At 43.4% G+C, this 573,604-nt stretch overlaps 19 protein-coding genes, 1 long non-coding RNA gene and 3 pseudogenes across 44 annotated transcripts; 11 read left to right on the top strand and 12 right to left on the bottom strand.

Moving 5' to 3' along the window:
• Positions 1-1,717: 1,717 nt before the first annotated feature.
• Positions 1,718-27,889, bottom strand: LOC139553516 (protein phosphatase 1A). 3 transcript variants are annotated; one of them, XM_071365932.1, is made up of 6 exons: positions 27,516-27,889; positions 25,673-26,518; positions 25,359-25,476; positions 25,109-25,220; positions 24,739-24,796; positions 1,718-2,311 (listed from the first exon to the last, which is right to left on the bottom strand). In XM_071365932.1, the coding sequence occupies exons 2-6, from the start codon at positions 26,501-26,503 to the stop codon at positions 2,282-2,284; spliced, it is 1,149 nt and encodes a 382-aa protein (XP_071222033.1). In that variant the 5' UTR covers positions 26,504-26,518; positions 27,516-27,889; the 3' UTR covers positions 1,718-2,281. The 3 variants fall into 3 exon arrangements, with proteins under 3 accessions (XP_071222033.1, XP_071222032.1, XP_071222034.1); XM_071365931.1 differs by lacking the exon at positions 1,718-2,311 and adding an exon at positions 19,333-19,965; XM_071365933.1 differs by lacking the exon at positions 1,718-2,311 and adding an exon at positions 20,116-20,246.
• A 32,981-nt stretch (positions 27,890-60,870) lies between these two features.
• Positions 60,871-69,098, bottom strand: LOC139553509 (pecanex-like protein 4). 2 transcript variants are annotated; one of them, XM_071365919.1, is made up of 11 exons: positions 68,894-69,098; positions 67,443-68,209; positions 67,135-67,314; positions 66,415-66,953; positions 66,229-66,329; positions 66,009-66,131; positions 65,436-65,796; positions 63,650-63,753; positions 62,449-63,557; positions 62,120-62,306; positions 60,871-61,934 (listed from the first exon to the last, which is right to left on the bottom strand). In XM_071365919.1, the coding sequence occupies exons 2-11, from the start codon at positions 68,138-68,140 to the stop codon at positions 61,683-61,685; spliced, it is 3,654 nt and encodes a 1,217-aa protein (XP_071222020.1). In that variant the 5' UTR covers positions 68,141-68,209; positions 68,894-69,098; the 3' UTR covers positions 60,871-61,682. The 2 variants fall into 2 exon arrangements, with proteins under 2 accessions (XP_071222020.1, XP_071222021.1); XM_071365920.1 differs by having other exon boundaries at positions 68,417-69,098.
• An 11,668-nt stretch (positions 69,099-80,766) lies between these two features.
• On the bottom strand, positions 80,767-109,725 carry LOC139553051 (leucine-rich repeat-containing protein 9-like; annotated as a pseudogene).
• A 1,261-nt stretch (positions 109,726-110,986) lies between these two features.
• LOC139553513 (reticulon-1-A-like) lies at positions 110,987-156,751 on the top strand. 3 transcript variants are annotated; one of them, XM_071365926.1, is made up of 9 exons: positions 110,987-111,443; positions 138,029-138,745; positions 142,813-143,487; positions 154,100-154,307; positions 154,442-154,580; positions 154,846-154,915; positions 155,591-155,637; positions 155,725-155,783; positions 155,953-156,751. In XM_071365926.1, exons 1-9 carry the CDS (start codon positions 111,224-111,226, stop codon positions 155,993-155,995), a joined length of 2,178 nt encoding a protein of 725 aa, XP_071222027.1. In that variant the 5' UTR covers positions 110,987-111,223; the 3' UTR covers positions 155,996-156,751. The 3 variants fall into 3 exon arrangements, with proteins under 3 accessions (XP_071222027.1, XP_071222028.1, XP_071222029.1); XM_071365927.1 differs by lacking the exons at positions 110,987-111,443; positions 138,029-138,745; positions 142,813-143,487 and adding an exon at positions 146,028-146,388; XM_071365928.1 differs by lacking the exons at positions 110,987-111,443; positions 138,029-138,745; positions 142,813-143,487 and adding an exon at positions 151,735-151,859.
• Positions 156,752-157,150: 399 nt separating this feature from the next.
• LOC139553511 (ATP-dependent RNA helicase TDRD9-like) lies at positions 157,151-186,365 on the bottom strand. 2 transcript variants are annotated; one of them, XM_071365921.1, is made up of 33 exons: positions 186,095-186,365; positions 181,324-181,418; positions 181,132-181,199; positions 180,400-180,621; positions 179,287-179,409; positions 176,859-176,939; positions 176,597-176,761; positions 176,399-176,502; positions 176,135-176,257; positions 175,937-176,021; positions 175,796-175,853; positions 175,585-175,689; positions 175,272-175,369; positions 174,473-174,604; positions 173,875-174,040; positions 173,731-173,794; positions 173,473-173,581; positions 171,617-171,670; positions 171,420-171,536; positions 169,539-169,646; positions 169,315-169,415; positions 168,975-169,148; positions 168,296-168,407; positions 167,894-168,109; positions 167,698-167,787; positions 166,543-166,800; positions 166,189-166,356; positions 165,726-165,796; positions 165,525-165,634; positions 158,340-158,436; positions 158,006-158,144; positions 157,713-157,904; positions 157,151-157,569 (listed from the first exon to the last, which is right to left on the bottom strand). In XM_071365921.1, exons 1-33 carry the CDS (start codon positions 186,217-186,219, stop codon positions 157,471-157,473), a joined length of 4,029 nt encoding a protein of 1,342 aa, XP_071222022.1. In that variant the 5' UTR covers positions 186,220-186,365; the 3' UTR covers positions 157,151-157,470. The 2 variants fall into 2 exon arrangements, with proteins under 2 accessions (XP_071222022.1, XP_071222023.1); XM_071365922.1 differs by lacking the exon at positions 167,698-167,787.
• Positions 181,911-185,779, top strand: LOC139553515 (protein RD3-like). Its single transcript, XM_071365930.1, has 3 exons — positions 181,911-182,447; positions 183,099-183,427; positions 184,414-185,779. Exons 2-3 carry the CDS (start codon positions 183,120-183,122, stop codon positions 184,775-184,777), a joined length of 672 nt encoding a protein of 223 aa, XP_071222031.1. The 5' UTR covers positions 181,911-182,447; positions 183,099-183,119; the 3' UTR covers positions 184,778-185,779.
• A 1,206-nt stretch (positions 186,366-187,571) lies between the features above and the next one.
• LOC139553052 (kinesin-like protein KIF15-B) lies at positions 187,572-206,463 on the bottom strand (annotated as a pseudogene).
• Positions 204,330-213,546, top strand: tacc3 (transforming, acidic coiled-coil containing protein 3). Of its 2 annotated transcripts, none has more exons than XM_071365925.1 (17): positions 204,330-204,459; positions 207,032-207,209; positions 207,526-207,656; positions 207,775-207,821; positions 207,934-209,098; positions 209,248-209,314; positions 209,425-209,626; positions 209,718-209,776; positions 211,209-211,339; positions 211,566-211,650; positions 211,741-211,899; positions 211,973-212,040; positions 212,138-212,181; positions 212,270-212,427; positions 212,772-212,878; positions 212,991-213,111; positions 213,234-213,546. In XM_071365925.1, exons 2-17 carry the CDS (start codon positions 207,033-207,035, stop codon positions 213,297-213,299), a joined length of 2,787 nt encoding a protein of 928 aa, XP_071222026.1. In that variant the 5' UTR covers positions 204,330-204,459; position 207,032; the 3' UTR covers positions 213,300-213,546. The 2 variants fall into 2 exon arrangements, with proteins under 2 accessions (XP_071222026.1, XP_071222024.1); XM_071365923.1 differs by lacking the exon at positions 204,330-204,459 and adding an exon at positions 206,844-206,863.
• A 901-nt stretch (positions 213,547-214,447) lies between these two features.
• On the bottom strand, positions 214,448-263,403 carry LOC139553514 (fibroblast growth factor receptor-like 1). The gene is made up of 7 exons (XM_071365929.1): positions 262,867-263,403; positions 262,031-262,127; positions 239,283-239,555; positions 218,784-218,870; positions 218,405-218,689; positions 216,648-217,001; positions 214,448-216,050 (listed from the first exon to the last, which is right to left on the bottom strand). The coding sequence occupies exons 2-7, from the start codon at positions 262,092-262,094 to the stop codon at positions 215,629-215,631; spliced, it is 1,485 nt and encodes a 494-aa protein (XP_071222030.1). The 5' UTR covers positions 262,095-262,127; positions 262,867-263,403; the 3' UTR covers positions 214,448-215,628.
• Positions 263,404-264,267: 864 nt separating this feature from the next.
• On the bottom strand, positions 264,268-320,756 carry zfyve28 (zinc finger, FYVE domain containing 28). Of its 3 annotated transcripts, none has more exons than XM_071365935.1 (14): positions 320,364-320,756; positions 289,164-289,304; positions 286,533-286,670; positions 286,045-286,247; positions 285,855-285,944; positions 285,580-285,669; positions 285,390-285,491; positions 283,711-285,186; positions 282,188-282,286; positions 281,669-281,832; positions 267,073-267,183; positions 266,814-266,918; positions 266,596-266,699; positions 264,268-266,493 (listed from the first exon to the last, which is right to left on the bottom strand). In XM_071365935.1, the coding sequence occupies exons 1-14, from the start codon at positions 320,397-320,399 to the stop codon at positions 266,362-266,364; spliced, it is 2,991 nt and encodes a 996-aa protein (XP_071222036.1). In that variant the 5' UTR covers positions 320,400-320,756; the 3' UTR covers positions 264,268-266,361. The 3 variants fall into 3 exon arrangements, with proteins under 3 accessions (XP_071222036.1, XP_071222039.1, XP_071222037.1); XM_071365938.1 differs by lacking the exon at positions 320,364-320,756 and adding an exon at positions 303,822-303,975; XM_071365936.1 differs by lacking the exon at positions 282,188-282,286.
• An 11,485-nt stretch (positions 320,757-332,241) lies between these two features.
• LOC139553520 (proprotein convertase subtilisin/kexin type 5-like) lies at positions 332,242-341,698 on the top strand. The gene is made up of 9 exons (XM_071365939.1): positions 332,242-332,648; positions 337,972-338,202; positions 338,664-338,802; positions 338,888-338,976; positions 339,233-339,296; positions 339,637-339,725; positions 340,010-340,122; positions 340,232-340,388; positions 340,782-341,698. The coding sequence occupies exons 1-9, from the start codon at positions 332,600-332,602 to the stop codon at positions 340,937-340,939; spliced, it is 1,089 nt and encodes a 362-aa protein (XP_071222040.1). The 5' UTR covers positions 332,242-332,599; the 3' UTR covers positions 340,940-341,698.
• Positions 341,699-344,374: 2,676 nt separating this feature from the next.
• On the top strand, positions 344,375-345,905 carry mrpl35 (mitochondrial ribosomal protein L35). The gene is made up of 4 exons (XM_071365945.1): positions 344,375-344,485; positions 344,788-344,950; positions 345,224-345,368; positions 345,486-345,905. The coding sequence occupies exons 1-4, from the start codon at positions 344,455-344,457 to the stop codon at positions 345,672-345,674; spliced, it is 528 nt and encodes a 175-aa protein (XP_071222046.1). The 5' UTR covers positions 344,375-344,454; the 3' UTR covers positions 345,675-345,905.
• On the bottom strand, positions 345,903-354,606 carry reep1 (receptor accessory protein 1). Its single transcript, XM_071365940.1, has 8 exons — positions 354,429-354,606; positions 352,693-352,765; positions 352,429-352,505; positions 352,122-352,242; positions 351,486-351,599; positions 351,195-351,366; positions 349,127-349,368; positions 345,903-348,548 (listed from the first exon to the last, which is right to left on the bottom strand). The coding sequence occupies exons 1-8, from the start codon at positions 354,458-354,460 to the stop codon at positions 348,474-348,476; spliced, it is 906 nt and encodes a 301-aa protein (XP_071222041.1). The 5' UTR covers positions 354,461-354,606; the 3' UTR covers positions 345,903-348,473.
• A 751-nt stretch (positions 354,607-355,357) lies between these two features.
• Positions 355,358-361,266, bottom strand: LOC139553522 (charged multivesicular body protein 3-like). Of its 2 annotated transcripts, XM_071365941.1 has the most exons (6): positions 361,044-361,266; positions 360,345-360,405; positions 359,966-360,145; positions 359,597-359,718; positions 357,116-357,227; positions 355,358-356,977 (listed from the first exon to the last, which is right to left on the bottom strand). In XM_071365941.1, exons 1-6 carry the CDS (start codon positions 361,092-361,094, stop codon positions 356,844-356,846), a joined length of 660 nt encoding a protein of 219 aa, XP_071222042.1. In that variant the 5' UTR covers positions 361,095-361,266; the 3' UTR covers positions 355,358-356,843. The 2 variants fall into 2 exon arrangements, with proteins under 2 accessions (XP_071222042.1, XP_071222043.1); XM_071365942.1 differs by lacking the exon at positions 360,345-360,405 and having other exon boundaries at positions 361,044-361,230.
• A 6,047-nt stretch (positions 361,267-367,313) lies between these two features.
• On the top strand, positions 367,314-382,223 carry LOC139553525 (heat shock 70 kDa protein 4L-like). Of its 2 annotated transcripts, none has more exons than XM_071365947.1 (19): positions 367,314-367,702; positions 369,141-369,198; positions 369,339-369,479; positions 369,739-369,861; positions 370,024-370,123; positions 371,642-371,775; positions 371,894-372,138; positions 373,844-373,920; positions 374,058-374,209; positions 374,369-374,475; positions 374,609-374,742; positions 375,297-375,493; positions 376,268-376,342; positions 376,430-376,573; positions 377,167-377,292; positions 377,423-377,530; positions 377,727-377,846; positions 380,697-380,843; positions 380,962-382,223. In XM_071365947.1, exons 1-19 carry the CDS (start codon positions 367,596-367,598, stop codon positions 381,142-381,144), a joined length of 2,478 nt encoding a protein of 825 aa, XP_071222048.1. In that variant the 5' UTR covers positions 367,314-367,595; the 3' UTR covers positions 381,145-382,223. The 2 variants fall into 2 exon arrangements, with proteins under 2 accessions (XP_071222048.1, XP_071222047.1); XM_071365946.1 differs by having other exon boundaries at positions 367,315-367,702; positions 380,682-380,843.
• A 162-nt stretch (positions 382,224-382,385) lies between these two features.
• plk4 (polo-like kinase 4 (Drosophila)) lies at positions 382,386-391,173 on the top strand. 2 transcript variants are annotated; one of them, XM_071365949.1, is made up of 14 exons: positions 382,386-382,625; positions 383,371-383,466; positions 383,902-383,997; positions 384,147-384,261; positions 386,486-387,464; positions 387,574-387,665; positions 387,793-388,121; positions 388,226-388,330; positions 388,443-388,545; positions 389,106-389,255; positions 389,398-389,626; positions 390,174-390,267; positions 390,379-390,629; positions 390,790-391,173. In XM_071365949.1, the coding sequence occupies exons 1-14, from the start codon at positions 382,596-382,598 to the stop codon at positions 390,887-390,889; spliced, it is 2,769 nt and encodes a 922-aa protein (XP_071222050.1). In that variant the 5' UTR covers positions 382,386-382,595; the 3' UTR covers positions 390,890-391,173. The 2 variants fall into 2 exon arrangements, with proteins under 2 accessions (XP_071222050.1, XP_071222049.1); XM_071365948.1 differs by lacking the exon at positions 382,386-382,625 and adding an exon at positions 382,985-383,196.
• Positions 391,174-391,584: 411 nt separating this feature from the next.
• On the bottom strand, positions 391,585-434,564 carry itpk1b (inositol-tetrakisphosphate 1-kinase b). Of its 2 annotated transcripts, none has more exons than XM_071365950.1 (11): positions 434,238-434,564; positions 433,574-433,762; positions 423,061-423,085; positions 409,858-409,983; positions 406,221-406,338; positions 399,005-399,103; positions 398,445-398,485; positions 397,700-397,865; positions 395,731-395,798; positions 395,454-395,616; positions 391,585-394,888 (listed from the first exon to the last, which is right to left on the bottom strand). In XM_071365950.1, the coding sequence occupies exons 2-11, from the start codon at positions 433,666-433,668 to the stop codon at positions 394,554-394,556; spliced, it is 1,236 nt and encodes a 411-aa protein (XP_071222051.1). In that variant the 5' UTR covers positions 433,669-433,762; positions 434,238-434,564; the 3' UTR covers positions 391,585-394,553. The 2 variants fall into 2 exon arrangements, with proteins under 2 accessions (XP_071222051.1, XP_071222052.1); XM_071365951.1 differs by having other exon boundaries at positions 392,839-394,888; positions 434,293-434,522.
• Positions 434,565-440,622: 6,058 nt separating this feature from the next.
• Positions 440,623-445,651, top strand: LOC139553529 (putative E3 ubiquitin-protein ligase UBR7). 4 transcript variants are annotated; one of them, XM_071365955.1, is made up of 13 exons: positions 440,623-440,737; positions 441,105-441,222; positions 441,715-441,848; positions 441,995-442,055; positions 442,152-442,250; positions 442,465-442,518; positions 442,656-442,761; positions 442,886-442,921; positions 443,050-443,195; positions 444,085-444,282; positions 444,501-444,666; positions 444,873-444,934; positions 445,178-445,651. In XM_071365955.1, exons 2-13 carry the CDS (start codon positions 441,106-441,108, stop codon positions 445,250-445,252), a joined length of 1,254 nt encoding a protein of 417 aa, XP_071222056.1. In that variant the 5' UTR covers positions 440,623-440,737; position 441,105; the 3' UTR covers positions 445,253-445,651. The 4 variants fall into 4 exon arrangements, with proteins under 4 accessions (XP_071222056.1, XP_071222057.1, XP_071222058.1 ...); XM_071365956.1 differs by having other exon boundaries at positions 444,088-444,282; XM_071365957.1 differs by lacking the exon at positions 442,886-442,921.
• Positions 445,652-445,747: 96 nt separating this feature from the next.
• On the bottom strand, positions 445,748-477,355 carry LOC139553528 (BTB/POZ domain-containing protein 7-like). Of its 2 annotated transcripts, none has more exons than XM_071365954.1 (11): positions 477,285-477,355; positions 469,749-469,975; positions 466,847-467,983; positions 456,482-456,690; positions 454,400-454,475; positions 453,914-454,074; positions 453,604-453,747; positions 453,282-453,471; positions 453,008-453,186; positions 452,383-452,784; positions 445,748-452,258 (listed from the first exon to the last, which is right to left on the bottom strand). In XM_071365954.1, the coding sequence occupies exons 2-11, from the start codon at positions 469,828-469,830 to the stop codon at positions 451,509-451,511; spliced, it is 3,330 nt and encodes a 1,109-aa protein (XP_071222055.1). In that variant the 5' UTR covers positions 469,831-469,975; positions 477,285-477,355; the 3' UTR covers positions 445,748-451,508. The 2 variants fall into 2 exon arrangements, with proteins under 2 accessions (XP_071222055.1, XP_071222053.1); XM_071365952.1 differs by lacking the exon at positions 477,285-477,355 and adding an exon at positions 476,994-477,278.
• A 12,933-nt stretch (positions 477,356-490,288) lies between these two features.
• Positions 490,289-491,953, top strand: LOC139553530 (uncharacterized). The gene is made up of 2 exons (XR_011670669.1): positions 490,289-490,514; positions 491,503-491,953. It is a non-coding gene; the product is annotated as an uncharacterized lncRNA (long non-coding RNA).
• A 1,078-nt stretch (positions 491,954-493,031) lies between these two features.
• On the top strand, positions 493,032-542,082 carry LOC139553531 (protein unc-79 homolog). 8 transcript variants are annotated; one of them, XM_071365959.1, is made up of 50 exons: positions 493,032-493,141; positions 494,596-494,716; positions 498,432-498,745; positions 499,428-499,598; positions 499,846-499,941; positions 500,097-500,152; positions 500,296-500,425; positions 500,555-500,619; positions 507,702-507,790; positions 508,176-508,216; positions 509,366-509,394; positions 515,647-515,876; positions 516,047-516,218; positions 516,417-516,647; positions 516,895-517,085; positions 517,366-517,489; positions 518,006-518,149; positions 518,597-518,812; positions 519,076-519,303; positions 519,438-519,588; positions 519,899-519,978; positions 520,133-520,281; positions 520,508-520,665; positions 527,216-527,397; positions 527,660-527,861; positions 528,071-528,250; positions 528,764-528,832; positions 529,282-529,619; positions 529,883-530,065; positions 530,276-530,438; positions 530,537-530,686; positions 530,834-532,156; positions 533,414-533,530; positions 533,647-533,749; positions 533,867-534,007; positions 534,135-534,173; positions 534,358-534,470; positions 534,573-534,658; positions 535,145-535,318; positions 535,411-535,479; positions 537,824-537,934; positions 539,089-539,193; positions 539,301-539,378; positions 539,495-539,584; positions 539,753-539,928; positions 540,100-540,283; positions 540,408-540,611; positions 541,084-541,161; positions 541,243-541,284; positions 541,396-542,082. In XM_071365959.1, exons 1-50 carry the CDS (start codon positions 493,120-493,122, stop codon positions 541,582-541,584), a joined length of 8,097 nt encoding a protein of 2,698 aa, XP_071222060.1. In that variant the 5' UTR covers positions 493,032-493,119; the 3' UTR covers positions 541,585-542,082. The 8 variants fall into 8 exon arrangements, with proteins under 8 accessions (XP_071222060.1, XP_071222061.1, XP_071222062.1 ...); XM_071365960.1 differs by having other exon boundaries at positions 529,318-529,619; XM_071365961.1 differs by having other exon boundaries at positions 529,330-529,619.
• On the top strand, positions 509,002-509,058 carry LOC139554067 (U7 small nuclear RNA; annotated as a pseudogene).
• A 6,250-nt stretch (positions 542,083-548,332) lies between the features above and the next one.
• Positions 548,333-568,112, bottom strand: LOC139553533 (proline-rich membrane anchor 1-like). Its single transcript, XM_071365968.1, has 4 exons — positions 566,901-568,112; positions 565,528-565,666; positions 562,247-562,373; positions 548,333-551,794 (listed from the first exon to the last, which is right to left on the bottom strand). The coding sequence occupies exons 1-4, from the start codon at positions 567,180-567,182 to the stop codon at positions 551,695-551,697; spliced, it is 648 nt and encodes a 215-aa protein (XP_071222069.1). The 5' UTR covers positions 567,183-568,112; the 3' UTR covers positions 548,333-551,694.
• Between the last annotated feature and the right edge of the window lie 5,492 nt (positions 568,113-573,604).

A 573,604-nucleotide genomic window follows, 5' to 3' on the forward strand; every position in this document is an offset into this window, starting at 1 on the left:
TTTCTTTCATCACATTCCCAGTGGGTCAGAAGTTTACATACACTCAATGAGTATTTGGTAGCATTGCCTTTAAATTGTTTAACTTGGGTCAAACATTTCAGGTAGCCTCCCACAAACTTCCCACAAAAAGTTGGGTGAATTTTGGCCCATTCCTCCTGACAGAGCTGGTGTAACTGAGTCAGGGTTGTAGGCCTCCTTGCTCGCACACGCTTTTTCAGTTTTGCCCACAAATATTCTATAGGATTGAGGTCAGGGCTTTGTGATGGCCACTCCAATACCTTGACTTTGTTGTCCTTAAGCCATTTTGCCACAACTTTGGAAGTAAGCTTGGGGTCATTGTCCATTTGGAAGACCCATTTGCGACCAAGCTTTAACTTCCTGACTGATGTCTTGAAAGGTTGCTTCAATATATCCCCATAATTTTTCTTCCTCATGATGCCATCTATTTTGTGAAGTGCACCAATCCCTCCTGCAGCAAAGCACCCCCATAACATGATGCTGCCACCCTCGTGCTTCACGGTTGGGGATGGTGTTCTTCGGCTTGCAAGCATTCCCCTTTTTCCTCCAAACATAACGATGGTCTTTATGGCCAAACAGTTCTATTTTTGTTTTATCAGACCAGAGGAAATTTCTCCAAAAAATACAATCTTTGTCCCCATGTGCAGTTGCAAACCGTAATCTGGCTTTTTTATGGCGGTTTTTGGAGCAGTGGCTTCTTCCTTGCTGAGCGGCCTTCCAGGTTATGTCGATATAGGACTCGTTTTACTGTGGATATAAATACTTCTGTACCAGTTTCCTCCAGCATCTTCACAAGGTCCTTTGCTGTTTTTCTGGGATTGATTTGCACTTTTCGCACCAAAGTACGTTCATCTCTAGGAGACAGAACGCATCTCCTTCCTGAGCGGTATGATGGCTGCGTGGTCCCATGGTGTTTATACTTGCGTACTGTTGTTTGTACAGATGAACGTGGTACCTTCAGGCATTTGGAAATTGCTCCCAAGGATAAACCAGACTTGCGGAGGTCTACAATTTTTTTCTGAGGTCTTGGCTGATTTCTTTTGATTTTCCCATGATGTCAAGCAAAGAGGCACTGAGTTCAAGGTAGGCCTTGAAATACATCCACAGGTACACCTCCAATTGACTCAAATTATGTCAATTAGCCTATCAGAAGCTTCTAAAGCCATGACATCATGTTCTGGAATTATCGAAGCTCTTTAAAGGCACAGTCAACTTAGTGTATGTAAACTTCTGACCCACTGGAATTGTGATACAGTGAAATAATCTGTCTGTAAACAATTGTTGGAAAAATTACTTGTGTCATGCACAAAGTCGATGTCCTAACCGACTTCCCAAAACTGTAGTTTGTTAGCAAGACATTTGTGGAGTGGTTGAAAAAAGAGTTTAATGACTCCAACCTAAGTGTATGAAAACTTCCGACTTCAACTGTACATACTGCTTGTAATAACCAAATCAGAGGTTCAATATAGTGTACTGGTCTGTGTGTCTTTGTGAATGTATAGCCTACACAATGAGGATGCTTGACCCCTCAGTGTCAGTGAAAGGGTGAAAAGTGACCTTTCCCCCCCCAGATACTTACCCACTATGAATACCAATTAGCATGGGTATCACAACGACCAACCACACACCTAGAAACCAACCAACCACACACCTCCAAACCAACCAACCACACAAGAAGAGATTTCGAGAAAGAGCGTCATCTGCTCACATGAGTCTTTATTCATGTCGCTCTTGACAAGGTGTTGGGCACTAAACATCAAACAGAGAATCACTGAGCGTGTTATGTGTGTGGTTCCAAGGCTGAGGAAGCCCTAATCTCTTTCTACATTGATGTCCTTTACCCAAACAAAATGAAATATACTTTCAAAGCACTCTTGTCAAAATACAGTACATCATAAAGAGAGAACCATTTAGACTAGTAAGTGCTAGCCCATAGACTGTGTGGTCATAGGAAGAGATTTAACATCTTTGAGGTACCGGTTTATCTCTCAGATCCGCACCTTTGGTTGGAAGGATGTTATGTGATCGATTCAGACAGGTGAGGTGTGTGGAAAAATATTCAGTTTTGCCAAAGAGGGTGCAGATAATCACTGATAGATTATCAGACTATTCTCAGCCTCTTTGGGAGGAAGGGGGCCGGTGTATTCTAATTCATAAAATATGTGTGAGAAAATAATAATTCAAACACTTCAAGATCTGACAATAGACAACAGCAAACACTCAGGGGGAAAGGTGGGTGGAGATCATCGGTTTAGTTCCTGTTTTAGCTGAAACCCCGGAAGAAGAGGATGTCCTGGGGAGGAAAAGGGGAGGATGTAGGTGAAGGATGGAGAAATAGAGTAACTAACAGCATGCAGGGACATGGATACCAAAAATTACTGACTACATGCTAAAAAGAGATGCAAAAACCTGAGAACTGTCTGTATGCAGAGGGACAGAAAAGTGACTCACTACCTTCTCAGAGGTACAAAGGAAAAACTGACTTCCACATTGCATTCCGAGAAAGAAAACAACCACTGACTGAAGGCCAGAGGCAGAGGCAATTAAACATTTCAAAGAGAGGGAGATAAACACTTCCACCTCACTACAGCACAGTCCACAAAGCAGAAAGCACAAGCTGACAGACAGACAGACACGGACCATGCTTAGTTAGAACAGGTGCTTCAGTAGTCAGCTACAGAGAAAAAGCAGACAGCCATGTATTCATCAACACATTTAAATAAGAACAAATAGTATACTTGATCTTGGGGAGAGAAAGGAATGAACAGATCAGCAGGTAGAGCTTGAAATTATGCTGAACACGCAAGGTCAGTTTCCAGTCGAAGGGAAGCAGAATGTGATAGCATATTATTAAAGTTGTAATAAGCAGATGGTTGAACGGTGCAATTTACATCAAGTAAAAGTCAAAATAATACTTTTGATACAATAGGCAAGCATGAAGCTGGAATTAAGGACCAGGCTGTGTACAAGGCAGAAAAAACCTGTGAACTTTGAATGAACACAGGAGAGGTGACAAGAAGATGGTTTCCATGCCCCATCACATAATGAATCTCTGACGCAACTCGACTGTCATGCTATATCAAAACAAGGGGGATCCTAACAATGGATTTATTTCCCTGCAGTGATATTTGTAGGAGGAAGGGAGGGAGGGTGGCTGGGGGTCACATATCAAAGTTTCAAGCTGACATAAATCAATCAGTCCCATAACTGGACAAAAACAACAGTAGTGACCTGTGGGCCATATCTGACATTAATCCTAAACCTTCCAGTCAGTGTGGAGGAATGACAGGACACGATTTGGTGGGAGAGAGAGAGAGAATGCTGATACAGGGCCTAACGAGGAAAGGTGCTGATGCTAATGAGTGCATCCGTGAGCCCTTAATGAGGCCGTCTCGTTTGGTGTCCTAATTCACAGTGATCCGCGTCTCAGGGGTGCAGGATAATGAGCTGGGCTGGGATTCCCAGGGCAGGGGGTTGTGTAACCCACCTCAAAAGGGGGACACAAACTCCCACAATGCGTGTGTGTGAGAGAGAGTGTGATAGAAAAAGGGGGAGGGAGAGAGAGTGTGAGTATGTGAGAGAGATACAGTGTGTCTGTGAGAGGGGGAAAGGGCGAGAGGAGGAGGGGAAAGAACAGCTAGATGTCATCCCTGCCTGATACGTTTGTTTGTACCCATCATTGAATTGCTGTGACCAAGAAAGAAAAGCTTGGCTCTCTGTTACAAACTGACCCCGGGCAACAAGTACACTCACGGATAGAGGAAACGGTGAGGTAGACAGAGCAAGAGCGAGAGAGAGCAAGATGAGAGAGACAGGGTTAGAAGCAAACAAGAGAAAAAGGAGATGACAAGCCATGCAAGTCCTCAAAAAGTTTGAATGTTGATTCACCACAATATTTCCATTAAGTGTTGTTGGCTTTGAACTTGCATTTCTAGGAGCTACTGTATGGCCCACTTCAATCATTATCAATGAGCTAAGGCTCATGAACACTCTATATACCATCCAGGAGAAATGCCTATCCTCTAAAGGGATGGCATTCAGTGTCAGGTCTTTTTCACTGGGCTACTAAGAGAAAGCTAACTAACAACTACAGGAATCAGTGACCTCAGTTTATAAAACCCAAATGCAGAGTATGCATTGAGCCCCGCCGCCTCCGCCTCTTTCTGCTGTGTCTGCATTAGTAAGGCTCAAATGGGTTTCTGCCATGAGAAACAGAGCATGACATGCACTAAACAACGCCAGGCGGATGACAGGCCAGCTCCATTTGATGATGGCCGCCGCTGATGCGGACGCTTTTTGATGTGGAAAAATATCAGGGCAGCGTAAATCAGTATGAGACGCAGCTGGCCGCAGACCTAATGAGTCATCCACATTACACACATCTCAAAATGCAAATAGAAAATAACTACAGGAAATGTAACATTGATAAATTCACCCAATGGTGAGTTATGGTCTCATCTGGAATTTAAGCAAAAGCTCAAATATGGGAATAAGTACTTGACATGGTCTTTGAGAACTGTGTCATCAAATAATTCAGACACCACTCTGAAAACACTGATCAATAACTTTAGTGGAATGTCTGCTCACTGTCCACTACTGTTTTGTCAGTGAGAATGTGTTTCCACACAACTCTAATTGACACAGTTAATAACACTGCCACCCTCTGGCTGGCTGGCTTCATGCAGATCTACCAGTAACTGTGACTTTGCTCATTCCTCCAGTCACATTCACAGATCTGAATAGGAAGAGGTGATGCAGGAAAAGGAGGAGGGGGCTGAAGAAAAATACCTTTATCCAATTTTATTTCCAGAAATGGAGATGCACATAGGACGACTGTCTATAAACGGATAACTACAGTGCCATTTACAGATGATTGTTAAAGAAAAAGACAAATAGCGTCACAAAAAATCCTTGGACTAAACTATTAATTAATTTACAGTATTATGTTACTTTGAATCGGATACACTTACTCTATTCTTCTGAAAACAAACCGGACTATATAACAGAGTGCATGCTTTACATTTAAATGCTGATACTACTCTCTGTTATTATCTATTCATAGTCACTTTAATAACTCTACATACATGTACATATTACCTCGATTACCTCGACTAACCCGTGCCCCTGCACACTGACTCTGTACCGGTATCCCATGTATATAGCCGCGCTACTGTTATTTGACTGCTGCTCTTCAATTATGTTACTTTTATTTCTTATTTTTGAGGTATTTTTCTAAACACTGCATTGTTGGTTAAGGGCTTGTAAGTAAGCATTTCACTGTTGTATTCGGCGCATGTGACAAATAAGATTTGAGGTCTTGACTAAATCAGGGATTAAAGATCATTGCTCTGCTCCCCGTCCCCCAACCAGACCATTCAGGGGATTGTAGGAAGCGGCGCAGGTCCTAATCCAGGCACTTGTCATCTCCCGTCTGGATTACTGCAACTCGCTGTTGGCTGGGCTCCCTGCCTGTGCCATTAAACCCCTACAACTCATCCAGAACGCCGCAGCCCGTCTGGTGTTCAACTTTCCCAAGTTCTCTCACGTCACCCCGCTCCTCCGCTCTCTCCACTGGCTTCCAGTTGAAGCTCGCATCCGCTACAAGACCATGGTGCTTGCCTACGGAGCTGTGAGGGGAACGGCACCTCCGTACCTTCAGGCTCTGATCAGGCCCTACACCCAAACAAGGGCACTGCGTTCATCCACCTCTGGCCTGCTCGCCTCCCTACCTCTGAGGAAGTACAGTTCCCGCTCAGCCCAGTCAAAACTGTTCGCTGCTCTGGCACCCCAATGGTGGAACAAACTCCCTCACGACGCCAGGTCAGCGGAGTCAATCACCACCTTCCGGAGACACCTGAAACCCCACCTCTTTAAGGAATACCTAGGATAGGATAAAGTAATCCTTCTAACCCCCCCCCCCCCCCTTAAAAGAGTTAGATGCACTATTGTAAAGTGGTTGTTCCACTGGATATCATAAGGTGAATGCACCAATTTGTAAGTCGCTCTGGATAAGAGCGTCTGCTAAATGACTTAAATGTAAAATGTAATGTAAATGGGATCATAACAATCCAAATTATACCTGATCTATCAACGGCTTGGCACTGAGCACCGTTTGAACGTTTGACCTTTTAACACGGCTCATGACATTATGTTGACATTTCAAGTAATCCCTCCCACGGTTCCTAATCTCAGTCACTGTAGATGGCCCTGGACCATCCCCTGAGCTGCAACTACGCCATGGATGCAGACAGGCAGTCAGAGACAAGCAATATCCATGGCAGGGCTAATGATTCCACGCTAAGCTAGAGCCCACATGTGCAACCACACTCGGGTTATGGGACAAATGCAGAAATACATGCAGGCATGGGAATCAATGTTCATGTGTATTATCGGTATATAATATGAAATGTGTTCATTGTTGTGTAAAAGAGAGGGATATTGCACCCTACCTTCTCAACCTAATATGAGCTACAATGCCTTCCCAAATGATTCACACCCCTTGACTTTTTCCACGTTGTTGTGTTGAAGCCTGAATTTAAAATGGATTAAATTGAGATTTTGTGTCACTGGCCTACACACAATACCCCATGATGTCAAAGTGGAATTATGTTTAGACATTTTTACAAATTAAAAATGAAAAGCTGAAATGTCTTGAGTCAATATGTATTCAACCCCTTTTTTATGGTAAGTCTTAAAAAAGGTTCAGGAGTAAAAATGTGCTTAAGTCACATAATAAGTTGCATGGACTCACTCTGTATGCAATAATAGTGTTTAACATGATTTTTGAATGACTGCCTCAGCTCTGTACCCCACACATACAATGATCTGTAAGGTCCCTCAGTCGATGAGCGTCACGTCCTGACCATAGGAAGCCTTTATTTTCTATGGTAGAGTAGGTCAGGGTGTGACTAGGGATTTAGTCTAGTTTATATTTTCTATGTGGGGTTCTAGTTTGTTTTTTCTATGTTGGTGTTTTGGTATGATTCCCAATTAGAGGCAGCTGGCTATCGTTGTCTCTAATTGGGGATCATACTTAAGTAGCATTTTTCCACCTGTGTGTTATGGGATATTGTTTTGAGTAGTGCACGTTGCACCTCTGTAGTCACGGTTTGTTGTTCGTTTATTGTTTGTTTTGCTAAGTTTCACTTTATAATAAATTATGTGGAACTCTACATTTCGCTGCGCCTTGGTCCGTCTCTACACATGAACGTGACAAGGAGTGAATTGCAAACACAGTCAACCACAAAGACCAGGGAGATTTTCCAATGCCTAGCAAAGAAGGGTGCCTATTGGTAGATGGGTTAAAAAAATAAAAAATAAAAAAACAGATTGAATATCCCTTTGAGCATGGTGCCGTTATTAATTACACTTTGGATGGTGTATCAATACACCCAGTCACGACAAAGATACAGGCGTCCTTCCTAACTCAGTTGCCGGAAAGGAAGGAAACCGCTCAGGGATTTCACCATGAGGCCAATGGTGACTTTAAAACAATTACAGATTTTAATGGCTGTGATAGGAGAAAACTGATGATGGATCAACAACATTGTAGTTACTCCCTAATACTAACCTAAATGACAGAGGGAAAATAAGAAAGCCTGTACAGAATAAAATATTCCAAAACATGCATCCTGCTTGCAACAACACACTAAAGTAATACTGCAAAAAATATGGCAAAGAATTTAACTGTATGTCCTGAAAACAAAGCATTATGTTTGGGGCAAATCCAACACAACACATTGCAGAGTAACACTCTTTATATTTTCAAACATCATTGTCATCGGCAAGGACAAGGGAGTTTTTTGTAGAATAAAAAGTACCTGAACAAAGATACACAAGCACAGTCAAAATCCTAGAGAAAAACCTGGTTCAGTCTGCTTTCCAACAGACACTGGGAGACAAATTCACCTTTCAGTAAGACAATGACCTAAAACACAATGCCAAACATACACTGGAGTTGCTTACCAAGACGAAATTGAATGTTCCTGAGTGGCCTACTTACAGCTCTAACTTAAATCAGCTAGAAAATCTATGGCAAAACTGGAAAATGGCTGTCTAGCAATGATCAGCTTGAAGCTTGAAGAAAGATTCACAACTGTCATTGCTGCCAAAGGAGATTCTAACATGTAATGACTCAGTGTCGTGAATACTTATGTAAACGAGTTATTTCTGTATTTCATTTTCAATACATTTGCACCAATTTCTAAAAACATTTTCAATGTGATTATGTGGTATTGTGTGTAGATGGGTGATATTTTTTTATTTACTTCATCAATTTTGATTTCAGGCTGCAACAACAAAAATGTGGAATACGTCAAGGGGTATGAACACCACAGTATTTGTGAATACATACATACAGTTGAAGTCGGAAGTTTAAATACACCATAGCCAAATACATTTAAACTCAGTTTTTCACCATTTCTGACATTTAATCAAAGTAAAAAGTTTACATACACTCAATTAGTATTTGGTAGCATTGCCTTTAAATTGTTTAACTTGGGTCAAATGTTTTGGGTAGATTTCCACAAGCTTCCCACAATAAATTGGGTGAATTTTGGCCCATTCCTACTGACAGAGCTGGTGTAACGGAGTCAAGTTTGTAGGCCTCCTTGCTCGCACACGCCTTTTCAGTTCTGCCCACAAATATTCTATGTGATTGAGGTCAGGGTTTTGTGATGGCCACTCCAATACTTTGACTTTGTTGTCCTTAAGCCATTTTGCCACAACTTTGGAAGTATGCTTGGGGTCATTGTCCATTTGGAAGACCCATTTGCGACCAAGCTTTAACTTCCTGACTGATGTCTTGAGATGTTGCTTTAATATATCCACATCATTTCCCTCCCTCATGATGCCATCTATTTTGTGAAGTGCACCAGTCCCTCGTGCTGCAAAGCACCCCCACAACATGATGCTGCCACCCCCGTGCTTCACGGTTGGGATGGTGTTCTTCGGCTTGCAAGCCTCCCCCTTTCTCCTCCTAACACAACTATGTTCATTATGGACAAACAGTTCGATTTTTGTTTCATCAGACCAGAGGACATTTCTCCAAAAAGTACAATCTTTGTCCCTATGTGCAGTTGCAAACCATAGTCTGGCTTTTTTATGGCGGTTTTGGAGCAGTGGCTTCTTCCTTGCTGAGCGGCCTTTCAGGTTATGTCGATATAGGATTTGTTTTACTGTGGATATAGATACTTATGTACCAGTTTCCTCCAGCATCTTCACAAGGTATTTTGCTGTTTTTCTGGGATTGATTTGCACTTTTCGCACCAAAGTACGTTCATCTCTAGAAGACAGAATGCGTCTCCTTCCTGAGCGGTATGACGGCTGCGTGGTCCCATGGTGTTTGTACTTGCGTACTATTGTTTGTACAGATGAACGTGGTACCTTCAGATGTTTGGAAATTGCTCCTAAGGATGAACCAGACTTACACATTTTTTTCTGAGGTCTTGGCTGATTTTTGATTTTCCCATGATGTCAAGCAAAGAGGCACTGAGTTTGAAGGTAGGCCTTGAAATAGATCCACAGGTACACCTCCAATTGACTCAAATTATGTCAATTAGCCTATCAGAAGCTTCTAAAGCCATGACATCATGTTCTAGAATTATCCAAGCTGTTTAAAGGCACAGTCAACTTAGTGTACGTAAACTTCTGACCCACTGGAATTGTGATCCAGTGAATTATAAGTGAAATAATCTGTCTGTAAACAATTGTTAGAAAAATGACTTGTGTCATGCACAAAGTAGATGTCCTAACCGACTTGCCAAAACTATAGTTTGTTAACAAGAAATTTGTGGAGTGATTTCAAAAACGAGTTTTAATGACTCCAACCTAAGTGTATGTAAACTTCCGACTTCAACAGTACATGTGAATGTGTAGCACTCAATAAAAGCAGAAATAAACCCCACAAGTCATCACCAGTCTACTGTACTACACAATACTACAACATCCGCCACCTCAGGGTAAAACACCCCACAAAGCTCAGTGCTTCAATTACACCCATTTGGCATTGACTCCACTCCTCTGTTGTCCATGCATGACTGGATAATGTTATACTGCTGCATACAGCAGCACAGTCCAAAAGAGGATTCACTGCTAAAAAGGTCAGATCTGTTGGCTAGGATCAATTAGTTACAATGTATCTTTTAGAGCAGCCATACTCAACAGGCAGACATTAGGCCGGATCCAGACACAGAAGTGGGTCAATACAGACTGAGGGTCAACTTAAATACAAATTTATTTTATTTTAAAATTCGGTTGGGATTCAACTTCTGGTATCATATGAGCACATGCACATTAGACATGGAAAATGTGTGGAATTGCAATGAAATTTGTTTTTTAATTGCAAAATGTTTCTTTAGCGCCCTGGCATAATGTGTAGAATTAAAGGAAACACAATGTAAAACTGCTAATTTCTCTCTCTGCCAACAAGAGGGGTGTGGACAGTTTGGGGGTTGAATTGGTTACGAGGTAGGGGTTTCTTACTACACCGATAAATAACATTCATCCGGAGACCTTTGCCACCTAGGAAGTGTGTGTCACCGGACCTTCTCAAATAGTATTTAAGTACCCCAGTTTTAGAGATCACGTTTATTCCAAACCAGGGGAGATGCACTTTTTGTATCGTCAAAACATCAGTACTTAGTGAGTTGGTGGGTCTTTCAGTATACTGTGTTAATGAAAACATTGGTATTTTATGCAGGAATCTGACATTGAGTTAAATTTTATATAATTATTTAAATGTGACAACGAATTGAACAGATCAAGACAGGAAATGAGAAGAGCTATGCAAGGTAACAACCCATTTATTTAGTGATACATTCGGCAAACTATACATTTTATTTCAAACTTCAAAGGCTAAAAAAAATGAAAGAAATAAGGACGGAAAGGCGGCGAGGAAATTCAGGGAAAGAAGAGAAAAAACACAAATTCACAAGCAAGGAATGCAATTTGTTCAATCGACTCAACACAAGTAGTACAATTTAGTTCAGGGAACAAAGCTTTTTAACATTTTATTTTCGGTCTTTCCTTTGGAGATGGGACATAATACAAAATATACAGTTATTGAACTTTGCAAAGTCTATCACAGAGGCCTCTGAGAAGCAGTTGAATTAACATAGACAATACTTATTATCTACAGCAGTCTAAAGCCATTCTTGAATGTATTTATAAATATAGCAGACATGAATGTATGTATGCACATTTCTAATGCTTACAAGGTTACCCAATTGTTATACACTTGCATTTGCTTAAAGTATTACATCATCTGCAGGAGTGAGCAATTAAATAAGCTTTCAAGATTCAACAAGGTAACATGAAGAGAGAAAAAAAAGTATACAAACCAGAAACGGTTGAAAATGTGTACCATGTGACTACCAACATAGTATGCCACTTTGAAGAGAAGCACCCTAACATGGAAACACTTGATTTAATTTATTTCTCAGTTACAAGAAAGTAATGTCTACATCTCTCCTTGAAGTGTTCCAATAAACAAGTACTTAAGTGATAGGGTTAGATTGGGTAAGGCAAATCGGTGAGCTTATTAGTGAGCTGAAAAGGTCAGCAACATGGGGTTCAGGTCCCCTGTTTAAGGGGACACAACCCACCACTGCTAAGGGTCACACAGCAACGTCACAACTGAGGTACATCAATATGGACAATATGGGAACGAGCATTCAAATCTATTTTACTCCAGCCAGATATACCTCTGAACCTAACAGAACTAGTTCCAGGGGAGCAAAGGGACAACCTGTAAATAGCTTTATAGTTTTTTCTAGAACAATACTTTTTTGTGAAAAAGCTGATAAGAAAGACTATCAGTGCATATTTAACCATTGTCATTAATTACACCAAATACCTCTCACACATCTTACATTTCTAGAACCCTGAACATTGTTACAATTCTAGATCTCTGAACTATTTGAATATCACAAAAGCGAAACAAGTTAGTGAAATTACACAAGCAAGGGTTTGAGGCCATTCCTTTTCATATAAGGTAAATGATTTTACTAGTTAATAAAATAAACTAGCATTTGCAGTAGATACATTATAGATATCAATATTTCAAATTTGCACATTTCAGTCAAATACATGAACAATGGGTTTGCCCGACTCCATGACAACTCAGTCTGACATTCCACAGATTCTGACAGAACAGCCAAGTGTATGATGGCTGTTTTCAAAGCAAAACTACAGAGGGGGTCTAGAACAACAACCAATACTAGACAAATAGGTTTTCTATGAACTTATGAGGTACTGTAGTTTTATGGTATATAAGAAAAAATAATACATTGGATGCTTAGTAAGTGCTACGCTTTTGAACAATTAGGTCAGTCTTGTATGGTACCAGTCAAAAGTCAAATATATATAAAAAAAAAAATACACCCTAATTGACCATTCTTTTAGAGCCATATCCTATTTCAAATGGGAGGCAAAGAAAGATTTACATAAAGGTTCAAGAATGGTGAATGGATCTAAGATCAGGATATGGACTCTGAATTTTGAAAGTGCCTTCAAAAAAGTATAAAAGTGCCTTCAGAAAAGTATTCATACCCCCCACATTTTGTTGTGTTACAGCCTGAATTCAAAATGGATTGAATACATTTTTTTCCTTTTCCAGCCCCACACACACACAACCCCATAATTACAGTGAAAACGTACTTTGAGATTTTAGCACATTTATTGAAAACTAAATACAGAAATCTAATTTACATAAGTATTCACACCCTTTTGCTAAGACACTCCAAATTGAGCTCAGGTGCATCCAATTTCCTTTGATCGTCCTTGAGATGTGGACTCCAAGTTGTAGTGACCTGTGGCCAATTCAATTGTTTGGACATGATTTAGAAAGACATACACCTGTCTATATAAAAAGGTCCCACAGTTGACAGTGCATGTCAGAGCAGAAACTATACCATGAAGTCTAAGGAACTGTCCATAGATCGCCAAGAAAGAATATACCTAGGGAAGGGTATAAAACAATTTCTAGAGTCCTGAAAGTTTCCAAGAGCACAGTGGTCTCGAACTTTGGAAAAAATAAATAAAAAAATTGAACTACCCAGACTCTGCCTGGAGCTGGCGGTCTGACCACACTGAGCAAGAAGGACCTTAAATCAGGGAGGTGACTAAGAACCCAATAACCACTGACAGAACTACAGAACTCCTTGGGTGAGATGGGAGAACCTGCCAGAAGGACAACGGTCTCTACAGCACTTCACCAATCTGGGCTTTATGGGAGAGTGGCCAGACGGAAGCCACTCTTGAGAAAAAGGCATATGACAGCACACCTGGAGCTTGCAAAAAGGCACGTGAAAGACTGAAAGCATAAGGCAAAAGATTGTGGTCTGATGAGACAAAAATGTAATTCTTTGGCCTGAATGCAAAGCGCTATGTCTGAAGAAAACCAGGAACAGCTCATCACCAATCTAACACCATCCCTACCATCAGCGGCAGGGACTGGGAGACTGGTAAGGATAGAGGGAACAATGAATGGAGCCAAAATACAGGCAAATCCTTGATGAGAACCTGCGTGCAGAGTGCAAATGACCTTAGACTGAGGCAAAGATTTACCTTCCAACAGGACAATGACCTCAAGCATAAAGCAACGCTGGAATGGCTTCAGAACAAGAATGTGCAAGTCCTTGAGTGTCCCAGCCAAAGCCCAGACTTGAATCCCATTAAATCTGTGGAAAGACTTGAAGATATCTGTTCACCACCGCTCCCCATCTAACTTAAGAGCTTGAGAAAATATGCAAGGAAGGGGGGGGGGGGGGGGGGAAATCACAAATCTAGATGTGCAAAGCTGATACAGATATACCCAAGACGACTCAAAGCTGTAATCGCCAGCAAAGGTGCTTCTAAAAACTATTGACCCGTGGGTGTGAATACTTAGGTAAATTATATCTGGATTTCATTTTCAATAAATTAGAAAAATGTAGAAAAACATTCTCATTTTGTCATTATAGGGTGTTGTGTGTAGTAGATGGGTGAGGGAAAACAACTATTTTTTACATTTTATATTCAGGCTGTAACAAATGTGGAATAAGCCAAAGGGTATGGATACTTTGAAGGCACTGTACATACGTTCCTTATGAGGCTCACATAATTACATGACATGTTCATGTAAGACCCCATCTCTAACACCTTAGTCACTATGCAAGTCTTACAGTATATATGCAAGTAGTCCGCATTCAAACTGGTGTGTCGACAACAGAACACTAACCTACTATCCAAAACTCTTTAAAAACAAAAGCGCCGCAGCACAAAATCACTGTCAAGCTGTACAGATGACTGAAAAATAACCTAAACCTAAAAGTAATGCATTTCTGAAATAAAATGTATTTATTTCCAGTCTAGCCTTATAAAAACATTGACAGTAAATGAGTAACCTGCAAGTTTAAAACAGGTTGAGACAGATTTTCCTTTGACTTCATTTAGGTACTTGAAAATTATATACATACTGCAGTATTTCTGGAGAAAATACTTGAGTATAAGGACAATGAATGTTTGCACTCCTCAGGAGAAGATCCAAACGCCTATGCAGGCGCTAAAACAGCTAGGGCTTGTGTGTTACTGCTGACCCGCTCTGTGCTCCTAAAAGTTGGTTCCCTTCCACAAAACCACAGTGGGGAAATACAACTTATTATTTTTTTTAAACGTTTACCAATATAACCACATTTCTCATTTTTAAAAAGTGACTTGGGTAGCTGATTCATTCAGTCACTTAATGTTTTTTTCTAAGATCGCAAATGCTGTGTAATAATTATGAAGGCATTGTTTGACTTAAGTATACAATTGAACAATAAGTGTTTGTGTGATTGACATTTCAGCAGTTTAAGGGTACATCAACTGTCCGTATATCAAGTTCACAACAAAAAAGAACCTGGGTCCAAGTCCCTCATTCATGGACAAACATGTTTAAGCGTTAATCTGAGACATACTTTAAATGGTTTACTTTCTAAACGACTGCAAGTACGCATAAAATACAGTAACAAAAGAGTGGCATATCAAACCATCTCTAAACGGTGTGTGTGTGTGTGTGTGTAATATAATATATTTTATATACACACATACACACTACCGTTCAAAAGTTTGGGGTCACTTAGAAATGTCCTTGTTTTTGAAAGAAAAAAACTTTTTTTGTCATTAAAATAACATAAAATTGATCAGAAATACAATGTAGACATTGTTAATGTTGTAAATGACTATTGTAGCTGGAAACGGCAGATTTTTAATGGAATATCTACATTGGCGTACAGAGGCCCATTATCAGCAACCATCACTCAAATGTTCCAATGGCATGTTGTGTTAGCTAATCCAAGTTTATCCTTTTAAAAGGCTAATTGATCATTAGAAAACCCTTTTGAAATTATGTTAGCACAGCTGAAAACTGTTATTCTGATTAAAGAAGCAATACAACTGGCCTTCTTTAGACTAGTTGAGTATCTGGAGCATCAGCATCAACATGAGTGGGAGGCCACGGTGCACAACTGAGTCTCAACATCAACAGTGAAGAAGCGACTCCGGGATGCTGGCCTTCTTGGCAGAGTTCCTCTCTCCAGTGCCTGTGTTCTTTTGCCCATATTAATCTTTTTTTCTTATTGGCCAGTCTGAGATATGGCTTTTTCTTTGCAACTCTGCCTAGAAGAACAGCATCCCGGAGTTGCCTCTTCACTGTTGATGTTGAGACTGGTGTTTTGTGGGTACTATTTAATGAAGCTGCCAGTTGAGGACTTGTGAGGCGTCTGTTCTCAAACTAGACACTCTAATGTACTTGTGCACAATTGAGCAAGAGGACCAGGGCCTCCCACTCCTCTTTCTATTCTGGTTAGAGCCAGTTTGCACTGTTCTGTGAAGGGAGTAGTACACAGCGTTGTACGAGATCTTCAGTTTCTTGGCAATTTCTCGCATGGAATAGCCTTCATTTCTCAGTACAATAATAGACTGACGAGTTTCAAAAGAAGGTGCTTTGTTACTGGACATTTTGAGCCTGTAATCGAACCCACAAACGCTGATGCTCCAGATACTCAACTAGTCTAAAGGAGGCCATATTTATTGCTTCTTTAAATCAGGACAACAGTTTTCAGCTGTGCTAACATAATTGCAAAAGGGTTTTCTAATGATCAATTAGCTTTTTAAAATGATAAACTTGGATTAGCTAACACAACGTGCCATTGGAACACAGGCGTGAGGGTTGCTGATAATGGGCCTCTGTACACCTATATAGATATTCAATTAAAAATCAGCCGTCTCCAGCTACAATAGTCATTTACAACATTAACAGTGTCCACACTGTATTTCTGATCAATTTGATGTTATTTTAAAAATTGACAAAAAAAATGTTGCTTTTCTTTCAAAAACAAGGACATTTCTAAGTGACCTCATAATGTTGAACAATATATAGGGGTCAAGTTCAGGAGACAACGTGGTAGTTTGTTGCCTGAAGTTAGCCTACATCATTAGATTGTCAGTTGGTTAAAGAGAGAGAATTTCAAATTCAGTATGTTACCCTGTGTGTCAGACAAACAGGATAGTGTCCCAACCCTGAGCAGAGCCCACGGGATTAGAAGAGCACCTTAACCTACAGTGCTCCATTCTAATTGATTAAACATCAACAAACAAAACAAGAGCATCTTGCTCACCACTTATCTAACCTAATAAACTGTGGACAGTTTATTAGGTACACCACTCCATTCACGAAAATGGATTGCTCCTACAGTGAGTCACGTGGCCATGGCTTGCTATATAAAGCAGGCAGACAGGTATCGAAGCCTTCAATTACGGGTTGATTGAACGTAAGAATGGGCAAAACGAGTGTCCAAAGCGACTTTTGAGCGTGGTATGATGGTCAGTGCCAGGCGCGCCAGATCCAGTATCTCAGAAACGGCCGCCCTCCTGGGCTTTTCACACACGACAGTGTCTAGGGATTACCGAGAATGGTGCGACAAACAATAAAACATCCAATCAGTGGCAGTCCTGTGGGTGAAAACAGCTCGTTGATGAGGGAGGTCATATACAGCTCGTTGATGAGGGAGGTCGAATGAGAATGGCAAGAATCATGCAAGCTACCAGGCAGGCTTCAAACAGACAAATAACGGTGCAGTACAACAGTGGTGTGTGCAGAACGGCATCTGGGAACGCACAACTCGTTGATCCATGTCACGGATGGGCTATTGTAGCAAATGACCACACCGGGTTCCACTCCTATCAGCTAAAAACAAGAAGAAGCGTCTCCAATGGGCACGCGATCACCAACACTGGACAATTGAGGAGTGGAAAAACATTGCCTGGAACATGACAGTGAGTTCAGCTTACTTGAGTGGCCTGCGTAGTCCCCAGACCTCAACCCAATAGAGCATTTTTGGGATAAGATAGAACGGGCTGTTCGCAGAATGAATGTACCACCGTCTAATCTGCAGCAACTGCACGACGCCATCGCGTCAGCATGAACCAACATCCCTGTGGAATGTTTCCGACACCATGTAGAATGCCCTGAATAATTCAGGCTGGAGGCAAAGCGGGATCCGACCCAGTTCTAGATGGATGTACCTAATAAACTGTATATTACATACATATGCAACAATGCATTTTAAACAATGGAAGAAAATACATTTAAATAAAACCATCTCTCCACAAAATACATACTATACACTTTTCTTAAAAGTAAAACATTAACTGCAAATCAATCAATCATACACTTTAGCAGCATACCGTGCTCTAGCTCCTGGTGCAGTGGCGGAGGTCTCTACACTAAGAGCACCCCAAACCACACAGTAAATACAAGGTGCTCTAGGAGAGCTCAATGCATTTAGTGGATTTGTTCTTGGTTGTATAGTTGAATATAGCAACATTTAAAGCAGCAATCAGCAGTTGAAACTATAACACCCCTGTTTCTGTAAAAACCTAAGGGTTGAGGCTGGAGAAATGTAACCAATCAAATTCATAGAGCTATGCATGCAAAGACTGACCATCCATGATATCAAAATGATAGTTATCCATATTTTTAGGCTAGCGTTTTTCACATTTACCTGGTTTACAAGAATTTGAGTAAAACAAGTGTATATTTTGGGTTCTGATGGGGTACGGCAGTTCTAAGCTCGAGGCATTTATAAGTTATATTCTTCAAGAAACAAATGTGAACATACCATTAATTTACAAATCCAAAATTTGATGTAACAACTGGAGATTGCTTCTTTAGAAAAAACACCACTTGGAAATTGGAAACAGAAGATTGAATGTTCACTTAGACTGGTGGTGGTAACTAGGGTTTCTAACAATCAGCACTTAAACACTTGTAAAATCAGATAAATGTTGTGATTTGAACTCCTCTCTGAAACTTAGAAAACTTCACATCGCATGGGCTGTCATAAAGCTGACCTATGCTATCATAGACCACGTGGCACCTGTATGGTGGGCATCTGTGACATATTATGTTTATTCCAGTGGAGGCTGCAGATGGGAGGACGGCTCATAATAATGTCTGGAACGAAGTAAATGGAATGGCATCAAACACATGCGTTTGATACTTTTCCACTCTAGCCAGTACCACGAGCCCATCCTCCCCAATTAAGGTGCCACCAACCTCATGTAGTTTATTCAAAGTAAATAATCTAACACTCATGACATGAAAACGTGTCAACTAGTCAAGGTTCAGACTAAAATATATAGATTTTTTTTATTTTTTTTTATCACTATGTCATTAGACAGGTTAACTGTGTCACGGACTTCACTGACAATTACAAAGTGGTTGTGGCAGATGTCATTTTGAAGTTCAAATAGCAATTTGTCAACTTAATCCTTCCACTGTCAAATAAAGTGTTATCTGAGTGAGGGGTAGTGAGAGATTGTATTGTGCTGATATGAAAGACTGATGAGGTGCAGAAGAGGTATGTAGGAGTAATGGCGCCTAAATCTCCAGCCCATGTGGTTCTGACATCAGCACCACCATAGCAAACATTAGCTGGTAGCTACAGTGCTGCAGATAGAGAACTACCTCTACACATACACACAAGCACCCAGGCACGCTTGCCAGTATACGCACGCACACACACATACACGGAATCCAACACAGCAAGTGTTAAAAGGTGTCAGGTGGGATAATCTTCACTTGCATCTTGGAACTGCTTTGTTGTGTTTACAGGAGAGCAACAATATCCTTTCTCTCCAAAAGACAGGAACACAATGAAGGACTGTGTAACACTTTACCATAGTTACTACAGCGTATAAAGAAAAAAGTATATGAAAAATAATTAAAATTGAACATGTAAATATTAGGATTTATATGGTTAGTTTTAGAGAGCTTACTGTGCTGTGAACCTATACAATTTACCCGTTTCTTTAATGAGCAAAGACTTAAACTAAAAAAGAACAAGAGCAGGAGGATAATATCACCTGGAGGACAAACAGTAATATTCACTGAATAGACATTTGTTGGAACTCCAGAAGAGCAGGAAAAAGGCAGATAGTGCATAAAAGGTTCTCTTTCTCACTTCTTTCATTGTTTTACTTGAACTCAAGCTGCATTAAATACAGGCTGTTTGTACACGACAATTGCACTTCACAAAAACAGAAATATACAAAACACACAAGGAAATGTGAATCAAACTAATTACAGCAAAAAAATGAATTGTTTCAGCTGTTTTTTTTTTTAAGAACCTGCTGGACTCGCTAGTTATGGGTAATGTTAGGGGGGGAATAAAAGGTGAGACAAAATGGAGGGAATCCTGAACTTCAGAGCGGACTGGTGCTGCACAATCCGGGGTGTAGAGGTCTGTTTGCATCTCCTCGTCCTCCCATCATATTCCCTTCTTAAAAATGTAACGCTCAGAGTGGTGGGGAGACAGACTGCTGAACGGAGCTGCTGTGGGTCTTGAGAGGGTAGCGGGTTGTAAACTCTGTGCTGTGTTAGTGGTAGGGGTTGTGTTACCACATGTCGTCTGTGGACGCTGAGTCCTTGAAGGAGGGAAGGAAGGAAAAACCCTTCAGACACTGGGTCTACATCCAAGGGGTCTCGATTTCAACTCCTGGAGACGTGCAAGAGGGCTGATCTTTCCACCCATGAGGTTAATTTTGTCCTACACTAGTTACGAACTTGGACAGGAATAAGACATTGTTCAAGAAAGAGTACGGATAAGTGAGCAGAGCTTTCCGGCAATTGAGATTGAGATCCCTGGTATTAAACAGCAATATCTTGAAGTCTTCACTTTAACCAATTACATTTTTCCAGTTCTGGACTGTAAAATAAGGGGATTTTATTTGTCATTTGATAGTGATACAAGGTAATTTAAGGCTGATCAAACAAACCCAAATGATGCTATTCCTAATCCAGAAAATGCATTTTCACAGATTAGGAACAGCATTGTATTCCTGGTTTGTTTGAATTGCACTCTTATATTTTCTGTGATAAAATTTCCTGTTTCCTGCCGAGAAAGCGATGTCAGAATAAAGAAGCACAACATCTCATTCACGTAACCATGAGAATGTTTGTATAGGAATGACTGCTTTATGAATGGTTGTTATGAATGATTGTGTCAATGAATATATTGCTTGTTAAACTATTTGTAAGATCCTCCCATTTGAAGAATCTTGAATATTATCCCCATTGATGGAACTTTAGGGAGCAAGTACACAAGATTGATATCAAATAATTGCAGCCTAAATAATGGTCTAAGATTGCTCTGCCAGCTGTCACTGCTACTACAATCCTGCCCGCATAGATCAGAAAGCATATTTGGCCTTCAAAACACTGGGAGGGCCATACTTGAAACATTAGAAACAGTTTAAATTAAAATAGTTTCTCCGTCTCAAAATCCACATCAGCCAATTAAAATTGTTGACGAGGTTGCATGTGATAGAACACTACTTGTTAGCTTTTCCCCATCAGATAGCATAGGGAACCTGGCATACGTACCCCTATGCTAACACAACCAGCTGGATGTGATTATTTCCTGTAACAAATTCTATATCAACCAATTACAAATGTTGATGTCACTTTTTCTTGACAGCGTCCTAAAAGTTAAGTCCCCCATTTAGGGGACTGAGCGGTTCTAGACCGGTTCCGACAAACTTTATTGTTTAGAGAGCGATCTGTGAACGGTGCAACATCGATTGCTGTGCACTACGTAACAGCTCTGGTTGTCCCGTTTCGCATGCCGTTCTACACTCTCATCCGAGATGCAGTATATAAAATCTGATTCCTAATTTGCACAAGGGGCGACGCATCACATTTTCTGGTTTATCCAGACAAAGGATCGAACTACCGTCTGAAATTTGCAGCTCCGCTTAAAATAAGGCATATGAAATGGGAGACTAGCGATTGCAGCAAACACAGTCTAATCTCGCTGTGATGTCAGATGGTTGGATGCAAAAATCATTCCGTAGAATTGAAACAAGATTAAATCACCCGTGTTTATAGCTCAAGTTGTACAAGTTAGCAGACATTTGAATGGCTTCTGCACGTCGCTCAGAAGACACTGGGCAGAAAATGCTGTCAATAATTTGAAATGGTACCAATTTTGTATTGTCACTGAGTACGATAATATTTATTTTACAGTTAAAAAGTGAAATAATCATTTGATATGTCATATACATAACAAGCATTTCAATCCTTTCAAGACCTATTCCCCGACTTTTGTTGAATAGAAGAAAAAATAAGATTTTGTTCATATGTTCATTACACTTGAGCTTACAGTACATTTGGAAAGCAATCAGACCCCTCGACTTTTCCCAATTTTTTTTACCTTACAGCCTTATTCGAAAATGGATTCAATTGTCCCCCCCACCACACACACACACACACCTCATAATTACAAAGCAAAAACAGGTTTAGAAATGTTTGTTAATTTATAAACAAAATTATACATTTACATAAATATTCAGACCCTTTCCTCAATTCTTTGTTGAAGCACCTTTGGCAGCGATTACAGCCTTGAGTCTTCTTGGGTATGATGTTATATGCTTGTCATATCTGTATTTGGGGAGTTTCACCTATTCTTCTCTGCAGATCCTCTCAAGCTCTGTCAGGTTGGATGGAGAGCGTCGCTGCACAGCTAGTTTTAGGTCTCTCCAGAGATGTTCAATCGGGTTCAAGTCCGGGCTCTGGCCGGGCCACTCAAGGACATTCAGAGACTTGTCCTGAGGCCATTCCAGCGTTGTCTTGGCTGTGTGCTTAGGGTCAGTGTCCTCTTGGAAGGTGAACCTTCACCCCAGTCTGAAGTCCTGAGCGCTCTGGAGCAGGTTTTAATCAAGGATCTCTGTACTATGCGCCGTTCATCTTTCCCTCAATCCTGACTAGTCTCCCAGTCCCTTCAGCTGAAAAACATACACACAGCATGATGCTGCCACCACCATGCTTCACCGTAGGGATGGTGCTAGGTTTCCTCCAGATGTGACGCTTGGCATTCAGGCCAAAGACTTCATTCTTGGTTTCATCAGAGCAGAGAATCTTGTTTCTCATGGTCTGAGTCCTTTAGATGCCTTTTGGGAGTGGCTTCCGTCTGGCCACTCTGCCATAAAGGCCTGATTGGTGGAGTGCTGCAGAGATTTGAGAACCTTCCAGAAGGACAACCATCTCCACAGAGGAACTCTGGAGCTCTGTCAGAGTGACCATCTGGTTCTTGGTCACCTCCCTGACCAAGGCCCTTCTCCCCCGATTGCTCAGTTTGGCCGGACGACCAGCTCTAGGAAGAGTCTTGGTGGTTCCAAACGTCTTCCATTTAAGAATTATGTAGGCCACTGTGTTGTTGGGGTCCTTCAATGCTGCAGAACATTTTTGGTACCCTTCCCCAGATCTGTGACTCGACACAATCCTCTCTCACGCTCCTTCGACCTCATGGCTTGGTTTTTGCTCTGACATGCACTGTCAACTGTGGGATCTTATATAGACAGGCGTGTGTTTTCCAAATCATGTCCAATCAATTGAATTTACCACAGGTGGACTCCAATCAAGTAGTAGCAACATCAAGGATGATAAATGGAAACAGGATGCACCTGAGCTCAATTTCGAGTCTCATAGCAAAGGGTCTGAATACTTAGGTAAATAAGGTGTTTTTTAATATTTTATAAATTAGCTAAAAATAAATAAATCCTGTTTTCACTGTCATTATGGGGTAGTGTGTGTAGATTGACGAGGGAAAATGTATTTAATCCATTTTAGAATAAGGCTAACTTAACAAAATGTGGAAAAAGTCAAGGGGTCTGAATACTTTATGAATACACCTAAGCAAATATTCTGTATTTTTTTTAAACAGAAAGGTAAGATTTTAATATTTTTTGGCAGTATAAGCATCACTAGGTATTGTTTATGACTCTCATGATAAATAATTGCTTTTGGGTATGTCTATTTAGGTGGAAATCTACAATTTTACATTACATTTAACAGGTGAACAGAAGTCACATGGCACCATCTTCTAATCAAAGTTACTAAAACACGCACAAAAGTTAAAATTGGACATATAGCTCACAGTATTGCGAGAGTTTTTTGGGGGTTTTTTCATGGTAAATTCAAATCCCAGGTGAGATTGTTTTTTTCCTTTGGGAAATGTATAATTACGTTTATTATGCTAGTGTGTTGCGAAGGGTATAGCCAAAACCTTGTAAATGAAGATTACAAATATATTTAATGAGGAGCTTATTGGAGTCCCTCTTGCAGACTGAGACTACTGCTATACAGGGGTGTAGAGCTGCCGGAGCCACACTTTGCCACTTCTTAGAATCATCCGTTGTGGATGGTTCCCGACACTGCGTCTCAAAGCTGCCATCAAGGCAAAAAAGGTGGCTACTTTGAAGAATCTCAAATATAAAATATATTTTGATTTGTTTAACACTTTTTTGGTTACTATATGATTCCATATGTATTATTTCATAGTTTTGATGTCTTCACTATTATTCTACAATGTAGAAAATAGTAAAAATAAAGGAATGTATAGGCGTGTCCAAACTTTTGACTGGTACTGTATTTTAAGAAATGCCATTGATTAGTGGATAAAGTTTAAGATCTTTGATAGGCTGATGTGGAATTTGTTGCAGGAAATATTCACTGTCAGCTGGTGAGGTTAGCATTGGGCTAACCTGTGCCAGGTTATCTGATGGGACCAGCAACAATGTAGCGCTCTATCTTGACAAGTACATTGACGATTTGAATTGGCCGTGTTTACACAGGCAGCCCAGTCAGCCCAATCATTGGCAAAAGACCTGATGTGATTGGTCAAAAGACCAATTTGTGGCAAAAGATCAGAATTGTGCTGCCTGTGTAAACACAGCCTCGATGTGTTAACTGTTCTGTGATATTGGCTGCAGTGTTAATTCATTATGTGTAGTTTAGTTCACTCCTGAAACAGCTGTTAACTGTGGGAAGAACTAAATGAGTTCTGTGATGGTATGGTATGGTAACGAGTAAAGTGGATTACAGAGCAAATCAAAAGCGAATTACAAACAAGGATGATACTCAAAAGATGAGTGCGACAATAAACTAAAACATACAGAAATCCATATATTGCCTCCCCATGATTCATCTTTAAAAACAGATATGGTTATTGATATGTTGAATGTTACAAATTGAGTTGATGAAAGTTAGAAAACGAACACAAAAATATTCATGTAATTGTATTTTGCCCTCGAAATACAAACGGATCTGCACAAACACACTATTTGATACAAACATGTATCTACATACATTCAAATAAACAAGCTTTTGTGAGTGGATAGCAGTCGTCAGGAGATACTTACTGTGTCATCACTTCGGTATGGGTTGAGTTTGTTGTACACTGCTTCAACAACGTTTCGCCTAGGACACATAAAAGTTAACATGCAGGTTTAGCTTAGCAAGCAATAAAAATACCAATGTATATAAGCCCAATAAAAAAAAAACAGTTTATACAGAAAAGCTAAATGCTGAGCATACAAGGCTGGAATTGAAGGGCAAAATTCAATTAGCCCAACTAACAGCCCAAACTTCCACGCTAGTCCAAACTATCAAAACCACTTTAGTGAAAAGTCATTAAACCTTACCCTGCAAAGCATGGTACTATTTCCCTAGTACTTAATCGACCTCAAAAACTTTGAGTTGGCTGAGGTCCAGTTAAAAGAGCTCACTCACTTGCTGGCCAGTTCACCTCCAGGAGGGAGGTTAGGGATGCTCTCTGATGCCAACGTCCGCATCACGTGGACCAAGTCTGGAACCCCTTCGTTTCCCTGCTTCTTTATGATCTCTGTGGGAATAGCAGAACCACATTCTCTGTGAGTAGAAAACAATATCACACTGGGTGAAGTGAGCTTCAACCACATCAAATTCATGACAATGTTTTTATATTATCTAGGTTTCTATATGGCATATTTAGATGCTGCACCTTCTACTCTGCTCTCCAGAAACTTATCCAGCTCTGCTTCCCTTTTCACGGCATCTGCAGTCACCTTTGGAGCCCCTGGGAGGCAGATCAGCACAACGCTCATATTGTCCCGACTCCCCTGTTCAAAGGGAGAAAGCGAGAGCAATACAGACAGAGTTAAAAAGGAAAACATTTACATTTGCTTTAGCATATTCAAGTAATCCAAAAGGCATCTATGAAGCCTACTCATGTGACAAAATGCTGTGGTAACATCCAGGTACATGCAAATGCTTAACTGTTACTGATTCTGTGAACAATAAATTGACAGGTCTCACCTTGTACAAGCAAGTGTCAACAATTTCATTGCAGACTCTCTCAAGGTCATCGGTCACCTCTAGCCTGGACCTGACAAAGTCACACAGTTCCTCATTGGCCATGACATCCCAGATGCCATCGCAGGCTAGGACAATAAACTCATCTTCCACCTCAGACCTTTCAATGGCATACACCTCAGGCTCTGGTGAAACCAGCTGCTCCGTGGGGCCCTTGCCATGCACACACTTGTAGTCGAAGTCTCCCAGGGCCCGGGACACGGCCAGAGAGCCGTTCACTCTCTGGATCATGACAGAGCCTCCGGCGTTTTGAATCCTCTCCTTCTCCAGTGGGTTGCTGGGCTTGTGGTCCTGTGTGAAGAAGTGCACAGCTCCTCCACGGCTCAGAAGACCCCGGGAGTCTCCACAGTTGATGAAGTAGATGTGGCCTGGGGAAATCATGACCCCCACCGCAGTTGAGCCACTGCGGTCCACACCGTGCTTCTTCTCTGAGATGTTCCGCATGTGCTCGTCAATCTGCAGGAAACCTGTGCGGATGCCGGTCTTCACACTCTCTACGTTGGGCTCCAGACCACTCTGGAAGTCTGGGTTGCTGGTGATGTGCTCCAGCAGGTGCTCACAGCAGTATTTGGCCACCTGGGAGCCAGCATGCCCATCATAGACAGCAAAGAAGGACCAAGGGTCGAGCCCATGAGGCATGCCAATGACTGCCGTGTGCGCATCCTCCATCTCCACCCTCCAGCCCTGCATGCTGCTCAGGCCATAGGTCAGACTGTTCCCCTCACCATGAGCATTGTGCTTCTCCATCTTTGGCTTGTCCAAAAACGCCCCCATTGTAGCTCTTAAAACCTTCAAAACAGGAATAAAACAAAGGATAATATAATATGTTAACTTGTTATTCTGCTAAACTCGGCTACATGTTTACTAATTAAACGCACAAATATTTGCCAAATATAATTAGTTAAGATATGGATGATTTCGAAGCAGATGACACAGATACAATCCTTTTATGGCAAAAAGATTAGATAGCACATTGGGCTGCACTCATACGTTGCACCCTCTAGTCTAAAAATAGGTGAGTACTGTAGATACATATTTTAAACACTAGCTAACGTTAGTTAGAAACATCTATCAATGAATTACTAACGTTAGCTGCTAGCTAAATAACCTATTTTGTAGGTGTTGGCCATTGATTGTGTGAGTTCAACAATAAAGTCAGCACTGCAAATAGTTAACGTTAACTACCCAAATTGTAAAACAATATCCTCCCGCTTGCTATTTTCCGCTTTCCTTACGCCCAAGCCAACGTTAGCTAGCTACGTGTTATTGTTTTGTAACTAGCTAGAATACAGTGTAGTTAGATATTTAGTTTAGCGTTTTAGTTATGTTAGCCATCAATGAAGTAACTTAGTTCGTAGGTAATCTTACCTAACTAATGCTAGTTACGTCAAATAGCCTCCTATCCCTACTAGCTAGTTACTGTAGACATCGTCCAACTATGTCAATGACAGAGCCAGGGCTACTTAAATTCAAATAACAAGTCACATTTTTAATGATCACAAAATTATGAACAACAATGTTTTCAACAACGTTAACTAGCTGGCTGGCTATGGTAGCTAGCTAGTTAGCTTAAATCCTCCCGTCGCAATAATATGAAAACCAAAATAAACAAACAGCTGCGTCGTTGTGGGCCTTGGCCCCATAGCTTTGGCAGGCCTTAGTTACACTGCCCCACGGCCTATCCTCGTCGCGAAACACCCGCTGTGTATAGCTAATCAGTAATGCTAACAGACTAGCCTGGTAGACAATCAGAGATTTCTTACAGGCACAAACCACCGTGACTTACCAAAATCCGCAAGACCTGTTTTGAAGTTGTAAAAACAGCAACAGAGCAGATGTGCTGTGACCGAAACACCGACGAGATGGAGGGAGCTTGCGGGTAACGTTAGCTAGCTAGCAATCACCTTACAGTGCATCAATTTGTGAAAGTGCGGAACTCCCTGTTCTGACTAAACCAGGGATGCATTACTTTATCATTTGGCGACGGTAAGTATCATTAAAATGTCCCTCCTTTGAAGTTTTAGGCCGGAGCTGTTATGGCCAAATTAGTGTCAAGCCCCAGCCTATTCACTTGAATTTGACACAGCCTGCAAACTAGCTAAACCAAACACTGGACTCAGAAAATACCCGGATGTTGCAGGTTGCGTGCTTGAAAGCATTACATCATTCCTATGAGGCTGTTGGTAATCAACACAAAAGCCCATACATTGATTCAACCATATAGATCCTATTAAATTACTAGTTACATACATTACTGCTATTATTAGTATTTTAATTCCTAATTCTATGGATTCAACATTGTAAAGGCGAGCACGCATATTAACACATTTCGTAAGGAAATATCTGTGGGCTGTGGCGATTCAAAATGTTCTCAGTATGCATTTATTTCAGTCACAATTTGTATCACTCTCCGTCTCTATTAAAGTGGCACAGTGCGCCAAATATCAACATTAATCGTGTCTATTCATACTGAAAAATATTTTAAAATTCGAGATAATATTTTTTCTATAAGAGTAAACTGTAACCAGAAGTGTTTGTATATCTAATAGTCGCTTCCGGGTTATTGAGATAAATTATTTTCAGCTAAAGCCAAATATTATTAAAATACTGATAAGATACTTTTCTCTCCGCCCTAAAAGTGGGAGGGCTGCTGCCGCGTTCAAAACAACTGGGAACTCGGATATATACAAGGTCGAATCATGACGTCAGTGATCTTCAGGTCGGAACTCCAGAAGAGGCCCGATTTCCCGAGTTGGATGACCGTTCAAATCGATTTTACCCAGTCGAGTTCTCAGTGGTTTTGAAGGCACTGAAGTCGGAACTCGGAGATTTCAGAGTTCACAGTTCCCAATTGTTTTGAACGCGGCATATGCGTTATCTGGAAAATAATGAACGACGTAAAGGTGTGTTCCACGACGCGCCAACAGAGTGGAACTGACCGTCCACGGTGTTGCGTTATTTTCCATAGAAAGCATAGAGCCCCGAGTTAACCCTTTTATACAATGGCTATAATTTAACACATTAGCCACTAGAAATGTGTTCAACATCCACTGAAGTAGCCAGCAAGTGTTCTAGATGGCTACAGTAGTTGCCGTGGTAACCAAACAGCTAACCAAACCATCTGTCCTAGTTTGCTAATATGAAAATTGAATTCAACAATACCAATGCGGTTTTCAATTAAAATGTTGCATTCAAAAGCAGCTCAAAGAAAACATGTAAAAAGGAACGATAGCCATTCAATTCTATGGTGCAAATATACTGTAACGACCCTGGGTTTATAAGCGCGGAAATCGACTCTGCCGCTTGAGCATGCTTTTGCGGCACAGTCGATAGCGCGCCGGACCTCGGGCTAGGAGGTCGAGGGTTCGAGACCTGCTCCCTGCCTGTTTCATTACACTGGTGTCGGAAGTGATCGGACCTCGCATCCACGACAGTGCGTGTGCTTGGCCGGTGAGCGCGTTCCTGTAAGACGTAAAGTCGCAAGCTAGCGCGAGGACGCGCTCTTTGAAAGGAGGGAGTAGTGTAACGACCCTGGGTTTATAAGCGCGGAAATCGACTCTGCCGCTTGAGCATGCTTTTGCGGCACAGTCGATAGCGCGCCGGACCTCGGGCTAGGAGGTCGAGGGTTCGAGACCTGCTCCCTGCCTGTTTCATTACAATACCATGCGTTATTTACGCAATAAGGCCCGAGAGGGTGTGGTATATGGCCAATATACCACACCAGTTGTGGTGTGTTCTTATGCACGACACAACTAACAAGAAGATACATGTCTCTCCGCCCCAACAATAGGAGTAGTTGTTCAATGTCCACAAAGCCGCACAGCGGGCTGTCAAGCTCCCGCCTTATACATCTCATTATTGTAATCCGTTTTTAAATATTCAATGAGGGTTGTTGGGGTCAACCGCCTGTAGTCAAAGGAAAAATATGCTATGTTACTAGCCTCATACCTTGAATATGCATAGCCATCTCGAAACAACTCTGATATTTAAAAAAAATCTCAAAGTTGTGGGGATGCCACATCCTACTTATATCAGTACACTCATAACAACCTAAGTATAGAGCCCCACAGTGGAGGTGTCATAATACCCATAAAACCAAGTGATCAAACAGTTAATTGGTTCCAATAGTTTTTCCCCATAGAGGATTTTAGAAAACATAAAGGGCTGTATTTCGTGTAGGCTTATCCTGGCATGACCTTTTGATAACCATGTAAATCTCTCGGACAAGGTGACTGTTATCAATATATTAGGCTCTATTTAGTCTCAGATTCGAAAATGCTAATTAGCATCAAAGTAGACATCATGCAAGACTACAAACCCCTGCACGTCATCTCCAGCTGCCACCTTTGTTAACAGGTACATATAAAAATATTTTTGCCAATTTAGCTAACATTAGATAGTTCATCCAGAGATTCTTACCTTTGTCTCAATTCGGCAGCCTCCTCCAGATCATCGTGGCATTTTTGTAGTTGTTTATGATAGCCACATTAGTAGTTAATTAGCATTTAATTTGTTGGGGTTAAATACAGGCAAATATATTGATAAAAGTCACATTGTCCAAGAGAGATTATACGGTTATCAAAACGTTTTATATGACCTCCATATAAAAACAAAAAAATGCCAACTGCTGGAGGGAGACAGATTTTCCACCGAGTTGGGCCTCTCTCTTCACCTCTTCCTCTCTAAAGCTCAGTGGTCACAAGGGCTGCATATGACCATTGTTCTTGTATTGTGACTGTCTTTCATAACATTTTCACACCAGCCAGAAGAATATGGACTGTAACATGACTTCACTTGTACAGTTCGTGCACTTCATATTTGCAGACTCTGACTTTACCTTAGTATGGGCAACTTTGTTAGGGATCAAGCCGGGTATCAGCACCAGTCCCTTAATTGTATTGATCAAGAACTCCAGGCAGTTGCCACTGGTATCATTGTATGATGAGTTTTTCAATATAGATGCACTGTAAGCAGTGGCCTGTATTCATGGACGCTAAGGGAAGCCAGGCTTACCCCCAAAAATAACATTAAATAATGTATCTTTCATCTCGTTGTGTTTTGTAAAATGTTCCTTCAATTCGCAAGAGGCTGAAAGTATCTGACAGAAGAAAGCACCCGGGCGAGCGAAACAGTGCCCCTCTGTCTCTCTGCGTGTAGGCCATCTATTTGATACTGTCTGGCTCGAACGAGTATGACATTGTTGCAGCCCGTAGCATTGAATGCAAGGGAAGCTAGTGAGCATTTGGCCACAAATAGAACAATGACATAGATATTTCACTGGACGTATAAATGTGAAGCATCCGCTTGGCGTTTCCACTCACTCCCAAATATGGTAGTGAGAGAAAGCCAATTGGCCTGCAGTGGGAGAATACGTAACGAGATGGATTTTGGCCGACATTCTGCACATTTTCTCATCAATAAAACATTTTATCTCAATACAGTTTTCTGTTCCCAAAACTAGAATCTGTGCTGAACAAAGTAGACTTTACCCTTCGTCAAAGTTTTTTTTTAAATTGCGTTGTTTAGAAGGAGTGCAAAGGCGAATTGAGTTATTGCACACGCGCACTTCATGGAGTAGGCGTTCCCTAACAGAAATATGCAAACGAATACTAGAACGCATCAAAATGATCTTGCTAGTTTGTACTTGGCTCTGCCCACCTCCTTGCTTGTTCTGCCCGCTATGATTTATTTGTTCCCATTGGAAACAACAGGCTCTGGTCTATCTTAGTAATAATAATCTTTGATTTGGCCTCCCTTGACAAAAAAAGTATAACAAATTAGCCAATCAGCGTTGAGCTAAACTGAGCGAGTTTAACAGTGAATGGTCCTGGTGAAGAAAAAGCAGTGTCAAGGGAAGCCAGCTTGGATTTGGGGTCTCTCCTATCAAATCGCGTTGAGAGGATATGTCATTAACAGAAACAACTTGAATTGTTGCATCTCGTTGTGTTCTTGTCCTCTGGTGGCTAGCTAAAATTGGACTAAATTAGCCATGGATGGAGGTAGGGAGTTGGACTTGTGGTTTTACTTATTTTTTCGTACTGGCCAGTGATTAATATGTTGATTCTGATCCAACCATTAATTCATACATTGCCATTGTTGTGCCCCTGGTCTGAGAGGATGTTAGTTCAATATGTACATTAACTAGATGTAGAAGGCTAATGTTAACTAGCAAACGTTGCCGATGAATGGAAGTTAGACGAGCGAGCAAGCATTTTGGCCAGGTAATTTAGGACAACAAAAAGTCAAAGCGTGTACGGTATGACAGAGTGATAGACTGTTCCTTCAACATGAAAGAGAGGAGGATGCATAGGCGTTTCTCTAACCGAGGTAAAGACCATTTCAACTTGGATATTTGCGCTTTCAAACCACTTGAGCCACAGACTCCAAATAAGTGTCATGATGTTGGAAAAATTGTGCACAACATTGCAGAGGTATTATTTTCACGATTTGGGCATTAATTCGCTTTCCAAAGCTAATAAACATGTGGAAATGTGAGCAACATTTTGTATTCCTAATTGAATTAGTTAGGGAGCGTAAACAAAGTACAAACTTTTTATACATTCAAATTTCAATAGCTCCTTGATCATGTGACCTACTTGACTCAAACAAGGTTCAGGATGTCCACTGACTACCCTTCTATATTGCACACCCTTTGGTTTGCCCATTTTCTTCTCACACGTTATTACATACATTTTTCAAACTTTCCAATATCAATAGCTCCTTGGTCATGTGACCTACTGACTTCAAACAAGGTTCAGAATGTACACTCAGTGGGCCTACACATTGCACACCCTTTATTTTGTCAATTTTCATCTCACACGTTTTTACATGCATTTTTCAAAATGTCAAATTTCAATAGCTCCTTAGTTATGTGACCTAATGACTTCAAACAAGTTGCAGAATGTACACTGACTAACCTTATATATTGCACACCCTTTAGTTTGTCCATTTTCATCTCACTCGATTTTACATGCATTTTTCATGTGACCTACTGGACTCAAACAAACTTCGGAATGTCACGGACTTGCCTTATACATTGCACACTCTTTGTGTACTGTAAAATCACACAGTGTAACATATACATTTTTCATCGTTTTAAATTTCAATAGCTCCTTGGTCATGTCAATTACACACCTAAGAAGTGTGCCGTGGATATACACCCATATTGCATAACCTCTAGTCATGTATCCTCTATATTGTTGTACATTAATATTAGTTTGACAATTAGGGGGTTCAGTCCAGTGTTGTGTTTACCCTTTTCTTTAATATTTATCTACAATAATTGGTAGTTCTAAGTACTTATTTTCCCTGTTTTCGATTTTTCCACAGTATTTAACAGCGGTACACAATAGGAGAGAGACAGATAATATCTCCTTTCGTCGTTAATATCAACCATAAAGGAAAAGGGCAAAGTACGAGAGTCATGTTATTAATTGTCCAAAGCAGGGATGGAGAGTGAGCTAGTAAGGTAGGCTGCAGTGGGTTTGCTGGGCAATACATATACTGAACATGTAAACACAGTAATGGTGGCCAGACAATCAATGAATAAAAATTTAATTTTGACAAATGAAACAGAAATTGTAGACCTTTAATCTTTTCCAACATGTCAACAGACACGTTACTTCAAATAAGTGCAAAACATTTCAGTGTAAACTTTCTCTTTATCCCTGGTTGATGTACATTCAGAGCCTCTTCAGTGTGGATGGGGTATAGCATACATTTTCAACAACAAAGACAGCACTTCCAGTTTGTGTTCTTCACTCTGAACTCTTTTGTCTTCATTTCTAGGCACAGCACATGGAACCACCGTTGGCATGCAAAACATTCAATCTAAAACAAAACAAAGCGTAACACGTTATAAATAATATCAAATATCAATGCAGTATGACGAATTAGCCATCCATTGTGTTATACCATAAATTGTCTTACATGCCGTCAGTGTTGTCAAAAGATTATATACATGTTAAATAAAGTTACTAACCCAGTCAGTCTTTGGGCCACATCCAGGTTCTTTATCAGTGGCACACATGAAGCAGTTGTTGGCTTTGTTGAACTCTGAAATCATAGACATGAACTGAACATATGGCTGTCCCTCACAACTACATGAAAATAAAGAATTGACATTTACTTTGAATTAAATGTCATTACATACCAGACAGTTTTAGTATACCCTTAGCCATTTCTTTTCGTAGTTGCTCCATGTGTTTTTGTGAAGGTTCTATATCAATTTGGGAGGGGATGTTGGGGAAGTTCTGTGCAACTTCCTTGGCCATCTACACCAAAAAATAAAATAGAGTTTTTAACCTAATTGTCACATAACAGCTAATATTTTCAATAATGAATGATAACTATCGAACCTGCATTACAAAGACCCAGCAGCTGAAGGTGTCCTGCTGCATGGTGTGAGATATTTCCCCTCCTTTCCACTTTATGTCCACCCAGTCATCTTTTCCGTGGCAGGATTTTCTCATTTTGAAGTATTCTCTTTTTTTATGTAAACATAATGGAATTCTGATTAATTATCGGCAAATGAATACACAGGCAAAAACTGTATGCTGATTTCCTTATCACTATAATCTAATAGAGGTAATTTCCTTTATGCCCCATTCTACACACAGCCTAAATTATAGGCACTGAACCATTTACAGGACAATAATAAAAGTAGCATATAGGATCCAACCCTATCACAGAGTGAATAAATGTAGAGCGTTTGTAGACTTTAAGAAAAAAATATTAAATGACAGATTCATCAGTACGTGCTTAAAGTCATATCACAAAGATCACAGATGACAGTTTAAAAATATATATATATATATATATATTTCAACTTTATTTAACCATTTAGGCTAGTTGAGAACAAGTTCTCATTTGCAACTGCAACCTGGCCAAGAATAAAGCAAAGCAGTTCGACACATACAACAACACAGTTACACATGGAATAAACAAACATACAATCAATAATACAGTAGGAAAAAGTCTATATACAGTGTGTGCAAATGAGGTAAGATAAGGGAGGCAAGGGAATAAATAGGCCATGGTGGCGAAGTGATTACAATATGCCAATTAAACACTGGAGTGATTGATGTGCAGAAGTAGAGATACTGGGGTGCAAAGGAGCAAGATAAATAAATAAATACAGTATGGGGATGAGGTAGTTGGATGGGCTATTTACAGATGGGCTATGTACAGGTGCAGTGATCTGTGAGCTGCTCTGACAGCTGGTGCTTAAAGCTAGTGAGGGAGATATGAGTCTCCAGCTTCAGTGATTTTTGCAGTTCGTTCCAGTCATTGGCAGCAGAGAACTGGAAGGAAAGGCGGCCAAAGGAGGAATTGGCTTTGGGGGTGACTAGTGAGATATACCTGCTGGAGCGTGTGCTACGGGTGGGTGCTGCTATGGTGACCAGTGAGCTGAGAAAAGGCGGGGCTTTACCAAGCAGAGACTTGTAGATGACCTGGAGCCAGTGGGTTTGGCGACGAGTATGAAGCGAGGGCCAGCCAACGAGAGTGTAAAGGTCGCAATGGTGGGTAGTATATGGGGCTTTGGTGACAAAACAGATGGCACTGTGATAGACTGCATCCAATTTGTTGAGTAGAGTGTTGGAGGCAATTTTGTAAATGACATCGCCGAAGTCGAGGATCGGTAGGATGGTCAGTTTTATGAGGGTATGTTTGGCAGCATGAGTGAAGGATGCTTTGTTGCGAAATAGGAAGCCGATTCTAGATTTAATTTTGGATTGGAGATGCTTAATGTGAGTCTGGAAGGAGAGTTTACAGTCTAACCAGACACCTAGGTATTTGTAGTTGTCCACATATTCTAAGTCAGTGATGCTGGACGGGTGGGCAGGTGCTGGCAGTGATCAGTTGAAGAGCATACATTTAGTTTTACTTGCATTTAAGAGCAGTTGGAGGCAACGGAAGGAGAGTTGTATGGCATTGAAGCTCGTCTGGTTAGTTAACACAGTGTCCAATGAAGGGCCAGAGGTATACAGAATGGTGTCGTCTGCATAGAGGTGGATCAGAGAATCACCAGCAGCAAGAGCAACATCATTGATGTATACAGAGAAGAGAGTAGGCCTGAGAATTGAACCCAGTGGCACACCCATAGAGACTGCCAGAGGTCCAGACAACAGGCCCTCCGATTTGACACACTGAACTCTATCAGAGAAGTAGTTGGTGAACCAGGCGAGGCAGTCATTTGAGAAACCAAGGCTGTTTAGTCTGCCGATAAGAATGTGGTGATTGACAGAGTCGAAAGCCTTGGCCAGGTCGATGAATACGGCTGCACAGTAATGTCTCTTATCGATGGCGGTTATGATATCGTTTAGGACCTTGAGCGTGGCTGAGGTGCACCCATGACCAGCTCTGAAACCAGATTGCATAGCGGAGAAAGTACGGTGGGATTCGAAATCGTCGGTAATCTGTTTGTTGGCTTTCGAAGACCTTAGAAAGGCAGGGTAGGATAGACATAGGTCTGTAGCAGTTTGGGTCTAGAGTGTCTTCCCCTTTGAAGAGGGGGATGATCGCGGCAGCTTTCCAATCTTTGGGAATCTTTGACAATACGAAAGAGAGGTTGAACAGGCTAGTAATAGGGGTTGCAACAACTTCGGCAGATAATTTTAGAAAGAGAGGGTCCAGATTGTCTAGCCCGGCTGATTTGTATGGGTCCAGATTTTGCCGCTTTTTCAGAACATCAGCTATCTGGATTTGGGTGAAGGAGAAATGGGGGAGGCTTGGGCGAGTTACTGTGGGGGGTGCCGGGCAGTTGACCGGGGTAGGGGTAGCCAGGTGGAAAGCATGGCCAGCCGTAGAAAAATGCTTATTGAAATTCTCAATTATAGTGGATTTATCGGTGGTGACAGTGTTTCCTAGCCTCCGTGCAGTGGGCAGCTGGGAGGAGGTGCTCTTATTCTCCATGGACTTTACAGTGTCCCAGAACTTTTTTGAGTTTGTGCTACAGGATGCAAATTTCTGTTTGAAAAAACTAGCCTTAGCTTTCCTAACTTCCCTGAAAAGTTGCATATCGCGGGGGCTATTCGATGCTAATGCAGTACACCACAGGATGTTTTTGTGCTGGTCAAGGGCAGTCAGGTCTTGAGTGAACCAATGGCTATATCTGTTCCTGGTTCTACATTTTTTGAATGGAGCATGCTTATTTAAGATGGTGAGGAAGGCACTTTCAAAGAATAACCAGGCATCCTCTACTGACGGGATGAGGTTAATATCATTCCAGGATACCCCAGCCAGGTCGATTAGAAAGGCCTGCTCGCTGAAGTGTTTTAGGGAGCGTTTGACAGTGATGAGGGGTGGTCGTTTGACCGCAGACCCAATACGGATGCAGGCAAGGAGACAGTTCCCATCAAGTCTATGACAATAGAGAATGAATTGTAAGCATCAAAGTGTGTTAAAGTGTGTTTGTCAAAATAATATCTGAAAATGTTAGTTGATGAACATAATACTTCTATTTACAATAGCAATTTATGATAATGTAGTTGAGGAATATTCCATGTACCAACACTACATGTAGGGTGGACATAGGACACATACAGTATACACATACATAGAGGAATTTTTCAGATATGATTTTACCACTCATAATTCAGAATGGATATGATAATGGGCCAGCACAGGACGTAATACACCCTTACAACAATCTACTTTTTGATCTTCTTGACTTCTTATCTGGTAAACTGCTACTGTGTGTCAAGAAAAGAGCCCCAATTAGGGGTTAGTGTACTCCAGTAAAAAAGGTCTGGTTTAGATTAAAAACGTTTGCCCTGTGTCCCCGTTCATGAGAGATTAGTCAGTGGTAGAATTGAGTTGGCACTTTATTGGCCCAAACACCCACAGACCCACAGAGTTGAGGTTACTCATGGACAGTAATTAGTAAAAAAAAAAAAGTTTTGCATTGTGTCTTCTAACTATCCAAGAATAGGATCCAAAGTGTTAGGACATATTTGTTCCTATAAATACAAATGAGGATGTCTCTCCTCATACCTCCAGACTGCCAGACTGTGTAAAAACTTTATGATGGGGCCGGCAACTGAGTTCCCATTGACTAATCACCACGGAGACCAATCAGGAGAGAATACATACAGGTCAAGGGTGCCAATTGAAAGTCAAGGGGTGTGTCTGTGCCTTTTGGATTACTCTCTCTTTACAGAGAACCCCTGTGGTTCAAGTCAAGAGCTACCCTTCCCTTTTCAGTCTGCTCTGCGCATGTCTGAAAGTGACAGAGCCAGCAGCCAAGAGAGTTTTTCACAGTATGTCATAAAAAATGATTACACTTATGAATGTATGTAAAATGCTAATATGTATTAGATCCAGTACAATGGAATAACTATTTAATGATTTATTTTATTTTTATTTCACCTTTATTTAACCAGGTAGTGTATAGTCCACTGACTATATAAGGGTAGTCAATGGACATTCTGAACCTTGTTTAAAGTCAGTAGGTCACATGACCAAGGAGCTATTGAAATTTTAAAGTTTGAAAAATGCATGTAAAAACATGTGAGATGAAAATGGACAAACTGAAGAGTGTGCAATGTGTAGGCCCACTGAGTTTACATTCTGAACCTTGTTTGAAGTCAGTAGGTCATATGACCAAAGAGCTATTGAAATTCAAAAATGTAAATAAATAATTTAAAATAGTGCGAGATGTAAATCGACAAACAGTGTGTCTATGCCATCGGATTAGCTACAATCAGTTTTGAAAGTTTTAGGAGTAATGGTTAAAGAGCTATTGACATTTTTTAAATTAGATTTGTCACTATGTTGACGGTCCCTAACTGCTGTTGGTGGACGTAAGGAAAACTACAGGTGAATATCCAACCTGAAACTGTCTTTACAGTTTAGTAGGGTGAGTCAACATATTTTTCTACTTGTACGAACTCACACACGCAAACATAAATCAGAACCATGGAAAGCCACATCATATTTAGCTTATGTTGATTGGACTACATTGTTTTTGGTATCTTTTAGTTGTCACTGACCATAGCCCAGCTCAGCTAATCCCTACCATTGTGACGCAGAGCTGTCATAATGCTTCAGCAAATGTACATTACACCAGGGGCGTTGGCAGAAACAATGTAAGTAACCTATTTATGTCCCTCTAACTGTCCTGAATGCCTCTGCTGATCCTACAGCAATAGTATGCAGTAATCATGTGCCTATAACCAGATTTATACTGTTATCACTGAGCCGGTGTGCCCTAGGAGGAAGTTCATTGTGTGCAGTTCACCCTGCACTAACATAAATAGCATGAGCATATCTACTTCTGCTAAGCTTCCCAGTAAAGCAATACAAACAAGTAAGCATCCCAGAAGAAAAGTGCTCAAAATAGCCCACGTTAACATATGAAACAAGGTTCATGAAATCAATAATTTGCCAGTAACAGATGACATTCATATTCTGACTATCTCTGAAACCCAATAAGATAATATCAGAAATGCCAGTGGTGGATGTGTTGCTGTTTATATTCAGAACCACATCCCTGTAAAGCTTAGAGAGGCTATCATGTTAAATACTGTTGAAGTAATATGGCTACAGGTTCATCTGCCTCACCTAAAGTCCATTCTGGTGTGAAACTGCTATATACCACCAAGAGCTAACAGTCTGTATCTGGATAACATGGGTGAAATGCCTGATGTATGTGACATCAACAGAGAGGTATATTTTCTGGATGATTTCAATATTGACTGGCTTTCATCAAGCTGCCCACTCAAGAAAAAGTTTCAAATTGTAACCAGTCAACCTACCAGTGTAGTTACAAACAGCACAGGAATGAAATCATCAACATGTATTGATCACATCTTTTCTAATCCTGCAGAGATTTGCTTGAAAGCAGTATCCAGATCCATCGGATGTAGTGATCACAATATAGTAGCCATATCTAGGAAAACCCCAGTTTCAAAGGCTGGGCCTAATATAGTCTATAAGAGGTCATACAATACGTTTTGTAGTGATTCCTATGTTGTTGATGTAAAGAATATTTGTTGGTCCGTGGTGTCTAATGAGGAACATTATTCCAGTTACTAATAAGCATGCACCTATTAAGAAAATGACTGTAAAACTGTTAAATCCCTGTGGATTGATGAGGAATTGAAAAATTGTATGGTTGAGAGGGATGAGGAAAAAGGAATGGCAAATAAGTCTGGCTGCACAACCGATTGGCAAACGTATTGCAAGTTGAGAAATCATGTGACTAAACTGAATAGAAGGAAGAAGAAACTACAAAATGAAACAAAGATAAATGACAAAGAATGATAGTAAAAATCTTTGGAGCACCTTAAATGAAATTGAGAAAAAAGCAATCTCTGCTCTATCTTTCATTTAATCAGATGGCTCATTCATCACAAAAGCAACTGATATTGCCAACTACTTTAATGATTTTTTTCATTGGCAAGATTAGCAAACTTAGGCATGACATAACAGCAACAAACGCTGACACTACACAACCAAGTATATCTGACCAAATTATGAAAGACAAGCATTGTAATTTTGAATTCCATAAAGTGAGTGTGGAAGAGGTGAAAAAATGATTGTTGTCTATCAAAAATGACAAGCCACCGGGGTCTGACAACTTGGATGGAAAATTACTGATGATAATAGCGGACGATGTTGCCATTCCTATTTGCCATATTTTCAATTTAAGCCTACTAGAAAGTGTGTCCCCAGGCTTGGAGGGAAGCAAAAGTTATTCCGCTACCTAAGAATAGTAAAGCCCCTTTACTGGCTCAAATAGCCGACCAATCAGCCTGTTACCAACCCTTAGTAAACTTTTAGAAAAAATTGTGTTTGACCAAATACAATGCTATTTCACAGTAAACAAATTGACATCAAATGTTCAGAATGCTTATAGGGAAGGACATTCAACATGCACAGCACTTACAGAAATAACAGATGATTGGCTGAGAGAAATTGATGATAAAAATTGTGGGGGCTGTTTTCCCCAGGGCAGCTGTCTAGGCCCATTACTTTTTTCAATCTTTACTAATGACATGCCACTGGCTGAGTAAAGCCAGTGTGTCTATGTATGCAACATCCGCATACATGTCCGCTACTACAGCGACTGAAATGATTGCAACACTTAACAAAGAGTTGCAGTTAGTTTCAGAGTGGGTGGCAAGGAATAAGTTAGTCGTAAATATTTCTAAAACTAAAAGCATTGTATTTGGGACAAATCTTTCAATAAACCCTAAACCTCAACTAAATCTTGGAATAAATAATGTGGAAATTTAGAAAGTTGAGGTGACTAAACTGCATGGAGTAACTCTGGATTGTAAACTGTCATGGTCAAAACATATTGATACAACAGTAGCTAAGATTAGTGAGAAGTCTGTCTGCTTGGCTTCTTCCCCAATGATTTTACACACGGACCTCTACTGATTGTAACTTGTTGCTCTCCCTTCAATTGCTACATTGTTTCAGTTTTAGAGCAGAGCCAGTTGCATGTTGGAGAATCCAGGACTAGTCCTAGAACTAGAACAGCAATGTCCACACAATGAAATGGCAAATCTGAAGGAGATCCCAGGATGTCAAAGTTTGGTTACGGTGCTCAGACTTCAGAACATGTAATCAAAACAACCTTTACCTTGGTTGCTTACCCTCAAAGTTCAAGAGGGGCCAATTACAACAAGGTGTAGGGACTTTGGGGCTCATTTATCAATCATGCGTAGGCACAATGATTTCCTGTGTGGGATCATTTCCACGCACAGTGTGAGATTTTTTTGCTTGAGTGTGCGTAACTTTACACACAGCCATCACAATGCGTAATTATCCACAGTGCCAAGTGGTGGAATAAGGTAACTGCTTGTCAAGCCTGTAATGGGGAAAATATACACTTTTTATACAAAAGTATATGGATACCCTTACAAATGAGTCGATATGACTATTTCAGTCACACCCATTGCTGACAGGTGTAAAAAAATTGAGCACACAGCTATGCAATCTCCATAGACAAACATTGGCAATAGAATGGCCTTACTGAAGAGCTCAGGGACTTTCAACATGGCACCATCATAGGATGCCACCTTTCCAACAAGTGAGTTTGTCAAATTTCTGTCCTGCTAGGGCTGCCCCGGTCAATTGTAAGTGCTGTTATTGGGAAGTGGAAACGTCTAGGATCAACAAAGTGGTAGGCCACATAATCTGACAGAACGGGACCGCTGAAGCACGGAGCTTGTAAAAATTGTCTGTCTTCGGTTGCAACATTCACTACCAAGTTCCAAACTGCCTCTGGAAGCAATGTCATCGTCAGTATAATAACTGTTCATAGGGAGCGTCATGAAATGGGTTTCCATGGCCAAGTATCACACAAGCTTAAGATCCCCATGCGTAATGTCAAGCGTTGGCTGAAGTGGTGTAAAGCTTGCCGCCATTGGACTCTGGCGCAGTGGAAACGCGTTCTCCGGAGTGATGTATCACTCGTCACCATCTGGCAGTCCGACAGACGAATCTGGGTTTGGCGGAGGCCAGGAGAATGACACCTGCTCGACTGCATAGTGCCAACTGTAAAGTTTGGTGGAGGAGGAATAATGGTCTGGGGCTGTTTTTCATGGTTCGGGCTAGGCCCCTTAGTTTCAGTGAAGGGGAATCGTAACAGTGACATTCTTGACGATTCTGTGCTTCCAACTTTGTGGAAACAGTTTGGGGAAGGCCCTTTCCTGTTTCAGCATAACAATGCCCCCGTAAACAAAGGTCCACACAATGTTTTGTCGAGATCGGTGTGGAAGAACTTGACTGAACTGCAGAGAGCCCTGACATCAACCCCATAGAACACCTTTGGGATGAATTGGAACGCCAACTGCGTGCCAGGCCTAATTGTCCAATATCAGTGCCCAACCTCACAAATGCTATTGTGGCTGAATGGAAGCAAGTCCCCGCAGAAATGTTCCAACATCTAGTGGAAAGCCTTCCCAGAAGAGTGGAGGCTGTTATAGCAGCAAAGGGGGGACCAACTCCATTTTAAAGCCTATGATTTTGGAATGAGATCTTCGAAGAGCAGGTGTCCAAATATTTTTGGCTATGTAGTGTATGTTGAAATTGTGTGAGTAATAATTCAAGCATTGTATTTCCATTGTTAATTCATGCAACATACACTACCGTTCAAAAGTTTGGGGTCACTTAGAAATGTCCTTGTTTTTCATGAAAACATAAACTCAGCAACAAAAAAAAGTCCTCTCACTGTCAACTGCGTTTATTTTCAGCAAACTTAACATGTATAAATATTTGTATGAACATAACAAGATTCAACAACAGACATATAAACTGAACAAGTTCCACAGACATGTGACTAACAGAAATTAAATAAATGTGTCCCTGAACAAAGGGGGGGTCAAAATCAAAAGTAACAGTCAGTATCTGGTGTGGTCACCAGCTGCATTAAGTACTGCAGTGCATATCCTCCTCATGGACTGCACCAGATTTGCCTGTTCTTGCTTTGAAATGTTACCCCACTCTTCCACCAAGGCACCTGCAAGTTCCCAGACGTTTCTGGGGGGAATGGCCCTAGCCCTCACCCTCCGATCCAACAGGTCCCAGACGTGCTCAATGGGATTGAGATCCGGGCTCTTCACTGGCCATGGCAGAACACTGACATTCCTGTCTTGCAGGAAATCACACACAGAACGAGTAGTATGGCTGGTGGCATATGTCAGGATGAGCCTGCAGGAAGGGTACCACATGAGGGAGGAGGATGTCTTCCCTGTAACGCACAGCGTTGAGATTGCCTACAATGACAGCAACCTCAGTCCGATGATGCTGTGACACATCGCCCCAGACCATGACGGACCCTCCATCTCCAAATCGATCCTGCTCCAGAGTACAGGCCTCGGTGTAACTCTCATTCCTTCGAAGATAAACGCGAATCCGACCATCACCCCTGGTGAGACAAAACCGCGACTCATCAGTGAAGAGCACTTTTTGCCAGTCCTGTCTGGTCCAGCGACGGTGGGTTTGTGCCCATAGGCGATGTTGTTGCCGGTGATGTCTGGTGAGGACTTGCCTTACAACATGCCTACAAGCCCTCAGTCCAGCCTCTCTCAGCCTATTGCGGACAGTCTGAGCACTGATGGAGGGATTGTGCGTTCCTGGTGTAACTCGGGCAGTTGTTGTTACCATCATGTACCTGTCCCGCAGGTGTGATGTTCGGATGTATCGATCCTGTGCAGGTGTTGTTACACGGGGTCTGCCACTGCTAGGACGATCAGCTGTCTGCCCTGTCTCCCTGTAGCGCTGTCTTAGGCATCTCACAGTACGAACATTACAATTTATTGCCCTTGCCTCATCTGCAGTCCTCATGCCTCCTTGCAGCATGCCTAAGGCACGTTCACACAGATGAGCAGGGACCCTGGGCATCTTTCAATTGGTGTTTTTCATAGTCAGTAGAAAGGCCTCTTTAGTGGCCTAAGTTTTCATAACTGTGACCTTAATTGCCTACCGTCTGTAAGCTGTTAGTGTCTTAACGACCGTTCCACAGGTGCATGTTCTTTAATTGTTTATGGTTCATTGAACAAGCATGGGAAACAGTGTTTAAACCCTTCAGAATGAAGATCTGTGAAGTTATTTGGATTTTGAAGAATTCTTTTTGAAAGACAGGGTCCTGAAAAAAGGACGTTTCTTTTTTTGCTGAGTTTACATGAAATTACTTGCAAAATGAATAGGAAATATAGTCAAGACATTGACAAGGTTATAAATAATGATTTTTAATTGAAATAATAATTGTGTCCTTCAAAGATTGTTTTCGTCAAAAAATCCTCCATTTGCAGCAATTACAGCCTTGCAGACCTTTCACATACTAGTTGTCAATTTGTTGAGGCAATCTGAAGATATTTCACCCCATGCTTCCTGAAGCACCTCCCACAAATTGGATTGGCTTGATGGGCACTTGTTACGTATCATACGGTCAAGCTGCTCCCACAACAGCTCAATAGGGTTGAAATCTGGTGTCTGTGCTGGCCAATCCATTATAGACAGAATACCAGCTGACTGCTTCTTCCTTAAATAGTTCTTGCATAGTTTGGAGCTGTGCTTTGGGTCATTGTCCTGTTGTAGGAGGAAATTGGCTCCAATTAAGCGCCGTCCACAGGGTATGGCATCGCGTTGCAAAATGGAGTGATAGCCTTCCTTCTTCAAGATCCCTTTTACCCTGTACAAATCTCCAACTTTACCACCACCAAAGCACCCCCAGACCATCACATTGCCTCCACCATGCTTGAAAGATGGCGTCAAGCACTACTCCAGCATCTTTTCATTTTTTCTGCGTCTCACGAATGTTCTTCTTTGTGGTCCGAACACCTCAAACTTAGATTCGTCTGTCCATAACACTTTTTCTTTGCAACTCTGCCTAGAAGGTCAGTATCCCAGAGTCGCCTCTTCACTGTTGACGTTGACACTGCTGTTTTGTGGGTACTATTTAATGAAGCTGCCAGTTGAGGACTTGTGAGGCATCTGTTTCTCAAACTAGACACTCTATTGTACTTGTCCTCTTGCTCAGTTGTGCACCGGGGCCTCCCACTCCTCTTTCTATTCTGGTGAAAGCCAGTTTGCGCTATTCTGTGAAGGGAGTAGTACACAGCATTGTACGAGATCTTCAGTTTCTTGGCAATTTCTCGCATGGAATAGCCTTCATTTCTCAGTACAAAAATAGAATGACGAGTTGCAGAAGAAAGTTCTTTGTTTCTGACCATTTTGAGCCTGTAATCGAACCCACAAATGCTGATGCTCCAGACACTCAACTAGTCTAAAGAAGGCCAGTTGTATTGCTTCTTTAAATCAGAACAACAGTTTTCATCTGTGTTAACATAATTGCAAAAGGGTTTTCTAATGATCAATTTGGATTAGCTAACACAACGTGCCATTGGAACACAGGAGTGATGGTTGCTGATAATGGGCCTCTGTATGCCTATGTAGATATTCCATAAAAAATCATAAATTTCCAGCTACAATAGTCATTTACAACATTAACAATGTCTACATTGTATTTCTGATCAATTTTATGTTATTTTAATGGAATTTCTAAGTGACCCCAAACTTTTGAACGGTAGTGCTATATAATTTCACCACATCAGTGCATTTGTTATGATAATAATTCATATAAAGTAAAGTATTTTGTTAAAGTAGAGGTACTTGTGAAACCATTGTTGAAATACTATAAAAGACTGAGATAATGGGAAATCGAATGAAAGATGTCTGATCTTGCTCTGTTTGAAGATATTGTACACGCTGCATTTCTCATAGAGCACGATTTTAGAGACAGGTGGGACTTTATCTGCAGAAAGTACAGTTGGTTTTGGGAAACGATATCTGATGAGCCGATTTTTGAGAGGATTTAAGACCTACTTTAAAAAGGCAAACGCATGCCATTCCAGTGCCCAAACAAGCACTTATTAGTTGGAGTTTGCCGATCTGCATGTCACAGTCCCCCACGAGCATAACACGAATTTCGTATTATTCTGTACGAAAATCCGAGACACTCCATTTAGTATGATATAATTACATTTAATTTGGTATGTATTCATTTGTGGATGTCCATCATCCCCATTTCATATGATATGTTACGAATTACAATTCGTATTAATATGTTATGAATTTGCAAAACATACAATATGTAACAAATTTGCAAAAGTACAATATATTACGAATTTGCAAAATGTTTGATATGTTATGAATTCTAGCTAGGTGGCTAGATTTAGCTAGCTGGCTAATGTTAGCTAGGCTAGGGGTTAGGATTAAGGTAAGGGTTAAGTGTAGGAGTTAGGGTTATCTAAAAAGGGTTAGGGGAAGTGTTAGCTAACATGCTAAGGAGTTGAAAAGTAGCTAAAAAGTATACTGAACAAAAATATGAACGCAACATGCAACAATTTCAACGATTTTACTGAGTTACAGTTCATATAAGGAAATCAGTCAATTGAAATACATTTATTAGGTCCTAATCTATGGATTTCAAATGACTGGCCAGGGGCACAGCCATGGGTGGGCCTGGGAGGACATAGACCCACCCACTTGGTAGCCAGGCCCACCCATTGGGGAGCTCGGCCCAGCCACTCAGAATTTGTTTTTCCCCACAAAAGGGCTTTATGACAAACATAAATACTCCTCAGTTTCATCAGCTGTCCGGGTGGCTGGTCTCAGATGATCCCGCAGGTGAAGAAGCCGGATGTGGAGGTCCTGGGCTGGCGTGGTTTTATGTGGTCTGCGGTTTTGAGGCCGGTTGGACGTACTGCCAAATTCTCTAAAACGATGTTGGAAGCAGTTTATGGTAGAGAAATGAACGTTAAATGATCTGGCAACAACTCTGGTGGACATTCCTGCAGTCAGCATGCCAATTGCATGCTCCCTCAAAATGTAGACATCGGTGGCATTGTGTTGTGTGACAAAACTGCACATTTAAGAGTGGCCTTTTATTCTACCCAGCACAAGCTACACCTGTGTAATGATCACGCTGTTTAATCAGCTTCTTGATATGCGACACCTGTCAGGTGGATGGATTATCTTGGCAAAGGAGAAATGCTCAACTAACAGTGATGTAAACAAATTTGTGAACAAAATATTCTGGGATCTTTTATTTCAGCTAATGAAACCTGGGACCAACACTTTAACTGTTGCATTTTATATTTTTGTTCAGTATAGTAAGTAGTTGAGAAGTTGCTAATTAGCTAAAGTTGTCTGAGATGAGATTCGAGCTCACAACCTTTGGGTTGCTAGACGTTCGCGTGATATGCCCATCCAATCCACCCTATAATTAACCATACCAAACGTAAATATCATACTAATTTTAGTGTCCCGGATTTACATTTACTATGTTATGTCTAGTCTATGAGGACAGGCTGCAACAAGCCAATGTTTTGGAGGCAATCATCAGCAAAACTAACAGTAACACAGGCTATAATTTCCATACAACACAACAATGGGTTAAAGTCATGACATTTTTTTGTTGCCATGATGCCATCAATGGGTTCCCAAACACAAACGGAGCAACAGAAGGCACATCGCCATAAAATCACCATCCCAAAACGATTTCAAACTATGTGAACAGAAAAGGCTTCCACTCTTTATGTGTAGGTGATACGTTATGTGATGCTCAAAAGCTGAATGTGGTAGCAAGGTGGCCAGGTGGAACGCACAACTAGTTAGTTCATTCTGTAGAACAGCAATGTTGGCCTATATGCCTACAGGAGGAAGCTGTTGTGTATTACGTTTGCAATCGCAACAAATAATCTGCTCAGACCCCAACCAAGGAGCATCAAAAGTCGTGCTATAAATTCTCTGACAACACAAAGATTCCTTGATGCCCTTCCAGACTCCTTCTGCCTACCCAAGGACGTCAGAGGACAAAAATCAGTTAACCACCTAACTGAGGAACTCAATGTAACCTTGCGCAATACCCTAGATGCAGTTGCACCCCTAAAAACGAAAAACATTTGTCATAAGAAACTAGCTCCCTGGTATACAGAAAATACCCGAGCTCTGAAGCAAGCTTCCAGAAAATTGGAACGGAAATGGCGCCACACCAAACTGGAAGTCTTCCGACTAGCTTGGAAAGACAGTACCGTGCAGTATCGAAGAGTCCTCACTGCTGCTCGATCATCCTATTTTTCCAACTTAATTGAGGAAAATAAGAACAATCCAAAATGTATTTTTGATACTGTCGCAAAGCTAACTAAAAAGCAGCATTCCCCAAGTGAGGGTTGCTTTAATTTCAGCAGTAATAAATTCATGAACTTCTTTGAGGAAAAGATCATGATCATTAGAAAGCAAATCCTCTTTAAATCTGGTATTCCTCCAAAGCTTAGCTGTCCTGAGTCTGCACAACTCTGCCAGGACCTAGGATCAAGAGAGACACTTAAGTGTTTTAGTACTATATCTCTTGACACAATGATGAAAATAATCATGGCCTCTAAACCTTCAAGCTGCATACTGGACCCTATTCCAACTAAACTACTTAAAGAGCTGCTTCATGTGCTTGGCCCTCCTATGTTGAACATAATAAACGGCTCTCTATCCACCGGATGTGTACCAAACTCACTAAAAGTGGCAGTAATAAAGCCTCTCTTGAAAAAGCCAAACCTTGACCCAGAAAATATAAAAAACTATCGGCATATATCGAATCTTGCATTCCTCTCAAAATGTTTTGAAAAAGCTGTTGCGCAGCAACTCACTGCCTTCCTGAAGACAAACAATGTATACGAAATGCTTCAGTCTGGTTTTAGACCCCATCATAGCACTGAGACTGCACTTGTGAAGGTGGTAAATTACCTTTTAATGGCGTCAGACCGAGGGTCTGTATCTGTCCTCGTGCTACTAGACCTTAGTGCTGCCTTTGATACCATCGATCACCACATTCTTTTGGAGAGATTGGAAACCCAAATTGGTCTACACGGACAAGTTCTGGCCTGGTTTAGATCTTATCTGTCGGAAAGATATAAGTTTGTCTCTGTGAATGGTTTGTCCTCTGACAAATCTACTGTACATTTCGGTGTTCCTCAAGGTTCCGTTTTAGGACCACTATTGTTTTCACTATATATTTTACCTCTTGGGGATGTCATTCGAAAACATAATATTAACTTTCACTGCTATGCGGATGACACACAGCTGTACATTTCAATGAAACACGGTGAAGCCCCAAAATTGCCCTCGCTAGAAGCCTGTGTTTCAGATATAAGGAAGTGGATGGCTGAAAACATTATACTTTTAAACTCGGACAAAACAGAGATGCTTGTTCTAGGTCCCAAGAAACAAAGAGATCTTCTGTTGAATCTGACAATTAATCTTGATGGTTGTAAAGTCGTCTCAAATAAAACTGTGAAGGACCTCGGCGTTACTCTGGACCCTGATCTCTTTTTTGACGAACATGTCAAGACTGTTTCAAGGACAGCTTTTTTCCATCTACGTAACATTGCAAAAATCCGAATTTGTCTGTCCAAAAATGATGCAGAAAGATTAATCCATGCTTTTGTTACTTCTAGGTTAGACTACTGCAATGTTCTACTTTCCGGCTACTCGGATAAAGCACTAAATAAACTTCAGTTAGTGCTAAATACGGCTGCTAGAATCCTGACTAGAACCAAAAAATGTGATCATATTACTCCAGTGCTAGCCTCCCTACACTGGCTGCCTGTTAAAGCAAGAGCTGATTTCAAGGTTTTACTGTTAACCTACAAAGCGTTACATGGGCTTGCTCCTACCTATCTTTCCGATTTGGTCCTGCCGTACATACCTGTACCTACACGTACGCTACAGTCACAAGACGCAGGCCTCCTAATTGTCCCTAGAATTTCTAAGCTAACAGCTGGAGGCAGGGCTTTCTCCTATAGATCTCAATTTTTATGGAATGGTCTGCCTACCCATGTGAGAGACGCAGACTCGGTCTCAAACTTTAAGTCTTTACTGAAGACTTATCTCTTCAGTGGGTCATATGATTGAGTGTAGTCTGGCCCAGGAGTGTGAAGGTGAACGGAAAGGCTCTGGAGCAACGAACCGCCCTTGCTGTCTCTGCCTGGCCGGTTCCCCTCTCTCCACTGGGGTTCTCTGCCTCTAAACCTATTACAGGGGCTGAGTCACTGGCTTACTGGTGCTCTTCCATGCCGTCCCTAGGAGGGGTGCATCACTTGAGTGGGTTGAGTCACTGACGTGATCTTCATGTCTGGGTTGGCGCCCCCCCCTCCCCCCCCCCCCCCTTGGTTTGTGCCGTGGCGGAGATCTTTGTGGGCTACTCAGCCTTGTCTCAGGATGGTAAGTTGGTGGTTGAAGATATCCCTCTAGTTGTGTGGGGGCTGTGCTTTGGCAAAGTGGGTGGGGTTATATCCTTCCTGTTTGGCCCTGTCCGGGGGTATCATCGGATGGGGCCACAGTGTCTCCTGACCTCTCCTGTCTCAGCCTCCAGTATTTATGCTGCAGTAGTTTATGTGTTGGGGGGCTAGGGTCAGTTTGTTATATCTGGAGTACTTCTCCTGTCTTATCCGGTGTCCTGTGTGAATTTAAGTATGCTCTCTCTAATTCTCTCTCTCTTTCTTTCTCTCTCTCGGAGGACCTGAGCCCTAGGACCATGCGTCAGGACTACCTGGCATGATGACTCCTTGCTGTCCCCAGTCCACCTGGCCGTGCTGCTGCTCCAGTTTCAACTGTTCTGCCTGCGGCTATGGAACCCTGACCTGTTCACCGGATGTGCTACCTGTCCCAGACCTGCTGTTTTCAACGCTCTAGAGACCGCAGGAGCGGTAGAGATACTCTTAATGATCGGCTATGAAAAGCCAACTGACATTTACTCCTGAGGTGCTGACTTGCTGCACCCTCGACAACTACTGTGATTATTATTATTTGACCATGCTGGTCATTTATGAACATTTGAACATCTTGGCCATGTTCTGTTATAATCTCCACCCGGCACAGCCAGAAGAGGACTGGCCACCCCTCATAGCCTGGTTCCTCTCTAGGTTTTTTCCTAGGTTTTGGCCTTTCTAGGGAGTTCTTCCTAACCACCGTGCTTCTACACCTGCATTGCTTGCTGTTTGGGGTTTTAGGCTGGGTTTCTGTACAGCACTTTGAGATATCAGCTGATGTACGAAGGGCTATATAAATACATTTGATTTGATTTGTATGCAAGGCTTATTGGTGAGTGTTGCTTATGTAACAGTATAACTTTAGACCGTCCCCTCGCCCCGACACGGGCGCGAACCTTCTGCACACATCAACAACGGTCACCCACGAAGCATTGTTACCCATCGCGCCACAAAGGCCGCGGCCCTTGCAGAGCAAGGGGCAACACTACTAATAGGTTTCAGAGCAAGTGACGTAACTGATTGAAACGCTACTAGCGCGTACCCGCTAACTAGCTAGCCATTTCACATCCGTTACACTCACCCCCCTTTCAACCTCCTCCTTTTTCCGCAGCAACCAGTGATCCGGGTCACGGCACCAATGTAACAGTATAACTTTAGACCATCCCCTCGCCCCGACACGGGCGCGAACCGGGGACCTTCTGCACACATCAACAACGGTCACCCACGAAGCATCGTTACCCATCGCGCCACAAAGGCCGCGGTCCTTGCAGAGCAAGGGGCAACACTACTAATAGGTTTCAGAGCAAGTGACGTAACTGATTGAAACGCTACTAGCGCGTACCCGCTAACTAGCTAACCATTTCACATCCGTTACACTTACTCATTTGAAGTATATTTTCCATTGCTAAAGCAACTTGAGTTATCCTAATGGTCCTTTTTTATTTTTACTGGTCAAGCCACAACTGAGCGAGCCAAATAAAACATTTTGGTTGTACTCAATCTCTGACGCTAGCACCTCTATTTCAGTCTCGTAAAGTTTTTTTTCTTAACTATTTTGGATTGTGCCCTTGTATATCATGGTACCGGGATGATTTTGACAATATTTGGTTAATTAGGGGCGTTTCGAAATGAAAACTGCCATGGTTGTGCACTAGCACTGAGGCTGAAAAGAGAGAGACAAGATGGCAGTCAGGGGAACCCATTGAGGGCGGTAAAAAGGCGGAAATTGAACATGATGAGAGTGAGGATGAATTAACTGCGGTGTCAGGTGCGGTGAAGATCACAGAGTTTGAGCCTCTTCCTAATGGTAATAAAGATGTTTTTTGCCCAGTGTGTGAGATTTTTTGGAGAGAATGGATCCTTGCCTTATGGCTGATCCATATGTGATGTCAGGTTGGATGGAGAAGAGGTTGGTGAAAGTGACTGTAAGGGGAATTGTGTAGATTTTTTGTGTGTTTCTGCCATCCAGAGGGAGTATGCGCTTCGCACCACATGACTGGAGACAATAACTGTGATTTGCTTTCCTCTCAGGAGCATGGTGCCATTGAAAGGAGTGATACCTGGAGTGGCGTTAAGTGCTGACAAGGACCGACTGAAGTTGAAGATTCCCGGTGTCTGAAACAGAGAAGACACTGCCTGTACTACTGAGTATGAATGTTTTTACCAGATCAAGTCAAGTTAGGATGGGTCAGTTATCCCAGGAGAGCTTTTGTCGCGAACCCATTATGGTGTTTCAGGTGTCAAGCTTATTGTCATGTGGCAGTAGGGTGTAGGAGGGAGATTCCTAGATGTGAGAAGTATGCAGGAGGATATGAGACAAAAGAATGTGTAGTATCAGTGGAAAAAGTTGTGTGTGTGTGTAAACTGTATGAGTACTCATGGTGCTGAAGATCAGAGGTGTCCGGTGAGAGAAAGGCAGGTTGAGGTTGCCAGGATCAGAGTAGTGCATAAGGTGTCGTATGCTGAGGCAGTGAAGAGAGTAGTAGAGGAAGATGGTTCCATGGCCATGGTTGTCAACTGTACCGCAGGAATGGAACGTAAATCACAGAGGATGGATGTTGTGGTGGCAGCTGTAGAAAAGTACCTGGTGTACGAGATTGTAACTCTTCTGCAGTACAATCTGTTTTGAACAATAGTGTCCCATCCTCCCATGCTGATGGCCTGGTGTAGGATCAGATAGGGCCAATGTAGTGGAGTAGTGATGAGGTTTTAATGGGTGTAGGGTTAATTCATACTACAGAATAGTAGGCTGATACACAGCCAATACAGTAGGTGGCGGCATGCACCTATAATATTTGTTTGCCGACCGCCATAATACCAAAGAAGAAGAGGCTGAGCACAATTGGTATTTATCTATTATTTTCTCCTACCGGCGTGTGTAAGACACTGATAGGATTGTTTGATAAATCATACTTTTTCTATGCTTTGACCATTTTAAATTCAGTTCTTAAGTAGTGTTTTAGAATAGTTTCCATGCAATATTGATAAATGAGGCCAGGTAATAGGGCATATGAAAGCCACAACTGTACTATGAAACAATATGACCCTCCACCAGCACCCTCAAACAAGGCTGTAGCAGAGAGGAAGAGCGACTGAGGCTAGTAGCATAGCATCTCTCTCATCAAATATTTAAAAAAGGATTACAATAATGAGATGTATCCACCAATCAAAAGAAAGGGTAGGCGGGAGCTAGACAGCCCGTAGTGCCGCTTTGTGGACAACAACTCCCATTGTTAGGGCAGAGAGAGACATGTATCTTCTTGTCAGTATATCCATAATCTTTGTCTGTGGTATTGTTTCTCAGTATTTTCAGGTCAGAGGTTGAAGAACCCTAGCTTGGTGGAACCAGCCTAATCTCTTCATTCACCATTCTATTTCCCTTCAAATAGAATGGTGAATGAACAGTGAACACCCTACTGTAGCCTATCTAGAGACCAAGTTGAAAGGACTGGTGGTGTTTTTCACTGGAGCCTCCAGTGGTATAGGGGAGGAGCTGGCTTACCAACTAGCTGGATGTGGGTCTCGTCTGATTCTACCAGCCCGCTGTGTGGATGAGTTGGATCGGGTGAAACGTCACTGTTTGGGTGAGTGAGAAGGTTCTGCAGTCTAATGAAGGCCACACATGCTCTTGCACACCATTGCTTGATTAAACCCTCTTAGACCTTACTCCCCCCTATCTGAGATATCTACTGCAGCTCTCATTCTCCACATACAATACCTGTTCTGCCAGTCTCATTCTGTTAAAGGTCCCCAAAGCACACACATCCCTGGGTTGCTCCTCTTTTCAGTTCGCTGCAGCTAGCGACTGGAACGAGCTGCAACAAACACTCAAACTGGACAGTTTTATCTCAATCTCTTCGTTCAAAGACTCAATCATGGACACTCTAACTGACAGTTGTGGCTGCTTTGTATGATGTATTGTTGTCTCTACCATCTTGACCTTTGTGTTGTTGACTTTGGCCAATAATGTTTGTACCATGTTTTTGTGCTGCTACCATGTTGTTGTCATGTTGTGTTGCTACCATGCTGTGTTGTTATGTTTTGCTGTTATGTTGTTGTCTTAGGTCTCTCTTTATGTAGTGTTGTGTCTCTCTTGTTGTGATGTCTGTTTTGTTCTATATTTATATTGTATTTATTTATTTATTTTAATCTCAGGCCCCCGTCCCCGCAGGAGGCCTTTTGTCTTTTGGTAAGCCGTCATTGTAAATAAGAATTTGTTCTTAACTGACTTGCCTAGTTAAATAAAGGTTAAATAAAATAAATCAAGAAAATTAACTTTACTCTTAAGAATGAAACATTTCATAGTCTACCACTTCAATACATTCACAGTAGTAATTGTGATTTTATACACCTAGCCCCTCAATTCCTGAGCAGTTAACAACATTTGAAATGTTTCTTCCCCAAGAGCGCTCCAATTTACAAGAGAAGCATATTCTTGTACTTCCACTTGATTTGCTGGAGAGGCAAAAACTAAAACTGTTATCCAGCAATTTGGCAATTTATAGCTCTCCCTTGTCACTCTTTATTTCAGTGGGATTTTAAGTAAGCTTAATTCAACTCAATTTAGTGTCTGACAATTTCCAATTGATTAACCACTCAATCAAGGTTTAAGAAGTAACCAGGCATTAGTCATGTAGGACATAGTTTCTTAGCATTTACTTAATAGTCTGGCCAGACTGGCCTTACTTATTTAAAAGACAAGACATTGTATTCAATGCACATGCTCAACATGAAAATGGAATTCAAGGCTAAGTCCAGTACAGCTCAGTCTTATTAGATGTGTTGTCTTATTCTAAGGGCTCTATATTACAAAGCCTAACGCAATGGTAAATCTTAGTGCTGGAGGTGATATAGGTTTGGGGGTGTGTCAGAAATATTTGTGCTATTTTCACAACCAGAATTATGTGCTCCATGGCTAAATATGTGGTTGCTTTAATCCGTGTATTTAGTATTTTATGTATTGTGTTGTCATCAATTCCAATTAGAATGTTAGTCCATTATAGCCTACAGAAACAAAATAACAAAATATAGGATATCCCATATTTGCTAAATATGTTGAACATGTTTGCAGTCCACATTGTTCTAATTAAATGCATGGCTTCAATATGGAAATATATTCTTACATAGCATTTACACTGACATAAGCCTACAGTAGGCCTAAAATGCATTATGTCTGAGCCATAGACCAAACGGTGTCAATAATCAAGATTAAATTCACTATTCATAAGATCTAAAAAGACACTGAATAATTCTAATCAAAGTCTAATACAACAAAACAACTTATTTTAAAATAATCTAAATACAGTTACAGGCACCATAATTGCTCCCCGGGGGCGTGTAATATTAGGCCTAAGACAACATAGACTATGGAGGGTTTTTGCACACATCCAAACTTTTCACAGGAGCTTGAAAAAGATCCAATATAAAGAGAAAGTGTTCATGTCTACTTTAGCAATGTGTGTGTGGTATACAGTGCATTCGGGAAGTATTCAGACCACTTCCCTTTTCCACATTTTATTACTTTATTTACAGCCTTATTCTAAAATTGATTTTAAAAAATCCTTATCAATCTAAGTACAAAACCCCATAATGACGAAGCAAAAACAGGCTTTCAGAAATTTTTGAAAATGTATTAAAAATAAAAAACATACCTTATTCACATAAGTATTCAGACCCTTTGCTATGAGACTCGAAATTGAGCTCAGGTGCATCCTGTTTCCATGGATCATCCTTGAGATGTTTCTATAACTTGATTGGAGTCCATCTGTGGTAAATGCAATTGATTGGACATGATTTGGAAATGCACACACCTGTCTATGTAAGGTCCCACAGTTGACAGTGCATGTCAGAGCAAAAACCAAGCCATGAGGTTGAAGGAATTGTCCGTAGAGCTCCGAGACAGGATTGTGTCAAAGTACAGATCTGGGAAAGGGTACCAAAACATTTCTGCAGGATTGAAGGTCCCCAAGAACACAGTGGCCTCCATCATTCTTAAATGGATGAAGTTTGGAACCGCCAAGACTTCCTAGAGCTGGCCTCCCAGCCAAACTGAGCAATCGGGAGAAGGGCCTTGGTCAGGGAGGTGACCAAGAACCCGATGGTCATTCTGACAGAGCTCCAGAAGGACAGCCATCTCTGCAGCGCTCCACCAATTAGGCCTTTATGGTAGAGTGGCCAGACGGAAACCACTCCTCAGTAAAAGGCACATGGAGCCCGCTTGGAGTTTGCCAAAAGCATCTAAAGGACTCTGACCATGGGAAACAAGATTCTCTGGTCTGATGAAACCAGGCTTTGGCCTGAATGCCAAGCGCCACATCTGGAGGAAACCTGGCACCATCCCTACGGGGAAGCATTATGGTGGCAGCATCATGCTGTGGGGATGTTTTTCAGTGGCAGGGACTGGGAAACTAGTCAGAATCGAGGGAAAGGTGAACGGAGCAAAGTACAGAGAGATCCTTCATTAAATCCTGCTCCAGAGCGCTCAGGATGTTAGGGACACACACAATCACTGCACCAGATCAGATGTTGCTAATGTGTGCTTATACAGGTTCAGGAGTAATGCTGGGAAAGGTACTTTCTTGTATACTGGAGCCTCAGAGTGGACCACAATGGAATAAGTCCCAGACTTTATTGTGTGTTATCCTCTATGATTTTACTCATGTGTATGTATGGATTTTTCAAGTTTTATGTGTGCTTGTTTTTTTTTTTAATGGTCGAATTAATAAACTAAACTATTATATTTTGCCTATTCCACCACTTGTAGGATGCATACTGGGATTTTAATATAGCCGAGGAAAAGGTTATCCGGACACACTGTGGACACGGTAGACACATTTAAAGTGTAAGTGTAAACGAATGACACGTTAAAGTAAGTGTAGACGAATGACACGTTCAGAATTCCGTGATCAGAACTCTAATCAGAATACTAAAGCTGCATAAACTGTCAAGTCTAGACACGGCCTATATGTTGCCCATGTATCTGATGCTGTCTGGCCAGAAATAGTATGACATGCCATAATTATTTGGTCCTGACAGTGTACACATACTGAGAAAGAGAGGCGCTGTTTAGCTCCCTTGGATGATTTAACTGAGATTTAGGCATCTTTCTTGGTCAAATAAATTCTCAATATTTCAGTTGCTCTGACTGAAATTGGCATATTGGTGCATGTTTTTAAGGACACACCTCAAATATTTCCATCCCTCCCACCACAAAGCAAGCAAGCTGATGTTAGATGGGTAAAATGCCGAACCTGGCGTAAGGGGTGGAAAATGCTAGTGCGCCAGTTTTTACATGACAAAATTGCAAAGAAATGTGCGTTTGACACTTGCGGCTCCTTAGCACCAGCCGAAAATAGACTGTGTTTTCTTATTCTCTTATTCTGGGTGTGTTTTTTTTGTGTTATACCCATGACAGTATTTGAATATCCTACCTGTGTATAATGAATACATTTAATTAATTCCTTAAAAAAAAAAAAAGATAATTGGTGATATGAGTCATGACTCATCCCATCTGTCTACGCTGGCTTGCTTTGTTCCTATCTCCCTCTCTATGCCCATTCAGATTGACATCCTGATTAACAATGGTGGCCGCAGCCAGCATTCTCTGTCCCTGGAGACCAGTGTAGATGTGTACCAGGTCCTGATGGAACACAACTTCCTGGGCACAGTGTCATTCACCAAGCAGGTGTTGCCCCACATGATGCAGCGAGGCTCATGCAGTGTAGTGACTGTAAGCAGCACCCCTGGCAACTGTGATACTCTACCAGTTAACATGCTCTTCGAGTGAGCTCAATCATGGGCTGCACCATCTAGACACATACATTGAGTGAGACATGAGATAACAATCACTTCTGTCCACAGGGCTTCTTCAATTATCTTTGCCCAGAGTTGACTTCCCAAGGATACTCATCAGCACAGTATGTCCAGGGCCTGTACTGTCACAGATAGTCCAGAATACTTTCACAGAGGAAGTGTGAAAGATGGGTTTCACTGCAAATTTGTGAGAATTCATTAAAAGGTTTAACTCGCATATTACATTTTTGCTGAATTCATACTGAATGTTTGATTGACATTGGACACATTACAATTGCATCACAAATGTTGTTTTTGTCAAGATGTCACAGACACACATTCATTGGAAAGCCAATGGTCCTTCAAATAATTGTCATTCAGGTGACCATGCATTTTTGTGAAAGTGTTAATTTAATTAACATTAATTTACTTCTCATCCCTTTCCTATCTAAGGCCATTCTCACTGCTGGGGACCAACAACACAAGATGTCTACTAGTCGTTGTGTGTGTCTCATCCTGGTGGGTATAACCAATGGCGCCAAGGAGATGTGTATCGCCTGGTAGACTGTTAATCAAATCAAATGTATTTATATAGCCCTTCTTACATCAGCTGATATCTCAAAGTGCTGTACAGAAACCCAGCCTAAAACCCCAAACAGCAAGCAATGCAGGTGTAGAAGCACGGTGGCTAGGAAGAACTCCCTAGAAAGGCCAAAACCTAGGAAGAAACCTAGAGAGGTACCAGGCTGAGGGGTGGCCAGTCCTCTTCTGGCTGTGCCGGGTGGAGATTATAACAGAACATGGCCAAGATGTTCAAATGTTCATAAATGACCAGCATGGTCAAATAATAATAATCACAGTAGTTGTCGAGGGTGCAGCAAGTCAGCACCTCAGGAGTAAATGTCAGTTGGCTTTTCATAGCCGATCATTAAGAGTATCTCTACCGCTCCTGCGGTCTCTAGAGACTTGAAAACAGCAGGTCTGGGACAGGTAGCACGTCCGGTGAACAGGTCAGGGTTCCATAGCCGCAGGCAGAACAGTTGAAACTGGAGCAGCAGCACGGCCAGGTGGACTGGGGACAGCAAGGAGTCATCATGCCAGGTAGTCCTGACGCATGGTCCTAGGGCTCAGGTCCTCCGAGAGAGAGAGAAAGAGAGAATTAGAGAGAGCATACTTAGATTCACACAGGACACCGGATAAGACAGGAGAAGTACTCCAGATATAACAAACTGACCCTAGCCCCCCGACACATAAACTACTGCAGCATAAATATGTTCTGCTGTTCAACTATGTGTGGCAGTATGCTCCCATCTGGGCCTGGTTCATCAAGGTTGGCCTGGTTTGTATTGGTTTATTGTAGGTCTCTCAACATGTCGATTAGAAATGTGGTTTTTGAGTCGCAAACTATACATTTTTTGTCTTGCTTATAGAATGACTATAACTCAGAGCTCAGTGTATTACACGGAGGACCAGCACTCTGACAGAATGGGTGAATCACACTAGGCATTGTTCATACATGGGCTTGCTGTCACATTTTCTAAGGTGTACCTTGCCTCTCCAAGCCATGGATAGGGGGACTCTGTGTGAACAGTCTGAAAATACTTGAGGAAAGCAGAGTGTGGCAGACACTATTTAGAGCTGTCTCTTAGCAGCTGGGGGGCTCAGCTGTTACTGACCTTGCTTCAGTGTGATAAAGAGAAGGGGGTGGGCACAACCCAGGGTATAGCAGTGAGCATGACTGCTTCCCAGCGGCACTAACTGACTTACTGACCACTACGTCTGGTGGCCTCTGCCAGACAGTGACAGCTGAGGGCCACGCAGAAAGGTCATGTTCTGACTGACCAGACATTTTAGTGTCAGGGTTTGGATGGACAATGTCACCCTTTGGTTCAGTTGTGTTGTAGAAATGCTCAAGACGGGTATGTCTAAGAATTATAAAAAATATATATATATATTTCACCTTTATTTAACCAGGTAGGACAGTTGAGAACAATTTCTCATTTACAACTGCGACCTGGCCAAGATAAAGCAAAGATAAGATGGAAAGAAAATGCACACTGTCAAACGTGTCATTAAACATTCCACAAAGGCAACTTAATTAACATGTTTAGTGTGCAGATGCCATTAATATTTTATCAAAAGCCTCAACTTGTTTCTTGATTGACAGTATCTTCCCAGGACATAAAACGCTGCGGCTATCTGCATTTAAAAATCTTTTTCTTTTTTAAATGAAGCACTCTCTTACAGGATGCAGACTCTGCTTACTTTACAAACCCCAAGACTTCCTGAAGAGGACTTCAATGATGTTGTTGCATTCCTAATGCTTGAGCTCCACATTGAAATGGGTTAATTGCCTCTTCTATTTTGGTGAAAGGAAAATATTTTAGGAAGCTTTAAAAGGCTGGCAGCGCTATTTACAAGGCAGAAGAATAGGGATGACGGAAAAATAATCTTAATTCTAATTAGTCCTAGATATTTTTTTGGAAGGTGAAGTATAATTAGGTATTGCACTAACCACAAATCTGTAATGAATGTCTATAGCACTGATAAATCTCCAGTAAACAGATCAGGTTTCTTTTGGGGGGAAAAAAATCTATTTTATGTATGTACAATTACACACCATACACAAATCACAGTATACGAAAACAGTATATACAGGAGAACATGACAAATACAATTTTGTCTTCAACTGTAAACAAGTGAACTGTAAACAAAAGGATGGCATCAAAAATTACTAACCACATTACAACGACTGCAAAGTCCAACCCAAGGCACATCCTCGAAAAAGCGAATTCGTTGTCCCTTTTTGCCGTTGGGAGCATTACATAGCAGTATTTGAGGGAAAATATTTAAGATAAGTTCATCATGTAATTGGGAGCACTGTGTTGGCGGTCTTCTTCTGCGGAAGGTGGTTGTATCTGATCACTTTAAGTACAACGGATAAGTTGGATAAAAACAAACTACAAAAAACATTTGCAACTAACGTTACAGTACAAAAAGAAAACATTTCATTGACAAGTGATAACTCTTTGCTCCAGAGTATGTGAATGATAATTCAGAACAAACGTATCCCTTGTAAATATAGATTTTTCCCAGAACACTCACATTTCATTGTTTGAACTAGTACCACACATTTGGTAATTCGTACAAGAAAAGTTACGTAAATATTTTGAACATAAGTATTGTGCTGTGAATGAAACCATTTGTTTGGATCTGCCTTATAGGTGCCCTCCTAGGATACCCTAGTGAAATAGGCGGGTTACACATACAGGCCACAACATAGGGCCTACCCAGTGATAAAGCTGGGCAAACCATAGACAGGGTGTTTATAGGGGGCCAGCAGAGGAGTCTGAAGGTCCCAGGGAGAGGACGAGATTTGGGTGTTAGAAGCAGGGGAGGTGCAGTGGGACGGAGGAGTAGATGGGGTACCCCAGAGGGGGGTCGGCTGCCTGGACAGTGAGGTTTCTCAGCATGATGGGGTGGGCCTGGATGCTGTAGCGCTCCTCGTCGTCATTGGTGGCGTAGAGCAGCTCCCAGGACAGGTTAGCCCACTGGCCACGCACCCCCTCCCCGTTCAGATGGCCTACCTGAACCAGCTGCTCCTGCAGGGACAGAACCCGCCCTGTGTAAGTGCCCTGTGGAGAGAGGAGACAAGCAGGTAGGGGTCACTTACTGTACTGACCACTGCCAAAGACAGGACCACTTAATACATGCTACCAACAAAGACCAAGTTTATGGCTAATCCAAAGAACATGTGTTTGTTAGGTTACCATAGTGAGTTACTTAGTAACAAGAAAAACAGTGCGGTCAGTAAGGTTACCATGGTGAGGTCATGGCCCAGTGAGAAGAGGAAAGGTTTCTCCTGTAGGACACTGTCCTGCCAGCCTTTCTCAGCCACCAGGCCGATGTACCAGTCCCTCTCATACTCCTCCAGGGTGCTGAATAGCTCATCAAGACTCTCCATGGGCCCCAGACTCGCCTGATCAAACAGCAGCTTGAAACTGTACCTGAAAGCAAATAGATCAGGACTTACAGGGACAAGCTTTGGATATAAACATTGAATATGTATAACACACATCCAGTTTGCAAGTTTTCGATTCTTTAAGTTGGGCACAAACTACACCCATGTTTCACCCCTGCCCTCTTTACCTGAAAGCCTTAAGTGCAAGCTGGTAAAGGTCTTTGTTTTCAGAGAGCCACTTCAGCCCCTCTGTCCAAGGCACGTCCCCACTGTACACCCTGTACACATAGCTGGGGCTGGTGAAGGCAGACTCTGCCCCCAGGGAGATGAGGCATGACAGTGCCACCTGGGCATGGAGGTCCCTCAGCCCCCCATCCTCCTTCAGGGCTTTGACCACATCCTCCGAAGCGTCGTCCTGAACGGCCAGCGCCAACCTTCCCAAAGTGAACCGAAACCACTCCTCAGGGAACAAAGGCCTGAGCTGCTGTAACCGGAATGGTAACAAGGGGGCTGTCCTCCACCCAGGGGGCAGGCTGAACAGCTCAGAGTGGGGGCAACTGAAGTTTTCATGGGCCAAGGTGCCGGAGGACTTTGTGGGGGGGACTTCAGGGTTCCTGCCTTTGTCCACAGCTGGCAGACCCAGACCCAAACCCAGAGGTTGCAAGGGCTGAAGGGCAGAGAGGGCCATGTTCTCAAACAGACTGTCCATCTCCACAGAGCCTGGCAGCGAGGGGCCTGTCTGGAGCACTGTGTGTCCCAGCTGGGCCTCCGTACTCACCAACGCCACTGTCCGCCTGGCCGGCTGAGGCCCAAACAGGTCATCCTCATCTGACCAGTCCCCAAAGGAGGTCAAACTGGAGCTGTCCCGTCTAAACTTGAGAGAGGAGATGTTGGACTCCACCATGATAGCCTCCGCAGGCTGGGTGACAGTCGATTGGCCAAGCTGGGAGGACTGGGACTTCCTGCCTCCGCCCTCTGTCCCCTCCTCAGTGCCCCAGGGGAATGCCTTTAGTCTCTGGACACAGTTCCTCAGCAGCAGCCACACCAGGGCCTTCAGGAAGTCATCCTGGAGCTTCCTCAAGTTGTCATGCGAGTCAATGATGCCCGAAAGCACATTGCGGGCGTCGGAGTAGACGTGCACAGGCAGGGCAGCACATGGGGTGAGGGCGTTACCCCAGTGCAGGTTTATCCCCTGGTTGAGGCCAAGCCGCTCAGGGCGCTCAAAGGCCCCCTCAAACACCTCATCCACCCTCCGAGCCTCCACCGTGTGGCACGAGGTCTCCTGCAGCTCCAGACCCTGAAACAAAACAACCGTCAAATCTGTTGTCTACACTGCCTGTTCACCCCAAATTAGTGATTCAAACAAATAACCATTTAAAGAACCACTACCTTGATGTTGACAGTACAGTAGCCATATCCTCGCTCTAAGATCATGATCCAAACCACACGGTCCTGGAAGCGACCCAGGAAATGGGAGCCAGGAGTCAGAGCACCTTACGAGGGGAGGAAAGAAAACAAGCTTAGGCCTATCAGCTTCTTCATACACTTACCCCCAGCCAAGCTTTTTGACAAGGCTGACTCTACTCATAGCATATTCTCATCACAGCCTTTGAGTGGTGTTAGATTTGGTCCCAGTCATCCCAGTGGTAATTTATTATTATAGGTCATGCAGTCAGAGAGATGATGTCCTCTGTGGTCTGGAGATGATAAAGCTTGGAGTCCATACAACATAGACGAGTGCCTCCTGGTCACACAGCCCTTTCATTTAGCATCAGTAGTGAGTCTCTCGGCTGACTCTGTGGATAACTTGGCTGCCGGATGAGCGGCAGGTTGATGCTTACCATTTCAGTTGTACAGGAAGGTCATGATACAGTTTAAACCGCCTGACTGCACAGAGATCTAAATATTGAATTCCTTCTCTGCCCTGGACTTTCCACTAGTCTCTAAATATTCATTCTTCTTAGACTTTGTACAAGGGGCCTTTCATTTTTGGTTAACAGAAGGGAGAAAGGACAGGATGTTTTTTGTGAAATGGTAGTGGCAGAGCGACGGTTGCTTTGTTTCAAGTTTGACTAGTGTTCTCATGGCTCAAGGATAATGTCATATCCCATAGCGACGTCTCGGAATAGTCAGACGCCGCCTCGTGATGGGAAGTGACACGCTGTGCGTTTTCCGCTCCCGCTCACTGATGCGCAGCCCCCAATGTCACAGAGGGGGCAAAGAAAAAAAGAGAACACTACACTCCAAACCCTCCTCTTTCTACTGTGTGTATCAAGACCCAACAAGCGCTTAGCCTAAATTATACATCACAGCTCAGGCACCCCCAGCTAGCCAAGAAAACAATAAGATGGAGTGATGACATCCCTGTAGCAGTTTGTCTCTTTTGAGTCGTCAATCCATAAATAATGAAGCTTGTACTTGCTGTTTTTTCCTTGCCCCCTTCCTGACAGAAAATAGAGCACTGAACAACATGTTTGAAGTGGCTCCAGTTAGGTTAAGAGTATTACGAGGTTAACGGTGTGGAAACATTGATGTAATTAACACAGATCAGAGTGATTTTCTTCAGATCACTTCACGGGAAGCACAACTGGATCCTGCAAGCTTGCATTATACCGGGCGGCTCTACTGAGCGACTCATCTGAAACCATAAGAGGCTCCCCCACCCAGCTATTTCATCTGCATACATTCCCTGTCCGGCTGATCTAAAAGTTCAGTGTCACTGTGATTGAGCACTATTAACACCTTGAGAACATATGCTCAACACATAATGTATATCAATATAATGATCTAGGCTTTGTACTGTGAAATGTATACTATCAGTAACATGGAAAATAGTATACATTTCACAATAAAGCATAGATCATTTAATTGAGATACTGCGTTAGGTTTTTTCAGTTTACTCTTTTACCCTACTGTTGGGAAAAGGATTTTCCAACCACTAGCAGTAAGAACAGAACACCAACGTATGTCCGTTTTTTTCTTTTTTTGTGCAAAAAAAAAGATAAAATCTTGGATAAGCTACATTATTTTCACACACACAAAGCCATGTCTAGAAATGATTAAACAGTTATATCAAAGCACTTTAACGGCACCAATGACTGGGAAAAACCTTCAAGAAGAAAAACAGACCGTGAGAAAGTAAGAGGGAGAAAACTAAAGAGTGAGACCCACTAACCAAGTGATCCCCTGGCAAAGGCGCTCCTCAGAGCACAGGCCAGGCTCCCACTCATCTGCTGGTAGTAGATGGAGTCTGGACAGGGGCAGGCGGTGCCCACGGGCCCAGGCCAACTGCGCTGAGGCCTGGGGAAGCCCACCAGAAAGATGGGCAGGGTGAAGAGGGGCAGCAAAGGAGCAGAGAGCATGGCTGACAGGACCACCACAGAGAGCAGCAGAGGACACAGGGAGGCGTTCAGGACCAGGAGGGTCCCGGCCGACTGGCGCCGCTGTTTCTTCTCTGTCCAGGAGGTCACCAGCACGGCCAGGGCAAACTTCAGCTTGGACAGGAACTGGAGCAGCCTATCACTCAGCAGGCCCACCTGGGTAGGGCAAAGAGGGATGTAAAGAGTGTGATTGAACCATGACTCAGTAGTACTGCTTTGATTTTGTTTTCAGTGGAGAAAAACATTCTGGGGAAAACAACAACTAGACAATGAATCAATGACTTAAGCATGACAATGTTTAACCTGTGACCTTACTAAATGTCATGCCTAACTAGCTCTATGCCAGAAGTCATGGAATATGTTATTACTAGAAGGAGCTGGACCCCTGTGCCCACGCTGTCCCACCCAGGCAGTCTGGTGTCCCCTGCAGCCAGCCTCACTGACACCACCACCACCATCTGGAGCAGGGCATCTTCAGAGCTCTGCCACACCTGCACAACACAGAGACCCACGACTCAATCATCATGGCCTAAATCATATTAATAACAGTCTGAGGATTAGGTTCTACATAAGAGAATCCATGTGTACCATTCTGAAGGCCCGGGTGAATCCCACGCTGAGAGAGGCTGTGTGGAGCTGCTGAACAGAGCCATCCAGAGCCAGGAAAGCAACCATTGCAAAGGGAGACACTGCAAAGTAAAACAAAGTTATAAGATGCATGTATAGTTTTACAGTAATGACAGGGCAAGCTCTATATTAAAAATATGAGCTCACCCAGATTGAGCAGCACCCTCCTGATAGCCCCAGCCACATGGAGACCCCTGCTCCGCTGCTTGAACACCCGGACATTGGCCATTCCTCTTGGGTACAGGGGGTTGAGGAACACTCCTCCAAAAACATAGGCTCCTTGGATCTCTCGGAGAGCCCAGCAGACGATGAAAAGGGTGATGAGGAGGTAACTGACAGCATCTTGAGAACCCCTGGCCAAGTTCTGGGTCTGGGAGGGACTGAGGAAGTGATGTAAGAGCCCTGCCTCAGTCATGGCCCCCAGCAGCAGCCCCAGGTAGAGCAGCAGCTCACTGCAGCCCAGCCGCCAGCCAAACCAGCTGGGAGGGGCAGGTGATGCCCCCCTACGCCATCCACTGTCACCACAGGCTCCCCTGGACCCTCCTCCACAATATGTCCCAAACTGGCTGAGATCCAAACTAAGCAGAAACCCCATGGCCATCGAGAAGAGGACTACACCCAAGGTGGACGGGATGAAGAAGGTACAAACAGTAACACATACAGACATGGCGAACATCCCCAGCAATCTGTAGGAAGGACAGAGAGCACACAGTCAGAGAAGAGCTGCTCAAGCTCAACCATGCCAAGGAAACAGGAATATGGTAAAGATCTCAGGGAACCTAATCAGTGGCAAGTATAATCAGATGTAACTACATGTTGACAAAGTAAATGTTGACAAAAACAACTGATGTAGCAAGGAAAATATACCTAAGGTTACTGGACATGGGAGAGCCGCCCAAACCGAACACCAGAGCCTGTTCCATGCCCCAAAGGAGGAGGGCGTCCAGTGGTGACAACATACCCAGCGCCCACAGCAGAGGTAGGACCAGGAACACCACATGAAGCACCTGACTGGTTAGCTGGAGCTCTGGCACTGGACCTGTAAATCTGGATACCAGCATGGGGAAAAAATCAAGATGCAAAGAGTCACAAAATGTCATGAATAATCTCTGAAAATGTATCCATAACAAGTTTCAGAACAGTCATTGAGGCCAATTTTGTTATTTCTATCTTACCGATCAGTTAGGTCCACAGCTATGAAAGCTAATATGTAGAGTGGTCGGGTGAGTGGGGTGATCTCATAGGTGTCCTGTGCCTGGAATGTGGCCGTCTCTGTGGCCGTGTTGACGATAAGGGAGTACTCCGCTGTACACAGAGTCACCCAGCTCAGGACAAATACCACCAAGGCTACACCCACACTGCCATAGAGTGCAGTCAACCTGCCCAGGAGCACATACCATGTCCCCAGGCCACAGAGGGCCCCTGCCAGCACGGTGTGAAGCACCACATTCAGCCCAAACCTCTTCCCCGGGGCGATGAACCTCACCGTCTCTGGGCCTACACAGTGGGTGAACTCCACCTCCTCCTCATCAGCCAGGATGTTGGGCACTCCCAGCCGCTCCACCATGCCATTCCTGCGGGCAGCGTATAGTGCCAGAGCCTGCACACCCACTGCTGCCCCAAGCATGAGCAGACCAGAGAGCATGGCAGCGTGGAGCTCCTCCAGCAGTTGCAGCTGGCACAGCAGTGTGCCAATGCCACCTAACAGCCATGGTGTCAAGAACAAGACCACCTGGTTGACATAGACATAAGGCGGGGCGCAGTAGCCCAACTTGAAGCGCGGACCCCCCAGCACCGTCTGAGGGAAGCGCTTCCAGAAGAACTCCTGTTTGTATTCATTGAGCAGGGGCACATCTGGCCCCATCCTGACCATGCCCTAGGGGGGTGCAGGTCATCTCCCCGGAGCCGCAGTACACCTCCGTGTCATCCTATAGGACAAGATCTAAGAGGCAGCTTGAGTCATTTGTCTGCCATAAAATTAATGATGCAGGAGATCAAATGTACTCAATACAAAGACAGCAGTTGAATAAACACCAATGCCAGGTATATTACGAAAATATTGATAAACAATGTAGAATATCATGAAACACCTAATGTATTGTAAAAAACAACAACACATAATTAAATGGAACAAACTCCCTCAACCTACCAAACATGGCTATGCATTGTTGTCAACAGGTGTGCTAGCTAAGTTTTCAACTGCTGACAAAGAGAGCTGGCTGCCTGGCTGTGTCATTAGTGGTGGTATATAGTGGTGACTAAGTTCGTAGTCAGGTCAATATTATTGCATAGCTACAGTGGATGTTGTATAAACGAAGTAACCTTGACTCAGAAATGTAAACAATGATGGCTAGCAACCTGGCTAGCTAGCAACGTTAGCGCAACAGGGTTACCAATAAAACATAATATAAGCTAGCTACATTAATCTATGGGGGTAGCTAACTAGCTACTTGGCGAATGTCAGACACAAGGTTAGTGAATATTACTTGAAATACGCAATAACATTAACTAGCTACCGTTGTAGCAGGCGAATAACGCTAGATGTTCAGATTTAACTACCAATATTGCTAGCAAACTGCAGTGCCTATAGTAGCTAACGTTAGCTAACTATGTTACTTAACGTTACCTATGAATTGAGAGAAGGGATATCCTTCGAATCAAACGGCTGTCTTATTCATCTTCAATAGTAAGTATGGCAATTTGTTAAGATACAAAAAAGATGGCTAAATGCGTCTTTCCCTGTGATAACCAACGATAGTTAGCTAGCTAACAACAGTAGCTGGCTAACAAAGCATAACCACAACAAGATGAGGGCGTGTGCTCCAACTAGGATAGGCGGGGTTTGCACTTTTCGACCAATTGGTGTACTGAGTGGCCGTGAAAAAGAAATCTGACAAACTCCACCTATCCATCCTCTCCACCCATTCATAGCCTACAGTCATTGCTCCCACCCCACACACACCTATACCATGACGAAACTCAAACAACAACCCTAACATCTGGCTGCATCAATTATATAAGCAGTATTCTCTAGTGTCTAGCCAACTGTTCAGCACACAGGAGGTTGGTGGCGCCTTAATTGGGGAGAACGGGCTCGTGGAAATGGCTGGAGTGGAATAGCATGGTATCAACTACATCAAACACATGGGTGTCTGATGCCATTCCATTCGCTACCTTCCAGACATTATTATGAGCCATCCCCCCAACAGCCTCCACTGGTTCAGTGGTCTATTTGACACAACAATCTAAATATTAACTGCTTCCTGATCCAAGAATACATACACAGAATGATTCAGACATGGGATAAATAATAGGATGACATATGTCATATAGCAGGGGTTATTCTTGATGTTTGCATTGAACTGCTCTTTTCCTATTTGCCTTCCCACCCAGAGAGCAAAATTGGTTGAAAGACGTCTTTTCAACGTCTTTTCATCATATTGTGCTCATAGGGTTATGGATAGGTATAGCTAAGTATTATGATGGGTGATAATTAATAAGGGATTTCCATTCCCATTACTGTATACAAACAGGGACCGTAGTCAGTTCACTGGGGTCAAGATCAACTCATAGTTCAGGGTTGTTTGAGAGCCACCTCTGAGACGCAGGGATTTGGATTGTGATAAGGCCAAAAAGGATCAAGATGTTGGGAGTTGTAGATGTGTAAAAGGGGGTGATTCCATACAGTGTCAGTAAAGCACTACTCACAGCAGATTTTGTTATTGCCCTCAACAATTATTTCAAAGAGATAATTTGGGGTTAAACAGGATGGAAATGGCTTCATCTCATGAAAATCTTCACTGACCAGCTGATGTTTAAAACAGTCATCAGTAAACAACAAGTCCTTTAGGTATAATGAGATGGTGGGGGTGGACCCCTTGTTTTTAGAGGCAAAATAGGACAAGACCATTACTATACAGTACCAGTCAAAAGTTTGGACACACCTACTCATTCAAGGGTTGTTCTTTATTTTTACTACCTTCTACATTGTAAAATAATAGTGAAGACATCAAAACTATGAAATAACACATGGAAGCATGTAGTAACCAAAAAAGTGTTAAACAAATCAAAATATATGTTAGATTTTAGGTTCTTCAAAGTAGCCACCCTTTGCCTTGATGAAAACTTTGCACCCTCTTGGCATTCTCTCAACCAGCTTCACCTGGAATGCTTTTCCATCAGTCTTGAAGGAGTTCCCACATATACTGAGCACAACCCAATCGAGATGGTTTGGGATGAGTTGGACCGCAGAGTGAAGGAAAAGCAGCCCAACTCATCCCAAACCATCTTAATTGGGTTGAGGTCGGGTGATTGTGGAGGCCAGGTCATCTGATGCAGCACTCCATCACTCTCCTTCTTGGTAAAATAGCTCTTACACAGCCTGGAGGTGTGTTGGGTCATTGTCCCATTGAAAAACAAATGATAGTGGGACTAAGTGCAAACCAGATGGGATGGCGTATCGCTGCAGAAGGCTGTGGTAGCCATGCTGGTTAAGTACGCCTTGAATTCTACATAAATCACTGACAGTGTCACCAGCAAAGCACCCCCACACCTCCTCTTCCATGTTTCACGGTGGGAACTACACATGCGGAGATCATCCATTCTCCTACTCTGTGTCTCACAAGACACTGCGGTTGGAACCAAAAATCTCAAATTTGGACTCATCAGACCAAATGACAGATTTCCACCGGTCTAATGTCCATTGCTCGTTTCTTGGCACAAGCAAGTCTCTTGGTGTCCTTTAGTAGTGGTTTCTTTGCAGAAATTCAACCATGAAGGCCTGATTCATGCAGTCTCCTCTGAACAGTTGATGTTGAGATGTGTCTGTTACATGAACTCTGTGAAGCATGTATTTGGGCTGCAATTTCTGAGGCTGGTAACTCTAATGAACTTATCCTCTGCAGCAGAGGTAACTCTGGGTCTTCCTTTCCTGTGGCAGTCCTCATGAGACCCAGTTTCATTATAGCGCTTGATGGTTTTTGCGTCTGCACTTGAAGAAACGTTCAAAGTTCTTGACATTTTCGGATTGACTGACCTTCATGTCTTAAAGTAATGATGGACTGTCGTTTCTCTTTGCTTATTTGAGCTGTTCTTGCCACAATATGGACTTGGTCTTTTACCAAATAGGGCTATCGTCTGAATAGCAACCCTACGTTGTCACAGCACAACTGATTGGCTCAAACGCATTAAGAAATTACACAAATTAACTTTTGAGAAAGCACACCTGTTAATTGAAATGCATACCAGGGGACTACCTCATGAAGCTGGTTGAGAGAATGCCAAGAATGTGCAAAGCTGTCATCAAGGCAAAGGGTGGCTACTTTGAAGAATCAAATATAAAATATATTTTGATTTGTTCACCACTTTTTTGTTTACTACATGATTCCATGTGTGCTATTTCATAGTTTTGTTGACTTCACTATTATTCTACAATGTAGAAAATAGTAGAAATAAAGAAAAACCCTTGAATGAGTAGGTGTGTCCAAACTTTTGACTGGTACTGTATGTAAGAGTCAAATAAATAGCACAGATATTGTTGTTCAGGCAAAGTCAAAAACAAAGGGATTTACTACCTTTGTTTTCCCTCAGGAACAATGAAAAGCACATCCATCGCTGTAATTAGAATGACATCAAAATACATGGCTTCAGTCTTTGCTTCTTATCCCAAGCATTTTTTTACCTTGGCACTTGCCAGTGTCTTTAATTCCTAGAGTTTATGCGCTCACCACAGAAGATTCAAAGGATGACTAATATTAATATTACGTTTTAACTCCTTGTTATCATCGTTTAATACAAAAGAGCAAATCCTCAGCTCCTTTTGTTATTTTAGTATAATGAAAGTGATTGCGGTTTATAACTTGTCTGCCCCCTCCAGATGTTATTTTTTCTGTCAGGGGAAGAGAGGAAGGAGGCCAAACAGAAGGATCATGGGGAGTAATCAAGATTTAAAAAATATATAATATGAAAACACAAAGAAAGATCATCTAGAGCAAAGGAGATTACAATTGTTGTTGGCTAAGACTGAGAGGATGGGGTTGGACAGGAGGTTATGCTCTTCTGTCATCTTGAAAAAAGCAATCTATGCACCATGTAAGACACTAAAGGAAAAACCCCTCAGCAGTCACAACAACCCATATTACACCCTGTAATCCTGCCACAGTGAAACTCAAATATAACCCTCGTCCCCGTTTTGCCTTTACATACAGTACCTTCATAAAGTATTCATACCCCTTGACTTATTCCACATTTTATTGTTACAGCCTGAATTGAAAATTGATTAAATTGTATTTTCTCACCAATCTACACACCATACCCCATAATAACAAAGTGAAAACATGTTATTGGAAATGTTTGCAAATGTATTGAAAATGAAATACAGAAATATCTCATTTACATAGTAAGTATTCACACCCGAGTCAATACTATGTAGAAGCACCTTTGGAAGTGATTACAACTGTGAGTCTTTTGGGGTTTGCCTCTAAGAGCTTTCCACCCTGGACGGTTCCGACCTAGAATATGTGGACATCTATAAATACCTAGGTGTCTGGCTAGACTGTAAACTCTCCTTCCAGACTCATATTAAACATCTCCAATCAAAAATCAAATCAAGAATCGGCTTTCTATTTGCAACAAAGCCTCCTTCACTCACGCCGCCAAACTTACCCTAGTAAAACTGACTATCCTACCGATCCTCGACTTCGGCGATGTCATCTACAAAATAGCTTCCAATACTCTATTCAGCAAACTAGATGCAGTTTATCATAGTGCCATCCGTTGTGTTACTAAAACACCTTATACCACCCACCACTGCGACCTGTATGCTCTAGTCGGCTGGCCCTCGCTACATATTCGTCGCCAGACCCACTGGCTCCAGGTCATCTATAAGTCCATGCTAGGTAAAGCTCCGTCTTATCTCAGTTCACTGGTCACGATAACAACACCCACCCGTAGCACGCGCTCCAGCAGGTATATCTCACTGATCATCCCAAAAGCCAACACCTCATTTGGCCGCCTTCCTTTCAGTTCTCTGCTGCCTGTGACTGGAACGAATTGCAAAAATCGCTGAAGTTGGAGACTTTTATTTCCCTCACCAACTTTAAACATCTGCTATCTGAGCAGCTAACCGATCGCTGCAGCTGTACATAGTCCATCTGTAAACAGCCCACCCAATTTACCTACCTCATCCCCTTACTGTTTTTATTTATTTATTTTTCTGCTCTTTTGCACACCAGTATCTCTACTTGCACATGATCATCTGATGATTTATCACTCCAGTGTTAATCTGCTAAATTGTAATTATTCGCTCCTATGGCCTATTTATTGCCTACCTCCTCATGCCTTCTGCAGACAATGTATATAGACTCATTTTTTTCCTACTGTGTTATTGACTTGTTTATTGTTTACTCCATGTGTAACTCTGTGTTGTTGTCTGTTCACACTGCTATGCTTTATCTTGGCCAGGTCGCAGTTGTAAATGAGAACTTGTTCTCAACTAGCCTACCTGGTTAAATAAAGGTGAAAAAAAAAAGAAAATTAATAATAATAATAATAATTGCCCATTAATCTTTTCAGAATTCTTCAAATTCTGTAAAATTGGTTGTAGATCATTGCTAGACAACCATTTTCAGGTCTTGCCTAAGATTTTCAAGTAGATTTAAGTCAAAACTGTAACTTGGCCACTCAGGAACATTCATTGTCTTCTTGGTAAGCTACTCCAGTGTAGATTTGTCCTTGTGTTTTAGGTTATTGTCCTGCTGAAAGATAAATTCATCTCCCAGTGTCTGGTGGAAAGCAGACTGAACCAGGTTATCCTCTAGGATTTTGCCTGTGATTACCTTCATTACGTTTCTTTATCACCCATAACATGATGCAGCCACATTTTACATTACATTTACATTTACATTTAAGTCATTTAGCTGACGCTCTTATCCAGAGCGACTTACAAATTGGAAAGTTCATACATATTCATCCTGGTCCCCCCGTGGGGAATGAATCCACAACCCTGGCGTTGCAAGCGCCATGCTCTACCAACTGAGCCACACGGGACCACTATGCTTGAAAATATGGAGAGTGGCACTCAGTAATTTGTTGTATTACAATTGCCCCAAACATAACACTTTGTATTCAGGACAAAAGGTGAATTTCTTTGCCACATTTGTTGCAGTATTACATCTGTGCCTTGTGGCAAACAGGATGCATGTTTTGTTATAAACTCAGCAAAAAAAGAAATGTCCCCTCACTGCCAACTGCATTTATTTTCAGCAAACTTAACATGTGGAAATATTTGTATGAACATAACAAGATTCAGCAACTGAGACATAAACTGAACAATTTCCACAGACATGTGAGAACAGAAATGGAATAAATGTGTCCCTGAACAAAGGGGGGGTCAAATTCAAAAGTAACAGTCAGTATCTGGTGTGGCCACCAGCTGCATTAAGTATTGCAGTGCATCTCCTCCTCATGGACTGCACCAGATTTGATAGTTCTTGCTTTGAGATGTTACCCCACTCTTACACCAAGGCACCTGCAAGTTCCCGGACATTTCTGGGTGGAATGGCCCTAGCCCTCACCCTCCGATCCAACAGGTCCCAGGCGTGCTCAATGGGATTGAGATCTGGGCTCTTCGCTGGCCATGGCAGAACACTGACATTCCTGTCTTGCAGGAAATCACGCACAGAACGAGCAGTATGGCTGGTGGCATTGTCATAATGGAGGGTCATGTCAGGATGAGCCTGCAGGAAGGGTACCACATGAGGGAGGAGGATGTCTTCCCTGTAACGCACAGCATTGAGATTGCCTGCAATGACAACAAGCTCAGTGCGATGAAGCTGTGACACACCGCCCCAGACCATGACGGACCCTCGCCTCCAAATCGATCCCGCTCCTGAGTACAGGCCTCGGTGTAACGCTCATTCCTTCGACGATAAACGCGAATCCAACCATCACCCCTGGTGAGACAAAACCGTGACTTGTCAGTGAAGAACACTTTTTTGCCAGTCCTGTCTGGTCCAGCGACGGTGGGTTTGTGCCCATAGGCGACGTTGTTGCCAGTGATGTCTGGTGAGGATCTGCCTACAAGCCCTCAGTCCAGCCTCTCTCAGCCTATTGCGGACAGTCTGAGCACTGATGGAGGGATTGTGCATTCCTGGTGTAACTCGGGCAGTTGTTATTGCCATCCTGTACCTGTTCCGCAGGTGTGATGTTCGGATGTATCGATCCTGTGCAGGTGTTGTTCCACGTGGTCTGCCACTGTAAGGATGATCAGCTGTCCGTCCTGTCTCCCTCTAGCGCTGTCTTAGGCGTGTCACAGTATGGACATTGCAATTTATTGCCCTGGCCACATCTGCAGTCCTCATGCCTCCTTGCAGCATGCCTAAGGCATGTTTAAGCAGATGAGCAGGGACCCTGGGCATCTTTCTTTTGGTGTTTTTCAGAGTCAGTAGAAAGGCCTCTTTAGTGTCCTAAGTTTTCATAACTTTGACCTTAATTGCCTACCGTCTGTAAGCTAATAGTGTCTTAACGACCGTTCCACAGATGCATGTTCATTAATTGTTTATGGTTCATTGAACAAGCATGGGAAACATTGTTTAAACCCTTTACAATGAAGATCTGTGAAGTTATTTGGATTTTTATGAATTATCTTTGAAAGACAGGGTCCTGAAAAAGGGACGTTTCTTTTTTTGCTGAGTTTACTTTTATTCTGTACAAGCTTCCTTCTTTTCCATCTTTCATTTAGGTGAATATTGGGGAGTAACTACAATGTTGTTGATCCATCCTCAGTTCTCTCCTATCACAGCCATTAAAAACTTTGTAACTGTTTTAAAGTCACCATTGGTCTCTTGATGAAATCCCTGAGCAGTTTCCTTCCTCTCCAACAACTGACTTAGGAGGGACGCCTGTATCTTTGTTGAGACTTGGTGTATTGATACACCATCCAAAGTTTAAGTAATAACTTCACCATGCTGAAAGGGATACTCAATGTCTGTTTTTTAAATAATTTTTTACCCTTTGTGAGGCATTGGAAAATCTCCCTGGTCTTTGTGGTTGAATCTGTGTTTGAAATTCACTGCTCGACTGAGACACCTTACAGATCATTGTATGTGTGGGGTACAGAGATGAGGTAATCAAGCAAACTTTACTTATTTAGGCTTGCCATAACAAAGGGTTGAATACTTATTGACTCAGTACATTTCAGCTTTACATTTTTTTTTTTTTTAAATAAAAAAACAATTCCACTTTGACATTATGGGGTATTGTGTGTAGGCCTGTGCCCCCCCCAAAAAGCACAATTTTATCCATTTTAAATTCAGGATGTAACACAACAAAATTTGGGAAAAGTCAATGGGTGTGAATACTTTCTGAAGGCATTGTATAGGCTGATAGTGGGATAACAAATTAGGAATTAAAACTTGCAGGGTCAGGAAAGGAGCAACATCCATGCTAAACATAATGCTGGGAATTTGCAAAGACCATTGAGATAAAGCTAGCATAATGCACACTGAACGCAGTGCATTCTGACTGTAGCCTACATTCATCTCAATCTGAGATCCCAAAGAAATACAGTACAGATTCCTCAATGGAGCAGTAATGTATGTCTATGTTTGGGCTTGAGACTGGTTATGGTCAGGGGATGGTTAAGCGTAGAGTTGCAAACGGTCGCAGAATATTTGTGGTGCTAGATATAGTGTTAACATGGATGCTCTTGCCCGTAAGCATCCAGTTGATGCAAATTACACTCGGTCATTGTAGTCATTGAAAGCACATTCAAGTATGAGCTTATAATCAAATGAATAATATATCAACTGAAAGAATAAATAATGTTGCTTTTTTCTAAGGATAAGATTATGCTTCCTGAGTAGTATATCCACACAGAATCAGGTGTATTTTCCCCTTCTCTCTCATTTTCCCTCTCTCTCTCTCTTCTTTACTGTCTGTTCTTTTTTGTTCCAGGGAGATAGACAGGAAATTAATTACAACGAGACTGACCGACCACAACAAAAACACAATGACAGGTTTTTACAGAGGGCATTATGTTAAGATGGTCTCTGAATGGGGTGTTTGCTTGTGGGGCTGTAAAACCGACTTGGCAACATAAAACGTACCTCTTGAAGAATAATACAGTCAAATGTTGATGCAGCTGCATTGTGGAAAGACACTTGGTTGCCATAGTAAAATACAATTTCATAATAAGCATTCAAGGAAACTGATTTGTGTTGCCGTAATTGTAACCTCTACATCACACACAGCTTCACAGTGTGTTATGAATGTGTAATATATTGTTCCTCATGACTTGATCCCAGAATATTTTCCATTATAATGAATATAGAACTAGGCTATATCTTCCCAAAATCGTGGTATTTCTTCAACCCCTGGACACATTTTAGTGTTAATTGTGCTGTATAGTCTGTATTATTTGGTGATTGGGCTTAAAACATCCATTAACCTGCTCAACCCTTTCACTTCACCCACAACCCCCAACCCCCTGCACTGGAAACTGAGTAGATAGCACTGAAAATATGGTTCATTCAGCAATTATTCACAGAGTCTTTGGCTAATGGTACTCTGAATGCACAGACACAGCAAAATGTAGAGAGTCAGTGGACCAGCAGTAATGGTCCCATGTAGAGAGAGAGAGTGTGTGCAGCGTGTGTGTGTGTGTGTGTGTGTGTGTGTGTGTGTGTGTGTGTGTGTGTGTGTGTGTGTGTGTGTGTGTGTGTGTGTGTGTGTGTGTGTGTGTGTGTGTGTGTGTGTGTGTGTGTGTGTGTGTGTGTGTGTAGCATGTGTGTGGGGTGCGGGGTATAAAGCATAATTCTCGACAAGTGCAAACATGTCTAATGATGAAGCTATACTATGGTTGCAGAGACTCACACTCACTCTTCCCTACCACTCCCCCCTCCCAGGCTCCATATCAGGCAGATGAAAACATAACCTGTCACATTCCATCCCATTAAACCAGCTATGAACCATGTGCTCTAGAGAGAGAGAAAGAGAGGGGAGAGAGGGTAGGAGAAGAGAGAGGAGATAGGAGGGGGGTGACGGCCAAGTGCATCTGGGCTCACCCAAGACTAATGCATTATTCACAATCTTTATGCTAATGTAATTTTTATGCAAAAAATACAGACAGATATATCCAAGGGACAAACATACTGTAGGAAGGACTTACTTAGTGCGTATCTAGACCTATGTACATACTGTACATACAAACATTTACACATATCACATATCCACACATACTGTACTTAAATGAGTCATGTGCACTTATCCATTGGAATATCTAATGCATTAGACAACTCGCATCAAGCCCCAAATCTGTGCATTACTGTGCTTTTCAGTGAGGGCCCATCAGCTGCCATTTGATGTCAAGCAAAGCAAGGTAATGACAGTGCACTTACACACTCAGTCATTAGCCCTGCTTAATGCTGGGAGTTAACACAAATTAAGTGAAGTTAAGTACATGCATTAGAGAAGCTCTTTAGGGTAGAGAGCATTTCACTCTTGCAGGAACTGGTTGTTGTTCCATACGTTTTGAACAGGTCACGTTAGCTGTAAGCATAACCTAGGGCATTACTGAACATCGACTCAACCTGGCCTTGAATCAGTGTTACTTGGTGGAATAGAATTTACAGTAGACTGACTGACAGTGGTCTGAGGGCAGGGAGGATGGAACACTAGGGACACCTAGTGGTCACAATGGTGTCACTATGTGTGGGAAACTAACACTTGCTTCATGGTGGTGTTTATCATTAGCTGGGGGCACAAATAGGGCATACATGTGCTTGTTACACCCAGAGTACATTTTATTTCCCTCGGGGAAGTTTCAGTGCTTAACAGGATAGTTCAAAATGACATTGGTTTCCTAACCCTGTGAGCAGTCGATGACAGGGTTATCAATCCATGCTTTGGTTTCGTTTCCCTGGCAGTTTCCACGTGCCAGGGAAACTACGTTTTAGCATTTATGGCACAAATCCCATATTAGCATTTTTCGTGCATCATGTCCAAATCATCTATTAGTGACTTTGTTGAGATTCAATTAATTTGAGATACTTTCGGATGATTTGGACATGATGCACGAAAAATGCTAATATCGGTAACATCTATGTAATGAATGGGATTTGTGCCACAAATGTGGAAATGCATGTGGAAACAGTGCCAGGGAAACTAAACCAAAACATGGATTGCTGTCATACCTTGCCATAGACTGCTGACAGCACGTGTCAAACTCATTCCACGGAGGGCGGAGTGTCTGCGGGTTTTCGCTCCACCTCTGTACATGATTGTTGAATTAAGGTCACTAATTAGTAAGGAACTCGCCTCAACTGGTTGTCTAGGTCTTAATTGAAAGGAAAAACCAAATACCTGTAGACACTCAGCCTTCCGTGGAATGAGTGTGATACCCCTTGCATACAGGGTTTGAAAACCAATATGTTATTTTGTAATTTGAGTGAACTATTCGTTTAAATACTGTACTCATCAGAGGACAAGTCTTGTTTCTGGTAAAAGTTATAGTACTGAGCAAGAGTAACATGAATACGGCAATAATGGCAAGTAAGTCAGCTTGCACATCAACCAAAGGGCCAACTGTAAGAGATCACTGGTTTATTTGCAGTAACAGTCCATGAGAGACGCATATTAGAGGGAAAACCATACTGGGCCTTTAAAAAGAGGCTAACATGCTGAAACTGACAGATCTCTGCAATCCATTTGGACCTCATTCAAGGTTATGGCTCCATCTGAGTGACTGCAGATTATTGTCCACAGAGAGGTGTGCTAAAGCTGGATTATCCACTTGTTGGGGATCCATTTGACCCGATGAACACAACATGCCAGCCTCACACGCCCTTGCATCTGTGGGTGTTTTTCCAATTTTTTCCAGTTTTGGAGGCAAGGAAAGGAGTATGATGGACGTGACTTCAAACCTCACAGTATTAAGTAGATTACAGTGGTGACTGGTTGGAGAATAACAGTTGTGTATAGAAAGAGTCAGTTGTTCATGCCACACTCACCTAACATAGGGGTACCGTATGTTCATTGGTCCTGAATGCGTTGGTTCCCCCAAAAAATACGTTACTTGAAAAATATATATAGACATATATTTCGACAAATCACACAGCAGTTTGCGTCACATTTTGTGTCACAAAAATAAACATGTATAAATTCTAAACAAACAAAGTAAAGGACGTAATCTGCAGTTGAGTTATATACAGTCTATAGAGCAGAAGTTCAGTGGATTTGAGTTGAACAACATTCTCACCACTTCTCTGTCAGTGCAATTGCACACACAGGAGCATCAGGATCATCCCATTGCTGTACTGGGGGCTTAGATAGCGGGTTTAGGAGCACCACCGCTCTGGAATATGTAGCAGAATAGCATGCACACACAGGTAAGGTTTTGCAGTGTATCCTCTGACATGTAAAATATAATAATATCACATTATCACAAAGAGTAATCACATTAGCAAGCATGTCTATCTATCAGCATGCACAATATTAAGTGGATCAACCTGCAATAGAGGGAGGTAGTAGCTTTTGCAACAGTTAGTGCCGCAACACAAGAGACTGAGTTTAGATTATTTACCTACCTACTGTCCTGTTGGTTGGGGTAGGTGATAAGGGCCCTGTACCCGTTCGGCAGGAGGCCGGTGGTTGGCAGGGTGCTTGCCATTCTTCTGATCTGCCTGAAGGTCCTCACTGCATGGGCAATGCGGGCGTGGTTGGCAGTGCTGCTGTGCTTTTGTTTCTCATCTGAGATGGGAATTAACACAGTTGTGTGAATTTAAGTGATGCCTCTGACAGGATGAGAGTGTCAAACACTAATGACTGGAGAACCGAGCATAATGAGTCCCACAGTATAAGCAAAGAGAGAGAGTGAGAAGTATGATCTCTGTTGGCTAACCTACATAAAAGTCATCAGTTGTTAACATCACCCCTCACATCATGGAGGTGAATGAAACATCAGTGTTCCGCATTACAAGACACCTGTATTTTAGAATGTTGGTATTTCAATAATATTGATATCATGATGCACTGTGCAGATCTACTGTGTGTGACAGATGACAAGGAGTGCTAACTAATGTTTGGCGTGTCGTGGGGCAGTGCTTAGTCCAAGTTGCAGGCAATGTTCCCTCTAAACTGTGCGGTGCGCGGGCATGCAGCTCCCCCGGGACCGCTGTGCAGAAGAAATATCAGCCAAGCACGAGGTTGAACTTCACTCAACTTTCTAGTTTTCCCCATTAGTTAACACAATCAACATTTCCCTTTACTGTGTGAATTGTGGTTGAATCAACGCAATAGCCATTTTCAATGCAACATACCGAAACAAAATTAACTATGCAATAGATTTTCTTGTAGGCAGAGCGCATTGGAGTAGGATTCTATTGCATTGACAGGCACGACTCAGGCACATACTCTACACAGACCGGTGCACCATAACCAATCAGAGCTACAGTATACCTATATGCAAATAGACCATCGCCATATTTGGATCTGTGCCATTCAATCTGAACTGGACTGTGTTTACAGCATGAGTGGTGGCGAGTAGATGTGCTTGTTTTGAGATCAAAGCAAGAGCTGCATGTAGCCAGGTGTGTACATTTGTTCATATTCTTTGCTAGTAAGTGAGTTATTAGCCCAGTTATAGCTCATTTCTAGTCAGCAATGGGGGAGTGGTTGCTTCCTACAAGAGCACAAAACGTATGGATTTCAAACCATCTTTGAAAAACAAGTCAGGTAAAGAGCTTTTTTTCCTGTCTTAAAGGGGCAGTGTTGTATTTTTTAAATTGTATTTTGTAAAGTGGTTTCTTGCATCAAAAAACACTTTCAGTCACCTCCTTGGACAAGTGGATAAACAGGTTAATGTCAAGCTCTGCATGTTTTTTTTCAAAAGTCTCATTGAATGTAGGCCTACATTGAACACAACACATTTGCTGCTACTGTAGACTGAATAACAGAACAGCTATTTCCATGTTAAAATGTTATGTGATGCATTTTTCTCCATAGTTTTTTGGGTTCTTTTACCCCTTTTTCCTCCCCAATTTGTCCCATCGCAGCAACTCGCCTACGGAATCGGGAGAGGCGAAGGTCGCCTCATGGGTCTCCCGTGACGCCTCAGGCACTGCAATGGAGTGCCTTCGACCGCTGCGCCACTCGGGAGGCTTTTCTCCATTGTTTTTGATGGTAGGCCTACATCATGATCAAATAGCCACAGTAGCCTACTTGGTACAGGTACAGCCTCAGTGTTCAGAGTAAATGCGCGGCAGAAGTCGCACAGAAGATTCACAATATTCAAGTTTGCGCTCAGCAGACCTGAAATTTGCTCAGTGGCGAAACAATTTGAGGGAATATTGGTATCAGGATCTCATTACTCAGGAAGTGTTTCAGTGCTCCACTCAGACTGGTGCCACACCGAGGGGCAGCCTAGGACATGAGGGGCAGCAGAGCCATGGGAATGGGAATTTGTGGGGAGAGAGGGAGGGACGGTGAATACCACAAGAGAAGAGATACTGTATACACAAATTTACAGGTGATATTATTGGGTTTCCATATTAAGTGCACATGGGGACACTTCAGCAAGACTGTTTCAAGTCTCTCTGACCTCACTAATGAGTCCTGCACTGCCTCCTACCTACGCTTCCTGGCTCACTGCACTCGCTAGTCTCTGCTATACCCACACTCACGTTACAGTATGGATGACTACATTTCTGCTGTCTTTCATCATGTTTAAGCATCTAATACGAGAATGATAATGATCATTCAATAATAATTACAACGGTTGAATGAAAACAAAAGCAAGAGCCGGGTGAGAGCAGGCATAAGCCTGAAACGAGAGGGCTGGGGGTCAAGAGAGAGGAGAGGGTTTTGTTTATGTTTAATGAGAAAGCCCAGGATCCCCCTCTCTCTCTCGTTCCTACATCCTCTGGTAACGAGTACAGGGGGCCGGGTTGACCCAGCTAATAAGGGGCAAATCCATTGGTGCATTATCGGCCGTGACATCATCTAATCAGCAGGATGAACTGAGATGGCTTAGGCTGCTTTTAATTCGGCGCTGGAGGAGCATTACTGCCCCAATCTCTCATTATGTGCAGATCAAATCAGGGAGACTGACTGGGAGTTTGATCCTTGTTTTTGGTAGTTGCTGTTTGGTTGTTGTTTTTCTGTCCGCTGTTTGATTTCAAGTTGCATTGCAGTTGACATGATATGGCCTGTTATTTGGGCTTTTAGAGAAATGAGGCCTTTGTGGCTTTTTAGGTCAGTCTCATAAAGGGCATGGAGATAACTGCATCTTCTACTGCAGACCACTGCAGATAAGACAAAGCTCTTACCAAGCAAGTGATACACAAAGGCAGTACCATAACTCTGTCTGTATATTTCTCGGTCAATACGCTCTCACCTGGGCCTCTGTGCAGAGTAGCTCAGCCCTGGTCCTCTCCTTCAGGGTGACCATCACTTCATCCAGAACCTTCAGCCTGGAGAGGTGTTATACTACCGCCGGCCTATGGAGGGTTTGCCTTGTCCCCTGGGACAACAGAAAGCATTTGCTCATGTAGGAACTCCGAGTGAAGGCTGCAAGGCTGTCCTGAGAGGACTAAACTGGCATGGGGCTGTTTGTGAGTCCAACACAGTTCTCTGAATTCACCACCCTCAGAGACCACACTTCTATCATCTCCAATGTTCCAGCTGATAGCCGCCCTCCCCTTCTCCCTGGTCCAGCTGATGGTACTCTCTGCTCCCCCTTGGCCAGGGGACAAAGCCATCCTCTCCGGTCAGAGCCTTGTCTGTCCCAGCAGGAGGGAAGGCTGAGGGAAGGAGAAGGAGAGGAGAAGAGAGATGGTCTTGCCAGGGCACATGGGTGCAGCAGTGATCTCATGCTGCTGACAGCAGGAGGTATTGTTTCTGGAGCGGCTGTTGGCTCTCCACCCTAGCAGGATTACGCTCCCTGGGGGAAGGGACAGGACAGGGGGATGGAGGCTGTGGGGTAAACAGGCTGGCACAGCTGAGCAGGCTCCATAGATGGCAAGCCCTCTGCACTGATCCATGGGCTTCAGATGGGTGCTGAACCCAGGCCAATAGTGTCTGATAACGGCCCTACCATTTGGTCAGCGGATTTGTCTCTGATGCTGGCCAGTTTGAGGCACAGCAGACGGCCCATCATGTAATCGCTTAATTTAGAACTACAGAGTTGCATTGAGTGTGTGTTTTGGTGAAAGTGAATCTGTGAGCTTGCGTGTGAGAATTTGTGTGTAGATGTAAATGAGGTAGTGTGTGTGTGTGTGTGTGTGTGTGTGTGTGTGTGTGTGTGTGTGTGTGTGTGTGTGTGTGTGTGTGTGTGTGTGTGTGTGTGTGTGTGTGTGTGTGTGTGTGTGTGTGTGTGTGTGTGTGTGTGTGTGTGTGTGTGTGTGTGTGTGTGTGTGTGTGTGTGTGTGTGTGTGTGTGTGTGTGTGTGTGTGTGTGTGTGTGTGTGTGTGTGTGTGTGTGTGTGTGTGTGTGTGTGTGTGTGTGTGTGTGTGTGTGTGTGTGTGTGTGTGTGTGTGTGTGTGTGTGTGTGTGTGTGTGTGTGTGTGTGTGTGTGTGTGTGTGTGTGTGTGTGTGTGTGTGTGTGTGTGTGTGTGTGTGTGTGTGTGTGTGTGTGTGTGTGTGTGTGTGTGTGTGTGTGTGTGTGTGTGTGTGTGTGTGTGTGTGTGTGTGTGTGTGTGTGTGTGTGTGTGTGTGTGTGTGTGTGTGTGTGTGTGTGTGTGTGTGTGTGTGTGTGTGTGTGTGTGTGTGTGTGTGTGTGTGTGTGTGTGTGTGTGTGTGTGTGTGTGTGTGTGTGTGTGTGTGTGTGTGTGTGTGTGTGTGTGTGTGTGTGTGTGTGTGTGTGTGTGTGTGTGTGTGTGTGTGTGTGTGTGTGTGTGTGTGTGTGTGTGTGTGTGTGTGTGTGTGTGTGTGTGTGTGTGTGTGTGTGTGTGTGTGTGTGTGTACACATATTTGTAGGTCAGGTTTGGTCTCTTGGATTTCCAATGCCCACAGAACTCAGGGGCTTTCCAGTCAAAATGAACACATACTGAAATACAGGTGAAGGAGATCCATAAGGGGAGTCATTTGACCATTTTCATTCTCTCAAGGGGGTAAAACAATTCACTGAGTCATTGCTTGATTGTAGTAATTGTAGCTTACAGTAGACATGCAAGGTTGTAACCACTGGTAACAAAATGTAACTCAAAGAATTCCCTACAACTGACAGTTCAAACAGGGAGGGAAGGCGTCTAGCTTTACACTGTATGTCCACTACCATTTCATGCTTTCCCATTTTTCCTTCCCTACTCACTTCATACCAGAAGAATCTACCCATCAGAAGCATACATTTCCCCCCCACATTTTTGTTAGCATGTTGTGCAATAACCATGGAGATATATCTATTAGGGCCAAACCTCATCATCATTTTGGAGCTATGAGGGAGGCAGCTGATGGGAGAGATTACACATATGATCTCTCATTAATCTCATGAGAGTTTGGGCACGCAAAAGGGGAACGGGGGCGTCTCTCTCCCCCACGGTTCATGACTGAGCCCTGATGTGACTCACACAGACCCCCATTGTGAAGGGTGGTGTGTTGGGTTTGATTGCTGCATTTTCATGTCTTAATTGAAAACATGAAAAGATTAAGAAAGAAAAAGGGAAGTGGAAAAAAACGAGCGACAAAGTGCAAATCACCCGCCTGGGGTGAGAATGAGATGTAGGCTGAGACCCTGATTACACGTTGGCTTGATTGTTCCTCATAACCCTGACCTTCAATCAATGTCGATTCTCCTTAATACTAGCTACCCCACACACGCCAGGGTGGTAACGATCTATAATTATGGCACTATATTTTCACCCCTTAGTTTGCAAACACTGCAGATCAAAATAAAACAGTTTAGATGCCAAATGTACTTTGCACATGATGAGTGCATCACCATAATTCAATAAGTGCAGTACAGACTGAACTTAGTGGACATTTACACACTGTGAATTCATTCCTCATTACAGTATACTGTAACGCTCTAGGTGTCGGGGTGTGTGTGGAATCAGACGCAGGAACAGCAGAGCTTCAATACGTTGAGTTTAATTCCCAACCCGTAAACCAACAATGTCCAAACCGGACTACTGGGTGTCAAATAAACACCTGTCTTCAAACATGAAGACAAAACCATTACACAAACACGAACCACTCCCGAAATCCAAAGAAACAGAGGAACAATCCCGCACAAAGAAGCAGACAGGCTGGCTGACTAATAAAGCCACCCTGATTGCCAATTCCCTCAAACCAGGTGATACACATAAACACATAAGGAGGGGGAGGAAAAAGAGTCAGTAGCAGCTAGTAGGCCGGTGACGACGACCGCCGAGCGCCACCCGAACGGGAAGGAGAGCCTGCCTCGGTTGAAGTCGTGACATATACACTAAGTATACAAAACATTAAGAACACCTGCTCTTTCCATGACAGACTTACCTGGTGAATCCAGGTGAAAGCTATGATCCCTTATTGATATCACTTGTTTTTAAGCCTTGAGACATGGATTGTGCATGCGTGCCATTCAGAGGGTAAATGGGCAAGACAAAAGATTTAAGTGCCTTTAAACAGGGTATGGTAGTAGGTACCAGGCACATGGGTTTGTGTCAAGAACAGCAACGCTGCTGAGTTTTTCACGCTAAACAGTTTCCTGCATGTATCAAGAATGGTCCACCACCCAAAGGACATCCAGCAAACTTGACACAACTGTGGGAAGCATTGGAGTCAACATGGGCCAGCATCCCTCTGCAACTCAATATTAGGAAGGTGTTCCTAATGTTTGGTATACTCAGTGTACAAGTGCAAAGGAATGGCTCAGTGTTGCCAGAAAGGGCTGCTGAAGGAGGGGTACCTGTAGTTTGTTCATGCCCAGGAACAGCCTCCTCATTTTGGGGTTGGAGGTGGTTGAGCTCCCGGAGGCAGTTCTCTACCAGGTGCAGCTCCAGCAGGACAGCCTAACCAAAGAAGGAGTTCTCCCCCAGGGTCTTGATCCGGTTCGGGTCCAAGACCAGCTCCCGCAACCAGTGCAGCCCTTCTCAGCCCTCCACCTGTCTGATCTCATTACCTGAAAGGAGAAGGTGGGGTATGAAATCAGTAGGTAATTACATGACTACAGCTACCCCTCTTCCCCATATGATTTGTCTGGTATCATTGCAAATTACAACACTGAATTTCATAAACTCTGCAATTTTATTTTACCTTTATTTAACTAGGCAAGTCAGTTAAGAACAAATTCTTATTTTCAATGACGGCCTAGGAACAGTGGGTTAACTGCCTTGTTCAGGGGCAGAACGACAGATTTTTACCTTGTCAGCTCAGGGTTTTGATCTTGCAACCTTTCGGTTACTAGTCCAACGCTCTAACCACTAGGCTACCTGCCGCCCCATTCAGTTACTGTGTCTGTGGAACTGGAAGGTGAGTGTGGTCTGTATAAAGATGTCTCAACAGGTTCATAAAACGACCCAGGGTGGGATTAGGGTCAGACAGTCACCCAACTGAAGAAAAAAATAATCAAATGCAAACAATGGCAGACAGAAAAAGGTACTGTGTTCCTGTGACCCATCGGCATGCCCATTTAGTTTCTATTCTTGTTGCCTCATCTCCCACCTGGACAGGGCTGAGAAAGCCTCTCCGTTGACTGAGCTGTACATTTCATGGGCTTTAAAACCTGAAGGAAGTTGTTACTGTACCTTGGAGGAAGAGTGCTTTGAGATTGGTGAGCCTGCTGAGCTGCAGATTGGCAATAATTGGAGATGCCATTGTGGCTCAAATGCAGCACCTCCAGGCTGCCCATCAGTGGCTCCAGGCTGTCCGCAGGGTCCACTTCCCTGAAAGAGAGGGACAGAGTGGGCACTCAGAGTTAGCTGCCTCTAACTGAACGCACTGCACTTTCTCTTAGAAGGCCAGACCTCACAGGTGCACAGCAACTCAAGGCAATCACAGCACAGGCAGAACACACAAAAGCCTGACCCCCCAACCCTCTTCCCAATTGAAACCTCTTTTATGTGCTGTTTACTTTGTGTGAACTCTCCTCTTGTCTTTTTCAATAGTACCAGTGAAAAGGGAGATTTGTGCTTTTCTGAAAACAGCTAGCAGAAGCCTGAGCTTTGTCAGTGCAACAGTTTAGTGCTGCCCCCAAGTGTCTGAAAGTAGAAAATACTATATTACAACAGAGAAAATAAACAAGTCCTATACCAACCATGAGACAGTGGCAATTTTACCATGTAAATCTTGGGTCGGCCAAACTCATCCAAAAATGTTTTAGATGTATGCCAGCAAACCCACTACACTACAAAACACAACACTAAACAATACATTAATTGCACTATAACGGTGAAAAACTGTGCCCACAAACTGTTAGGGCCTACATAAAGCTGTCCCAACAGCACTCCCAGCACCTTACCACTGCAACACCTGGCTATCAGTGGAGCCTTGTCTGACAGCGAAACCGTTTATTCAGCCTCATTTACTTCCTTTAAAAAAAAACATAGTTGATATGGCTGATTTGCTTAAAGAAATATGTTTTTTACTGACAATTGAGATTGTGGCTTAAGGGGACGACGAGCTTATAAGAGGCAATCCGTAATTTCGATTAAGACATTAATGAGCAAGTTAGGACGGACGTAGTCAATATAACTATTTGTTCAGCACTTTTGAAATGTACAGTGACAGAATTCAGAACATGGGCCGTTCTTACAGTATTCTCCCTGTACACCAAGTCAGAACCGTAGGATAAATAAAGGGGGCATATAAGTAGACAATGAAAGCTCTTACAATATTTGATGATTACATTTCTCTAAAAGAGGCTATAGGCTACATGTGCACCACCAAGTCAGAACAGTAGGCTAAATTATGAGGGGAAAAGGGACCAAATTATTAGGGTGAGGAACATGGGCTACTAACAGCTTACCACTTAGTATTACTTTCTTAGCTACAGTATACATATCCCCCTTGCATATTACATCATTTGTGCAGCAGCATACAATACATTTTTTGACTTTTTGGACCTTGTTGTGCTGTGCTCACTGGAACAGGAAGGTGGCGTGGCGGTCCTTCGTGGGCAAATTTTGTCGTCAAAGTCTGGCATTCTCTGAATTTATGGTTCTTTCAGACAACTGGCAACACGGAAAAAAACAAGGTCGAATCATGATGACATCAGTGATCTTCAGGTCAGAGCTCTAGAAAGTGGCACGAGTTCCCAACTTGCAATTCCGAGTTGGATAAGTGTTCAAAATGTATTTTCCCCAGTCGGAGCTTGTTTTATTCTGAGTTCCCAGTTGTCTTGAACTCCCTGAAGTCAGATTCCCCAGTTCTGAGTTTCCAGTTGTTTTGAGCGTGGCAGAAGTCATGCTGGATTGACAGCATGGCCAATGTTGAATGTTTATCCTTTTAAGCTTGGAAAAAACACACCACACACCCACTTCACTGAATAGCAGGCTAGTGATTGCTTTGCAATGCTTGCAGTTAGCCACTGATTCCTTCCAAACCACTCATTGTTAAATTTGCGATTTCCAACTTGTTGTGTAATGTTTATGTCCAATGGCCGATGAGCACCGATACATTTATCTATCATTTCTCATCATATGACAAGGATTGAAAAGGATTTGCCAGTAGATTGTCGACTTGATAAATAATGATGACTGCTAGCTTGCTAGCTAAGATTTAGAAAGTATGATGTTGATATGATCAGTCCAATCAAAGCTACGGTAGAAATAACTTGATATAATTTTATCTGTGGCCAATGACCTTGAACCTTCTTGGATGGACACTTTTAAAGTAACTATGGCAGCACCCAAGGGGCTTGAATTTTTTAGCTCTACCCATAGGTTTTGCGGCTACGTAGTGTCCCCATGAGTGACAGAACACCGAGCCAATCACGGCACATCTAGAGAACATTACCAACCCCTACGCTCTGTATTTTCTGCTGGCTGCCCCACCACCACAGAATGCACTGAGCTAGGCTGAAACACCTGCATTTTGGAGCTGCCTTGCTCAAGAAAGCAAAAAAAGAGACCAAGTTTGTATGCTGCTTTATTAAAGAGTTTTTTTTTTTTTTTACATTGTTTGCAAACTGATATGTGACATGTATTAATGTCAAAATAACATGCAAAACATGTTACATTTTTTCGTTTTTGTAGAAAACCCCTAAATGATGGGTCGCCACTGTACTGAGAAAACATAAATGGTTAAAGATTTTCAGGAATTGTTCATTTCCAGATCACAAACTGTGTTTAAAAAGTAATACATTTAAATGTTATGTTCAAATAATAGACTTTCATCTGTAGTGCTGGTACCTACTGCCTTTGAGGAGCCCTGCTAGCCGTAACCAATGGAATTCACCTTGTGGGAGACAATCTGTCTGTTAGTCAGGTGGGCCTGGGCCTTCTGCCTTGGCAGGATGGACTCTATGCGGTTATTGTTTAAACACAGTGCCTGCATGGAAGAAAGGAAGACAAATGTTTTTGTTAATTGTTTAACCCAACTGTGCAACTGACAAAGTGAGAATCAAAATATTTGACAAATATCATAGATAGAAGAGTCAGACAAGCTTGTGGGAGGAAGCAAAACACCACATTGGTTAGTTCTGGCCGGTTGGCACACCTTGATGTTGGTCAGGTAGACAAGGCCACTGAAGGAGGTGAGATTGTTGTGCTCCAGGTTGACACTGTGCAGGTTGTAGATCAGGTCTTCTGGGGCCAGATCCACCATCCTGGGGAGAGAGGGAACACTTTATACACGCTCACTCTGTTTTACTCTCTCTTCTACTCATCTAAAGGTGACAAATACTGTGATGTAGTACTACCCAGTCATTTTCTATACATCTCAATGACATCATCACTTCTGTTTCTCTCAATTCAACAAACAGATTCAGAACTGTTTTGATTATGATGTAAACATATCACTGCAGTCCCATCCAGTACCTTTAGAGAGGGGAAGTGGAACACCACATATTTCCCATCGTTTTCCAGTTTCTCCATTGAAGGATTCCTGTACAGATCCAGAATGATTAAGTTTCCCAAAGCCTAGAAAAAAATAAAAAATAGTGGTCTCGAAATAAAAAAGAACCAGAATATACAAACATGATATCATGCTTGGCTGTGTGAGGCTCTGCTCATTTTCAGGTGGTAGATGTCTCGTGTTATGATGTTGCCGATATATAGCTTGAAGAGGGAGCGGGCCCTCTGTACCCCGTACAGGCGGCCAATGCAGTTCTCCACACACAGGAAGTGCGGGTTGGACAGCCAGTGCTGTATTGTGCCGTCCAGACAGGACAGCTGATTCCCATTCACACTGAACTTAGAGAGCTGATGCAGTTTGGACACACCTGACAGGACAAAGATAGGGTGGGGAAACCACATTCATCTGTGATGGACATGATTCCCTTGTCAGTGACACATTTTCTCTCTCATTTTTGTGGGGACCAATGAGATTATGACTGACCGTCTAGCCTAGAGATGAAGCTGTCGTTGAGAGACAGCTCCTCTAGATGCTGGCAGTTGTCCAGACCCTCCACTTTAGAGATGTCATTGAAGGAGTCCAAGCACAGTTTGACCAGTTTGCCCAGGTTGATGAGCCTGGAGAGTCTCTGGCTGTCAAGGTTAAGGGCTGTGATCTTCTCAGGGTTCAGAGGTCACTGTTAAATAAAAAGGCTGCACTTGTACTGCAGATGAAGCACTGGAAAGAAACCTCTGTCACAAGCACGTCATCCAGGTGTGTGAGGGTCATCAGACATCCCAGAAGAGTCATCCTCACTGCCTCGGGCTGGGACAAAAACATCACTTTCATCACCACAGTGTCTGGTTGGTCTTAATGTGCGGATCATGGGCACTCTAAACCTCATGTTAGAGCAGGTGTTAGTGTGTGCTGTAGTATTACCCTGTGCCAGGGATAGTAATGGGTGCTCAGTCGAGTCGCAGCTGTGCGGGTGCGTGTTTCCGGAGCACAGCCGTCTCCTCCCTGGCCCAGGTCAGCTGGTTCCAGCGCAGGTCCAGCTGCTTGAGCCGCCCTAGTCCTTTCAGCCCCTCTCGGGAGAGCAGGTGGTTGTAACTGGTTGGGCTGAAGGAACACAGGGACCATAATGTATGTAGGACTCTAAATGGAGAATTGTTTGATGTAGGTTGGTTGACCAGTAAACACCCCAAACATCAGACACACCGTGTGGGAGATGTCATCTAGTTGGTCACACGAGAGATCTCTTCAGCTTACTCAGACTGTTGCCATGGAGATTCAACACCTTTGACCAGGGAAGAAAGAGGAAAGTGCGGCACCGTCACAGTACAGACGGGATATCAGTGCTAAACCTAGTGAGTCTATGGTACCATTAACTGTAGTTCCTCAACCCTTACTGTAATCTGACTGAGGACGTTGTTGGCCCTGGCTACATTGAGTAAAGTCTTCTCATCCAGGCTCAGCATCTTGGGCCACAGTTTGACCATGGGATCCATGTTCAGTATTTCCTCATCCAGGTTGATATCATTGGGAGGGGGGTCTTCTGTGCATCTGCTGCTGGAACATCGAAAGACAAACATGGTATACTTTTTCCAACCTGGGAGTTATACTCAAAGTCGATGAGGTACTCCAGCAGGACAAGCTCATGGTCAAATAGACTGCATTCACAGCCGCGGTGGATCTTGGAGGAGCAAGGCCTCCCTATATGGATAAGAGTCTCAGGTTTGTCAACAGGAGGATGGAACAGTAGTATGTTGACTTTTGCTGGTTGTTTTCATTAAGAGAGTAGTGTCACCAGTAAAAAACTAATTGTTCTAAAGTAACAGCTGTGATATTTCAAATTACATTACCTCCATTTGTCTTATGGCCCTGCTCTGGGCTCACATTGTGGTAAACAGAATGAGCTTTAGGGTAGTTGAGGGGGTCCACTGAATCCCCTTCTCTGATAGGGATGCTGCGGCCCAGGAACACATTGGAATCAATGATCTGACCTGGAAACAGGAGGACAGTTAGAGCCATTTCATTTATGTTTCTCTGATACATCAAATTCTAAATCAAATTAATATCGTAAACACATTTACAGTTTTATCCTGATTTATATCCTCAAGAATTCATTAGCAATACAAAGTCATTGAATTGTGTGAAACATGAAATAGGACCATACAGATCGTGTCTGAAAAGGAGAGGATCTATGCTCTGCTTGGAGGTACCTTCGTTGGCCTGTCACTGTGTGTACTCCTAGGCCTGTCCGTCACACTCCGGCTGTTAGAAAAGAGTACAACCCTCTCTCTGCCCAGGGCCTAACACAGACACAAGATACAATCTCAGGAACTAAAACAAAGACCCAATCACAGGAACTAAAACAATGGCCCAATCACAGGCCCTAAAACAATGGCCCAATCACAGGCATAGCGTACAATCTAAATAATACCTTATAAATATCTGCTGTTTAAAAGCCGTCCTCTGGAATGTGCAACATCTCCTTTTTCTTACTGGTTCTTTCAGGATCAGACACATAGAACAGATACTCCAGCCAGCGTTTGTAATTACTGCACAAACATTAGGAGTACAGAAAGCATAAGGATCCGTCTCAAACAGAGCTACTGACAGGTTTAATATTGCAGTTTATGTAGTCTGTTCTTCAACTATTTCTGCATAATTTTAGACATAGATAGCCAGTATGAGGAACTGCGCTCTGGCTAGATTGAAGGGTAGCTGGTGCGTGAGAAAAGGTACTCGACTCCAACCTTTAATGGAAAAAACAAGGAGGCCGAGATGCAAAATTATACTTAATTTAATCCATGCTAGAAAGAATACAAAAGGTGAAAGTGCAAAGTGTTATTTTGTAATTAAGTATGTTTTTGCATCTCGGCCTACTTGTTTTTTTCCACGTTCTAATTTTAAACAGACACATAACACTGAAGACCTGAGGTGAATATCACAAAGGAGAAAGGTGCCATTTTAAGATTTCCCAGTATCATCATGGGCACTCACTGTGAGAACATTGTCAACTCCTCGCTGGCCAACAGGGTATGAAGCTTGTCCTCGAAGCGAAGCCACAGGGAGCGGATATGGATGTGGATGATACTGTTGATCTTGATGCCAGTAATGCCATAAGCCTTGTAGTCCTACACACAGAACCGGAAGGAAGTAAACCTGTTGGGAGAGAGAAAACAGTGGACTCAGTAGCTAAACGCTGCATGCAAATCACATACACATATAACCTACACAAACGAAGTAAACTCATAATGCCACAATTATGTAAAAGGAGTTCATTTGTACCAGGGGTCTGTAGAGTAGCCTTCTTCAGACCAAATATTCCCCACTGTTTCAAGCTCCATCAGCAGAAAGTGGATCATCAGTTCGTTCCTGTTGGTGGCTTGGGTCAAGTCCCGCAGTTCCCAGGACTCATACCTGCAAAACAAGGCAAAATAACTCTACTTTTTACACTTGATTATCTACGTGCCAATAGAAAGCTTACATGTAAACAACAATGCAAAATCAGACTGTATTCAGCCCCTCTAAACTCAAAGATCTCTCTTGGAGGTCTAATCCATTATTCATGTATGCTGAGTGTACAAAACATTAGGAACACTTCCTAATATTGAGTTGCACCCCCTTTTGCCCTCAGAAAAGCCTCAATTTGTCAGGTCATGGACTACAGGGCGTCTAGCTTGGAGAGGATCCCAGGCTGGGGTCGTGGGTAATATTAGCAGGGGTGTCACTGCGGTCCAGAGCCCTCACTCAGCGAGGACAGTCCATTCTCCCAGGTACGGGCTGACTTCCGGCACAGGGCCTGCACCTCAGACAGCTCACACTCCAGCTGCTCAAGACACCAACACAACAATCATATTAAGCACCACTGTAAATGAATGACAAACGTATCAAAAGTCTATTTTTGAAGGCATAGCGTTGTACTGACATTTCTGAGGGTGTAATTGAGATTCCTCTTGTTCTACAGGAGATTGGCCTGGTTCTCTGCCAGGTTCCTCTGGGCTGTCCTCTGGCAGCTGTAAGAGATTCCTCTTGTTCTACAGCAAATTGGCCTGGTTCTTGCCAGGTTCCTCTGGGCTGTCCTCTGGCAGCTGTAAGAGATTCCTCTTGTTCTACAGCAGATTGGCCTGGTTCTCTGCCAGGTTCCTCTGGGCTGTCCTCTGGCAGCTGTAAGAGATTCCTCTTGTTCTACAGCAGATTGGCCAGGTTCTCTGCCAGGTTCCTCTGGGCTGTCCTCTGGCAGCTGTAAGAGATTCCTCTTGTTCTACAGCAGATTGGCCTGGTTCTCTGCCAGGTTCCTCTGGGCTGTCCTCTGGCAGCTGTAAGAGATTCCTCTTGTTCTACAGCAAATTGGCCTGGTTCTTGCCAGGTTCCTCTGGGCTGTCCTCTGGCAGTTGTAAGAGATTCCTCTTGTTCTACAGCAGATTGGCCTGGTTCTCTGCCAGGTTCCTCTGGGCTGTCCTCTGGCAGCTGTAAGAGATTCCTCTTGTTCTACAGCAGATTGGCCTGGTTCTCTGCCAGGTTCCTCTGGGCTGTCCTCTGGCAGCTGTAAGAGATTCCTCTTGTTCTACAGCAGATTGGCCTGGTTCTCTGCCAGGTTCCTCTGGGCTGTCCTCTGACAGCTGTAAGAGATTTCTCTTGTTCTACAGCAGATTGGCCTGGTTCTCTGCCAGGTTCCTCTGGGCTGTCCTCTGGCAGCTGTAAGAGATTCCTCTTGTTCTACAGCAGATTGGCCTGGTTCTCTGCCAGGTTCCTCTGGGCTGTCCTCTGGCAGCTGTAAGAGATTCCTCTTGTTCTACAGCAAATTGGCCTGGTTCTTGCCAGGTTCCTCTGGGCTGTCCTCTGGCAGTTGTAAGAGATTCCTCTTGTTCTACAGCAGATTGGCCTGGTTCTCTGCCAGGTTCCTCTGGGCTGTCCTCTGGCAGCTGTAAGAGATTCCTCTTGTTCTACAGCAGATTGGCCTGGTTCTCTGCCAGGTTCCTCTGGGCTGTCCTCTGGCAGCTGTAAGAGATTCCTCTTGTTCTACAGCAGATTGGCCTGGTTCTCTGCCAGGTTCCTCTGGGCTGTCCTCTGACAGCTGTAAGAGATTCCTCTTGTTCTACAGCAGATTGGCCTGGTTCTCTGCCAGGTTCCTCTGGGCTGTCCTCTGGCAGCTGTAAGAGATTCCTCTTGTTCTACAGCAGATTGGCCTGGTTCTCTGCCAGGTTCCTCTGGGCTGTCCGCACATGCATGTTGTAGTACATCATTTTCTTCTTCATCACCGTGGACTGAAAGGAACAGATGTTACTACAGTTGAAGTCAGAAGTTTACATACACTTAGGTTGGAGTCATTAAAACTGATTTTTCAACCACTCCACAAATTTCTTCTTCTTCTTCTATAATTTTGGCAAGTCGGATAGGACATCTACTTTGTGCATGACACAAGTCATTTTTCCAACAATTGTTTATAGACAAATAATTTCACTTATAATTCACTGAATCACAATTCCAGTGGGTCAGAAGTTTACATACACTAAGTTGACTGTGCCTTTAAACAGCTTGGAAAATTCAAGAAAATTATGTCATGGTTTTAGAAGGTTCTGATAGGCTAATTGACATAATTTGAGTCAATTGGAGTTGCACTTGTGGATGTATTTCAAGGCCTACCTTCAAACTCAGTGTTTCTTTGCATGAAATCATGAGAAAATCAAAAGAAAATCAGCCGAGACCTCAGGAAAAAAGAATTGTACGCCTCCACAAGTCTGGTTCATCCTTGGGAGCAATTTCCAAATGCCTGAAGGTACCACGTTCATCAGTACAAACAATAGTACGCAAGTATAAACACCATGGGACCACGCAGCCATCATACTGCTCAGGAAGGAGACACGTTCTGTCTCCTAGATATGAACCTACTTTGGTGCGAAAAGTGCAAATCAATCCCAGAACAACAGCAAAGGACCTTGTGAAGATGCTGGAGGAAACAGGTACAAAAGTATCTATATCCACAGTAAAACGAGTCCTATATCGACATAACCTGAACGGCCACTCAGCAAGGAAGAAGCCACTGCTCTAAAACCACTATAAAAAAAGCCAGACATGGTTTGCAACTGCACATGGGGACAAAGATCGTACTTTTTGGAGAAATGACCTCTGGTCTGATGAAACAAAAACAGAACTGTTTGGCCATAATGACCATCATTATGTTTGGAGGAAAAAGGGGGAGGCTTGCAAGCCGAAGAACACCATCCCAACCGTGAAGCACGGGGGTGGCAGCATCATGTTGTGGGGGTGCTTTGCTGCAGGAGGGACTGGTGCACTTCACAAAATAGATGACATCATGAGGAAGGGAAATTATGTGGATATATTAAAGCAACATCTCAAGACATTAGTCAGGAAGTTAAAGTGGTCGCAAATGGGTCTTCCAAATGGACAATGACCCCAAGCATACTTCCAAAGTTGTGGCAAAATGGCTTAAGGACAACAAAGTCAAGGTATTGTAGTGGCCATCACAAAGCCCTGACCTCAATCCTATAGAACATTTGTGGGCAGAACTGAAAAAGCGTGTGCGAGCAAGGAGCCCTACAAACCTGATTCAGTTCCACCAGCTCTGTCTGGAGGAATGGGTCAAAATTCACCCAACTTATTGTGGGAAGTTTGTGGAAGGCTACCCTAAACGTTTGAACCAAGTTAAACAATTTAAAGGCAATGCTACCAAATACTAATTGAGTGTATGTAAACTTCTGACCCACTGGGAATGTGATGAAAGAAATCAAAGCTGAAATAAATCATTCTCTATTATTATTCTGACATTTCACATTCTTAAAATAAAGTGGTGATCCTAACTGACCTAAGACAGGGAATTTTTACTCAGATTAAATGTCAGGAATTGTGAAAAACTGAGTTTAAATGTATGTAAGGTGTATGTAAACTGTTATGCTGGTGAATGAGGACCCAAAAGCGACGTAATAGAAACAGAGTCTTTATTCCAGTCTTAAACAAACAATGATTCTCCTGGATACTATCAAAGGTAAATCCAAAACAGGAAACTGAAATCCTCTCGTCAGTAGAGAGGAACGACTGGAGACGCGACCACAGACTGCAGGTCGCTTCAGGAAGGCACAGGCCGTAGCTGACATAGACACCTGCTCACACGCAGCATCTGAAGAAGGCAAAAACACGACAGGGCGGAACAAGGACACAGAACAGCAAACATCAAACAAGAATCCGACAAGGACAGAAGCGGAAAACAGAGGGAGAAATAGGGACTCTAATCAGAGGGCAAAATAGGGGACAGGTGTGAAAGAGTAAATGAGGTCGTTAGGAGAATGAGAAACAGCTGGGAGCAGGAACGGAACGATAGAGAGAGAGAGCGGGAGAGGGAGAGAGGGAGGGGGAGAGAGAGGGATAGAAAGAGGGAAAGAACCTAATAAGACCAGCAGAGGGAAGCACAGGGACAAGACATGATGATCAAAGACAAAACATGACAGTACCCCCCCACTCACCGAGCGCCTCCTGGCGCACTCGAGGAGGAACCCTGGCGGCAACGAAGGAAATCATCAATCAACGAACGGTCCAGCACGTCCCGAGATGGAACCCAACTCCTCTCCTCAGGACCGTAACCCTCCCAATCCACTAAGTACTGGTGACCACGTCCCCGAGAACGCATGTCCATGATCTTCCGTACCTTGTAAATAGGTGCGCCCTCGACAAGGACGGGGGGGGGGGGAGGGAAGACGAACGGGGGCGCGAAGAAAAGGCTTGACACAAGAGACATGGAAGACAGGGTGGACGCGACGAAGATGTCGCGGAAGAAGCAGTCGCACAGCGACAGGATTGACGACCTGAGAGACACGGAACGGACCAATGAACCGCGGAGTCAACTTGCGAGAAGCTGTCGTAAGGGGAAGGTTACGAGTGGAAAGCCACACTCTCTGACCGCGACAATACCTAGGACTCTTAATCCTACGTTTATTGGCGGCTCTCACAGTCTGCGCCCTGTAACGGCAAAGTGCAGACCTGACCCTCCTCCAGGTGCGCTCACAACGTTGGACAAAAGCCTGAGCGGAGGGAACGCTGGACTCGGCGAGCTGGGACGAGAACAGAGGAGGCTGGTACCCAAGACTACTCTGAAACGGAGATAGCCCGGTAGCAGACGAAGGAAGCGAGTTGTGAGCGTACTCAGCCCAGGGGAGCTGTTCTGCCCAAGACGCAGGGTTTCGAAACGAAAGGCTGCGTAATATGCGACCAATCGACTGATTGGCCCTTTCTGCTTGACCGTTAGACTGGGGATGAAACCCGGAAGAGAGACTGACGGAAGCACCAATCAAACGACAGAACTCCCTCCAAAACTGTGACGTGAATTGCGGGCCTCTGTCTGAAACGGCGTCTAACGGGAGACCATGAATTCTGAACACATTCTCAATGATGATTTGTGCCGTCTCCTTAGCGGAAGGAAGCTTAGCGAGGGGAATGAAATGTGCCGCCTTAGAGAACCTATCGATAACCGTAAGAATCACAGTCTTCCCCGCAGACGAAGGCAGACCGGTAATAAAGTCTAAGGCGATGTGAGACCATGGTCGAGAAGGAATGGGAAGCGGTCTGAGACGACCGGCAGGAGGAGAGTTACCTGACTTAGTCTGCGCGCAGTCCGAACAAGCAGCCACGAAACGGCGCGTGTCCCGCTCCTGAGTAGGCCACCAAAACCGCTGGCGAATAGAAGCAAGCGTACCCCGAACGCCGGGGTGGCCAGCTAACTTGGCAGAATGAGCCCACTGAAGAACAGCCAGACGAGTAGAGACAGGAACGAACAGAAGGTTACTAGGACAAGCGCGCGGCGACGCAGTGTGAGTGAGTGCTTGCTTTACCTGTCTCTCAATTCCCCAGACAGTCAACCCGACAACACGCCCTTCAGGGAGAATCCCCTCGGGGTCGGTAGAAGCCACAGAAGAACTAAAGAGACGGGATAAGGCATCAGGCTTGGTGTTCTTATTTCCCGGGCGATAGGAAATCACGAACTCGAAACGAGCGAAAAACAACGCCCAACGAGCTTGACGTGCATTAAGTCGTTTGGCAGAACGGATGTACTCAAGGTTCTTATGGTCAGTCCAAACGACAAAAGGGACGGTCGCCCCCTCCAACCACTGTCGCCATTCGCCTATGGCTAAGCGGATGGCGAGCAGTTCGCGGTTACCCACATCATAGTTGCGTTCCGATGGCGACAGGCGATGAGAAAAGTAAGCGCAAGGATGGACCTTATCGTCAGACTGGAAGCGCTGGGACAGAATGGCTCCCACGCCCACCTCTGAAGCGTCAACCTCGACAATGAATTGTTTAGTGACGTCAGGAGTAACAAGGATAGGGGCGGATGTAAAACGCTTCTTGAGGAGATCAAAAGCTCCCTGGGCGGAACCGGACCACTTAAAGCAAGTCTTGACAGAAGTCAGAGCTGTGAGAGGGGCAGCCACTTGACCGAAATTACGAATGAAACGCCGATAGAAATTAGCGAAACCGAGAAAGCGCTGCAACTCGACACGTGACTTAGGAACGGGCCAATCGCTGACAGCCTGGACCTTAGCGGGATCCATCTGAATGCCTTCAGCGGAAATAACAGAACCGAGAAATGTGACAGAGGAGACATGAAAGGCGCACTTCTCAGCCTTCACGTAGAGACAATTCTCTAAAAGGCGCTGGAGTACACGTCGAACGTGCTGAACATGAATCTCGAGTGACGGTGAAAAAATCAGGATATCGTCAAGGTAAACGAAAACAAAGATGTTCAGCATGTCTCTCAGTACATCATTAACTAATGCCTGAAAGACAGCTGGAGCATTAGCGAGACCGAACGGCAGAACCCGGTATTCAAAATGCCCTAACGGAGTGTTAAACGCCGTTTTCCACTCGTCCCCCTCTCTGATGCGTACGAGATGGTAAGCGTTACGAAGGTCCAACTTAGTAAAGAACCTGGCTCCCTGCAGAATCTCGAAGGCTGACGACATAAGGGGAGGCGGATAACGATTCTTAACCGTTATGTCATTCAGCCCTCGATAATCCACGCAGGGGCGCAGAGTACCGTCCTTCTTCTTAACAAAGAAAAACCCCGCTCCGGCGGGAGAGGAAGAAGGCACCACGGTACCGGCGTCGAGAGAAACAGACAGATAATCCTCGAGAGCCTTACGTTCGGGAGCCGACAGAGAGTATAGTCTACCCCGAGGGGGAGTGGTCCCCGGAAGGAGATCAATACAACAATCATACGACCGGTGAGGAGGAAGAGAGTTGGCTCTGGACCGACTGAAGACCGTGCGTAGATCATGATATTCCTCCGGCACTCCTGTCAAATCACCAGGTTCCTCCTGAGTAGAGGGGACAGAAGAAACAGGAGGGATAGCAGACATTAAACACTTCACATGACAAGAAACGTTCCAGGATAGGATAGAATTACTAGACCAATTAATAGAAGGACTATGACATACTAGCCAGGGATGACCCAAAACAACAGGTGTAAAAGGTGAACGAAAAATCAAAAAGGAAATGGTCTCACTGTGGTTACCAGATACTGTGAGGGTTAAAGGTAGTGTCTCACATCTGATACTGGGGAGAGGACTACCATCTAAGGCGAACATGGGCGTGGGCTTCCCTAACTGTCTGAGAGGAATGTCATGTTTCCGAGCCCATGCTTCGTCCATAAAACAACCCTCAGCCCCAGAGTCTATCAAGGCACTGCAGGAAGCAGCCGAACCGGTCCAGCGTAGATGGACCGACAAGGTAGTACAGGATCTTGATGGAGAGACCTGAGTAGTAGCGCTCACCAGTAGCCCTCCGCTTACTGATGAGCTCTGGCTTTTACTGGACATGACATGACAAAATGTCCAGCAGAACCGCAATAGAGGCAAAGGCGGTTGGTGATTCTCCGTTCCCTCTCCTTAGTCGAGATGCGAATACCTCCCAGCTGCATGGGCTCAGTCTCTGAGCCGATGGGAGGAGATGGTTGTGATGCGGAGAGGGGAAACACCGTTAACGCGAGCTCTCTTCCACGAGCTCGGTGACGAAGATCTACCCGTCGTTCTATGCGGATGGCGAGTGCAATCAAAGAGTCCACGCTGGAAGGAACCTCCCGGGAGAGAATCTCATCCTTAACCTCAGCGTGGAGTCCCTCCAGAAAACGAGCGAGCAACGCCGGCTCGTTCCAGTCACTGGATGCAGCAAGAGTGCGAAACTCTATAGAGTAATCCGTTATGGATCGATCACCTTGACATAGGGAAGCCAGGGCCCTGGAAGCCTCCTTCCCAAAAACTGAACGATCAAAAACCCGTATCATCTCCTCTTTAAAGTTCTGATAAACGTTAGAACACTCAGCCCTTGCCACCCAGATAGCTGTGCCCCACTCCCGAGCCCGACCAGTAAGGAGTGATATGACGTAAGCGATCCGAGCTCTCTCTCCTGAGTATGTGTTGGGCTGGAGAGAGAACACAATATCACACTGGGTGAGAAAGGAGCGACACTCAGTGGGCTGCCCAGAGTAACATGGTGGGTTATTAACCCTAGGTTCCGGAGACTCGGAAGACCAGGAAGTAGCTGGTGGCACGAGACGAAGACTCTGAAACTGTCCTGAGAGATCGGAGACGTGAGCGGCCAGGGTCTCAACGGCATGACGAGCAGCAGACAATTCCTGCTCGTGTCTGCCGAGCATTGCTCCCTGGATCTCGACGGCAGTGTTGCGAGAATCCGTAGTCGCTGGGTCCATTACTGGTCGGATTCTTCTGTTATGCTGGTGAATGAGGACCCAAAAGCGACGTAATAGAAACAGAGTCTTTATTCCAGTCTTAAACAAACAATGATTCTCCTGGATACTATCAAAGGTAAATCCAAAACAGGAAACTGAAATCCTCTCGTCAGTAGAGAGGAACGACTGGAGACGCGACCACAGACTGCAGGTCGCTTCAGGAAGGCACAGGCCGTAGCTGACATAGACACCTGCTCACACGCAGCATCTGAAGAAGGCAAAAACACGACAGGGCGGAACAAGGACACAGAACAGCAAACATCAAACAAGAATCCGACAAGGACAGAAGCGGAAAACAGAGGGAGAAATAGGGACTCTAATCAGAGGGCAAAATAGGGGACAGGTGTGAAAGAGTAAATGAGGTCGTTAGGAGAATGAGAAACAGCTGGGAGCAGGAACGGAACGATAGAGAGAGAGAGCGGGAGAGGGAGAGAGGGAGGAGGAGAGAGAGGGATAGAAAGAGGGAAAGAACCTAATAAGACCAGCAGAGGGAAGCACAGGGACAAGACATGATGATCAAAGACAAAACATGACATAAACATCCGACTTCAACTGTATGTACTGTGTGCAATGGAACCCCTTTATTCATAGCATACATGTTTAGTTCATTGGACTGTAATTACACTAGAAGATTAGAAGAAATGCAACACCTGAAAAATACACCCATCATCAGAGTTCAGGGACAACTCATTAAACAAATGCTGTAATCTCTCAGGAGTAGAGAGTATCAGAGCCCTGGAGACCACACAGTGACAGAAGTTGTGAAAGGTTTTTTGCACATTTATTAAAAATAAAAAATGGAAATATCACATTTACATAAGTATTGTTAGCAGTTGATGTCATTCTTTAATAACACAGACCCCAAAGCAAATCAGGGGGAGGAAAATAGGTATATTCGAAGAGGACAAATCATACGGTCATTCTCCCCTGTCCTCAGAGATTCTCTCCAGTGATTCTCGCTCCAGAATAAAGGGACAGGATGTAGTTTTTAACCCAGCCCTAGCCCGTGGTTGACCAATTAGAATTCCTTGCAATAAAACTGGGCCAATGGCCAAATAACAAGTATACTATTTCAGGCTCAATATATAGACAAATTCCATGTCTCTAACCCATTGTTAATTAATTCCCTATTACAGAAAAAAACACTATTTCCATTGATCGTTAATTCTAGTCCTCTGTCTCTGTGTTGTGTATTTATCTTCCATATATTCTTATTGCATTCAGACCCTTTACTCAGTACTTTGTTCAAGCACCTTTGGCAGTGATTACAGCCTTGAGTCTTCTTGAGTATGACACTACAAGCCTGGCAAACCTGTATTTTGGGAGTTCTTCCCATTCTTCTCTGTAGATCCTCTCAAGCTCTGTCGGGTTGGATGGGGAGCGTCGCTGCACAGCTATTTTCAAGTCTCTCCAGAGATGTTCAATCGGGTTAAAGTCCGAACTCTGGCTGGGCCACTCAAGGACATTCAGAAACTTGTCCCAAAGTCACTCCTGTGTTGTCTTGGCTGTGTGCATAAGGTCGTTGTCCTGTTGGAAGGTGAACCTTCACCCCAATCTGAGGTCCTGAGCGCTCTGGAGCAGGTTTTCATCAAGGATCTCCCTGTACTTTACTCCGTTCACCTTGTGGCGAAATCCTGCACGGAGCCTTCACCGTGCGCTGCCACTTAAAGAGCGCATCAGCAGTAAGGAAGGAGGAAATAGACAGCTTGTTCAGATCTTTGGGGAGGAGCTCTTGGGTGGCGCGACAGTTTGATTGTGTGTGCTATGCTGCAGAAGGTTTGTTTACAGCGTGTGTAGATTATAAAGTATTTAACTCAATCATCGGTGTGACCGCTCTAGGTCGTGGTTGTTTTCATTTGGGACCGCGCCGGTTATGGATCGCATTGATTACATTGTTGCGAAGCTTTAACGTAGAAACCAACAAACCATCGGACGGTCAGACAGTACACCGGCACGCCTGAAGACCACAGCTAAGATCTCTCTTGTTCTCTTCACTCTATCGTTCCAGTGCTTTACCCTGCAACAGACTGTCTATTTTTCAAATGCACTTCCCATTGAAGTTCATTAGAGCTGGACTAGTATTGCCCTGACAGAAGTATTTGGGTGGACATTTTAGTTAAAATGGAGGTTGCTTACAAGTTGTGTATTGTTATTTGAACTGTATTCAGGTGGGGTGTACTAATGACATGTGGCCGAGAAGATTGTGGACATTTTTAAGGCCTTTGTTGTGTCTATGAACACCCCCCACATTCATACCCTCTGCACTCCTCCACTGGAAGATAATACATATTACTGCAAATCCTCTGATGACTGGGTTCTTTCTTGTATGAAGTTGCTGTTCAATTGCTCTGCCATTATTATTGTATGAGGTATTCTTGGTGGGGTTACCCCTGTGCTGTGATGTGGGTTTTATAGGGTGTGTATTCTCTTTTCTCTCCACTGTCTATCTGGTAAACAGGCTACACTCTAGGCAGTCTCTTCTGCTGATGCGTGGGGGTCTGGTAGTGGTACTCTCTCTATTCTACTCTTTTCCTTTCGGCATGGTTAATACCCGCCTTTCGGCATGGTTAATACCTGCCTGGCGCCCGAACAAAATCTTTCTTTACCCCTCTAATAAATACTGCTACAACCTTTGCCACGATCCTGACTAGTCTCTCAGTCCCTCCAGCTGAAAAACATCCCCACAGCATGATGCTGCCACCACTATGCTTCACCAAAGGGATGGTGCCAGGTTTCCTCCAGGTGTGACGCTTGGCTTTCAGGCCAAAGAGTTCAATCTTGGTTTCATCAGACCGGAGAATCTTGAGTCCTTTAGGTGCCATTTGGCAATCTCCATGTGGGCTGTCATGTGCCTTTTACTGAGGAGTGACTTCCATCTGGGCACTCTACCATAAAGGCCTCATTGGTGGAGTGCTGCAGAAATGGTTGTCCTTCTGGAAGGTTCTCCCATCTCCACAGAAAAACTCTGGAGCTCTGTCAGAGTGACCATCGGGTTCTTGGTCACATCCCTGATCAAGGCCCTTCTCCCCCAATTGCTCAGTTTGGCCAGGAGGCCAGCTCTAGGAAGAGTCTTGGTGGTTCCAGACTTCTTCCATTTAAGAATGATGGAAGCCAGTGTGTTATTGGGGACCTTCAATGCTGCAGAAATTTGTTTGTACCCGTCCCTAGATCTGAGCCTCAACACCATCGTGTCTCGGAGCTCTACGTACAATTCCTTCGACCTCATGACTTGGTTTTTGCTCGGACATGCACTGTCAACTGTGGGACCTTATATAGACAGGTTGTGTGCCTTTCAAAATCTTGTCCAATCAATTGTATTTACCACAGGTGGACTCCAAGTTGTAGAAACTTCTCAAGGATGATCAATGGAAACAGGATGCACCTGAGCTCAATTTCAAGTCTCATAGCAAAGGATCTGAATACTTATGTAAATAAGGCATTTTTTGTTTTTAAAAACCTGTTTTCGCTTTGTTATTATGGGGCATTGTGTGTAGATTGATGAGGAAACATTTTTATTTAATCCATTTTAGAATAAGGCTGTAACGTAACAAAATGTGGAAAAAGTGAAGGGGTCTGAATACGTTCCGAATGCACTGTAAATCCGAGAGGACGGCATCTCCTTAATGGATGCGATGGACATTAACATAATTAATGAGATGATAGGATTCCCACTTGTTTGTTGGTAGAGGGTTTATCTGAGGTTTCATGAGAGGACCAACTGTTTCTTCACCTAAAAGCAATACTTGACTTCAAATATGTTGTAGGAAAATAGTTAAAAATTATGGATGAGACAAACAATTTCATGCACCACTTCATGGAACCCCTCCTTCAACCCTACCTTGTTGATTACACAGTAAAAAAGAAACATGCAAATTTGACAGACAATTCATGCAGCTCAATGAAATTAGTGTCTGAGTGAATGAAAATAAGTGTTTCTATTATTTGAAAGGGCAAGACTTATTTTATTTTCTTATTTTTCTTTCTTTAACCATACTTACAACTCAGGCTACTAAAGGATAAATGCCACATCAAAATTACAAAGATGGAAAGCTTCAGATGAATTGTGCAACAGGTAAAAATCAGCAGATCTTTTCTGAACTGCCCTAATAATAGAGCTTCAATAAACAAAATGCAGGGAATTGCTGTACAGATCTTTTAAAATCAATCCGAGACTGGGAAAATAGGAAACTATCCAGACTGACGGCCAATCAAACATAATAGCCAATCCTTTGTTGGGTTACTGATTTCTACATTGTCGACTAGGATAAAGGTTTCAATGAAAATTCATTATATGGACAAACTGACAGCACAGTTGCAGTCACCAACGCTCTGGATAACATAACAGCCTAACCAGCTCTGCTAGGGCGAGTAATGTTCAGTGAGCTGTTCTCATTTGTGTCTGGAAATAGCTAGCAAGTTAGCTTGGGTGCATGATTGCTGTTAGTACAGAACGCTTGGATCATCCATACATTTGATTGATTGATGGGTGGGGATAAAGCTTAAGAGGGTATGAACGACACTGAATGGATGTAGACAAAGAAGGGGTCTCCAGTAATAGTACCAAATCATTCAGAGGACATTTTCTCAAAAGGGAGTTTACAAGTTTATCAACTTTCAAAGATGTATAAACTTCCCATTGTTCATCAACTGTAGTGTATCTACATAAGACTGATTTGAGCCGGTCGGTCACATATTTATATAAATCTACCATAGATTAGGCAATCAATATATTTGACTGAGAAGCAAGCCTGTAATTGACCATACGCAAAGGCCGTAGTCAAATATTAGATTGAGAAAGTGCAAAATTACAACTTTGCATTATTGAAAATAAGTGAATGTTTTCTTAACTTCTTAACTTAATTTTCACAATGAGCTAATCTTGTTCCCAGATAAATTCAGATTTTCAATGGCTGATATTAGGATCAGGATTTTTGGATTTTCATGGCTGATATTAGGATCCTGTGAAACAGTTAACAGATAATTGAACAATTATTATTATTATTATAAAGTATATCAAAGACGTAAAGTTTACAGTCATTGGCGATGACCCTTTAATTGACCTATCTTTTCAATGTTATTGTCAGCTAGGTTCAGCTCTCATCTTTTGAAGCGTGTTCAATCCCTTTAAACAGTTATGAAGAAAGGATGAGACACAACAAAATGGGTGATTTCAACAAAACCAATCTATTCAGATTATTAGGTACTTTACAAACAACGCATGACACAGAAAAGCATCCATACCTCTCAGTAAATTATTCTTAAACCACAGCACCTGTAGATTAACAAGTGACTCCAAATTCTCAATATCACTGATCTGATTATCATAGAGGCACAGCTTCTGTAGCTGATGGCAATTCTTAAATCCAGAAATGGCTTGCAATAATGAAAATAAATACCCCCCAAAATTGTTGGTATTAAAGATAATAATGCAAATCATAGCTAGATTAGTTATTTTGCAGACATTTTGGAGTCTATTCTGAATCGAGAAATCAAAGATGGACAATATAATTCTGTTCTATATAGATACTCTTTAGATTAAACTCTACACACACATTTCCAAGATGTCATCATGAAGGAATGAAGAGAAACCTGGATCTTGTTGTCAGCTGCCATTCCACCAACCAGTGCTCCTGAAACAGGGGACAAGACTCAAGGCCCTGGATGTGGCTGATATTCTGGCCTACCATTGTCAGCTGGCACAGCCTGAGGAAAAGGGAGTCCAACCATACGCGGATAACCTGAGAAGAACATCTCCAGGGATGTGATGCTGTTACCATCCTGGGTTATCTTCTCATAAGATGCCCTGTTTGCAAGGAGTTACAAAAAAGGGTGTCTTCGATAGCCAAACTCTGAAAATTATACACGACATTGTGACAAAATTACTCACCAGTTAGATTTTTTGTTTATTTTTTAACTTTGAAACCCTTTTTCTTGTCCCATTGCTGCAACTCCTGTACGGACTCGGGAGAGGCGAAGGTCAAGAGCCATGTGTCCTCCAAAACGCGACCTTGCCAAGCCGCAGAAGCACCAATGCGTCGTAGGAAACACTACAACTGGTGACCAAAGTCAGCATGTGTCCGGCCCGCCACAGGAGTCGCTAAAGCGCGATGGTACAAGGACATCCCGGTCGGCCGAACCCTCCCCTGACCCGGACGACGCTGGGCCAATTGTTCACCACCTAATTGTTCTCCCGGTGTGGCTGGCTGCAACGCAGCCTGGGATCGAACCCGGGTCTGTAGTGACGCCTCTAGCACCGCAATGCAGTGCCTTAGACCGCTGCGCCACTCGGGAGGACCATACCTGTTCTTTGATAACCTCTTCCTCACCATTATGTCTTTGCTTTTCACTCTTCATCATGTTTTTCTGTGCTGAAATATAAGCAACTGTTGACCAAGTCAAGTAGCTCAAGCAAGGAACATTGCTAAACTTAGAATGTGTTGGGGACTGGGGGTGTTGTCTGAGGGTTTCAATTAGGTTAAGGTACAAGCTACACTGACTGTATCAGTAAACAAACATCTGGAAAAAGTAATTACAGGGCCATTCCATTTGATTTCAATCACTTTTTGACCACACCCCTTTTGATTTGAACTAAAATGCCAATACATATTTGCCCATGGTACAAGTGGTCAGAAAGTGACTTTTTGAACCTGAATGTCAAAACATTCAAGAGATAAAGGTGCCCATAGCTGACACATTTTGCATATCCCACCATACCATGAGACATCCATGTATTCATCATCACTGCAAAAGATTAACAGGTGAGTTTGAAGCTATTTAATGATTTCTTTTAAAGGCCCAGTGCTGTCAAAAAAGTGAATTTCATGTGTTTTATATATATATATATATTTCCACACTGCGAGGTTGAAATAATACTGTGAAAATAATAATAATGCCCTTTTAGCGTAAGAGCTGTTTGAACATTTCTGCTAGTTTTGGTGGAACGGAGTTTTGGCCTTCCTGGTGACATCACCAGGAGGTAAATTAGTTAATAGACCAATAAGATTATAAACAAATTATTATTTACAATGACGGTCTACCCCGGCCAAACCAAGATGACGCTAGGCCAATTGTGCACCGCCCTATGGGACTCCCAATCACGGCCGAATGTGATACAGCCTGGATTTGAAAAGTACAGAGATGCAGTGCCTTGGACCGCTGCTCCACTCAGGAGGCCAAGTATAAAGAGCAACAATGTGTGATTTCTGTCTGACTCACAAATTAGCTATGTTACTAGCTAGTTAGCTAGCTATTTTTCTAATTTACTTCACAGAACAAAAACATTTGCTTACTTAGTAAGCTAACGTTAGCTATATGTTAGCTGGCTAACTGTAACAGTTATCTAATCAAATGTAAGTTACTTACATTGAAGCTGAACAAGAGTTCGCTGTCTGCTCAGACAACTAACGTCATACTTGTTTCAGACTGTTATTGCTGCTATTATATTTATGAAAATAAATTATAATTTGTGTGTTTATATGATAAACAGTATGCACATGTAAGTTAGCTACTGTAGCATGCTCAAGCATGGTTTTGTCATCAACCCGTATCCAGGCAAGTGCGTCCCCTTTGCTCAGGAGCCATCTTAACTTTTTCGTTGTACTTTTGATAAACCCCACACGAGGGCGCTGCAGCACTAGTAATTTGAGAACAAACTTGCATGAAGAACAAATGAAATAGTCCCCCTGGGTATTCGCATAAGAGTGAAATGACTTGCATCCATAGGCTACTAACTTGTAAGCGTTTAACAAAAATAAAAATACAACAGTGTTGTATGTTCAAAAATTGTACAATTTGCGTTAATAATTTAATGGTCTCTAAGCAAACCTGAAATATGCTTAAATAAGCTTCAAGGTCTAAAATGTATTTTATGTATGCTGTACTCTTGTAAATATACTGTGTAGACTTCCATGGTATATTCACACACTTATAATAGTCACGCTGACTGCCCCAAATAAGTGCCAACCTTAAGCTACACAGACATGACGTCAGCATGGAAGCGCTGAACTAAAACAAACCAACCTCACTCACTTGTGCTCTCGGACTGGACCGCGCAGCCATTAGAATTTTACAATATCAATTTAAGCATACATTTGTAAATCCAGTCAGATTTCAAATCATAATTTCCTGTTTATTGCTTAGATCAACCCAATATCCATTGTGTAGCCCGCGTTAAAGCTTGTGCCTCAGTGCCTATTATCTCTCGCGCAACCTGAACCTCTCCCTAAAAGCATGTCTTCGAAGCCCGGTGACGAACTAGGTTCGGAAGGGGAATGGTTTGGGAACGATTGTGAAAGAAATGGCCTATTTGGAAATACACCACCTCTGTTTGAGCTACGTGAAGATTTAAAACCGAAAAGCAGGGAAGAGACGAGCGACCTGGATCAACAATTCCACAAATTTGAGGACGATGGGAAAAGGCCTCCCGTTGCTATGGAAACTGCATCTACAGGTAAGACGGTTTATCAATAACATTTATCAGTAACATTCATTTTATCATTCATAGCCTATACTTGCATTTATATAGATATACGTAGTGTGTAATTTGCATTTGGCTGTTTACACATCTCATAGCGGAACATGCTCGACCAGGCAGCCTTTTGGGGTGTAGTATGAGGCAGTCTGAGATGGAACCTTAGTCATCGCAGAGTGTGCCAGGCGTTCTGTACCTTCTCACGAAGTCTGAGAAGTTTAGGATATCGAACCATGGGTTTGGCTGGGAAATGTGCTTGAAAGTGCAAGTCTGGTAATGGAGTCGACGTCCTATTAGTGGGTACAAAATAGAAGAGATTTGTATAAAATTCATAACTGTTTATTTTCGACTATGAAATCTAGGTCTACATAAAATTGAAATGAGTCTCTCAGAGAAACAGAACAGACCAAGAAAACAACAGGCACTCTATGGCCTAGACATAGGCCTATTTATTAGGCTACAAACATTGGTAGGGTGCAGTCCTTTTAGTTTAAGTTTTACATTCTTAAAGCTTGGAACAACATACTGGGTAAAATAGTTGCATAGCTATATCACAAATGTTAAACTGAAGGTTTCTGAATATTCTAACAGTAATACCTTTCGGGTGTTTCCATAACAGTCTTAACTGAAATGTTAGCTCTTCCCTGACGATAAACAGGTCCTGGTATAGGCCTACATTTCAAAAATAGCCCTAATTGTTTGTTTACAAAGGCAGCCTGGCTGGGATACAATGTGTCACTCACAGCCTAAGCTCATCACCGCCTAAGCTTGTTTAGTATATTAGGATCCCCCATTAGCTACTACACCTGCAGCAGCTACTCTTCCTGGGGTCCACACTTTTTTTTACAAATACTTGAAAAATGTACAGAACAGTTAGACAAGAACATAAGATTCAATTTACACTCTATTCATATGAATATTGTTATATACATTACAGTTACATTAGATCTTTAGAAAGAGGAGAGGCACTGTGATACAATGTTTTTTAAATATATTTTTTAAAGCTAAACTTGCTTTTTGCCAGAGTAACCTCTTGTGGCAGAGCATTCCACAATGACATAACTATATACAGTGGGGAGAACAAGTATTTGATACACTGCCGATTTTGCAGGTTTTCCTACTTACAAAGCATGTAGAGGTCTGTAATTTTTATCATAGGTACACTTCAACTGTGAGAGACGGAATCTAAAACAAAAATCCAGAAAATCACATTGTATGATTTTTAAGTAATTCATTTGCATTTTATTGCATGACATAAGTATTTGATCACCTACCAATCAGTAAGAATTACGGCTCTCACAGACCTGTTAGTTTTTCTTTAAGAAGCCCTCCTGTTCTCCACTCATTACCTGTATTAACTGCACCTGTTTGAAGTCGTTACCTGTATAAAAGACACCTGTCCACACACTCAATCAAACAGACTCCAACCTCTCCACAATGGCCAAGACCAGGGAGCTGTGTAAAGACATCAGGGATAAAATTGTAGACCTGCACAAGGCTGGGATGGGCTACAGGACAATAGGCAAGCAGCTTGGTGAGAAGGCAACAACTGTTGGCGCAATTATTAGAAAATGGAAGAAGTTCAAGATGATGGTCAATCACCCTCGGTCTGGGGCTCCATGCAAGATCTCACCTCGTGGGGCATCAATGATCATGAGGAAGGTGAGGGATCAGCCCAGAACTACACGGCAGGACCTGGTCAATGACCTGAAGAGAGCTGGGACCACAGTCTCAAAGAAAACCATTAGTAACACACTACGCCGTCATGGATTAAAATCCTGCAGCGCACGCAAGGTCCCCCTGCTCAAACCAGCGCATGTCCAGGCCCGTCTGAAGTTTGCCAATGACCATCTGGATGATCCAGAGGAGGAATGGGAGAAGGTCAAGTGGTCTGATGAGACAAAAATAGAGCTTTTGGTCTAAACTACACTCGCCATGTTTGGAGGAAGAAGGATGAGTACAACCCCAAGAACACCATCCCAACCGTGAAGCATGGAGGTGGAAACATCATTCTTTGGGGATGCTTTTCTGCAAATGGGACAGGAAGACTGCACCGTATTGAGGGGAGGATGGATGGGGCCATGTATCGCGAGATCTTGGCCAACAACCTCCTTCCCTCAGTAAGAGCATTGAAGATGGGTCGTGGCTGGGTCTTCCAGCATGACAACGACCCGAAACACACAGCCAGGGCAACTAAGGAGTGGCTCCGTAAGAAGCATCTCAAGGTCCTGGAGTGGCCTAGCCAGTCTCCAGACCTGAACCCAATACATAATCTTTGGAGGGAGCTGAAAGTCCATATTGCACAGCGACAGCCCCGAAACCTGAAGGATCTGGAGAAGGTCTGTATGGAGGAGTGGGCCAAAATCCCTGCTGCAGTGTGTGCAAACCTGGTCAAGAACTACAGGAAACGTATGATCTCTGTAATTGCAAACAAAGGTTTCTGTACCAAATATTAAGTTATGCTTTTCTGATGTATCAAATACTTATGTTATGCAATAAAATGCAAATGAATTACTTAAAAATCATACAATGTGATTTTCTGGATTTTTGTTTTAGATTCCGTCTCACAGTTGAAGTGTACCTATGATAAAAATTACAGACCTCTACATGCTTTGTAAGTAGGAAAACCTGCAAAATCGGCAGTGTATCAAATACTTGTTCTCCCCACTGTACATAACTGAGCAACGTATTACATCTGGTTTTAGTTTGGGTACCGTGAAGATAGCCATAGTGGCGTGTCTGGTGGGTTATGTATGCATTTCTGTTTGACGTTTATGCCAATAGATTATCGAGTGGTTAGACATTTTCAACATACATGTTTCTTAAAAAGGCTAGAAGAGAAGTAGTCAATTTCTCAACTCTCAACCATGAAAGACTATCATGCATGTTGTTAGTACCATGTGTGCAGTTAAGGGCAAGGCGTGCTGCTTTATTAAAAACAGCCCCAGACCATTACTCCTCTGCCAAACTTTACAGTTGGCACTATACATTGGGGCAGGTAGCGTTCTCCTGGCATCTGACAAACCCACATTCGTCTGTGATTCATCACTCCAGAGAACGCGTTTCCACTGCTCCAGTCCAATGGCTGCGAGTTTTACACCACTCCAGCCAATGCTTGGCATTGCGCATGGTGATGTTAGGCTTGTGTGCGGCTGCTCGCCCATGGAAACACATTTCATGAAGCTCCCGACGAACAATTCTTGTTCTGACGTTGCTTCCAGCGGAACTCGGTAGTCAGTGTTGCTTCAGCACTTGGCGGTCCTGTTCTGTGAGCTTGTGTGGCCTACCACTTCGCGGCTGAGCGGTTGTTTTTATTTATTTTATTTATTTAACTAGGCAAGTCAGTTAAGAACAAATTCTTATCTACAATGACGGCCTACCCTGGCCAAACCCTAACTCGGGCGACGCTGGGCCAATTGTGCACCGCCCTATGGGACTCTCAATCATGGCCGGTTGTGATACAGCCTGGAATCGAACCAGGCACTCTAGTGACACCTCTAGCACTGAGATGCAGTGCCTTAGACCGTTGTTGCTCCTAGATGTTTCCACTTCACAATAACAAACATGTTTTATAAGGAGGATGGGAGCCACCCAAATCATTTGGGTTCTTGGATCCTTTCACAGCATTTATAAGGCTGCATTGAGACAATGACTTATCAATGACCCAAACTAGAGGTCGACCGACTTAATCGGAATGGCCGATTTTTTGAATTAGGACCGATTTCAAGTTTTCATAACAATCAGAAATCGGTATTTTTGGACACCGATTTAAAAAATATATATATATTTATTTTTACACCTTTATTTAACTAGGCAAGTCAGTTAAGAACACATTCTTACTTTCAATGACGGCCTAGGAACGGTGGGTTAACTGCCTCGTTCAGGGGCAGAACGACAGATTTTTACCTTGTCAGCTCGGGGGATTTAATCTTGCAACCTTACAGTTAACTAGTCCAACGCTCTAACCACCTGCCTCTCATTGCACTCCACGAGGAGACTGCCTGTTACGCGAATGCAGTAAGCCAAGGTAAGTTGCTAGCTAGCATTAAACTTATCTTATAAAAAACAATCAATCAATCATAATCACTAGTTAACTACACATGGTTGATGATGTTACTAGTTTATCTAGCGTGTCCTGCGTTGCATATAATCGATACGGTGCGTATCGTTGCTCCAATGTGTACCTAACCATAAACATCAATGCCATAAAATCAATACACAGAAGTATATATTTTTAAACCTGCATATTTAGCTAAAATAAATCCAGGTTAGCAGGCAATATTAACCAGGTGAAATTGTCACTTCTCTTGCGTTCATTGCACGCAGAGTCAGTGTATATGCAACAGTTTGGGCCGCCTAATTTGCCAGAATTTTACGTAATTATGACATAACATTGAAGGTTGTGCAATGTAACAGGAATATTTAGACTTGTGGATGCCACCCGTTAAATAAAATACGGAACGGTTCCGTATTTCACTGAAAGAATAAACGTCTTGTTTTCGAGATGATAGTTTCTGGATTCGACCATATTAATGACCTAAGGCTCGTATTTATTGATTAGATAGAGCAGTCTGACTGAGCGGTGGTAGGCAGCAGCAGGCTCGTAAGCATTCATTCAAACAGCACTTTCGTGCGTTTTGCCAGCAGCTCTTTGTTGTGCTTCAAGCATTGCGCTGTTTATGACTTCAAGCCTATCAACTCCCGAGATTAGGCTGGTGTAACCGATGTGAAATGGCTAGCTAGTTAGCGGGGTGCTAAATTAGCTAGTTAGCGGGGTGATTTAAATATTGACTGGCTTTCATCAAGCTGCCCACTCAAGAAAGATTCAAACTGTAACCAGGGTAGTTACAAACAGCACAGTAATGAAATCATCAACATGTATTGATCACATCTTTACTAATGCTGTAGAAATTTGCTTGAAAGCAGTATCCAGACCCATCAAATGTAGTGATCACAATATAGTAGCCATATCTAGAGAAACCAAAGTTCCAAAGGCTGGGCCTAATATAGTGTATAAGAGGTCATACAATAAGTTTTGTAGTGATTCCTATGTTGTTGATGTAAAGAATATTCATTGGTCCATGATGTGTAATGAGGAACAAACAGATGCTGCACTTGACACATTCATGAAATGGCTTATTCCAGTTACTAATAAGCATGCACCCATTTAAGAAAATGAGTGTAAAAACTATTAAATCCCAGTGGAGTGATGAGGAATTTAAAAATTGTATGGTTGAGAGGGATGAGGCAAAAGGAATGGCAAATAAGTCTGTCTGCACAACCGATTGGCAAACATATTGCAAATTGAGAAATCATGTGACTAAACTGAATAGAAAGAAGAAGAAACTACAAAATGAAACAAAGATAAATGACAAAGAATGATAGTAAAAAGCTTTGGAGCACCTTAAATGAAATTGAGAAAAAAGCAATCTCTGCTCTATCTTTCATTTAATCAGATGGCTCGTTCATCACAAAACCAACTGATATTGTTACTTTAATAATTTTAATTGGCAAGATTAGCAAATTTAGGCATGACATACCAGCAAAAAACACTGACACAACCAAGTATATGTGACCAAATTATTAAACACAAGCATTGTAATTTTGAATTCCGTAAAGTGAGTGTGGAAGAGGTGAAAAAAATAGTGTCTATCAAAAATGGCAAGCCAATGGGGTCTCACAACTTGGATGGAAAATTACTGAGGATAATAGTGGACAATATTGCCACTCCTATTTGCCATATTTTCAATTTAAGCCTACTAGAAAGTGTGTGCCCCTAGGCCTAGAGGGAAGCAAAAGTAATTTTATATACCTGTCAGCAACGGGTGTGACTGAAATAGCCGATGCCACTAATTTGAAGGGCTGTTCACATACTTTTGTATATATACAGTTGAAGTCGGAAGTTTACATACACCTTAGCCAAATACATTTAAACTCAGTTTCACAATTCCTGACATTTAATCCTAGTAAAAATTCCCTGTTTTAGGTCAGTTATCACCACTTTATTTTAAGAATGTGAAATGCCAGAATAATAGCAGAGTATGATTTATTTCAGCTTTTATTTCTTTCATTACATTCCCTGTGGCTCAGAAGTTTACATACACTCAATTAGTATTTGGTAGCATTGCCTTTAAATTGTTTGACGGCTGCGTGGTCCCATGGGGTTTATACTTGCATACTATTGTTTGTACAGATGAACGTAGTACATTCATGCATTTGTAAATTTCCCCCGAGGATGAACCAGACTTGTGGAGTTCTACAATTTTTTTCTGAGGTCTTGGCTGATTTCTTTAGAATTTCCCATGATGTCAAGCAAAGAGGCACTGAGTTTGAAGGTAGGCCTTGAAATACATCCACAGGTACACCTCCAATTGACTCAAATGATGTCAATTAGCTTAACAGAAGCTTCTAAAGCCATGACATCATTTTCTTAGTGTATGTAAACTTCTGACCCACTGGAATTGTGATTCAGTGAATTATAAGTGAAATAATCTATGAACTATTGTTGGAAAAATGACTTATCATGCACAAAGTAGATGTCCTATATGTCTTGCCAAAACAATTGTTTGTTAACAAGAAATTTGTGGTGTGGTTGAAAAACGAGTTTTAATGACTCCAACCAAAGTGTATGTAAACTAGGGACTTCAACTGTAGTGCACCTCTCCCCATCTTCACAACAACTTGACTATGATAACTGACCATCCAATGTTACTCCTAGGGGTTCAGCTTCTTCAACTTGTTCAATGTTCACACTTTATGCACAACTTCAGTTGATGTTTAGGTCTAAGATAATGCTTTGTACCAAATACAATGCTTTTGGTTTTAGATGTAATTAAGACCAGTTTGCTAATTATGTTTACATATCTGGCATTACTCATCTCATATGTATATACTGTTTTCTATACTATTCTACGGTATCTCATTCACTTAATAATGTTTACATATCTTGCATTACTCGTCTCATATGTATATACTATATTCTATACCTTAGTCCATTCCGGTCTGACATCGCTCGTCCATATGTATATAGTCTTAATTCATTCCTACATAGATTTGTGTGTATTGGGTATATGTTGTGTAATTTGTTAGATATTACTGCACTGTCTGAGCTAGAAGCACAGGAATTTCGCTACACACGCAATAACATCTGCTAATCACGTGTATGTGACCAATAAAATTTGATTTGACTAACTCCTGGCTAACAGTCTCAGTGCGCTCACTGGCTTTAGGTGCTGATGTGTAGAGTGTGCATAGTCATTTTAGCTTATTGTAAGACAAGTGGCAAATCATTTGTAAAAATAGAGAAGATTAACTGCCCTAGGCAACTGCCCTGAGGGATACCGCACTGTACATATCTGTTAGAGAAGCTTCCATTGAAGAATACTCTAAATTCTATTGGATAAGTAACTCTCCAACCATGTTATGTTAGATGGTGTAAAGCCATAGCAAGTGAGTTTTCAATAACAAATTATAACCAATAACATCAAAGGCTGCACTGAAATCTAACAATACAGCTTCAACTATCATCTTATTATCCATTTGTTTTAGTTAATCATCAGTCATCTGAGTCAGTGCAGTACAAGTTGAGTGCCCTTCCCTATTCACATGCTGAAAGTCAATTGTGAACTTGTCCTTCGAAAAATAGTATTGTATTTGTTCAACCACAATTTTCTCCGTCATTTTACTAAGAGGCAGCAAACTGATTGGGCAGCTGTTAGAGCTAGCAAAGGGTGCTTGACTTTTTATGTAGAGGAATTACTCTAGCTTCCTTCCATGCCTGTCGACACACACTCCTTTCGGCTTTGATTAAAGACATAGCAAATAGGGGTGGCAATACAGTCTGCTACCTTTCTCAATAGTTTCCCATCTAGGTCACTGGCGTAACGCAGTTTCTCTGGACCCCCGCAAGGTCGGAGTGATACTGGGCAGGATAGATTGCCAGAGCTGATTTCTATGAGAAAAGAGATTTCCTCTTTCTCATCCGGGTTGTGGATCAATCTAACATTTGCATAACATAGGCCTAGTCCCTAAACATAAACTTAATTGTGAGTTTATTTCATGTTGAGGCTATTTGTAGCCATGGAATCTCACATGTAAGCCAATGAATTTAGTAAGGTTTGCTAGCACTGATTAAGCAGATTGCTGTAGAACCTCAAAGCAGTGTTTTTGTGGGAGCATCATTCATGCTTCATCTCTAAGTCCGTCACCCTCTTCAGCAGAGCTCAGCTCATACTGCTATTTTTAATCCTGGAAAAACAGGGCTCACCATCCGCTTGTAGAGGAGGGAACTGGAGTCCTGCACTTGCATTTTCATTCACGGTCCCTCTGAAATATTCATAAGATGGTGTTTAAAATCCATGACTAGCTTGCTCTCTTCTTAACCCAGGCCTTTTCTTTAGCTCTTTCAGCCCTGTCAGTCTTAAGATTAATGTTTTTTGCTACATTAACAGAGGCATCGGCTATTTTAAGCCTGTAATCTGATTTTAATGCAGTCTTTTAGTAAGTGTGGTATTGCATATCAGTGTTTACAAAAACATTGGTGTTTTTGTTGTTCAGAAACTGAAGGTGTCTTCTAAACATGGCTACAGTTCAGCCTGCCAGATTATTTTCCCTTACGGCAAGATAAAAGGTGTGTGTTAATAGTTTACTGACTGTGGCTTCACAGCTCGAGACAGGATTGACCTGTTCCCAAACACACACACACACGGACACATGCAAACACACAGCAGCCATTTCAGAAAATCATCAAAGGGCAAACATAACTGCCTTTTAGCCATGCTTGCTGGGCCCTGTCTACAGTATAAAAGTAATCTGTTGTGACACTTGTGGTCTTGGTGGGCACAATGTGGATCTTTACAGATCTAGACTGCTTTCAACTAACCAGACACTGACCAGCCAGATTTAGGATAGTTTTTGGAGCAGAAAAGCCCTAGCCGGTTCTGTCCTGTCTAGGACCTTGGGCCTGACCCTCTCCATGCAACAATGTACTCACACAATCTCACTCTCGCCTGTGGATATCATGCTCCAGGAAATTAAACTGCATACTTATTGGACATCATTTCCTGTAACTCACAGAACCTCAGTAAGGCTACTTACTGTACATTAGTCCTCTCCCGTTCAGGCCATAGATAGTGCTGGTCTCAGCTGCACATATTCAATTACAGCAGCAGGACATGTGGAGAAAAATCTTTAGCCATACAGCATGCCTGTTCTTCCTAGGGCTAAGTGATGCCCAATCATCCCCATCCTCTGCACATAAAGATGTCTTAGAAAGATGACAAAACAATGTGTTAATGATGAGCAGGACATCCAGAATTCTGACCAGATCTGACCACGCTGTGAAATGCACATGAGGACATCGCTTCACTTGTTCATTATATTCACAGCAGATGGTGCATCTAATGGGTTCCCCATGCTGAAAGTTAGAGAATTTGGGCATTTCTTCTCTATTTTTGTGAATATTTTATGTTTTGAAGTCAGTGTTTGATATTCCGAGAGCCAATGGATTTAAGGCAATAGGACTGTTTCACGGTATGCATATTTCACATCAATAGTCCCTGTTGTAGAGCTTCTGTAGTGTTCCCACCTTCCTATGTAATGCTCCTGATTTGTCTGTGAAATACACATTTTACTCTCTGCAGATAAAATATTAGGCTACTAGTACATTCCTTCTATACATCTCCCATCCAGACATATCAAGCACAACAATCTTTACGCACTAGCCTAATTTTGACACAGTGACTAATGGGTTACTTGTGCTTCTTCTGCATCTCAGCATAAAGCATGAGAGAGGGTGTCTACTGCCTGAGACCTTTCCATAACCAGGAGAGAGAAGGCACTTAGGCCAAGGGCTCATAAGGTGACCATATTACCGGCAGTCATGAGTCATGACCTCAGTAAAAACCCAATTTACTAAAACCATGGTCCTAATGGCCTGGTACTCAGGGCTCTATTGTCACTCTAACCACACCCATATTAGAGCTTATGCATAGGCTTATGAGAGAAAATTTGCCAGAAAATTTGCATGACAAAATGTCATGACCACCACAGCCTTACTTAGGTCTACATTAACAGTAGGGTACATGTTCATCAACCTGGGAGATCTCTGCTCTGCTGTTATTTGCAGAGCCCCAGCAGTCCTGGGCTGTTGCAGGGAGGAAGGATGATGAAGATGGAGACTGTGCTGCTAGTGTCTCTGTCTGTGCTGCCTCACAGAATTACTTGGGCCCCTCTGCTTGTCCTGTTTCTTGCCAGCCTGCCTTCAAATCTCATTCGTCTTCTTCAGCTTCCAGAGCCAATTAGCTAATGCTGTGGGAAGGACACAGATAAAGCAATGAAGGACAGGGTCAGGAAAGCTCCACCCCGGGGGACAACACAGTATGTCAGCTGTCGTGAACTGTGGGCCTAAATAGATTATTCTCCAAATCTTTTTCAATCCCCCGACAGACAACTCTGCACCATCTTTGAATCTAGCCTAATGCTTCTCAAACCTTCCACCTGCCAGTCTGCTTGAATGGCTTTATAAAAAAAAAAGCTATGCAGAGAGGCTAGAATTTTACTTGCTGAATTGCTAAATAGTGCTAGGTAGGCTTCTCTAAAGACTCAACTCTGTCCACATCTCTTGGTAGTTTGATGCAGGGGGGAGATTCAGCACAACACCTGAACCTATTTCAGTCCAAGTCCAGCACTGATAAGAAGCCTTTATGACATTTCACTGGATCAGAGCATGACATTTTTCCCTTTCACGCTGAGTGGTTATCTAAATTGACAGAACTCATGAATGGAATTTAAGAAACCAAAACTTGTTTCTCACAAGTGTAGCATAGGTTGTGCACTCTGCAAACAATGTGTCCACTCAGACAAGGAGAACAGGAAGACTGGAATAATAATATTGAATGCATTAAAAGAAATGACCGTAACCAAAGTAACAAACATTGTAGATTAGAAATGATAGGAATTAACGTTAAATGTACTACTGGTGATATATGTAATGGGGAATTGATATACACTAACAATCAAACGCAAACAATTCACACAATGAAGTTATGAAACAATGAATATGCACTAATTGTCAGGAAAGAGCGCACTCTGGAGAAAGAAGTGCATTGCGCATCTAGGTGCATGGTCAATCCGATGTCTGCATTGGCCATGCAGCATTTATGGTGATATGGCCTCAGCAGAAGTCAGGGCATTCATACTTCTTGTGCTTTATGGAGCAGTGCAGCACTGTTGTCAAGGAAGTGAGTTTGTGTTTATACAGGATGTACCACCCCACCTACTGTCAACTAATCATGTCAATTCGGAGCTATACATAGCCTCCGCATTGTTACAAAATTTGGGAGACGCCTGGCGACGCGGTACAGAGATATTTGTTACAGCTCGACTAAAACAGTCCCGGTAGACCAACAGCCTAACAACCAAACAATCAACTAATTGGGGTCAGCCCTAATCTGCATTGACCCTTTTTGCACTAACTCTTTTGACGCATCACATACGCTGCTGCTACTGTTGATTATCTATCCTGTTGCCTAGTCACTTTAACCCTACCTATATGTGCATAATGCATCTACCTCCATTAGCTCGTACCTCTGCACATCGACTCAGTACTGGTACCCTGTGTACAGTGGCAAGAAAAAGTATGTGAACCCTTTGGAATTACCTGGATTTCTGCATAAATTGGTCATCAAATTTGATTTGATCTGATCTTCATCTAAGTCACAACAATAGACAAACATTGTGTGCTTAAAATAATAACACACAAATTATTGTATTTCTTGTCTATATTAAAGAGATCATTTAAACATTCACAGTGTAGGTTGGAAAAAGTATGCAAACCCCTAGGCTAATGACTTCTCAAAAAACTAATTGGAGTCAGAAGTCAGTTAACCTGGAGTCCAATCAATGAGACGAGATTGGAGATGTTGGTTAGAGCTGCCTTGCCCTATAAAAAACTCACAAAATTTGAGTTTTCTATTCACAAGAAGCATTGCCTGATGTGAACCATGTCTCGAACAAAAGAGATCTCAGAAGACCTAAGATTAAGAATGTGTTGACTTGAATAAAGCTGGAAAGGGTTACAAAAGTATCTCTAAAAGCCTTGAAGCGCATCAGTCCACAGTAAGACAAATTGTCTATAAATGTAGAAGGTTCAGCACTGTTGCTACTCTCCCTAGGAGTGGCCGTCCTGCAAAGATGACTGCAAGAGCACAGCGCAGAATGCTCAATGAGGTTAAGAAGAATCCTCGAGTGTCAGCTAAAGACTTACAGAAATCTCTGGAACATGCTAACATCTCTGTTGACCAGTCCACGATACGTAAAACAAGAATGATGTTCATGGGAGGACACCACGGAAGAAGCCACTGCTGTCCAAAAAAAACATTGCTGCACGTCTGAAGTTTGCAAAGGTGCACCTGGATGTTCCACAGCGCTACTGACAAAATATTCTGTGGACCGATGAAACTACAGTTGAGTTGTTTGGAAGAAACACACAACACTTTGTGTGGAGAAAAATAGGCACAGCACACCAATATCAAAGCCTTATGGTTTGGGGCTGCATTGCTGCCACAGGGCCTGGGACAGCTTGCTATCATCGACGGAAAAATGAATTCCCAAGTTTAACAAGACATTTTGCAGGAGAATGTTAGGCTATCTGTCCGCCAATTGAAGCTCAACAGAAGTTGGGTGATGCAAAAGGACAACGACCCAAAACACAGAATTAAATCAACAACCGAATGGCTTCAACAGCAGAAAATACGCCTTCAGGGGTGGCCCAGTCAGAGTCCTGACCACAATCCAATTGAGATGCTGTGGTATGACCTCAAGAGAGCAGTTCACAACAGACATCCCAAGAATATTGCTGAACTGAGGCAGTTTTGTGAAGAGGAATGGTCCAAAATTCCTCCTGACCGTTGTGCAGGTCTGATCTGCAACTACAGAAAAACGTTTGGTTGAGGTTATTGCTGCCAAAGGAGGGTCAACCAGTTATTAAATCCAAGGGTTCACATACTTTTCCGACCCTGCACTGTGAATGTTTACACGGTGTGTTCAATAAAGACATGAAAACGTATAATTGTGTTATTAGTTAAAGCAGACTGTGTTGTCTGTTGTTGTGACCTAGATGATCAAATTTATGAAGAAATCCAGGTATTTCTAAAGGGTTCACATACTTTTTCTTACCACTGTATATAGCCAAGTAATCTTTACTCATTGTGTATTTATTCCTCTTGTTATAATAAAATTCTCCCTGCATTGTTGAAGGGCGACCCGTAAGCATTTCACTGTTAGTCTACACCTGTTGTTTACGAAGGACCTGACAAATACATTTTATTGTATTGACGCTCAAAACAACTTGTGTTTTCCAGACACTGTAGTTCATCTTTACTGTACAATGCTATAATTACTAGATTGACATGTCTCTTTAAATAAAAGCAACTGAAAAGTGAATGTATGCCTGGGTGATTCTAATGAAACCAGTTTTAATGTCTGTAGCAAAACCATGATGCATCTGCATTTCCCTTCCTCCGCTGAGACTAATGCTGTGTTCAAAACAACTGGGAACTTGGAAATGTCTGACGTCCGACTTCAGTGCATTCAAGACAACTGAGAATTCGGGGGAAAAAACGAGATCTGACTGGGGAAAATAGTTTTGAATGGTCATCCAACTTGGAATTCCAAGAGCTCCGACTTCCCGACCTGATTGACGTCATGATTTGACCTAGCTATCCCCCCGAGTTCCCAGTTGTCTTGAAAGCACCATGACCATCAGATGCAGGTACCATCAGTCCAGTAAAATGTAAAAAAGCTAATTATTTCAATTTGTTCTACACCAACTGATCTATTTTGTTATCAAAGCTCGAGTTTTTAAATATAATATGGTCTGAGAATAACAATATTGGCAGGCCAGGCATATAGCCAATATGCTATGATAATTTATTAGGCATATGGCCCAAACCTCATTCCTACAGATTTGTTTATACTAGGTTAATGTAAAAAATATAAAAAATAAAGTAATGTTTAAACATTTATGAGCGGTAGATCTCGGCTTGCTTTTTGACTGCGAAAGTGATCTTGACTCAGATAAGGTTGGTGACCACTGATTTTGAGGAGTAGTCCTTAGATGTGCACAAGTTAAGTTAATTTATAGCTCAGGTTGGTAGAGCCAAGGTAGTGGGTTCGATTCCCGGGACTATCCATATGTAAAATTTATGCACGCATGACTAAGTTGCTTTGGATAAAAGCATCTGCTAAATGGCATATATTATGACATTATATGCCTTCAGAATGAGGTTCTTATTCTCAAACACCCCCTTTACCCCACTTGGCCATCTCATTAGCGAAATGGCTAAAGAGCTCAAATTGGGGGAAAGTCTGATTTAATTTTATAACAGTTGTATATTTTCATTTGAAATATTTATATTTTCAGTGTTATGTTTTAACTCAGGCTTTTTCATTAGGGGAGCATGCCAAAAATATTACAAATATTGATTTGATTATTACTTTTTTGGACTTCAAAAACTATTACTGTAATGAACATTGTGAAAATGTTGGTCAAATGCATATCTGATAAAAAAACTAAAAAAATTTTTTAAATAGATAAGTACAGATCCTAATATGAGGAATTCAAGAAGAAACTTTGTGAAAAATGACTCGTGATAATTTTTTTTAAACAGTTTTGTGAGAATGATTTGCCTACAATGTAGTGTATATAGTGTTAATCTATGTTCGACCTGTGTGATGTTTCCTTTCAAGAGTCCTCTCCCATTTCTGCTGCATGCTACAGCAAACCAGCCAAACAGAGGGTGAGAGGGGCCTTACAAGATCATAGAGGCTGCTGTGTTGTTAGCTCTTCAAATTGAAACTTAAGAGAAGAGGGTATGTGATTTTTATAGGATATTTATTTTTATCAGGATATTTTCTACCTGCAGGCTGCAATGTTTTCATTTGTTGGCTTTATGTAGGCTATTTTTACATAGTTGGCAATAGCAATAGAAGTTACTTTTTAGGTTTTTCATTTAGATTTGAATAGAATGTTGATTAACCACATGACAATGATTTTGAAATATAAAGACGTTATTATAAATTAAATGAAACTGTTTCATGAAAATGTGCATATGAAAACCATAACAGGCACGCAGATCGATAGAAAAGGTAAGATAAATTGGCATTCCACATGAGAAAGGTTGCCGACTCCTCGTGTAGTTATTACCAGCAACTTCAGGAGAGTGATGGCAGAATCTGCAAAAGCCAGCAGGAGCGGGATGAGAATAGTTGGGTCAGGTTACATTTATTTTTCTCCTTCTGGTTATCTAGATCTCTGGCCCATCTTCATGCATCAAACCGTAAGCTTAAAGCATCAGACAAGCTCAATGGATATAGTTGATTTTATTAAAACACATGGCAGGGCACATGGTTTATGAACTGGTACAAAAAACAACACTTGATGCAGCGCTTCGAGTTTTTCAATTTAAATGATTATACAAAATTCTTGCCACCAACAAAATGCTATATATATATGGGGCATACGACAATCTCGACAATCTCAGCTGCGAAGAGACAGAATCACTAGGTCCCTTATTCTGGTAGCTTGTTTCTGGTCACAGGTTCAGGAATGTATAAAAATCACAACATTCACTTAAAGTTAAATAAACAAATAGCAGTGTTGGGCGATTTGGAAAACCATAGTCATTCAATAAATAATATAATAATACTCGTAGGAAAGGTTTTCAACTTTAGCTCACAATCTGTGGATAGTATACGATTAGAAAGGTTCAACATTTATGTAAAACATCACAGCACAATTAAAATATATGGCACATGGAAACCAAACAAGGGTGGTATATGGTGATAGTTGGGATGGGCTGAGAGTGGCTGAGGGGTGGGATTAAAGAGCTTATATTTGGTAATGTATTATTGTTGTGTCATTGCTTTATATAAAAGTACCATGAATGCAACATGTGTATGTACAGTACCAGTCAAAAGTGAAGCTGGTTGAGAGAATGCCAAGAGTTTGCAAAGCTGTCATCAAGGCAAAGGGTGGCTACTTTGAAGAATCAAATATAAAATATATTTTGATTTGTTTAACACTTTTTTGGTTACTACATGATTCCATATATGTTGTTTCATATTTTTGATGTCTTCACTATTATTCTACAATGTAGAAAATAGTAAAAATAAAGAAAAACCCTTGAATGAGTAGGTGTGTTCAAACTTTTGACTGGTACTGTGCATGTAGCAGAAAATATTTTAAAAAACAAAAAATATATTTGTACTCCGGAGAGGACAAAATGGATGTGTTAAATAGAAAATAAAAACCATGTCTATATATGGAAAAATACACGTTTAAAATTTTCTAGCAATCAACTGGTCGAAAGAACAGACGACTTTCGGTCAACCAATATTTTTTATTTATTCTGGGACAGCCCTAATGCAGATAGTCCAGGCAGCTATTTGATTAACTATTTAGCAGTCTTAGTTGGTTCCCAACTTGGTCCATCGGTAGTGCTTGCTGTGCGGTAGCAGAGAGAACAGTCCATGAGTTGGGTGGCTGGAGTCTCTGACAATCTTTAGGGCCTTCCCCTGATACCGCCAGGTATAGAGGTTCTGGATGGGAGGGAGCTTGGCCCCAGTGATGTACTGGGCCATACGCCCTACCCTCTGTAGCGCCTTGCGGTCTGATTCCAAGCAGTTGCCATACCGAGTGGTGATGCATCCAGTCAAGATGCTCTCAGTGGTGCAGCTGTAGAACTTTTTGAGGATCTAAGGGCCCATGCTGAATCTTTTCAGCCTCCTGAGGGAGAATAATTGTTATTGTGCCTTCTTCACGACTGTGGTGGGGTGTGTGTGGACCATGTTAATTTCTTAGTGATGTGGACACCGAGAAACTTGAATCTCTCAACCCGCTCCACTACAGCCCCATCGATGTGGGTGTGCTCGGCCCTCAGCTTCCTGTAGTCCACGATCAGCTCCTTTGTCTTGCTGACGTTGAGGGAGAAGTTGTTGTCCTGGCAACACACTGCCAGGTCACAGACCTCCCTATAGGCTGTCTCTCTTCTCATCGGAAGAGGCTAGATGGAAGTAGTGGAGGTTTATTAAAGGCCTTCATGCTCCAGAGCTCTGCTGATACAGCACGGCATCTCCTATGTCCCCCTCAGGGCCAGAAGGCTGCATGGTTGAGGGAGTGGAGAGGTTGCGGGAGTGGAGAGGTTGCGGGAGTGGAGAGGTTGCGGGAGTGGAGAGGTTGCGGGAGTGGAGAGGTTGCGGGAGTGGAGAGGTTACGGGAGTGGAGAGGTTGCGGGAGTGGAGAGGTTGCGGGAGTGGAGAGGTTGCGGGAGTGGAGAGGTTGCGGGAGTGGAGAGGTTGCGGGAGTGGAGAGGTTGCGGGAGTGGAGAGGTTGCGGGAGTGGAGAGGTTGCGGGAGTGGAGAGGTTGCGGGAGTGGGGCTCTCAAAAGCTAGAGGAGAACTGACAGTTTTGTATGCAACTGCAAGCCATTAGGGAAACAAACCAAGACTACATGACCCTCTTGGATTTAAAATCAACTTGATTGTTGTTCAGGTTTGCCTTTAATTTTATAAATATCAAATTAGCGAGCAGCCAAACACAATAGAGAAAAAGATGGTTGATATTGAAGATCACTGTCATTATCATGAGTTCAATGGCATAGTCTTGTGGAGTGAATGCATCAGGCCGCAGCCGCCTACATGCAGTTCATTGAACCTCTGCTTCCAGGCCTATACATAATAGCCAATACTTTTGATGTCATCTGTTATCACGTTTTTGTCTCCAGCCATATAATTAGAGATGCCTGGGCTTAGCGTAGCAACAATTGTCAGGGTGCATTAGGTTAATGGCTGTGTTGCTTGTGTGTAGGATTAACAATGTGACTGCCCCTTCACAACACATCCACCAGAGATGATTGATTTAACTGTGTTATCCACTCAGAAGCATGATTATGTTGTGGCAAATTCTGAAACGAGAGTTTCTGTGCTGTCACGTCTGATCCTGTCTCAATGAGCTGAAGCGCTCGCTTGGCCTTGTGGGGTTTTTCCAGTGTCTGACTGTCTGGGTACTGCTGCTGCGCCACAATGGCCGCTGCTGTATGTAGATGTGGATCAGTAGACAGCTCTCCTGTCTGTCTGAGCAGCCTCTTACAGCCGCTGCTGCCTTGATGTCTGTCTGCTGAACACTTATCCAGTCTATTCCCATCATTGTGCTGCTTCGATGCCTCCAGGAGTGGTTAGCAAGCAACCGCTCAGCGCTACGTCACTGTCATTCTCTAAAGCAGACAGCGGTGTGGAGAGAGAATATGGGGGGTGCGTGTGACCCACTGCCAGGAATCAACTGCAACCAGTTCCAGAGGTCACCTCTCTTCACAGTATGTTGTATTTATGAGTCCAGAGTCCTGCCCTCTTCTGTGTAGTTAATGTGACTCAGTCAATGGTAGATTATGCTGCTGGTATTGTCAGGGGGATGGCAGAATGGGGCGAAAGGAGAGCCATAAGAGGATTATACAGTAGTAGGCTGGCTTTCAGTAGATCTATGGCTTCATGAACCCCACTGAACTCCAGACACCAAAACCACAGCTGTTCCCATCTGCTTTAGGAACAGCCTGATGATGCTCAGACATTTCATATGCTGCCCTGACTACATTCTACCTAACAGAGAATAGCCTGCTGCCATGTTGCTCTGCTTAGGATCTCACCATGTTATTTCGTTTTAGAGTGTTTGTTTTCTCTGGATCGTGGGTGTAGTCTAGTGTTTAGGACATTGTGTTTTGTATGATTTACTGACAAGGACATTATAGACGTTGTACAATACCATGAGGAAAGGGAGCAGGACCTGCAGGGAGAACAGAACGGGGGGGAAGGATGGGAAGGGACGTCCTGAACGGTAGGGTACTCAGCCTACATTCTCTGTGAGAGCCTGAAAGTTCCTATTTAAATCCCTTATCCTTATCCTCACCCACCCCAGCAGCTGGACTCGGCCTATTTATAGAGGCACCGCTGCCCAGTGAGAGTTGAAGACTGTAGAGCAGCTCTGGGGAGGGAGGGGAGGCGCTCCCAGCACAGTTAGTGGGGGAGTAAACTACGCTTTGCACTCAGCTGTGCAACACAGCACACATTCCAGCCACGGGCCTCACTGCCTGTGTAACCTGTGTCCAATCACTTTGCACAAGAATGTTGGCTTGCTGCACTGTAAGTCTGATCTATCAAGTTCACGGAAACAAAATATTTATTTTCAAGTTAAGCTTTGGATTTTTGGCAGTAGACGACATATGATGTAAACAAAAGATTACAGTAATTTCCATCGAAAAAGACCCATGAGCACCAACATATGAAGTAATAGGAGCATATCTAATTGGGTGTCAAATTAAATCTGAAATGAAGGTATAGATAAAACATTTATTTTACCATTTTCCATCTGATTTCTTGATAAACAGATAGAAAAGGGGTCTTAGAAAACATCTACCAGAAAGTTTTAAAAGGTATCAGAAATACATTAAAACATAATAATGTTGACGTTAAGACCCCTGCCAACTAATATCAACACTTATATTTAGTTTTGGAGAAATTGTTTACCTTCTGTAAGTTTAGGAAATATCGCCTTGTGCCTTGTAATTCCTTTACCAAAAACCCAGATATCTTTAAGATATTTTCTAATTTCTCTCCCTCATGAGGGAGTATATTGAAAGTTCACAGAAGTGTAAAGTAATGGTAAATCTACCAATTTAGTTATAGTGATTTAACTGATATCAATTTTGTTTATCAATTATGAAGTGATTGGTAACGGAATTACCCAAAAATCAGTAACGTTATTACTGCAAATGAATTGGCTATAATGGGAAATTATAATAGTACCAAACCAGTTGGGCCACCTGCTACTCTCCTCCCTTCTACCTGCATACTGTTATGTTCTGCTCATAACTGTTTTCTTTGTCTTTCTGTTGTCTAGGTGTCAAACCAAGCGTGTTAAAATAGTCTGTCTGGACAATCTCTCTCTCTCTCGATCACTCACTCACTCACCAGTTAATGTCACCTCTCCCAGTTCTTACTGACACCTCTCCCATGAGCCCCCTCTCTTTCCATTTACTGTGTCCAGCATCCTCGCCCACTGAGAACCGACCAACAGCGGATGTCCATGGACGTTGAAAAGTTTACATTTGGTCATGCCTGTTAACATCCACAGATTGATCAGACTGTAGTGCATTCAGAATAAAATTAAATTAAAATTTTGCAAATTTATTACAAATAAAACACAGAAATACCTTATTTACATAAGTGTTCAGCCCCTTTGCTATGACTCGAAATTGAGTTAGCCATAAGGGCGAAGGAATTCTCAGAGACAGGATTGTGTTGAGGCACAGATCTGGGGAAGGGTACCAAAAAATGCCTGCAGCATTGAAGGTCCCCAAGAACACAGTGGCCTCCATCATTCTTAAATGGAGGAAGTTTGGAACCACCAAGACTCTTCCTAGAGCTGGCCGCCGAGCCAAACAGCAATTGGGGGAGAAGGGCCCTTGGTCAGGGAGGTGACCAAGAACCCAATGGTCACTCTGACAGAGCTCCAGAGTTCCTCTGTGGAGATGGGAGAACCTTCCAGAAGGACAACCATCACTGCAGCACTCCACCAATCAGGCCTTTATGGTAGAGTGGCTAGACGGAAGCTGAGATTCTCTGGTCTGATGAAACCAGGATTGAACTCTGGCCTGAAAGCCAAGCGTCATGTCTGGAGGAAACCTGGCACCATCCCTACAGTGAAGCATGGCGGTGGCAGCATGATGCTTTTGGGATGTTTTTCAGTAGCAGGGACTGGGAAACTAGTCAGGATTGAGGGAAAGATGAATGGAGTAAAGTACAGAGAGATCATTGAAGAAAACCAGCTCCAGAGTGCTCAGGATCTCAGACTGGGTGAAGGTTCACCTTCCAACAGAACAACGAACCTAAGCACACGGCCAAGACAACGCAACAGGGGCTTCGGGACAAGTCTCTGAATGTCCTTATGTGGCCCAGCCAGAGCCCGGACTTGAACCCGATCGAACATCTCTGGAGAAACCTGAAAATAGCTGTGCAGCGACGCTCTCCTCCAACCTGACAGAGCTTGAGAAGATCTTTTTAATTACATTTTAACATTTATTTAAATAGGCAAGTTAGTTAAGAACAAATTCTTAATTACAATGACAGCCTACCCCGGCCAAACCCTAACGACGCTGGGCCATTTCTGGGCCACACTATGGGACTCCCAATTACGGACAGTTGTGATACAGCCTGGAATTGAACCAGGGTTTGTAGTGACACCTCTAGCACTGAGATGCAGTGCCTTAGACTGCTGCACCACTCGGAAGCCCCTGCAGAAAAGAATGGGAGAAACTCCCCAAATACATGTGTGCCAAGCTTGTAGCGTCATGCCCAAGACTCAAGGCTGTAATCGCTGACAAAGAACTGAGTAAAGGGTCTGAATACTTGTGTAAATGTAATATTTCATTTTTTTTATACATTTGCAAAAATTTATAAAAGTCTGTTTTTGCTTTGTCATTATGGAGTTTTGTTTGTATATTGAGGCTGTAATGTAACAAAAATGTGGAACGAGTGAAGGGGTCTGAATACTTTCCTAATGCACTATGTATGTTTCACAAGTTTGGATAGTACAGTACAGTGAGGAGAGCACAGTACAGTACAGTACTGAGCAGGGGTTGGAAACAAAATCAGTGTCCAATTGCTTCGTTCTGAACACAACCACTATTTTTTTCGTTCCGTTCCACAATTCCGACCAGCTAAATAAAGTTCTGAACCGGTTCAAACCCCCCCAAAAATTACTGATTTATATTGTTCCTTTCTGTTACTTTTTTAACCTGTGAAATCAAGATTTTTTACATTTAGCTCATTAAATTACTTCACCAATCAGTGCAGAAATAGCAGGTAAGCTAGTTGTTTACATGCCAGAATGACAGACAAAAGTGTAGCCTATGGCACAAGATGTGACAGACATTTTACAGGTGGGGAGAGATGTATTATCTGAATTAGGTCCACAGAATTATACCTAGGAGAAGTGGCTTCTATGAAGGAACTTTTAATGTTCTTTGAGCTAGCTAGCGAGCTAACAAGCTTGCGCTAGCGAGCTAACAAGCTTCTGAGTCCAGAGAGGCACCAGAATGAAAAACACATCTTACCTTTTTGTAGTTAATAAATCTATTGTGGAACTTGATAACTAGGCCTATAGTATGCTTAACTAGCATTGAAAAAGTTAATCCATTCTTCTCTAGTTTATTAAAAATCTCCTCATGCTTCTAACGTCAGTACAGTAGTCTATGCTTTGCTTCAGAGGGGGAAGGGGCATGTAGCCTAAACACACACACAGTGGTAAAGATTTTCAGCTTCCTGGCAGATGCTGGAATAAGTTTCTGAATGAATGAGAGGGCTTTCCTGCATGTTTTTGTGAGACTAGAAAAAATGCCTGGAACATAATTTAACTTTATTAACCGGTTTCCATGCTTTGAAAATAATGATTCTGTTCCGGAACAGTATGGATCACTTTTGTTCCGTTTCTGTTCCTTGAATAATGTCACTCTTTTACGGTTTTTGGTTCTGTTCCCTGAACCGGTTCCAATCCCTGGTACTGAGTACAGCACATTACTGTACAGTGAATAGAGTACAGTGAGTAGAGCGCAGAAGAGTACAGTCCAATAAGTAGTACTGTAATGAAAAGTAGAGTATAATATAGTACAGACTAGAGTACAGTATATACAGTTGAAGTCGGGAGTTTACATACACTTCGGTTGGAGTCATTAAAACTCGTTTTTCAACCACTCCACAAATTTCTTGTTAACAAACTATAGTTTTGGCAAGTCGGTTAGGACATCTACTTTATGCATGACACAATACATTTTTCTGTGCCTTTAAACAGCTTGGAAAATTCCAGAAAATGATGTCATGGCTTTAGAAGCTTCTGATAGGCTAATTGACATAATTTGAGTCAATTGGAGGTGTACCTGTGGATGTATTTCAAGGCCTACCTTCAAACCCAGTGCCTCTTTGCTTGACATCATGGGAAAATCAAAAGAAATCAGCCAAGACCTCAGAAAAAAAAGTCTGTTTCATCCCTGGGAGCAATTTCAAAACTCCTGAAAGTACCACGTTCATCTGTTCAAACAATAGTATGCAAGTATAAACACCATGGGACCACGCAGCTGTCATACCGCTCAGGAAGGAGACGCGTTCTGTCTCCTAGAGATGAACGTACTTTGGTGCGAAAAGTGCAAATCAATCCCAGAACAACAGCAAAGGACCTTGTGAAGATGCTGGAGGAAACAGCTACAAAAGTATCTATATCTACAGTACAGTAAAATGAGTCCTATATCGATATAACCTGAAAGGCCGCTCAGCAAGGAAGAAGCCACTGCTCCAAAACCGCCATAAAAAAGACAGAGTACGGTTTGCAACTGCACATGGAGACAAACATTGTGCTTTTTGGAGAAATGTCCTCTGGTCTGATGAAACAATAATAGAACTGTTTGGCCATAATTGGGCGGCAGGTAACCTAGTGGTTAGAGCGTTGTACTAGTAACCGAAAGGTTGCAAGCTTGAATCCCCGAGCTGACAAGGTTCAAATCTGTCGTTCTGCCCCTGAACAAGGCAGTTAACCCACTGTTCCTAGGCCATCATTGAAAATAAGAATTTGTTCTTAACTGACTTGCCTAGTTAAATAAAGATAAAATAATTACCATCGTTATGTTTGGACGAAAAAGGGGGAGGCTTGCAAGCCAAAGAACACCATCCCAACTGTGAAGTACGGGGGTGGCAGCATCATGTTGTAGGGGTGCTTTGCTGCAGGAGGGACTGGTGCACTTCACAAAATAGATGGCATCATGAGGGAGGGAAATTATGTGGATATATTAAAGCAACATCTCAAGACATCAGTCAGGAAGTTAAAGCTTGGTCACAAATGGTTCTTCCAAATGGACAATGACCCCAAGCATACTTCCAAAGTTGTGGCAAAATGGCTTAAGGACAACAAAGTCAAGGTATTGAAGTGGCCATCACAAAGCCCTGACCTCAATCCCATAGAAAATTTGTGAGCAGAACTGAAAAAGTGTGTGCGAGCAAGGAGGCCTACAAACCTGACTCAGTTACACCAGCTCTGTCAGGAGGAATGGTACAACATTCACCCAACTTATTGTGGAAGGCTACACAAAAAGTTTGACCCAAGTTAAACAATTTAAAGGCAATGCTACCAAATACACTCAATTAGTATGTAAACTTCTGACCCTCTGCGAATGGGATGAAAGAAATAAAATATGAAATAAATCATTATTTTCTATTATTCTGACATTTCACATTCTTAAAATAAAGTGGTGATCCTAACTGACCTAAGACAGGGAATTTTTACTTGGATAAATTTTCAGGAATTGTAAAAAACTGAGTTTAAATGTATTTGGCTAAGGTGTATGTAAACGTCTGGATTCAACTGTATATTGTACTGTTCTGAACTCTACTCTGCTCAGCTGTGCTGTGCTGTGGTGTATTGTACTGCACTGTGCTCTGCTACACTGTGATGTCCAAACTTGTGAAACATGAGGAGAATGACATTCATATCCATAACTATGCATTTCTGTGTAGTTCAGATCAGGGACCCATGATGTAATTCCGTTACCAGGTGTAAATCCACTTCACTTACTGTAGTTCAATAACCAATATTTATTTTTTTACAAACTCAAGGTGCCATGTCATAGCTTACACCCCATTCTTTCTGTGCACATCTTTGAATCTTAAAACGGAACTGATATTTAAGAGTTTTTGGAAAACGTGGTTGCATAAAAACCTGAGGGAGATTTGACCTTAATTCCATTACCAAAGTTTGCATCTGTACAGTTCTTCCACTAAATTAGTTTTTGTAAATTTTTCAGTGGAAATTGTCATTGGAAGTCGTCATTGTGCATAATTGTATGGTTTGTTAAACTTGAAATCAATGTTTTTTGTTTGGCATACATTTTAAAGTAAAAAAACTGAGTCAAAGCGTAATTCAATTACTGTGGAATTGTACCGTATTGTTGGGATGCCTTTGCAATGCTCTCATGCTGTGGTAGCCTACATTACATGCCGTACTGGACATGCTTTACTCTAGGTGGCAAGTCACACAGAAAAGGACAGGGTACAGTAGTGTGTGTGTGTGTGTGTGCCTCAGTGACACAATCGGCCATCTTGTCAGAGGAGATTTACGAATACAAACGAGATGTGAATGAATACAGAGCCCTTCCCCCGCACCTCACTGTCTGAGGATTAAGAGCTGGCAGGATGAGTTTTGGGGTTTGAACAATCCGCCTTTGTCCCGCTCAGGGCACAAGTGCCCTCTGTTAGTGCTGCATCACTGATCTGCACCGCCATCTCCCAACTGATTCCCATACTCTCCCCACAATCCCACACGTCTCCACTATCAGGCCTGGCGTAGACAAATGTAACGATCTTGTTATTGCCAATTTAACAGTTTATTGGAACTGTTCAGCAGTTGATTGTAGAACTTGTTTTTAATAATTTCAGCTGACGCAGCAGTTTCATATTTGCACCAGTTCATTGTTGACAGAATTATCAATTCTATCAATTTCTGCCACCCACACACAGGAAAACGGTTCCAAATAAATGACATTATTACGTGTTCCACCACCCATGTTATTTACATTATTAAATGTCCATGTGGGCTCAGCTATGTTGGTAAAACCTCCCGCTCTCTCAAACAGAGAATTAGTGAACATAAAAGTTCAATCAGGAGAAACGACAGGGATTATCCAGTCGCTGTACATTTCAATGACCTAAAGCATGACATTTCTACCTTTTTAGATTTTGTGGCATAGAGAAAGTTAAGATATCAGACAGGGGAGGAGATATTAATAATACTCTGAGTAAAAGAGAATGTTTTTGTATTTTCACACTCCAGACATTATTTCCTAAAGGACTTAATGATGAAATGCCTATGTATGTTATGTTGTGAATTTGAACATGAAATATGTGTCTCTTGTAGATTATTCTGACGTTTTTTGTACGATGTACCCAATGACTAATGAAAACTTGCTATGTCCTCATTGAGATTTTACAGACGTGTTCAATACGCCTTATTTATACACTTTTATAATATTTATGAAATGCATATTGTTATATTTGGTAGCACTTATTTGTTTTTCCTTTGCCTCCAACCCCCTTCGATGTGTAGAACGGATGTGGGTGGGGCCAGGTCTACATAAGGGTGCAAATTTCAAAAAATCACAAAAGCTCTGACGAAGGCCGTGTGGCCGATACGTAAGCTTATTAAATATCAGTGATACTATCAAGAGCAGTGTGCGGTTTCTTTTTTCCTTCATCTTGTTCAATTGTTGCCATGTACCTGCAAATAAGATTGCTCAGATGTGCGAGTGCCTTTTGAATTTTGACTGAATTATCAATGACATGTTATGTTGCCTGTGACGCTATCTTCTGCCTATTTCATCTATCCACTTTTCTATACTTTTAAGTTTGCCTAATCCAATTGTCTCTGAGGTCTGTGATTTAAATCCAATGTCCATCTTCTCTTTTTCTGCTTCTAGGTGATGCCATGTCTGACCTTTTTAGGAAGCCCATGAGTGATGATGGTGAACTGTACACCTCACTCCTGTCCAATCAGAGCTACCCCTCAGGCCAGGATGCCTCTTACCTGTCTGATGATCTGAAGCGTTCCTCTGACCACTCCTCCCAGGACCCCTTCGACTCCTACGGCATCTTTGGTTCCCCCCACACCAAGATGGCCACTGACCTGGTTGATGAGATGCCCAAGTCCCTGCTGGGTAGCTCTGAGTTGAAGACGGAGGCCTACAACTACATGGATATCAGCCATGGTGATGACGTCCATAACCTGAGCTGCCCAGAACCAGCACCCCTGCACAGTCTGGTGGACGCCGGGCTGTCTGGCCTGGACTCCCTGGGAGGCTACATGGATAAGAGTCCTGCAGGACACGAGGAGGAAGAGGAGGAGAACCTGGGACCGGCGCTGGACTCCCACTCCTTCCCTTACGTTGAGGAGCCTTCTGAGGATGAGGAGCTGTCTGACTACCGCTCCTACCGCAACCTGGGCACCCCTCAGACCGCTAGCCCTGTGAAGATCATCCTGACCGAGTCCCACCCACCTGCTGCCCCCAAACCCATCCTCCCACAGGCAAACGTGTCTGACAACATCCTCAGCCTGGGCTTGCAGGGCGTCCCCACGGTTACGCTCTCTGAGCCAGAGGACGACAGCCCCAACTCATCCCCCAATGCATCCCCAACAGGTATCTATCGCCCACGCACTCCCACTGTGTCCTTGTAAGTTAGAGTTCACCATAACCACGGTCTATGGTCTTGGACTATGGTTTAATTACAATTTATGTACAGTTTTCAAGTTGGTAAAAAACTAATCTATATTTAAGTATTTTTTTGTATCTTATTCAGATCCCCATTAGCTCTTGCTGAAGCAGCAGCTACTTTTCCTGGTGTCCACATAAAACATTACATAATACAGAACATCAATAGACAAGAACAGCTCAAGGACTGAACTACATACATTTAAAATAAGAACCAAAAAAAGTTATATTGACAGCTGCACACATTGCTGACAGCTACCAACACATCAGTACATATACATATGCCAAACATGCTGACAACACCGTTTGCGTTGCATAGTAAATGTAGACATATATGTTATTCAATCATTTCATCTAAACTGCTCGCGCAGGTCAATGAGTGTCTTCATTGCCAGGGGCTAAAATAGAACTTTGTTTTATTTTATATGCTTGACACACTGCAAGTCCAGCCTCTCCCATCTCCTCGTTGTTTTTTTAGGAGCATATACAGTTGAAGTCGGAAGTTTACATACACCTAGGTTGGAGTCATTAAAACTCGATTTTCAAACACTCCACAAATTTCTTGTTAACAAACAATAGCTTTGGCAAGTCGGTTAGGACATCTAATTTGTGCATGACACAAGTAATTTTTCCAACAATTGTTTACAGACAGATTCTTTCACTTATAATTCACTGTATCACAATTCCAGTGGGTCAGAAGTTTACATACACTAAGTTGACTGCCTTTAAATAGCCTGGAAAATTCCAGAAAATGATGTCATGGCTTTAGAAGCTTCTGATAGGCTAATTGACATCATTTGAGTCAATTGAAGGTGTACCCGTGGATGTATTTCAAGGCCTACCTTCAAACTCAGTGCCTCTTTGCTTGACATCATGGGAAAATCAAAAGAAATCAGCCAAGACCTCAGAAAAACATTTGTAGACCTCCACAAGTCTGGTTCATCCTTGGGAGCAATTTCCAAACGCCTGAAGGTACCACGTTCATCTGTACAAACAATAGTACGCAAGCATAAACACGGTGGAACCACGCAGCCGTCATACCGCTCAAGAAGGAGACACGTTCTGTCTCCTAGAGATTAACGTACTTTGGTGCGAAAAGTACAAATCAATCCCAGAACAACAGCAAAGGACCTTGTGAAGATGCTGGAGGAAACGGGTACAAAAGTATCAATATTCACAGTAAAACGAGTACTATATCAACATAACCTGAAAGGCCGCTCAGCAAGGAAGAAGCCACTGCTCCAAACCCGTCATAAAAAAAGCCAGAGTACGGTTTGCAACTGCACATGGAGACAAAGATCATACTTTTTGGAGAAATGTCCTCTGGTCTGATGAAACAAAAATAGAACTGTTTGGCCATAATGACTATCGTTATGTTTGGAGGAGAAAGGGGGAGGCTTGTATGCCGAAGAACACCATCCCAACGGTGAAGCACGAGGGTGGCAGCATCATGTTGTGGGGGTGCTTTGCTGCAGGAGGGACTGGTGCACTTCACAAAATAGATGGCATCATGAGGGAGGAAAATTATGTGGATATATTGAAGCAACATCTCAAGACATCAGTCAGGATGTTGAAGCTTGGTCGCAAATGGACAATGACCCCAAGCATACTACAAAGTTGTGGCAAAATGGCTTGAGGACAACAAAGTCAAGATATTGGAGTGGCCATCACAAAGCCCTGACCCCAATCCTATAGAAAATTTGCGGGCAGAACTGAAAAGGTGTGTGCGAGCAAGGAGGCCTAACACCTGACTCAGTTACACCAGCTCTGTCAGAAGGAATGGGTCAAAATTCACCCAACTTATTGTGGGAAGCTTGTGGAAGGCTACCCTAAACGTTTGCCCCACAATTTAAAGGCAATGCTACCAAATACTAATTGAGTGTATGTAAATTTCTGACTCACTGTGAATATGATGAAAGAAATAAAAGCTGAAATAAATCATTCTCTACTATTATTCTGACATTTCACATTCTTAAAATAAAGTGGTGATCCTAACTGACCTAAGACTGGGAATTTTTTCTAGGATAAAATGTCAGGAATTGTGAATAACTGAGTTTAAATGTATTTGGCTAAGGTGTATGTAAACTTCTGACTTCAACTGTACCCACGTGGGTTATCAACCCAATGTTTATTTTCCTGGACAAATTAGCTAGCAACAGTAAGCTAGCTAAATGTCCATGAATGTTTCATGTCTGTTTCGACCTGTCCGCAAATTAATATAGTTGGTTCACAGTCGGTTTTGATATTTTAACCTGCGTATCTGGTGGGGACAGACAAAAGCAACACTTAGACGATGGCACACGGAGACGCATACGCAGTGCCGGTTTGGCAACATGTTAGAGTTATTTAGGTGAGATATGGGAGAGACGTTATGTTTTTAATCAACTTTTGCTGTTTGCTTGAGTAATTTGAGATCATAGCTTTATTAATACTCTGCATTGCCTTGAATTCATTCTGTGGGGACTGTGAAGAGACCCCTGGTGGCATGTCTGGTGGGGTAAGTATGTCTGTCAGAGTTATATGTAAGTTGATTATACAGAGAATTTAGAATTTTGAACACTAATATTTCTCACAAAAACAAGAATTGATGCAGTCAGTATCTCCTCTACTTTGAGCCAAGAGAGACTGACATGCATACTCTTGAGATTAAACCTCTGTGTATATTGTAGGGCAAAATGTGCTGCTGTGTTCTGGGCCAGTTGCAGCTTTTCTAGGTCCTTCTTTGCAGCCCTTGACCATATCACCTTGCAATAGTCAAGATTAGATCAAACTAAAGCCTGCAGGACATGTTTGGTCAACGGTGGTGTTAAAAATGCTGAGAATCTCTTTATCACAGACAGCCCTCTCATCTTTACAACAATTTAATCAATATGCCTTGACAATTTACAGTCTAAGGTGACACCAAGAAGTTTAGTCTCCTCAACTTGCTCAAGAGCCACATCATTCATTACCAGATTCAGCTGAGGTCTTGAACTTAGGGAATGGTTTGTACCAAATACAATGCTTTTAGTTTTTGACTATCCACACATTCCAAAACGGAATGCAAGCTTTGTTTAGGGTTGCAGTGATTTCACTAGCTGTGGTTGCTAACATGTATAAGGTTGAATCATCAGTGTACATAAACACACAGACATTGTTTAATGCTCGTGGTAGATCATTAGTAAAAATAGAGAACAGTATGAACAGCTTTATGTTTTACATTAGAGAAGTTTCCATTGAAGAAAACCCTCTCTATTGGATAGATAATATCAATTAGTATATTTGAGTTTAACCACATTATTTGTTGTATTATTTGTTCTGTCTTTTCTGGTGGATTAAACTGAAACTGCAACCAACTTTCTATGGATTGTTTAAAAAGTAACTATATTTTGGAGATTTCGTTTTCAAATAACCGAAAGTGAGCGGTTATATCCTTCGCGTCAGACTCATTAAAGAAAACATCTTCATCCAGTTGGAGGTGAATAATCACTGTTCTGATATCCAGAAGCTCTTTTCGGTCATAGGACACGGTAACATTATGTACAAAATAAGTAACAAACAATGTGAAAAAACACACAAAATAGGTAACGTTGGTAGCAATACAACAGAGTTAAAGCTAGGTCAGGTGGCAGGAAAACGGCAGCAGGGAATACAGCCACAAGACAGGGAAACGAGGCTGGTAGCTAGCTACACCAAACAGCTTCAGACTTTTTGGTTTGGTAGGATCCCGGGCCAGATAGCAGCGGTCACAGCAAGTGAGGCTAACCGCATCGCGGGATCCAAAATCATTAAGTATATAACCCAAACTTTCTGAGGAAACACTGTCACAACTTTACAAAAACAACAAACTGAGCCCTCTCAACCGAGCTCTCTCGTTTAGTGTTCAGCATGCATCGCTCTCTAATTTATAGGTTTACAACAAATCATAAAAGGACATAAAAACATGTTAAAGATGCATTCAATGTCTCATATTAGTACTCTAATTTGTCTCTTTCATTTTTTCTCTATCTCTGCAGAAAAAGAATCCCCTTCCCAAGACCTGTTCACGGCTGTCCCCAGCAGCAAGCCGACCCCGGGCTCCACCAAGGCCAGTGAGCAGGACGGCAGCAGTGCAGAGTCTGGGGACTCTGAGATAGAGCTGGTCTCTGAGGAGCCCCCCCTGCGGAGCCCCCCCAGCACCAAGTCCAGTAACAACCCCTTTGAGCAGTCTCCCAGCAGCAAGGGAGGTTTCAGCCAGGCTGGCAACCCCTTCGACAACCCCCCCAGCGCCAAGGGACCCACATCTTACAGCATCCTGAGGGAGGAGAGGGAGGCTGAGCTGGACAGTGAGCTCTTCATTGAGTCTGCCAATGAGGAGAGCCCCAAGAGAGAGGGGTCCGGCCCCAAACAGGGGGTCAACACCCCTTCACCTCTGATCCTCACCGCCGCGTCCCCCACCCGCCCTGCCCCAGAACTGGTCCCAGCAGAGCCTGTGACGAGCTCCATGATTAAATCATCCAATGAAAAGAGCAAGAGCCCCATGAAGATGGAGGAGGATCGCCCAACTAAGCCCAAGCTCCCCATGGCCACCGTGCCCCCGGAGGTGAGGTCCGAAAAGCCCCTCCTGGACGACAAGCACGTCACTGAGGGGAAAGGAGACCTGGCTAAACCTGCTGCGCCTGTCTTTATGGAGGGCTTTGACAAACAGAAAAGTAAGTCCTGTAATTCATTAACTCGTCTGTTGATTCAGAATTTGTATGTTATTTCTGGAATCGTGCTGCCCATGATGAACCCTGCATTCCAACATACAATCTGTAGTGATAAACCTACCTACTGTAGTCACACTATTATCCCTCCTTGAAACCATGTTATCTTCATAACTTATCTTTCCTTGTTGCAGTTGTGTTGCATCTGCATTATATCATCACAACACAACAGAAATTGCTCAACCAGCTTATGGAACAGGTAGTATGGAATCTGTTGGTGCATTTGTTTGTCAGTGGAGGATCCAGTGGCTGTTCGGTTGCCGTGTTTTAACACTAGTAACTGCACGTTTTTTACCAGGCTGTTGGTATGACTATGGAATCCCTCTTACAGCACGTTGTTCACGTACTGTTTTTACTGCCCTGAGTGTGTGATGCACCAGAAGAGATAACATGGAGGGTCATGGTGTGTTGTTATAGTGCCTTTGTTGACAAGGTCAGGAAATGAAAGTGTTGCTGTGAGATGGCTGATTCCGTTCTCTCTGTGCTGTGATGGGTGTGAGCGTCTTGGATTATGAGCTGCTGCATGATTTCAAGATCTGCTTCCCTCTGGTGGTAGGCTACAGTTACAAAACATGTCTGAGAACAGCATTTTTACGATGATAATCAACAAAGGATGAGCCTCTATCTATTCTACGTCATTGAACGTATCATAACTAATCCCTCACTCTCATATAGGATTTTTAGACACAGCCTTGACTCTCTCTTCCAAATCCCAAACAGACCATCTGTCTCCTAACACCCAGTACCATCATCATGTCAGGAAGTAACCCAGACAGACATATCATCACAGATCACGCCAGCCAATTTGCACCACATCGAGCCAGAGTTCTTTGTGTGTGTTAAGCCGGACATTTTGTTTTGGCATTTATTATTTGTCTTTCTTCTGTTTGCTTCTTTTTCATCCTTCTTGTAAACAGTGGGTTTATGTAACCCTGTGATGTAAAATCTGGAACACAAGCATCGACTTAAGCTTAGGAGGATTCACTTTATGTATGGCTAGATGCAGTGCTAGAAATATCACATTTCAGTTATTCTATGGTTCTTTAGCTGTCACGGCACAATATCCACCTGTGGTATGTAACTGCCGCTCTTTTATTCCGTTGGAGAGAGGAAAGAGGAATGAAAACATTAAGGATGTGCTTGAGTAAAAGCCGAAGCTCCCCTCTCCTGGTGTTTACAAACAGACACACACACAGAAGGTTCTCGAATTCCTAAAAGCAGGTCAACCCATTTGATGAAGTTTATATTCTTCCACCACTAGGTGGTGCAGGGCACCATAGACTATAACAGAGGTCCGTATGTATGCTGGAGAGAAGACAAGCAGAGCAGACATCATGTACCACAGCCTGTGCAGCTCCACCGCAGTTGCCATGGCAACACCTTCCTAGGGAGGAGCACACAGCACAGGCTCATATATTTTTTATGGTTGCAGTGAGCAGAAGGTGTGGCGGGGACGTCGACAGGGCTGTCTGTGCACAGACTGACTGTACCAATGTCACTGAAATAGAGGGGGTCAATGTATATAACATTATAAATCATGAGGATATGGTTATTCTCTATCCAAGCCCACAGACACTGTTTAGACATGATACTGTCCGTTGCACACAGCTCGTTACATGCCTCCATTTATCACTGTGAGTCCATAGCTGTTTGTCAGGCCATTTGCCCTGATAATGCATCCTGGTGGAAAAACCTGAAGCACAAACTGAACCACAGCCTGAACGCAGTAAACCTAAAAGAACATTGAGGGCTATACTGTAGGCTACAGTGTGATGGTTATGAATTATTGAAAAGACCAGCACTTAGGCTGTTCAATATTTAGTGAGACGTATTGAAAATAGCTACAGTATTTGCGTGATATTGACTGCAAACTTAAACATTCTTTTGTACCAAGGGGCAGAGGAGTTGACTATTTGCCAGATTATTCATTGGCAACGCTAGGTTCATACCCCAGCAGTAGCCTATAGAATCCTCAGTTCCTAACACAAAACTCTGTTTATAATGATGAATGTACACACATGCTGTGAGCCGTCTGTTGTGAGTCTGTGTTCTGTGTGTGTTTCATAGGTGTGTTAATGTGAAACGGTAGGTTGACCAGGGTGTGTCATTGTTATCACTCTCCCAGTCTGAGGGCTCTGCGGGAGAGCTGTTTTCATGGCGGAGTCTTTAGTCCCAATGCTGTAAAAGATGACGTCAGATTTTTTTACATTGTAATTTCAACCTTGCACTTTATCTGTAAATGATCTTATATACAATATGGATCATGATAAAACTAGCCTGGGGCGGGCTAGGATATATGCCTATTTCCGACTGAGCTTCATCAAAGGGCATGTTGGTTAACTCTTTCACTGCCAATTCCCCCTGCCCACCGCCCTAGTCTGCTTTGAGAATCAGGATCAGCACGGGAACTTTTATTGTGAAATAGTGCTTACCTCCCCTTTCTTGAAAAAGACTACCCCCCCCCTCCCCATGCACTAAATCATTGCATGGATGATTTGCTGCAGTAGCAACTGTGGTGTTGTATTTACAATTCGATCACTCCCTCGCCTCCTTCTGTTCTCGCCAACACTGCTCCACAGCATCAGTCTGTGCTCTGCGAGCCAACCAGTACCTTGAAAACCTTGCCTCCCTCCCTCTCGTCTCCGCATCTCTCCCTCATCTCATCCTTCCAACCATTCATGCCATTGTGGGATGACTGAGTGAGTCAGTGGCACAAGAAGAGGACGAGCTAGAAGAAAACAGAGAACTGAAAGAAAGGGAAATCAGGGAGATAACTGATCATCAGCATGCAGTCCACTGCAGACGGTACCAAGAAGGAGTGCTCCTGGAGCAGCTGGAAAGGCCAGGGTACTGACGCGTTTGCTGTGTTTATTGTGTGTATCTCCGTTTGTGTATCTAGGCTGTGAGTGGTGAAATGATGTATGTATGAGGAGCATGTGTATTTATGCTTCTAGTGCAGCTGTAGTTTGTGTGTATGTATGAAAGGGGGATGTTGCATGTATGGTTGTGGGGGGTATTCATGGTGTGTGTTAGTCGGGGCCTGGGTGATCAGGCTGAGCTGTTTACCTTCACCAGGGGGGTGACAGCAGACACGCCCTGATCACGCTCTCTCTCTCTCTGCCGTGTGAGACAAAGGGCAAAGGTAGGTGTGAGACGTAATGATGAATGTACACACACATGCTGTGAGCCGTCTGTGTTGTGTGTTCTGTGTGCGTTTTTATATGTGTGTTAATGTGAAACCAGGGTGTGTCATTGTTATCACTCTCCCGGTCTGAGGGCTCTGCGGGGAAGCTGTTTTCAGAGTCTTTGAGTTGTTTTTTGTGTGCGAGGCTGTCGGAGCATCCGGACAGCACTGACAGACTGTCTCCATGGCAACCAGGGCGCACCCATCCTGATTACATCAGTCTCATCCATCGGCTGCCAGGGCACTTTGCAGCTACTGGGAGAGAAAGGCACAGCCTCCGTCTGTCTCTTTCTCCATCATGGTGTGCATTAGTATCACCTCTGGGTTAGGAAGAGGGACGGGGAGAGAAAATGGTTTACCTTCCTCCTCCCTGCCTTTCCAACTGGCTGTAATTTTCTATGGCAGCCATGTTTATTATACTGTATTGTGTGTAAGATGGAGATGGAGTTGGTTGGTCTGCCTTTTCCTTACCTGTGAATGACAGTGGGTGATTTTAAGAATGTATTTAGAATGGAGAATAGAATCTACCAAATGAAAATGTAAGACTATAGCCTACATTATCTTCAATAAAATACACAGAAGGAGCCACACATAAACCTGGGGATACAATAAGTAGGTATTTTTATTCCATCACTGAGAGTTGTGAGCAGAATAGCTTGTGTTCACTGAGCTTTCGCTATGGCCTGAAATAAGGTTTTAGGCTGTGTTTATTAAAAGGCCTGTGTCACCATCTCTCTGACTGGGTTTGTTTAAAACATTCACTTTCTTTCCCTCTTGCCAATAAAAGTTGATACAGTCAACACACCCAAGGGTGAAATTGACCATTTGGGTGTTATTTAGTTTGAATAAGCTGTTAAAGCAAAGTACTGTACATACAGGCATGTCTACATGTTTACACATGCTAGCTTGGGGCATGGATTAAGGCACTATCGATAACTTTAGTTGTCTAATCGGGTCAGCCTCAAACTGGTTCACTCTGCTTCTACCCAAAAATGTAGTCTAGAACATCATTGACAAACCTGAAGAATAAGAAATATTGCATCAGCTTGTTGATTTTGATGATCAGAACCAGAAATGATCCAGGCCTGTATCAGTGATCAGTGTTTGGCTGCGTGCCACGGTACTTCTTGTACGTTCTGGTTCCACTTCAGGTGTTCATGCTGGCTGGGAGGGACAGTAATAATCCCCAGGGTCTCTACAGACCAGAGAGCTTGGCAGCAAGCCTCACCCATGACTGTACACTCAGTCAGTACCTAAGTTAAATATAACCTAGGCCTACTACTATTACTAATGATTTACTGTGCAGAGTACCATCCACATATTATCATTCACGTCCTTGTACTATATCAAAATGCGCCACTGAACACATTATGTTTGGTGTTAATGCATGAAATGTGGTGTCAACATAATGTCTAGACAGGCCACATTGACGTTTTAAGATTGATAGATAATGACATAATACGTGTCAATCGAAGTTGGGATTTTAAAATGATGTTAGCATTTGTATTTTTGAAATACATTTCAGAATGAAATTGTTTAAAAGCGTATAATATTGTTATTTGACTTGTTCTAAGCCCAAATATATGATTAAACTCATTGTCATTTGTGAACTACAGCTGTTTCTGTATCGTACTATATATTTTAGTCTTTGGACACATGGGGTTACTGTTTTTTACACATTTCACGAACCAAGTTATGTAAATACTTGTTGAGATATATATACACCTACTCATTCCAGGGTTTTTCTTTATTTTTACTATTTTCTACATTGTAGAATAACAGTAAAGACATCAAAACTATGAAATAACACATGGAATCATGTAGTAACCAAAAAAGTGTTAAACAAATCAAAATATATTTGAGATTATTCAAAGTAGCCACCCCTTGCCTTATACAGCTTTGTACACTCTTGGCATTCTCTCAACCACCTTCATGAGGAATGCTTTTCCAACAGTCTTGAAGGAGTTCCCACATATGCTGAGCAGTTGTTGGCTGCTTTTCCTTCACTCTGTGGTCCAACTCATCCCAAACCATCTCGATTTGGTTGTGGTCGGGTGATTGTGGAGGCCAGGTCATCTGATGCAGCACTCATCACTCTCCTTGGTCAAATAGCCCTTACACAGCCTGGAGGTGTGTTTTGGGTCATTGTTCTGTTGAAAAACAAATTATAGTCCCACTAAACGCAAACCAGATGGAATGGTGTATCGCTCCAGAATGCTGTTAGTCATTCTGGTTAAGTGTGCCTTGAATTCTAAATAAATCACTGACAGTATCACCAGAAAAGCAACCCCACACCATCACACCTCATCCTCCATGCTTTAACTTTGGGAACCACACATGCAGAGATCATCCGTTCACCTACTCTGCGTCTCGCAAAGACACAGCGGTTGGAACCAAAAATCTCAAATTTGGACTCATCAGACCGAAGCACAGATGTCTATTGCTCGTGTTTCTTGGCCCAAGTAACTCTCTTAGTGGTTTCTTTGCAGCAATTCGACCATGAAGACCTGATTCACGCAGTTTCCTCTGAACAGTTGATGTTGTGATGTGTCTGTTACTTGATCTGAGGTGCAGTTAACTCTAATGAACTTATCCTCTTATCCTCAGCAGAGGTAACTTTGGGTTTTCCTTTCCTGGGGCGGTCCTCATGAGAGCCAGTATCATTCATAGCTCTTGATAGTTTTTGCAACTGCAATTGAAGAAACTTTCAAAGTACTTGAAATGTTCCGTATTGACTGACCTTCAGGTCTTGAAGTAATGATGGACTGTCGTTTCTCTTTTTAACAAAAGTTGGGGCTCCTGAGTGGCGCAGCGGTCTAAGGCACTGCATCTCAGTGCAAGAGCCATCACTACAGACCCTGGTTCGATTCTGGGCTGTATCACAACCGGCCGTGATTGGGAGTCCCATAGGGCGGCGCACAAATGGCCCAGCGTCGTCCGGGTTAGGGGAGGGTTTGGCCGGGATAGGGGAGGGTTTGGCCGGGATAGGCCATCATTGTCAAATAAGAATTTGCGTTGCAGTTCTTGACACATCCGGTGCGCCTGGCACCTAATACCATACCCCGTTCAAAGGCACTTAAATATTTTGTCTTGCCCATTTACCCTCTGAATTGCACACATACACAATCCATGTTTCAAGGCTTAAAGATCCTTCTTTAACTTGTCTCCTCCCTTCATCTACCCTGATTTGAAGTGGATTTAACAGGTGACATCAATAAGGGATCATAGCTTTCACCTGGATTCACCTGGTCAGTCTTTCATGGAAAGAGCATGTATTCATAATGATTTGTACACTCAGTGTATATAAAAACAATATCTAAAGCAATCCACACGCACTCACACGCGGGTGTGCATTGATGTCTGTGGTATGTGTGTACACAGGTGTGCTTGTGAGAGAGGGAGAGAAAGAGGGAGAATGCTGTAGCAGGCCTCACTCGCCATTGACTTGCATTCAATTTGCTTATGCTGTATAATATACTCTAGGAGTGAGTGTGTGTGTGTGTGGATTTATATATTGGTCCTGACTATCTACCAAACATTAAGATCTGAACATGTTTAAAGATCTGAGAAATAGGGAACTTACTGTAAAATGACTCACTCTTCAGTCTCCATTGACTTGCGTTGGATTTGCTTACACTGCATGTGGTGTGTGTGGATTTCTTTAGATATTGTTTTATATATATTATTCTGATCTGATCACTTTAACATGTGTTCCCTGGACTTGGTTCATGAAATGCGTAAAAACACCATGTGTCCAAAGACTAAATGTATTACAATATCAAAAACTCACATTGTAGACAAACACTTTGGCCGATTTATTATTATATTTTTCAGATTTGTCCATTAGAAAGCTCAGAGAACGTATTTACTAAAGGAAATGATCTGTTATGGACATGAATGGGTTAATAAAAGGGCATTGAACATATTATTTGAAGCGGTCTCGTTCACCAGTAGCTTAGGTTTTGTTTAAAAATAAATGTTGATAAGCAGATCATTTCTCGGACGAAGGTATTTTTTCAGTGAATAAAAAAAACACATTGTCTCTTGTTCCAGACTTTTGCATGATTCCTAATGTGAGTCATGATCTGACATTTTTAAACCTAATTCAGCCATCAGACTCCATTTACCCTTTTTATAGTGGGATTTAAACCTGGTCATATTCTATCAGCTACGTTTCGAAACCCATTCACACCATGACCATGACGTACAGTCTTGTTTTAACTAATGCCTGCCTCCATGTTTAAACGGCCCCTTGTCCTTTTGTGTTGAACTATAAAGGGAGTGACTGGGTGTGTGTTGGTGAAGACAAAGTTTGTGTCCCCCTAGATTCAGACAAATCAAGTGAATCTGATTCTGTTTTCCAGGAAGTGCTTTCACGATCCGCCCGCCCGCCCTCCCTCCATCTCTCTCCTTCCTTGCTTCCCCCCTCCTCTCTCTCTCTGTGAGTGGAGAGGGAGAAAATGGAGCACTGTAGCTATGGTAACTGCATCAGGCAGGCGCTCAACAGATCCTCACAGAGAGAGCTGAAGCATTTTAATAGAGCAGTATATTTCAGGTAGCATCTTTCATCCTCAGTATACAGTCCTATAACACCTTCACAGACCTTGCAGATCTGCTGCGATGCCCACTCACAAGATGCTACACTGCCAATGAAGTCACATGCTGTGGGCTATTGATAAGATAATAAGTAAATGATCGGAAAGAACTCCATCTTCTTGCATGGTGGAGGGAGATACCCATCCACCATTTTGAATCGTATACAGTCTCCTTATTTTGGTCCTTGCTTGGCAGTCTTTGTCATTTGTCAGTGGGGCTGTGCTTTAAAACCAGGGTATGAAAGAGCTCACAGAGAGAGAGAGAGAGAGAGAGAGAGAGAGAGAGAGAGAGAGAGAGAGAGAGAGAGAGTGTGTGTGTGTGTGTGTGTGTGCGTGTGTGTTGGATTGCAGCTCGGCTCTCTGGCAACCGCTCCCCTTAACGCCCACCCTCCTGCCTAGACCAAGGATGATTAGCCTGCGTGCTTGTGGCCCCTCCCCTCCCCGGCTGAGAGGAGGGAGGGTAGTCCCCCTTCAGTGCTCTCCTTTTGTCTGTGGATAAAGCAGCTGCCTCTTTCCCTGTTCAGCCATGGGAGCCGCAGGTCAGTACACACACTTCCACCGCACTAGCTAAAGCTTTTCTCTCTGTGCAATCTGTAGATCAGATCACAAGGCACATAAGGCACATTTGCTGCTGTTTGTCAAGTCTCTCCGGCGTTGCTGTCCTGCCTGTCTGTCTTACAGCTGCTTTGCTTGGTGCGTGTGTGAATGTGTGTGTGTTTTTGTTGTTGAGCATCTCCATTACAAGCAATACTGTAGATAAATGGAAAATCATAGAGAGTGGGTTAGTGACTAGTGATATTGGTACTTGGTTTAAAGGGAGTGGCACTCAGTCAGATATATAGAGGTAATCCAGCCTGATTGATTAGTTATTTATTACAGGGACAGAGGTCAGTCAGTATTGGTTATTGAGGGCAGCTCAGTCTTGCTGACTTGGGCAGATGAATATGGGGAAATGGCAGAACGTGCCTAGCATTGCACCTGTCACCCACAGAGAGGCGGTAAAACAAGTGTCTTTCAGCACCCTGTTTTAGAACGCCTTTTTTTCATCCATAGATGCCTATGGTAGAAAATAAAGATGGCCGTCATTTCTGTGCTGTTCACAGCTCCACGGCTAAAATTAGTCCATGCGGGCAAGCAGGCAGGAGGGCTTAGGGAGGAAGACACCCAGGAGACCCAGCAGTGTTTTACTCCTCTCTAGAACAGGAGCACAAACTCTCTGGAACTGACTTTTTCTCCTCGTAAAACAGAGGGCTTGCAGGTGTGACATCAACAGCTGGCTGCTGGATTTACACTAAGCCACAGTCACTGGATGTGGAGGAGACAGCTCACTAATGTGGGTGAACCAGCCACTGTTCTCATGGAAACAAGCCTGTGTTAACAGCCAACATAGGAGAGGGTTGTATGGGTCACCTGAGTTGAGCTGGAATCCAGGGGTGATAAACCTGTCATCTTTGTTGGGTGCTGAAAACGGATGCCCTAAAAAACAGAGATAGCAGGACATGGCACCAGTCTTTTAAGACATAATTCAATTGGATGTATGAAATAGTATAAATTTAAAGAAAGCTTATTTAGGTTGCCAACTAGGCTGCATCCCCTTATTTAACTAGGCTGTATCCCCTAATTTAACTAGGCTGTATCCCCTAATTTAACTAGGCTGTATCCCCTAATTTAACTAGGCTGTATCCCCTAATTTAACTAGGCTGCATCCCCTTATTTAACTAGGCTGTATCCCCTAATTTAACTAGGCTGTATCCCCTAATTTAACTAGGTTGTATCCCCTAATTTAACTAGGCTGTATCCCCTAATTTAACTAGGCTGTATCCCCTAATTTAACTAGGCTGTATCCCCTAATTTAACTAGGCTGTATCCCCTAATTTAACTAGGCTGTATCCCCTAATTTAACTAGGCTGTATCCCCTAATTTAACTAGGTTGTATCTCCTTTGGGTGTTTACTAGTGTGGCTTATGATGTAGCCTAGTTTGTTCATTCTTATGGTCCCAAATGGGCCTCTCATCTGTTACTGTGCTCTAATTCCTCTGACCGTAGAGCTGTAGAATGACCAGGTCACTTTAAGCTGTTATCTCTGGACACTATCTGGATCTATTTATGCCACTGGCTCCACAGGCCCCCAGGTCAATGATTAACCCAGCTCTGTGAATGGCTAGTACAGTTGTACTACTGGGGAACCAGGTTGTGTTAGGGTACTGCAGGGTCGCTTGTGTATGTGACCAGGCCGAGTGCTGACCACTACTACTGATAATCACACGTCACTGGCAGATAGAGTGCCACCACCGGTGTGTGGCAACATAAATTGAGTGACACTTGTTCAACAAGTAGTAGTCAGCTCGCTATTATCATTGGCAAAGGTCATTCTATATATAGGGGAAAAGAAGCCGGATAGAAAAGTTTTCACTTACACGCATTCACACCTACGTTTATGAATCCACAGCTGAATCAAACGCAATAATAATATAGGTTAGAGCAAAATCCCACACGTCAGGGGTCTCTGAGGACTTCTGGCTGCTATGGGCTTCCAGTTATTTGACCTAAATGCCTGGGACACACGGGATTACGGCACTGTAAGTGATATCACAACGTAGACAGGAACACTGTAAATTGAGCACCGAAGTCATTCTATCACTGTAATGCTGAGGTGACCGATGGTTGGGTCATACTGTGTCATGCTGGGGTGACCTTACGGTTAGGTCATCATACTGTCACTGTAATACTGGGCCTAACTCTGGATCCTAACTGCTCTCCTGTCTCTGTCCTCCCCCAGCCATTGACCTGCTCTACTGGAGAAACGTGAAGCAGTCTGGAGCTGTGTTCGGCAGCGTGCTCCTGCTGCTCTTCTCGCTGACCCAGTTCAGTGTGGTCAGTGTGGGAGCCTACTTAGCCCTGGCCGCCCTCTCTGCCAGCATCAGCTTCAGGATCTACAAGTCTGTGCTTCAGGCTGTGCAGAAGACTGATGAAGGACACCCGTTCAAGTGAGTGAGAGAGGATAGAAGATGATAGAGGTTTTCTCAGCACATAAAAAAGCTGCCATTTACATTAACAAATCAGTTTTACAAAGTCACTTTAGCCTAGACACCAACAGTCTCTTGTACTTTTTCCCTGACAGATCCTATCTGGAAGTGGAGATCTCTCTGTCCCAGGATCAGATTGGTAATTATGCTGACAAGGCTCTGCTCTACGCCAACACCTGTATGAAGGAGCTCCGTAGGCTGTTCCTGGTCCAGGACCTCATCGACTCACTGAAGGTCAGCCTCTCTCTCATCTCTTGGCTTTTACAAGAATGACATGGACACAAACACCTTACCAACACTCCACTTTTTAATGTCTGTTAGCTCACTACTATTTCTACTGTCAAAAGTCATCAATGGACACGTTAAAACCTAAAATATTTAATTATTTTTGTATTTTATACCTTCTGTCAATCATCAAATACACATACCATAAATTGTGGGGTTGGGCTTGTTTGGTGAAGTAGTGCCAAGAGTTAAGTGTTTTTACATTGTGTTGCAGTTTGCTGTGCTGATGTGGCTGCTGACCTATGTGGGCGCTCTCTTCAATGGCCTGACACTGCTTATTCTAGGTGAGGATCCACCAATGACTAGCTACTGTTCTACTCAGCTCTGCACCCCTTTACTGCCTTCCCACCATGTTGAGCCTGACATACAGCTCATATTTTGTCTCTTCTAACATCAAAATGGAATATAATGCATCATATTGGAACCTCTCAATCTACAAGATCACAAAGCCAGTCTGTATGAGTTTTTACTATAATCAGGGGAGTGGGCTGTAATAAGCACGCTGCACAGTACTCCATTGTCAGTAAATGATTAACCCAACACAGAGAGAACACACGACCTCCTGACAAGATCACAACATATGGTTCTTCATGGAACCAGAGTTTTACTGCAATCTGTATCAATTAAGTTCTTTATCAAAGTGGATTACTCCCTTCTGCCCTTTTTAGCAAAAACAATTGATTTTAATCTTAAAGTTCAGTCAGCTTCACTTCCCAAAAAGATCCATGTGATGAAATTCCAAAGGTTATTTATGAAGGGCTTTGTTCAAAGGTTTCATTCACAACTGAAGACATAAAGTATCTCATATGTGTTATTTTTCTATTAACCTAGTGTAGATAAGTCTCTGAGCTGGAGTGGGGCTCTGTGGACACAATGTGTGCATATTTGAGTATATTCCCAGGGGGTGACGAGGTCAAACTGCTTTAACACGCCGTCTCTCCCTCTCTCTTCCCCTACAGCCGTGGTGTCCATGTTTAGCATGCCCATTGTCTATGAGAAACACCAGGTAAGAATTTACCCTCACTCTCTCGAATGCATTTTTGTTAACTCACAAAAACATTTTTTATTGAATCTAAATTGTTTTCTGTCTCAGGCACAGATTGACCAATATGTTGGACTAATACGGACCCAAGTGAACTCCGTAGTGGGGAAGTAAGTGGTTATGACCTTTTCTACTCAAGAATGAACATGGTAGTTTCTGGAACATCCACCTAAGAAATAGATTCTAATGATCATCTTGATACAAACTAGAAAAGGTTCATGACTACACTGACATAAATCAGTACTGTATCCGAGTTGACCTCATGTTTTGTCGCAACAGGATCCAGGCGAAGATCCCCGGGGCCAAGCGAAAGGAAGAGTAGACGCGAGTCTAGCTAACAGCGAGGTCCAGCTCAGACAGCTTGATCATTGTTGGAGAGCCTTGTCATTATCTGTGGGGTAGTACTATTTCATCTAGGTGTTCTCTAAAACCAACCACTGAAGAAGCCCTGACCCCAAAACTGTCTAGAACGGTTAACACAAAGTAAAATCACTCATGTTCAAGATCTTATGTCTAGGTAGACAAGTACACAATTCTGAACAACAAAAAGAACCAGCCTTTTTTTCTTTTGTGTTGCTTGTTATTAAGTGCATGACGTCAAGCCTTGAGTAAATATTTGATATATTTTGTGCAGTTTTTCATGCTACATTTTTTTGCTGTGCTTACAACAAACTAAGATTTGGCACAAAAAAGAGATATGCCTACAGAAATGCTCTGCTGCCAATGTTAAATACCGCTTCATGTTCGAGTTTGCTGGTGGGGCTTCTCTCAGTATGACAATATATATAAAATAATTTCCTTTTGGTGTTTTCAAGCACAAAATAATTTGACAATGTGTTTTAGATGTGGTAATTGTAGGGTTTTTGCTTTTGTATAACTATAAGGAACTATACACAAGCTGGTGTTTTAGGTACCGTTGTTTGACTACTATGAAGACAAGGAATATCTGATATTTAATTTGTTTGAATTAACTGTCCAACTATACTCAATGTAGATGTTAGACCCTGGACTAACTATTTGCACTTACAGTATGTATTTCATTACAGAATAAGAAAAATAAATGTTCCTTGATGTATTATGTTATAGTTTTTCAGACGCTTTACTGAAAATGGGGTCCAAGACAAAAATGTTTAATTTGACTAGGACAGTCTAGTCTTGTTAGAAATAAGAGGACATATGAGGTGTTCATGTTTCGTAAGGTACATGGTGCATACAACACTTGGAAAATCTCCAAAGGGATTTGAAATGACATTCTATAAATACACGTTGATTCCTTCTGGCACAGAAGACCCTTTCATGCCTGCATGCGCATGTCAGTATGCTGAGGTGACAAATTTAACTTGGCTGTTAGGAATAGTCCGTCAGAGTAACCTGAGTTTGAATGGAGACCGACAGTGACAGACAAGTCTCATCTGTTGTAAGCACTCAAATGTGTATTTTTGTAAGTACAGTACCAAACTGAAACCAGCACCATACCTTCAGACTAAATCAGATTAATTTATTGTTTTAAATATCACTAATTATCAAAATAGAAAAGGATAGGTGTTTGGAAAGAATAATTACACCAGCACAGCAATAGAAAAGCTGAACAACATAACACAGGACAGAGAAGCATGGCAGGACCTTAAGTAAAATAAGTCATAACAATTGCAAAAAAAAGAAAAGTGAAATAAGAATTATCAAAAGAGATTGTCCCTCCTGAGGGTTACCATAAGCAAGAATCTTGTAAAACATAATAGTAGTGGAGGTGAAAACAGGACAGCATGCTGTGCTTCTGGTTGCTGCTTTAGAATGGTCTCATATGTTGAGCAGTGTGACGGGGTGTAGCTGGAACAGGACCCCTTTGCTCTTTCCATCTTCCTTTTGGACAATCTCCATCTTCTGACTGGGATCCACCTGTACACACCATACAAGCTCAACATGAATTGTTTTAACACTAGAAATTATGATTAAGTATGGACCTTATGCTCTATAAAAGCTCAGGACAGAATTGATTGAAGTGGGGAAAACTAACATTACACCATGAATTCAAGCCATACCTGGTTCCATTGCTTTGGTTCCTCATGGTACACAGGAACAAGGTCTTCTCGAGGGGGTGACTTTGTAAACAGACTGACGAGGCGTTCGCGGCAGTCCTCCTGCAGGGTGTTGATCCTGTCAGGCCCCAGGTGCAGAGGACCGTTGGACCCCTCACACACCAGACGGTTAATGGCACCACGCAACGCATTGATCTGATCCAACACAAAACACACTGATTATATGAGGAAAAGTTTTAAAACACGATACATATGGATATGAAGGGTCTATGAGGAACTATATGGATGTTCGCTACCTCGGTGATGTCCTCTACATCGAATTTGACATCAAAGGCGAGCTCCATGTCATGTTCAGGCAGGGCAGCTGCCTGAGACTGGACATTCCACCCCAGACCACAGAGGGCACCAGTGTAGCTGGTCCTCTCATCATTGGTGCTGCAGAGAACAGTAAAATTTACATTAACAGATCTTTATGACTAAATGCATGATTTGACGTGAATATGACAAATGATTTATGTTAACATTTAATAAAACCCGCCCATCATTTTACATTCCCTATAAGATCTCACATTCCCTACGGTAGGTAATTTGATTAAATGTGATGAGTATACCATCTCCAAGCAGACTGACCGTAGCTCTATGGCAGGGGTGAAGAGCATGGTGATGAGTGCAGGCAGGCCGTGGATGTGAGGCATCAGTGTGGTCTCCTTCAGTAGAATCTGTGTGCCTAGATCAGCACACACATATACGCATCTTACTGTTATGACAAAGACAAATTTACATTTCTGGTATTGTCTAAACTAACAGCGTGGGTGGTTTGAGTGATAAAAATAAAAAATTGATGGGAAAACTATCGCAATCGACATGGAAATGACTCAAATCAAAACAGTGTAGAAATTATGGACAAAACATTAACACCTGCTCTTTCCATGACAGACTGACCAGGTGAATCCAGGTGACAGCTATGATCCCTTTAGGCCTGACCCCAATTAGTCGACTGGTCGATTGTTTGGTCGTTAGGCTGTTGGTTGACCGAGATTGTGTTATTGCTCGACTAAAACACACACAACTAGTCAAACGTTTGGACACACCTACTCATTCAAGGGTTTTTCTTTATTTTTACAAATTTTCTACATTGTAGAATAATAGTGAAGACATCAAAACTATGAAATAACATATGGAATCATGTAGTAACCAAAAAAGTGTTTAAAAAAAATCTAAATCTATTTTATATTTGAGATTCTTCAAAGTAGCCACCCTTTGCCTTGATGACAGCTTTGCACACTCTTGGCATGAGTCAACTTCTCACCACATTTTATGCACTGCAGTGCTAGCTAGGTGTAGCTTATGCTTTCAGTACTAGATTCATTCTCTGATCCTTCGATTGGGTGAACAACATGTCACTTCATGCTGCAAGAGCTCTGATAGGACGGAGGACGTCCTCTGAAGTTGTCATAATTACTGTGTAAGTCTATGGAAGGGCATGGGAACAAAGAGCCTCCTAGGTTTTGCATTAAAGTCAATGTACCAAGAGGAGGACGGAAGCCAGCTGTCCTTCGGCTACGCTATGGTGCTACCCTACAGAGTGCTGTTGAGGATACTATAGACCATTGCAAAACAGTGTGCTTTAATCAATTATATGGTTACGTGAATATATTTAGTTGAGTTTTATCTAAAAAGGACAACTTTATTATTATTTTTTAAATTAAATTCACTGAGGTTGGTCCTCCCCTTCCTCCTCTGAGGAGCCTCCACTGATATATACATATACAGTGCCTTCAGAGAGTTTGACCCCTTGACTTTATCCTTATTTTGTTACATTACAGCCTTACTCTAAAATGGATTAAATAAAACAAAATGATCAGCAATCTACACATAATACCCCATAATGACAGGTTTAGACATTTTTGCAAATGTATTAAATAAAAAAACGGAAATATCTTATTTACATAAGTATTCAGACCCTTTACTATGAGACTCGAAATTGAGCTCAGGTGCATCCCGTTTACATTGATTATCCTTGATATGTTTCTAAAACTTGATTGGAGTCCACCTGTGGTAAATTCAATTGATTGGACATGATTTAGAAAGGCACACACCTGACTATATAAAAAGGTCCCACAGTTGACAGTGCATGCCAGAGCAAAAATCAAGCCATGAGGTAGAAGGAATTGTCCGTAGAGCTCCGAGACAGGATTGTGTGGAGGCACAGATCTGGAGAAGGGTACCAAAACATTTCTGCAGCATTGAATGTCCAAGAACACAGTGGCCTCCATCATTCTTAAATGGAAGAAGTTTGGAACCAACAAGACTCTTCCTAGAGCTGGCCGCCCAGCCAAAATGAGCAATCGAGGGAGAAGGGCCCTTGGTCAGGGAGGTGACCAAGAACCCAATGGTCACTCTGACAAAGCTCCTCTTTGGAGATGGGAGAACCTTCCAGAAGGACAACCAACTCCGCAGTCCTCCACCAATCAGGCCTTTATGGTAGAGTGGTCAGATGGAAGCCACTCAGTAAAAAGGCACATGACAGCCCGCTTGGAGTTTGCCAAAAGGCACCTAAAGACTCCCAGATCATGAGAAACCAGATTATCTGGTCTGATGAAACCAAGATTGAACTCTTTGGACTGAATGCCAAGCGTCACATCTGGAGGAAACCTGGCACCATCCCTTCGGTGAAGCATCGTGGTGGCAGATTCATGCTGTGGGGATGTTTTTCAGCAGCAGGGACTGGGTGACTAGTCAGGATCGAGGCAAAGATGAACGGAGCAAAGTACAGAGACATCCTTGATGAAAACCTTTTCCAGAGCACATAGGACCTCAGACTGGGGCGAAGGTTCACCTTCCAACAGGACAACGCAGGAGTGGCTTCGGGACCTTGAGTGGCCCAGCCAGAGCCTGGACTTGAATCAGATCAAACATCTTTGGAGAGACCTGAAAATAGCTGTGCAGCAACGCTACCCATCCAACCTGACAGAGCTTGAGAGGATCTGCAGGAAAGAAATGGGAGAAGCTCCCCAAATACAGGTGTGCCAAGCTTGAAAACTCGAGGCTATAATCGCTGCCTAAGGTGCTTCAACAAAGTACTGAGTAAAGGGTTTTTTCTCCCCAATTTTGTTATTACGATCTTGTCTCATCGCTGCAACTCCCCAATGGGCTTGGGGGAGAGGCGAAGGTTGAATCATGCGTCCTCCGAAACATGACCCGCCAAACAGAGCTTCTTAACACCCGCTTGCTTAACCCGGAAGCCAGCTGCACCAATGTGTCTGAGGAAACTGACGACCGATGTCAGCCTGCAGGCACCCGGCCCGCCACAATGAGTTGCTAGAGCGCGATGAGCCAAGTAAAGCCGCCCTGGCCAAACCCTTCCCTAACACCTAACACCGCTGGGCCAATTGTGCGCCGCCCTACGGGACTCCCAGTTACGGCCGGTAATGAGGATATACAGTGGGGAGAACAAGTATTTGATACACTGACAATTTTGCAGGTTTTCCTACTTACAAAGCATGTAGAGGTCTGTAATTTTTATCATAGGTACACTTCAACTGTGAGAGAAGGAATCTAAAACAAAAATCCAGAAAATCACATTGTATGATTTTTAATTAATTAATTTGCATTTTATTGCATGACATAAGTATTTGATACATCAGAAAAGCAGAACTGAATATTTGGTACAGAAACCTTAGTTTGCAATTACAGAGATCATACGTTTCCTGTAGTTCTTGACCATGTTTGCACACACTGCAGCAGGGATTTTGGCCCACTCCTCCATACAGACCTTCTCCAGATCCTTCAGGTTTCGGGGCTGTCGCTGGGCAATACGGACTTTCGGCTCCCTCCAAAGATTTTCTATTGGGTTCAGGTCTGGAGACTGGCTAGGCCACTCCAGGACCTTGAGATGCTTCTTACGGAGCCACTCCTTAGTTGCCCTGGCTGTGTGTTTCGGGTCGTTGTCATGCTGGAAGACCCAGCCACGACCCATCTTCAATGCTCTTACTGAGGGAAGGAGGTTGTTGGTCAAGATCTCGCGATACATGGCCCCATCCATCCTCCCTTCAATACGGTGCAGTTGTCCTGTCCCCTTTGCAGAAAAGCATCCCCAAAAAATGATGTTTCCACCTCCATGCTTCACGGTTGGGATGGTGTTCTTGGGGTTGTACTCATCCTTCTATTCCTCCAAACACGGCGAGTGGAGTTTAGAGCAAAAAGATCTATTTTTGTCTCATCAGACCACATGACCTTCTCCCATTCCTCCTCTGGATCATCCAGATGGTCATTGGCAAACTTCAGACGGGCCTGGACATGCGCTGGCTTGAGCAGGGGGACCTTGCGTGCGCTGCAGGATTTTAATCCATGACGGCGTAGTGTGTTACTAATGGTTTTCTTTGAGACTGTGGTCCCAGCTCTCTTCAGGTCATTGACCAGGTCCTGCCGTGTAGTTCTGGGCTGATCCCTCACATTCCTCATGATCATTGATGCCCCACGAGGTGAGATCTTGCATGGAGCCCCAGACCGAGGGTGATTGACCGTCATCTTGAACTTCTTCCATTTTCTAATAATTGTGCCAACAGTTGTTGCCTTCTCACCAAGCTGCTTGGCTATTGTCCTGTAGCCCATCCCAGCCTTGTACAGGTCTACAATTTATCCCTGATGTCCTTACACAGCTCTCTGGTCTTGGCCATTGTGGAGAGGTTGGAGTCTGTTTGATTGAGTGTGTGGACAGGTGTCTTTTATACAGGTAACGAGTTCAAACAGGTGCAGTTAATACAGGTAATGAGTGGAGAACAGGAGGGCTTCTTAAAGAAAAACTAACAGGTCTGTGAGAGCCGGAATTCTTACTGGTTGGTAGGTGATCAAATACTTATGTCATGCAATAAAATGCGAATTAATTACTTAAAAATCATACAATGTGATTTTCTGGATTTTTGTTTTAGATTCCGTCTCTCACAGTTGAAGTGTACCTATGATAAAAATGACAGACCTCTACATGCTTTGTAAGTAGGAAAACCTGCAAAATCGGCAGTGTATCAAATACTTGTTCTCCCCACTGTATATATATATATATTTTTTTTTTATCAGGATATTACATGCAGGCTGCAATGTTTATATTTGTTGGCAATAAAGTTACTTTAGGTTAGTATCATTTTCATTTGGATAGACATTTGATTTACCAAATTACAATGATTTTGAGATAAAGACGTTATTATAAAATTAAACTGTCTCACAAAAATGTGCATATGAAAACCATAACTGGCACGCAGATCGGTAGAAAAGGTTAGATAAATTGGCATTGCACATGAAAGGTTGCCGACTCCTCGTGTAGCCTATTAACTTCAGGAGCATGATGGTAGAATCTGCGAAAGCCAGCAGGAGCGGGAGAAGAATAGCTGGGTCAGGCTACATTTTCCCCCCTTCTGGTTATCTAGATCTCTGGCGACATCTTGAGGCATCAAACCGTAAGCTTAAAGCATCAGACAAGCTCATTGCATGTAGTTGATTTTATTAAAACACAGAGTGTGTCTATTTATGGAAACATACACGTTTAAAAATGTCGAGCAATTGATTGATCAAAAGAACAGACGACTTTGTCGACTAAGATTTTTTTATCCGTTGGGGACAGCCCTTCAAATCCACTTCAATCAGTGTAGATCAGCGGTTCCCAAACTTTTTATAGTCCCATACCCCTTCAAACATTTAAACTCCAACTGCGTACCCCCTTTAGCACCAGGGTCAGCGCACTCTCAAATATAGTTTTTTGCCTGCCACACACACACTATACGATACATTTATTAAACATAAGAATGAGTGGGAAGTGACAAAGAACTCTTACTGGACCAGGGCACAAATAATAATTTTGCTCTTTATTTAACCATCTTACATATAAAACCTTATTTGTTCATTAAATTGTGAATAACTCACCACAGGTTAATGAGAAGGGTGTGCTTGAAAGGATGCACATAACTCTGCAGTGTTGGGTTGTATTGGAGAGAGTCTCAGTCTTAAATCATTTTTCACACACAGTCTGTGCCTGTATTTAGTTATGTTAGTGAGGGCCGAGAATCCACTCTCACATAGGTACGTGGTTGCAAAGGGCATCATGGTCTTAACAGCGTGATTTGCCAAGGCAGGATACTCTGAGCGCAGCCCAATCCAGAAATCTGACAGTGGCTTCTGATTAAATTCAATTTTCACAGAACAGTTTGTTGCAATGTCGATGAGGCTCTCTTGTTCAGATATCGGTAAGTGGACTGGAGGCAGGGCATGAAAGAGATAACGAATCTAGTTGTTTGTATCGTCCGTTTCGGGAAAGTACCTGCGTAATTGCGCACCCAACTCACTCAGGTGCTTCGCTATATCACATTTGACATTGTCTGTAAGCTTGAGTTCATTTGCACACAAAAAAAGCATACAATGATGGAAAGACCTGTGTGTTGTCCTTGTTAATGCAGACAGAGAAGAGCTCCAACTTCTTAAATCATAGCCTCAATTTTGTCCAGCACATTGAATATAGTTGCGGAGTCCCTGTAATCCTAGATTCATATCATTCAGGTCAGAAAAAACATCACCCAGATAGGCCAGTCGTGTGAGAAACTCGTCATCATGCAAGCGGTCAGAGAAGTGAAAATGTAAAGAAAACTTTAAGCTTGTCTCTCAATAAAAGAAAAAGTGTCAATACTTTGCACCCTGATAACCAGCGCACTTCTGTATGTTGTAAAAGTGTTACATGGTCGCTGCCCATATCATTGCATAGTGCAGAAAATACACGAGAGTTCAGGAGCCTTGCTTTAACAAAGTTAACCATTTTCACTGTAGTGTCCAAAATATCTTTCAAGCTGTCAGGCATTCCCTTGGCAGAAAGAGCCTCTTGGTGGATGCTGCAGTGTACCCAAGTGGCGTTGGGAGCAACTGCTTGCATGCACGTTACCACTCCACTATGTCTCCCTGTCATGGCTATTGCGCCATCAGTACAGATACCAACATGAGCATCAGCTACGTTTGGCTACATACAGACCGTTAGTGGAATTCCCGCAAGAGAGTAACGGTTAATGTGATTGTATGTTAATTATTTGACTAGGCTACCTGTATTTGACATTGTGTAATTTCGCTGAACACTAGATGGTAAAAAAAAAAAAATCTCAAACAAGCTACTCAGGGGAGAAAAAAACCTAAAATGTATAGCCCTGTTGGGAAATATAAATGGACTGTTTGAAAATGTGAAGAAAAAAAAAAGTCTAAAAAATAATATTAATAAATATATATTTAATTTTTTTTAAATGTGAATGACATGTATTTGGTGTACCCCTGGGGGAATACCTGGTATAGATGAAGGGGAGGAGAAAAGGCTTAAAAATAAATATTTAACCTGAGTCAATTGAGACATGGATTGTGTATGTGTACCAGTCAGAGGGTGCCTTTGAATGGGTTACGGTAGTAGGTGCCAGGTGCACCGGTTTGTGTCAAGAACTGCAACGCTGCTGGGCTTTTCACACTCAACAGTCTCCCTGTGTGGCAAGACTTATCCACCACCAAAAGAACATCCAGCCAACTTGACAACTGTGGGAAGCATTGAAGTCAACATGGGCCAGCATCCCTGTGGAATGCTTTCAACACCTTGTAGAGTCCATGCCCTAACGAATTGATCCTGTTCGTAGTGCAAAGGGGGGGGATCTGCAACTCAATACTAGGAAGGTGTTCCTCCAGACCTCGGTGAAGACCGAATGCAGTCCGCAGGGCAAAATGAGTTGGACACCCATGGTCTAACCCTTATTTTAATGGGCTTATTATGTCCCAGATCATATCCCATTCCCAGTACTGTACCTGTCGCACTGACAGACACGGAGCCAGCCACCAGCATCCGCTGATGGCTGTCCTGAGGACTGTCATTCAACGCAATGGAGTTGATGCTGTCCTTCTCTATGAGCACCGACCTGTAAGGAGTTAACACATTCATTAGCACTGGTATATAGTGTCACCAGCACTGGGCCAAACTCTAACCTGATCTGGGTGACACTGACTAACCTGTAGTTGGTGACGTTGCTAAAGCTGTGGAAGTTGACTTTGTGAGGACTGGATGGGCCATGTACACGAACCTGTGGGAAACAGCATCAGCAACACTTTACTTACAGTGAGCATTAAGACACAATGGGCATCCTGTAGCCATTAACATTCATACACAATTATTTAATACATGTTAACAGTAAAAACATCCCCCAGAAACAAATTGTGTTCCACGAATTCCTGAGAGGAATGTGTGGCCCTGGCCCACAGCCACTAATACACCGTAGAACAAAATGTACACCAGCTCACGTACTACCAAAATGTCTCCACCCTCTGGACAGGAGGCAGGCAAAAGGCAGAAAGACGATGACACCCTCTTGTGGTGAACAACTAACATCACCTCCTGATTAAACCAGACAGCCAGTCTATTGAACACAGTAGCAGTCTATGAAATGTGAGTCAGCCATTTGGCCAGTGTTCTTGCCTTGCTCTTCAGAGAGGACTGGCTGGTCTTGGCAAAGGACTGGAGCAGGCTGTCAATTAGCTGCTTCTCTTCCTCCTTGCTAGTCTTCCAGGAGCTGCTGGTAGCGTTGGGAGTGAAGGTGCCGTCCTGCAGGTCTTTGTACAGAGACACCAGCACGTCGTGGATCTGCTGCAAGACACACAACCACACAGCACTGTCAGGGTCACAGCCTTTGTTTCTACTGCTGGACAACTAAATTATTTATGTTTATAGCCAAGCCTGACAGGAATACTATAACTGAATAATTCCCCATGAGCACAACATCCTAGAAGCTGAAGCGAAGACATACAGAACGCTGGCCTGTGTTTGAGGTACCTTAGACTCAAAGCTCTCCTCGGCCTTGATGGCGTATCCCTCCTGCATCATGATGTCAGCCACGCTGGAGGTGACCGTGTCAGTGTTGATGAGCAGCTCCACGCGCATGACGCCGTGCAGGATGGAGAACAGGGAGACTATGAGCGGGTGGCCGTTCACCAACGTGATAAAGCGGTTGCGGGCACGGCTGCTCCACTGGTCCCCCAGGATCATGGACTGGGCCGATGGACGCATCCCAGAGATCTGGAACTCCTGGGCCTGAGGAGACAGGGCAGAACACAATCCTAATCTGGAACTCCTGGGCCTGAGGAGACAGGGCAGAACACAATCCTAATCTGGAACTCCTGGGCCTGAGGAGACAGGGCAGAACACAATCCTAATCTGGAACTCCTGGGCCTGAGGAGACAGGGCAGAACACAATCCTAATCTGGAACTCCTGGGCCTGAGGAGACAGGGCAGAACACAATCCTAATCTGGAACTCCTGGGCCTGAGGAGACAGGGCAGAACACAATCCTAATCTGGAACTCCTGGGCCTGAAGAGACAGGGCAGAACACAATCCTAATCTGGAACTCCTGGGCCTGAGGAGACAGGGCAGAACACAATCCTAATCTGGAACTCCTGGGTCTGAGGAGACAGGGCAGAACACAATCCTAATCTGGAACTCCTGGGCCTGAGGAGACAGGGAAGAACACAATCCTAATCTGGAACTCCTGGGCCTGAGGAGACAGGGCAGAACACAATCCTAATCTGGAACTCCTGGGCCTGAGGAGACAGGGCAGAACACAATCCTAATCTGGAACTCCTGGGCCTGAGGAGACAGGGAAGAACACAATCCTAATCTGGAACTCCTGGGCCTGAGGAGACAGGGAAGAACACAATCCTAATCTGGAACTCCTGGGCCTGAGGAGACAGGGCAGAACACAATCCTAATCTGGAACTCCTGGGCCTGAAGAGACAGGGCAGAACACAATCCTAATCTGGAACTCCTGGGCCTGAGGAGACAGGGAAGAACACAATCCTAATCTGGAACTCCTGGGCCTGAGGAGACAGGGCAGAACACAATCCTAACAGTATATAGGGATACTAGATCAACTCTCCTGATTAGGATGTTGCCCAAAGATGTTTACCATTTTGCCTAAATAAAACATTGTACCTGGAATGGGTGGGCCATGATATCAGCAGGTAGCTTCCTCAGGCAGCTACACAACACCAGAGTGGTGTTTCCAAAGTCCAGAAAGAAAACCTTGAACATTCAGAACACACATATACTTTACATGGTTCATCCACTAAAACTGCAACTGTAATCAACCTGGGAGTGATTGTGTGTACTAGTGAGCCTGTGCTTGTACCTCCACAGAGCTGCCGCAGACATGCAGGATCTTGGCACGGTAGTAGAGGCCCTGCTCGTCGCCCTCAGAGAAAGGTGCCAGGCACAGCAGGTTTGGGTAGAGGGAGACAGGAACTGGACACAGCTCATGAGAATTAATCTCCGCTGTCAGATGGCGCTGCTTCTCCATGCTGGCATCGTCCGCCTGGAAGCCCCAGAAGTGGCCCACCTCCACCACCTAGGGAGCCAAGATGAAGGAGGCATGCTTGGTTACCACCTCCACCACAGACTATGCATAGCCAAAATGGAGGGTGTGTGATCACCTAAATTCAGTTCCTCTAGATAGAATCGTCACCAGATTACTTATTTACACAAAAACAAGTCCCAGAAATTTGACTGAAAGAGGAGTCTCAGCCTGACGAACCTCTGTGATGTTGACCACGAAGATGGGGTTAGAGGGCAGCTTGTCTGGGTCAATGGTGCTGCTCAGCAACCCCACTGGGTAGACCGAGTTGTTCTGGAAGTCCACATTCACACTGAAAACCACAGGACAGAATGAATTATGCTTAAAAAGCCTGGAGGATCCCTCAAAGGGGGAACACAGTGCTAGTGTAACAGTCAAAGTCACTGAGCTGCATCATTGTATTAGGGAGTCTATGGGACTGACCTAACTGACTGTAACTCACTCATGACAGCACTGTCTGTAAATGTGTGTGAGGAGGAGGGAGAGGGTCTGACTCGGCCTAAATCTACCCTCTCAGAGGCTGTGTGATGGCTGTAGAGGGTCAGCCAGAGTGCAAGCATGTCAGGTTACATCAAGGCCCAGTGTGGAGGGGTGCAGGCCTGCAGGGTTATGGGCAAAGCCCACTCCCCCCAAACCCAGATGACCACTAACAGGACACCTCCACCTTCCTGAAGAGGTATTTGGCCCTGAGCCAGAGCTGGCATTACCTATACATCAACTGTCTGACTGACTTTCACTCCGCTAAATGCATTCCTCTTGAGAAGTTGGGGTTAGATGATGTTACACCCATGTAGCAAACGAGGATTAAAACCCCAGCTGAGTGGATTAGTAGTGTGAGAAGGATGTATAGGCTCCCTACCGAGCGTATCTCATGTGGCAGATGGTCCTGCTCCCCGCAAAGGTCTCCACCTCGTCACTGGGATGCACAAAAAGGTCCATAGGATGCCTCTGGTGGGCCAAGAGGAGGGCCAGTGACACCTCAGGGAGCACCCCCGACCCTCGAGTAGTCATCCGGTAGAACTCTACATGCCCTCTGAAGGAACGCACAACAAATGTTTTTCTGTCTTACCAATGGACTATGGGTATTCTATAAGATATGTAAGACCATTTAGGTCAAAACATCTATGAAGTATCTATCTATGAAACAGGTAACATGATGAGTTATTCTAAGTCCAGCGGAGGTTTGATCCGTTTGTTACCTGGATCCATCGAAGGCTATGGACTTGACCTGGCCACACTGGCGGAACAGGGACTGCAGTTGCTTGTAGTACAGGAAACTGTAGGGGGGCAGGTTCCTCACCTGAGATGAGACAATCAAAGATCATAGTAGTGGTCTAGCATTCACAACATACAAACACTGTTCATGAATGTATAGGAATCTGATAAATCAGGAAATCAGGGATAGGGGGTAATGGCATCATACCAGCACAGTTTTTTTGGGATCATGGCCTGACAGGTCTTTGGAGGCCAGCTCTTCATCCATTTCCCCTTGAGAAAAGTAGTTAGGGTAGTAGGCACCAGCAATAACCACCTGAAAGATGGAGTGCCTTCAGAAAGTATTCATACCCCTCGACTTATTCTACATTTTGTTGTGTTACAGCCTGAATTCAAAATTGATTCAAATATATGTTTTCACCAATCTACAAACAATAGCCCATAATGACAAAATGAAAACATGTTTTTTTTAATAATTTATTTACATTTTTGCAAATGTATTTCAAATTAAATAACATATTCACATAAATATTCACACCCGAGTCAATACTTTTTAGAAGCACCTTTGGTGGCAATTACAGCTTTGAGTGGTCTTGGGTATGTCTATATCAGCTTTGCACATCTGGATTTTGTGATTTTCCCCCATTCTTCCCTGCAGATTTTCTCAAGCTCTGTTAGGTTAGATGGGGAGCGGTGGGGTGAACAGCAATCTTCAAGTCTTTCCACAGCTTTTCAATGGGATTCAAGTCTGGGCTTCGGCTGGGCCACTTAAGGACTTTCACATTCTTGTTCTGAAGCCATTCCAGAGTTGTTTTGGCTGTGTGCTTAAGGTCATTGTCCTGTTGGAACATAAATCTTCGCCCCAGTTTAAAGTCATTTGCACTCTGAAGCAGGTTCTCATCAACAATTTGCCTGTATTTGGCTCCATTCATTGTTCCCTCTATCCTTACCAATCTCCCAGTCCCTGCCGCTGAAAAGTATCCCCATAGCATGATGCTGCCACCACCATGCTTCATGGTGTTAGGTGGGTGATGAGCTGTGCCTGGTTTTCTCCAGACATAGCGCTTTGCATTCAGGACAAAGAGTTCAGGACAAAGAGTTTTGTTTCATCAGACCAGAATCTTTCGCCTTATGCTTTCAGAGTCTTTCACATGCCGTTTTTCAAACTCCAGGCTTGCTGTCATGTGCCTTTTCTCAGGAGTGGATTTCGTCTGGCCACTCTCCCATAAAGCCCAGATTGATGAAGTGCTGTAGAGACCTTCTGTCAGGTTCTCCCATCTCAGCCAAGGAACTCTGTAGTTCTGTCAGAGTGGTCTTTGGATTCTTGGTCACTTCCCTGACCAAGGTCTTTCTTACTCGTTTGCTCAGTTTGGTCGGACGGCCAGCTCTAGGCAGATAATGGAGACCACTGTGCTCTTGGAAACTTTCAACACTCTAGAAATGTTATACCCTTCCCCAGATTTATGCCTCATCACAATTCTATCTCAGCAATCTACAGACAGTTCCTTAGACTTCATGGTATAGTTTCTGCTCTGACATGCACTGTCAACTTTGGGACCTTATATAGACAGATGTTTCTTTCTAAATCATGTCCAAACAATTTAATTGGCCACCGGTGGACTCAAATCAAGTAGTGACATCTCAAGGATGATCAAAGGAAATTGGATGCACCGGAGCTCAATTTGGAGTGTCATAGCAAAGGGGTGTGAATACTTACCTAAATGAGACATTTCCGTATTTCATTTTCAATAAATTAGCTAACATTTCTAAAATCATGTTAGCATTATGGGTATTGTGTGTAGATGGCTGAAAAAATATATAAATTTAATCAATTTCCAATTCCGGCTGTAACACAACAAAATGTGGAATAGGTCAAGGAGTATAAATACTTTCTGAAGGCACTGTATAAAGAGAAGAGGAGAATCTATCAAATAGACAGGGGCTACAGTGTTAGCACTGCCGAATGATATTCTGAATAGCAGGGGTTGGTACAACAGATAATATTATAGTGTCATAATAATAACCATATAGCTTTACGCTGGAAGTAAGGTGTAGAGCTCCAGAATACTGGCATGTGCCTCAGTCTCACCTGCAGGATGAACCTCTGCTTGTGAAGGCTGGAGTAGTCCATTGGCACTGGGTTCTCAATCACGTGCATGTTGAACTGGGACGCTCTCTCCTTCAGGTCCTCATAGAGCTCAGCCACCTGGGGGTCACAGAGAGGCAGGGTCAAGTCAGGGATTGGGGTCACCTGGTGTGTGTTTCGTGAGATAATGGTCTCTATACCTCTCTGATCCTCTTGATCTGGATGCAGTTCTCCTTGCCCCACTCCAGCTCGGACTGGGAGGAAGAACACACACACACACACACACACACCTTACTGCAGCCATCTCAGCAAGATACTGGAACTTTGTCTAATGTCTTTAGGAACCTCCTTTATTACATACACGTCTATGTATTATCCCATGTTTAAAGTTAATTGATGTAACATAACGATCTACAGTTGAAGTCGGAAGTTTACATACACCTTAGCCAAATACATTTAAACTCAGTTTTTCACAATTCTTAATCCTAGTAAAGATTCCCTGTCTTTGGTCAGTTAGGATCACCACTTTATTTTAAGAATGTGAAATGTCAGAATAATAGTAGAGAGAAAGATTTATTTAAGCTTTTATTTCTTTCATCACATTCCCAGTGGGTCAGAAGTTCACAAACTCAATTCGTATTTGGTAGCATTGCCTTTGAGTTGTTTAACTTGCGTCAAACATTTCAGGTAGCCTTCCACAAGCTTCCCACAATAAGTTGGGTGAATTTTGGCCCATTCCTCCTGACAGAGCTGGTGGAACTGAGTCAGGTTTGTAGGCTTCCTTGCTCGCACACGCTTTTTCAGTTCTGCTCACAAATTTTCTATGGGATTGAGGTTAGGTCTTTGTGATGGCCACTCCAATACCTTGACTTTGTTGTCCTTAAGCCATTTTGCCACAACTTTGGAAGTATGCTTGGGGTCATTGTCCATTTGGAAGACCCATTTGCGACCAAGCTTTAACTTCCTGACTGATGTCTTGAGATGTTGCTTTAATATATCCACATAATTTTCCTCCCTCATGAGGCATCTATTTTGGGAAGTGCACCAGTCCCTCCTGCAGCAATGGACCCCTACAACATGATGCTGCCACCCCTGTGCTTCACGGTTGGGATGGTGTTCTTTGGCTTGCAAGCCTCCCCCTTTTTCCTCCAAACATGATGGTCATTATGGCCAAACAGTTCTATTTTTGTTTCATCAGACCAGAGGACATTTCTCAAAAAAGTATGATCTTTGTCCCCATGTGCAGTTGCAAATCGTAGTCTGTTTTTTTTTTAATGGCGGGTTTGGAGCAGTGGCTTTTTCCTTGCTGAGCGGCCTTTCAGGTTATGTCAATATAAGACTCGTTTTACTGTGGCTATAGATAATTTTGTACTCGTTTCCTCCAGCATCTTCACAAGGTCCTTTGCTATTGTTTTGGGATTGAGTTGCACTTTTCGCACCAAAGTATATTAATCTCTAAGAGTCAGAACGCGTCTCCTTCCTGAGCGGTATGACAGCTGTGTGGTCCCATGGTGTTTATACTTGCGGACTATTGTTTGAACAGATGAACATGGTACCTTCAGGCATTTGGAAATTGCTCCCAAGGATGAACCAGACTTGTGGAGGTCTACAAACAAAAATTCTGAGATCTTGGCTGATTTCTTTTGATTTTCCCATGATGTTAAGCAAAGAGGCACTGAGTTCAAGGTAGGCCTTGAAAAACATCCACAGGTAAACCTCCAATTGACTCAAATGTTGTCAATTAGCCTATCAGAAGCTTCTAAAGCCATGACATCATTTTCTGGAATTTTCCAAGCTGTTTAAAGGCACAGTCAACTTAGTGTATGTAAACTTCTGACCCACTGGAATTGTGATACAGTGAATTATAAGTGAAATAATCTGTCTGTAAACAATTGTTGGAAAAATGACTTGTGTCATGCACAAAGTAGATGTCCTAACTGACTTGCCAAAACTATAGTTTGTTAACAAGAAATTTGTGGAGTGGTTGAAAAACGAGTTTTAATGACTCCAACCTAAGTGTATGTAAACTTCTGACTTCAACTGTAAATGCTCTCACCTTTGGGTGCCTCAACTCTCCTTTGCTTCTGGACGTGTGCCAAGCCTTGAATGCGTTGACAAAAGCAATCGAATCACTCTGCACACCGTGTGCGAACGACAGCTTGCTCCTGAATATTCAAGCATTTAAGAGAGGACAGGGATGACAGTCTTACAGCAGACAATAACTCAAATGGCAGTGACGAGGTAGATATTGTAGAAGTGTTATTATATATTTTTTGCTGTATGAGAGAAAATACATTTTCAAGTGCTGACTCACCTGTACCCTGCCAGCTGCTGCAGGGAGGGCATGGCAAAGAAGCTCTTCAGAGACAGAGAGGCGGCTAAGGGAGAGAGACAGGTTGAGGAGTCGTGGCCTGAACACACACCTACAGACAAAGCAGAAACAACAGACCCCACTGACCTATGATGAGGCACTCCTCCAGACAGCCAAAGACGTGGCCGAGCACGATCATCTTCCCAAGGTGCAGGTCCACAGGCAGGTGAGCCAGGATCCGACCCAGAAACGTCAGCTCTCCATCAAAACGCTTCTGGCCTTGACCATCGTTCCCCACAGACAGTGCACCCATCTACACCTCACACACACGTCATGACAATTATCATTACCTCAATAATAACAAGTGACTGCAAGAATACTTAAGCATCACACACAGTCAAAAATAGTAATAAAAAATACATAAATGGCTCTGTCCATCAATCCTTCCAGCTAAAGAGCCCATCCACAGCACATACACAGACTTAATCAAAACACTTTACGCCCCGCTAAGTCACAGCTGACAAACACACACACAAACACCACTGAGAGAGCTAATGCTAGCTGACGCAGAGGTCCTGACACAGCAGAACCAACGTTAGGAAACCACTGCAACATCACAAACACACAGTGACAGATTTGGTTGTTCAGCAACGTTGTATCTAAGATTCTTATTGGAAACCTCTCCACAAATACATGAATCCAATGACTTCAATGGTTGTTTGTGATAAGGTCCACAGTGAGGTACCTCTTTGAGCTGGAGTATGGTCCTCTCAATGTCATTGAGTTGGGGGGGTGAGAGAGCAGTGGAGAGGAGGGAGCGGGGGTCCCCCATGCCCAGAAGCTTCACCTTCAGCATGATGTTAGCCAGGGGGGCACGCTGGGAATAGTCCGAATAAAATAGAAGTTTTATACACTGAGTGTACAAAACTTTAGGAACACCTTCTTAATATTGAGTTGCACCCCATTTTTCCCTCAGAACAGCCTCAATTTGTCGGGGCATGGACTCTACAAGGTGTCAAAAGCATTACACAGGGATGCTGACCCATGTTGACTCCAATGCTTCCCACAGTTGTGTCAAGTTGGCTGGATGTGCTTTGGGTGGTGGACAATTCTTGATACACACATGGGAAACTGTTGAGCATGAAAAACCCAGCAGCATTGTAGTTCTTGACACAAACTGGTGCGCCTGGCACCTACTACCAATGCTCATTCACCCTCTGAATTGCACACATACACAATCCATGTTTCAAGTGTCTCCTCCCCTTCATCTACACTGATTGAAGTGGATTTAACAAGTGACATTAATAAGGAATCATAACTTTCACCTGGTCAGTCATGGAAAAAGCAGGTGTTCCTAATGTTTTGTATACTCAATGTAGGTCTAGTAGAGTAGCATGCCTTGTCTTTCAGTAATCACATACAGTGCATCAATCCATCAACAAATAAATCCATCAACTTTGCAGTTGTAAAACATCATACTGTCGAGCATAGTTATGAGCTTGGTTCTTTGCCAACAGGGCTGACCTAATGTTCGACTCTCTTACCACCATCTCAGGAACCACATAGTCTGGGATCTCATTCCTCCAGAACTCCTTGGTCACCAGCCGGTAACAGTAGCCCTTAGACACTCGCCCAGCCCTGCCTGAGAGGGACAGAGGAGACGTGAGTCACAAATCCTCAGTGGCAATTCTAATTCTCCCACTGGGTGCACATTTTGGTTGTTGCCCTAGCACTACACAGCTGATTCAAATAACCAATTCATCATCAAGCTTTGAATATTTGAGTCAGCTGTGTAGTGCTAGGGCAAAAAACAAAATGTGCACCCAGGGGTGCCCCAGAAACCCTGCTGTACTGTACCTCTACGCTGGTTGCAGTTGGTCTTGGAGGCCCAGGTGAGGCGGAGGGACTGGTAACAGGTCTCTTTGTCACAGACCATGTGTCGTGCCAGACAGAAATCAATCACTGTCAACAGGAATACGTCACAAACTCAGACATGTGGAGTGAATACAATACGGCAGTACATACAGCAAGGAAGGTCTGTAAACATTATGAAAATGAAAACACACACCATATTTGACATCTGGGACTGTAACAGAGCTCTCTGCAATGTTGGTGGAGAGGATGATCTGTTGAGACAGAGACAAAACATCAAAAACACTTTGCGTTCTAGAAGTCTATTCAGTAGACTGGGTTGTGGTGTGATAGTTACCTTCCTGTATCCTGGGACAGGCACCAGAAACACCCCATTCTGCTCCTCCAGAGTGACAGAGGAGTGGAGTGGGTACACCTGCAGTCTGAAACATACACCATAACAGCCCCATCAAGTTTCTACTATGCATCGGACACTACCAGTCATGCTCCAGAGACGCCACCACTGAAAGTGCACATGTACACACACAGCACCCACCTCTTGCGCACCAGCTTGGACAAAGCCTCCTGCATGTAGTGGATCTCACCCAGACCAGGGAGGAACACCAGCACACTGCCCCGGTCTGGCAGAGACAGGCCTCCCTCCCTCGCAGTCCTACTGCTGAGATACACAAACACACCAGGACAACTATAGGACACCTAAGTCAATCTAAGTCAATCATCTAAGTAATTAACAAATAGTGAACGAATGGTTTATTTATCAAGCGAGCTAAGATGAAGAGTAAAGCTGTTGATCCCTCACCTCTGATCTTTGGCCTCTAGCTCGTCAAAGCTCTGGATAAGGCTGACAGCCACGTTGTACATCTCCACAGTGATGTAAGGGTCATCTGGACGGCGGGTATCCACCTGATAGATAGATAATACACAGACAGTGTTAGGTTAGTCTAAACCATGAGTACCAGCTACATCCACAGACTAGGCTTGGCGCTCCCCCTCTCACCCTGTAGGGAATCAGGCTACAGAGGTCCTCCAGGTAGAACTCCTCGATGGCGTAGGGAGCCCCCTCCACCTCAAACACATAGGCTGGGTTCATCTGGCTGCGGATGGGGGTGCCAAAGTACTCCGCAAACTCCCTGCAGTTGATGGTGGCTGACATGAGGATGACCTGCATAAAGGGGGAAGGGAGGCGGTGTGTGTCTGTTCAGTCAGTACGGTTTAGGATCACATGGTGGTGAATGCTGAGATGAGAAGCGTGGGCTCACCTTGATGTAACGGGAGTTGGAATGGAGGAGCTTCCTCACAACCAACAGAAGGAAGTCCAGCTCCTCTGTCCGCTCATGGACCTGAAACATACAGAACCACCCTGCTTACTGACTGGTTCATCCTCGCCATGGTAAAAATATGTTACTCACCTCCAGCTTGAATTGTGTTACTGGGTACTAAGAGACACAATGTACGCCAGATGGACATCATCATTACCAGTCAAGTCATATCTGTAGACTACTTTGAAATAGTGTCAAGAATTGTTGTTACTTTCGGTACTTCTGTCAAATGTGCCTCACAAACTCTGTCTATCAGCGCAGCCGATGTCCCCTTTTAGCAGAGGCGTGCACCATACCTGCTCCATTTACTCATTACTAGTAGCCTGCACTGGGAGTCGGGGTTTGCCTCATGTTAGCTCCCCACTCATGCTGCACAGAACACTTTACAATGCAGTAAGATACCGGTAGCTCCTCTTCTCTTTATACAGTGCCCTCAGAAAGTATTCACAGCCCTTGACTTTTTCCACATTTTGTTGTGTTACAGCCTGAATTTTAAATTGATTACATTTAGATTGTTTGCCACTGACCTCCACATAATGTCTAAGTAGAATTATGTTGTTTTTTTAAACAATTTTACATATTAATAAAAGATGAAAAGCTGAAATGTGTTGAGTCAATACGTATTCAACCCCTTTGTTATGGCAAGCCTAAATAAATTGAGTAAAAATATGCTTAACAAGTCACGTTAGTTGTATGGACTCTGTGTGCAATAATAGTGTTTAACATGATTGTTAAATTACTACCCCATCTCTGTACCCCACACATACAGATAATTGTAAGGTCCCTCAGTCGAGGAGTGAATTTCAAGCACGGATTCAACCACATAGACCAGGGAGGTTTTCAAATGCGTCGCAAAGGGCACCTATTGGTAGATGGGTAAAAACAAAAGAGCAGACATTGAATATCCTTTGAGCATGGTGAAGTTATTAATTACACTTTGGATGGCGTATCAATACACCCAGTCTCTACAAAGATACAGGTGCTATTCCTAACTCCGTTGCCCAGTGAGGAAGGAAACCGATCAGGGTTTCACCATCAGGCCAATGGTGACTTTAAAACAATTAGAGTTGAATGGCTGTGATAGGAGAAAACTGAGGATGGATCAACAACATTGTACTTACTCCACAATACTAACCTAAATGACAGAGTGAAAAGAAGGAAGCCAGTACAGAATAAAAATATTCCAAAACATGTATCCTGTTTACAATAAGGCACTGAAGTAATACTGCAAAACATTTGGAAAAGACAACTTTTTGTCCTGAATACAAAGCGTTATGTTTGGGGCAAATCCAACACAACACATTACTCTTCCTTTTTTCAAGCATGACAGTGGCTGCATCATGTTATGGGTATGCTTGTCATCATCAAGGACTAGGGAGTTTTGTGGGGGGATAAAAGGAAATGGAATAGAGCTAAGCACAGGCAAATCACAGAGGAAAACTTGGTTCAGCCTGCTTTCCAACAGACACTGGGAGACAAATTCATATTTCAGCAGGACAATTGCCTAAAAGAAGGCCAAATATATATTGCTTACCAAGACAACATTGAATGTTCCTGAGTAGCCTAGTTACAGTTTTTACTTAAATTGTCTTAAAAATCTATGGTAAGACTTTCATTGCTAGCTTACAGCTGAAGCTAACATCAATTCATTACCCTTGTACTTTGTTTGTAATATGCAAACCATAAAGCTAAATATGCTGATTTCAAAGCTGATTGCCACCAAAAACTTGATTAATTCACTTAAGTTGGTCTCTCCGTCACATCTCTCCATCAGCCAAAGATGATCTATTGCCTAAGCGTGTGTGAATAGGGCTCTGACAGTTCTATGCAAATGTTGTTGATCAGTACAATAAAATGAGTCCCAAATGGAAGTGAAACAGATTGTCATCTGTACCTCAATGAAATCAGCCAAAACTAGCTCAAAAACTCAATGCATGCACACAGTCCTATTGAATATGTATTCACCTGTATTGTGAATTGGCCTAGGATACATCTTGATTTACCCAGTTTATCAATAGAGATTTACCATTGAAATAACTGATTACCATTAAGTTGTTAAGTAGTTAGATTGGTAAAAACAAAATCAAATTGATTGTATGATTGTTTAATTAATGCATATACATCTCAGAAAAATGTTGACGTACATTTTTTTGAATGAAATTGAACTCAAAAGATGCCCAATGATTGAACAGAGCAGTATATTAGTTTATCTGTCTGGATCAAGTGCCATTTTGTAACTTTGGCTAATATACCTTTTTTTGTTGGTATCGTTTTAGTATCGTGATACTAAACCTGGTATCAAAGTCAAAATGAAATGAAATGAAAATGAAATCACTTTGAAATGATGACCAGTCTGAGTGTCAGTTACCTCATCTATGAAGATGTGGGAGTACTCAGTCAGACTCTTTGCTCCGACCAGTTTCTGCAGCAGCACCCCAGTGGTCATGTAGATGAGTCTTGTGTGTTCAGTGACCATCTTTTCCAGGCCCACCTGAAACAAACAGAGAAATACATTTTCACACACAAGCACATAAACACAAAAATACACAGACAATTAAAGCCTAAAAGGCAGACGTGAGGATTCAAAATCTACTGTAGCTGTAGGTATTTATCTATCTATCTAGCTATGTGATGTCAAACATTCTGTTGAACAACTCACCTTCACAACAAATTCAGCACACAACGTGACTCTCAGAGATCAGACAAATTGCCCGTCCTAACATTTCTTCTCCCTGAGGAGTTGCTCTCATGTCCTGCTACTCAAATCCAAGTACAAACTCAGGCAAGACTTTCACAAAACTCTCAGTAAGAAACGAAAGACAGAGATAGAAAGCACTGTAAACATCCATCACACTACCCTTAGGACAGTCAGACAAAGCTGATGCTCAGAGGAATGTACAAAAACAGCCCTCCCTCATGGCAGGAGTGTCATGGGAAGGTCACTGTGAAAGTGGATAATGCTCTGTTACTCTCCATACATCCTCAAGGCCCGGATTCAAGCACTTAGGTGTTCATCAGGTCAGCTCATCACTGTCTCACTCACTGTCTGCCTAATAGTGACATCACCGCTTCTGCAAACCGCAGCAGAGCAGACAGAGGAGGAGCAGGGAGTTATAACTAGACTGTGTCTCCTGTTCCAGAGCTGGAAACAGAGCAACTAGGCAGCCTGGAAAGAGTCCAGCATGGAAGTGTCCACCCCACTCCTCCCTCTGCAAGAGAAACTTCAAATGGTCTTTTTGTACAGAGCTTCATCAAGGGGTAATAATATTGCTGGAGATGCAAGACTCAGTACACTGCCCCTTGTTATGAAACATGAACACGCAATTCTGGTTTCTTGCACCTTTTTCTCCATCTTCTTTCCACGAAGGGATGTGTACGCAAATCAGACTTTGTAACATACTACGCATGGTCATGTGTTTTTTGGGATATAGATATATATAACAAAATGGTGTCATCAACAAGGTGTCTGTGAGTCACTAACCTGGTATCCCACCAGACTACCCAGGGTGCACTTGCGCTCTCTGGCGACCCATCGGGCGATGCTGCTGGCGCCTATTTTGCGAGGCTGGGTAACCACGAGGTTACAAGGGGCATTCTTCTCGCTGTAGTAGTCCAGGATGAACTGGGGCAGCAGGGTAGTCTTCCCACTGCCTGTGGCTCCACGGATGATCACCACAGAGTTGTTTTCAATCAGAGAGATGAGCTGGAAATACACAAACACAGAACTGCACATCAAACTCAGTAGAAGGAATGAAAGAACATATTGTAGCCATTTAAAGATGAACACAATATATGATTCAACAATCTAAATTATAATATATAATAAAGTATTCTAATCTGTTTTTTATATTCACAAAGTCACAATAACATTAAAACATTCAGATTTTGGTCTTGTAGGACAATACATGTGAATCTGAGTATGAAATGAAAGTCTGAAAAACACATCTCTTCACCAATGGCCAACTAATGGCCCTACTTGTGTGCATGTGAAGACATTCAGTGGGCTATTCCCCCTCTTATTGCACTCATGGCTCCATCAGATAGAATCAGAGCTCATCTGAAGCACACTGTAAAACCTTGAGTGGTGTTATTACCTGAGGAACTGTTGCTGATGACCAAGTCTATGACCTGAAAATGTCCTGACATGGCAGGAGGAACAAAAGCATGCGTGTGTCAGTTTGAATGAGTGTGTGAGGCTACTAAACTATTTTACCTCCTGTCTATTCTTTGTGATGGGCAAGCTGGGGTACTCGTAAGTGGTCAATGGAGGTGGAGGTGAACCTAGAGTTGGAGAGATGAGGTAACACAGAAAGGTTTGCTCAATGCCTTTCTTCATCTTTGAGGAACAAAAGGCATCCAATTGGAAGCCAAATTAATTAGAAGATTATATAAATGTGTAACTCACACGCCAAAAAGTCAGCCTTTCCTGTCTTGTTCCTCAGTCCTCCATCTGAGTCATCCCTCTTTGGACTACCCTGCTGTTGGGAAGCTTTTGCAGGGCTATAAAGAAACATGTGTGTCAAATCAAAAGTCTGACATTTCAGTGTAAACACACACACAAGCAATTAAGCATCAAAGGGAAAAAAGGTAGGTCAAACAAAGCGCCCCCCATAGGTCTACTATTAACCAGCAACAGGCTCTTCATATTCGGCTCATATTCAAATACACAAACCAAAGCCATCTCCAGGGCAACAGACGTGTGAAGAATCCAGTCTGAAAATGCCTTGGAAAAAACGTGCGTGTTTTGTCTCAGCAAGCACACTAGTAGTGAGTGGTGATAATGTGGCTTTGTCACTGTGAATAAGTAACGTTATGTGAGTAATGCTAATGAGCCTTAGTCAAGTCAAATAGTTCTCCCCTTTGCTCTTTCTGAACTACCTTCTCCCCTCACATCACCCTCCCTCTCCATCCTCTGCACTGAAATCCCCCTTTCACTACTTGCTCGGTTTCTAACATTCCTCTGTCTCTTACTCGCCCTCCCCTTCATCTCTCCCACTCCGTGGCTGGGCCAGTCAAGCCTGGGGCAGTGTGGCAGGGAGAGCAGTCCCAGTCATCTCAGCTTCTCTCTGGGCAAGAGGAGGACTTTATCTACACAGCAGGCAGACACACTGTCAGAGCTGGGAGCAGCTCACACACACACATTTATATGCACACGCGTTGAGTGACTTACACACGCACTTCAGCATCTAACCACAAAGCAGCTGACCTTACAACAAAGCAGCACAAAGGAGAGTGAGGTGAAAGGAGAGGAGACAGCACTGAGTCAGAGGAGAACAGTGAGTAACTCTGCTGTAAACAGTCCAGAGGACAGAAGAACAGGGACAAGTGAAGAGGACAATTACACAGTATAGAGAGGAGAGAAAGAGAACCATTTGATTGCTTACAGACGGATAGCAGAGTCCAGTCAGAACCAGAGAATGGAGACCTCACGGACAGACCCATGGAGACAGAGTCCTGGAGATGGTACTCTGTGAGACGCCTGCCTTGATCTCTCTGTCTACATCTGGCTCATCATTGCAGCATTCAACAGTAAGTACCAACCATGCAATGGCTTGTTTTCTCTTTTCTTTTCTCACTACATAGGCTATTTGCAATGATCAGAATGTTCCAACAATTTAAAAAAAGCACTCATCTAGACAATAGGCACAAATCAGGAATCTCAATTGCATTATTTGAAGAAATTAGCTAGGACAGGCAGGTTTAATAACAAAAAATATTTTTATTGTGCTTTAAGACATTGCTGTCAAGTATACAGCACTGCGTGCTCTGTTCACGTAGCATGACCTGTGACCCCAGGCTGTCAAATCTGTGTGTAGCTCAGGTGTGAGGTACAGAGAGAACAATCAGTCTGAGGAGATTACTACACACCCACACCTGGGCATCCTCACCTGAGTGAGAATGCCACTGAAGGCAAATCAAACACTGATGATGACAGAGAGTCAGGGACCAGGGATCAGCTTGTGTGGAGGTGATCCATTTCTCACTTTCAAAAAAGTTGCGTCTTCAATGAGTGCAGATCAGTCAATAGTACAATTGTAATCCTTTGAATTGTTCTGTTAAAACAGACTTTGGGAGAACAGAGGGGTATTCCTTGACACTCGTGGCAGCAGTGTACAATACTCGTGGCAGCAGTGTCAATACTTTTGCTTCAGATGTAAAATACTTTTTTTCTCATTGCAGTAACCACAGCACTCCTCCGCCATGCCCCTGTTCAGCTGGATGAAATGGTCGCGTTCTGAACGAAAAAAGGCGCAGGATGAGGGGGCGTCCACAGGGGTATCACCCAGCTGCACACTGATCAGGGAGCTGCTGTGGCACGTAGAGGAGAGGGAGTGCATGGCGCGGGAGGTGGAGCAGGAACACAAGCTGGCCCACAACACCGCGGGATACCCCCACTGGCTCCAGAGCTACCCCAGGTTACGCACGCTGATCCCCGCATCGGAGCGCCGCCAGCTGGAGCACTTGTGTGCCCAGATCCACCCTATGCACACCGCTACGGTGCTCTCCAGGTACATCGTACACCACTCTTCATTCAGTACTGCCCCCACACCGGGATGACAATAGGCGAAAGAGACAAGAGTCTCAAAGAGAGGGGGGGTAGAGCAAAGCTGCCAGGGAAGCCACTTTGTGTTATTGTCACAGAAGTAGGTTACATGGGGTGTGATCATGCAAAGGTGAAGGGGACCCTATGGGGCTGAGCACAGCAAAAACAACCCAAAGGGAAAGAGTTTTCCATTAGCAGTATCATATCCCTATTAAAATAAAACACAGACCAACATTTTACAGTGATGGTGACATTTGTATGAACAGACTGAATTTGGTATTTCTGAGGGGCTAACTGAGGAATCATACTTTAAATAACCTTTAAATCCACCATGGGTCTAGTAAAAATGACTATAAATTATACTGAACAAAAATGTAAATGCAACATGCAACAATTTCAAAGATTTTACTGAGGTACAGTTCATATAAGGAAATCAGTCAATTGAAATATATTAATTAGGCCCTACTCTATGGATTTCACAGATAATTTTGTTTTTAAAGTTAGGGGCGTGGATCAGAAAACCAGTCAGTATCTGTTGTGACCACCATCTGCCTCGTGCAGAGTGACATCTCCTTCACATAGAGTTGATCAGGCTGATGATTGTGGCCTGTGGAATGTTGTTCCACTCCTCTTCAGGGGTGGCTGTTTGCATAATCACATCACAACAGTAACAAGATCGCCCGATTATTCCGGGAATATTATTTGGTGTGACTTTCACTGCATTTATTTTGTCTTCTTTGCTAAATGCCTCCTGACAACTAGAAATTAGAGCGGGCGCATAAACACGACCTCAGCCTTATCACCTCACACAATACATGATACTTTGATGAAATAGTTTCAGCATCATTTGGTCAGCTAGGCCTAATGGATAATTGAAAGCCCAAACAGTTTCATTATATGGATAATGCAGTTTGGGTTAAATAGTTTATTAACACACTATCTCATTCTCAGGTTCCATGACGTGCTGGCCAGCAACAAGATCCTGCCCTGGGAGCTGGTGTACGTCTTCCAGCAGGTGCTGAGAGACTTCCTCAACAAAGAGGAAGGGGAAGAAGAGGAGGATCACATGCCGCAGCCAGAACTGCTTGGGTCAATGGAGGCCTGGACCAACCGATACCAAATGAAGCAGGGATTTGTCACACCTACTGTGCCCAACTGTGGTGAGCCCCAAAGAGAAGAGATCCCAACCATCTCTGGCTATGTGGACCGTACCATGAGAGACTCTTATCCTTTCACTACCCATAGGGTCTGGGACCTACCCTACTACTATCCAGTGCCACACAACTCCACAGAGGCCTACAGCACCCCACTGTAAGAGCAGGTTGGGTAGTAAAATAGTACCCAACTCATGACTAGCTCATGACTGAAAGAGTTGTCATCTTAAAAAAATATGTTACAGATTCATTTTAATTCATGGGTCTGCAACAAAATATTGCCCTGGACCAGCACTTGCATGGGGGCAGATTCATACATACAACAATAGATACTGCTAGCTAACTGGACTAGGGGTGCGTCTCAATAGACTACTTGGTTACTCTAGCTACTACTGTAACTTAGAAAGCTACTTAATTGCACTGATTTAATAAATCAACCCCTGCCTAGGAATTTTGGCACCTGGCTATTTAGCTACTTTTACTGTGTTAGTATTACTGTAGTAGCTAAATAATGCTAATATTTACTGAAAAGTAAGTAGCTAGCTATGTACCTAACTAAAGCAACGTTCCTTTCATATGTTAGCTAGCCAGCCAACAAATGTGAACATGTGTGAAAGTTTCTAGGTTCCATCCAATTGGCAACAGATTCCCACCAGATTTTTCTACCAAATGGTTTTGTTGCCGCTAAAAGCCTGTGCGTAATGACGTAGTGCACATACAAATACATTGTGTGGTTCAATTCCCAAGTACCGAATAAAAAATACAAGTGAAATGTGTTTGCATCGCATTTAACTCTACTGATGGTTCTCAAAAAAATGTGGGTTATATAGCTTGTGCCCACTCTGGTATTAACACGTGTGCTCTAGACAACAGCACGTAGATAACGCTCCGAGCGCATGTATAGCCTACATTATAAGATTATGGACAAGCGCGGCAGCCAATCATCGATGACCATGTCACCTGAATAAGACGCTCGATATTTATTAAAATGTGCATTAAACTCATCACCTTGCACTTTCACCACCCTGTAAAATTAAATGTATTTAATATGTAGCCTGAAACTGCATGCTTTTCCGATAACTTACATCTAGTGAGAGGACCACCCGTCATCACGTGACTCCACATTTTTTTCGATATGGTTATTCTATCAATATTTGCTATTTAAAAAAAATCCACCTAACGTTACATTTCTATCATAATTAAATTTACAGACAAAAATATCCCACCTTGTCTAGCAAATTTTGTTTTTTCGAGATGTGAAGTTTCCCGAAAATGTTTGTTTCCATCTGGCCTGTCAATGCATTTTTTTATCTGACGTACTTTAATAGCATAAAAATGGTTGGGGGGGAAACCTGGTTACTACAGGCAGACTGTACCGTCTATGGTGCAAGGGAACATGTGTAAGCTAGCTAACGTTAGCTAGCAATTCCATCTACATTTTGCTAGCTAACGTTAGCTAGCTAGCCAACTGAACTCACCTCTGTATTGATGACTCCTCTAACTTTACTTCTTTTGGAACTTCATCCGTGATTAGAATGTTAGCAAAATGGGTCCCTAATGTAAACCATTCTGTTATCTGTTCTGCAGTTATTGCTTTCTTCATGTTTCATATGTTGTTCACTACAGAGACTGCTGATACGTTTTCAAGGGTGGATGTTGCTGTAGAATTCTAAATTAGTTCAATCATCGGTTCAAAGACACGTGACAGTAGTACACCTGCTGACTCTATGTCAGAATCAAACATTCCATCTGGTAGCTAGGGGTACTGTCCTTTCATACTCCTAATGTAAACAAGAAACTAAAATATATTCATTTATTCGATTATATAAATAACATAAACCATATTACAAAGACATAATTAGAGTAATGATGAGTAGACAGAACCCATACAAAAGCAGTAGACCCAATAACAGGGAATTATCTCCACAGGACCTATTCTCTGAATTTAGAGGACAAAGGTGAGACTCAATATTAACATTAAAACTAAAATCACATTTTATTGGTCACACAACTGTACAAATAGACAAGATACAGATGTTAGCAAAAACAAAATAGATCTGTTGCTAGGGCAGAATCAACTAGGAAAACATCCGGAATTTGCCTTTATGAATGATGATCTGACTAAATGTATACACAGTCAATTTACAGTTCTAAAATATATTTCATCCAGCATAACAGTTGTTCAATCATGTCACAATCTACCCTAAATATGGTATCTGTGATTGATAGCCCCTGTGGTAAATACTAGGGCTGGGCGATATATGGACCACCAAAATTCATATAATACAATATGAAGGATGATGATATAACCATAATTATTAACTGGGTGGTTCGAGCCCTGAATGCTGATTGGCTGAGGTATATCAGACCATAAACCACAAGTATGACAAAACATGTATTTTTACTCAATTATGTTGGCAACCAATTTATAATAACAATAAGGCACCTCAGGGGTTTAGCCGTGGTATATTGGCCATATACCACACCACCTCGGGCCTTATTGCTGAAATGAATATCTGAAATGAAGACGCAGCTGAGCCTGTGGCACAGCCTCCCTTTGAATGTAACCCAGGGAGGCTACAGTTGCTGCAGAGAGGTAGTGAAATACTAAGATCCAATGATATGCATATCACAATTATACATATCACAATATACACAATGGATTGCCCAGCCCTAGTAGAAAAATATTCATACAGAAATATGAAAAAACATGAAGACATTTTTCTTAGAGAATCACAATATTTGAAACAGGTAATGTACTGTACTGACCAGTTTATCCTATTATGTGATGCAATAACACGGTTATTAGTCAACTTAAAAAAGGGTGAAAAGGCTTTCTGTTTGGGGGACATGTTCACAGTCAACAAGAAATGTTGAGCAGCCAATGAGAATCTCTCCAAGCATTTTCTCAGATACTCATTTCAGATCTGAGGTTTTATTTCCCTTGAAAAATTGTGTTTGTTACTTATAGTCTATAAATGCAGTGAAATTCCCCCTCAGTATTTCACTGCTGAGGCCAAGTCTCTTGATGGCAACTATAACACTTACAAAAAGTAAACATGCAGCCAGGTGATGAAATGTTAAATATGATTATTACCACTTGAAGTTTGGTGTTCTTCTTTGAGCTTGACCAGGTACTCAATCCTCTGCTTATGGTTCTTATGGCCCACAAGCTTGCAGTTTCCCTCAGACAGGTAGGGGACAGGTTTGCCGACATTCAGGCATCTCACTAAAATCACCACACATTAGCTAGATTCACTACAAAGGGACCCTCTTAAAGCAAATCATGGACTAAGACAGCAGCTGATATCATTGCCACGTCTGGAGCAGCATGGAGATTGATGCTTCTGTCACGCCCTGACCTTAGAGAGCCTTTTTATGTCTCTATTTGGTTTGGTCAGGGTGTGATTTGGGTGGGCATTCTATGTTCTTTATTTCTATGTTTTGTTTTTCTATGTTTTGGCCGGGTATGGTTCTCAATCAGGGACAGCTGTCTATCGTTGTCTCTGATTGGGAATCATACTTAGGCAGCCTGTTTTGCCACCTTAAGTTGTGGGATGTTATTTTTTGTTAGCTCTGCGTAGCCTACGGAAAGTGACGTTTGTTGTTCTTTTGTTGTTTTGTTTGGAGTTCTGTCACGTTCTGACCTTAGTTCCTTTTTTATGTCTTTATTTTAGTTGGTCAGGGCGTGAGTTTGGGTGGGCATTCTATGTTGTTTTTCTATGTTTTGTTCTGTTGTTATATTTCTATGTGTTTGGCCTAGTATGGTTCTCAATCAGAGGCAGGTGTCAGTCGTTGTCTCTGATTGGGAGCCATATTTAGGTAGCCTGTTTTCTAGTGTGTTTTGTGGGTGGTTGTTTCCTGTTTCAGTGTTTGCACCATATGGGACTGTTTCGGTTGTTTGTTCGTGTTTTGTTATTTTTGTTCCGTGTTGATTTTGATTTATTAAAAATCTATTATGGACACTTACCACGCTGCACATTGGTCCGATCCTTGCTACTCCTCCTCAGACGAAGAGGAAATCCGTTACAGAACCACCCACCAAAAAAGGACCAAGCAGCGTGGTATCGGGCAGCAGCAGAAATCTCTGGACTCATGGACATGGGAGGAGATTCTGGACGGAGAAAGACCCTGGGCAAAGGCTGGGGAATATCGCCGTCCCTGCTGGAGGCAGCGAAAGCTGAGCGGCGGTGGTATGAGGAGGCAGCACGGCAGCGCGGCTGGGAGGAGAGGCAGCCCCAAAAATTTATTGGGGGAGGCACACGGGGAGTGTGGCTAAGTCAAGTAGGAGATCTGAGCCAACTCCCCGTGCTTACCGTGGAGAGAGAGTGACCGGGCAGGCACCGTGTTACGCGGTGAAGCGCACGGTGTCCCCAGTGTGCATACGTAGAGTGGGCATCGAGCCAGGAGGGATGATGCCGGCTCAGCGCATCTGGTCTCCAGTGCATCTCCTCGGCCCGGGGTATACTGCACCAGCCCTACGCACAGTGTCTCCAGTTCGCCAGCACAGCCCAGTGCGGCCTGTTCCAACTCCCCACACTTTCCGGGCTACAGGGGGGATCCAGCCAGGACGAGTGGTGCTAGCTCTGCGCTCGAGACCGCCAGTGCGCCTCCACGGTCCAGTGTATCCGGTGCCTCGGCCAAGGACAAGGCCTCCTGCATGTCTCCCCAGCCTGGTGAGTTCTGTGTCTGTGCTAAGCACTAACCCTCCTGCATGTATCCCCAGCCTGGTGAGTCCTGTGCCTTCTCCCAGAGCCAGGCCTTCTGTGTGTCTCTCCAATCCAGTGATAATCCATGGCAAGAAGCCTCCAGTGATAATCCATGGCAAGAAGCCTCCAGTGATAATCCATGGCAAGAAGCCTCCAGTGATAATCCATGGCACAAAGCCTCCAGTGATAATCCATGGCAAGAAGCCTCCAGTGATAATCCATGGCACGAAGCCTTCAGTGATGATCCATGGCAAGAAGCCTCCAGTGATGATCCATGGCAAGAAGCCTCCAGTGATGATCCAGGGCAAGAAGCCTCCAGTGATAATCCAGGGCACGAAGCCTCCAGTGATAATCCATGGCAAGAAGCCTCCAGTGATAATCCATGGCACGAAGCCTTCAGTGATGATCCATGGCAAGAAGCCTCCAGTGATGATCCATGGCAAGAAGCCTCCAGTGATGATCCATGGCAAGAAGCCTCCAGTGATAATCCAGGGCACGAAGCCTCCAGTGATGATCCATGGCATGAGGCCTCCAACGAAGGACGTCAGTCCGGAGCCTCCAGCGTCGCCCTCCTGTCCGGAGCAGCCAGAGTCGCCCTCCTGTCCGGAGCAGCCAGAGTCGCCCTCCTGTCCGGAGCAGCCAGAGTCGCCCTCCTGTCCGGAGCAGCCAGAGTCGCCCTCCTGTCCGGAGCAGCCAGAGTCGCCCTCCTGTCCGGAGCAGCCAGAGTCGCCCGTCAGTCAGGAGCTGCCTGAGCCGCCCGTCAGTCAGGAGCCGCCTTTCACTCCGGCGTTGCTGGAGTCTCCCGCCTGTCCGGCGCTGCCGTAGTCTCCCGTCTATTCGGGGCCCGCTGAAAGGGTCCCCAGTCCGAGGTCGGCGGCGAGGGTCGCCGCTCCAAAGGCGCCACATAAGTGGGCCAAGACTATGGTGGAGTGGGGTCCACGTCCCGCACCAGAGCCGCCACCGCAGTGAAATGCCCACCCAGACCCTCCCCTATAGGTTCAGGTTTTGCGGCCGGAGTCCGCACCTTTGGGGGGGGGGGGGGTACTGTCACGTTCTGACCTTAGTTCCTTTTTTATGTCTTTATTTTAGTTGGTCAGGGCGTGAGTTGGGGTGGGCATTCTATGTTGTTTTTCTATGTTTTGTTCTGTTGTTATATTTCTATGTGTTTGGCCTAGTATGGTTCTCAATCAGAGGCAGGTGTCGGTCGTTGTCTCTGATTGGGAGCCATATTTAGGTAGCCTGTTTTCTAGTGTGTTTTGTGGGTGGTTGTTTCCTGTTTCAGTGTTTGCACCATACGGGACTGTTTCGGTTGTTTGTTTGTGTTTTGTTATTTTTGTTCTGTGTTCATTTTGATTTATTAAAAATCTATTATGGACACTTACCACGCTGCACATTGGTCCGATCCTTGCTACTCCTCCTCAGACGAAGAGGAAATCCGTTACAAGTTCGGATTTAATAGAGAATCATGAACACGTACACGCTGCACCTTGGTCTCATCCTTCCGACGAGCGTTACAGCCTCCCATAAAATTATCCAGCCTGTCAACTAGAGCAAGTTGCCATTTTCTGCATTCCATTTGATAATTTAATTTATTAAAAACTACATACAATTACAATAACCCCAGCAGATCCTGATGCCCTTCTCACCTGAAGCAGTCACTCCTGGTCTCGCTCCTTTCGGCTCACCTCTAGGCAGTGGTTCCTCAGCTCCTGGACACTGGTCTGAGGCTGGGCCAACAGGGATCCCTGACTCATCAGTCTAATCAACACCAACAAAAAAGAAACAAAAAAATGCATTTGCATACACACTACACAAGTATATTCCACATAGAATCTGTGTGATAAGAGAACAAAGTGTTATTTGCATACCTTTCATGAGCCTCAGTGAGCCTCTGTATGACTATTCTCTACAAATGAAAGGAAATTAAGAAATATGAAAAAGCACCTATTATAAACAATGGTATTTTCAAATTACTAAAACTACATTTTCAGGTGAACAGGGGAGTTGAGTGATCGATACACAGACCATTGCACTCCTTTCCTCCTGCAGCTCTCTCAAGACATTCTGATGAATGGCCTCATTTAAAACATCCCTGTCAATTAAAATATATACATCAGACACTTCACAAATCAACAGCCTGATAACAGTTGGGTTGCAAAAATCCATCGGTAAAAATTTGATTTGAATGGACTAACCCATTTGTGTTCCCATTCTGAGCCAGTTGGTTCTGCTTGGCGTAGAACTCGTCAAGAACAGCTTGAATCTCCATTCGCACCATTTCCTTCTCATTCAGCTGACCCTGTGGGAAATCATCACAGACTAGTTAAACACCATATGTGTTATATCAATGTGTTAATTAAGTGTTTCAAGAGTGGATGTTTAGCATTCATCATGACATGCAGTAAACAAACCACACCTTGAGCTTCTGGATCTCCTCGTTCTTGGCGGTCCTTTCATAGTTAAGCTCAGTGGGGGGCACCTCCATAGTCATCATGGAGCAGCGTCAGCTCTCCAGCTCCTTCTCCTGGCTCTCCACCACCAGACTCAGGTCAGGGTTGAAGCTTCAGTGGGTGTGAGGTGTCCGACAGATAAATCAACCAGATAAGTGATTAAACCCTCTCTTGATCAGACAGAGTTCCCTAGTAAAGTATACAGGAGGGAAAACCATCAGACACAAGCATCCATTACCTGTGGAAGCACTTTAGGGATGACGGATGACTGTGGAACATGATTGGCACTCTCACCTCTGACAGTCCTCTCAACCGCCTCTTGCTGTTGTTTGAACTGGTGAAAAGCAGGTAGGGAAATCACATAAGTAGAGATAATTGTACAATCTATTTTGTTTGGTCTAAAATCTGACATTTTCCATGCTACTGTAGCCCTTGATTTGTTTTCAGTGGCTCTTGTATGTGCATAGGAAAAAAAATGGCCTGGTACCTTCCCCTGGAGAGTGGTAGCCTCCTTCTGGGCAGTCTGATCTTGTGAAGCTTGGAGAAGACCTGCCTGCTCATCTAACACCTTGGTGAGTCGCTCCACCTCCTCAGTGGCATAGACCAACTCCTCCTGTAACACCACCACCTGAGGACAAAACATCCATCCAGACGTTGTCATAATGGTGGAATCCAGGCATGCAAAAAGTCTGGGTGGCCATTTGATTAATTGTTCAGCAGTCTTATGGCTTGGGGGGTAGAAGATGTTTAGGAGCCTCTTGGACCTATACTTGGCGCTCCGGTACCGCTTGCCATGCGGTAGCAGAGAGACCAGTCTATGACTTGGGGTTGAGGTTGAAAATATCAGTGAAAACACTTGCCAGTTGGTCCGCGCATGCTCCGAGTACACATCCTGGTAATCCATCTGGCCCCGCGGCCTTGTGAATGTTGACCTTTTTAAAGGTCTTGCTCACATCGGCTAAGGAGAGCATGGTCACACCGTCGTCCGGAACAGCTGGTGCTCTCATGCATGCTTCAGTGCTGCTTGGCTCGAAGCGAGCATAAAAATACTTTTAGCCCGTCTGGTAGGCTCACGTCACTGGGCAACTCGCATCAAAGCTCAAGATGCCGCTAGTTGTTATGCTTAAAATATACTCCAAGTCTTACCTCTCTGATTAGAAGCTACCTTCCTTTCTGCTGCTTCTCTCTGGTCCTGGAGCTCTGCTTGCATCCCGGAGTTGTGTTCCTTGAGCTCCTCTATCTCGGTGCAAGGAGCATTGTACATATCCTATTACAACAAACCAGGTAAAAAATTTGGTAAACATTGGTAAACTACAGTAAAAAATTTAAGTATACAAGTTAAAAATGATAATGAATTAAGAGGTACACAAATGACTTGAGTCAGTACCGTAAGGTCCTTGACACCTGCAGACAGCATGGCAAGGCCCTGATCCTACCAGGCCCAGCTTACTGCAGAGGTCCATGGCCTGGTTGATCAGCTCCAGGACAAACAACACAAAACAAGAGACTTCTGAGATTAGATGTATCAAATACATGCAAACTGAATTATATCCCCAAATAATAGTAATTAATGGCAGGTAATTTAAGTGAGCAGACTTACTTTTTCTTGTTCAAACTTTTTCTCAAGGCTGGATATGGTCCCATTGGCAGTTGTCAGATTTGGTTCAAGGCTTGCCATATTGGAAGTCTTTCAAAGTAAAAATACAAACGAAGACCGGGCCAATTACAGTTGATTGGAGATTAAGATCCAATTATGTCAAATAGTTTAACTGTATTTGACAAAACTAAAAACACATACTAGTGATAACAATTTCTAAGAAATATAAATAAAACACTACATTAACCACCATGTACACAATAACAATGAATGAATGACAGGTCTGTTTTTGGTTTTGTGTAGTCCATTCAGACACTTGCTTCTTTAGCACTACATTCTGCTCCATATTCTGAACAAGCTCTCTGGGGAGAAACAAATCAAACATGTCAACAAAACATTTAAAATACACTTCAAAAAGGTCTCATCATGCACAAATAGAAAATACGCCTTTATACCCACTCACTCTAAAGTGCTCTCTCTAGCCTCTCTCAACTGGGCGGTCATATTGGTTTGTGTGTTCTTTCAGACTGAAAAGCTTTTGTCAATTCCTACAATTCAACCAACATATTCATCAATAAAAACTAATCACACTCAATCCTCCATAGGGGTTAAACTGTAATTTCATACAAATGAGACAGGTAGGCTCTGAATGTCCTTAACAGAGAAGCGGGCTTGGTTGGTTTAAAAAGGAGCTGACTGACAGTGATTTGGGCCTGCTGAGCTATGATGTCCTGCTGGTTGTCCTCTAGCTGCTGCCTGGACTGGTCTGCCTCAAACTTGGCCTCGGCCTGGATCTGGTCAAAGGCATCCTGCAGGGACCGCTGCTGCCCCAGGGGCTGCTCCCACTCCCGCCTAAAGGAGAGTGAGAGAGAAAATGTGAGGGGGTGAGATGAGTCTGCAAACTACTATGGTGTAAGTACAATTGTGTCTGGGTAGAGAGAGCCAGAGCTAGCTGCTCCTTCAGCTTTTTCACCTCAGCCTGTAGCTGCCTCACGTTCCCATGCATGTCTTCGTTGATCAGGGCCTGATAAAGCACAAGGAATCACATGAGGAGATGCTCACTAAACTACCACAGATACAATATCTATTACAATCAGCAACACAGTATCATGGTGGCAGATAGCCTAGCGGTTAAGAACATTGGGACAGTAACCGAAAGGTCGCTGGTTCGAATCCCAGAGATGGCAAGATGGAGAAATCTGTCTTTCTGCCCTTGAGCAACGCAGTTAACCCTCAACAATGACTGCTCACGAGTGCCAATTACGTAGATTAAGGCAGCCCCCAGCACCTCTATGATTCAGAGGGGTTGGGTTAAATGCGGAGGACACATTTCAGTTGAATTCATTCAGTTGTGCAACTGACTAGGGTTCCCCTTCCCCTCCTGTAAGGAGAAAAGGTTTAGTAGCATATTGAATAACTATTGCGATAAATCCAACTTTGCATACTAACTTGGCAGAGAGCCAAGTTTTTGATCAACTTGGCTCTCTGGGCGATTTGAAAGGTGGATACAGTTTCCACAAAGCACTTGGGTGCACATTGGCTATAATCTAGGTCTTAGCATTACCTCCAAGAGAGTCCTGCAGGAAATGGTTGTTATGTTAGCACACAACAGGAACACCAAGAAAGCAAGAGCTTTTTTAGAATCAATTTACCCAAAGCAAGAAGGGGAGTTTGGAGTCCCTGTAGCAGATATGCCGGCTCTTCCCATTGGACTCATCCACCAGTGTCATGATCACGAGGGAGCGGTTGATGCTGCTTGCCTCCTGAAAGAGGAGAAAAGAGGGGGTTGATATCAGAGAACTGATAACAATATAACAAATGAGTGTACACAATAACAGATTCACGGTGGAATTTAGCCTTCTAAAGGGTTTGTTGTGTGCTGTGAATGTGATTGTATCCACCTTTCAAATCGCCCAGAGAGCCAAGTTGATCAAAAACTTGCCTCTCTGGGCGATTTGAAAGGTGGATACAGTTTCCACAAAGCACTTGGGTGCACATTGGCTATAATCTAGGTCTTAGCATTACCTCCAAGAGAGTCCTGCAGGAAATAGTTGTTATGTTAGCACACAACAGGAACACCAAGAAAGCAAGAGCTTTTTTAGAATCAATTTACCCAAAGCAAGAAGGGGAGTTTGGAGTCCCTGTAGCAGATATGCCGGCTCTTCCCATTGGACTCATCCACCAGTGTCATGATCACGAGGGAGCGGTTGATGCTGCTTGCCTCCTGAAAGAGGAGAAAAGAGGGGGTTGATATCAGAGAACTGATAACAATATAACAAATGAGTGTACACAATAACAGATTCACGGTGGAATTTAGCCTTTTAAAGGGTTTGTTGTGTGCTGTGAATGTTCAGTCAGCGGACAGTACTCCTGCATCACCTTGAGTCTGGAACCCTCTGTGTGTGTGTGTGTGTGTGTGTGTGTGTGTGTGTGTGTGTGTGTGTGTGTGTGTGTGTGTGTGTGTGTGTGTGTGTGTGTCTCTCTCTGCCTCTCCAACCCAGCCAGGTCCACCAAGTTCAGCTGGGATGTGCGGATGTTCACCACCTCCACCTCCTTGGACTGCAAAGTCATGGTGAAGCCTACATAGGACTGCGATGACTTCCTGTTCATGGAGATAGAAGCCACACACCTATTACACCAGTCCATTGACAGCACCTGAGAGGGAAGCAGGAGAAACAAATTCAACGCCAACAGTTCAACGTCAGTCAAATCAATCCTACACAAGAAATTAAGCGAGTATAATTTATGCTATGACAAAAGCAAGTCATTGGATCGATCACATGAAATGATTTAGTACCTGGTTAGCTTCAGCAGCTGAAGTGACAACATTTTCTACAGCCCCTTCCACAAACACCCGCTTCTTGATGTTCTCTCTGAGGAACAGGCTGGCTGAAGCGCTGTCCAGCACGTCATAAACCTGCTCGTTGTAGATCTCAATGAAGGAGCAATTGCACAGGAAGCTCTTGGCATTTCCAGACTGTCAGGAAAAACAAGGTTAATTAAATCATCAATCTGAGAGAACCGATAAAACAAAATCACTGGCACTTTTCATATTTCAATGTCAGTTACTTTCTGCTCACCCTTTCTACCTCCTTGCTGATGAGGAACAACAGGTACTCAAAACATAGAGGGATAACCCCCCAGTTGGTCATCAGTGAAGTTGTCGAAATCAGACAGACCTCAGGAAAGAACGCACGCAACCTTTAGTACTGAGTCACTTCAAAGAAATGAAGGTGTCTTAAAAAAAAACAGTTTGCCCACTGTGAAAAAAATCTATTTACAGCACTGAAAAATCTGTGAGATATTACAGCACTTAATAAAACATAAATGAGCATGAAACTCTAAAACAATAAGAACATCACTCACTAGGCAAAAATGGTGCCATTGTATCCATTCATAGATGACACGACAATGTTCTTGGCCACACTGGAGAATACAGAATCATGTTGCACACAGAGAGAGACGGAATAAATGAATCAATAAAAATGTAGCTTGGTTTAACTTAAACCTCTATCCACTGATGTGTGAATTACTCCAGGTTACAGCAACTGTAACAGTCTGTCCACCAACACAGACCTGAGTGACGTCCATGTCAGCAACATGGTCATAGGTGAATGTCTGCGCACCGGCTTGATGTGCAGGCAGATGGTGTTCGGAGAGGTGACAGAGACCTTGGTATCCATCAGTGGTTAGGCTGGTCCCATGGATCAGAGGTCTCACCCGCACAAACACTTTAATCGAGTCAGTGTCACCACTACATTACAGAACACAAACATTAAAGGGTTAATACAATTTACTATCAGCCTGGGTACCAGTTTCTACTTTCTTGCCAACTTCTTCTAGAATTGTCATGACAAACATGAGCCACTGGCAGTATAAGTTTCCAAATGAGGCAGGGCAACTCGTGTCAGTATGTGTAGAGTGTGTCAAGTTATTATTAAATTGGAGACAATGGCCAGCTCTTGTGAGAAATTAGCAATAACATTAAGCCACATTACCTGTTGGTTACTTGGTCATGCTGCATTGAGCAACTGCCAGATTTTGAATCTGATAACAGAGACGTATACAGCAAACTTCAAAAGTACTGGGACAGTGACACTTGTTGTTTTGGCTTTGTACTCCAGCACCTTGGATTTGAAATGATACAATGACTGAGGTTAAAGTGCAGTGGATGCTTCCATGATTACAGATAATCCTTAATGAATTGTGAATAATGATGAGTGAGAACTTTACAGGCATAAATATCATACCATCCCAAAAATGCTAACCTCCCGTCATTGAAATAGCATCTATACTAGTAACTTACTCACTAATCATTATTCACGATTAATTCAAGACTATCCGTAATCATGGTAGCATCCACATTAATGTAGAAGTGTTTAGAAACATATCCTATTCTTATTTACAATAAAAGTGACTCAAATGACAATACATTATCTACCAATAATTTCTAAAGGGCACAAAATAATCTGTAACAACCAAAACAAACAGCAAATGCATTCAACAAGTTTGTAGCATCTCAAGCCTGATGTAATCATTGAGTGCTAGGAATATGGGACCAAATACTAAACTTTTGACTACTTTAATACACACGGCCACATCTGCAGTCCTCATGCCTCCTTGCAGCATGCCAAAGGCACGTTTACGCAGATGAGCAGGGACCCTGGGCATCTATCTTTTGGTGTTTTTCAGAGTCAGTAGAAAGGCCTCTTTAGTGTCATAAATTTTCAGAACTGTGATCTTAATTGCCTACAATCTGTAAGCTGTTAGTGTCTTAACGACCGTTCCACAGGTGCATGTTCATTAATTGTTTATGTTTCATTGAACAAGTATAGGAAACTGTGTTTAAACCCTTTACAATGAAGATCTGTGAAGTTATTTGGATTTTTACGAATAATCTTTGAAAGACAGGGTCCTGAAAAAGGGCCGTTTCTTTTTTTGCTGAGTTTAGTATGAGGGAGAAGGGGATACAGGAAATTAGTTTAAAGAGTATATTGAGTAGAATGTCATTCGATATAGTCTCAAATGTGTTATCTTTTTTAAGAGCAACTCGGCTGGCAGGTAGAATTTAGTTTCTCCCTATCTCTGGCACACCCTCCAGTACAGTACACCAGAATGTTGGATGCCAACCGCCGACAAACCCCACCCAAGAAGAAGAAGCCGGCTAGTCGTTCAGTCTTTTATGCATATATACAAAAATGTAAATTTAAAAAAGGTAAGAAACGAAGTGCAGCTCTTTTGCAGCCTTTCCAGCTTCAGTTTGAAGTGGTTGTGTTATCTGTGTTGTTGGCTAACTCCTATGAACAAGTGTCCTAACCAGGGCACATTTTCAATACCAGGTGAAATCGTGCCTCATTACCTCATTGTTATGGATGTATAGAAAATAAATATCACTGAAAACATTCAGAACGAACGACTGGGTTGTGTCCATAGATACAGAACAAAAAGACTGAACAGACTTGACTGGGTTGCGTCTCTGGCAACCGAACTGATAGAACGAACGACGAGCCGACTTGGGTAGCAACCCTAGATTTGTGTCGGGACTATATCTTGTGGAAGGATGAAATAGAATTAATAAATTCAACTAAAATAACGTTAATGGAAATATGTCCATCATTATTTGAATATGTTGGTAACACATTGTATAATGCCCTCAAAGCCGGTGTTGCCTACAAATATCCTAATATTCAGCCAAACCAATAGCTAGCTTACTGTTAGTTTAAACAAAAGTTAACTTGAAAATTTGAACGTTAAGGTGACCTAACCTTTCCATTCTTATTCATGTTGCTTTGTTGCAACCTAATGTCAAAACATTAGTGTAGCTATCATCTACATAAATCCATCTTTGACTTTGGCGGGTTCGACCATCATCTTCTGTGGGTTTTATGGAGGACTACAACCCCAAAAGGTGTAACGTTATTGTCGCCACCAACTGGAAAGGTTGAAACCCCCAAAATAAACTAATAAAAATACAAAGATAATAGTGAAACTAACTTAGTCCACCCTAATAAAAATAGTATATTGCCAAAACAAACAAAACTCCCACTTCTTCCTTTAATTTTCCATATCTCCCTTCTCAGGCTCTAGGACCTGACGGGATGAGGTCAAAATCCTTCCAGGATACCCGGGCCAGGTCAACTAAAAAGGCCTGCTCGCGGCGGTGTTTTAGGGAGCGTTTGACAGTGATGAGGGGTGGTCGTTTGACCGGAACCAGAGCGGATGCAGGCAATGAGGCAGGGATCGCTGAGATCCTGATTGAAAACAGCAGAGGTGTATTTGGAGGGCAAGTTGGTCAGGATAATATCTATGAGGGTGCCCATGTTTACGGATTTATGGGTGTGACTGGTGGGTTCCTTGATAATTTCTGTAAGATTGAGGGCATATAGTTTAGATTGTAGGACTGCTGGGGTGTTAAGCATATACCAGTTTAGGTCACCTAACAGACCGAACTCTGAAGATAGATGGGGGGCAATCAATTCACATATGGTATCCAGGGCACAGCTGAGGGGGGTCTATATCAGGCGGCAACAGTGAGAGACTTATTTCTGGAGAGATTATTTTTTTAAATTAGAAGCTCAAACTGTTTGGGCATAGACCTGGAAAGTATGACAGAACTTTTCAGGTTAACTCCTCCCCCTTTGGCAGTTCTATCTCGACGGAAAATGTTGTAGTTGGGGATGGAAATCTCAGAATTGATAGCTTCGGGTCAAGGGCGTTAGCCACTATAGCCACTCGGTAGCAGATAGCTAGCTGCGATGATCCAGTGCAAAGGTCCAGAGCTTACGGCAGGAATCCGGAGATGTAGTGGCTTCTAGTCGTGTTAGTGAAGAGTCCGGGAGGCATCAGCTGTGTAGCCGAGTGATCATAGGGTCCACTGAGCAGGCCGGGACATGGGCCTGGCTCAAGGCTAGCTTCGGGACGGGGCCACTCGGTGGCAGCTAGCTAGCTACGAAGATCAGGAGTAGTGTTCCAGGGCTTATGGCAGGAATCCGGTGTTGTAGTGGAGAAAAACAGTCCAATATGCCCATCTGTGACTAGCATCACTACTCTGGACGGTTCTGACTTAGAATATGTGAACAACTACAAGTATCTAGGTGTCTGGCTAGACTGTAAACTCTCCTTCCAGACTCATATTAAACATCTGTCACGTTCTGACCTTAGTTCCTTTTTTATGTCTTTATTTTAGTTTGGTCAGAGCGTGAGTTGGGGTGGGCATTCTATGTTGTTTTTCTATGTTTTGTTCTGTTGTTCTATTTCTATATGTTTGGCCTAGTATGGTTCTCAATCAGAGGCAGATGTCAGTCGTTGTCTCTGATTGGGAGCCATATTTAGGTAGCCTGTTTTCCTTTGTGTTTTGTGGTTGGTTGTTTCCTGTGTCTGTGTTTGCACCATATGGGACTGTTTCGATTTTCGTTTGTTCATTCACTTTGTTATTTTGTATTTTTGTAGTGTTCAGTTTTATATATTAAAATGGACACTTACCACGCTGCACATTGGTCCGATATCTCTTACTCCTCGTCAGAAGAAGAGGAAAGTCGTTACAGAACCACCCACCAAAAAAGGACCAAGAAGCATGGTATCGGGCAGCAGCAGAAATCTCTGGACTCATGGACATGGGAGGAGATTCTGGACAGAGAAGGACCCTAGGACCCTCCTGTCCAGTCAGGAGCCGCCTGAGCCGCCCGTCAGTCAGGAGCCGCCTGAGCCGCACTCCAGTCCGGATCCGCCGGAGTCTCCCTCCTGTCCGGAGCCGCCGGAGTCGCCCTCCTGTCCGGAGCCGCCGGAGTCTCCCTCCTGTCCGGAGCCGCCCTCCTGTCCGGAGCCGCCGGAGTCGCCCTCCTGTCCGGAGCTGCCCCTCAGTCCAGTGGTACCCTTTACTAGGGTCTCAAATCCAGGGTCGGTGACGAGGTTCGCCGCTCCTAAGGTATCACAGAAGTGGGCCGAGACTATGTGGAGTGGGGTCCCGCTCCAGAGCCGCCACCGCGGTAAATGCCCACCCAGACCCTCCCCTATAGGTTCAGGTTTTGCGGCCGTAGTCCGCACCTTTGGGGGGGGGGGGGGGGTACGTTCTGACCTTAGTTCCTTTTTTATGTCTTTTTTTTAGTTTGGTCAGAGCGTGAGTTGGGGTGGGAATTCTATGTTGTTTTTCTATGTTTTGTTCTGTTGTTCTATTTCTATGTGTTTGGCCTAGTATGGTTCTCAATCAGAGGCAGGTGTCAGTCGTTGTCTCTGATTGGGAGCCATATTTAGGTAGCCTGTTTTCTAGTGTGTTTTGTGGGTGGTTGTTTCCTGTGTCTGTGTTTGCACCATACGGGACTGTTTCGATTTTCGTTTGTTCATTCATTTTGTTATTTTGTATTTTTGTAGTGTTCAGTTTTATATATTAAAATGGACACTTACCACGCTGCACATTAATCCGATATCTCTTACTCCTCGTCAGAAGAAGAGGAAAGTCGTTACAACATCTCCAATCCAAAATGAAATCTAGAATCGGCTTCCTATTTTGCAACAAAGCCTCCTTCACTCATGCTGCCAAACATACCCTCATAAAAGTGACTATCCTACCGATCCTCGACGATGTCATTTACAAAATAGCCTCCAACAATCTACTGAGCAAACTGGATGCAGCCTATTACAGTGCCATCCATTTTGTCACCAAAGCCCCATATACTACCCACCACTGCGACCTGTATGCTCCCGTCGGCTGGCCCTTGCTACATATTCGTCGCCAGACCCACTGGCTCCAGGTCATCTATAAGTCTTTGCTAGGTAAAGCTCCGCCTTATCTCAGCTCACTGGTCACCATAACAACACCCACCGGTAGCACACGCTCCAGCCGGTATATCTCGCTGGTCATCCCCAAAGCCAACACTACCTTTGGCTGCCTTTCCTTCCAGTTCTCTGCTGCCAATGACTGGAACGATTTGCAAAAAATGTCTAAAATAAATTTTGAATAAAAAAATGAAATAAAAATATTATAAACAAAAATCGCTGAAGTTGGAGACTTATATCTCCCTCACTAACTTTAAACATCAGCTATCTGAGCAGCTTACCGATCGCTGCAGCTGTACACAGCCCATCTGTAAATAGCCCACCCAATCTACCTACCTCATCCCCATATTGTTTTTATGTATTTTTTTAATCTTTTGCACACCAGTATTTCTACTTGCACATCATCATCTGCACATCTATCATTCCAGTGTTAATTTGATAAATTGTAATTACTTCGCTACTATGGCCTATTTATTGCCTTACCTCCTCACACCATTTGCACACACTGTATATAGACTTTTTCTATTGTGTTATTGACTGTACGTTTGTTTACTCCATGTGTAACTCTGTGTTGTTGTTTGTGGCGCACTGCTTTGCTTCATCTTGGCCAGGTCGCAGTTGTAAATGAGAACTTGTTCTCAACTGGCCTACTTGGTTAAATAAAGGTGAAATAAAAAATATTAAAAAACAGCCTACCGCGGCCAAATCCTAACCCGGACGATTGTGCGCCACCCTATGGGACTCCCAATCACGGCCGTTTGTGATACAAGCTGGAATCGAACCAGGATCTGTAGTGACGCCTCTAGCACCAAGATGCAGTGCCTTAGACCGCTGCGCCATGTAACTCCTTCGCTGAGAAATCTTTCAGCCCCAGGAACTGCTTCGCCGCATCCACTTTGATTTCTATCTTCCTGGACCGTCTCCCCACCTTGACATTGCCATTAATTACCATAGTTTTAAAGGCCACAAAGTCCACCTTCTTAACCTTTAAAATGTCAGGATCCTGCTGGTGAAAGGCAACCCCTGCAGCCTGCAGTGTAGGCCTATCCACCACAATGGACTCTTCTGGTGCACCATTCAAACTCTCAACCCTTTTCACAGCTGCTGCATATGAAATGCTCTGTACAACCCTGACTTTGACCACCTCATTCTCTTTCACCCATGTGGGGCATTCGAAAGACGTGGCTTCATGGTACCCACCGCAATTTCTCTGAAGCAGGTTTTCATTAAGGATCTCTCTGTACTTTGCTCCGTTCATTTTTCCGCTGATGCTGCAGCATGATGCTGCCACCACCATGCTTCACCACAGGGATGGTGCCAGGTTTCCTCCAGACGTGACACTTGGCATTTAGGCCAAAGAGTTCAATCTTGGTTTCATCATACCAGAGAATTTTGTTTCTCATGGTCTGAGTGTCCTTTAGGTGCCTTTTGCCAAACTCCAAGTGGACTGTCATGTGCCTTTTACTGAGGAGTTGCTTCTGTCTGGCCACTCTACCATAAAGGCCTGATTTGCTCTGACATGCACCGTCAACTGTGGGACCTTATATAGACAGGTGTGTGCCTTTCCAAATCATGTCCAATTAATTGAATTTACCACAGGTGGACTTCAATCAAGTTGTAGAAACATCTCAAGGATGATCAATGGAAACAGGATGCACCCAAGCTCCATTTCGAGTCTCAGCAAAGGGTCTGAATACTGTATACTGTAAATCAGGTATTTATGTTTAATTTATTCATTTTGAAATTTGCTAAAATTTCTAAGACCCTGTTTTTGCTTTGTCATTATGGGGTATTGTGTGTAGATTGATGAGGATACCTATTTTTTTTTTTTTAAGAATAAGGCTGTAATGTAACAAAATGTGGAAAAGGGAAGGGGTCTGAATACTTTCCGAATGCACTCTTTCATTAAATTTTCTCCCTCTCCTAGAGCAGAGGCTGCAAAGTATATCCATTTTCATAACTGAACAGACAGTATAAAGACTCTTGCCTCCGTCGTGTTGTAAAATGTACACTCTCTTATCATAAAAATTGGCACCAAACGCGAGCCTAGAAATAGTGTTTTAAATCGTCTTTGTCTCGACTTTGGCGCAAGTTCGCTGGTCGGTTCAAAGTCACGCAACGCTATTGGCTAATTCGTATGAAGCTCCGCCCCATGTTTTGTGTTTTCTGTCTATTTAATTGGTCCAAATCGAGGCGTTTAAATTCGAAATTTACTGACCACTTGCGTTGCAAGAACGATTTCGAAAAGTAAACTGTGGGTTGAGTTATTTGAGTCAAGAGAAGTTATTTTATGCTTATCCGACTCCTTGATTGAGGTATGTAGCTATTTGGCTGCTTTTTAATTGTTCATCTGACTTGGTCTATCGCGCAAAATGTCTTCCTTCATTTGACGCATCTCTTGTAGCCGGACGCTAGCGATTTACTTAACGTTGGCTAGCTAACTAAATTACCTATGGTTAGTAACGTTAACCAGCTAACTGACTTTAGTTAACTCCTAGCGCATTCTTAGACTTTAACGTTAGCTTTACCTTGGGTTCTCGAGAGCAAGTTCCCTCCAATGTCTACTGTTATCTATACAGTATAATACAAGCTGGTCATTTATGTTAGGGAAACTGCTTATTTAGGTAATTGTGTTAACGTCATATTGCTTAGTTATCTATGGTTGGTGTCAAAGTATCAGCTGAAAAGGTCCGCTAGTTTTCTGTTAATTGGTATTGGCAAACGTGCGGAATTAATAGCTAACTAGCGTTACTAGGTAACGTCAACGTACCTAAAGTGAACAAGATTTTATTTTGAATTGTTCCTTGTTAACATACTACCTAACGTTAGCTGGTATGCGATTGCCGGTATTACTGCGCTGGCCACATTATTTCAGACATTATTGCACTTCAAGAGCAAAACTCGTGGCAATACTCCAAACCTTTATGTACTAGTTAAATGTCAAGCCGGACCATCCATAAAATGCTGCAGTCACGGTAGTATAGTTTCATTGGCTATGCACCAAGGGAAATTAATTTAGCAAAACTCTGAATGATTCCAAACGGGCTTTGCAGATTTGGTGTGCTCTTTGGCAGGCCTGGCAGATGCATCCAGTGTAGGGAAAACTGACAAGCCATGGAACTGCAGGCCACATTATGGTGTGAGGACGTAGTGGGTAAATTGCTTATAGACATCGTCACCAACTCAACATTCTTGGCATGCTAACAAGTGTTGTGTACAATTCAGAATCTGGTAATCTAAATGTAGCCTTGGGTATCAATTGAAATGTCAGTAGACAAACTTGTTTGAATGACAACTCTTTGTGGCCTGATGAATAGTTATTTCTCCCCACTGGTAGCATATGACCCTTTCACCTTTTATTTCCAAATAAATTGCACATTTAGACTTCTACAGGTTGGTGACGTTTACATGTATCCATCGTCAACAAGGATCCAACTACACAAACTGAGTGTACAAAACTTTAGGAACACATGGTCTTTTCACGAGATTGACCAGGTGAAAGCTATTATCCATTATTGATGTCACCTGTAAAATCAACTTCAATCAGTGTAGATGAAGAAGAGACAGGTTAAAGGCTTTTTAATCCTTGAGACATGGACTGCGGTCCAAACACTTAAATGACACACCCTATCCCTTAAATTAAGTGGACACTTCTGATGACGTCTGACGAGTTTACACTTGCAGGGCGAGGGAGGAAGGAATGATTTTTAAATGGACCACCCTTGGCTTAAAATTCGTCACTCATTCATCCCGCATTGATTGTCTATTCAGCCACCTGTAGTTTGTGGGTGCTTTATATGCGATACGTTCAATTATGAGTGCATGTCTACTTATATTAAATATATAATTATTAATATACACATACTGTATGAAAGCTAGCAAATTAATTAGCTAACTAACATTAGCCTACCCTAGCTGGAACATCTGAAGGAAAATATTTTTCTACAATTTCCAAAAGATAACCCAAATGTTTTTTTATTTTTTTACTTTTTACAATACGTGTTTGTGCTGTCATGTGCATTAGTAGCACAATTTGTAACTTATTTGCATTCGTTTTTACTTACACTTGTATGTTGACTTCTCCATTGATTAAGTTTTCACAGACTTCTTAGCGGATGTACAATCGTCGCAAATTGAAATATGGGGAGTTTCAGGCCCCGGAGTGAACATAATTGTACACTCGCAAAGCTGACTAAAAACGAGGGCTATGGTGCTTGCGTTGCAAACTTCCCTTGCTTGGCGAATCATTTGGACCGCCCTCCAAGATGGTGACGGGGATTCCCCTAAGGGCATAAGGCGAGGTTAAGTGGACGAGGGTGTCTTAAGTGTTTGGACCGCAGCCCATGGATTGTGTGTGCCATTCAGAGGGTGAATGGGCAAGACAAAATATTAATGTGCCTTTGAACAGGCTATGGTAGTAGGTGCCAGGCACACAGTTTGAGTCAAGAACTGCAACGCTGCTGGCTTTTTCACGCTTAACAATTCCCATGTATCAAGAATGTTTCGCCACCCAAAGGACATCAGCCAACTTGAGACAACTGTGGGAAGCATTGGAGTCAACATGGGCCAGCATCCAGCACGCTTTTGACACCTTGTAGAGTCCATGCTTCAATGAATTGAGGCTGTTCTCTGCACAAAAGGGGTGCAACTCAATATTAGGAAGGTGTTCCTAATGTTTTGTACAATCGGTGTAGAGCTGATACACACCCCCTCAATGAGGTATCTAGAGATTAGATTGAATGTGCTTCGTCAATTAGATTGAATGGGCTTTGTCAATTAGTTTGTCTGTGACGTGCTTTGCTCAGTCTAATCAGTGTGCCCAGCTGTCTACTGGGTGTGGCCTACTTTTGCTTCAGCTCCCTCACTTCTGTGTGACCCTCTTTATAGGATGAGTTCTACTGCTGTGAACGATGAGAATCGTGGGATCTGCCCTGGAAGAAAGCACAGCAATTCAGAGATGAGTTGTGACATCTTTTCCTTGGATCAGCCGACTGGGAGGCCATCCATCCTTCGCCAGTCTCAGGCAGAGAACCTGTCCAACAAAACTATAGTAAAGGGAGGGAAGGTACGGTGTATATATGTTGTCAAGAAGCCTAGTCTTCTAGTAGTTTAAATGTTCCAGAATAATTCTCTCTGTAAAATAATCTTGTTATTGAGGATCTATGCTTGACTGTTCGAAGTCTAGCAAAAAGCATGAGCTGACGCACACCCAAAATTTGATGAGGTGCTTACTCAGAGTAAACTGTATAAAAATAAAGTTGTTCACTCGATGTGCACGAAAAACAATTTAACCAGGTTAGGTTTACCGATTTATATATTTCTTTATTTGTCTGTTTGAAAGAACATTTGTTTTCAGATAACCTTTTGGTTTCTGCGTTCAGGTTTGTTTTCAGACTCCAAGAAGAGACCCTCACACTAAGAGAATAGAATCACCAACAAAGTCCCTCAAGATGGCAAGCATAGATTACTGTACAAAAGCCCTAGAGTCTTTGCAGCTTACAACACCTGAAGAGTAAGCATGTACATTTTTTTTTAAAGCTGTAGCTGTACATCACTTTGGCAGTGATTATTCATAATCTGGTATCAAGTTGAGAGATTCGAAACTAATCTATCCTCTTGTATTTTTACAGTGTGTTGCTGGAGAAAATCAATGTGCCTGTTGATGTGCCAAAATCAGGTAAATGCATTTTAATAAAGGTTCAAGATTCATTACGACACTGCTTTGTCACCATTATTTCAACCATAAAATGTTGACTTGATTTTTACTGATTTTACTGTGGACTTTTCAGATGTGTTATCCTATCCTGATGATGACATGCCAATTCAGAGTAAAGGAGGTTATCAGCTGGATTTTGATAACCTTGATGTCATCAATCCCTTCCAAGGGTCCGGTAAAATGGTCCTCTCTCCAGCAAGGCCCAGTGAACTAGTTGAAACCTCCAAGGCTATTGATCTGAGTGAACCTAATGTAGTTGAGGCAGTTTCTCATGAGAAGATGTTAGAGGATTTTGACAAGATTGAAACGGCACTGGATGAGACCCTCCCATTCATGCCATCACTGGAAAATTCTCTTGCTGACATCTCAGCTGATGTGCGTTCAACAGATAGCAGTGTGATCACTATGACGAAGGATCCAGCCATTGAGTTATCCAAAGCTGATGAGGACAAGACTGTACAGTCATCAGTTAAACTTAACCCAGATCAAGCTGTCGCCATCTCCTCTAGAGATGAGACTCCTCTGCCGCCCAAAGGGTCTTACAAATTCGATTTTGACGACCTTGATTTTGTCAACCCTTTCCAAACAGGAGCCTCCAAAATTCAGAATTCCCCCGTACTTGGAAGAAAGCTGCCATTCAATGACCCTCCAGAGGTGGAAGTTGAAGAGACTGCCCCTGCTGGTAAGGAAATGGGACCTGCAGCCATGGTTCGGGTGTCTCAGCCAGTTGTATTGGCACCTGTCCAGCCAGAGATGAGAGCTATTGCACCATTGTCTCTTGCTCCCAAGGAGACGAGCCAGCCCGCTGAAGACTCCATGCCTCAGCCGGGGGAAGCCGCTCCCAATGCCGGGCCAGTGAAACTTGAGTTCAGTTTGGATGATGGCGGGGAGATCAAAAGTAAGCCTCTTCCCAAGCGGTTTGTCAAGAGGCCTCCTGGTCTTAAGCCGACAGAGAAAAAGGCAGTACCTGAAGAAAAGAAACCTCTATCTAAGGAATCCCCAGTGATGCCAGTGGTCAGTAATGATTCTGATATTCCTGTTCCAAAAGGCGCGTACAATTTTGGCAAGTTTGATGACCCAGACTTCAATCCATTTGGTACAAATGCAAGAATGAGTGACTCTATAGTCTGTAAGGTGAAATCCAGTTTAGAGGCCAAGGGATCAAACTCAGTCAGGGTGGCTGCCTCCCCTGATAAAGTGACAGAGCCTGTTCAGAAAGACACCGCACCATGGCCACTGTAAGTTCATGTTCATTGCAACTTTAATATTCTTAAATTAATGTATTAAAGGTAGTCTTGATTTATATTTGAAGCATAATCAGTGCTGTATAAAGAGAAGCTTAATGTAGCTGCACCACTCCATTAACTGGTAGTGATTCTATTTTCAGTCTTCCTAGTGCTGGAGACAAAATCTCAAGGACTGAACCTGATCTTTCTGCCACAAGAGAAGGAATTGTAAGCTTTTTAAAAACTTGATCAGATTATATATTGGAAAAATATTTTGGCTAGCCAAAGCTGTATATTGATTTTTGTGTGCTTAGGTGACATTCTTTCTACAATTTTAGGACAACATTCCACAAGATCAGCAGCTTCAGATGGAATCTTGTGAAGTTCAGGATCCTTTGTCTGGCCAAGAGCAGGAACCTCCGACTGAACCTAACCAACCTTCACTGAGCACACTAGAACCCTTTGAACTCTGCCATTTTGAGCATAACCCACAAAATGGCATGTCAGAATTTAATGAGGAGTTTGTTCCTGGAACCACATGTAAGTCAAATAACTTGAGGAATTCATGTTAGTTGCTGTAATGTCGACTTGACTAGCTTTTTGACTAACACTTGTCCCCCATTCTCTCCAGTCATGGCGAATGACTTTGATGGACAGATGGACTACCTGGAGCAGTTTGGTTCCAGCAATGTAAGTGATTATTTAAAAAATGTATATATATATACACACTCAGCAAAAAAAAGAAACGTCCCATTTTCAGGACCCTCTCTTTCAAAGTTAATTCGTAAAAATCCAAATAACTTCACAGATCTTCATTGTAAAGGGTTTAAATGCCATTTCCCATGCTTGTTCATTGAACCATAAACAATTAATGAACATGCACCTGCAACATGCACACTAAAGATGCCTTTCTACTGACTCTGGGGAAAAACACCAAGATAGATGCCCAGGGTCCCTGCTCATCTGCGTGAAAGTGCCTTGGGCATGCTGCAAGAAAGAATGAGGACTGCAGATGTGGCCAGGGCAATAAATTGCAATGTTCGTATTGTGAGAAGCCTAAGAAAGCGCTACAGGGAGACAGGACGGACAGCTGATCGTCCTCGCAGTGGCAGACCACATGTAACACCTGCACAGGATACATCCAAACATCACACCTGCAGGACAGGTACAAGATGGCAACAACTGTGCCAAGGAGGAGGTGAATGGATTGAAGTCTCTCAACTGCCTGAGTTACAGCAGGAACGCACAATCCCTCCATCAGTGCTCAGACTGTCCGCAATAGGCTGAGAGAGGCTGGACTGAGGGCTTGTAGACCTGTTGTAAGGCAGGTCCTCACCAGACATCACCAGGGGTTTTGTCTCACCAGGTGTGATGGCCGGAATTGCGTTTATTGTCGGAGTGAGCGTTACACTGAGGCCTGTACTCTGGAGCGGGATCAAGAAGGAGGTCCATCATGGTCTGGGGCGGTGTGTCACAGTATCATCGGACTGAGCTTGTCATTGCAGGCAATCTCAACGCTGTGCGTTACAGGGAAGACATCCTCCTCCCTCATGTGGTACCCTTCCTGCAGACTCATCCTGACATGACCCTCCAGCATGACAATGCCACAAGCCATACGGCTCGTTCTGTGCGTGATTTCCTGCAAGACAGGAATGTCAGTGTTCTGCCATGGCCAGCGACGAGCCCGGATCTCAATCCCATTGAGCACGTCTGGGACCTGTTGGCTCGGAGGGTGAGGGCTAGGGCCATTCCTCCCCAGAAATGTCTGGGAGATTGCAGGTGCCTTGGTGGGGTAACACCGCAAGAACTGACAAATCTGGTGCAGTCCATGAGGAGGAGATGTACTGTAGTACTTAATGCAGCTGGTATCCACCAGATACTGTTACTTTTGATTTTAACATCCCCCTTTGTTCAGGGACACTATCCCGTTTCTGTTAGTCACATGTCTGTGGAACTTGTTCAGTTTGTCTGTTGAATCTTGTTATTTTCATACATGTTAAATTTGCAGAAAATAAATGCAGTTGACAGTGAGGTCTTTTCTTTTTTTGCTGATTTTACATACTTTCTTACCTGGTTTATTTACATTTTGGGCTTCCTCTAATTACGTAGCCTTTATATTCAGTTCAAGGAGTCAGCACTGAGGAAACAATCTCTGTACCTCAAATTTGACCCCCTCATGAGAGAAAGCCCCAAGAAGTCTGGAGGCCCCACAGGACCCGACAACCTCCCTCAACCTGATGCCTTTGCTTCACGGTGTGTTACTGTTTTGGTCATAATCACATGGTTTTGTTTTACCCATCTAACTGGGTGGGGAAAATGACTTGCGTGTTAATCTTAAAATGTTGCAAATAAGTATTTAATTGGCCTAGAATTGAGAGCATCCTTAATCTAGTTGTATCTAAAAATGAGTTTGCAATTCAAAGGTGAATATCAAGGTGTTTTCTCCAAATCTGAGAGGTTTCTGTCAATGTGGTTTTAGTGTGGATACCCAGAAGACTGGTGCCAAGGAGGAGGTGAATGGATTGAAGTCTCTCAACCCCAAACTTCTTGATGTCCCACCACCTGTAAGTTTCCTCAGTCCTCAAAGATCCTATAATATAGTAAAGCTAAGTAATGTGGGAAAACTGTTGAATGGATGTCTTCTGTTCCTTTAGGTTCAGGTTGTTGGTCCTATGATGCCTCTCGTGCAAAATTCCCCTATGAATCTGGCCTCAACTTTCCCCCAACCAGCCAACACTGAGGATAACATCATAGAGGTGCTTAAATACAGTCAGCAAGATATGGATGCTGCCATTGCCAAGATCCAGAAAGAAGTACGTGTTTGTTTTCCTCATCCCTTTCAATTCAGTCATGATCATTTTCATTTATAATGATTTCTTTTTATAGGTAAAGGAAAAGGAAGATCAATGGAAGGCAAAGCATGACAAGCTGTCTTGGGATAATCATGAAATGGGGTAAGCAATAAGTATTGACTCTATTATTTGGTCACTTATTCTCATTTCAGACCTCTAACAACTAACTGTTGGTTTCTCTGCTTTTTTGTTTTTGCAGGAAAATCATGTCTGAATTTGAAGCCACAATTGCTCAGATATTGGGTATGTTGTAGTAAAGGCAATTTTTCACTGTTAATATCCTTTTAATGTAAAATGTACAACTTGTTGTGATTGTCATTGTTTCCTGCAGCTGATAAACAAAGGGAGGAGATGGCCCAGGCTGAGATCACTAAAGTCTTGCAGGAGAAGGAGCAGGTATCACAGGACCTGAACACCATGGAGAGGTCCTTCTCTGAGCTCTTCAAGAGACTGGACAAGTACAAAGAGGCCATCGAGGGTTACAAAAAGGTCGGCATTAAAAAGAATGTCATGACCTATGCATAGGGCCCTGTGTTTTGTGCAACCATTTGGCATGCCTAAATTTGAACCTTTTTTATTTAAATCTTTTTCATCAAACTGTCCTTATGGTCCAGCAGCTTTCTCAGGCAATTGTGTTCATTTTATGTAATTATCATTTCTGGAGAAGGCTTAAAGTACATGATAGAATCTTGCTGACACATTATTGCGCAAAACACCATGCTTTGGTGCAGGTAAGTAACATTGCTGTGAAGGATGATACTGAATTGATGTAGGTCCATGACTTTGCTTTGCCAACCTCATGACCTTCGGTTATGAATGTGTGTGCCACTAAGAATGAAGAGATGCTGAAGAAATGTGCTCAAGATTACCTGGCTAGGATCAAGAAGGAGGAGCAACGCTACCAGACCCTGAAAGTCCATGCAGAGCATAAAATTGGCCTGTAAGACATTCAAACGATACTTTTTTGTGCAAAATACAGCCGGTTACATAATTGCGTATTGTTGCCGGCCTTTGTATAGTCTCACTTGGCTGACTACTACTTTTTTCCCCAGGGCGAATGGGGAGATTGCAGAGGTTCGCTCCAAACTAAAGTCAGAGGTCTCTGTACATCAGGCCCAGCTGCGCAGAGAGCAGCTAAAGTCCCAGTCACTGGAGAACAGCCTTGACCAGAAAGTAAGTCCATCTCAGTCTGAAGTCCATGAGGCTGCCTTTACCACTGTTTTTGGCATAATTTGTTCATGGAAGTTTTTGTGCTTATCAGATTTTTTCTTGCATTTTTTTCCTGGTCTCCTCAGGTAAAAGAGAATGAAGAACTCACCAGTCTTTGCGATGAGCTAATCGCTAAAGTCCAGAAGGGCTGAGTTCAACTGTGTTAATCTATGTCCTTGCCTTTATTGCTGTAGTTTAGATTTTTTTACAAATCTAAATATGTGCTCTTCCTGATTAACGTGTGAATATCGCTTTGTAAATGTTTTGCTGCTCTTAATTGGAGATCGAGAAATGTAATAGTACTTCACTGCCTCATCTACTGATTCATATTTTGTCAATGTTCGTCTTGTTCATGTCTGTCTTTATTATTGTAATAATAAAACATTTTACTAATCAAGATCCGTTGTAGCTCCTTGCAAGTTTATTTGAAGTTCATTGTAGCCCTCAACTATTTTCAGCCACAAGGAGACGCTGTTTACCAGAAGTAATATTTTGTAGCGTAGTCTTTGCAAAGGTAATTTAGAGTGTTTGGTTTCATGCATTCATTGCATGTTCTGATGAGCATAGCAGTGACATTTGTACAAGTTATTCCAAACAGTAGCTTAAAGTGTACTTCATAGATTTTTCTAGTGATGTGCTGTTAAAACATTTCAATAGCTCCTCTTGTCTCCAGAACCAAAGCTCATCCCGTTCCACAATGCTTACAACAAAACAAGCTACCCTGATACAATGCTCCCCTTCTTCCCTGAGCAATCACAGGGTCCTGTCACATCACTCCCGGACCAGGACAATGCACTTCCTAAATGGTGAAAGGAAATCCTACCTAGATTGGAGTTGAATGAGGTGGTAGTGTGGGGCAGAGGGGAGGAGAAGGGCTAGATTCACTCTTAAATGGGAGCGATGCTAGTCAGTTGGTGTACTCTTGCAGGGGCCATCACTCTCCTGTGAGAGCACTTTCTATCTCTGCCTGTATCTATTCCAGCACCACTGGCCCTTTGCTGGCTGCCCTCTGAATCACCCTGTGTAGACTAGGCTCTTCCAGTCATGTCGGGAAGAAAGCTGACCTGCCTTTTGTAGGGGCCTCCTGATGGTCCTTACCTAGCAGGGCAGCTAACTGTCACTGAACCCATCCCTTCATTCCCAGTGGAAGCCTATGGTGTTTTAAGCCGGTGTGCTGACCGGAGGCTTTTACAAACATCCTTGCAATTCTCATTTTCAGAGGTCATTCATAGTATAGATTGATTTTATAATTGATGCATCAACCAAGTTCCTGTAAAGAATTGAGGCCATGAACCAAAGAGAATCTCTATTTCCCTGTCCTTTATCAAATCAACTTTTTTTTTAATGGGGTATATCATACAAGATTGTCAAACAACCAATTGTGTATAAGTACTTGCATAAACTATGATTATCCTGATTGGCATTGTCTTTATTACTTTGCAACTACAGAACCTTATTAAATGTACCTTTAAGAAAAAATCAAAATACATCTTAAATGCCTGACTTTTAAAAATAGATTGTCTCCATGACTACATCTAAAATGTGGTTGAATTAGACTGCAGACTATGTATTAAATGCAACACGGGATATTTGCAAGGATTCTACAAAACACAAAAGGCTAGTGGTGTTAACGTTTGGATTCTGGCAATGATATTAAGCGAGTCCAGTCAACATTGGAACAATATTCTATTTGCAGTCTTTGATATGGACTTGATTCAAATATTAAATAAATGCTATCATATTGCCTTTGTGATTGAAAAACAGGATTATTGATGGCACATCAATAGTGGTCAGGGTTAAATGGATGTGCATTTGAACAATAAACATTTACAAAAATCAAAGGGGCTACCTGAGTATGAGCGTAATACCAGCCCTTTTGTATTGTATTCCATACCGCCTTCAACATCACCTAGCAGAGCTTAAGTACTGTACCTTGTACTCAACATGAGGTAAAGGTTGAAACTGACCCTAATCCTTGTTGGTTAGTTGATATGGGTAAACAAGTTAATGATGGATTATTTATGTATTTACTGATGGATATGCACTCTCAGTAAATCTGAATAGCTGCCTTTAATGCATTGCAGAATCTTTTGGTGATTTAAGTGCACATCAGGGTTCAGTGGTTTTGATATGAAAAAAAGTAGCACCAAGGACCAGGCAGGTTTGCAGGTACAGTAAAAACCATACATTGTCATTGGAAAATGTTATTTTAGTTGAGAAATCACTAGGGCAGCCATTTATGCACTAACTGCTAAAACTGCTCATGTACCATCACCTTAATTTCACTGATGTACAGTACTGAATGATCATTATAATGTCCAGTTAGATCAAGATCCAGCACAGGCAAGGTAACAGTTCAAAGAGCAGCCCCACATGTGTTTAACCAGAGAGCTGTTCTCTGAGGTTCAGTCCAAAGCTCAGACCTTCGCTTTACGATGCAATCCTTCAGATGCGCAGAGGGGGACAACATTTGGCACATGGCTAACACTGAAAGTGAATGTGCTGGTGCACCTTCCCGTCCACGTGGGAGTGTGTGTGAGTGTGGATGTCATTGTAGATTTTGGGGTATATTTTGGGGGGGAGGGCAGAGCCCCCTTGAGTGAGGAGAAGCTGCTGCTGAGCCAGATACTCCTCATAGTTTATGGAGCCTAGGCAGTCCTTCTCTGGGCTGGAGGAAGGGGCCACAAAGCTCCTGTCCCTCTCCCGGTAGGGCAGCCGGTGGGAGGCCTGCAGGACCTGGGCAGACGCAGTGCTGGTTGGGGAACAGTGCTTTTTACTCTGGCAGAACCACAGCAGCACTGTACCAAAGATGAACACCATGCCAGCAGGGATGCCAATGATGACAGGCCAGGGGAGGGGGCTGGAGGCTGGGGTGAACATCGGGGTGATGGGTGGCTTGGTGTCTGCAGGAGGAGAGGGCCCCCAAAAAAAGAAGGATCAGTCAACATGGAGTGAATCATTCTAAACAATAACGTTGAACAAAGAAGTAGCTACACATGCTGAGAGAGTCTTGGTAGAGAAATTAATAGTGCTGAGCGATTAACCTATATTTTGGTCGGTTCAATTATTTAAATTTTGTTTTTTTTGTGAGCTCAATGCTCAGTTTCTGTAGAGATAAATCAGATAAGCAGTAAATGGGCAGTCACTACCATCATGGAACTTTTTTTTTTCAACCCACATAATGCATAGTGCAATTAACGTAAAAAAACATTTGCTAAACCGAAATCAAAAAACATGACTATCTTTTTAATAATCGAACCGATACTGAACCGACCTCACAAAGCACTTATCGCTCAGCACTCGAAATCACTGCAGTGGGTCAATACTACATTGTTCACCAATACAAAACTCACAAGAACCTGTGGAAGAAGAAAACTGGAAACAGAGGAGTTTGTGTGTACAATGGGAAATATTTTGAAAGTTGGAATTTTGGGAGGCCAGGTAAGAGTTTATGGGGGGTATGATGTACTAGAGGGCAGGCAGCCTGGCACTGGTATTACCTGGCAGAACGGTGAGGAAGGCGCTGCGGAAGCTGTAGCCCATGGTGTTGGCACCCAGACAGATGTACATGCCAGAGTCCTCCTCCTTGGCACGGGTGATGAGCAGCTTGTTGAGGTAGGAGCCATCAGGGCGTGACCACACCTCTCCCGTGGGCAGCACCACGAAGTGATGGTCGCCCACCTCAATGGTGGAGTTGTACCGACTCTCCTCGTTGGACTCCACACGCTTGAGCCACTGGATGACGGGTTTGACATCGCTCCTCACTTTGCACTGGAATGAGGTAGTCCCACCGTAGTCCACTGTGGTGTTGACCGGGTGAGTGCCTGTCAGGATGGGCTTGGAGTTGGTCCGCTCTGCAGAGAGACATAATGGACAAACTGTCACAGCCATCCCACATTTCCCACATGGCTGACTCTTTGCCTGAACCAGCGTAGATGTCCATAAAGTTATTAGAGAGGGAGAGAGAAATAGCACGTGATTAGTTTCCCCTCTCTCTGCTCCTGGTTGTACTGCACACACGTCCCGTGTGTGTGTGTGTGTGTGGGGGGTGGGGGGGGTGGGGGGGGGGGCAGGCAGCTGGACCTTAATCAGCTCCAGATTGGAGGGGCTTGGGGTTTAGCAGCCACCACCTCCTCACCCCACACACCGGAACACAACACTCATTCTCAGACCTGCAGTCAATACGCTTCTCATCTTCATGATTAGACGAGCACATTCATCCATGGAGCAGGGATACGAGAGCAGGGGCACGAGTCACATTCATCCATGGAACAGGGATACGAGTAACATTCATCCATGGAGCAGGGTTACGAGTAACATTCATCCATGGAGCAGGGTTACGAGTAACATTCATCCATGGAGCAGGGATACGAGTAACATTCATCCATGGAGCAGGGATATGAGTAACATTCATCCAAGGAGCAGGGATACGAGTAACATTCATCCATGGAACAGGGATACAAGTAACATTCATCCATGGAGCAAGGATACGAGTAACATTCATCCATGGAACAGGGATACGAGTAACATTCATCCAAGGAGCAGGGATACGAGTAACATTCATCCATGGAACAGGGATACAAGTAACATTCATCCATGGAGCAAGGATACGAGTAACATTCATCCATGGAGCAGGGATACGAGTAACATTCATCCATGGAGCAGGGTTACGAGTAACATTCATCCATGGAACAGGGATACGAGTAACATTCATCCATGGAACAGGGATACAAGTAACATTCATCCATGGAACAGGGATACGAGTAACATTCATCCATGGAGCAAGGATACGAGTAACATTCATCCATGGAGCAAGGATACGAGTAACATTCATCCATGGAACAGGGATATGAGTAACATTCATCCATGGAACAGGGACACGAGTAACATTCATCCATGGAACAGGGATGTGAGTTAAAACGTACTGATCAAACTCAGCAGTCTGACTAAGTTAGATCAGAGAGAAAGGATCTCCAAAAGGTTGTGGTTCCACCTCAAATCCAGACCCAACATTACTACGATTACGTGGCAATTGTATCAATGTTGACCAGATTTATTTCCATCCATGATAGCCAAAAATGATCATTATCACAACATCCATAGAACTCGGTCTGAAGGACTGTGATATATACTACATTATTATCTGGTTCCTTCCCCTGAGGAGTCTACCACATACATTAGTTATGAGATCTTTCCAGGTGGACTGGCTCGTTAAGTGTATTTATGACTCTGACCTCTGTGACTCTCTGATACTTACGTATAACCTCCACTTTGTAGGTGGCGTTGATTTCTCCGGCTCGGTTGGAGACCCTGCAGGTGTACCTGCCGCTGTTCTCCGGGGTCAGGTTCCTCAGGCTCAGGGTCCACTTCTTCTGGCGCCCCTCGCCCACCTCACTCTCCGTCAGTGGCCTGTCGTCCTTCAGCCACACGATGTCTGGCCGAGGGTTACCGCTGGCCGTACACTTCAGCCGCACAGAACTCCCGACGGGCCGGGCGATCACACGCTTCCTCATTTTAGCAGGCTGGGTGAAACGGGGACGAACTTTGGGAAAAGGAGAGATGGATTCGAAAATCATGAAATAAGACTCAGTCTAATGCAATTAACTGTAGTAATGTTACTTTTTTTATGATCCTACCTAGTTTTCCTGATAGGCCGTCAGGGCCATACTCTGAGTCCACCCCACCAGGGACCCCTGGCCCAGTCTTATCAGCGCCAGAGTAATCTGTAAGGGAAAGGGGACAGAACATATCACTGTGAGAGAAAATAACATTTTATCATTGCGGGCAAAAGATGCAGACTTTTCAACATAGAATTTAACATGGTATAATCGTTATGCCCAATAGGCACACAGAAAAGGCCTTAGAGGTCTTAACAGAGGGTGATGACAGAGATTATGAGGTAAGCCTATTAGGGTTTCACTAGTGGTGAAGGCTTCTGTGGCCGTTTGGGCTAATATCAACTAGAGTTACCTTCTAGTTCTGATCTCAGATGGGTGTTTGTCTTGATTATTTCAAAGTTTGTAAACGATTTATATAATCGATTCACATTCAAAAACAGCATCTGAACACTATCAATGAAGTTGTTATTATGGTGTAGACACTGGTTGTTAGTGAGAGTCTCTGTTTTACTGCTCCTCTAACTCAGGACACAAGTATGAGGCAGAGTGTTCAACAAACAGTGGGGGAAAAAATTCAGTTAAATTCAATGCTATTTGTTTCACACTTTTTACAATGTCATTGACACGGCCCACTTGACAAAGAGAAAGCGCCCCCAGCCAAAGAGGCACATTAAAACACTCTTGACTCCATCTGAGTAAATTTAGCATTTATAGATAGGATACACTGAGGGGGTGCATGCTAAGGTCACACGCTATAACATTTGGGAGTAATATGATCAGTTTTTATAAGCGCAGCTCTGGGAGACAGCTGTTGAGTTGATGTCATTGACTGACTGACTTCATGTGGTGGAGCTGAGACACGGCTTAGTGAAAATATAATCAGTGAAACATAATAGATTGTTTGTAATGCATATCTACTTTGTGAGGTAGACATTGATTAATTTATGGTGCATATTAAGTTCAATGCCAATTACTACCATTTGGAATACCAAACATTATGACTGATTATAGAAGATCAACCAAAGCAGAGCGTCAGATAGATTACACATGATACTACTGCACTTCATGGTATTAGTCATTCACAAACATTCAAATCTTTTCCAATATACCAGCGCTGAGTTTGTCATTTTTTTCGTAGCCTACTTTCTGAGGCTTCAGACTCAAATGTTTCCGCTATTCAATTGTAATATTGACGTCAAACACATTTCATAAGTATAGTGAATGTGTTATACAGTACTTAGAAAGAATGTTTCATAAGGCATATTTCATAAATATGAAGGTGCACAGTACATATATGAGCAAAGCCTTGCACCTTGTACCGAACTTGAGCTCAGTGTAGCCACCAGTAAAATGTCTCCAAATGCAGTTTGGAACACTTGATTCCCACTCCGCGTTTGAATAGGGCAGGTAGAGACCAGATGTGGCTTCTAACCCCCCACTCTAGCCGCCCTCCGACTCTCCCCAAACCCCCCAAAGCTCTCTAGAGTTCTTCGGGCACAAACCCTCCATTGTCTCTCCCCTCCAGCACCAGCCCCAGTCATGATGTCATGGCTATTTAAGGGCTTTAACTGGCCAACTATAATAACCCATTCCTTTTAAAAAAACAGCCTCCATTGGAAGAAATATTTCTCTGTTGCTCACTTGGGCTCTCCACATTCCTCCCGGTTCCTGAACCTCCAAATCTAAATAGAACACAGTCCCACACTGCCGGGATTTTCTTTTCACATTTTCTTTGTTCCTGAATCTACTTCCTCTCTATTTTTTGGATGTCTTAGAAACAATGGCACCCTTTATGAGTCTAGGCCTATACTACTATCCCAGGCTGCTATTGTCTTTACACAATGTTGTTTCACCGGACCCAGAGACTGGGGGAGGCAGGACATCTCAGTGCTACCACATAATTGTTATTGTTGGAATACTGAAAAATACAATTATTATTAAAAGGACAGGACTTGGATGACTCCCTGTCAGTCCTTTTTGTGTCCCCTCTCGCTTCTTGAGAGGGGCCCCATCCTCCCTGATCAAAGAGCAACTAAGAGCAGCAATCCACTAGGGTTTTGCAGGGCACAACATTTAAGGGATAAAATATTTGTATTCCAATTGTATCCTCAGAATGGAATATACATTCTAAATACAGTACAATTGTACATTTAGAGATGGGAGAGAAAGGCAAATACCCACACACCCAGACATATTTGGTTACAGAGATACTGTTGGGAAGGCAGGCAAAGTAAATGGCTAACAACAACCGAAGTGAATTGAATCCATTCAAACTGTCTCTGTAGTCTACTGTATCACTGGGTCTGGTGCGCTCCCCTTTTTGTCTCCTCTTCATTCACAAATCCAGCCACAGGAAATAGATCACTCTCACTCCCCTGGCCTTGAGCTTCAACTGAATCAAAGGAAAAGGCCCCATCATTCTGTGTGTCACAATGAGTTCCAGATGTTGTTGGGGACATTCTCATGTCCAGAGAAAGTAAGGAGTAAGTGGCCTTACATCATCACACTGGAAACCTCCAAACAACCACCATATGTTATCAGCCACACATAATGCAGTGTATCTGAACAGACAACAAAGTCTGTACTATTACTACTATTACAGCACTACTACTATCGCTACCAATGTACTATAGAGGTTTAAAGTGTCCATGTAGAAATTAAGGCTACCATGATCCCCTCTTTGTTTACATGGTTTGTGCAAACACTGTGTTAGAATATAAACTTTACACTGTGCAACTTGTAAAATGTATCTATCTGGCTGTCTTTCAGTGTGGCAGTCATGTCCAAGTCTAGCAGCAGGAGGGGTGGAGCTGGTGGTGTATGCGAGGGATGAGGGGGGTCAGTTGTCAGGAGACCACCCCAAACAGGGCCCAAACAGCCAGCTGGGGGGATTGGGGAGGCGCCATGTTGCACTGGTTGACCAGATTCTTGGGATACCCAGCTAACAATTCTACGGAGAGAAAACGTTTTTGTAATGTTAACCTAATGTTCCCTTAATGTTTGAGTGTCCAATTTTCCGTGAGGGAAACATTCTCTCTTTTAGCAAAAACCTTCTGAGAACCCTTTTAGCATGTTTTGGTGTTAAAGTTATGTTAAAGTTAAAAGTCCCTCTTCATGTCAGGCAGAACGTATCTAGAACGTGGTTACAATGTTCTCTATATTAATGTTCCAAATGCGTTTTATGGGACGTTGCAAGAACATTCATGTGTCCAGTTTTCTGAGGATTAGAAAAATATTCCATCAACGTTCTGCCAAACATACACAGAACATGATTGTCATGTTCTCAGAATATCAGTGGTGTAAAGTAAAGTAAAACATTTTTGGGGGGTATCTGTCATTTACTTTACTATTTTTTTTCTTCTCACAACTTTCCCTGCACAACATTCTTAAAGAAATGCTGTACTCTTTACTCCATACATTTTCCCTGACACCGAAAAGTACTCGTAGCAGGACAGGAAAATTGACGAATTCACACAATTATCAAGAGAACGTCCCTGGTCATCCTCACTGCCTCACTAAACATGAGTCGTTTGTAAATTATGTCTGAGTGTTGGAGTGTGCCCCTGGCTATCTGTAAATAAAAAAAACAAGAAAATGGTGCCGTCTGGTTTGCTTAATATAAGTCATTTTAAATGATTTATACTTTTACATTTGATACTTAAGTATATGTTAGCAGTTACATTTACTTTTGATACTTAAGTATATTTAAAACAAAATACTTTTAGACTTTTACTAAAGCAGGATTTTACTGGGTGACTTTCACATTAACTTGAGTCATTTTCTATTAAGGTATCTTTACTTTTACTCAAGTATAACAATTGTGTACTTTTTCCAACACTGCAGAATATACAATATCAATGTTCTAGACACACTTCATGGGATGTTGCAAGAAAATTCATGTGTCCAGTTTTCTGAGAGTTGCCATTTTCTCAGAATGTAAGATATTAATGTTGTAGACACATTTCATGGGTTTCATTTCGGCGTATCAGTTGTCAGGATGTCACCTGATTGTCTCAAAGAAAGAAAAGTCCCCCCTCCCCCAAAATAAGTAATTACACATCACACTTTGTTACTGTTGCCAAGCCCATCAAGGCCCTGATTTGTAAAATCACTGATCGATCCATTCACTGCTATTTTTGTATTCAAATAAAATCAAAAATAAAATGTAGTTGTATTAGTCACATGCGCCGAATACAACAGTGAAATGCTTACTTACGAGCCCCTGACCAACAATGCAGTTAAAAAAAAATACAGATAAGAATAAGAGATAAAAGTAACAAGTAATTAAAGAGCAGCAGTGAAATAACAATAGCGAGACTATATACAGGGGGAGTACCGATACAGAGTCAATGTGCGGGGGCACCAGTTATATGAGGTAGTATGTACATGTAGGTAGTTATTAAAGTGACTATGCATAGATGACAACCAAGAGTAGCAGTGGTGTAAAGAGGGGGTGGGGGGGGCACTGCAGATAGTCTGGGTAGCCATTTGACTAGATGTTCAGGAGTCTTATGGCTTGGGGGTAAAAGCTGTTTAGAAGCCTCTTGGACCTAGACTTGACGCTCTGGTACCACTTGTCGTGAGGTAGCAGAGAGAACAGTCTATGACTAGGGTGGCTGGAGTCTTTGACAATTTTTAGGGCCTTCCTCTGACACCACCTGGTATAGAGGTCCTGGATGGCAGGAAGCTTGGCCCCAGTGATGTACTGGGCCATTCGCACTACCCTCTGTTAGAGGTCGACCGATTATAATTTTTCAACGCCGATACCGATACCGATTATTGGAGGACAAAAAAAGCCGATACCGATTAATCGGCCGATTTCTATAAAAAAAAAAGTCTTATATATATATATATATATCATATACACACACACATTTTTGTAATAATGACAATTGCAACAATACTGAATGAACAATGAACACTTTTATTTTAACTTAATATAATACATAAATACACATACACACACACAGCTCTGAAGTGACAATGATACTGAAGAGTCTGCTTAGGAGACAAATACTCTCAACTGTTTGAATAAAAATAGAGTTTAAGTTACCTGTGATGAACGTTGAAAACAAAAACTGTCATTTCTATATGCAGGAAATCCTATTTTAATAATGGGCATGGTAAGAATTGACGACCAAAGCGCGAGTCATAATTCCCATGACACCTTCTAGCAAAATCTGAAAAGTGGTTCCTTCATTTATTCCATAGGATATTTTTAGATTCACTTAAAATAAGGTCTGTGTTTCGTGTAGGCTTACACCACCTTGCCAATTTTATAACTGTGTAGATATCCATAGGACAAGGTAACTCTGATCAATATTGGCTAAATATAAGCGAAGATCATTTTTTTTGTAGAGTGGATTTATGAAAATATGTTGACAAACGTTACCTTATCCTAGTGAGATTTACACGGGTATCAAAACGTCGAGGCGGTTTAAGCCTGCACGAAACACAGACCTTATTTGAAGTAGATCAAGACATTCTCCATGGAAGACATGAACGGTAAAATAATGAAGGAACCCCTTTCAAGTTCAGCCGCAAGTTATTACAGGAATTATAACGCGTCGACAATTTCTCTCTAAACCATATACCTTTGACTAATCCGGAAACTATCACCTCGAAAACAAAACGTTTATTCCGTTCCGTATTTTATCTAACGGGTGTCATCAATGAGTCTAAATATTCCTGTTACATTGCACAACTTTCAATGTTATGTCATAATTACGTAAAATTCTGGCAAATTAGTTTGCAAAGAGCCAGGCGGCCCAAACTGTTGCATATACCCTGACTCTGTGTGCAATGAACGCAAGAGAAATGACACAATTTCACCTGGTTAATATTGCCTGCTAACCTGGATTTATTTTAGCTAAATATGCAGGTTTAAAAATATATACTTGTGTATTGATTTTAAGAAAGGCATTGATGTTTATGGTTAAGTACACATTGGAGCAATGACAGTCATTGATTGATTGTTTTTTTATAAGATAAGTTTAATGCTAGCTAGCAATTTACCTTAGCTTACTGCATTCGCGGCACAGGCAGGCTCCTCGTGGAGTGCAATGTAATCAGTGTTAGAGCATTGGACTAGTTAACTGTAAGGTTGCAAGATTGAATCCCCCGAGCTGACAAGGTTAAAAATGTGGTTCCTAGGCCGTCATTGAAAATAAGACTGTGTTCTTAACTGACTTGCCTAGTTAAATAAAGATGAAATAAAGGTGGGGGGAAAAAAATCGGCAAATCGGCGCCCAAAAATACCGATTTCCGATTGTTATGAAAACTTGAAAACTGATTAATCGGCCATTCCGATTAATCGGTCGACCTCTACCCTCTGTAGTGCCTTGCGGTTGGAGGCCGAGCAGTTGCCATACCAGGCAGTGATGCAACCCGTCAGCATGCTCTCGATGGTGCAGCTGTAGAACCTTTAGAGGATCTGAGGACCCATCCCAAATCTTTTCAGTCTCCTGAGGGGGAATAGGTTTTGTCGTGCCCTCTTCACGGCTGTCTTAGTGTGCTTGGACCATGTTAGTTTGTTGGTGATGTGGACAGTAAGGAACTTGAAGCTCTCAACCTGCTCCACTGCAGCCCCTGTCAATGAGAATGGAGGGAGGGGGGGGTGCTCGGTCCTCTTTTTCCTGTAGTCCACAATAATCTCCTTTGTCTTGTTGTCAAGGCTAGGAACTCACAGTGCTTTTAACATAGTGTTTTGAACTTACATATTTGACATACATGATTACATTGTGCATGTTCATTTATACAGTCATTATTATTCCACATGTTCTCACCTGTGATTTGAACTCACAAACTCTTGGTTCATGGTATTCAGATCGTCCTGCTATGCCACCATGTATGTTTCAGTTATCAGTTAGACTATTCTCTCATCATTGATTTTATTTACTTACTTATTGTTTTCTAATGTTCGTGGGGCATATTAACCTGTTTTAATGATACTCCTGAATCACTATGATCAATACAGGTTTTTCTTGAGTGTACTTTTAACAGAGCTGACCCTATTGCTTACACCTATCAAGTTGTTTATGGTTTCTTTTGGACATGGCCTAATTGTACTCTCCCAGGACAGTGGTTAGGGTGTTCGTCATTAGTGCTGTTGGCCCAGTATGTTTATGTAATTATCTGGAAACAGTTACAACACACTTATCTGATCTAATTAAAATGTGTTTCTCATTGAAAGATGGGAATCGGTAAAATTCTAGATAAGAGTTTGCTTTGAGATGCTCAGCTATCATCTTTTTGTTCTATTTCGCTTGAGGGACTATGCTAGTCACTCAATTGGTTATCCTTTCGCCTGGCGGCAGGATGCGTTAGATATTAATTTTAAAGTAATTATGTACCACGTGTGTGATGCGAGTAGCATCACTTCCTCTTATCTTCCCTCCGCAACGTAAGTGAGCGAGAAGTGGATGTAGAAGACTCCGTAGGTGAGTTTTTCCATTGAGTGTGTAGAGTATATTCCATTTTGTGTGAAGCTTGCTCCTCCTAGCAGTACTCTGCAGTGTTTTTTATGTCTTAACTGTTTTCTTACAGGTCGACACCGTGCTACGAAGCAGGGTGAACCGTTTGGGCCAACCTGTTCACGGCGCGAGGCTAAACGTTAGTTGTCTCACTGCGAATTGCGTTGCTTGTTAGCTTCAGCTGGACGCTAGCCTCTTCTCTCTGGAGATTGAGGCTGGGTACCGAGCCTACCCATGCTAGGTGAGATTGGGTGTTCTCTAGCTAAACACCGTTGCTCTTCGCATCCTAGTTAGCATTCTCTCATACTGGCTCGAGCTGCAGCTGTTTCCGGAGTGAGATTCAAAACTCGCGCCTCACTAATCTCACGAGAGTTGGCCAGTCAGTTCTCAGGACCGCTTCTCACACGGTCTATTACTGTAGCAGTTGAGTTTGGCTTCTCACATCCATACCTTTTGGGGATTGTGAGTGGAATTTCCCGAAATATATTCTGATATCCCTAGAATAAATTATTACTTAATTCACATATTGCCCTGAGAACAGAACTACTTTGTACTTACACCTGATATAGTATTAAAGGGGTGTTATACAGATTATATGTTCTATAAGACATACACTACATGTCCAGAAGTATGTGGACACCTGCTCATCAAACATCTCATTCCAAAATCATGGGCATTAATATGGAGTTGGTCCCTCTTTTGCGGTTATAACAGCCTCTACTCTTCTGGGAAGGCTTTCCAATAGATGGTGGAACATTGCTGCAGGGACTTGCTTCCATTCAGCCATGAGCATCAGTGAGGTTGGACACTGATGTTGGGCGATTAGGCCTGGCTCGCAGTTGGTGTTCCAATTCATCCCAAAGGTGTTTGATGGGGTTGAGGTCAGGGCTCTGTGCAGGAGCTCTAGATATTAAACCATAGATATTAAACCAGCAGCCTGGGCAGAGTGTACAGTGTATTCAGAAAGTATTCATACCCCTAACACTTTTTCCACATTTTGTTACGTTAGTCTTATAATATTTTTTTAATTTTTTTATACAGAAATACCTTATTTACATAGGTATTCAGACCCTTTGCTATAAGACTTGAAATTGAGCTCGGGTGCATCCTGTTTCCAAACTGAGCAATCGGGGAGAAGGGCCTTGGTCAGGGAGGTGATCAAGAACCGATGGTCACTCTGACAGAGCTCCAGAGTTTCTCTGTGGAGATGGGAGACCCTTCCAGAAGGACAACCATCTCTGCATCGCTCCACTAATCAGGCCTTTATGGTAGAGTGGCCAGACGGAAGCCACACCTCAATTAAAAGGACATGACAGCTCACTTGGAGTTTGCCAAAAGGCACCTAAAGGACTCTCAGACCATGAGAAACAAGACTCTGGTCTGATGAAACCAAGATTGAACTCTTTGGCCTGAATGCCAAGTGTCACATCTGGAGGAAACCTGGCACCATCCCTACGGTGAAGCATGGTGGTGGCAGCATCATGCTGTGGGGATGTTTTTCAGCGGCAGGGACTGGGTGACTAGTCAGGATCAAGGGAAAGATTAACAGAGCAAAGTACAGAGAGATATTTGATGAAAACCTGCTCCAGAGCACTCAGAACCTAAGACTGGGGTGACGGTTCACCTTCCAACAAAACAACGACTAAGCACACAGCCAAGTCAATGCAGGAGTGGCCTTATGACAAGTCTCTGAATGTCCTTGAGTGGCTCAGCCAGAGCCCGGACTGATCTGACATCTCTGGAGAGACCTGAAAATAGCTCACCAAATACAGGTGTGCCGAGCATGTAGCATCATACCCAATAAGACACGAGGCTGTAATCGCTGCCAAAGATGCTTCAACAAAGTACTGAGTAAAGGGTCTGAAAACTTATGTAAATGTGATACGTTTTTGTTATACATTTGCAAACATTTCTTAAAAACCTGTTTTTGCTTTGTCATTATGGGGTATTGTGTGTAGATTGATTAGGGAATAAGCAATTTAATACATTTTAGAATAAGGCTGTAATGTAACAATGTGGAAAAAGTGAAGGGGTCTGAATACTTTCAGAATGCACTGTACATTCCTCAGTGCTCCCAAGTTCTCCAATGAACTGCGTCAACTTGGGCTAAGGTGAACTCAAGGTTCCATGTCTCAAGCCAGTGAAAGCATTGGACCTTCATGTCTTCGGCCGAGGAGTTGGGACTGGACCAGAACCCTATCATGGACCCCATTGTTGCGGCCATGATTCTCCCAGACAAGGAGATCATTGGTAGATCTCACCAGTGTCCTACGGGACCTCATCGGGCTGCTGTGTCATGTACATGTTGATGTACACGACACAGATCGTGTACATCAACATCATGAGCCCCAGGGAGCATGGAGGTGGATAAGGCTGTTAGCACCATTTCCTTGTTCACGTGACCTGGGAGCAGGACCTTTGGTAGGAAGGCAGGATTAGGCAGCAGAGTAGAGCTCGCTTTACCCGGGACATCGACGATAACACTCATTACTTAAAGGTGAAGCTTGAAGCTCGCCAACTCTCTTGGTAGAGGCGAGGGCCACCAGAAACGCTGTCTTAAGAGTAAGATGTTTAAAGTCTATAGCGTCTAACAGTTCGAAGGGAGATATGGATAGTACTCCAAGAACCAGATCCAAATCCTATTTGGGAACTGAGGGAGCTCGAGGGGCGTAATCAACGGACTCCTTTAAGAAACCTTGCCTTGAGCAGATGTCTGCCAAGCGGCCCATCCTGCTCTTCATCCTGACATGCTGAAATGGCTGCTGCGCATACGTTAGGTGTGGCTGCAGCCCTGCCAACATCAAACAAAGACCTCAAGAACTGGAGCACAGTTCTTATGCCGCAAGATTCTGGAGCAACACCCTGCTCCCCACACCACTGGCAGAACACGCGCCACCTCGTGTCATAGGTTGATGGAGGGGGCCCTGGCTGTTAGATGTTAACAACAGAGGGCTCAAGATCTAAACCAGACCATTTTCAAGGGCCAGCAGCCAGGCCTACACCTGCAGGTGGGAGGGATTAGGATGCCACAATGTGCCTCCGCCTGTGACAATAGGTCCGGCCTCTGAGGTAGTACCCATGCTGTCCCCACTTGGAGTGACAGTATTGTGCTAAACCAGTGGCATCTCGGCCATCTCGGGGCAATCAGAAGAACCTGGTGGCCTGATTCTGACTAGAGTCGCTGGAATTGGCGGGATCAGGGGGAAGGCATATAGCCTCTCCTCTGCCACTCATGGGCCAGGGCATCTAGGCCAAATGCCCAAAGGGGGTTGGTTATCAGACAGAGTGGTGAAGCGGTCTAAGGCACTGCATCTCAGTGCTAGAGGTGTCTATAGACCCTAGTTCGATTCCAGCTGTATCACAACCAGCCATGATTGGGAGTCTCATAGGGTGGCGCACAATTGGCTCAGCATCGTCCGGGTTAGGCCATCATTATAAATAAGAATTTGTTCTTAACTGACTTGCCTAGTTAAATAAAAAAAAAGAAAATCTAAAACCTTTGACAACTATACAGAAAGTCCTTCAATTGCTGAAATAAGCATACTGAACAAAATATAAACGCAACATGCAATAATTTCAACGATTTTACTGCGTTACAGTTCATACAAGAAATCAGTCATTTGAAATAAATTCATTAGGCCATAATCTAAAGATTTCACATGACTGGGCAGGGGCGCAGCCATGGGAGGGCATAGGCCCACCCAATTGGGAGCCAGGCCCAGCCAATCAAAATGAGTGTTACCCCACAAAAGAGCTTTATTAGAGAGAAAAATACTCCTCAGTTTCATCAGCTGTCCGGGTGACTGGTCGCAGGCGATCCGGGAGGTGAAGAAGACGGATGTGCAGGTCCTGGGCTGGCGTGGTTACACGTGGTCTGCGGTTGAGGCGAGTTAGACGTACTGCCAAATTCTCAAAAACAACATTGGATGCGGCTTATGGTAGAGAAATGAACATTAAATTCTCTGGCAACAGCTCTGGGAGACATTCCTGCAGTCAGCATGCCAATTGCACTCTCCCTCAACTTGAGACATTTGTGGTATTGTGTTGTGACAAAACTGCACATTTTAGAGTAGTCTTTTATTGTCCCAAGCAGAAGGTGGACCTGTGTAATGATCAGGATGTTTAATCAGCTTCTTGATATGCCACACCTTTTTATTTTGAAAATTTTATTTCACCATTATTTAACCAGGTAGGCCAGTTGAGAACAAGTTTTCATTTACAACTGCGACCTGGCCAAGATAAAGCAAAGCAGTGTGACAAAAACAACAGCAGAGTTTTTCACAATTCCTGACATTTAATCCTAGTAAAAATTCCCTGTCTTAGGTCAGTTAGGATCACCACTTTATTTTAAGAATGTGAAATGTCAGAATAATAGAAAAGAGTGTTTTATTTCATCACATTCCCAGTGGGTCAGAAGTTTACATACACTCAATTAGTATTTGGTAGCATTGCCTTTAAATTGTTTAAATTGGGTCAAACGCTTTGGGTAGCCTTCCACAAGCTTCCCACAATAAATCGGGTGAATTTTGGCCCATTCCTCCTGACAGAGCTAGTGTAACTGAGTCAGGTTTGTAAGCCTCCTTGCTCACACACGCTTTTTCAGTTCTGCCCACAAATTTTCTATGGGATTGAGGTCAGGGCTTTGTGATGGCCACTCCAATACCTTGACTTTGTTGTCCTTAAGCCATTTTGCCACAACTTTGGAAGTATGCTTGGGGTCATTGTCCATTTGGAAGACCCATTTGCGACCAAGCTTTAACTTCCTGACTGATGTCTTGATGTTGCTTCAATATATCCACTTAATTTTCTTTCCTCATGATGCCATCTATTTTGTGAAGTGCACCAGTCTCTCCTGCATCAACGCACCCCCACAACATGATGCTGCCATGGTGTTCTTCGGCTTGCAAGCATTCCCCTTTTTCCGCCAAACATAACAATGGTCATTAGGGCCAAACAGTTCTATTTTTGTTTCATCAAACCAGAGTACATTTCTCCAAAAAGTACGATCTTTGTCTCCATAAGCAGTTGCAAACCGTAGTCTGGCTTTTTTATGGCGGTTTTGGAGCAGTGGCTTCTTCCTTGCTGAGCAGCCTTTCAGGTTATGTCGATATAGGACTCGTTTTACTGTGGATATAGATACTTTTGTACCTGTTTCCTCCAGCATCTTTAAAAAAAGACTTTATTTAAACTTTATTTAAACTTTATTTAATCAGGTAGGCTAGTTGAGAACAAGTTCTCATTTACAACTGCGACCTGGCCATGATAAAGCAAAGCAGTTCGACACAAACAGCAACACAGAGGTACACATGGAATAAACAAACATACAGTCCAATAATACAGTAGAAAAAAAGTATATATACAGTGGGTGCAAGTGAGGTAGGATAAGAGAGGTAAGGCAATAAAATAGGCCATAGTGGCGAGGTAATTACGATATGGCAATTCAACACTGTAGTGATAGATGTGCAGAAGATGAATGTGCAAGTAGATACTGGGGTGCAAAGGAGCAAAATAAATAAATACAGTATGGGGATGAGGTAGTTGGATGGGCTATTTACAGATGGGCTATGTACAGGTGCAATGATCTGCGAGCTGCTCTGACAGCTGGTGCTTGAAGTTAGTGAGGGAGATAAGAGTCTCCAGCTTCAGGGATTTTTGCAGTTCGTTCCAGTCATTGCCAGCAGAGAACTGGAAGGAAAGGTGGCCAAAGCAGGAATTGGCTTTGGGGGTGATCAGTGAAATATACCTGCTGGAGCACGTGCTGTGGGTGGGTGCTGCTATGGTGACCAGTGAACTGAGATAAGGTGGGGCTTTACCTAGCAAAGACTTATAGATGACCTGGAGCCAGTGGGTTTGGCGACGAGTATGAAGCGAGGGCCAGCCAACGAGAGCGTACAGATCGCAGTGGTGGGTAGTATATGGGGCTTTGGTGACAAAACGGATGGCACTGTGATAGACTGCATCCAATTTGTTGAGTAGAGTGTTGGAGGCTATTTTGTAAATGACATCGCCGAAGTCGAGGATCGGTAGGATAGTCAGTTTTACGAGGGTATGTTTGGCAGCATGAGTGAAGGATGCTAAGTTGCGAAATAGGAAGTCGATTATAGATTTAATTTTGGATTGGAGATGCTTCTTGTGGGTCTGGAAGGAGAGTTTACAGTCTAACCAGACACCTAGGCATTTGTAGTTGTCCACACATAAGGATAAAGTAATCCTTCTAATCCCCCCCCCCCTTAAAAGAGTTAGATGCACTATTGTAAAGTGGTTGTTCCACTGGATATCATAAGGTGAATGCACCAATTTGTAAGTCGCTCTGGATAAGAGCGTCTGCTAAATGACTTAAATGTAAATGTAAATATTCTAGGTCAGAACCGTCCAGAGTAGTGATGCTGGACGGGCGGGCAGGTGCGGGCAGCGATCGTTTGAAGAGCATGCATTTAGTTTTACTTGCATTTAAGAGCAGTTGGAGGAAACGGAAGGAGAGTTGTATGGCATTGAAGCCCGTCTGGAGGTTTGTTAGCACAGTGTCCAAAGAAGGGCCAGAAGTTATACAGAGTGGTGTCGTCTGCGTGGAGGTGGATTAGAGAATCACCAGCAGCAAGAGCGACATCATTGATGTATACAGAGAAGAGAGTCGGCCCGAGAATTGAGCCCTGTGGCACCCCCATAGAGACTGCCAGAGGTCCGGACAACAGGCCCTCCAATTTGACACACTGAACTCTAGGCAGTCATTTGAGAAACCAAGGCTGTTGAGTCTGCCGATAAGAATGTGGTGATTAACAGAGTCGAAAGCCTTGGGCAGGTCGATGAATACGGCTGCAAGGTATTGTGTTTTATCGATGGCAAGTTATGATATCGTTTAGGACCTTGAGCGTGGCTGAGGTGCACCCATGACCAGCTCGGAAGCCAGATTGAATAGCGGAGAAGGTACGGTGGGATTCGAAATGGTCTGTGATCTGTTTGTTAACTTGGCTTTCGAAGACCTTAGAAAGGCAGGGTAGTGTGGCGGGCCGGGCGCAGTGCGCGCAAACCAAGGGGGCCAGGTGCACGGTGTTTCCTCCGACACATTGGTGCGGCTGGCTTCCGGGTTGGAGGCGCGCTGTATTAAGCAGTGCGGCTTGGTTTGGTTGTGCTTCGGAGGACGCATGGCTTTCGACCTTCGTCTCTCCCGAGCCCGTACGGGAGTTGTAGCGATGAGACAAGATAGTAATTACTAGCGATTGGATACCACGAAAATTGAGGAGAAAAGGGGGTCAAATTTTTACAAAATAAAAATAAGAAAGGCAGGGTAGGATAGATATAGGTCTGTAGCAGTATGGGTCTAGAGTGTCTCTCCCTTTTGAAGAGGGGGATGACCCCGGAAGCATTCCAATCTTTGGGGAACTCAGACAATACGAAAGAGAGGTTGAACAGGCTAGTCATAGGGGTTGCAACAATTTCGGCATATCATTTTAGAAAGAGAGGGTCCAGATTGTCTAGCCCGGCTGATTTGTAGGGATCCAGATTTTGCAGCTCTTTCAGAACATCAGCTGTCTGGATTTGGATGAAGGAGAAATGGGAGAGGCTTGGGCGAGTTGCTTTAGGGGTAGGGGTAGCCAGGTGGAAAGCATGGCCAGCCGTAGAAAAATGCTTATTGAAATTCTCAATTATCGTGGATTTATCGGTGGTGACAGTGTTTCCTAGCCTCAGTGCAGTGGGCAGCTGGGAGGAGGTGCTCTTATTCTCCATGGACTTTAGTGTCCCAGAACTTTTTTGAGTTTGTGCTACAGGATGCAAATTTATGTTTGAAAAAGCTAGCCTTAGCTTTCCTAACTGCTTGTGTATATTGGTTCAACTTCCCTGAAAAGTTGCATATCACGGGGGCTATTTGATGCTAATGCAGTACGCCACAGGATGTTTTTGTGCTGGTCAAGGGCAGTCAGGTCTTGAGTGAACCAAGGGCTATATCTGTTCCTGGTTCTACATTTTTTGAATGGGCATGCTTATTTAAGATGGTGAGGAAGGCACTTTTAAAGAATATCCAGGCATCCTCTACTGACGGGAAGAGGTCAATATCCTTCCAGGATACCCGGGCCAGGTCGATTAGAAAGGCCTGCTCACTGAAGTGTTTTAGGGAGCGTTTGACAGTGATGAGGGGTGGTCGTTTGACCACAGACCTATCACGCACGCAGGCAATGAGGCAGTGATTGCTGAGATCCTGGTTGAAGACAGCAGAGGTGTATTTAGAGGTCAAGTTGGTCAGGATGATATCTAAGTGGGTGCCCATGGTTATGGATTTAGGCTTGTACCTGGTAGGTTCCTTAATAATTTGTGTGAGATTGAGGGCATCTAGCTTAGATTGTAGGGCGGCCGGGGTGTTAAGCATATCCCAGTTTAGGTCCCCTAACAGTGCGAACTCTGAAGATAGATGGGGGGCAATCTATTCACAAATGGTGTCCAGGGCACAGCTGGGGTCTATAACAAGCAGCAACGGTGAGAGACTTGTTTCTGGAAAGGTGGATTTTTAAAAGTAGATGCTCGAATTGTTTGGGCACAGACCTGGGAAGTATGACAGAACTCTGCAGGCTATCTCTGCAGTAGATTGCAACTCCGCCCCCTTGGGCATTTCTATCTTGTCGGAAGATCTTATAGTTAGGGTTGGAAATTTCAGGAATTTGGTGGCCTTCCTAAGCCATGAGTCAGACACGGCTAGGACATCAGGGTTGGCCGAGTGTGCTAAAGTAGTGAATAAAACAAACTTAGGGAGGAGGCTTCTAATGTTAACATGCATGAAACCAAGGCTTTTAGGGTTACTGAAGTCAACAAATGAGAGTGCCTGGGGAATGGGAGTGTTGCTGGGGGCTGCAGGGCCTGGGTTAACCTCTACATCACCGGAGGAGGAGCAGGATAAGGGTACGGCTAAAGGCTATAAGAACTGGTCGTCTAGAGCGTTCGGAACAGAGAGTAAAAGGAGCAGATTTCTGGGCGCGGAAGAATAGATTCAAGGCATAATGTACAGACAAGGGTATGGTAGGATGTGAGTACAGTGGAGATAAATCTAGGCATTGAGTGACGATGAGAGAGGTTTTGTCTCTAGAGGTACCATTTTAAGCCAGGTGAGGTCACCGCATGTGTGGGGGGTGTAACAAAAGCGCTATCTAAGGCATATTGGGCAAGGCTAGGGGCTCTACAGTGAAATAAGACAATAATCACTAACCAAAACAGCAATAGACAAGGCTAGCTGGGAGATGGGCCTAGCTCGAGGCTAGCTCCAGGCTAACTGGTGCTTGCTTCGGGACAGAGACGTTAGCCAGGAGTAGCCACTCGGATAGCAGCTAGCTAGCTGCGATGATCCGGTATTAAGGTTCAGCGCTTGCGGTAGGAATCCGGAGATGTGGTAGAGAAAAAGCAGTCCGATATGCTCTGGGTTGACATCGCGCTGTTCAGACTGGCAGGAATTGACCGGGCTGAAGCTGGCTGACTTGGAACCTGCTTCCATTCAGCCACGCGCATCAGCAAATCCATACCACATTGGGTGAGGCGGGTTGCAGGAAAGTATATTTAAATTGTAGGTGGAATGTGAGATTAAAATATATACGGAAAAAAACGATGAAAACCGACTATTTACATGGGACAAGACAAACACACGTCCGACTGCTACACCATCTTGGCAACCACCTGTCAGGTGGATGGATTATCTTGGCAAAGGAGAAATACTTACTAACTTGGATGAAAACAAAGTTGTGCACAACATTAGAGAGAAGCTGTTTGTGCATATCAAACATTTCTGGGACCTTTTATTTCAGTTCATGAAACATGGGACCAACACTTTACATGTTGTGTTTATCTATTTTTTTCAGCATAAATCAAATCCATGATGAGAATAATCAGATGAACTGATACCAGACACGGACCTGGTGGCGTCGCAGGAAGATTGGAGTACCATGAACCAAGAGGTTGAGTTCAAATCCCAGGTGAGGACATGTTGAATAATAATGACCGTATAAATGAACATGTACAATCTAATCATACATTTTAAATGCACTGTTTGTGACTATTCCTAATCTTGCCAACAGACAAAGAGCTATGAATGGATTAGTGGTTCACCAATCATGGCCTTGATTGTTCCCATGAAACATTTCTAGAACTTTAATATCTAATGTTCTGAGAACATAGTAACCATATTCAGGGTAAGTTCTATTTGACATTAAAGGGATACTTCGGAATTTTGGCAATGAGTCCCTTTAGAAACTTGTGGATACCATTTTTATGTCTCTGTGTGCAGTTTGAAGGAAGTTGCTAACCAGCACTAGCACAATTGCTAACTATTGTTAGCGCAATGACTGGAAGTCACTACGTGCCTTAAGCTTGAAAGCAGGCCAGGGTATTGTCGCCACTGTTCCCCTGAACAGCACTTGAACTGACTGCATCATTTTCTTTCTGAGCTCAAGTAAAAACAAACTCAAATAATGGATTCTGTTCGCAGAGCTACGTTGGAAGCTGGCCAGTATTACACCTCCCATTTACAACACACAAATAAATCTCTCTGAAGAAACTACCAGCCTTCCCCACCAGGCATTGAACTATACACAAACACAGTAGAAAAAAAGAAGGAAGTGAAGCGCTGCTAAGGTACACAACAGTAGATTTTGGTAGACAGAAGGTGCTCTTTGGTATAAGGGGTCAATTGGTCATCAAAAAGAAAGGAGGACCAAGGCACTCTTCATATAAAAACTCAGACTTGTTTCGGCTGCATGCCCTTCATCAGGGAGTTTTTAAACTTTGTTTCCTTTTAACATGCCATACAAATAAAGGCATTTTTATTAATTATATGAAGAGTACATACAAAACACAATTAAGATGTTTAACAATTAGGCACATCAAGAGGTACAATAATTTCACCATTGATTGGAAAGTGCCGCTCACAATAAGTATGGACCATTCTACCGTTTTTAGGCTGTCAGTTCTCTCAATGTATGACTTCAGTCCTGTAAATGTTTTAAAATGAGGCTCCCCAGCCCAAAAAGCCTCTGACTGCACCCCTGATGGGACAATTACCTATAAAAACAAACAAACTGGTGGTGTGTGCCAGTCCCAGACTGGGATGATGGATGAGAGAATGGAGAGAAGAGAGGGAGGGGGAGGTCTCTGTGGTCTTACAAAACAGAGATGTACAATGACTGCTGAGAGGCTAGTGTTGGGTTGTCACGCATTCACCACAAACGGTGGGAAAGGAAAACAGAACCAACTCCATCTGTATGAAGAACGAGGCCAAACAGTTTGTGGTGGAGATCAGAGGGTGAAAATAATGTTGTTCAGTATAATAAAATACACATAAGAAAACAGTATGCCTCAAGAAAAAAAACATATCTTTCTTGTGTGGGAGTAGGTATCTAGTAATACAGGCAGGTTGAAGTTATCTTATACAATCTCGCCCTGCTTCAGCACTACTGAAGGCTAGAATACTTTTCATTACATAGTACAGGGCTCCCGAGTGGCGCAAGACACTGCATCTCAATGCAAGAGGTGTCACTGCAGTACCTGGTTCGAATCCAGGCTGCATCACATCCGGCCGTGATTGGGAGTCCCATAGGGCGGTGCACAATTGGCCCAGCGTCGTCTGGGTTTGGGCGGGGTAGACCGTCATTGTAAATAAGAATTTGTTCTTAACTGACTTGCCTAGTTAAATAAAAAACAGGAAGGCCAAGCTAGATAAATCAGTTGTGAGTTACACACAATACTATGTAAGGAGAGATATGCTATCTATCATTTGGATAGATTGACTGACTTGATGATTTATACACTGTGCTGCACTGCAATCATAGAGATATTTCTGAACTGAGCATGGTCCAATGTAAATCATGTGGGCAACCTGACACTGCAGGTTATTACTATCACAGCGAAGAGTTTACATGACGTAACAGCAATGTACAGTAAAAGAACGTATTATAAGTACAGCCGACAGCCATGACTGATGAAATACACTCGTGTGAACTTTGACATTCCTCCTCTTGGTGTGTCTATAGTGTATATCTAACCAGGAAAAATCAACAGCTTTGCACTCTTGTTGACATCTCAGTCAACTTCATATTGAACAGGAGCCAAAAAAACTTTGTTAGAATCACATTTCCCAAGATCCGCATCCCGACCCTATGATACTCGCTACACAATGGACATCATTCTCTTTCCCCACTGTTATCCTGATCTGATCTTTTTGATTAGGGTTCTACCCCAAAACAAGGCCAGTGTGAGAAACCATCACAAGACCAGGAAGCAGCTCCTCCGGTCGGCCCCTGCTCTCCCCTCTTCTCCCCTGCAGGAGGCTCTGGACCTAATTAGGCATCTTAGAGTAATTAAACTAAACAGAGCTTTCACGCTCCACTCCTCTCATTCATCACGCTCTACTCAAGCACAGAGCCATCCTACTGTACTGTATGTACAGAGAGAGCAGCACTATGGCCTTAAAGTGGAGGAAGTAGACCAGTGACCAGTAGCTTGACTTGCTGAGAGTTTAAATACTTGACTCTTGCACACCACATCATGTCCTCTTATATGCTTTACGGGGCTTCATAGGTTAATGTTAAGGTGAACATGTGTCTTGTTGGACTATTCCGAATTAAAGAGCCTCTGCTTTAACAAACCAGAGTTTAGCCTGGGGATAGGGAAGAAGTTATTAAGATCTGCTTGAGTCACCGAGGATGATGCAATATGAAACAACATCCCATGCTGCTGTTGACTTTGGGATTGAGCAGTATAGGATATAACAGATATAAGAGAGTAGGGGACTAACTTCAATCCCCCTTCCTAAATCCCCTTATTTCAGAGCCATGAATCCATGGTGCATGTTATTGTCTTTTAACATCTGCATATCGACACGATCTTGACCTGAGCGGAAGAGTTAAGTGACTGACTTTAAATCACTTCCTCAAAAGATGATGGCAAGTTTTGAGTCATGTACATGGTTTCTGGGTAGCGTCATCGTAAAGGTGATTTCACTGTGAATGGTATTACTTGGCAAACAGTAATATACTGTAATGTAGAGCAGACTGCAAGACACCTTTCTACTTACCGATGACAATGAGGGTATAGTTGATATTAACGCTGCCGAAGCCATTGGTGGCTTTGCAGACGTAGGTTCCAGCATCCTCGGCCTCCACCTCCTTGATCTTCAGGCCCAGGCGGAGGATGCGGAAGCGGATCCAGCCGCTGTGGATGTTGCGGCCGTCCTTGGTCCACATGATGAGGGGTGGAGGGTCTCCCTCCACAGGGCATGGTAGCTTGATGGAACTCCCCAGGCGCACTGGCTGTCTGTGGGCCACCCTCTCAGACACCCACGGAGGACCTGGAGCAACACATACAAATTGAGTTGAACCATATGTATGTTCAACAACAGTCTTCATTTAATCTAGACATATAATACAGACTACATTGATATACATCAATAAACCACATATTACTGTAACTCATCTCTAATTTGAACTGATTTGATACCAATTGATCTCTGACTCGGGCTGTATTGAATTAAGCAAAAACGCTTGAATGCTTTTTGGGAAGATGTGGGGGATTATTCATTACCCCTTCTTTCGTCTGATTACTGAGAGATGTTGAAACCAGATTGTAATAATTGGACTAGCCTTGTCATCCATTACAGACAGAGTTGGAGGCTCTGGCTCTGGTTGTGTGTAGCGTGCGGGAGATCAAAGCGCAACGGAGAGGGCAGGGCCACTGTGGGGTGGACAGCAGCCCCGCTCCCTGCTCCTAATTGGCTCAGGTTGGCCTCCTCTGATCTGGTGAAGTGGAGCTGGCTCAGACAACCTGTGATAGTCAAGTTACTTAGGAAGCCTGCACAATTCACCGAGACAGCTTAAAGCAGCAGTAGTGCTGAACCGGACCACAACATAACAGAGAGAAACTGAGCACAGTGAAACAACAGAAATTAGCAGATGAGTAGAGTAAAAAAATGTGGAGAATGCAACGTAATTTAACAAAACAGTTACTGGTCTTAAAATTAGCACTTGGCGTAGTCTGTCTTTCAATACAAATTGTCCGTCTGGTAGCAGTAAAACGTTTGGGAAGGCAGAATAAACAAGACCTCTCTCAACACACACTCAGTCACATTCCAACAGTGCATTTCACACATATGGTAAACAAGCAGTTCATTATAGAGATGGGGGTGTATAGGGAAGGGGGCTGCAGATAACTCCATCTGGGCCTTTATTGGTCATGTTGCTAACAGATGTGGCTCAACTCAACAGCAGGTAAAGGATCTGGAACCCTGGGCTGCCTGGGGATAGTAACCCTTGGGGGAGGTGGACTTCAGGTTCTGTTCATTGTAATGGTAACAGGCCACTCACAAGTTGTGTGTACCATTTTTTTTTAAACTGCATTATCAACACACTAATCTACGAGACTGCATAAAGTGGACAGTCAAAGGGTGAGTGTACGCTATCCTTTCACTCCACTCTGACTGCTCCATGAGAGACGGTGAACCCTATGCTATGTTAAATCAGTCTTACACACACACACACACACGTCCTCCCAGATACGCACATGGAGTGCACAGGCTCTGCCGTCCTCTTTGGCCTTCCTGTTCTGCAGCATGCACAGGAAATTGTAAGTGTCACTGTTTACGTCTGTGGGGAGAACGTGACCACAGTCTTTTTGGGGTTTTCAGCCAGCTCATATCTCACTCCTCTGCTACCAAGAGAGTAGAACAGAGGGACTCAGTGTTCACTCCTCCTCAACAGACTATCTGCTCAGAACCACAGAGAGAGCAAGAGAGAGGTCACAGCACATGGAGGAAATACCCACTGCCCAGCCTGAGTCTCAGCTTCACTAATTCATAAAGCTAATGAGTGTTTATCTAATGCAATCAACTGCTTCTAAATGTACAATGACAACAGAGAAGCGACCTTCTACCACAGATTAAATAAACTACTAACTCATTTCTATCAACTAACCAGGCCTATAGCAAACTGTCAAAATGCACTACTTCAGCATTATCAGAACAAAGCCTGAGGTGTCAAGTTTTTCTAACCCCACATTCTCTTTCTTCTGTATCATGAGAATGATCTTTTGGAGAAATTTTATTTTCAAAGAGCGCATTGTTTATGCAAGAAGAAGAACAAAGTATTTCTTTAGTGTTGTTAAAGAACTGAAAGCACTCACAAACACTTTTTTGCCCCCCGAAAAAACACGTTGGCTTAATAAACTAGAAGAGGGCTTGGCAGCCACACCAAGTGCGTGGAATGTGCAACAGATGATTTCCTCCCTCTGTCCCTCCTCTTAAAAGCCTTTTGATGTGCTTTGAAAAACAAGACATGAAGAGGTGCTGCAAGTCAAGGCCACCGTCTGAGTAACGTAATAAGTGTTTGTGCTGTATGAATGACCACCATCCTCTCCTCAACAGAAATACTTCTCCTCCTCTATCTCAAGGACAGGTTCTTTTAAAATTGTAGCTGAAATGAAGCCTCAGATTAAATGCTTAGAGACATAGACCCTCCCTGTGAAGTAAATACTCAATAGGTCCATTGCAGTGACATCGGTTTCTAACTCTGTTACACACTTAGATTCAGTTTGTTCTTTTACATGATCTATGACACACTGCATACTTCAATCTACTCTAACAAAGTCTGTTCATGTCAGTGGAGGAACTCTGTTACTAAGCAGTGGGATGACAAATGGAACTCTGGAAGATTTACATCAAACGGGTCAGCACTTGAGTGTTTACACAACTGGTTTGTGTTATTAGCGTCCCTGTAAATGGAAAGCGATACATATGACCGCATGCATGAGCTTTCCCGTGTTGCCGTAATGGTGAAGGGCCTTATTTTAGCCGAGCTCTGCGTTTAAATGGAATCTTTCATGGTGAGGAAGAGGAGGTCTGGCGACTCACAGAATTAGCTCTGTTTTTCTTTGCTCAATTTGGTGATGGATTATTTTAAGAGAAAGGGGCACATTAAACAAGAGGCATTCTTGTGATTCAGGCTAAATATATCTCTGGTTTCATTAACCGTTTGGAGGGGTTAAGCAACTGTTGATTCAACATGAGGACAGAGCTAGAGAGAAACAGAGGAGGGAATCAGAGAATGAGAAAGAAAGAGGGGAACACACAAGCAGACTGTAGTAGGCTGCCAGGCTTCAGTGATGTTCAGATGGGCTGGCAGCTCTTCCCTCCTTTCTGTTTTCTTCTTCAAAACACCTGTGGATTTGTAATGATGTGTACATGCATTTTTTCCTCTCTACGAGTGCTTTGGTCTTTCTAGTCATCGCAAACAGGTCAATAAAGGAATGACTCCATTGCTGACAGACATTAGAATAGAGAACACCTGGGTCTCAAGAAACCGCACTCGGTGATGCATGCAATACAGTAAACAACACATTTACAGAGCATTCGGAAAGTATTCTAACCCCTTTTTCCACATTTTGTTACGTTACAGCCTTATTCTAAAATGTATTAAATTGTTTTTTTTCCTTCATCAATCTACACACAATACCCCATAATGACAAAGCAAAAATAGTTTAAAAAAAAGTTTTAGCTAATTTATAATAAAAAAAATAAATATCACATTTACTTAAGTATTCAGACCCTTTACTCACTACTTTGTTGAAGCTCCTTTGTCAGCGATTACAGCCTCGAGTCTTCTTGGGTATGGCGCTACAAGCTTGGCACACTTTAATTTGGGGAGTTTCTCCCATTCTTCTCTGCAGATCCTCTCAAGCTCTACCAGGTTGGATGGGGAGCAATGCTGCACAGATCTCGCCAGAGATGTTTGATTGGGTTCAAGTCCGGGCTCTGACTGGAACACTCAAGGACATTCAGAAACTTGTCCCGAAGCCACTCCTGCATTGTCTTGGCTGTGTGCTTAGGGTCATTGTCCTGTTGGAAGGTGAACCTTAGCCACAGTCTGAGGTCCTGAGTGCACTTGAGCAGGTTTTCATCAAGGATCTCTCTGTACTTTGCTCCGTTCATCTTTGCCTTGATCCTGACTAGTCTCCCAGTCCCTGCCACTGAAAAACATCCCCACAGCATGATGCTGCCACCACCATGCTTCACCGTAGGGACTGTGCCAGGTTTCCTCCAGACGTGACGCTTGGCATTCAGGTCAAAGAGTTCCATCTTTGATTCATCAGACCAGAGAATCTTGTTTCTCATGGTCTGAGAGTTCTTTTAGTGCCTTTTGGCAAACTCCAAGAGGGCTGTCATATGCCTTTTACTGAGGAATGGCTTCTGTCTGGCCACTCTAACCCAAAGGCCTGATTGGTGAAGTGCTGCAGAGATGGTTGTCCTTCTGGAAAGTTCTCCCATCTCCACAGAGGAACTCTACAGCTCTGTCAGAGTGACCATCGGGTTCTTGGTTACCTTCCTGACCAATGCCCTTCACTCCTGATTGCTCAGTTTGGTCGAGTGGCCAGCTCTAGGAAGAATCTTGGTGATTACAAACTTCTTTCATTTATGAATTAGGGATGCCACTGTGTTCTGGGGGACCTTCAATGCTGCAAAAAATGTTGGTACCCTTCCCCAGATCTGTGCCTGGAAACAATTCTGTCTCTGAGCTCTACGGACATTTCCTTCAACCTCATGGCTTGGATTTTGCTCTGGTATGCACTGTCAACTGTGGGACCTTATATCGACAGGTGTGTGCTTTCTCAAACCATGTCCAATCAATTGAATTTACCACAGGTGGACTCCAATCAAATTGTATAAACATCTCAAGGATGATCGATGGAAACAGGATGCACCTGAGCTAAATTTCAAGTCTCGTAGCAAAGGGTCTGAATACTTATGTAAATAAGCTATTTCTGTCTTAGTTATTTTATACATTTGCAAACATTTCTAAAAAACAGTTTTTGCTTTGTCATTATAGGGTATTGTGTGTTAATTGCTGAGGAAAATGTTTTATTTAATCCATTTTAGAATAAGGCAGTAACGTAACAAAATGTGGAAAAAGTCAAGGGGTCTGTTTCCGAAGGCAATGTAGGTCTTAGTTGTACCACACTAACACCATGGCTACACAGGTCACGTTTGTGCATGCGCCATCGTGCGCATGTTGATTTTGTCTATCCCCATCATAGACTTAGACATCGCATCAGTGTATCTGTCCCATTATGGTGTCTGTGAGAGCACGGGCAGCACAATTGAGGCCATCTCCATTTTGAAGTAGTCCATTTTCTTCTTCTACTAGAAGGAAATTGTTGGCAAACAAACTGAAAGGGTGTATATAATATGGTGACTTTTATCAAAATAAGTAGAGTCACAAACAAAAGAGGTGTTGTGCAAATACAGAATGCAACTTCCAAATAAAAATCAGTCTGTAAATATGCCCATATAGTTTCACAAACTATATGTCATGATCCAAAAGCAAATGAGTCACAAATTATGATTTGCAAATTAACGCAATACAGTTTTTTTTCTGTTTAACACAGCATATTTTACAAAAATATTTTTTACTTTGCAAACACAACAGTGGTCAAACATGTTTTCGTGAATATGACTGATTAACTCTTATGACCTGCATCTTACATATTTATTACTTGTATTACATTTGTGAGTTGACTCGCATTTTTGAGTTGCTCCACATATTTGTGAGTTGCGTTTTACAGATCAGTTGTGCAAATGTAATATACAGAATCTAGACTAGGACATCTTCAGTTCTCATACAAATAAGATAAAAATGAATATATTACAATAACTTTTGAAAATGCATCTGTTTTGGTATCCTAGCTTCCTTTCTTGTTTTCATATCTTAATTCCCTCCTATCCTAGCTTGCTTTCCTTGATCCCTTTTGCTTCCTTTCCTCCCCTTCTTTGCTTTCCTAGCTCTCTTTCCTCCTATCCTTTCTTAACTCAATTTTCTTTCCTCCTCGCCTAGCTTCCTTTCCTCCATTCCTTGCACCCTTTCCTTCCTAGCTTCCTTTCCTCTCATCCTTTCCTTGCTCCCTTTCTTTCCATGACTTTCTCTTCTCTATTCTTTCCTTTCTCCCTTTCCTTCCCCGGCTTCCTCTCCTCCTTTCCTATTTCCCTTTCTTTTCCACCTTTCCTAGCTCCCTTTCATCCTATCCATTTCTAGCTCCATTCCCTAGATTCCTTTCCTTGGTCTTTCCTATCTTCTATTCCTTATTTCCTAGCTGTCTTTCCTCCTATTCTTTCCTAACTATGTTTTCATTCCTCCTATCCTAACTTCCTTTCCTCCTCTAGCTTCCTTTCGTCTCCTCCTTTTCTAATTTTCTAGCTTTATTTCCTAATTTCATTGTCCCCTTTCTTTCCCTAACTTCCTTTCCTAGTTTACTTTCCTTTCCTACATTCCTGTCCTTGCTCTCTTTCCTTCCTTTTCTCCCCTTCTTTTCTTTCCTAGCTCCCTTTCCTCCAATCCTTTCCTAACTACATTTAATTTCCTCCTTTCTTAGCTTCCTTTCCTTGGTATTTCCCCATCCTCCATTCCTCTTTTCCTAGCTTCCTTTCCTTGATCCCTTTCCTTCCCTCCTTTGCTATGATAGCTCCTATTCTAACTCTCTTTCCTTTCTTTCTATCATAGCTTCCTATCCTTCTTTCCTTGCTCCCTTTCCTCTCCTCCTTTCCTATATACCTTTCATCCTTTCCTAGCTTCCTTTCCTCCTTTTCTTATGCCATTTCCTTCCCTAACTTCCTTTCCTAGATCCCTTTCCTTCTTTCCCAGCTTCCTTTCCTCCTACTACAGTAGTGACTTTGGGAATTCTATAATACTACTATTACAGTGAACATAACAGTAGCAGCAAATCAGGGGCCCTATGGTAGTGTCCACCCTAAGATTGGAAGGGTGGGGGTTCGATCCCTGGTCGAGTCATACCAACCAAAGACATTTGATCTGATGCCTGGCTTTTTGGCATTCAGCATTAAAGGGGAAGTTCGCCAATTTGTACATGTAGATTGGTTTTTACTCTTTCTGTGATTGTAGTTGATCCCCAAAACCTTTTTTTAAATATTTTGTTTAATTATAGGGAAAATTTTGCTGAGTGATCACTTGCCATTGTCTACAATGCATTATGAAAATGTGTTTAAAGCATGTAACAAAATGCTCCAAAACTCTCCAAACCAACTCAAACCATCCCATTATGAATTATTTTTTTATTTTCCATTGAAGTTAAGGAAAGAAAGGAAACAAGGAAAAAGACAGCTAGGAAATGAGGAAAGGAAAGGAAGCTAGGAAATGAAAAGAAGAAAATAAGTTAAGGAAAGAAAGGGACAAAGGAAATGTTGAAATAAAGCTACAAAATGACCTAGAAAAGGAAGAGAGGAAAGATAGGAAAGGATAGGCGGAAAGATAGTTAGGAAAGGTTAGGAGGAAAGAGAGCTAGAAAAGCAAAGGAGGGAAGGGGAGGAAAAGAAGGAAAAGGATCAAGGAAGGGAAGCTAGGAAAGAAGGAATGGAAGATAGGATAGACCAATGAATGGAAGCTAGGAAAGGGAGATAGGAAATGATAGGAGGAAAGGGAGCTAGGAAAGAAGGAAAGGAGGAAAGGGAAGCAATGATGATATAGATGTTCTTCTTCTTTGTTTTTATGTTTTATTATCTCGCTGCTATAGTGTGTTCAACCATGTTGGATCTTGCCTAGCCATCTTGTCTCAAGAGGACCACAATGGAAATAAGTCCCAGACTTTATTGTGTGTTATCCTTGATGATTTTACTCACTTGTTTTTGAAAATGGTCAAATTAATAAACTAAACAACAACAAAAATAGGAAAGGAATAGAGGAGAGGAAGCCAGGGAAGGAAAGGGAGCAAGTAAAGGATGAGAGGAAAGGAAGCTAGGAAGGAAAGGAAGTAAGGAATGGAAGAAAGGAAGCTAGGCTAGAAGGAAAGGTAAGGGAGTTAGAAAAGGATAGGATATCTGGCCTATGATGGTCATAATGCTTCTTGACAGTGCCATAAAGTGTATATTCTACAAGTTATTAATAAATGGGGTAAAAAAAACATGATTGTAAAGAATTCATTACAACAATGAACCAAGGATTTAAGAAACAAACTTTCAAATAAAAGGAAACTTCTCGGCAGGGAAACAAAAAAATAAAAAATAAAAGTGGGTTTTGACACTCTTATATAGGTGTCATAACCAGCCATAAACTAATGCAAAACATGTCACAACAGGTTTAAATATATGACAGTGTTTTGACCATATTATGACAGGTTATGACAAGTTATGTCAGGTGCATGACCATGTCATAATGTGTTATGACACTAGGTGTCAAGTAAAGTGTTACCCATTAGGTGTGTAACTCATTAGGGCGTCCTCCCGCGTTGCTCAGAATGACAGAAAACACATTTAGATTATGGTAATTAATTTTAACGAAACATGCAACTCCTGTAATGAAGCAGTCAATAAAATGTCATTGTCAAACATTTCCCAAAATGAAATTCGTGGGAAAAAGGGAAAACACCATTTTAAACAGCGCACCTGATGCAAGCAGTATAGGAAAGAGATGAAAATATTCTTTAGACATTTAGAAAGAGGGTGAATCTAAAGATGCAACAACTAGGATGGGTTGCTAATATGACTAGGATTGTGCATTTGGCTTCTGGACAAGGAAAGAAAGTTGATATGAAAACCAGTAGAACAGAAGAAAAATGGCATTTGAGAAAGTCTTTCATAGGCAGCGCGCGTGGCAAAAGCCCTAGCTGATTATTGAGTTGCGACTGTCAGTGGAAAAACCTCTCAAATATGTGTGAAGATAATGTGTCTTGAGTATCATTTAAAATGTTGAGACAATTAGAAGGGGAGGGGTGTGTGGCGAAGATAGTCTATAGGCGCGTCTCTCTCCAGAATGCTTGTTCTCAGCTCTCCAGAATCCACTCAGATGTCTCCTGCCAATTCTCCCGTTTTCATTGTTTCATGTGAATTGTTTGCCCTTTGATTGTTTATTTGGATCAATTCACAGTGATGTATGTCACCAGTAGTACATGTACCGTCAATCCCCGTAATTTGGTTACATTAATTTATGTTAATGCATTGTATTACTAATTAGGCCCACAGTCATTTACCATTCTCATTCTTGGAGTGGAAACGTTGTTCACAACCTGCTACACTTGTGAGAAACAAATGTTGATTTATATCATAACCATCATTTACCAATTGTCAATTTGTTCGTTGTCTTTTATTAGGAGTGCTCCATGTGAGCAATGAGCATGGGTCTGGTTGTTAATGTTAAGCGAGTGCACGCTCCTGAGGATTAATAGAAGTAGCCATAGCCGCGAGCAGCACCCCGTGAAAATGCAGAATAAAAAATAAATATTCATAAAACAAACTATATTATTTTGTTGAAAGAAATATTTTTCGACAAAAGTAGTGCACAGGGCCGTTACTAGTATTATCAGAGTGATATTGACGTATGTAGCACGAGCAACAACAAAAAAATCCAGTATCTGCTTTGGCGAAGAAGGTAGTTGTATAATTAAGAACAGTACAGTATCTTGCAGGATTCAATAGTTGGAATTGTAAGAGTTGTTGCCCCGTCCCTTTCTCTGCAATTGTCATTCTAATGAATCCAGAAAGAACAAAACCCTGTCTTCAAACATTTACATCAGAAGGTGAAAAGTTATGAGCAAAGACACAAAACATCCACATCAAATTAAATATGTTTCATGACCAAGCAACCACTTTTTGTGCAGTATTAATTGACCATCCTTACAAACAACTTAATGTAAATGTACATTACTATATTGTACATAGGCTGGTCATCTAGGTTTGTACCTGTAGACTTTCCGTCAGCATAAAAAACAACAACACACAGTACAGTAATTTAGTACATTGAGACATCAAGTGGTTTGTGATGATGTGATGTGTCTCAGTTGGCAGAGCATGGAGCTTGTAATGCTAGGCTTGTGAGTTCAATTCCCACGGGGGACCAGTACAGAAAAAGTATGAACATGTAAGTTGCTCTGGATAAGACAGGAAACTCTGAGGGCCTGGAATAGGCTAGTTGATACAATGTTACAAGTTCGCTAGAGACAGCTTCATGCCAGATCCAGTTGATTGATTAGATACAATGTTGCATTTCACAAGTGATAGTTTAAGTCAAGACAGATAGAAAGGGAGGCAGACAGGCTGAGTAGAGAGATGCATATGATTGAAAGAACCAGCATTTTAATCAGTATAGGCTATTTTAATTAGTTGACAATGGAAGTTTTATAGGCCAACGGCTGCATTGGTAAATGATCATGGTGTATCAATGTGTCCATATGGCAGAAGCTGGTGCTCTCACATTAATTGAATTTTAACTTTGATATTTTTATCATTTTAATTCAGATTTTTATGATTAACCACGTGACAATGATTTTGAGAAACGAAAACGTTATTATTTAAATGAAACTGTTCCACAAAAATGCACATATGAAAATCAAATACTAGGATACATTGTAGACTACAATATGCTTCCCGAAACTTGAAACTCGTGTGCTGCCTGTTTAGTTTTATAAAATAATAAAATAAATAACAACTTTCTATGGTCTTATTTTCAAGCAAGGTAAGACATGCTTCATAATATGAAGTAAAACATTCAGGCTTCAAACAATCAAGTATGTTTTCAAATGACATACTGCCTCCTGCACACATTGTAAAGTGTTGGGTGATGGCTGATAGCACTGTTTTTTCTCACGGTCAATTTGGCCAGCAATAATTTTATTTATCTGGTTTTCATTTTTTTATGGGAAACCCTGACAAAGGCCACTCACAAACACGTGGAGCAACTCACAAATGTAAAGCAAGTCACAAATATGTCAAACGCAGGTCACAAACGTAATCTGTGGAGCCACAAATGTTGTTATATTCACAAAAACATATTTGACCCCTGTTGTGTTTACAAAGTAAGAAATATGTTTGTAAAATGTGCTGTGTTAGCCAGAAAAAAACGGTCTTGCATTTATTTTGCTAAACATTTGTTTTTGTTAAAGATTACTCATTTGTTTTTGGATCATGACGTATGTTTGTGAAACTATATGAGCAACAAAACCGACGTGTGCAGAACTATGGGGCAAAACAGACTGGTTAACTTAGATTTTTGAAAACATGTAAACTATATTTAATCTCTGAATGTTTATTGAAAACATAAATACATTTGCACAATGAGCTCTTGTTGTCTCTCAAATACATCATTACAGTTGTTGATTCACTAGATAACGAATTGTAGACATATTAGCATAGACATGACATGAGTCAAAACCCCTAAAAAAAAGACATGGTATCAATAACATTATAAACTGGGGGGGTTCGAGCCGTCAATGCTGATTGGCTGACAGCCGTGGTATATCAGACCATATAACATGGGTATGACAGAACATTTATTTTGACTGCTCTAATTACGTTGGTAACCAGTTTATAACAGCAATAAGGCACCTCGGGGGTTTGGGATATGTGGCAAATATACCACGGCTAAGGTCTGTGTCCAGGTACTCAGCGCTGCGCATAAGAACAGCCTTTAGCCGTGATATATTGGCCATATTCCACACCCCCTCGGGCCTTATTGCTTAAATATACAACTAGCTGAAATGAGACACCTATGATTCCCTCTTGTCATTGTGGCTAGCTATTTGACCGTTCAGAATCATAACACCCCACGGCCTTCATCATCGATGCTTTCGCATAATTGTCATGACGTTGTCAGCCAACCCATCTATAGGAAGTCCCACCCAGTTGACTTCTTCAAAATGGTGAAAGTCCTCAATGGCGCAGCCCATGCTAAAATAGGTTTTTGATACTAGAGTCCTCTGTCTATCTCCATGATTCCCACCAGACTCGATCATGACAGGTTAAATTACAAAAAACTGTGAGCCAACTATGTTAATTTGGGGACAGCTCTAAACACACATGAAACATTCATGAATGAGCTAGATAGCTGTTGCTAGCAGTTTGCCCTGGGAGATTAACATTGATTGGGTTGTTATTTTACCTGATCACGCATATATGGTCCCCTTTTTAGCTGGTTCTTTGTAGAATTTTGACCCGGATCATATAAATATCATGTGTTTCTATACTTCTGACGATTAATTCACAGATAAAAAGGGAAACCTAGTTAGTTTTTAGTTAGTTATCCTTGATTAATATCTCCTCGTTCATTTTTTCAAACAACCACGTGAGTTTGTATCTTCCTGATATGCAATAGGGGACTTGTGGAGCTTCTCAAATAGAACCAAGTTCTATTTTAGCGCTTGGCTATGCAGATGCTAGTTCACGCACGCTAGCAGTGTGGGGGAAATTATTGAATAACATGCATGTGTACATTTATTTTGAAGACTCACGCACCAAACGTGGCCGGTGTGGGTTGCATGTAACTCACCCACTCATAACAGTATTTGCTCTCCATCTCACCAGAGAACCCATGTTTTCTCTCATTTCTAACAGTCCAATGCCAAAACCATGAACCATTGACACATTTGGATGAGATCAAATATTTTGGCTCTAGCAAGACATTGTTCAGTAACCCTGATCCAGCTTTACTCTCACCAATCTTAGCTTTAACCATTTGAAAGTAGCAAACCACTCTTGTTCTGGATCAGTGCAACTTCTTGTCCCACCAGTGAGTGGGAAGTCCTCAGTACTGCTTGTCTGTTTCCTTAGTGAAGCGTACCAGTCTCCAGACAGACGCAGGCATCAGTCTTCACTAACTGCCCAGCGGCAGGAAATCAGTGTTTAATGGAACCTGTAGTTCCAGGGAAACATCATCCTACTGTCCATCTCTTAAAACATTAGGCAAACTTTAATATTACAACAAACAGAATGGATGGCAAAAGAGAACCAGTGGGATAGTATGTTACCCACAAATAGTCTGTCAAAGCCAGCCAAAACAGGACGAGGAAGAAAGGTGGATGTGAAAGAAGAAAATAGATGAAAACAAGAAACCGAACCCAGGACCAGAGACTTTACTTGAGAGGTTGAGTAGAGAGGGAAGGTGAGGCAGTCAACATGGCATGGGGAGTGTGTGAAAGACCATAGCTTCTGTTCTGAGACCACTGCTGCGCCGGGCTATACATTTCACAAGCACAGATAACAATCACTCTGAGAAAGAGTCATCCTGGCGACTAAAGAATAGAGGCGGGGGAGGGGGACAGCGATAGGGTAAAAGTGGGAGGACAGAGGGAGAGAAGGTGCTCTGACAGCAGTTGGGCAGCGGAGGGTAAAGAATGCTGTCTTTTCTTACCACCTCAGACGTCCTGCCCAACAACTTCACCTCGTCTGGTAGTCAATACCTTTTTTTTCTCCTCTCGCCTTTCCAATCAATAGATAAGAGCAGGGTAAGACCAGACGAGACCAGGGGGGACAATGAGGCTTTCTTTGGCACCATCTGATGTGGGCTGAATAGCCATGGCTACAGTGGTGGGAATGGCAAGAGAGTAAGAGCTATTGGGTGACATGAGACCATGGAGAGAAAGCGCAAAAGAGAGAAAGAGGGAGGCAGTGAACAAGAGGGATGGAGAAAGAATGAGATGCTCCTGCCAATCTATGTTTTCAATGTTAATTAATTGAAATATAACTGCTGCCACTTCAAAGCAGAGAGGAAGCTGGTTTTGACAGTGATTACGACAAACACCAGTGGATCTGCCTCCGCTTCCTCTCCTAATGGCCCCATGCAGAACAATGGGCTCCTGCAGGCTCCATCAAATGAACAGGAAGAAAGGCAGAAATTACTCATAAAGTGTCATAAAGCTTCTGGAAACGTCTCCATCACGCGGTCTACCCCTAACAGCCCCTACTGTGGAGCCTTTGAACTCTGAGCTGCTATATTTCATTAGGCTTGAATTCCTTCTACCAGCCTCAGCTCCTGCTGAGGGGTGTGTGCATGTATGCTGGAGTCTGTGCTGCAACAACCACAGGACCAAGAACATCATAATCGCATATCCACTTTGTCATCCTCTCTGAGTGACTGTAGAAATTCATGAGAACCATGTATCAATACAAATAATTGGTGCTATATAGCTTTTAACTGGTTAATTTGAAAAAGCATGCGTTGAGTGCCGGAACAAATTGAAATGCCAACCCCTTTGCACATTACCATACGTTGCTGTTGTACTGAAGATCTGTAATGTAACATAGAGCACATTTGTTCATGGACATTGGTTTGCTGCTCCTCTCGAGTGTGTGTAAAGTCCTCGTCTTTCATGCAGCCTTATCTCAGTCCATTAGGCCACGGCATGGTGCACACACAGGAGCAGAGAGTGTGCTTAGGGGCACTAATCAGGAGAGAGGGAAGGAGGGAGCGGAAGGGAGGGGGATAAGGGCAAGAGATGGGTAAAGATAGGAAGAGAATGGAGGGCAGTGATATATAGGGTCACAGAGGGGGAGTTAAATAGGGAGAGAGAGAAAGTTAGAAAGAGAGGAGTAGGGTGAAGGTTAAAGCAAGAGAGAGGTTGATTTAGAGAGTGGCAGAGAGCAGAGGCAAATATGACAGTGAGGCCTCCTTTAACACACAGCTTGTAGGGACTCGGTAGAGGAGATTTGGAGGGAGTGAAGGGGATTAGGAGGGTCCAGGCGGCAGTAACCAGGAATCTCAACAATCTCACACCCAGCTTCCCGCACCCTACCCTGATCTGGGCTCAGCCTGGACTGGTCTGGGCATATGACACAACAAAACCTAAAAACCTTTTCTCTCTCTCTGCTCTTGCTTGTATGGGGGGACAGTAGAGGGAATATGTGCACCTGTTTCTTGCTATCCTTATCATACGATTGGAGAAAAGCGAAGCACATACAGTAGAATGAATGTGGACACGCACACAGGTTTGGAGGCAATATAGAGCCATTCATTTGCACGTCAGTCTGTCTACTTCACATACTGTACCACAGTGGGTTAAAGATTAAACCACTCACTAGATTAGGGTTTAACTAATACTCCTTCCTCCTCAGAAATCAGTCTGCCTGCTCTCTTCCCTTCGCTAGCTACAGGGTCTGTATTCTCTGGTGCTTCATGGGCCCTGACAGTCAACAGTGAGGGTGTCTCCATCTGTGTACTCTACCACTCCTTGCACCCCCCTCCTCCTCCTCTCCTGCATTCCAACGTGGATCTCAAGCATGGCCAACACTATTTAATCTGCAGTCAACTGATTGGGCCTCTTGGTTAGGTCATAGTCCTCTCCTGCTTTATCATCAAGTCAACTTCCCGAGAGCTATATAGAGATAAAGATCTGTATACATGCCTCTGTGCTTCTCTAACTACTAGAAGACTACAAGTTCACTGACCACTAAGCATTAGGCCTGTCTAGTAAACAAGACATGCTGACAACAGCAGCACCAGCAGTGTGTATCTGAGTCTGTATCTGAGGTCAGAGGGGGCCCAGAGAGGATCTGTGTGTGGTGACCCATACTGTACCCTGTCTCTGTCGGTATGCCCCTCCATTACCCATACTGTACCCTGTCTCTGTCGGTATGCCCCTCCATTACCCATACTGTACCCTGTCTCTGTCGGTATGCCCCTCCATTACCCATACTGTACCCTGTCTCTGTCGGTATGCCCCTCCATTACCCATACTGTACCCTGTCTCTGTCGGTATGCCCCTCCATTACCCATACTGTACCCTGTCTCTGTCGGTATGCCCCTCCATTACCCATACTGTACCCTGTCTCTGTCGGTATGCCCCTCCATTACCCATACTGTACCCTGTCTCTGTCGGTATGCCCCTCCATTACCCATACTGTACCCTGTCTCTGTCGGTATGCCCCTCCATTACCCATACTGTACCCTGTCTCTGTCGGTATGCCCCTCCATTACTCATACTGTACCCTGTCTCTGTCGGTATGCCCCTCCATTACCCATACTGTACCCTGTCTCTGTCTGTGTGCCCCTGTCTGTGTGCCCCTCCATTAGCTGGCCCAGCAGGAACCCTACACCACTGTTACTGTACGCTCTGAGCATCACCAAATCCTCCACATGACACACTAATGCGTTTTACACCAGCGCCTTTGTCAACCAGACCTTTTCACAGAGAGAGCCAATGACAGAATGAGATGTAGCAGCCATGCCTGGGTAGAAAGAGACGAGACAGAGGGAGATGGTGAAGGGGAGAGAGACAGACAGAGGGGGTGGGGGTGTTGGCAAAGCTCCTACTGACAGCTATGGGGCCTCTTGACAATTCAGGAATATTGTCTGAAATCAATCTGTCATTGTGGAGTTGCTGTGCCTGTCATTACCAGGAGGTACCCGGCCTTTCACAGTGACAGTGTTCCCCGCTTTACCGGTTCACCTTACAAGTCCGACCACAAAGGTCACTCCGCTCTATACATCTCTGTTTGTCTGTATGTCTCTATCTCTCTCTTTAGTCCTTCATTCACCAACCTCACACATGGAGTCACACGGTCCCTTTACCAAAGTGACCTGCAGACATACATTTGCAAAGTGAACGTGCTACACAAAACAGTAGCTATCTTAGATATACTGTACTGACGGACACAGAAAACACACACCAGCACAACAAAGTCAGCTATAGGTACATTTAAGAATGGAAGGAATCCTCCAAAACATCCTTGAATCTCCATGTGTATGCTAGTCCCCCTTCCCCCACCCAAGTGCATCCTGGCCCAAAGCTGGAGCCCAAACTCACATCCCTGTGCATGAGGAAATCAAATCAGTTTCACTACATGGTGCAGAAATTCCAGTCTGGGACAGCAATAGCCCAACTATAAAATATGACAGATCATACTTTCAGCTTCTGAACCATTTTTACTCTTCTGTCCCCAGCCTCCTTAAGTCTTCAAGTTAAAAGTGGGGAATGGTTTTCTTTGTAAACCATTCATCTATGGGTCTGTGGATCCCTTGTGTATATAAAGTTCACGGGGAAAAAAGTTCCTTACTTTTGGATCCTGAAAGTGATTGACATTGAAAATAAAGAATGTCAACCCAATTACAGTAGTAGGGTGATCTTTGGCATTGTTTCAAATTCCACTCCCACAGTCTCCACCATCAGAACTCAATTTCTGACATAATACAACAACATTCCCCAATTCCCAAAGGCTATCCTAAACAATGCCTATTCCGTTTGACAGAAATAGTGCATACAGAATAGAACTTACAAATTCTATAAAACAATTCCCAAAGAAAAATAGTGAGAATTCTGAGTGAAAAGGCAGAAAGTCATGTGGGGTCTCATTGATGCCGATCGCAAAGGGGGATGTTGATCAGAGCGGTGGGTTATGGTGGAGGCTGTGGAGGCCTTATTCAGCCCTCGTTATCCCAGCTATCCCTTGGCTATGCTTTCTTCAGACCCAGCCAGGCATCGCTGTTGCCACCATAACTTTCAATCAACCTTTTAACTGCAGAACAAAAAGCATTGAAGGGGAGGCAGGGGAGAGGTTGGAGGGAAGGAGTCAGTACTGCTGGTGATTTCCAATGACTACCTCAGAGAGGAGAGAAACATTTGCAATGGATATGCCAGTGATTTGAAGTTCTGATAACTGATGATAGGAGAAAATAAAACATCAACTAAAGACGATTGTGGCAAGTTCAACATACAAGAGTACAAGATGAGCAAGATACTGTTTAAAACATACCCTTATTCTATCATGGAGCGCCATGTGTACTTTACTTGTCTAAAGAAAGGGAGAAAGGAAATGGGCATGGAAAGGGGGAAAGAGAGGGAGGGAGACCCAAGGCCTCATCATAAATCTACACGCTAACATCTACAGGAAAACAAGACTGACCGTCTCCTGTTGAGGGGTGAGAGGAGTGGGCTTCAGATTCTCAACGTCTCGTTTGTTAAGTGACTGAGAGAACAGCTGTGAAACACGGAGGGGAGTGGGGGCTCTCGGCTGCTCTCCGCTGCTCGAAAGAAAAGAGAAAATATAAGGGAGAGGAGAGAGCTGTGGAAGAGGAGGGGAGGGGGCCAGAGAGGCTGAAAAAGAAGAGGTTGCGCAAGATAAACATTTCCCACTGCGTAGCTGAAATGTTATTGTAAGGTCACTTGTAAGGGTCCAACAGTGCGGCCCCTAACACCCACCTCCACGCTCCGTCCCAACGACTACGGCCCATCTTAAATAAAGGTGAAATAAAGGTGAAATAAAAAAATAAAAATAAAAAATCTCTCTGTCCAAGAGTGTAACACAGCAGCCCTGTGCTCCAGAGCTACAGGGAAATATGCAGCTGGAGCTTGGACCTCTTATTGTTTGTTATAGTGACACTATGACATTACATAACAGCTTGGAGACAGGTGGGTGCAGGATTTAAAGGTGCAATATGCAGAAATCGCTCTGCCATTTCTTGGATGATAAAATTCTAATAGTTTGTCTAATTTCAGTTTATGTAACAAAAAAAAGAAATATATTTTCCAATACCAAAAACCAAAACTTTAAAACGGGAGGCATAGAAATAGTGCACATAGAACAAATCGACCACTTCATAGACTTGCATTCAATGAGAATGACAGATCTATAACTCACATATCTATGTGAATTTGGTCAGGTTGCCCAAAAAGTTACATACTGCAGCTTTGAGATATATCCCTCAATAGTTTGAATATTTATTGTTCATCTCAAACAATCAAATCAAAAACACATGCAGGTGATTACCATTTGAATGATGACACGTCAACCAGACCAGCTCTCTGGCCCATTGTAAAGGATTCTATGAGATCCTTGTGGGTTAAGTAGGGCACCATGAATCCATGTGTCTGTCTATCACCCCATTTACTCAGAGGGGACAGAGTGTGTGGCTTAAAGACACTGCCACCCGGAGCCAAGCGGCAAAACAAACTCATGATCGCTGTAGGTCTACATAGACAAATCCTCATGACTGGCAGATTATAAACAATCCTATTCACACTTCATTCTCCCCCTTTCCATACAGCTGAGCATGACAACAGTGAATGGGAGCAGACAATGTGTAAATAGTTGAGATTCCATCAGAATGCTAATTAGAGTGCCCATTAGGCTCAGTCAAAGCTGGCAGTGTTGCTCACACAGATTATGGCCCACTAAAGTAAACAACAATTGACCTCCATTATGGCTACTTATCACAGCTTCCCTCATCACCATGTACAGCCCTCTCCTCTCTTTGGGGTGAAGTCTAACACCTTCCTCTTCCAGGTCCCTTCCTAGACTTCCTCTCCCTTCCATAGATTTGCCAGGAGCTGCAGTGTGTGACGGTAGTAATGATAGATGCAGCTGTATTTGTTATCATAGTAAACGTAGACGTATTAGTAGCAGTGGTATGATGTATTAGTACCTACTAGTGGTGGAACTTTTGGAGAGGGAATAAGTGTTGCTGTATCTGGTAACTCATACTTCTAGGGTTTCTAAATTGGCTTCTGCTCCTTGGGTATCTCATTATCATGACTTCTCACAGAGCAATTGCCCCATGCTTAATAAAACACACACATACGTATACACACACACTTCTACACAAAACCCTGAGTGTAGTTCCCTCTCATAACTCTTCCTCACGCACCTCTAAATCGCAGCCCCTCAGTAAAACAATTCCCTGGTTTGCAGTATACGTACACACTAATAGACGGCAAATCACCACAGTCTACAGGGATGTAGAGTGTTTAAAATTAATTACTGCTGCCATGTCCAAACGGGGGGACTAGTGCATATAATAATCCACCCATTGTTCTCTGCAAATGGACCCAGGCTCAGTAAAGAGGGGCTATTGGTGAGCTGAGAGAGGGTGGGTGGGAGTAAAGGTCAGCTCCATGCCTTGTTTTAACGACAGCACATTAACTTAATTCACTTCCTCTGGCTTTACACTGGTAATAAACGGGAGGAAATGCAGAGAGAAGGACTGGGAGGGAGAGAAGGGAGACATGTGTAAGGGGGATGGCGAGAGAGCAGTGGTTGTTGTTTGGTCATAAATTGGCTTGGGGAAGCGTCGCAGTCCGCAGAGTTCAGAGGTGGCATGTCAATCGGTCGGACTGCACTGAGTTGTGTGTGTCTGTGGGTGTTGGTGGATTTATGATGAATCCATTCTTTTTCAGTGCTGGTACTTCATTGGCGAATCTGATAGTATGATAACACTGATTTTGTTGTAATTTCTAAATCAAGTGTCTTCAGAGGGGACTACTCTGAATGGCAAAGATTTTACAGTACTGCCTAGACCTCCCCCTCTCTCTCTTTCATTCTCTCACCTCTGTCCACTCTCCCTCTGTTTCTCCAGCTGGGCTCATGTGCCAGAACACCACAGTGTCATTATCTTCTGACTATTTGGGCCATATTTTAAAAATAAGAGGACTTTGGAGTATTTGTTTACTGGGAAACTAGCCTCATTACGGAAATCTGTCTGGGAGCCAAATGCCCTTGTGATTTTAAATGCCCATGGCATACAATTTATCTCATAGTACCTTCTTGTTATAAAACCATGATGTAACTCGCCTATAAAATGTATATATTCCAAAACAGTTACAGAGCAGTTTGTATGCTCTAAATTTATCCAGATGGCTCAGGAGGTGTAGATGAGTAAACATTTGTCTGAAGTTAAAAATGTTCATGTCAAGCTAATATGCTGCCTGTGACATGTCGATACAGTATACTGCCTCAAAAATCACAGGCCTCTCCTACAAACAAAGTACACACTCTGTGTGGATGTCACTGCAATTCTGTTTCCAAAAAGAGACTGGTAATCATTTCAGAGTGTGTGTGTGTGTGTGTGTGTGTGTTGGTAAGTACTAGGGACACCTTGTATCCTCTCATTCTCACCAAGGATACAGAACACACAGCAGGTCCATATGTCCCGGCTGCTGCATTCCACAGTTACTATACCACAGTGGTCCCCAGTCCTGTCACCACATTAGAAGCTCTGCCGGGACACATCACGGAGCACCTCCTACAGCTGCTGGGGGGAATACGAGGGGGGAGGGGTTGTCCAATGGGGTTCAAGGAATCAGTCCTGAGCAAGTTTCATGAATCAGAGCACAAGGGAGAACTGGTCCTGGCTTGCATAGTGAGATAAATGATCAGACTGACAGCAGCAGGCTCATTATCACTCTGTTCTTTAAATTGGACTTAACCCAAGTTTAAAATGTAAAAGTACAGAAGATGATCATATAACGACCAGAAGAAACCACTAAACACTTCCAATATGTTATTTTGAATTCACACGTAACTCAAAGGATTATCTCCTGCATAATTTCATTTGCATTTGTCAATGATGTTATCATAGCCTGTTAACTTTTACAGGGCACAGTTTTACAGCCACGACAGTCTCTACTCCTCTACAAAACCACGTGTCTGTAACCAAAACCTTTATTTTACAGGATATCAAACGGTGAAGTTGTTACTCTGGGATCACATTGTGTCATACCTGGGAGCTTGCTGCCACATCATTCCCTCTAAGGGATTATACTATGGGCTCTTTTCTATCAACTTCTGGAGACTTCATTTCACCCTGCAGTCCTGTATACCTGACAATTAAAACCATCCTATAAAAGCCAAATAAATGATTTAACTTAACAAAATTACATATTAAAACTTGGCCACTTAAAACTGGGCATATGATGTCAGAGAGGCGCATTACTAAATATTTTTTGGGGGACTGTTCGCCAACAGTAAATATTTGTATCTGTTCTGGACCTATCTAAAATCACTTTCAGATAGAAAGTATGAAAAACAGACTACATATTCCTATTTTTTTCTGTGATAAAATCAGTGCAGGACACCGTGCATACAGATTAGGATGTCTCGTTTTTCTCTCTGCAGTCTGTTTCCCCTGTTGGTTTTCTCCTTCCTTTGACATCTGTAAACAGATATAATTGCCTGTCTAATCTTATTTAGCCTTCACGTCTTGTTTACTTTTGCTTTAGCCATGTCGTGAAGGCTTGTCTGTCCTGCTGTGAATAAGGCATTGTCTGCAGGCCCACAGATGTAATCTGCCCACATCCAAACCACCTAGCGGCCCTCACCGGCCCCCACCTGCCCCGTATTGCAATGCCCTGTTAGCCACATGCATGTAGTACTTTTGAGACGCCACTTCCATTTGCTGCCATTCTAAGTTTAACAATGAGGAGAGAGGCGTAGAATAGGATGTCTGGTTTCCCACTGCGAGAGGCTGTAGAATACACTAAAAGTTTATGTGAAAGTTTCAAAGCTGTCAAATTGAAAAGGTGACGTTCAAGCTCTACTGAGCTGGTCTGGACATATTCAGCCGTTGATGACAGGTGATATTGTGGAAACCGTACGCATAATTATACTATGGGTTCTGCATTTGTCTGACATCCTCAATCAATGCAGGCAGTTGTCTGACCCTGAATCAAAGCAATAACACACTACACTGGTCATGGTCGTACACACACGCACACACATAGAGACGTGATGCTGAGAAAGTACGGTCCCTGGACCTGGACCGGGAGAGCTGGACTCTTACACTGACTTGTGTTCTTTCACCCTGGGAAGCTGATGGATGTGTTTGTTTGGCTTAACAGTGGCGAATGTACACACAGTCACACAAACATGGCCATGACTGAAAAGATCACACACGGGGGGGGGGGGGGGGGGTAAGGGTTGGCTTTCTCTCTACTTCCCCACTGTTGATTTTGGGTTCTGTTTAGAGTTTTTCCTACTTTTCCTCCTCTCTTACTTCTCAGTGTGAAGAAGTTAGAGCCAACTGAGATTTTCTTCATGTAAACAAAAAGCAACAGCATCAACCTAACTTAGATGAACCAATTTATCTGCTAATATTTCACTAAAACGATTGGACACTACTGTGTAGGCAAGAAAGCAAGAATGAAACCCACTGGGCAGCGGCGTCAATTCAACATCTATTCCACGTTGGTTCAACGGAATTTCATTGAAATGTGGAAACAATGTTGATTTAACCAGTGTGTGCCCAGTGTGAAGTTACGTTAAGGAAAAAAATATCCTAAAGATGTATTACTCACCCCTTGCACAGTCAGACAACAGAACGGACTCAAAGATGAGCAGCATGATCTTGAGGACTCCCATCCTGACTGAAGACAACTTAATGTTCCCCCAACTCTAAAAGACATATGGTAAAAAAAAAATCAGGCCTTCCAGATTCTGTAACTGCACACTGCAGAACTCGCATCCACCCCCAGGGAAAAGCAGTTTGCCTCATTAGATGATATGGAAAATCTACAGTAAATGCTCTGCTTTGAATTTCCATATGTCCTTCAAGTCAAACACACAGTTGTGTCAAGGCCATAGTGGAACTGAAATGCATGGGGATTTCTCTTATAAATTAAAATGCATAGAGGAGATACACACATTTCTAAAAAAAAAAAAAAGAAATCATAGGATTGATCGATAAAATAACATATCTAGCCTGTGTTAGTATATTTATCTATTATTTTCAATAAATATCTGTGGTCAATATGGTGCAAACTCATTTAAGTAGTGCTGCTCTCACAGATTGCCCCCTCTGATAAATGAATATACAAATATACAACAAAAATGTATATTTATCTGAAACACAGCTGTATTATATTGTATAATTGTCACCATTTGCATTCATGAATTACTGTATAACATGTTACCATAGTCCATACATAGCCTATCTAAAAATTCCACATCATGTAAAATTAAATTGTAATTATTCATATAACTGTAAGCAATCAATTGTTAATAATACGTAGCCATTCATGTCTTAAATTGAAATATATATATTTCTATGAACTATTGCGAACAATATAATCGTATGAACAAGGTCATATGCAGTGCATATTATGCACAACAATGTTAACTCTGAATTACATACCTGACGTTTACAGTAAATTAACCTCGTATCAGCCTCTTCATTAAAAACGGGCAACCCATTCTCATAGAAGTCTGCACGGTCTCCATTATTTATTAGTGGCCGATTTCATCGACCGCTCTCGAACACAACTATAATGATCGCTGACTGCCTGTAGATCGGTCTATGGAATGGAAAAGCTCAAATCAGTCGAAGCATACCATCAAATGCGTCCATTAATCACAGATGGGTATCCATTTAAATGTTGCATAAACTTCGACAAATTGGAAAAAAATAGGTAGTTTTTAAAGTCTGTTTCCAACTGGTGTTTTTTAAAGTCTGTATCCAACTGGTGTGTACAGTGGACTCTACTTCACATCCACTACAATAATTACGGAGTGCAGAGATAGTTGCCATCCCAGTTCTCAACTTTTGACCAATCACATACAAGGGCTGGATAAATCTATCAAAATGAACTCTTTCTTTCTCACGATCATAATCCAATCGCCTAGATCACACGAGTAATTTATAAAAAATGGTATATGCCTCAATTTAAATTGCCGAGGGTCACCCCTGTAACAGATCTAGGATAAGTTTCATACTCGAATCCTGACCTTGACCATCACGAGAAAACAATACAATACCTATTTTAGATCGCTATTTAAAAAAGCAACTTTAATCCTACCCCCAGAAGAACAAACAGACAGGAGACCCACCATACCAGTCATAGTGAGTCTAACAAGATCCACATATCTTTTCAGCAATGCTTAATCACATCCCCTGAAGAATAATTGGAAACATTTAATTGTTAGGGGTGTTACGTTAATGTACTATGGATAACAGAGCTACATGTATCAGTCAGATAGCAGCCAATGCTGCATCAAATGAATAGGTGCTGCCACCCAGTGGGACTGGGATGTAATCTCACCTGAGAACGTGACAAGAGGCAGGGAAGCGTTTGCCTGGCTACAAATCCACATCGCTCTGGCCAAATGGCGTTTATAGGGTGTGCACTAGTTTCCACAAACATATATCACAGAAATTCGTGAAACAAAAAGTAACTTTTTTGGTTTTAATGTAATGTTAGGCATACGGTTAGCAGTGTGGTTAAGATTAAATGTGAGATTAGGTTTAAGAATAGAAATGATAGAAATAGGCGGAGTTTATGACTTTGTGGCTGTGGTAACTAGTGACGAACCGTTTGTAGTGATCGATAGAGCAGCTGAAATACATTCAGGGTCTTCAGGCAAGGGAAGCGTGCTCCAATGACATTACATCCCTTTGGATCAAGTTGTGTGTGATTGATGCTGTGCACACCAGAGTCAAGACCATATCAATGACGAGTTGACAAATGTCCCAACTGCCTGAGAGAATGAGATGAACATGAATGGATAGTAGTAACACAGAAATTAGGATAAACACTTATTCAAAGGAAAAAGTCATTTAATTTTAATTTACATGACATTTAAAACTAAATAACATTGTCAGTTTTCCCAAATGTTTCACATGGCTCTTATTACTGAAATATGCTAGCCTTTACAAAATAACAAGCTCTGAAGTAATAGGATACGCAGTCCTTGAATTACTGCACCATACTGAAAAAGTAGTAATAGATTTATAGATTTACAATTTCATTTTGCTTATAAAACAATTACATAATCTTAAGGTCTTTAAATTTTCCTCAATACAAATAAACCGTGTAGAAGTATAAAGCGATCTAGACAAGATAAGGCCTGAGAATTAGCTTATAAATCAGGGAAGATTTGATATAACTGGTTCGGCCTTGAAGTGTAGAAGGCACTTCAACAACATGGTTGTTTGAGCCAGTTATGTCAGATTGACCATTCCTCTATCCACATCAACTCAAACTCATTCTCCATTGTAACCTAGATGGTGAAGCTTCCCCTCCACATCAGAAATGACTAGAGGGAGCAGGCAGAAATCATGATGTAAGAGTAGAGGAAGTGGTTATCTACTGGGAATAGTAGTACTTTGTGCAGAGAGGTATGGGGATAATGTATAACCAGGTAGGGATGAACAAAACAGTCTAGTTTAAATTTAACTTACTATCTGTAACATATTCTAACTGATTTCCCTACAGATCACATATGTTTCTGCAACAGCAGCAGCAGCTGGCATGTAACTTAGATCATGAAAATGTACATCCATGCTTAGTGTAGTAGTAGAGGTTCGTCTCGGTTTTGGTGAATCCTGTCTAGAAAAGTGTGCTATCAGTGTGACCACTGGGAGAGTTGAAATATACTTAAGATAAATGTGTTTGGCAACAACATACACAGAGGGAAAAACTATATTGCACAATCAGGAGGAAACAAAGCTGCCTTGACCAACTGATGGGAGACAGGCATCATAAACCTCTAAATAGTGGTGATATGCACTCCATGATTCTAACACTCACATAATATAGATACTGTGTGTGGTAGGAGGTTAAAGTTTCTCTCCACCAGAGGGCATTAAATGCATGAGAGAGTGACTGATGTGACCATGTCAATCTCAGAGGTTGAGGAGTAGCATGTTAAAGATGGGATGGGAATGAGATCAAACATTTAAAAAAAAACATTGTATGTTGTGACTGTAAAAGCAATGGGCACAGCCCACATTGTTATAAAAGGCCAGCTAATCTGTGTCCTTTGAGACACAGTCGATAAAATAAAAATCCCATATGAAATTATATCACAAATTATATTGCCGTTAAAAACATTGCCAAACAAGCCACATATACATAAAATCTATATTTTTTTGTTGCTTCGCTATTAGATAGCCTGATGAGGATTGCTTTCCCCTCCTCATCCTCACAGCATCAGGAATTACATGACAAACTAAAATTAAAACCTCTAGAGCCATTGCGGCCAAACAAGCGAGATCAGTTGTGCGGAGATCATCATCACTATCAACATAATTATCCTTATTTACATGTTTATTATGACTTCCATTCTTTAAAGTAAATCGGAGCCCTGTCAGAGCTCTGGCACAAGTGTGGGAAGCCCGCTAAAGCATAGGACATGATGTCAGAAGGCCTTTGTTATACACAAGCAATAAAACAGAAAAGGCTTTCTCTCCCTCTTCAACTGCAAACATTCCCAGAAGCTGTTCCTAAAGCACTGGACCGGTCCAGAGTAGCCTGTTCAAAACCCTATTTCCAGTTGTTTCTTAATCTGCCTCTATTAGGCAGGCAGGCATTAGTGAGTTAGGAGGAGGACGGCATAGGATTAGGCCCTTTGGTTCCCTTTCAGGCAGCAGCAGCATCTCAAAAACAACAGAAAGGATCTAATCATAGTTTATGCGCCTCCACATCCGACCTCGTTCCATCTCTCTGTCCTCTCATCCATGTCCTCCTTATTCCAAAGCCTTGCCTTGCTGTGCAGTGTGATGAAGATGATCGATAAGGTTGCTCTGTGTAGTTGGGGATGTACTTTGAATATAGCCTCATATCCCCTGGATTTGCTCCTGTAGATGCAGCGAGGTGGTGGGGGGGGGGGGGGGGGGTTTGTACAGCAGGGGTCAGATGCCAGTCTTGTCGCTGTAGAACGGTGTGACGTGGAACATGTAGCAGTGTGTACACACTCTAACGGACTTCACCTGGCCGTACCGCGGTAACGGGGCTGAGTGGGAGGAGCAGCGAGAGCAGAAGATCTAAAAAGACACAGAGCAAACAAGGTACATTTGATTGTTTTCATTTATTTTATGTAGTACAGACAATTCTAAAGGGAGATCTGTTCAGGTGTTTTGTGTTACCTTGCCACAGCTCCTACAGTGGTGCTTCCTGCGGATGACGGTGAAGGGGGCCTTACAGGTGATGCAGGAGTCACATTCCTCATCAGGAACCCAGTCTGGGGGATCTACAGGGGAAAAGCAGGGGCACATTAATAGTGGTGCTTGTTTATATGTGTGTCACACTGTGTGCATGCATGTCATGTGTGTATGTGTTTTAAGGAGAAAAGAGAGGTGCTGACCTTCAAACTGTCCCTCCAGGGCCTTGGCTGCCAGCTCCGAGGAGGAGATGGTCTCCTGACAGAGAGAACAGTCCTCCAGCACAGCACTGCGCAGCCCTGGACATGCTGCACCACCACACAGAGCACAGCCATGTCATTACGATTAACATTACCATCACAGACAAACAAACTGGAAGAACTACACTAAGACACCTGACATTACTGCAAGTTAACCCTGATGTAAAGATAAAAAAGCTAAACAGAAGCATCTGTTCCTCACCCTTCTCCTTGTTATTGTCCCCCTGCTCAGAGGTAGCCATGACTTCAAACAGTGTCTTCAGAATGCTTCGAAGGTCTGCGGCATAGTTTGTCTGCAGCTGGTCAGCAACACCTGGAGGTCAAGAGGAACCAATGACATTATTATTAATTGTTTTTATTAGGATCACCATTAGCCGACGCTAATGGCGAAAGCTAGTCTTACTGGGGTGCCACACAAAGAAAAATACATTAATGACAAAAGACTTTACAATTCACATACATTTAAAAACATTAACATGTAGTGGGTGTGTGTGTGTGTGTGTCTATCAGTTACAAATACGTCACATTGGGGAGAGGTGTTGCTTTATTTGTTTTTTTAAACCAGGTTTCCTGTTCACTTGCGCTATATGAGATGAAATCATGGCTCTGTATAATACTGTACGTTTCCTTGAATTTGACCTGGGGACTGTGAAAAGACCCTTGGTGGCATGTCTGTTGGGGTAAGTGTGTGCATCAGTGCTGTGTGTAAGTTACTCTACGAACAATTTGGAATTTCCAACACATTGTTTCTTATAAAAACAAGAAGCGATGCAGTCAATCGTTTCTCAACTCTTAGCCAAGAGAAACTGGATATTTGCCCTCTGATTACAATGAAGAGCAAAACGTGCCACTCTGTTCTGGGCCAGCTGCAGCTTAACTACGTCCTTCTAGTATGACTGGACAATAATCAAGATAGGATAAAACTAGAGCCTGCAGGACTTGCTTTGTGGAGTATGGTGTCAAAAAAGCAGAGAATCTCTTTATTACAGACAGACCTCCCCATCTTTACAACCACTGAATCAATATGTTTTGACCATAAGTTTACAATCTAAGGTAACGCCAAGTAATTTAGTCTCCTCAACTTGCGCAACAGTCACACCATTCATTACCAGATTCAGCTGAGGTCTAGAACTTAGGGAATGATTTGTACCATATACAATCTTAATTTTAGAGATGTTCAGGACCAGTTTATTACTGGCCACCCATTCTAACTGACTGCAACTCTTTGTTTAGGCTTGCAGTGATTTCACAAGCTGTGGTTGCTGATTTGTATAGGGTTGAACCACCATCATACATGGACATATAGGCTTTGTTAAATGCCAGTGGTAGGTCATTGGTAAAAATAGAAAAGAGTAGAAGGGAGCTGTCCTGTGATACACCACACAATGAACAACGGTGTTGGAGGAGATGCCTGCTGTTTTACGGGCTCCTAACCAATCATGCTATTGTGTGCGTTTTTTTGGGATTATTTGTAATTTATTATGTACATAACGTTTCTGCCACCGTCTCTTATGACCGAAAATACCTTCTGGATATCAGGACAGCGATTACTCACCTCGTACTGGACAAAGATCTTTTCTTTAACGAGTCGGGCGCAAAGGATTTACTTCAGACACCCAACAAGGCCCAAATCTCTGATTCGCATGAGAAAGAGAAGGAGATATTGGGGACGTAGGTTGGGATGTCTTGTAAGGATCCGACGGCGAGTGGGTAATCCAACTCTACCATCAGTCCTATTAGCCAACATGCAATCATTGGATAGCAAACTGGATGAGCTCCGATCAACACTATCCTACCAACGGGACATTAAAAACTGTAATATCTCATGTTTCACCGAGTCGTGGCTGAACGACGACATGGATAACAGCTGGGTTTTCCGTTCATCGGCAAGATAGAACAGCTGCCTCCGGTAAGACAAGGGGTGGCATTCTGTGTCTAATTGTCAATAACAGCTGGTGCACAAAATCTAAGGAACGCTCAAGGTTTTGCTTGCCTGAAGTAGAGAATCTCATGATAAGCTGTAGACCACACTATTTATCAAGAGAGTTTTTTTCGTAGCTGTCTATTTACCACCACAAACCGATGCTGGCACTAAGACCGCACTCACCGAGCTGTATAAGGCCATAAGCAAACAAGAAAACCGGGGACCCTAATGAAAGGAAACTTAAATCCATTCGACCTAATTTCTACCAGCATGTTACATGTGCAACCAAAAGAAGAAAAAAACAAAACTCTAGACCACCTTTACTCCACACTCAGACACGTACCAAGCTCTCCCTCACCCTCCATTTTGGCAAATCTGACCATAACTCTATCCTCCTAATTCCTGCTTACAAGCAAAAACTATAGCAGGAAGTACCAGTGACTCATTCAATACGGAAGTGGTCAGATGACGCAGATGCTAAGCTACAGGACTGTTTTGCTAGCACAGACTAGAATATGTTCTGGGATTCTTCCGACGGCATTGAGGAGTACACCACATCAGTCACTGGGTTCATCAATAAGTGCATTGATGATCCCCACAGTGACCGTACGTACATCCCCAACCAGAAGCCATGGATTACAGGCAACATCCGCACTGAGCTAAAGGGTAGAGCTGCCACTTTCAAGGTGCGGGACTCTAACCCGGAAGCTTATAAGATATCCCGCTATGCCCTCCAACGAACCATCAAACAGGCAAAGCGTCAATACAGGACTAAGATTGAATCCTACTACACCGGCTCCGACACATGTTGGATGTGGCAGGGCTTGCAACCTATTACGGACTACAAAGGGAAGCACAGCCGCGAGCTCCCCAGTGACACGAGCCTACCAGACGAGCTAAATTACTTATATGCTCGCGTCGAGGCAAGCAACACTGAAGCATGCATGAGAGCATCAGCTGTTCCGGATGACAGTGTGATAACGCTCTCCTTAGCCGATGCGAGTAAGACCTTTAAACAGGTCAACATTCACAAGGCCACAGGGCCAGATGGATTACCAGGACGTGTCTCTGAGCATGCGTTGACCAACTGGCAAGTGTCTTCACTGACATTTTCAACCTGTCCCTGACCGAGTCTGTAATACCAACATGTTTCAAGCAGACCACCACAGTTCCTTTGTCAAAGAAAACCTGCCTAAATGACTACCGACCCATAGCACTCACGTCTGTAGCCATGAAGCGCTTTGAAAGGCTGGTCATGGCTCACAACACCATTATCCCAGAAACCCTAGACCAACTACATTTTGCATACCGCCCCAACAGATCCACAATGATGCAATCTCTATTGCACTCCACACGGCCCTTTCCCACCTGGACAAAAGGAACACCTACGTGAAAAAGCTATTCATTGACTACAGCTCAGTGTTCAACACCATAGCGCCCTCAAAGCTCATCACTAAGCTAAGGAGCCTGGGACTAAACACCTCCCTCTGCAACTGGATTCTGGACGTCCTGACAGGCCACCCCCCAGGTGGTAAGGATAGGTAACAACACATCTGCCACGCTGATCCTCAACATGGGGGCCCCTCAGGGGTGTGTGCTCAGTCCCCTCCTGTACTTCCTGTTCACCCATGACTGTATGGCCAAGCACGACTCCAACACCACCATTAATTCTGCGGATGACAAAAATAGTGGTAGTCCTGATCACCGACAACGATGAGACAGCCTATAGGGAGATCAGATAACAACCTCTCCCTCAACGTGATCAAGACAAAGGAGATGACTGTGGACTACAGGAAAAGGAGGGCAGAGCACGCCCCCATTCTCATTGATGGGGCTGTAGTGGAGCAGGTTGAGAGCAGGTTCCTTGGTGTCCACATCACCAACGAACTATCATGGTCCAAAAACACACCAAGACAGTCGTGAAGAGGGCACGACAAAACCTATTCCCCCTCAGGAGACTGAAAAGATTTGGCATGGGTCCCCAGATCCTCAAAAGGTTCTACAGCTGCACTATCGAGAGCATCCTGACTGGTTGCATCACTGCCTGGTATGGCAACTGCTCGGCCTCCGACCGCAAGGCACTACAAAGGGTAGTGCGTACGGCCCAGTACATCACTGGAGCCAAGCTTCCTGCCACCCAGGACCTCTATACCAGGCAATGTCAGAGGAAGGCCCTAAAAATTCCCAATGACTCCAGTCACCCTAGACAGACTGTTCTCTCTGCTACCGCACAGTAAGCGGTACCGGAGCGTCAAGTCTAGGTCCAAAAGGCTTCTTAACAGCTTCTACCCCCAAGCCATAAGACTCCTGAACAGCTAATCAAATGGCTACCTGGACTAATTGCATTGAGCCCCCCCCAACCCAATTTTTACACTGCTGCCACTCTGTTTATTATCTATTCATTGTCACTTTACCTACATGTACATATTACTTTAATTACCTCTAACCTGTACCCCCGCACATTGACTCTGTACTGGTACCCCCTGTATATAGCCTCATTACTCTTATTTTATTGTTGCTCTTTATTATTTGTTGTTCCATTTTCTTTTTTTCAGTTTTAGTAAATACTTTAACACTTATTTTTCTTAAAACTGCATTGTTGGTTAAGGGCTTGTAAGTAAGCATTTCACTGTAAGATCTGTTGTATTCAGCGCATGTGACAAATACAATTAGATTTTTGACTTCACATGTTTAACATTAGAGAAGCTTCCATTAAAGAAAACCCTCTTCTATTAGATAGATAGCTCTGAATCCACAATATGGCAGGGGTTAAAGAGCCATAACACGTTTTTTTCAAACAGGTTATGGTCAATAATAAAGGCTGCACTGATATCTACTAGTACAGCTCCCACAATTTTCTTATTATAAATTTCTTTGTCATTTCTGTCAGTGCAATACATGTTGAGTGCCCTTTTCTCTATAAGCATGCCGAAAGTCTGTTTTCAGTCAAAAAAAATTCCAACAGTTTGCTAAGAGCCGGCAGCAAGCTGATAGGTTGGCTGTTAGAACCAGTAAAGGCCACTACCCATTCTTGGGAAGCGAAATTACTTTTGCTTCCCTCCAGGCCTGAGGACAAACACTTTCCTCTAGGCTCAGATCAAAGTTATGACATAATATACTGTAGGAGTGGCTATAGAGTCAGCTACCATCCTCAGTAGCTTTCCATCTAAGTTGTCAATGTCAGCAGGTTTGTCATTATTGAGCTATACTTTTTCCACCTCTCCCACACTAACTTTACAAAATTCAAACTTACGCTTTTTTTCATTATCTGTTTTTTTATACATGAATAGGATGCCGCACAGTTCGTTGTTGGCATTTCCTGCTTAAGTTTGCCCACTTTGCCAATAGAGCAATCATTAAAAAAAATTGGCAACATCAAGTGGTTTTGTCATGAATAAGCTTTCTGATTTGATGACCATTGGAGTTGAATTTGTCTTACTGCCCATCATTTCAAGTACTTTTCCCCCATCATTCTTTATATCATTGACCTTGCCTTCATAACAGTTACTTCTTTTCGTTGAATTTAGTCACATAAGTCAGATGTGCAGCCAGACTTATTAGCCACTCCTTTTGCCCCATCTCTTCCAACCATACAGTTTTTCAATTCCTCATCAATCCATGGAGCCTTACCAGTTCAAACAGTCACTTTAACAGGTGCATGTTTATCAATAATTAGAAGAAGCAATTTCATAAATTAATCACGTGCAGTGTCTGGATGCTCCTTATCAATCACAGACCAACAAAAATATATAAACGCAGCAAAAAAAGAAACGTCCTCTCAACTTCATTTATTTTCAGCAAACTTAACATGTGTAAATATTTGTATGAACATAACAAGATTCAAAAACTGAGACAAACTGAACAAGTTCCATATACATGTGACTAACAGAAATGAAATAATGTGTCCCTGAACAAGGAGGAGGGGGGTCAAAATCAAAAGAAACAGTATTTGGTGTGGCCACCAGCTGCATTAAGAACTGCAGTGCATCTCCTCCTCATGGACTGCACCAGATTTGCCAGTTCTTGATGTGAGATGTTACCCCACTCTTCCACCAAGGCACCTGCAAGTTCCTGGACATTTCTGGGGGGAATGGCCCTAGCCCACACCCTCCGATCCAACAGGTCCCAGACGTGCTCAATGGGATTGAGATCCGGGCTCTTCGCTGGCCATGGCAGAACACTGACATTCCTGTCTTGCAGGAAATCACGCACCGAACGAGCAGTATGGCTGGTAGCATTGTCATGCTGGAGGGTCATGTCAGGATGAGCCTGCAGGAAGGGTACCACATGAGGGAGGAGGTCTTCCCTGTAATGCACAGAGTTGAGATAGCTTGTTGTCATTGCAGGCACAGTCCGATGATGCTGTGACACACCGCCCCAGACTATGATGGACCCTCCACCTCCAAATCGATCCCGCTCCAGAGTACAGGCCTTAGTGAAACGCTCATTCCTTCGAAGATAAAAGCGAATCCGACCATCACCCCTGGTGAGACAAAACCGCGACTCGTCAGTGAAGAGCACTTTTTGCCAGTCCTGTCTGGTCCAGCAACTGTGGGTTTTTTGCCCATAGTCGACGTTGTTGCCAGTGATGTCTGGTGAGGACCTGCCTTACAACAGGCCTAAAAGCCCTCAGTCCAGCCTCTCTCAGCCTATTGCAGACAGTCTGAGCACTGATGGAGGGATTGTGCGTTCCTGGTGTAACTCGGGCAGTTGTTGTTGCCATCCTGTACCTGTCCCAGAGGTGTGATGTTCGGATGTACCGATCCTGTGCAGGTGTTGTTACATGTGGTCTGCCACTGCGAGGACGATCAGCTGTCCGTCCCGTCTCCCTGTCGCGCTGTCTTAGGCATCTCACAGTACGGACATTGCAATTTATTGCCCTGGCCACATCTGCAGTCCTCATGCCTCCTAAGGCACTTTCACGCAGATGAGCAGGGACCCTGGGCATCTTTCTTTTGGTGTTTATTTTAGAGTCAGTAGAAAGGCCTAAGTTCTCATAACTGTGACCTTAATTGCCTACCGTCTGTAAGCTGTTAGTGTCTAAACAACCGTTCCACAGGTGTATGTTCATTAATTGTTTATGGTTCATTGGACAAGCATGGGAAACAGTGTTTAAACCCTTTACAATGAAGATCTGTGAAGTTGGATTTTTATTAATTATCTTTGAAAGACAGGGTCCTGAAAAAGGGATGTTTCTTTTTTTGCTGAGTTTATAATCCACATAGCTAAATATTTTATATGATCTCTTACACAGTATTTTAGGCCCAGCTTTAAGAACCTGGGCTTTCCTGGATACAACCACTATATTATGATCCCTGCATCCACTGGGTACGGATACAGCTTCAGAACAAAGTTCTACAGTATTAATACAAATATGATCAATACATGTGGATGATATAACTCAAGTAGCGTTTGTAAACACCCTGATAGGTTGATTAATAACCTGAACCAGATTAGTAATCTTGAGCGGCCAGCATGATGAGCGGCCATCTTGATGAAAACCAGTCAATATTCAGGTCCCCAAGAAAGTAGACCTCTCAGTTTACATCATATACACTATTAAGCATTGTACACACAGACATTATTTAGGTACTGACTGTTAGCACTTGGTGGCCTATAGCAACATTGTAAAATAATAGGCTTTAGATGAGACTGGTGAACCTGCAACCACAACGCTTTAATAACACTTGACATGAGATCTTGTCTAAGCATTGCAGGGATATGGCTCTGAATATATACAGCAACACCTCCCCATAGGCATTCCTGTCTCTTCTGTAGATATTATATCCTTGAATTGCTACTGCTGTATCATGAAAGGAATTATCTAAGTGAGTCTCAGAAGTGGCTAATATATGAATGTTATCTGATGTTATCAAGTTAATGATTTCATGAACATTATTTCTAAATCTACACATACGCTGAGTGTACAAAACATTAGGAACAGCTTCCTAATATTGATTTGCACCTCCTTTTGCCCTCAGAACAGCCTCAAATCGTCGGGGCATTGACTCCACAATGTGTCGAAAGCACTCCACAGGGATGCTGGCCCATGTTGATTCCAATGCTTCGAACAGTTGTGTCAAGTTGGCTGGATGTCCTTTGGGTGGTGGACCATTTTTAGCCCTTTCCTGGGTAGTTTATCAGAAATAAAAATAAAAATGGAAAAGAACAAACAAAGCAAAAAATAAAACAGCATTCCATCAATCAGTTTGTGTGTGTAATTGTGTGTGTGCTGAGGGGGGGGGGGGGTTGAAGCTACGAAACAACATGCTTGGCTCTCATCCCTTCCAGGCTTTTGGGAGGGAGGCTGGACAATGAGACTGTCACAGTGGATGTAAGCAATGTCCCCACGCGCTTTGGCAGCTTTCATGGCTGGGATAAGTTCTTTCCTCTTCTGGCGCACAGCTTCAGGATAGTCCTCGTTGTCCTCAAACGCCGTCCAGGTTTCGTGTGGAGATTTTGCAATTCCGTCCCCAACAATATTGTTCCGCCTTGATTCTCCCTCAAGATAATCAGATTTCTCCGTCATTGTTATCATGGATTCACATACACAACTGATGTCCTCTCTCAATGCCTTACAGATTGCGGTCATCTTGCTGTTCTCCTCTTTAAACTCATCGAGCTGACACTGGGAGAACTGCTAACTGTTCTTCAGGTCCTGGACATCTCTGGTCAGATAACTAATAAAAGAATGGACTGACCACCAGTATTTGGACAAAACTTGAAGCCAGTTTCTTTTTGTTGTAAGAACTGCTTGTAGAACAATTTTTGTCCTCAACGGTACTCCCACCGGCTTTGGTCTTTGTTATGGTAGTAACGTGGGCTACTCTGTTACTCCTCTCAGTTCCAGAAAGGGCAGCTCACAAGGCAGACGGAAACAGCAGCGATTCAAAACAGTCACTACCGGGACAATCTGTAATTCTAGCTGAATGGGCTGTGGGGTGTGTACAAGCTGCTAAGAAAACCTGGCTAGCTTGATAGCTAGCTAACTTTCGTTACTTAGACGCTAGGCTAGTGTTTGCGCCAACAAGGGAACAATGAGCTACTTCTCTGGAGCAAATTAGACCTGCTATTCTTCCATGTAATACATTGAATGCCCTACACCTTAATGTGATGGTGAATAAATAAGTCCATTAATTCATAGTTATTTTGCAAAAGAAAGCCACACGTTTCAATGCATGCCACTGGAACTGGAGGCGTGCAAGCTAGGCATAAACAGGATACCGGGTGCAACTGTGGTGCATATGAGAAAAGAGAAAAGCCAAGTAGGCTAGTGCATTGTGGAATACAGTGTAAAGCCGTTGGAGGGTGTTTGGAGTACAGATCAGTAAAGTAATAAAAGTACATTTTCATTTTATTTTGGTGTCAAAGTATTAATAACAAAATAAACAAAGACATGAGCAACATGTAGACTGATTTACCCCATCAAACTACAGCTATACCCTTGGAGCGAGACCACTATCCGTTCTAGGATCCCTATTGTTTTCTCTATATATGCAGCCTCTTGGTGATGTCATTGAGAAACACAATGTCAACTTTCCCTGTTATGCAGACGACACACAAGATGTACCTTTAGATGTAACATGGTGAAATCCCAAAATTGCCTGCCCTTGAAGCGTGTGTTTCAGATAAGAGGAAGTGAATAGCAGCAAATGTACTACTTTTAAACTCGGACAAAACAGAGATGCTAGTTCTAGGTCCCAAGAAACAAAGATATGCTGTCAAATCTGACAATTAATCTTGAGGGTTGTACTGTCGTCTCAAATAAAACTGAAGGACCTCAGCGTTACTCTGGACCCTGATCTCTACTTCAATGAACATATAAAAAATATTTTATGACCAGCTTCGCATGTCGTCTTCGTAACAGTTGAAAATTCTGAAACTTTTTGTCCAACTTTGATGCAGAAACGCTAATCAATGCTTTTGTAACTTCAAGATTAGACTACTGCAATGCTCTACTCTTCGGATAAGGCACTAAACCTTCAGCTAGTTCTAAATTAGAGGTCGACCGATCAATCGGAATGGCCGATTAATTAGGGCCGATTTCAAGTTTATAACAAATCGGTATTTTTGGACACCGATCATGGCCGATTACATTGCACTCCACGAGGAGACTGCGTGGCAGGCTGACTACCTGTTATGTGAGTGCAGCAAGGAGCCAAGGTAAGGTGCTAGCTAGCATTAAACGTTTCTTATTAAAAACAATTAATCTTTACATAACATGGCCGAAATAAAACCGGGAGATCCGTGGGGCGACGCACAATTGGCATAGCGTCGTCCGGGTTAGGGAGGGTTTGGCCGGTAGGGAGGGTTTGGCCGGTAGGGATATCCTTGTCTCAGTATGTAAAAAAAAAATAATAATAATAATTGTTATAAAATGTATGCACTCTACTGTAAGTCGCTCTGGATAAGAGCGTCTGCTAAATGACTAAAATGTAAATGTAAACATAGTCACTAGTTAACTACACATGGTTGATGATATTACTAGTTTATCTAGCTTGTCCTGCGTTGCATATAATCGATGTGGTGCCTGTAAATTTATCATTGAATCACAGCCTACTTCATCAAACGGGTGATTTAACAAGCGCATTCGCGAAAAAAGCACTGTCGTTGCACCAATGTGTACCTAACCATAAACATCAACGCCTTTCTTAAAATCAATACACAAGTATATATTTTTAAACCTGCATATTTAGTTAATATTGCCTGCTAACATGAATTTCTTTTAACTAGGGAAATTGTGTCACTTCTCTTGCGTTCTGTGCAACAGAGTCAGGGTATATGCAGCAGTTTGGGCCGCCTGGCTCGTTGCGAACTGTGGAGACTATTACTTCCTAACAAAGACAGCCAACTTCGCCAAACGGGGGATGATTTAACTTGTTATGGCTGCAGGGGGCGTATTGAAAAACTGGAAAATATGTGCAAATTTTCAAACGGCCTCAATCAATTTTTGCTCTTACAATATGCATATTATTATTACTATTGGATAGAAAACAGTCTCTAGTTTCTAAAACCGTTTTAATTATTTCTAAGTGGAACAGAACTATTTTTACAGACCATTTCCTATCCGGAAGTGAGATTTCCAAAATCGATGTCGCTCTTCAAGCCCTTGTCTATAAAAGGGCATGTCACTTAGGACTGTAGAAACACGTCATACGCCTTCCTCTGGGTGTCATGCGGAAGTGAGAGAAGAAATCACTTGATTATCTCGTCCTGTATTTGAACACAACCTCTTGGAGTGAGTGTTGCGCAGTTTATTTTTCTTTCTGGGCGCGAAGTAGGACCTGGACTCGGCTCCTGGAAAACACTCTGTAAAGGTGAATATGATCTCTGGCTTCGATTTTATTTGATACATGTCACAATATCATCCTAAAGTATGTTATTTCAATATAGTTTAATTATATTATTGAAATGTATTCTGGACTTTAGACGTGATGCGACGCAATAATTTTTTCAAGATGGAGAGGTTAGCGTCGCACTGCCAGTGTGCTTGCTAATTCAAGAGGGAAATTGTTCGTTCTGGATCGAAATAAAGACATTTCTGAACAAAGGACCCCTTGGAGAACATTCTGATGGAAGATCAACAAAGATAAGGACCCAATTTGGGATGCTTTTTCATATATCTGTCGAACTGTGCTATGCTACCGTTTGCCTTGAGTCAATGCTGTTGTGATGTTAGCTATTGTAGTAAGCTAATATGACGATATATTGTGTTTTCGCTGTAAAACACTTCAAAAATCGGAAATATTGGCTATATTCACAAGATCTTTCTCTTTCATTAGCTATCCACCATATATTTCTCTGAAATGTTTTATGATGTGTAATTAGTAGTTGACGTTGGTGTCTGTATTTTCTCTGGCTACTCCCGTGCGATTTCTGACTGTAGCTATGATGGTAGCAGTAATGTAAAACTGATTTATAGCTAAAATATGCACATTTTTTGAACAAAACATAGATTTATTGTGTAACATGTTATAGGACTGTCATCTGAGGTAGTTTTTTCTAGGTTATTTAGGTTGGTTCTAGGTTAGTTAGGTTGGCTTGTGCATGCTACTTGCATCCTACTTGTGCTGTGAAAAATGTCTGTCCTTTTTTATTTGGTGGTGAGCTAACATAAATATGTGGTGTTTTCTCTGTAAAACATTTTAAAAAAATCGGACATGTTGGCTGGATTGACAAGATGTTTATCTTTCAAATGCTGTATTGGACGTGTGAAAGTTAAATATTAAAAAAAATAGATTTTGAATTTCACGCCGTGCACTTGAGCTGGATGTTGTCATAGGTGTACCGGCGTCGGGCTGACGTCGGGCTGCAGCCATAACAGGTTAACAAAAGCGCATTTGCGGAAAAAAGCATAATCGTTGCACGAATGTACCTAACCATAAACATCAATGCCTTTCTTAAAATCAATACACAAAAGTATATATTTTTAAACCTGCATATTTAGTTAAAAAAAATTCATGTTAGCAGGCAATATTAAACTAGGGAAATTGTGTCACTTCTCTTGCGTTCATTGCACGCAGAGTCAGGGTATATGCAACAGATTGGGCCGCCTGGCTCGTTGCGAACTAATTTGCCCGAATTTTACGTAATTATGACAACATTGAAGGTTGTGCAATGTAACAGGAATATTTAGACTTATGGATGCCACCCGTTAGATAAAATACGGAACGGTTCCGTATTTCACTGAAAGAATAAACGTTTTATTTTCGAAATGATAGTTTCCGGATTTGACCATATTAAATGACCTAAGGCTCGTATTTCTGTGTGTTATTATGTTATAATTAAGTCTATGATTTGATATTTGATAGAGCAGTCTGACTGAGCGGTGGTAGGCAGCAGCAGGCTCGTAAGCATTCATTCAAACAGCACTTTAGTGCGTCAGCCAGCAGCTCTTCGCAGTGCTTCAAGCATTGCGCTGTTTATGACTTCAAGCCTATCAACTCCCGAGATTAGGTTGGTGTAACCGATGTGAAATGGCTAGCTAGTTAGCGGGGTGCGCGCTAATAGCGTTTCAAACGTCACTCGCTCTGAGACTTGGAGTAGTTGTTCCCCTTGCTCTGCAAGGGCCGCGGCTTTTGTGGAGTGATGGGTAACGATGCTTTGAGGGTGTCTGTTGTCGATGTGTTCCTGGAAGCTATACTGTTACACTGGTAATACTAAAGTGCCTATAAGAACATCCAATAGTCAAAGGTATATGAAATACAAATCGTAGAGAGAGAAATAGTCCTATAATTCCTATAATAACTACAACCTAAAACTTCTTACCAGGGAATATTGAAGACTCATGTTAAAAGGAACCACCAGCTTTCATATGTTCTCATGTTCAGAGCAAGGAACTTAAACGTGCCATGTAAAAAAGCTAACATGTTGCACTTTTACTTTCTTCTCCAACACTTTGTTTTTGAATTATTTAAACCAAATTGAACCATGTTTCATTATTTATTTGAGGCTAAATTGATTTGATTGATGTATTATATTAAGTTAAAATAAGTGTTCATTCAGTATTGTTGTAATTGTCATTATTACAAATAAATAAATAACTAAAAATAAATAAATGTTTAAAAAAAATGGCAGATTAATCAGTATGGGCTTTTTTTGGTCCTCCGATAATCAGTATCGGCGTTGAAAAGTCATAATCGGTCGACCTCTACTCTAAATACGGCTGCTAGAATCTTGACTAGAACCTCCAAAAATATCATATTACCCCAGTGCTAGCCTCCCTACACTGGCTTCCGCCGATTTGGTTCTGCAGTACATACCTACACGTACACTAGTCACAAGACGCAGGGCTCCTTCTAAGCAGACAGCTGGTCTCAACCTTTAAGTCGTTACTGAAGACTCATCTCTTCAGTAGGTCCTATGATTGAGTGTAGTCTGGCCCAGGAGCGTGAAGGTGAATGGCAAGGCACTGGAGTGACGAACCACCCTTGCTGTCTCTGCCTTGCCAGATCCCTTATCTCCACTGGGATTCTCTGCCTCTGACCCTTTTACGGGGCCGAGTCACTGGCTTGCTCATGCTCTTCCATCCTTCCTGTCCTCAGGCTTGTGCGGTGGGGAGATCTTTGTGGGCTATACTCGGCCTTGTCTCAGGGTAGTACGTTACTGGCCTGCTGATATCCCTAGTGGTGTGGGGGCTGTGCTTTGCCAAAGTGGGTGGGGTTATCCTTGTCCGGGGGTAACTTTGGACGGGGCCAGTGTCCCCCGACCCACCCGGTCTGTCTCCTGTATTTATGCTGCAATAGTCTTTGTGCCGGGGGACTAGGGTCAGTCTGTTATATATGGTGTAATTTTCCTGTCTTATCTGTTGTCCTGTGTGATCTTAGATAGGTTTGCTCTAATTCTCCCATCTCTCCCCCCCCCCAGAGAACCTGAGGCCTAGGACCATGCCTCAGGACTACCTGGCCTGACGACTCCTGCCTGTTCCTGTCCCCAGTTACCTGGTCGTGCTGTTCTGCCTGTGGCCATGGAACCCCCCCCCCCCACATACTGTCTCGACCTCTAAATGATCAGCTGAAAAGCCAACTGACATTAACTCCCGAGGTGCTGACCTCTTGCACCCTGTACAACCACTGTGATTATTATTTGACCCCGCTTGTCTTCTATGAACATCTTGAAGAACGACCTGGCCTTACTGGCCACGTACTCTTATAATCTCCACCGGGCACAGCCAGAAGAGCAAGCCTGGTTACCATCTAGGTTGCTTCCTAGATTCTTGACTTTGTAGGGAGTTTTTCCTAGCCACCGTGCCGCTACATCTGCATTAGTTGCTCTCTGGGGTTTTAGGCTCGGTTTCTGTACAAGCACTTTGTGACAACTGCGGTTGTAAAAATGGCTCTATAAATACATTTGATTGATTGATTGAGAGACATACCCGATATGCAGACGAAGAGGCGGTGGATGAGGTCACTGCTGCTGTGGAAGCGCGAGCGGATCTTGTTCCTGGCGGCCATCTTAGCAGCCTGCAGGGCCAGCTGGATTTCATGGTGGTCCAGATCCTCTGACGTCCCCGAGCTCGTGGTCAGACTGCTGACAGGGCTGGAGCAGACAGGAGGAGCGCACATGGCAGAGAGAGAGAAAGAGAGATGGAGACATACAGTGAAGGGAGATGGAGACAGAATGGAGAGAGGAGCAGGGGGAGGGACAGTCACATTCATTGTCATTCTTATCAACACACAACACTGCTCATCAACATAGTGTACTGTACTGAATATGCATTGTACAATAGGGGTTGTGTTTGATTTCAATCTCAAAGTGAGTAATGGGTGAAATAGAGATGTTGATGGGAAAGGTTTATATGACCATAATCTGTAACATATGAAACAGAAACACACACACACACACACACACACACAGTACAGATACAGCCGCTCACAAATGGGTCAGCGGTTACCTGGCTGTGTAAGCACTGCTGGACAGACTACATGTGGTGACAGACACACTCTCACAGTCACTACTGGAGACTGAGCTGAGAGGAGAGTCCTGAAAAAAACTGGGAATAACAAAAGAGGAAAAGCTAAATAATTAAATATAAAATATAAACTGATAACAGATGGGCAATATAAAATAGGATCTGTGAAAGTTACACTACAAAAGTAGCATAAAGCAAAGTGCAAATAGCAAACAGAACATAAAACTGGATGACAAGATGTGGATTAAATTAGCCAGAGACCAGACGTGGAGGAAGTTTGCTTTCAAAAGAGATGTAAATGACTGTTGTTGAGGCCTACATGCTATGAAGTGGAGCCCTAATAACACATCACCCAAACACCACATGTATAGCACATAGTGCATTCTGAAAGGATTCAGACCCCTTGACTTTGTCCACATTTTGTTCTAAAATGGATTCAATTGTTTTCCCCCCTTATCAATCTACACACAATACACCAGAATGACAAAGCAAAAACAGATGTAAACATTTTGCAAATGTATTAAAAGTAATCAAAATAAATAGCTTCTTAACTTTGAATGGAATTGTATGTGGACACCTACTCATTCCAGGGTCTTTCTATTTTCTACATTGTAGAATAACAGTGAAGACACCGAAACTATGAAATAACACATATGGAATCATGTAGTAACCAAAAAAGTGTCAAACAAATCAAAATATATTTTAGAAACTTCAAAGTAGCCACCCTTTGCCTTGATGACAGCTTTGCACACTCATGAGAAACAAAATTCTCTGGTATGATGAAACCAATATTGAACTCTTTGGCCTGAATGCCAAGCATCACGTCTGGAGGAAACCTGCCACCATCCCTGTGGTGAAATATGGTGGTGGCAGCATCATGCTGTGGGTTTTTCAGTGGCAGAGACTGGGAGACTAGTCAGGATCGAGGAAAAGATGAACAGAGCAAAGTACAGAGAGATCCTTGATGAAAACCTGCTCCAGAGCGTTCAGGACCTCAGACTGTGGCTAAGGTTCACCTTCCAACAGGACAATGACCTTAAGCACACAGCCAAGACAACGCAGGAGTGGCTTCGGGACAAGTCTCTGAATATCCTTGAGTGGCCCAGCCAGAGCCCAGAACCTAACATCTCTGGAGAGACCTGAAAATAGCTGTGCTGCGATGCTCCCCATCCAACCTGACAGAGCTTGAGAGGATCTGCAGAGAAAAATGGTAGAAACTCCCCAAATACAGGTGTGCCAAGATGGTAGCGTCATACCCGAGAAGACTCGAGGCTGTAATCGCTGCCAAAGGTGCTTCAACAAAGTACTGAGTAAAGGATCTGAATACTTATGCAAATGTGATATTTAAGTCCCAAAAACATTTTTTTCTTTGTCATTATGGGGTATTGTGTATAGATTGAGGGGGGAAAACTATTTAATCAATTTTAGAATATTGCTGTAACGTAACAAAATGTGGAAAAAGTCAAGGGGTCTGAATACTTTCCAAATGCTCTGTATATTCATACCTAGTGTTCTTCTTGATCTCTTCCTTGGACTCACTGTCTGCCTCTCTGGTCCCAGTCCTGTCCCTTCCCCCGCTGGCCTGAGGCCTCCTCACTGTCCTGCACTGGTGGGAACAAGGTTCTGGGGTTCCCCTTACCCCAATGGGGCTCCTGTTCTGGCCCAGGCACTGCTGAGGCCCCGGGGCCACCACCACCAGGCACTTGTCACAGCGCTGGTCCCCTTCCTCCTCCCCCGGAGGTGGCTCTGAGGAACAGCGAGAGGGGGGCGTCAGCTGGGGGGGAGAGTTTCCCATGTTCCCCCCTTTCCCATGTAGGTCGTGTCCTGAGGAAGCTAGGTGGCAGGCAGAGGACTGGATGACAGAGCTGTGGGGCTTGCAGTGTTTGTCCAACCCCAGGCTCATTCCCAGCCCTGTGGTGTCCATGGTGAGGGTGTCATCATGGCCGACCTCACAGCTGCCGCAGCAGACACAGGAGTTGAGCAGGCAGTTTGTGGCCACCAGGGGGGCGCATGGCTCTGTCTCTGAGGAGGAGAGCTGTCGGGGCAAGAGCAGCTTGTCCACAGCCAGCTCAGTCAGGCTGGGGGAGTGGGGGTTGAAAATGACGGTGGCCGATAGCTTCATCCCTCCCATGCGGTGTGCGATGACCTCAGCAGTTTCCGCCCCCTCCAGGCCCACCTCCCAGCCGTTAGTGTAGGGCAGGGGCTCCCGGCCAGGGCCGGGTCGCTTGGTGCTGTGGCACTGTGAGGGCTGGCTGTGAGGATGCTGGGACAGATCTGACTGGGCTTCAGTGGACCATCCATTCCTGGATGAGTCGGTCAGGGGGCCAGGCCTGCTGGGCTGAGGAGAAGAGGGCTGAGGGGCTTTGGAAGGCGAGGTTAGACGACTGCTGGTCACAAGGTCCCCTCCTGCGTCCAGGTCCTCCATGAAGAAGACTCTGTCCTCTTCCTCGTGGTAGAGACCTGTCCTGCCCTGGCCCACCAGCACTCGGATGGGGGAGGCCTCGGTGCTGGAGCTACCGATAGAGCCCCCTTTGTTGGGGCGGTGGGCTGGGGACTGTCCCTGGCTGGGAGGGGACAGCAGCGTGAACATCTCGTCCCCCACGCGGTGCACCATCATGTTGAGCTGTTCAATCTCCTCCTCATCATATTGCATGGAGCAGGCCTGGTCCGCCTCCTCCGCCTCCTCACACAGACTACCCCGCTCCTCCTCTCCCCCCCTCTCCACCTCCTCCCACTCCCTGTCCTCCACATCCTGGATGTGGGAGATGCACAGAGACAGCACCTCTTGCTGCTGCTGCTCCCTCTCAGTCGGCTCCTCCGGGATGTCACCGGTGGGGCTGCTGGATGAGAGGGGGTCTGGGGCAATGGTGGGGGCTGGGGTGGGGGGAAGCTCGGGGACTAAGGGGAACCCGTCCTGAGAGATACAGAGGCTCCGCTCCAGCGTCAACAACTCCTCCTCTGACAGGGTCTGCAGCAGGTCCCTATGGGAATAACACAACCGTAATAAGATACTTAAACGCCCAGCCTAAAATAATCACGCAATGAGGATGATATTGGCCCATGATTTTTAGACTGTTCGGCAAAATCGAATTATGTCCACAAGATTGTTGCGATGGTTCAGAGCTATTTTCTACCTATGATTAAATACAGAGAACAATCTATATATGCATCCTCTTAACAGTACCTGATCTTCTTCAGTAAAGTGCGGAAGGGCCGGAAGAGCTCAGACATGTCCCCTGGTTTCCTATCCAGGTTGAGTGGACCTTCACCATACACCACCAGACCACTGAGGGAGAGACAGGGGGATTATAAAATGTTATTAGTATCAGAGAGTTCTAGAAGATGAACAAGAGGAGACAGAAAACAACACTTACCACACAATGGCTAGTCTGGGGATTGTAAACATCAGAGCCGGTTCATAGTCATCGATCATATCTTGGCTGAGATAGCCCAGCTTGAGTGCCCTGAGACAAACACAACAAAGCCGTGAGGCTGTGAAATAATATTGGACAACCACTCGACTGTCATCTTAGTACCAACTCCAACGTTACAAACCTAAAAACTCAAACCTAGCCTTCATACAGTCCCATGGCTTTTCCCCGTGACATGGTTTGTCTCTCTTTCTCTGTCTCCCCCCCATACAACTCACCTCTCCACAGTCTCACAGAAGAGCACAATCACATCCTGCTGAACATAGTATTCTTTGGGAGACTTCACAGGCACCATGGCTGATACATAGCTGACAGACAGAGGGAATCATGTAAAAATACATTAAAATACATACAGTCAAATATGTTGATGATGTCCAATAGTGTAAGATGCTGATGTCCTGTAGCTACCTGAGCTCAAACTCAGCAAAGAGGCTGTCGAAGTGGCGCAGCATGTCCCTCATGCGGTCTGTGTAGAAGTTGAGGTCTCTGAGGGCCTGGTCTCGCGTGATGTTGCGGACCTCCTCCAGACTACTGGTCAGGTCCTTGGCTAGAGGCCTCATGGCCATGCTCTCTATCTCCCTGTTCATGATGATTGAGCCTGCAGCCAGACACTTCACGTAAAGATGGCGAGAGAAGGGAATGACTTGTGTTATTTAACCCTTTTTTATCCAGGGTAGTCTCATTCAAATATTGTATATTTTTCTTCAAGACAAACTTGTCTATGCACAAGTGGCTAACACAAGGAATGAGTTATACAATGATCCAGCTGACCATTACATTGTGGAAACATGACTGTAACTGATGAATGCCTATAGTGTCAAGCAGACTAACATTCATGCAGAGTACGTATTGTTAATGTTATGTGAGATGATACTGGAGGGTATACAGTACAGTACCTCAGCCCCAAACCATAGCTGTCCAGCCAGGTTGTCATGGCGAATCTCCTCTGGGAACTTGACACAGAAGTCTCTGTTGGCTCTGTCGCCAGGAATACATTCATCCATGATCTGGTTGATAATGTTCAACACATTGTCCTGCAGACACAGGGAGAGTGACAGGGATAGAGATTGAATAAATGAGTGAATAAACGTACTGAACAAAAAAAGGGTGTCAAGATAAAATGTACTGAATGAAAAGGGGCGTCAATAACACAAATTCTGTTGGTGATGAACGACCGCAAACAAAACGCGGAAGTTTTGATCATAATGTTTCACAAACTACCACTGTAAAACCATCCACTCAACAGCCCCACCACAGGTAGAGCATTTTACTGCAGTGTCTGGAGAACTCTGAACAGGGAACAGGCTGAAAACAATTAAACAGGCCAATGCACAGAATGGTCCCATTACAGCCCTCAATCACAACGCAATAAAAAAAAACTCAACTAAATCCCATAATTCCAGCGGTGCAAACAAACTGTCACGCACAGCCAGAGCTAATCAAGAGCTTGTGTGCCGCTGGCATGTACAAGAGTTTGAACAATGAGCCTTTTATCTCCCTCCCTCTCTCTCCAGGAACAGCATTACGTTGCTGCTGCTAGCCCCGAGGAGCAAGATTAAAAAGCTTAACCACCGACTTTATTGCAGTGCTGTACTACCTACGCCTTGGCCGGTTCCCAGTGCCCCCACCAGCCCAATGCTCATCTGGTCATTGTCCTGTGTGCTACACTACAACTAGGCCTAATCTTGATCACCATCAGCCTCTCATCACACATCATGACGTTGAGATGATACCTACAGTAGCAGAAGATAGATGGAGAGCTTGCTCGCTCTACACTCCTACCCTCCAAGTTGATGCTTTGCCAGGAAAAGAGAAAAGAACGAGCATCTCTTCCACTGGTGCAGTCCATGCTGTGAGAGCAACTACGCCAACATAACTTGTGCAGCTTGGCACCTCCGAGGCCCATGGCGATCAATAAGAGCTCATAACAGAAACGTTAGGGTCGAGCAGACAACTCTACACCTTCAGACCACTTGGCTTCCATTCTGGGGGTCTCATGTATACGTGGTATTATTAAAGCATGCTATTAACCTGGTGTTCCTTGTCAACGAGGTAACCTACATCAAAATACTTTTCTAACCATGGGATTTAAAAGCCTACCTGACAAGTATCACATATATTACGCGTTTAATATTTATGTGAAACAAAATGCAGTTTGTGTGTAAGCAAAACACTAGCTGTGAGAATAAGAGGCTGTGTTGCGTCCCCGAAGCACTTATTTTCTTTCAGGGGGAGATATGGAAATTGCCAAACCAGGATGGATGATTCTCAGTCGCTGAAAACATCCTGCAGTCAGCTAAAAGCCTTTGGGTTTACGAAGCACAACATGACGCAAAGCTAACACACAGTACTTCCCGGCGTGGTCAATTTAAGGCGATAATGACGCGAATACAAATACTCAGCAGAGAGAGATGGCGGGAGAAGGGACAATGAGAGCATGGAATGGAGAAAGAGAGCGAGGGGTGGGTGGGGGAGGATGGAGAGAGAGGGAAAAGAAAGAGGGGGAAAGCAGTTGGGGATCAAGCAGTGACCTTATTAGGAACATCCCCCTCTGGGCCCTGGGTGCACGAGGCTCAGGCACATTGGTGGGCCTGCTAACAACCTCTGTCTGCCACCCCCCTGAACAGCAGGCAGCAGCACGGCAGCCATCCCTCACAAAGTCCAGAGCCCACACACCTGACCTCACATCTGGAGGAAGAGCAGTTTAGAAGCCCCCCAACTCCAAATAGACACAACAGTCCTCCATCTGTCATGTGACAGGTCTCAAACAGAGACAAATACGTCTGTGAGGCGAAAAAGCGTCATCTCCGGTCAAGCAGACTAATATCCTATAGTGGATCTACATAACACTGACATAAGTCATTCAAAACAACCCGACAGTCAATCCTTTACTCTGACCCCATAGTGCCTGAAAACATCAATCCAGGTGTCATGATATCTATATAGAGAAGTAGAGAGACTTAAAGATCCAATCTCTAATAGCGCCACTTCATTGATCTTTCCAAAGTCACTCATCCAAGTCTTCATTCCTGACCTAGATAACCTGATAAAGGCTTTTAAAACAGCAACAAAACCTGATTGAATCAACTGCTTGCACTCAGAGGGACTCCTTATCTCTCCTTACCACTGTGAACCGGCTTGATTTAACAGCCCGTCCAATCAATGCTTACTGGGACAATCGCACAGCCTCTAACATATCAGCCAACTAATCTCAAGCTTTTTGCAGTTCAAACTCCCCTGTTGTAGAGTTTGTCGTCATAGTTTTAAACATTTGAGGTCAAACTTCAATACCTCAATTCACTCACTTTGATTGGCATGGTGGACTTCAAGTGCTCTCTGCCAAACTGGGTTACAGCATTAACTCTCAAATGAAATGTCTGTGATGGATTTTTATTAATTTATGGAGATGGAAGTCTAAAAGAAATTAGAAACATGCTGAAATGAAACGATAAGAGACCAGCTACAGAATTGTGGCCGTATTCCGAGGGTACTGAAATGAACCAGTGTCAGCCCCTTTAGATTCTTACCTGACAGGATCTGAACTGGTTGACCAGCAGCGTACACCTCTGAGGGTCCTTCCTCCCATCTAGGCTGTCCAGTTCTGTGGCCACCTGGTTGAGCTCCTCATCAGCATAGTAGAACTGGGCCAGGAGCTGAGGGTCCGTCCTCTGTACAGACAGAGATGGAGAGGTTAAATAAAGCACTTCAGAGGTTTTTAATCGTAGTAGATCAGCTGAACATTGACGTAAAGGGCATTGCACATGGGGAAAGTGTTTTAAATAAGGCACTCCCATCTTCTCTCCTCTATATCCCAGTTACAATGATACGTCATGTGGGGCCTTCGACTTTATTGACAACAAAGACATAATACCATAAAAACAGGATTACGGAGGTGTACAAGTATGATGTGTATGAGCACCAGGACGGTGAAATGGATGAAAACAGGCTTGGTTCTAGAGGGTGGAACGTTAACAGATGGTTAATAGTCTGTTCTCTCCCCAGAAGAGCAGGGGTAATTAGAGAGCTTGGCACTGGTAAAGGATTTGTGTCATTATCTCACACCGTGTGCTGTTCCGTAGGGAAGACCACAGCATAGAAGATCATTCCATTGCTAAGCACATGCACAGCCACGCCACTCAAAAGGGTTGGAGAGAGAGCGCAAGAGAGCGGAGAAAAGAGGGAGCAGAAAGGGAGAGGGAGCAGGTGGGGACCTATCTCCGGGAAAGGTGGAGTAATAAAATGTTAATGGTTATGAAAACACAACAAAGGATTGATGCGGCAACATCACCAGCAGACCATAATAAATAGTACTACAACTCCTCCTCCGGCTTAAGGGAACCTGACAACACAGACTGAGGGGAAGATTACTGTGGCTATGTTTTTAATGATATTTTCTTGAGCCCCACATGTGGTTTCCCTTAAGTCAGTCTTGATGTACTGTTCTCGCACTCCCTCTCTCAATAATAAAACAAACCAGCATGACGAAAAACAGTTATATGCTTGTAGGTTGATAGGCCTACTCTATGTCATATAGCTCTCTATCCACGGAATAAACACAGCCATGTTGAAAGTGGTATGAGGTACTGACAAAGCATGCGCACACACACACACCCACCCACCCCAACAGATCATGTCATTGTTGAATATTAAGTAGGAAAATCTCTGCTATGGAAGGCAAATAAATGTTTCACACTTAAGGGTGGATCGAAATTTACTGGGCTCTAATATGTGAAATATTCCAAAACATGCATCCTGTTTGCAACAAGACACTAAAGTAATACGGCAAAAATGTCAAAGCAATTAACACTTTGTATATTCAAATGAACCAAAAGTTATGTTAGGGGCAAATCCAATACAACCCATTAATGAGTACCACCCTCCATATTTTCAAGCATAGTGGTGTCTGCATCGTGTAATGGGTATGCTTGTAATCTTTAAGAACTGGGGAGTTAAAAAAAAAAAATGGAGCCATGCAGACAGAATCCTAAAGGAATCCGGTTCAGTCTGCTTTCCACCAGACACTGGGAAATTAATTCACATTTCAGCAGGACAATAACCTAAAACCCAAGGCCAAATTATACACTGAAATTGCTTACCAAGATGAATGTCCCCGAGTGGCCTTGTTACAGTTTTGACTTAAATATACTTGAACATCTATGGCAAGACTTGAAAATGGCTGTCTAGCAATGATCAACAAACAACCTGACAGAGCTCGAAATTTAAAAAAAAAAATAGTATTGTGCAAATATTGTACAATCCTGGTGTGCAAATCTCTTAGACTTACTCAGAAAGATTCACAGCTCTAATCACTGCCAAACATGATTCTAACATGTATTGACTCAGGGGTTTGAATATTTATGTAAATTTGATTTTACAGTATTTAATTTTCAATAAATGTAGAAAATATTTTAAAAATACAGTGCCCACACACACATATTTCCCTAACCAGAAACCGTGGATTGATGGCAGCATTCGTGCAAAAAAAAAATGAATCATGGCAAGGCTACTGGAAACATGACCGAATACAAACAGTGTAGTTATTCCCTCCACAAGGCACTCAAACAAGCAAAGTGTCAGTATAGATAGAGACAGAGTAGAGTCGCAACGCAACGGCTCAAACACGAGACGTATGTGACACGGTCTACAGCTAATCATGGATTACAAAAAGAAAATCAGCCCAGACAAAATTAAATAACTTCTTTGCTCGCTTTGAGGACAATACAGTGCCACTGACACAGCCCGCTACCAAAGCCTGTGGGCTCTCCTTCTCCGTGGCCAACGTGAGTAAAACATTTAAAACGTGTTAACCCTCGCAAGGCTGCCGGCCCAGACGGCATCCCTAGCCGCGTCCTCAGAGCATGCGCAGACTAGCTGGCTGTTCTGTTTACGGACATATTCAATCAATCCCTATCCCAGTCTACTGTCCCCACATTCTTCAAGATGGCCACAATTGTTCCTGTTCCCAAGAAAGCCAAGGTAACTGAGCTAAATGACTATCGGCCCGTAGCACTCACTTCTGTCATCATGAAGTGCTTTGAGAGACTATTCAAGGATCATATCACCTCCACCTTACCCTACACCCACTCCAATTTGCTTACCGCCCCAATAGGTCCACTGACAACGCAATCGCCATCACACTGCCCTATCCCATCTGTACAAAAGGAATACATATGTAAGAATGCTGTTCATTGACTACAGTTCAGCATTCAACACCAAAGTACCCTCCAAACTCGTCATTAAGCTCGAGACCCTCGCTCTCGACCCCGCCCTGTGCAACTGGGTCCTGGACTTTGACGGGCTGCCCCCAGGTAGTGAAGGTAGGAAACATCTCCACCCCTCTAATCCTCAACACAAGGGTGCATTCTCAGCCCTCTCCTGTACTCCGTGGCCATGCACGCCCCCAACTCAATCATCAAGTTAGCAGACGACACTAGTGGTAGGCTTGATTACCAACAACGACGAGACGGCCTACAGGGAGGTGGTGAGGGCCCTCGGAGTGTGGTGTCAGGAACATAACCTTTCAACCTCACCAAAACAAAGGAGATGATCGTGGACTTCAAGAAACAGCAGAGGGAGCACGCCACCCCCATCGACGGGACAGTAGTGGAGAAGGTGGCAAGCTTTAAGTTCCTCGGCGTACATATCACGGACAAACTGAAACGGTCCACCCACACAGACAGTGTGGTGAAGAAGGCGTAATAGCATCTCTTCAAGCTCAGGAGCCTGAAAAAATGTGGCTTGTCACCTAAAACAACTTTTACAGATGCACAATCGAGAGCATCCTGTCGGGCTGTATCACCGCGTGGTACAGCAACTGCACCGCCCTCAACTGCAAGGTTCTCCAGAGGGTAGTGTGGTCTGCAAAACGCATTGCCGTGGGCAAAATACCTGCCAGAAGGCGAGGTCAGTACAGGTGCATCAAAGCTGGGACTGAGACTGAAAAACAGCTATAGAAAACTCTCTCTCAGCACGCATGTATTTGAGAAGCTTCTCCCATTCTTCTCTGCAGATCCTCTCGAGGTCTGTCAGGTTGGATGTGGGGCGTCGCTGCACAGCTATTTTCAGGTCTCACCAGAGATGTTAGATTAGGTTCAAGTCCGGGCTCTGGCTGGGCCACTCAAGGACATTCAGAGACTTGTCCCGAAGCCACTCCTGTGTTGTCTTGCCTGTGTACTTAGGGTTGCTGTCCTGTTGGAAGGTGAACCTTCGCCCCAGTCGGGGGTCCTGACTCGTCTCCCAGTCCCTGCCGAACATCTCATTCCAGTTGACCAGGGAAGCTCTAGCAGGGCAGAAACTTGACAGAAAGGTGGCATCCTATGACGGTGCCACGTTGAAAGTCACTGAGCTCGTCAGTAAGGCCATTCTACTGCCAATGTTTGTCTATGGAGATTGCATGGCTGTGTGCTCAATTTTACACACCTGTCAGCAACGGGTGTAGCTGAAAAAGCCAAATCCATTAATTTGAAGAAGTGTCCACATACTTTATGTATATACAGTGGGGAGAACAAGTATTTGATACACTGCCGATTTTGCAGGTTTTCCTACTTACAAAGCATGTAGAGGTCTGTCATTTTTATCATAGGTACACTTCAACTGTGAGAGACGGAATCTAAAACAAAAATCCAGAAAATCACATTGTATGATTTTTAAGTAATTAATTTGCATTTTATTGCATGACATAAGTATTTGATCACCTACCAACCAGTAAGAATTCCGGCTCTCACAGACCTGTTAGTTTTTCTTTAAGAAGCCCTCCTGTTCTCCACTCATTACCTGTATTAACTGCACCTGTTTGAACTCGTTACCTGTATAAAAGACACCTGTCCACACACTCAATCAAACAGACTCCAACCTCTCCACAATGGCCAAGACCAGAGAGCTGTGTAAGGACATCAGGGATAAATTGTAGACCTGTACAAGGCTGGGATGGGCTACAGGACAATAGCCAAGCAGCTTGGTGAGAAGGCAACAACTGTTGGCACAATTATTAGAAAATGGAAGAAGTTCAAGATGACGGTCAATCACCCTCGGTCTGGGGCTCCATGCAAGATCTCACCTCGTGGGGCATCAATGATCATGAGGAATGTGAGGGATCAGCCCAGAACTACACGGCAGGACCTGGTCAATGACCTGGTCAATGACCTGAAGAGAGCTGGGACCACAGTCTCAAAGAAAACCATTAGTAACACACTACGCCGTCATGGATTAAAATCCTGCAGCGCACGCAAGGTCCCCCTGCTCAAGCCAGCGCATGTCCAGGCCCGTCTGAAGTTTGCCAATGACCATCTGGATGATCCAGAGGAGAAATGGGAGAAGGTCATGTGGTCTGATGAGACAAAAATAGAGCTTTTTGCTCTAAACTCCACTCGCCGTGTTTGGAGGAATAGAAGGATGAGTACAACCCCAAGAACACCATCCCAACCGTGAAGCATGGAGGTGGAAACATCATTCTTTGGGGATGCTTTTCTGCAAAGGGGACAGGACGACTGCACCGTATTGAAGGGAGGATGGATGGGGCCATGTATCGCGAGATCTTGACCAACAACCTCCTTCCCTCAGTAAGAGCATTGAAGATGGGTCGTGGCTGGGTCTTCCAGCATGACAACGACCCGAAACACACAGCCAGGGCAACTAAGGAGTGGCTCCGTAAGAAGCATCTCAAGGTCCTGGAGTGGCCTAGCCAGTCTCCAGACCTGAACCCAATAGAAAATCTTTGGAGGGAGCCGAAAGTCCGTATTGCCCAGCGACAGCCCCGAAACCTGAAGGATCTGGAGAAGGTCTGTATGGAGGAGTGGGCCAAAATCCCTGCTGCAGTGTGTGCAAACCTGGTCAAGAACTACAGGAAACGTATGATCTCTGTAATTGCAAACTAAGGTTTCTGTACCAAATATTCAGTTCTGCTTTTCTGATGTATCAAATACTTATGTCATGCAATAAAATGCAAATTAATTAATTAAAAATCATACAATGTGATTTTCTGGATTTTTGTTTTAGATTCCTTCTCTCACAGTTGAAGTGTACCTATGATAAAAATTACAGACCTCTACATGCTTTGTAAGTAGGAAAACCTGCAAAATTGTCAGTGTATCAAATACTTGTTCTCCCCACTGTATATATATATATATTCCATAACCAAATATAATGTATTTGCAGCTATTTGAAGCTGGTATACAAAACCAAAAGTAAGAGACAAAACAAAAAAATGCACATAGAACAGATCTACCGCATCTTAGACTTACTTTCAATGAGAATGACAGATCTATAACTCACATTTCTATGTGAATTAGGTCAGGTCGCTGAAAAAGTTACATTTTGCAGCTTTAAAAAGTCAACAGCATCATGAACTTTACCAAGTACCAGGACATTTTAGCTAAAAACCTGGTTGACTTTGCCAGGAGGCCGTAAGTGGATCTTCTAGGAAGAAAATAACGCCATACACAATTCAAAACTCACACCACGTTTTTTTTTTTACTGACCACAAATCAAAATTTTGCAATGGCCATGTCAGTCTCCGGACTTGAACCCCATTGAAAACCTGTGGTTTGAATTGAAGAGGGCAGTCCATAAGTGCAGATGAAAGAGATCAAGGATCTGGAAAGATTTTGTATGGAGGAATGGTCTAAGATCCTTCCCAACATGTTCTCCAATCTCAAAACATTTTAGAAAAAGGCTCTGTCGTTATCCTTGCAAGGGGAGGGTGCTGGAGTATTAAACAGGGGTAACAATTTTGACCCCTATCTTTTTGAGATTTTGTAAAATCTCTTTCTGAGCAAATATTAGTATAAAATAATTTCCCAATATTTTTTCTTGGGGGGAAATACAATATAACTCAATATTTGTATTATTTATTTTACACAGTCTTCTTTGCTCATCTATATCAAGGGTGCTAATAATTTTAGACCTGACTGTACATGCTCCATCTCTATAAATCCATAACTTGTGAAGGATGGGAAGAGGCTGCAGTGCCCAGCTGCTAAGATTGGGAGAAAGGCAGCGAAGGATTTAAAGATTTACAAAATGCAAAAAACTGTTTGTTCTACTACTGGGAAGGATCAATGGCCTGCCTCTCAACACAATACATCTCAACCAGCCATAAGGCACTGAACTACCAGAACATCCATCATACACATTAATGGAGGGGAGAGAAATGGGTGTTACATTGCTGATACAGTGGGGAGAACAAGTATTTGATACACTGCCGATTTTGCAGGTTTTCCTACTTACAAAGCATGTAGAGGTCTGTAATTTTTATCATAGGTACACTTCAAATGTGAGAGACGGAATCTAAAACAAAAATCCAGAAAATCACATTGTATGATTTTAAAGTAATTAATTAGCATTTTATTGCATGACATAAGTATTTGATCACCTACCAACCAGTAAGAATTCTGGCTCTCACAGTTGAAGTGTACCTATGATAAAAATTACAGACCTCTAAATGCTTTGTAAGTAGGAAAACCTGCCAAATCGGCAGTGTATCAAATACTTGTTCTCCCCACTGTATATAGAGAGGAACTGGCAGATTGTGAGTGCTCCAGAAAGAGGTTGATAGAGAGGAGAAAAGGCAGTCTGAGTGTGTGCGCGCTCTCAGTACTAAATGAAAAGCTTTAGAGCAGAGAGACAAGTCGCTGAGGAAACAGAGGGCCTGTGTGGTTTTCTAAGAACGACAGTAGCCCCGTCAGAGACAGTTAAAGCATAAACACACAGTCTTCACACCCCAGGCCATCCCATCTTCAGCGTGGTCAGTGAGCACAGGTCACAGAACACCGGTTAATAAGTGCCTGCTGCTGTAAACTGTAGTAGGATGTCCCTTGGGGGTATCCGTACCTATGTATGACATGCGAGAGTTAGGATAATAAACAATAAGACACTTCAGAACAAACTTGAAAACTTGAATAAGAGATTCACTACATGGAACAACAGTCCCTTCAAAAAACATCTAAGGGACTGTTGTTCCATGTAGTGAATCTCTTATTCAAAGCGTTTGTATGTTAGATTGGCATAGGCTAGTGATTTTGCTGTTCATTACTCATCTTGTAGGCTGAGGAAAAGTAAATGTGGCAGTTATTCTAACATCTTCAAAGTGCTCATCCTCGAGTTGCATGTTCTGTTAACCTGTTTGGGATAGGGAGCAGCATTTTCACTTTTGGATGAAATGCGTGCACACAGTAAACTGCCTGCTACTCGGTCTCAGATGCTAATATATGCATATTATTAGTAGTATTGGATAGAAAACACTCTGAAGTTTCTAAAACTGTTTGAATGATGTCTGTGAGTATAACAGAACTCATATGGCAGGCGAAAACCTGAGAAAAATCCAACCAGGAAGTGGGAAATCTGAGGTTTGTAGTTTTTCAAAGCTTGGCCTACCGAATACAGTGTCTATGGGGTCATGTTGCACTTCCTAAGGCTTCCACTAGATGTCAACCGTCTTCAGAAACTTGTTTCAGGCGTCTGCTATAAAGGAGGGGGGAATGGGAGCTGAATGAGTCAGTAGTCTGGCAGAGTGTATCAGGCTCGTGACGCGCGGTCCCGAGAGAGATAGCTCTCGTTCCAGTGCTTTTCTACAGACAATGGAATTCTCCGGTTGGAACATTATTGAAGTTTTATGTTAAAAACATCCTAAAGATTGATTCCATACATTGTTTGAAATGTTTCTACGACCTGTAACGGAACTTTTTGAGTTTTTGTCTGGACGTAGTGCTTGCGCCTCATGAAGATGGATTACTGGGCTGAACAGGCTAACAACAAGTGGCTATTTGGACATAAATAATGGACTTCATGGAACAAATCAGTCATTTATTGTCGAACTGGGATTCCTGGGAGTGCATTCTGATGAAGATCAAAGGTAAGTGAATATTTAATGTTATTTCTAACTTCTGTTGACTCCAACATGGCGGATATTTCTTTGGCTGGATTGGGCTCTGAGCGCCGTACTCAGATTATGCTTTTTCCGTAAAGTTTTTAAAAAATCTGACAGTTGCATTAAGGAGAAGTATATCTTTAATTCTGTGAATAACACTTGTATCTTTTATCAATGTTTATTATGAGTATTTCTGGGATTTGATGCGGCTATCTGCAAAATCACCGGATGTTTTGGAATCAAAACATTACTGCACGTAATGCGCCAATGTAAACTGAGATTGTTGGATATAAATATGCACATTATCGAACAAAACATACATGTACTGTGTAACATGATGTCCTATGAGTGTCATCTGATGAAGATCATCAAAGGTTAGTGATTAATTTTATCTCTATTTCTGCTTTTTGTGACTCCTATCTTTGGCTAGAAAAATGGCTGTGTGTTATTTTGACTTGGCTCTGACCTAACATAATCATATGTCGTGCTTTCGCTGTAAAGCCTTTTTGAAATCGGACACGATGGGTAGATTAATAACCTTTTGTCAATAGGGGGAGCTGTTAGCACTATTTATTTTTTTACATTTCCAAATTAAACTGCCTCGTACTCAATTCTTGCTCGTACAATATGCATATTATTATTACTATTGGATAGAAAACAATCTCTAGTTTCTAAAACCGTTTGAATTATGTCTGTGGGTGAACCAGAACTCTTTCTACAGCGAAAATCATGACAGGACATGCGAAGCTCTGAAAAATAGTCTCTGATCTCGGATCAGTTTTAAGCTCTGTGTATGCCCTATGGATCGAAATGAACTGCACCCGCCTTCCCCTGGATGTCAGTAACCAATGAGAAGTGGAATGGCGTCTCTACGTGTTTCTCAGAGTTTATAAAACGCAATGGAGTGAGATGTCCCTTCTTTTGGACGCTCGCCAGGACGCAAGGGAGGACATCAGAATGGCATGCTCAAAAGCTCTCGTTATTGGTCAAAGATATATCCGTCTGTGATTTAATTCGATAAAGGTGTTAGAAACATCATAACGAAGTTATTTGAAACCGATTTATATCAGTTTATGCGAGTATATTGCTATTTTTCGGAATTTCCTTAGTATTGCGTTTGAGGATTTGGACATGTGTGTGCCGTGTAGCTATCGTTAGCTGCTAGTTCCGAAGTTGAAGAGGTCGTTTTACAACAAAGCAACGATTCTTTTGGACAAAGGACACATTGCCCAAGATACTGATGGAAGCTCGTCCAAAAGTAAGAGTTATTTATGATTTTATTCCGTATTTATGTGGAAAAATGTAAACGCAGTTGTCGGCCATTTTTTGCGGCACTAGTCTGGCTGTAACTCACAATGTATGTCTAGTAACGTTAATTTTAAAAATCTAAATCAGCGGTTGCATTAATAACCAATGCATCTTTCATTAGCTGTCCAACCTGTATTTTTTTAGTCAATCTAATCGATAAATAATCGTAAACATAGGTGCCTTTCCAAGATGGCGCCGGCCAGAATGCATGCCATGTTTTGACAGATTACATTGCATAACCACGATTTGTGATGCTAAATATGCACATTTTCGAACAAACTCTATATGCATTGTGTAATATGATGTTACAGGACTGTCATCTGAAGAATTCTGAGAAGGTTAGTGAAAAAATTAATATATTTTGGTGGCGATAACGTTATCGCCCCTTTTGCCTTGATTCAATGCGGGGGTGATGTTAGCTCATGTGGTATGCTAATATAACGATATATTGTGTTTTCGCTGTAAAACACTTAGAAAATCTGAAATATTGTCTGGATTCACAAGATCTGTGTCTTTCAATTGCTGTAGGCTGTGTATTTTTCAGAAATGTTTTAGGATGAGTATTTTGGTAATTGACGTCGGTCTCTGTAATTATTCCGGCTGCTTCCAACGCTATTTCAGATTGCAGCTGCAATGTAGAACTGTGATTTATACCTGAAATATGCACATTTTTCAAAAAAAACATATGCTATACCATAAATATGTTATCAGACTGTCATCTTATGAAGTTGTTTCTTGGTTAGTGGCTATATATATCTTTATTTAGTCGAATTAGTGATAGCTACTGATGGAGTAAAAAACTGGTGGAGTAAAAAAAGTGGTGTCTTTTGCTAACGTGGTTAGCTAATAGATTTACATATTGTGTCTTCCCTGTAAAACATTTTAAAAATCAGAAATGATGGCTGGATTCACAATATCTGTATCTTTCATCTGGTGTCTTGGACTTGTGATTTAATGATATTTAGATGCTTGTATTTACTTGTGACGCTATGCTAGGCTATGCTAGTCAGCTTTTTTACTGTGGGGGGTGCTCCCGGATCCGGGATGAGTACCAAGTAAAAGTTAACAAAAAGTTTCTTTCATTTGCTGTATTGGACTTGTTAATGTGTGAAAATTACATATTTCCAAAAAATATTTCTGAATTTCGCGCGCTGTCTTTTCAGCGGAATGTTGTCGAGGGGTTCCGCTAGAAAGGTTAAGATGAATAACCATCATCTAAATGTGATTTCTGTCATTCTGAGCACCGCGGGTGGATGACCTAATCAGGTCACGCACCCAACTCATGTCTGATAAATTTCTCAAATTAAAATGCTGCCAGTGAAAATGTCCAGTACAGCATTTTCCTAACGGAAACCCTGTTATGCCTAGACAATATCTTGATTTACCCAGTTTATCAATAGAGATTTACCATTAAAATAAATGACAATGTTATGTAGTTAGATTAGTAAAAATAAAGTCAAATTGATTGCATAATCGATTCATTAAATGCATACATGGCTATCTCTGAAAAATGTTGAAGTAATTTGTTGTTCCTCAACGAGACACTTGCGTTCAGTCTGCATGGTCAATGCAGCACATTCAACAATGTTGATGACAATGCTGTTTTCACTTTGCTTCTTAATATAAATCCACTAGCGTTCTACAATGACACTATTAGTTTGTGTTTCTTAGCAAGTTGCCCTAAATCTTGTGAGACGCTAATTGTTAGCCGCTAATGCTAATAGCTAGCTAGCTAATAAAATGTACTGAGTAAGAGCAAACGTTGCTAGCTAATACAGCCTGATAATACCAGTGATGGTGTAGACCTAAATTAGCATGTTGTATGTGCAACAGTATCATCTAACTGCAAAGCAAGAATATGTTAGCTACATGAAGTAGCTAAGAGAAAACATGCAATGTAGCCAAAACTTATAAGGTCCTCTAGGAAACACTTATCAGCACTTTAGTTCCTACCCTGTCACAATAACTCCTCCCTGGCATTTTAATTCGTTGCCAACTCAAACAAAACTGTAATTGCAATTGCAACATTTGGTTAAAAATAAATCCTAGATTTGCCCATATTGTGCAGCCTTACATGGCAGTATGAAAATTCTCTCAACTGAGCAGTGGTGTAAAGTACTTAAGTAATAATACTTTTAAGTACTACTTACATAGTTTTTTTGGGGTATCTGTACTTTACTATTTTTGACAACTTTTACTTTACTATATTCCTAAAGAAAATACTGTACGTTTTCATTCATACATTTTCCCTTACACCTAAAAGTACTCATTACATTTTGAAATCTTAGCAGGACAGGAAAATGGTCCAATTCACGCACTTGTAAAGAGAACATCCCTGGTCATCTACTGCCTCTGATCTGGAGGACTCAAACACAATGCTTTGTTTGTAAATTATGTCTGAGTTTGAGTGTGCCCCTGGCTATCCGTAAATAAAAACAATTTGGTGCCATCTGGTTTGTTTAATAATATAAGGAATTTGAAATAATTTATATTTTAAACAAAATACTTTTATTCAAGTAGAATTTTACTGATTGACTTGTACTTGAGTCATTTTCTTTTAAAAAGGTATCTAAGTATGACAATTGGGTACTTTTCCACCACTGCAATTGGTGCAGGAAATGATAAGTGCTGACATTTGTTTTGGTTGAAGTTGAATTGAACAGTATAAAACAAAAAATAAAGATTAATTGAAATCCCTTATAATGTATGTGCTGCCACCCTAGGTTCACTCACTACTCAAAGCAAATGTACAACTTTTATTATTAAAAAACAAAAAATACCATCAAATACCATGATATCATATTTTAAAATACTGTGATATAATATTTTGTTCATATCACCCAGCCCTACTAGAGTTGAGCACACTATAATGTACTGTATTGTACTCCTCTTCTGTGCTGTGCTTTGATGTCCAAACTTTTTAAAAACAGATGTTTATGATTGGTTCAGATTTGGTCCGGTCCAGACCAACCAAATCTTGTTTAAAATAAATACCCAAATATGCAAAGGAGGGTATTGCATATTTTTTACTTTGAGCACCTATTTACCTGAGAATGACATTCATATCCATAATTATGCATTTCTGTGTAGTACAGATCAGGGACCCATGATGTAATTCCATTACCACAATTTTGATACCTGGTGTAAATCTACTTCACTTACTGTAGTTCAATAACCGAAAGAGATTTTTTCAAAGTCAAGGTGTCATGTCATAGCTCACACCCCCATTGTTTCTGCAGAAATCTTTGAATCTTAATTCGGGAAACAGATATTTAAGAGTTTTTGGAAAACATGAAGGAGATAAACAGAAGGGGATTTTGCATCTGCACAGTTCTTCCAGTAAAAGTATTTTTTTGTAAAATGTTCAGTGTAAATGGATAAAAGTAGTCCTTGTGCAGAGTTGTATGGTTTGTTAAACTTTGAAATCAATGGTTTTTGTTTGGCATACATTTTAAAGTGAAACATTTTAGTCTCAGCACAATTCTGTTACTGTGGAATTGCACATCTAGCAGTCTTCTGTCATGTTCTGTTGTCATACAAACAAGAATGGCATGACAACAAATGTCAGTGGAGTTCGCTGAAGAACTAAACAGACCTAGCTACTGGGCTACCTTCCTTTGCATGTTAGTCAAATGATTGTCTGAAGGATGACATGTAGGACATACAAGCAGCTGGATAGGAAGCTGTACCAGGCCAGGGGCTGGCGTTTAGGGGCACAATCTAGCTCAAAGGGATGGCATTCCTCTGGGAGTTTCTGGAGGACACAAGCAAGGCCCACCAGACTCAGAGGAAGACAAAAAGCTATTGAGATAGCAGCGGACCTATTGCCTACTCTTGCGGCATTCCACATTCAAGAGGGAACATTCCAACAGCGGTGCATCATGGGCCGAAGTTGATTGTGGGCGATATGCTGGCCCATCTTTCTTATGAGGGTAGAATCTGGAACGGTCATTCTCATAAAACTTCCCTGATCAGTCATATTGAAACACTCCCTTCCCATATTTTGAGATTTGGTATGATATTTAGGCTTACAGTAAAATACGATTGGGTCGACAATAGCTTCTCCCTTTTCCTCCTGGCTATCCCAACCCCGGCCAACAGCTCCGGAACACCACGCAGCTACTTGCCCAAGCCTCCCCCGCTTCTCCTTCACCCAAACCCAGATAGCAGATGTTCTGAGAGAGCTGCAAAACCTGGACCTCTAAAGAAAATTGTTTTTAAATTGCAGACCTCCACAAGTCTGGTTCATCCTTTTGGAGCAATTTCCAAAACGGCTGAAGGTACCACGTTCATCTGTACAAACAATAGCACGCAAGTATAAACACCATGGGAACACGCAGCAGTCATACCACTCAGGAAGGAGACGCGTTCTGTCTCCTAGAGATGAACGTACTTTGGTGCAAAAAGTGCAAATCAATCCAAGAACAACAGCAAAGGACCTTGTGAAGATGCTGGAGGAAACGGGTACAAAAGTATCTATATCCACAGTAAAACGAGTCCTATAGAGACATAATCTGAAAGGCTGCTCAGCAAGGAAGAAGCCACTGCTCCAAAACCGCCATTAAAAAGCCAGACTACAGTTTGCAACTGCACATGGGGACAAAGATCGTAGATTTTGGAGAAGTGTCTTCTGGTCTGATTAAAAAAAAATAAATTGAACCGAAGCCGAAGAACACAATCCCAACCGTGAAGCACGGGGGTGGCAACATGTTGTGGGCGTGCTTTGCTGCAGGAGGGACTGGTGCACTTCTCAAAATAGATGGCATCATGAGGAAGGGAAATTATGTGGATATATTGAAGCAACATCAAGACATCAGTCAGAAAGTTAAAGCTTGGTCGCAAATGGGTCTTCCAAATGGACAATGACTCCAAGCATACTTCCAATGTGGCAAAATGGCTTAAAGACAACAAAGTCAAGGTATTTGAGTGGCCATCACAAAGCCCTGACCTCAATCCTATAGAAAATTTGTGGGTAGAACTGAAAAAGCGTGTGCGAGCAAGGAGGCCTACAAACCTGACTCAGTTACACCAGCTCTGTCAGGAGGATTGGGCCATCTCTCTCTCTTCTGAACAGAACACTGGCTTTTATAGCTTCAGAAGGCATTTGTAATTAGAGACAGCTGCGTCTTGACGAGGGGGCGGGGTCAGCTCTCCAATCATCAATTGGGGCAACCAATCAGCTGCTTGGGGAGAACTTCAGGAAGCATTCTCCTGAAACACACACACTCAAATACAAACTACAACACAGAAACTGGGGAACATAACAGCCTACAGGGAGGTCAGAGACTTAGCAGTGTGGTGCCATGGCAACCTCTCCAACATCAGTAAGACCAAGGAGCTGATCGTGGACTACAGGAGATAAAGGGGAGAGCACGGCACCCTCCACATCGACGGGGTTGTAGTGGAGTGGGTCAAGAACTTTAAAGTTCCTTGACGGCCACATCACTAAGGACTTAACATGGTCCACAACAGCAGCAGTCGCGAAGAGGGCCCGAAATGGCCTCTTCCCTCTCAGGAACCTGAAATGATTTTACATGGGCCCTCAGATTCTCAAAAAGGTATATAGCTGCACCATCGAAAGCATCTTGACTGGCTGCATCACCGCTTGGTATGGTAAACGCACCACCCTAGACCGCAAAATGCTACAGAGGGTGGTGCGGACAGCCCAGTGCATCACTGGGGCCAAGGTCCCGGCCATCCAGGACTTCTATATCAGGTGGTGTCAAAGGCACGAAAAATTGCCAAAGACTCCAGCCACCCAAGCCATAGACCGTTCACTCTACCATCCGGCAAACGGTACCGGAGCATCTGCTCTCGGACCAACAGGCTCCGAGACAGCTTCTACCCCCAAGCCATAAGACTGCTAAATAGCCATAAGACTGCTAAATAGATCATGGTGACCCGGACTATCTGCACTGAGAAGACAACACCCCCACACCATATGCTGCTGCTACTCTATTCTTTATTATACTCTTAATAATTATAATATTATTTATCCGGATGCCTTGTCACTTTACCCTGCCTTCATATGCACATCCACCTCAAAAATACCTCATACCCCTGCACATTGATCTGGTACTCCCTGTATATCTGGTACTCCCTGTGTATTTTATTCCTCAATTTTTTTTAAATCGCAGCATCGTTGGGAAGGGTTTGTATGCAATCATTTCACGGTTAAGTCCACACCAATTGTATTCGGTGCATGTGACAAATACAATTTGATCTCCATGGGAACCCGGCCGGCATGCCTAGTGACCACTAATGTGTTAGTAAAACGCATGTCATTCATGAAGACGTAACACAACGTGTCAATTTGCAGCTCAGCCAAAGCTATAGTCCAGATGGTGAATAAATAGGGTTATACAAGTCATTAATGAGAGCAACCCTTTCTTCCCACAGGAAAACATTGTTAGACACAAATAGCTCAAGAAAACAGATTAATTAATGATTAGTCGGTCTAGGTGACAGATTCGCAACCTTGTTATGAGTGACAACTAAATGCTGTACTGTTGCACAAGGGGCAGAGGCAAAAATAAGATGTCAAGAGAAAAGGGCAAACGGTCAGTGGTAAAATAATGACAAACTAGCTATGATTCAGTAAAAAAAAGTAGTTGATAACAAGAGATGGTGGGATTGAAGGGAGCAGAACTAGTCTGAACACTAATCTCCCAACAACCTACAATCTGGCAAATATGCATTGTCTGTAACTAATCAATTGAATTTAAACTAAGTTGCTTGGCTTGTTGTGACTGAAAACAAATCAGTCTCGAGAGGGTGTGAAGTTTTAGGAATCAACTGTAAAAACTGCAACTCATGTCCCCTTCCTTTAGGACAACCAACCATTACCTTGCACGATAAAATGATTCAGCAGATTCAGTGACCGACCAAGACACTGGTGTGTAACTGCTAATGCTGTCAGATGTCCTTGATCCTCTCGTTCAGAGGACTCAAACCTGTTCATTCTCTGTTCAAAACCATGTCATTACAGATGATTAAGCATTCATAACCTAACCATGGATGGATTAGTGATACATATTCAAGGCCGTTCTCTTCAAACGCACCAATATTAGGCTACACACAGCAAAACCAGCCAAAAAGTATGTTTTTAAAGGATCGATCCCCCTTTCCCCCCCCAATTTTCGCCTAAAATGACATACCCAAAACTAACTGCCTGTAGCTCAGGCCCTGAAGCAAGGCTATGCAGTTTCTTGGTACATTTGAACGTTTGTGGAAATGTGAAAGGAATGTAGGAGAATAACACAATAGAGCCGGTAAAATATAATACAAAAAAAAACAAAAAAAAAAGTTGTATCCCCCCTCCCCCATCATCTTTGAAATGCAAGAGTAAGGCCATAATGTATTATTTCAGCACAGGTGCAACTTAGATTTTGGCCACTAGATGGCAGCAGTGTGCACCATTTAGACTGATCCAATGAACCATTGCATTCCTGTTCAAACTGTTGTATCAAGACTGCCCAAATGAGACTAATTTGATCATTATTAACTTTGTTCAAAACTGTGCACTCTCCTCAAACAATAGCATGGTATTCTTTCACTGTAATAGCTACTGTAAATTGGACAGTGCAGTTAGATTAACAAAAATGTAAGCTTTCTGCCAATATCAGAAATGTCTGTCCTGGGAAATGTTCTTGTTACTTACAACCTCATGCTAATCGCATTAGCCTATGTTAGCTCAACCGTCCCGCAGGGGACCCACCGATCCTGAAGAAGGATATCAGTGTAATTGAACAAGGTGTGCTGTTGTCATTCGTGGTGCGTTGTCTTGCCAGCCTGTATAATCATATTAAACGCTCCCGTTGTGCCAAGCAGCAGTCTCCTTCAGCCATGTCCCTGTGGTGGTACCGAATCTGGATTTCTATTTAAACAGTGAGGGTGGCTAATGCTTCTCTATAATCCTACATCACCATCATCAGTAACTGTACATACATAGACTCCACTTCAAGGAGTTCGCAACAAGCCTTCCTCTGCCCTTCATTCTCCAGGCTCATTCTCCTGCTAAGAATAGGCTACCACACACACACACACGTTGGAGGAAAATCTGTCTCGCACTGTCTGCAACAGCACATTCTGTATCATCCAGTTACTGGCAAATGAGCAGCTGTATACAGCGCATCACCACTACTCAGGCCCATTGGTCAGCGTTAAAGCTCAAAAACCTCTGCTACCCTGAGTAAACAACTTTTAGGTCTTTGGTCAATTATGTCAGTTATGGCCTAACTATGAAGACTATTATCGTCATGATCATCTCCGTAAGGTCTTCTGGAGGTTTCCGTTATGCCAAGTCATTATTTTCTGTTCGGTCTTCATTGCACTGTGAAATTCTTTCAACAGTGTTGCAAAGACTCTTTTTTTCTCGAGCCATCTTGTCCTCGAAAGTCTTTCAGCCTTGTTACTCTAATCCTCTGGAACTGCAGTTTACATATGACAACAGAGTAGTAGACCTTCAGTGCAGCCAAATTAACCCCTTATCCTATAATTTTTCTTGGTAAATCTATAGGCCTGAATCTTTGAAGTGTTTGTGTGCATTAGTATTTATTAAGGATCGCCTTTAGCACATCTATTGTCAACTAGTTTTAAACATCTAATTGCTACTGTGTTGCATGTGTAAAACAAATCTGCCAATGCCATAGCAGTTAGCCACATTCACACAGGCTGACAAACAGGCCATCATTCTTCTTTTTAGCCCCGTGCAATGCGCTCAACCCAGAGCAAGTTCATTGACTCAGCAGATTTGAAAATAGTCTTTGTATCTGGATTGAGGCTGTCATCATGTGACTGTGTATGTCTGAATGGCCACTGGCGTAATCTGATGTTTGATCTGAAAGATGGAGCTGTGTAGAGCACGTCCCTGGCACATGGGTTGGCAGGACAGGACGGGGCAGCCGTAGCACAGAGGGGGGGGCTAAGAAGATTTGGGCTGCTGCAAGCAGGTCCCCCCCCCACACACACACTTCCTTAGGACCCGTGACCAATTATACAATCCCGTGCTGGCTAACTGCTGTGGTGGTTACAGATGGAGGGGAGATTTCAAATTCCGAAAACAATAACACAAAAGCGCAAATGAGGCTGAAAGGGTGACAGGGGGGGCGTGATAGGGGGCGTGATAGGGGGGGGGGGGGGAGGGGGGGGGGGCGTAGGTGAAAGAAGGTTGTTTCTTCTAAGACGCATCATGGCATTGTGTTGGTCTTCATTCTGTAACATGATTCTTTTTTATAATAGTGTCTTTTAAAATCAAACACGGTAGGGACCAATTTCATGGGTGCTCCTTGCAGGATAAAATACAAGATAAGAAACCTAGTTATCATCACAATTCTTCGAGTCAAATTACTTTGACAGAACTGAAATAAAAGAAATGTACTACTCTAATAAACTAAACTCTGCACTTTACAACCCTCTCTACTCTTGTGGAACATGACTCAGTCAGCCTCGGCTCAGTCTGTCTACGCAGCAACAGACCATTGTCATGGATGGACAAAGACCCAGGCAGACATTACTGCAGAGTTTGACCATGGAGATTAAAGACATAATGACAGGCGTGGATGAACACTTGGTGACTGCAGGGACCGCACACACATACAACTTGCAGGTTTTCTTCATCCACATACACTGTCCAGTTTCCATGGAGCAGACTTTGGTCCTCTCTTCTATGGTGCCCGCCCTCTGCATAGAAGATATTTATACACAAAGCCCACGCCATGCTCCACTGTGGGCAAATTTACAGTGGAAAAATCGCAGTTGACATCAATAGAATTGTGAAGGTGTTGAGGGTTCTGAGCTTGTCTTTACATTTAAGCTATATCAAATTTCAAAACATTCATTCCCAAAAGCCAACAGTTAATTTTTTCCCCATTTATCTTTGCTGCAAATTTAAATCACAATAGCGTGGTGCACAGTAACTTTCAATAGTAAGGCTAATGGTTGTACAGTATTGGCTGTTCAATCTGCCCGTTCAGAGACTTTGTTCTCAAACTCCCATGGTGTGACACTGTGAATATAGTCGGGAGAAACAAAAGGAAGAATTACCAGTGTGTGAAAGCTGTGAAAGAGACGCATCCTTTTATTTTATCTCCTGCCAACTGTAACCAAGGCCAAGAAAGAACTAGGCCTAATCCCAAAAATATAGGCCTACTGTTCTCCCTCCCTGGCTCCCCCACCTTCCCTTTCTTTCCTGCTGTAGAGATGGCAGCCAGAGAAGGAGGGGTGTTGTGCATTTTATAGTCTGCTGCTGCAGACAGCCTCATACCACTCACTGAAAGCAAAAGGGCACCTTGAGAGTGCACCGTACTGCTTCTATAAAGTGGAATCAAAGAACTTGGCCCAATCGAATGGAGTGTCCACAGATTGTTATCAATGTCTTAATGTGAAAAGAAATCCATGAAACTCCTCTGTCATTAAAACACCCTTACTAGAGTTGTGTCTCTGGTGGAGTTCAATCCCCATCGCTCCACAACTTCTTGCATTAAATCATCTTCACCCCACACCTTGGACACAATGGCCAGCATACCAATCCTGCAATGAATTTCAGAAGGCCTTCAAATTGGCTGGCCTGTCTAGATGTGCACCAGGGGTCAGGTCAGTTTTCTAAATCCGGCAGCTGACACCAAATCAATTATGGCTTGGCTGTTGGGTAAGCAGAATGGAGACATCCATAAAGGGCTGGAGAAACCTGGCTAAATATTCAGACGTGTTGGTCGCTGCCCAGCACTTTGCTGCTCCCTTTCTCCCTCTTGGTGACAACAGTTCAGAACCACTCTGGACCAGACAAGTTGCATAATTACTTTAGTTTCTTCAGCTTTTTATGTATTTTACAGAAATATTTCCCCGGCAACTAAGGGATGCTGAATAACAAAAATGACATGACTTTGGTTAGGGTCTTAAGAATTTAGGCAAAACTATATTATTAAAACAGTGTGGAAAATGGATGACTGGAAGGATGAGGACTAGAGACGGTTGGATTTGAATGATCGATGTCTGGACTTTATGCTGCAATCTATGACATTTCTGTCTTACAAACAGTATCTGTATTATCCTGTAACTGTATAAATGGATGGGGGTTGTTTATAATTGCAAGTACTAATATGCTTGGCTAGTGTGTAGAGTGGCAAGCGTGGATTTTAGAGCATCCCATCTCTGTTCCCATCTGCTCAGGCTATACAGGCAGATGGATACGAGCTCAGCGCGACTGGCCGGCACGTCACTGGTTGTGGGCCTGTCACACTGACAGATGAGGTGGAGTGTGGCTGAAGGTCAATCACTGAATGCCTGATAGAATAACCCTGGGGAAGGAGAGGCAAAAGAAGGAAATATGCAGGTTTAGCCTCCTGACATCTCTCCCTCTCTCTGTGAGTCTCTCTCTGATGAATGAGAGGTAGTAATAGAGAGGCCATTTTGGCTCAGTGGACACCGTAGCCAGGTCTTCGTCTCTGTCTGCTGCCAGTCAAGCATGTCTCTATGTACAATGGCCCCAATCTTCTCCCTTCCCTCTATTATAACTTTTCAGATTTAATTTTTGGTCGAGGGAAAAAAAGCTGTCTATTATAAGTATATTAGGTTCATGATTCAATGCGTTTCCCCCCATAACTCAATAACGGTAGAGGACGTGCACCTGTACAGCAAGCAAACATTTGCCAAGTACTATAATACAGAACAGGCCCGGTCTTTCTTAACTGCCTTTTAGAGGGGATTTAGACCAAAACAGCAAGACAAGTTTACAGAGCAAGAAGGAATGTCAGCCATCTCCTCTTACAATATTGTGAATGTGGGTCAATCTAATCCTACCTTTGCCCTATAGCCATAGCCCTTCCTCCAACAGTCCAAGGGTACAGTGCTCTGGAAGGGATATCAGTGGGTCTTATTTTCAGGTAGTTTGAAGTGCACTTTGATACCAGAGTTCTTCAGAGCACTGAATGGAGATTATATAGCTGGAAAGAGAGAAACAAATCCCTTCCCTATGTGACTAATCTAGGGTAGTACAGCTCTGAAAATATCAATAGCCTTACTCCATTCTAGGGGAACATGCTGATTCAACACCTTTCTATCTCCAGGAGTACATAGTTCAATAATAAAACTACTTACTGTTGATGCGAAAATGACAAGGCCATGCAGTGTTCAACAATAAAGTATGTCAGAGTGGAATGCTACAGACTTATTGGCCTATAAAATAAATAACAACATTGTGTTTCCCTCAGCACACTTAGAAAAGGCAATTATGGCTTGGCTGTTGGGTAAGCAGAATGGAGACATCTATAAAGGGCTGGAGAAACTAGGCTAAATATTCAGACGTGTTGGTCGCTGCCCAGCACTTTGCTGCTCCCTTTCTCCCTCTTGTTGACAACTGTTCAGAACCACTCGGGACCAGACAAGGTGCTAATTACTTTCTTCAGCTTTTTCTGTATTTTATAGAAATATTTCCATTCTAGGTGATGCTGAATAAACGAAAAGGAGATGACTTTGGTTAGGGTCTTAAGAATTTAGGCAAAATTATTTAGAGTAGTATTAACAAGAGCGGAATGCTACAGACTTAGTGGCCGGTAAAATAAATAACACAACATTGTTGCCTTCAGTACATTTGGAAAAGGCAACGCAGAATACTCCTCTTGGCAAAAGTACTGAGAATTAATTATATTAGTCAATGACTGTTCGTTTTAACCTCCTGTTATTCTGGTTGCAAAAATACTTTCCCCAATATCTTGATGAAATCACTAAATTGAAGGACAATCTTATCAAGAGGGTGTTGAGCTAGCCAGTGTTTTCTGAGCTGCAGGAGCATAATAGGATATTGAGAAATGTCCCCGTCAGCAACTTACATTTACTCTGTAGGAAAGAGGGGAACGAAACCTTGTAACATAATCAGTCCTTACCACATGGTTATTTTCTTAACGCCCATTTAAATTTTTAGACACAGTGAATGACAAGTTTTGCGATTTCTCATTAGAAGGTTCAGCTTTGTCATTACCCTGACAAACACCTTGGCAACCTTAACACCATTGTAGGGCGGTTGTTTTTAAAAGGAAAAAGGCAGAGTCATGGTAATGGACAATACATTTGCTGGAAGAGCAAACAGAGATGTGGTATGTTAGTAAATAGGCCTTAGCTGGAACACAGTATGTGCGCAAATGCAAATATTTTCCAAGTTGTCTTCATGGCTGTCAAGTCTAACTAGGCCTAAAACATGAGCTACAGTAATCTAAAAAAACATGTGAGACAGAGATCATCCTGAACTGCATATTGTGGTTTAAGTCATGGTATGACAATGCCACATTCACCAACCCTTCAAATTAAAATGGTACCCTGTGACATTGCAAAACTGTCCCAACAACAACAAATCAGTTATTGATCCTGAGTACATTCAATGTGAATTCTGATGTTAGGCCGTCTGGCACAGCTGTCAAATGATTTTTTTTTTTTAAATCAAGTGGGATCTGAAGTTCTCTGTTAAAGGGATACTGTACAATCTCAAAATGTTTTATTCACACATGGTTCAGCACCCTCCACTTCTTTCCAGATCTTAGGGGCAGATCGACCCCCAACCTTGCAATTATTTTCACGACCCTCCCCTTGTACTGTAAAACAAAATGAACACCCTCCACCCTCATAGAATTAACTCAAAATAAATGTTTACAACTACAAATAACAATAACTGTAGCGACCCTGTGTTAATAAACGTGGATATCGACTATGCCACTTCAGCATGCTTTTATTGCACGGTCGATGATATGCAGGGCTACAGGCCAGAAGGTTGAGGGTTCGCCGACCACCAGACGAGCTCACTCTCCCTGCAGGTTTCATTACACTACGATCAGAGCCTGCTGCAGCTGGGAGGAAAATCATATTTTTCAAAATTTTGATGCCATATTTATAATTTTATAAATTAGTGCCATGAAAAAGTATTTCCTTTTTCAAGGCACTGTATATGCAAAGAATTTTCCACCAACAGGTTTCTGTGCCAATGCACCTCACAACCAATAAACAAAGCATACTGACTTTGGGCACTTCAATACGATGGTTTGCGTTTAACGCCACAATAAATAGACTGCCAATCTAGACAAACAGAAAATACATCCCTCCCCATCTGTAGGCTTACCCAGTATCGAAGGCTTTAAAATGTTTAGTGTTTTGTAACAGATGTCTCTTTCCATTCATCAATTGGCCGCTGCACAGTCAGAAGTGATTGGTTTTAATTTGTCAGTAAAAATAAATACATATTTGTTTTCAATTGTTGATTGCACAATAAAGTCGGGGACAGGCCTCCCGAGTGGCGCGGTGGTCTAAGGCACTGCATCGCAGAGCTAGCTGTGCCACTAGAGATTCTGGGTTCGAGTCCAGGCTCTGTCGCAGCCGGCCGCGGCCGGGAGACCCATGGTGCGGCGCACAATTGGCCAAGTGTCGTCCGGGTTAGGGGAGGGTTTGGCCAGCAGGGATGTCCTTGTCCCATCGCGCACTAGCAACTCCTGTGGCAGGCCAGGCGCAGTGCACGCTGACAAGGTCACCAGGTGCACGGTGTTCCCTCCGACACATTGGCGTGGCTGGCTTCCGGGTTAAGAGGGCATTGTGTCAAAAAGCAGTGGGGCTTGGTTGGGTTTCGGAGGAAGCACGGTTCTCGACCTTCGCCATTCCCGAGTCCTTACGGGAGTTGCAGCGATGAGACAATTGGATACCACGAAATTGGGGAGAAAACGGGGTAAAAAAAAGTGTTAAATAAAATAAAGTCGGCGACTTATTTCCATTGTGGTCCCTATTTTTTTTTTATATTTTAAAACAAATACATATACAATTACATAGATACGGAGACAAGAGACAAAAAAAATGCTCAACATCCAGATCAGTATGAGGGGGGAGTTAAAGTACAATTCTTACAAGCTTTTTTGGCTGGTAGGTTTATCTTTAGATGTTTGGGGCTGCTGGTGAACCATGATGTGCAGGCATAATCAAAGTGACACTGGACTAGCGCACTTGCCAGAGTCTTTAGGGTGTCTATAGTGAAGTTTCCATCCAATTGGTGACAGATTTATGTGAATTGTCCACCTCACGTTTCAGCTGTCAGAGATTTGACCACTAAATGTATCAGGGCATTGCATGCATAGGCCTTTAGACTTAGGTGTCCACTGTATGACTTTAATATAAAATATCTATTATACACACACACACTACATGACGGTGTGTATGAACATATCTGCTCATCTAACATCTCATTCCAAAATCATGGGCATTAATATGGAGTCTCCCCTTTGCTGCTATAACAGCTTCTACTCTTCTGGGAAGGCTTTCTACAAGATGTTGGAACATTGCTGCGGGGACTTGTGGGGACTTGCGTCCATTCAGCCACTAAAGCATGTGTGATGTTGGGAGATTAGGCCTGGCTCGCAGTCACCGTTCCAATTTATCCCAAAGGTGTTAATTGGGGTTGAGGTCAAGGCTTTGTGCAGGCCAGTCAAGTTCTTCCACACCGATCTTGACAAACTATTTCTGTATGGACCTCACTTTGTGCACGGGGGCATGCTGAAACTGGAAAGGGCCTTCCCCAAGCTATTGCCACAAAGTTGGAAGCACAGAATCGTCTAGAATGGCATTGTAAGCTGTAGTGTTAAGATTCCCCTTCACTGGAACAAAGGGGCCTAGATAATCCATCCACCTGACAGGTGTGGCATATCAAGAAGTTGATTAAACAGCATGATAATTACACAGGTACACCATGTGCTGGGGACAAAAAAAGGCCACTAAAATGTGCAGTTTTGTCACAACACAAAGCCACAGACGTCTCAAGTTGAGGGAGACTGCAGGAATCTCCACCAGAGCTTTCGCCAGAGAATTGAATGTTAATTTCTCTACCATAAGCAACTTCAACACCATTTTAGAGAATTTAACAGGATGTCTAACCGGCCTCACAACTGCAGCCCACGTGTAACCACACCAGCCCAGGACTCCACATCCTGCTTCTTCACCTGCGGGATCGTCAGACCAGCCACCGGGACAGCTGATGAAACTGAGGAGTATTTCTGTCTGTAATTAAGCCATTTTGTGGGGAAAAACTCATTGGCTCAGCCTGTCTCCCCAGTGGGTGGAACTAGCTCCCAAGTGGGTGGGCCAAGCCCTCCCATTGCTGCACCTCTGCCCAATTAGTATTTGGTAGCATTGCCTTTAAAATGGTTTAGCTTGGGTCAAACGTTTAGGGTAGCCTTCCACAAGCTTCCCACAAAAAGTTGGGTGAATTTTGGCCCATTCCTGACAGAGCTGGTGTAACTGAGTCAAGTTTGCAGGCCTCCTTGCTCACACACACTTTTTCAGTTCTTCCCACAAATTTTCTATCGGATTGAGGTCAAGCTTTGTGATGGCCACTCCAATACCATGACTTTGTTGTCCTTAAGCCATTTTACCACAACTTTGGAAGTATGCTTTGGGTCAATGTCCATTTGGAAGACCCATTTGCGACCAAGCTTTAACTTCCTGACTGATGTCTTGATGTTGCTTCAATATATATATATATATATATATATATATATATATATATATATATATATATATATATATATATATTCACACAATTTTCCATCCTCATGATGCCATCTATTTTGTGAAGTGCACCAGTCCCTCCTGCAGCAAAGCACCCCATAACATGATGCTGCCAACCCTGTGCTTCACGGTTGGGGTGGTGTTCTTCGGCTTGCAAGCATCCCCCTTTCTCCTCCAAACATAACAATGGTAATTATTGCCAAACAGTTCTATTTTTGTTTCATCAGACCAGAGGACATTTCTCAAAAAAGTACAATCTTTGTTCCCATGTGCAGTTGCAAACCGTAGCGTTTTTAATGGCGGTTTAGCAGCAGTGGCTTCTTCCTTGCTGAGTGGCCTTTCAGGTTATGTCAATATAGGACTCGTTTTACTGTGGATATAGATACTTTTATACCCGTTTCCTCCAGCATCTTCACATGGTCCTTTGCTGTTGTTCTGGGATTGATTTGCACTTTTTGCACCAAAGTACGTTCATTTCTTTAACTTCCGGCGCCGAAAAGAGATGGCCGCCTCGCTTCGCGTTCCTTGGAAAATATGCAGTATTTTGTTTTTTTACGTGTTATTTCTTACATCGGTACCCCAGGTAATCTTAGGTTTCATTACATACAGTCGGGAGGAACTACTGAATATACGATTAACGTCAACTCATCATCGTTCCTACCAGGAATATGACTTTCCCGAAACGGATCCAGTGTTTTGCCTTCCACCCAATACAATGGATCTGATCCCAGCCGGCGACCCTGTGCGACGCCGAAAAAGGGGAAAACGAGGCGGTCTCGTGGTCAGGCTTCGGAGACGGGCACATCGCGCTCCACTCCCTAGCATACTACTCGCCAATGTCCAGTCTCTTGACAATAAGGTTGATGAAATCCGAGCACGGGTAGCATTCCAGAGAGACATCAGGGATTGCAACGTGCTCTGCTTCACGGAAACATGGCTAACTCAAGGGACGCTAACGGAGTCGGTGCAGCCAGCTGGTTTCTTCATGCATCGCGCCGACAGAAACAAACATCTTTCCGGTAAGAAGAGGGGCGGGGGGGTATGCCTTATGATGATCACACCACTTCTCGTTAATCATAACAACACACAGGAACTCAAGTCATTCTGTTCACCTGATCTAGAACTCCTCACAATCAAATGTCGACCGCATTATCTACCAAGGGAATTCTCTTCAATCATAATCACAGCCGTATATATTCCCCCCCAAGCAGACACATCGATGGCCCTGAACGAACTTTATCTGACTCTTTGTAAACTGGAAACCACACACCCTGAGGCTGCATTCATCGTAGCTGGGGATTTTAACAAGGCTAATCTAAAAACAAAACTCCCTAAATTCTATCAGCATATCGATTGTGCTACCAGGGCTGGAAAAACACTAGACCATTGTTATACTAATTTCCGCGACGCTTATAAGGCCCTCCCCCGCCCCCCTTTCGGAAAAGCTGACCACGACTCCATTTTGTTGATTCCAGCCTACAAACAGAAACTCAAACAACAAGCTCCCGCGCTCAGGTCTGTTCAACGCTGGTCCGACCAATCTGAATCCACGCTTCAAGACTGCTTCGATCACGCGGATTGGAATATGTTCCGCATCGCGTCCAACAACAATATTGACGAATATGCTGATTCGGTGAGCGAGTTCATTAGGAAGTGCATTGACGATGTCGTACCCACAGCAACGATAAAAACATTCCCAAACCAGAAACCGTGGATTGACGGCAGCATTCGCGTGAAACTGAAAGCGCGAACCACTGCTTTTAACCAGGGCAAGGTGACCGGAAGCATGACCGAATACAAACAGTGTAGCTATTCTCTCCGCAAGGCAATCAAACAGGCTAAGTCTCAGTACAGAGACAAAATCGAGTCGCAATTCAACAGCTCAGACACAAGAGGTATGTGGCAGGGTCTACAGTCAATCACGGATTACAAAAAGAAAACCAGCCCCGTCGCGGACCAGGATGTCTTGCTCCCAGACAGGCTAAACAACTTTTTTGCCCGCTTTGAGGACAATACAGTGCCACTGACACGGCCCCCTACCAAAACCTGCGGGCTCTCCTTCACTGCAGCCGAGGTGAGTAAAACATTTAAACGTGTTAACCCTCGCAAGGCTGCAGGCCCAGACGGCATTCCCAGCCGCGTCCTCAGAGCATGCGCAGACCAGCTGGCTGGTGTGTTTACGGACATATTCAATCAATCCTTATCCCAGTCTGCTGTTCCCACATGCTTCAAGAGGGCCACCATTGTTCCTGTTCCCAAGAAAGCTAAGGTAACTGAGCTAAACGACTACCGCCCCGTAGCACTCACTTCCGTCATCATGAAGTGCTTTGAGAGACTAGTCAAGGACCATATCACCTCCACCCTACCGGACACCCTAGACCCACTCCAATTTGCTTACCGACCCAATAGGTCCACAGACGACGCAATCGCAACCACACTGCACACTGCCCTAACCCATCTGGACAAGAGGAATACCCATGTGAGAATGCTGTTCATCGATTACAGCTCAGCATTTAACACCATAGTACCCTCCAAACTCGTCATCAAGCTCGAGACCCTGGGTCTCGATCCCGCCCTGTGCAACTGGGTCCTGGACTTCCTGACGGGCCGCCCCCAGGTGGTGAGGGTAGGTAACAACATCTCCACCCCGCTGATCCTCAACACTGGGGCCCCACAAGGGTGCGTTCTGAGCCCTCTCCTGTACTCCCTGTTCACCCACGACTGCGTGGCCATGCACGCCTCCAACTCAATCATCAAGTTTGCGGATGACACTACAGTGGTAGGCTTGATTACCAACAACGACGAGACGGCCTACAGGGAGGAGGTGAGGGCCCTCGGAGTGTGGTGTCAGGAAAATAACCTCACACTCAACGTCAACAAAACAAAGGAGATGATTGTGGACTTCAGGAAACAGCAGAGGGAGCACCCCCCTATCCACATCGACGGGTCAGTAGTGGAGAAGGTGGAAAGTTTTAAGTTCCTCGGTGTACACATCACGGACAAACTGAATTGGTCCACCCACACAGACAGCGTTGTGAAGAAGGCGCAGCAGCGCCTCTTCAACCTCAGGAGGCTGAAGAAATTCGGCTTGTCACCAAAAGCACTCACAAACTTCTACAGATGCACAATCGAGAGCATCCTGTCGGGCTGTATCACCGCCTGGTACGGCAACTGCTCCGCCCACAACCGTAAGGCTCTCCAGAGGGTAGTGAGGTCTGCAGAACGCATCACCAGGGGCAAACTACCTGCCCTCCAGGACACCTACACCACCCGATGTCACAGGAAGGCCATAAAGATCATCAAGGACAACAACCACCCAAGCCACTGCCTGTTCACCCCGCTATCATCCAGAAGGCGAGGTCAGTACAGGTGCATCAAAGCAGGGACCGAGAGACTGAAAAACAGCTTCTATCTCAAGGCCATCAGACTGTTAAACAGCCACCACTAACATTTAGCGGCCGCTGCCAACATACTGACTCAACTCCAGCCACTTTAAAAATGGGAATTGATGGAAATTATGTAAAAATGTACCACTAGCCACTTTAAACAATGCCACTTAATACAATGTTTACATACCCTACATTACCCATCTCATATGTATATACTGTACTCTATATCATCTACTGCATCTTGCCATCTTTATGTAATACATGTACCACTAGCCACTTTAAACTATGCCACTTTATGTTTACATACCCTACAGTACTCATCTCATATGTATATACCGCACTCTATACCATCTACTGCATCTGCCATGCCGTTCTGTACCACCACTCATTCATATATCTTTATGTACATATTCTTTATCCCTTTACACTTGTGTGTGTGTGTAAGGTAGTAGTTGTGGAATTGTTAGGTTAGATTACTGTTGGTTATTACTGCATTGTCGGAACTAGAAGCACAAGCATTTCGCTACACTCGCATTAACATCTGCTAACCATGTGTATGTGACTAATAAAATTTGATTTGATTTGATTTCTGCACTGCCTTCGTATAATAGGTCTGCAGTAGCTAAAGCTTAATAATAGCCACACCATACCTTCAAAAACTTCTAAACTTTATTAGGGTAATATCAAAAGTTCAGCCATTGTTTATAGTGAAAATACAACCAGAAGAACAAATGTAAACCTGGGGGGAAATGCACTACCCTCCCCTGTGCCCAATATATAAAAAAAATATTTAAAAAATAAAAATGTAAACCCTCCCAAAGCTAAAAAATTGTTTGACACCCCTCTCCCACAGTAAATGCCGATCTGTCCCTTAGGAGACAAATTAGTATTGCCAAAGGCTACATTTGTGGTTCCCATCCAGGGGTACTAGGACCTGGGGGTACTTCGCCTATCCACAGGAGGTACTTGAGAAGACTCATGAAACCATTGGCTTACTGGTAAAAATTCACGAGGGGATACTTCAGGGGTACTCCAAGCATAGCGAAATTCAGTTTGTGGTAAAGTAGCAAAAAAGGTTTGGGAACCACTGGACTAAAGCTATGTAGAATGAGTAACTATCATAGGCGTTAATAGCCTCGGAATGCACTCGCTCATCTTGTCGGATGCATTCTCTCAGTTACTGTATCGGATTAACAGCAATTAAATGAATTCTGAGTCAGGGTGATGACAGTTTGTACTATAACGTTAGGTAGGGTAGCTAGAGAGTTAACAAAAACTCTAGTGTACAAGTTCGAGACTGCAATGCAAGTTAGGTTAGCTAGCTACATTATTTATTTCTGTATTGACCAATCTCAGCAATGCGGTCGATGACAATTTGCTTCGAAAAGCAGCCATTCGTATTGCATAGCTTCAGTTACCTAAAACCCAGAATGAAAGAAACAACTTTATAGAAGATAACGTTAGCAGTGACTAGCTAGCATGTACATGCGTAGCTCAATATGTACTAAGGAGTGTAATACATGCATTGCAGCAAAATACTGTATGGGGGAAATAGCAAACTATAGATTGCTATTTTCAAAAATATATTAGCCAATAACAGATTACTGGCAGTAGCTGGAGAATAGAATCAAACTTACCTTAGGCTTGTAAAGCCACTTTCGAAATCGATTCATCGTTAAGTTACCTCGCCACTTTACCCCTCCTTTGTCACCGACCCCTCTTCTACCTGTGAGACAGACTAGCAAATGCTAGCTAGCTAACTACGTTGCTAAAAAGGTGGGAAATATTTAATCCAATACGACATCCGAAATTGTAAGGTAAAGAGTTGAAGTGTTCAAATAATTTCTTTAAAAACGACGATGTGTTTTCATGCCTACATAATCCACGGTTGACTGGTGATTCACTGACACTTTTCAAGTCCGACGGGATAAAGCAAGCAACCCTTCTTCTTTTTTATATATAAAGCAAGCAATCCTCAACCGATGGTTTCGTTCGCTCTTCCCCTCCGTCTGCTTGATGACAGCCACGTTGATATCGCCACCCACTTTCCCAGGCTTGCACCATACGTCACCATGGTGTAGGTACCATAGATATCCTATTAAATGAAACATTCCTAATTATTAGTATTCTAATTGCTAATTTGTGAATTTAAAATTAATTATTCATTTCTAATTCCTAATTATATGGTACATACGTCCTAATTATTGTTGGCAAGCGAAAAGGGATCTTTGGTAGTTCTACAATTTTGGTACATTATTTTCAGAAAGTGGTTGTAACACAATGTTAATGTGACACAAATACAAACATGAACATTAGCGGTGCGTGGGTAAAACACGGGGAAGAAGACGGGAACTGAACGGGACCCCCCCCAGATTACAACCTACACTGTATGTTAGTGTTTCCGACATTGTCAGACCACGAAACAATTATTGATTTACAACCACAGAGAGTTACCACAAATCGCAATTAGAAAACGGGATCTGCCCCCAATATTCCAGCATAATTTTAACACCATCAAATAACTTCTGCTTAGTCTAATACAGTGACAAATAAAAGATACCAAAAAACAATTTAGTCCAATCAACATAAACTAAATATGATGTGGCTGTCAATGGTTCTGATTTCTGTTTGCATGTGTGCTTGTGCACATGTTGACTCACCCTACTTGTAGAGAAACGCCAATGAGTCCTCACTTTCACGTTGAGGAACTGGTCAATCACTCTGTCATACAGTAGAGGCTTTTATTTTTTGTTGTCCTAGGCTACCTGGCTAAAATGCTTGCTCGCTAGCCTAACTTCCATTCATAGACAACGTTAGCTAGTTAACATTTGCCTTCTACATCTAGCTACTGTACATATTGAACTAACATCTTCTCAGGCCAGAGCCACACTTATGTATGAATTAATGGTTTGATCAGAATCGCCATTATAATTGATAATTAAGTAAAACCACAAGTCCAAATCCCTATCTTCATCCATGGCTAATTTAGGAAAGGGACAATTTTACCTAGCTAGCTAGCCACCGGAGGACAACAACACAACAGATGTAACATTTCAAGTTGTTTCAGTTAATGATGTAATGTTATGCTTTCAAAGCGATTTGATAGGAGACATGCCAAATACAAGATGGCTTCCCTTGACACTTTTTTTTCCCCGCCAGGACCATTCACAGTTGAGCTTGCTCAGTTTAGCTCAGTGCTGATTGGCTTATTTTTTAAATAAAATAAAAAATATTGTCAAGGGAGGCCAAATGCTCCTGGCTTCCCTTGGATTCAATACTACGGGCGGCAACAATGTCATGTTCGTTTGGACCAGACAGTATCGGATAGATGGCCTACACATAGAGAGACAGAGTGGCGCTGTTGCGCTCACTCGGATGCTTTCTCCTGTGAGGTACGTTCAGCCACTTGCGAATTGAAGGAATGTTATGAAACAGAGAGACGAAAGATAAATTATTTTATGTATTTAAAAAAACTTTTTTGGGGGGAAGCATGGCTTTCCTTGGCGTCCATTAATACACGCCACTGATCATAAGTAATAATGTTCGTCAAAATTTGAAAATTACCAATCAGCCTTATTATGTTGCTGGCCTCTGTTTATGCCTGTGTGTTGCTTGGCAACGACCAAACATCGGAACTGTTTTGAAGTTACAGACAAACCTTGAGAACAAACAAATTAATGGGTTACACATTGTTAAAAGGTTTTTGATCAATTAAGCACCTATTTGGCAACAGTTGAACTGCCCTGTAAGGAATACGTTTAGTTCACCCAAGAAAGGTTAGCGACGTCCATGGTAAGGGTCCAGGTATGGACACATTTTGCTAGCCTAAAAATGTCTCGATTTGACTCACTACACAGCATCACTGATAGGTTTATTAATAACCTTTGGCAGCATCTATGACATCTATGCGTCTGTCTGTCTGTCTGTATGTATGTGTGTCTCTCTGTCTGTTTGTCTGTGTTCTGTCCTTGTGACCAGGTAGCTAACATTACCTCAATCCATCCACCAACACACCACATTCACCTATTCATCTGTTGAGAAGATTTTAATTTCCCCTAATTCCAGTCTGTCCCTAATTTGTTCAGGTGTAGCAGAAGATGGCAAAAGGCTATGCCTCGCTTATCAAAGAAGCCACTGTGCTCCTTGACAAGTATAATGCAGACTAACAGTGTGTGGAGGATTTTACAGAGGATGCTTCAAAGGACATTGTAACTGTACCTAAATTGAGTAGTGTGTATGTGTGGATGGATGTGATGTGTATGTGCTGCGATGGATTGTTAATCTCATGCCCCATTATGAATTATTAAAACATTATATTAAAGCTAGGGAAAATAGACTATTTATAAAAATGGTCAGACCAGAGCCATATACCGTATCTATCTATAACGTAATACTGCTTCGGTGTTACAGACATTTCAGATAACAGTCAGTTTCTTTCTTACCAGAACCTGGATGCCTTGGATAAGAAGTTTATACTTGACCTCATTTCTGTATGCATTGAGCATAAAAAGTTATTGGATGTTGTCATCAATGTCTTGTATGCTCAGAATGGGAAATGCTTACTGAAGTCTGGTCATAACCAGTTTGCCAGTAAATTCATTACAGAATGTTCAATAACTAAATTCTAGATAATGCTTTCAAAATGGTATAACAAACGCATGATCTGACCATTTGTCTCTTCTATATTTGTCAATCCACAGTAATCTGTTACTTCAGCATGTTCCTCCTTGATGACATGGGACTGCAGTGCTTCAGCAAGATTGTGAACTCTGGACTTCAAAAAGTTAAAAACACATTATCTGTAGTCTAATGACACCAACTATGCAATTATTTCACAGTTTGTGGTCATTTTATGGCTCATAAAATACATCAACTTTCTCTGACAATCCAGTCGCTTACCTTCATATAAACGGGGTCATCTGTGTGGTATTTTTTGTGTCATGAAGTTTGAGTGTCAAACTGTAGACTGTTAAGGTCTTCCTGCAACACAAATTCAAAAAAGTTCTGGGACACTGTAAAGTCCATGGAGAATAAGAACACCTCCTCCCAGCTTCCAACTGCACTGAAGATAGGAAACACTGTCACCACCGACAAATCCACTATAATTGAGAATTTCAATAAGCATTTTTCTACGGCTGGCCATGCTTTCCACCTGGCTACCCCTACCCCGGTCAACAGCACTGCCCTCCCTTCTGCTACTCGCCCAAGCCTTCCCCATTTCTCCTTCTCCCAAATCCAGTCAGCTGATGTTCTGAAAGAGCTGCAAAATCTGGACCCTTACAAATCAGCCGGGCTAGATAATCTGGACCCTTTCTTTCTAAAACTATCTGCTGAAATTGTTGCCACCCCTATTACTAGCCTTTTCAACCTCTCTTTCGTGTCGTCTGAGATTCCCAAAGATTGGAAAGCAGCTGCGGTTATCCCCCTCTTCAAAGGGGGGGACACTCTTGACCCTAACAGCTACAGACCTATATCTATCCTACCCTGCCTTTCTAAGGTCTTCGAAAGCCAAGTCAACAAACAGATTACCGACCATTTCGAATCCCACCATACCTTCTCCGCTATGCAATCTGGTTTCAGAGCTGGTCATGGGTGCACCTCAGCCACGCTCAAGGTCATAAACGATATCTTAACCGCCATCGATAGGAAACAATACTGTGCAGCCGTATTCATTGACCTGGCCAAGGCTTTTGACTCTGTCAATCACCACATCCTCATCGGCAGACTCGACAGCCTTGGTTTCTCTAATGATTGCCTCGCCTGGTTCACCAACTACTTCTCTGATCGAGTTCAGTGTGTCAAATCGGAGGGTCTATTGTCCGGGCCTCTGGCAGTCTCTATGGGGGTGCCACAGGGTTCAATTCTTGGACCGACTCTCTTCTCTGTATACATCAATGATGTCGCTCTTGCTGCTGGTGAATCTCTGATCCACCTCTACGCAGACGACACTATTCTGTATACTTCTGGCCCTTCTTTTGACACTGTGTTAACTAACCTCCAGGCGAGCTTCAATGCCATACAACTCTCCTTCCGTGGCCTCCAATTGCTCTTAAATACAAGTAAAACTAAATGCATGCTCTTCAACCGATCGCTGCCTGCACCTGCCCGCCTGTCCAACATCACTACTCTGGACGGCTCTGACTTAGAATATGTGGACAACTATAAATACCTAGGTGTCTGGTTAGACTGTAAACTCTCCTTCCAGACTCACATCAAACATCTCCAATCCAAAGTTAAATCTAGAATTGGCTTCCTATTCCGCAACAAAGCATCCTTCACTCATGCTGCCAAACATACCTTTGTAAAACTGACCATCCTACCAATCCTCGACTTCGGTGATGTCATTTACAAAATAGCCTCCAAAACCCTACTCAATAAATTGGATGCAGTCTATCACAGTGCCATCCGTTTTGTCACCAAAGCCCCATATACTACCCACCACTGCGACCTGTACACTCTCGTTGGCTGGCCCTCGCTTCATACTCGTCACCAAACCCACTGGCTCCAGGTCATCTACAAGACCCTGCTAGGTAAAGTCCCCCCTTATCTCAGCTCGCTGGTCACCATAGCAGCACCTACCTGTAGCACGCGCTCCAGCAGGTATTTCTCTCTGGTCACCCCCAAAACCAATTCTTCCTTTGGCCGCCTCTCCTTCCAGTTCTCAGCTGCCAATGACTGGAACGAACTACAAAAATCTCTGAAACTGGAAACACTTATCTCCCTCACTAGCTTTAAGCACCAGCTGTCAGAGCAGCTCATAGATTACTGCACCTGTACATAGCCCATCTATAATTTAGCCCAAACAACTACCTCTTTACCTACTGTATTTATTTATTTATTTTGCTCCTTTGCACCCCATTATTTCTATCTCTACTTTACACTTTCTTCCACTGCAAACCAACCATTCCAGTGTTTTTTATTTTATTTTTTACTTGCTATATTGTATTTACTTCGCCACCATGGCCTTTTTATATTTTTATTTATTTATATATATATTTTGTTTGCCTTCACCTCCCTTATCTCACCTCACTTGCTCACATTGTATATAGACTTATTTTTCACTGTATTATTGACTGTATGTTTGTTTTACTCCATGTGTAACTATGTGTTGTATGTGTCGAACTGCTTTGCTTTATCTTGGCCAGGTCGCAATTGTAAATGAGAACGTGTTCTCAATTTGCCTACCTGGTTAAATAAAGGTGAAATAAAATAAAAAAGGTAATGAAACTGTACTTGTGACTGAATGACAGAGTAAATTATGGTTTAGTAGTTCCTAAGTTTCTTCTTCAACATCAGTACCTGGATCCAGGGGGAGTGGAGTCAGATCTATGATGATGCCTATGTGAAGAGGAAGTGGATTGCCCCACTGCTAAGTTACAGAATTGTGAAGGCATTCAAGTTATACCTAAAGACATTGAATCACCACTCATGCTGTCTTATTTCATTTTTTTCTTTTTCATGTCTTTCATGTCTTGCCCTCTCTTTTTCTAATAGATAAACATTTCCCCCACTAGGTGGAGCCCTGAGATTGAGATGCTGATGGCACAGCTTGCAGCCAGAATCTCTCAAGGGAGTCAACTCAAGAAAGCCACCAAGAAAAACACTGAGCCCCAGGAATTTTCACTTACCAAACTCATAGCTCACCCTCTTCCTGCACCTGACCCCACCCCCCTGCAGGAGAAACAGCAGCCAGTCAGTATCACGTTTCAGTTTTACTATAGGCTACCGCTTCACAATGGTTCTTTTTTTATTCGGAAACATTGAACTGGGGTCCAAAGTCAGAATGTTATTGACACAATATCATAATAGATAGGCTATTCTATTTGTATAACCTTATAACCTTGTATAAACCTTATAACCTTATTTAGTCCTGGGTACCAACTAGCACCTACATACCTCCAAAAGAAAAGCAGGTCTTAGAGGAGGACAAACAGAGGAATCGTCAGAAGGCAGAGGTATATTGTGTCTGGTATCTCATTTTGACACATGCCGTTTTTCTCCTGCACTCATACATGCAACAAACCCCTATTTCCTTTTCCACTTACAGCAAGTCATGTATGAGGCAAACACTCAAAAGTTTAAGTGTGCAAACCCACAAAAGTCTGAGCACACCAAGTTAGTTACATTTTCCCAGCAAGAGATTTTCAAATAGTTTTTCTTGCTTTAAGGTCATTTTTTGTATATCAGCACCCTGTCTCCATCCATGCTGAATCATACTGTACTGTCTGATTTCCAGTGTCATATCCCAGATTGTGCGAAGCCATGACGCCCTGCTCAAGTTTGATTCACTCCACACCTCTGGAACTCCAGCCACCCATAAGGTAGTGCTCTCACATTATACAGAAATAATATACAGTAACTGACAGACACATTTGACTATGAACTTCTTTGTGTATTTGTGTATGTCCACCAGACTAACAACCTGCCCATCAGGCTAAACACCACAGCCATCCTGAGAGAGGGGGCTCTGTATAACCGTCAGGTGGAGGATGGAGCTACACTGGTACAATATGATGCATGCACCGGTGCCTCATATATCAGGTGTGCCACTATACTCCAGGAATGAATCACTATGCCAACTGTCAGTCACTTTTTTGACATAAAAAACTAGCTGGGCCAGTGGGGCACTTATGAAGGCAGCTAGAGTGGAGAGGTATTATAATGTGTGTTACGGTAACACAGGATGGAGCAGCTGGTGGAGGGGGTGGACGAGCCCGCCTCATTCCTACAGTGACAAAAGGAGATGCGGGAGCTGGACCTCCAGGAGGAGCTTGCCCAGGTGGAGCGCCGGCGTCTGGAGGGACCCATCAGTTATGAAAAGGCCGCTCTCGCCCGCACCGGCATCATGGAGAGCAACCAGAAGACTACACTGCTAAAGAAGGAAGAGGTGTGTGTTATTATAGTTAGTGTTATACAGTTTTGGAATCATTGAGAAAAGGTAAGTGTTCCTGTCTTTGTGAGTGTGTTTTATTGAGCCTATCTGTGTGTTTTATTGAGCCTATCTTGTTTGTGATTGTTTGCAGACTGCCAAGCTGATGCAGAGATACATAAACAAGCAGTTGCAGGAGGAGAAAGAGATGAGAGACCTGGAGCAAGAGATGGTAGATGGACACAAAAACTCAAAAGCAGCTAAAGTGAAGCTGCAGGAGTTCACACAGTGTATAGGTGACTAAACTATAGCATTACATCACCCCCTGTCCCCACATAATGTACACTTTCTCATCATCAGTTGTATCACACCTGCTTTGGTGTTATGGTGCAACAGATAGTGTTTGGCGAATTGGGATCTCACGTCTGTGTGCTTTTTTGTATATTTGTGTTCCAGTAAAGGAAGTGTCGGAGCAGTGACTCCTCAGGAACCTCCCCATCTCCTGGTTCAGGAGCTGGTTCATGACGTGAATTGGTGGCCACTGTCGGAGACCGACTGTCGGAGGCGGCCGAAGGAAGATTTGGCTTTGGGGGTGACCAGTGAGATATACCTGCTGGAGCGCGTGCTACGGGTGGGTGCTGCTATGGTGACCAGTGAGCTGAGATAAGGCGAGGCTTTACCTAGCAGAGACTTGTAGATGACGTGGAGCCAGTGGGTTTGGCTACGAGTATGAAGCGAGGGCCAGCCAACGAGAGCGTACAGGTCGCAGTGGTGGGTAGTATATGGGGCTTTGGTGACAAAACGGATGGCACTGTGGTAGACTGCATCCAATTTGTTGAGTAGAGTGTTGGAGGCTATTTTGTAAATGACATCACCGAAGTCGAGGATCGGTAGGATAGTCAGTTTTACAAGGGTATGTTTGGCAGCATGAGTGAAGGATGCTTTGTTGCAAAATAGGAAGCCGATTCTAGATTTAATTTTGGATTGGAGATGTTTAATGTGAGTCTGGAAGGAGAGTTTACAGTCTAACCAGACACCTAGGCATTTGTACTTGTCCACATATTCTAGATCAGAACCGTCTGATCTAGAATGCTGGATGCTGGACGGGCGGGCAGGTGCGGGCAGCGATCGGTTGAAGAGCATCCATTTAGTTTTACTTGCATTTAAGAGCAGTTGGAGGCCACGGAAGGAGAGTTGTATGGCATTGAAGCTCGTCTGGAGGTTAGTTAACACAGTGTCCAAAGAAGGGCCAGAGGTATACAGAATGGTGTCGTCTGCGTAGAGGTGGATCAAAGAATCACCAGCAGCAAGAGCGACATCATTGATGTATACAGAGAAGAGAGTCGACCCGAGAATTGAACCCTTTGGCACCCCCATAGAGACTGCCAGAAGTCCGGACAACAGGCCCTCCGATTTGACATACTGAACTCGATCAGAGAAATAGTTGATGAACCAGGCGAGGCAATCATTAGAGAAACCAAGGCTGTTGAGTCTGCCAATAAGAATGTTGTGATTGACAGAGTCGAAAGCCTTAGCCAGGTCGATGAATACGGCTGCACAGTAATGTCTCTTATCGATGGCGGTTATGATATCGTTTAGGACCTTGAGCGTGGCTGAGGTGCACCCATGACCAGCTCTGAAACCAGATTGCATAGTGGAGAAGGTACGGTGGAATTCGAAATGTTTGGTAATCTGTTTGTTAACTTGGCTTTCGAAGTCCTTAGAAAGGCATAGTAGAATAGATATAGGTCTGTAGCAGTTTGGGTCTAGAGTGTCTCCCCCTTAAAAGAGGGGGATGACCGCAGCAGCTTTCCAATCTATGGGAATCTGAGACGATACGAAAGAGAGGTTTAACAGGCTAGTAATAGGGGTTGCAACAATTTCGGCAGATAATTTTAGAAAGAGAGGGTCCAGATTGTCTAGCCCAGCTGATTTGTAGGGGTCTAGATTTTGCAGCTCTTTCAGAACATCAGCTATCTGGATTTGGGTGAAAGAGAAGTGGGGGAGTTGCTGTGGGGAGGGCAGGGCTATTGACCGGGGTAGGGGTAGCCAGGTGGAAAGCATGGCCAGCTGTAGAAAAATGCTTATTGAAATTCTCAATTATAGTGGATTTATCGGTGGTAACAGTGTTTCCTAGCCTCAGTGCAGTGGGCAGCTGGGAGGAGGTGCTCTTATTCTCCATGGACTTTACAGTGTCCCAGAACTTTTTTGAGTTTGTGCTACAGGATGCACATTTCTGCTTGAAAAAGCTAGCCTTAGCTTTCCTAACTGCCTGTGTATATTTTCTCCTGACTTCCCTGAAAGGTTGCATGTCACGGTGCTAATGCAGAATGTCACAAGCTGTTTTTGTGCTGGTCAAGGGAGTCAGGTCTGGAGAGAACCAAGGGCTATATCTGTTCCTGGTTCTACATTTTTTGAATAGGGAATGCTTATTTAAGATGGTGGGGAAGGCACTTTTAAAGAATAACCAAGCATCCTCTACTGACGGGATCAGGTCAATATCCTTCCAGGATACCTGGGCCAGGTCGATTAGAAAGGCCTGTTCGCTGAAGTGTTTTAGGGAGCGTTTGACAGTGATGAGGGGTGGTCGTTTGACCACAGACCCATTACGGATGCAGGCAAGGAGGCAGTGATCGTTGAGATCTTTGTTGAAAACAGCAGAGGTGTATTTGGAGGGCAAGTTGTTTAGGATGATATATATGAGGGTGCCTGTGTTTACGGATTTGGGGTTGTACCTGGTGGGCTCATTGATAATTTGTGTGAGATTGAGGGCATCAAGCTTAGATTGTAGGATGGCCGGGGTGTTAAGCATGTCACAGTTTAGATCACCTAGCAGTACAAGCTCTGAGGATAGATGGGGGGCAATCAATTCACATATGGTGTCCAGGGCACAGCTGGGGGCAGAGGGTGGGTCTATAGCAAGTGGCAACGGTGAGAGACTTGTTTCTGGAAAGATGGATTTTTAAAAGTAGAAGCTCGAATTGTTTGAGTACAGACCTGGATAGTAAGACAGAACTCTGCAGGCTATCTCTGCAGTAGATTGCAACACCGCCCCCTTTGGCAGTTCTATCTTGTAGGAATATGTTATAGTTAGGGATGGAAATGTCAGGGTTTTTGGTGGTTTTCCTAAGCCAGGATTCAGACACGGCTAAGACATCCGGGTTGGCAGAGTGTGCTAAAGCAGTGAATAAAGCAAACTTAGGGAGTATGCTTCTAATGTTAACATGCATGAAACCAAGGCTTTTACGGTTACAGAAGTCATCAAAAGAGAGCGCTTGGGGAGTGGGAGTGGAGCTAGGCACTGCAGGGCCTGGATTAACCTCTACATCACCAGAGGAACAGAGGAGGAGTAGGATAAGGGTACGGCTAAAGGCTATAAGAACTGGTCGTCTAGGACGTTCGGAACAGAGAGTAAAAGGAGCAGGTTTCTGGGCACGATAGCATAGATTCAAGGCATAATGTACAGACAAAGGTATGGTAGGAAGAGAGTGCATTGGAGGTAAACCTAGGCATTGAGTAATGATGAGAGAGATTTTGTCTCTAGAGATGTTTAAACCAGGTGATGTCATCGCATATGTGGGAGGTGGAACAACATGGTTGGTTAAGGCATATTGATTAGGGCTTGAGGCTGGGCTAGAGGCTCTTACACGGTATTCCAATTTTTTGAACTTTTTTCAGGAGACTTGCTTTAAAGGTTTGGTTACATGTTCTTTGTTTGTTTATTTATTATTTAATGGTATTTTCCTTTATATCTTAAATTTGCACAAATGGGAATGTGTTTGAATTCAAGAAGTTTAAGCTGCCTATCAATCATTGTTTTTGAAACCAGTGTACAGCCAGTAAAAAATACACTCTTGCAACAGCTGCATAGTGCGGATCCCAGTCTATGGAATAAAACTCTAATGGGGACATGCTCAAACTCACACACTTTTGATAGACTTAAAGGGTCAATCTGTAGTTGCTACATCCATTTTTGGACTTAGAAATTATATATATTAATGTAAAGATATAATTTAATTTAATTGTTATATGTAGTAGAAAGCGAGGGGTTAGAAGAAGTCTACATAACCAACCCATAAAGTAAAATTGAACATCCATATGTAAACTTTAACATTGATATATCCTGCAACAGATGTTTTTAAATTGGTAAAATACATGTTTGTCTTCTTCTAACCCCCCTTAAGGGGAAAGTAATCTAAAAGTAACTGAATGTAATAAGATTACGTTACTGAGTTTGGGTAATCCAAAAGTTATGTTACTGATCACAATTTTGGACAGGTAACTAGTAACAGATTACATTTAGAAAGTAATTTACCCAACCCTGCTGCACATTATGAAAGTATATTGTTGGTGGTGTACAACGTTGTCATAGAACTGTTTATTTTAAATGGTTTTGTTAATTTAAATGTGTGGTATGTCTGGTTTTAGAGCATAGACGACATCACTTTCATGTGACCCATTTAGAAATTGATACACACATTGAAAAGAGAATGGGGTGTGGAAAAGTCGAATTCAGGAAGTACAGTTTCACTGTAATACACTTTGGCCCCTAGAAAATAAATTATATATAATAATTTATTGATTTAATTCATTAATTTAACACCAGATTGTCTGCATGATTTTATTCTGCGGCTGCGCTTTGACGTTATCGAAACCAGAGAGGAAGAGGCAAAGCGAGAGATTTCACTCTCCCCAAATTTAGCTTTATCTGTTCAAAATAAACCCAAAGCGTTTCAATGGATTTATTTTGGACCTAAATGTGTCGCCTGTCTTTGGGACGACTCCCATTGTTAGGGCGGAGACATGAGCATCTCGTCAATATACAGATATCTGCCAAAACTTCTAAGTAAAATCACATGATCTGTATTTTGTCATATGACATTGATGAGCCCGACAAACAACCAGAAACTAGCAACTCACGGTGGACTTCACTAAAAGAAAGACAACCGTCAGGGATGAAATTCTATAAAACTTTTTTGTGACTTTGACGATAATATCTGGAGTATGGAATGTTGGGGAGTTTTGACTGCGATAGCTGCCGCTTGTCTGCTAGGTAAGGTTGTTGGTTTGTTTGTTGTCTTGGCTAGTCAACTGGGGCGTAATCGTTAGTACAAACAGTTACGAAACGTGAGTTTCTATTGGACAGATTCAGGTAGGTCCCTCCCCGTTTCGTTTGTTTCAGTTTAAGAAACGTTTTGCAACAGAATTGGCGTAATGAATACACCCATAGCATACAACACTGACTGCTTTTTAGCAACCTGTCACTGAAGACAATTCTACATGGTATTGTTTATGGTACTCACCCACTAGTTCAACTGTGTAGATCTTTTTCTGTTTGAACTTTGGCTAGACTTTTTCTTAGGCACGCCATTCAATTTATCATTCACAATTCTGATTTGATTTTAAAAGTTTTACAAACCGTGGTATACCTTGGTTTATTCTCTGATTCAAAACGTTCTTAAATGACTGACTGCAACATTAACATTACACACTGCTTTGCAACAATGTTGCGTAAGTGCAGCTATAAAAGTTCATGTTAATCAACATTCAACTGTTATTGTGAGGTGACATTTGTTGGCCTTAAGGACCTATTCATCAAGCCCTGCAGATCATTGTAGTGTACAATTAACACACATTACCCAAGCAATTCCCCTTGCTCTGGCAATCTAAACTCAATAGAATATACTGTACAGTATAAACAGAGGGCCCTGGCCAACTCTGAGCATTTTGGAGTATAAACCAGGTGAAATCTCATGACCTGTTTTTGAATAATTGCATTTCTTGAAGAGGGTGTCTTTCTCTCAGTAAAGCAGCTCAGCTCACTGCTAATGTGATTACTGCCACAATAAGGTCTCTGTGTGCTGCTGCTCTCTTCTGTTTCCCCAACTCACTGTATGTCAGACACCATGATATCTTGTGTTAAAGGTGTTTAATAATGGCACATTACACACTCCACAAATAGCTACATATCCTAAAGAGAATTACTTTTAAATACTTTTTGTGAAACGTTGGCTACCTCATTGTGAAATAGATCAGGTGGGTGTGATTCAGAATGGCAACATCGTTGTAAGATATCAGAGGAATGAGCAAGTAGACATCTACAATCTTTCATGCTGGAACTTTTTGCCATTCTTTGATCAGGAACAAGGCTTTTAATTAATTCTCCTCTTTGGAGAATGTGCCACAAAGGCCTATTACTGATGGATTTTCCTCAAACACTAAGGGTTGAAATCTGTGGATGTCTACTGAAAGATAATCTGATTGTAGTGGGGGGAAGGTTAGGTGTCACATGACGTCTGCAATGGGTTACGCCATCAAATACCAATCTCCGATGAACTTTTGGTCTTCTGAACCATACTAATCAGTGTTTTGACCCATTAGCCTATATGGTTTCTGAATATCTAGCTTCCCAGGTCATGTGCTCTATTTCAGGGAAGTCAGGAACCAATACACACAGTCAGTTAGGAAAGCTAAGGCTAGCTTTTTCAAACAGAAATTTGCATCCTATAGCTCTAACTCCAACAATGTCTGGGACACTGTAAAGTCCATGGAGAATAAGAGCACCTCCTCCCAGCTGCCCACTGCACTGAGGATAGGAAACACTGTCACCACCGATAAATCCACGATAATCGAGAATTTCAATAAGCATTTCTCCACGGCTGGCCATGCTTTCCTCCTGGCTACCCCAACCCCGGCCAACAGCTCCACACTCCCCGCAGTGACTTGCCCAAGCCTCCCCAGCTTCTCCTTCACCCAAATCCAGATAGCAGAACCTGGACCCGTACAAATAAGCTGGGCTAGACAATCTGGATCCTCTCTTTCTAAAATGATCCGCCGCCATTGTTTCAACCTCTATTACTAGTCTGTTCAACCTCTCTTTCGTATCGTCCGAGATTCCTAAAGATTGGAAAGCTGCCGCGGTCATACCCCTCTTCAAAAGGGGTGACACACTAGACCCAAACTGTTAAAGACCTATATCCATCCTGTCCTGCCTATCTAAAGTCTTTGAAAGCCAAGTTAAAAAACAGATCACTGAACATTTTGAATCCCACCGTATCTTCTCCGCTGTGCAATCCGGTTTCCGAGCTGGTCACGGGTGCACTTCAGCCACGCTCAAGGTACTAAACGATATCATAACCGCCATCGATAAAAGACAGTACTGTGCAGCCATCTTCATCGACCTGGCCAAGGCTTTCGACTCTTGTCAATCACCGTATTCTTATCGGCAGACTCAACAGCCTTGGTTTCTCAAATGACTGCCTCGCCTGGTTCCCCAACTACTTCTCAGATAGAGTTCAGTGTGTTAAATTGGAGGGCCTGTTGTCCGGACCTCTGGCAGTCTCTATGGGGGTACCACAAGGTTCAATCCTCGGGCCGACTCTTTTCTCTGTATATACAGTGGGGAGAACAAGTATTTGATACACTGCCGATTTTGCAGGTTTTCCTACTTACAAAGCATGTAGAGGTCTGTAATTTTTATCATAGGTACACTTCAACTGTGAGAGACTGAATTTAAAACAAAAATCCAGAAAATCACATTGTATGATTTTTAAGTAATTAATTCGCATTTTATTGCATGACATAAGTATTTGATACATCAGAAAAGCAGAACTTAATATTTGGTACAGAAACCTTTGTTTGCAATTACAGAGATCATACGTTTCCTGTAGTTCTTGACTAGGTTTGCACACACTGCAGCAGGGATTTTGGCCCACTCCTCCCTACAGATCTTCTCCAGATCCTTCAGGTTTCTGGGCTGTCGCTGGGCAATACGGACTTTCAGCTCCCTCCAAAGATTTTCTATTGGGTTCAGGTCTGGAGACTGGCTAGGCCACTCCAGGACCTTGAGATGCTTCTTACGGAGCCACTCCTTAGTTGCCATGGCTGTGTGCTTCGTGTCGTTGTCATGCTGGAAGACCCAGCCACGACCCATCTTCAATGCTCTTACTGAGGGAAGGAGGTTGTTGGCCAAGATCTCGCGATACATGGCCCCATCCATCCTCCCCTCAATACGGTGCAGTCGTCCTGTCCCCTTTGCAGAAAAGCATCCCCAAAGAATGATGTTTCCACCTCCAAGCTTCACGGTTAGGATGGTGTTCTTGGGGTTGTACTAATCCTTCTTCTTCCTCCAAACACGGCGAGTGGAGTTTAGACCAAAAAGCTCTATTAATGTCTCATCAGACCACATGACCTTCTCCAATTCCTCCTCTGGATCATCCAGATGGTCATTGGCAAACTTCAGACGGGCCTGGACATGCGCTGGCTTGAGCAGGGGGACCTTGCGTGCGCTGCAGGATTTTAATCCATGACGGCGTAGTGTGTTACTAATGGTTTTCTTTGAGACTGTGGTCCCAGCTCTCTTCAGGTCATTAACTAGGTCCTGCCGTGTAGTTCTGGGCTGATCCCTCACCTTCCTCATGATCATTGATGCCCCACGAGGTGAGATCTTGCATGGAGCCCCAGACTGAGGGTGATTGACCGTCATCTTGAACTTCTTCCATTTTCTAATAATTGCGCCAACAGTTGTTGCCTTCTCACCAAGCTGCTTACCTATTGTCCTGTAGCCCATCCCAGCCTTGTGCAGGTCTACAATTTTATCCCTGATGTCCTTACACAGCTCTCTGGTCTTGGCCATTGTGGAGAGGTTGGAGTCTGTTTGATTGAGTGGGTGGACAGGTGTCTTTTATACAGGTAACGAGTTCAAACAGGTGCAGTTAATACAGGTAATGAGTGGAGAACAGGAGGGCTTCTTAAAGAAAAACTAACAGGTCTGTGAGAGCCGGAATTCTTACTGGTTGGTAGGTGATCAAATACTTATGTCATGCAATAAAATGCGAATTAATTACTTAAAAATCATACAATGTGATTTTCTGGATTTTTGTTTTAAATTCCGTCTCTCACAGTTGAAGTGTACCTATGATAAAAATTACAGACCTCTACATGCTTTGTAAGTAGGAAAACCTGCAAAATCGGCAGTGTATCAAATACTTGTTCTCCCCACTGTATCAATGATGTTGCTCTTGCTGCGGGTGATTCCTTGATCCACCTCTACGCAGACGACACCATTCTGTATACATCTGGCCCTTCTTTGGACACTGTGTTAACAAACCTCCAGACGAGCTTCAATGCCATACAACACTCCTTCCGTGGCCTCCAACTGCTCTTAAATGCAAGTAAAACTAAATGGATGCTCTTCAACCGATCGCTGCCTGCACCTGCCCGCCTGTCCAACATCACTACTCTGGACGGCTCTGACTTAGAATATGTGGACAACTACAAATACCTAGGTGTCTGGCTAGACTGTAAACTCTCTTTCCAGACTCATATTAAGCATCTCCAATCCAAAATTAAATCTAGAATCGGCTTCCTATTTCACAACAAAGCCTCCTTCACTCACGCTGCCAAACATACCCTCGTAAAACTGACTATCCTACCGATGCTCGACTTCGGCGATGTCATTTACAAAATAGCCTCCAACACTCTACTCAGCAAACTGGATGCAGTCTATCACAGTGCCAGCCGTTTTGTCACCAAAGCCCCATACACCCACCACTGCGACCTGTATGCTCTCGTCGGCTGGCCTTCGCTACATATACGTCGCCAGACCTACTGGCTCCAGGTCATCTATAAGTCTTTGCTAGGTAAAACTCTGCCTTATCTCAGCTCATTGGTCACCATAACAACACCCACCCGTAGCACGGCCTCCAGAAGGTATATCTCACTGGTCATCCGCAAAGCAAACACCTCATTTTGCTGCATTTCCTTCCAGTTCTCTGCTCCCAATGACTGGAACGAATTACAAAAATCGCTGAAGTTGGAGACTTCTCTCCCTCACTAACTTTAAACATCAGCTATCTGAGCAGCTTACCGACTGCTGCAGCTGTACACAGCCCATCTGTAAATAGCCCATCCAACTACCTACCTCATCCCCATATTGTTTTTATTTACTTTCTTGCTCTTTTGCACACCAGTATTTCTACTTGCACATCATCATCTGCACATCTATCACTCCAGTGTTAATTTGCTAAATTGTAATTACTTTGCTACTCTTGGCCTATTTATTGCCTTACCTCCTTACTCCATTTGCACACATTGTATATAGATTGTTCTATTGTGTTATTGACTGTACTTTTGTTTATCCCATGTGTAACTGTGTTGTTTTTTGTAGCACTGCATTGCTTTATCTTGGCCAGGTCACAGTTGTAAATGAGAACTTGTTCTCAACTGGCCTACCAGGTTAAATAAAGGTGAAATTAAAAAAATTCCACTGTAGCATTTGCCTATCTACCACATTGCTACTTCGAGAGAGGCTGGGAATGTTTAATTTTCTCCTGTTTCTAGAACTATTTCTCTGAAAGTCTGTCTTGTTATAACAGGTGTGGTGGTGAGCCAGACGACAGCTCCGATGTTCGCTCTTTCTGTGATGAACACCACATTCATTGAGAATGTGACAGAAACAACCACATTCAGTGAGACCCCTACAGTCAGTGAGACCCCTACATTCAATGAGAAAGAGACAGCAACCTCCCATATGATCCTCAGCACCACGTCCCCAGGCTGCTCTGCCCTCTGTGAGGCCTGTGTCCCAGGGTCCTACTCCGACAACGGTGAGTCTGGCAGAGAGAGGGAGACTGAGAATTAAATAAACCTCCTCAAAAGCTTTTTATTGTCACTCTGTGTTTTGCTGTAGTAGAGAACAAAATGTTAGCTCACTGCTTCGAGAAGTGCTCTTTTTGTAAGCTACAACATTTCAATAATTTTCCTGTGTAGACTCAGTTATATTTATCACCACAACCTATAAATTAGGTAGAAACACACCACAGCCAATTGATGCAGCACTGTAATGTAGTTTTTACCCATGTGACATCTATTTTTAACACCAAGGATGTTTGGTCTTATGGTATGCTAAGTGGACAGCTTTGCTGTATTATTTGACTACTGCCATTTGTCTGGCCTGTGGCCTCTACAGAGTACGTGAAAGATAATTTGGCTAAACTGTAAAATTAAGATGGTAAATCTTGTAAACAGCACAGCCTGTTCAATAATAGACTTCTGATCCATCCCCCAGACACCCTCCTGTGTTCCTGCTGCCATGAGCCAGGGTTGTGTCTGTTCACTGGGGCTTGCCTCCCATGTTCCAGAGGGTTCTTTCAGAGTCTGGCTGGACAACAGCGATGTCTGCCCTGCAGCCAGGGTTTTTACACCAAGTAAGTCTGTCGACTGAGGGCATAGCTGATTCACAAACATTCTGTAGACCACTGTTGCATTGATCCTCTTCCTCTTCTCTTGCAGTTTCACCGGCAGCCCTGTGTGTCAGTCCTGCCCCGCAGGCTCCTACAGCAACAACACAGGCTCCGACTCCTGCCAAAGTTGTTCTCCAGGTATTTATATCAATATTTGTTCTGTTTTGGTTGTATAAGCATTGCAATAATTACTTACTTGTTACTATTACAGTGATTATAGTGTTGTGAATTTTATTTTTTGGAGTGAATATAAAATGTGTAACAACTGATGAAAACAATCAGCTCTACTGTATAAGAGCTGGGCTTCAATTATTTGTTGCACATTTAAACAATCCAAGACTTTAGAAATATTTAATTTCCTGTGTTTAAAAAAAATGGAATGTGTTATTTTCAGGTTTCTATACGTCTCAACAAAATGCCACATTGTGCAGTCCATGTCAACGAGGAACATTCTGCAAGTAAGTTGCCCTTCATGGTCACCTTAGATCTGTGGTCCCTAAACTAATGTGGTATGCACTGCAGCGGGATCTGCATGAACTCTTGATAATCCACACAAACTGTTGCTTGTCTGCAGATCTAACATCACATGCTCCCCTCTCATGCTACAAATCTTACTTCCCAAAACACCTACGGACACACAGACTGACAGACTCATAGGTTTATTAGTGGGCATTGAATATATTATTATTGTAATAGTTCAGTGATCAGACACGGGTGGTGATAGCCAGCAGTATAAAACAGTATTTCTAAATAAGTTCTTCCCTATTCATTGCAACCTTGTGGCTGTCACTCCCACAGCGCCTCCAGTTGTGCTCTGTGTCAGATCTGTCCTGCTGGTACAGAGTCCCTCCAGGCTGCTGCCAAGGAGTGCACACCTTGTCGTCCAGGTAACTGCCAGTGCCAGCCAAAAATATAAACTGTGCTATTCAGTGTGTTAAAATATTAAAATTGTAGCTGAGAATGTTCCATTCAATCTAATATCAAGTAAATCTTCAACTATGTCTGTATAGTCTATGACTGAAGTAGCTCTATTTACAGAAGGGTTATCTGGCACTAAATGGATTACATCTATAAACACACTAAATGAAGGCATGCGTGTTCTAATTTGTGAAGGTAGTACACCGTAATAGCAGACTCAGACAGTTTTAAATGGATGATTGGTTTTGGACAGGCCTGCACAAGGGTCCCCGTCAGAGTATGTGTCAAATCTGCAGCAGCGGCTTCTTCCAGATCCACTGGGGCCAGGAGACCTGTAACCTCTGCCCCGAAAACCACTACTGCCCAGTCAGTACCACAGCTCTTATTCCCTGTAAACACCTCTAATACTGAAAATATCCCCACGGGATTTCCTGACCAACTTTAATGACCAGGGCTCATGTCACCTGTCCCACAGAGTCCAGACGTGAACCCCATCCTGTGCCCTGGCGTTGCCTTCTGTCCTGAAGGCAGCACTGCTCCAGGTTACTGCATGGAGACCTTCTTCCGCAAGGCAGGGGAGGACTGCGAGCTGGCCCCTATCACCATTGCTCTACTTGTCATTGGAGGAGGGGGTATGTCTGAAGACACATTAACATTTTGGTGTAGTGGGAGGAAAGTGGTTTGAACTTTAGGCTACCAGTTAGATGTTGAAACCCCTTGTCAAGCTGTCATAATGAAATTCCCATATTTACTTGGGGTTTTAGTGACCCTTTAATTAATCAAGAAAAGTTGTTCATTGACATTAACCTTGTTTATTTCTTCCAATATGCACTTTCTCGGCACTACAAATATCCAAATATTATTTAATTATGCTTATAGGTCATTTGATCTCGAGGCCACATCCTGTAGAAAAAAACTAGGTGAAATATATAAATCATGCTGAAGTAATCGAGTAGTAGTAAGTGACCTTTTAGTATTTTTGCATACACTAATGATGTGTTGTTTCTCTCTTTTCTCTGGTCCAGTGGCCCTACTCTTTGTCATCCTACTGGTGTTGCGTCGAATGCGAGACACAGATGGAGAGCGTTCCCTCGCGCGACAATTTCTGTTAACCAAAGAGAGGCCGCAAGGTGAATACTACGGGATCCCAGGTGATGCCGCGCCAGTATATGCTGGTTGGTGAACATGTCCCCAGCCTCATCTGATACGTCCTATTATTGGGGTGAAATGTCTGGCTTTTAGAGCAGAATCAAGGGAAGTCTATGTGCCTCAGTTGTGGACTAATGGACCATAAGAGAAAGCAGACACCAAATCCTAGCCATGGTTTACCGAATGTCCATTTGACTATTTTTGACAACTCACCAGCTTTCCTGCGATTTATATCTTCAAGATGTATTTTTAACAAGCAGAAGTGTTTTTCATCTGTATTCTGTGCTTTAGTGATTGTGGATCCCGTTACATTTGTTCAAAATAAGGAAAAATGTCAATTGAATTTACCTTTGCATTCCTTTAGATTAATTAGGTAAATGGTTTAAAGAGGCACACACTGGATGGTTTAGGAGGGTTGAAAATGGAGCTTGCGGGCCTCTATAAGGACTTGGTGGAGACCTTGTGTTATGAAAATCACTTTTGTTGATGTTTGTAAATGCACTCAGTCATGGTACATCGATGGGTGTTTAACTTATGCTTTGAAGATTGTTTTAAGTAAATGTTCCCCTCTGTCACAGAAATAATCTATTTGCTGATTATACATATTAATACTTTTGGTGATCTGAGGTATTATGTGTTATCTTTTTTATTTTCTGTTTGAAAGGCATCACATCTATGTTCATCAATAGAAATGTTTTTGACCTATGCTATTTAAAAGAAAATTATATTTGTATGTTTTAAAGAAAAACACTGACTCTGACTGCAATAAAGCATAGCCATGCACTACTCTCAAGTGAAATTCTGTTATGATATAATTACTAGCCTATAAAACAGGATACAGACCGAAGTTATTTCCATAATGCAAGTTTATTAACCAAATGTATCTGTTCAAACTCAGAGGTTATGAATCAGATGTATCAGCATTCACCATCATATGGGGCATTAATGTTTTTATTTTTTATTTTTTTCACCTTTATTCAATTTAACCAATTAGGCCAGTTGAGAACAAGTTCTCATTTACAACTGGGACCTGGCCGAAATAAAGCAAAGCAGTGCGACAAAAACAACAAAAAACAACAAAAATAAGTTAATAACCAGGAGAGAAATTTAAATTGGCCCTTTCTTTCTGATCTTTGCTAACTTTAATACCAAGATATGTGATAACATCTTTTACAGGGATATTACATATTGAGTTTGTCACATCTTTTAAACTCAAATAATTCACATTTCCTAATTTAAGAGATAAACCATGTGAGATACATGTGAGATGGCATTAAGACACTCAATAGCTTTCCTGACTTCAATAATCTTTTTTAAAAATGGTGGTGTCATCAGCCAATTGTGAAATTTGATCACTTTATCTTGTATCTGAATAGCCCTAAAGCTATCCTTATTGATATGAAGTGTGACCAATAAAAATAAGAAAGGAGAAATTGGGCATCCTTGTTTAATTATGCGTCTAATATTTATTCTCTGTGAGGTTCCATGGGATAATTGAACAGAGCTATTACTATTATTATAAAGTGTCTTAATTACACTTTACACTACAAATTACACTACAAATAAAATAAAGCGATCTTCTAATAATGTGCTCACTGTAGTCTATCAAGTCCAATACTAGTCGGATATTATTACATGTCTGCCCTTCATAAAACCAGACTGGGTCCTCTGGGTGTAAACTCTGTGGATTTGTTATGTAGAAGTGCTCCTGAGTAGAATGTACCCCCGCTTTACTTTGAATTGTTTTTAAATAAACAAATAAATCACATATCTCATAGAAATACTTTACATTATTATTTTATAACTAGTATCAAATATATCAATAATTGTGCACATTTTCCATCATTTTCACCCTAATTATTCATGATTGGCTGAGAGAAATGTATGATATAACGATTGTGGGGGCTGTTTTGTTAGACTTTATACATCATAGCCTGCTGCTGGATAAACGTATGTGTTATTATGGCTTTACACCCCCTGCTATATTGTGGATAAAGACTTACTTGTCTAACAGAACACAGAGGGTGTTCTTTAATGGAAGCCTCTTCAACATAATCCAGGTAGAATCAGGAATTCCCCAGGGCAGCTGTCTAGGCCCCCCTTTTCAATCTTTACTAATGACATGCCACTGGCTTTGAGTAAACCGAGTGTGTCAATGTATTGGGATAACTCAACACTATACACATCAGCTACTACAGCGTGTGAAATAACTGCACCACTTAACAGTTGAGTTGCGGTTAGTTTCAGAATGGTTGGCAAGGAATACTTTTGTTTTGTCGCACCTGGACTACTGTTCAGTTGTGTGGTCAGGTGCCACAAAGAGGGACTTAGGAAAATTACAATTGGCTCAGAACAGGGCAGCACGGCTGGCCCTTAAATGTACACGGAGAGCTAACATTAATAATATGCATATCAATCTCTCATGCCTCAAAGTGGAGGAGAGATTGACTTCATCACTACTTGTTTTTGTAAGTGTTGACAAGCTGAATGAACCGAGCTGTCTGGTGGCATGTCTTGTGCATACCCCACAAGACATGCCACTAGAGGTCTCTTCACAGTCCCAAAGTCCAGAACAGACCATGGGAGGCGCACAGTACTACATAGAGCCATGACTACATGGAACTCTATTCCACATCAGATAACTGATGCAAGCAGTAGAATCAGATTGGGGAAAAAAGGATAAAATACACCTTATAGAACAGCGGGGACTGTGAAGAGACACACACGCATACGCACACACGCTAGCACACGCACTCTACACACACGTACATTGTAATATTGTTGTATGGTTGTATTATACATTTTGTATTGTAGATACTCCGCTCTCTCCACTGGCTTCCAGTTGAAGCTCGCATCCGCTACAAGACCATGGTGCTTGCCTACGGAGCTGTGAGGGGAACGGCACCTCCGTACCTTCAGGCTCTGATCAGGCCCTACACCCAAACAAGGGCACTGCGTTCATCCACCTCTGGCCTGCTCGCCTCCCTACCTCTGAGGAAGTACAGCTCCCGCTCAGCCCAGTCAAAACTGTTCGCTGCTCTGGCACCCCAATGGTGGAACAAACTCCCCCACGACGCCAGGTCAGCGGAATCAATCACCACCTTCCGGAGACACCTGAAACCCCACTTTAAGGAATACCTAGGATAGGATAAAGTAATCCTTCTAACCCCCCCCCCCCCCCCCCCTTAGAGTTAGATGCACTATTGTAAAGTGGTTGTTCCACTGGACATCATAAGGTGAATGCACCAACTTGTAAGTCGCTCTGGATAAGAGCGTCTGCTAAATGACTTAAATGTAAATGTAAAATATGTAGTGGTGTAATAATGTTATATGATGTACTGTTTTATATTTTGTTTAATGTGTGATGTACGTGCCTTAATGCGTTTGGACCCCTGGAAGACTAGCTGCTGCCTTGTGGGGATCCCTAATAAATACAAATAAAGTACAAAGTATACAGGTTAGAACTCTTATTCTGAACGATTCCAAAAAACCCGTGACCCGGAAGTGCTTAGTTATTATTGCCTGCTTCACAGCGGCATTACAAGAAACATGGCAGCCACCATGGCCAGGAACGTCCCTGGTATGTAATGTGTTGCTACATTGTTGAGCTTTTACCTGTGATGAATTCAAGGTTTTGTGTAGATTCTATAGCTTCTGTAGATTATATACCTAGCTAATTTCTTGCCTAACGAGTCGACATTCGTGGTTATGATTAGCGCAGCGCAGGCTAAGGTTAAGTTATCCAATGCCAGCACATACTCATGATGCTAGCTGTTTAACTAGCTATGTAGCTAGTGTGGTGATAGTGAATGTGCCGTTATCAGCTGTGAACAAGATATAGCTTACCTCATTTTAGAACTTTATTTATTTTTGCATGGACAGGCTTGATGAGGCCGTTGACTCTGTTTGCCAGGGGGCAGCAGATATGTCGGTTCTCCACCATAATCAATCGTCAAACTGTCCAGAGGTCTCTGGTCACTACTCCTGCATGGGCCTCTCTGTCCGCCAAAGGCTTCCAGACACCCAAGCAGAGCATCCTGCAACGGTGAGACCTAGGCATACATACTGCTCATCAGATTCAGAAAAGTCATATTGTGCTGATTCAATTCATCAAGTGCGATTAGCTTTTTTTTTTACTATTAATTTAGCTAACTAGACAGCTTTTGTTTCAATTGTTTTTGAAATATGCATCAATCAATTAAATTAATAAGATGAGAGTAATATCCCCAAGCTTTGTTTGTTTGAATGACATGAAACATTAAAACATTTTTTTTTAAACAATTGTATTACTAATTTGGGTGGGGCTTGGTTCTTGCAGGGTTGCACCTTTCATTCCCAACCTGGTCCAGCAACCAAGCAGAAACCTCACGTACATCAGTGTGAAAAAAGGAAAGAGGAAATCTGTGAGGTCAGTGGTGAAGAGGTTCATGCGTCTGCACTGTGGTCTGTGGATTAGACGCAAGGTAATGTATAAGTCTCTCATTCTGTTTTCCTTAGGTTCTGAAACCATAAAGGTTGTGGCGTTGACTCTCTGTTTCTCCTCTGTCTGCAAATTGACACTTACTGCTGATTCTCAATAGGCTGGATACAAGAAAAAACTGTGGAAGAAGTTGCCTGCCAGAAAGAAGCGTTTAAGGGAGCATGTGTTTTGTAACAAAACACAGAATAAGCTCTTGGACAAAATGACCACAAAATTCTGGAAGAGGAGGAACTGGTTTGTCAATGATCCCTACAAGAAATATCATGAACGTGTCAACCTGAAAGTCTAATGGCTTGAATTGTCCTTCTCACTGAGATGTATGTACATTTGCAATTGATTAATCAAATGTCATTGTACACAAGAACATTGTTCACAGCAGCATTTTGGTCAATGTAGAGTGAAATGCAGATTTGGGCAATTGATGAATAAAATTGAAATATGACTGTCTTGTTGAATAAATTAATGCAAAAATGTATTGAAATGTATTACATTTAAATATAATACATAAGCCATGGTGTCACATTGTCTCATATTTATTGGCTGTTATAAATTCACCAACAGAAACACTGATGAAACAGAAAGCACATGTCATTTTAGCTCATCATTCCTGTCATCTTTTTTTCTGAAATTCACAATAAGGTTTGAGCATCATGGGAGATTCTGGTCTGCCAGAAGGTACTTTTTACTTTGAGGCCATCAGTCAGACATGTTCCTCGTGCAATTTATTTGACTCAAGGTTGTGGAAACATGTATTTTGTCCATGAGAATAACTTTCCTGACCTTGCCACAAAGTGCTTCAAAAGAATATTGAAAAAAATATTATGCACTTCAGAATCAATGTAAAATCGGCAAGGCAATCAATGAAGCAAATATAAACTAAACCAATTCACCCAATGCTCTGTAGTAAAGAATTTTCATATGATGACTTTTGTTTATTGAACTGTGTGCTGCTAGATAGCAACAAAAACATGATTAACTTTATTTGTATCCATTTTTTTAATTTGAAAAGGGAATCACATTCCAACACAACACTGAAACTACTAGTTGCAACAAGGATTTAAAAAATTGTGCCACATGAAAACTCTGCCAATTAGAAGGAACTTCTTTCTGATAATTCCATGTGCAAACGAGTATATACCAAAATCTTTTTTTTCCAGAAAGTGATTGAATTTGATGTAAACTGAACACACATACCTGAGAAGCCTTAATTTATGTATTGAGAACAGTGAACTAAAATTAATTCTGCCCAAACCCCAAGTATAATTCCCAGATTCAGTGATGCATTGTGTAATAGCCAAGAGGGTTCAATCTAAGTGAATTCACATACCTACAGTGCAGAAACGTTCAGTTAAAGACAGTATGTCACTCACCTTTGTTACTACCATTGGCAGAAACACTCCCGATATTCATGTAATTTACAAAAGGTTAGGAACCTGCCCAACTATAGTGTAATTGCTATGCCCTCATAGATATAGGCAACAGGCAGGTCTTAGAGAATAATTAGAAATTCATCTCTTCGTAATGGCTGGGAAAAGACAGGTCGACAATTGTGGCTACATTGAGAAATGTAGAGTTTTGAGTAAGAAGCGTGAGTTGCAATTGCTCAGTGAAAGCAGAGTATTGCACAGTGTTTTTAGACTCTGAGAAGGACCCGAGTATATAGCCCTCGCCACTAGCTATCTTTTGTTATACAATAGCTATACACTTCAAAGTATGTTTTGTGTGCTAAACCGGAAAAAACTCAAATGTATAGTGATGCCTATAAGACATGAATAACACAAACTTTTACAAAACAATTGAATGACAGACTTGAATGCCAGATAAGTTATAATGAGATTGAAAAGTCAATTGTCAACATTTCTACCCCATAGATCAATTTCTTTATTTGAATACTAACTAATCCCATATAATAATAATACTTTTGGTAATAATAAATAACATGGTGATCAGTGAACTAAAAATGTTTTTTTTTATTTATTTTTTTACATTTCTGATATTTACTTTTTTTGGGCATTTCATGGTACTGGAACAGTTGCAGTAACTCTGAACATAGTGCATAGTGCCAATAGTCAATGACAGTCATAGTTATGTTTTTCATTATGTTTTAGTGCTCATTGCAAGAAATACAAGTACTGATATTACTGTTTCTGTAGTACCAGGTACTCAATGTTTTATTTGAATGATTTAAGGCTTTATAAGCAAAGGTAAAGAGCTCTATTCAATCCGTATCGTGGAAGTTCAGCGTTACAGCGTGATTTAAATTTAAAGGCAATGCTCCTGCGTTAGTGAAGACTTTATTCACGATAAACGCTGCATATGTCGGCTCAATCAGATATTACCTTTACATTTCTATCGCACAATCTGTAATGCTTCAGCGATACAGACTGAATAGAGCCCTTACTTGCAGTTGATTAATAATAATCAGCATTTCTGAAGTCCTACCACTGCTATTTTATCTCATAAATAAATACCACCTTTGAGGAGTTATACTAACCTGACAGGACAATTCATTTCAATATTCTGTGTCCTGTTAAATTGTCAGTACAGATTGTATTTGCCAGGTTAAAGCTCTCCCTACAAACCCAAGAGAGTGAGTGGACAACCATATCCTTCATTACGGAGTATTTCACCCTGCTACGCTCCTGATGACTGATGCTACCTCAAATAGTGACCAAGTAGCCACAAAAAGATGTAAGTAACAATACATTCTGTTTTATGACACTAATGACCAGAGACACATACATGCATTTGTCTCTAAACATAGTATATAAAAAAAACAATTAATGATAAATACACACACTTTACATACAAAAACATATTCAATGACCGACAAATCAATCCAAATGTCTGTAAGGTATGGAGCCCACTCTTGAGTGCTACCTTGATGGCACCCACCATCTGTCTCCTTTACAGTACAGTATGTGCCAGATGTCATATATATTAAGATAGAGGGTCACAAGTCACTTTGGTTTCCTTATTCTAAAACAAGGCTGCTTTATGCATTTATCTTTTAGCCACATTTCCTTATTTACCCTCTTCTCCTTGCAGCTAAGGCAGCTAAAGCGGTCTTGGGAGCGTTCACACAAAATCACATGGCTTCTCTCTTTGAAGTCAGCTGGGCAATCCTGGATCTTGTGAGAGGTCTTATGTCCCTAGGAGGAGGCTAGAAAGACAGATGGGAAAAAAGAGAGATGGGGCACTGTTTAACCATAACGGTTCTGAAAGCAATAAATGCCACATTATTCCTGATTTGTGGTCTGACAATGTTTGTCTTGTCTGTCTGATATGCATGCTCTGTATATCTATACTGTCAGTTTGGGCACAAGATAAACAAACACTCAGTACATTATGAAAATATGAGTTGACACATGGTAAAGAAAGCAATCCTGGAATGTTCTTTTCAGAGGCCTGTTCCAGCTTGTTTTCTATGGAAATTGGGAAATCAATACATGCAATCAAATTAATACTTCCATTGCATTCAACAGCAAAGTCACATCAGCAGTGAAACAATACTGCAAAACAACATAAATTCATACACTTATCAGTCCACTAAAAATACAAATGCATATTAGAAACTAATTTGTATCATAACAGTACAACTAATTTCAGCCAGAAAATGATCTTCCATCCTCATTTTTGCAATGGTACCGTGCCACGAGGACCCAGTGTGTTAGTCACCACAGTCCAGTTCAGGGGAAGTTAGAATCACATGCCAGTAGGCCAGCCATTTTAAAGGAGTACCTCAGGCGCCTTCCTCTTAATCAGCCTGAGCTGTGGGGTGCTTGTTGATGTTTCCCCCCCCATGTCCTCAGTCTGCTCTGGTGCTGGGGGTGCAAGGGATGGAGGTGGAGAGGGCTGGGGGGTCAGGGAGGGTGAAGGAGGGAGTGTGGGTTTGGGGGGAGTAATAGCGTGGGACAGCAGCTCCTTGGTGTCACACTGGTCGAATCTCAACACCTCATACTCAGTCATGTCCAAATCCTGCCCTGCACCGTGAGAAGCAACGGTGGTGAAAAATTAACAGACACACATCCGAATGTACGCTGAAAGCAGCAGTGAAATGTTGTACTATAATTATTGAAGTGCTGTAGCTTCACTCCAGAGAGGTTGTTATGAGTTCAGGTTCTAAGGGGCAGAGTAGGGTGGTTGTTGTTCTCTACACAGAGCACGGGAGCAGACATCAAAAGGACCATGTGTGCAGGCAGGGGAATAAGGACTAGAATAACGCTGAAAGATATGGGATTCCCTCTCTCACAGGGCTCTTCATTTAGTCTCTGCAGAATCATGTTGAGTACACTGGATTTCCATCTCATCATTCAATATGCCATGGAAATGGAAAGCAAAAGGCCAAAATAGCCTTTCATAAACCAGCTCTTTCAATATGAAGGATGCTGGTTGACCTATCAGCTAATATCATGTTGTTCTGAAAACACAGATAATCACGTTGTAATTATTGTACAATAAGTGTGTGGTAAGTTAACAAAACACGTCTTTCAAACATAATTAGAAAATTAGTTAATGATCCACACAGTACAGGCACTTACAGGAATAGTTACAGTCCTCCACAACAAAAAATGTTAACAGAGCCATGGTGCAAAAGCATTCTTTTTCACCTTGTGGCTATTATTAACCTCTTGGAAAATAGACTAATCAATCCAAACAAAGTGAATCTCAAAGAAACTTTGGGACTGTACAACACATACTGTATGAGACATGGAACACTGAACTAGTATGGCCACCAGAGAGCAGGCTCTGGTCATTCAATGATAAAAGCTAAACGTGAAGCATTCTTAGTTGGGTCTAGAGCATTGATATTCGGGGGAATTGCAGTGGGGTTGCAAAAAAAAAAAGAAGATTTTTTTCATGGGACAATATCATTTTGTTGTTGTTGAGAAAAATCATTTGAAAAATACCATTACAGTGAGTAAATGTATTTATTGGTACTCTTAATTTTGATAAGAGAGAAAATGTAATGAATTGAAGGTTATTTGTTGATGTGAAAATGTAAATGGACTGATTTTAATGTTGTGTGGTCAGATTTGGGATGGGGTCCCCAGGAATTCTGGTAAAGGTTTGAATACCACTGGTTCAGAGCCTGCCTGTCAGCCATGTGGAGACTGACCTGCAGTCAGAGAGCATCACAAACAGGAATAGATATGTGGGGTTAGGGGGACTAAGGAAAGTCAGGGCACAGAACTATTATCTTCAGGCTTAAACAGGAAAGAGGCCATATGATAATGTTTGTTTAAGCAGAGGAAACAGACCTGTTTTCAGCAGTGTCAACATTTCTAATGCCTTTCATTTGAAGCAATGAGCAATACTAAGCAGTAAGGTATTTAATTTACTAACTATGGAGTTAAACTGTACTCATTGTTTTCACTAGTGCTGTGGTAAAACCATTATTTGCCAAATATACCATAATATGGAAACAATGATTACAGTTTAACTCCCTAGTTAGTAACTTAAATACCTTACTGCATCGTATTGCTCACTGCTTCAAATTAAAGGCAAATTAGATATGATTGGCAATGTGTACACCTCTAGCATGTGTATTAGTAAATATTTACTCTATTAGTCCGTACTAGTAGACATGCTAGAGGTGTACACAAATTGCCTGTTGTACAGTATATACCCTTTTCAGTGTTACCATATTGCTACTTAGCTATTACCTGGTAGTTATCTAAGAGGTGATCAAATTGTCTTATGGAAAAATGATGTGCAATAGGATAATCTCATCCCGAACCTGGCTGTGTCATTCATTCTGTCTGTATCCTGGTTAGTGATGTAAGTGTATGTGGCAGTATAGTCTCACCCTTGGTGTAGCCACTCTCTGACTTGCTGCGCATCATGGTCCTGGCCCTCTGTTGTCCAGCTGCAGACTGAGTGGGGACAGATCCAGAGTCCATCTCAGTTGGGTTGGACTGGTAGGCGGACAAGTCATGCATGCTGAAACTTCGTAGTCTATCTGACAGTACTCCTTGGCTCTGGGGTGGGAGACAAAATATATGAACACTATGAATTATACATATATGTACACAGAAAAACATAACTTCACCCCACCATTGCCCCAGGACACATCAGAAATGGAAATAGTCAGCATTACCTTTGTCGCAGCCAGGACTGCAGCTGTGGCTGCTACATTCAAACCTTTCCTCCCAAAAGTCACCAGAGTATCGTAGCTTTTGTCCTTTGCTTGGCAGAGATAGTCATCAATATCCTGGACAGAGAGAAAAACACATATTAATTGTGTTTTTATTGGCAGGCCATGTGAAAAACACACTCACAGATTTGATGTACTGTATGTAAACAATACATGTTGTGACTATTTGTAATGAACATGGTCACTATCTGTCTTGAGATTGCTCTTTAGCAACACACGTTTCTTCACACATAAAGAGTGGACATGTTGATTGTCTTTTAGAATCAGTGCTATTGTTCATTTTCATCTGACACTGGGTCCCAGTGTTGGTCCCCACTCAACTCTGATGTGTTTCCTGACCCCAAAATAAAGTAAAAAGGAAAGGAACAGAACAGAAGGAAAAACCATGCCGTTTCCTTATGCACCTCCACCCAAAACATGACCAGCTAGGACAATCCAACCTCTCCTTCGGATATTTGATCACAGCAAAGTCTGTCATTAAAATGATTAGCAGAGCATTTATAACATATATAATATAGAAGACACCTTATAAAACATTTCAAGAGAACAAAGAAAAAAGTACTAATGCACTGGTCTCACCTTCTCTTTTGAAGATAGTGTTGGGTGAACAAACTTCCTGTATAGAACACTGGACCCCTTTGTGTAAGGAGACAGTAACCATACCACAAAGGCAATCTTCAGCTCATAATAGAAAGGAACCCTACAGTGAAGGGAAGAATAATATAGCAATCAGAGCATTCAAAAAATCTACTCTCCATTACAATGTTATGTGACTCAGTACTATTGCAGAACAATATTTTGGACTTCATAACTAATTATATGAAAACAAGTGAAATAATACTATACATAAACAAAACAGGTATTTTATAATACAGCATTAACTTACCAACAGATAAATATATCCGTGATGGTTTCCATGGTGGTGAATAGTGCAAATATGATCCAGTACATCATCCATTTCACCTTTAAAAGCAAAATAACTGTCACAGTTAGTTTGATACATAATAGTTCAGGAATATTAAACTCAATTCTTATAAATCCTGGTTCATGTAATTCAGTCCACGATTTGGCTGGGTCTGTGAAACTGGCCCATAATAAGCCCAGACTATGGTTTCATTGTCACTTTTTTCATAATGTTGCTAATACTCACATATTCCTTCACATCCTTTGACTTGACAGCTTTGTATGACGAGTATGCAGGATATAGTGTGCCAAATACAAGCCTGGAAAACACAAAACATGTAATTAGCTTATGCAATAAGTGCTTGTCCAGCACATCCACACACATTTATGGGGCTAAAAGCAAATAAAACTCACTGGTAAAAACTGTCCAGAAAACAAACAACTCTTTATTTGTATAACTTTGATGTATAAGCTATATGTCCTCTGACTTCGCAGTAATGGGTATTGGGTTTGTGACAAATTTACTGTGTTAAAACTGTTTTAGATTTGATTGAATGCATAATGTTTATATAAACAAATAATACATTAACAGGGAGTGGCTCATATTCCAAGAAATTAGGAGAATCTGAGAACAGTCCCATGCGCACTTCCTTTGCTCCAAAGTCCCATTGCAATCAAAGAGGCCCCTGCTAGACAAGTCAGAGTTTTACGTGCGCAACTATTTTCCAATTCCGCTCATATTGTTGAATGTGTAATTGACATGAAGACACTCATATTTTCAACAACAATTAAAACTAATGAGTGAGCAGAAAAAGGTGCACATTTAAAATCCGAACTTACTAAACAAGGCCACATGAGGACTACACCTGTGTATGACTATAACAGACAGGGGGACCCCTTGGCTTGAAGCAACAGTATGGCAACAGTTGTGAGTGTGACCTGCTCAAATTACTGACCTACATAGGCCTACACTGGCTTGTCCTGTATAACCATACAGTTGTTAAACACACAAGGTCACTCAAAACAAAATGCATTCAGTGTTTCTGCTTAAGACCTCAGAACAACAAATAAAATGTGTTGGATAGTCTATATAGAGCTTTGAATGCCAAGTCAGACAGAAGATACTTGGAGCCTCACGTCTGAAACAGCAATGTAATATGATATTGTAACCTAAATTTAATTGACGTGCTATTTTGAGATTTGGCTAACTCCAAGTCTATATGTTGTGAACACGTTTAATCATTTCGCCATATTACAACACAATAGAAATGACCAGTGGAGCCTATAATTCTGCTTCCATACATTAACGTGCTTAAATATTCGGATGACTCAGAACATTTGCGGCAATAAAGTCTTAGAAATATATACAACACTTTTATTGTAACCTGAGAGGGGTGACCCATCCCTTTGTTTTCCAAATTAAGGACATCAAGTATAATAAAATAGCTCTGCTTACCACTGCTCTGTGCTTTATAAAAAACATTTGATTATATTTATTATATAGTTATATTTGAATTTACTGTATGAAATCCCCTATCGATTACAGCATTATTGTTGCTTGATCATTTTCAACATGCATAGCTCTGCATGAGCAGACATATATAAATATAAATAAACATATTTCATTTGGGCAATCACGTAATTCTTTGTCTGGAATTAAATGAAAACGCATGTAAATACATAATAGGCTAAATAAAATATTCACCGACCCTTTAAATGTGATATGACTATTAAATCAAATAAGGCAAAAAATACCTTATTTAAATAAGGAATAAGTCATAAACAGAGCACAATATTCCGTCTCGCCTCAAACCCCGGAGTCACGGTCTCTGCTCAGAAATAAGACGTAGCCTAAATGGGCTATAAAGCGGCCACTGCTGTCATGCATCTTGTGTCACGGAAAAACGCATATTTACAGCAAACAGCATTATCTCGAGGTGGGATTTTTATGAAAGAAGAATGTGATAATTTTTTTTTACTTACACCACAAGTCTAGAGATTATCCAAGAAACCATTGCGCTGAGAAGGGGACGGAACGTGCTGTCAACAGGGAGGAGTTTCCTTCTGAGCGTTGGCAGTTGCCATTTGACAGCAGCGTCAGCGAGGACCAACCACCGCGTCAAACGTTGCGCTGCACGCAGACATGAACGTGATACAGAGTATTTTTTGTTTATTTAAATAGTTACTGGCCTAACTACCTGATGTTGATGTTAATTTTTTAATTGAACACTAACTAGGACAATTGTGAGGTTGTAGTGACAACACCAACACCTTCTTGTGAAATAGAGGCCCTGGATCTGGAAAAAAAGAAAGAAAAAAGGTGAGCACCAGGCAGGGTAAATGCTATTCAGAATCCTTGGGAAGTCACTACCCTAAACCCACCATTTAAAAATTCAACTTCAATCAGGTAACTTCAGAGTTGATACATCCCAAGGATCCCTGATAGCATGGACCAGGCAGTCTGGATTAAACATCTCAATAGTATACTATGATTGCAATACTGTAAGTGCTCAGTTTCAGAAACAATAGTAATTCAATATAATCCACTGCCATTAGTTGAGGCTTGTAAATAATTTTGGGGAGTTTTCCCTAAAACATGAGACAGCTACAGTGCTTTTATGACTGGTAACCTACATCAACAGAGGACCGAGATAGGGTTTGGTTACATTTGGTTATAAAGCTAATCCCTTTGAAGCCAAGTGAAAAGCAACCCAGACGAAAGATGCACTGTTTCGCTCTAAGACTCTCTCTCTCCTGAATGTGTTTTCACAGATGTTGCTCTTTCCCATAAAATAAAGCAACAAAAGTAGTGGCCTACCAACCGAACTAAACACATTTGTCCACTTTTTCCTTTCATCCTACTCTTCCATTTTCCTTAACTTTCAGGTAACATTCAAGTATGGGGGCCAGGCAACAGTAAAATCATTCATGTTTATTTCCATAATTTCCTGGTCACATAAAAAACTAAAGTATGCACAGAAAAAAACAACCCATAACACACAGGGTCTGAAACGATACTAACCAATCAGATTTTTTACTGAATAAGCACAACAAATTTAAGGCCAACAATACACAGTTAAAGAAGCACGATTTCAACTTCCAAAATCGGTTTGAATTTGCATTCCTTTTTTACCCCTCCAAACAACATTATATAAAGAAAATAATATAGATATATGCACTGTACAGATAAACTTTAAAGAGAAGTTTGCTTTTTAGTTCCAGGGTTTCAAATGCTGAAAGTAAATTAAATACATTGATTGTACAAAACATTAAGAACACCTGCTCTTTCCATGACAGACTGACCAGGTGAATGCTATGATCCCTTATTGATGTCACTTGTTAAATTCACTTCAATCAGTGCAGATTAAGGGAGGAGACAAGTTAAAGGATTTTTAAGCCTTAAGACAATTGAGACATGGATTGTGTATGTACGCCATTAAGAGGGTGAATGGACAAGACAAAATATTGAAGTGCCTTTGAACAGGGTATGGTAGTAGGTGCCAGGCGCACCGGTTTGTGTCAAGAACTGCAACGCTGCTATGTTTCCCGTGTGTATCAAGAATAGTCCAGCAACCAAAGGACATCCAGCTAACTTGACACAACTGTGGGAAGCATGGAATGTTTTCAACACATTGTAGAGTCCATGCCCCGACGAATTGAGGCTGTTCTGAGGGCAAAAGGGGGTGTAACTCCTTATTAGGAAGGTGTTCCTAATGTTTGGTATACTCAGTGTATATTGTTTTACATTTTAGATTTCAGAACTAGATCAGAGTAGTGATGGATTAAAGTTTCATGAACACTAAAATGTGATGAGTCACTCATTTAATGTCACAATGTAGAGCAAGACATTTCCATTATGGATTAGATATGTCAGTGACCGGCTCAGAGTAAGTCTCTGCCCACTGGGCACAGACGTCAACCCGACGTCTATTCTATGTTGGTTCACGGCAATTTCATTGATTTGATGTAGAAACAACGTTGATTCAACCTGTTTTCCCCCAGTGGGTGGTTAATCCACCCTATTGCAGGATGAAGCCTCAGCTTCCCCAAAATAATCAGACCACACATCACTTTAGATAGGCATGAGCATTCTTATTTTCAGCGATCTTGGGATTAATATACATCTTCGCAACATTGGGTATACAGTCACCACACTTTGGGTGATTTCTGGGCTTACCCAAGGTCATAAAAGCCAACTTTCAGAACAGATCTGATATGTTATTTAGCCCTAAGCATTCAAATGTTCTCAGCGCAAAGCAAATGAAAAACAATAATGTGAAAGAAAGAGACAATATATTTCAGAAGAGACTAGATTAACCCTTGACCAAAATTGTCTTTGTTCATACTTGAGCAGGCAAAAAGACTTTAATGGGACTAAAAGCGGTCAAAAGCTCAATCTTAGCTCCTTAAGGCTGCCAGTCTAGACTGCATCTCCTCAATGTCCTCCTCCGACTCATCCTCTGAGGCTGCCGCAGGAGGCTCCATTTCAGGTAGGGCGTCTGTGACTTTGCTGGGCGCTTTGCCAAGGGCGCCTAATATGGAACAAACCACCAGAGGTCAGCATGTACAACATTACATTTTTTACCATAAGCCCCCACCAGACAGATGAACATTTACAGCCCCAAACAACTTTTTGAGACCAGTTTCATTACCAGAGGGACTGTCTTTACCTGCTGTGATCTCAAAGAGGATCTTATCAACTTCTGCCTCTGCTGCCTCCTCCATCTCATCATCCTCCATGCTTTCAAAGGTATCCTCCAGCATCTCCTCTATGATACCAGCCTGTGGGACATACAGTGAGGGAAAAAAGTATTTGATCCCCTGCTGATTTTGTACGTTTGCCCACTGACAAAGAAATTATCAGTCTATAATTTTAATGGTAGGTTTATTTGAACAGTGAGAGACAGAATAACAACAAAAATATCCAGAAAAACGCATGTCAAAAATGTTATAAATTGATTTGCATTTTAATGAGGGAAATAAGTATTTGACCCCCTCTCAATCAGAAAGATTTATGGCTCCCAGGTGTCTTTCATACAGGTAACGAGCTGAGATTAGGAGCACACTCTTAAAGGGAGTGCTCCTAATCTCAGTTTCTTACCTGTATAAAAGACACCTGTCCACAGAAGCAATCAATCAATCAGATTCCAAACTCTCCACCATGGCCAAGACCAAAGAGCTCTCCAAGGATGTCAGGGACAAGATTGTAGATCTACACAAGGCTGGAATGGGCTAAAGGCCATTGCCAAGCAGCTTGGTGAGAAGGTGACAACAGTTGGTGCGATTATTCGCAAATGGAAGAAACACAAAAGAACTGTCAATCTCCCTTGGCCTAGGGCTCCATGCAAGATCTCACCTCGTGGAGTTGCAATGATCATGAGAATGGTGAGGAATCAGCCCAGAACTACACAGGAGGATCTTGTCAATGATATCAAGGCAGCTGGGACCATAGTCACCAAGAAAACAATTGGTAACACACTACGCCGTGAAGGACTGAAATCCTGCAGCGCCCGCAAGGTCCCCCTGCTCAAGAAAGCACATATACATGCCCGTCTGAAGTTTGCCAATGAACATCTGAATGATTCAGAGGACAACTGGGTGAACGTGTTGTGGTCAGACGAGACCAAAATGGAGTTCTTTGGCATCAACTCAACTTGTCGTGTTTGGAGGAGGAGGAATGCTGCCTATGACCCCAAGAAACCATCCCCACCGTCAAACATGGAGGTGGAAACATTATGCTTTGGGGGTGTTTTTCTGCTAAGGGGACAGGACAACTTCACCGCATCAAAGGGACGATGGACGGGGCCATGTACCGTCAAATCTTGGGTGAAAACCTCCTTCCCTCAGCCAGGGTATTGAAAATGGGTCGTGGATGGGTATTCCAGCATGACAATGACCCAAAACACACGGCCAAGGCAACAAAGGAGTGGCTCAAGAAAAAGCACATTAAGGTCCTGGAGTGGCCTAGCCAGTCTCCAGACCTTAATCCCATAGAAAATCTGTGGAGGGAGCTGAAGGTTCGAGTTGCCAAACGTCAGCCTCGAAACCTTAATGACTTGAAGAAGATCTGCAAAGAGGAGTGGGACAAAATCCCTCCTGAGATGTGTGCAAACCTGGTGGCCAACTACAAGAAACATCTGACCTCTGTGATTGCCAACAAGGGTTTTGCCACCAAGTACTAAGTCATGTTTTGCAGAGGGGTCAAATACTTATTTCCCTCATTAAAATGCAAATCAATTTATAAAATTTTTGACATGCGTTTTTCTGGATTTTTTTGTTGATATTCTGTCTCTCACTGTTCAAATAAACCTACCATTAAAATTACAGACTGATCATTTCAATGTCAGTGGGCAAACGAACAAAATCAGCAGGGGATCAAATACTTTTTTCCCTCACTGTAACCTTTTGGTGTTGTGTATCAATACTCAAACAATATTTACTCATTTATTCTTCAATATAAATTTCAACATAGTGCATAATATTTTTTTTTTTTTTTTTTTTTAAATTGTATCCCCTTTTCTCCCCAATTTTCGTGGTATCCAATCGCTAGTAATTACTATCTTGTCTCATCGCTACAACTCCCGTACGGGCTCGGGAGAGACGAAGGTCGAAAGCCATGCGTCCTCCGAAGCACAACCCAACCAAGCCGCACTGCTTCTTAACACAGCGCGCCTCCAACCCGGAAGCCAGCCGCACCAATGTGTCGGAGGAAACACCGGTTAGCGCGCACTGCGCCCGGCCCGCCACAGGAGTCGCTGGAGCGCGATGAGACAAGGATATCCCTACCGGCCAAACCCTCCCTAACCCGGACGACGCTAGGCCAATTGTGCGTCGCCCCATGGACCCCCCGGTCGCGGCCGGCTGCGACAGAGCCTGGGCGCGAACCCAGAGATTCTGGTGGCGCAGCTAGCACTGCGATGCAGTGCTCTAGACCACTGCGCCACCCGGGAGGCCCCATAGTGCATAATATTGTTGGTTATATGAATTGTATGTTTGTAGCTTCGGATCGTAGCAGTGGTTCAAAACTGGACGGCTTCCCTGAGTCTCTCACACCGGTACGTGACGTAGCAGCAATGCACATGAGCAGTGATCGATTTATGTACCCAACAGTAACACAGCGGCCACAGTGTGTAAGCAGATATGTGACTGACCTTCATCATCTCCTTGGACAGCTCCCTCATGGTGCCCTGGATCTCTGGGATCTTCACTAAGCTCTGCATGGCTTTCATGACCTCTGTGCTCTTCTGAAGGGCGCCAGCTACACGCAATAAAGCTGGGAAAATAACAGCAGAGTCACACACCAGACACCACCCCTTCGTAATATAACACGTAGCATATTACATATGCATACATATTCATATTTGGGCCATGACTTGACCACTTGGTCTGACCAGGAAAAACTCTGCACCGCTACTAGCTTCCAGTGTTACAAAGCATTTCTATTCATTTGTCATCAAATTAACTTATCCTGGGCATTTTGTAACTGGTGGTGCTACATCAGTAGTTTCCTTCACACTCACAAAGCTGGTTCTTCATGCTGAGGAGTACAGAGTTCATTTGGGCTTTGGAGGCATAAAGTTTGCTGACTGCACGCTTCGACTGGACCATCTCTTTTGCAAGAACCACACACACGTCCCTGTGTCCCTTTTTAGCAGCATCTTTGATGGATCTCTTTACCTTCTCCTCCTCCCTCTGAATGTCTGAGATAGGATAGGTACAATGAGAGACCGCTAATATAATGTAATATAACAAACTAATGTAGAACATTATGACAGAAGTTTGACAGCAGCTTCCCTTGGTGTTTATATTGTTATAGTGTATTGTTTTTGCTCTCTGACATTCTTAAACCAATATTGGACTAGGCTTCACATAAGATAGCCTTAAAGTACTTATTCTCACCTCGAATTTGTCTGTCAATCACTCTCATCTCTTTCCTGATTTTGAGTGACCATTCATTTACCTTAAATGACAGAAAAAAGTGAATTAAGCTTCAACAAATCACTAGTAAAATATTACAATCAGATGTGTCATTCACTGTCAAACTTAAGGAAATGACGTGTAAACAATTTTTTCTTCTTTCGTGTGAATTTGAGGCAGAACCATGTAAAGTGACGTTAGATTGATGGTCGTTTGTTTACATCCGAAGATGGTGCTGGCTGCTAGTGTGTAAATGAGCAACAGGCCAGCAGCCATAGCATTTTGGGGAATAAAGTTTGTAAATATAGGCTACACATTCTTCCAATGCAAGTAGCTAGCAAACAAGCACGACTTATATTGAAGGGCATAAACTAGCTAGCTACTGTGTAGCTAACAATCAAACTGAAATGGTAATGTTAGCAACAATTGGCTTACGTTAGCTAACTCGTAAACTGCCGTAGTAAACGTTAGCTAGCTACATTACAATACTATGTTATTCGATTAAAGTTTAAATACGACGGAGATCGTGAGGAGAGGTATTGGATAAACGTCGCCCTTGTTACAGTACCATAAATAAACAGAGCAAGCTAGCCTAGCTGTTAGGTTCTGTATCTAGCTTAGAATGAGTTGTTTGGCTAGCTGTCAAGCTCGTGTCGCCCCTCACCAGAAGCCTTCACTTACCAAGTCTTTTGGTGGTTTATCTTGTGTTTTCCCGAACAGTCCCATTTTCATTACAACGATTACGTTAGCTAACCTAGCTAAACTGGTAATACAGAACACAACAGAAACATTAGCATACACCTTCTACCACTTTCGGACTCCAAGCTACGCGACTTCGCCTCCCAGGCCACGTTACAATACGTCAATGCGCCACCCTACTGAAGTGGTGGGAAAAAGTACCCAACTGTCATACTTGAGTAAAAGTAAAGATACCTTAATAGAAAATGACTCAAGTAAAAGTCAATCAGTAAAATCTACTTGAGTAAAAGTCTAAAAGTATTGGGTTTAAAATATATCAAAAGTAAAAATATAAATAATTTCAAATTGCTTATATTAAGCAAACCAGGTGGCATTTGGCAAAGCATTTGGCATATAGTGAGACCGCCAGATCAGATGCAGTAAAGATGACCAGGGATATTCTGTTGAAGTGTGTGAATTTCAGTATTTTCCTGTCCTGATAAGCATTCAAAATGTAACAAGTACTTTTGGGTGTCAAGGAAAATTTATGTAGTAAAAAGTACAATATTTTCTTAAGGAATGTAATGAAGTAAAAGTAGTCCAAAATATATATAGTAAAGATATATATATAAAAAATCCTTATATAGTACTTTAAAGTATTTTTACTTAAGTACTTTACACCACTGCCCTACTGACATACGATGTCAATCAGATGCATCAAACTCTTTACGTACTGGCGGAAGTCATTCATTTTCAATAGAGCAGTCCGGAACGCTACGTTGGGGGTGCCGCGCTAGGCTACGGTGCGTTATGTGTACCATATGCGTTCAATATGTTCTACTTGTGCATTGTTTCACTGTGGCGAGGTACAAACACAAGTACACACACAGACTCCAACTAGTTAGTTTTTAGCAAGTTGAAAAGCGAAGCACATACATACGTGCGTCAAATACGGGGAAATGCGGGCAAAACGTATATGCATCTTGTGGGCATGAAACTAATGTTGCGCTAGTTTATAAAATATTTCCAAATGATGGATAAAATGATAAGGTCGTACGTCTACTTAAATCAATAGACCCTGGCCAAAGCATATAACTAAATCAGAGATAGGCCACGTAGTTTTACGCTAACTGTCACACCCTGATCTTTACTTGTTACTTTTATTACGTATCCGTATGTTTTTAACTGCATTGTTGGTTAGAGGCTCGTAAGTAAGCATTTCCTGTTGTATTCGGCGCATGTGACTAATACGATTTGATTTGTTTCACATGTCTTGTCCTTGTCTCCACCCTCCACCAGGTGTCTCCTATTTTCCCAAGTATCCCCTGTGTATTTATATTGCGTTTTCTGTCTTGTTAAATCGTCCTAGCGTGGTTTCCGTGTGATACAAGTTCTTGTTTTCGAGTCTTTCCGGTTTCGACCTTTCAGCCTGCCGTTCTGTCCCTTTTAGACTCTGCCTTGTACTACGAGCCTCTGCCTGCCCTCAACCTGCCCTATTCCCTGCTCCTTTGTTACAATAAATATTCTGAGAACCGAACCATCCGCCTCCTGCGTCTGGGTCATATCCTGAGTCGTGATTCTGTGTCAAATTTTATTTGTCACATGAACAGAGTACAACAGGTGTAGATCTTAGGTAAATGCGTACTTACAAGCCCTTAACCAACAATGCAGTTTTAAGAAAAATAAGTGTTAAGCAAAAAATAGAAAATAAAAGTAATAATATATAATGTTTAAATAATTAAACAGCAACAGTCAAGTAACAATAGCGAGGCTATATACAGGGGATACCAGTACAGAGTCAATGTGCGGGGGCACCGGTAAGAGGTAATTGAGGTCATATGTACATGTAGGTAGAGTTAAAGTGACTATGCATAGATAATGAACAGAGAGTGGCAGCAGTGTGAAAGAGGGATCTGGGTAGCCCTTTGATTAGTTGTTCAGGAGTCTTATGGCCAAATCTTTTCAGTCTCCTGCGGGGTAATAGGCTTTGTCGTGCCCTCTTCATGACTGTCTTGGTGTGCTTGGACCATGTTAGTTTGTTGGTGATATGGATGCCAAGGAACTTGAAGCTCTCAACCTGCTCCACTACAGCCCCGTCGATGAGAATGGGGGCAGTCCGGGATTCTGCCGATGGCGTTGAGGAGTACACCACTTCAGTCACTGGCTTCATCAATAGGTGCATTGATACGTCGTCCCCACAGTGACCGTACGCACATACCCCAACCAGAAGCTATGGATTACAGGCGTCCAAGAGGCTTCTAAACAGCTTCTACCCCCAAGCCATAAGACTCCTGCACATCTAATCAAATGCTTTCCGAGACTATTTGCATTGCCCCCCCCCCCCCCCCCCCCATGCTGCTGCTACTCTCTGTTATTATCTATGCATAGTCACTTTAATAACTCTACCTACATGTACATATTACCTCAATTACCTCGACTAACCGGTGCCCCTGCACACTGACTCTGTACCGGTACCCCCTGTATATAGCCTCGCTATTGTTTTTTTTACTGCTGCTTTTTAATTATTTGTTACTTTAATTTCTTACTTTTTTAAGGTATTTTCTTAAAACTGCGGATTTCAGTTTCCCTGCATTAAAGTCCCGGGCCACTAGGAGCGCCGCCTCTGGATGAGTGTTTTCCTGTTTGCTTATGGCCTTATACAGCTCATTGAGTGCGGTCTTAGTGCCAGCATCGGTATGTGGTGGTAAATAGACAGCTACGACGAATATAGACAAAAAATCTCTTGGTAAATAGTGTGGTCTACAGCTTATCATGCGAAACTCTACCTCAGGCAAGCGAAACCTTGAGACTTCCTTAGATTTCGTGCACCAGCTGTTGTTTACAAATATCATAGACCACCACCCCTTGTCTTACCAGAGGCCGTTGTTCTATCCTGCCAAAAAAAGTGTAAAACCTACCAGTTGTATGTTATTCATGTCGTCTTTCAGTCACGACTCGGTGAAACATAAGATATTACAGTTTTTAATGTCCTGTTGGGAGGATATATGTGATCGTAGTTTGTCTATTTTATTTTCCATTGACTGTACGTTGGCTCCTTACAAGGCAACCAGACCTTCGTCCCCGATATCTCCGTCTCCTTCTCCTGCGAATGACGGGGATGAAGGCCTTGTCGGGAATCTGAAGTAAATCCTTCCCGTCTGACTCGCTAAAGAAAAACTATTCCTCCAGTACGGGGTGAGTAATAAATGTCCTGATATCTAGAAGCTCTTTTCTGTCATAAGATACGGTGGCAGAAACATTATGTACAAAATAAGTTACAAATAATGCGAAAAAACAGACACAATAACACAATTGGTTAGGGGATTGTAAAACGGCAGCCATCTCCTCCGGCGCCATTATACCGTTATAATGGATCCAATACAGTGGTATAGGCAACCTGGTTGCCACTTAAACTATATAAACAAAAGTATGTGGACACCCCTTCAAATTTGTGGATTCGGCTGTTTTAGCCACACCTGTTTCTGACAGGTGTAGAAAATTGAGCACACTGCAATCTCCATAGACAAACATTGGCAGTAGAATGGCCTTACTGAAGAGCTCAGGGACTTTCAACGTGGCACGTCATAGGATGCCACCTTTCCAACATGTCAGTTCTTCAAATTTCTGCCCTGTTAGAGCTTCCCCGGTCAACTGTAAGTGCTGTTATTGTGAAGTGTAAACGTCTAGGAGCAACAAAGGCTCAGCAATGAAGTGGTAGGCCACACAAGCTCACAGAACGGGACCGCCCAGTGCTGAAGTGCATAGCGCGTAAAAATCGTCTGTCCTCGGTTCAACTGTTCATTGGGAGCTTCATGAAATGGGTTTCCATGGCCGAGGAGCTGCACACAAGCCTAAGATCACCATGCGCAATGCCAAGCATCGGCTGAAGTGTTGTAAAACTCACTGCCATTGGACTCTGGAGTAGTGTAAATGCGTTCTCTGGAGTGATGAGTCACACTTCACCATCTGGCAGTTTGGCAGACAAATCTGTGTTTGGCGGATGCCAGGAGAACGCTACCTGCCCAAATACATAGTGCCAACTGTGGAGGAGGAATAATGGTCTGGGGCTGTCTTTCATGGTTTGGGCTTGGCCCCTTAGTTTCAGTGAAGGGAAATCTTAACGCTACAGCATACAATGACATTCTAGGCGATTCTGTGCGTCCAACTTTGTGGCAACAGTTTGGGGAAGACCCATTCTTGTTTCAGCATGATATTATCCACGTGCACAAAGTCAGGTCCATACAGAAATGGTTTGTCAAGATCGGTGTGAAAGAACTTGACTGGCCTGCACAGAGCCCTGACATCAACCCCATCAAACACCTTTGGGATGAATTGGAACACCGAATGCAAGTCAGGCCTAATCGCCCAACATCAGTGCCCGACATCAGTAATGGTGTTGTGGCTGAATGGAAGCAAGTCCCTGCAGCAATGTTCCAACATCTAGTGGAAAGCCTTCCCATAAGAGTGGAGGCTGTTATAGCAGCAAAGGGGGGACCAACTCCATATTAATGCCCATGATTTTGGAATGTCAAGTTCGACGAGCAGGTGTCCACATACTTTTGATAGAAGCCGCAGGTACATATTCAGCACCATGGACAGTGACAATATGAGCGCAAACTAAAACAAAGGACTGGGGCGTATTCATTAATCCGATTCTGTTGCAAACGGATCTTTGGAAATACTATTCTCTCTTTGGTACCAGTTTCATACCTTGTGTACCTAAAGGCTGCACCTGTTCAATTTAGGCCAGAACACATTTTGCTCAATGCATATTCTGTAGTCCAGTACAGTGTTCTTGAGCATTGATTGATTAGTTTACAGCCTCCATAATACTTTTGGCTTTAGTATGTATGAACATTGAGGCATGCTAGGCTAGGCCTACATATTTGTATCATCAATGATGACATGACACTAGGGGCTCTATTAAATCCGTAATCGTGGAAGTTCTGCGTTACAGCGTATTTGAAATTTAAAGGCAATGTCACGCGTTAGCAGAAAAGGCATGAAAGAGAGGGACCCGCCTCTACTATTTTACTGGTTTGTGACCCACTCACACCACCCCCGGTTAAAGGGGAATAAGGCAACCCAAGAGTTGACACACACAGACGCCTCACAAGTCCTCAACTGGCAGCTTCATTAAATAGTACCCGCAAAACACCAGTCTCAACATCAACAGTGAAGAGGCGACTCCGGGCCACTGGCCTTCTTATCAAAAACAAGTACATTTCTAAGTGACCCCAAACTTTTGAACGATAGTGTACATGGGGGTGAAAAGTGAGAAAGGTAGTGGTTTTTGAGCATGCACACCATCCCACAAGTCCAGAGATATGAATGAGTCCAGTTGTTGACAGGCAGAGAAAGCGATATTGCTCTCTGCCACTGCCTGAGGGAGACTGCAAGTATATTGTGACCTGTATAATCAAGACAATTGGTAGATGTCCGGCCCCCTAGTAACCTTGAAACCTATCAGGTCACACAGGTCAGAGAGAGTTTGAGAGGCAGGTTTATGGTACCGCCTAGACTCTGAGGCTCAGGTCATGGGAGATGGGGAGTGGAGTGTGCAGCTCATGGTTGTGAGGTGCTGATAACAGTCATCGGCAGGGACTTCGTAACACTGCATTCACGGTAAACTCTGCATATGTCGGTTTAATCGGAAATTATCTTTACATTTCTATTGTGCAATCTGTAATCTGGACATGTCCTCCCCACATACTGAAATTGTGTTTTTATCCGCCACGGTGTTATCATTGGAATGTGATACAAAACGAGGCAACAGTGTGCTTTAGAACCATGTTGATGCCATGTAGCTGTCTGGTAGGCTGTTTGGAGTGTATATCCAATTGGATAAAAAATGTATATATATAATTATAATATTATGTCCCCCCCACTTCTAAAACCAAAGTTGCGCCCCTGATATTAAGGACAGATAGTGGAAATTATTCTTATACTGTAATAATTTACACCAGTAGCCAAACTATATGTAGTGGTCTGCAAATTGCATCTGCATTTTGCCTAATGGCATGCTTCTCATGGCAAATTCACTTATCCCTACACCAGCAGACAATGCCCTACCTACACTGTCACTCATGATGTAAAGGCTGGTTCCCTTTCTAGGATTTCTAGATTTTTCTTTCAAGGATTTCTAGATTTTTCTTTCGTATATGTTCTGTCGCACCAATCAAATACACCTTTGGTGACATGTAACCAATAACAGATAGCAGAGGGCGGGTTCTAAAGGCATTCCCGACTGCTCTTTGCGCATGTTTGCTTGGATTACCGGTTGTTACGATTGAAATTGAGAGAATCCTGTGGACATTTTCCCTCCCTGGGATTAGGCTGAGTGAGTTGGCTATAAAGATTTGCCTTACATAATAGCTAGTAGCCTAATTCAGTTAGAACTGTAAGAGCAAACTGTCTCAAATATATGCTGAAAACGAAAGACATAATTTAAAATAGCCTACAGTCTCGCATAGTGGAATATTTTATTTTCTCATTGGAAAGGTGTCAAGTGTCAATCGTTACGGAAAATTGCGCAAACTAACAGCTACACTCATTATGTCAGTAGTAGGTATTGATGTGGGTTTCCAAAATTGTTACATTGCTGTTGCGAGAAGCGGCGGGATTGAAACCATTGCCAATGAATACAGCGACAGATGTACACCGTAAGTATACCATTGACATCAATATATAGAATGTGATTTTGCAACGTAATGTTTGCGACTGGATGCTCGCTGTAGCATACCCTGATGGCGTAGTGATAAAAAATTCTCCATCAATGGATGTTTCATGTGTTATGATGAATATCTTACATTGGATGACATTACATTGGACTGTATTTTTTCTTTCATGTAAATGTATAGCCTATTTATAGTAATATTTGCAGTTTTGGTTATTACAACGTTATAACGTCTCCATTCTCAGAAGTCTTTGTTGCATGTTCATTTACCTAATGACCTCTCTTAATAATTGCAGCCGTCTACGTAGTGCTTGGAATGTGGCCTTTTTAGTTTAATTTTACACCTTTCTATCATATTCTGTGAGACATTATATTTAATGCATCGTCATAGCCTATATCGACATTTGACCAAATTGTTCAGCATTAGAATATATTGTATTAAATCTCATGTCATATAGTTTATTTTTTTAATGAATATCCCTGCATTACTCTATTTTTCAAGTAAGCGTTGTTGTGTTGTCCTTTTTTATTCAAAGCGCATCAGCTAAATGTATAGCTCATTTTATTTATTGCGAGTATCATTGAATTTGCTTGGAATTGACAGCTGTCATAAATTTTTGCTCACAGACTTAAAAGTACTGTATGACAAATTCCCATATGGACAGAATAATTTGAACAAAGATAAATATAGGCTATAGATGGGCTGCTTGTAAGCCTACTGTATGTAGCCTATGTGAATATGACTATCACACACAAATGTTATGACATTGGATTAGGTGACTGTGAATACATGGGTATTTAGTTTATACCAATTCCTCTCAAAACTGTCCTCCCTGCTCCTCCTAACAGGCCACTATGCAAGGTGCACCAATACTCTGCGTGAGTGAGAGGGAATGTAATGCCCTGGGTTTTATTACAGGATGTTCTTGCTCAGCCTCATTCACAACTAATTTTCCAAATAACTTAACATCTGCCATCAGACCAACTGCATAGCCCACAATCACAATGCCAATTGGGAATAATCTCAGACATAACATAGCATTGCAGTGTACAGCTCTCATACAATGAATTTGATGATGAGGAGAAGGAGGGGGAAGATGGGTAGGTGGAGCAGAATGAGACCTTCAATACCAGTTGACGGAATTGAGCCTTCCATTCAAGGAACCTGGATCACTCTGTGTCAGCAAGACAATGCAATGAGCTGATGGAGGAAGTGAGTCAGTTAAATGAGTTTAAAAAGTTATATTTTAAATGCGGATCTTCCTTACCCTTTGAAGGTGAACTGTTCTGTCTTACTGTCCTAATTTGTAGTTTCTTCATAGAAATTCACTTAATAATCTGCAGATGTTCAACCTCCATTTCCTACTATTAACCAATAGGCCTATATTATATTTTTGATGTGTTTATTTGTTTGGGTTCCCCAGGGCTTGGGTGTCTCTGGCCTCCAAAAACCGAACCATTGGAAATGCAGCCAAGGGTCAAGTAAGATGATCAAATGAGAACAGTTTTTATAATGTAGTACTATTATTGTGCAAATGTAATTTTGCAGATCAATACTTTTTTGCAAATGGTCAAATTGGTCAGCATCAGATCACATGACTAAAAAAAAATATTTATTTCAGATTATAACAAACTTTAAAAACACAGTCCATGGCTTCAAGAAGTTCCATGGCAGAGCGTTTGATGACCCATATGTCCAGGGGGAGAAACCCAAGTTGCCTTACAGCTTGCACAAGCTGGCCAGTGGCAACACTGGAATCAAGGTAACACCACTGTAGACTTTTCCACTGTGTTCCCTTTTCACTGCACTCCATTTTGAATATGTTCCCTTTAGCTCCATCACCCCAAGCTCCATTGTCATTATGTAAATTACCATTGTTATTTTTCTCAATTGTTTGTATTTACCAATGTGTTTAACCTCCCAAACCATCTTTTTTTAACCAGCACTGACACCATCCTCTGGTTTCAGCTGGTTTTGATATTGTCTAAATAGTCTCAACTAAAACGGTGTCCCATTCATAGGTCCGTTACCTGGATGAGGACAAAGTGTTCACAATTGAGCAGGTAACAGCAATGTTGCTGACCAAGCTGAAGGAAACTTCTGAGAGCGCCCTGAAGAAGCCAGTTGTGGACTGTGTGATCTCTGTGAGTGACAACAATATATATATATACTGTAATACACTGCAAATGAAACTAGTCAACGTAGTATCAATATGCTACACGTGAATATACCTTGATATTAGCCAAAGTTATTTTTTTCATCCCATTTCAAGTTGATCATTTTCTAACAAGAGTTTTGTTTCACAGGTCCCAAGTTTTTTCACCGATGCAGAGAGGAGGTCTGTGATGGACTCCACCCAAATTGCAGGGTTGAACTGTCTGCGTCTGATCAATGACACCACGGCAGGTCAGTGATTCCCACAGAGTCATTAAGGTCATATTCTGTGATGGATATGTCTATAGCACAGGAGGTTGGTAGCACCTTAATTGGGGAGGAGGGGCTCGTGTTAATGGCTGGAGCGGAATTAGTGGAATGGTATCAAATACATAAAATACATGGTTTCCATGTGTTTGATGCCATTCCATTTGCTCCGTCCCAGCCATTATTATGAGCCGTCCTCCCCTCAGCAGCCTCCACTGGTTTATAGATTTATTGGTGGTAGTTGTCTAAATCATTCATGTGTATTTAATTGTTTCACATCATTTCCACCAACAACTTTAGTTGTTAAGGAATATCATTATCCCAAAATAGGCTGGAGTTCCCTAGAGACAGCTGTTTTTCAAGTCTTTGTTTTCTCACCTGTAATCAGCAGGTGCTCCTTTGTAGGAGCAATGTATAGGCCTATAAGCTGCACAAACATATCATTGTATAAAAATATATATATTTTATTGTCTCATACACTGGGTAAGTGCATTGAAATGTGTTGTTTTACAGGGTTACCGTAGTAGTACGGCACCTCTGGAGCAAATTAGGGTTAAGTGTCTTGCTCAAGAGCACATTGACAAATTTTCCACCTTGACAGCTCGGGGATTCGAACCAGTGACCTTTCGATTATCTGGCGAACGCTCTAACCGCTAGGTAACCTATTATGTTATATTAGGTTTAGGGGACCAAAATGACTTGACAACACATACATTACTTCTAGTCATTTCCATCCACTAAAATGCTCTTATTCATGCAGTGGTGTAGGGTTAGAGCAGGGGTCCCCAATTACATTCAGCCGCTGGCCGATTTGTTTCTTGAGCGGATGGTCGGGGGGCCGGAACATAGTTATAAATTATTTGTACACTGCAAATTGACTGCAAGAAACCCCAAACAGATATAGTATTTTACAAAAACATAATAATTTCAAACCTTGATTACATTGGGATACGATCACATGTAATAATAATAATAATACGAATACATTTAATTTGTATAGCGCTTTTCATTCCAGTGTTCTCAAAGCTCAAAACAAATACTGATAATAAAACGAAATACAATAAAAACATCATACATTTAGAATCAAGGCAGGGCATAGCAATAGTAGGCTAGGTGCTAAAATGACTTTGCAGATTAGGACTATAAAATATAAAATAGTCTGTAGAAATGTGTTTCAAGACCCGTTTTAGAAGTTCAGGTTGATGGAGCGGCTCACAGATGGTCAGGGAGAGCAATCCATAGAGGAGGGGCAAGGGAGTAGAAGCCTCACTCCCCATAGTACGAAGACATGTCTTGCGGACTCAAAGTAGTATGCCTCGATTTATGCATGGGAATACTTAGGTTTCCTAAAGATTTCCTAAATTAAAATCACTTTACGCTCATTTCCTGGTGATTGTACAGTCTTTTATGTCCATGAACATTTATTTTTATTTTTTACAAAGCCTCTTATTGAGGAACCCTGCATTAGAGTGTCTGTCTCAATTTGTTGTTTCTAAATGGCAGTGGCCCTGGCCTATGGGATCTACAAGCAGGACCTGCCCACCCCAGAGGAGAAGCCACGCAATGTGGTGTTCGTGGACCTGGGACATTCATCATTCCAGGTCTCCATATCAGCCTTCAACAAAGGCAAACTTAAAGTGGGTTCTTCTTCCTAAAGTAGCAGAAGCAGTCTATCACTATTTCTCACTATTTCTCACCTGTATTCTTCTTTATCTCTTCCATATGTAACCCCTAATTGTCTGGTCAATTAACCAGGTACTGGCCACAGCCTTTGATCCCTACCTGGGCGGGCGTAACTTTGATGAGGTACTTGTGGAGCACTTCTGCGAGGAGTTCAAGGCAAGGTACAAGCTGAACGTGAGGGAGAACCCCAGGGCTATTCTGCGGCTGTCTCAGGAGTGCGAGAAACTGAAGAAGTTGATGAGTGCCAACTGCTCTGACCTTCCCATTAACATTGAGTGCTTCATGAATGACATTGATGTGACAGGCAAGATGAACAGGTACACATATGGATTTGTGACTCCTTTGTTTAGCTTCCTATAGAGATGTACAGTGGGGAGAACAAGTATTTGATACACTGCCGATTTTGCAGGTTTTCCTACTTACAAAGCATGTAGAGGTCTGTAATTTTTATCATAGGTACACTTCAACTGTGAGAGACGGAATTTAAAACAAAAATCCAGAAAATCACATTGTATGATTTTTAAGTAATTAATTCGCATTTTATTGCATGACATAAGTATTTGATCACCTACCAACCAGTAAGAATTCCGGCTCTCACAGACCTGTTAGTTTTTCTTTAAGAAGCCCTCCTGTTCTCCACTCATTACCTGTATTAACTGCACCTGTTTGAACTCGTTACCTGTATAAAAGACACCTGTCCACCCACTCAATCAAACAGACTCCAACCTCTCCACAATGGCCAAGACCAGAGAGCTGTGTAAGGACATCAGGGATAAAATTGTAGACCTGCACAAGGCTGGGATGGGCTACAGGACAATAGGTAAGCAGCTTGGTGAGAAGGCAACAACTGTTGGCGCAATTATTAGAAAATGGAAGAAGTTCAAGATGACGGTCAATCACCCTCAGTCTGGGGCTCCATGCAAGATCTCACCTCGTGGGGCATCAATGATCATGAGGAAGGTGAGGGATCAGCCCAGAACTACACGGCAGGACCTAGTTAATGACCTGAAGAGAGCTGGGACCACAGTCTCAAAGAAAACCATTAGTAACACACTACGCCGTCATGGATTAAAATCCTGCAGCGCACGCAAGGTCCCCCTGCTCAAGCCAGCGCATGTCCAGGCCCGTCTGAAGTTTGCCAATGACCATCTGGATGATCCAGAGGAGGAATTGGAGAAGGTCATGTGGTCTGATGAGACATTAATAGAGCTTTTTGGTCTAAACTCCACTCGCCGTGTTTGGAGGAAGAAGAAGGATTAGTACAACCCCAAGAACACCATCCTAACCGTGAAGCTTGGAGGTGGAAACATCATTCTTTGGGGATGCTTTTCTGCAAAGGGGACAGGACGACTGCACCGTATTGAGGGGAGGATGGATGGGGCCATGTATCGCGAGATCTTGGCCAACAACCTCCTTCCCTCAGTAAGAGCATTGAAGATGGGTCGTGGCTGGGTCTTCCAGCATGACAACGACACGAAGCACACAGCCATGGCAACTAAGGAGTGGCTCCGTAAGAAGCATCTCAAGGTCCTGGAGTGGCCTAGCCAGTCTCCAGACCTGAACCCAATAGAAAATCTTTGGAGGGAGCTGAAAGTCCGTATTGCCCAGCGACAGCCCAGAAACCTGAAGGATCTGGAGAAGATCTGTAGGGAGGAGTGGGCCAAAATCCCTGCTGCAGTGTGTGCAAACCTAGTCAAGAACTACAGGAAACGTATGATCTCTGTAATTGCAAACAAAGGTTTCTGTACCAAATATTAAGTTCTGCTTTTCTGATGTATCAAATACTTATGTCATGCAATAAAATGCGAATTAATTACTTAAAAATCATACAATGTGATTTTCTGGATTTTTGTTTTAAATTCAGTCTCTCACAGTTGAAGTGTACCTATGATAAAAATTACAGACCTCTACATGCTTTGTAAGTAGGAAAACCTGCAAAATCGGCAGTGTATCAAATACTTGTTCTCCCCACTGTATATGCAATAATAATCATTCCACTTTCCCCCTTCTTTTCTTTTTCAGAGTCCAGTTTGAGGAACTGTGTGCCCCATTCTTGATGAGAGTAGAGGCGCCATTGAAAGCAGTTATTGAACAATCAAGTATGTCATTTAAAAAAAATCTAATTTGATTTAGTTGATGAACATTCAGTGATAGAGACAGTACATTTTAATTCAATAGTAAAACTGAAAATGTATTATTTGACCCTCTCTCTGTGTGTGTGTGTGTTTTGTGTCAGAGCTGAGCCGGGATGAGATCTATGCAGTGGAGGTGGTAGGAGGAGCCACCAGGATCCCTTCCATTAAAGAGAGAATCTCCAAGTTCTTTGGCAAAGATGTCAGCACCACACTCAACGCAGATGAGGCTGTGGCACGGGGCTGCGCTCTTCAGGTGCTCACTTCCCTCTCCTCTTACAGTGATTGAAACTTCAGCCATCAATTTTATATGCAGCTGATGAATAATTTGCTGGAATATTTGGTGTGTAACAAAGTGATTGTGTGTTTGTGTCCTTGTTTTGGTGTGTGTTTGTTTATGTATGTGTGTGTGTAGTGTGCAATTCTGTCCCCAGCTTTTAAGGTGCGTGAATTCTCCATCACTGATGTGGTTCCCTTTCCAATAACCTTACGCTGGAAGTCCCCCACAGAAGATGGAGTCGGGTAAGGGCACATACTGAGTTGGCTCTATAGAAAGAAACGTTCATTTGTGGGTACTGTGTTTGTAATAAGATGAGAAGACATTACAACACAGTGATTTCCAGGTCCTCATTCAACACCACTGTCTGTTCTACAGAGAATGTGAGGTGTACAGTAAGAACCATGCAGCACCCTTCTCCAAAGTCATCACCTTCCACAAGGACGAGCCCTTTGACTTGGAAGCGTTCTACAGCCTCCCACAGGAGCTGCCTTACCCGGACATCAGGATAGGTACACCTGCTTATTCAACTAAGCCCTCTGCAGTTCATAGAGGTCTTCTTTCATCGTTGATGTACCTGTTCAAGGAATTGGAAGGCGGTCTCACTGAACGTAAAATATTTAGCTGTAACACCCTGGCTGGCACTTAGCTATTCTGCCTTGAGATCCCCTTACAAGACAGCTACTATATGTCTGTCCTGTGGTTGGCCATCTGCAATTGTTTCTTGGTGGCCTACCTGATAACGAACATTTAAACCATATAGTGGGGGTCTCCCACCTGGCTGATAATTAGGACAGGCTTAAATCTCCTATGGAACACTGCATCCCTATGACTCACGGGAGTCATTTACAGAGCAGAGCTGTGTGTGTGTGTGAGAGTATGTGTGTATTATAAGGGGGTCTCTCAGGTGCGATTTCAGTTTGAAAGAAGCGCAATGACTAGCTAATCAGACTTCATCCTCCTTCCCCTGTCAATTCTCCAGTGTGTTTGTGTAATTTCATGTGACTCCATCAGGTGTGACATTTGAATGTCTCTCCACCTGCCTCCTCCTCTCTGGCTTTCTCAGGGCATTTTTCTGTTCAGAATGTGGTGCCCCAGCCTGATGGAGACAGCTCCAAAGTGAAGGTCAAAGTGCGCATAAACGTGCACGGCATCTTCAGTGTTTCCAGCGCCTCCCTGATCGAGAAGCAGAATGATGAAGGAGAGGATGTTCAGATGGACATGGAAGCCACTGTGCAGAATGAAGGAAGGCCAGAGGACCAGGTAACAGAAAGAGAAGGAGTGTGAAGATTCACCTGAATTTCACACTCTATTTTAAGATTTAAGAACGCATGGCAAAGAAGCCATTGTTTAATCTTCCCATTTGAATGTCTTATGTCTAAGACATAGAGCACTGATATGACTTCATGTCTTTACCTGTGTGGTTATTTTTACTCAAGCCCATTTACTCTCTATTCCTGGCTCTTGAAGCTGCACCCCTTTCCTCCCATTGAAGATGACATCTATAACGATATGAACTATATGTGGGAGGTTTTGTGGTCTGGTCTCATCTGTGGAGCACTGGTCTCATTAAGGTTCATCACATTGAGCCTGAGAGAATGTGTGTGTTTGTATAACCGGGCTTGGCAGTGTGTGACGCCAGAGGATACATGTAGCCAGTGGAATAGCTATTAAGTTGAAAATACTTTCCACATCTTCATAGCTCTATCCTTCATAGGCTGTGCTGTGCCTGTGTCTGCTATAAAAATCATCCTCCACTCCTTTGATATGATCAGTATGTCAGTGTATTTGAATGTTATTCATACAGATTATAACATTCTAATTGGCATCCTTGAATAGTAGATAGTTTGATTACGTTAACAGGAGGGGTGTGCTGCTTGAAGTAAGCTGGTTTATATAGACGTTGGTGTAACATCATTAATTACACTACTAAGGTGTTCCATGAGTCAAAGCTACTGTCAGTAGAGCAGGAGAGCAGCCAAGCGTTGATTTTAAGATTCAGGTGATGTGGTTGTGACGGGTGTCCTACTGTCTCAGACTAAAATGCAGGTGGACCAGGAGGGTCAAGGCCAGGGGGACCAGCTGAATGAGGACGCCAGCTCCTGCAGTAAGGTGAGTACGTGCATCGTAAGAAACTATAATTACACTTAAACTTTTATGTCTTGTGAAACATAAACCGTTTTAAATTTCCCAACAAAGAACGGAGTACCTGGGGAGAAGCAGGACCCAGCATCAGGGGGAAGCAAGCCTAAAGTAAAAGTGAAAAGCACTGACCTTCCCATTCTGGCCAACACTATCAGACAGCTGGACAGGGGGGTGCTCAATGACTTTGTGCAGTATGAGGTGAGTCACTCTGAAGGCCCCGACTCCCCAGCAGCTGAGTCAGATTCTCATCGAATCAAGAGAAAAGACTTACTGTAATGTAAAACTTACCTGCCTTGTTTAGTTCAAAGACATAAAACACAAGTAGTAAGGGTTTCTGTAGGAAGATGAATCATCTGCAGCTTTGGAACTGTAAAGGCATGTTCTGCATTAGTTGTCTCATTCATGTTTTATCTATCTTGTACACTTCTACAAACCTGGCAGATGATGTAGCTAACGTGCCCTATATTTCTGTGTGGCCTCCTGGGAGTGGGTATTAGAGGAAGCGGAAGGCTGATTTTGGCTCTCATTGTTGCCGACGTCAGTGTGCTGCTAACAGTTTAGCTTCCTTCACTGTCCCTGTCCCCATACCGGGCTTGAACCAGCGATCCTCTGCTTTGCAGCACACGTGACAGCCCTCCTTGAAAAGATACTAACCATTTGAGCTATACAAAATGTACCCATTGGATAGCTCCATTGGTGACATTTCAAGCTAGCTGTGGAGTGAGCTTATGGCATGTTCTTAACTCTGTTACACGTGTCTCACTTTGTCTCTTTCTCTCTGTGTCCCTCAGGGCCAGATGATCGTCCAGGATAAGCTGGAGAAAGAGAGGAATGATGCTAAGAATGCTGTGGAGGAGTATGTGTACGACCTGCGGGACAAACTGTGTGGCATCTATGAGAAGTACACCACGGAGGAGGTAAGAACCTAGATAAACAGTTTCCTTTTAACTAAGAAATAAATACGGCCACATTGAACAAAGAATAAGTCTTTGCAATACATAATGTGTTTGCTGATACCTGTTTTGGCCTTTCTCACCTTTCAAAAAGGACAGTAATCGTCTGACACTGATGCTCGAGGACACAGAGAACTGGCTTTATGAGGAGGGAGAGGACCAAGCCAAACAGATCTATGTGGACAAGCTGGAAGATCTCAAGGTTAATGTTTATTTAGCATAAAGGATTTCTATATCTAGCTTCTGCCTGCACCAGTCTGCTATTATAGCAGTTCTGAAATCAGGAGAAAGAAACATGAATAATAAACAAATGTATTTGGGGCATTTAGGTGAACAGCCTGAAGGTTTAGGAACGTGACTTGATTTGAGTGATTTATTTGACTGATGTCCTTTTCCAGAGGTTTGCCCAGCCCATTCATGACAGGCACAGGGAGCAGGAAGACAGGCCGAGGGCATTTGAAGAGATGGGCAAGAAGATCCAACTTTATATGAAAGCTGTGGAGCTTTATAAACAGAAGGTAAAAACTGGAATCTTTTTATGTTATAGTTCAGCATCCTTTCATCCTTGAGCATCTTTGAGATCTCTTAGTTTTTTGGATAGTACTGAAAGGCATTGAGGGAGTTATTTTACCCTGCCCGTGTTGAACTGGGCAATGGCCCGTCATCAGGCGAAAGCGGGGAGGGAGGAGTGCGCTTCTCAAATGGAACAGTAATATGCGCCGCTTGGTCATGTTGTCAACAAGGCAGTATGGTGCAACTTCCAGAAACATAGACCACCTCTTTTCCATAAAATAAATGTTTGCATTTTCAAATTAGTTTTCATTGAGAAGGCACATCACTTTTGTTTTAAGCCGACTTTGCCGTCGGACAGAGTGGGGCACCTGGCTCGCGCCCAGGAGGCACCCTGGTTCCAAATCTAACGCAATCAACTTTCAGCCATTGCATAACACATCTACACGGGCGCCCGGGCGGGATTAATCTAACCCCCTCCCACTTTAGAAACATTTAACCCATTCTATGATTGAAATGGTTTCGCTCCTCATTGGGAACATGGTTTCTGTGGAGTGATGTCATTACAGCTCAGTATAAGACACTAAGAGATAATTTATGCTTGATCAGAAAATGTGGTCAGAGGCGTCGTATGGATGGTGTGACGCAGTTGCGGAGCCTCCAGAGGCACGCAGTACCGCATCGCCGTGAGCCTCTCAGATCTTGTAACAATGCGGAGGGCTCCGTATAGCTCCGCATTGTCTTGATTGGTTGACGGTAGGTGAGGGCACGAGGTCCTGTATAAACACAAACTCACTTCCTTTACAACTTCCTTCACAACAGCTCTACACTGCTCGGCGAAGCGCAAAAAGTATGAATGCCCTGACTTCTGCAGAGACCATATCACCTTAAATGCTGCATGACCAATGCAGACGTCAGATTGACCATGCAGCGCCTTTAAAGCTCAGTGTGAGATGCAGTGAAATGAAGCTGAGCCCATTTACAGTGCCTCTATTTTTCTGTGAACTACTACAGTCGTGGCCAAAAGTTTTGAGAATGACACAAATATACATTTTCACAAAGTTTGCTGCTTCAGTGTCTTTAGATATTTTTGTCAGATATTACTATGGAATACTGAAGTATAATTACAAGCATTTCATAAGTGTCAAAGGCTTTTATTGACAATTACATGAAGTTGATGCAAAGAGTCAATATTTGCAGTGTTGACCCTTCTTTTTCAAGACCTCTGCAATCCGCCCTGGCATGCTGTCAATTAATTTCTGGTCCACATCCGGACTGATGGCAGCCCATTCTTGCATAATCAATGCTTGGAGTTTGTCAGAATTTGTGGGTTTTTGTTTGTCCACCCGCCTCTTGAGGATTGACCACAAGTTCTCAATGGGATTAAGGTCTGGGGAGTTTCCTGGCCTTGGACCCAAAATATCTATGTTTTGTTCCCCGAGCCACTTAGTTATCACTTTTGCCTTATGGCAAGGTGCTCCATCATGCTGGAAAAGGCATTGTTCTTCACCAAACTGTTCCTGGATGGTTGGGAGAAGTTGCTCTCGGAGGATGTGTTGGTATCATTCTTTATTCATGGCTGTGTTCTTATGCAAAATTGTGAGTGAGCCCACTCCCTTGGCTGAGAAGCAACCCCACACATGAATGGTCTCAGGATGCTTTACTGTTGGCATGACACAGGACTGATGGTAGCGCTCACCTTGTCTTCTCCGGACAAGCTTTTTTCCAGATGCCCCAAACAATCGGAAAGGGGATTCATCAGAGAAAATGACTTTACCCCAGTCCTCAGCAGTCCAATCCCTGTACCTTTTGCAGAATATCAGTCTGACCCTGATGTTTTTCCTGGAGAGAAGTGGCTTCTTTGCTGCCCTTCTTTACACCAGGCCATCCTCCAAAAGTCTTCGCCTTACTGTGCGTGCAGATGCACTCACACCTGCCTGCTGCCATTCCTGAGCAAGCTCTGTACTGGTGGTGCCCCGATCCCGCAGCTGAATCAACTTTAGGAGACGGTCCTGGCGCTTGCTGGACTTTCTTAGGTGCCCTGAAGCCTTCTTCACAACAATTGAACCGCTCTCCTTGAAGTTCTTGATGATCCGATAAATGGTTGATTTAGGTGCAATCTTACTGGCAGCAATAGTCTTGCCTGTGAAGCCCTTTTTGTGCAAAGCAATGATGACGGCACGTGTTTCCTTGCAGGTAACCATGGTTGACAGAGGAAGAACAATGATTCCAAGCACCACACTCCTTTTGAAGCTTCCAGTCTGTTATTCGAACAATCAGCATGACAGAGTGATCTCCAGCCTTGTTCTCGTCAACACTCACACCTGTGTTAACGAGAGAATCACTGACATGATGTCAGCTGGTCCTTTTGTGGCAGGGCTGAAATGCAGTGGAAATGTTTTTTGGGGGATTCAGTGCATTTGCATGGCAAAATCATCTGATCACTCTTAACATTCTGGAGTATATGTGAAAATTTATATTTGTGTCATTCTCAAAACTTTTGGCCATGACTGTACACCACTGCTCTGTTGGGATTGTGCTAATTACTTTCCTTTTCCATATTCAGGACACCTCTGATTTCCTTGTTTAGTCTTATCAGTCCTCTGGGGCCTGTACACACTTTTCAAAGCTGGTTAGGTCATTGTCATAGTAAAGTAATTTTATGAGCAATTGTGACACTATTATGACTTAATCTGTCTCTGGGTTTAACCCAGGATGTATGTAATAAACCATCTGTGACATTTTTATTAATTGATTTGTTTGTGAGGGCATAGACGAGGTGATTTACTTAATGAGATAGAGGTGTGCTATCTCTAATTGTTTTGTTTCCTATCTACACTCAGGATGAGCGTTACCAGCATCTGAATGCTGAGGAGATGAGAAACGTGGAGAAGTGTTTAAATGAAAGCATGGCCTGGATAAACAGCAAGATGAATGCCCAGAGCCAACTCACCATCGCCCAGGACCCAGTCGTCAAAGTAGCAGACATAATTTCCAAAATACAGGTGTGTGATAAGTGTGAATGATTCGACCATATGACATACTATTGGCCCATCGTCACCAGGTACTGATTATTTTACTAATATGGCATCCACCTATCTTCCACATATACCTATACTTTAGGAACTGGATGAAGTATGCAACCCAGTTGTCAACCGACCGAAGCCCAAAGCAGAGGATGTGTCAGAGGAGAATGACAAGAGCAATGGGGCCCATAACAGCCCAAGGCAAGGAGCTGGCGGGAGGGGAGCGGCAAAGGGTAGCAACCAGACAAAGCCTCCTTCAGCAGAGATGGAGATTGACTGAGCCCCTCTGCCAAATAAGCTCTGCTACCAGCACTCTAGCTCCCATCAGACCATTTTGACAAGGTCTACCCAAACATACAGTACAAAGTGTATCCGGGACCATTTTTCCATGTCCACCACCACTCAATGGGCTGTTTTGTGCATTTGTATTCAGAGTCCCCCTGTTCGATTTTTTTCCTTTTGATATTTTTTTGACTTTCTCTAGTATGTTACAACGGTGTGCTCCTCCCTCAGAGGGTAGACAATACCTTATATAGTCATTAACTGTAAGATTAGATATAGATGAAAACCATGCTGGCTCTCCTGAAAACAGTTTTTCCTAACCATACGTGTTTGCATTTCAAAAGTCCCATAAGCATCAGATCTCTAAGGTGACTCTTACTGCACATAACCTTGTAGTGGAACATAAGTAGAATTACTGTCTGAACAATCGCAATGGCTAATTAAACTATTAGTAAAATATGTATGCAATAATACATATTGTATATATTTGTATTTCATATATGAATTTGAAAGGATGTATGTATGCCTAGATACTGTAAATATTATTTTAGTAATTTAAACTGGCCAGTGCCTATAGTTGTGTATATAGAGGATACATTCCTAGTGTTGTTAGCAAAGAGAGAAGAGCAATGGGCTGGATGCCTATTCCTTTACTTATTTTCATGCATTTCCATATTTTGAGTCATGACATTTAAAGACGGAAAGTAATAAATGTATAAATAAATGTATGCACTCACTAATGTAATTCGCTCTGTATAAGAGTGTCTGCTAAATGACTAAAATGTAAATGCGTTATTTGTCTTTAAGACAAACATTGTACTATTTCATTCCCGAGAGGCGCAGCGGTCTAAGGCAATGCACCTCAGTGCTAGAGGTCACTACAGACCCCTGGTTCGATTCCAGGCTGTATCACAACCGGCTGTGATTGGGAGTCCCATAGAGCGGTGCACAATTGGCCCAGCGTCGTCTGGGTTAGCGTCATTGTAAATAAGAATTTGTTCTTAACTGACTTGCCTAGTTAAATGAAGGTTAAATAAAAAATATAAATGTATTTGATTAAAGTGCTAAAAAAGTGTACTCAATGATCTTCATCTTATTTAAGACTTTTATGCTACAAAGCAATTTTAAATGTCAAGTTACTAGATGAGAAAGTTGTTTTCACAGAAGGAGGACCAAATGTTATTTTAAGGCATCTAGTGCTTTTTGTTCCTGAAAAGCTCTCCTTAGCTTGAGAAGGCAACATTTGCTTGTTGCCATATGACGTATACAGTCACGTGACCACGAGGGTAACGGGCGGATATTTTCAAAATGGAAGAAATACGAAAGTTTTGGAGGGGCAACATTCATTTGTTTTATCAAAGGTCGTTTACGGCCGCTGATGAGTTTACCTGGATGAACATGTTTTGAATAATAATTTTGTATCGATTGGGAAGACAAGTAAGAAGCAAGATGAGTGTTTCAATCGGCGATAAAATCGAGGTGAGTTGTCGACCTAGCTAACCCGCAGCTAATACAGTACAATTAGCTAGCAAGCGAACGTCAGTTGTCTACAACCGTTACCAACTTTGCATAATTCGTAGTCAGCAACGCAGACGAGTAACTTTTATTTAGCTAGCTGGTGGCTAAAACTAGTAGCACTGGCTACTACAGCCGAGTTGTTGTTGACTATTTTGACTGAGACATGTCCCCTGCGATTTACCGCAACGGTTTATTGTTGCCAGGTGACCGGTACCACAACGCCTGCTCATTAGCGGGAAGAGAGCCGGGATAATTAAAGGTTTTGGTTGGCTATATGACAGAGACAGGTGTTTTGATGTTTTACTTCTGACGGTTGGCTAGCCATAACGACCAAATGGTAACGTTAACATTAGCCACAGTTGTTGTAGTCTAGTACTCAGTCACTGTATGTCTAGTCGGCTACATGACACATATCAGAGAGAAGATGTTCGACAACGTTTTTAAATATTTATTTCAAAACCTGACAACTAAATGCAAAGTCAGTGAAGATGAGGAGAGAATCTTATTTACAGCTGGGGAGCTAAAGATTGAGGTATCACATCAGAATCATCCTCTGTCAAAAACAGCTGACGGGCAAATCCATTTGTTGGACATAGGCCTAGCTATAGGACATATTCTAGTAATATTTGTTGTAATGTAAATATTAGCTTATTGATTTTGGATTTATATATTGCATATATGTGAATGTTTTCATTCTCTTTTTCAGGATTTCAAAGTTCTCACCCTCCTTGGTAAGGGCTCCTTTGCATGTGTTTACCGGGCAAAGTCAGTGAACACTGGCTTGGAGGTGGCGATCAAAATGGTAAGAACGTACAATTTTTTAAAAGTTGCTATACAGTCCACATCCAATTACTTTTATGATGTAAGCTTGTTTCATGCTGTTCCTGTATCATCATATGGTAAAAACACGTAAGAACTCATCAGCACAAAGTGTTTTTTGTCAAGTGCAAGCAAACAAATCACTGGTTTAGAAATATTGACATCCTACACAGTGAAGACTTATCCACTCATCATCACCATCTCACTACCAGGTGGCGTTTAGCAGAGTCTTGTATTTTTCCTAAGCCCCCCTCCCAGGGGTCACCTGGGGACTGTTGGAAGTGTAGACAGTCTGTTCTGTTTCTGGATAGCTCTCACTCTCTTTGTGGAAGACCGATCGTTTGTTTACCACAAGACTAAAGCAGTGTATTATAATGCTCACTGTATAATTATCTCTATCATTCCCCTCTCTGTTCAGATTGACAAAAAAGCCATGCACAAATCTGGTATGGTCCAGCGCGTGAGTAACGAAGTGGAGATTCAGTGTCGATTGAAGCATCCGTCAATACTAGAGGTAAGCATGGTTGAACTTTGTTGGGCCTGTTTTGGTATATCATTGTAGTGCTGAAATTGGTGCTACTTTAATAAGGTCTTATTTACTAATTTACATAACTGTGTTAATCCTGATGTAACATTTCGGCTTGTAATTTTGCTATTTTGCAGCTGTACAACTACTTTGAAGACAGTAACTATGTGTACTTGGTGTTGGAGATGTGCCATAATGGAGAGATGAGTCGATACCTGAAAGACAGGAAGATGCCCTTCTCAGAGGATGATGGTCAGTCTCATTGTTTACCTGAGAGTGCATTAGGCTTGGGCGATTTACCGTTTATACCGGGGTATTTCGAAATACAGATGGTATGAATTTCAATTCTGTTAAAAAAAATATACAATAATTAAAAAAAAAAATTTGGGGGGGACTATAAGAAATCTAACTATAAGAAATCTTACACCGTACATCAAACCGGCCGCGCGCGCCATCGTGCACAAACTGATTTTGTCCCCCCACACCAAATGAGATCACGACACGCAGGTTGAAATATCAAAACAAACTCTGAACTAATTATATTAATTTGGGGACAGGTCAAAAAGTATTAACCATTTATGGCAATTTAGCTAGCTAGCTTGCAGTTGTTAGCTAATTTGTCCTGTTTAACTAGCTTGCTGTTGCTAGCTAATTTGTCCTGGGATATAAACTTTGAGTCCTCTACTCCGACAATTGATCCACACATAATACAGTCAACCGAATTGTTTCTAGTCATCGCTCCTCCTCCCAGGCTTTTTCTTCTTTGGACTTTATATGGCGATTGGCATCTAACTTTCTTAGTTATCATGACGACCGACCAAATGAAGTTCATCTTTCAATCACCCACGTGGGTATAACCAATGAGGAGATGGCAAGTGGGTATCTGCTTCTATAAACCAATGAGGAGATGGGAGAGGCAGGACTTGTTCAGCGTCACAAATAGAACTGACTTCTATTTTAGCGCTTGGCAACGCATTTCGCTCGTTGGCGCACGCGAGCAGTGTGAGTGCAATAATTGAATAACATGTATGTTTAAATTTATTTTGCAACGCGAGCGGTGTGGTCAGCATGTAAAATAGATTATATACAGCTAAGTGGCTAGATGTCCAGATCAAGCTTCTTGGTTACAGCAGAGACATTCAATTCCCTCCTGGATCAAGATCCCTGTTGCCTAAATTGTTTTGTGCGCCAAGCTCATTATTATTATTATTATTATTATTATTTTTTACTTCATTTTTAAAAATTTGTGCCCCTTGTGTGCACATTCGGTAATACCCTATCCCCCGGTATAGGGCTGGGCGATATGGCCTAAAATACCTCAATTTTTTTCTTTAAATAAGCTGTTGTACAATTTAAAGTTCAAACCCACTGCATTTTAAAACAGTCAGCAATAATCTAATGAATTCAGAGCTTGTGTAATTATACCTAGGCTGAATATATTCCTTCCACAACCATAAGACCCACTAATAACTATGAAAAAAATTATCATTCATCTGGCTTTCAGGTCTGTCTATAAAAATGAAATTTTTGTAACAAATTTAACCAGAACCATGCATAATGCACATTCACTAATAATGTAGCAGGAATAATAGAAAATGAACACCAGTCTCATAAACAATCTCTCAAGCACAAGCCCATGTGCTAGTGAGTAGCCAGCTAATATTCATATTTCAAGTTTAGCCAATTTGGATCACGCGCGACAAACTCAGCATACATTTTACAGAATGATTGTTCATTGGTACATATGTTTTAGTAGTGTCTGCTCTGCTCAAAATTTGAGGAGTTGAAACATAAACAGGGTAACTTCTTCTCTATTACAGTAAAATTATGTGTGTTTCGGTTTCCATATGACCGACTCTGTTGGACCCAACCTCAAATGCAAATAGCGAGTTGAAACCGTTTGTCAGAGAGGAAGAAGTGATCTCTCATCTTGGTTGTTGTGAGTGATGGAGGGGAGGGGCTTGGGAGAGAGGAGATGCGAGAGGTTTCATTCACCAAAATCTGTCAAAAATAAGCCCAGTGCATTTCTATGCTAAGCTTGTCGCCTGCCTTCCTGCCTTTGGGACAACGACTCTCATTGTTAGGGCGGAAACATGAGCATCTCATCATTATATACAGATCTCTGGTGTAAATGGGAAGGTGCACAGCACAGATGGAGCGAACGAGACAAGACCAAAAAGCGGACATAAACGCTCATAAAAATTAATTACTAAAAAAACTTGATTCTACAAAATGATTCTACAATTCAGGCATTTGTAATATTGCTCAAAAACATTAAATTAGAATTGATCAAATTAATTTGATATATTGCCCAGCCCTACCCTGGTATGGTACCAAAACAGTATGACAATCTGGATACCGCCCAACCCTAGAGTGTGTCAGTGATACATATGAAATCTACATTAACATGTCTTGACACCTGTCCTCATTTCCTTTTATAACAGTTGTTTTCATATGTTTTTTTTTCACATTACAGCACAGCACTTCATGCATCAAATAGTGAAAGGTATGCTGTACTTGCATACACATGGCATCATGCATCGGGACCTGACCTTGTCCAACCTGCTGCTGACGAGCAATATGAACCTTAAAATAGCTGACTTTGGCCTGGCCACCCAGCTGAAGCTCCCCAGCGAGAAGCACTTCACCATGTGTGGCACACCCAATTACATCTCCCCAGAGGTGGCCACCCACAGTGCCCACGGCCTGGAGTCTGATGTCTGGTCTCTGGGCTGCATGTTCTACGCCTTCCTGATGGGCCGGCCCCCATTTGACACAGACACGGTGAAGCACACCCTCAACAAGGTGGTTCTGGGGGAGTATGACATGCCCAGCCATGTGTCCCAGGAGGCCCAGGACCTGATCCGCCAGCTGCTGAGGAAGGACCCTGCGCAGCGGCCCAGCCTGTCTGCCGTGCTGGACCACCCCTTCATGACCCAAAGCCTGCTTGCCAGGACCAAGGAGCTGAGCATTGGTGAGCCAGGCTCCATGGACAGTGGCATTGCCACCATCTCTACAGCCTGCACCTCATCCACCTCAGGCAGCAGCCGTCTCCAGAGGAGAGCAGCCAGACATGTGATCGGACCTGCCCTGCCCAACCGCATGGCACCTATCCCCACACTGCCCCGGCCGCCAAGCAGCGCCTGCTTTGAGGGGGTTGAGCAGTGGCAGCAGCACTCCGACAGAATAGGGAGGAGCAGGGCAGTTCTGGGCTGGGAGAGTGGACGTCCCCACTCCCGGTACCTACGGAGGACTCACTCCTCAGACCGGTCTAGCTCCTCTGTCATTCCAGCCCAGGGGATGGGGCAGGCAGAGCTGGAGAGATGCCACTCTGAGGAGATGCTGACTGGGTCGGAGAGACTGGCCTTTCCCATGTCCTCCAGCTATAAGGACACTCCACAACCCTTCGCAGAGCATGTAAGGCTACCATTGGTGCCTGTCAAACAGACAGCTAGGTAAGATGTGACCCAGTGTGATGTAATTAATAGAATGTCATTTTTTTTAATTAAGATGGCTGCGTCTGTCTGACTAACTGATACATGTATGTACCCTTTATTTCCTCAGCTCAGGATGTTCATATTCTATACAGCCACCACATCCACTAAACCTGCAGTTACAAGAGTCAGAAGGTGTACAGAATTGGTTCAGTAAAGAAGGTATAGTGCACCTACTCATTTCTTTGCTGTATCTTAATCTTATATCCCAATGTAAAGATTTAAAAGCTATAAAATAAAGATTTTCTCACAAGCTTGACCGCATTGTTTGTTCATCCTGCCTCACCAGGCCTGTTTCCGAGGCCCACGGATGTCACCTCTCACAGCAGCAGTGGCAGTTTCCATAGTGGCAGGGAGCCTCTAGGTGTACACAACACCTGGAGTGACAAACCGGCAGGCAGAGGCACCAGTCCTCACCTCCACCACAACCAGCACCACCTCCACCACACCTCAAACACTGACTCCTACAGGGAGAATGGGCAACCCGGTCATGGGGAAGAGCTGCAGAGTCTGTCCAAACCAAGTGTAGAAAAGGAGAAAAAGTCCCTGAGAAATGTGCTCCCTCCTTTGTGTGCCTCAAGACTGAAATCCATCAGACAGAAGACTAAAAACGCTGTGGTAAGACAGACATACACCCTAGTTATCCCCCTGTCTTTTCAACTGATCTGCTTTCAATGACAGTGCTATGCCTGCCTGCCCTACAGCTCTCTCCTTCTCCCCAGGTGAGCATTCTGGATACAGGAGAGGTGTGTATGGAGCTGCTCAAGGGCCAGGGCCCCCAGGAGAGGGGCAAAGAGGTCCTCAGGATATCCTGTGATGGTCTGATGGTGAGTTTCAGGAATAACACAACACTTCATAACCTTCAGAGAAGATGTATCATGGTATGTCTGTGAAATAATGGCAAAACACTAATGTCACCCTTTGACCATGATCCTGTAGGTCACTATTTACCAGCCCAATGAGGGGAAGGGTTTTCCTGTGCTAGACCGCCCCCCTGCTCCCCCTGAAGACATCTTGATCTGCAGCTATGAGGACCTACCGGGTACACCTCAATACCAGACAGTGACGTCTCGCAGTGACATGATTTAAAAAACACAATTTGGGGTCTCCCGAGTGGCACACCAGTTTAAGGCACCGTATCGCATGCAGTGCTAGATCCATTACTACAGACCCGGGTTCATTCCTGGGCTGTGCCACAACCGGCCTTGGCCGGGAGTCCCATAGGATGGCGCACAATTGGCCCAGCGTTGTCCGGGTTGGGGGAGGGTTTGGCAGGTGGAGCTTTACTTGGCTCATCGCGCTCTAGTGACTCCTTGTGGCGGGCCGGGTGCCTGTGGGCTGACCCCGGTCTCCAGTTGAATTGTGTTTCCTCCGACACATTGGTGCGGCTGGCTTCTGGGTTAAGCTGGCGTGTGTTAAGGAGCGCGGTTAGGCGGGTCATGTTTCGGAGGACGCATGCCTCTCCCGAGCTCGTTGGAGATTTGCAGCGATGAGACATGATCGAAAAAGGGGGTAAAATACAAAAGATGTAAAATCACAATTCGATAAATATGTTGGAAATCTGATTTCAACTAACCTTTGTCCTCTGTTTGTCTTCAATAGAGAAGTACTGGAAGAAATACCAGTATGCCTCCAAGTTTGTGCAGCTGGTGAAATCAAAGACTCCCAAAGTTACCCTCTATACCAAGTATGGCAAGTGTATGCTGATGGAGAACTCCCCCAATGCAGACCTGGAGATGTGCTTCTACGATGGTGAGGATCATGTAGAAAGCATCAATTATATGAAACATAATGACCTTGAAGGATAAGGTGTATTTTCCTTCTGAGATTGAAACGTTGTTGCACAGTTAAACTAAATCATCCTGACCTGTGGTCCCCCTCTATGCTGTGACAGGAGCAAAAACCCACAAGACGTCAGAGCTGGTCCGTGTGGTGGAGAAGAGTGGGAAGTCGTACACGGTGAAGGGAGAGGTGGGTCTGAGTGGCCTCAGCCCAGAGAGCAGGCTGTACGTGAAGCTGTCTGACGAGGGCCACAGCATGTGTCTGTCTCTAGAGACTGCAATCACTGCAGAGGAGCAGCGCTGTGCCAAGAGCACTCCCTTCTTCCCCATCACCATCGGCCGGTGAGCAAGAGAGCCATGACTGTCTGTTAATGCTGGACATTGTCACGTTTGGAAGCACTTAAAGGGACATTTCTAAAATGTTCAACTTCATATTGATCTCCAGCACCACCCCAACATCAACATATGTGAAAATGGTGCATTTCTATGTTTTGTAGTAAAAAAGAGAGGAAGATGAGGGTTTCCAATGACATCATCAACCAATTAGACAATTAGTAGGAAATGCCTTCTCATAATTGGTTAAAATCACATGATGCTCATTGATGTCATTGGAAACACTTATCTTCCTCTTATCTTTTTTTACTACAAAACATAGAAACGTGCCATTTTCACATATCTTGATGTTGTGGTGGTGCTGGAGGTGACGAATATGAAGCTACATTCTTTTGACATTTCCCTTTAAAGAAAGCACCATGTTGCAGAATGCAGACACTATTTCAGTTCTAATCAGTCAGTCATACTTTGCCTCCAAACAGTTTGTTGAGATATCCAGTCACCTGTCAGTCCCAGTCCTTGTCACTAATCTTGCGCATCTGTTTATCCCTCCCAGGAGACCTGCCATCCCAGACTCCCTCTGCCCCTTGGGCGGTGATGCCCCTGTAGATGTGGCATCACCGCCCAAGCACCCACACATTACTCCCTCTGTGAGTTTCTCCCGAAGCAACATTTCACATTCTATCAACTAAGCTATCCATTTTTATTTAGGAAGTGTAAGATATTTCTGGTTGAATCTTTTTCTCTTCTCTAAACTTCAGATGATCTCCTATGATGGGTCTGACTTCACCTCGGCTAGCGTGAACAAAAACTGCTCTCCGCTGTCGGTCAAACAAGACCACACAACCAACACAGGGAAAGTGCTCAAGTCCGTCTTTGTGCCAAACATTGGTTGGGCCTCACAGCTGACCAGTGGAGAGGTGTGGGTGCAGTTCAACGATGGCTCCCAGCTGGTGGTGCAGGCAGGGGTCTCTTGTATTACCTACACGTCTCCAGAGGGACGGACCACCAGGTACTGAACACTTACACAGCACTGACCCATGGCTTCACCACCCTTTCATACAGTACTATGTCAATGTCCATCTTTCGTCATTTTTATATAAAATGATTGTATTTGAGGAATGGTAGTTGTCAACCCCTTTTTGCTGACATGTTCCTGCTTGTTGCTCCAGGTACAAAGAGAATGAGAAGTTGCCAGAGCTTGTGAAGGAGAAGCTGCACTGTCTCTCCACCATCCTGGGCCTGTTAGCCAGTCCAGCAGCACGCCGCTGAATCAAACAACCTCAGCAGCATTGCAACGTCCCAGTACAATGCTGTTGCAGGGAGGAGACGCTATTATAGGCTTTATACCGTGACATACATACCTCTCAAGTGTGCTTGTAAATATTGTTTTTATGTACAGACAAAATTATGAAAATATATATTTTATAAAGTGCCCATGTTGTACAGTATAATCTTGTAATTTTCTACGTTGTCAAACCATAATCTCCATGAAATGTCAGATGCATAAAAGCTGAAGCAATAAACATCTGCAGGCTGGGTAGAGTTCAGTCGCACTTGTGTTCAGGGGTCTTTTGTTCTTTCTCACTTTTGCATCAGCATGAAAGTAAATGTTTACAACAAACTAAAATATTAAAGGATGAGCTGTTATGTTAGCATACCTTACTGGTGTATGGTATTGACATGAGGCCTATCAAGTGTGAGAAACCCAATACAACATTGTGGGAATTAATTTAATAACAGACATTTGTTTCTCATTATCTGGGCTGAAGCACTAGAATAGTAGTGGCAATTTCTCAACGATACTGGTTATTTAAAAAGGGATTATTCTTCCCCTGTTGGTTTAGCCATTTAATGACGTCATTGTTTAGAATTAGTTTCTTTAAAGAACTGATACATTTCCAAGTGAACATTCAGGTGGAAGCTGAAAGCACAATGACATTGTCAGGGTGAAAAAATGATAAAGGTTGTAAGTAGGGGTAACATTTATTTCCCATTTAGAAGCACAATGAAAAACAATGCGAGACACAGTATAGTTGTGTACAGAAATGTCAGTGTTTTCACAACATACTGGGCATGGCTTGGTTAAGACATCCTCTCCTTGGTCACTGTTTACAGGGTTGAGGATCTGTGTCCTTCACTAGGAAAGGCTTTAGGAGCATTGCTACTCAACGCTAGTCCCGGAGGGCTGCAGGTGGAATGGCTAAACTGTTTAGATTGTCAGTCATTGTCACTAGGCCTTTGGGGCTAAGTAACCTCTGTCGATTCAATTTGCTAGCCTACTTATTCTACGTACATGCTGAAGGACTAAGCCTGTGCTCAAGTAAATGCCCTATTGTTTTTACATTGAGTTGGCAGCCCTGTACTCTTTTCCTTGCACTTCAACTGGATGCTTACTAAGGGTGAAGACAGTGGCAACTAAGCTGCTCGGTCTCGAAATTCTGAAGATAGTTTCATTTGCCAACCAACTATTTCACTACTCGTCTGACAAACATCCATTGTTTGTTCAACTCGCTCACTCCATTTAATAAAAAAATAATTTCCCCCCATAAAATCGCTAAATAAATTGTTCTTAGCAAATGACATAGATGTTAACATTTACATTTCAGTCAAATAGAAGTAAAAACTAAATGGTTCTCTGAACATTAGGAGCAAATTAGATGTTCTCTCTATTTTAACCTAATTTTGTGCCACCTCAAAAGGACACAGCAGCTGGACAATAGGATTCATACAGGGAGTTTGGCGTCTGTCTATACAAGAGAGCGCAGCAGGTGGACTACAGGGTGTTTCACTGTTTAATATTGACAGACTTCTGGCACCTAAGGCTGAAAGTAAAAACAAACAAAAATCCTTAGCATTGTAATCAAGAAACAATTAATTTAATGGTCACAAAAATAATAAACTTGCCAATTTAGTGTGTTCAATACCAATTGAACATACCGTTTTTAAAAGAGGCCCAGACGTTCCATTGAGTCATAATGGAGTTAGAGTTTCCTGTGTCCAGCCATTTCAAGTCCATAAAACAGTACTGTGTGACAGTCAGATTATTTTCACTAAAGCATTGGAATTCTGGAATTCTTCTTGAAAACACCCACATATACAAACGGAATGTGATCCTCATCTTTCAGCTGGAGGAGCGCAAATCAAGTTGAGAAGCAGGGACATGGACTTCTTAGTACTTGCATAAAACACCTGTATAAACCTCAACCACATCTGACATAAACACTCAAAGGCCTTTATAAACATCCATATTTAACTTGGTCACATGAACAGAGATTTTTATTTTTTTCCTTTTACTGCTGACAAATGTTTATAAATCAGGTGTGATCAAAAGGATTATTCAGGCATTTTCAGACTTTCGTGCTACATATATTTTGATATAAATAAAATATTTTCTGTAGTTGTGAAGACTATGAAATTGACATGACAAGAGCCGTGCCAATAAGATGGCACACAAGAAAGTAAACAGCGTTCAATTTAAATTGTATCTAATGTAGGGCTGGGCAATTTGGGCAATATATATTATCACAATATCTTTCCCGATTTTGATGGTATGGTGGTATTTGGCAGATTTTTTGTTTCTGAATAATGAAAGTTCTGAATATGTTTTATGAGTAGTGCATGACCCTAGTATGGCAACCAACAAAAACATTTCTCCATGCTGATTGTTATATACACAACCAAACTAGGACAACACTGACAGTGAAGTAGTCCAACTTTTCATTTATATAGCACTGTATCAACAGCTCGTTATAGAACCTCGGTGTCAAACTCATTCCACAGAGGGCCAAATGTCTGCCGCTTTTTAGTTTTTCCTTTCAATTAAGACCTAGAAAACCAGGTGAGGGGAGTTCCTTACTAGGGGAAAGGGGGATACCTAGTCAGTTGTACAACTGAATGCCTTCAACTGAAATGTGTCTTCCGCATTTAACCCAACTCCTCTGAATCAGAGAGGTGCGGGGGGGGGTGGCTGCCTTAATCGACATTCACGTCTTTGGCGTCCGGGGAACAGTGAATTAACAGCCCTGCTCAGGGGCAGAATGACAGATTTTTACCTTGTCAGCTCGGGGATTCAATCCAGCAACCTTTCGGTTACTGACCCAATGCTCTAAACACTAGGCTACCTGCCACCCCACTACTAATTAGTGACCTTAATTCATCAATCAAGTACAAGGGAGGAGCAAAAACCCACAGACACTCGACCCTCCGTTGAATGAGTTTGACGTGTTAGACGGTTTTGTAAAAATCCATACTGGTATGAGGATCCATACCGGTATACCTTAAAAGACGATAGATATCGCCCAGCCCTAATCTAATGTCCACCAAGATCCCAATGACTTTCTTGCAACTTTGGAAATGACAGTGGGCTCTTCTGCTTTAAGTCAGTTAGCTCAGGCAGCTGGTCCAAACCAGTGGAGGAGTATTAGAATACAGACAATCCTCTAGCCATACATCCCTTCTACCCTAACCACACATGACAGAGTGGCATTCAGACACACATCACTAGTGAGTTTAAATGCAGGAAATGTGTGAATGTGCCTGTGTGCCTGGAGCATATGTTTAATTGCCCTTTTCTTTACTGCTGCAGTCAAAGGTCAGGCCATGGCTAGTCCCCCAACCACCTCATGTGGACCACTTGATTAGAGATTTCACAGAGAGAAACTAAATCAGCAATTAAGCAAGCAGAGTTCCCAAAAGCTCACATTACTGTAAGTCTTATTAAACAAAATAAAAAAAATCCAAAAGGCAGAAAAGAAAAGATCAAAGACCCAATCACCATCAAGATCTACATAGAAAAAGTTGGTTTTAGATTACAGATATATTATACTTAATATCATAATTATTATGATTATTATTCATTATCGTCACCATTATCATCATCTGTTTTTGTTCGCGGTTAGAACAGGGTGGGGGCTAAGGGGGAAGAGGATGGCAGTCATTGGGAGGAAGCCTTGGTGGCTATCGTGGACACACAGTGTTGCTGGAAGTTGGGGGACATGGCTGAGTTACAGCCCAGTCTCTGGCGGGGGCCTTTCAGGTTCCCATCCCCCTCCACGATCCAGGGGCTGCTGCTGGCCTCCTTCCCCAGCATGCTGCAGCAGCCTGGGGACTCCGGGGTCTGGGCTGTAGGCACCGTAGCGCTGGGGTTATGGCTGGATGCCAGGCTTTTGGGCTGCCCGCTGGCTGGGGGGCTGTCGGGGCAGTGAGCCTGAAGCACACTGGTGATGTGGGTCAGGAGGTCGTTGAAGAACTCTGGGACACCCTCGTAACCTGGAGAGAAGAGGGTGAGCCTTGAGACATGGCTTACCGATGCTTATATCCCACCTCCAATACAGAGGGCAGCTGATGGTAAAAGTACAGTAGAGGTAAATGAATGAAAGACTAAAGAATATAATTGTCTTATTTTAGGACTTCTTGCTTGTATTTTGACTGCCTAGCTTCTGTCCTTGAGGCACAAAGGGTGAATGTTTGAGAGAGTAGGGATTAGCTCAGTACCATTCTCCTCACACTCCAACCGTTAAAGGTGGCAACAGAGTGCAACCCGAGAACCGTGTTACCATAGCGACGGCCCTAGTCAAGAGAGGCATGCTAGACTCGCCTCTGAGCATGCTCAATGCTCATTTAAGACTGCTGGTGACATCATTGTTGAGCTTACTCTCTTCGAGACACCTAGTCTCCGTCTCCAAGCAAGACCATGTCACGCAGGCTATCAATGCCTTAAAGCAATCTCTCAAAGATTTGAAATGACATACTGGTAGAGATGGTAAAACTGAGTATGAATGACAGAAACACACATCTACTCCTATTCCCTACGGCAGAGGAACAAACCACTCACCAGGGAATGCATTGATGTCGATGACGGCGTGTTGGCCCGTGAGGTTGTTGATGATGACGTCGATGCCAAACAAGGACACGCCCAGCGCCTGTCGCAAGGACCTGGATAGCGCTCTGATGACATCATCACTGGGTGGCTGGGACACCCCCTCCACGTTGTCCCTCTGTGGCAGGAAGATGACTAAGTCTGAGTCTACTGAACTAGGAGCATTTAATAACACTGGTTTTAAACAGATATAGGTGATATGATTTTAAGTATGTTAATGTATTGCACTTACAGAGGTCAGGTCTGAAGAGGACTCTGGCTTTGATACATTATGACTGTTGAAGAAAATTGCTTTTCTGTCTGTAATGGAGAAAACATGTACTTTAGTCAGATAACACATTACATCTACTGAACTATTTGTTATGGGTGTACAGTTCTCATCTCAGGCACTAGGAGGTAGCAAAAACTCATTTGAGCAACAAATGTCCAGCAAAGTCCACTGGTTGATGGAAACAAAGGCACAGGAGCAGCCATAAACAATGAATGAAGTGGTACCAGTATCACATTCAACTTCAAGTGCACTAATGGGAAGATTCCGCGCAATAAAAAATAGACAGTGATGTTAACATCAAATAAATTCTAGGCTTGCGTATATTAGCTGCCGTTGGCCTTGCGTGCATGTGTACTTAAGATTACTTGACCAGAAATCCCATGAATAATATTTTTGTTTGAGTGTTAGAGGAGTGCTCTATTCCCTCCAACAAGCATGCAAGATCCATTCATTCTTCACATTGGTTGATACAGACAGTGGATATGTATCAATTATGCTCAATTATCTTAACCATCTCTAATCATTATAAAAACAAACACTAAAGCCAAAGTAAAGCCTAACGATGAAGAATTTGGATGATTTAACACATGAAAATAAACTCAATGTCTGGCAAAAAAAGACATATCTTACGCACACAACTCCTACTTGTAATGGTCATACATCACTCCATTTCAATGGCCTTAATAAACTGAGTGTACTAAACGTTACGGACTCGTTCCATGACAGACACCCCAGGTGACAGCTATGAACCCTTAGAGGTCACTTTTTAAATCCACTTCAAACTGCAATGCTTCTGGGTTTTTCACGCTCAACAGTTTCAAGAATGTTTTGTACACAATGTATATCCCCATTACCAGTCATGTAGCTGGTAATAGGGATATGGCTGGTAATTTGGTCTGACTCAGCGCAGGGATTTCCCTGCCCTACCCAATGTAAAGGGAGTAATCCATTTGTCTTGTTAGAACCTCGCTACAAGGCACACATTTGTAATCATTAACACCAAGCGATGGCTTTATAAAGGAGAGGGTGAGGAAGGATTGAAGTAAAGCAGGACTTTGTCCGAAACGAGCCCAGGGCCTCGAACTACCAGGGTGTGGTAATACTGGAAGCGTTAGCTACACAAATCATTCCCAGGAAAGCTGAAGGAAAGACCCCTAGGCACATATCACCTCTGCTGGGAGCGTGGGCGGTGGGATGGGACCTTATCTTCTCCTGACACCAGGCCCTCTTTCACAACACTGAGGTGCTTAAACACCCAACCCCTCTCTCCTTACCTAACCCAGTCCTCCCTTCTCTACCTCCCATTGTTTATAATCCATTTTGTCTGCTCTATACATAGTGCGGGTTTGTTTTAAATCTGGACAACGCCCTGGCCAATGCCCTGGACGGCACGCTGTGTATACAGTAGCATAGGTGTGGTGCGTTTGTGGCCGGTCGGGGCACTTTACTGCAGCACACAGGGATGACCCTAGTCTCTTTCAGAAGGTAAAAGACAACGATTCCGCTGAAGCCCAGACTGGTTTGCATGAGGGCTTTTACTGTAGTGGATGCAAATGGTGCAGCTTATTCTGTCAGGGCAAAGGTCCACATTCAGATTACTTCAGCCTAATCAATGCTCCGATTGCCTCATGACGTTTGGTATCGAAAACAACTGGTTGCCATACAGGAATAAGATATCAATCTGACTGTACACCACGCTCTTCCTCTAGAGGATGAAATCAAAGAAAAAACAAGTTGACCAACATTTATAAACAACCAAATCCACTGCACTCCCTTTTTTTTTTAAAGAGAGTGGGAGTCCAGTCTTAAAGATGTTTAAAAGCCTTGAGGTATTTTATTGGGCCTGTTAGGAGGACAGCAGGGCTGTAGGCTTTCCTCAGCATGGCACGCTGTGTGCCCATAAATAGACAGTCTCCTGGGTCCTCCTCACCTGCTGGTCCAGCGGGGAAGTTCTTGAGGGAGGGTCTCTCCACCAGTGTGTAGGATTCCCCCACCACAAACACCTTGTAGAGCACCGCGTTGTGGTTGATGAAGCTCTGGATCACACACGGAGGCTTCACATCCTTCAGGTCCTCCTCACTGAAGATGATGGCCATCTGTGGAGAGGGAGAAGAGGTCATCAATACAGTTAATCTCATTTCATTCATAAACTTGTCCATATACCATAACATTCATCCAGCCCGTTTCCACAGACTTGACTGGTTCAATGACATACACATATATGAATGTTGACCATATGGGCGGACGGAGAAGCGGCTATTGATTGGGCTGACAGAGAACTGTAGAGTGTTTGATGTGTTAAATGATTATTTAGTTAGAGACACTAATGGATTACAGGGATTTAGCTAACGATCGAGGGTTTGATTAATCTGTGACCCTAAGCGCAGGTTGCCTAGCTGTTAAGAGCGTTGGGCTAGTAACCGAAAGGTCTGGTTCGAATCCCTGAGCCGGCAAGGTGTAAAAAAAATATCTGCAGTTCTGCCCTTGAGCAACACAGTTAACCAACAACTGTTACCCAGGGGATGATGACGTGGACGTCGATTAAGGCAGCCCCCCGCACCTCTCTGATTCAGAGGGGTTGGGTTAAATGCGGAAGACACATTTCAGTTGAATACATTCCGTTGTGCAACTGACTAGGTATCCCCCTTCCCCACCATGACCCTGGTGGCTCTTACCTCGTGGGAGTTGGTTCCATGGGCTACTCGTGTTTTGCAAACTGAGAGATGGAGGGAGAGGAAGAAGAACAGGTTGAAAATGCTTGTGAGGAAACCACACTTCCCCAATGGCATCCGTGTTGAGAAAAAACATGACCGTCACAAGATGACAGTGGGTTATTTTTACACTGACCACAACTTTCAAAACCCCCTCTCCATAAATGGATGTCAGCAGAAAAGAAAGCTTGGTAAATTGGACATACAAGGTGGCTTAAAAATAGCAGAGGGTTTGAAAATAATTAAGCTAAAAATTAACTTCCAGAAGTTAAACCAAGATATTTATAGTTCAACACTGAAAAGTAATATCAGGATTAAACCACGCCACTCTCCTAAATAATAAACTAATTGCTGTGTAGCTAATGTGTGGATACTAAAACCAGTGTTTGGCAGTTTTCCCCTCACTACAAATTGTTTCCTAATGTCAACCCCTACAAAGCTAGGAGGAGGAAGGACCCTGTGTAATCATCTGGGTCAAGTGACAATTCCTCTTCCTCTATCAAACAGGAAAGGGAGGGACTTACTAAATGGGAAAGTGAGTCCATGCTTCTCAATCTTCTCCAGTGTATCTGGACCACACTCTGTGTTCAGAACCATGAACGGGGGAGAGCAGATTCTTTCATCTAGTGAGGAAGGGAGATGAAGAGAGGGAGGGGAGACAGAAGAAGGAAAGGATATGAGTAAGAGAGTAGGAACTAGGAAGGAAAACCCCATCTTAATATCAGTGAATCTGTTGAAGGAAAAAAATCCCTAAGCATGTCATTCAGAAGTCCTTCTTTGTTTCAGCCTGACTATCCAAGAACAGACTCTCACGCACACAGAAACTCAAAACACACCGACTGACGTATTCTCTCAGATGGCTAGTTTTTTTTTAAATACCTGTGACGCCAAACATACCCTACTCACACAGCCAAAACACAGACGAGAGCTACTTGTCATCTGATAACAGAGGCAGAAGGCCATCCAATTTTAGACACACATACACAAACACACCACCTGTGTGCGTGTCAGTACCCTGTCGTCACTCCCTTCCTTTATACAGTTGGATTAGAGAACCCAAAAACACACAGCTGCCACCTGAGGGAGGAGCAGAGGAGGTAGAGAGGAGAACAGGCTCCTGTTCAAATAAATAAACAAGGAAGCTGCCAACCTTGTCTGGCCTGCTCCGCCCAGAGACGCCACAGCACCAGACAACACATAGGTAAGGACCAGACAGAAAATAACAAAGACTACTAGACCGACAGACAACATACACCGGACAAGTCCACAGCTCTTCCAAAACCAGACAGGTGTACATACAGTACATGCACAGTACACATACTCAGGATGGGAGTGCTTGTCACAGACTGTGTAGCACTTTGGAGAATCGAATCAGAGCTTCATTCTCATTGTTTACATAGTGGCCTGCAGCGGTGGCTGTTTCTCCATCTCCTCTCATAAGACTTGAAGTAAGAGGTTCTACCATCCCAGGATATGACGGACAAACATCCTGCAGGTAGAACACAGTAAATCTGACCTCGTGTAAGCCGTTACAGGGCTCCAGACTAACGTTTTCCCCTGGTGGCACCAGTCCATTTTTTTGAACGCACCAAAAATGTTCTCCTGGCGTAACGCAATAGAACAAAGTCGTCATTTTTTTAAAGTCATCCACGGAGCTTTATTGAAAAAAATACTACGGAGTGATCATAGTATGATTAAATAAAAAATAAAAAATTGTCAAACATGTCCAAGCAGGAATGTATGATTGAAGTATTTTTATGTGCAAGATAAACCAGTGATTCCCATGAATTTTGGGTTGACAATTAGGCTTTTGTGGCTATATTTTTCTGTCAAAACAGGGATCCAGAATTTTCTGATTTTGCAAATGGCCAATGTGCAGCTCGCGTGAGCCACATTTCAAAGACATACCAGAAACATCCGTTACTTCAAAAAAAGATGTTCATAATATGATAATAATACCCCTAATAAAGCTGAAACCCTCCTCTCTTCAGCTAGAAAACAGCATACCTGTTTTCAAAACTGTGTTAGTGTTTTACCCACAACTTATTTTGAAATAACGCATTTCTCTCACCCTCTTAATAGAGTCCACAGCTGGAGGGAGAGGGAGTGGGCCACAGAAGCCAGACGGCCACAGCAAAACGGGCACTGCAGGGGCAGGGTAGGCTCTTTCATGGCAGAAATTAAAGCACTTTATTTTAGGTGTACTGTTCAACCAAATCATAGTTTTAACTTGCACAGCCAAGTCAAAGGGTCGCAAAATGCAACTAAATGGTCGCAGTCTGGAACTCTGCTATATTAAAGTTCTGGGGCTCTGCAGTAATTTCCTGGGTATCGGAGATAAGGCAGCTCGTTTGACACAGAAAATCAGTGTCGGGGCCAAAACAAGCGCTGGCATATTGCTGCTGATGACAAAAACACAATAGAAACACTACAGTGTTTGTGTTGTGTGGGCAATGTGATGTCGGTGCTTCCGGTGAGTTGTGCTGAGGTCAGGTGAAACCCACAGGACTGTATTTCACTGGCTAGTGGCTACACCACTGAATGCTGCTGAGCTGTGGTCGCAGATAGGCTGCACAGACACACAGCTCAATGATCACATTGTGGATGTGGAGAGCATACATCAAAGACAGAAAAGGTAGAGACAAATCTCACTTTCTGGTTCATACACAGTCAATTAACTATATTCTTTTCATAGGTAAACAGCTTCATTTATCCACCATCTTTACATACACTACACAAGATGACTTGCGCTTCAGACCAGTCAGGGAGTGATCGCCCAGGCAGTCATGAGCAGCTGACTCAGGAGGGGAGGGGTGATTGGAGGAAGTAGGGGGATCACCAAGGTGTCAAAGCCATGGGTCCGCTTCCCATATTGCCAGCCCAGTTGTTCAGCATGAGATTGGCTACATTACATATAGGTCCAATCACAATCCCCTAATACGGATAGGGTAGGTTCTTATCAAAACAAACCTTAAAAACAGGCTGTCTTTTGTTAGAATAATCAACAAAAAGGAAGCAATAAATCACCAACAGAACATTTAATAACAATAGAAGGATCAACTTAACGAATACAAGTTAAAAGAAATGCGTAAGTATAGAATGCTTTCAGATTGATTTTAAGGTAGCTAAACATACAACATTAAAATAACCTAGGCACAAACATCACTTGATTGTTAATACAAGACAAAATGTGATTGTGCTCCTTAACTTGTATTTGTCTGTGGTGCTCCTGTTCTGTCAGTGGCTATCAATGGAGACGTGGCAGCAGCCTAGGAGTGTGGCGTGATGAGTGAGACAGAGGCCTGGAGGGTTTACCCATCACCCAACTGAGCTGAGCTCGGAATTCACACACACTGCTGTTGTTGTGGGAGGGGATAGTAATGTCGGACTAACGTCACTCAAAAACAATCCAAAGACCCAACATGTATTTTAACTGTGAGAACAAAAACTGACTTTAAATCCAAAAAGACCGCCATCACATGTTCCCATACCTGTGGATCGTGACTTGAGCAAAAAAAGTAAAAAAAAAGGGCCATTTGGAAGCATCAGGCCCAGATAAAGAGAGACTAGAGAGGATATGAGGATGGTGGTGATGGTGAGTGAAGCACACGGTCTGTATGTTATGCGTTGGTGTCGTGCTTGGCCCTGGCCGTTTGGCTCTGAGTGCAGGGGATCAATCTCCTCCTCTGTCTAAACACTGTGTGCACTCAGCAGACGTTTACGGGACGTCAGTCCGACTCGAAGCAGACAGCATACACCACTGGCTGGCCTGACGCTGTGGAACCGCTCAGAGTTTGGGGATCTGGAGTAGGACAGTACTATACCAGACCCAATACTACCATGACAAAACACCCAATTAAAATGAGAGATTCTCATCTTAAAAGGATGTTATCAATAGGGTTTGATCCTTAAGGGAAAAAACACGACAGTCTTAAGGAGGCCTGGCTGATTGGAATGTTCATACCGGACACTGGTGAACTCTTTCTATAAAGGCAAGCAGCCACAGGTGAAACTGACCTTCACATTTTCTTTGCAAAAGTTATTATCAGCATTATCAAAGGATTACCAAGTAGGCCTATACTGGTACAAGTCCAGTGTTAACAGTAGATTGAAATCTAAATGTTGCTATTTAAGGCTACATTCCTAGTATTACCAGCTCCTCTTCTATTCCCTTGCTCAGAGCCAAACCAGGGATGTTTTCAATATTTCAAATTGAACTCCAAACTCTGTGTGCCCTGCAAGTAAACCCATAATTCTCCATATCCCGCTGTAAGGAGTTTACAGTAAAAATAAAATGATCCATTAATCTTTGTGAGAGAACAACATCTTCAACACGGCGTCGTAGAGCACCTCCGCTGACGTCTTGATTAACTTCATCAGATCAATCAAACAGAACAGGTCCATAAAGGAACAGTGAACTGCTTTGAAGGCAGTCTTTATGTAAGCAAGGCAATCAATCTTAGTGGTTTTTATTCAGCCCATGCTGACTAATCTGTGCTGGGGATGGGCTGGGCCTGGATGTGTCTGTGCGGTCCTCAGCAGTCCCTCCACAGCTCTTTTTCTTTCATCTGATGAGCCTTTGTATAAATATTGACTTCTTGCATCAGCAGGACACTTGTTATTGTTGGTCGCGTTTGAACCACAGAAACATAGGATTTATGTGGACACCAAATACTCCCCACATAACAAAGCACTACCATAGTCTGGTTAAACAAATACCTCAAGAGTCTGGTTCAGTTTGATTCCACAAAAACATCTGTTCATTTAAGGGTGTCCTAGTCACAGTCCCTTTCTTTTGAAGTGGAAAAGAAATACCAAGACGAAGAGCACCCTGAATGAGATCCTTCACGCTGTACAGCCTGACGACTGTTGCCATCTTTACAAACACCAAGTGAAATATCGAGGCAGCAATGCTGACTTCTAAACGGAAAAGAGTGGATTCCACCACCTAAAGTAAACAACCGCCCTGCCAAAACAGACTTCGACAACACTCTGGAAAGCTGATGAGCGGAACAATGAGTCATGTGGTGTAGAGGAGACTAATGGAACCAGGAGGACTAACCCCTGTGTAGTTAGGCAAACATTTCACAGGGCTGTCTACTGATCTCCAGGTACAGTTATAGAAGTTTAACATGTATCAGCTTACACACAAACAAGCACAAAGCTCTAGTGTTTCCTCCCATTGAGTACTATTCTCAGCCACTCAGGCAGCCCTCTGACCATGGCAGGCTCTCCGCAGCCTCTGGTACTGGGCAGCCAGCACTGCACTGGGGCTACATGGTCTCCACTGATAAGGAGGAGGAAGTGGCCGTGCCAGAGTGTGCACTTTGGACTTTCCACTCTCATTACAACCAAACAGGAAGAGGAGAAGAGGTTTCACGCCAGACAAAATCTGTCCACCAAAATAAGATCACGAAGTGAGGAATTTTTTTGTAGAGGTCCATGAGTGTCAAATTTGGTGAACAAAAAATGTAATTCCTAATTTGCTACATGAGGCTTATTTGGTCAAACAGAAGTTCCGTAATGGTTCGGTTGTTACGAATGCATTGATAAGTAGACGCACCAACTGTACATCGGCGTTGTGCCTGTTGTTCACACGCGCATCTGCCCTCTCATTGGCTAGAATGGTCCCACCTGATCTTGCCTCCACCTTCGACATGTATTTAATTTCCATTGTTAGAGCGGTCACAACTATCTTGTCAATATAATAGAAAATCTTTGCTACAACAACAACCCTCCCCTCCATGCTCCCACCAGCACCAGCCATGGTTGTTGACGACTAGCGCTGAGTCATTTCAGGTCACTTTGGTTTCGGCTCGATAATAAAATAAATAAATCACGGTTTTCTGTAAAAAATTTTTTACATTAATTGCATTGTGCATTATGTGGGTTAAATGTTGTAACACTGAATAAAACAATTAATAAAAGTCCCATGGTGGTAATGACTGACCATTACGGCATAATTTATTCACATTACTTTAATCAAAAATGTGTTTTATTTGATGACTGTCATTTCATCTCTATAGCGCTGCTGCCTATGCTGTCTGAATCACAATTTTAGTAGTTCTTCAAAAATAAATAAGGCATACTTTTATGACTGCTGAATACCAACTATCAATCACTTAGCTCATATATTTTCGGGCTCGCGAAGCAACTGCTTTCCATCCCTCTCGATCAAGTGTTCACTCTTCTCTCAGTGACTGCTCCTCACAGAGCGGACAAGTTAAAGCAGCTGCGCGCAAAGGATTATGGTCATTGTAGTTAATTACCACTTTTATGCACTAAACTATGTAGAATATTGGCCTGTTGGAAACTACAATTCCCTACATCGCACAGTTCAGACTTGATCTGATTTCTCTCTAAATAAACTGCACATCGAGCTAAATGGAATTCTAATAACTTAACCGACGGTCAATTAGTAAAAAAAACTAAAGAATAACCTACATTTCGGTTAATCGCTCAGCACTATTGACTACAGAAACACTTTAATTCACGATCAAACAGTTTTCTTCTTGTCATGTTGTAATGCGATCTGACGGTTTATATTTCAACATCCCAGTCCAACCTTCCAGAATCTTCTGGGTGAAAAGTACAGCATCAGGAGTATTCAAAAGGTTCACCACTTCAGTCACTCAATAGCAGATGCATCACATCATTATAGCAGGCCCCTTATCCAACCATGTCCAATGAGTAAGCCCCCCCCCGCCCACATAGTCGTGTGAACCCATAGGACACACAGAGGCTTTCCTAAATTCAGACAGCTTACAGACCTTGTTACATAACCACCAACATGTCTATTTGGGAGAAAAAAACAATGCAATTTTCGGTGTTCTATTTTAAGCAACTGACGCCACTTTACATTCGGAGACATCTCTGATCTATTCCTCTGACCCAGGGTTACACTGAATCATTCCATGTAGCTGAACATGCCACCCACAAGCACTGCACAACTACACACGTGTACAGTACACGTCACACACAAAAAATGTGTACTCAAGAGGGCACACATGCGCACACACACTCTTTCAGTCTCCGTCTCTCTCTCCACCTGCACGCACTCCACCTGGTGCGTGCGAGTACAGAAGTGTAATGGCTCCAGGTTTATGTCCCATGCCATGTTCTCAGTAAATGAACAGCAGATGAGTCACATGTGTGTTTACAGTAGAGAAAAGCTCTGTTGTTAATGTGCCATCATTCCACTGCTCTGCTCCAGTCTCTGGACCCAGACAGGCTACACAGCCAGCCCACTGGGGACCATATGGTTCCTGTGACAGAAGATCTAGGTGCTGCTGGCCTGCTGGATGACAGCCTCCTCTAGCTAATACAGCTTTAGTCCATCACTGGAACCAATACACACTCTGGTAGAGGCAGGAGCCAGGTTCACTAGGGGTTCACAGAGGGGAGAGAGGAGGGATGGTGCTGTCGTAGTGAGAGTTATGCTCCTCTAGTGCCTGCATAAAGCACCTGGTAGGAAGCACAACATGATATTATTGAACTACAGGGTGACACGATCCACCGCTGAAATACGTCACACCACCATCTCCTGGTCACTGTCTCAGAAACTAAATCAAAACGATTTGTTATCACAACCAATCCTTGACACAACAGATAACTCACTCAAAAATTCCCACAGACACTCCTATGGGATCTTTTGCGGTCTAGGACTGGCAGTGGCACTGGGGATATTGGGAGTTAAATCATACCAGTGCGAGGCAGTGCCAGTGTTGCGTGTGTGGCTACCTTGCATGCAGTCCTCTATCCTGTGGATGAGCTGGTAGGACTTGCAGCGGTCCAGCAGGGTCCTGATGGCTGGGAGGGGATCCAGCACGATGGTCTCAGGGTGGGCCTCAATGTAGTCCTGAAAGGAGGCGCCACACACACACACGGGAGATTATGAGGGAGCACACATCACAGCTAATGTAGGCAGTCTGGACCCTGTGCAACACTTATACCTCACAGTAGGACAGGGCTCATGTGTATTTCCATTTTGGTACCCTGCTCATTCCTTCATGTCCACTGTGTTGTGGTGTGTCATCACTGTGCCCTGCATGGCAGGCTGTTAGGTCAGCGTGAGGTTTCCTGATTTATATAACCACACCCCCATCTCTCTATCCTCCTCGTCTCTACACTCCATCCTCCTCTCCAAGCCATCTCCCTCCTCCATCTCCCACTCTCACCTCTCTGCACAGTCCTTCTTCCTGCCAGCCTGTCATCATGTCAGTCTTTTAGCTACTCTTCAACACTGGCAGATGCTTTGGCCTAAACATTATGCAAAAGAGTCAACACCCCCCCCCCCCCCCCCCCAGTGAAATCTCATTTTTCCGTAAATACATTTTTAGACAAAGGCAAAGAGGTCTAATGTAGCCTAACAAACATACATGCACACACACACAGGAACAAAAATGACTGCCTACACAATCTATTTTCCTTGAGACTGAACATCCATCTGTGGAGAGTATGACTCCTGCCAGCGCTGATCAAAACAGTAGTGTGGTTACATAAGACAAACATGTTGCCATCAAAAACTAAAGCCAAACCAATCTTCCAGTGGTTTAAAAGAACTGACAACTCCTCTGAATTTTGGCCATCAATTTGCTAAAACAAAATATATAAAAAATGTCCTACAAATGTGTGTGAGAGAAAAAAGGGTGGGACAGACAGTGGATTCCTCCATGGGGATTTGAGTGTGGCAGAGTGTGCTAGGTAATAATGGAGAAAGACATAAACCTACAGGTAGCTGCCATAAAAGGAAACACTTTCGTAAATGAGGGTTCTGGCGGCTCTTATGGTGTGGGGTGCATTTCCTGGCATGGTTTAGGTCCTCTCAACCCATTAAGGCGACCACATGCTGAAACAGCTGAAACAGCTCCGAAGACTTTGTCCATATATGACGACATTCGGGTACACATTTTTCTTCTTCAAGGCAAGCCAAAATCGGTAGCCGAAGTCTATGCCACTTCATTTGTGCTTGGTCAACAGTAAGGATTCTTCATAAAAGTCTGTTGTCATTCAACGAGAGACTGCTCGTTTACATGCACATTTTTTCACTGAAATACCTCACCAAACATCTCAGCTAGATGTAAAATTGCACGACTAAGATCTCATCAGCAAAAAGAGTCAAAATTAAATGACAGATTTCTTGAGTCATTTTAGATCAATTTTGATTATGAGGAAGTGTATACTGTACACTATGGTGTCTCAAAATGGACAAACGGTACTATTGCCGCTTTTTAAAAGTTTTTCAAGCGAAGGTCTTAAGGGAGTACGAGAGCACACTCGTTGGTGTAGGCGCCAGAGGGCAAGGTAAACGCCAATAAATACACAGCCATTCTGAGCGATCACTTTCAACCTATGGTAAAGCATTTCTATCCTGATAGGAGTGGTCTCTTCCAGGATGAAAATGCCCCCATCCACAGGGTACAAGCGGTCACTGAATGATTTGATGAGCATGAAAACCATGTAAAACATATGCCATGGACATCCAGCCACCAGATCTCAACCCAATTTAATTCTTAAGGGAGATTCTGGAGTGGCGCCTAAGACAGTGTTTTCCACCACCAACAGAACATTTTCTGGTGGAAAAATGGTGTCGCATCCATCCAATAGAGTTCCAGACTCTATGCCAAGGTGCAGTGAAGCTGTTCTGACTCGTGGTGGCCCAACACCCTTTTAAAACACTATGTTGGTGTTTCCTTTATTTTGGCAGTTAACTGTACATTTGCAAATGAAACAGGCCAACATATTAATTATGTATAACCCAATTCATAGGCCTATACTTGAAGGCCACGCAAGTCCAAGTGTTTATTGATGGTATTCTTCACAATCAACAAGCACTAGCTGTGTTTGCCTGTTTTGCAATAGAAGGCAGTTGTGGTATTTCCCCCTACAAGTCCTCTAAGGAAAAGAATACCACATTCACCTAAATCAAATCAAGTTTATTTTATATAGCCCTTCGTACATCAGCTAATATCTCGAAGTGCTGTACAGACACCCAGCCTAAAACCCCAAACAGCAAGCAATGCAGGTGTAGAAGCACGAAATCCACAGGATATGGTTGATGCCCTTTAAGATGTAAACAAAGCCTTGCACAGTTAGAGAAAATCTAATTCAGTTATAGTCAAAAGAAGGTATGCAAACTATCAGGCTACGTTTCCACAATGAAGTCCTCATTCCCTACACTACAGGATGCAGTGACAGTTCTGATTTAATGCTGTTTATTTCCATGCCACTGAATGACGGACTGACTAAATGCAAGGCTATATGTGACGTTCACTGGCAGGGTCAAAGTTAAATTCTAATCTCCCTGAAAGAAAACCTGCCCGCCAACTGCTTGTTATATTGCTGCGTAGCGTCTCTGATAGCAATAATTACTATGCCTTCACACAGCAAGATGGGGATATTCTGAGTCATAAAATACCTACAGGAGGGAGTGGAGATCAAATCAACAGTTGTTAAGCAACCCTCCCTTTCAACCATCCTAGTCATCTGCAACCAAGATCGATATCATTTCAAGAGGTGGGGTCCTTGACTGGCTCTACTGACAGGTACAACAGGCTTGAAGAAGAGGACTGGCCACCCCTCAGAGCCTGGTTCCTCTCTAGGTTTCTTCCTAGGTTCCTGCCTTTCTAGGGAGTTTTTCCTAGCCACCCTGCTTCTATATCTGCATTGCTTGCTGTTTGGGATTTTAGGCTGGGTTTCTGTATATATCACTTTGTGACATCAGCTGATGTAAAATAAAAAATAAAAATAAAATTTAATAAATTTGATTGATTGATCCCCACTTTTAAAATGGCATAAAAGAAAGGAACTGAACATTGCGTGCTGATGTGACATTAAGATTAATATATAAACAAATCTGAGAAGCATTTTGTTCTGTTGATTATCTGTCCCTTTTGAACATCCCCATCTTTCCTTTCCAAATAAGCAGTCAACAGCAGCGTAGTCTCAGTCCCTGGCAGTGAGGATGGCGTGACTGCGTGACTCTGCACACGACAACAGAGCCCTCTGAGTCATCCAGAGACAGAGGAGGAGGGCGAGAAAAGGGTGGCATGGATGGAGACCGCATCTAACACCTTTTAAAGCACTGCCAGATCGATCCACACAAGAACAAACACACAGCAACCATCACCACACACACCTCACACTTCAAAACGCATTCATTTCAAACTGTTCCCACTAAGATGAGACACAAAATGAGTGCACAACATTCACAACACAGGCTGTTCCTGTGAGATACAGAAATACATGACCACTTCCCCCTCTAATTAGCAAAACCACTTTAATTACCAGACGTGTTGTAGTGGTGAAATCTGTCTGTGGTGTTGTGGAATCATAGACTGTTGGCTGTTGTAACTCAGGCCCTCCCTCCCTCCCTCACCTGCACTCTCTGCACCAGCAGGACTGACTGGGTGTCGTTCTGGTCAGCCTCCAGGATCAGGTCGGTCAGCTTGTGGATGATGACGTCTAGGGGACCTTGCTCCTCCAGGGGCTGGCTCAGGTCCAGCTGGGAAGACACGGGAGAGGTCAGGGTTAGAGGTCAACAAGGAAACATAAACAAGGAAAGCTACTGTACTACCACTATAGCCATAACCACTGTCTTTTTGTTTTGTATGTTTTTGGTAACACTCTTGCTAAACAATGTAAAATGATGCAGCAGGGGGTGTTTCCTTCCTGCAGAGATACAGAACTAGCTCTGCCTCAACAGGCATAGAGTTATAAGATAGGTCTGGCTGCTGTGGTCAGTAGTGTACTGTAGGTCGATACTGGTGTTGTGTGGGTCAGCACATATACCCTGAGGACGGACACCCACACTCACCCTCTCCAGAAGAAGTGACAGGCTTTGGGGCACAACGGTCACTCTTCTACTGGGCTACAGGATGTGTCCAAATCACAAGGAGCCTCTATTGTGATCTAAGCTGAATGGATCCACTGTGGTGTGAGGGAGGGAGGGGTCAATGTGGGGGAGAGAGAACGTATGTACGGGTGTGTATTCTGATTATCTAAATCTCCGGGTGTGTGTGCTTTAGACCGTACCCTTTTCTAAGACCCTTTTGTCAGCATGTCTGAGTCCCCATTATGTTTGTATGCAACTGTATGCCTGCTTGTGTGTGTGTGTGTGTGTGTGTGTGTGTGTGTGTGTGTGTGTGTGTGTGTGTGTGTGTGTGTGTACTTCAGTAGGCTCGTCTCCAGCAGAAGGGCCATGCATTTCTGAACTGAAGAAACAGCTCACTGATAGATAGTGAAGGGCTATTTTGATACACACAAATCATCAAAAAACTAAAGTCAGACTGAGTCCAGAACTGTCTAATACAGCAAGGCCGAGCATGCTCTTTCTTTCCTATAATTAACGATAGGCATTTAGCAGACTAACAGCAATACTTGCTAAATGCAAAAATAACATGCAAATAAATAGGCCTACATGGTATGGAATGACCGTTTCGTTACACTTTACTAAATCTATTAGTACAGTAAAATGGGTGTACGGCATTGGCCTTACACAGAAGGAGGATTTTCCCCCAGGTACCGGACTGGTCAAGCATTCTGCACTAGACAAGAACACTGCCCGTCTTCTATATCTGCGTGTACACAGGTAGCACATTTGTGATAAGGAGCACATTGGAAGGCATTGAGTGGGTTGAAAGCATTATGGGGGCTAGATGTCTTTAAAAGGGAGCGTTAGACCGTTATCACTCATTATCACCCACTTTTTCAGTAACTGGAGATGTGTCAATAAAATACATTTAGCTAGCAGAGCTAGTTCAAGCAGCTGGTTCATCTGAGTCATTTGTGTTCAGTATGGGATCAAAATAAAGACACCTTAACAGCACACAGTGGGTCAGTCAGACAGGTGAACAATAACGTTCAACACAAAGAGATGTGAAAATTTAAAAGCTGCTGAACACTAGCATGGTCTGGCAGTGTAGGGAAGAGGACAGGTCTTATGCTTGGATCACACCGGCAGCGTCATTGCGCAAAATAGTACGCAGCATCATCTGGATATGTACGCAACAAAAGTTCAAAATTCACCTTCTGCTACCATTTCTGTCAAGCCGTCTACGCATACAGTTTGACGCATACGTTCGACAAATCCAACATATGCACCACACTGAACGCACTGCAAAACAATGCTGCAAGGCAAATCACATTTTATTTGTCACATGCACCGAATACAACAGGTGTAAACCTTACAGTGAAATGCTTACTTACAAGCCCTTAACCAACAATTCAATTTTAAGAAAACAGCACAACAAAAAAAAGCGGGGCTATATACAGGGGGTGCTGGTACAGAGTCAGTGTGCGGGGGCACCATTGTCAAGTTAATTGAGGTAATATGTACATGTAGGTAGAGTTATTAAAGTGACTATGCATAGATAATAACAGAGAGTAGCAGCAGCGTTCCAGAGGAGGAGGGGGGGGGGGGGGGGGGGCAATGCAAAAAGAACAGTCTATGACTAGGGTGGCTGGAGTCTGACAATTTCTAGGGCCTTCCTCTGATACTGCCTGGTATAGAGGTCCTGTATGGCAGGAAGCTTGGCCCCGGTGATGTACTGGGCCGTATGCACTACCCTCTGTATTACCTTGCGGTCGGAGGCCGAGCAGTTGCCAACCTGTCAGGATGCTCTCGATGGTGCAGCTGTAGAACCTTTTGAGGATCTGAGGACCCATGCCAAATCTTTTCAGTCTCCTGAGGGGCAAGAGGTTTTGTCGTGCCCTCTTCACGGCTGTCTTGGTGTTTTTGGAGCATGTTAGTTTGATGGTGATGCGGACGCCAAGGAACTTGAAACTCTCAACCTGCTCCACTACAGCCCAGTCGATGAGAATGGGGGAGTGCTCGGTCCTCCATTCCTGTAGTCTACAATAATGTCAAATGAAGAGTTTAATTGGAAATTAATGTCATTCTGGTGTACCAAAATGCAATGACGCAGTCGGTGTGATCGAAGAGTTAGTGCTCGGCAGAGCCCGTCAGTCGCAGTACAGGGCAGGCTGTTAAATACTTTTAGGTAATGGATAGATGACTCATTAGCCTAACCTTGGTCCTGCTCTTGTAAATGCCTACAAAAAAATAAATACATCTAAGAAAGACAAACCTGTGCTGTACCAATCGATACGAAATTCCATGCCTTTATCCAAGTTTGGTTCAAGATTATGAACTAACTTTGTGTCAGTAACACTAGCCAGGCAATGGTTTACTGTATATTATATCATCATGTATGTAAAGGTGACACTCCTTTCCATTATATTAGGGATTAACTAGAATCTCATACATACAGTAGGTCTATATTGTATTGTCTGAGAACCTTTATGCAGAGCAGGGAACAATAATCTCTGTTAATCCAGAAGTGAAATCTCGCATCATTTGGGTCAGATGCGTGATTAACTTCTGTGTTCATACGGGTTAGAAATTGAAAGCTCTGGCAAAAACGAAGTATTCACCCTCGCAATAGGAAACTCAGCCCCCCTCCTCCAATCGACGCACTGGAGCAGTTTAAGCACTGCCTTCGCCCAAACCTGATACGTCCAAATAACCAGTGATGAAAACCCCCAAAAACATAACAAATGCAGCTCGTTATGTCATGCATCCCATTCAGTCCTTCGGTCTACACGCAGAATCTGCCCATGGGAGATTAAGGGAGGGCACGCACACACAAGCCTGGGTGTTCCTCTTATTTACAATTACATTTGAGTAATTTAGCAGACGCTCTTATCCAGAGTGACTTAAAGTTAGTGTGTTTATTTTAAGATAGCGAGGTGGAACAACCACGTTTTATAACCGCCTTCCCCTCAAGACCTCATTATCTTACATTACCCCCCCACTCTCAGTGGTGAGTCCCTGAGCGTCCTCCTCGAACAATTGCCGTGCCCAATTCCAGTCCTTACCAGTGACTTAAAAAGGGTTGAATAACATTGTAAAATTCCCCTGTGACATAAGGATATATAGGCACTGTATATACACTATACTGCAACAAACCATCAAAGAGACAGGGCACACAACACTAAAGGAGTAGTTGAAGCACGCAGGGAGAATTTAGTCAGGACTGAGACGGAGGTAGCTAGAGAGGACACACTGCTTCCAGGGCTCGCCCTCCAACCCGTCTCCTTCTCTTGGTATGGGGTGGAGAGCAGGCAGAGGGGATTTGGCTGTGCACCACTGAGGCGCAGTTTCTAATCTCCTAAATCCACAACAGAGAGGTCCTGTCAACAGCCTGCCCCCACCTCACACACACAGGACTTCACACCATACACCGGAAAGCAGTAGCGTAAAGTACTTAAGTAAAAGTACTACTTAAGTCATTTTTGGGGGTCTGTACTTTACCATTTTCTGCCAACTTTTACTTCACTAGATTCCCAAAGAAAATAATGTACTTTTTACTCCATACATTTTCCCTGACACCCAAAAGTACTCGCTACATTTTGACAGGAAAATGGTCCAATTCAAACACTTAAAGAGAACATCCCTGGTCATCCCTACTGCCTTTGATCTGGCAGACTCACTAAACACACATGCTTCGTTGTAAATTATGTCTGAGTGTTGGAGTGTTCCCCTGGCTATCCGTCAATAAAAAAAATGGTGCCATCTGGTTTGCTTAATATACAACATTTGAAATGGTTTATACTTTTACTTTTGATACTTAAGTACATTTTAGCAATTCCATTTACTTTTGATGGTCCATTTCAAACCAAATACTTTTAGATTTTTTGTCATGTAGTACTTTACTGGGTGACTTTCACTCGAGTCATTTTCTGTTAAAAGGTATCTTTACCTTTACTCAAGTATGACAATTGAGTACTTTTCCCACCACTGCCGGAAAGGACAGGTCTGTCCCGTGCAGGTACTCACGTCATGGCTGGAGCATGATCTTGCTCCAGTGACCACAGAACTCAGTGCGAAGCCGCTGACGTTACGCTAAACACTAAAATCAGAAAATGGCGTCTGATGTCTTTTGGAGCCCCCCCCCAGGGACAGGAGTACAGGCCATGCCTGTGACAGACATCACAGAAAATACCCACAATCCTGCATAGAGAACCGTTCCAAGGGCAGAATGTTGAGCTTTCATGAGATTAAGGGAGCCAATGAAGCTACGTAGCGCCAGGCTCCTGAACCTCCCTGGAGTACATAGGGCAGTATCCTTCTCCCTCCTAACTAGGAGTGTGGAGGCACCCCACCAGGCTATCCGCACTGCTTCGAGTCCACTACTCATTCCTCTTCACTGTAGGTTTGAGATCACTGAGAAGTAGAGGATATGATCTCCATGGCGAAGATGACAGCTGCTGAGCCTATGCTCTAGTGACTCTCTGAAAGCCTGGGAGAGAAAGAATGGAGGACGCTACTGCTGAGCTACTCTCTCATCTGAGGCTTCATTACTGAAGGCCTGCTGCTCCCAGCCTCCTCTCACGCCAACTCCAGATGGCTGGGGTGATACCATGCTCTAGAGATCCGAGAGATGAGCATCTCTGTCAGAGATATAGATAACATCCAGAAGAAAACTTAGCACTCCCAAGATCATGCTACAGAGGGCTAGGACTGGGGGGAAGACCACCGTAGAATGATCTTCCCTGAAGTGATGTAATACTTTATGTTCTGTGCTCATACAATATTGACGAGAGCTGCAGCCTTACTCATTATGCATTCTATCTTGGCTTTGAGGTAGTCATAAAAAATAAAAATTTTAAACATGAAAACGCATTATGAAATGACATTAAAATTTGTGTTTTAATGAAAATGCCAGCCTAAAATAGTGAACGTTCAAAATATTCCTTTGTCTGTCAGGTCCACATAAAAAAAATACCATTAAATAAATATTTCAGTTGTGTGTATTACTTGGTTTTATTGAATTACTTTATCAAATAAAGAACTGTAAAGTCATCTCATCTCAGGCAGTAACAGCAAATCATCTAATGTTCTCTGTTCTCCCCATACTGAACGGTCTTTAGTCATCCTATTTAGCTAGAATAGCCTACCCACGTACAGTGCATTCGGAAAGTATTTAGACCCTTTGACTCTTTCCACATTACACCCTTATTCTAAAATGGATTAATAACAACAAAAATCCTCCCCATAATGACAAACAGGTTGACATTTTTGCTAATTTATACAGTACCAGTCAAAAGTTGACAAATACTCATTCCAAGGTTTGCTTTATTTTTTACTATTTTCTACATTGTAGAATAATAGTGAATACATCAAAACTATGAAATAAAGCATGTGGAATCATTGGAAACAAACAAGGGAAAACAATCAATTTTAGAATAAGGCTGTAACGTAACAATTTGGAAAAAGGGGCCAAAATACAAAATACACTCTGCTGCAGCGCTGTCTGACAATCAATTTACTAGTTCTTTAAAGATGATAATGCATACTTTCACAAACGGTCACTCGCACTTGTCATTGGGTTGTCTGCATTCCTCTATCATGCAGTGGCCTATGTCGTCTGTGTGTATTTAACCTAACATAGGTGTAAAACTTAATTATCATGTTTCTAAGATAAACTATACAGAACAAAAATATAAAAACGCAACTTACAACTATTTCAAAAATGTAACAGTTACAGTTCATAAGGAAATCAGTAAATTTAAAGAAAATCATGAGGCCCTACTCTATGGATTTCACATGACTGGGCAGTGGTGCAGCCATGGTGGGCATAGGCCCACCCACTGGGGAGCCAGGCCCAGCCAGAATGATTTATCCCCACAAACCATCCTGCAGGTGAAGAAGCCGGATGTGGAGGTCCTGGGCTGGCATGGCAACACGTGGTCTGTGGTTGGGTCCAGTTGGACGTACCGTCCAGAGAAATTACCATTAAATTCTCTGGCAACAGCTCTGGTGGACATTCCTGCAGTCACCATTCCAATTGCACACTCCCTCAACTTGAGACATTTGTAACATTGTGTTGTGTCAAAACTGTACATTTTAAAGTTGCCTTTTGTCCATAGCACAAGGTTCACCTGTGTAATGATCATGCTGTTTAATCAGCTTCATGATATGCCACACCTGTCAGGTGGATGGATTATAATAGCAAAGGAGAAATGCTCACTAACAGGGATGTAACCAAATTTGAGATAAATAACCTTTTTATGCATATGGAACATCTGATCATTTATTTCAGCTCATGACACCAACACTTTAAATTTTTGTTCAGTGTAGGTAGAATATCTACTTAATGAAAACTACAACTCCCTTCAGCTCAGCATCCGATTAAGTCAGCCCCCCGCAGCGCTGATTCAGAGGGGTTGGGTTAAATGCGGATGACAGATTTCAGTTGAATACATTGTTGGACAACTGACTAGGTATCCCCCTTTCCCATATAGTTCTTGACTTACTTGCTCGTGAATTATTTGATTTCTCGCTAGAGAAATGGCATATTGGGCTCACAAAAAAAGCTGAAGTAAATGGAATGCAAGTAATTGAACAGACGTTGGTCAATCAGTTGTTTAATAACCAATTTATTATTAAAAATGGTGTGGGGGGGGGGGGGTGTAGGTTAAGTCGTTCAGCACTAGTAAACACCCAATCGGTGGGTTGAAGATACAATATAAATCAATAAAATCGCTCCGACTCAGTATTCCAAATAACCCCACAGGAATTGTTCAATCACTGCAATAGGTATCAAACTGGTTGCGTCAAGTAGGCAGTCACTTAATCGCCTCAGTCAGGAGTCCCTGAATTAATCTGTTTGGGTTAGGGGGCAGCATTTTCACATTTGGATGAAAAGCGTGCCCAGAGTAAACTGCCTGCTACTCAGTCCCAGTTGCTAATATATGGATAGTATTAGTAGATTTGGATAGAAAACACTCTGAAGTTCCTAAAACTGTTTGAATGATGTCTGAGTATAACAGAACATACAGCAGGCAAAAACCTGAGAAAAAAATCCAACCAGGAAGTGGGAAATCTGAGGTTTGTAGTTTTTCCAACTCTTGGCCTATCAAATGTGTCTATGGGGTCATATTGCACTTCCTGAGGCTTCCACTAGATGTCAACAGTCTTTAGAACCTTGTTTGATGCTTCTACTGTGAAGTGGGAGCGAATGAGAGGGGATTGAGTAAGGTCTCTCCCAGTGGGCCATGAGCTGACCATGCGCATTCACGTGAGAGTTAGCTCGAGTTCCATTGCATTTCTGAAGACAAAGGAATTTTCCGGTTGGAACATTATTGAAGATTTGTTAAAAACATCCTAAAGATTGATTCTATGCTTCGTTTGACATGTTTCTACGGACTGTAATGGAACTTTGACTTTGTCTGCTCCTAGTGATCGTGCGTCATGAATTTGGAATACTAGGCTAAACGCGCGAACAAAATGGAGGTATTTGGACATAAAGATGAACTGTATCGAACAAATCAAACATTTATTGTGGAACTGGGATTCCTGGGAGTGCATTCTGATGAAGATCAGAGGTAAGTGAATATTTATAATGCTATTTCTGACTTGTTGACTCAAACATGGCGGATATGTTTGGCTTGATTTGTTGTCTGAGTGCCGTACTCAAGATTATTGCATGGTTTGCTTTTTCCGTAAAGTTTTTTTGAAATCTGACACAGCGGTTGCATTAAGGAGAAGTATATCTTTAATTCTGTGAATAACACTTGTATCTTTTATCAATGTTTATTATGAGTATTTCTGTAAATTGATGTGGCTCCATGCAAATTCACAGGATGTTTTGGAGGCAAAGCCAAATGTAAACTGAGGTTTTTGGATATAAATATGAACTTTATCGAACATAACATACATGTAGTGTGTAACATGTTGTCCCGGGAGTGTCATCTGATGAAGAATATCAAAGGTTAATGATTCATTTTCTCTCTATTTCTGCTTTTTGTGACTCCTCTTTGGTTGGAAAATCGCTGTATGCTTTCTGTGACTAGTTGCTGACCTAACAATGATATGTTCTGCCTTTGCCGAAAAGCCTTTTTGAAATCGGACACTGGTTAGATTAACGAGAATTGTATCTTTAAAATGGTGTCTAATACTTGTATTTTTGAGAAATTTGAATTATGAGATTTCTGTTGATTGAATTTGGCGCCCTGCAATTTCATTGGCTGTTGGCGAGGGGTTCCGCTAGCGGAACGGGGTTCTTTCTCCCAATGGACTAGAAGAGCAGTCGGCTAGGTAATGCTTTTTGGAGTGAGTATTATCAATCTCAATGGGCTTCAATAAAAAAAGATCTGTGGGAGAGATACAGTAGCAACCAGGAAATTAACTTGAAATTCCCTAGCACTCAGCGCATGATAAATTGAATTATATTTTTCCTGGACAGCAATGGCCATTTTCCTTGATCAGTTCTGGCAGAGAACATCGGTGTCCCAAGTCTAGTGGGTTCATTTGATCAGCTGTGAATAATAAGGACAGACTAATGTATGGATCTCTAGGAGACAGCCGCTCGCTCATAAGCTCAGGGCAAACGGGTCAATATTGATGAGTTTGTGGAAATCGCTTAGAGGAGGATCCGCATGAATGGCGGGAGGAGGACCACAAGAGGGAGTGTGTAAGGACGGACAGATAGTGGATACATGAAAAGGATGAAGATTGAGGTGTAACAAAAGGTTCCTCTGACTCTTCCTTCTCTCCCCCCCAGAAGTTTTTCCCACACTAGAAATATGAAATGAGCTCCCTTAGGGCCGACCGATTTAGGTCTGTTCACAGAGCATGGTCACAACTGCTGCCATGCTCTATAGTTCTACATCTGTCATTGACATTAGTAAACTTCGATTTTCAAGAGGGACATAAATGTTACTTTATTGCAAGCTCTGCTCCAATAAATGAGTGATAGAGATTAATGGGCCTACGGAGGAAACGGTCCATCACGGCCCCAGAAAGGTTCTTAGAAACAAGACTCATTCCCTTTGCTTAAAATACAACAGTGTTCTACGGCCATTTTTTGTCCGCATTTAAAATTGTGAGGTAAGTCCCATGAATTAGGTATTAACAGAAAATAAAAAATTACCCAGATTGCATCAAAGTGAACCAAAAAGCCCTGTTCAAAGGAAAGTAAACTTACCAAATGTTTATGCAAGGAATGATCGAGTTTAGAACATGATTCTTTTGGTTGCCATTATTGACCTTGTTTACCACCAGATAGAGACTTGGACGTTATCAACAGGATCAGCTTGAAGACTACAAGGACATAAGTGAAGGCTGCGAGCCTGAAGCCTATCTGGAACAGGAGGTGTGTGGTGGAGTGGGTTTTAACCTTGATCAGGACACACTCTTAGATTCACCACACATCCAGACCGACATAGTAACAGAGTTCTCCTTGTGAAGTCACACACACCCCTCCAAATAGTGTAGAAGACAACATCCCAATCAAAACATATAGGCATATCATGACCAGACTGGCTCGCTATTGTGACTGATTCCTCTGGGAAGCACACAGACCTGTAAGAGAACATTGTCATGTTTCTCTGGCTCAGGCTAGTGTGTCACATTTCATTTGAAAGGGTTAATTGCAACGAACTGTCCCTAAAATGTTTGCAAATATCAGGATCAGAAGTCAGTATTAAAACAGCACATAAATGTAGCTAAATCCCCTGTTTTATGTGAAATGTGTTCTTTATCCTGTAAACATAATGTGAAAAAACTGTTTGGGAACCTCTATGACTCTGTGCCCCACTCTCCCTGCCTCCCAACAGAGCATCTCACTCCCTCCTTATAATAGGGGGTGACAGCTTTATACATGTACAACGTAACAACGCCAGAGCATGTTTTTCTAATGACTGCCTTGCCTGGTTCACCAACTACTTTGCAGACAGAGTTCAGTGTGTCAAATCGGAGGGCATGTTGTCCGGTCCTCTGGCAGTCTCTATGGGGGTACCACAGGGTTCAATTCTCGGGCCGACTCTTTTCTCTGTATACATCAATGATGTTGCTCTTGCTGCGGGCGATTCCCTGATCCACCTCTACGCAGACGACACCATTCTATATACTTCCGGCCCTTCCTTGGACACTGTGCTATCTAACCTCCAAACGAGCTTCAATGCCATACAACACTCCTTCCGTGGCCTCCAACTGCTCTTAAACGCTAGTAAAACCAAATGCATGCTTTTCAACCGTTCGCTGCCTGCACCCGCACGCCCGACTAGCATCACCACCCTGGACGGTTCCGACCTAGAATATGTGGACATCTATAAGTACCTAGGTGTCTGGCTAGACTGCAAACTCTCCTTCCAGACTCATATCAAACATCTCCAATCCAAAATCAAATCAAGAATCGGCTTTCTATTCCGCAACAAAGCCTCCTTCACTCACGCCGCCAAACTTACCCTAGTAAAACTGACTATCCTACCGATCCTCGACTTCGGCGATGTCATCTACAAAATAGCTTCCAATACTCTACTCAGCAAACTGGATGCAGTTTATCACAGTGCCATTCGTTTTGTTACTAAAGCACCTTATACGACCCACCACTGCGACCTGTATGCCCTAGTCGGCTGGCCCTCGCTACATGTTCGTCGTCAGACCCACTGGCTCCAGGTCATCTACAAGGCTATGCTAGGTAAAGTGCCGCCTTATCTCAGTTCACTGGTCACGATGGCTACACCCACCCGCAACACGCGCTCCAGCAGGTGTATCTCACTGATCATCCCTAAAGCCAAAACCTCATTTGGACGCCTTTCCTTCCAGTTCTCTGCTGCCTGCGACTGGAACGAATTGCAAAAATCTCTGAAGTTGGAGACTTTTATCTCCCTCAACAACTTTAAAAATCTGCTATCCGAGCAGCTAACCGATCGCTGCAGCTGTACATAGTCCATCTGTAAACTACCCACCCAATTTACCTACCTCACCCCCCATACTGCTTTTATTTATTTACTTTTCTGCTCTTTTGCACACCAGTATCTCTTCTTGCACATGATCATCTGATGATTTATCACTCCAGTGTTAATCTGCTAAATTGTAATTATTCGATTTATTGCCTACCTCATGCCTTTTGCACACATTGTATATAGATTCTCTTTTTTTTTTCTACCATGTTATTGACTTGTTTATTGTTTACTCCATGTGTAACTCTGTGTTGTCTGTTCACACTGCTATGCTTTATCTTGGCCAGGTCGCAGTTGCAAATGAGAACTTGTTCTCAACTAGCCTACCTGGTTAAATAAAGGTGAAAAAAAAAAAAAAAAAAAAAAAAATGGATACCATTGTCTCCCATGCGAGGAGGTTGTGAAACAAGAAAAACTGACTGGCACAGGGCTCACCTTCCAGGCAGCCCTCACCAGCACAGACTAAAACATTTTTTTTAAACTTGCAGGTGTTTACATTGTGCTCTCCCAATTGGCATTGACAGCACAGCTAAAAGTCTGAGCATGGGAGAGGCCAGAGATAGCCCTTGTGGTTGTAGACCTGTGTGTATGGAGGAGAGGGGTGTGGGGGTGCCACAGGCTCTGGGCTGTAAGGAACTGCTGGCCTTCTGGGAGAGATGAGAGCGCTCTGAGAAACAAAGCACTGTTTACTTTGGGACCATTCCCTGGACATCTTTCTGTCTGGGTGTGCTGGAGATAAACCCCCCCCCAAAAAAGAGAAAGAACATAAGACTACATAGAAAGAGTGAAATACACCACAAAAACGAGAGGCAGGGAAATGAATGGCTCTCGATTTCCTCAAGATTTTTCGGTTAACTAACAGATTGCAGAGAGCTATTCAGAGCACTGGGACACAGTCACTCATACTACACATGACAAAAGGTTGATTAACGGTCACTAGTGTTTCAATGAAAGACAAAAGATAACATCTTCCCGGATGTGAACACACATTTGGTTGTTGAAATGACCTGAGAAGTGATGCCCCAAGCAGGAAGCCCATTATTGGTGGTGCTCATGTTACTCTTGCCTCCTCACAGACATACAGAACAGGGGCCTGTGGAGCATCTACATGAGGCATCTATGATGAGACGGTGGAAACATGCACACCGTTTCCACCACCGGCCGTTTACAGTAGAATATCTGGGAAATATCTGGGAGTAGGGAGACATGAAGGGCTGTGTCATATCCTAAAGAATCCGAAACGTCCACACTGACAGGCCAGGCTACTGGATGGATGAGTGGACGAAGGGGATGGGGCTAACGGTGCTCATCAATCATTCTTCCCGTCCACCACTGTGATATGAACCATGCACTCTGCCTCAATGTACAAACCCAGGTAACATAATGTACAAATTCTCTGGATTTCAGCAGCTTTAGACATGTGTTACTCAATACAATATTCAATTTTAAAGCATGGACATAGTGGGCACACAAACACCAGATCTCTGTCAGGCAACAGGAACAAACTAGAATCAAACAGTGTGTTCAAACATAGATCAAAGTTCATGGGGATTAGAACTAGGGATAGGCTATTCATCTGCATTCTTTTCTGGATAACTGCTAAACTTTTCAAGTGTGTTGAAACCAATGATGCATGTTCTTTGCAACCCATGACAACATCTGTAGAACGCAGGAAATAAGCTTCAGACCTGCAAAATTCTCTCCACCAACAACAGGGGTATGAACAGTGCTTGTGCGAGCAGGATATTCCCCAATGAATCTTTTAATCTCAATTTTAAAAAAGGCACAAATGAATGTGTTTGGGTAATTGAGTTAGTCTTATTGAACTTACCTGGACCACTTCTATTCCTCTTTTCCTGAAAGGCAGATAAGAAAAAAAAACAAAATCAGAATGTGTACATTCATTCATTATTCTAATATCCTCAAAATGTAGAGGTTGGGGAAGAGACACAGCAATGCCTTAACGCCAACAGATTACCCTGACAAATCTACAGACATTAAAACAAAATTGACTACCATTCTCCAGTGTATTTTCAAGCTCTCTGTTGTGATTGGTAGCCATTTTGGTTCACCACAAGGGGAATCTCACACCATTACAAATGTTATGGCTGTTTTGAAGGGCAGAGAGGGCAAAGAAACCAAGATAGAGCATGCACCTCGCCACTTCAAGGGTCCGGAGTCTGTCTCACATAAAACATTGACAGTGATATACTCAAGTACCAACAGACTTCGGCATCAGTGTTTAAATTCAGAACACACAAATCTTATGAAATTCTGGGAATGAAAACCAGTGGCATAACACTCAAGAATAGAATGTGAATTTGTTCTAGGAATTCATAAATAAATGGCCATTAAGTCTAAATTAAATCATCTCTGAATGCTTAGTCTGGGAGTCCAGGGCATGCCTTTACTTTTCAAAGACACAGGATGGAGCTTTTGGGAAAATAAATAAATAAATAAATAAATATATATATATATATATATATATATATATATATATATATAAAAGAAAAGGGTTGCTTGGCAACGCACAGACCTACAAGAGCGAAGTCCTTAGTAGCGTTTGTGTAAAAGACATCCAGCTGCTCTAACGTAATAAACCACAATGCTGTCCGACAACCACTGAAGGACTTGACGGTCTTTCATATCCACCCCAGTCTGCCCAAACAGAAATAGTATAAAGGCTGTTTACACTGCACCTTAGCTCAGGGTTAAGAGCGTCCTTAGCCCTGAGCTAAGGGAGATCTTAGCCCGAGGCTAAGCGAGTGTTCATACTTGCACATTCTAAAGTCGGCTAGCACCAACCTTAGCCCAGGGTTAGCTGGCCCTGCACCAGAGCAGTGTTAGCACAGACTTTGGGGTTAGCCCCAGAAACAGTGCCAAAATATTACGTGTGAAACGGGGTCAAGAGCAATGCCTAGACTGCCCAATCACAAGTGGCACATTCACTTAACTGACATATGAAAATAATGTGCATAACAAGCATAAGTAATTTCATACTACTTAATTCAAAAACATTGGTTGCTATGCCAAACAAAAAGGGTTGGTATGCAGGCTGGCTAAAGTCTTCACTTAGCCAAGTAAAGCTACAAACTCTACAGCTGGAATGGTAGAACACTCAATTTCTGTTTTCATAGATATCTATTGACATTTAATTGCATATATCCATGACAGTAATTGTGTTGCATTATTTCGCCTGAATCAGAAAAGTTAACGTCTCATTTGTTCACAGCATTCGTGATAGAATTTCAAAAGTGAAACATTATTTACGATGATGTCGACAGGAAAACAGCAAGGTTTATACAAACCATGACTGTTGGAAGTCAAATGCTAGGCTAGAAGCAACATTTAATAGTGTGTTAATAAATGTCTTGTTTATAACATTGGTTGCATGTCAGAAATAGAATGTTGGTCGCATGTTGTTTGTCCATTATCCCAGGGCTTTGGAATACAAGTGTGAATCTTTAGCCCAGGGCTAAAGCTTAGTCTAGGGCCAGCCTAGCCTGGGGTTAAGACAGCCTGGGGCTAAGACCAAAGCAGTATGAAATGGCCTTAAGTGGCTGATTTCAAGTTTGAGTGTTGTCCGTACTATAAAAACAGTGATCAAAACAAATGTTAGAGGTCATCAAGTAGTGAGGACATGCAGGTCCTACTCATCTGAACACAGACAAATATGTGGAGGAGGGAATGAACACTAAGCTAGGGTATGTGGAAAAACAGTGAACTTTCAATGGGCACCATGTCAGAATGCTTGAGGGTATTTTTGTTTCAATAGATGCTGTTCAAGCTTCTTAGAAATCTGTCAAGGCAATGAGAGGGATGGGACATGTAGAAACCTGCTGGTTCTATGGGAGCGGTTGTCTAGATCAGATATTTCCTCATTATGAAAGCATGAGGTCCAAACGCAAACACGGAAGAGAGATGGCATCTTCCACAGAGCTGTAGATTTTAATGGTGATTAGCGGCCTCAATGAGACCAGGCTTTCTGATGACTAAACATAATTACATGCTTAGTTAGACACAGAAGGAGATGACAATTGTCACAAGATTAGGTATTTTTGGCGTAAGGCATAAAAATGTATTATTTGAGTAAAACATTTTACTGAGCCAGCAATTCATAACGTTTGAATTCTGCTTTCTTACCAACGCATGTTTCATTTGGATCAGTTTGGGCTCCCGTAGACTGATGCACTCATCTTAAACATTTGAACCAGGGACCAATGCCTATTGGTGAATTGTTACATCCCTAGTGACCATATAATGAAATCAGAAAGGAAGTCCTACTATAGTGGACACATTTTCTCTTTGTAAAACTGAAATGATACTTCAGGCTATTGACAGCAATATAACCTACAGCTAGAAATCATGGTGTGTGTGTGTGTGTGTTAGGCCAATGGCACCATGCACACAGGCACACTCCAAACAAACCTTTGACCTTAGTGCAGTAAAATAGGTGTCAAGTGGAGTACACGTTACAGCAAGGAATAACCTGCTACTTAGTACTAGGCTAAATGATGCCCCCCTCAAAAGGGATGGGCAGTTATTCCAATAGCTAAACGGACGTTAGCATTTGATTACCTCGGAGAGCATTCATAGTAAAAGAACATTTAAGGTTTAGTCAAAAATGTAATCAAATGATCTATGCAACATAGCCTACAAGGATAGACCATTACATTTGAAACGTTTAACAGTTTAATGACAGTGCTCCCCATTTTTTTTTTTTTTAAACGAATCCGTTTCACATGTGTAGCTTCTTAATGTCGGTCAAAGAAAAGTGGCTCTACAGTCAGACGCTCCATGTGTAGCAAGTGAAGTGGGAGATTTCTAAATCAATGCAAAAATTGAATTAAAATGACAGAACTACATTGGCTAAATGATCAACAGGTAGGCGGTTGTTTCATATGAATGGAGATGTAGACATTGGACAGGGAGCGCAGCAAAATAGCCCAATTAGCCCTGCTACTTTAGCTAGCTACTGTAGCTAGCTTCTTTACAACGATTTGATGCAGTCAAGACCGGCACTACCAGATGGTATGATAGGTAACCTATGGCAGCAACAAGTTTGTCTAACTTGCGCGAGTCAGTTTGGCTACTTTCTATCCCCATCTCTTTGCCATAGACTGAGAGACAGAGCAGCGCACCGGCTTAAAAAAAAAAAAACAAGATTTAAACCATCTAACATTTGTTTAAAAAGATACTATTTGAATACGGAAAAATCATTTAAAAACACCCATCCCTATTCCTTAACTATATTTTCCAAGAGTAGGCAAGACACAGAAGATTTGATTGTTCAAACCCATCCCTGGCCCACACGCACAGCCCATCCCTACCCACCCTATAACCTACATACTACACGCTGAGCCATCCTCCAGAGGGAGTCATTTGGTTGGAGGGTTATGAAGAGACTTAAAATATTTGGAGGATTACATTGTCGTAATCTGTGCTGGCTCAATCAGGTTGCTTTGAATCAACAGCTCCCTTGGCAAGGTGAAAATCACTCACCACTGCTATCAGCAGAGAGAATCCACTCTGACAAAATATCCTACCTAACCCAGAGACCTGCCCTAGTTGAATGGTTTTGGTCATTTCACATCATCTGCCCTTTAGGCGTTTTTCACGTGGGCCGAGTGTGACACTCCTAAAACACGGGCAGCAACAGAGAAAGGATGATTAAAGCCAGTTTGCCTGAGTGTTGTGGGTCCCATCCCTGCTTGTTGATACCAAATACAGCACTATTTAGCCATCAGCAGGCAGGGTTTACAGTCAGTTCTGCTGAGGAAATCCAATGCAATCCCTGCCCCACTTTACAACGCCTTATATAACCATTCACTCTGCTGGAGACTGATACAGCAAGGCACAATGTAAAGTAAGGTAAGAGATACTATCTCCCTCTACTCAAGCGCGTTGCATGCACATTCACCTACTAGGTGCTTTAGTAAAGCCTCTTACTTTTCCAAATTCCAGTTGCTCAGGTTTCACAAACCTAACACACCCATGTTATAAGAGAGGCACCTGGAGCCACAAACCACACCCACATACCCTCATCTTACACACACGTATGTGTGGTAGTAGAGTAGTGGCCTGAAGGCACACACTTAATGTGTTGTGAAATCGGTTGTGAATGTATTGCAAAATGGTTTAACTGCCTTAATTTTGCTGGACCCCAGAAAGAGTAGCTGCTGCCTTGGCAGTAGCTATTGGCGATCCATAATAAATACAAATACGCAACAACAATTGCTCCTCCCCCAATCTGCTGGTGTAATACTTAAGGCCTACATTCACCACAACCTCTCTGGTCGTCTTTTTAGTGAAATCTTTAGACTAGTCAAATTCATACATTTCTCTCAATGAGGACTCAAACAGTAATGGTGAGAGCCTCCTCCACACTACTGTGCCACGAAACTCCTGTGCCCACACATACAGAACTCAGCATCACGCAGAGAGCAATTCTCACATCACAGGAGACCAATCAAAGGTCTAATTAACTATGCTTCAAGGGGGACTCAAGAGACAGGAGAGTAAAGGGCAGGCCGATGGAGATCACATCTCTAACGACAGAGCCTCTGAACAAACCATGAAAAGGACCAATTTAAAATATGCCTCTTAAAGGACAAGTCACAGAGCATAAGATTAATGAAAGTAGTCATAACAATTGTCTAAAACATAGCAGACGGTCGCTTACAGTGCCTTTGGAAAAGTATTCAGACCCCTTGACTTTCTCCACATTGTTAGGTTACAGCCTTATTCTAAAATTGATTAAAATTGCCCCCCCCTCCATCTACATACAATACCCCATAATGACAAAGCAAAAACAGGTTTAGAAATTGTTGCTAGGATATCACCCTCAAGTCTTCTTGGGTTTGCCGCTACAAGCTTGGCACACCTGTATTTGGGGAGTTTCTCCCATTCTTCTCTGCAAATCCTCTCAAGCTGTCGGGTTGGATGGGGAGCGTTGCTGCACAGCTATTTTCAGGTCTCTCCAGAGATGTTGGATCTGATTCAAGTCCGGGCTCTGGCTGGGCCACTCAAGGACATTCAGAGACTTGCCCCAAAGCCACTCCTGAGTCATCTTGGCTGTGTGTTTAGGGTCTTTGTCCTGTTGGAAGGTGAACCTTCTCCCCAGTCGGAGGTCCTGAGTGCTCTGGAGCAGGTTTTAATTAAGGATCTCTATGTAGGGATGGTGCCAGGTTTCCTCCAGACGTGACGCTCAATCCTGGTTTCATCAGACTAGACAATCTCGTTTCTCATGGTCTGAAAGTCTTTAGGTGGCTTTTGACAAACTCCAAGCAGGCGGTCATGTGCCTTCTACTGAGAAGTGGCTTCTGTCTGGTCACTACCATAAAAGGCTTGACTGGTGGAGTGCTGCAGAGACGGTTGTCCTTCTGGACGGTTCACCCATCTCCTCAGAGGAGCTCTGTCAGAGTGAGCATTGGGTTCTTGGTCATCTCCCTGACCAAGACCCTACTCTCCAGATTGTTCAGTTTGGCCAGGCAACCAGCTCTAGGAAGAGTCTTTGTGGTTCCAAACGTCTTCCATTTAAGACTGATGGAGGCCAGTGTGATCTTGGGGACCTTCAATGCTGCAGAAAAGTTTTGGTACCCTTCCCCAGATCGGCACCTCGAAACAAACAAGAACCAAGGTGGCGTAGCAGTGCAGACGTGTTTGTCATTGTCCGGTGTAAAAAATGTTTGATATATATACACACACACAAAAAAACAAACACATACAATCTCTTTTTCCATTTTCAAAATAAATATACCATCCGGCAACCTGCCTCACCCAATGTGATACGGATCTGCTATTTTTTAGACCTTATAGCTAGAACCTCCATCAGAATGTAGCCATCAGATGCTAACCAGCTACTTAGTCATTGCTAGCAGCCTTTACCTTTAGCTCAGACACCAGCCGCTTTTAGCCTGGATAATAACCGCCAGTCTGCACAGCCTGATATCAACCCTGAGCATACAGGACTGCTCGTCTCCACTACATCACCAGATTCCTGCCGTAAGCTCTGGACCATTACTCCATATCATTGCAGCTAGCTAGCTGCTACCGAGTGGCCCAGCCCCGAAGCTAGCCTTGAGCCAGGCCAATCTCCTGGCCTGCTCAGTGGACCCAATGACACTCGGCTACACAGCTGATACCTCCCAGACTCTTCACTAACACGACTAGAAGCCACTACATCTCCGGATTCCTGCCGTAAGCTCTGGACCTTTGCATCAGATCATCGCAGCTAGCTAGCTCCTACCGAGTGGCTATAGTGGCTAACGCCCTTGTCCCGAAGCTAGCACCAGTTAGCCTCGAGCCAGGCGCATCTCCCAGCTAGCAAACTAAATTACTCCAGCTACAATACCTCTTGTCAATTGGCCTGGACCCTTTGTCAACACAGCACCCCGCCGATCCATCACGACTGGTCCGCCGACATAATTCCGTCCGTTGTGCCCTCAACCGGCCTTTGCCGGAAGTCGGTGAAGAAGCTTCTGCTAGCCCCAGCCTGCTATCTGTATGTACCGCTTGCTAGCATAGTAACTGCTACCTAACGGCTTCCCTGTTTCATCTATTGCTGTTCACTGGACCCTATGATCACCTGGCTACATAGCTGATGCCTGCTGGACTGTTCATTAATCACGGTACTCCATTTTGTTTATCTGTCGGCCCAGCCTCGAACTCAGGCCCTGTGTGTAGTTCACTGACCCTCTCTGCCCATTCATCACCATTTTACCTGTTGTTGTCATCTTACCTGATTAGCTGTTGTCTTACCCGTTGTTGTCTTAGCTAGCTCTCCCAATCGACACCTTTGATTGCTTTATAGCTCTATATGTCAATATGCCTTGTATACTGTTTAGGGTAGTTATCGTTTTATTTTACTGCAGAGCCCCTAGCCCCACTCAACATGCCTCAGATACCTCTTTTGTCCCACCTCCCACACATGTGGTGACCTCACCTAGCATAATTAGTGCCTCCAGAGATGCAACCTCTCGCATCGTCACTCATTGCCTGGGTTTACCTCCACTGTACCCGCACCCTACCCGTCTGTACATTATGCCCTGATTCTATTCTACCACACCCAGAAATCTGCTCCTTATATTCTCTGTCCCCAACGCACTAGACGACCAGTTCTTATAGCCTTTAGCCGTACCCTCATCCTCCTCGGGTGATGTGGTTAACCCAGACCCTGTGTCCCCATGCGCTCTCATTTGTTGACTTCTGTAACCGTAAAAGCCTTGGTTTCATGCATGTTAACATCAGAAGCCTCCTCCCTATGTTTGTTTTACTCACTGCTTTCGCACACTCCGCCAACCCTGATGTCCTTGACGTGTCTGAATCCTGGCTTAGGAAGGCCACCAAAAATTCTGAGATTTCCATCCCAAACTACAATATTATCCGTTAAGATAGAACTGCCAGTGGGGGAGGAGTTGCAATCTACTGCAGAGATAGAACTTTGCAGGCTGTCATACTTTCCAAGTCTATGCACAAACAGTTCGAGCTTCTACTTTTAAAAATGAATCCCTCCAGAAATAAGTCTCACTGTTGCCGCCTGTTTTAGACTTCCCTCAGCTCCCAGCTGCGCCCTGGACACTATATGTGAATTGATTGCCCCCCATCTATCTTCAGAGTTCGTTCTGCTAGGTGACCTAAACTGGGATATGCTTAACACCCCGGCCATCCTACAATCTAAGCTAGATGCCCGCAATCTCACAAATTATCAAGGAACCCACCAGGTACAACCCTAAATCCGTAAACATGGGCACTCAGATATCATCCTGACCAACTTGCCCTCCAAATACACCTCTGCTGTTTTCAATCAGGATCTCTCCGAGCTGGTCACGGGTGCACCTCAGCCACGCTCAAGGTACTAAACAATATCATAACCATCGATAAAAGACAGTACTGTGTAGCCATCTTCATCGATCTGGCCAAGGTTTTTGACTCTGTCAATCACCGTATTCTTATCGGCAGACTCAACAGCCTTGGTTTCTCACATGACTGCCTCGCCCGGTTCACCAACTACTTCTCAGACAGTTCAGTGTGTCAAATCGGAGGGCCTGTTGTCCGGACCTCTGGCAGTCTATGGGGGTACCACAGGGTTCAATTCTCAAGCCGACCCTTTTCTCTGTATATATCAATGTTGCTCTTGCTGCGGGTGATTCCTTGATTCACCTCTACGCAGACGACACCAGTCGGGATACATCTGGCCCTTCTTTAGACGCTGTGTTAACAAACCTCCAGACGAGCATCAACGCCATACAACACTCTTTTCGTGGCCTCCAACTGCTCTTAAATGCAAGCTCTTCAACCGATCGCTGTCCATCTAACATCAAAACTCTGGACGGTTCTGACTTAGGTATTTGCAGTTGTCCACATATTCTAGGTGTCTGGCTAGACTGTAAACTCTCCTTCCAGACTTACATTAAGCATCTCCAAACCAAAATTAAATCTAGAATTGGCTAAAAACCTCCTTCACTCACGCTGCCAAACACACCCTCGTAAAACTGACTACCCTACCGATCCTCGACTTCAGCGATGTCATTTACAAAATAGCCTCAAACTCTACTCAGCAAACTGGATGCAGCCTATCACAGTGCCATCAGTTTTGTCACCAAAGCCCCATACACCCAGCACCGCAACCTGTATGCTCTCGTCGGCTGGCCCTCGCTACATATTCGTCGCCAGAACCACTGGCTCCAGGTCACCTATAAGTCTTTGCTAGGTAAAGCGCCGTCTTCTCAGCTCACTGGTCACCATAACACCCACCAGTAGCACACACTCCAGCAGGTATATCTCACTGGTCATCCCCAAAGCCAACACCTCTTTGGCCGCCTTTGCTTCCAGTTCTCTGCTGCCAATGACTGGAACGATTTGCAAAAATCGATGAAGTTGGAGACTTCTCTCCCTCACTAACTTTAAACATCAGCTATCTGAGCAGCTCACCGATCGCTGCACACAGCACATCTGTAAATAGCCCATCCAACTACCTACCTCATCCCCATATTGTTTTTATTTACACACCAGTATTTCTACTTGCACATCATCTGCACATCTATCACTTGTGTTAATTTGCTGAATTGTAATTACTTCGCTACTATGGCCTATTTATTGCCTTACCTCCTTACTCAATTTGCACACACTGTATATAGATTTTTCTATTGTTATTGACTGTACTTTTGTTTATCCCATGTGTAACCGTGTTGTTTTTTGTTGCACTGCTTTGCTTCATCTTGGCCAGGTCGCAGTTGTAAATGAGAACGTGTTCTCAACTGGCCTAACTGGTTAAATAAAGGTGAAATTAAAAATGTAAAATGTCTGAGCTCTATGGACAATTCCTTCAACCTCATGGCTTGGTTTTTTCTCTGACATGCACTGTCAACTGTGGGACCTTATATAGACAGGCGTTACCCTTTCATGTCCAATCAATTGAATTTACCACAGGTGGACTCCAATCAAGTTGTAGAAACATCAAGGATGATCAATGGAAACAGGATGCACCTGATCTCAATTTTGCATCTCATAGCAAAGGGTCTGAATACTTGTGTAAATAAGGTATCTGTTTTTCTAAAAACCTGTTTTCGCTTTGTCATTATGGGGTATTGTGTGTAGATTGCTGAGGATAAAAAAGTAAATCCATTTTAAAGTAAGGCTATAACATAACAAAATGTGGAGAAAGTCAAAGGGTCTGAATCCTTTATAAGCACTTTCCCCAAAAATCTAAATGTATCATTTTCAACTTTACACTGGGAAGGAACAAGAAAAAACAGATCGAGTTATTTGCATTTTGGTTATTGCCAGTAACAACAAATCACCTTCCCAATGAGAAACTGCTTGCACAACGCAATAGGGAAACCCTTTTATGTCAATCGCTGTAATTCTGTTTCATATATAAAAAGGCTGTCTATTCAGAGACATTGAGGAATTAACTTGGCCCAGAAACAGTTACATGATAAATGCACATTGAGCTCACGTTGGTTCCATTATTTGAATGTGTGTGAAATCTACCACAGATTCTGGGGCTTTGCCTACACAATGTAAGCAAGCAAAGCGTTCTCTACAGACCACAGAATTTGTCATATCCTCTTCAATAATGTTCAAAATGTGTATTCCAAAATATATCAGTTAAGAAAAGATGGATAAATTATTGGTTCTTGAGGTCATTAAATGGAGTGGACATTGGGCAAAGTTAGAGATGATGACCTAGCGATATTTTCGAGACTGGATATGTGTAACAAAATAGCTACACTGCTACAATGCATCTCTTCAATAGTGCTGTCTATATCCCTTCACGACTAACTACTGTACAGTGGACTGAAAATGTAACCACCAGTAGCTGCATTGTTCTCACCACATACCTGCACAAATCAGCGAAGGCCTGAAAATTCAGCTTCTTCATCTTCTTCTCGCTGAGCCAGTAGCCCACTCTCCTGCCTTTCAAAAAAGTCTGCATCTCTCCACCTCACCTAACGTATGTTCTTAATCCAGATGTTAACAGTTACTGTCGATTCAACCTGGAAAACAGGAAACCGTCGTCTCACACGAACCTAGAGGGAAGGGATGAATTACTTAGCTAGCTAGCATTTCGTATTATGTGAGGAAACCAGATAGGTTGATTCTCCTCAAATCTTCCAACTACTTTAGTTAGCTAGCAAACTAACGTTAGTCAGCCATAACAACAATGTTCAGTTTATGACAGTGCTAGCGTACGTTAGCTATACAGCCAACTTTACTTAATGTCAAATAACTGTTAGCTACCTACATTAATGTTAACCAGATTAAAACAAATATGTGTCCCGTAGATAAATCGTCTGCCCCCCCTGATTGGCTAGCTGCATTTCCCGAAAAGAGACTAATTTCTACAGATGCGCCACAACATAAACCAAATTATTACTAATAATATACATAGCTAGCTATACAATGTGGTTTCTGGATACATTCGCGAGCATAATGACAAAGCTCGAGGAGAAGCAGAAATGCACAGCTAATAAATATCAGAAGTTGAATAAAATGTATAGCTACCAGCTAGCTAGCACATTTCCTCCCTAAATGTCGTTGTCCTAGTACGGATATCCACCTAGCTAGCCTGATAGCTGTCCATTCTCCGTTCCGCTGGACGTTGAAGCTGAAGTTGTGATGGCTGCGCGGAGGTCTTCTCTTCAATCTAGACTGGTCGAAATTGGAACCTAACTGACAGAGTGCACACACTCTCGAGTCGTGCTCATTTAGGTAGCCCTAGCGCGTACCCCCTAAACAACTATGCATACCGCTAGCTACCTTGCTGTCAAACAGGGCAGCGTTTTTCACACTCATTAGACAATAAAAGCACGTCAGCACAGCTTCTAAGCCATACTGTAATGTCTTTGACGTCAGTTTAAACAACAGCTCCCCTATGTGGCAGCAATAAATACTTAACCCTTAAAGGGAAAGTGGTCTTATTTTTTTGGTAAGATGTGTGAATTCCATTAAAAAAATGTTTTACTTCATCTGAAAAAAACAACTACACCTTTGAAATGAAACCCAACATATTTGGACTGCATGCCTCAACTCCCCCTAACACCTGCCTTTAAACCTAATGATACAGAACAGACACATTATCATTCAAACTGGTGAATGTTTCTAGGAACTATGATTGCGCCATCTGCTGGTAAAACATTTTGAATGTTGAAGTTGGTTTTGTCTCAGAAGTCCTCAAGGTCCTGATCCTGAGGGCGCTACATATTTTGCAACTCGGACGATAGATGTGTCCTGCTTTGCTCTCCGGAGCAGAGCCCTGCTGAAAGTAGTGATAACTGGGGTGACGTTGAGTGTTGAGGTGGATCAACTGAAGTTGAGGATCGCCAGTGTCTGGGATGCACACTGTCTCGCTGGCGAGTACGAGACTGAGGAGACCCTGTCTGTCCTTCTGAATTTTGATGCAGAGTGTTTTTCCGGATGACGTTATGCTAGGGTATATCCATTTTCCTGTGAGAGCTGTTGTTTCCGAGCCCACTACGGTGTTTTAGGTGCCAATATTATGGTAATGTTGCAGCAGTATGTAGGAGGGAGATTCCGAGGTGTGAGAAGTGTGCAGGAGGGCATGGGACAAAGGAGTGTGTAGTTCTGGTGGAAAAAGTCGAGTGTTTCAATTGTGGGGGTGGCTATGTTGCTGGGGATCAGAAATGTCCTGTGCAAGTGAGACAGGTTGAAGTTTCCAGGGTAAGAGCAGTGCAGAAAGTGTCATATGCTGAGGCAGTGAGGACAGTTGAGAATGGAGGGCAAAGGGTGAGGGAGCCTGAGAGGATCCCTGTGAGTAGTAGGCCAGGGTCATTAATTGTACCGCTGTTGTGTCTTTTGGCTAATTCAAATTCAAGATCATTTATTGATTAATTCCTGGAATAATTAATTAACCGTTTTACCATTAATTCTAGATCAACAATATTTTCCATCTGAGTAGGATAGGAAAAGTAAATCAGTGTTTGGTTTCCAAGGAAGTGGGATAATTCTGTTCAATTTGCTGTGGCTGCAGCTCGAATAAACTTGATCTCATGTCTGTTTGCAAGTCCTCTGTAATTTATAAGGATACTAACAGGGGGCGGGTCCCGATAGGCCGGACAGGGAATCACGGGACCGGCCCATTGATTCAGAGAATTCAATACATTTATGTCCTTTGAGACGAACCATGTCTCTACTACAGAGAAGACAGTTTAACAGTCCCTAGGATAAAGTACATAGCCTGTAGGTTCTAAACACTCCTTGGGTGAAATGTATATGTACATTTGATGTTACAGCAAAGGAGAAGAAAAATGTCATAGTATGCTTCAAGTTTATATCAACGTGTCATGAGTCTTTCATTTTGATACATTGTCCCAAAAACGTGTTTAAATGTCCTTGTGCTATTGGCATTTGCCACAAAGAGTAGAGTTTCTGACTCTCCTTCTATTGGAATACACATTCAGATCATAAGATGGTCTGTTGATCTGTAAAAGGGTCTGTTTTGTCTCCTGACCCCCCTGAGGGCCATTCAGAGACCCCCCCCCCCCCCCACACACACACACACACACACACACACACACACACACACACACACACACACACACACACACAACATGACAACAACATGGTAGCAACACAACATGGCAGCAGCACAACATGGTAGCAGCACAAAACAGGGCACAAACATTATTGGGCACAGGCAACAGCACAAAGGGCAAGAAGGTAGAGACAACAATACATCACGCAAAGCAGCCACAACTGTCAGTAAGAGTGTCCATGATTGAGCCTTTGAATGAAGAGATTGAGATAAAACTGTCCAGTTTGAGGGGGTTTTGCAGCTCGTTCCAGTCACTAGCTGCATCGAACAGAAAAGACGAGCGACCCAGGGACGTGTGTGCTTTGGGTACCTTTAACAGAATGTGACTGGCAGAACGGGTGTATGTGGAGGTTGAGGTCTGGAAACTGTGTATCAGGATTTTGTGGCCATTTACACAGATGGCTCAAAAGCTCTAAGGACAGACATACCGGGTCAGCATTTGTAGTGCAGGAATGTGGGGTGAAAGTCAGAAAACGTATTACAGATAATCTGGCTGTATATACGGCGGAGCTGATGGCCATACTGTTGGCCTTGCAGTGGGTGTACGAAGTCAAGCCAGACAGAGTAGTTATTTGCTCTGATTCATGTGCAGTGTTAATGAGTCTCCAGTCCTTTAGCTAATGTAGCAGACAAGACCTGCTTTATGAGGTGCTACAAACCCATGGCAGGATTAGACAGATGGGTATACAGATAACATTTACTTGGGTCCCAGCCGATGTGGGGGTGGAGGGGAACAAGGCAGTTGATGTACTGGATATACAAGCACTTAGAAGTGGGGATGTTGATGTTGTAGTTTTAATGAGCAAGGCAGAGGCAAAAAGCCTGATATGGACAGTGATGGTGCAGAGAGGGCAGGAGCAGTGGAATAGAGATACTAAGGGCAGGCATTTATTTCAAGTACAAAGGAAAGTCGGGTAGGCGAGGACGGCAGGAAGGGACAGAAGAGAGGTGGCTATTTTTTACAAATTAAGGGTGGGACACAGCCGGTTGAATAAGACCTTACATGTGATAGGAAAGCATCCAACAGGAAAGTGTGATTATTGTCAGGAAACAGAGACCGTGGAGCATGTATTGCTACAGTGTGGACAGTATTAGAGGGAAAGAGAGAGGCTGAGATCTAGTATGAGGGAGAAGGGGATATAGGACATTAGTTTAAAGAGTATATTGAGTAGAACGTCATTAGATATAGTCTCAAATATTTTGTTGTCTTTTTTTTAAGAGCAACAGGGCTGGCAGGTAGGATTTAGTTTCTCCCTGTCTCTGGCCCACACTCCAGGACAGTATGTGGTGGTAATGCACCATAACGTTGGATGCCAACTGCCGATAAACCCCACCGAAGAAGAAGAAGCCATTATACCATAGAAGAATAGTGCATCTACAGGTGAGACACATTTCCGTTTAATCGAAGGGTGAAAAGGTTCCCGGCTATGGCTTTCAATCAGAGACTTTGGCATGATCCATTGTTGATCCAAGGTATAATTAAATAAAATGTATTTATCACATGCTTCGTAAACAACAGGTGTGGACTAACAGTGAAATGCTTACTTACGGGCCCTTCCAACAATGCAGAGAGAAAGAAAATAGAGAAATAATAGAAAAGTAAAACACATAATAATAAAAGTAATAATAGATACACAATGAGTAATGATCACTTGGCTATATACAAGAGGTACCAGTACCGAGTCGATGTGCTGAGGTATGAGGTAATTGAGGTCGATATCTACATGTAACTGGGAATAAAGTCAGTAGCAGCAGCGCATGTGATGAGTCAAAACATTTAATTGCAAAAAGGGTCAATGCAAATAGTCTGGGTAGCTATTTGGTTAACTATTTACATAACTATTTAGCAGTCTTACGGCTTGGGGGTAGAAGCTGTTCAGGGTCCTGTTGTATCCGGACTTGGTGCATCGGTACCGCTTGCCGTGCGGTAGCAGAGAGAACAGTTTATGACTTGGGTGGCTGGAGTCTTTGACACCGCCTGGTATATCAATTTATAAAGCCCTTTTTACATCAGCCGATGTCACAAAGTGCTATACAGAATAGAGGTCCTAGATGGCAGGGAAATCTGCCCCAGTGATGTACTGAGCTGTCCGCAATACCCTCTGTAGCGCCTTGCGGTCGGATGCCAAGCAGTTGCCATACCAAGCGGTGATGCACCGTCAAGATGCTCTCAATGGTGCAGCTGTAAGAAAGTGGTCAGATGAAGCAGATGCTAAGCTACAGGACTGTTTTGCTAGCACAGACTGGAATATGGTCTGGGATTCTTCTGATGGCATTGAGGAGTACACCACATCAGTCACTGGCTTCATCAATAAGTGCATCGATGACGTCGTCCCCACAGTGACCGTACGTACATGCCCCAACCAGAAGCTATGGATTACAGGCAATATCCACACTGAGTTCAAGGGTTGCTTTCAAGGAGTGGGACTCTAACCCGGAAGCCTATAAGAAGTCCCGCTATACCCTCCGACGAACCCTCAAACAGGCAAAGCATCAATACAGGACTAAGATTGAATCGTACTACACTGGCTCTGACGCTCGTCAGATGTGGCAGGGCTTGCAAACTATTACAGACTACAAAGAGAAGAGCTGCCAAGTGACACGAACCTACCAGACAAGCTAAATTACTTCTATGCTCGCTTCGAGGCAAGTAACACTGAAACATGCATGAGAGCACTAGCCACTCCGGACGACTGTGTGATCACGCTCTCTGTAGCCGATGTGAGTAAGACCTTTAAGCAGGTCAAAATTCACAAGGGCGCAGGGCCAGACAGATTACCAGGACGTGTACTCCGAGCATGCGCTGACCAACTGGCAAGTGTCTTCACTGACATTTTCAACATGTCCCTGACTGAATCTGTAAAACCAACATGTTTCAAGCAGAACACCATAGTCCCTGTGCCCAAGAACACTCAGGTAAGCTGCCTAAATAACTACTGACCCGTAGCACTCACGTATGTAGCCATGAAGTGCTTTGAAAGGCTGGTCATGGCTCACATCAACACTATTATCCCAGAAATCCTAGAGCCACTCCAATTTGCATACCGCCCCAACAGATCCACAGATGATGTAATCTCTATTGCACTCAACACTGCCCTTTCCCACCTGGACAAAAGGAACACCCATGTGATAATGCTATTTATTGACTACAGCTCAGCGTTCAACACCATAGTGCCCTCAAAGCTCATCACTAAGCTAAGGGACTAAACACCACCCTCTGTAACTGGATCCTGGACTTCCTGATGGGCCGCTCCCAGGTGGTAAGGCTAGGGAACAACACATCCACCACGCTGATGCTCAATACGGGGGCCCTCAGGGGTGCGTGCTCAGTCTCCTCCTGTACTCCAGGTTCACTCATGACTGCATGGCCGGGCACGACTCTAACACCATCATCACGTTTGCCGATGACACAACAGTGGTAGGCCTGATCACCGACAACGATGAGACAGCCTATAGGGAGGAGGTCAGAGACCTGGTCGTGTGGTGCAGGGACAACAACCTCTCCCTCAATGTGGTCTGGACAAAGGAGATGCTTGTGGACTACAGGAAAAGGAGGATCGAGCACGCCCCCATTCTCATCGATGGGGCTGTAGTGGAATAGGTTGAGAGCTTCAAGTTCCTTGGTGTCAACATCACCAACAGACTATCATGGTCCAAACACACTAAGACAGTTGTGAAGAGGGCACGACAAAGCCTATTCCCCCTCAGGAGACTGAAAAAATTTGGCATGGGTCCTCAGATCCTCAAAAGGTTCTACAGCTGCACAATCGAGAGCATCCTGACGGGTTGCATCAATGCCTGGTATGGCAACTGCTCGGCCTCTGACCGTTAGGCCCTACAGAGGGTAGTGCGTACGGCCCAGTACATCACTGGGCGGTGTCAGAGGAAGGCCCTAAAAATTGTCAAAGACTCCAGCCACCATAGTCATATGTCCTAAAGGCTCCTTAACAGCTTCTACCATAAGACTGCTGAACAACTAATCAAATGTCCATCAGACTATTACATTGACCCCCCCCCCCCCCCCCCCCATTTGTTTTGTACACTGCTTCTACTCGCTGTTTATTATCTATGAACAGTCACTTCACCCCTACCTACATGTACAAATTACCTCTAACCTGTACCCCGCACACTGACTCGGTACAGGTACCCCCTGTATATAGCCTCGTTATTGTTATGTTATTGTGTTACTTTTTATTATCTTGTAAATATTTTATTAACTCTTCTTGAACTGCACTGGTGGTTAAGGGCTTGTGAGTAAGGTCTACAGTTGTTGTATTCGGCGCATGTGACAAATAAAGTTTGATTTGATTTGATAGAAAATAATTACGTTTCTCATCGACGTCACAATTGCGTGACTTCACTTGGCCAAAGTCGCAGTCACAATACAGCCTGAAAAATCTTTGTTCTGTCGCAGACTCGCAAGTGTCTGACTAGCCATTTCGCTTACCAGGTAAGGCTACTTGCAAGTAATTAGCTATATAATTAAAATAGTTATCCGCAAGTACTACTATAAAGATGACAACGAAGCATGCTTCTAGTCGAAATATTGAACGTTAGCTAGCATAATCTGTTGTTAGCTAGCTTGTCTGACGGAATGTTTTGAATATGCCAGCAGACAGTTGGAAATAATTTTGTTGCAATCGGTCGAGGTGAGATGGCTACAAATGTGGCAGAATTAAAATGTACTTACACTACATTGTTTGACTTTGGCCGTAGTGTTGTTATCATTACTCCCCCCACGTGGTCCCTGACCGAAGAATGTATTTGTGTGCATATGTACATCCATACATTTGAGTGGGTGTTTATTTTGTTCCAAGGATGTCGGTGAACGAGGAGCGCACTGTGACCATACAGGACATACTGGAAGACGAGGAGCTGCAAGAGGCTTATGCTGTGTTGGCTGGAAGTGATCCAGAGAATTGTTCCTATCCCCAGGTAAAGATGCTGCCTGCCCACATCTGTATCGCCACATCCAGAGAATTGCCACTGACCCCAGATTCAGTGTGGCCTTTTGTGTCTTCTTTATGTTACTACATACAATATGTCATTAGGGACATCAACCAACCGAGCCACGACCTGTTCTCCCCGCCTTAGAAGCAAGCAGTACAGGAGCATTGTGGCTAAAACTAACAGACTGGCAAATAACTTCTACCCCCCCAGTCAGCTACCTACTCCTCCTGCCCCCTCCATTTTATTTTCTTCCCCCACCCTAAACAGACAATTACCCTGCCCACACCACACCACAATGGACATTTATATTTATCATTGTCACAGTTGTAAATATGTATACATTTATTTTATTTTGTATTATTTAATTCACACCTGCACAATTGGAGTTCGGAGCTTAAGTATTTCACCGTACACTGCAATTATATCTGTGACCCTGTGCATGTGACTAAATATAATATCTATTCTATTGTGTTACAGGGATACGTGAAGAGACAGGCTGTTTTTGCCTGCAACACTTGCACACCCAGGGGGGTAGAACCTGCTGGGCTCTGCCTTGCCTGCACCAACCATTGCCATGATGGGCATGACATATTTGAGCTCTACACAAAAAGGTATGAACCTGATGTAAAGGGACATTCACAAATTCCAGGAGTACAAACAACACTAAGGTTTAGGTAGCTGTTTACATTTCCATACCCATTGTAGTACTTGTTGAGGTCTTGACATTGCTTATTTGCATCTATTTGTTTGCATGTAGGAATTTCCGCTGTGATTGTGGAAACAGCAAGTTTGGCGTGTTTAGGTGCCAGCTGAGTCCTGTAAGTGTCCTAATGTCCTATCTACCTCTCAGTCATGTCATCCTGACAGCTGAAAACATTGATGCCTGATTTCCATTGTTCCTTTTCTCTTTGCAGGGCAAAGACCGACATAACGCAAAAAATCATTACAATCACAACTTCCATGGCTGTTACTGTACCTGTGACAGACCTTACCCAGACACTGCTGAAGATCAGGTATGGATTTAATTCCAGCATTACGCATCCTTCCCTTTCTCCATCCCTTCACATTTTGCTATTGATGAATGAATACATGTTTTAGTTCTGTCTGAATCATAGGCTTTGTTGATATGCTAGGTCTCTAGGATTCAGTTTGTGTTGTTGAAAGAATGATGGATATGTCATTCCTCATAGAAAAAACACCCTCTCATGCTTCCTCCCACCCCATAAGGTTAATGAGGATATGATTCAGTGCATCATCTGTGAGGACTGGTATCATCCCAGGGTATGTATCAAGGGGCAACATCATGATTGTTTTCAGGTGCGTTTCGAGATTTAAACTATGTTAGCTGGGATAATGGTTTTGATACAAAGACCGGAATGATTACTTCTCCTTGACCATGTGGTCCTTCTCTGTGACAGCACCTGGGTTGTACGGTGGAAGACTCGGAGGAGCTGCAGGAGATGGTTTGTGAGACCTGCATGAACAAAGCCCCCTTCCTCTGGACATACGCCACCCACATTGCAGGTGTGTTATTCCTCCCACTAACAAAGAGCGAGGGCTAGGGATCCAGAGCTCTGGGCTTGGGTTATAACCCACCCCATACTACTTATGAAAATTCATCTTTTTCCACTTTTTTTGGTTGAACTAGTTAAAGATGGAAGATGTCAGTCTTCTTCATCTAGAGGTAATTTGGGCTAGGTTTTTAGTGCACAGACAGTGACGATGAATTAAACCTGATCACTATACAATGTCATACCCTTTATGTACATTCTGCAGTTAAAACAATAGCAATGTATATTGTTGTTTTTCAAGAACCTCCCATGGTCAAAGTGAGCCCCTGTAAAGGGGAGTTTGAAGTCAACAAGGAGGAAGATAAGGAGCCAGAGGACAAGAGGAGGGATGAGCCCTGTAAGAACGGGGGCGAGGGGTCCTCTACCAACCCCAGCTGTCAGGAGAAGGTAAGGAGAGCCAAGCTTTGACTTTTACAATTGCGTTTGAAACCTAGACTCCTAAGTGCATGACTCACCACTTGCATCAAGCAAATGGGAATGACATCAGGGTGAGGAGAGGAACTCTTGGCTGTGTTTTCATTGAAGGCAGACATAAACACACATCTATACTTAAGCAGACATTTGGTTAATACTGCCTGCTAAACCAATTCATACATTCTTCAAGAGTCATTCGGCTCCCGAGTGGCGCAGCGGTCTAAGGCACTGCATCTCAGTGCTAGAGGTGTCACCACAGACCCTGGATTGATCCCGGGCTGTATCACAACCGGCCGTGATCGGGAGTCCCATACGGCGGCGCACAATTGGCCCAGTGTCGTCCGCTTTAGGGGAGGTTTGGCCAGGGTAGGCTGTCATTGTAAAATAAGAATTTGTTCTTAACTGACTTGACTAGTTAAATAAAAATCCACTCAGCTATTTGGTGTGATTTGCGGTGCGTGTCACCTGACTCCCAGCAGATGGCAGTGGAGGGTAATGTATTGTGCGGATGCAAACAGTGGACTCCTGTTCCTGTTGTGCTGCCCTCTCCTTTGGGTAATTAAGGAAGAAATTATCCATGGGACACAGATTCCCCTGCTCTGGGGACTGGCTTGGCCAGGCTTCACAGTTCAGTTTACTGTATACAAGACTGATTTCATCAGCCCACCCTCTCATTGTGTCCTATTAGAGAGCTTGTGTGTGTCGCTTCCGTGGGATGTTGTTTCAAATTATTATATATTTTTTTAAATACAAGCCCCCTGGATTATGGGATCGGTCCCTCTTCCTCTTCGTTCTCCACTAACACAATACTGAAAAGCCTAAAATATAATGCATGTTTCCTCCCTTGCTGTCTTGTGTCCAGAAGCAGGCTACGAATGGGAGGTCTGTCTACAAACGGACTCACCAGGAGATGACAGGCCTTCCTGTGAAGAGCCAGGATAAGACTGTGTACTGCAGGCTGAGGGAGCTGAAGACACAAGGTCTGGAGAGAGCTAGGGAAGGGGCTGTGTTCTGGCCTTACCACTGGAGAGCCAAGCTGTGCACCTGCGTCAGCTGCAAGGTGGGTCACTAAAGATTCTTCTCTCTTGAGATTGTGTATTTTGCCATGACTGTGCTTGAAATCAGTGCAGCAAATGTGTTGTTTTTAGCTATTTGATGTGGAACAAATAGATTGCTGTATAGACTTTACTGGTCATTCAGCACATTGTAGTGTCAGCCCTTTTAGATTGGATAAAGGTAGAGAGCTGTTTCCATTGTATGTTTGGTGTTTCTGCTCAGAGGGCATACGTCGATGCGGGAGTGCAGTTCCTGCTGGATGAGTCAGACACTGTCCTGGCCTATGAGAACAGAGGCACTGTAGAGCAAGGACCTGCTAGTCTTGACAGTCTGCTCATGTCAAGCCTGAGTACTCTGGACCGCGTGCAGCAACTGGAGATTGTTTACCGTAAGGATGGGGACTGTCTTTTTCATTCCCTTGTTTGGCAGTAATTAACTGTAGATGAAACCTAACACGGGTTGTTTGGCAGTAATTAACTGTAGATGAAACCTAACACGGGTTGTTTGGCAGTTATTAACCGTAGATGAAACCTAACACGTGGGTTTCTTACCATTTGATGAACTGGGTTGATGAAGTAATGTTCCTTCTTTCAGAGTTCAATGAGATGCAGACTGAACTGATGACGTTCCTACGGCAGATAGCTGATGAAGGAAAGGTGAGGAGCTGTATGTTTGTTTACTGAAGACAAAATGTCTGGTGGTAATTCCAGAATGTTTCCAATAATTATGAGAGCACATGAACACAGCATAGGAAACCAATATATGAGCAGCAGTCCATAGGTTACTTGTCATGTCAGCACTTGATTGTCATTGATCTGCTTGTGTCTAAACAATAGCTGAAAAGCACTGTGGTCATTCACCTCTAATCCCCATTGAACCACTCCTCCCCTCTCCCTCAGGTTGTCACAGCAGAGGCCATCCACCAGTTCTTTGGGGAGCTGATGTCCAGGAAGAGGCGGCAAATGAACAGCTGATGTCATTCTGCCCCTCAGCGTCGTTGTCTACTTGTTTTTTAATGTTACTTTGGGTTCATAGCAAAACAGTTCGATGTCCCTCAAACGCCTTCTGCTTTAAATAAAAGATGCTGTTGCTGAGGTTTGAAGTTGAAGATTTTGCTAAAAGGTTCTTGAATGGGTCTCCATGAATTTCAAATGGCATTCTTTGTCTTATGAGAAACTGAATGACCGTTAGCATGCTGGGAGAGATGCTAATGGAATCTAGTCATTTTAATCATGGACTTACTGTTATTAGGTACATTAAGTCTAAGTTGTCATTAGACTTTCATTATGTGACACCTGACTATGCACTGCCATTCATATTGAAACGTGACCATTTGATGGTGTCACTGGTATTAAATGAAACAGTTCATTCAGCATACTGTGTCAAGTGATTCCACGGCTACTTGTCATCGAAATACCAGAAGGTACTGCTTTACTCAAGGTTGGCCTAAATGACTTAACAGTCCAGAATTATATTAAGGCAGTTTATTTCGAAGATGCCCAAGTTTCACACTGTTATGCACCTTTTGAGTTAACAGTAGAAAAATAGAACACGTAAAACCAAATACAATTTTTAGTACAGGTGTCTACAAAAGTGTTTTTACATACAGCGTACCTGTTCAATTATAAAGTTCAACATATAATCAAACACAGTTCCAGAGGGTTACATTTTAAAAAGGTACTTAAACAAAAAAACATGTACACTAATAGCTAGCTACATGAGTTTTACAAAGGGCTATTTGATGCAGGCTGGTAAGCTGGTAGAAAAGGCTTGCATAGGACAGTCACTTCTCAAATAACAGCCCAGCCTCTTGGCAGGGGAAGGCACTGACTTCTACAGTAAAGAGCAAACAGAGGATGTGGAGGGTTTTTATTCATGGGAAAACTGTCCAGGAAAATAAAGCGACTAACCAACATGAACATGGGGAGGAATCTAAAGTTTTGCATTTTTTCCCCATGAAGCAAACTGGATGGAAAAAAGGGTTCTCTGCCCGGCAACTTCATCACCACAATGCAGAGCGAATATCTACATGTCCATGTGCTACTTAAGTAACTGCCCAGTGAAAATGTAACTTTTAAAAAGTTAATTACCAAATAATGTTGCTGACTTATCCTATACTAATGTGGCAAAAGCATGAATTTTTATTTTTTAAATGAAACCTTTCACATGCTGTTTAAAAAAAATCCTTGCTATTTCCTTAGGACATGTCATCTCTGAGAAGGATGAGCTGTCCAATCAGCAGTCTACTCGCGTAAATATTTTAATGACCGGTATATGCCCACACCATTCCACCACAAAGCTGCTTCTGTAACAATTATTTTCTGGAAGAAAACTATTTAAACTCATATTGTAAGTAACTATAGGTCATATTTCATAGTAATCTGGAAACACTGGGCAGTTTAAAAAAACAAATGGTATTCCACACCAATAACAATATGAAAAACATTTCCCTAAAAGAAAACATTGTAATGAACAAAAATAAAAAGTGAGTCTGACCATCTTTCAGACTATCCTTTCTTGGTGAAATGTGGTGCTGAACACAACCTCACAGTGTAGTCCACCACAGCTACAAAACAGCTGAATAATTCATTTACAGTACCACCACTAAGATGTAATAAGGATCTGTTGTACAGTATATTCAAATATTACATGAATAATTACGATTTATGCTCAGGATTTCTGAATGGTAGAAATGCATGTGACAGAGGCCATCAGGTTTAATTTAAGAATTATGCAGTTGTTCTGGAGCTCTTTTGTTCTAAATTAATTTGTCCCCCTGCTCCCATGTGAAATGGATCATTTCTACAGTGCAATGTTGCCTATGTTATGCATCATGGGTTTGTCAGTTTGTGTTAGAGGAGACATGTGTGACTGATCTTACAGGATCTGATGGGTGCACTTTGGTTTCTGTAGCAACAGCCCCAGTAGCTCTCATACAGTATGCCGTAACCTGACGACAGAGAGCAGGTATTCGCAGGTCCAGGATTAGCCAAAAGGTGTCGTGACAGTGGTTACATTGTACATGGGAACAACACAAATGAACAGACTGAGGACATGTGAATGGATAGTGTTTGAGGGTGAACAGAAGAGTCACACAAACAACTAGTAGAGCAGGTGGCGTCATGCTTGTGATGGATCCCTTATGGTCACTTCAAAAAGTGGATTAAGACTTCTAATTGTTTATGCCATTAAAAGAACAAGGTGGTTTCAAGCATATTGACCACAGCATTCTATGGTCGGTCTCTGGTTAACCATTTCAGATCAGAGCCTTGTGTTTATATAGGTAAATACAGACCTGATTAAAAATGGAGTGTGTACAGTACTGAGATTATTTACAGTTACCTGGAATTATTAGACTACACACACACATATTCCGCTGAAATAAAACATCTCCTGACTAGCGTGTTCATTGCACCATTATTTTTCCAAGTGTACCTCAGTCCTTAACCTCTGCCCCCTCCTGTCTTGTTCCAAAAAACCCCAGGCTCATGTTTTTGAAAATACATAGCGGCAAGAAAAAGTATGTGAACCCTTTGGAATTACCTGGATTTCTGCATAAATTGGTTATCAAATTTGATCTTATCTTCATCTAAGTCACAACAATAGACATAATGTGCTTAAACTAATAACACACATTATTGTATTTTTCTTGTCTATATTGAATACATAATTTAAACATTCACAGTGTAGGTTGGAAAAAGTATGAATACCTAGGCTAATGACTTCTCCAAAAGCTAATTGGAGTAAGGAGTCAGCTAACCTGGATGTTGATTAGAGTTGCCTTGCCCTATAAAAAACACTCACAAAATTTGAGTTTGCTATTCACAAGAAGCATTGCCTGATGTGAACCATGCCTAGAACAAAAGAGATCTCAGAAGACCTAAGATTAAGAATTGTTGACTTGAATAAAGCTGAAAAGGGTTACAAAAGTAGCTCTAAAAGCCTTGATGTTCACCAGTCCACGGTAAGACAAATTGTCTATAAATGGAGAAAGTTCAGCACTGTTGCTACTCTTCCTAGGAGTGGCCGTCCTGCAAAGATGACTGCAAGAGCACAGAGCAGAATGCTCAATGTTAAGAAGAATCCTAGTGTCAGCTAATAGATTACAGAAATCTCTGGAACATGCTAACATCTCTGTTGATGAGTCTACAATACGTAAAACACTAAACAAGAATGGTGTTCATGGGAGGACACCATGGAAGAAGCCACTGCTTTCCAAAAAAAAAGCATTGCTGTACGTCTGAAGTTTGCAAAAGTGCACCTGGATGTTCCACAACGCTACTGGCAAAATATTCTGTTGACAGATGACACTACAGTTGAGTTGTCAGGAAGGAACACACAACACTACGTGTGGAGAGAAAAAAGGCACACCAACATCAAAACCTATGGTGGAGGGAGCATCATGGCTTGGGGCTGCCTCAGGGCCTGGGCAATTCTTCTTAACATTGAGCATTCTGCTCTTGCAGTTGTCTTTGCTATCATCGACGGAAAAATGAATTCCCAAGTTAATCAATACATTGTGCAGGAGAATGTTAGGCTATCTGTCCGCCAATTGAAGCTCAACAGAAGTTGGTTGACGCAACAGGACAACGACCCACAACACTGAAATAAATCAACAACAGAATGGCTTCAACAGCAGAAAATAGAGTCCTGACCTCAACCCGATTTTAGATGCTGTGGCATGACCTCAAGATAGCACTTCACACCAGACATCCCAAGAATATTGCTGAACTGAGACAGTTTTGTAATGAGGAACAGTCTAAAATTCCTCCTGACCGTTGTGCAGTTATGATCCGCAACTACAGAAAAACGTTTGGTTGAGGTTATTGCTGCCAAAGGAGGGTCAACCAGTTATGAAATCCAAGTGTTCACACTTTCCACCCTGCACTGAATGTTCACACGGTGTCCTCAATAAAGACATGAAAACGTATAATTGTTTGTGTGTTATTAGTTTAAGCAGACTGCGTTTGTCTATTGTTGTGACCTAGATGAAGATCAGATCAAATTTTATGAACAATTCATGCAGAAATCCAGGTGTTTCCAAAGGGTTCACATACTTTTTCTTGCCTTCGGGAAAGTATTCAGAACCCTTGACTTTTTCAATATTTTGTTACCTTACAGCCTTATTCTAAAAAGGATTCAATAAAAAATCTCAGCAATCTACACTTATTACCCCACAATGACATAGGAAAAAACAGGTTTAGAATTTTTGCAAATGTATTAAAAATTAAAATTAAAAAAGTATTCGGAACCCTTTGCTGTGAGACTCGAAATTGGGTTCAGGTGCATCCTGTTTCCATTGATCATCCTTCAGATGTTTCTACAACATGATTACCAACTGTGGTAAATTCTATTGATTAGACATGATTTGGAAAGGCACACACCTGTCTATATAAGATCCCACAGTTGACAGTGCATGTCAGAGTAAAAACCAAGCCATGAGGTCGAAGGAATTGTCCGTAGAGCTCCGAGGCAGGATTGCGTCGTTGTACAGATCTGGGGCAGGGCACCAAAAAATGTCTACAGCATTGAAGATCCTCAAGAACACAGTGGCCTCCATCATTCTTAAATGGAAGTCGTTCGGAACCACCAAGACTCTTCCTAGAGCTGGCCGCCCAGCCAAACTGAGCAATCGGAGGAGAAGGGCCTTGGTCAGGTAGGTGACCAAGAACCTGATGGTCACTCTGACAGAGCTCCAGAGGTCCTCTGTGGAGATGGGAGAATCTTCCAGAAGGACAACCATCTCTGCAGCACTCTACCAATCAGGCCTTTATGGTAGAGTGGCCAGACAGAAGCCACTACTCAGTAAAAGGCACATGACAGCCCACTTGTAGTTTGGTAAAAGGCACCTAAAGATGCTCAGACCATGAGAAACAAGATTCTCTGGTCTGATGAAACCAAGATTGAACTCTTTGGCCTGAATGCCAAGCGTCATGTCTATAGGAAACCTGGCACCATCCCTACGGTGAAGCATGGTGGCTTCGGGACAAGTCTCTGAATGTCCTTGAGTTGCCCAGCCAGAGCCCGGACTTGAACACAGATTGAACATCTCTGGAGACCTGAAAATAGCTGTGCAGCAACGCTCCCCATCCAACCTGACAGAGCTTGAGAGGATCTGCAGAGAAGAATGGGAGAAACTCCCCAAATACAGGTGTGCCAAGCTTGTAGCGTTATACCCAAGAAGACTCAAGGCTGTAATCGCTGCCAAAGGTGCTTCAACAAAGTACTGAGTAAAGGGTCTGCAAATATTTCTGTTTTTGCTTTGTCATTATGGGTTATTGTGTGTAGATTGACAAAGGGAAAAAATCAATTTAATCAATTTTAGAATAAGCCTGTAACGTAACAAAATGTGGAAAAAGTCAAGGGGTCTGAATACTTTCCGAATGCACTGTATATCAGAGACTGAAGAGGCAGCACAATGACAGCCTCAACAGACCTACTTCCTGCCTGAACGGAACTAGCCTGAGCCTATTACTCATCAGCATTTCTGTGTAACATGCAGCACCAGAAAGGGAAATCAAATGTAACCAGTCAGGTGAGGTACGTACTGGAGGAATGCTACAGGAAGAGAGGAAATACAAATGAGAGGAGCAAGAAAATGTTTCTACACAAGTTTATCATGAAGATAACGCTGATTGAAGCTATGTGCTGGTGTTAACTAGTTTATACTGAGATCCTATTTATATATCACCCAGTTAAAGTATATCCTGAGGACTACAGTCCATATGTATATTATACATCCTCAGCACATCTGAACTACATTTCATGGTTACGATCATAGTAACATCTTTGTTATGATAAGATCTTTGTTCCTGATTCCCACAACTTAGAGGTCACAACAAACCTGTGGTGCAACAAGGCTCAAGGGAAATAGGCAAAACCCCTCTCAAACAGTACTGCTGGAGTTATATTTTAAAACTGCAGCACTGAGGTTGGCTTCACCAAGCTTCAATACAACAGTCTGACAGTCACTGCTGTTTCTCTAACTAACCTACAGTCCTGATGCTGCTTATCTGTAGCACTCAGAGGAGACGTGAGGTGAAGACAGCACTATGTCATGGAGAAAGGGCTGGAGGAGGTAGGGTACTTACACACACACACACACACACAATAAATAGAAACCATTAGCCACCCCTTCACACACACTCATTAGTGCTTTGCTGTCCATGACAGAGGGTTGTTTCCCTCACTTTCCCTTTTGACGACTCAACCCCTGGTCCTCCCCGAGGGTTATAGTGCAGACTTCTTGTAAGGGTAGTCAGGGTTGTTGGGTGACCTGCGTTCTCTGCTAGCCTCCTCGCTAATACTGTTCCTATGTGGCTGCTGGGCCCCTGAACCTGGGGACTCGCCAGTAACCGCCATCTCCTTCGGGCCTTCCCTGTGGGCCGACGACCGCTCCTCATACCCGTCTAGGTTTCCACTGGGAGAGCCACACAAGTGGCCAAGACCGTGAGTAAGGTCGGTCTCATTGTTTGATCGTCCTCTGGGGATGTGTCCTTCCCCAGCCTGGGGACCAGAGGGATTAGCCAGAGCTCCATCCTGCCGCTGGGGGGGCAGGCCTAGGACGTCCAGGCGCAGGGGGTCAGAGCGTGCCTCAGCTGCCCGTCCCTGGCTGTCAGACATGTAGGAGGGAGGGTGGCTGGAGGAGCTGTGGCTGTAGAGGTCTGGCCCTGCGTAGGGGGGCAGGGGGTGGCTGGAGGTTGCGGTGATTGGTCGGCAGGAGAAGTCATACAGATCAGGGAACTCTGCCTGGGCCTCCAGCTTTGGCTCTGGAGCGTGCCTCTTACAGGACTGACCATGACTGAGGCTGAGGCGAGTGGAGGGACAGGGGCCGGGGGGGAGGTGTGGGGCCGGGTGGGCCATGGGGCCGTGAGGGTCGTGACCGTCCCTGTCCCCCATATGGTGCTCCCTCAGGGTCATGACAGAGACGCCCAGAGCGATGTCAGGCATGTACTCCCTCATCACAGGCTCCATGATCAGCTGGAGAGACAGAGAGAAGCACACCAACACAGCTAGTTAGAGCTATACATGATCACAGCACAATACACTTCTACAGCTATAATGACCAAAAGCAACAAACACAGCATGACATGTGGACCTTCACCTGTGGTTCTGGGAGCAGGGCTCGGCCCTTGGCCTGGGGGTTGCTGCAGTCTGGAGGTGGAGGCCTGGGGGCGGAGGGGTAGTCTGGGCTGCCATGTTTGGTTGTGGTGTGGAGCTGGAGCAGAGTGTGGTTACAGGGGTAGGAGAAAGAGCGGGTGGGGGGTGGGATGGGCACACGAGGCCTCCAGGCCCCCTTCAGCTGGGCACGGCTGGGGGTGGCAGGGGGGTGGTATGGGGGTGGAGGGGGAGGCAGTGGGGGGTGAAACCCAGCCAGGCCCTCCAAGTCTGAGAACATGCTGTCCATCGCTGGGCTGCTGTTGACCCGACAACGACCTGCCCGGCGCAGGGCCAGAACAGGACTCTCGTCTCCAAAACGCTCCTCTGGGAAGAACTTGTAAGGGTTCTGAGAATAAACAAACAAAACATTTAGCATCCCAAAAACCTTCTACTATAACACACACACACACACACACACACACACACACACACACACACACACGTCATTACGTAGTACACTAATAAGTGAGTGATACTTTTGTCTTTCAGGGAGGTCTTTAGGACGGAGGTCTCCCTCTAACAAGTCTACAGCCTGGTCCTCCCTGTACCCTACGGGGCTTCCCTCTCACCTGCAGTAGCTCAGTAGCCCCGTCCGCCAGGCCAAACTCCCTCAGCACACGCAGCTGCAGCTCATAGCTGACGGTGGGCCCCTCGCCACAGTTGAGGGCGTAGGCCCTCTGGACCTGGTCTGTGTGACTCAGCTCCTGCAGCCTCTGGACCATCTCCTTAACCACCGCCAGTCTGGGTACTGACAGGACACACAGAGGGTTGGTGGGCCATGTCAATGTTTCTAATATGTTATACTAAATGGCTTCCTTATTGGCACCAGTTTTGTACTCTTACCTGGGATCTCATTGGCTACCACGGACGGAGCGGTGGTCTGGCTGCTGGCCATCTGCTGATGGTTGATCATGTGACAGCACTGTGGCACAGCGTTGTTGACCATGTAGAGGGTGTCTGGCACGTTGGACATGCGCACCAAACGCAGACGCACCAGATCTGTCTGCTCCACCATCATCTCATCCAGCACAGACTGAGTGGAGGAGGAGACGGGTTAGGAGTCGGTCATACCCTGGCCTGACCCAAACCCTCTCACAGAGATGAGACAGAAGAGAGATAAAATACTCTCCGTTAACCATCAACCCCTCGATGCGGAGTGTCCTACCTTGGCCTCCTCCACGTATGGAGAGAAGAGACGTGGTCGCACGTAGATGCCAACGTTCTTCTGCCGTAACCACGAGTTGGCCTTGCCCCCCTCAGTCATGGGCAGCATGTCCGAGGGAGGGGTGCTGATCAGACCCCTCTTTGTCTGTGAATGGAAAGAGGGTCATTTAAAGAGAACACACCCAGAAGGTCAGGTCAATCAACAACTAAGCCATTAATAGGGCATAAATGATAGATTGCACGATATGTATTGGCAGCAATCAGAAACTGTATTGAAACAGCCATATGACACGTCATCCATGACTACTAACCGCGTCAGAGAGGACGTCGCTGTTGGCAGGGAGGATGTGCTCAGTGCGGATGAAGGGAAGCAGGGGGGACAGGATCTCCTTCAGCTCCTCCACATCCAGGTCCTTCCTCTTCACCCCCCGCTTGTTCACGCTGTGGGCTGTTCCGCTCAGCACGTTGGGCTCTGGGAAAAGAACCCGCCCACAAAACACACACAGTTAGTAGGGATTCTATATATAATTATGTGGTTAGTAAGGCCAACACACACTCGTTATTTTTTAACGATACAGTATTTTTCCAGTCGGGTTCAGAGCCACACAAAAACAAAAAGAATACTGCGATCTACGATCGTGGTGCTTCAGTCTCCCATTTTTAAGGATAAAACTTGGAAAACTAAATTATTTTATAGTCTTAGTGTATTTTGGAGGCGCTGGTACTGTAGGTGGGTGCTTTTCCAACAGCCATTAGAAGGCCTGCTCGGAGGGTAATTATAGAGTGTATCATCTTACCCCTGTCTGCCATCCTCTTAATAAGCTGCTGCTCGCCCCACTTCACAACGTACTTGAGAATGTCCTGCTCACTCGCCTGTGAAAGAGAGAGAGAGAGAGAGAGAGAGAGAGAGAGAGAGAGAGAGAGAGAGAGAGAGAGAAGAGGGCAGGGGAGGGGTGCGAGAGAAAAAAGATAGCGTGATGAGAGGGGGATGGTGATAGGGAAGGAAAGGTGGAACGACAAGGTTAAACATTGTAGTGTAAAGCAACATCTGAAGAGGCGGTTCAATGAGGAGACTTGAATATGTGGTTGATGGTGTGACACGGTGTAGTGGTGGCTGAGAGTTGTACAGTATTTGTCTGATTGGATTACAACGTTTCACCTCAGCCGTCCTGTGCGACACCCAGGGAGCTTGGCACAGCAGAGCAGACCAAAGCTCAGTTTCAATTAGTGGCCATGTCAGACGGCAATGCCTCCAGGGAACGTTCTCACTCCGTCTGTGCTCCAGACCCTGTGTGTTTGGGTTTGTGTTTATGCAGCCGTGTGCGTGTTGCCACTCTTCATCAAATAATTGTCAAACCAATCATGCCCTAGCTGCCTCGCAGACTTGAGAACTCTGGGGAGGTGAAAAAGGGAAATTCTAAAAAGACAGTTACATTTTTGTAGCCAAAGCACTGACTACAGAGTCAATGGGACAGGATTAAGGATGGGCATTTGAAATGTTTTGACTGTTCAAGTACTTGCATAGTACTAGTGGAAAAATATATGTTAACATTTATCTATATGCCAACAGTGCGCAACAATTATAAATTATAACTTGCCCCATACAGTACATACATAGTCAATAAAAAAAAACTATTTAGGATTCATTTATTGAAACTGTAATATCAACTAGTTATATTATAATGGAACACAATCTTCTGGAAGGCAGTAACCTCAGCATTGGCGCTTGTAGAAACCTATGATTCAATGGCATAGCCTTGTTCAGTTAATTTAGCAGACAAGAGGCTCTTATTTCCAGAGCCCTATTCACAGTCAAGACACACCTATGTTAGAGTAAAAAAACATGTAACATAACAGACTAAAATAGAACAGAATATTTTTCCAAAAGTTGCCAGTGCGTAGTGATGCGCATTTTGCTTCTGGAACAGGTATTCTCAATGAGTGATCATTTGAAACAGGGCTCCATTTGGTAAGTTGTCATGGTTCCGAACCAAAAATTGGTCTTCTTTTTGATATACAGACGTTTGATTAAGTTTATTCTGACTGTTCTTTGGAATCTTCCAAATGGATGAATAATTCCACACTGAGCACTGCATGGTGATGAATTATGGCTACGACATCAGTTTGGTGAGAGGCCTACGCTCAGTCTTTATCAAACTCACGCGTTTGCATATTTTCAGTGTGCAAACTGTCTGTCTGTGTTCAGGAGGTTATAGCCGAGGCTAACCAATTCTAAATGACACTAGCAGTTCGCAAAGTAGCGTAAGTGGAGAATAGACGGGATGCAACTATTCCAAAACTGCAACTCGTTGTTGGAACACATTTTCCCAACTTCAACCAACCAGTCCATTTTGAATTTGTGAAAGGTGACATCATTTGGCAAGGAATGTAGCTTGTGTATCCCATCATTTAGATATGTCTTTATAGACATTTATTTCTGTAGGCCAAACGGGAGCTTGCGTGCAAACTCAGCACACGTGTGTTGAGGGAGCAGTCAGAACGCATTTGAGTGATTGAGAAACAGAGGGGAAAGGGAATTTAGGGAGAATAACTGTGTGATACTTGGCTTGGTTTCTTTTTTGTTGTGCCCCGCAAATACACATGTACAAATGGAACACTTGAGTCAAACCAAAATAACGTCAACTTCAAGACAACAATTAAACTATTTTTGGGACAAAATGTAACTTGTCCAGACGGGCAGCCACGAAGACCATTCCACCAAATAGTTTTACACTATTAAAGAAAGAAAAATCTCTGATAGATAGTTTTGTAAGTCTGTTCGAGTACTCGATTACACATGCCCATCCATGACAGGATACGATCTTAGGAGTCTGTGGAGATGCATCCAGTCGAATCACACAGCGGCGTGGGTATCTCACCTGTAGGTAGTCTGACTGGATAGTGGTGAGCAGGTGCTCCTTGCTGAGCTCGTAGAGTACGTCAGAGGTCACAAGCTGGCTGAACTCCTCACACAGGAAGTGTAGGGCCTGGCGGTGGACCCACTTAGAGCCGTAGGGCTGAGAGCTCCATTTCAGGATGGGAACCAGGCAGTCCAGGGACAGGCTCTCCACCACAATGTCCTCACAGCCTGGGTGAGGAGACAGGAAGACATAACACAGGGGTCACATACATCTAACACTCATATCACTGAGTGAACAGCACCTTTAATAGCCTGGTGGTCCAGTCAGTTTGTGCTTCAGCCAAATCCTCTCTGTGTCATGCCAAATATGTATTGCTTGAGTTGGCTACAGCACAGTATGGGCCCAGGCTACATTTTTAAATCTATTGTATGGGAAGTCATACTCTGTCAGAACATTAGTAAGAGTATTAATGGGTGACTTAATTGAACCATAAATATCCCGCCACAGTCACACAGCGGACACTTCTGGAGCCATTCAGAAGCCTACAGTAGTTTCCCTCCTATTCATCACTACAGGGAGCACTCCCCCTTTCCCCCAGCACCCCCCTCCATGCGTTTCCTAAATCAGAGCACATACCAGAACAGCAGGCAGTGGTTTAACACTGTTACACACAACCCCACAGAAATGCCTTTGATACCTTCACGTGTCCAGTCACTCTACCTCCCGTTCAGCACACTAAGTTAACACAGCAGCCAGAAGTATGCTGCACACACACACAGTTTACGCGTACACAGAAAACACACGCTCTCATGCACTCGTATTCATATGCACACACACACATTAATCAACAACAAATTAAAAGTTGCAGAGGGTTATTAATTATTACTTGATATATTGTAGCCATTTGAACACATCTTGGGTGAAATGGAATTTCAGAAATGGCTATAGTGGCAGTCATAGTGGCAGTCATAGTGGCAGTAGCAATTGAGATAGAACTAGAGCTAAAATAAACATCAAACAATCAAATTACATCAACTTGAATAGGAAACTAGTGCATGTCCACAAGGGTACATAAATAATTTGGCTTCACTTTTTGACAGTCAACTCAGTGGTAAATGAGAGCAGGCAGTGCGATGCCAGTGATAGAGGCACACAGTGTGCCACTGAGGCAGACAGAGATACTGGTCTGCTTTGAAGTGGCCCCTGCCCAGGCCCCCTACTGCTGGCTCTGTATTTAGCTTGTGGAGAAGAGCGGAGCAGGCTGCCCTGCCCTAGGCTTAGCTGGGTTATGAGCTCCAGTACCAGCGCTCCTCTGAGACTCTTATCTGTGGGCTGCGTGAGATCTGCTGCACTGCCTTTCCCTTTGAAACTGCACTCTGGGAAATTGGACACTGACGCTCAGGGAGATGACGCCTGCCCTCCTCTTTAAAAAATGTTTTTTCCTCCTTCAACCGACACACACAGTTAAAGCTACATTTTCCTAGATTTTTGGTCCCTTCCTTTACTTTTATTAGCTAGTCAGAGCGATGCAAAGCAGACCCCAACAGTGTTAAACGCAGGATGGAAATCCTGTGTCGTTAAGGGGACAGATGAGGTTGAAATGTGGACGCAGACATTTTGCCTTTTTATCTTCCATAAACAGCCTGAAGTGGGAATAGATTCCACACTTCCTTCCTTCCTTTCCTTCCTTCCTTCCCTCCCTGTATCTCTTCTCTCTGTATTCCGCTCATTCTATCCTAATTTCTCAAACTCTCTGAGCAGGGGTAGACACGTAGAGAGAGACACACACACAGACAGACACAACTTCCTTTGAAAGGTAAAGCTTCCCCAGTGGGGACCAGCAGCACATGAAAGCAGACAGCTCTGTTCTCTATTAGCCCATTAGAATGCATAGCACCATTCAGCCTTTTAAAGCTTTGCACCCTTATTATGAGCCGGAGATTAGACTGGGCATTATATCTAATACTAAAGCCATTTCCCCTTCCTCCTTCCCCTCCTCTCCCTCTCTGGCACTATGCATTCACTGCAGCCTAGCAGACCGACTAGAGTATCAACACAATGAGCATTATGGCAACTGCATCTGTGAGACAGCAATAACTGAGGATGTGTGCTTGCTGTTTTTTTTAGCTCCATGTTTATGAAACAACGTTTCCAAACCCACTTAAGACATCAGCAGCACTCAGGACCAGTAAACACTGTGGTGGACTTGAATCATGTCTGATTACTCAAGTAACTAGAGCTTCATTTTTAGCGGAGGTCTCAAACAAAACAAAAAGGAAGGAGGAGAGACTAAAGAAGAATGATGGGCTTCACTCCGACTGCCTGAGGTCGAAGGCCAACTTCCAAGCAAACCGATAAGTTCTGCCGAGAAGCAACTGGAAATCCCCCTCTGCTTGGAACAATTAGGGTTCACTCATGTCATAGGTCAAGTGCTGCCTGTAACCAAAGATATGATTGATCAGACAGCAATATCACAGACCAAGACTTCTCCTTAAAACGTAACAGGAGAAAGTTGAACGGCTGATAGATTCTCCTAATGGAAGGTGCTATGACAGAACTAAGGCTGTTAGTCACACAGGGCCTATCAATAGCCTCTTAAATGCAATGGCAAGTTTAGATATCAATTCTGATCCCATTCACTACCACTCAAACACTTTCACATCAGCAAGCTACTCTGAAGACTGACTGACTAACATTATTTATTTCCCACCCAAGGTGTGGTCATTGCATTGGTATGCTGATCTACTCATTATCAACGCTCTCACTGTGTTTGAAAAATGAATAAGGCTTTTAATATCGGTCAGGATAAGTGAGAGTGAGTAAAAGAGTGAGTGATCTCTGGCTAGGGAGCTAATAGGGTTGATAACTGCTGATGGAGACGAGAGGCTCTCAGATTGAATCCTACCACCAGTGAGTGTACCCTGGCCTGGACACAGCTCAATCAGATGGAGGGGGAGCAGTTGAGGCACAGAGACGAGGAGAAGGAAGGGACTGCTAGCCCGGAGATAACCCGATGCGCATGACAGCTACCCCAGGTCTCTGACAGGAGGCGGAGGTCACTCAAGGTTGTCACATAGAAATTAAATCATGGGCCTTCTCAGCTCATTTGACACTTGGGTGAGCAAGAGTTTTGGTGGCCAACGGCGTGTCAGTGGAGGCTCCTCACAGGAGGAAAGGGAGGAAAGGGAGGACCATCTTACTCAGTAAATTTCAGAAAGATAGAAATTGTGAAACACAAAAAAAAACTAACATTTTTAGATAAAACTATACTAATTATATTCACGTCACCAAATAATTGATTAAAACACACTGTTTTGGAATGAAGGTCTATAGTTGCCTAAACAGCACTCTGTTAGGGCAGCACCATGGTGTAGCCGGAGTACAGCTATTTTCTGTCCCCCTCTTTGTGGTACATTGAATTCAATACAAAACCTAGGAGGCTCATGGTTCTCACCCCTTTCCATAGACTTACACAGTAATTCTAACGACTTCCGGAAGACATCCTCCAGAGGTCTTGCAGCATGAACTGACAGTTGAACAGTTTTGAACAAATTGAGAAGCAGCAGAGAGAGAGCTATATTTTGTTGTATTTTTTTCCATAACTTAGCTAGCTAATGCCGCCTACTCAACAACCTGACTCAAACAGAGAGGAATGCTATTTATGTTAGCTAGCTGGCTAAGGCTTTCTAACACTCCAACTCTTCCAAGTCAAGGTAATCTTTCGGTTTTATTAATTTATTGCCACCAGGGCCCACCGATGTAACTACTAAACTGCTTGCTGTACTCTGTACTGCATGATGATACACATGGATTTAATTGTGGGTTTACTAATGCGTTAGTTTAGTAGCTATGTTAACTATGACTTTAGCTAATACTGTGACAACGTAGACTGTGTGTGAAGCGGTTAGCATTTATGTCATGAAGGTTTGGCTTGAAGAGGTTTGTTCGCCTGGTCACAGACAGCTGTTTGTTGTGCACTGAAGTCCACAAGCTAAAGGAAACGTGAGAGGAGAGCATGTAGATGCGAGAAGGAACTATACAACAAGGAAAGTGATGCTGTTTTTATGTGGCTGCTGAAATTTAACTGTGTGTGCGTGCGGGTGATCATCCAATTGTGTTGCAAAATGTTTCTTAAAAACGGAACAAAAAACGTGAATGGACCTACCTGAATTTGTCCAATAGGAACTCTCATTTAGTTTGTAACTGTTTGGAATAATGATTACACTGTCTGTCACCTTGATTACTCCAATTTGTCCCTCGACCTGTGCACCTACATTATAAACTTTAATTTGTAGGCTAGGTTGTAGCAACCTCACGATGGGTGTAGGGAAAATTTGAGTATCATGTAGTAGCCCAAAGCTATCAATGTTACATTGGGCTGGGTGAATGGAATATGAGTGAGTCATCCAATATGCTGTAATGGCCATGATCTTAAAAATAAATAAGTGTCCTCCCTAATGTTAAACGGCACTGACCACCAGGTGCGTGCGTGTGACTGAGCGTGCACGTTGAAAAGGTTAGGGGTGTCTTTGAGAGGAGGATAACTAACATAGGAAAGAGAAGGGGAAAAAATGGAGAGATGGAAATGTAATTAACTAAATAAGACGGCTATCGTACAGATGAAATGAGAGGTCCTTGATACACACCACAACATGGGGTTTCATGGGAACTGATGAGATTGTTGCTTCTCTGTGGTCAAGAGAGGGGATATAAATACCCTATAGTAAAGGCTTGGAGGGGGAGGGGGGATTTGAGGGGATGACAGTTTCCCTCGTGCTAAGCTGCCTTGGCAACCCTGAGAGACATGATGTTGTAGGGAGTAGTTAGGAAATCAATAATGTTAACGGGATATTATTTGACAATATCGCAATATTATTTTTGCGCTAGTCAGCTGTACCTGCACCAAAACTTCAGTATTTTTCCTTCATAGCTTGTAAATAGCTTCAGCACTTTAAATTTCCATGACTGATCAAAACTTTTTTTTTCTTCTTCATGGCTCTCTCGTCCCTCTGCAGCAATATGTTTGGAACATCGAATCGCAAAATAAAATCGCAATACATATAAACTGAGTGTACAAAACATTAGGAACACCTTCCTAATGTTGAGTTGCACCGCCTTTAGCCCCCAGAAAAGCCTACATTTGTCAGGAAATGGACTCTACAAGGTGTGGGATGCTGGCCCATGTTGACGCCAATGCTTCCCACAGTTGTGTAAGTTTGGCTGGATGTGCTTTGGGTGGTGGACCATCCTTGATACACATGGGAAACTGTTGAGCGTGAAAAACCAAGCAGCGTTGCAGTTCTTGACACACTCAAACCGGTGCGCCTGCCATCTACTACCATACTCCGTTCAAAGGCAGTTAAATCTTTTGTCTTGGCACACATACACAATCCATGTCTCAATTGTCTCAAGGCCTAAAAATCCTTCTTTAACCCGTCTCCTCCCCTTCATCTACACTGATTGAAGTGAATTTAACAGGTAAAGGATCACAGCGTTCAGCTGGATTCACCTGTTCAGTCAGTCATGGAAAGAGCAGGTGTTCCTAATGTTTTGTACACCCAGTGTAGCACCGTGACACTTGCAATACATATTGTATCAGCACCTAAGTACAGTGAGCCCTCGTACGGGTGTGAGGAAGGTCTGGCCAGATGTGTGTGTGTGTGTGTGTGTGTGTGTGTGTGTGTGTGTGTGTGTGTGTGTGTGTGTGTGAGAGAGCCATCTTTTCTACTGTGCCTTTATAAACAGGCAAACATGGAGTTGTGTTCCCCGTGCTCTTTTAACTGCAACAGCACTTTGAGATTTACAAGAAAAGCTTTAAAAAAAATGTTGTTGTTAATAACATTGTGTTTTTGTTGTATGACAGACAAAGGTTGTAATCTTCCCACTGTCTCCACGGCCCAGTAGTACATTGTTTCTTGTCTGTGATGCAGCTAGTGACAAGAGGCACTAATCCCTGTTTCTGTATGTATATGATGGAGTGGGTGGGCAACAGCCATGATCAGTGTCTTCTTTACTACCGAATATGTAATACAGTCAAAACCCCACTGATCTCCAGCAGAGATGGAATGTAGCTGTTAAAGACAGATGGGCAAATGGACGCTATTCTTTGACACATCAACCACAGTATATATATATATATCGATAATTCAAGGATTTTTTTTTAATGGAGTTTCTCAAATATCTTAACCCATCAATCAGCTGTCAGAAAATGGTGTGAGTGGTTTCTGTTAGTAGCACACCTCACATCCTGATCGCTGCCTAGCGGATGTGAGAAACACCTTCATATAAAACTGAACCTTGCAGGCATGAAGAGAGCAATCTCCCCCAGGTTTAAAATCCCATCGCTCATTGGAATGGGAGGTGACGGTAATAAACGGACAACAGCTACGCTCTCGGCTCCATCTGACCTTCATGGGGGGGCTTTCTGGGTGAACTCCAGTACTCAGAGTGACAGCAGCCAGAGAGAGGGAGAGCAATGGAGAGAGGGCTGCGGTCTTGTGATAAATAAAAGGAGTGATGGGGCCCTGACAGGAGCTCTCGCTGGCTCTGCAGAGCTGTGTGTATCAATAAAACTGTCTGTCACTGGAGACCTTCCTGGAGCAGGGAGGGAGGACAGACGAACAGTCCTGAACCTGACATGCTTTTTCCATTTACATTGGTCTAACGTCTGCAGCTGACAAAAACACAATTTGCACTAAAACAAGCTATCAATATAGGGATTCTGTTCAGAGAGATGTAACCCCCTGGTTACTTTTTGCTCTTTCTTGCATGGACTAATTTAGTTGCATTGTTGCATGGGGGACATATTTTGGAGATGGACCTATTGCTAGGCAACAGTCTGAGGCGTGAGAAGGTTAACCCCATGAACTCTGTGAGCTGTCAAGACGGCTAGTTACAGTGCCTTCAGAAAGTATTCACACCCTTTGACATTTTCTGCATTAGGTCGGGCATGGATGTCGGGCGATTATGCCTCGCTCGCAGTCGGCGTTCCAATTCATCCCAAAGATGTTCGATGGGGTTGAGGTCAGGGCTCTGTGCAGGCCAGTCAAGTTCTTCCACACGATCTTGAAAAATCATTTCTGTATGGACCTCGCTTTGTGCACGGGGCATTGTCATGCTGAAACAGGAAAGGGCCTTCCCCAAACTGTTGCCACAAAATTGGAAGCACATAATCGTCTAGAATGTCATTGTAGGCTGTAGCGTTAAGATTTCCCTTTAATGGAACTAAGGGGCCTAGCCCGACCCATGAAAAACAGCCCTAGATGATTATTCCTCCACCAAACTTTACAGTTGCCACTACGCATTTGGAAAGGTAGCATTTTCCTGGCATCCGCCAAACCCAGATTTGTCCGTCAGACTGCCAGATGGTGAAGCGTGACTCATCACTCCAGAGATCGCGTTTCCACTGCTCTAGAGTCCAATGGCGGCGAGCTTTACACCACTCCAGACGACGCTTGGCATTTTACATGGTGACATTAGGCTTGTGTGCGGCTGCTTGGGACATGGAAACCCATTTCATGAAGCTCCCGATGAACAGTTATTGTGCTGACGTTGCTTCCATAGGCAGTTTGGAACTCGGTAGTGAGTGTTGCAACCAAGGAAAGACGATTGTTTACGCTTTAGGCGCTTCAGCACTCAGCGGTCCCATTCTGTGAGTTTATGTGGCCTACCACTTTGCAGCGAAGCCCTTGTTCCAAGACATTTCCACTTCACAATAACAACACTTACAGTTGACCGGGGCAGCTCTAGCAGAGCAGAAATTTGCCGAACTGATTTTTTGGAAAGGTGGCATCCTATGACAGCGCCGCGTTGAAAGTCAGAGCTCTTCAGTACGGGCAATTCTACTGCCAATGTTTGTCTATGGAGATTGCATGGCTGCATGCTCGATTTTATACACCTGTCAGTAACTGGTGTGGCTGAAATATCCGAATCCACTGATTTGAAGGGGTGTCCACATACACTACATGGCCAAAAGTATCTTGATTACATAAGCATTCAACATGTTACAATAACTTTTAGCAGCGATTGCAGCTGTGAGTCTTTCTGGGTAAGTCTCTAAGAGCTTTGCACAGCTGGATTGTACAATATTTGCACATCATTATCAAGTTGGTTGTTGATCATTGGTAGATAGCCATTTTCAAGTTGCGCCATAGATTTTCAAGCCAATTTTAGTCAAACGTGTAACTAGGCAACTCAGGAACATTCAATGTCGTCTTGGTAAGCAACTCCAGTGTATATTTGGCCTTAGGTTTTAGGTTATTGTCCTGCGGAAAGGGGAAAGCAGACAACCAGGTTTTCCTCTAGGGATTTTTCCTGTGCTTAGCGATTCCGTTTCTTTTTATCCCCCCAAAAAACCCTAGTCCTCCCTAGTTAATTTCTTTGCCACAATTTTTTAAGTTTTACTTTAGTGTGTTGTTGCAAACAGGATGCATGTTTTGGAATATTTTTATTCTGTACAGGCTTCCTTCTTTTTACTCTGTCATTTAGGTTGGTATTGTGGCGTAACTACAATGTTGTTGATCCATCCTCAGTTTCCCTCCCATCACAGCATTAAACTAACTGTTTTAAAGTCACCATTGGCCTCATGGTGAAATCCCTAACCAGTTTCCTTCCTCTCTGGCAACTGAGTTAGGAAGGACGCCTGTATCTTCGTAGTGACTGGGTGTATTGATACACCATACAAAGTGTAATTAATAACTTCCCGGGATATTCAATTTCTGCTTTTTTCCGTTTTACCCATCTACCAATAGGCACCCTTCTTTGCGAGGCATTGAAAAAAAACCCTGGTCTTTGTGGTTGAATCTGTGTTTTAAATTCACTGCTCGACTTAGGGACTTTACAGATAATTGTATGTGTGGGGTACAGAGATGAGGTAGACATAAAAAAATCATGTTAAAACACTATTACTGCACACAGAGTGAGTTCATGCAAATGATTGACCTGTGAAGTACATTTTTACTCCTGAACTTATTTAGGCTTGCCATAACAAAGGGGTTGAATAGTTATTAACTCAAGACATTTTCTATTATTGACTCATCTTTTCATTCTCTATTAATTTGTAAAAATGTATAAAAATACAATTTCACTTTGACATTATGGGGTATTGTGTGTAGGCCAGTGACACTAAATATCAATTTAATTCATTTTAAATTCAGGCTGTAACACAACAAAATGTGGAAAAAGTCAAAGGGTGTGAATACTTTCTGAAGGCACTGTAATGGTTTTATTTAGTTAGACCCCAGTAATGAACTGTTAGCCCCGCATCCCTGACCAAGTGAGGACGGCGTAAGATATTCTTTTTTTGAGGGTTCTACTGGCGTCGGAAGACCTCTGCTTTTGCTGTCCTCCCGCTCGGAGGATCGACCGTTGGAGATGTTGTGAGAGACTAAGCTCTGAGTGACAGGCCCAATGGACTGTTTGCACTCTTGCGCTTCTCAGTCACGCACAGGTGACCTGGATTCCGAACCGTGAGTGTCATTGGATTGGGGACTAATTACTTTGCTATTTCTTTTATTGGTTTGAAGGGGATCCCCTCTGTATAAAATGAACGCTTTTAGGTATTAAACCCTGGTACCAGGTCCTTCCTAAATAAGTGTATATCTGTGATTTATTTGAGTATTGAAGTGTGAAATAATAACTTTTGGGTTACATACGATTCCAGTTTGAGCTTTCTATTGAGACTGATTTTACTGAGATTACACCGACATGTCTTCATAATTCATAACTCTATTACTTGTTTGTATTTATTCTTTGATTTAGTTAAGGTTAGTCATTACTTTATGGTTAGGCCTACACATACACCTTCACATGCAGCCTACTTATTATTGCCACACACCTAGATACTAGGTCCAAACTGATAGGAACACAGGTCCCTCAGAAGAGGGGGCTACAGAGATTATAGGGATGAAAGAGACATGGAGATAGCTTTTGCAGTTGTGCCAATACTCAGTCTACATTAAAGTCTTGATGTTGGCTCACACTCCTGCCCTGCTAACCTTTGATAGATTTCAGTATGCAGAGATGCAGTTATATGAGGATATCTATCCTCAGTCAGACCCATACCGTCACAGAGCTAAGGGCAATATCACATTAAAATAACACTCTTAGCATGAAAGATTGACTTTCAAATTCATGATGCGGCCCATTTATCCACATTGGCTGACCTGATTTAAAGGATTTAAACCATTGAAGCATATTCTCACTAGCTGATACAGGCAGCCTCCCAGATTACCATTCATCCACACACACTGAACAGATTATAAAGGGATCTGGGATGAACTGGACATGTAGCCCCAGGTTGAATGTGAACCATTCATTCATATCCGCTCTGAGCTGGAGTGTGACTGGACAGGACAGACAGGGATGGTTGGTACTGTAACTTACCTTGTGCCAGCATGCTGAACTCAAGGAAGAGCGCGATGTGGTAGAGCTCCATGGCCTCCTCAGTGCGGGTGCTAGCTCCTCCCCTGCCCCCGGCCACCAGGACCTGCACCTCCCCCAGGCTCCCGGCCGAGGGGCTCCCCCTCAGCACCAGCCCCAGCTCAACCGCATCTGTGTACATGCAGTGAAGGATGACTCGCACGTACTTCCGCGGGATGATGGACTCGTCCAGCACGATGCGTGTGGGTGTCTGCAGCGTGCGCTCCGTCATCTCCTCCCCCGTGCGGATGCGCCGCTGTAGAAGGTTCCGGAAAAAGGGTGAGCGGGCCGAGAGCACGGCCTTGTGGGCCCTCAGGTCCTCGTCTGGGGAACCCAGCCCCCGGCAGCCTCCTGTGGCCACGCCCCCTCCAGCTCCCCCACTGCTGTAGGCCTCCACCAGCTCCGCGTCGGAGGAGAAGCTGAGCAGGGCGTCGTAGTAACACATGTAGTCAAACAGTCCTCTCATGTCTGCCTCCAGGGAGTTGGGCGTGCCGAACTCTTCGCTCAGCTGCACCAGCACGTCCACATTCTGCAGCCTGGAGTCCTCCACCCCACCCACCCCAAACTCCCCTGTGTACAGGTAGTGCAGTAGTGCAGAGAACATGGGCACATCGATGCCCGCCGTCTCAATGTCCATAAGGACCTCAGCGCCATACCCCGGAGAGGAGGACAGTAGGGTCTTGAAGAAGGGGCAGCGGGAAGCCAGCACGGCGCGGTGGGCGGGGAAACAGGTGTCCTGGAAGATGAGGTCCACGTCGGTGCAGTACTTGTGCTGGTAAAGGGCAGCCAGGTCACGCTGCAGGCTGGGTGCCTTGGCACGCGCCAAGCTGGCATGGAAGCTCAGCTCCTTGAGGGAGGCTGTCCCCTCATACTCCTCCACTAGGGCGTTGGCATCACGCACATCCCACCCCGACAGGAGCTCCTTCATCTGGCGGGCATGGTCCGCAGAACGGCTGGACTTACGGCGCTTGATGAACTTCCTCTTGAGAGTGGCCAGGCCCAGGCTCTTCTTCTTCCTGTCATGGGGCTTGTCGTGACCCTGCTCCAGGCTGTACAGCTTGGACTCCCAGCCATAGCCCTGCTGGGAGTACGACGACGTACCTGCAACACATAACATAACACAGAGGTCAGCTGGTTCAAATGTCGTCGTTATTTTTGAACAGGGAAATAAGTTATGAATAAAATCCTAGCATATGATACATGTATCTTGTTTTCCACAGCTGTTTTTTAAATGCGGTCAATTCCTCTGGCTTGGTAGCATTTAGAGTTTGCCATTTCTAGTCTGAAAGCATGACCCTAGGTAACACAATCTGTCTTTTCTCCTAGCCCTGTCATGTGACCTGTTCAGGCTGTCCAGACACACCACTCTGCTCTAGCTCCCTCACAGCGTGCTTGGCACTCCCTTGATCTAGGGCCTCAAGTCTCTCATTTCACAGATAATTCAACTGTCTGTGTTAAGAAAGGAACAGGCCATCATTATCAAAATGCCATCAAAAGTCATCACAAGCATCAATGGGTCTATCTGCTAATAAAGCTGACTTTGATTAAGGCATGGTTGGAATTAGATGGCAACAGAAAGTAAAACATGGACTACAATGTTGTGTGTCAGTTTGGGGGGGGGGGGGTAGGAAAGTCCCACCTTCCCCTGTAGTCTTTTGCAATGGACTTGTCCACCTATACACTAATGAACTACCCCTAATAGCAGTGATGTTTGGCTGGAGAGAGGGGACTTGCGTCAGAGGCAGCACTGCCAAATAGAAAAGTCTCTCTGCCCTTCCTTCCCTGAGCATCCATCACTGTGACCCACATAGTAGTCATTCTAATACTGTGAATCATCCTCTGTCTACGCCTGCACAGCTAAGCTTACAACCAACAAACATTAGAACCGCGAAGAACATCCAGTTATTTTTTGCAATTTACAGGGCTTTCAACCCAATCAAATCTCCCTGAGCATGGACCTGTCTCTAGAACTACAGACAAGAAACGTGTAACAGGAAAATTAGTATAAAAGCCTGGGGTTTTTCGTTAAGCAGACAAAAAAAATACACACAAAAAATTAATAAGCAGCCACTCCTAAAAGGCCATCAATAAGGCCCTGAGGTGATATATAATGAATGAGGAATTGATGCTTGGAGTCTGAAATGGGAATTAACAGAGGCAGCGGTGGATGATTGAACAGTTCTCTACAAGAGCAGTCAGATCAAATAAAAGTTTATTAGAATGCAGCTTGAACACTTCTGTCACGCCCTGACCATAGAGAGCCCTTGGATTGGCTAGGGGGGTGTTCTAGAATGTGTATTTCTATGTTGGTGCTCTTAGTATGGTTCCCAATTAGAGGCAGCTGGTAATCGTTGCCTCTAATGGAGATCATATTTAGGAAGCCCTATCTCCCACCTGCTTTGTGGGTTATTGTTTTGTTACTTCTTCATGTTTCGTTATTGGTTTATTGTTTTTGTTTAAAGTTTCACCAAAATAAATATGTGGAACTTCAATCACGCTGCGCCTTGGTCCGCTCATTATGACGATTGTGACAACTTCCAGCCCAGCAACTTCCAGCCCAGCAACTTCCAGCCCAGCAACTTCCAGCCCAGCAACTTCCAGCCCAGCAACGCAGACAGATGACATTCATTTCATAAGTCAAGAAAAAAAAAATACTTCTGACTGACAGAACTCTTGCAAAAAATCGTAAGGCTCTCCAGAGGGTAGTGAGGCTTGTCATTCCTGTATCATGCATCACATTTTAAGTATATAATTTATCTATGTTCATATCCTGGCCGTGAAGGTCTGTTGAGGTCACTGATAATCGACACTTTGAAGATTCTTTACTATAATACCCGTAGTGTATGTAAGAACATTGAGATCCTACCTATGAAGGTCTGCTGTATCTGTGCGTTTCCTCCTATACGAGGGGAGCATGAGTGCGAGTAGCTGGATGCATTGGCACCCATTGTTGCTCTTCTTCACTTGTTGTTCTGGGATCTCCCCTCCTGCATGGTCATTCTGCCCAGGCGAAGCACTTCATTCCTCAGCCATCGGCTCCCTCTCTCAGGGCCGGGTCCTCTGGAGCCTCTTTTGATACCCAACCTGCCATGCCTGAGAAGGGGAGATCGAGCAGGGGGGTTAGCTATGGAGTGATTTGATTGTTTTTGAGTAACTCTGTTACTGAGTAAAGTGCCAGTGGATTAAGCCCTGATGAGACTGGTTATACAACTCAAACAGACCAGTCTTAATGCATAACCATACATCCTGGCCAGGGGTGAAGGAATCTGTTACTCCAACTGATCTCAACCTCACATTACAAAAAAATTTAAATAATCATTTTTCAGACAGAGAATAGACACAGTTTTTGCCCCTGAAATTCCTTTTGAAAATTTAAAATCATTAACTTCCTCTTGTATAACACTGCATATATTTGTTATACGTGCAGAGGCTATATGAGGAATAAAAACATCAAAATGTTTATATAATTTAATATCTACATCTAGATTCTAAACCATCCAAAGCTGCTCAACAGTGGCTTAAGGTTAGCACCACTTGAGACTGGTGCACTCTCTCTGCCTGCCCCTCAGGAAATGTTGATTGGCAGGCAATAATAAATGCAATACAGATGTATGGCGATCTTTGTAGGAAACCAGACCCCAGCCCTGTCCAGCCTACCTCTTTTAGACAAAAAGCCCCATACAAACTCCAGCTCAACCACTCTCTGCAGGCCCAGCCCTAGCCCCAGTTCGCCCCTGCACCCAACCTCCCTCTCTTGGTTAGCTCCTCCATTAACCCAACCTGGACGTAACCCTACTCTGATCTGCGTTGGTCAGCAGTTTCTTTGGTTTGAGATCTGAAATAGTAAGTTAACTGTCTGCAAGTCTTTATGCATGTTGGCAAATACAAGTGACAGCTGTTAGTCATGGTGGTCTGCTACGGTCTACTGTCAAAAGATAACACATACATTTATATTTTAGCAGACACTCTTATCCAGATCATTTACATTACTTGAAGCAAAACAATGTTTGTTACAAATCTAAAGATTATATGACCATCAACAAACCCATCCCCCTAACCCCAACAAAGACACGTCCTGACCCTCTGGGAGGCTGGCGGGGAGCTCCAATGCGATAGGAGATCTGCTTTATCTCAGATGGATGTCCCCCCCCCCCCCCCCGGCATGCTAATAAATCGCTGTGTTTTCCCCCATAGAGCAGCACTATAACCAGCCTCCCAGAGGCCCACTGTAAAACCACAAGCTCTTACTCAACACTCACACAATGGGAAACCAAACATTCACACACATACACTCAAAACAAATAAAACTAAGTTATGGTTGATCTTTGTTTCATCGGAGGGATTCTTTTAGTTAACCTTTATTTAACTAGGCAAGTCGGTTAAGAACAAATTCTTATTTACAATGACGGCCTACCCCGGGCCAAACCCGGACGACGCTGGGCCAATTGTGCGCCACCCTATGGGACTCCCAATCACGGCCGGTTGTGATACAGCCTGGAATCGAACCAGGGTCTGTAGTGACGCCTCAAGCACTGAGATGCAGTGCCTTAGACCCCTGCGCCACTCGAGAGCCCAAATGGTGACGTAACTAAAAAATAAGCCAGGCTTCAGGGAGAATATGGACTGGATTTGTGTAGAGAATTTTTATATCTAGGATAGAGGAAAAAACCCAGATGTGCCGTCTTGTTTACAAAAGGTCCTCTGAGGTGCAGTAGAAAGCAGAGCAACAATGCATCCATCACATCAGCCAAACAACACACTCCCAGCTTTACAGCCACAGTCCAAAACAATCATCTTCAAGAACCACATTTTCCACTAGGATCCTGGAAGCATATCTTAATGTTTGTAAAACAACAATTTCCTTGAGACGTGGACACTCGTGTCTCCTCAGCATCCCAAGTCTAACTCCACTCTCTCACTCTGATGTTGAATAGGCAGAGGAAGGATGTCTGGGGGTGTGGGGGAGGGACACAGATGGGCTGGAGCACGGTGCTGGGACGGGCCTGAGTTGGGTTTAGGGAGGGGAGTGGCAAGATGAAAGGCAAGGTTAGCTGGGCTATGTGTCACTAATGAGAGGTGACAGGGGAAAGGCCTCACGCCATGGCACTCCCCATGCCCTCTCTTCCACTCTGTAGCTTGCAAACACACACACACACACACACACACCACAGCGGACTGGGTCGCTGTATTTAATCTGCCACTTACACTCTAAGAAAAATAGGTTCTGCATAGAACCAAAAAGGGTTATTTTCCTTGCTTCCTATATGACACCCCTTTGTAGGATTCTTTAAAATCGGAACCCCAGGGGTTCTTCTTCACTGAACCAAAATTAGTTCCATATAGAACCCTTGGATTCCATATAGGATTCTAAATAGAACCTTAAGGGGTGCCATATGTGAAGAAAGCATAGAACCCTTTTTGGATCTATCCAGAACCTTTCTTTCTAAGAGTGTACAGAGCAGATAGAGTACCTCAGCCTCCCACAGCACATTACCATACAAAACACCAGGCGGGAATAGGACCAATCTATTATTCAAATGACAGTCAAGTCACTTTATCAATAATTTATATGGATTTCCTTATCAGAGCGCGTAGGAATAGAAAAAAGGAGACAGGCATATCTCTGGGTTCTACTCATATCTTCCTAAAATTCCAGCTCTCCCAAACCCCTCCTGTTCAGCCCTCATTAGATCATCAACAGTGGCTGTCATGCCACAGAGTCCAGCTCACATATACAAATTCATGGCTGTGCGCACAAGGGAGACAGTAACAATTGGGAGGATTTGACCTACTAAGTACTCTATAGTGAAAGCAGATGCAAAATGTCCATTTGACTTCTGTTTATACAATGCCCCTATAGTCCAGAGTTGCAGATTGGTCTAGTTTTTCAAATGGTTACTGTGAAAATTAGTTCTACGATCCAAAAGGCACTGCACATTGACCAATCACCATGTCATTGACACCAAGATAGACAGTGGATGACTGAAACACCAGCAGCAGAAAGAGACACGCATTCACTTCCTTGTAGCATATTTTATCCTCTTTGAAAAGCGTCAACATCTTAGCAAAATTTATGCTAGGTTATATTCATTTCCCTGGCATCAATAAAGCACCAAGGCCATGATAGTAAACTATACCAGTTCAATCATTCACAAGGCAATATATTAGCCTTTAGCGCTCCATGCCCCACAGGGAGTTTCTCTTCATTTACTTACAATGAAGATGTAGAAGGCTATTGATTTCTAAAGTATTCTCTATTCATTTGGGTTGCCCTACCAGTTTATAGCTCAAACATCCATCCAATCACCATTATCATAAAACAAAGCCGTCCCAAGATCCCATCAAAAAGGTCGGGATGTGTGACTCCCTGACCTGGAAATTGAGGTTTGGGACATCACAATGCCATTCTAATAATAGTGGTCTTTTACCAAGACACGTCAGCCAATTGTTGACCAGGAGAGTGAAGGGGGAATAACAAGTAGGCTCTCTCTGCGTCATTTTCATTGTGTGCTTTACTACTGTGCTAACTAATGAGCCGGACTCACACTGTCTGAGACAGCATGTCCCCTCCCCTACATGTCCCTATATCTGGGGCCTTTGCTACTGTATCAGAGAGGTATAATAAGCCTTCTAATGAAGGGCTGGGATAGCTTGGGGGGGGGGGGGGGGGTTACTATAGAGCGGGACACAGAGCTTGTTAGTATGATGACCACAGGGCTGGCCGTGAAATTGATGTGTCTCGGCACCTTCTGCTGAGCTCAGACCTGACCAAGACATCTTTGACCGAACTGACATCATGGATCAATCACCATTCAGTCAGTGACAGGATACACTCTTTCACTCATTTTGTGACCATTTCCAGTACATCTTGACATGTGGCTAGTTTCCTTGTCGTTCTGAAACATTGCCATAAAATGTCTGTTTCACTATGTTGGACAGATTTGGGCCAGAGCTCAGCACAGTCTATTCTAAAGAAAGATGTGAGAGCTGACCTGGATTTGATTATTTTCCCTACTTTTCCCTCAGGTTTATGGTCTTTCGTTAGAGGCTCTGCTGAGTCGACAGGCCTAAATGTTTTTGCAGCATAAACTCACTAATCAGGAACAGAACTCTATACATTTTACTCTAAAAAGGGCAGTAAGAAACATCCAGCGATTTGTTTTTATGTAGTCTGTGAGTCACTGGGACAGACTTACAGGGGCATGTAACAAACTGCTTAGCTCTGCAGTGCTCTGGTCCATCAGGCCAATCAGTTGAGCAGTGCAGCAGTTCATTCTACTGATTACAGCCTCTGTTAGGACAGCTACCATAAACGCCCGGAACAGACCAGAAAACAGAAGCACACTGGAGTGGTGCGCGGGGTCAGCTGTTTGTTCACACCCGCCCGCAATTGCTAATAACTCATCCGCAACTATATGCGAACAAGTGAAAATCTGAGGCCCACACCCAACCCACTAATATAGGAATTGTGCTATGGGCTAAAGTCAAAGACTGCATAATGATTTTTTGACAGGGGGTGCAGGATTTTGTTTTGCCTGATTTACATATATTTCTGCTTATAATTTCTGACATTTTGGTAGGCTATTTGTTAGTCAACTTGTCTATAATTAGATACATGTAGCTTCTCTTTAGTCATTATATGTTGCCCTAGAAGACTAAATAAAACCTTGCTTAACAGAATAATGTAATAGATCGATAGAACGAATGCTACAATCTGGTTGACGTCGGTAAAGTTCTCTGTCATCTTTCGAGGAAGCAAAGATGTTTAGGTACTGGGAAGAAAATACAATAAAGTAAAAACAACAGGAAAGATTTTCTGTACAACATGTCCAAATGACATCAGCTTGACCGGTTGTTAGGAAAATGAAAGCTGTGAAAACGACCTAATGTGTTTCTGATAAAATGTCAGTTCGGCTTCAATTAATATTTTACGTGGTCGAAATAATATCAGCATTTATGGTGAAGACAGCACCTCTACAGATCGTATCTAACTGAGCATTGAATTCTCTTAAGATGCAGGAAGAAATAAATCATATTTCTCCACTGTTCCCACTTCCAAATGATGCCTATATTTGGTGTATAATTGTTATTATTAAGACTATAGCCCTATTTGCCCGGAAGTAGTATTACTAGAAAACGTTGGTTATGTATTTATTACCCCAAAATGTCCGTTATTCCAGAGGACGATCCGGAAGGGATAAGTTTTCCAAACTGCCCCCTGTAATTGACAGTTATGACAGAAGCCTGGAGTTTTTTTCTGGGTGTGAAGATATTTCAAGTCCAGGCGGTAACAGGCTACACTGATAACTTAAGGTTGGTTCCCAAGTTTCTAAACCATACCAAACCATCTTTGGTATAGTGTCACCATAATATTTGAATTGAGGATGTGTGATCATAAACTAGCACCCTGACAAAACAAATAAACTAAGGACACAAAAGGTGGTCTGCATGTCAACGCAACTCATGGAAGCTAGTGAGCCTCTGTGTTATGCTGTGTGTGCAAATGAATGACCTCATCATTCAACAGTCTACCTTGGCATTACAAACAATGAAGGAACTGGATGTCTATGGTAAACAGGCCTGAGCCTGAGTCTTCAGCCAGACTCTCAGGGTGACATTCAACATCTTGGGAAACAAAGCACTGACCTGCTTTTCCCAAATTTGGGTCAGCGTTCAACAGGAACTTTATTTGAGAATAAATCCACTGTTAATAACTTACCACCTTCAGCTCAATCTCTCCAATTCAGGTGACTCACTTCTATTACTTTGGCTAATTTCCCTGTGACAGAAGATATGTAGACCATGCACTTCAATATTGTGGGATATTTCTCACTTTATGCAATAGTTGTCATTTCTGAGTAACTGTCTACATTTGACTCTGTTGCCCAGATAAAATAATTTATCTCGAAGGAAGGAAAGCAGGCACCTCAAGGACACAAAGCTGTGGAAGCGTGTAACTAATGGCCTTTGCCAAGTTATAATTTGTATTGGCTTTAGGCCACAGAGTAATCGAGTAAACATAGTTTTCATTGATATCTAGGCTCTACACATTCATCCTCACATTGCAAGAAGGATGTATGTGCCTTACTCTTAAATTATTATTATTTTTTTTAATTGTCCCAGCTTCTCTAGGACAATATAGGGCAAACCAGTCATGGCATCATTCTAATCAGATGCCTGTGTGAGCCATTCTGATTAATCTCAATTACATAGTGGTGGATTTCACACTCCATATAACCTAAACATCCTATAGTTATAGGATACAGACAACTAAACATTCTGCTACCTGAGGTATGCCCAAACAGACTAAATCCGAGTTGCCATAGTAGAGGTTCTTAAAATGTTGTTACTGTTGCAGTCAAATTCAAGTTTAATACATTGATCTGCCAACGATGACAAAAAAAACAACATTCGAATTTTTTACATTGACAGAAATGGGAAACCTCTCATTTCAACGCCGCATCGTCACTTCAACAGTAGGCTAGAGGAAATGTAGCCTAGGCTACATTGTTGCTATAGCGCGATCCGCCAACAACTAATTGGATAGGCCTACAGTATCGATACAGTAGCAATAAATAGCAACAAATGTATAACTATTTGTTAAATTAGTTATTTAATTTTTTTACAATTTAACAAATGTTCTTGTTAGAGGAATAGCATATGGATCGGACCTTTCAGGGTAGCTGCAACGTAGCCTACAAATAAGATACCTAACTTAAGCCATAACATGAATGTCGTGGAAAGGCTTTGTTAGTATTGTAAGCCATACCACGGAGCCATTGTTGCCTTGCTGACAGCATTTCGAGTATTCCTGCCAAACCCGTCGCATGCCAGCGTCGTATCATGGAATAGCCTAGGTTCGACTGAATCGGAAACAATGACTCACAGTAAAAATGGGCATTATAGCAAACAAGTTGAGTGATAAAAATAAACATTTCGGTAGCATGTTAGCCATGTTCATAACCCTGTAATTAGCCTAAATGTCGGTTTCTACGTCCGCTTTGAGTTGCTCTTTGGAGACTTGACAAGTTCTGTACAAAAAATATCTGGTCAAAAAGGCATATGGACCTGCGATAGATCGTTGATTGATTATTTTAACGTGCCACTGTACCTTGAACAGACTTAGCTTCTTTCAGAAATTATTCTCCCTTTTAAGTGTATTCCCGAATGAAGTTATGATGATTTCCTTGTAGAATGCTTTTTGTCTTAACCTACGGCACAACTCCCCTTTGTAACACCGATCATTAAGCATAAATCGACGCCATATACACAGAGAGAATCCTGCATGTGCCTTTAGATCCACTTTGCCTCGACTTTTCAGCAAATTGCAAGTCCTTTTTCCGAGAATAGAAACTCAAGACGTGTTCCTTAGCTTGGAATGATTTTCCTTAAAAACACTCACCCTTGCGCGGCGCCTGGGTGGGTGGGTAGTGGTGGTGTGGCCTATCCAGACGCTGTTTGCTGACTGGTTCGAGTCTGGAATTGTCAGCTTGGGAGCGCCGTCTAGCTGTATGTGCAAGCAATACAGGCCAATATGATGATAGGCCTCGGCTCCAGTTTTCATGATATGCATTTTAAAAAGTGCATTTCCATACAGAATGTACCCCAGTGTTTTGCCCAGAAGGCTCAGACTTTTCTGGTTCCATACTCTGGCCGGCACCCTAGTCTCACTGGGCCATGGCTCCGGCAGACTTGCACTTGGGGCCAAAGCCAGGCCACCAGAGTGGTGCAGCAGTCTAGGCACTGCTTCGAAAGCCAAGTTAACAAACAGATCACTGACCATTTTGAATCCCACTGCACCTTCCCCGCTGTGCAATCCGGTTTCCGAGCTGGTCACTGGTGCACCTCAGCCACGCTCAAGGTACTAAACGATTTCATAACCGCCATCGATAAAAGACAGCCGTCTTCATCGACCTGGCCAAGGCTTTCGACTCTGTCAATCACCGTATTCTTATTGGCAGACTCGACAGCCTTGGTTTCTCAAATGACTGCCTCTCCTGGTTCACCAAATACTTCTCAGATAGAGTTCAGTGTGTCAAATTGGCGGACCTGTTGTCCGGACCTCTGGCAGTCTCTATGGGGGTGCCACATGGTTCAATTCTCGGGCCGACTCTTTTCTCTGTATATATCACCGATGTCGCTCTTGCTGAGGGTGATTCCCTGATCCACCTCTACGGAGACGACACCATTCTGTATACATCTGGCCCTTCTTTGGACACTGTGTTAACTAACCTCCAAACGAGCTTCAATGCCATACAACTCTCCTTTCGTGGCCTCCAACTGCTCTTAAACGCTAGTAAAACTAAATGCATGCTCTTCAACCGATCGCTGCCCGCACCCGCCCGCCCGACTAGCATCACTACTCTGGACGGTTCTGACTTAGAATATGTGGACAACTACAAATACTTAGGTGTCTGGCTAGACTGTAAACTCTCCTTCCAGACTCATATTAAACATCTCCAATCCAAAATTAAATATAGAATCGGCTTCCTATTTCGCAACAAAGCCTCCTTCACTCACGCTGCCAAGCATAACCTTGTAAAACTGACTATCCTACCGATCCTCGACTTCGGCGATGTCATTTACAAAATAGCCTCCAACACTCTACTCAGCAAACTGGATGCAGCCTATCACAGTGCCATCCGTTTTGTCACCAAAGCCCCATATACCACCCACCACTGCGACCTGTATGCTCTCGTCGGCTGGCCCTCGCTACATATTCGTCGCCAGACCCACTGACTCCAGGTCATCTATAAGTCTTTGCTAGGTAAAGCTCCACCTTACTGCTCACTGGTCACCATAACAACACCCACCCGTAGCACGCGCTCCAGCAGGTATATCTCACTGGTCATCCCCAAAGCCAACACCTCCTTTTGCCGCCTTTCCTTCCAGTTCTCTGCTGTCAATGACTGGAACGAATTGCAAAAATCGCTGAAGTTGGAGACTTATATCTCCCTCATTAACTTTAAGCATCAGCTATCTGAACAGCTTACCGATCACTGCAGCTGTACTCAGCCCATATGTAAATAGCCCATCCAATCTACCTACCTCATCCCCATATTGTTTTTATTTACTTTTTTCCTCTTTTGCACACCAGTATGTGTACTTGCACATCATCATATGTGTGACTAGGGTGGGAAATCTATGTTTATATTTCTTTGTTGGCCGAGTATGGTTCCCAATCAGAGGCAGCTGTCTATCGTTGTCTCTGATTGGGATCATACTTAGGCAGCCCTTTTTCCCACCTTCAGTTGTGGGATCTTGCCTTTGTTTGTTGCATGGGTTGCACTCCTAAGCTTTTCATTCGTTGAGTTGTTAATTGTTTTTTTTTATGGAACATTTTAATAAAGAAAATGTATGCCTACCACGCTGCACCTTGGTCTCATTCGAACGACGGATGTTACAATCTGCACATCTATCACTCCAGTGTTAATTTGCTAAACTGTAATTACTTCGCTACTATGGCCTATTTATTGCCTTACCTCCTCACACCATTTGCACACACTGTATATAGACTTTTTCTATTGTGTTATTAACTGTACGTTTGTTTATTCCATGTGTAACTCCGTGTTGTTGTTTGTGTCGCACTGCTTTGTTTTATCTTGGCCAGGTCGCAGTTGTAAATGAGAACTTGTTCTCAACTGGCCTACCTGGTTAAATAAAGGTGAAAAAAACAAACTGCATCTCAGTGCAGGAGGCATCACTATAGTCCCTGGTTCGAATCCAGGTGGAATCCCATCTGGCTGTGATTGGGAGTCCCATAACGCGGTGCACAATTGGCCCGGGTTTGTGTGGGGTATTGTAAATATGGATTTGTTCTTCACTGACTTGCCTAGTTAAATAAAAGTTTAAAAAAACAACAACTTTACTTTTCAACCTTCATTTACATAACACTTACTAACTGTGAACTTTAACACCTTCTCAAAAAAACATAGGTTGTTGATTCTGCTCTTCACAAGTCCTCACTGTCAGGCCTAGCTATGGAAACACATTTTCCCTAACATAAGGGTGTGTATACACTACTGTTACACTGGTGTGACAGTAAAAAAGCAGCAAAAGTGCAGTTTATTAATATTTTAAAGTCTGTAAGATGTACAAAGGCTACCATCAAATAGTGGGTCACAAAAATGTAAACAATGGAGCAAATGCATCTTATGATGACATCTATACATGCAAATTTTTATCTGATTTCTAAGCCAACCCAATCTGTTTTGCTCCATTGATGCACCCATCGTCAGTTTTGTTGCTAAACAACCAACCCACCTAGATTATTTAACGACATGCAGCTGTGGAATGAAGATAGTTTAAAAAGTGATCTATAATCAATCAAGCCTATAATCAATTAAATAATAGGCTATATACCTAATCAATTAGGCTATTTGCTGGTGTGTTTGGTCTTATGTGTATTTTTAGGCTACAAAAGAAGTAGGCTAGATTGATAGTTGATTGCACTATCGGCTAGGCCAGAGTTTCCCAAAGTCAATCTTGGGGCCACTCTGGGTGCATGTTTTGGTTATTGCCCTAGCACTATACAGCTGATTCAAATAACCAAAGCTGGGTTTGGTTAGTTGGTTATTTGAATCAGTAGTGTAGTGCTAGGGCAAAAACCAAACCGTGCATCCAGTGTCCCCCAGGCTTGACTTTGGGAAACCCTGGACTAGGCTGTGGTCTTTGGTGTGGCATTCACAGTCATCATTGAAGTACCAATGTCCTCCAACGGAGGGCGATATGTTATTTGAAATGCATTCAGACCATAGGCATGGATTGTGGTGGAATTTATTTTATAAATATGATGTTTTCCCCTGATTACTTTAATTCACTTGTTATCATAGTAGCCTAGGTGATTATTCAAATATGACATATTTACAATGATTCTCATGTGGTTGGTATAGGTCATAAGTTCCTAAATCTTGTAGGCCTATTTCTCTTTTGCACTTTTCTATTTGCACTAGCATCCTATAAACATTTCCTGAATGACAATATTAATGTGCATTGAGAGTTATCCACTCTGGTCAAATCTGTTGTCATGGATGTCACGTCTTTCAGTTGGACCTCTCAAACTGTAGCATACGCCCTGAGAATAGACCTCTCAAACTGTAGCATACGCCCTGAGAATAGAGCTCTCTAACTGTAGCATTCACCATGAGAATAGAGCTCTCTAACTGTAGCATACGCCCTGAGAATAGAGCTCTCTAACTGTAGCATACGCCCTGAGAATAGACCTCTCAAACTGTAGCATACGCCCTGAGAATAGAGCTCTCTAACTGTAGCATACACCCTGAGAATATAGCTCTCTAACTGTAGCATACGCCCTGAGAATAGAGCTCTCTAACTGTAGCATACGCCCTGAGAATAGAGCTCTCAAACTGTAGCATACGCCCTGAGAATAGAGCTCTCTAACTGTAGCATACGCCCTGAGAATAGAGCTCTCTAACTGTTTATTTTTTATTTTTTTTATTTTTTTATTTCACCTTTATTTAACCAGGTAGGCTAGTTGAGAACAAGTTCTCATTTGCAACTGCGACCTGGCCAAGATAAAGCATAGCAGTGTGAACAGACAACACAGAGTTACACATGGAGTAAACAATAAACAAGTCAATAACATGGTAGAAAAAAAAGAGAATCTATATACAATGTGTGCAAAAGGCATGAGGTAGGCAATAAATCGAATAATTACAATTTAGCAGATTAACACTGGAGTGATAAATCATCAGATGATCATGTGCAAGAAGAGATACTGGTGTGCAAAAGAGCAGAAAAGTAAATAAATAAAAGCAGTATGGGGGGTGAGGTAGGTAAATTGGGTGGGTAGTTTACAGATGGACTATGTACAGCTGCAGCGATCGGTTAGCTGCTCGGATAGCAGATTTTTAAAGTTGTTGAGGGAGATAAAAGTCTCCAACTTCAGAGATTTTTGCAATTCGTTCCAGTCGCAGGCAGCAGAGAACTGGAAGGAAAGGCGTCCAAATGAGGTTTTGGCTTTAGGGATGATCAGTGAGATACACCTGCTGGAGCGCGTGCTGCGGGTGGGTGTAGCCATCGTGACCAGTGAACTGAGATAAGGCGGCACTTTACCTAGCATAGCCTTGTAGATGACCTGGAGCCAGTGGGTCTGACGACGAACATGTAGCGAGGGCCAGCCGACTAGGGCATACAGGTCGCAGTGGTGGGTCGTATAAGGTGCTTTAGTAACAAAACGAATGGCACTGTGATAAACTGCATCCAGTTTGCTGAGTAGAGTATTGGAAGCTATTTTGTAGATGACATCGCCGAAGTCGAGGATCGGTAGGATAGTCAGTTTTACTAGGGTAAGTTTGGCGGCGTGAGTGAAGGAGGCTTTGTTGCGGAATAGAAAGCCGATTCTTGATTTGATTTTGGATTGGAGATGTTTGATATGAGTCTGGAAGGAGAGTTTGCAGTCTAGCCAGACACCTAGGTACTTATAGATGTCCACATATTCTAGGTCGGAACCGTCCAGGGTGGTGATGCTAGTCGGGCGTGCGGGTGCAGGCAGCGAACGGTTGAAAAGCATGCATTTGGTTTTACTAGCGTTTAAGAGCAGTTGGAGGCCACGGAAGGAGTGTTGTATGGCATTGAAGCTCGTTTGGAGGTTAGATAGCACAGTGTCCAAGGAAAGGCCGGAAGTATATAGAATGGTGTCGTCTGCGTAGAGGTGGATCAGGGAATCGCCCGCAGCAAGAGCAACATCATTGATGTATACAGAGAAAAGAGTCGGCCCGAGTATTGAACCCTGTGGTACCCCCATAGAGACTGCCAGAGGACCGGACAACATGCCCTCCGATTTGACACACTGAACTCTGTCTGCAAAGTAGTTGGTGAACCAGGCAAGGCAGTCATTAGAAAAACCGAGGCTACTGAGTCTGCCGATAAGAATATGGTGATTGACAGAGTCGAAAGCCTTGGCCAGGTCGATGAAGACGGCTGCACAGTAATGTCTTTTATCGATGGCGGTTATGATATCGTTTAGTACCTTGAGCGTGGCTGAGGTGCACCCGTGACCAGCTCGGAAACCGGATTGCACAGCGGAGAAGGTACGGTGGGATTCGAGATGGTCAGTGATCTGTTTGTTGACTTGGCTTTCGAAGACCTTAGATAGGCAGGGCAGGATGGATATAGGTCTGTAACAGTTTGGGTCCAGGGTGTCTCCCCCTTTGAAGAGGGGGATGACCGCGGCAGCTTTCCAATCCTTGGGGATCTCAGATGATACGAAGGAGAGGTTGAACAGGCTGGTAATAGGGGGTGCGACAATGGCGGCGGACAGTTTCAGAAATAGGGGGTCCAGATTGTCAAGCCCAGCTGATTTGTATGGGTCCAGGTTTTCCAGCTCTTTCAGAACATCTGCTATCTGGATATGGGTAAAGGAGAAGCTGGGGAGGCTTGGGCGAGTAGCAGCGGGGGGGGCGGGGCTGTTGGCCAAGGTTGGAGTCGCCAGGAGGAAGGCATGGCCAGCCATTGAGAAATGTTTGTTGAAGTTTTCGATTATCACGGACTTATCAGTGGTGACCGTGTTACCTAGCCTCAGTGCAGTGGGCAGCTGGGAGGAGGTGCTCTTGTTTTCCATGGACTTTACAGTATCCCAGAACTTTTTGGAGTTAGAGCTACAGGATGCAAATTTCTGCTTGAAAAAGCTGGCCTTTGCTTTCCTGACTGACTGCGTGTATTGGTTCCTGACTTCCCTGAACAGTTGCATATCGCGGAGGCTCTTCGATGCTATTGCAGTTCGCCACAGGATGTTTTTGTGCTGGTCGAGGGCAGTCAGTGTTACGGGTGACGCTCTCCTCATCCTCGGAAGAGGTGAGGAGAGAAGGATCTTCAGACCAAAACGCAGGCTCAGGGAAATAAGCCATCTTTATTATAAATTACGATGGCACACGAAACGAAACAAAACACTTTCCAAACTACAAAATAACAAAACGACGTTGACGAGACCTGAACATAAACTTACATAACTAAACATAAACTTACGTACAGGTAACAGACGACATCGAAACGAAACGAACAACCGAAACAATCCCGTATGGTGTAAGACATAACACAGACACAGGAGACAATCACCCACCACGAACACTGTGACAACGCCTACCTAAATATGACTCTTAATTAGAGGAACGCCAAACACCTGCCTCTAATTAAGAGCCATACCAGGTAACCCAAAACCAACACAGAAACAGAAAACATAGAATGCCCACCCAATCTCACGTCCTGACCAACTAACACACAAAAACTAACAGAAATAGGTCAGGAACGTGACAGTACCCCCCCCACAAGGTGCGAACTCCGGACGCACCAGCACAAAGTCTAGGGGAGGGTCTGGGTGGGCATCTAACCACGGTGGTGGCTCAGGCTCCGGGCGCGGTTCCCACCCCACCATAATCCATCCTAGCCCCCTCCCTTCAAGAATGTCCACCCTCTTACTTCCCCCACAAAATCCTCCTAATAACAAATCTAATAATGACAATACCGGGACAGAGAGATAAACCAAGACAGAGGGATAGATAAGACTATAGAGGTAGATAAAGATAGAGAGGGAGATCAGGATAGAGGGGCAACTCCGGACTGAAAGGCAGCTCCGGACAGAGAGACAGCTCTGGACTGATGGGCAGTTCTGGGTATCTAGCCTTTTCAGGCTGAAGGGCAGCTCATGGCTGACTGACGACTCTCGATGCTCATGGCTGGCTGACGGCTCTCGACGCTCATGGCAGGCTGACGGCTCTCGACGCTCATGGCAGGCTGACGGCTCTCGACGCTCATGGCAGGCTGACGGCTCTCGACGCTCATGGCAGGCTGACGGCTCTCGACGCTCATGGCAGGCTGACGGCTCTCGACGCTCATGGCAGGCTGACGGCTCTCGACGCTCATGGCAGGCTGACGGCTCTCGACGCTCATGGCAGGCTGACGGCTCTCGACGCTCATGGCTCTCTGACGGCTCTGGCTGCTCATGGCTCTCTAACGGCTCTAGCTGCTCATGGCTCTCTGACGGCTCTGGCTGCTCATGGCTCTCTGACGGCTCTGGCTGCTCATGGCTCTCTGACGGCTCTGGCTGCTCATGGCTCTCTGACGGCTCTGGCAGATCCTGTCTGGTTGGCGGCTCTGGCAGATCCTGTCTGGTTGGCGGCTCTGGCAGATCCTGTCTGGTTGGCGGCTCTGGCAGATCCTGTCTGGTTGGCGGCTCTGGCAGATCCTGTCTGGTTGGCGGCTCTGGCAGATCCTGTCTGGTTGGCGGCTCTGGCAGATCCTGTCTGGTTGGCGGCTCTGGCAGATCCTGTCTGGTTGGCGGCTCTGGCAGATCCTGTCTGGCTGACGGCTCTAGCGGCTCCTGTCTGGCTGACGGCTCTAGCGGCTCCTGTCTGGCTGACGGCTCTGTAGGCTCATGGCAGACGGGCGGCTTTGCAGGCTCATGGCAGACGGGCGGCTTTGCAGGCTCCTGGCAGACGGATGGCTCAGACGGCGCTGGGGAGACGGATGGCTCAGATGGCGCTGGGGAGACGGATGGCTCAGATGGCGCTGGGGAGACGGATGGCTCAGATGGCGCTGGGGAGACGGATGGCTCAGATGGCGCTGGGGAGACGGATGGCTCAGATGGCGCTGGGGAGACGGATGGCTCTGGCCGGATACGGCGCACTGTAGACCTGGTGCGTGGTGCCGGAACTGGAGGCACCGTGCTAATGATAAGCACCTTCCTACTAGTGCGGGGAGCAGGGACAGGGCACACTGTATTCTCAAAGCCTACTCTATCCCTGATGCGTGGTACCGGCACTGGTGACACCGGGCTGAGGACAAGCACATCAGGATTAGTAGGGGGAGAAGATACAGTGGGTACAGGGCTCTGGAGACGCACTGGTAGCTTAGTGCGTGGGGCCGGAACTGGAGGCACCGGGCTAGATACACGCACTACAGGGAGAGTGCGTGGAGGAGGAACAGGGCTCAGGATACGCACTGGTAGCCTAGTGCGTAGTGTATACACTGTAGGTACTAGGCTGGGGCGGGGAGGTGGTGCCGGAAATACCGGACCGTGGAGGCGTACTGGCACTCTTGAGCATTGAGCTTGCCCAACCTTACCTGGTTGAATACTCCCGGTTGCCCGACCAGTGCGGGGAGGTGGAATAACCCGCACCGGGCTATGTAGGCGAACCGGGGAAACCATGCGTAAGGCAGGTGCCATGTATGCCGGCCCGAGGAGACGCACTGGAGACCAGACGCGTTGAGCCGGCCTCATGACACCTGGCTCAATACCCAATCTAGCCCTACCAGTGCGGGGAGGTGGAATAACCCGCACTGGGCTATGCACTCGTACAGGAGACACCGTGCGCTCTACTGCGTAACACGGCGCCTGCCCGTACTCCCGCTCTCCACGGTAAGCCTGGGAAGTGGGCGCAGGTCTCCTACCTGCCCTTGGCCCACTATCTCCTAGCCCCCCCCCAAGAAATTTTTGGGAATTACTTACGGGCTTTTTTGGCTTCCGTGCCAGACGCGTTCCCTCATAGCTCCGGTTCCTCTCTCCGGTAGCCTCTGCTCTCCTCAGTGCCTCCACCTGTTCCCATGGCTTTTCGGGCTTCCAGCCACGTCTCCTTGCTGCCTCCTCAAACCACCGCTCCTGGGCTTTAGCTGCCTCCCTCTCTTCCTGGGAACGGCGATTTTCTCCTGCCTTAGCCCAGGGACCTTCTCCATTCATTATCTGCTCCCATGTCCAGAAATCCTTGTTTTTCTCCTGTCCCTTACTCCGTTTATTTTTCCCTTGCCGCTTGGTCTTAGCGTGGTGGGTGATTCTGTTACGGGTGACGCTCTCCTCATCCTCGGAAGAGGTGAGGAGAGAAGGATCTTCAGACCAAAACGCAGGCTCAGGGAAATAAGCCATCTTTATTATAAATTACGATGGCACACGAAACGAAACAAAACACTTTCCAAACTACAAAATAACAAAACGACGTTGACGAGACCTGAACATAAACTTACATAACTAAACATAAACTTACGTACAGGTAACAGACGACATCGAAACGAAACGAACAACCGAAACAATCCCGTATGGTGTAAGACATAACACAGACACAGGAGACAATCACCCACCACGAACACTGTGACAACGCCTACCTAAATATGACTCTTAATTAGAGGAACGCCAAACACCTGCCTCTAATTAAGAGCCATACCAGGTAACCCAAAACCAACACAGAAACAGAAAACATAGAATGCCCACCCAATCTCACGTCCTGACCAACTAACACACAAAAACTAACAGAAATAGGTCAGGAACGTGACAGTCAGGTCTGGAGTGAACCAAGGGCTATATCTGTTCTTGGTTCTGCATTTTTTGAACGGAGCATGCTTGTCTAATATGGTGAGGAAGTAACTTTTAAAGAATGACCAGGCATCCTCAACTGACGGGATGAGGTCAATATCCTTCCAGGGTACCCGGGCCAGGTCGATTAGAAAGGCCTGCTCGCAGAAGTGTTTTAGGGAGCGTTTGACAGTGATGAGGGGTGGTCGTTTGACCGCGGACCTGTGGCGGATACAGGCAATGAGGCAGTGATCGCTGAGATCTTGATTGAAGACAGCAGAGGTGTATTTGGAGGGCAGGTTGGTCAGGATAATGTCTATTAGGGTGCCCATGTTTACGGATTTAGGGTTGTACCTGGTGGGTTCCTTGATGATTTGTGTGAGATTGAGGGCATCAAGCTTGGATTGTAGGACTGCCGGGGTGTTAAGCATATCCCAGTTTAGGTCACCTAACAGAACAAACTCTGAAGCTAGATGGGGAGCGATCAATTCACAGATGGTGTCCAGGGCACAGCTGGGAGCTGAGGGGGGTCGGTAGCAGGCGGCAACAGTGAGAGACTTATTTCTGGAGAGATTAATTTTTAAAATTAGAAGTTCGAACTGTTTGGGCATAGACCTGGAAAGTATGACAGAACTTTGCAGGCTATCTCTGCAGTAGATTGCAACTCCTCCCCCTTTGGCAGTTCTATCTTGACGGAAAGTGTTATAGTTGGGTATGGAAATCCCAGAATTTTTGGTGGCCTTCCTAAGCCAGGATTCGGACACGGCAAGGACATCAGGGTTGGCAGAGTGTGCTAAAGCGGTGAGTAAGGCAAACTTAGGCAGGAGGCTTCTGATGTTGACATGCATGAGGCCAAGGCTTTTTCGATCACAGAAGTCAACAAATGAGGGTGACTGGGGACATGCAGGGCCTGGGTTTACCTCCACATCACCCGAGGAACAGAGGAGTAGTAGGATGAGGGTGCGGCTAAAGGCTATCAAAACTGGTCGCCTAGAGCGTTGGGGACAAAGAATAAAAGGAGCAGATTTATGGGCGTGGTAGAATAGATTCTGGGCATAATGTGCAGACAGGGGTATGGTGGGGCACGGGTACAGCGGAGGCAAGCCCAGGCACTGGGTGATGATAAGAGAGGTTGTATCTCTGGACATGCTGGTCTCAATGGGTGAGGTCACCGCATGTGTGGGGGGTGGGACAAAGGAGGTATCACAGGTACGGAGAGTGGAACTACGGGGTCCATTGCAAACCAAAACAATGATAATGATAACTAGCCTGAACAACAGTATGCAAGGCATATTGATATTTGAGAGAGACATACAATAAGGCATAAAGTGATTGCAGGTCTTGATTGGGAGAGCTAGCTAAAACAACAGGTAAGATAACAGCAGCAATAACAGGGTGCTAGTCTAACACAGCAACAACAGGTAAAAATGGCGACGACTAGGCAGAGAGGGTCGGATTAACTACACACAGATCCTGAGTTAAAGCACAGAGCCGACAGATAAAACACAAATAAACAGAATGGAGTACCGTGAATTAATGGACAGTCAAGCAGGCATCAGCTATGTAGCCAAGTGATCATAGTGTCCAGGGGGCAGCCGTAGATGGAGCAGGGAGGCCTCCACTAAACTAGCACGCGGCGTTTAAAGTTAGTAGCCCGGGGGGTGGTCTGCTCAGACGGAGGGGGTCTGCTCAGACGTGGTCGTGTCGACAGAGAATCCAAGCCGGATGGCGATGGCGAAAGAGAGGTTGTGAATTGTAGAATTGTGTTTGCTAACTGGTGCTAGCTTCGTGGCAGTGGCGCTAGCTGCACTAGCTGCAAGCTAGCTGTGAGGATCAGAAGTAGTGGCTCAGGGATTACGGCAGGAATCCGGCGTTGTTGTCGAGAGACAGTCCGATGCTGGTAAATTGGTGAGTAATATCCAGGCTAATAACAGGGCTGGTGTCTGTGCAGAAGGTAAAAAGCTGCTAGCAGCGGCAAAAAATGGCTAAATTAGCTTGTAGCTGATTTAGACCAGTTGTGATGGATTGGCAGGGCTCTGTGTCGGCAAAAAAAGGTCCAGTCCAATTGGCAAAAGAGGTATTGTAGCCCAAGAATTCGCTGGTAGACCTCTTCGGCTAGCCGGCAGATGGGCCTAGCTCGAGGCTAGCTCAAGGCTAACTGGTGCTTGCTTCAACTGAAGCAAGCTGTAGCATACGCCCTGAGAATAGAGCTCTCTAACTGTAGCATACGCCCTGAGAATAGACCTCTCAAACTGTAGCATACGCCCTGAGAATAGAGCTCTCTAACTGTAGCATACGCCCTGAGAATAGAGCTCTCTAACTGTAGCATTCACCATGAGAATAGAGCTCTCTAACTGTAGCATACGCCCTGAGAATAGAGCTCTCTAACTGTAGCATACGCCCTGAGAATAGACCTCTCAAACTGTAGCATACGCCCTGAGAATAGACCTCTCAAACTGTAGCATTCACCATGAGAATAGAGCTCTCTAACTGTAGCATACGCCCTGAGAATAGAGCTCTCTAACTGTAGTGCATCACACTAGACCTTTAGATAAGTATGTTCACAGTAACTAGACAGTAACCATACTTACTCTTTCTGAGTCTCAGATAAGGGATATCTGTTTCAGCAATACCCATAACCCCCTGCTTCCTAGTGACTTATGACACGACACCGCTTGCTGTTATTTTTGTGGTTGGTTATTTGAATGTTTGGTGCTGACCTTATTGCCTCCCATGTAATCTGATTATACATTACAAATGTGATATGGCTGATTCTGCACCAGCTAAATATTAACGTAGAATTCATCATCTGTGAATAAACCTTTGTCATAGTGGGCTACAGTCAGTGTCACTGGTTTTATTTTCTCAAGGTGTCAAGCAAGTAAGATTCATTTTGTGGTGAAACATTTCCATTGAATTTTTCTATACCATTTGATTGCAATTAAACCCAATCATATAAAGCCCAATCATACCAGTCCTCAATACATTTGGACAGCCTCTATGATTGCATGTAAACTAAGTTTTTTGACAATGGTGTGTTTTGGAGTCTGGGCCCTGTTGTAGTGACTCCTCCCTTTGGATGATAATGATGGGAAGGCTTGATGAAAGCCCAGTGTCTCTATCTCAGAGGATGTGCTGCTGGGAAGTTTTCCACTGTTACTGAGATAGGGTCTGCTGTCCAGAAGCTGTGAACCTGACGTTAGCCACACAGGATTAAGTAGAGTGATGTTTGCTCTTTTTAGGGGACCCACTGGGTTCCTTGTACGGACAAAGTTGCAGGACCACATATCAAATATCTACAGCAAGCCACCCAAGGACAAGATTGGGCCTGGGGTAGGAACCAACGCTCCTCATCTCTCTGTCCTTATTAACTTATTTCTTGCAACCAGAAAAATATTGTTTTGGAAGTGTCCCATTTGGTAATTGTTTCGTTATGTCCATGTTACCAATTTCATTATCATTTTTGCATTCTTTATTTTGTTGCCTGCAAATGTTTGAAAGTATGTGTTATCTTATATTACCATTCAATGTCAGAATTGAATGGTCAAGCTGGTCCATGCAAAGCTCATAGGAATTGAACTAAAACAAAGCTATTTCTGACGAATTGCGGCCCACTGAACTCCTAAAATTACACAAGCATCAGACAAGAAACTACAACACTACAACAAAGTTACAGACTGAGGCAGCCATATCTTTAACACATTACTTTACATTCTCTAATGCGGTGAATTCAAGCGAATAGGGGTTTTCCAGCTAAAAGAGAAAGACGTTTTATTAATAAATGTATTTGTATTTATATTTATTTAAGTTAGTAGTGCCAAGCTTTCCCCTCGGAAAAGAGATCTGATGACAGAGTTGTGAGACAGAACCTAGTGTTGGTGCAGCCGTCCGCTCAACTTTCCTCAGGGTTTTTAACTGATCATTTATGGGTGTAGCAATGAAGCCCAACAGTGCCAGTGGAGGATGTTGTGGAGGCAGGGGGATGGAGACTAGGCTAGGGAGACCATGATGTAATATAATTACAGCAAAGGATCATGACCCTCTGGGGGGCAGGTCAATTGGTCGGCCCAGCTGTAAGCCTACAACACGAAGGAGAGAGAGGGCTTGATAAACAGGGAGAGACAGAAAGTTGGTGTTTATGAGAGAGAGAGTGGGGGGGGGGGGGGGGGGGGTGATGGGTTTTACACAAATGCATAAAAACCTGACCCAGGTAATTACAGTGTCATTACATGACCAAGGAGTTACATTCAGCTATTGCCTGTTGGCCTTTTGATTGTTTTATATTCTAAATATGTATGTGGTCTCTTTATTTCCCTCACAGCAATCTCTCTTCACAATGTCAGTGTTTGCGTTCGCTCTCCTGGCTCCAGCTGGATGGATCATGCACCGTATACCAGTTTACCGCCAAAGACCCCCTCCAGAACCCTGACTGGGCTGCACCACCATGCATAGTATGACATCAGTGAAACATCAGCGAAAGACAAAAACATTGCCTAAATGTATCTTGTCTTAATAATGTATAAGATTAATAAATATATAAACAGATGAATGAAACCACAATAATTTACCAGGTGGATGGTATAATGTTTCATATTTTCCATTTATTTTGCTTCTAAAGAGGTGGAATCATGACATGTAGTATTTTAGTTGATGGCACTGTAAATGCATTATGGATTCGTCCCTTAAATTAGCACTGCTTCTATTTGTAATCATACATCTGCAGTAAGTGCCATCCTATCTGACTCAGATCAATAAAGACAAAGTTGACACACTGTTGCATTGTTGTTTGTCTTTATTGCAGACATGAAATATTGTTTCAGCAGGCTGGCCCACGGCCAACTATGTTTTCACCTTCAGAATTCCAATCTATATGTGACTTCCGTTGAATGCGTGATTTTCTTCTAGTGGACAAGGAGTACCAGGAACCAGTGCGTCAGCCCAGGCTCCAGAGACAGGATGTTGTTACTTTATCAGCTGGAGATGGGAATACTTTAGTCTTGGTTCTTGGCACACACTGAGATCCGTTGAGAAGGCTAGTTAAGCTCATAGTGTCCATTCTCTTAGGCTCAGAACTGAAAATATTGTTTATCTTTGGAAAATATTGTTTATCTTATTTTAACTGGCGTGAACTTGGAAGAATTCCAATTACTTTCTGTAAAGAAAAGAAAACCATTCATGATATAAATAGTCAGTTGCCATAACCCCCCATTGATGATGGAAAGATTCTTGGAAAAGCAAGAAACTATAGGAGCAATTCTCTCTCACCACTAGCTAATGTGGATCAAATGGCCTATGTTTACCACAAAGAAGTACAGTAGTTTGATAGTATATTTTCAAAACATAGTTATTGTGCATACTGTCACAATACATTGTTTAAAAATGTGACCCCTGATGCTTTATAAGTTACAGTTACAACATCTCTGATAACCATCTGTTGCTTGATTATAAATTAGCCTATATAAAATAGCGATATATAGCCTAAGAGGAGTAAGTATGCCACCACGTTCGAACTTCTCACTTTGATTCTCAGTTGATGCTGAATTGCGAAAAGAGCATTAGCGGTCTCATGTTGAGGCGGGTGTTAAAAATCACTTTCTTGAATGACACTTTGTCATAGCCGGAGCAGTCCATTTGGAAAAGTATGTTCTGATTTGGGTCCGGCTTTTTCTATCAGCACATTGACATATACATATAAAATGACATATATAACATATCCACGAAACACACCACATGCATTTCAATTACTTACATGTCCAATGCAATACATTTCAATTGCTGTTAACCTGCTTTCATGGCAGCAGTGGTACAACCAAAGCGAGCCAGTGCGCGAGGGTGTTGATTCACTTTTCTTAAGAGTAAGGGAGAACAACACCGTAGGGGAGAAAAAACATTTGACATTTGACAGTGTTTCTTTTATGATTCGTGAATTATTTCCACAATGTCTACGAAAGCAGAGCAATGTAAGTACTATTATTTAAAATATTCCTATTATATCCTCCCATTTTTTCGTGTAATTTTCTAGTAAGAAAGCGAATGAGAGGAGCTGTCCTTGGTGATGAAACCGCGGTTGCTAAGGCAGGTTGCAACACGTTCTCGCGTTGCAGAGGATGGTTCGAGGGGCTGGTGTCTAGGGGATGCTCTATGTTCTGACGGTTGTCACCAAAAATATATGGACAAAACATTCTAACAGATATTAACCATTCGTTTTTGATTGACACGCTGTATTGGTATCAAGGTCGATTTGATACATATTCCACTGAACAATATGGTGGCATTGTTGATCAATAATGTGGTTGATTTGCTTGTTCATATCATATCTTTTACGTTCATAGCATAAATACGAGTTTTTTCTTCATCATTTACCTCTGAACAGGTAGATAAACAGACTGCGGTTACACTATTTGATAAACTATCAGATTATTTACTCTAGAAAAGGAGAGTGAATAACTGTATAGTGTAATAAACAATTGGTGGTTTGTTGTTGTTGTCAATCAACACACCTTGAAAGAACTCAACATTTCTCAAATAGGCATATAATGCATGGAATAAACAAAGTTCCTATATATACATTTATCTGTAATAAAGCCTGCTTAAACGATTTTATATCTATTTGGCCATGTTTGGGGCATCTTAGAAGGTACTATATGCTATTCTATGGTACCATGTATAAACACCCACTAGGTAGCTTATAGAGATGTGTGTTGTTTCTCCTGCATTCTGTAGGCTACATTGACATTACTGAATTGGTCAGACATTAGTTTGCACAAGTATCACACGTTTTAGCCCTTAAAAACAAGAGTTGATACTTGGTTTTGGCAGGCAAAAACGAGAGTTTTTTGCGCCCTTGCTAATTTTTTCCACCCTGTTGGCTCTAGCAATTGAGCCTGTGGACGAGGTACATTTCTGGTTTTACAAAGTGTGTCTGAAGGGAGCCCTGCTGATTCTATTTACAGAACCACTGTGTTGTAGCCACCATGTTTTCCTTGGTATGAAATGTGCAGAAAATGAACACACTCCTACACCCATGTATATAGCCTACACACAGTCATTTAATTACACATACACCCACACCCTGCCCCACACAAACACAAAGCCTGTGGGTGTTATTGTTATTTTTGGGACTTGTCATTTGCAGGTCAGCGAGCACTAAACGCTACCAGCGCGAGTCACAAAATGGCACCAAAACAACCCACTCCAGGGCTGGTTGTGACCTAGCTGGACAAACACAAAGGTCACTTAAAGAGAGACAGATAGGATGCCACAAGGACCCCGACCCTTTGCCATGCTTGGGGCAGACTATCAATAACCAGGCTTATACTGTACCAACCATAACCTATTGCCCCCACCCCCCCTGATTTGATAAAGGCTTCATCAGACTTCTTTTGTTTGTTACTCTGCTCTTTATCTTGTTTAGTTGCCTCTAAGATACGATACTTGCAAGAGTATCACAACCGTGTGCAACACAATATTTACCCCGTGCCCTCCGGAACAGACATTGCAAATACACTGAAATACTTTTCCCAAACCTTGCTCAGGTAAGTACCCTGCGCTGGAACCACAGGTGAAGTAACGGAGCGTAACAGTATTTGATGTTTAGTTTCAGAGGAGAGGTGACTGGGGTTTAGCCTAATTCTAATACATGCACAGCAAAAAGACAGGATTATTGCTGGTAGGAAGTCAGTTGAAATGAGAAGATATACATGTAAGTGGAAATATGGGAAACGGTTTCCAACAGTGCAAGTGTATCATCATTTAAGAGTTCTAGTTGATAACCACCCAGGTCCTTTTTAGAGAGGGAATTGAGTTGCTCCATCCTCTGCCTTTGTGATACCGTATGTTTCATGTTGCTGTATGAGGACCATGATCCTACAGTATATCAACAACAAGAGTCAACAACACGATCCCCTCATATCGCCCCATGGCTGTTTGATATTATAGTACGCTCTTTTTAAATAAAATAGAGAAGGTTTGTTGGGTTCCAACCAATAAATCAAATCTGCCAAGATTGCCATTACTGAGTCTTTCCAATGTGGGTGTGCCTCAAGGGGATATGAATTGTGTTGATGTTGTAAGTAGGCGGTTATGAATAATAATGTGAATAATTATGTTATTTTGCAGAGTGTACCTGGTATGGTTGGTATTATATAGGAGAAAAAGTACCAACAAGAAATAGCAATTTCAACCCCTCTGTAGGTTCAGTGGTAGCTTTGTAGATGCACATGTTCCTAGGATGGCCTGTAGTCTCACTCCCAGAGGGGCTAAGGGAGGTCTGGTCCTCTGGCTCCTTGGGTCTGACAGTCCCCAGTGTGCAGTGACAGAGGGCCTGTGGAGGGAACAACACGTCCCCTCAGAACAGGTCAAGAAGTCAGGGCAGTCATTATGGCCACAACCAGTATGTGACATTTATTTGTTGAGTTTGAGCAGAGCTCTCTGTGAGAATCAGTAGCGCTTTGATCATTGGCTACAGAAATCATCATCATTAGGCACAGTTATCTAAAGGGATGGGGATTAGGGAGACAGAACTTTCATGTTTCACTTTTATGAAAATTATGGGATTATGACAATCATTTTCATTTCATCACACAGTGGACATAGTAGTGCATTTTTCCCTTGACAAATTATGATAATTTTCAAGTCAATATTGGTAAAGTATCTTGGATCTTTCTGACTTTGCTGAGAGAATGATCTAGCTAGATGTGCTTGCTAGTGTATTGTTACAAGCCTGGCATCCTATTGGTCCTTGGCACAGATGGAGCGTGACAAGGGCTGTGATTGTATGAGCCTATGTTGTGGCAGCATGTTAACTCTAATGACAATTGTGTCTGTGAGGCTCAGTATCGCTGAAGGGAATCACACTGGTATGATACTGTAACATTCGCCTCATGTTTTCCTTGAGCCAAATCTTCTCCCTCCCAATTCACACAACAAACCATGCCTCCCACATTGAAACCACTCTGCACTGCTCAGTAAACTCTCAGACATTCTGACAGACACCTGTGTTTCATTGGCCTGGGGTGAAGAGAGGGAGAGAGAGTGTGAGCTAAATAGAGGGAGCACTGAGGCTTGCATACAGTATATGTCAGGTTCCTGGAAAAAAAGAGGCCCGCACAGACAGAGGATGGAGCGCCAAATTAATATTTCATTAACTCTGCAGCATAGAGCGATATCAGTGTAAGACTATTATGATATTAGTGTAAAGGGATGCGGCTACCTGGGCTCATTTTAAGGGTCTTACTCCAAGGGGTGCTATGTAACATGTCATATATTAGTCAAGTAATGTAGTTACCAGATTTTCCTCCCAGCCAGTCATCTAGAAAGTAACACCCACCAGCCAAGCTGTCTAGCTCTCTGCATCAGTGAACCATGGATTCACAGTCGCCCTGACCCCATGCCAAATTCCATTATCATTTGAGTGACTGTGAGGAACCAAGATGCAGTCTGATACTGAATCAAGATAATTTCATGTATCATATTATAATGTGATGTACTTCATTCCTAGTTCCCTCTTGAACCTTGCCTGGCATGAACAAGTCACACTCAAAGGAAATGAAATATCTCACATCTAGCTAAGAAACAGTGGTTGTTACGGTTTTATATCACCTAGTTAATGCTTATTTACAGCAATTTAATTTATAATCAGTGGCTCACTCAAGCTTTAGAGAATCTAGATATTGCCGCAGTTAGCGACAACATTTAGAAGATAGTGACAGTGTAGGTTGTTTTATCGGATCTAAGATGTGTCTTACTGTGTGTGCATAACGTGTGTCTGTGTATTATTGTATGTGTGTTTGTTTGTCTGTGTGTCTGTGCGTCTGTGTGTGTGTTCAATTCAATTCTGCAGTTGAATATTTGCAAAGAGGGCAGTGATATTAAGTCATACTCCGCAAGATATAAAGCTAATCTCCCCCATTGTTGGAAACTGACTATCCGTTCCAACTCACTGAGAGAATGTTTTTTACACTTTGGTTTCCGGTAGTTAAAATCTTCTTACATGCGGCCAAATTCTTACGGAGTATAACTTTCAGGGGAATAGTCAGAGTAGGATGATGTTAATCTTGTAAAATGTCATAATAGTAGGCTATTCTGTATTGCTACACTAAAATCCCCTTACTCACTGCCCCTGTAGAAATGCTATACCTCTACCTCTATGAAAAACAAAACATCAGAATTTGTCATCTGGGCTCTCATGCTAAGTACCTCCAAGTCATTTTACTGATAGAACAGCTTAGTTCTTTAACATCATGTTTAGTAAAAGAGCAAGGCTCTCTGTCCCCCTGCCTCCCCACCCCTAGAATCCCCACACACAAACCAACCAACTAGTTCTTCCCTCTCTCTAAATGGTGAGATATCCACCTTCCCAGGGGACAGCAAACACAAACGTCCATCCCCCATTAGCTCACAAACATAATGCTACCTGTCATCCCATTTGAAACAACCTATTCCTTTGTCATTATAGTTTCTCCCCTACTGTAGATTAGTTCTTACATTTATTTTAGAGACTTAAATCCATATGCCTGTTGGATCTCATTATTTCTCCTGATGATACTGATACAGTATCATAATGAATGCATACGGACATTTTTTCTCTGGTGCAATAAACATGTGCTGTGACCCAGGAATTCTTATCTAACCTCACACACATGTTTATTACTAGCTGAAGCATGTTTCAAAAGTGTCACCTCCGTATTTTCCCTAACCGATTTGGTGTCACTCCCATCCTTGACGACAGCCCTACAAAACAGGATAATTTCCCCTGAGAAACATCATGGCCCATTGGCCTCTCGGTATGATTGCTGCTGAATTGATCTGATTGGAATATGGCACCCACAGAGGGAAAACCATTTGCAGTTTCCCCTTCGGAGAAGTATGGGGTTGCCACTGAAAACATGCATTTTTTTTCTCCTTGTCACCAGATACGCATGAGATGCAGTGATCATTGCAGTTTTTGCAAACGTTTCTGTTCATGTTTTTTGTTTTCAGAAGACAAAGATGTACAAAATGTGAAATAGAAAATTAAAGTCATTCTATGTCACACTGAACAGATAAAGCAGGGAACAATTCCAAATGCCTTCAGTGAAATATTAGAGACACTGCATCCTATGTGGGGTCTATCTGGGTTTGTTTTTTTCTATTTACGCTGTCTCTGTAGTGCCATTTCAATGTAATGTGCTGTTTCTTTGTGTCTTTGTTGTCTCTTTTTTTCCCTTGTTCCCCCCTATCCCTTCCCTCCTCCCCCCACCCCCGGAGCAGCATTCTGTCCCGCACAGGCAGGAAGGAGAACCAGGAAGCTTCCAATTTGGCCGTGCCCATGACCATGTGTCTTTTTCCTGTGCCATTCCCACTCACCCCATCTCTAAGACCACAAGTCAGTTCCATCAACCCTACAGTTACTCGCTCCCTCCTTTACAGCGTTCTGCGTGATGCCCCGCCAGACCGCGGGGGGCAGGGGCAGCAGAGTCGGGACGCTCAGCTCTCAGAGTACCCCTCTCTGGACTATCAGGGGCTCTATGCGACCCTCGTGACCCTGCTTGACCTGGTGCCCCTGCTGCAGCACGGTCAGCATGGTGAGTGAAACCAGGACATACCTCTGTACGTGTCCATCGCCCTACGACCTGTTTTGACCACATGAGCTGCCTTTTCTGGCCTCATTCCCTCCAAGAGACGAGTCCCACAGAAGATCTAAAGGGATGCATGGGGTGATGGGGAACATGCTGGATCCTGTCAGCTAACTTTGTTGATAACTTACTGAAATGTACAGACATACTGTAGTACTGTACACATGTATTAACTGTTTGCAATCTCTTTTTAAAAAATGTATTGAAAATGGAAATGTATCTATAAAAAGCTATTTTAAAGGTTAAATTGCTATGGCTGGCATATGTTGTGTATATATTAACTGCACCAGGTAATCGTAATCTGTAAATAGCAAGTCTGTGAATATATCTGTTTATATGGAATAAGCATGAAAGCGCATCTCCTTGACTAGAAAGCACTACCCTTTGCTGAGGGCAAACACCAGTGCAGTATTAATAGGTTTTACTGAAACCGCACTGACCTAAACTGAGTCTCACAATACTCTCTCAGGATTTTGTTTTATTTATACACATTGTATATTTATCCATTTTCTTTAAATTGTAATGCTATATTTTCTATTTACTTATATATGTTTGCAACATATGTACATTTAATTGAATTACTGTCTCTCTCTCTGTGTCTGTGCGTCTTGGCTCTCCCTTCTCCCATCAGATCTGGGACAGTCCATATTTTACACAACAACTTGCCTCCTGCCCTTTCTCAGTGATGATATTCTCAGCACTTTACCCTACACTATGATCTCCACTTTAGCTACATTCCCCCCATTCCTGCACAAAGACATCATTGAGTACCTGAGCACCTCTTTCCTCCCCATGGCTGTATGTGAGTACAGCCACTCTGTATCTAACATCCATCTACTTGCATGTGAAAAATAACCCCTTTTCAATTCAACATGAAGTTAACAAGTCATTAAATGGGATAAGTCTCATTCAATATCAGTAGTCATACACGTTTACCAGAAATTTAAGTAGGCATCACCATATCAAAGGAACTGCCAGGTTGGTGTCCCACAGTATGCAGTTCTTCATGAGGTTAAGGTTCTTCATTTGTCTTTTCTGTCCTTCTTTAGTGGGTTCCACTAGAAGAGAAGGGGGCGTTCCAGCATATGTCAATCTCTCTGCCTCCTCTATGCTAATGATTGCTATGCAGTACACCTCCAACCCAGGTAAACCTTTAACTCAGGTTATCCCCAACCAGTACAATACAGTACATCACAGTGTCTATGTCCAGTGTAGCACAGCCTGTCTTTTGATTAATGTACTGTACACTATGTTATACCTGCCACCTGCCTGACTTTAGCCTCTGCCTTTTTGTTTCCAGTATACCACTGTCAGTTGTTGGAGTGTCTTATGAAGCACAAGCAGGAAGTGTGGAAGGTATATGTTCGCAAAATGCATGTGTCATATTCACATAGGTTAGATGTCCAAACAACTCTCTCATAGATCTGGAAAGTGTCAGTGAATAGCTTTGAGAGGTTCTTACATTTTAGTTCACTATGGCGTGTGTTGTGTTGTGGCAGGACCTGCTGTATGTCATATCCTACGGACCATCCCAAGTAAAGCCTCCAGCCGTGCAGATGCTCTTTCATTACTGGCCAAACCTAAAGCCCCCAGGAGCCATCAGTGAATACAGAGGCCTGCAGTACACTGGTGAGGGGCTTATGGTCTGCCTGTCAGGTTGGTGTTGTGTGCAACAAACCTTTAGATTGCAGGTCTAATCCTCCTTCCACCTCTCCATCTCTCCCCTCTCCTTTTTTCCCTCCATTCTATTTTCCACAGCCTGGAACCCCATCCACTGCCAACACATTGAGTGTCACAATGCCATCAATAAACCTGCCGTCAAGGTAATATCTGACTAACTACTGTACACTGTGTACACAAACATAAAGTGAATACACAGAGTATGTGCCAGATTGCCATGGTGTGTAAAAGCATCTTCGTGTTTTCAGCTGGAAGCACAACATTAAAGGAACCAGCGAATGCTTGAGTGACTTTTGTCGTTCTGTCGTGTAATGATATCACTGGCCACGCAACTCGAGGCCTGTTTGCGCTGCTCTGCGTGTCTCTGCTCAACTGTGCTCAAAACTGACAAGTAGAGCGGAGAAAGGAACAGGGGCAGGGACAGGGGCAAGATTTAAATTACCCAGGAGCACAGAGGGGGTGTGGGGGGGGTTCCTAATTGGAAGCCATGACCCCATACCGCCCCTGAGGATAGTATGCCTGTAAACGAGAGCAGTAAATTACAGGACACCATCTGAGCATCTCGGCCATTAGCACTGTGGCCTAATACAGGGCCATGTACAGATCATAGATAACAGAACAGAGACATATGCATGCAGCCAGCCACAGACTAAAGGCAAGCAGAGACAGGTAGAGGGGACATTATATATATATACTGTATATATATATATATTATATATATTACCAGTCACAATTTTGGTCACACCTACTCATTCCAAGGTGTTTCTTTATTTATACTATTTTCTATATTGTAGAATAATAGTGAAGACATCAAAACTATGAAATAACACATGGAATCATGTAGTAACCAAAAAAGTGTTAAACAAATCAAAATATATTTGAGATTTGAGATTCTTCAAAGTAGCCACCCTTTCCCTTGATGACAGCTTTGCAAACTGTTGGCATTCTCTCAACCAGCTTCATGAGGTAGTCACCTGGAATGCATTTCAATTAACAGGTGTGCCTTGTTAAAAGTTAATTTCCTTCTTAATGCGTTTGAGCCAATCAGTTGTGTTGTGACAAGGCAGGGGTGGTATACAGAAGATAGCCCTATTTGGTAAAAGACCAAGTCCATATTATGGCAAGAACAGCTCAAATAAGCAAAGAGAAACAACAGTCCATCATTACTTTAAGACGTGAAGGTCAGTCAATCTGGAACATTTCTATAACTTTGAAAGTTTCTTCAACAGCATTTGCAAAAACCATCAAGTGCTATGATGAAACTGGCTCTCATGAGGACCGCCACAGGAAAGGAAGACCAAGAGTTACCTCTGCTGCAGATCATTAGTTCATTAGAGTTATCAGCCTCAGAAATCGGCAATAAACTGCACCTCAGATTGCAGCCCAAATAAATGCTTCACAGAGTTCAAATAATAGACACATCTCAACATCAACTGTTCAGATGATACCTTCATGGTCGAATTGCTGCAAAGAAACCACTACTAAAGGACACCAATAATAAGAAGAGACTTGCTTGGGCCAAGAAACACGAGCAATGGACATTAGACCGGTGGAGTCCAAATTTGAGATTTTTGGTTCCAACCGCCGTGTCTTTGTGAGACGCAGAGTAGGTGAACGGATGATCTCCACACGTGTGGTTTCCACCATGAAGCATGGAGGAGGAGGTGTGATGGTGTGGGGGTGCTTTGCTGGTGACACTGTCAGTGATTTATTTAGAATTCAAGGCACACTTAACTAGCATGGCTACCACAGCATTCTGCAGCAATACACCATCCCACCTGGTTTGCACTTAGTGGGACTATCATTTGTTTTCAACAGGACAATGACCCCAAACACACCTCCAGGCCGTGTAAGGACTATTTGAACAAGAAGGAGAGTGATGGAGTGCTGCATCAGATGACCTGGCCTCCACAATCACCCAACCTCAGCCCAATTGAGATGGTGTGGTATGAGTTGGAGTGCAGAGTGAAGGAAAAGCAGCCAACAAGTGCTCAGCATATGTGGGAACTCCTTCAAGACTGTTGGAAATGCATTCCAAGTGACTACCTCATGAAGATGGTTGAGAGAATGCCAAGAGTGTGCAAAGTTGTCATCAAGTCTACTTTGAGGAATCTAAAACATATTTTGATTTGTTTAACACTGTCACGACTTCCGACGAAGTCGGTCCCTCTCCTTGTTCGGGCGGTGTTCGGCGGTCGACGTCACCAACCTTCTAGCCATCACTGATCCATTTTTCATTTTCCATTGGTTTGGTCTTGTCTTCCATCACACCTGGTTCCAATCACATCAATTACATGTTGTGTATTTAACCCTCTGTTTCCCCTCATGTCCTTGTTGGTGATTGTTTTACCACTTCATCGACGGGGCGATTGTGCGATAGATCTCCTGGTAGACTCTGCACTTCCCAGGAGTCACGTGTATCCCCTCTCACAGGCGGAGACGGAGGCTATGGAAACATATGTCTCCGAATCTCTCGTGCAGGGGTACATTCGGCCCTCCACCTCATCTGCCTCCTCAAGTTTCTTTTTTGTGAAGAAGAAGGATGGAGGTCTGCGCCCGTGTGTTGATTATCGAGGCATCAACCAAATCACTGTGGGGTACAGTTACCCGCTACCTCTCATAGCCAGTGCGATCGAGTCAATGCACGGGGCGCGCTTCTTCACAAAGTTGGATCTCAGAAGCGCTTACAACCTGGTGTGTATCCAGGAGGGGGACGAGTGGAAGACGGCATTTAGTACCACCTCAGGTCACTATGAGTACCTTGTCATGCCGTACGGGTTGATGAATGCTCCATCAGTCTTCCAAGCCTTTGTAGACAAGATTTTCCGGGACCTGCACGGGCAGGGTGTAGTGGTGTATATCGACGACATTCTGATGTACTCCGTTACACGCGTCGAGCATGTGTCCCTGGTGCTTGGTCTACTGTTGGAGCATGACCTGTACGTCAAGGCTGAGAAATGTCTGTTTTTCCAACAGTCCGTCTCCTTTCTAGGGTACCGCATTTCCACTTCAGGGGTGGAGATGGAGAGTGACCGCATTTCAGCCGTGCGTAATTGGCCGACTCCCACCACGGTTAAGGAAGTGCAGCGGTTTCTAGGGTTTGCCAACTACTACCGGAGGTTTAGCCGGGGCTTTGGTCAGGTAGCGGCTCCCATTACCTCACTGCTGAAGGGGGGACCGGTGCGTTTGCAGTGGTCAGCTGAGGTGGACAGGGCTTTTGGTCAGCTGAGGGCTCTGTTTACCTCAGCTCCCGTGCTGGCTCATCCGGATCCCTCTTTGGCGTTCATAGTAGAGGTGGACGCGTCCTAGGCTGGGATAGGAGCCGTGCTCTCTCAGCGCTCGGGTACGCCACCGAAGCTCCGCCCCTGTGCCTTCTTTTCGAAGAAGCTCAGCCCGGCGGAGCGAAACTATGACATGGGGGACCGGGAGTTGTTGGCTGTCGTCACAGAGGAGCGGCCCATGGATCCCACTCCCATACTCCTGGCCTCTTGCCTGGTGGCACCGGTAGTGTGGGAGCTGGACGCGGACATTGAGCAGGCGTTGCGTACAGAGCCTGCTCCCCTTCAGTGTCCGGCTAGGCGTCTGTACGTTCCTTCTGCTGTCCGCGACCGGCTGATCTATTGGGCCCATACGTCACCCTCCTCTGGTCATCCTGGTATCGGTCGGACGGTGCGCTGTCTTAGTGGGAAATACTGCTGGCCCACATTAGTTAAGGACGTGAGGGTTTATGTTTCCTCCTGCTTGGTGTGCGCCCAGTGCAAGGCTCCTAGACACCTGCCCAGAGGTAAGTTACAACCCTTACCCGTTCCACAACGGCCGTGGTCGCACGTGTCGGTGGATTTCCTGACTGATCTTCCTCCTTCACAGGGTAACACCACGATCCTGGTCGTTGTGGATCGTTTTTCTAAGTCCTGTCATGTCCTCCCTTTGCCCGGTCTCCCTATGGCCCTACAGACTGTGGAGGCTCTGTTTACACACGTCTTCCGGCACTACGGGTGCCTGAGGATATAGTGTCTGATCGGGGTCCCCAGTTCACGTCGAGGGTCTGGAGGGCATTCATGGACCGTCTGGGGGTCTCGGTCAGCCATACCTCAGGTTTTCACCCCGAGAGTAACGGGCAGGTGGAGAGAGTTAACCAGGATGTGGGTAGGTTTCTGAGGTCTTATTGCCAGGACCGGTCGGGGGAGTGGGCAGCGTTCGTGCCCTGGGCAGAGATGGCCCAGAACTCACTTCGCCACTCCTCCACTAACCTCTCTCCCTTCCAGTGTGTATTGGGGTATCAGCCGGTTCTGGCTCCTTGGCATCAGAGTCAGACCGAGGCTCCTGCGGTGGACGACTGGTTCCGGCGCGCGGAGGAAACATGGGACGCCGCCCATGTCCACCTTCAGCGCGCCGTGCTGCGCCAGAAAGTTGGCACAAACCGTCACCGCAGTGAGGCCCCGGTGTTCGCACCGGGGGACCGGGTCTGGCTCTCGACCCGAAACCTGCCCCTCCTCCTGCCCTTCCATACGGAAGCTGGGTCCGCGGTTTGTAGGGCCATTTAAAGTCCTGAGGAGAGTGAACGAGGTATGTTACAGGTTACAGCTTCCCCCCGATTACCGCATTAACCCCTCGTTCCATGTGTCTCTCCTCAGGCCGGTGGTGGCTGGCCCGCTCCAGGAGTCTGAGGTGCGGGAGGTTCCTCCGCCCCCTCTGGACATCGAAGGGGCCCCGGCGTACTCCGTTCGTTCCATACTGGATTTGAGACGTCGGGCGAGGGGCCTTCAGTACCTCGTGGACTGGGAGGGGTATGGTCCGGAGGAGAGATGCTGGGTTCCGGTGGAGGACTTGTTGGCTCCTTCAATGCTGTGAGAGTTCCACCGTCTCCATCCGGATCGCCCTGCGCGTCGCCCTCCGGGTCGTCCCCGAGGTCGGTTTCGACACGCTGCTGGAGCCGCGCGTCGGGGGGGGGGGGGGGGGGTACTGTCATGAAGTAGGTCCCTCTCCTTGTTCGGGCGGTGTTCGGCGATCGACGTCACCGATCTTCTAGCCATCACGGATCCATTTTTCATTTTCCATTGGTTTGGTCTTGTCTTCCATCACACCTGGTTCCAATCCCATCAATTACATGTTGTGTATATAATCCTCTGTTTTCCCTCATGTCCTTGTCGGTGATTGTTTGTTGTATGTATTGGTGCAGGTTATGTTCTGGTGTGCGACGGGTTTTGCACCCTCTTATTTTATTTTGTATATGTTGGTTTCCGGAGTTTTTTAATTTTTATTAAACTGCTCCGTTTATACCAAGTTCACTCTCCTGCGCCTGACTTCCCTGCCACCAGCACGCACTTATTACAAACACTTTTTTGGTTACTACATGACTCCATATGTTTTATTTCATAGTTTTGAGGTCTTCACTATTATTATACAAAATAGAAAATAGTAAAAATAAAGAAAAACCCTTGAATGAGTAGGTGTGTCCAAATTTTTGACTGGTAATGTAAATATGTATATACAGTACATTCGGAAAGGGTAGGGACCCCTTGACTTTTTCCACATTTTGTTACGTTACAGCCTTATTCTAAAATTGATTAAATTATATATTTTTCTTATTCAATCTGCACACAATACCCCATAATGACAAAGTGAAAACAGGTTTTTAGATATTTTTGCAAATGTATATCATTTAAAAGAAAATGTATACCTTATTTATATAAGTATTCAGACCCTTTGCTATGAGACATGAAATTGGGCTCAGGTGCATGCTGTTTCCATTGATCATCCTTGATTGGAGTCCACCTGTGGTAAATTCAATTCATTGGGCATGATTTGGAAAGGCAAACACCTGTCTATATAAGGTCCCATAGTTAACAGTACGTCAGAGCAAAAACCAAGCCATGAAGTCAAACGAAATGTCCGTAGAGCTCCGAGACAGGATTATGTCGAGGCACAGATCTGGGGAAGGGTACCAAAACATTTCTGCAGCATTGAAGGTCCCCAAGAACACAGTGGCCTCCACCATTCTTAAATGGAAGACGTTTGGAACCACCAAGACTCTTCCTAGAGCTGGCCGCCCGGCCTAACTTAGCAATCAGGGTAGAGGTGCCTTGGTCAGGGAGATGACCAAGAACCCAATGGTCACTCTGAAAGAGCTCCAGAGTTTCACTGTGGAAATGGGAGAATCTTCCAGAAGGACAGCAATCTCTGCAGCACTCCAACAATCAGGCCCTTTATGGTAGAGTGGCCAGACGGAAGTCACTCCTCAGTAAAAGGCACATGACAGCCCTCTTGGAGTTTGCCAAAAGACACTAAAAGAACTCTCAGACCATGAGAAACAAGATTCTCTGGTCTGATGAAATCAAGATTGAACTCTTTGGCCTGAATGCCAAGAGCCACGTCTTGTAGGAAACTGGCACAATCCCTATGGTGAAGCATGGTGGTGGCAGCATCATGCTGTGGAGATGTTTTTCAGTGGCAGGGACTGGGAGACTAGTCAGGATCGAGGGAATGATGAACGGAGCAAAGTGCAGAGAGATCCTTGATGAAAACCTGCTCCAGAGCACTCAGGACCTCAGACTGGGGCGAAGGTTCACCTTCCAACAGGACAACGACCCTAAGCACACAGCCAAGACAATGCAGGAGTGGCTTCAGGACAAGTCTCTGAATGTCGTTGGGTGGCCCAGCCAGAGCCCGGACTTGAACCCAATGGAACATCTCTGGAGAGACCTGAAAATAGCTGGCAGAGCTTGAGAGGATCTGCAGAGGAGAATGAGAGAAACTCCCCAAATACAGGTGTGCCAAGCTTGTAGCGTCATACCCAAGAAGACTCGAAGGTGTAATCGCTGCCAAAGGTGCTTCAACAAAGTATTGAGTAAAGGCTCTTAATATTAATGTAAATGTGATATTTATGTTGTTTACTTTTAATACATTTGCACAAAAAAAGTATTCTGTTTTTGCTTTGTCATTATGGGGTATTGTTTGTAGATTGATGAGAAAAAAAATCCATTTAATACATTTTAGACTAAGGCTGTAACGTGACATGTGGAAAAAGTCAAGGGGTTTGAATACTTTCTGAATGCACTGTACACAGACGTATTTGAGTTTGAGGTGTTATCACGTGTCATGGCACCAGCATTGAAGAAATAGGGTGTGGTATGCACTTTTTAGTACCCCTACAATCATATATCACTGCTACTATTGTACTGTATATTCCTTCTGGATCCTGTAACTGTCTGTTGTCACCCTATAGATGTGCATCGATCCCACCCTCTCCGTTGCCCTGGGAGAGAAGCCCCCTCCTCTGTACATCTGTGAAGAGTGCAGCCAAAGGATATCAGGGTCTGTTGTTGTAAAACCTTACTCTCCACCAAGATGCCATTCCAAACATACGTCACCTGCTGTCTGCTTCATTATTTCGGTCTTTATCCTGAGGGAGAGGCATCACCATGGTTGCATAATTCCATTGAGCAGATAATGAGATTGCCATCAGTAAACAACTTGTTCTCATTTCCTCTGTCTTATGGCATACTGTATACAATTTCTATGTCTAGCTCTTTAGAATACAATGTCTCTTCTTGGATCCTCACTAAAGACTCACAATATATCATGAAGCAGTAATGCAGACTACTGTATATGTTTGTGTATCTGCTAGAAGTGTATTTACATCTCTGAGGTAGTCTCAGCTAACTATAATTTGATTTATATATTTGTGTGACCTTTACAGAGATCATGCAGAATGGCTTGTTGATGTGCTCTTGCCCCAAGGTGAGTGGTATCATATATATTTTTATCTCTCTCTCTCTCTCTCTCTCTCTCTCTCTCTCTCTCTCTCTCTCTCTCTCTCTCTCTCTCTCTCTCTCTCTCTCTCTCTCTCTCTCTCTCTCTCTCTCTCTCTCTCTCTCTCTCTCTCTCTCTCTCTCTCTCTCTCTCTCTCTCTCTCTCTCTCTCTCTCTCTCTCTCTCTCTCTCTCTCTCTCTCTCTCTCTCTCTCTCTCTCTCTCTCTCTCTCTCTCTCTCTCTCTCTCTCTCTCTCTCTCTCTCTCTCTCTCTCTCTCTCTCTCTCTCTCTCTCTCTCTCTCTCTCTCTCTCTCTCTCTCTCTCATCAAAGGGGGTTGTAGTTATGACTGTAGGGAGGGAGGTGGAAGTTAGGCTGAGTGCCCACATGAAAGAAATTACAATAGAATACTACAGTAATTATTATAGAATTCTATAGTAAACTGTAGAATACTATACTACACGCTGTAGTATCCCTCAATCATGTGTAGTACTTACTATAGAATGTTGTAGTATACTGTAGAATACTATAGTAATAACTACAGTATTATCCCAAAAAATGTTAGCAAAAACACTATAGTTTTTTAACTATAGTAAATACTACAGTATTTAGTTTGCATATACCCTGCCCACTCCCCTCTCCCATATCCCAGTTTGTGCCACCCATAAGTGAGAAACCTACCAAATACCTGCCAAATATAGACCAAATATTGTGTTCCCTACAGGTTACAGAAAAGAGCAGAAGCACTGAACTACCTGTTCAGAATGACTTACCTTCAGGTTATGTGCTCTTTTAGTATTTCTCCAGTAGGTTTTCTCAAGGACAAAGCCTCCGATTCCATGTCAAATAATAAAACAAAAGCGCTATAGTAAATACTACAGTAAGGTCTGCAAAAACACTACAGTAAATACTACAGTATACTACAGTCCACAAAAACACTACAGTAAATACTACAGTATACTACAGTCCACAAAAAACACAAAGTAATTATAGTATATACTACAGTTTTCTTTTACTACAGTATTTATACTATAGTTAGTCCAGTATTTCTACCATGGTATACTACAGTATTTTTATGTGGGTGAACCCAATGTCTGTCTGTATGTTATGTTGAATATCTCTGTGGCCTCGTCTTTACAGCTGAGATATCTGCTATTTGTCAAAAGAAGGTAAGGCCTGAATGTTGGTGCATTCATATGTGTTTGTGTTTGCTTGTGTTTGTATTTGTTTGTGCTCTCATCAGTTTATGCTGAATTCATAGTAGTATATTTGATGGCTAAAAATACATGGCTAAAAATGAGTACCCCTTTTATCTACATATTAGACCAACAAGTGAAGTAGAGTTAAATAAAGGTGAAATAATAAAATAAAAAAATTAAATGAAAGAGTGGTGGATTGGAATGGTTTGCTAGTTTGTTTGCATTTTTGGATGGCTTTGCTTACCTAATCATGGACAGTGGCTGTGCCGCCCTTGCTATGTCATTGCTTGTTAATGTGTTGGTTAATGCATTGTAACGATGTTCGTCTGAGGAAGAAGGAGAGGACCAAGGTGCAGCGTGGTACGTGAACAAACGAAACAGTCCTGTCTGGTACAGAGACAGAAAACAACTACCCACAAAACCAACATGGAAAATGGCAACCTAAATAGGCTCCCCAATCAGAGACAACGAGAAACAGCTGTCTCTGATTGGGAACCAACTCAGGCCACCATAAACCTAAAAACCCCTAGACCATACAAAATCCGCATAGATAAACAAAAACCCTAGACAAGCCAAAACCCCTAGACAATACAAAAACTAAACAAACCACCCTTGTCACACCCTGACCTAACCAAAAAACAAAGAAAACAAATATAACTAAAGTCAGGGCGTGACAGTACCCCCCCCCCCCCCCCCAAAGGTGCAGACTCGCAAAACCTAAAGATATGGGGACCCTCGCCGCCAACTCCGGACTGGGGACCCTTGCAGCGGGCCCCGTACAGGAGGGCGACCCTGGCGGCTCCGGACAGGAGGGCGACCCTGGCGGCTCCGGACAGGAGGGCGACCCTGGCGGCTCCGGACAGGAGGCAGACCCTGGCGGCTCCGGACAGGAGGCAGACCCTGGCGGCTCCGGACAGGAGGCAGACCCTGGCGGCTCCGGACAGGAGGCAGACCCTGGCGGCTCCGGACAGGAGGCAGACCCTGGCGGCTCCGGACAGGAGGCAGACTCTGGCAGCTCCGGACAGGAGGCAGACTCTGGCAGCTCCGGACAGGAGGCAGACTCTGAAGGCTTCGTGCCATGTCTCACCCCTGGAGGCTTCTTGCCATGGATCACCACTGGAGGCTTCTTGCCATGGATCATCACTGGAGGCTTCGTGCCATGGATCACCACTGGAGGCTTCGTGCCATGGATCACCACTGGAGGCTTCGTGCCATGGATCACCACTGGAGGCTTCGTGCCATGGATCACCACTGGAGGCTTCGTGCCATGGATCATCACTGGAGGCTTCGTGCCATGGATCACCACTGGAGGCTTCGTGCCATGGATCACCACTGGAGGCTTCGTGCCATGGATCACCACTGGAGGCTTCGTGCCATGGATCACCACTGGAGGCTTCTTGCCATGGATCATCACTGGAGGCTTCTTGCCATGGATCATCACTGGAGGCTTCGTGCCATGGATCATCACTGGAGGCTTCTTGCCATGGATCATCACTGGAGGCTTCGTGCCATGGATCACCACTGGAGGCTTCTTGCCATGGATCATCACTGGAAGCTTCGTGCCATGGATCACCACTGGAGGCTTCGTGCCATGGATCATCACTGGAGGCTTCGTGCCATGGATCACCACTAGAGGCTTCGTGCCATGGATCACCACTAGAGGCTTCTTGCCATGGATCATCACTGGAGGCTTCTTGCCATGGATCATCACTGGAGTGGAGAGACACACAGGAGGCTCTGGGAGAAGGCACAGGACTCACCAGGCTGGGGAGACATGCAGGAGGGTTAGGGCTTAGCACAGGCACAGGACTCACCAGGCTCACATGCAGGAGGCCTCTTCCTTGGCCGAGGCACCGGATACACTGGGCCGCGGAGGCGCACTGGCGGTCTCGAGCGCAGAGCTAGCACAACTCGTCCTGGTGTGCCCCCCCCCAAAAAAACTATTCTGGGGCTGCCTCTCGTGCACGCCTCCTCGAGCCAACTCCTCGTAGTGCCGCCGCTCCGCCTTGGCTGCCTCCAACTCCTCTTTAGGATGGGGATACTCTCCCGTCTGTGCCCAGGGTCCCTTGCCGTCCAGGATTTCCTCCCATGTCCAGGAGTCCATTACACCACGCTGCTTGGTCCTTTGGTGGTGGGTAGTTCTGTAATGATGTTCGTCTGAGGAAGAAGGAGAGGACCAAGGTGCAGCGTGATACGTGTTTATGATTTTTAATAACAAAAATAAAAAAACGGAACAAACGAAACAGTCCTGTCTGGTACAGACACAGAGACAGAAAACAACTACAAACAAAACCAACATGGAAAATGGCAACCTAAATAGGCATCCCAATCAGAGACAACGAGAAACAGCTGTCTCTGATTGGGAACCAACTCAGGCCACCATAAACCTAAAAACAGCTCTCTGGTCTTGGCCATTGTGGAGAGGTTGGAGTCTGTTTGATTGAGTGTGTGGACAGGTGTCTTTTCTACAGGTAACGAGTTCAAACAGGTGCAGTTAATACAGGTAATGAGTGGAGAACAGGAGGGCTTCTTAAAGAAAAACTAACAGGTCTGTGAGAGCCGGAATTCTTACTGGTTGGTAGGTGATCAAATACTTATGTCATGCAATAAAATGCAAATTAATTACTTAAAAATCATACAATGTGATTTTCTGGATTTTTGTATTAGATTCCGTCTCTCACAGTTGAAGTGTACCTATGATAAAAATTACAGACCTCTACATGCTTTGTAAGTAGGAAAACCTGCAAAATCGGCAGTGTATCAAATACTTGTTCTCCCCACTGTATATATATCATGCCAACATCCATCCAGTCCATCCAGTGTTTATTTACCAATGACTAGTAAAAGTGCTTGATTTGATTTGAGTAGAGAGGTAACCACTTGTGCCATTCAAGTGCTGTAGAAAGAAACACTATACTATCCTGCTACAGGCTACAGGGACCTAAAGTGGAACACTCCCTTCATTACTTGTCCGATGGACGGCTCAGTCTTAATGGAACTGGCAGGGCATGATGTTTGTTCCGGAGCACAGTCCCAAGGGCATAAAAGTTCCCCCTTGTTTCCCACGGAGACTGACACACAATTCACAATTCTCAGGTAGTGTATCAAGCTGAGCAGCCGGCCAACAACTGTCCTCCATCCCAGTTCACCCAGCAGCAGTTTTAATCCTCACACAGCCTTTTCAATAGGCTTTGTCCCACCGCAGAAAGCTCTTTAAACTCTTACCTGGACCCACGCCAGCTCTCTCATTACCAGCATATTGTTGTTCTATCTGAGAGGTGTTTGCTAGTTACAGCTAGACTAGGGGTTGCCTTCACAGTGTTCTGTAGTTACAGTATCAAACACTCATATACTGTGTATAGTCCATTAACCAAGTTTTCAGCATAATGTGTAGCTGTGGTTTTTCGTTGAAAGAATTGTCCGTTTTATGTTTTTGTGAAGAACAGAGAGGGGGAGGGAGGAAGAAAACAGAGAAGGGGAGGGAGGAAGAAAACAGAGAAGGGGAGGGAGGAAGAAAACAGAGAAGGGGAGGGAGGAAGAAAACAGAGAAGGGGAGGGAGGAAGAAAACAGAGAAGGGGAGGGAGGAAGAAAACAGAGAAGGGGAGGGAGGAAGAAAACAGAGAAGGGGAGGGAGGAAGAAAACAGAGAAGGGGAGGGAGGAAGAAAACAGAGAAGGGGAGGGAGGAAGAAAACAGAGAAGGGGAGGGAGGAAGAAAACAGAGAAGGGGAGGGAGGAAGAAAACAGAGAAGGGGAGGGAGGAAGAAAACAGAGAAGGGGAGGGAGGAAGAAAACAGAGAAGGGGAGGGAGGAAGAAAACAGAGAAGGGGAGGGAGGAAGAAAACAGAGAAGGGGAGGGAGGAAGAAAACAGAGAAGGGGAGGGAGGAAGAAAACAGAGAAGGGGAGGGAGGAAGAAAACAGAGAAGGGGAGGGAGGAAGAAAACAGAGAAGGGGAGGGAGGAAGAAAACAGAGAAGGGGAGGGAGGAAGAAAACAGAGAAGGGGAGGGAGGAAGAAAACAGAGAAGGGGAGGGAGGAAGAAAACAGAGAAGGGGAGGGAGGAAGAAAACAGAGAAGGGGAGGGAGGAAGAAAACAGAGAAGGGGAGGGAGGAAGAAAACAGAGAAGGGGAGGGAGGAAGAAAACAGAGAAGGGGAGGGAGGAAGAAAACAGAGAAGGGGAGGGAGGAAGAAAACAGAGAAGGGGAGGGAGGAAGAAAACAGAGAAGGGGAGGGAGGAAGAAAACAGAGAAGGGGAGGGAGGAAGAAAACAGAGAAGGGGAGGGAGGAAGAAAACAGAGAAGGGGAGGGAGGAAGAAAACAGAGAAGGGGAGGGAGGAAGAAAACAGAGAAGGGGAGGGAGGAAGAAAACAGAGAAGGGGAGGGAGGAAGAAAACAGAGAAGGGGAGGGAGGAAGAAAACAGAGAAGGGGAGGGAGGAAGAAAACAGAGAAGGGGAGGGAGGAAGAAAACAGAGAAGGGGAGGGAGGAAGAAAACAGAGAAGGGGAGGGAGGAAGAAAACAGAGAAGGGGAGGGAGGAAGAAAACAGAGAAGGGGAGGGAGGAAGAAAACAGAGAAGGGGAGGGAGGAAGAAAACAGAGAAGGGGAGGGAGGAAGAAAACAGAGAAGGGGAGGGAGGAAGAAAACAGAGAAGGGGAGGGAGGAAGAAAACAGAGAAGGGGAGGGAGGAAGAAAACAGAGAAGGGGAGGGAGGAAGAAAACAGAGAAGGGGAGGGAGGAAGAAAACAGAGAAGGGGAGGGAGGAAGAAAACAGAGAAGGGGAGGGAGGAAGAAAACAGAGAAGGGGAGGGAGGAAGAAAACAGAGAAGGGGAGGGAGGAAGAAAACAGAGAAGGGGAGGGAGGAAGAAAACAGAGAAGGGGAGGGAGGAAGAAAACAGAGAAGGGGAGGGAGGAAGAAAACAGAGAAGGGGAGGGAGGAAGAAAACAGAGAAGGGGAGGGAGGAAGAAAACAGAGAAGGGGAGGGAGGAAGAAAACAGAGAGGGGGAAGATCTGTTGATTTGATAGGTGGTAATGCATCTCTGTAATGGCCAAAGCTTTTAGTGGCTGATCAGATTAAGCCAGTCCACAATGAGACACCATAGGGACATGTGCAGTACCTATCTAAGAATGTTGCTATCTGTCCCATGGCAGCGTACACATTAGTATACACACACAAATATACTCAAAAGTGAAAGAACACCACTCGTTCATTTAATTTGGGATGTCTAAACATCAGTGTATTTATTGAGGCATATGAGCATTTTATCTTATTTCACTTAAAGGGAAATTTCACAATTGTTCAACTTCATATTCATCATCTCCAGCACCACCACAACATCAACATATGTGAAAATGGGGCGTTTCTATGTTTTGTAGTAAAACATATACACTGAGTATACAAAACATTAAGACCGCCCTGCTCTTTCCATGACAGACTGACCAGTTGAATTCAGGTGAAAGCTATTATCCCTTATTGATGTCTCTTGTTAAATCCACTTCAATCAGTGTAGGGGAAGGGGAGGAGACAGGTTAAAGAAGGATTTTTAAGCCTTGAGACAATTTACATGGATTTTGTACATGTGCCATTCAGAGGGTGAATAGGCAAGACAAAAGATTGAAGTGCTGTTGATCGGGGCATGGTAGTAGGTGCCAGGTGCACCGGTTTGTGTCAGGAACTGCAACACTACTGGGTTTATCACACTCAACAGTTTCCCGTGTGTATCAAGAATGGTCCACTACCCAAAGGACATCCAGCCAACTTGACACAACTGTGGGAAGCATTGGAATCAACATGGGCCAGCATCCCTGTGGAACGCTTTCGACACCTTGTAGAGTCCATGCCACAACGCATTGAGGCTGTTCTGAGGGCAAAGGTGGTATATTCAGTGTAAGTGTTTCCAATGACATCATCAGTGTGCATTGTGGGATTTTAACCAATTTTGAGAAGGTATTTCCTACTAATTGTCTACTAATTGGTTGATGATGTCATTGTAAACACTTATCTTCCTCTATCTTTTTTACTACAAAACATAAAAACACGCAATTTTCTTATATGTTGCAGTTGAGCTGGAGAAGTTGAAAATGTTAGAAATTTCCCTTTAAATGATGCAACCAGTTTAGATTTCTGTAACCAAAATAATTAACATTTTTATATTTTTATAACATTTTTATATTAAAATGATACGAGGAGTTGTCCTCTCATTGTCCCCTCTCTGTCTTGTAGAACTGTAGCTCTCATGTCAGGAGGGCGGTTGTCACCTGCTTCTCAGCTGGCTGCTGTGGGCGCCATGGCAACCGGCCCGTCCGCTACTGCAAGCGTTGCCATGTCAACCACCACAGCAGCGAGACGGGGGCTGCGGCGGAGACCCATCTCTACCAAACCTCTCCCCCTCCCATCAACACCCGCGAGTGTGGGGCAGAGGAGTTGGTGTGCACTGTGGAGGCTGTTATCAGGTGAACATCACAGCATCACAGACCACAGGCAAACAACCGTATGCTTCACAATTGCACTGAATTCAACCAGTTATCTATCTCTCTATCACTATCCATCTATCTATCTCCCTCTGTCTTTCTGTCTGTCTCATTCTTGATTCCCCCTCTCTCCATCCATCTATCAACATCAGCCTACTGAAGGAGGCAGAGATCCATGCGGAGCTGCGTGAGTTTGAGCTGAACAGGCGTCGTCAGATGGGCCTGTCTGCCTCCCACCACTCCCTTGACAACATCGACTTCGACAACAAAGAGGACGACCAGCACGACCAGAGGCTCCTCAGTCAGTTTGGCATCTGGTTCCTGGTGCGTGGCTCGCTGGTCTATCACTCACTATCGCAGTAGTGAGATTAGGATGTTGACACACCTGTCTGGGCTCTTATTACCAGCCCGGGCTGTACTCTCTTCATAGTGCAACATTATAATGCTTTAACCGTATCTCTCTCCAATCTTGGAAGCCCCTGACTGACCATGATACCCTGCATCCTTGCCCCATCCCTGTAGGTGAGCCTGTGCACCCCCAGTGAGAACACGCCCACAGAGAGCCTGGCGCGGCTGGTGAGCATGGTGTTCCAGTGGTTCCACTCCACAGCCTACATGATGGACGACGAGGTGGGCTCCCTGGTGGAGAAGCTCAAGCCCCAGTTTGTCACCAAGTGGCTGAAGACCGTGTGTGACGTGCGCTTCGACGTCATGGTGATGTGCCTGCTGCCCAAGCCTGTGGAGTTTGCCAGAGTGAGGAGGAGCGGGGGAGGGGTGGAGAGGGGTAGAGGTGTTGGAGGGTTAAGGTGGTTGAGCTTCAGGGGGTGTTCGTGAGGGGTTGTAGGGTGTAATGGTGGGTGTAGGGTAGTATGAGGTTAGGACTGTTTTTCTAGGGGCAATGCACACTGTAGGGACAACAAGTGATGGTTGTGTTTCTTGGTGAATACCCTCCATGGTTATACCTGACCTTGTGTAAGTGTCTATGCACCCATATCCCCAGGTGGGGGGTTACTGGGATAAGTCTTGCAACACGGTGACCCAGCTGAAAGAGGGGCTGAACAGGATCCTGAGCCTGATCCCATACAACGTGATCAGCCAGCCGCTGTGGGAGTGCTTCATGCCAGAGTGGCTGGAGGCCATCCGCACTGAGGTGCCTGACCAGCAGCTCAAGGAGTTCAGAGAGGTGCTCAGGTACTGTATACTGAACTTCCTCCAAGTCGCCCAGGTCACTGTACTACCTCCTCTACGTCAATGGGTTCCTATGGTTACTGTTGACGCAGAAATCATTTTCTCTCTTATGAGAAAATGTGAATGTTATGTGAAATGTAATGTGACTATGTGAAACACACAGTCATGGGTAGACAGTGAAAACAGACTTGTTTAGTTTCCATTGTTACACCTGAGAGAGACGCTATACTAAGCCTCAGCTCTAAAAGCATTTCCCCACCTCTCCCCTCTGTTCTCCCTGCAGCAAGATGTTTGACATTGAGCTGTGCCCTCTGCCCTTCTCCATGGAGGAGATGTTTGGGTTCATTAGCTGCAGGTTCTCAGGCTACCCAGCATCTGTGCAGGAGCAGGCTCTGCTCTGGCTGCATGTGAGTATAAGGCCTGTGGCGTTTTACGAGTGTCCATTTCATATTGAGTGGTTGATTTCATGTGTGAAATGAACAGGTTGTCATGATGTGTGAGTGCCTGGGCAGGGGCTTTACTGAATATCGAACTGGGTCACACGGCTAGCATGAGACCAGAGTTCTGAGAGGGAGAGGAGGGATTTTGCTTTTGATTCCATATGCACTCACAGCCTGCTGTCCTATTTGTACATGGATGGATTTTCACGTTTTCTGTCGTGACTGTGATTACAGACACCAAAGTAATTCAATCTGACTATATAGGTCACACTCAAAGCAGCACTACAGGAGTATGTGTACTACATTCTAGTGTCTTGTCTTTTGCCTCTCTTAACATCTCTGTTTGTTTGTGTTTCATATGTGCGTGTGTAAACCTGTTTTTGTCATTAATGTGTCTTGTGGGTGCGTATGAGTTTGGTCTGCATCTTTATGTGTTTGTGTATCTGTTGGTGTGTTTGTTTGTGTGTGTCTGGATGGACCCAGGTGTTGTCAGAGCTGGACATTGTGGTGCCACTGCAGCTGTTGGTCGGGATGTTCTCTGATGGGGTGAACTCTGTGAAGGAACTGGCCAATCAGAGGAAGGCTCACATATCAAATCTAACTGGGGAAAATACTGAGGCTCGGAGGGTGAGATGTCATACTATGTCATCAACTCCCATGCAAAACAACCTCAATGCCAAAGAAAAAGCTCTTATCGCTCATATATTTCCTTTCTATCAATGAACAGTAACAGAAGAACAAATGAGCTCAGGACAGATACAGTTCACATCCACAATAGGAAAATTCTTGTTATCTAGCTACCCTCTATTGTCAACCATCCACGGCCCGTGCGTTGTCATGGTAACTGCTGAAGTCTAAATATAGTCCTGTTTAAGGGGCTTAATTGAGTTTTGCCATCGTTCAGATTTATCATTGAAAGGTAAAGCCTTCGGCTCATCTATCCACAGGATATTTGTAGTATATTTCTACACCTGAATACACCTTGATAAGTTGGAGGGTAATTCTAAGGATAGTACAAATATGAAACAATGACACGTGTGTGTGTGTGGGTGGGTGCGTGCGTGATGTCCCTAGGAAAGTGTGGTTTCAGATCCAGGCCGTCTTGGGCAGCACAACACCCTGAGCCCGTTCCCCAGTCCGTTCCGGAGCCCATTCCGGAGCCCCCTGCACTGCAGTCCCTTTAAGAACCTAGGCCATGCTACAGGACACTGTGCCCTGGACCTGGACTGTGACGATGATGATATGAACCTGAGCTGCTTCATCCTCATGTTTGACCTCATCCTCAAACAGGTGGCCATGTCTTTGAGCATGAATGTGCATTTTGTTTGTGTGGTGAATGGGTGTGTTTGTTTGTGAGCAAGGAAGTGTGCGCTGTATATTAATGTATTATTTTGAAGCTCGGCAGGCACATTCCAGACATGGGTTCAGTTATACAGTACTGTTTGTTGCATTTTACAATGCCTCGTTGAATACGTCACAGTCCCCAAGTTGAATTCCGTCCCACTTTCTATTGGGTTCTCCTGTTCAACCTGTTGTGTTGGTTCCTTGTCAAGATGGAGCTCCAGGATGACGGTGTGATGCTGGTTCTGGAAAGCAGCCTGGGGAAAGACATCGTGGGCATCATCAACAATGTCTTCCAGGCCCCGTGGGGTGGCTCCCACACCTGTCAGAAGGATGAGAAGGCCCTGGAGTGTAGCCTGTGCCAGTCTAGCATCTTATGCTACCAGCTGGGCTGTGAGCTCCTGGAGAGACTCACCCCCAGGGAGGAGATACATCTGGTGGTGAGACACACATGCACACACACTCCTGTAAAAACAACATGAAGGATGTCCTGAAGTGTTCCAATTGTTTTTCAGTGGTTGGTAATTCTTACTGCATTTGGTTGTCAATAGACATGATTGTGTCTTCCCTATAGGAGCCAACAGATGGCATGGAGGACACATTGCTGTTGCCTCAAGTGTTTGGACCTGAAAAAGGGACAAAGGGAGGAACAGAGGAAGGGGACCACCCTACCAGCACACACACTGACAACCCTACCAATCAAAGTGACTCTCCTGACAACCCATGTATGTATCCATGGTGACCTCAGGCTTGGGTTGGAAGGGTTTTAAAATGAGTACAGAATGTCTCAATGCATTGATATAGATCTGATGAAACACAAGCAGAACAATGCTCAGTTGTGTCGGTGTAAACACCTCATTATAAAAATGTAATCCCAAATGTATCGTTTGACCTGAAGCCAACGAATGTGAAAAATATGAAAGGAACACTTCTCTGTAACAGTTCAGAGGCAGTGTGCAACATGAAAAGGAAACACTGCATAGTTTCTCCTTTGCTAGGTATTTCTGTTTTATATCAAAGCTTTCTGTCCTACAGCAATGAAGAATAATCCTGACAAGAAGTTTTCCTACCAGCAGCTCCCTGTATCTCTCAAGCTAATATACACCATTCTGCAGGTACCTGCTAGTCCACCTGTATCTAGTGTTAAAGCATCTTGTAATGTACAGATATAAGCTGTCTAAATAATAGATGCGTAATCAAAGAAAATAATCCCCTCATTAGAAAAGATTGAGTGAGGAAATGAACTCTACCTTCTGTTCATCAATGTAGGAAATGTCCAAGTTTGAGGAGCCTAATATCCTGTTCAACATGCTGAACTGCCTGAAGATCCTGTGTCTCCACGGAGAGTGTCTGTACCTGGCCCGTAAGGACCACCCCCAGTTCCTGGCCTACATCCAGGAAAAGATGCTTATTCCCAGGTCATCAGTCACCATCACCGCATGGGGCCCCTCCTGCAGTTTCACACATAGCTTGTTGGTTTTCTACAGATATCTTTGCGAGTACTTTCTTTAAACATGACTTGAGCCATGAGATGTAGCAACTGAAATTGTCAATCATCATCTTAATGAAAGTTGTACTGGATCATCAAACATGTGAAGAGCAGCCAGGTGTGTGTGTGTCTAATGTGATACCTGTATGTTCTAGACTGTGGACCATGCTGAAGTCCGAGTTCTGCCAGCTGGCCTCCCTGGCCGTGCCCCAGCTCCTGCATGCCCTCTCCCTCTCCCATGGAGCAGACATCTTCTGGAACCTGGTGGACAGCAATTTCAACAGCAAGGACTGGAAGATACGCTTTGAAGCAGGTGAATGATATAGGAGGCTTCACTGTACGTGTGTGTGTCTGTGTGTGTGTTTACGTACAGTACCAGTCAAAAGTTTGGACACACCTGCTCATTGTCACGATCGTTTGTAGAATTAACGAACTAAGGCGCAGCGTACGTAGAGTTCCACATGTTTATTCAGATGAAACTCACAAAAAACAATAAACAGCAAACGAAACGTGCAGCAAATGCAGTGCTCACAGGCAACTGAAGCTCTGGACTGGGGAGGCGCACTGGAGGCCTGAAGCGTGGGGCCGGCACAGGTGGCACCGGGACTGGTGACACGCACTTCAGGGCGAGTGCGGGGAGCAGGCACAGGACGTACCGGACTGGGGAGGCGCACTGGAGGCCAGATGCGTGAAACTGGTGCAGATGACACCGGACTGGTGTCACGCTCCTCAGCACGCCCGCTCTGCAGCACTCTCATCGCCACCACCTCTCTCCGGAATCTTTTGTCGAGTTGCTCCTTCGACTCCCTGACGGTCTCTGGCTCATTCCTCGGCTCCGCCGACCACCCCGTGTGCCCTCCCCAAAAAACTAATTCAGGCTGTGTTTTGGGCTTACTCTGTGGCCGCGAACCCCTGCGTTGTTGCTGTCCTCCCTTCTCTCCTTGCGTCTCCCACCAGGGAAGGCGATCCTGTCCTGCCAGGATCTCCTCCCAAGTCCAGGATCCCTTCCCATCCAAAATCTCCTCCCAAGTCCATGATACTTTCTCCACCTGGGCATGCTGCTTGGTCCTGTTGTGGTGGGATCTTCTGTCACGATCGTTTGTAGAATTAACAGACCAAGGCGTAGCGTACGTAGAGTTCCACATGTTTATTCAGATGAAACTCACAAAAAACAATAAAGAGCAAACGAAACGTGCAGCAAATGCAGTGCTCACAGGCAACTAAACAAAAATAAGATCCCACAAAAATCAGTGGGGAAATGGCTGCCTAAATATGATCCCCAATCAGAGACAACGACAAACAGCTGCATCTGATTGGGAACCATACCAGGCCAACATAGAAATACTTAACCTAGATAGGAACACCCCCCTAGTCACACCCCGACCTAACCAAAGGAGAGAATAACAAGGCTCTCTATGGTCAGGGCGTGACACTCATTCAAGGGTTTTTCTTAATTTTTACTATTTTCTACATTGTAGAATAATAGCGAAGACATCAAAACTATGAAATAACACATATGGAATCATGTAGTAACCAAAAAAGTGTTAAACAAATCAAAATATGTTTGAGATTTGAGATTCTTCAAAGTAGCCACCCTTTGCCTTGATGACAGCTTTGCACACTCTTGGCATTCTCTCAACCAGCTTCATGAGGTAGTCACCTGGAATACATTTCAATTAACAGGTGTGCCTTAAGTTAATTTGTGGAATTTCTTTCCTTCTTAATGCATTTGAGCCAATCAGTTCTGTTGTGACAAGGTATGGGTGGTATACAGAAGATAGCCCTATTTGGTAAAAGACCAAGTCCATATTATGGCAAGAACAGATCAAATAAGCAAAGAGAAACAACAGTCCATCATTACTTGAAGACATGAAGTTTAGTCAATCCAGAAAATGTCAAGAACTTTGAAATTTTCTTCAAGTACAGTCGCAAAAACCATCAAGAGCTATGATGAAGCTGGCTCTCATGGGGACTGCCACAGGAAAGAAAGACAAAGAGTTACCTCTGCTGCAGATCATACGTTCATTAGAGTTAACTGCACCTCAGATTGCAGCCTAAATAAATGCTTCACAGAGTTCAAGTAACAGACACATCTCAACATCAACTGTTCAGAAGAGACTGCGTGAATCAGGCCTTCATGTTCGAATTGCTGCAAAGAAACCACTACTAAAGGACACCAATAAGAAGAAGAGATTTGCTTGGGCCAAGAAACACAAGCAATGGACATTAGACTGGTGGAAATCTGTCCTTTGGTCTGATGAGTCAAAATTTGAGAATTTTGGTTCCAACCGCCGTGTCTTTGTGAGACGCAGAGTAGGTGAATGGATGATCTCCGCATGTGTGGTTACCAACATGAAGCATGGAGGAGGAGCTGTGATGGTGTGGGGGGTGCTTTGCTGGTGACACTGTCCATGATTTATTTAGAATTCAATGCACACTTAACCAGCATTGTTACCACAGCATTCTACAGCGATATGCCAACCCATCTGGTTGTGCTTAGTGGGACTATCATTTGTTTTCAACAGGACAATGACCCAAAATACACATCCAGGCGGTGTAAGGGCTATTTGACCAAGAAGGAGAGTGATGGAGTTCTGCATCAGATGACCTGGCCTTCACAATCACCCAACCTCAACCCAATTGAGGGTTTAGGATGAGTTGGACCACAGAGTGAAGGAAAAGCAGCCAACAAGTGCTCAGCATATGTGGGAACTGCTTCAAGACTGTTATGTTTCGCTGGTTGATAGAATGCCAAGAGTTTGCAAGGCAAAGAAATATTTTGTTTCACACTTTTTTGGTTACTACATGATTCCATATGTGTTATTTCATAGTTTTGATGTCTTCACTATTATTCTACAATGTAGAAAATAGTAAAAATAAAGAAACTCTTGAATGAGTAGGTGTGTCCAAACTTTTGACTGGTACTGTATATATTTTAAGTTAGATCCAAATGTTTTATTGTGGCATTGTCACAGAGCACCGCAGAGCACCAATTAGTATATAATATAATAATATCAGTATGCTATATTCACATTTATTTAATATAACATACTCTGACCATAAACATCATATCTAAAGTAGATATTGATTACATAAGCAAAGCAACATTGAAAAATAACAAGAACAATTGCTAAGGGAAATGATGTGTCATGACTACAGATCATGTACACATGAGCCAGAGGATAATGATGATCATGAATTCTAATGATCTAATTATGGCCCCATATTATCTGTACTGAAACGTATGGTAATTTACTTTTCTGTGTAAATCAACAAAGAAAAGACACCAGTTGGGTGCCAAAGCAGTACTATGACCCACATCATAGATTATCCATTATATTGACCAGGTACTCTAGTGGCCACTCTAACAACGAAAAGAAATGTCATAAAAAATGGAAGGCAGTCAGGAGGCAAGATCAGGTGGGACCATTCTAGTCAATGCGATGGCAGATACGCGTGTGAACAACAGGCACATGGTTTCCACTAGTTACCACAGCCCCTATGGCAAAATTGGCTATATCGTAAGATTTCATGAAAACAAGCATTTGCTTTTTGGTCCTAATTTAAGGTTAGGGTTAGACATAAGGTTGGCAGTGTGGTTGAGGTTAGGTTTAAAATCCCATTTTAAGAAGAGAATTTGTAGAAATAGGTGGGGTTTATGACTTTGTGACTGGGGTATCTAGTGGCAACCAGGCACAAAGCCGATATAAAGTATTTTTTTCTCCCAGTTGCCGGGATATCCCGTGTCCTATCTGTCCTACACTTGTAACAACCTAATCATTATGAAGCTTCTATTCCATAAAATAAGCCACACGTAGCAAATAAGCCATTACATTTTTGGGTTAACTAATTTCCAGTGTGTGGGCATATAACACAAACATATAGTAACCCAAAGGTCACGCATTTGAATCTCATCACGGACAACTTTAGCTAATTAGCAACTATTTACTACTTTTTAGTTACTTTGCAACCACTTAGCATGTTAGCTAACCCTTCTCCTAACCGTAACCCCAACCTTAACCCTTTAATCTGTGGTCCCGTGTGGCTCAGTTGGTAGAGCATGGCGCTTGCAACGCCAGGGTTGTGGGTTCATTCCCCACGGGGGGACCAGGATGAATATGTATGAACGTTCCAATTTGTAAGTCGCTCTGGATAAGAGCGTCTGCTAAATGCCTTAAAATGTAAATCTAACTCCTAACCCTAACCTTATCTCCTAACTCTAAACCCAAGCCTAGCTAACGTTAGCCACAACAAATTGGAATTTGTAACATACTGTATCATGTGTTTTGCAAATTTGTAAATATCATACAAATTGTAATTTGTAACATATCATACAAAATGTATAATGGACATCCATAACTGAATTACATCCTTAACTGAAATGTCCCAGATATATATTTACTATGATATACACCTTAGCGAAATACATTTAAACTCAGTTTTTCACAATTCCTGACATTGAATCCTAGTAAAAAATCTCTGTTTTAGGTCAGTTAGGATCACCACTTTATTTTAAGAATGTGAAATGTCAGAATAATAGTAGAGAGAATGATTTATTTCAGCTTTTATTTCTTTCATCACATTCCCAGTGGGTCAGAAGTTTACATACACTCAATTAGTATTTGGTAGCATTGCCTTTAAATTGTTTAACTTGGGTCAAACGTTTAGGGTAGCCTTCCACAAGCTTCCCACAATAAATTGGGTGAATTTTGGCCCATTCCTCCTGACAGAGCTGGTGTAACTGAGTCAGGTTTGTAGGCCTCCTTGCTAGCACATGCTTTTTCAGTTCTGCCCACACATTTTCTATAGGATTGAGGTCAGGGCTTTGTGATGGCCACTCCAATACCTTGACTTTGTTGTCCTTAAACCATTTTGCCACAACTTTGAAAGTATGCTTGGGGTCAATGTCCATTTGGAAGACCCATTTGCGACCAAGCTTTAACTTCCTGACTGATGTCTTGAGATGTTGCTTCAATATATCCACATTTTCCATCCTCATGATGCCATCTATTTTGTGAAATGCGCCAGTTCCTCCTGCAGCAAAGCACCCCCACAACATGATGCTGCCACCCCCGTGCTTCACGGTTGGGATGATGGTGTTCTTCGGCTTGCAATCCTCCCCGTTTTTCCTCCAAACATAACTATGGTAATTATGGCCAAACAGTTCTATTTTTGTTTCATCAGACCAGAGGACATTTCTCCAAAAAGTACAATCTTTGTCCCCATGTGCAGTTGCAAACAGCAGTCTTTTTTTTTATGGCGTTTTTGGAGCAGTGGCTTCTTCTTTGCTGAGCGGCCTTTCAGGTTATGTCGATATAGGACTCATTTTACTGTGGATATAGATACTTTTGTACCTGTTTCCTCCAGCAGCAAAGAACCTTGTGAAGATGCTGTTCTGGGATTGATTTACACTTCTCACACCAAAGTAGGTTCATCTTTAGGAGACAGAACACGTCTCCTTCCTGAGCGGTATGACGGCTGCGTGGTCCCATGGTGTTTATACTTGCAGGGCGAAGGGAAGAAGGAATGATTTTTAAATGGACCACCCTTGACCGGAAATTCGTCACTTGTTCATCCCGCAACGATTGTGTTGTCAGCCCCCGGTAGCTTGTGGGTGCTTTATATGCGCTACAGTCAATTATGAGTGCATGTCTACTTATATTAAATACATAATTATTAATATACGCCTACTGTATGATAGCTAGCAAATTAATTAGCTAATTAATGTTAGCCTGACTAGCTGGATCTTCTGAAGAAGGAAACATTTTTATTTCTGTAATTTCCAAAAGATAACCAAACAGCAACATATTTACTTTTTACGAGACGTGTTTGTGCCGTCATGTGCATTAGTAGCACAATTTCTAACTTATTTGCGTTAGTTTTTACTTACACTTGTATGTTGACTTCTCCATTGATGTTGTTTTTAAGTTTTTGCAGACTTTTCTTAGCGGATGTACAATCGTCTCAAATTGAATTATGGGGAGTTTCAGGCCCCGGAGTGAACATAATTGTTCATTCGCAAAGCTGACTAAAAACGAGGGCTGAGGGACTTACATTGCAAACTTCCCTTGCTTGGCTAATCATTTAGACCGTCCTCCAAGATGGCGACGGGGATTCCCCCAAGGGCATAAAGCGAGGGTAAGTGAACGAGGGTGTGTCTTTTAAGTGTTTGGACTACAGCCCAAGTCTGTTATCCCTCTGACTTTGCCTCTTCCTCTCTGCCCACAGGCAATCTGGCTAGGATAATGCTGGCTCGCCTCCTTCTCCACAGTGCCATCTAGTGACAGGCACTGTACATTGCCCATCAGCATTAGAGTGATGCTTATTTTAAGACTATCCTTTGCAATGGAAAGAATGAATAGACCAGACATTTGCTTGATTTATTATTGGCCCCATAATGAAATCGGGGAGGATATTGTGGTTCTCCATCCGTACGTTCGTACTTTCATCACACGTGATATCTCAGACATCACTGGCCCAATTTTGATGAAACTTGGGCGAATGATGCGTCTTGCCATAGAGATCCGGAATTTGCAAAATTGTGTTATTTTTATGGGGGATTGGAAATGATGCGGACAATAACATTGATATAAGCTACAATCTATCTGCAATATTAAAGCTGATCTACACCTTACATTTTTTTTTTACAAAATTGCATCATTTGTAGGGACGACATGTTTACTGATGCATTGTTTGTCATATATATATATATACATAAGTAAGGTTTACAAGAGAAATTCAGATTAGATCGTAGAACGTGTTGTTCTCATTATACCTTTTACTTAGTGTTCTATCTACCTCTATGTGTCATGGCGCTGAGATATTGTCTTATGCCCTGTCTGTGTTGTCATGGTAACCCCCAGTGGAGAAGGTAGCAGTGCTCTGTCGGTTCCTAGACATTGGTTCTGTGACGAAAAATCACCTGCTGAAGTACTCCCTGGCCCACGCCTTCTGCTGCTTCCTGGCCTCTGTGGAGGATGTCAACCCGGCTGTGGCCACACGCGCCAGGCTGCTGCTGGACACCATCAAGAGCCCAGCACTACAGGTCACTAACAGAGCTCTATCTAGGTCAAGATAAATACTCCTATTCAACTACCATACAACCACTTTTCTTATATCAATTGAACACGTGTATAGAGTCTTTTTTTGTCCCGGAGGATAAATTGCTTCTTATCATGTCAGCAAATAATTCCGGATTGACAAATAACACATAAACATATAATTGCAGTGCTAACACTTGTGTCTCTGTCTCTGTCTGTATCTGTATCTGTGTGTGTCTATGTCTGTATCTGTGTGTGTGCCTTTAGGGCTTGTGTCTGTGCCTGGACTTCCAGTTCGACACAGTGGTGAGGGACCGGCCCATCATCCTCAGCAAGCTGCTGATGCTGCACCACCTGAAGCAGGAGGTCCCTGCCCTAAGCTGGGAGTTCTTTGTCAACCGCTTCGAGACGCTCTCCCTGGAGGCCCAGCTCCACCTGGACTGCAACAAGGAGTTCCCTTTTCCCACCAGTACGCCCAGCTGGAGGATTCTCTCTGTTACAAAGTCTGGATAATAGAAGTTGTGCTATGACATGTTCAATACAACAAACAAAGCATGTACAGTAGGGAAATATAAACCTGTGAAATAAGAACATAACTGTTCCAGTTGAGGTGTGTTATGAGGCACAGTCACAGTGATGTATGTTATTTATCTTTCCTTCCTTGCATCTCCCTGTCAGCCATCACAGCTGTGCGCACCAACGTGGCCAACCTTAGTGATGCAGCGATGTGGAAAATCAGACGGGCGCGCTTTGCCAGGAATCGCCAGAAGAGTGTGCGTTCCCTCCGTGACAGCGTCAAGGGCCCGTCCGAGTCCAAGAGGGCCTTCTCCCTCCCAGAGACTCTGTGTAACCGTCTACGTAAGTGTCCAGTTGGTAGAGTGTCCATTGGTTGGTTAGGCTACTAGTCTGTGGGTCTCAGCTTTTGTCTGTCCCATGCTCCTACTGTTTCTCTCCTCATCCATTCATCTCTCTGTTCTGTTAGGACACCTACAAACAGTATCTGTGTTCCTGTTTGTTTTATTCAATTGTTTTCTGTGATTCGTTCTCTTGCTGGATGTAAGAGTTCTGTTTTATCTGTGATTTCCTCATTGACTCTGCACAGGATGCTGTCTGAGTTTCTGGGTGAAGGGGTTGGCTTTAGACTGTGTGTGGTTGTTAAGCTTGAGTGCTTCACATGATTTTTCATGTAAGCAAGTGGAAGCTAAATTATTAATAGAATTACTTGTCTTAGGATCCACATACGTCTTGGGATCACTTTGTGTGAATGGTGTGAGACATTGTGATGTATAGGGTTGTCTGGAAGCTCAGACGTGTCCTTTGCTACTTCCCCAGAACATTCTCCTAAATTGTGTTCTCATGTATGGTTTTTAGCTCTAAGACTTACGAGGCAAGAGCACTCTGCCCCGACTCTGGGAGATATGATAGAGAAAGTCCTGCCAGGTAAATAACAACCCAAATCTGACTCACCTTGTTACAACTGAACCAGATCAACATTCCCTTCAGCATAATCGCATCATAGTGGGAGAAATAAATAAGTTATGACAATTGGTAAAGTTGATGGGCATCAGGAAACTTGAAAAAACAATGTTTGCTCTTCACTGACATTCATTGCTTTTCATCCAGAGTTCATAGATTGTGCATTCTATTTTAGTCTCAGGCAAAAACTAATTATACTGTTGGAATGGGAGAAAACTGTTACTCTTGCTATCTTGATAGCTTTTCACATTTTCTGTTTGCATTTGACATATGCCATGAATATGTTAAAGTGGTGTCCATATATGTAATCACCCTGCTGAATGTAGACCAAATGAGATGATTGTCGTACCATCTCCCTCTCTGTTCACCTGCTTCACTGCCCCTCTCCACTTCATCCGCTCCCCCGTCTGCAGCACGCTTCCTCACGCCCTTTAACCCTGACGCTTCAGCCCCTCTCCTAGGCCACAGCCCCTCACCGGAGGACGATTCGGTCATCAGGGACCTTCTCCCAGAGGATGCTGGGATAGATCACCAGACGGTGCACCAGCTCATCATGGTGCTGATGAAGTTCATGGCCAAAGACAAGAGCAGTGCCGAGGCAGACATTGGCAGTGCCAAGGCCTTCAACACGGTGAAGCGCCACCTGTATCTACTGCTGGGCTTCGACCAGCAGGAGGGTTGCTTCATGATCGCACCACAAAAGATGAGGACCTCAACCTCCTTCAATGCTTTCATCGCTGGCATCGCACAGGTCAGAGAATATCAAGTAACCTTATGAATGACGACGAGTTAACGCTGTAAAAATAGTTTGAATGATTATCCTTGAATACATTTAGAGTTGAATCCCCAGAAACATCCCTGGCTCTCACCTCCTTCAGTTGAGAGTACGTTTAAGATGGGATTTTTCTTTGTCTTGTTTCCCTCTGTAAAGTTTAAGTTTCATGTTGCTGCTGCTGATTATGAAAATCTGTCAAGCTTCAAGAAGAACCTAGCGTGATGTGATATCTCCTGCAGGTGATGGACTACAACATTGGGCTGGGGAAGCAGCTGCTCCCCCTGGTGGTCCAGGTGTTGAAGTACTGCACATGCCCCCAGCTCAGACACTACTTCCAGCAGCCCCCACGCTGCTCTCTCTGGGCCCTGCAGCCACACATCAGACAGATGTGGCTCAAAGCCCTGCTGGTCATCCTCTACAAGGTACACACTACCCATGTTTGGAATATAATGAAACCTTATCCACTATGTGAATGTGTTTACATTGAAAACTGTATACAGTGTGTGTTAAAAGTCTGGTTAAAAGTCTGGTTGTGAATTATTTTTATTGGGAACAACAGCTAATTTATTAATATTGGTGTTGCTTTCTACTCTCCTACACTCCACTACTACCAATCCTGTGTGTGGTCCCAGTACCCCTACAGGGACATGGATGTGAGTAAAGTGGTTCTGCACCTTATCCACATCACCATCAACACCCTGAATGCCCAGTACCACAGCTGTAGACCCCATGCCACCGCCGGACCCCTCTACAGTGACAACTCCAACATCAGCCGCTACAGCGAGAAAGAGAAAGGTAGCACCAGAAAGATGATTACATTACTGGACTGGGCTTGAAATGAATCTGGAGTAAGACTTGAGAGTTTTGGATATAATGTGTGTGTTTTTTTTCAGAGGAGGACAGTGTATTTGATGAGTCTGATGTCCATGACACCCCAACTGGAGCAGGCAACAAGGAGTCCCAGACCTTCTTCGCCCGTCTGAAGAGGATCGGTGGCAGCAAGTCTGTCAAGTACCAGCCAGTGGAGCTGAATGCCCAGAAAAGTATAAAAATAGTCTCAAAGGATGACCTATTTTATCCAGAAAATAAATAAATTGAACTTAAATGCTTTTGCTGATATGAATTTAGCTTTTACTGATTTCTATAATCAGATATAAGCTATCTTTTGATCCTCTCTCCGTCTGTGTCAGGTGAAATTGAGCTGTCTGAGTACCGTGAGGCCAGTGCGCTACAGGACAGCATCCTGCACTGTGTGAGGGAGGAAAGCACCAGGAAGAAGCGTCTGCAGGCCATGCACAAGCAGAAGTCCTTGGACATTGCCAACACCGACTCCATCCTCTACAACCTGGACGAGCACCGACGCAAGTCCTGCATAGACCGCTGTGACCTGCAGCATGGTCTCCCCGCACCCCCCTCCTCCACCACCTCCCACCCCAGGCAGAAGGGGGGCCATGGTAAGGGCTCGTCAGACGGTTCCTCAGGCCGTGCGGAGGGCAGCGACCACCAGGACCGTCGAGGATCCCGGGGGGGCCACTCAGACTGCTCCAGGCCTGTCATCCCAGAGGTGCGTCTCAGCTGCATCGAGATGTTTGAGGACAAGGCCGACCTGGACTCCCCTCTTACAGGAGGCTCATCGGCAGAGAAGGAGGACCCGGACCTCATTGACCTCTCCTCTGACTGTACTTCCATCCCAGAGAAACACTCCATCCTCTCCATGTCCGACAGCGACTCCCTGGTGTTTGAGCCCCTGCCGCCACTGAGGATCGTGGAGAGTGACGAGGAATTTGACCTCAACACAGTGATGGGCAACAGGCTGAATGGGAGTGCCAGGCCCGCAGCCTCCCCTGCCAGGCCCGCAGCCTCCCCTGCCAGGCCCGCAGCCTCCCCTGCGAGGCCCGCTGCCTCCCCTGCCAGCAGTAGCACCCTGCACCTGTCTCGGGTGGTGCAAGTGAGCGTGGAGGACTGCTCTATGGACAAGAAGACCACAGACTCCCCAGCAAAAGAAATCCCTCAACAGCCTTTACAGAGGAGGCCACGCTATGCAACCTCCACCACCTCCCTGGAGCTGCCTGACCAGCCGGAGCACCCTGGCCTGGAGAGCCCCATGACCCTCAGTTTACAACAGAAGAGGGACCTGCTGAGGAAGACCCCTGCTGTCCCTGACACCTCCCTGGATGACTTTGTGCACCCTGAGGACCTGAAGGCAGCGGTGGGTCTGGGGACCAGTCCCTCTGGTAGGACCGTCTTCCTGGACATTCCTGAAGACACAGCCGAGCCCCTCACCTCTCTGGAGGGGAACAATGATGAAGAGGAAGATTATGAAGATGATGACCTTGATGACAGCGACCTGAAACCTGATGATGATGATGACAATGACGAGGCAGAGTTTAAGATCCAGATAGTTCCCCGGCAACGCAAGCAGAGGAAGATAGCTGTGAGCGCTATCCAGAGAGAGTATCTGGACATCTCCTTCAACACCCTGGACAAGCTGGGTGAGCAGCCCACTGAGACAGGTAAGAGAGACCAGGGTCAGGGGAGAAAGAGAAGCCTCAGTCCAGAGGTCTCCCTCGGTATGGACCTACAGCTGCTGTATCCTTTACATATGCTGATTTCATGCACAATATGTATTTTTGATGTGTGTGTTTCAGTGGCGACATCTCTTAAGATTTTTCTAGAACAAATTTTCTAGAATAGTTACGGAAGTGTCTGCTTAGAAGGGCAGAACCACATGAACAGACTTTAAATTGTCTAGTTGGATATCCATGCTACTTCAATTCTTCAGTCAACTGGTCACCACTGCTGTCTCCTGTCCTGTGGTGTGGCTTTGTACGTGTTTCTCCCATTTCCCATTCCAACCCATGGTAAACACATGAAAAACAAAACATGCTGTGAAATGAATTCCTAGAAGCCGATAAGTAAATATCAGTACAGCATCTTCAAATTGCTGCAACACACTGTCCACAAATAGCTGTCCATATAAGAACAAGCAATAACATAGAATGAGAAGGCAAATTCGTTTTTTACTAAATAGGGCATCAATAAACAATTGTAATTTCTTCACAAAATATTAATTTTAGATTGCTGTTGCACTGGGACTTGCTCTATACTTGTAGTTAATTAACCACTTGTAGCTCTACACTACATTTGTTTTGGCGTTGGGTGTCTGCAGCATCTCATGCTCTAAACAGTTGTCCACATGTGAGGTTATAAGGTGGCTGAGAGCTGAAGCAGCCACTATTGCGCCCCGTCACTCACACACACTACCCTGGAAAATCCACAGGAATCCGCCTCAGCCCCCACCCTCGAAGCTGCTATCCCAGCAACAAGCAACCGCTCTTCAGTATCAAGTAGGATCCAAATACTTTCTCATTGCCATCTGTTTAAATTCACCAATAAAACAGGGTGTGGTCATCACACCCAGAACATTACACCGTTCAAACATTTGACCTTCTTTTTTTCAATGTGTAAAATAGTTTTTCTTCAGTCGTTCTTTCTCAGCGGTATGTTTTTGACACCAATGCAGTTTTTTTCATGGTTCTTTCGTTTTTCTTATCAATAGATCAGGGATTATATCTATTCCGACAATATATCAAATATTGAATATATGCAACTAAGCCATTGAATATTTTGTTTTATTTACCTCTGTGAGCGTTTTCCACTCCCCATTTTCATGACAGTTGGTTTTAGTAAACCAGTCATTGAAATGAAAGTGGAGATAGAGGGAAATTACCAGGCAACTCAATCCTCTGTGTGTGTGTGTCGCACCCCAGCTCAGTACCGTCAGGCGAAGCGGGGCTCGATGGGAGCTCTAACCATTAGCCAGCTGATGAAGAGACAGTTGGAGCACCAGTCCAGCGCCCCTCACAACATCAGCACCTGGGAGACAGGTCAGTCACTGTCTACCTCTGGTCCACCCCTTCAGATTTGTAAATATCAAAACACCTTTTAAATACTGTAATGACTTTGTTTGACTGTGCTGATTTTCGTGTTGCTCTCTAAACAGGCCCCACCAAGACCAGCCTCCTATCTGCCCCCAGTACAGTCAGCATGTTTGTGCCCGCCCCTGAGGAGTTCATTGATGATCAGCCCACCACCATGACTGACAGGTGAGTGAACCTACCACCAACCACCAACACTGACTGGTGTGTCATTCTGGACAGCGGATACTGTATGTATTAATGGTAAATCATTGTTATTAATACTAATACTGTGTGGTCTCTCAGGTGTCGTGACTGTGGTGCGGTGCTAGAGGAGTATGATGAGGAGACCCTGGGCCTGGCAGTGGTGGTGCTCTCCATGTTCATCCACCTCAGCCCTGACCAGGCTGCTCCACTGCTGCTGGACATCATGCAGTCTGTGGGCAGGTCTGGCAACTACAGCAGCTCCTGAATCAACCCCCTTATACATCCCATACACAAACCTAATTGTTCAGTAAAGTTTTATCACACTCTGTCATGTCTCTGATCTTGAATTCAGATGTTTTTCTTACAGGCTGGCGTCTAGTGCTAATTTCTCTGGGCAAGCTGAGAGGTATGACACATCACAACTAGACATACTAAATATATTCTTATTTGGTATGTGTTAAACTCAGGTGTACTGTGGATGCTGATGACTTGTTCACGCTGGCTGTATTCTTGTACACAAATGAGAGAATGGGCCAACATGAGGTGCAGACGCTCTGTGTGTGAGTTGATGTTTGTCTCTGTTGGTGTAGTATGCTGATCCCTGGCAACGCAGCAGGTGTGGCTAAGCAGTTCCTCCGCTGTGTGTTCCACCAGCTGGCCCCCAATGGCATCCTGCCTCAGCTCTTCCAGAGTAACATCAAAGGTCTACTCAGACAAACATATAAAACACAATATGGCTCCTGTTAAGAGCAGCATTCTGAGGGATATGGTTTGATCTTTACTGTCAATTTCTGTGTATTTCCAGATGGAGGTTTTCTGAGAACATTGGCTTCTTCCCTGATTGATTTTAATGAACTGAGTTCTGTGGCTGCGCTGAACCAGCTGCTGGAGGTGGGACTTTTACTTGCTTAGTGTAATGATTAAAGCTCAGCACACGGCTGAAGGAACTATGCGGGTGTTTGTGTATGTCTTGAATCTCAAGCAAAATGTCCACTTTCATCATGTATCCAGCAGGAGGAGCTCTTGTAAAAGTTGACGACACTAGAGCACTGCTGTTTGCATAGCGTGATAACAAAGCAAATTAAGAATGCTGCTGAAGAGTATGCCTCTGCATGGTTGTTCACCATATTCACTTATTCTCTATTAACTTGGTGTCTTCTCTTTAGCAATCTTACACTGTTACAATGTTCAAGGAATAGCACTTGTGATAGTCCACCTCAGTTCACTCATTTGACTCATAACATCACTAGTCCCAAACCACTTTTAGAATATCATTTTTAAACTATTGAACAATTGATAATGGAACAGTTGGTAATGGCTCTATGGCAATACATATGTATTATGTAACCCTGTTGTCATTTATACCACTGTCCTCAGGGTCTGAACAACAAGAGGAGTCTACCAGCCGGGGGCACCATGCTGCACTGCCTGGAAAACATCGCCACCTTCATGGAGGCCCTGCCCATGGACTCCCCCAGCAACCTGTGGACCACCATCTGCAATCAGTTCCAGACCTTCCTCACTAAACTACCTTCTGTGCTGCCTCTGAAGGTACTGGATCTCACACTGCATGTAGGCTGCATTGACTGTGACCAATATAGAGCTAAAGCCTTGTGAAAAATTGTATGATGTCTCTCTCACAGTGTCCCCTGGACTCCAGTTTGAGGATTATCATTTGTCTGTTGAAGATCCCCACCACAAGTGCAACCCGGGTGAGTCTGTCTGTGTGTGCTTTACAACTGCGACCTGGCCAAGATAAAGCAAAGCAGTGCGACACAAACAACAACACAGAGTTACACATGGAATAAACAAACATACAGTCAATGATACAATAGAAAAAGTCTACATACAGTGTGTGCAAATGAGGTAGGATAAGGGAGGTAAGGCAATAAATAGGTCATAGTGGCGAAATAATTACAATACAGCAATTAAACACTGGAGTGATAGATGTGCAGAAGACGAATGTGCAAGTAGAGATACTGGGGTGCAAAGGAGCAAAATAAATAACAGTATGGGGATGAGGTAGTTGGATGGGCTATTTACAGATAGGCTATGTGCAGTGATCTGTGAGCTGCTCTGACAGCTGGTGCTTAAAGTTAGTGAGGGAGATATGAGTCTCCAGCTTCAGTGATTTTTGCAGTTCGTTCCAGTCATTGGCAGCAGAGAACTGGAAGGAGAGACGGCCAAAGGAGGAGTTGGCTTTGTGACCAGTGAAATATAACTGCTGGAGTGCGTGCTACGGGTGGGTGCTGCTATGGTGACCAGTGAGCTGAGATAAGGCAGGGCTTTACCTAGCAACGACTTATAGATGACCTGGTGGCTTTGGTGACAAAACGGATGGCACTGATAGACTGCATCCAATTTGCTGAGTAGAGTGTTGAAGGCTATTTTGTAAATGACATCGCCGAAGTCAAGGATTGGTAGGATAGTCAGTTTTACGAGGGTATGTTAGGCAGCATGAGTGAAGGATGCTTTGTTGCGAAATAGGAAGCTGATTCTAGATTTAATTTTGGATTGGAGAGGCTTAATGTGAGTCTGGAAGGAGAGTTTACAGTCTAACCAGACACCTAGGTATTTGTAGTTGTCCACATATTCTAAGTCAGAACCGTCCAGAGTAGTGATGCTGGACGAGCGTGCAGGTGTGGGCAGCGATCGGTTGAATAGCATGCATTTAGTTTTACTTGCATTTAAGAGCAGTTGGAGGCCACGGAAGGAGAGTTGTATGGCATGGAAGCTCGTCTGGAGGTTAGTTAACACAGTATCCAAAGAAGGGCCAGATGTATGCAGAATGGTGTCATCTGCATAGAGGTGGATCAGAGAATCACCAGCAGCAAGAGCGACATCATTGATGTTTACAGAGAAAGTTGGCCCGAGAATTGAACCCTGTGGCACCCCCATAGAGACTGCCAGAGGTCTGGACAACAGACCCTCCAATTTGACACACTGAAGTCTGTCTGAGAAGTAGTTGGTGAACCAGGCGAGGCATTCATTTGAGAAACCAAGGCTGTTGAATCTGCCGATAAGAATGTGGTGATTGACAGAGTCGAAAGCCTTGGCCAGGTCGATGAAGATTGCTGCACAGTACTGTCTCTTATTGATGGCGGTTATGATATCGTTTAGGACCTTGAGCGTGGCTGAGGTGCATCCATGACCAGCTCTGAAACCAGATTGCATAGCGGAGAAGATGCGGTGGGATTCAAAATGATCGGTGATCTGTTTGTTAACTTGGCTTTTGAAGACCTTAGAAAGGCAGGGTAGGATAGATATAGTTCTGTAGCCATTTGGGTCTAGAGTGTCTCCCTTTTTGAAGAGGGGGATGACCGTGGCAGCTTTCCAATCTTTGGGGATCTCAGATGATACGAAAGAGAGGTTGAACAGGCTAGTAATAGGGGTTGCAACAATTTTGGCTGATCATTTTAGAAAGAGAGGGTCCAGATTGTCTAGCCCGGCTGATTTGTAGGGGTCCAGATTTTGCAGCTCTTTCAGAACATCAGCTATCTGGATTTGGAGAAATGGGGGAGGCTTGGGCAAGTTACTGTGGGGGGTGCAGGGCTGTTGACTGGGGTAGGGTTAGCCAGGTGGAAGCATGGCCAGCCGTAGAAAAATGCTTATTGAAATTCTCATTTATCGTGGATTTATCGGTGGTGACAGTTTCCTAGCCTCAGTGCAGTGGGCAGCTGGGAGGAGGTGTTCTTATTCTCCATGGACTTTACAGTGTCCCAGAACTTTTTGGAGATTGTGCATTAGGCCTACTAACCAAATGGTGAGCACAGTCTTCAATTGAGTGTCATACAGCACATTATCCCAGCCCTTCTCTGATATGGGCCTGAGCAGGTTATATGACTGGTTACATTCTGACTCTTTAAATCAAAGGATTTACACCTGATAGCATTCAGTTTAGTCAGATCTTGTTCAGTGAACAGCTCATTCACGTAGACTATAATTTACATGAGTGAACGCATGTCTTACAAAATCCCTGTTGTGTTAAAATCCCCTTAGCCTCCCACCAGCAGGCAGGACCCAGCCTTTACTGTCTCTTTTTCTCCTCTTCCTCAGAGCTTACTGGAGCCCTTCTCCAAACTGCTGAGCTTTGTCATGCAGTATGGAGTGTTCAGCCTCTCTTACTTGGTGGAGCTGTGTGGCCTCTGTTACAAAGCCTTCAACAAGGTAGATATGTATAGTTTAGCTTACATTTGCTAGTATATTTGTTTATGTTTGTTTGTAAAGAAAGAAAAAAAAATGGTAGCACTGCAATGATCTCATGTGAAAGGCCCAATTTGAAAAGGGATACGGAAATATGACTTTGTCCCGCATTGTTAAACATGAAACCATGTCTGCAGACCTCTGTATATTGTAGTTCTTGGTTGTAATACTTATCCCCAGCCACTGCTGCTAGACAGGAAGGTGGCTGTGTGTCACAGATAATTAAGTAAACAATCAGCCAATTTTGATTTACATGGTTAGTTGGGGCTCTGGGCTGAGGATGTATGAGGGCAAGCCTCCCTCCGTTAGAGCTGTGGCCTGGGCTGTCTCCTGCTGCAGGACAGATGGATCCTTACCCCACCACTGCTGTCACAGCACCATGCTTTATGTCTCCAGCTCTATTGATTTCCTCCAGCCTGGTTAATCCCCGCTATATAACATCCGTTTCTCAAAACGCGAGTCAATATGACTGATTACGTCTATTTAAATGTTTCCTGTGCAGTTAGTCTTATGAGGTGAGCTGTCTCAAACACAAGTTTAAGGAGGATTTTTCAGTGCTTGGGGTATTGTAGATGTACGGATATTTGGGAGTTATGTTTATCACTACTGCACTACGCATAGAACATTTGAACAAATATGACCTCAAATCAACTATACTCGCTATATATTTTTTGGTTTCATGCTGATGAGAAGGGAATTATTTATTTGGTTGAAAAGAGAGAGAGAAAGAGAGAGATGTAGCAGGGCTTTGTATTGAGGGCAGTGGCTCTCCAGGCTGACAGCCTCATCTGAACTGGGACCCTGGGAGAGCAGAGATCTGGACTGGGTGCCATGCTAATCAGATCCTCTGTCTCTATTCAGACCACAGACAACCTTATACTCCAGTACACATACACACAGGCAGCACTGGAGAGGGAGAGAGATATAGTACACAGCCCTGAAATATTAAATAAGACAGCTTAGAGAAAACATCCACCAGGCAAACCTTTTTCCCCCCAGTATGCCTATCTCACTTGGTTCCTCTAAAATCATTCCAACATTTGTACACAGTTATTTTCTATATTCTCTTTCCACGATCCTCATTTGTCCTCATCCTGAGCTATTTTGTGTATTCACAGGAGAGAGATAAGTTCTATATGTCTCGTATTGTGGTGCTGGAGCTTCTGCAGGCTCTGAAGTTCAAGTCTCCTCTACCCGATACTAACCTGCTACTGCTGGTCCAGGTAAACAGTAGTACAATCAAAACTACTTGTGGAAAAGATTTCAACCCAAAAGTACCAAAGATGACTTTACAAATGTATTTATGTTAACTATGTGTGGATGTTATCAGTTTGTTTGTTCAGATATTGGTACGAGGCTAGCAGAGTCTACTATTCTCTCAAAGCACATGATCTCATCACTTCCAGGGGTAAGACAGTACATCATACAGTACATTGGTTATCTGTGTTCCTTTATGATGACCTAATGAAATAAACATATGGGTTGTTTGATTGTTGCACTATTTATTCTCTCTGTCTTTTTCAGTGCACGACAGCAGCAATGGAATGCATGAGGCAATACATCAGTGAGCTTCTAGACTTCATAGCAGATATGCACACACTGACCAAACTGAAAGTGAGTTTCCTCCTTACTCTGCCTTAACTCATGTAAGATGGGTGGATAAGTCTCATCTCTAACCATCTTGTCATGTGGAGGGTCCTGAGTTTCTCCTGGTTAAGTGATCAGGGAAAACGCAGGGCCGTAGTCATGTAACCTGTCCTGTGATCATGTGACTCTGTCCAGAACCATATGAAAGCGTGTTGTCAGCCGCTGCACGAGGACACGTTTGGAGGAAACCTGAAAGTGGGCCTGGCACAGGTGGCTGCCATGGAAATCAGCAAAGGCAATCACCGTGACAATAAGGCAGTGATCCGTTATCTTCCCTGGCTCTACCATCCCCCGTCCACCATGCAGCAGGGGTGAGAGGCACCGACAGTCACAGCACTGACGTCACTTTCAGTGATCTCACTGTCTATAATCATTAAGATATTCTATTACTAGAATTACTTTTATCAGGCATTAGAATGAATGGTGACGCTAATAACACTAATGTTTGCTCAACAAGCGTTTAACCTTTGTCTCCTCCTCAGACCTAAGGAGTTCATCGAGTGTGTGTCCCACATCCGCCAGCTGTCCTGGCTGCTCCTTGGCTCCCTGACCCACTATGCCCTGTACCAGGGCTCCACCTCCTGTATGCCCATCCCCCTGGACACTGGCTCACACATCGCTGACCACCTCATCATCATCCTCATCGGCTTCCCTGAGCAATCCAAGGTCAGGAAAATGTCTAAATGCTATATGCATAAATGTGGAAGAAAATGCTACGAAAACCTATGAAGATTTCACATTAAACCAAAGTGTCACTGACCTCTCTCTTCCTTGCCACCTCTGTCTGCAGACATCAGTGCTGCACATGTGCTCCCTGTTCCATGCCTTCATGTTTGCCCAGCTGTGGACCATCTACTGTGAGCAGGCGGCGGCCGCCTCGGCCCTGCAAAACCAGAACCAGACAGAGTTCTCTTCCAATGCCATACTGACGGGCCTGGAGTTCTGGAGCCGCGTCACACCCAGCATCTTGCAGCTCATGGCCCATAACAAAGTGGTAAGGAAGATCCACATGCTTATCTGCTTATCTCTCCATCAGCTTCAAGAGGGGGTGGGCTGGAAAGAGGATGTGCTTGGAGACATGCAACAGTTAAATGTGAACTACTACTCTGACTGTTGTCGTGAATGTGACAGAGGAATTGGTTAAATCACCAACATATCGTTGTTATGTCTGACAGGACATTGCTGTTTTGTAAGACTGGGATTCAATCTGATCGTGCTTTATCCACAATGCAGGTTTTAAAGGAAACGTTCCTGCGTTCACAGAGACCATATTCTCAGTCAACGCTGGCTCTGTTGGAAATAATCTTTAAATGGCGCATTGTTCAAATCTGCGGTCGGATTGAATCCCGGCCTGAGACTCTGCTTTTCTACCATATATTTTGTTTCATATTTGGATGGGGTGGTAATCATAAATCAAGTTATGATCCCTTGCAGTAATAAAAATGTGTTCTCTTCAACTTTCCAAGATGGTGGAGATGGTGTGTCTACATGTCATTAGCCTGATGGAGGCTCTACAAGAATGCAACTCAACTATCTTCGTGAAGGTACATTTTTCCCAAACGCTTGATTTTACACTTCATGTTGCTTTCTATTTCAACAAAAAATTCCCCTCTTCTCTCCATCAGTTAATACCTATGTGGTTGCCCATGATTCAATCCAACCTAAAGGTAAGAATTCAATTGCAATTCAAATATGATTTGTATTATGTTGTATATGGATATAGATGCTTGGGTTTTCTTCAGAACACCCAGTGAAAAAACTCCCTCTCTCCCATGCAGCATCTGTCTGCAGGGCTCCAGCTGCGACTGCAGGCTATCCAGAACAGGGTGAACCACCAGTGTCTGCAGGGCCAGGCAGCCGGGGCCCTGCCCTTTGCCCTGCGCAAGTGGCTGCAGTGCACCCAGTTCAAGATGGCCCAGGTGGAGATCCAGTCATCAGAGGCCGCCTCACAGTTCTACCCTATGTGACCTGCCCACCTCTCACGAGATCCACCAAGACCCAGGCCACCTCAGGACCAGCGTGCATCTGCCTAATGCCTGCCTGCCTGCCTGACCATAAACATCAGGAAGTTGACTCCTGCATAAACTGACTCTCACCATCTTAAGACTCTGCTTCTGACGTAATCCTCTTCAGCACCGTCTAAACTTTGTATATCTATACTACACTTTTGTGCAATGAGAGGGATAGGTGAGTACAGGTCGGGCAGGTGTGCAGATGCAGGGGGATAACAGTACAGTAAATAACAGTTTAGGTGCCCCACATGCTGTGAGCAGCATCAGAGGTCAAACTAGATGGAGAGAATATCTAGCAGCACTGCAGATGACTGGAGTGGATGGATGGAGAATGCGGTATGCTGAAGCTCAAACTTGTTTACTTGGTGATACTCATGTTCTATATTGTTATTTTCAGTTGCTTGGTTGCAAGCCTGACAAAATAATTAAATCAAGCCACATGTTCTAAATATACAGTATGTCTCATTGTCTCTTTGTCATCTCTACAGAGAGCAGTTAAAAGTGCACAAAGTGTGATATGATTGTACATCTGCACAGTAACTAAAGTATATCTTGAATAAGGTCTGTGGGAAAACTAAATGACTGCAAGAGGATCTGTTAAAGCCAAAGGCTGTATGGGGAACCACCCATACATATCCTAGCTCAGGACAAACCAATATCAATCACATATTTTACTATCAGTGAAGACAATTGGACTTTAGGGCTCCTGTCTCACCCTCTACCCAGTTCAGACAGGTTGCCGCTAGCCAACAGAGCCCAGATCGATCTGACACAATATAGGATACAGCAGGAGCACAGTAACTCGATCAGGGTGAAGCCAGACGGCGGAGGTAAACAAGACAAGTGAGTCCGTGTCTACCACCCCCTGTAGAGCCTAGACACAGTTACCTCTGGTTTAATGTTGTTTGTCATGATAAAGCATTGTTGTGGGATCTAATCACATTATGGAAAGGGAACGTCCCACTGGGCACAGACGCCAACTCAACGACTAATCCACGTTGGTTCCACGTTTCAAATTTAATTGGAAACAACATTGATTTAACCAGTGAGTGCCCAGTGGGTTGTCTGGGAATATCACACCACATGATAGTTGGACTATACATTTAAATCCAAGCTTGGAGCTCTATTCAATCCGTATCGGAGAAGTTAACAGTGCCTCTTAACTGAAGACGATGTGAGCAATGTAACTACGGAAAGCCATATATTTCCGATGGAAGAGAAGCGAAGTGGGAGGGTGACCGTTGGGCGATGCGAGCATGGGTGAGGGATGTGAACAGGGTGGGACCAAAGTTGGGGAAAGCTGAAGTTAATGCAAATACTTCACTAAATCATGACGCGCTTGACTAATTGAAGCTCACTATAGCTTCCAGCCCCTACTGGATTGGATGTTGATATCTAGAACTACCTAGCTTGCTTGCTAGCGTCCATATCAGGGTGAAGCTAGCGTGGAATATTTCATAACTTCTTTACACCTGCACTTTGTAAAAGGATCTTCTATGAGAGGTGTGTGTCAAATGAGTCACCAGCTTTGAGTGCTGTCTAATAAAATCACACTATGTGACAGAAACACACACACACTCACACCAGAAGTCCACACAAGGATAGTAAAACAAGGAACATTTAGGACGTTTGGCTGATCCCCACAAGGAAAAATGATATTTTAGGGGTAGAATTCGGGTTAGGGGTTAGGTTTAGGGTTAGGAGTTTGGCCTTCAGGGTTAAGGTTAGAGTTAGGGTTAGGTTAAGAGTTAGGGTTAGGGCTTAGGGAAAATAGGATTTTGAATGGGAATCAATTGTTTGGTCCCCACAAGGATAGTAGAACAACATGTGTCTGTCTCAAAGCTGACCTTCACAGTCTAGGGCTACTTGCTCTGAGGACCCACTCACACCCTCTCTGCCTGAGATCCCTTGGTCAGAGTTAATTACCCACTGGATGTCCAGATCATCAGGTCAGTGCTCCCATATGGTCTTTTGGAAGGAGGCAGGCAGGTCGGGGCGGGACGGGGAGAGTGCTGGGTACCTGTGGGATGTTGATTACACAAGCAGCTGCTAATGAGAGGTTCATTAAAAAAAGGCTGCAAGTTCAAACGATCACAAAGGTGGCGTCAGCTGGCAGATGCAGCCCTGATGCAGGGGGACTTCACTTGATTAAACCCACACACACACTCACATACTTACTTTGCTTCAGGTAGTCCATCGTATTCGATGATGACTTCCACTACTGCTTGTGGGTTCGTTGATGACTGTATAATCTGATTTCGGGATGCACACTGTCTGCCACAGACAGAGCACACAAAGGCCTGTCCCATTGAGGCCGGTGCAGGCATGGTCATATGTCTTCTCTATCACTTCGCCAGGCTACGTTCAGTCGTTTTTTCCTCGGCCAACTGCACCGCTTGATAGCAGAGGCCGTGCCAGGTGGAATGGTCTGAAGCAACAGTCTTGAAGAAGGCAGGAATTATACTACACCTCCTTAGTGATGTCTTCAATTGGTCCTTTAGCCGCTTTTTCTGCCCAACTGCAGAGTGACGGCCCAGTTGTAGCTGTTCGTACAGCATCTTTTGCAGTAGGTGATCTTCTGGCATCTGGATGACATGGCCAAGCCATCTAAGCTGGTGGTTTGTGCTGAACATGAACTCACCATCACCAACACCATGTTCCAAATTAAAATCAAATACAAACCTGGATGCACCAACGATCAAAGCACTGGCACGTCATAGACTACATGATTGTCAGGCACTCTTCTAAGCTGGTGGTGTGTGATCTCTGAGTGCGGAACACGGTCCGCCAGGTCACTTTCAAAATGCTTTGGAGGCATTTTATGTGAAAGTGTTGGATGTAGACTGTCCATGTTTCACATCAATAAAGGAGTGTAGATAAGCACACTGCCTGGTAGACTGTAGCTTTGGTGTATAGGTGCAGGTTGCTGTTGTTAAAAACCCTCTTCCTTAGCAGTCCAAAGGGGAATGAGGCCTGTTTGACACGATTCTGGATATCCTGGTCGATGTTGCAGTCTTCCGAGAGGAAGCTTCCAAGATATTTACTGTGGTAAAATGGCAAGTGATGAGTCGAAGATGGAGAATGCTGGTGTTTCAGATGGAGGATCAGATGACCACTTACATAGAACCTCTGTTTTTGGGACATGAACAGACAGACCCATTCTGTGTAGACCTTAGAAAAGGTGGGTGGGAGATCAAGACTCTGGATGGTGGGCAGGATTGGGAGCTCCTCCAGGACTGAATAGTCAACTGGGTTTGATTGGTTTAAGAGGGCTTTAAAGGGTTCACCCCACCTCTGGACTATCTTACTTTGGTCCTTTCTGAGAGTGGACCTATCTGCACTTCTGGTAGGACAGAGAGAGCAACTTCTTGGGTGGTCTTTGGGGCATCATAAAAGTCGTGCATGTCATGTAAGTCTGCACAAGATTGAATTTCTACTGCTTGGAGATCCACCACTCATTTTGTAGATGTCGTAGAGCCCTCTGTGCCTCCCTTCGCTGCTCTGCCATTGCTTTTTTAGGGCCTCAGAAGTGAGGTTGCTGAGTGTGGCTTTTAGTACCTTATGTATGCTGTCAAGTCGGGTGGAGATGTACGTGGAGTTTTTGTCGAACCAGTCCTGATATTTCTTGCTGCAGTAGCCAGTGGAGTGGGCTGCTGACTCATAGATAGAGTGATGTGCTTAGAGAGGACAATTTGTTCCATATTCAACCCTCCATATTCATGAGTCTCAATGATCTCTAGTTTTTCTGCTAGAGAGTGACGTAGATTGTTACGTGCCTCTGTTTCCTGATGTCGAGCACAGTGCAACCTGTTTTTGGTGAACTTCTTGAGGTGGATGGCTGGGCAAACCTTCATTCTGAGCTTGGTTAAGATCACCCAATGATCTTTCCAGCACTCTGCTTCTCTCATGGCTCACGTAATGAGGGCATCCCTTATCTAATGCTTCCTGGCTGATGTTTTGGTCACTTTTGAATGCTGGCGGTGCTCTCACTCTAGTGGTAGCATGAGACGGAGTCTACAACCCACACAAGTGGCTCAGGTAGTGCAGTTCATCCAGGATGGCACATCAATGCGAGCTGTGGCAAAAAGGTTTGCTGTGTCTGTCAGCGTAGTGTCCAGAGCATGGAGGCGCTACCAGGAGACAGGCCAGTACATCAGGAGACGTGGAGGAGGCCGTAGGAGGGCAACAACCCAGCAGCAGGACCGCTACCTCCGCCTTTGTGCAAGGAGGTGCACTGCCAGAGCCCTGCAAAATTACCTCCAGCAGGCCACAAATGTGTATGTGTCAGTATATGGTCTCACAAAGGGTCTGAGGATCTCATCTCGGTACCTAATGGCAGTCAGGCTACCTCTGGCGAGCACATGGAGGCCTGTGCGGCCCCACAAAGAAATGCCACCCCACACCAGACTGACCCACCGCCAAACCGGTCATGCTGGAGGATGTTGCAGGCAGCAGAACGTTCTCCACGGCGTCTCCAGACTCTGTCACGTCTGTCACATGTGCTCATGTGCTCAGTGTGAACCTGCTTTCATCTGTGAAGAGCACAGGGCGCCAGTGGCGAATTTGCCAATCTTGGTGTTCTCTGGCAAATGCCAAACGTCCTGCACGGTGCTGGGCTGTAAGCACAACCCCCACCTGTGGACGTCGGGCCCTCATACCACCCTCATGGAGTCTGTTTCTGACCGTTTGAGCAGACACATGCACATTTGTGGCCTGCTGGAGGTCATTTTGCAGGGCTCTGGCAGTGCACCTCCTTGCACAAAGGCGGAGGTAGCGGTCCTGCTGCTGGGTTGTTGCCCTCCTACGGCCTCCTCCACGTCTCCTGATGTACTGGCCTGTCTCCTGGTAGCGCCTCCATGCTCTGGACACTACGCTGACAGACACAGCAAACCTTTTTGCCACAGCTCGCATTGATGTGCCATCCTGGATGAACTGCACTACCTGAGCCACTTGTGTGGGTTGTAGACTCCGTCTCATGCTACCACTAGAGTGAGAGCACCGCCAGCATTCAAAAGTGACCAAAACATCAGCCAGGAAGCATAGGAACTGAGAAGTTGTCTGTGGTCACCACCTGCAGAATCACTCCTTTTTTGGGGGTGTCTTGCTAATTGCCTATAATTTCCACCTTTTGTCTATTCCATTTGCACAACAGCATGTGAAATGTATTGTCAATCAGTGTTGCTTCCTAAGTGGACAGTTTGATTTCACAGAAGTGTGATTGACTTGGAGTTACATTGTGTTGTTTAAGTGTTCCCTTTATTTTTTTGAGCAGTGTATATCTTCTTATTTTGTTTTTGACCGATGAAACAGAATGCCCTGATAGGTGCGGTAACGTATCCAGGAGAGTTAGAGTGGGAAATGTTTAGACTACATTTTCTAGGCCTTTCCCCAGCCGGGGTGAGCAGTGTAGTTCCTAAATAGGGCTGCTCAGATGTGCTGCCGGGAACAGCTGCCACTCAAATCCCAGCTCATGACGACCAATAGCCCTACTCTGCAGGGGCGTGTCTTGGATCTTCCAGATCATTCAGTCCTGCCCCCGTTACCAAGCACCCCGTCGCCAGTAGACTTTAATGGTGCAGGAAATCTAGGTGGAACTCACTGAAGAGCAGTAGTGGATACCTGCTCGCTGAAATTATTTCCAGTGACGTGGGGGATGCGCTTGTCCCAGCATCACTTCTTCGCTGTTGGAAAATGGGCTCAGGTGGCAAGGAGAAAATCCAAGATGACCAGTATCTCCCCACAGCTGCAGGAGGCTGCCAAAGCTTCAGTCTGTCGCAGAACCGCCTGTCGCGTGCCACCAGCATGTTGTTCTTCTCTCAGGGTGATCTCACCTAGCCTTTTTCTTCCCAGACTTACCCAAAAGGCAGTGGGACAGTGGTTGGCCGATACCAGGGCGTGTCCACATAACGTGGGCCTGCGCACAGCACCTCTGGGGACCCCTGCAGCTCTGACATCCCGAGTTAGCCTGGGGCCTCGGGGACGCCCAGTTAACTTGTGTTGCCACAAGGAGGCCTGGCAAGAGTCTTGATGAAGGAGAGGCTGTGTACTGGCAAGGGAAGGCTTACGCACAGACCTGCTTCCCGGTTTACCACTAGGGCTAGCCAGTGGCAGAAAGCTGTAAGCGAGAGGGTTACAAGCTGGTGGGAAGTAGGCACACACCTTCCCTCAAACTACTGCACTACTGCACGAGACTCATCACCATCACACACACACACACACACACACACACACACACACACACACACACACACACACACACACACACACACACACACACACACACACACACACACACACACACACACACACACACATACACATTTTAGTATCCTTGTGGGGACCAAACAATTGATTCCCATTCGAAATCCTATTTTCCCTAACCATATATAAAAACCCTAACCTTAAACCTTAACCTAACCCTAAAACTAACCCTGAAGCCTAAAATTGCCTTTTTCCTTTTGGGGAATGGTGAAATTGAGAATTTTTTATTTGTTTGACTATCCTTGTGAGGACTTATGGTCCCAAAGGCACACACACAGAGAGAGCAGCAAGGATATGCATGGGCTTTCCCAGATTTTTACTGCTGGAGAGCAAACAGTTCAGACTTGCAGCTAACAGCCACAAACAAGAGACACACAGAAGCACTCACTGGATGTTTAATAACAAGTATACAGTATACTCATATAACCAATAGTGTGTCTTCTGATTGGCCATAATCATTCAATTGCACATAAGCAGCCTAAAATCTTGTAATTACAGAAATAATCAAATTTATACCACAGTGGCTATATTACTGTAAAAAAATAGATGTAATTTTTTGCTTAACAAATAAGGTGATTATTTTCCCATTCAGCCCTGTGAAATACCTTGTATTTTATCTGGGCGAGCCACACAGAGCTTTTTGAGATAGAGAGGCTCCGTGGCCTTCCTGTTCAGGCCTGTCAGATCTTCTTTATTACAGAGCAACTCAGAGTGCCCTGACTGGACAATGCATGAATGTTTAAATTGCCCGGAGTGTCCCATGCCATTATCATCAAGTGGCACATCTAAAGCAGGGAAGGCAGGGAACTGTATAGTCTCTCATTCACATTACTCTGTGGTGCTCTCCCTCCCTCTCTACATGGCTCAGCTTGGACCCTGATGGACTTCTCACCCTCTGAAGTGGTTGTGCTTCAAATGGTCTCCCTTTTAAAATGTCCTACAGAATGTGCAAGGAGAAAATGCTCAAGAATATTGACCAATTGATTCCTTTATGACCTAGCTACCAGAGCCCATAGCTTTTTCCAATTCTATTATTATCTATTGAGGTGGGTATGTTGCACATATTCCCAGATTGTTGATCGATTTGGGTTTGTCAGCTGTTCTATTCAGTCACGCATGTGGGTCACAGTGGTCACAGTGGTAGCAGAGCAGAAGTGGTTGACCAGTCCTCTGTCCATACCGTAGTCTGTATGCACAGAGAATGTCCGTGCCAAGACCTGACATCAAAAGAACCCCAGTGGCCCACAAGTTGTCCCGTTAGCATGATCAAGCCCCAGGGGGATGGCTGTGTTTGATAATAGCTGTGAGACAGACTGAGAACACGTCCTGCACCCAGGGGGAGCCCCAGGAGAAGACCAGTACGGAGCTCTCTGAGACACAGAAAGGAGAGGCACCATGGGTACATACTAAAAATAACACCTTTATCATTAACACGCAGTGGATTTATCAATGTTGTACCGTATGCCATTCAATTAAAGCATGTTCTCATTTTGTCTCTTCTTGTTTTGCTTATGTGATAAGACTATAGGCCTGTCTTTCTATAGACCTATTTACAACTGAAAAAGTCAGCAACTTAATCAACTGAATGTACCTTATCGAATTTATGTATCCTTTTGGTATATAATGAATTAATTGTGCAATAACTTTTCATTGCCAAATATACATGAATGGTTTGCTCCATAAACATGACAACATTGATTTAATTCTAATTGGTAGTACATTGTTTAATTTCTACTATGTATAAACATATTTTCTGTTACACTGTACATGTAATTACAGTTCAGAAGGCAGATATTTTTAAATATCAATATTTACATTCATGCATCCATGATCATTTCCCTCAATATACAGTATTAGTGATGCATCTTCAGTATCTGGGTACATTATAGGGTATATGGTAATACCTATGCATGCAGGGGTGGACTGGCCGGGCTGCTCCATTTTTTGCCCAGTGATTCTTTCACAAAATTATAATTTTCTGGCTAATAATGGGGTCCTCAGGGAAGACAACGGGCTAATGTGGGGGCCTCGAGGAAAGAAATGGGCTGGTGTGTTAGAAATGGCAGGGACAATTTTTGGTCCCAGTCCACCCTTGTATGCAAATCACAATGCAAGGTCTGTGTTTACAAAATTCAACAGTAATGGAACATTTCAGAGATACTGCCAGACATCCATCTATTGTGCTCTCTCTCTCACACACACAGTCACACACACATTATATACAGATGAACTGCACCTATGCCAAAAAGTATCTTAGTAATTGATTGATGCTAACTGTGTACTGTTTATAGCAGACGGATGTTGAGGATGCCTGTGAGTGTGAGTCACATGTCCCTTTTGAGGCCATCCTCTCTGCAACTTAATATCCGGATTAGCCTCTGTTTAGAATCGTGTCCTCCACCACACAGCACTTGAGCCCTGGGCTCATGTGCACTGTTTCTACAGTGATGGGTTCTCCCCTTGCTGAAAGGTGGAACAATTAAGACTGCAAAATCACATCAGAACATGGCAAAGGGCTTCCCACTGTCCACCACTGCCTCCCCTGGCTGTCTAACCATTGAGATGTGACGAAACAAAATGTAATATGATGTTAGTATTGTAGGGGGCCTGTGATAAAGACTTGAGGGTAGTACAGAACAAGCTGCTTAATAAAGCATGGTCAGAAAGCACACATTCACAAACTCAAAACACAGAAATTCCCATCATATTCGCTGAAGTCAGAGGGGAAGAGAAAAAGGCATGTCAAACAGCAAGAGATGAACAATTGATACCTTAAACTCATTGCAGAGCAAGCTGAAATGTTTACTGTGTCAGTAGCAAATGAACAGTGGGCTTCAGTGGAGGCTGGCTCATAATAATGTCTGGAACGGAGTAGATGGAATGGCATAAAAAAAAATGGAAATCATGTGTTTGATGTATTTTATTCCATTCCACTAATTCCGCTCCAGCCGTTACCATGAGCCCCTCCTCCCCAATTAAGGTGCCACCAACCTCCTGTGGTGGGCTTAAAGCATCAAAACATTACAAATTAATGATATGATTACTAAATAATTCATAAAAAATAACACATTTCAAATCATTAAAATGGAATTCATACGCAGACAATAAATACATAAATGAACAAATAAATCTAATTCAGTTCTCAGCTGTGTTGTTGGTATGGAACATAGGAACTGACTTGATCCCCTTCTTTTACTTCACTCTTGGTATGACCTGTACATATTTTTTAATTGCATAGTCAGATGATCACTATACATCCCAAACCACACCTGCAACTGTGACAGTGTTGTACAAATTCTGCTTTAAATATGAAAAAGGGTCAGAGGAGCATAGATGAGAGACAGCCCAAAGAGTAAAACCTGCATGCACATTTTCTTCATGATTTGGTCCTCGCAACCTCCTATCCCATTGCTGTCCTTCAACGTCTGTTCCTACATTGTAGTTGCCTGTAAGAAGTGTGGAGCTGAATAGATTGGTAGCCTAGCAGTCAACCATCCTCCTGTCAATGACACTTCGTGTTGACAACATGATGTTCAGTCTGGTGAAGTCCTCAATTCACTTTATTACTAGTTCTCTGAATCCACTTCTATGTTTTGTTTTATGTTCTTTTCACTACTTTCCTTCATATGGAAGTTTCCTTTCATCCAGGCAACATGCTAAGAGAGAAGGAAAGGCGTTAATGTGTTTTAAACAGGTCAACCCCTGTGGCGTTCTAGGTAAGAGGGAATTGTTGCATTTTGGGTAGGATGGATGGTGGTGGTGGGGTTATGGTTATGTCAATTCCTCTTCCTGTCAGTGAACAGTCTACACCACAGTGTTGTTGGGGCCCATGGCCTTCTTGTTGCGTGCACTCATGGCATACTCTCCACGACTCATCCCGTTCTCCTCTTTCCGTTGTGGTTTCCTGCAAACAAACACAACTTATGTTGACTGAAACTGGACAGTTTCATCTCAATCTCTTCATTCAAAGACTCAATCATAGATACTCTTACTGACAGTTGTGGCTGCTTTGTATGATGTATTGTCTCTACCTTCTTCCCCTTTGTGCTGTTGTCTGTGCCCAATAATGTTTGTACCATGTTTTGTGCTGCTCCCATGTTGTGTTGTTACCATATTGTTGTCATGTTGTGTTGCTACCATGCTGTGTTGTCATGTGTTTCTGCCATGCTATGTTGTTGTCTTAGGTCTCTCTTTATGTAGTGTTGTCTCTCTTGTCGTGATGTGTGTTTTGTCCAATATAATTTTTTAATTTTTTAATCCCAGCCTCCCAGCAGGAGGCCTTTTGCCTTTTGGTAGGCCGTCATTGTAAATAAGAATTTGTTCTTAAATCAAATCAAATCAAAGTATATTTGTCACATGTGCCGAATACAACAAGTGTAGGTAGACCTTACAGTGAAATGCTTACTTACAGGCTCTAACCAATAGTGCAAAAAGGGTAACAACAGTAAAAAGACAGTGAAAAATAACAGCAGCGAGGCTATTTAGAGTAGCGCTATTTAGAGTAGCGAGGCTATAACAGTAGCGAGGCTACATACAGACACCGGTTAGTCAGGCTAATTGAGGTAGTATGTACATGTAGATATGGTTAAAGTGACTATGCATATCTGATGAACAGAGAGTAGCAGCAGCGTAAAAGAGGGGTTGGGGGGGGCACACAATGTAGGTAGTCCGGGTAGCCATTTGATTACCTGTTCAGGAGTCTTATGGCTTGGGGGTAAAAACTGTTGAGAAGCCTTTTTGCCCTAGACTTGGCACTCCGGTACAGCTTGCCATGCGGTAGTAGAGAGAACAGTTTATGACTGGGGTGGCTGGGGTCTTTGACAATTTTTAGGGCCTTCCTCTGACACCGCCTGGTGTAGAGGTCCTGGATGGCAGGCAGCTAAGCCCCAGTGATGTACTGAGCCGTACACACTACCTTCTGTAGTGCCTTGCAGTCGGAGACCGAGCAATTGCCGTACCAAGCAGTGATGCAACCAGTCAGGATGCTCTCGATGTTGCAGCTGTAGAACCTTTTGAGGATCTCAGGACCCATGCCAAATCTTTTTAGAAGGCTGCGAATGGCCCCGCAGCCTTGTGAATGTTGACCTGTTTAAAGGTCTTGCTCACATCGGCTACGGAGAGCGCGATCACACAGTCGTCCAGAACAGCTGATGCTCTCATGCATGCCTCACTGTTGCTTGCCTCGAAGTGAGCATAGAAGTTATTTAGTTTAGCTCGTCTGGTAGGCTCGTGTTACTGGGCAGCTCACGGCTGTGCTTCTCTTTGTAGTCTGTTATAGTTTGCAAGCCCTGCCACATAAGACGAGCATCGGAGCCGGTGTAGTATGATTCAATCTTAGCCCTGTATTGACGCTTTGCCTGTTTGATGGTTCGTCGCAGGGCATAGCAGGATTTCTTATAAGCTTCCGGGTTAGAGTCCCGCACCTTGAAAGCGGCAGCTCTACCCTTTAGCTCAGTGCGAACTGACTTGCCTAGTTAAATTAAGGTTAAATAAAAAAAATGTAACGACAGTAGAGGTGCTTTATTTAACTTAAGAAAAATCATAAATCATTCTACTCCTTAAGCCTGTGGCTGTTTACCTACAGAGAGATTGGATTTCATAGGCTGTTGCGGCTGGATGCACTGGTCAGTCATGCTCTCTAATAAGCTGAACATTAAAAAGTCACGTCGCTATCAGAGCCACGAAAGGAGAAGATAAATCAAACAGAAGAGATGCTGGATGTGGCAATTAGACACACTCCATTGATATTCGATAACATTTTATTTTACCTCAGAGAAGAGCTTATGTATACATAGAACATAAAATAAATACTAATACTGTAATACTCTATGTGAGTGAGATTCCCTCTCTTGGTTATGCTGGTTATGCTGTAATGCTACTCTTTCTGTGAGCCACATTCTGATGCAAAACAAGCCGAAGCACATAATCCTCCGCTATTATTGGTCTGTGAAAAGCAGTATCCTTCAATGCAAGCCATTTTCATACATCCCTCAGTGCTTTTGTGGTTATTATATTTGTCCAGTGTACTGTGTCTTCTATGCCGACCCCTTCAGCTGCTCTCCTCTGCACAGGCTTATGTAACCCAGAGACAGATCGGAATACATTTAGTACAGTCATTGTCCCACTCAATACTGTACAATGCCTTCAGTGGCACAGGGGGCCCTTAAGCTACATCTTAGCTCAGTGTCTCCTTCCCTCTCCTCTTAAAGCCACTGCTGGCCAGTCTGACCTGACGGACAGTCGTTCAGTCTAATCCAGACCAAGACTTTGCCCTGCCATGGGATCTTACTGGGATGACATTTAAATATTCAATAAAATATATTGGTCACTCTTAGGCATCATCCACAAATGCTATTTTTACAATTACTAATGCGATATCTTCTTGCATATAGAGAGTATTTACATCTCCATGGATGTTACAAGCCTTACTGTAGTACTAACTTGGAGACACTGAACTTAGAGTCCACTCATTAGTATAACAGAATGGTCACTAATGAGTAGTCAGTAGCTTCCTGACTAGCTTCCTGTCTGGGGGTGACAGTTGGCTTCCTAGGTCTCAGGCAAGGTTACCCATCACAGGAGACAGTGACAGTGATTCAATGCACTTCCTGTGTTGTGCTATCCATAAATGTAATCTGTAGGAGTGTGTCCTGTAGTGGGCCAGACAGTGGCGGTGGTGGTGGTGATGATGTCTACCCACAGACAGCGGCAGCCCTGCTGATAAACAGATGCTGTGTTCTCCTTCTGGGACCTAGGACAGCCTGGGAGAGGAAACTGCCGGGCCCAAGGGTACCAACACATCCTGTTGGGACATGATTGGCTAGTGCTGGTGTGTCTATTATGTGTGTGTGTGTGTGTGTGTGTGTGTGTGTGTGTGTGTGTGTGTGTGTGTGTGTGTGTGTGTGTGTGTGTGTGTGTGTGTGTGTGTGTGTGTGCGTGTGTGTGTGTGTTTGCTTTCCCAAAAACCTTGGTGGTGATGGCTTCCCACAGACAGCGGCAGCCCGGATGATAAACAGATGCTGTGTTCTCCTTCTGAGACCTGGGACAACCTGCCTGGAGAGGAAACTGCCGGGCCCAAGGGTACCATGGAACATTTTATTTTGCAACGTGAACCAAATGAACTACCCTCCAGTGCATGCATTATGACATTGGTGGAAATAGTATTCACACGTAACTATTTCATGTTTCAAAACAATTTCTTTATCCAGAGGAAGGGTACTGCTATGGGATCCCCCATGGCTCCTAACTATGCTCATTTATATGTGGGTTACATGGAGAAACAGTCCATTCTCAATACTCTCAAAAATGTTATTATTTGGAAATGGTACATTGATGATCATTTTTGTTTGATGGAGGGGTGATGCAAAACAGCTCCAGGCGTTCCATGTTTTTCTGAACTCTTGTTCTGAGCACCTGAAATTCCCTATGCAATCTGACACACGTCAAATCAGTTTCCTTGATCTTCTGATTTTGTGTGAGGATAACAGTTTGTTGAGGGCTGATAGCTGTCACCCGTTTCCCTTGAAAAACAGTTTGCCCTACAACCAATTCTGTCCAATCAAAAGAATTTGCAAAAAACAATCATATTGACAGAAACATGGCTGAGATGCAAAGAAAATTCAAGGAAAGGGGATACAAAAATGGTCAGATTAATACTGCCGATGAGGAAATACAAAACAAATCGAGACATGATCTCTTTCAAGGACAGTCTCGTAAAAAGAAACATTCTTGCGTTCTTACTACTCGCTATTCAAAGTGCTCTGAATTAATTAAGGGAATCGTTCACAAACATTGGCACATTTTAAGATCTGATGACAGGATAGGTTCAGGGCTCCCGAGTGGAGCAGCGGTCTAAGGCACTGTATCTCAGTGCAAGAGGCGTCACTACAGTCCCTGGTTCAAATCCAGGCTGTATCACAGCCGGCTGTGGTTGGGAGTCTCATAGGGCGGCGCACAATTGGCCCAACGTTGTCCGGGTTTGGCCGGGGTAGGCAGTCATTGTACAGTAAATAAGAATTTGTTCTTAACTGACTTGCCTAGTTAAATAAAGGTCAAATTTAAAAAATGCAAAAATAAAATAGGTATGTGTTTTCAGACCCTACCTTGTTCGTATTCTCGCAGGGCAGAAATCTCTGAGATCAATTGGTAAACTCTGATTTACCATCTCAAAATACCCCCACACAATGTCTGGCTGAGCTCAATGCAATGGCACTTACAGTGGCAAGAAAAAGTATGTGAACCCTTTGGAATTACCTGGATGTCTGCATAAATTGGTCATCAAATTTGATCTGATCTTCATCTAAGTCACAACAATAGACAAACATAGTGTGCTTAAACTAATAACACACAAATTATTGTATTTTTATTGTCTATATTGAATACATCATTTAAACATTCACAGTGTCGGTTGGAAAAAGTATGTGAACCCCTAGGCTAATGACTTCTCCAAAAGGCAATTGGAGTCAGGAGTCAGCTAACCTGGAGTCCAATCAATGAGATGAGATTGGAAATGTTGGTTAGAGCTGCCTTGCCCTATAAAAAACACTCACAAAATTTGAGTTTGCTATTCACAAGAAGTATTGCCTGATGTGAACCATGCCTCGAACAAAAGAGATCTCACAAGACCTAAGATTAAGAATTGTTGACTTGCATAAAGCTGGAAAGGGTTACAAAAGTATCTCTAAAAGCTTTGATGTTCATCAGTCCACGGTTAAACAAATTGTCTATAAATGGAGAAAGTTCAGCACTGTTGCTACTCTCCCTAGGAGTGGCCGTCCTGCAAAGATGACTGCAAGAGCATAGCGCAGAGTGCTCAATGTGGTTAAGAAGAATCCTAGAGTGTCAGCTAAAGACCTATTGAAATCTTTGGAACATGCTAACATTACATTTACATTACATTTAAGTCATTTAGCAGACGCTCTTATCCAGAGCGACTTACAAATTGGTGCATTCACCTTATGATATCCAGTGGAACAACCACTTTACAATAGTGCATCTAACTCTTTTAAGGGGGGGGGGGTTAGAAGGATTACTTTATCCTATCCTAGGTATTCCTTAAAGAGGTGGGGTTTCAGGTGTCTCCGGAAGGTGGTGATTGACTCTGCTGACCTGGCGTCATGAGGGAGTTTGTTCCACCATTGGGGTGCCAGAGCAGCGAACAGTTTTGACTGGGCTGAGCGGGAACTGTACTTCCTCAGAGGTAGGGAGGCGAGCAGGCCAGAGGTGGATGAACGCAGTGCCCTTGTTTGGGTGTAGGGCCTGATCAGAGCCTGAAGGTACGGAGGTGCCGTTCCCCTCACAGCTCCGTAGGCAAGCACCATGGTCTTGTAGCGGATGCGAGCTTCAACTGGAAGCCAGTGGAGAGAGCGGAGGAGCGGGGTGACGTGAGAGAACTTGGGAAAGTTGAACACCAGACGGGCTGCGGCGTTCTGGATGAGTTGTAGGGGTTTAATGGCACAGGCAGGGAGCCCAGCCAACAGCGAGTTGCAGTAATCCAGACGGGAGATGACAAGTGCCTGGATTAGGACCTGCGCCGCTTCCTGCGTGAGGCAGGGTCGTACTCTGCGAATGTTGTAGAGACATCTCTGTTGACGAGTCTACAATACGTAAAACAGTAAACAAGAATGGTGTTCATGGGAGGCCACCACGGATGAAGCCACTGCTGTCCAAAAGAAACATTGCTGCACATCTGAAGTTTGCAAAACTGCAACTGGATGTTCCATAGCGCTACTGGCAAAATATTCTGTGGACAGATGAAACTACAGTTGAGTTGTCAGGAAGGAACACACAACACTACGTGTGGGGGGGAAAAGGCACAGCACACCAACATCAAAACCTCATCTCAACTGTAAAGTATTGTGGAGGGAGCATCATGGTTTGGGGCTGCTTTGCTGTCTCAGGGCCTGGACAGCTTGCTATCATCGACGGAAAAATGAATTCTCAAGTTTATCAAGTCATTTTGCAAGAGAATGTTATGTAATCTGTCCGCCAATTGAGGCTCAACAGAAGTTGGGTGATGCAGCAGGACAACGACCCAAAACACAGAAGTAAATCAACAACAGAATGACTTCAACAGAAGAAAATACACCTTCTGGAGTGGCCGAGTCAGAGTCCTGACCTCAACCCGATTGAGATGCTGTGGCATGACCTCAAGAGAGCAGTTCACATCAGACATCCAAAGAATATTGCTGAACTGAAAAAGTTTTGTGAAGAGGAACGGTCCAAAATTCCTCCTGACTATTGTGCAGGTCTGATCCGCATCTACAGAAAATGTTGGGTTGAGGTTATTGCTGCCAAAGGAGGGTCAACCAGTTATTAAATCCAAGCGTTCACATACTTATCCCATCCTGCACGGTGAATGTTTACACGGTGTGTTCATTAAAGACATGAAAATGTATAATTGTTTGTGTGTTATTAGTTTAAGCAGACTGTGTTTGTCTATTGTTGTGACCTAGATGAAGATCAGATCAAATTGTATGACCAATTTATGCAGAAATCCAGGTATTTCCAAAGGGTTCACATACTTTTTCTTGCCACTGTACAAATCTAGATCCTTCAAATCCTTCAAAGGAGATCCCAATCAAAGGTGTTATCACGTGCTCCACCAAGGCAGTTGTTTATCTTATAATTTGTCCTTGTGGAAAAAATTACGTGGGCAAAACAAAGCGCTAATTAAAAGTAAGAATCTCGGAGCATCGTAGCACCATTATGTGCAAAAACTGGACGTACCCAGTTGCGGCCCACTTTTTGGAAGCAAACCACTCTATTTCATCCCTTTGCTATATCGGAATCGAAAACGTCACCCTCCATAGGCGAGGGGGTGACCTTGACAATGTATTGTTAAAACGAAAGGCCACCTGGATCTTTAATTTAGAGACCATTACTCCATTCCAAAGTAGAGTTTGATCTCCTGAGGTGCTGACCTGTTGCACCCTCTACAACCACTGTGATTATTATTATCTGACTTTGCTGGTCATCTATGAATGTTTGAATATCTTGGCCATGTTCTGTTATAATCTCCACCCGGCACAGCCAGAAGAGGACTGGCCACCCCTCATAGCCTGGTTCCTCTCTAGGTTTCTTCCTAGGTTCTGGCCTTTCTAGGGAGTTTTTCCTAGACACTGTGCTTCTACATCTGCATTGCTTACTGTTTGGGGTTTTAGGCTGGGTTTCTGTACAGCACGTTGTGACATCGGCTGATGTAAAAAGGGCTTTATAAATACATTTGATTGATTGATTGATCTGAAGCCATTCTTGTGATTATTGTGTTTTTGCTAGCCATTGTAAATCATGTTTGTAGGACTATGTAGCCAAATTGTATCTATGATCGTAAGTTATCCATTCATGCTTTTTTATATGTTCTATTTATACCTCTAAATCAACCAATGAAATCAAGCCACAGCTGGCCATGATTACAGACACCTGTGTGTGTCCTTTCAAACTATTTAAACTAGTGACCTGCAGTGTTTGTCATTATACCCCGATGAAGACAGCCAGTCGAAAAACGTTGGTTATTAAATTATTGCATCTGAGCTCCTAGAATGGGCAGCTCTCCTTTTCTTTTTCAAGGGCCCAAGGGTACCAACACATCCTACTGGGACATTATTGGCTGGTGTGTGTGTGTGTGCGTGCGTGCGTTTGTGTGTGCATACTTTCATGATTGGAGATAGCTAGGGGAGTTGGGATACACCAGACTTTCCCACTGAAGTCTCCATGGACCACTGAAAAGGTGTTTTAAGCTCCATAACTTTCTCCACTGGCACTGACCTAGTCTCGAGTCAATGATCATCAATGTATTTCTAGCAGGCCACCATAGAGGGCAGGGTGTTCGGGCCTCACAGCGACCTCTACCCAGCCCTTCAATAATAGATGTCATGCTGTTGACACGTGGCAGGTGGCTACACAACACTTCACAGGTCAGATTAATATTTCATATCAAAGCTGTGCAATCGCAGCACACGTCCGTTTGAAGTTTGGGGAAGGGATAATGTTGAGGTTGGGACATGTGTTGAGCTGTTTACAGTTATTCTCATACCATCTGGACAATAGAGGAACATGCTACTGTTTAAAGACCCCTCATAAAGTGTTTTCACTTTTCACTGTTTCGGAAGTGTAGTAATGAAGTATCATAAAACCAGAATATTATATATGCTTTGTAATAATTTCATTAAAGATACAGTATATTTTGCTTCCTCATGAAATCTTTAACTGAATGGTTATGCTGGATTTACCCTGAACATAAACTGTCCTGATTTGTCCTCCTTGCTGGACAGAAATCCCAGAGGAGCGAGTAATTGAGAAAAACAGGCACAGTGTGTTGTCTTGTTTTGTTGTGGTGTTTAGATTCCCCGCATTGCTGACAGCATGGACTGCAGCATCATGTCTGCTGTTTGGATAGCGCAGCACTGTCACGCAGCACGTCTGAATCCTGTTCTCCATGCCAACAAACATCAACTCCCTTGATGCTATGAACTGAATGGAATGGAATTGGATGAAATTGGGTTTCGTCCAACCTCTTTGCCTCTGACAAATGACTGGCGGAATAAGATTATGAGACAAAAAAACAAAAGGCCAAATGTGTGCAGCCCAGCTAAGGGACAGCCGGGTCTTGCAGAGATAGCTCCTCTAGAGTCTGTGCTGCTGGGGCCTTGGCCACACTCCAGCTGATTTTCATTGGGAAAGCCTTGGGCACTGAGGGGCTGGACGGGCTATATATAACTGTTTCTGTTTTTGTCACTGACAAAACCTCTCTCACATTGTTATTGACTAAGACACCCAATTACTGCTGTTTCCCAGCTTTGGTAGACAACATTCATCTGTCTCTGTTTCTCTGACTCTTTTTCTCTCTACATTCTTTCTCTCTCTCTCGGTCAGAGAGGATCCATGACAATTTTCAAATCAATATTTGTTATTTTTTCATTACCTCTGTTTCCTCAGACTGATAGACCTCCATAAGAACTTCAGGACACGACCCGCTTGCATGTATAAAAGATGTAGCCTGCGACTGAATGACTGCGCAAATTAATTCATAAATAATTACTTGGGTTTGGGGCTACAGCGGCCCGTATTGCAACAACACTTTCCTGCCATAGCTGCATTAAAAAGGTGCCCCTTGGCTACAGAGGGGGCTGGTGAATTGCCATAATGAATTCCAGAGCCAACCTCCCATTACTTCCACTGCCTGACTTTGCCTGTTTGTTGTTTGAGAAAAGGATAAATATAATCCTACTGAGGAAAGACATATGTAACATCCACTCTTTACACAGTTTTATGAATAACAATTTGATGTATTCAAATAATGTGCAAAAACGTGTCTCCAGCTGTGACTGTATGTATTCTTACTGCACCTTTATATCTTCTTTAGTCACACTGTGCCTGTTAGTGTGTGTGTGTGTGTGTGTGTGTGTGTGTGTGTGTGTGTGTGTGTGTGTGTGTGTGTGTGTGTGTGTGTGTGTGTGTGTGTGTGTGTGTGTGTGTGTGTGTGTGTGTGTGTGTGTGTGTGTGTGTGTGTGTGTGTGTGTGTGTATGTATGTGTTTTTGTGTGTGTGTGTGTGTGTGTGTGTGTTTATCCTGTGTGTCTGTGCACAGTATTTGGCTGTTTAAGTAGTGTTTAAGTAGTACTTTAAAGTATTTTTACTGAAGTACTTTACACCACTGTCCACATGGCCTTTCCTCCAATGAGCCAATCCAAACAGGGGGAAATAGCTCACATCATCACTACGGCGACAGGGTCATGGGCTTTCTCCAGTAACCCATCTTGCCTTTACTTTCACATCGATTCAGTTGCTAGTCTAAAAAGCTCTGTGCAATTATGCAATTCAAAATCAGCCCACGTCAAGAAATAGAACAGGGAAGAATTTCAATGTCTAGAACACTGCTGACAGGAACTGCTGACTATAGCGCGGGTCTTTCAGATCATTGGGTTATTCCCAGTAAGATTATAGATGTAATTTCCATCTAACTTGCTTTATGGAGAAAGCTGCATTGTGCAACATTATGTATGATATCCAGTATTAATGAGTGACAGTGTAATGACTCTGCTGTAGGTAGAGCTTTCCAGATGATTCCTGTGACCTCTGAACACCCTCTGACCCATAACACAGGCCACGTGTCCTTCTTTAGAGCAATAACAACATGGCAATGACATAGCAACAACCCCCAGAATCAAATCTTTTTCATAGTCACTAATTATTGTTGTAACCTGAGCAATGTTTCAGGTTGTGTTGAAAGCTTAATAAAATGCAGAATAATTGAATAGGAAAGGAATATATGTTTTTTTGTTTAGATTGTCGGCTATACGAATGACACAACGCAGTCTTTTCCATGTCAATCTTGTTGACATAGGTAACTGACATACCTCTTTATGGCCTTGTAGCAGATGATCATGGCTGAAAGGAGGAAAACAGCTGAGGCACAGCCCACTGTCCCAAGCACTAGGATCTCCATCCACCACGGCCTCAACAGCGGCAGAGGGGACTCAACCACTGGGAGTGATGAGGAGAGGGGGATGGATAAAGAGAGAAAAATACAGTTTCATTTTCAAACATCATTAGCCTTCTAACACAGCACTAGCACTTGTCCGCTTATCGAGATTAGGTTATCATGCAAACTGCTTTAGCCTAGATACTGTGTTTGTCCTACAGTATGTATTACATCATAAATGCTTCATAGACAACCATTATGTCTTGGGATGGCATGATGAAAGCTCATCATTAATGCAGCAACACCACACCCCATGTTGTAAATCAACTTGCCAGTGATCTGATTAAAAATGGATTGATTCTCAACCTTCTATTACTATACTATTACACCATAAAGCTCTGGGCCTGATTTGCTTCCTAACTCTGGATAGCAGGGTAATGCTCACCTGTTCATCAAATTCTTAGGTTAAATGTTCAGAGATATCTAACCCTGGTCCATGAATCATTTAAAATGCAGTCAACCTTTATTACACAAGCACTCCATGTCCAAACTGATTCCACCTACAGGAGCACCATGTTATGGTCAGATGTCTGACTGAGGGTTAGGACTATGTACAAGTACAAGGACACACACCAGGGAACTTATATTACACTCAGTGCAGCTTAGCAACGAACAGTATCTGAATGGTGTACTCCATGCCCTCACCATCTCTCTAGACCTTCCTCTGTTCTCTCTCTCAACATGTTTTTTCTCTAGCCACGTGCTGTTTTCGCTCGCTCTGTCTCCCCTTTTTATGAAGGTGAATAGCCTACCATAGAGATAGTTAAAAGCTTTGTGGCACTGACAATACTGCTCAGTTTGACAGGAGGGAGGTCTTAGGGGTCCCCAGCAATAAGCATGTCTCACTCTGTCTGAGGTGGAATCCATTTTACTATATCTAAGTATTAAAACATGAACTGAATATAGCTCCCCAACCCACTGCCAAGAGTGTAATGATGGCTGGGTTTAATAATGTAGGTTTATCATCCAGTAACAGAGAGAAATGCAAAAACCACATCCCATGCATTCAGAGAATAGTTTTGTGAATGAGAGGGAGGAATTGACTCCATGGTAACACACAACCCTTAGCAATGCTGTGGAATATTTAAACACTTTAGATTTATCCAGAGCAAATGACATGGCACGTTTCTCCCCAGCACACCATGTCATAAGTCAATTTGAATGTAAAATCTCCTCTGAGCCCAACTTCAGTTTTAATCCTGCATTTTGGATTCAATTCAGTCAGGGGTAAGGATCTACTTCAGTGTGATAAAGCTCTCTTTTGAAAGGACTTCTGAGCCATTTTTAGAGCACATACTTTTACTCAACACTGCCAATTTGCCTCATTTAAAACTTTTGTCAATACAATCTCTCATTGTCCCACTTCTTCATGCATATTCATGTATTATTTTGGGACCAGACCAATCAGCTCCCTTATACATCTGGCAAACACCAAAACAAACAGATTTTACAGCAGCAATGATTACAGTTCAATCCTTTAAGTAGTATGCCTCTGTTATTTATTCACAAAGTTCTCACTGAGGCCAGATGACCAATGTTTTGCCTCCTTCCCAATACATGAACAACATAAATACGTGCCTTCTTCCCAACCTTCCATAGACTATGATAGAAAAATGCTATCATTTTACTACAAGAAATTAATAGTTTTTTGCCAAGCCAAGAGGTTTTGCTTTGCCATTGTAATGGTTCTCTTCTTTTCAAACCACATAATAAATACAGAACGACATGCTGAAATGTACAGTCATAGAATTCAGAGAATCTCATAGAATCATTCAGGGAACCTTCCAGCAGTGGCCTTGACAGTAGTCACAGAAGGATCTAGAACTATAGAAATAGAACAACAGACATGCATAAACATACATACATATTGTGCATCTATGTGTATAACGCTTTAGATTCATAAACAGGGAATTAGAATATGGTGAGACGATACACAGCCAATAAACTGTAGACCACGTTTACAGATAAGACCCGGTGGAAGAGTCCTGCATTCATGATCGACGACATTGTGGACTTATACATCAACAGGTGGCAGATAGGTTAGGTAAGTTAGAGTCACACTGGTCACTGACAGCCCTATCTTCTATTCATAGATGCCTCACTTGGTAATTTAGGAGGAAAAAAGGCCTATCTGAATTGACCAGACAGAGGAAATAATTTAATCTGATTGATTGAACCCTTTCCACAGCTGTCTGTTGAGCATTTAATGATGAAGTGCTCCTGCACACTCTCAGTATGAAGTCTTTCAGCTGACTGATTTTCAACAGTCTCAGTTTTAACCTGGGCTGAGTGCACAATCAGCAATGCCTGTCCCATATTTCATAGCACTGCTCATTACAGTATTCATGACAACATACAAATCATATCACCAGTTATATTGACAAACTATCCTCTTTCCACCATCGCAATGTCATACACTGATTCATATAGTTGATACAACTAATTTGACAATGACAAGAATGTCCCAGTATCAGATCAGAAACATATCTGATCATTAGTTAAGCACTGAAATATGTTGAAGGAGACATGGAAACCAGTAAGGCAAGAAACTCAGGAAAAATACAGAAAACTGTGTGGCAACGCACACGCACACACGCACACACACACAGTCAGTGGTCCCGCCTTGACTTACAAAACGTAGACGGGACTGCCGGGACAGTTCATTAACCTTCTTATCTGTATCAAAACCCCAATTTAATGAAAGCATCTGTGTTTTAACAAGGGGGTCCTCCAGGGGAAACCAAACCACTGAGCCTGGCAGGACAGGAGGCAGAGATTTCACAGGCAACTGTGTACTCACGAAGGTAAAGCCAGGCATAATGATCCCCCTGTTCTGCTGTGAACATCCTGCGGCTCTAGTATCAGGCACTCGTAGTCTTCTCAGAAAAAGCCTTTCTCCGTCCACACACACCACACTCTTCCACTACTCAGAAACCTCATGTGAGAAGATGCAAACACTTCATTCCACTACAGATGGTCTGGTAGAAGATCAGAGTAGCAAGACATTTAAAGTGAAAAGGTTTAGATAGATACAGGCACTGGAAGTGAGCCAGTTGTGAGTGAAACAGGTGACAGTGAGACAGGATAGTGAGACAGGAGAGTGAAACGGCAGAGGCTGGTTGGTGTGGTGTGAGACAGGTGTGAGTTGAGCCTTACCTGTGGCCAACAGTAGCCGTGGGGGAGGTGGGGGCAGAGGCGGGGGAGGAAGGGGGTAGCTTCTACACTGGCATGCCAGCTGGCAGTGTTCGCTCACTTTCTCAGCTACAGTCTGTGAGCATGACCTCTGGAGTTCACCCTTATGGACACAGAGAGAGAGAGAGAAAGAGAGAGAGAGGAAGAGAGAGAGAGAGAGAGAGAGAGAGAGAGAGAGAGAGAGAGAGAGAGAGAGAGAGAGAGAGAGAGAGAGAGAGAGAGAGAGAGAGAGAGAGAGAGAGAGAGAGAGAAAGAGAGAGAGAGAGAGACAGACAGAGAGAAAGAGAGGGAGAGAGAGAGAGAGAGAGAGAGCGAGAGAGAGCGAGAGCGAGAGCGAGAGAGAGAGAGAGAGAGAGAGAGAGAGAGAGAGAGAGAGAGAGAGAGAGAGAGAGAGAGAAAGAGTTTCACTATTCATGATGCATTCAATAATATTTACTTTCATTATCCACCCCCAAAAGACATATTTCTGAAAAAGTTTGCCTTTTAAATGATTAAAAATTAGTGCGTGATGAGAGCTTAGAATGTTAATATATGCCTACTGTAGCCTACCTACTGAAATGTCCTGCATCATTAGTGCTAGTGCATCAGCAAACTAAACCATCAGGGTTTGTGGTTTGTAAACCTCTGGATTTCCACTCAGTAGTACCCAAGATCCTATCCCTCTACTATATTGCTTCCCCAGAAGCTACATTCATAGACATACTGGATGGTATCATGCCTACGGCTGCAACCCTCTCCCTCAGAGAAACCACCCACCACCAGTGGGCAGTAGGCTGCCCTGAGGAGTGTGTGTGGGTGGACTTGGAAACTCGAGCAGATCACATTACACATGAACCCTGGCAACATCCCGCGCCTGCACAGCCGGCTCACTGCTCTCTGTAGGCAGCAACAAGGGCCAGGGGTTAGAATGCTCATCCTCAACGTCATATTCCAGATGGGAATCTATAGCTCCCTATGTGCTACTTTCCAAGAGTCTACACTTTCTGCCTGCCTTCCTGTGTGTGTGCTTGTGTGTGTGCGTGTGTAACAAATCACTTAATAGTATACTTCACATGACAATATTGCATCAACTGACTGGGAACTACAGCTGATTACCACTCAAAACTTCTCCATAGTTGGTGCAATAGTGTGAGGGTGCAGAAAGGCACGAGGCACATCAATAAACATAGCGACTGTTTAAAAATGTTTTTTGTTGTTGATATAACATAAACATGTGAGAAGAGCAGGATCAAAAGCTGCTATTACCAAAAACACCCTAAAATAGAGCTCCACTTACGTTTGTGTAATAACTCGCCATGCGTAAAATTACAATAGGCGCGCACGAACACAATACCTACCTGGCATGAGAGTAAAACCAACGAGAGAATGCAATGACCGAAAAGAAGAGGCCAAAAACTTAAAATAAATGGTATTAGATCTTGGACCAGCATTCCTCCTGAGCTCTTCTCGAAGACACTAGACAGCGTAGCGAGTAAACAAGCACGGTATGCATAAGATTGGACCGTTTGGGAAATTCTCATCCACCCTATCCAAGTCCGCGGCGATATCTGTGACTGGCGTCTCCAGAAATAGTTTATGCCATATTCATTTTGCTCTTGAATTTCCGTTGTTGGTGGCATATGACCGGCAAGGAAAGCAGGTGACCAGGCGATCCCAAGAAGTCATATATCTAAAGTTATTTATCTGGGCACTCAAACCCAATCCGAATAAATGCGCTATAGGTCTATGTCCAGCGCTGTGAATCCAACCGATGCTCCGTTACTCCGTGTGATGTGAGAGCGGTAAACGGGACATAGGGTACCTTACATTCTTGCCTGTCAGCATGCATGTATGCAAATACTCAAGCCATCGAAGTTTAAGCAAATTATGAAAAAATATCCTTTAAATTATTGTCCAACACAACTCCCCAAAATAGCTGCAGTCCCGTAACACATTTCCTCAGCTTATCTACTAAATCTTACTGTATTTACAAATATATGCAACTCTGGAGAGCAGAGCAAAGGGTTAAACTGATGCATCCCTCTGCCTAAAGACTATAGATTAGGCGGAGAGCCTCACGGTACCATCGCGTATTCAGTGCAAGTGTAACTCGCACTTGACGTCCTCGCGTAGTGCCCTTCCTTTCAGCTCATACTTGACTGCGAGTAGGCTCCGACCTATTCTCGAATACTACGAATGGTAGGAAAAGTTGAGCAGACGAGAGAGGTTTATCGAGACACGTAGGTCGAAATGTCCGGTATACAAGAAAATAACATTTATGAATGGTAAGAATAATGTTCACACCGGTCTATCCCATTTAGCGGCTAGAAGACGATGAGAGCGGGTAGGAGGGATGAAGCCATCTGAGGAAACCACTCAGAAGACTGGATGGAAGTCAGGATTCAGATGTGGGCACATAATACACACAATAATAGCATATTGCAGAATATTGTATAACCCATATATGTATATACAAAACAATTAGAGTACAATACAGAAACATGTTGCCTTTACAGTAGTCCATGCTATATACTGCGGTGTGAAATGTGGACATCAAGACTCAAATTTAGAAACCATCAAGACTCAAGCTTAGAAAGCAAAATGTGATTTTTTCAAAGTTTGCGTGAAAAAGTATAGTAGGCTAAATTATGTTTATTCCCCATATCTTCCTCTTTGGATGGGACGCACTAACATTGGGGCCAATTGCAGACCCTACAGATGGAACAGTAGGAGAGGAAAGTTACATAACAATTTCGACGTGCATGCAGTCGTCTGTAAATAACAGACACCGTTATCCATAGTCCATGTTTACGGTGTCTCTCTCACGACCTCAGTTGACAAGCCAATGTGGTGCTCTCAAAACATGAAGCCTAAGCAGCTCTCTCCATATAATTATCCTCTTCCTCCCTGATCAGCACAGAGTGGAGAGGGTTTCTGCACATTAAAGGTCAATTACTTCCTTCAACTAGAAAACTGCTCTTAACACTTTGGAGTGGAAAACACAAGACTCTTTAAAAGGTTCATTGCAGCTGTTACTTACTGTGATTGTTTTTGATTGAAATGGAAAAAAAAGAAAAGAAAAAAGCTTCTTAAAACTTCTTCAGGCTGCAAGCCCGGCGCCGGTACACTTATGACAACATCCAGCTCAAGTGCAGGGCGCGAAATTCAAAATCTATTTTTTTTAAATATTTAACTTTCACACATTAACAAGTCCAATACAGCATTTGAAAGATAAACATCTTGTCAATCCAGCCAACATGTCCGATTTTTTAAATGTTTTACAGAGAAAACACCACATATATTTATGTTAGCTCACCACCAAATAAAAAAGAGGACAGACATTTTTCACAGCACAAGTAGGATGAAGTAGCATGCACAAGCCAACCTAACTAACCTAAAACCAACCTAAATAACCTAGAAAAAACTACCTCAGATGACAGTCCTATAACATGTTACACAATAAATCTATGTTTTGTTCAAAAAAATTGCATATTTTAGCTATAAATCAGTTTTACATTACTGCTACCATCTTAGCCACCATCATAGCTACAGTCAGAAATCGCACGGGAGTAGCCAGAGAAAATACAGACACCAACGTCAACTACTAAATTACACATCAGAAAACATTTCAGAGAAATATATGGTGGATAGCTAATGAAAGAGAAAGATCTTGTGAATACAGACAATATTTCAGATTCTTTAAATGTTTTACAGCGAAAACACCACATATATTCATGTTAGCTCACCACCAAATACAAAAAGAGAGACAGATATTTTTCACAGCACCGGTAGCATGCAGCTAGCATGCAGCTAGCATGCAAAGCCAACCTAACTAACCTAGAACTAACCTAAATAACCTAGAAAAAACTCCCTCAGATGACAGTCCTATAACATGTTACACAATAAATCTATGTTTTGTTCGAAGAAGTTGCATATTTTAGCTATAAAACAGTTTTACATTACTGCTACCATCTTAGCCACCATCATAGCTACAGTCAGAAATCGCACGGGAGTAGCCAGAGAAAATACAGACACCAACGTCAACTACTAAATTACACATCAGAAAACATTTCAGAGAAATATATGGTGGATAGCTAATGAAAGAGAAAGATCTTGTGAATACAGACAATATTTCCGATTTCTGAAGTGTTTTACAGCGAAAACACAATATATCGTTATATTAGCTTACTACAATAGCTAACACACAGCAGCATTGATTCTAGTCAAACGCTAGCGATAGCACAGTTCGACAGATATATGAAAAAGCATCCCAAATTGGGTCCTTATCTTTGTTGATTTTCCATCAGAATGTTCTCCAAAGGGTCCTTTGTTCAGAACCGTGTTCATTTGGACCTAGAACGAACGATGTCCCTCTTGAATTAGCATGGCACACTGGCCATGCCGTGCTAACCTCTCCGTCTTGACAAAATTCTTGCGTCGCATCACGTCTAAAGTCCAGAATAAATTTCAATAATATAATTAAAGTATATTGAAAAAACATACTTTAGGATGATATTGTGACATGTATCAAATATAATCGAAGCTGGAGGTCATATTCACCTATAACGAGTGTTTTCCAGGAGCGCAGTCCAGTTCCTACTTCGCGCCCAGAAAAAAAAATTAAGTGCGCACTTATCACTCCAAGATGTTGTTTTCAGTCCCTGACAGAGATAATCAAGTCATTTCTTCTCTCACTTCCGCATGACATCCAGGGGAAGGCGTGTGACGTGTTTCTACAGTCCTAAGTGCCAAGGCCTTTTATAGAGAGTATCTTGAAGAGAGACATAGCTTCTTGGAAATGTCACTTTTTACAGAAAATGGGCTGTAAAAAGAGTTATGTTTCACTTAGAGAAATAATTAAACCTGTTTTAGAAACTAGACAGTGTTTTCTATCCAAAAGTAATAATAATATGCATATTGTAAGAGCAAGAATTGAGTACGAGGCCGTTTGAAATGGCCACCTCTTTCCACTGCTGATACTCACTGCTGATATTTGAGCCATAAGAGGTTTTAACCACTGATTCCTTGTCTGGTCTCTTCTCTGCACCTGGGTCCAACCTTACCATCTCACATAACCAGCTCTGCTAGGGTGAGTAAATTGGTCTGAGTGAACAGTTCTCTCAATTAAAGAGATGGGTGGGGCTAAAGTTTAAGAGGGTGTGAACGATGCTGAATGGGTGTAGACAAAGAGAAGCTCTCCAGTAGGTACCAAACAATTCAAGGGACATTTTCTCAAAAGTGAGCTTACAAGTCTATCAACTTTCAAAGCACAATTACTTTCCCATTGTTCCTCAACTGTAGTGTATGATATACCATTCTCTAGCTCTGAGTCTCTACTTTTATCCAATGTAAAAAAAAAAACAATTTCAAATGTTGCTGCATAAGACCAAATAGAGCCAGTCAGTCACATAATATCAACAATTCTAAACAAGAATATAATAATAAGAATTGACTGTAAGATAATAAGATGGTTATATAAAAGATGGAATAATAGATAACAAAATGACCTAAAATAGTTCTAACCTCTGTCTCTTTCATCAGAGGCTTCCATGTATGTCATTAACGGCTCCTTTTGGGACCTCTTAATTGAGTTTCGTTTCGAAACTGAAAATGAAAGGATTATTTTTATTCAGCTTTTTCTTCTGAAAAATGAGCTAATTAAAAGAGAGAATAAGTTATTGGGGCAAGTTCATTGTAATAATGAGCACAATCATAGCGATTCACAAGTTTCCAACATCAACCTGTAAGTGGACTCAGTAATTTGCCTATCTTAACAATATGATGTGACTTCGACAGCCATTACTTAGTCTGGGTAGAGTGAACTGCAACTGGCTTTTAAAGCTCTTGCCAAGAAACTCAAGGGCTCTAACTTATTTTTAACCATCATTTAACACACTGGTCATTTAATACACATTATATTATAATATGCTTTCAGGAGTACACAGAAGTGAAGCATAACTTGATATTGATGATACATCCTTGTGTGTGCAATGTCTTATACCTTATTTATGACTAACTGAACAATGCATCTCCACGAGTAGCCTAGTTCAAGCTCTCACATGACTGAACATGTTTGATTGTGATCTATTTGGTTGACTACGCAGTAAAGAGCTATGTTGCGCTGTCTAATTCATGATGGTTAGGCACTGCTCATTATCCTATATCATCTCATGAATACGTTCTTAAGAATGACTTATCATGATATACCTATCCAATTGTATCTTAATTGGCTCCTGATTTATAAAGCAACAACAAATAGGTTTGTGAGTTTAAGTGCGGACATTGAGAGACAGAGCTCAGATGCAATGGATTGGCTAGTTAATTATTACTCAATGTATCTCTACAAATGCCAAGCAGATGGCTTGGCATTGCTAGAATTAATGTGCTCGCAAATATGTCAGTAGCATGCTCAATATGGCCCACATGGCAGACGCTTTGCCTTGTTTTCTTCCCTTCTTGTTTTATGTCTGAAAGTGAGGCAGAAAGGCATTTTCATTCAATGTATACTTACTTATTTATCGTACATTCCACATACAATCGAGAGACAGAGAGTTCAGGGTACGCATTCTTGTTACGACAGTAATAGATCCAAATCGCATCATCTAATTATTGGGGCAACAAGATTTGCAACAGTGTGATGTACAAGTACATCTCAGAACAACATCTGATTGTTGTTTGTGCTATACTCACAAAGAATTACTCAAAGATTGTTTGTACAACTACTTGCTCGGGGTGCTAGTTATATGCATGGCAGATCACAAGCTTGAGTCTATGTTGTACTCACTGATCCAGAATGAATAGACCACCATCATTAGCCTGCGATGCACCGTAGAGCAGAAGAAATTCTATAAAATTCTACTTGTATGTTTGCATGGGTTAGATCAAAATTACAGCACGCTGAGTTACCTAAGTGTAATTACCAGCTTTGGGACATAGTAAGCATCAACTCCTTTCTTGCGTTTGTCAAAGCTAATAAAGAAGAACAGTGCTGAGCATGTAATGATGCACTAAAACAATACCATACAAGATAGTAAATCATCTAGAAATCAGACACACAGACAACAAGACACAAATGTGAGCCAACAGATGTCAATTTAACAATACGGGATCAAGTTAAATTGCCCACTGAATTGGGTGGGCTTGCAATGGTGTAAGACTAAAAGTAACCCATGATATAGTATTTCCTTTCTAGAACAAAATGTTGACTATTTACACTAATGTCCCTGATCAGCTGTCCCCTCTTGTCATTCAAAGGGCAATTTCTATCACTGTCTGGGAGTGGTCTGAGTGGGGAGGGGAAAACTGAAAATGTGCCATTATTGGCAGAGATGTTTGGAACGTTTTTAGTCATTGGTCTATTAAAACCTCTACAGCTTCTGTGGGTCCCCTGCGGGACGGTTGAGCTAACGTAGGCTAATGTGATTAGCATGAGGTTGTAAGTAACAAGAACATTTCCCAGGTCATAGACATATTTGATACTGGCAGAAAGCTTAAATTCCTGTTAATCTAACTGCCCTGTCTAATTTACTGTAGCTATTACAGTAAAATAATACCATGCTATTGTTTGAGAAGAGTGCACAGTTCTGAACTTGAAAATGTATCAATAAACCAATTAGGCACATTTGGACCATCTTGATATTTTTTTTTGAAATGCAATGGTTCATTGGATCAGCCTAAAACTTTGCACATACACTGCTGCCACCTAGTGGCCAAAATCTAAATTGCACATGGGCTGGAATAATACATTATGGCCTTTGATGGTACAAAAAAACGCATGTTTTTTTCTTTGTATTATCTTTTACCAGATCTAATGTGTTATATTCTCCTACATTAATTTAGCATTTCCGCAAACTTCAAAGTGTTTCCTTTCAAATGGTATCAAGAATATGCATATCCTTGCTTCAGGTCCTGAGCTACAGGCAGTTAGATTTGGGAATGTCATTTGAGATGAAAATTGAAAAAAGGGGGCGGATCCTTAAGAGATTTTAACTAATTTACAGCATGTTGATGTTACCATTGAAGGCCAAAACTCCATCTCACTAAAACTGGTTAAAATTACAGA

Source organism: Salvelinus alpinus, chromosome 25, assembly GCF_045679555.1.
Source record: "Salvelinus alpinus chromosome 25, SLU_Salpinus.1, whole genome shotgun sequence".
In the NCBI taxonomy this organism is placed as follows: Eukaryota; Metazoa; Chordata; class Actinopteri; order Salmoniformes; family Salmonidae; genus Salvelinus; species Salvelinus alpinus.

Excerpts from the sequence above, each read along its gene's own strand:
- LOC139553516 (XM_071365932.1), bottom strand. The coding sequence starts at position 26,503 with ATGGGGGCGTTTTTGGACAAGCCAAAGATGGAGAAGCACAATGCTCAT. Across the intron at positions 25,477-25,672 it reads TTGACACTTGCTTGTACAAG|GGGAGTCGGGACAATATGAG; the intron begins GTGAGACCTGTC and ends CCCTTTGAACAG. Across the intron at positions 2,312-24,738 it reads CATACCGAAGTGATGACACA|GACATCCTCTTCTTCCGGGG; the intron begins GTAAGTATCTCC and ends TTTCCTCCCCAG.
- LOC139553509 (XM_071365919.1), bottom strand. The coding sequence starts at position 68,140 with ATGGTCAGGATGGGGCCAGATGTGCCCCTGCTCAATGAATACAAACAG. Across the intron at positions 67,315-67,442 it reads GCTGTGGACCTAACTGATCG|ATTTACAGGTCCAGTGCCAG; the intron begins GTAAGATAGAAA and ends GCTGGTATCCAG. Across the intron at positions 66,954-67,134 it reads CCCATGTCCAGTAACCTTAG|ATTGCTGGGGATGTTCGCCA; the intron begins GTATATTTTCCT and ends TCCTTCCTACAG.
- LOC139553513 (XM_071365926.1), top strand. The coding sequence starts at position 111,224 with ATGTCTTCGAAGCCCGGTGACGAACTAGGTTCGGAAGGGGAATGGTTT. Across the intron at positions 111,444-138,028 it reads TATGGAAACTGCATCTACAG|GTGATGCCATGTCTGACCTT; the intron begins GTAAGACGGTTT and ends TTCTGCTTCTAG. Across the intron at positions 143,488-154,099 it reads GGGCTTTGACAAACAGAAAA|CCATTGACCTGCTCTACTGG; the intron begins GTAAGTCCTGTA and ends GTCCTCCCCCAG.
- LOC139553515 (XM_071365930.1), top strand. The coding sequence starts at position 183,120 with ATGCCCCTGTTCAGCTGGATGAAATGGTCGCGTTCTGAACGAAAAAAG. Across the intron at positions 183,428-184,413 it reads ACCGCTACGGTGCTCTCCAG|GTTCCATGACGTGCTGGCCA; the intron begins GTACATCGTACA and ends TCTCATTCTCAG.
- LOC139553511 (XM_071365921.1), bottom strand. The coding sequence starts at position 186,219 with ATGAAGAAAGCAATAACTGCAGAACAGATAACAGAATGGTTTACATTA. Across the intron at positions 168,110-168,295 it reads TCGTGGTCAACATCACAGAG|GTGGTGGAGGTGGGCCACTT; the intron begins GTTCGTCAGGCT and ends TTGGCTCCCTAG. Across the intron at positions 157,905-158,005 it reads ATGTAGAGGACATCACCGAG|ATCAATGCGTTGCGTGGTGC; the intron begins GTAGCGAACATC and ends GTGTTGGATCAG.
- tacc3 (XM_071365923.1), top strand. Across the intron at positions 207,822-207,933 it reads TGTTGATGTGCCAAAATCAG|ATGTGTTATCCTATCCTGAT; the intron begins GTAAATGCATTT and ends TGGACTTTTCAG. Across the intron at positions 211,900-211,972 it reads TTGCCAAGATCCAGAAAGAA|GTAAAGGAAAAGGAAGATCA; the intron begins GTACGTGTTTGT and ends TTCTTTTTATAG.
- LOC139553514 (XM_071365929.1), bottom strand. The coding sequence starts at position 262,094 with ATGGGAGTCCTCAAGATCATGCTGCTCATCTTTGAGTCCGTTCTGTTG. Across the intron at positions 217,002-218,404 it reads CTACAAAGTGGAGGTTATAC|AGCGGACCAACTCCAAGCCC; the intron begins GTAAGTATCAGA and ends GTCTCTCTGCAG. Across the intron at positions 216,051-216,647 it reads CTTCCTCACCGTTCTGCCAG|ACACCAAGCCACCCATCACC; the intron begins GTAATACCAGTG and ends CTCCTCCTGCAG.
- zfyve28 (XM_071365935.1), bottom strand. The coding sequence starts at position 320,399 with ATGAATCGATTTCGAAAGTGGCTTTACAAGCCTAAG. Across the intron at positions 286,248-286,532 it reads AGCTATGGTTTGGGGCTGAG|TGTCTGGCTGCAGGCTCAAT; the intron begins GTACTGTACTGT and ends CTTTACGTGAAG. Across the intron at positions 285,945-286,044 it reads TTTGCTGAGTTTGAGCTCAG|CTATGTATCAGCCATGGTGC; the intron begins GTAGCTACAGGA and ends TCTGTCTGTCAG.
- LOC139553520 (XM_071365939.1), top strand. The coding sequence starts at position 332,600 with ATGGAATGTTGGGGAGTTTTGACTGCGATAGCTGCCGCTTGTCTGCTA. Across the intron at positions 339,297-339,636 it reads CAACGAGGAACATTCTGCAA|CGCCTCCAGTTGTGCTCTGT; the intron begins GTAAGTTGCCCT and ends TCACTCCCACAG. Across the intron at positions 340,389-340,781 it reads ACTTGTCATTGGAGGAGGGG|TGGCCCTACTCTTTGTCATC; the intron begins GTATGTCTGAAG and ends TCTCTGGTCCAG.
- mrpl35 (XM_071365945.1), top strand. The coding sequence starts at position 344,455 with ATGGCAGCCACCATGGCCAGGAACGTCCCTG. Across the intron at positions 344,486-344,787 it reads CATGGCCAGGAACGTCCCTG|GCTTGATGAGGCCGTTGACT; the intron begins GTATGTAATGTG and ends TTGCATGGACAG. Across the intron at positions 345,369-345,485 it reads GTCTGTGGATTAGACGCAAG|GCTGGATACAAGAAAAAACT; the intron begins GTAATGTATAAG and ends GATTCTCAATAG.
- reep1 (XM_071365940.1), bottom strand. The coding sequence starts at position 354,460 with ATGGTTTCTTGGATAATCTCTAGACTTGTGGT. Across the intron at positions 352,766-354,428 it reads ATAATCTCTAGACTTGTGGT|GCTTGTATTTGGCACACTAT; the intron begins GTAAGTAAAAAA and ends TGTGTTTTCCAG. Across the intron at positions 351,600-352,121 it reads CACTATCTTCAAAAGAGAAG|GATATTGATGACTATCTCTG; the intron begins GTGAGACCAGTG and ends CTCTCTGTCCAG.
- LOC139553522 (XM_071365941.1), bottom strand. The coding sequence starts at position 361,094 with ATGAAAATGGGACTGTTCGGGAAAACACAAGATAAACCACCAAAAGAC. Across the intron at positions 359,719-359,965 it reads CAGCATGAAGAACCAGCTTT|CTTTATTGCGTGTAGCTGGC; the intron begins GTGAGTGTGAAG and ends TTATTTTCCCAG. Across the intron at positions 357,228-359,596 it reads TGTCCAAGGAGATGATGAAG|GCTGGTATCATAGAGGAGAT; the intron begins GTCAGTCACATA and ends TATGTCCCACAG.
- LOC139553525 (XM_071365946.1), top strand. The coding sequence starts at position 367,596 with ATGTCAGTAGTAGGTATTGATGTGGGTTTCCAAAATTGTTACATTGCT. Across the intron at positions 374,210-374,368 it reads CACGGGGCTGCGCTCTTCAG|TGTGCAATTCTGTCCCCAGC; the intron begins GTGCTCACTTCC and ends GTGTGTGTGTAG. Across the intron at positions 377,847-380,681 it reads TGGAGCTTTATAAACAGAAG|GATGAGCGTTACCAGCATCT; the intron begins GTAAAAACTGGA and ends ATCTACACTCAG.
- plk4 (XM_071365948.1), top strand. The coding sequence starts at position 383,068 with ATGACACATATCAGAGAGAAGATGTTCGACAACGTTTTTAAATATTTA. Across the intron at positions 383,197-383,370 it reads CTGGGGAGCTAAAGATTGAG|GATTTCAAAGTTCTCACCCT; the intron begins GTATCACATCAG and ends TCTCTTTTTCAG. Across the intron at positions 390,630-390,789 it reads CCAGAGGGACGGACCACCAG|GTACAAAGAGAATGAGAAGT; the intron begins GTACTGAACACT and ends TTGTTGCTCCAG.
- itpk1b (XM_071365950.1), bottom strand. The coding sequence starts at position 433,668 with ATGCAGACTTTTTTGAAAGGCAGGAGAGTGGGCTACTGGCTCAGCGAG. Across the intron at positions 409,984-423,060 it reads GAGGAATAGAAGTGGTCCAG|CTGGACCTGAGCCAGCCCCT; the intron begins GTAAGTTCAATA and ends GTGTCTTCCCAG. Across the intron at positions 394,889-395,453 it reads CGACATCAATGCATTCCCTG|GTTACGAGGGTGTCCCAGAG; the intron begins GTGAGTGGTTTG and ends TCTTCTCTCCAG.
- LOC139553529 (XM_071365955.1), top strand. The coding sequence starts at position 441,106 with ATGTCGGTGAACGAGGAGCGCACTGTGACCATACAGGACATACTGGAA. Across the intron at positions 441,849-441,994 it reads TTTGAGCTCTACACAAAAAG|GAATTTCCGCTGTGATTGTG; the intron begins GTATGAACCTGA and ends GTTTGCATGTAG. Across the intron at positions 442,762-442,885 it reads ATACGCCACCCACATTGCAG|TTAAAGATGGAAGATGTCAG; the intron begins GTGTGTTATTCC and ends TGGTTGAACTAG.
- LOC139553528 (XM_071365954.1), bottom strand. The coding sequence starts at position 469,830 with ATGGGTGCCAATGCATCCAGCTACTCGCACTCATGCTCCCCTCGTATA. Across the intron at positions 453,748-453,913 it reads GCGACGTCCTCTCTGACGCG|ACAAAGAGGGGTCTGATCAG; the intron begins GTTAGTAGTCAT and ends TTCCATTCACAG. Across the intron at positions 452,785-453,007 it reads GGGCTACTGAGCTACTGCAG|AACCCTTACAAGTTCTTCCC; the intron begins GTGAGAGGGAAG and ends GTTTATTCTCAG.
- LOC139553531 (XM_071365959.1), top strand. The coding sequence starts at position 493,120 with ATGTCTACGAAAGCAGAGCAAT. Across the intron at positions 516,219-516,416 it reads AGTTTGGCATCTGGTTCCTG|GTGAGCCTGTGCACCCCCAG; the intron begins GTGCGTGGCTCG and ends CCATCCCTGTAG. Across the intron at positions 540,284-540,407 it reads GCTTCCCTGAGCAATCCAAG|ACATCAGTGCTGCACATGTG; the intron begins GTCAGGAAAATG and ends CTCTGTCTGCAG.
- LOC139553533 (XM_071365968.1), bottom strand. The coding sequence starts at position 567,182 with ATGCCACCAACAACGGAAATTCAAGAGCAAAATGAATATGGCATAAAC. Across the intron at positions 562,374-565,527 it reads ACGGCTACTGTTGGCCACAG|TGGTTGAGTCCCCTCTGCCG; the intron begins GTAAGGCTCAAC and ends CATCACTCCCAG. Across the intron at positions 551,795-562,246 it reads TGCTACAAGGCCATAAAGAG|GAAACCACAACGGAAAGAGG; the intron begins GTATGTCAGTTA and ends GTTTGTTTGCAG.